General features: G+C 38.4%; 2 protein-coding genes and 1 pseudogene across 3 annotated transcripts; 2 read left to right on the plus strand and 1 right to left on the minus strand.

Moving 5' to 3' along the window:
- Window positions 1–60,663: 60,663 nt before the first annotated feature.
- On the minus strand, window positions 60,664–376,465 carry KDM4C (lysine demethylase 4C; the record flags this gene model as incomplete). Its single annotated transcript, XM_084237773.1, has 20 exons — window positions 60,664–60,847; window positions 64,934–65,026; window positions 68,448–68,567; window positions 91,489–91,659; window positions 109,223–109,408; window positions 165,245–165,353; window positions 167,283–167,338; window positions 194,472–194,548; window positions 196,780–196,993; window positions 198,638–198,819; window positions 220,046–220,246; window positions 222,217–222,455; window positions 225,677–225,870; window positions 305,832–305,969; window positions 310,418–310,521; window positions 318,218–318,267; window positions 335,613–335,806; window positions 363,383–363,497; window positions 371,554–371,729; window positions 376,322–376,465. 20 exons carry the CDS (start codon window positions 376,463–376,465, stop codon window positions 60,671–60,673), a joined length of 2,940 nt encoding a protein of 979 aa, XP_084093899.1. The 3' UTR covers window positions 60,664–60,670.
- A 6,411-nt stretch (window positions 376,466–382,876) lies between these two features.
- Window positions 382,877–383,492, plus strand: LOC311174412 (large ribosomal subunit protein uL6-like; annotated as a pseudogene). The gene has a single exon. The product of its transcript is annotated as a large ribosomal subunit protein uL6-like (transcript).
- A 101,643-nt stretch (window positions 383,493–485,135) lies between these two features.
- GLDC (glycine decarboxylase) lies at window positions 485,136–563,071 on the plus strand (the record flags this gene model as incomplete). Its single annotated transcript, XM_084237774.1, has 26 exons — window positions 485,136–485,390; window positions 485,909–485,987; window positions 503,913–504,048; window positions 512,272–512,436; window positions 515,497–515,574; window positions 516,581–516,728; window positions 516,965–517,161; window positions 519,003–519,099; window positions 520,650–520,755; window positions 522,454–522,593; window positions 523,153–523,233; window positions 525,194–525,291; window positions 525,682–525,766; window positions 525,937–525,978; window positions 526,953–527,095; window positions 538,763–538,838; window positions 543,280–543,282; window positions 544,051–544,176; window positions 545,544–545,693; window positions 546,848–546,960; window positions 548,425–548,566; window positions 551,030–551,141; window positions 557,873–557,968; window positions 561,177–561,349; window positions 562,310–562,390; window positions 562,928–563,071. 26 exons carry the CDS (start codon window positions 485,136–485,138, stop codon window positions 563,069–563,071), a joined length of 3,066 nt encoding a protein of 1,021 aa, XP_084093900.1.
- Between the last annotated feature and the right edge of the window lie 6,637 nt (window positions 563,072–569,708).

A 569,708-nucleotide genomic window follows, 5' to 3' on the forward strand; every position in this document is an offset into this window, starting at 1 on the left:
GCAACAACAAATGTTGGCGAGGATGTGGAGAAAAAGGAACTCTCCTGCACTGTTGGTGGGAGTGCAAACTGGTCCAACCACTATGGAGAGCTGTGTGGAGATTTCTGGACCTACTAAACATAGAGCTTCTATATGATCCAGCAATTCCACTCCTACGTATTTACCCAAAGGACACAGAAACATCAATTCCAAAGAACACCTGCACCCCTATGTTTATAGCAGCACTGTTTACACTAGCTAAGCTTTGGAAACAACCCAAATGCCCAAAAATAGATGATTGGATGAAGAAGATGTGGTACATATACACCATGGAATATTACTCAGTATTCAAAAAAGATAAACACATGCAATTTGCAGCAACATGGATGGGGCTGGAAGGAATCATGCTCAGCGAAATAAGCCAGAAAGAAAAAGAAAAATACCGGATGGTCTCACTCATAGCAGGAATCTAGAAAACTTAAATAAGGGACCAGGAAAAAGAATAACTATAAGAAAGTAAAAATCAAAATCAACAAACAACTATGAACCAAAGACACTCTATGGGGGGTGGGGGGCGAGGAGGAGAGGGATTGGGGTCAAAATAAGGGGGTTGCAATTGTATGGGGAATATAAAAATAAAATTCATAATAAAAAAAAAAAGATTTATACTTCCAAAGAAGTAGAGAGCAAAGGTTAGTGTTTCAGTTATAGTCACATATTCAATAGTTGCATGATAATTATTTTCATAATATGAAATGATATAACATATTACATAGTCAGTACTTAATTCAAAAAATAATAAATAAATCAAAAAAAAAAAAGAAACACAGCAACGGCAAATAGGGTGCTGCATACATAATGAGCCATACAAAAACAAGGCCTGCAGTCTAAGATCCAAATGCCAGACTTCAGCCTTGCTAAGGGAGTATTTCCATCACTAAACCTTTATTCTGGGGGCATTCTTTGTATTTGTTTGCTATGATTAAAAAACAGCTATCAAAACAATTTACATTTGTATTTATTTTCTACCCCCTTCTTCTCTCCCTGACTCCACATTTTTCTCCTCCCCAAATTCATTCCTTTCCAAAAGTATCTGTTTGAGATGTTTAAGGAGGTGGAGAAGGTTTTTGGAGAATAAGGATGAAGAGGAGGAGAAGGAAATGGGGGAGGAAAGGAGGAGAGAGGAGGGAAGAAGGGAGGGAGGAAGGGAGGGAAGGAAAGGGCATGGTCTCTGAAATGCTAGAAGCCTGTCTGAGAGTTAAAAGCAAGGTAAATTTGAATTGAAGGAAGTAATAACAGCGGTGGAGAATAAAATGCATCCAGAAAGGTCTCTTGTGCTCTAGCGGTTCCTGAGAAGTTCCCAGAATGCAGGATGATCTGCTCTTAAAGGCTCCTAATTAATCCCTGGGTCAAAAGATAGTCCTTCTTGAGGGCAAAAACAACTTTAGCAATTGCTACACCTCAGGGGAAGTTTTGAGGTGCCCATGGGATGTCTCTCTGGAGCCAAAAATGCCTAATAGATTAATGTTAGGGAAAACAAACTGATTCAGCTTGTGCTCTCAAGATTTTTTTCTCTCTCTGTTCACAAAACATTTTTGGATTATCTGTGAAATGCAAGGCATAGTGCCTCGTGCTACAGCACCACAAGGAAAACAGCCCAAGGCATTCACAGTCCTTCTATTTCGAGTATCAATAACTTACCAATTTCTGCACCACGAAGTATAGAAACGTTACCCTCCCACATGTATGACATGATTTTAAATCTGCATACATTTAGAACCACATCAGACAGTGTTATAAGTTTTGCTTCAATGGTCAAACATAATTTAGAAGACTGGAGAGCAGCCAGGCACATGGAGGGAGGCTGAGAGGCGCTCTACATACTCCTCTTCCCATCCCACTTCCTTCACTTTTATCTGTTAAAATGATGCATTTCGAAAAACATAATTGTGTGTGTGAACCTGTCACTGGGAAAAAATGATAAGGAAATCTACTGAAAAGAGGCATCCAGGGTCTTGTCAAAGTGAGGAAATCAAGACCCATCGTGGGCCCCTGACTCAGCCAGACCCCTACCCCTCCCCTCACCTTATTCCCTCACTACTTTGAACTTGATATGCTGTGGGGCTGGGGTGGCCTTACATGGGTCCGCCCAGCCTGAAGGAAAGGCAAGAGACAAAAACGCTTCCCATTCCATAAAAATATATAGAAACCAGAAGTTTGAGGGTTGCTAAAACCTAAGTTCAGAAGTTAGTGAGCAGCCTCGGACCCACTTTTTGAAGGGAATAGCTATTACTAGCCTCCAAGAACCTGATCCTTTCCTAACAAGATCTGGCGAGATGAGATCTATTCCCCACCTCTTAACACAGTATTAATGAAAATGAGTAGCCCCATGACCCCCAAGCCACACTCTCATGAAGGAGAGGCAGAATACCCAGATAGATACTGTGCATGCAATGGGTTTGCCTCACAGCAAGGCACCCCAATCTCAGGAAGCCACCAATCTTACAAGGGGACTGCTAGCAAACTTCAATCTTGCTACCAATCTTGCTAGCAATCGTGCTACTGAGGGAGATAGTATCTTTATCATTCTATCCAGGAAACAAGTCACCCTCAGTCCCAAATGGAGGTGCTATCTCTATCTTCTAAGACTGCTTGCTGCACATATATCCTTGAAAAGACAGTCCAGCACAAAGCTGTCACAACATGCAAAAATGTGAAAGACCCATGAAGCATATTCTCCCCATTTTCCTGGGCACACTCTCTCATGAAACCATGCTAGCTTACTTCCCAAGTACTTATTTCAGCTTGAAAGTAAAACTCACTTGTGAATATTTGATGAATGTCTGCCTCTTTACAAAACCCTTACCTCATGAAAGTTGTGACACTTGCCATTTTTGTTCCACCAAGACCAAATTCTAGTAAGTGGCACATCATGGAGACTTGATGTTGCTCAGTGAACAGTCTAGCTAGGCGCAACTGATGACATGCAAAGTGGCCAGTGTGATGTGTGCCTGTGACATAAAACTGAAGGGACATAAAGCACAGATTGGAAATGTGCATCATTATCTGGCCGTGTCTGCACTATCCTTCCTTTTCCCCTTGCTTTTTGGTGTCCTTTCCATCAATCAAAACACAAAACTATCTTTTTTGAGGGTTACACAGGAAAGTTATTCATATCTAATTTGAGCAAACCATCATCCAGTCAGACAATTTAGATTAAATTGTCTGCTAATACAGAGATTTTTTCAAAAAACAATTACAAAGGGACTTGAAGAGAATAACTACAAATCGGAAATGTTGCATCTGAATAAAATTCCTATTTTCTTTAATTGCTGAAATTCCCTCCTAACAAGAGCCTAGATCTATTTATATTTAAGTATTATATGCCTCAAGGGTCTTTCCAGGTATTAGGGAAAATATCATTATGTATAAGGTAGTGCCCCATTCTGTGTCCAGGCATCCAAATTCAGGGGCTTCTAGAATCAAAGCATAAACCAAACTATTCCATGAGACCTGGTCTTGAATTAGGATCCTGGGGATATTTTGGACCCTCTGACCACCTCTGTCAGCAACACGATTGCACTATCTTGTTTTTATAAGCTGAACAAATTCCCAGACTTTTGGCTGGAAGTAAAACTACAGAGCTGTTTCTCCCTCATCTGCAAGGATCTCACTGGAGTGAGTATTAGGGAAATAATCTGTCCAACAAACCTGACATGAATATTTCTTAAAAGTATGTCTGGGGCTCCCAGGGCTGCCCTGATGGCTCCAAGCATATAGAAAAATGCAACTCATTTGTTTGAATCTCAGAATGCTACTCAAATTAAGAAACTTCCTGTATTTATCTACCTCAAAGGGTTCCTTGACAACAATCCACTGATTTACCAAGGGTGACTAAAGTTTGGTACTTCCAAATTCAAATTACCAGATTGCCAGAGTTTTTGGAACACACTAATTTAGCATTCTGAAACATCTAGCTGCCATATAACATTTGGAAAAGTCACCACGCTTCTACTGCTAAACCAGAGAGAAGGATGGTATCAGGCATCACCAATATTGTTTGGAGTTGCTAGGAGCGTGTAGTTAAGAGAAGGCTGTGGAGTCAGTTAGGCTAGATTTGAAATCTGGTCCCTGTGTTTGTTAACTTGGTGACCTTCAGCAACTTATCTCTCTGTCTTCACTTTCTTGTGGTGCAGTGTGAATTATAATAGTACCCACCATGTGGGCATATGGGTAAACTAAATGACAGAACCCATGTAAACTGCTCAGCACAGTGACTGATGATAACGCTCAATAGATGACCTATTAATAGTTGACATTTTCCATGGCAGCAATTCTCATGTCAATCATTATTTTAATAACTTTGCAATCAGGTGTCATTTCTGTTTATGCTCTTGTTGTTGCATAATTTCTGTGCTGTCTCCATTTTGGGTTTTTTCAGTTTAAACAGTGACTTTAATACTATGGATTCATCATAAATTATTTTTATCTTAGTTGACATCAACAGTCCTAAAATATAACACTTAATATTTCAATACTGAGGACAATGAATTTCATCAAAACAACCACTTAACAGGAGAGAGTCATAAATGATAATTAGTCAAAAAAATAGTAAAACTCTTTGAAACTTCCAACAAAAATCAACTAACTCCTAATTTCTATTGTATATTCCATTTGAGTTAATACAACCCAAATGAGTTTAGGATTCCATCCCAGCAAATGGAGAGCAGCCGTGAAAGATGACACCTCCAGGGACCATTCCTATAGCTTGTTAGCATTTGTTGCTCAAGGTCACAGTTTGCTGTGTTGTTACTTCTTAGTCTTTCTCATTTTTTCTACCGAGTTCTCTTTATCCTGGGAAGATGGACAAAGTGGGATGGACTCAAGATCACTATCCCACTCCCACCTGTCCCACACTGATGAGCATCACCAAGCTCCCTGTGGTGTCCAGGCATGCACCCCAGAGGTGATCCCAAAAGGGAAACAGGTTGAACAAAGATGAGATGGGTCAAAACACACACACATACACACACACACACACACACAGTCTCCTTAAGACACAGAACCAAGTACCAGACAGATGTCAGCATAGGGAAGCCAGGGGAGTCCTGATAAAGGCTGGAGGGATTTTTGGCTTCACCAAGATACTGAGAAATCATTCCTTTCTACTTTTGTCAGGAAGACTCCCTGATGCAGTTTTCTTTAATTCTGTTGCCTGCTGCAGGGGGCATTGTTGCCCCAGCCAGATAGGATACTGACAAGCAGCTAAGAGAAAAGGCCTCACACCGTGGGGCTGAAGATCTGGCATCCCTTTGCTTTTTGTTCTTGGTCATAGAGAGAGAGAAATTTATCAAAAAGTATATTAGGCAATAAATTATATGTATCAGCATACTGTAAGTAAATGGCATGGAAAATTGTCTGTTTAGAAATTAGTTGTTGGGCAGTTTGGCCCACTTGACAATGGGAGATGGTTTTTTGAACATGCCTGACAAGCATTACAATTCAATAATTACAGTAGGTCCTTCTTTTGCCTTCTCTTGAAGTTTCTTGGGAAAGTTTTTAAATGAAGCTATTTGAGTTAAGGAGTTTCTAGGTAAAGGAAGTTCTGATAGCTGTATAGCAGCCGGCCCCTGGTGTGAAGGCCATGAGAATAGGAAAAGTCTTTTCTTGCTTAGGCTTTAGCTGATAGGGATGTACTGGCGGCTATCAACTGTCTTAAGTTATTGTTTAGCTGAAACAATGAATTTTAGTGTAAGACTTAGTTTTTTTATTAACCTTGAAGGTTGCCTTCTTACTGAAAGCACGTAGTGGCCAAAAGCCCATAGGAAAAAAAAAAATGCACTAATTGTTTCTGCTTTGTTTCTATGCACTTGATAATGTCATCTCACTGCTTGCAAAAAATGTATAAATAAAGAACCTGCTGAGCCTCTCGGCAGAAGATACTAGCACCTCACCAAGTGTCAGTGTCTCCTCATTCTACCTCATCCCCTTCCCCTCAGCCCTTACGTTTTCCCCAACGCCTTCTCATCCTTTCAGGAACCCCTGACACGACATTTTGCCGGAGGCTGGTCCCCGGCAGTTGCCATTTTACCACAGGTTAAAATTAGAATCAGAATGGGAAAAATTCCTTAGATTCCTTTCCTTACCTATCTTGCTTCCTGCAAGTTACTCATCTTAAGTGAGGACTTATGAAGTCCAGATGATGAGTTGGTGGCACCCATTTTAGGGTCAGAAAACAGGTTTTATACTACCTATACTACTCTTGAGTTAGGTACCCTAAGGCAAGTGACTCTATCTTTCCAAGCCACCATTTCCTCATCTATAAAATGGGATAATAAGGATCGACTCATAGAATTATGTGCATAGAATTATCATGAGGATTCAAAGGAATAATGCATGTGAAGGCACCCAGCCCCTGCCAAGCACTTCCATTTCTATAATTTGTCATCTCAAAAATGGTATATATGTAGAAGCAGACTGCATGTAAGCTGTAAGACTTGGCTTCTCTCACTCATCAAATTTCCTAAAAATTTAACCAAATGTTTACATGCATCAATACCCCACTCTTTTTATTAGTGAGTAATATTCCATTTTAAGAGTACCAGGTTGTTTAACCTTTCACCTTGAGGACATCTGGATTATTTCTAGATACAGCCTACTACAAATAAAGCTATCACGAACATTCATACACAGATTTTTGTACAAACCATAATTTATAATTTCTGGGATAAATGCACAAGAGTACAACTGCTTGGCTATACAGTAACTGCATATTTAGTTGCACTAAAACTGCCAGTTTTCCAGAATGGCATAACCATTTTACATTCCCACCAGGAACGTATTAGTGATTCCATTTTTCGATATTCTCACTAGTCACTGCTGCTTATTTTAGGCATTGTAAGTGTATAGTGATATCTCATTGTGGTTTTAATTTTTGCATCTCCTTAGTGGCTAATGCCATCTGCATAGCTTCTTGTCTAAAGGAAGTAAAATGTCTTTTCTTATCTTTTCAGAATGGATTGTTTAGGTATTTTTACTGGATATAATTTTTTATTAAGTAATTTGAGCTAAGTGTTATGAACACCTTAAGTGGTTTCTCTGGGTAGTATCATATATTCCACCAAACATACCAATACACACACATACACACACACACAAAGCACATGCACAAATAAATGTACCTATAAATCAATGAACTTCCTTTTCTTATAAGAATCTTAAGTGGGCTCAAAGCAGTTGCCAAAATATATACTGCCAAGATTCTTAAAATATTCTAATCATGGATCTCTCTGTGAATCTGATGAATATAAAAGACCATCTTGCCACAAAACACACATATACACAGAATTTTACCTCTAATTTTACAGGATTCCTGGGGCCATTGAAGCCAGCAATGAACTCCAGGGTAGGGAAACCTAATTTAGCAGAATGCCTGAATGGTTGACTGGAAACGGCTTTGAAGAACTCTACACGCACTTGGAAATTATAGCTTCAGTGTAGGTTTCAAACTTCCAGCAATGGACATCAATCTCCAGTGATTCTAAATTATCCTGTAGCTTATTATCCAGAGGCCTGGGTCCACCTCCACATCTGACCCATCAGTCTGACATGAAGCCCAGAGTGTGTATGTCACACAACTCACAGGCTCAGGCTGAGAGCCCAAGCTGGATTCAACAACTCTCGGTTTCCACCCTCCTTCCTCCTAATAGGCATTTTCCTTTTGCTTAAAGGACTCGGGAAAGAGATTATACAATCTCCAGAGTATAATTCTCTTTTCAGTGAAAAAAGGAATTTTCCCCTTAGACTCTGACCTAAATACGTTCAAGATGTTCCCCATCTCCTATTCTCAGGACAAATGTATCTTCAAAATGCCACCAAGGAAACGTTCAAATCCTTAAAGCTGTTACCGGGGAGGCAGCTCTCCAGGCTTCTCTACCCTGAACCAAATCCCTGCAGGATGCTTTCAACTTTTCTCATAATGTTCACTTTTGCAGAGTGAGCATTTCTGGTTTCTCTCTGCTATACTGTATCCTATACAATCCCATCCACCAGTTAGAACACCACACTTGGTAATTCCGGTGGCTGGCAGAGAGCAGTGCGGTATACTGTCTACATGCACAGAGCAGGGGGATTAGCATCTGCAGTTATCAGCGGGCACTAAAGGCCAAATCCCAGTTGGCATTAATTCCCAACCCTGCCCCTAACTAGCTGGGCATGCTTGGTTATGCTTCTGAACCTCTTAGGTTTCCGTAGGCGCAAAAATGAGAACAAAACACCACTATTGTTACACAGAAGTTAAGCTGATTGGATGAGACAACACATACATGATTTCTACACAGAAGGGACATTTGTTAGTTCCTTTCTTCTGTGGATACTGACTCAATGGTAACTTTCCACCTAGAGTGAGGTTCCCTTTAGCTATGAGTGGGGTAATCTGCCCTTCTGTTTCTCTCCCCACAAGGTGACCCTTGACTCCATGCACTCTTTTTAGCTTTTCTGGTACACCAGGCTCACTGCAACACAACACTGGAGCTTCCTCTCCTGTGGTCCTGACCATGGTACAACCATTGGCAGGTCAGCCTCTTAGGCTTCTGTCAATGAATTCTCCAACCAAATAGAGAACAGAGGTTGTAGGCTCAGAGTACAGGGCCAAGGTGGTATATTTACAGCTTAAACATGCCTCCCCTGCAGACTAGCAACATCTGCTGCATCTTTGGTCAAAATGGAGTTATTTCTTGACAGGGATCAAAGTAAAATCTTGAAAGAACCAGACTGTTCCAGAAAGCAGAGCGTATTCAAATTTTCAGATCAGATCCCCCAGGAACCGCAGAAGATTCCAGTCACAAGCCCCATTCATCTGCCAAGCGCTGTTCCAGCAGTATTATTCTCCTTGACTTAAATGCAGAATAAATGATTCCTCTCGTCTGCCCATGTGCTTTGCTCTTTAGCTGGGTGCAAGGACTCTTCTTCAATTCACCAATATCCATGACATCTATCTGATGGCAAGCCCCTAAAGGTTAAAGGTTTGTGCCACTACTTGCCAAACTACCTGAGTCAAAACCTAGCCCTGCCTCTCTCCAAATGGGTGATTTTGGACAAGTCACTTAACTTTCCTATCAAGTGGAAAAAATAGTAATACCGACCTCATAGGGTGAGTGTCAGGACTAAGTGGTTAGTATAGTGGCACTTGAAACAGGACCTGGCATCTAACAAACACTAGATGCTTAGCAACTTTACTTCTATCACAGTATTTACTATGGGGAACTTGACACCCTCAGGAAGGGCCAGGGATGACAGGAACACTAACTGGACCAGGCCTTCCATGAGGACCCACATACACACTATTCCCTGCGTCACTGCTGCTGCCAGTTAAGGTTTATCTTACCCCAGGGCAGTCATGCTGAAGACTGGGAAAATTATCTCTTCTCCTCACCCACCTAATCCAAGAAATCTATCTTCCATAAGTACAGAGCTTAGGGGTGGAATCATTTCTGCAGACCCAGCTAAGTCTTATCTACATCTTGCTTCCGAGTGAGTCAAACACCCAAAGGCAGTAACAGTTCTCTTTAGTTCCACTGAACTTTCTGAAGTCCTGCTTTAGCATTTGCCAGAGGACTTAGGACATGTTTATTCTGCCCAGTAACAATTGCCTACTGTTGGCAGTTACATTTGCCACTACCCCCGTCTATGTCTGCTGCCTGCCCAGACGGGAGTGGTGAGTACTAGCTCCAGAGTGAGATCACTGAGGTTAAAATGCTGGCCGCATTGCTTGTCAATGCCTCAGTCTCCGTCTTTGTAAAATGCATGTGAACAACAGCGCCTACACCATAGGACTATTAGGAAAACCAAATGAAATACTACACATAAACACTGCAGGCAAAGCCCAGTGCCTAACATAAACGTTGGCTCTATTTTTTTCTTCTCTCCCTTCCTCTCTCAGTCCCTTCTACATTGTAACATGGAGGCTTCTTGATTCTGGTGCTAGTATATAGGCAGGAGTATCACTCCATCTCCACCTCCCCGCGCACACCCACGCAGTACCCAAGATAGCCTTTAGACACCGGATGACTCCGTGGAGAGAGAATGCTGAAGGTGCTGCTACGGGAACCCAGCCCTCCCCTACTTCCACTCATGAGCGTTTCGAGCTGTGTTTCTGGGCTGTGGAGCAGGAGATGGTCCCTTGCCGAATGGGCTCTCATGATAGAGTCTAGATCTCACATCCTCCTCACAGGAGTCCACGGTGCACTGTGACTTAGATCAGCTGTTGTTTTCCAATTTCTTCAGTGCCCACCTGCTGTCTAAGCTAATTTAATAGCCTCCACAGCACTGGGGAGCCGGATGTTCGAATGTTCGCAGAAGTGGGGAGGAGACTCAGAGACAGCCCAAGTGAGGAAAGTTAGCGCTGATACAGCCATAGATCCAGGCGTTAAGTAAAATAAGTACATAGATTACCAACCCTGGAGATTCTTTTACTAACATCCAATTAGCTAACATGCTCCTGTAGGGAAAATCTGACTTTCTATGCTTTCCTATAAAGTGACCCATAACTTTAATGAGGGAATTCAAGAAGTAGTTCTCTATGCACTGCTGGCCAGAGTTGTGTGTTCCTGACTGGGAATTGAAGGGCATAAGGGGGGGAGGGGGAGGGAGAGAAGGAGTTAGTTTTTGTACATACCCCTGTTGGAGAGAGGATTAGTGATAAGAAAAAGCAATAAAAGATGCATTAAAAAACAGTAATTCTCCTTGCTCAGCCACTCAGCAAGCCCCAGCACAAATGCCCCTTTCTACCACCAGCTCATGGAAATATCATCATGTGCATAACTTGGAGGATATAGAACAGATGATGTGAAGGAAATTTAGAATGGCTGGTCTGGCCAGGAAAAAGTCTGTCTTGCAAATGACATGGGATTCATGTTCAGTCCAGTTACTTCACTGGGACAAGTATGCATCAGGCTTAAACTCTGTTTCATAGTTCCCTGTGACCCTTTCAGAGTCTTTTAGACACATGTATATTAAGTGTGGTTTTCCTATTATGGTGCAGTGTGTCCCTGTGTGTAACCTCTTCTTCATTCCAAGTAGAGGAACTTTAATCCTCACTCTGTACTCAGTTGTTCCCTCCTCCCTGGATCCCAGGGCTCTCTCTTGCTCTATGGGCCACTTGCTTGCCTTGAATATTTAATTCCTCCTTCAGTACATGCCTCATATCTGCATAAGACTGTGAGTCCACAGGAGGCAAAAATGACGTCCTATATCACTCTTGTTTCCCCCTGGCCCAGCATCACTGCAGGCCAGGACACTGAGCAGATATTCAATGAACCCAGTGCAGTGAGCAGTTTCCCTCGCTTCTGTCCTGATGCTTTTATATCCAGAAATGTCACTAACAAGTCTCTCCATTAATGACCCGAAAATGTAACTTTCCTACCCTGGTACAGCACCCATTCATTCCCATACAGTGCAGTGGTCTCCACCTACCCAGTCCTCCCACTCAGACCAGGCATTTCCCTTATGGCTTCCTGATGATTCAGAAAAACATAGCTCTTGCTGTGATGTCAAACACAAATGGAATGGTTTAACTGGAATTAGTAATTTTTCATTTCCATCTTGTCCATCATGTCCATCATGCGTCAGCAGAGCGTTGATATATATTTTATGTGCCACTTCTAACTATAGCCCATGAAGCAGAACTAGCCACAGGTCCCCAACTAAATGCAAGGACCTGGGAATGTAGGCATGAGATGGAATTTTGAGTACCACCCTTTGCTCAAAATGTCAGCCATATTTCCCTCTACCCACAACTCCCCATCCCAATCAGTCACCAGTGCCTATCCACTCTGTCTACCTCTTGTCTAGAAAATATGGCAGTCCTTCCTATCTCCAAAGACATAGCTTACTTCAAGTCCTTATCTCCATTCCTTCAGGGTTGACCCCAAACCTAAGATCCTCTGTCAGCAGCAGACTCGATAATCTTTTTAAGTTACAAATCTAATGATGCTGATCCCCACTTAAAACATTTTTAATGAGTCTTTACTACAGGATACCTCTCTTAGCAGGACCCATATGCCCATCTCAAAGTGTAACTGGTGGCTAAAGCCAAAGACAGTTACAGGTGGTGGCTCCTGGAGGGGGTTGCTGGTGAGGATAGATAGCCCCAGGGAAAATGCTAAGAAGTATCACATTTGGAGGAGGAGCAACTGATAAGAAATATAAGGGGCTGCAGAAGCAGCCATAGTTATTAGGTGTTCAGGACTCAGCGTTGGAGCTGTCAGTATTTGGAATTCAGCATTTTTGTATATTCAAAGATTTCAGGGTCAGTGATTTCATCCCCCACCATGCTGATCTGCCAGAAGGCTGTTGTTGCCCTCTGAAGGTAGAGGCCTCCAGCAGCCAGCCTCAGAGAGGAAAAGTTTGGAGGCTTTGCAATTAGCTGAGCAACAAAAACTGTTCCCAGTTTTGTTGCTGTTACAGCCTGGCAGAGAAAGTGAAGACCCAGAACAGGCGCCTCACTGAGCTGTAACTGTGGCAGTTTGTCAGGTCATTTAGGCAGCTGCAGTGCTATTTAGAGTGTCACTTGTCTGGTGCTGTGCTAGGACATCTTGGCAGCTCCAGGAACATCTCCTGTTGTGTCCAACTTCTTCATGAGTTGGAACCCAGCCTATAGTCTGTCTGCCGCATGCTCCAGGCAAGAAGGCACCATCTTGGGCATGTGGCCTATTTTAGGGAGAAGAGCTCTGCATCCTCAGTGGTGGGAAGATGCCATCTTAGCTGCTTTTCGTTTAGGACTTAAAAACACTGGACACTGCTTTGTGTGAGGTAAAAGCCATTTTTGGTCTCAGTAACTCTTTGTTTTTCACTGGTTTGTTAAATAAATCCCATTGTTGCTCTCTGAGCCTGAGTAGTCTTGCAATTGTGTGTGCGGGTGAAGAACTGAGACAGTGACTGGTAAACTATTTGGGCAGTGTCCTTGGCCAGTTTTAGTGCCCATTGCTACCCTGTATCAACAGTAGCTCTCCCTACTTGTCCAGATTCATCTCTTCACACTGCACAAGGGGACCTGGCCAAGAGTGAAAAGGAGGCTCAAGTCCAGCCTACCCCATTTGCAAGACTTGATCCCTTGTGGTAGGCTACACCTGCTTGGGGAAAGGGCACCCATATTTCCCCAGGCATCTCTAATTCAGACAAGCTGCATTCACCCAGAAAGGGGTACATTGTCCTATTCCACACAAAAGCATTGTACTGATTAACAACACAAAGTATTAACAATTATCAGTGCCCCATTTCCACCACATGGTGTCACTCTGCCAGTAAGTCCATCCCAGTCCACCCATCCTGCTATTTTGCTAAATTTCTTAATCTTTGAGAACTTGCTTCAGACATGACCTCATATATTCCTAGGCAGATGTTATAATTACCTTCTGGTCTTAATTTGGATTCCTCTAAAAGCAAGCCCTGAGACAAGAATGGTCTACCTGGGTGATAACCCAGGACCTAAATAAAGTAATGGTGAAAATAAGAAAGTACTAAAATAAGAAAGGCCAGTATAGAATATTAATGAATAAGCTCACTGTTAACAACTATGACTAATTCCCACTGGTGAGCCTGTGAAGAACCATGAAGAATTCCCTTCTCAAGAAACATGGAAGCTGGAGTATTTATCCCCTAACTTCCATTCCCCAAAGTCTGAAGGTTGTCCCGAGAGCATTAAGGTCATGACACATTGTGGTGCTCCTGAATGGGCAAGCCCCACCATTACCAGGAAAAGCCATCAGGTAGAGATATCTGCACGCAAGTGACTCTAGGCTCTGTCCACCAGGCTCTACCCTCCACACATTTCTCATCAGAAATGACTTGGGTTCACAGTAGAGCAGTCTGTCTGCCAACTTCTTGCCTATAGAAATTTAAAGACCCAGAGACTTCATTTTGAATCATCTCTGTTTCTTTCAGTTCAAGTTAACACAATTCCTTTACAATTTTATATGTTTCTTTTGTATCAGATTATATTCTACTTTGATGGACAAATATCACATCCAGATTTCTTGCTGAGATAAGTCTTTTTCTACCTTGTGCCTACCTGCAGTGGAACAAAGCCTACGAATCTGACAAGTTCAACTATCAAGCCAAGAACCTCCAAGAGACACACCATTAGATTCTTACAAGTCCTATTGTCTCCATGATGCCTGTAGGACACACTCTTAGTTACATCTGAATTCTTACCATCAGGCTTTATAATCATTTCTGTTGAAATAAATTTCTAGCACCAAGATGAAACAGCTTCTGTCCAGGGTGCTAAGTCAGCAAACCAAAATTTAACTAACTTTCATGTCTCTATAAATTAACCAGAAATGCAGTATGTATAGTCAGCTAATCCCCAAACACAACAGTGCTGCCAAACTTTTCACCACCACACGCTATGGGCTGCCTCTTCTCTCTCCTCTAATATCAACTTCCTGGCTGTTTTCATACCTTCATTACCAGTCTCCCTGACATACTTCAAGTCTCTACCAGTCCTCAAACCAAAGCCATGTAAATGAGATGGAATAAGGAATTAACTATATAGATTAGACCTTTCACAACTATGGGAGAAACCAGTGAAGTACAAGTTCAGAAGGGAACAGCTGGAGCATCAGAGAAAAGTTGCTAACAGGGACTTCAAAAAACAGCTGGTGAAGATTGTCATGAAAGAATGTTGATTCTCCCCCTGGGGAATAGGTGTAGAGTTTCTGTAGGTCAGCAGGGCCAGAAGTCAGAAAAGTTGGACATGAAGTGGGGAGTGGAAAAATCAGAACCCTGAACCTACAAGATAAAAATCAAACCCACATGTATCTTTCACCACCTCTACCTCAGACATGGTTCCTTCACCACAAAGACGCACACACATCTGGTTCAGGAGACTAAAGAATGAGATTGTGCGGGAGCTGGAAGATCTGCAGGCTCAGCTGCCACACCATGCCAGCAAGGTAAGCAGCACTTCAGGGACACCACGCAGGAGTTGCAGCAGTACCTGGTGCCCTGCGCTGCCCTCCAGAGCACAGTACTTCAATTCTGCCTTCCAAATCTCATGCAAATTTCTCTTGTAGGAATTCTAACCCAGAACCCTATCAGCAAGGAAACACGGGAAGCATAGTTCCAGTTTAGCTAAGTCACCCAGACTATTAGCTCACAGTTCCTATCTTAAAGAAGGTGTTTAATATATGTTAAATACTTATTTGTGTTCTTACTTCTTAGCCCAAAGCATGAAGCAAGTGCTCCAACAACGAAATCTGGTTTATATACTAGAATGATTGGTGTGCCTTGTTCTAGAAAACATTTCCCTGACACAAATTATGTCTTTCTTTTTATAAAGAAAAGAGACTCTTCAGCGCCAACCTAATATTTAATTAATTTCCTTCTCTGTGGGACAGCTTATTGCTTAGAATTAAAGGCATCTACATACTACTTACCCCAGAAAATAGCAGCATTAAAATTCATTTAAACTTAGCAGTAAGAAGAAAGATGATCTCATGGTGTTACCATTTTCACTGGGGCTGAGTGAGAGAACAGGCTCTATGCTTAAAGGCTTTCTCCTCATTAGCACTTCAGTTCCCCCGCACTCAGCTCCCAGACCCACCTCCATGACCCTACACAGACAAGGGGGACTGAGTGATGAGGTGATAATGAGGAAAAAATGTCCTGCCCTGTTCTATCCTGGCTGGTACAAAGCAGGACCACAGGGAGGAGACTGTACCTGGATGTCTTAAGATCTTTCCTCATTTAAGAAGCAGCATGATAAAAATTCATCATCATAGTGAAGAAGAGGAGGCGGTCGCAGCAATGGACATAGGTAAGAAAGTAGGTAAAAACATATCAGCCTAAATTCATTAGATAAGCTCAGATTCTTATAATGATAGGTCTTTTAGAAAATCCTAACGCTGCTCTCTGTTACTTAACAACACTGACTGCCTGACTGTGGGAGGGAGCAAAGGAGAGAGGAAGGGAGAAAGGAAGGGAGAGAAGGAGGGAGATAAATTATTTCCTAAGAGATAACAGGTAAAAAGTGACTTTTCCCTACCTGAATCATAAGAAGGTCCCAGTCTCACGTTATTTATTAAAACTGTTCAAACTGATTTTTCCAAAGAAAGTTTGCAACTGCTCTTTGGTCAGCACAGGTTCTCTAAGATATGCAGAATACCTAGAACATCCAAGTGTCTCCTGGGCCCTAAAGCCAAGCTTGAGAGGAAAACAACACATGAAAAAGCACTTGCTCTTTCCAAGGTGACTCCCCCAATAATACAGCATTTTGAAAGTAAAGAGGGGAAATGACATTTTTCTACTCAAACGGCATCTCTACTAGTGTCCTCACACTTTCAGCAAGAGCCCTGGTGTCATGCAGACAGAACAGGGCTCCTTCTCTAACAGGGTAATAATCCCCAAGGAAAGGGAAGGGACCAGGTTCCCTGCAACACCCTAAGAAAGGAGTTGCTGGGCAGGGAGGTGAAATTAGAAAAGACAGAGAGAGGGGCCTCCCTAGTGGCACAAGGAGTTAAGTCTCAGCACTATCAAGCAACCACTGAGACATGAGACCAGTCCCCAGCCAGGGAGCTAACCCACATGGCACAGCAGACCTCTCCTGCCTCACCTGTTGCTCCTGTCAGCAGTGTATTTCAGTAGATCTGCCTGTTCTGCTCCTCACTCTGTCTCTGGTTAAGAAATATTAAAAAAAAAAAAAAAGAGGGCCTCCCCTGGTGGCGCAGCGGTTGAGCACTGGGCTGCAAAGCTGCCCCCAGCCTCTGCAGCACCGGTTCAATCCCCGGCCACCCAAGAGGATCCCACATGGCACACAGACCTCTCCAGCTATGCCCGCTGCTCCCCTCAGCAGTGTATTTCATCAGTCTGCCTATTCTGCTCCCTGCTCTGGTGAATTCTCTCACCCTCCCACTCTTCTGACTGTACCCAGAGCTTGTATAAATAAATAAATATTTAAAAAATGATAAAAATAAATAAAATAAATGAAAGCAAGCAAGCAAGAAAGAAAAAGACGGAGAGAAGAACTGAGAGACGACCTGGCTGGGAAGTAGAGAAAAAAAAAGAGCAAGAAGACCTGGAGGAGGCACATGGAACAGAGACATGTGAAAAAAGCTGTACTTGCTTCTCTGCCTTTGACTTTGGGACATGGAAGGAGACACTTCACAGAGACAGAGACTTGGATGAAAGACCCATGGGAAGGCTGACAATGGCAGCCTTTATTTTGACTTGGATTTTTATTTTGCTTCGTAATTAGTGATATAAGACAAAACAAAATTAATTGTGAGACATGACCACATCTTTGAGGAGTCTATAATATGTGTGTGTCCAAGGAAATGCTGAATAAAATGTTCTCGATGGCAGAGAAGATTTCAGATAAGGTAGCCAGTACTTCTGCAGGGAGGCATTAGGAAGGCCTTCAAGGAAGAAAATGAATCAGAAGAAAAGGAATATTGAACAAGGAGCGAGACTATGGTAGACAGAGATACAGGACAGATTCCTATAAGCAGAGAAAAGAGTGTGATCAATGGCCAGATTTTTTTATAATCAAAGAGAAAAACAAACACTGCCATTTTGAGGTCATGTTATAGTGAAGCATCACTTAATGACAGGGATTCATTCTGAGAAATGCATCCTTAGATGTCAGCATTGTAGGAATGTCATAAAGTGGACTTAACCCAGGCAGTCTAGCCTAGCTGTATGCCAGGAACACCCGCACATGCTTGTATATGCAGTCTGTTCTCGACAGAAACATCACTTAGCAGCACATGACTGTATTGGAAGCAAAGTTTGAAAGTGGATCTGATGGAGGAAAGGAGATACAAGGTCAAGAACCTAACTTGGAGGTAGGGGTAGAAGGGATTAGTGTAATCCATTAACCCGGTTATAGAAACCAAGACCCTTAGGCATCAATGCCCAGATCAGGAGGCGCAACACCCAGAAACTATCAGATTGCTATAGGAGCACAAACCACCCACAATGATGAGCAACTCCATGAAGATGATAAAACCTAATGCAGCCCTCACAATGGGGCAGCACTCCGCCTGCCCACCTGTGACTATGCAGGTGCTTCTTTTCACCCACTCTCTCCCTCCACAGAGCAGCAGCATTCCTGCCTGCCCATGACCTGTATGAGTCCAGGACTTCTTGTCACTGACCTCCCTCAGCGGAGGCAGGTCTCCTCAAGGTCACCCACCTGCAACCATGCAGGCCTCTCTTAGCAAACTTGTCCCTTTCAGGGCAGGTCTTCCAGCCTGCTTGTGTTTATGCAAGTGTCCTTTATTCTTCTGTCCCCTTCCCTAATAAGCCTCCCCTTTAAATATAACTAAGGTCTCTGTCTCGTGGAGAAACTCCCCTGGGAAACTTGCCACATGTCGCTGAAACAGGCGCTCGGGTGAGAAACCTTTCCCAGAGTGAACCCAAGGACCCCACACTAACTCCAAAACCTCATCAGATCCATAATGTGGAAAGCCTGGGAAGCCAGAGTGGAAGTTCAGAATGTTTCCTATAGACAGTAGTGACTAAAGCCGCTGACCAGGGTGGCAAGGCCATCAGAGCAGTGTACAAGCCAGGAAGATAGAAACAGAGACCAATAAGAGTCATACAAAAGTGTGGCCCTCAAAATTCTAACAACCATGTGATGAGCTATGATAGTCAATTTTATGTGCAAACTTTACTGGGCTAAGGGCCCGGATAGTTGATAAAGCATCACTGCAAGGTGTCTGTGAGAGGGTTTCTAGGCAAGCTTAGCATTTTAAATGGCAGAATGAGTAAAGAGCTCCCTCACCAGCATGAGGGGGCATCATCCACTCTGTTGAGGGCCTGAGTTGAATAAAAAGGCAGAGTGACAGCAACTTTGCTCTGTGCTTGAACTGGAAATCTGTCTTCCCCTGTCCTCTGACATCAGTGCTCCTGATTCTTAGACCTTCAGATTCAGACTGGGACCCACACCAGTCACGCCCTGGTTCTTAAGCCTTTGAATTTGAACTGGAACAATGCTACTGACTTTCCCAAGCTTCCACCAAGCAGACAGAAAACAATGGGATTTTTCAACTTCCATAATCACGTGAGCCAGTCCTTCACAACATATCTCTTTCTCTCTATGTATATAAATCCTATTAGCTCCGTTTCTCTGGAGAAACTTAGCCAATACAGGTTGTAAGTGGCAATTGTGTATAAAATACAGCTCTGTTGATGGTGCTAGCTAGATGGTGTCATTGTCCCAGTGACAATGGCCTTGGAAAATCTACCACTATCCAGTCTCTGGAGTCTGACATCCTTTGCCTTGCAGACTCAGAAACTTGGACCTTATCAATGCCCCAGAATGGGCTAAAGTGAAAAAAAAAAATTTTAAAAATCCCAGAAAGCCCTTTAGTAATTCACAGTAAGATTCAGAAATGTCTACATAAGTAAATCAGGATTTTCAGTTGCAAACAATAGAACCAACTCTAGTTAGATTAAGCAAAGAAGAGTATTACCACAGATATTGTAAAACTCACAAAATTTTCAGAAACTCAGAGCCAATGACTCAAACTCAGGGACTACTGCCAAGAAACAAACCCAAATGCCACTGCTGGGCTACTCACAGATAGTCTTGTTGGCATGGTGGCTGAAGCCCCCCCGTGCACATGGAGCATGAGACTCTGAGCGTGGAAACCACAGGACTTAATTAGTAGGACTTCTGCTGCTATAGCTACTCCTGAAAGCCCGTCATTTCCGGCCAATATTTCTGGAAAGGTTTTCTTTCTGGAAAGGATTCTAATGTGACCTTTTTGATGTGGCCCACTGCCCTGCTGTAACCTAGTTTACTCATATGCTGGCCTTTAACCTCAAAAATGGCTTAGAAGGTGACTTCTCCTGGCTCTTATGTAGGGAGGTGAAACCTCAAAGAGAAAAAAAAAATCACTAAAATATAAGATAGGAGTCCAAAAGATGTAGGATGACCCTGATAATGACAAATATCCACAGCTCAGCATGACCTAGAGACAGGCCTATCTTGTCAGACCATCTAAAGATTCTTGTTCAATATGAAGTTAAAGAGAGGGAAGTTTATATGACTTGAATTTTTCCATAGCATTCTGCTGTAATGACCTGTAGAATTCAATGCCACAATCATTCATTCCATGAAGTAATCCTGGTGTTCACTCCTTTGCCCCTGGAGCTGCCAGCGTGAAGGGACACTATCCTCCCTCCCTTTGTCACCTTTCTTCAAGGACATCATTCACTCTTTTTTTCGTTATTTCCCAAGTCTGCCTCCCAGACCATGTCTGTTCTTTTATTTTACTTTTGCAATCCACAGAGCAAGTATAATCTTTCAGAATTTGGCCTAAAGAGAAGAAAGAACATTTTTCCTATTAGCATATACATCTCCCGGGCAAAGAACTTGAAATCACCTTCCGCATGCCAGAGTGAGTCCAACTTTGACACCTGCTCTCCCAAAGCACAAGTAATAACCCCGACTCCCTGCAAAAGCTATAACTTTAATAAAAAACAGGTCACACATCAGACACCAGTATTGTCAGAACATGTAAACATACACACACACTAGATCACTAATAACTCGTAAAAAAAAAATAAAATCTTCAACAGTGTCCCCCACCAGTTTCAAGAAATTCCTTGGGAATCAAGGAGGGGCGCGTCTAAATGCCCACAACATGCAGACACAGTGTGCAATGTTTTTCCGTCGTCGTGGACACAGTCCTTGTCCACAGAGAGTAATTGGAACACGCAGTCTTTACCTCATCACTGAAACAAGACAGACGCTGGGTGGCGAGGGCAAGTAGAAAAGGAACAAATGTGAACACAGACACATGTGGGCTCCCGTCCTGATGTTGTCTTTACCTGGCTTTGTATATTAGACTATGACCCCTTCTAACTCAGTCTCAGTTTCTTCTTCTATAAAATGGGCATGAGATTACTACCTCACAGAGCTGTTTTGAGAATCAAAGGAAGGTATGCAATGCACCTCGTCGAGTAGCAGCAAATGGTAACTGCTGCCAACCCTGTCGGTGGTGCTGGTGTTATTATCATCATCACTTTTACTACTGAACCAAAGGGTCATATTAGCTCAGCGTTGAAAACAGAGTCCCTCATGTTCATGTTGTGAGCACATATTTAATAGATGGAAAAGCCGATTGCTTGTCATTTGGATAATGAAAGCATTTAAATTCTGTTGAACATAATGACTAGCCTGCAAGTGGACAGCTGACAGCTCAGGGAGGGGAAAGATGGAGCTGTCTCCTAGGAGTCTGTATGTGGCTTGACCCCTTTTCAACCCACTCCTTGCCTCCCCCAGCTTCTCCTTACCCAGATACTCACTTCCTTAATACAAGCAGTGTGGGAAGTGACTTTTCCTCTCTTGCTGCAGAAAACAATGGCTGTACTTATGCACCGCCCCTGTAGAAAGCAAGACTGCACGACCGGGAGATTCCCATCATCATTCCGCCCCATAATGAGAGAGATTGCAGGCAGATGAAATTAAATTGTAAGCTCTATTGACTTCAACAACAGGTGCCATTTGGGCAAACCCAAAGGGGGCCGTTGAATTGTCAAAAAGATTTAACTCTTCCTGACATTGCAGCATTGGGTAATAGCCTCCCACCAGTTCTGCTGCCAGAACATCACCACTGGAGATCCATTCTACAGGGTTCCTGCCTGGAAATCCTTTAACAAATGCTAGTCCTCAGGGAACAGAAACAGACAACTCAATCATGCTAAGGTGCAAGTGTAGAAGCTGGAACTCAATCCTGGCTGATTTCTTGGCCAAGTTTCCTCATCTGGAAAAGGGAGGAATGCTGAGAATTATAGCTACCTTTTAAGGTTTGGGGAAGATAAATTGAGAAGTTACAGGGAAGATGCTTAACACAGGACCTAGCACATTATGAGTATTCTGTAATTCATTCATCATCATTCAAGGAATCTTTACTGAGCTTCTGCTCTGGCAAACACTATTATGCTGAGTAAAGTGCAGACACCTGGAACTCACCCTTGAAGACCCCATAGCAATAGCACTGGACTTGGCCTGGGAGTGTACACTTGCAACACCATTCTCAGTGATGTGTTAATGTGGGTCAGATGATTATCCTCAAGCCCCCAACCATGAGTCAATCCTTAGGTCTAGCTGATAAGAGGAACTGCTGTAGGGGCTTGGGGATACAAACACCGAGTAATGGGTGAATACTAGAAAAGGTCAGATGATAAAAGTTCTCAGAGCCAAAATGAATAATTCATAGCTTTGCCTCCCCTAGCCTCCCCTGGCCTCCCGAAGAAGGAGATGGGAGAGGAACAGACTGAGGGTTAACTTGGATAAGGAACTGGGGGAACAAACAACAGTCTATACAGAAGAAAGTGCTTTCAAAAAAAACCATTGTACGAATCCCAGACACCAGCCACAGGCCCTGAAATTCCAGTTTGAAGCCATTCAGTTCCTGTTCCATTCAGCAGGCAATGAATTGCAGGCATTTGCACTTCTGTGGTACCTTTCACTCCAGAGCCTCAAAGCCCTTTTCAACTACAAATCTGTTCAGCTTCATAACCTCTCTGAGAGATTTGGCAAAGGGATAGCGGGATCACTTCCCTCCCTACCTCAAGGGCAGCCTTTTGGGCGTTGGGAGGCAGGAGGGAGGAGGTAGGAGGCAGAGGCTGTTTAACAGTCACTTAACCAGGCATCTTGACAGCTCAGAGGAAAGGAACCACTTGGGATGGGATGTTTCTAGGACACTTAGTCTGAGGCATGGAATTACAGAAATACCTGATATCCACCTCTGCCTTTGGCTCTTGCTTCTTCCTTGTTCAGCCTGAATAGTGATGTGGCAGACACTGAGAGAGTCTACTTCCTCCTTATAAAAAAAAAAAAATCCCAATTTGTTTCTGGGGTGAAACAGTCCCAGGGGATACCAGGGGATAGAGAAGGATTCATTTAAATCAAATTGTGGGGGCCTCCCTGGTGACGCAAGGGGTTAAAACACAGCACTATGAAGCAATCCATAACCACTTGGCCAGGGAGGTGAACCACATGGCTCAGCAGACCTATCCTGACTCACCTGCTGCTCCCCTCAGCAGTGTATTTCAGTTCCCCCCTCTGCCACTGATGAATCCTCTCACCAGCACCACCGCCGCCCCCCACCCCCCACGCCTCTGGCCTGTACCCTGGTTCCTGTAGGCATAAATAAATAAATATTTAAAAAATAAATAAAATTAGGAATCCCCCCCCCCCCCCATTTTCACCTGCTTTCTTTATAACTATGAAGGGCCATATAACTCAGACTGGGCCAATAAGATGTTGGGAATGTGTTTGTGACAATCCACTGTGCAGTGTAACAGGTTAATTCTATGTCAGTGACTTAACACAACAAAGATTTGTTTTTCTCTCATGTTACAACACAATCACTGGGAAAAACACTCCACACTCACCTGCAACTCGGGCTGATGAAGTTCCCATCATGTTAGAAAAATAGAGGAAGACTGAGAAACATAAACAGCTGGGACTACATCAAATTAAAGAGCTTCTGCACAGCAAAAGAGACAATAACCAAAACAAAGAGAAACCCCACCGACTAGGAGAACATTTTTGCACACAACACTAATGATAAAGGACTGATCACAAAAATCTACAAAGAGCTGATGAGACTCAACAAAAGCAAAGAAAAAAATCCAATCAAAAAATGGGCAGAAGAGCTAAAAAGAAACTTATCCAAAGAGGAAATGCAAATGGCCAATAGGCATATGAAAAAATGTTCAACATCACTTGTTATCAGGGAAATGCAAATTAAAACTACCATGAGATACCATCTTACACCAGTGAGAATGGCACATATTAAAAAAACTAGCAACAACAAATGTTGGTGAGGTTGTGGAGAAAAAGGAACTCTTCTGCCCTGTTGGTGGGAGTGCAAACTGGTCCAACCACTATGGAGAGCTGTGTGGAGATTCCTCAACCTACTAAAGATGGAGTTTCCATATGATCCAGCAATTCCACTACTAGGTATTTACCCAAAGGACACAGAAACATTAATTCAAAAGGGCACCTGCACCCCTATGCTTATAGTAGCACTGTTTACAATAGCTAAGCTATGGAAACAACCCAAATGCCCAAAAATAGATGACTGGATCAAGAAGATGTGGTACATATACACCATGGAATATTACTCAGCAATCAAAAAAGATAAACTCATGCAATTTGCAGCAACATGGATGGAGTTGGAAGGGATCATGCTCAGCGAAATAAGCCAGAAAGAAAAAGGAAAATACCGGATGGTCTCACTCATAGCAGGAATTTAGAAAACCTAAATAAGGGATCAGGAAAAAGACTAATTGCAATAAAGTAAAAATCAAAATCAACAAGCAACTATAGACTAGAGACATACTACAGTGTGGGGCGGGGAGAAGAGAAGAGGGATTAGGGTCAGAAAAAGGGGGTGGGAATCGTATGGGGAATATAACCAAAATGAAAATGCATACATTATGCAAAAATGAAAAATGATGTAAGAATTATATAAAATAATTCATTAAAAAAAAAAGGAAGGCTGGCCTTGGAAACACTGGGTGTCAACTGCTTATGCTGGGAAATGGCACCCCACTTCCATTCATGGTTCATTAGCCATACATAGTTACAAGGCATTAATGTAAGGGAGGCTTAAAAGTGCACAGTTACACATAAGAACATTTGGTGACACCATTTATGTGTCACTTTGTACCATTTGTTTGCATGACAGAGACAGTCTCTAATGCCACTGATGTCGATTTTGGAGGTGTTGGGATCGGAGAGCAGGGCTCCTTGGGCTCACTCTGGGAATGGTTTCAGCACAGCTCCCCTTTCATCAGGACTGATAAGTTCCCAGGCAAGTTTCTCCACGACACAGAGGTATTAGTTGTATCCAAAGGGGCAGGAAGAGAAGAGTATAAAAGGAAGAGAAGAGTAAAGGACACTTGCATAGACACAAATGGGCAGAAAGGGCTGCCCCAAAAGGGACAGGTTTGCTAAAAGAGAGGCCTGCATGGTCACAGGTGGGTGACCTTGAGGAGAGCTGCCTCTGCTGAGGGAGGTCAGTGAAGAGAAGCCCCTGCATGGTACAGGTCACAGGCAGGCAGGAAGGCTGCTGCCCTACAGAGAGACAGAGAGTTGGTGAAAACGAGCACCTGCATGGGCACAGGTGGGCAGGGCTGCTGCCCTGTGCCAGTGCAGATTGCACTGATACAGTCTTTTCGTTGGGTAGGGCTCACTCCTTCGTGGAGTACTTTGTTTGCTGTTGACTCTGAATAAACTATGTAGAATTTTAAAGGAGCCAGATTTCTACAATGGCCCTCAGCCTCCCTATCTTCATTTTCAGGTCTGCACACCTGACATTCCCTACAGCAGTCTGATGATACCTGCTTGGGTTTTGTGCTTTGTGATCTAGGTGCTGGTGCCTAAGGATCTTAGTTCCTATAGCTGGGTTAATGGCTGTTAATCCCTTCTACCCCCACCTCCAGCTCTTGGCATTGTGTGAGCCAGGTTTCTGATATTGTGGCACCTCCTTTTCAGTTTCTGTCCCTATCTTCCATCACCATCTCCCATAAACGTCCATCCTTGCATGAGGCCCATTTCACAAATGGTAATCTGGAACATCTCTCGGTTGAAACTTCAAGTGCCTAGCTGATGTAGCACTCATGTCGCCATTGATGCAGCTTAACACCATTATTTCTCCACAGTAACTACTGCAGCTGTGCAGATAATATTGGGGTAGATAAAAAGAATGGCACCATGTGAAACAGGGTCTCACTCTCCCCTCAGCAAGAATAGCACCTCACTTCCATGCCTGGTTCAGTGCTGGGCTCAGGGAGTTAAGAGATGATAAAATGGAATCTGGTTTTTCTTGACAGTTTTGCGGAATTATGAAGAAATTGGGAGGAACTTTTAAAAATCAGGCTGCTGACTTTACACTTTCTGTTACAGGGCATCTCCATAAAAGGGGAGGTGCCATTTTCCCCATCCCCACTTAACTAAGGGTGGAACTGAGCAGCTAGGTGAAGCTATACAACATGGAAGGCAGGTGGGCTCTGAAAAAAGAAAAAGAAAGGGATTCCTCTTGTTCCTGCGACCTGATTTGTACCCTGCTGCTGCTGGGAAGGACACAGGAAGGAAACACATGGAGGAGAAACATGTAGAGACACCAGGAAGAGAAACGCGTGTGAGAGACACATGGAGAAGCTGACAACAGCAGCCTCTAGCCTAATGTGGTATCACCTTCTGTTCCAAATTTTTGGGACCTGCTTCAGAACCCATTTCCTATGGTTCCATGCCAGAAGTTATCTTAGACTGCGGCAAGTTTTTGGACCTCAAAGGCTCTGATCAGGCCAACCTTGTTTGGCTGGGCATTTGCCTACAAGGGGATGGGTAATTTGGGGTATATTACTGGGCAACTAGTATCCTCTCTTCTCTTCTCTATGTACACTAATGTACACTATGTACACTAATCCAATTAAAGATCTTTTGCCCCAAGAGTCTGTCTTTGCCTTTGTACACACAGATGGCTGGACCCCTTAACAACATGCAAGTCTGAGGGGCCCAAGCTACCCCCTCCATTGCAATTTTAAGTAAACATTGAAAATTAATTCTATCCACAGCATAATGTCTTAAACCAGAGACCTGCACAATGAGAATTTAATTCTGGGCACTTAAAGAGAAAAACAACAGAATTTTTATCATTAACGAATGCCGACTCAGTTGCTCAGAAACAAAGGCACGAAGAAAACCCTCTATGGGGTTGGTCTTCCCAATAGGATCAGCAAGACATTCCTCAGTGTGTCCAGAGAAGGTGTCCTTTCACCTTGGCACAGGAACTAAGGGTTAATGATGGCCCTATTGCCATTACTTAATGCAAATTGTTTTGAGTTGAGAGCATTAAGGGCCCTGGAGGCTAAAGAAGCTCTTTTGTCCTTGCCTGAGTCCTTGGCCCTTCCCTAATTGAAGTGATCTTCACTCCCTAAGCTTCTGCCCTTTTCCCAATCAGAGAAGCAATCATAGCTCCCCCTTTTATGACCTAAAAGAATGTCATTGGGAGGGTCTCAACCAAATGGAGGATTATCAGTGAGCATGTCCTCTTCTTTTTGAGAATCTCATCTTCATTCTCAGAGTAAGGATGAGTAATCTCCTTGTCTGTCATTCAAAGTCTCACCTTCTCTCTTCTTGACACTGCAGGCCACTAAATACAGAATGAATGTCCTTAGTCTGTCTACTATACTTTAGAATTTACAATTATGTAAATTCTCCTTTTGTATATTATTACATTTATTCTTTTTCTTTTGCTAACCTGCTGGTACAGTTTTGATTTACTCCTCCAGCCCTAAAAGACCCCAGAGGGGTGCACCCCAACAGTTTCCTTTTGGAAACACTTTAAATGAACCAGTGGTGCCCCTGCTGGCCACACCCTCTGTCAGTCCTTGAAGATGCCCTCATGTGGACTCCAGGCAATCAAACCAAATACCAATGAGTCCTCCAATCTAAGCTGTAAAATAATCTCAGTGATGTGAAGAACAATTAACCACTTGAGCAGTGCATAACTTCAGAAGTCTCTTGAGATGAAATAATTGCAAATGATAGTGCCTATTATTGATCTGATAACCATTCTTTCATTCGAACTTAAAAGAAGAGAGGTTTCTAGACACAGTGATACTTTCGATCCACGATATATTCAAACTAACTTTGTATCACTTGGGGGGCAATTTCTCTTTCCCAGGAGCAGAAAGAGGTTTCAGAGTGGTAATAATGGCTTTACGCTGTTTCTCTCTCCCAAGTGGGTTTCTTTTCATTGGATCGTGGGTGTTCAAAACTGCACCGTGTCTTTAACACAGAGTTGTTCCGGGCCTAGAAAAGTTTCAAAGGATCCTGAAGTAGAGTGTCACTCCCACCCACCAACTATTCTGCTCAGGTTAGAAGTCACAGTTCAATGAAAGGAAGCCATTTCTTAATTTCTATGGCATGCAGAGAGAAAAAAAAAGGATGAGAAACTAGTGGGTCAGCTAATGGGACAAATGATGGGGAGCTAAAGAGGAAAAGAGAGCGCAGTAAGTTTCCAGGCCATGTGTGTATTTTCAGAAGATGGAGCGCTTCTTGTCACAGCTACCATTCTTCAGCACATTCCCCTGAATCTCCACCTTTCCCAGATTTGCTTTTTACTACACTGTCTCCAAAATAGTGAGACTCCACCAAGCCAGCTGAAGAGGTGAAAGTTACCTGGACCTGGTGGAATAATGACTGTTTTGTTCAAAAAAGGAGGAAACTATGTTAATAAATGCCTGTGACATTTAATGATGTGGCTCTCATTTTGAACACATCATTGCTAGATACTGAATCCATCCATTTTGATAATAAACACCAGGACCAAGCAACTCTCACTTTTCACCCATAAATAAATGAATAATAGAATAATAGGGACTTATTTTACACACTGGGAATGAGGGAGGACTGTACTCCCCTGCATGCGTTTGCATCTTATGAACTCTATTCAGCCGCGTGGCCAACCATTCGTCTCTCTGGAAATCCAATTTCCCTCTAGCAGGTTCATCTGCCAGTTTTCTAATTTTCACATCAAACTGCATATTACTCATTGTCAGACTGGTTTTTCTGGAAGAATCATTAGTCTTAAACCCCTTAACAGTATTTTCAGCCCCCAGATGGTTGTCAGGTTTCAAGTTTGCCAAAAGAGGGTTCCTTCTCCCAACACCCCCCCAAACCTCAGCATTTCAAACCTGCATTCTCTTGGTACAGACCAGGACACCAGTGAAAATACTGCTTTCTAAAAGATAAACCCAAATTTTTAATATCGACCTTCCCAGCTGACCAAGGAATATTCCTTGGTCCATTCTCCAACCCCAGCACTTAGCACACAAGAGAACTTCAATAAATCATTGATGAAAAAAAGTGAATGAATAATTAAGTGAACAGTACATTAAATATATACATACTTCTAAAAGATTACATAGGTATATGCCAAACATACACTGAATCAAACTTCACTTTATTTACTATAAACTAATTTTATCTAACCCACTTGTATTAATGAAAAATCTCTCTCTCCTATTGTAAAAGGATTGCTAATTATATTTTAAAGACACCATTCATTTTAATTTGTCATGAAGTTGATCTTTCCCAAGTCACTAGGCTAAAATCCTCCCCAGATCTGCAGCCTCTAAATCTGTACCTTTAGTACTAAGGTCCTTATTCAAGCCTAAATTTCCAAATTCTCAGGATTATGCAAGGCTGTAACATACATTTCCTCTTGAGGGTCGTGGTTAACATTGGAAAGGGGTCTCTCCAGCTCTTTGCAGCCAGAGACTAAAAAGGTTCAGCTGGAAATCCATCTATGTGGGTAGGGGTCATTTGGAAATGCTCAGGGTGTGTCCAAACATGTAGCACCGCTGCAGTATTCAGAGAACGGTCGGTCAGCTGTAGGAATCTGCCTTTCTGGAAGCCCTGTCCCTTGGGCTTATATCTAAAAATTTCCCCCAGACTGTTCTAGGTGCTCCGTAGGTATACAATGTAAAGGAACAAAGAAAACGTTGCCTTTTCCTTATAGTTTTCTGCAAGATGAGCGATAAAAGAATTGCTTTATTTCTTAATAGAATTAAATCTCAAAAGCCTAAGAGCTCGTAGCAAGTAAACAGAATTCCCAACCCTAAAAGCTACACTGAGGGGGCACAAATGCACAAAGGACATCCACTGAAATACAAACAGTAGAGCAGATAAAAATATTGCACCAACATTAACCTTACAAAAGTTGAAAACTGTACTTTGTTATAAAAAGAGAATTTCACAATTCTTAAGAAGAATATGCATATACATGTAGTATTCAGATGTACAGAACTTTGATGAATTAAACTTAGACTCACATGATTAAAAACATTATATGTAATAAATACAAAATATAGAATATAAATATGTTGCCTATAGTGAACATAAATTATAAAGCAAATGGCATAAAATGTTGGTAATAGGTGAATCTGGTAAAGGGATATTCTTTTTCTTCATATTGTACCTTATATGTTCTCATTTTTCCAACTTCTCTGTAATTATTTCTAAATTGAGTTTTACAAATATTTAAGCTCAGTGGGCTAAGATGAATTTAGGCTCGACTCTGAGTAGGAACAGGCTAGGGCCATGGGCTAGGGATAATGAAAAGTAAATAGCTATAAAGAGGCCTCTGTGGATCAGAAAGGCTCTGTCACAACTACACAACTACTTAATTCTCCCATTAAAGTAGCCATAGAAATTATGTTAATGGACACAACTGCATCCCAATAAAACTTTATTTAAAAAACAGGCTGCAAGGGCCTGCCCGGTGGCGCAGTGGGTTGAGCACAGCGCTGTGAAGCTGTCCGCATTCTCTGCCGCGGGGGTTCGATTCCCGGCCAGTCAGGGAGATTTTCACGTGGCATGGCAGACCTCTCCTGTTGCGCCTGCTGCTCCCCTCAGCAGTGCTTTCGGTCTGCCTGCCTGTTCTGCTCCCCACTCTGTCTCTGATGAATTCTCTTACCCTCCCACAGCTCTGGCCTGTACCCCAGCTATTGTATAAATAAAGAAAGAAATCTAAAAAATAAATAAATAAAAAACAGGCAGCAAAATGGATTTGACCCTGGGGGTCAAATATAATATTTGTCCACCCCTGAACATGATAATTTGGCATAGGAGCTCTGTCTTATTTCCATTCAGTAGGGGTTCTCCCAGTCAGGTGGAGTCCCCATGAGGGAAGCATCCTTAGCTGGCTCCCCATGCCAGGCTGCATCTTTGCTCACTGGCACTTTAGAGTAGCCTCATTCCCTGTGTGTTCATGGTGACTGACATCAGTAATATTCACTCCTTTCAGGAGAAATCACAGAGGGAAGCCCTCTCAGCCTGCAGGCTATCACAGGGTAGCTATGAGAATGCAGATACCTTCCTCCTTCACACGAAGCCTGGAAGGTCTTTACAAATGACAGCCTGGAAATCAAGGAGGGAATGTTATGCCTCCATACACACTCAGGAGTCTGCTGCTCAGAAATCATAATCCAAAACTGCATAGTAAATGTTTTGCTGTATTTGAAAAAAAGGAACTTATGTTTTTACTTGTGTCCATTGTCCTATCAGGAAATGACCACTTTTGATGGATAAGATGTGAGAGTAAGAGAAACAAAGAGCTAGCAATGGGAAAAGGAGACAGGAAAAATTTTTGAGTAAACATGGTTAAGAAATTTTTTGCTACTACAACTACTGTCACTAGGCTGTTACCCTCCAGGCCCCCTGCTGATTGCCTTGGTGCTCTCATAGTTATCTGGCATCTACACTGTTTCATTACACTTTTTGTGTTGTGTCATAGATTCCCATAGAGAAGACAATGCACATGCCCCTCCACGAGCTGTCAGAAGACCCCAGAGAGGGACATAGACCTGCTGGAGCTCAGCCAAGTCTCGTGCTGACACAGAGCCACCATGTACCCCAGCCAGCTGTCTTTCCTGTCCCTGGGCACATATCCAAGCTAATGGTGCCTGCCCAGGGCTCTAGGAACCTGGCTTCTTGAAGCAATTTTATTTGCAAGGTAATGAATCCCCAGGCAATGGGGGAGGAAGGGGAGAAGGGGGGACAGGGGAGAAGCAAACATAAAGATCAGAGCATCTAATGAGAGTGACTTTAGTGATCAATGGCACGTGTGGAAGCAGGAAGGCAACCACTGGGCAGCTCTCTCTGACTAGGTCCCCTCGTTCTTCCTTGACTTTGTCATTTCTAACTTTGTGTGATTCCACCCAGAAGAACTGACAGAGCACCTACTGTGGACTTGGCAGACACAGAGGTTAATCTCCAGCGCAGGGTCCAAACAGTAAACAGGCAATTACATTAGAACACTGAGCACCAGCATCAGCTACAGGGCTTGTAAAAGGACATACTCTGGGGCCCGACTCCAGAGTTTCTAACTCTGGGAGTGTGAGTGGAACCCGAGAGCCTGCATTTCTAACAGATGCCCAGGTGATGCTGATGCTGCCCGGTGCATCATAGATTGATTAGTGTTATGAAGACGAAAATAAAGGGTGTGGTGGGAGGACATAAAGGAGGATTTTATCCTGACCTCCTTTATGGAAGGGAAGACTTAAGTGGCAGTAAGCCAAATGAAACAAATCCTAAGCAGAGAGAAAAGCACATGCAAAGGATGGACATCAAGACAGATGCATCTACAGGAATCTGAACTCAGTATGGTTGGAATTCAGTATGGTTGGAATTCAAAAATCTTCAAGAACTATGATAAGAACAGCACTAAGGAATCAATATTTTCTTCTAACACAATTTACCCAAATATCTTGCAGAAGCACACTGTAAAGGAAAGGAATGCTTAAACTTTTCTGTGTCAACACAGTTTTATTTTGTTTTAATTCAAAAAAAACCCACAAAAACTGGAGACTGGAGACTGTGAGGATGGTGCTTATTTCCCCTCCTGACATTGTTCTGCCTATTTAAATTCAGCCTTCCCAGTCCCCCATTTAGAAGACAGGTTAGGGGACTATAAAATGTAGAAAAAATGGTTCCTGAAGGTGACTGTGGAAACATCTCTTGTAATCTTTTCAAATGAGTGTCCATGAGTATAGGCTAATCCAACAGTTGTCCTACCTTTCAGGTTGGGCTTCTTTAGACAAAAGGATCTGAATCATGTTCCTGGTTCCCCACACATCTCCCTTTGCCTTCCCACCCCAACCCAATCTATTCCTAATTAGCAGCTTCTGCTCATTTCCCCAAAGCCTAATGAGCGTGGGGCAGTGAAGGTTGCTAACAGGATGGAGAAAGCAATTTGTCAGCCTTACTCTCCGTCCCACTGGAATTGTGGAGAAGATTGCTCAGCACATATCTGACCCAGGAATGACCAGAGGGGGCTTCAACATCAAATAAATGTCAATGCCTGATACACAACCACTTAAGAGAAAGCCAGGGTGGGTGAGTTGCCTATTCCCCACTTCAGTTTAACACCCCCATGTATAGATGGTCGGTGCTGATGAAAAGCCACAGAAGAAGGCTCGTTTTCACAAAGCACTCAACCATACCTTCCCAGGCATCACCCCCTCTAGCATTCAGCACAGGCTTTTAAATCTGATAATATAAGGGAATTTCATGTCAAGGCCAACCTTTATGCACAGAAATTACTTTGGTTTTTTTAATAATATTAACGCTTGAGTTAATTGAACCTAATTCTTCCTTAAGCTTTTATGTTCAGCTAACAACCTGTATTATTTTATATATAATTCCAGCAAATCTGACCATTATTTTCAGGAGCCTTTGTTTAAAATAGGTTCCAGGGCCTCCCAGGTGGCGCAGCGGTTGAGCGCTGGGTTGCGAAGCTGCCCGCAGACTCTGCAGCACTGGTTCGATCCCTGGCTGCTCCCCGGCCACCAGAGGAGGGTCTCACATGGCGCGCAGACCTCTCCTGCCGCCCGCTGCTCCCCTCAGCAGTGTACTTCGGTCCTTCTGCCTGCTCTGCTCCCCGCTCTGGCTCTGGTGAATTCTCTCACCCTCCCGCGCTTCTGACTGTACCCAGTGCATGTACAAACAAACAAACAAATAATTAAATAAATATACATGCCTCTTTAAAAAAAAAATAAAATAGGTTCCATTTACAAACTTAATTTTGCATTAAATATTTTAAATAGCATATATCAATGTAGTATATTCTACTTTATTAAACTGTGTCTTGTTTTGTCAAAGTAACATACGTATGCAATACACACTCAACAAACAAATTGATGCTTCTCCTACCACATCCACTAACTGCCCCCCCCTTCACTTTTTTAGAGACAGCTACTTTTGATCCTTTCAGCCATCTCTTTTGGAATGTACACATCTCCATATTTCTAAATATGTATCTCTGCTAACTACTGGTAACTCAATTTGAGTTCATGTCTCCTGCCCGCCAATGACAGATGAGGATTTGGCTCACGCGTACCACCATCCCCTTTGCTCCTTACCTACTTCCGTCTCACTATAGTTACGTCTAGACCTTTGGCTGAAGCCATTCTCAGTGGTCACGTTATTTGTGTAATATGGAAATATGATTCTAAGCTGAGCTTTGTAGGGCATTATGACTATGTTTCGCTCTCATTTTTTTATTTTCCCTTAACAATTGCTTGCTTTTTAAAAAATTCAAGTTGAATTTTTTTGGTCCATTTTGTTAATTCCCACCCAATTTCCATGAATCTCTTGGTATTCACTCACAAAATTTAACACTGCTATTTCTCCCCTTGGACATCTCCCTCCTGAAGAACTGTATTCTGTCTTCAACCCGGGCTGGTCTAGGTCTGCTGGACACTCTCACCTGAGCCTTCTTGATACCATCATCCCAGGAAATCCCTTAGTCTTCTCATGAGTAAGATCCTGGATTTCAACTTCCTCCTTGGATCTTTCTTCCTGTTTTGTTGGAGCACATCCTCTGAATCAGTTCAGCTGATTCAGAAAGAGGTGATGTGATAATAACATCTACCTCTTGAGTCTAACTGTTGGAGTCTACCTAGGGCTCCCTAACACCTCCCTTCATCCTGGACATTTCCTCCACTTGTGTCTTGTGCTAGAGCAGAGTTTTCTTATCCCTGTCTAATTTATATAATATGTAGAACTATCTTTTCCTATTTAAGTCCTACACATTCTCAAGTATCCCACTTTCTAACACACTTTCTCACCCTGAAAGAAATCACAATAAGAAACTCATATTGTTTTCTGATAGGGAACATTATTAATTTCCTTGTTTACAACCTTTACTGGCTTCCTGAGAACATGTCATGGGCACTAAATGTTTTGATATTTCTCTGTCTGAAAATATCTTCTTTCTACCTTTACATTGAATTATGGTTTGTCTAGGTAAAAAGTTTTCCCTCCAAATTTTGAAGTCATTTTTCAGTTGTCTTCTGGTTTCTATTATGGCACAGCTTCACACTTGAAACCTTTCCTTTCTGGTAGTTAACAGTGCTCCTGCGTACCCCCACAATCTTGATGTTCTTCAGTGTTGTAACTCATTGTGGATTATTTTCATCCATTGTTCTGGGAAATTGATAAGAACTTTTAATCCAGAAACTCCTGTCATACACACCTAGGAAATTTTCTTATTTCTTTGATGTTTAAATCATTTTCTCTGTTTCTCTATTTCTAGAACTTCCTTTATTTGGATGTTGGGTGTCCTAAATTCATCCCTATTGTTTTTCTTTTATCTCTAGGACGTTGTTCATTATCTGGAGGAATTTCTCATCGTTATCTCCTAATTCTTCTTTACAGTTTATGTGATCTCATATTTTTAATTTCCAAGAGCTCCTTTTTATTTCCTGAATCTTTTTTTACCCCACCATGTTCTTTTTTTCATGGATATAATATCTGTGCTTTTCTGATTATTGAACAATCACACTTTATAAGTTTCCTTCTTTGTGGAGTCTCTATTCCCTCCCACTTCATGTTTGTTTTATCTTGGTCTCTCTCACACATTAAAGTTTTTTATTCTTTCTTATATGTCTGCTAAACTCTACTTATCTGCTCATGTTTAAAAATAAATGATAACCAGATTGGAAGTTCTGAGTACAAAGGTGTGGATTGTCAAATTTGAGCTTCACTTAGATGGATCTAAAAAGTAGTCCTCGATGCCACTATCTTTTAGTCTTTTGCATGGTTAGATATCCAGAGCATTCTCTTCCAGTCTCCTACCTGAGGACAGAGGCTTACTTGTCAGTGATTCTTGAAACTGAATGGGAAAGGAGACTGGAGTAGGAATTGGTGGGTAGGGGTGATGTGGGGGGAGGAGGAGGTTTCTGCACACTGACCACACAGTGTGCATATGCTCATTTACTCTCTTTTCTTCAGCACAGTGCTCACACTGCCATGTGGGTTGCTGTCTTCTAGTCCACAGCCCTTGTTTGCTTCAGCTCAGAGAAGAAACCTATCTCAACATTTATTCTGCCAGGGATGGGGAGGCCTACACACCTAGAGGCTTCCCATGAAGAAGAGCTAGTTTGAACCAATATTCTTTGTTGGTCACTATTCCCTACCTTGCACCCCACTTTCTGTTTTGAATCTTTTGAAGGTTCTGGCATTTAGATCAGGATATTCTTGGCTTTCTCCATTTCAGGCTTATGATTCAGGTTTCTTACATCTGCTAAGTAAATTAATAGCCATCCATCTGCTTTTCATCTTTGAAATATATTGCTATTGTCTCCTTGCTTTTTTCTCCCCATCCTGTGGGCTTCCATTTTTTTTTTTTTAAATCCCTTTGCTGTAGTTTTAGTGGAGTGTCGAGAGAAAGGGAAGAGATGTGGGTGTTAAATTCCCTACCATTCTATAGCCTTTTAAAATACACTGATTGTCTAATTTAGCATGTAAAGCTAAGTACTTAACCCTTATTATAAAGCTATAAATTAAACTTATTAATTCAGTAGAGCATAATATTTACATGTTTTAATACTATTTATAAAGTAACTTCATCTTCAAATCATAACTCCAAATAAATTAACTAAAGTGCACATCTAGAATGAGAATTACCAAACATACCTTTATATATCACATTAAATTATTTTAAGTTTTGGAAATGATAAAATTTGTGCCAAGCATGCACAAATGCCTTAAATATTATTTATATTTTGTTATCTTTTACAAGTCTACTCTTAATTGTATAGCAGAGGTTAAAGACACTAATTTGGAGATTACCTTCCCAAACATCTTTGGAGTTCCCCACTTTGTTATTGGGCTGAATGAGGGGCACCCTAGGACCCCCAAATTTGGATGCTCAAAATGGATTTTGCCATCCGCTATATAACAACAAAGCATACTCCAGTGCATAAGACCTTCAACAGAAAAAAATTATTTTTATTGTCATTTTTCCACTGAAGTGTTCCATCTTTTTTTAATTATTTTTTTTAATAGAAAGATCACATAGATTCCCACATGTCTATGGCAGGGTGCATTTCCCAATTCATTCGTCTCTTCAAATTTTCTATGCCTATCTATGTTGCTATATTGATTAAATTTTGCATGTCTTTGGCTTTTAAAAGATTGTTTTTATGTGTATCCCTCATAACTTTTGACCTGGAGGGACTCCTATAAATCTTTTCATCTTCTGCCAATTAAGACTAAGCCTCTTCTAGGAAATAAAATGACCTCCAATTACCCTCTTGACTTCCTCTTTGGTTACGACTTCTAGGATTATTCTGTAGACACAATTAAGGGCAAAAACTAGAGAAACTAAGGTAAAACTGCAGCTTCAACATAAAGCAGTGTCTGGAGAGATTTGATCTGTGTTGCACTGGTTCACACATAATCCCTGGGGGCTCTATTACCAAATGTAAAATGTGAGGGACCAGGCTGTGACTGTACTAGGGTTTCCCTCTGGAGGAAGCGGGGAACACAGGAAGGGAAAAGAAAGTGCCTGCATAATTGTACGGGCTGTGACTCCATATAGACAATATGCTCATAGAGTCAAACAGGGAAATGGAAACTACCTCTAATGCCACCTTCCTGAGAACCTCAAAGGAGCTGGATGGAAATTAGCTTTATGGATGGGTGCGCAAAGGTGGTCAGAGGAGAACAAGATTGTCAGGATGGATTTTGAACACTAAGAAAGTGCTAAGTGATGTCTGCTAGAAGATTGAGGCCCTGAGGGAGAAGGGTACACAAACACCACCTTTTCTACGTAGACTATAGAAAAAGTTAAAAAAAACATCTGGCAAACTGGTTTCAATGTTTTTACTACAAGTAAATCTATGGAGTTGCTCAAAGTTATGATTATGAAACTATCAGACCCATATACCCTTCCACCAAGGACACCTCATGCCCAGTAATCTCTAATAAATAAATACATGTGTATGGATATGAGTATATATATTTTATATGTATGTAAAATTTTATTTAACTCATTAAACTTTGTTTAACTTTATATTGTTTAAGTTCAACTTTGTTGAACTTTATAAGCTTAAACTTTGTTTAAGTTCAACTTTGCTGAACTTTATATATATGTATCTATCATATCTTCTTTTTTTTTATTTTTTTAATTTTTTTTATTTTTATTTTTTTTTTTTTATAGAGGCATGCTTTATTTATTTGTTTGCTGGTTTGTTTGTTTGTTTTGTTTATACATGCACTGGGTACAGTCAGAAGCGCGGGAGGGTGAGAGAATTCACCAGAGCCAGAGCGGGGAGCAGAGCAGGCAGAAGGACCGAAGTACACTGCTGAGGGGAGCAGCGGGCGGCAGGAGAGGTCTGCACGCCATGTGGGACCCTCCTCTGGTGGCCGGGGAGCAGCCGGGGATCGAACCGGCGCCGCAGAGGCCGCGCGCAGTTTCGCAACCCAGCGCTCAACCGCTGCGCCACCGGGGAGGCCCATCTATCATATCTTCTTAATGTGATTTTTACTTTTATATAACATATATATCTATGCTTTTTGCTTTGTCATTAATTGTGTTTTATGCCACCTTTAACTGGGGAATGCTCCCTCTTGGCTCATGAGATGCATACTTTCAGCCTGAGATCTTCTCCATTTCAAATCCCTGAGGGCAAAATTTCACTGCTCCTGCTCTTTCTTGTGAGAGCTACTTCCACCACCACAACCCCTCCTGGGCCACTGGTCAGCCAATGTATTATTTGTCAGCTCCTGGTTCTTGGTCTAAACAGCTATAGCTGGGCTGGAAGGATTAAGCTGGGTTAAAGTGTGGTACAGAGGAAGGCAGTTTCTTTGAGAAAAAGGCATGACTGTGATACACACTATGATGGATGCTTCTGGTATACCTGGCCTAAAGGTCAAGGAAGAAAAATTCAGTTCTTTGCCTTCTCTGCTTTTTATCAAGAAAAGCATTCAAAAGACCAAGAAAGGGAATTCTTGGGAGCATCGCCAGGTGAACCAGAAAAAAAAGGCTTCTTTATCTGTCTTTAATTACACCTATGAGAGACATTTGGGTTTGAAGAGTAGGGAAGAGATGTCGTTTGAATCTGAAGGCACTGGATTAATTAAATATTCTAACCAGTGAACATCTTTGTCTTCCTTGCCGTTGCTCTCACATTTGAGGGCTTGGAATGTTCTTTGAGTAATAAAACTGGGAATCCTATAGGAATGAGGATGGCCAGAGATGGGGAGTAGGAGGGTGCGGGAGTAAGTGCCTTCTTATGACTGTCTCCAGTTTTAAAGTATGGAGAGGAAGGAGGACCACCAAGGTTTTACTCTGCATTAATTAAGCTGAGTTTCCCATGGTGGAGGTGGCAGAATTCAGACCAAAAGAGCTGGCAGAGTCAACAGCTGAGCCACTGGTTGACATACTCTCTGGTAGACGCTCTGGAAAGCGACTATTCCTTCATCTTCCTACCCATCCAGACCCTCTTACTACTAGAATCCACAAGAAAAAAAGCATTCTAGGAGTCTTAAAAAAATTAAAATTCTATTAATGATGTGTCTTGAGATGTGAATGGCATTGACCTGGTTTCTCCTTTATTAACTCACCACACTGCACTGTCTTGGGTGTCAGTCAAGCCCAGAGATTTCCATCCACCCATTGTAGGGAAGTATACCCATTCTTCCTCAAGGTCTGAGGGCCTTTATTTACATCTCAGTGATACTCCTCTCCCCCCTCCAAAAAAATAATAGTAAGAGGAGGAGGGAGCATCACTTACTCAAGGTTTACTCTCAGGCAGGTGCTGTGCAGAGCTTGGATTTACACATATTTTATTTAATCCTCACAACAGTCCAATGAACTAGATAGTATCTCCATTTTAAACAGACACAAAGATGGTAATAAATTTGCTCAAGGTTACACAAGAGTAGAGCCAGAATTCAATATCAGGTTATCTGACTCTAAAATATCTTCATCTTTATAAGAATAATATTTTACTAAAAAAAAAATGCCTTAAAGAGACGATAAAGAAGACAATGAAAAAATCACATAGAATTCTGTTGCTGACATAGAGTCACGATCAATATTTGGTATGTTTCTTTTTAGACCTTCCCTCCTATACAGCTACATAGACACACATATACATTAAGCACACATTAGTTCATATATGAGATAATTTTTGAGCATCTGCTATGTTGTAGGTCCTGTTCTATGAGGTGGGGTACTCTAAGTCACCATCCTGGAGAAACTAACATTCTCTAGGGCAATCAAAAAATAAACAAATGATGATATGCTACTTGCTATATGCTAGGCACGTGGTCTAAGGCAGACCCAGGGGCACAGGGAGCCAATCACGCCGCAGTTAATGTGAATGACATTCCCCACCTGCATCACACAAAGTGGGTAGTAAGGGGAGACATAAAGCAACATAAAGGAGGAATAATATGTTATGAATGAGAGATCAGAAAACACCTTTTTGATTAAGGAGTATTTAAGAGTTACCTAAAGAAAGTGAGAAAACAAGCTCAGCAGGAATCTAAGAAAAGAGATTTTTCAAGAGGGGGCATAGCAAATGCAAAAAATCAAAAGCAGGAATGTTCTGGCATGATTCAAGAACAGTAAAGAGGCAGGTTTAAGTGGAGAGAGGTGGTTGAGAAGAAGAGGGTGGGAGATGAGGTTAGAGGGGTAGTGGAGCTAGATCACAGGACTCATGGGCCTGGTGAGGACTTAGGAGTTATTCTTTGTGATAGAAGCCATTGAGGGTTGTGAGCAGACATGAACTTCTTAAAAGGACAAGTCTGGTTGCTACGCAGAGAAAACAAAAAAGGAGGCAGTGAGACCAAGCTGGACTAGAAAAAGAGTGACACTGGAAAACTAGATAAGAGCCAGGGAGGGATGACAAGTAGTAAGATTCGGGAAATAGTCAAAATTAGAGCATTCATGTGAAATCTTTCATAAGCTAAAATGGCATAAAGGTAAGAAGCAATAACCATTAGTTATATGGAACATTTTTTTTGCGTGTTCACCTACTAAATTACACCAAATAACACATAAAATCTAAAATAACACTAACACATGGTGAAAGCAAGACTGACATACTGGACGCCCGGCCTGTAGGAAGTAGAACAGAAATCACGTGCCCACAGCGCACTTCCACTTACCAGAATCAGGACGACACTGTGCTCACCCGAAGACTGAGAGGCGGTGAGATGGCGAGTCAGGCTTGGCTGGCTGGGGTTGGGGCTTCGGACGTACAGAGGACTGGCGGGTAGGGCAGAGGAAGAGGGCCGGCTATGATTCTCTCACCCTGTCTGAACCCACTGGCAGGCGGGTCACTAGCGTCTGCACCTTCTTCTAACCTGCCTGCTTCAGCGAGAAAGGTGGCGGCCGCTGGTCGGCGTGGGGCTGTGGCCAGTGTGCAAGGCTCGAGGTGCCACGGGGTGCTCGACTGCTCTGCTTATTCGCCTCACGAATTTTCTTTTTTATATACGAGAGTTATTTATTTTTATACAAGAGCTGGGGTACAGGCCAGAGGCACGGGAGGGTGAGCGGATTCACCAGAGACAGAGTGGGGAGCAGAACAGGCAAGACAGAAGAAATTCACTGCTGAGGGGAGCAGCAGGTGAGACAGGAGAGGTCTGCCGCGCCATGTGGGTATCTCCCCGGCCTGCTGGGACTCGAACCCACGTCGCAGAGGCTGCCGACAGCTTCACAGTGTGCGCTCAACCCGCTGAGCCACCGGGGAGGCCCTCACCTCACGAATTTTCCGTGGGCAATGAAAACCACCTCAGACCTGCCCCAACCTAAGTGAGGCCTTCCAAATGAAAGTCACGCCATGGAGTGAGTAATCATTACTCCACTGTCAAGTGCAGTGAAAACTTCACCCGCTTCACGGTCAGCGGCTCCCAACTTCACTTCCGGCCGTTCGCCACCAGGCGGTTTCCTTTCCGTCCAGTTTCACGCTGAGCGTCAACGCCTCTGAACTCTCTTAGGCCTTCCCCATACTTTAAGACGCCTTTTGTTAATAAAGCCTGCACAAAATTATCTCAAGATAAAGCACAGATGCTCCCACAGGTCAGAGCTATGGCGGCTGGAAGCCGAGCGGCTCAGCGAGAGCCACGGGGAAGAGCGCGTGGCACCACGGCCCGTCCAGGCCGCCCCGCCCAAGGCTGCCGTAAACCAAATGCTGAGCCGTTTTCGCTTTTCGAGGTTGTGGTAAAAGCAGACATTCTCTTCAAATTTCTTTCAGTTAACAAAAGAGGTGCTAATATCGGTCTTTTGTAAAAGTGAAGTGGTCTTCGCAGAACTTTCAGAAAGCAGGGGGCACCTGGGTTTTGATACTTTGTTTTTGGGTTTTTGATACCCACAGTTTTGATACTTTGTGAGGTGAGAGAAACACAGCAGTCCCGTGACCTGGCGGATCGTAGGTGGTTTGTGAACAGAAAGGGCAGGTCCAGAGAAAAGCACAAGTTCCATTTGGGGAACATAACTTTCCAGTGCGTATTAAGCATGCCAGCAGAGATGTGATGAGACTGGAGATAACATTTTGGAATTTTCAGAATGTACAGTTTTTCAAACCGCAGGCCTGAATGAGATCCCCTACAGAAAGTACAGAAAAGCAAAGAGGTCTCAGGGGCTGAGTCCTGGAGCAAAGCAACATCAAAAAGTATATTTAGAGCCTCCCTGGTGGCGCAAGGGGTTAAGCACCGCACTATGAAGCAATCCACAGCCTCTGCAGCACGAGTTCCATCCCCAGCCAGCGAGGGAGCAACCCACATGGTGCAGAAGACCTCTTCTTTCTCGCCAGCTGCTCCCCTCAGCAGTGTACTTCAGTATATCTGCCTGTTCTGTTCCCCATTCTGTCTCTCTGGTGAGTCCTCTCACCCCCCTGCATCTCTGGCCTGTACCCCAGCTCTTGAATGCATAAATAAATCTTTTTTAAAAGAGTATATTTAAAGGTAAGAAATATTAGGAGAGTCCACAAAATCCTTTAAGAAATATCACACAGGTATCAATCAGGAAACGTGGGAGAGTTTGATGCCCCAGAAGTCAAATACGGGACATGTTATAACAGAAGTGGTCAGCTATAACAAGGGGTGCTAAACGGTTAAATGAGGAGAGAAAATTGATCATTTGATAAAGTAGAGCCAAATTTGGCAAAGATGATTTCTTCACAAGTGCAGTTTTGGTGGAGCAGTAGAAACAAACAAACAAAAAAATGATTGGTGCAAATTTAAGAAAGACTGGGCAGAAAGGAAGTAGAGGCAAATATAAATAGCTATTTAAAAAAAGCTTTGTTCTGACCTGTACACCTGTGTTTATTGCAGCACTATTTACAATAGGTAAAACCTGGAAACAACTCATATGCCCAAAAACAGATGACTGGATCAAGAAGATGTGGTATATATACACAATTGAACATTATTCAGCAATCAAAAAAGATAAACTCATGCCAGTCACAGCAACGTGGATGGAGCTAGAAGGAATTATGCTCAGTGAAATAAGCCAGAAGGAAAAAGAAAAATATCGGATGGTTTCACTTATAGCAGGAATATAGGGGAAACAAATAAGACATCAGTGTAAAAAATAACAGTACAAAACACTCAAAACAAAAATGGACAATTATAAATCAGAGACATCCTGCAGGGAGGAGGAGGGAGAGGGATCAGAGGGAGGGAGGGAGGAGCACAGGGGACTGAGGTGATGGTGCACAGGTGCATTGGTGAAGGAAACTCTATGGGGACTACACCTGAGGGGGTGGGGGGGAGCAAATATTGTTTAAAAATGAACAATTATGTAAAAAAATTTTTTTAAAGATTAATAAAAAATAAAATAAAAAAGTTTTTTGTTCTGAAGGGAAGCAGAAGAGATGATATGGTAACAGGTAGGAGATGGGGATAGTAAAAAAATGTTGTGTATTTTACATGTGTGTGAGTAATTATGTGGTACTTTTTTTAGGATGATAGTAATAATCCTGAGGATGGTTCAGTGATAATGATGGATAGTGGACAGAACTACCAAATCTATGACCCAGAGTAGGTGGAATAAATAGGATTCTGTGCAAAAGGAGAGTAGTATTTATAGGATAATAGTCATTTTTTTAATTGTACTAGAAGGAAACATTGATATATGTAATGGGCTCATATTAAACATGCTGTCTTAAAACCTACTTATTGACTTTGTTATAATGATTTTACTCCATAAATAGATTAATACCACAGTCTCACAGTATTTCAGAGCACACCTCTTCCATAATTTATTTTCTCAATCCCGTCTTCCTTGACATTTGTCACTGTTACAAACAATGACAAACTGAGCATTCAACCTCTGGTACCCTAACTTCATGCTTCTTACAGGTCATCCTGAGTTGGTCATCCATGTGGAGCTGCCTCTGCCCCTGCTTAATCTCTCCTCTGGGACTGGAACGCTACATTCTCCTCAGGTCTTTCTGACTCTCAAGAACCCTTCATTCATCCTTTTCCATCGTACTCTTTCCTCACAGAGCCCTGCCCAGCACCAATAGTCCTTCCCAAGCTTTACAGGTATAACAGCAAGTCAGTCCACCTCCTGGGGACAGCGTCTATCCTTGGCCAAAGTCTCAGGTTCCTGTAGTTAGGGCCATGTCCTCTTCAGCCTTTTCTCAAATCCTTCCTTCACAAGTTCTGTGAAGCCACACAGGGCACATCCTAATTCTCATAATACATTGTCCTTCCTGTCTCCTCTTCTTTCCTATATTCAGGTGGCCTTCCTTGACTCCATGTGCTGTGATCTTACTCACTGTTCAAGGCCTACCTCAGATGCCACCTCCTCCAGGAAGATTTGCACACTCTCAATAGGTTTGCCCACCTTGGAACTCCTAGAGCACTGTATCAGCCTTATGAGACTTAAAATTTATTATTTTGTTTGGAGGTCATTTTTAGATACATATTTTATCTTCTTCCCTTCACCAGACTAAAAATTCCTAGAAAAAAGGGTCATGTCGAAATTGTCCAAGTAGATCTTCTAACACCTGGCCCAGTACTGGGTGCAAAAACAGACATTTGTTGTAGATTTGAAAGATGAATGCATGGCTAGATGCATGGATGAATTCCCTATCTATCCTGGCTTGATAGCTTTTTTGACAATTTTTTTAATTTAAACCCTAAAACCTGTTCTTATTGACACAGTTATGTAGAGCTGTCCCTGTATGCCTTGAGGTTCTCCAGTGTCCCCCTTCCATTTCCGTTATTCGTTACCCATCACTCCAACCTATTTCTATCTTATCCCCTTAAAGTTCTTACTTTCGGTTTCCCGTCTCATTCAGATATTCCTAGCTGAGAAGTCAGGTATTAGGTACTTAAAATATAGACTTTGCCAAGGGGATCTGCATGTTAATAGGACACTCCAAAAGGCAAAATATATATAAGTTTCTAGTAATAAAATTTTAGTTACCATGAAGGAGGTAGGGAGAAAGCCTGTCTAGTTGCTTATTCCCTGGGTAAGATTGGTCCTCTGGCCAGGCATCCTGGGAGAGTATAAATTATCATGACAAATCCACATCACTCCCTCCCACCCCCACCTTGACCCAGGAACTTAGAGCAGAACATATCATAGCTAATGTCTCCACTGATAGACACCTGTGGCCATGCCAGAAACCTCAGAGGGCATCAACTTAGAACTGCAGAGATAGAGCCCCCAACAGCAGTCCCCCTCAAGAGTTAAAGGGCATTATCAACCCCTAACTCCTACTCAAGCTAGAAGACTGGAAGCCAAGAGCAGAGCCAGGACACCTTCCTACACACCCCACAGGGGGCAGGTAATCACCTATCTGCCACTTTGAGCTCTGTCCCTGGGATAAGAACTTCACAGCGTCCTACTTGGAGTTTCCTGGGCTTGGGAGAGGGCAGGGAAAACACACTGGGAGACCCCTAGCAACTGAGCCTCTGTCTTCAGGGAAGTAGTTTTGCTTCCCTGAGCCACGCTGGTCTTCCTAGCATCCTGTGCTGCAGATGTTGGCAGATCAGGGGCCTAGGAGAAATATTCTGAGCATCTATGCTGCATTGATCTTTGGGTTCAGTAAGTTATAAAAGACAAAATGGTCTGACTTCAAGGAGAGTGTTAAGGGCTAAACAACAAAAAGCGCAATGCTGGGTTCTGTACCAGTTCCATCATTAGCAGCTGTGTGACCTTAAGCAAATTCCCAACTTCTATCAGCCTTCATTTACTATAAAATTATAATAAAACAGTACCTACTTCATTGTCTGGAGATAAGAAATACAAGGCACCCAGTACAGTGCCTGCCTGGACTCAGAGTATGAGTTCAAGTCATATTAGAAATCAAGGAGATTATGGCCTGACAGCGATAGGCATTACAAGTGGTATTTTGGAAATGTACAGGAGAAAAAGGTAATGTTCCTGACATACAGATACCACCATTACCCTACTCTTGGTAAAATGTGGCCTTACCATCATCCATAGAGCTGGCTTCAGCTGCTTGCTACCTGCTATTCTTCTGGCTGTCATTCAAGATCCTCCAAAGCATGATCTGGTCATCCTTCATCTTTCACAACTTCCTTCAAACAGCTGACACTCTGGCCATACCTGACCTCCAGCTCTCTTTAATTCTGTCCCTGAGTCCTCAGCTGTCTATGCTGCTGCCAATGTCAACGCTGGTGAGCCTCAACCCAAAGCCACTTCCACCAGAAAGCTTCTTCTATCTCCAAATTGGAAACGTTGCCTCTCTCAGTTTCCACAGTACTTTCTATTTTCTCAGTTCTTCCTTTGGAAGTATACCAAAGGCATAATGACTTTTCCGCCAAGTTTAAAATTCTCTGGGTATACTAATACATAAGAAGGGACACAGGACACAAGCCACCCTGCTTAGTCATCAGGCCCAGAGCACCCTAGGCTCACACTTCTTTCCCAAGATGGAAAACTCAAGCCATTAGCAGCTAGTCCCAACGTACCCGGGTTTTCCTTATCCTGTCCTGGTCCCTGAGGAGGCAGAGCCTGTTCTGTCTAAACCTCCAATCAATTCTGTTCTGGCAGCCTTGAGACATCCTAGTTATCCTCACACTAACTCAGTTTCTTTTTCCACTTTTCTCACTTTAAAACTTCTCCTGTTATCTGCTCCATTTTGCTATTCACACAAGTCTCCATTTTTCTCAGATTTTAAAAGCACATTCTTCTGTTTTTGATACCTAGCACCATAACCAGATGTCCTTGGGCCCTGCTCTGATCATGACCTGCATCCAGGCAACTTGCTTTCACCGACCCCTGCAAAGTTCTCTGCCTCGGGCCTTTGTTGAAGAAAGCGGCAGGCAACATCCCTGTATTTCTTGTAGTGGCATTATTGAGGACCTTGTCACCTACACCATTGAATGTCTTCTATAAAAGCCACACATGAGATACTTCTTTGAGAATTTACAGCTAAGAAAAGCTCTTCCACCTCCCCTGAGGAACTTTCTATGATTCTCCCTGATCATAAGGATTATGTAATAGTTCATGCCCCAGATTTGGTTTGTAGCTGCCAAGAGCTTGGCAGCAGATTTGAGGCCATGCTAAAGGAACTTGGCTTTCTGACCAAATCCAGTGCTCTTCCTCCAGGGTTTCCTCTTGATGTCCAGAACAGTTCAGCCTGTTCTGCTTGGGTCCTTTGATTATTTCCACTTTGAGCTCCTTTGGGTGCAGGTTCCATTTGCTGCCTCCCTGTCACTGGTGGGTCATGCACGTAGATGGTAGCCCACACAAAACCCCCCTACCTCTCTAGCTCCTTGCTCCGGGACATTTTTGTCTTGAGTTTTGTTCTTCTTAAAAGTGGATGGGAGTTTAGGGAGTTCTAGTGTTTGAGATGGGAATAAAGAGAGAATTGGAAAGTGAATTGCTTCTATCCCTTCTTAAGAAAAAGTGACTTTCATTTTTTGTCAAATAGTATACCTGGCCATAGCACAGACAATATTTCTACATGTCCTGCTAAAAAAACAAAAACAGAAGCCCAGTAATACTCCACCTCACTATTCCCTTTCTGAAAGGAAATTATTTTCAACTCCCTTAGTTGATTTTTGGGTATTATTTTAAATAATCTGCTTATAGATTACTTCAATGATTTATATTCTTTTCTGCTATTTCTTTGGTTTTTAGTTTAAGGGGTTACTGACTTCCCACAGAGGAAGATGAGGAAAAATTGTATTTGCCACCACCACCATTACCAGGTCTCACCAACCGACACACCATTTCTCATCTTCCTCTGTCCTAGCAAGTCATATGCTAATTTTGTTTATATCAGTTTTAGCAACATTGCTATGACTACATAATGCTGTGGTTCAGCCACTTAATGCATTACAATAACTCCTCCTTCCCAGCATAACTTTTCATTTTTGCTGAATATTTGTATTACTTTAATTTGCCTGATTTTTTATGCTCTTGACACTCTTTTTTTTTATTTTTATATTCCCCATACAATTGCACCCCCCTTATTTTTTGACCCCAATCCTTCCTTTCCCTGCCCCCCCCATAGTGTCTCTGGTTTATAGTTGTTTGGAGATTTTGATTTTTTCTTTCTTATAGTTATTCTTTTTCCTGGTCCCTTATTTAGGTTTTCTAGATTCCTGCTATCAATGAGACCATCCAGTATTTTTCTTTTTCTTTCTGGCTTATTTCGCTGAGCATGATCCCTTCCAGCGCCATCCATGTTGCTGCAAATTGCATGTGTTTATCTTTTTTGAATGCTGAGTAATATTCCATGGTGTATATGTACCACATCTTCTTGATCCAGTCATCTATTTTTGGGCATTTGGGTTGTTTCCAAAGCTTAGCTATTGTAAATAGTGTGCTATAAACATAGGGGTGCAGGTGCCCTTTTGAATTAATGTTTCTGTGTCCTTTGGGTAAATACCTAGGAGTGGAATTGCTGGATCATATGGAAGCTCTATCTTTAGTAGGTTGAGGAATCTCCACATGCTTTCCATAGTGGTTGGACCAGTTTGCACTCCCAACAGCAGTGCAGGAGACTTCCTTTTTCTCCACATCCTCGCCAACATTTGTTGTAGCTAGTTTTTTTAATATGTGCCATTCTCACTGGTGTAAGATGGTATCTCATTGTAGTTTTGATTAGCATTTCCCTGATTACAAGTGATGTTGAACATTTTTTCATATGCCTGTTAGCCTACACAAACTCTTTTAAAAACTTGAAAAATAAGGACTACTACCAAATATGTTCTACGAAGCCAACATTACACTAATACCAAAACCAAACAAAGACAGCACAAAAAAAGAAAATTACAGGCCAATCTTCCTAATGAACACTGATGCAAAAATCCTCAACAAAATCCTTGCCAACAGAATTCAACAACGCATCCATAAGATAATTCACCATGACCAAGTAGGATTTATTCCAGGGACACAAGGATGGTTCAACATCCAAAAATAAATCAATGTAATCCAACACATCAACAAAAATATAAAAACCATATGATAATATCCATAGACGCTGAGAAAGCATTCGACAAAGTACAACACCCATTTATGATAAAGGCCCTTGAAATTCTCGGGATACAAGGAACATACCTCTTGACACTATTTTAACCCAAATCTTCCTACAGTTGTTTATCTCTCCTTACAATACCTTTAATCACATTAAGGATTCTATTGTTTTCTTCTTCTTGATGAAATCTCCCCCAGAATCAGGGAGTCTGGATCAGATGATCTCTAGTTCTGCTACACAGCAGTAGTAGTTAAGTCCTAACAGTAAAAGGAACTAAGAACTCTTATCAAGAATTGGCTAAGAGCTGCAGCCATAGGAGATGGGTCACCCAATGATAATCAATCATAGGTAGAATATAGCTTCTGCCCAACTGAGGCCCAGCAGGAGGCCTGGGGAATAAATATTACCAGTACAATTTCTTCTGGCTGTTATTTCCTGTCATTCTCTCTATTGGTCAAACCTACTTGTAACCAACCAGCAAGGGAGCCCACATAATGTAGGTCATAGGTATCAGTCTCCTGGGGCACAAAGGATTGCGAATAAGTTGAAGATGCAAACTAAGAATAACTAGCAAACCATGTCTTTCTCTTTTTGGTCTACTCTCTTATTTTGGTAGAACCCATTCTGCAGTAATTATGAGAAAGGGCACATAAGCAGTAAATTACTTAAGTGAAGCTAAGGCTGGAAAATATCTTTCTGTCTCAAGCTAAATTAGTTGCTTGACTGGATATAGAATCCAAGTTTGGAAATAGTTTTCCCTCTTTACTCTCTTATTCTCTAAATTCCATCACTGTTGCTGAGAAACTTCCTGCCACTCTAATAGCTGAATCATCCTCCTTGCTCCTTGGAACAGCTCTATGAAGTAGACAGGGCAGGAGTTACTGTACCCATTTGATAAGTGAGAAACTAAAGCTCATAGAGATTGAATGACTTATCCAGATTAGACCAGCTTAGAGACAGAGCCATTACTTAAGCCCAGTTATAGAATTCCAAAGTTGATACTTTTCATTTGGTCCATGTTTTCTCCAAGTGGCAATATTTCTGTTTTTACAATTCACCCACAATGGCATTCTATCCAGTAAGATTTGATCTATTTCCCACATAGTGTCCAGATTGGGTAATGATATTGCACATTGGAGGCAGATTCCTAGACCCCCAAATCCAAGAGATTGGACCTTGATCTACAAAGTCTGGAGTGTGGACAAAGAATCTGTATTTTAAAATAGCTTCTTAAATACCACTGACATGTAGTTTGATTGAGAACCACTGTCTTAAGTTCCTGGAAGTGGTCAGGAGATGTCCCCCAAGATTCAAGGTGGGAATAATCAAATGCCACTTCCTAGTAGGTAGGTAATAATTTAGCTGTCTAGACAGCAGCTTCCCAGCCTGCCACAGGGTAAGCTAATAGCTTCATCCTTTCCACTCTTTCCCATAGTCCTCCATGGACCTCACGTCTGCCCTCATTACCTGGTCTGCCCACTCACATAATGGAGACTTCCCTGCCAGCTCCCTCCACTGCTCCATTTCGGCTTGAGGGACTTTAGGGACTCAACTTCCTGAAAAAAATTAAATTGAAAAATTTCCTCTCTGATAACTTAGGACCTCTTGTGGAACTTAGCTCTCTTAGGAGCCAGAGGGAAAGAATAATAAAGAGCTCTACTTGCTATCTGATTGGCGGCCCCAGAAATATTATACCCAGTTCTCAGGTGGCCTCCTAGCTGGAAAATGTAAAATCCAAATACCTTTAGGTCAGAGAGGGAACATCTTGGCATCAAAATGCAGGTGTATGCATATGATTGCATAGTAGTGCATAGAGGAGGAGACTTCTTTTCATAAACCTCAAGGTTCCTGAGCTGAAGGTCAAAGAATGACAGGGAAAAATAGCAGCGCTTTATAACAAGTCTCAGCTTTATCTTTACCACTGAGAGTAAGAGATGACTGAGTCCACTTGATGGGCACATGGGAGAGACTATCAGGCACTTCTTAGGATGGGAGATGAAAAAACCCTTCTGGGAAAGCACTTCCCTGAGAAAGGAGTTGGGTACATGAATTTGTATACAGTAGCCAGTCCTTGGAGGGAAGGAATGATTTTGAGTAGAGTGTGAGGTCCTCACCAGAACAAACAAGTATTTCCCAAAGTACCTACCACTTCCAGAGTTCTCTTTTAAAGGGTTCCTGCTATATGTCCTTTTACTGGTAACACAAAAACCCAAACATATAGCCCAGCAAATGGACTAGAGTGTGAACCTGATATATGGGTATTCAACAGAGGCTAAAGGGGAATATGAGATAGCTGGGAACAAGAGTTCTCAAATAGGGATTTTTGCAATGAAATCAAACTTAGTGCAAAAAAACCTAATTTTTCAACAAATATTTATTGAGCACCAACTGTGTGTAGACACTATTTTTTAATTTTCGCAAATGCTTCTATCAAACATGCTTTATAACAGTCACAAATGTAAGTGTTTTACAAATATTAATTCATGTAAGTCTAACAACGCTGTAAATTAACTATTATCATTGCCATTTTGAAAGTAAATAAAGGTACAGAGATTTTATTTATTTTTATTTTTTAGATTTATTTATTTATTTATTTATACAAGCACTGGGTACAGTCAGAAACGCGGGAGGGTGAGAGAACTCACCAGAGCCAAAGCGGGGAACAGAACAGGCCGACTGACGAAATACACTGCTGAGGGGAGCAGCGGGCGGCAGGAGAGGTCTGTGTGTCATGTGGGACCATTGCCTGGCAGCCGGGGATGGAACTGGCGCTGCAGAGGCTGAGGGCAGCTTCGCAACCCAGCGCTCAACTGCTGCACCACAGGGGAGGCCCTCTACAGATGATTTTAGTCTGGGCATTGTGAAGAGATTCAATGGTATTGGGAACAGAAGCTGTAAAATCAAAAAGTAAAGGCTGGCAGCAAACACAGTGAGGCAGCAGGGTCTGAGCGTCCAACAGGTAAACAGGTCCAAGAACAACATTCCGGTTACCATTCATGTTCCTTTCCAGTAGGTCCAATTCCTTCTAGAGTTTGGGAGGCCCAGGCACATTGCTCAGTTTTGCATTCTGTTATCCCTACAAGATCACTAATAATCTGAGTGACTTTCTGTTCTTCACGTTCTTAAGAGCCTCCAACATTCAGCTCTCTGGAGTCCTAATCTCATGAAAGCAAGAACTGTTAAGAGGCAAAATCCAAAACACAGTATACATGAAAAGAGTTTCCTTATGAAGTTGATAGCAGGGGGTTGCACTACTTCAGGATGAGCACAGCCAGAGAGAGGCCCAGGATGGGGTAACAATTCTTCCTGCTTCAGAGAAATGCAGGACTGGCACAGAGTAACAACAGTGACTGCCAGCCTCAGCTGCAAATGGTGGTGGCACTTTGAGCAATCCCCAGCTATAGCCAGCAGTGGACTGGCAGGACATCACTGCCTCTTAGCCATCACAAGAGTAGCATCACTCATACTCGTTTCTTGGCATGATGTAGGGTAGCTTCAGAATTATCAACAGGCTACAGAAGAAAGGCCCTTTCCCTCAGCCTAGAGGGCAGTGACAGCTGGGGAGGCTGATGTTCCCAGAGTTATACTTGAGAAGAAACAGAGCCAAATGGCAGTCACCATGTGGAAACCAGGAAGCTTTTTTTATGAGCAGGTTTGAGCTGTTCCTTAGGAACTCTCACAAGGATCTGCAGAGCCTGTGAGAGGAAACTGGAATATTACAACAGGGTCTTGTAGTTAAAATGAGAGTAATACTATTTAAAATTTCACGGAGGACCCATTTAAACCCTCAGGCTGATGAAACTGAGGGGAATGTGAATTCTTCTCTTTGATTTTCCATTGTCTTACCTGTGTAGATGCTGTGTTGCCAGAGAAGGCTGTTTACTACGACTGTGCCAGATCACACTGGTCCTCATTGTCACCTCTGCTATCTCTCAGGAAGCCACATTCCAGAGCACTGATTTAACATGGCACTTGTAGGGAACACTCAGCAGGAAGCTTCAGCAATTCTGATGCAAGTCGGAAGGGTTTCTTGGCAAAACCTGACTTATTGGAATGTGGTCCTTTAGAGAGAGTTGGCAGAAATTGTAGAATAGTAGGCATTTCAGAGCTGGAAAGGTCCAAAGGGATGGTGACCTCTCTAATTCCTTCATAGCACAGATGTGGGGACTAATAATAATTTTATGTGAACCTCTGTCATGCCTATTCCCAATATCAAACCTTACCAGTTTTTGTTGGGATGCGAAAGTGGCCTTCTCATCCCATTTCTTTGCTCCAGTTTAGGGCAATACTTGAGAAAGTTTATTGTTCACTAGAAACAAGCAAGTTAAGTGAGTTATATGCTCTTCAGCACATCAAGATCCTGGGAAGTCATAATATTGAAGATGAAGAAGATGATGGAGCTGAAGATAAAGAATAACATTAAAAACATTTATAGTTTCCACTTTTTCTGCTGGGGAATATGCCAAATACTTTATATGCATTCTCTCACTGAATGCTTGCCATCACTCTCAAGAAAGGGTTTATTCCCACTGGACTGATGGAGAAATGGGGGTTCAAATTTCAAGAAACCCATGCTAAGTCACAAAGTTACTAAGTAGTAGAGGGAAAATCTATACCCAGATTTTTACCTGTTCTTTGATGCTGTTCAATATCCACGTTCCCATCTCAAAAGGGAAGGGAGGTACATGTGCAAGAGGTTGGGGTGTTTCTACCTTAGTTCTCTGTAACTGTTCTCATTGGCCAGTTACATTAGCTTCCCCCACCCTAATCCCATACACCTCCTTGAAAGTCTCAGGCATTTTCTATTGCATAGAATATTTCTATTCTAAACCTGTTAAGTAAAAAATCTTAAATTCAGAAAATATTGTTTCTTACTTAGTAGGGAAATTAAAGATGGGAAGATGTCTAGCGAGTCATTCTTGAGGAAAATCAAGTCAACTACATTTCTTATCCTATTCATTTTCTAAACCATTTAAATCAGATTCTAATTACATAAAACAACTAATTTTGTTCATTAAGGCTCAATTAAATTCATCTGAAGCTCAGGATAATGGTATTGTTGTTGAACAGTCATATTAAAGATGAAACATAATCTCTCTTGACTCCATTCCCTTTGACAAAATAAAGTTGCGGCTACTAATGCGCTCACGATACAAGGTCTCTTTCATAAATGGCAACAAAGGGTACAAATTTATAAGCAACAGTTTTTATTATCATCAACAGCCATTTCTTCTGTTACCAAAATAAGCAGAAATTATTAGAGGGCCCTTTTTCTCATTATGGCTTTGATTTTGGGGAAAAGAGGCGTGAAATAAATAGCCTTATCATATCATAATGAAATCATACACTGAGAGCCACAGAGGGTGGCCTCCAAGTGAGGAAGCAGGACATTCCATGGACTAAAAAACATTTCCATTTCTAGCCTTGTAAGTCTCAGACAAAGCCTCCCCTAGAGTCTCTAATCTCTCAGGGCAAACAAGAAATGTTTCTTCCTACCTCAGTGACCTTTTTGTAGCTTCAGGGAAAACCCTGTTTGCTCTCTTGAGTCAGGGATGTAAGGAACTGCCTGTTTAGGGAGTGAGTCAGCCTTGGTGAATGAGCCAACTCCTGGTCTTTCCTTGAGCAGCCTCCAGCATGGCACATCATTCCTTCCTCTGAGTCCTGCTGGTTCAGTCAATCTCAGTTGGCAGTATCTGCCTCTGGTCAGCAGTACAGTGACTTGGATGTTAATTTAGTTCCTGAAGCTAAGGCAAATGCCATCAGTACCTAGACTAGTGACAGCTAAGTCTGAGTAGGGTTCACTCAAGCTCAGTGAGGGTCTGGTACATGCCAGGGATCCCAGAGAAGATGGAGAGGATGTGTTAGGGGAACAGGATGTCCTGAACTAATTCCATACAGGCTTTGTGGACTCCTGAAGGCCCGGTACAGCAGGTGGTGAGTAGAGAAACACAACTACAAGTTCACACTCAGAAAACTAGAAGAAGATTTCTCAAATTTGCACAATAACTCACTGACTTACACATAAAATTGACATACCTTTACTTACCAAAACGTCTGAAAGCTGAACTTAAGTGCGGCCTCTAATTAGCACACAAAGCGCTCAGAAGAACACTGTAAGAGCTCTTAATGATAAATAATAATTGGAAGCACAGTCCACAAGAGAAGCCAAAACCTATGCACTTAACCTAAACAAGGCAATAGCCTGCTAAAAATGAAGATTTAAATATAATCGGAAGTCTTCTAGCACCAAAAACATCCAGGCCACAACTGAATCATCTGTCATGCCAAGAACCAGGAAAATCACAACTTGAATGAGAAAGGACAATCAACCAACAGACATCTATATGAACATGAGTTAGATGTTGGGATTATCTAACAAAGATTTTAAAGTAGCCTTCAGAAAAACATGCTTCAAGGAACAATTATGAACATTTGAAACATGAAAAAATAACAAATTTTCAGCAAAAGAATATGATATTTAAAAAAGGAACTAAATGGTAATCATAGAAATAAATATAATAATGATTCCCCTACCCCCACCTGCCAATGAACTTAGTGGACTCAATAATAGTTTGGAGATGACAGAGGATAGGGTAAGATAACTTGAGGACAGAACAACAGAATTTATTTAATCTGAATGGAAAGAAAATATACCTAAAAGATCATCAGGGACCTATAGTGCAACAATAAAAAGACCCAGCATTTATGAGCTTGAAATCCCTGAAGGGGAAAAGAGAGTGGGGTTAAAAAATTATTCTAAGAATTGATGACTGAAAATCTCCCAAATTTGGAGAAAACCAATAAGTTGAACAAGATCGTGCACAAATGAATTGGTAATGGGAATTTTGTGGGGGACTACACCTGAAAAAAGAAAGCATGCATTGTACAAAAAGGAAGAACAATGTAAAATATATATAAAATTAAATTAAAAAAAGATAAGCCCAAAATAGTCAAGGGCAAGATACCTCTTTATCAGACTTCTGATAACTAAAGACAAAGAAAAGCTTGAAAATGGGGGCAGGGATTGGTGGAGAACACCAATTAGAATGATAATAGATCTCTTATCTGAAACAACTTGTAATGCTTTCACCCACAGTCACTATCAGCTTTCTGGTTGACAATTACATGATCTTACTTGGACTCCTCAGCATTCTCTCTCTGCTGAGCCTCCTTTTTTCTGCAACACTTTCCCTTTATGTTCGTCACCTCACAGCATCCTGGTTTTCCCACCTCAGCTACTTTCCCTGCTTTATTCACAGGCCTTTAATATCCCACCATGTTATCTATTCCCCAGAATTCTCATCTCTGTTCATTTTACTTCTTCTCATGTGCCATGCTCTTTCCCTAAGTGACTTGCCTACCATTCCACTGGTACATTTTTAAAAAACTCAAACTTACTGAGGTGACATTTACATATAGTAAAATCCATCTATTTCAGGGTTCAGTTCTATGGATTTTGACAACACATAAGCATAACCCAGATAAAACAGTATTTCCATTACCACCCACAAGTTCCTTCACACTCCCTGTTGTCAGTCTGCGCTCTCACCTTCAGTCACCGGCAACCACTAACTTCTTTTCTGTCCCTATTGTTTTGCCTTTGTCAGAGGTAAATTTCATGTATTTTAAAACATCTGCCAATAAAGATGATGCCTTCATCATTTTCATGTATTAACCTGTCTTTTGAGCTTCAGTTTTATCTATCTGGTGTCATTTACATGGGTCAATTGAGGGCCCTCCTTTTATCTCCTTTATTGAAATGATTAAAAAATTATTTAACATGTCTGAACTGTTTTCTCTCCATGAAAGAGGGAAATAATACTTACTTTGCTGATTTCTGCAGAAGTTCAATAAGCTGCAAGCCGCCAAAGAGCCTACTAGACTAGATAGATACAACAGATGCTTAATAATCACTAGTATCAGCTGAAACTGATGAAGTTCAATTTCAAGGTGACCAGCTCCTCCTGAGGATGAAGCAAGGGATTTCTTTGTTGTCAGTCCACTTGCTGGACAGAGTTCAGGTGTCCTCAGAAGTAAGAAATTGTTCTCCCCACTAGATAGCACTATGTCTCTACCACTTCCTACGCCAGGGACTATTATGTTTTCAATGACTGCACATCTGAATTCTCAGAAGAGTCTAGTACAATTGAATCTTGCAACCAACCAATTACTTCATGAAATGAGAATGCCTCAGGATCTCTGGTTAGTTTTGTTTATAGGGCTGATTAATATTTGAAATGGAGATTGTTTTATTTCAGATCTCTTTCACTTAAAGGCAAAAATAGGGCCTCCCCGGTGGCGCAGCGGTTGAGTGCTGGGTTGCGAAGCTGCCCGCGGCCTCTGTGGCGCCGGTTCGATCCCCGGCTGCTTCCTGGCCACCGGAGGAGGGTTCCACATGGCGTGCAGTCCTCTCCTGCCGCCCGCTGCTCCCCTCAGCAGTGTACTTCGGTCCTTCTGCCTGCTCTGCTCCCTGCTCTGGCTTTGGTGAATTCTCTCACCCTCCAGCACTTCTGACTGTACCCAGTCATGTATAAACAAACAAACAAACAAACAAATAAATAAATAAAACATGCCTCTATTAAAAAAAAAAAAAGGCAAAAATAAATCCTAGTGATATCTTGCAGCATATACTCCTCCAATATGTTTACTCATAAAACTCCAGGTCATTTACAGTAAGATATATTTTTCTGTCCTGTTTCATGTTGAGTAGGTACAGAAAAAAGGGTACATTCACTCCTACATGTTTTTATATTCTGAGTCTTCATGTTTTCATACACTACTATCCTGTAATTTATAATGTATTCTGAGGAGCCATATGACAGTTTAGTGGATATTTCTTCCCAGTTTCTGTCTGGCAGAACTAAACAAAAGTACCTTAGTAAAAGTAAACTGACAAGGATCACATTGTTTTCATTTCAAAAACACATAAAGGAACTAAAATGTTGTGAAATGTATCACAGAGTTTTCATTAAATCTTCTAATCTCCAGAGAAAGGGTTTGCAGGGTTTGTAATTAGAATTACATTAGAACTGTCAGAGCTAGAATTTTTTTTTAATACTAGAAGGACTTCAACTGATTTCATGCTACACATATATACTAAAAACGCATTTAGTGTAACATAAAGAAATTAAAATTACAATTGAAGTGTCATACAGTTAGTGAAAAAGCTTTAATGGTCTGTCTAGTCATAGAGCTAATAATGACTTTATGTAGACTGCAGTGTAACAAAGGTGTGTTTCTCAATAGCCAGAGTGCATTTGTGGCCAGCACTATTTTGCAGAGGCCATAGACAGCTGTATTTGGTTATAGGAACATTAGTTAAGTGAGACCATTAAAAAACAGCTGTATTTGAGATCATATAGGACTCTGCACATTTTCTCCCTGTGGCAGCCAATCAGAAATCTTGCTGACAGGCAAACTTGTACAGAACGAATGATCCTATTTAGATTAATTCCTCTTAATGTTTTACACAGGCCTACTTTGCCAGCGTATTGTGGAGACAGCAGGTCAGTTCCATTCAAAACCTGGAGACAGAAAATGCAAGCTTGATTACTTGATTAAATATATGACTATTCTGGTAGAGAATGCAGAATGCTCAGTCCCTGTGAAAATAAGGCTGGTGGGCTCTTCCCCAGCTCAGAGTTCAGCCATCAGACACTCAGGAAAATGAGCACTCAGCCAGCCAGTGGTCTGGACAACTGAGTTTTAATTGTACCTCTGTCATCACTATTTTAGTTCTTGAGTCTTTACCCAGTAACACAAAACATTCCCACTCTTTGCATGAAACTTTAAAATGCCCTCCAACCCCCAGCCCTGGGCTTTGGCCCAAAGGATATTAACCAACCTCACAGAGAGGGCTGAAATGAGCTTATGGGCTGGGTTTGCTTGCTTTCCTGCTTCTGCCATTGACATGGAAGGACATACCTGGGTCAGCCACTGAGTCAGGTAGGATGATCGGAGACACGTGCTGCAGATAGCTCTGCTGCCCAGCCAAGTGCAGCCAGGGTCAGCCAACCTGCAGACTCATAAGCATAAGTATTTCTTGAGACAGACCACTGTGCTTTTGCAGTTGTATTTTAGGTGGCATAACTGTGACCAATGCTAACCGAAGCCTCACTAAAGACTGCAGGAACTTGGGGCAAGTCTCCTCCCTGCCTGTTCTCCACAGCTTTTCTACAAGTGAGGACAGGGGATTGAGGACCCATATTGCCCCTTTGAATGACGACAGAGGCCCAGAGCTCTAGACTCTAGGTGCTCAGATTTCTTCCAGGCCTAAGTAAGGAGCCAAGGAAACACTTCAGCTGGCCCTGTGGCAGGCTGAGGAGCCTTATTCCCAAAGATATTGCCACTCATGTCTGGCAGTGTGTCTCCACAACTACAGATAAGTAAAAAGACAGTGATGGAAGCATTGTGAGAACTTGGATCCTTGATAGTCAGCTCCCAAACAAAACTTGTTTTCCTATTAGTTTAAACCTAGAAAATAAACAAGACAGAATTGGAGAAAATGGAAATCTTTATTTTTAAACACTAGTACATTTTTATCAGGCCATCTTAAAAAGGAAAAAATCATATTAGTTCAAAACTATGCATTAGAGCATATTTATTTAAATTCTAATTTTACAAACACATAATGAAAGAAACATTATATTTATAAATATCTACATAGAATATGTATTACGAAAAAAAGTGTTTAAAAATAATAGCCCCAGATCTCCCTCTTTAAATATATAAAATTCCCATACAATTCATAAGAATTCTTTCTCAAGAGCCAAAAATTTCACAAAGGCCAACACTCCTTTCTCATCAGACGCAATCAAAAGTAATAGGGATATAAAAAAATGTAAAAGTCCTGTACAAGGGAAATACAGATAGCACGTGGGTAAATCTCATTACCATACATACCATTTGTAGTTTAAAAATGTTTTATAAAAACTGCCATTTAAAACAAATAAGCAAGAGTACTCCCTGACTGTGGAAAATATATAAATTATCAGCCCTACCCCCTGGCCCTGGTATCAAGGTTCTCACCTGCTGGAGTCTGGAGTGAGAAGTATCCATGTGTTTCCTGGCCTAACCCATGCACGGGGAGCCACCTCCCCTTGGCAGTGACATTTCTTGGTGGATGATTCACTATTATTTCCTTTCACTTAGAAAAATTCTTTGGGATCATAGAACTGCTAACAAATGAAAGCAAGACTCAAGGATGATTTGGAATTGTATCCAATTGGTAATGTGTGTATTTTGTGGTTTTGGTAACCAAACTCTGAGAAGCCTAATTTTCCACTGTCAGAGATACACCCTATCACCTACCCCAGTGAAACACACGGCACAGCCCAGGGCCATCCCTTCAATTATCCTCTTCCAACCACATCTGCTTGGTCTGCAGTAGTGTGGACTATTGTCTCTTCTGACACTTCTTCTGGAAAGAGCTCTTCAAGAAAGTACGGTACACTGGGTCATCCACATATTCATTCTTAAATCTGGAACTCAGCACTCTTTGTCTCTTCTTCTCCCCTTGGATTATGTCTGCTCCATAAAATGTGTCTTCAAATCGCATATCAGAGGCTGTGGACTAAAAGCAGCTGGTGTCACTCTGCAGAAGGGCATGACATTTGGCCATCACAAGAATGGAAAATGATCTGAATCAAACGGCTGTTTGCAGGGTGCAGAAGTGAGGGCCACTAGCCTAGGGTAGAAGGCTGGTGTAGGGTAAAAAGCTTTGGAGGCACCTACCTATTCCAGCGTACTTCCTCCCTGAAGGCCCTTTCTTCAGACTCTCCAACCTACTCCAACTCCCCTATGACTTCCCCACAAAAGCAGGAACAATCTCCTCATTTAATCTCTCTCACTCTATATCTCCCCTCTGGCTTCTGCCCAACCAGGCTTCTGATTAATTTTTCAACATCTCTAATTCATCCCCCTTCCTATTTAACTTTTGAGTCCTTCCTTCACCATTTCCCTGAAACTGTCCTTGTTCAAGTCCTAGTTGCAAATTCCTATGACACTTTTCTGCCCTAAGTTTATTGGGCTATTCTGTCACCTAACTACTGCTATCAGTAGACGCTCTCTTCTCTATCATTTTTAAACCACTTTCTGCCCCCTCATCACTCAACGTTGATGGCTCAAGGGTTCCCTTTCTTAACTACATGCTCAACTCTCAAGCCCCTGGGGTTTTGCATTTGGGTATCTCCTCTCTACATATGCTTCTTTGGCCCTCAGGCCCACACTCATGAGTTAGTTCCAAATATGCTCACGACTCATGTAAGTTCAGATCTCTTCCTGTGCTCAGGCCTATGTGTTCAACTGTCAGCAAACATCTCAGAGTTTTTATTCTAGAGGCACCTCAAATCAGCATGTCCTGAATTGAAGTCAGTCCTCCTCCTCCATCTCTGTCCTTCCTAAATTCCATAAATGGCACCCCCTCACCACCCATATAGTTACACTGATCAAGAACCAAAAAGTCATTAAAACTTCTCTTGTCCCCACCCTATCTAGGACCCCTTCTACACTCAAACCTTTCTTCTTTAGCCTGACTGACTCCCTGGTGCAGGCCCTCACACTTCCACTCCTAAACCATTGCAACAAATGTTGTATCTTGTACAAAAAAATGTTGTATCTTGTACAAAAAAGCTCTTTATGAACTTTCTTTACATGAAACCCCTGCTTATAATCTTTTAACAGCCCCATTGCCTTCGCCATGACATTTAAGCTCCCTAAGGCTTAACCTATGTAACCTGGCATAATGCTACCCCACGCTCTGGTCAGACTGTTACTGTCCCAACCACACTTTACTAGCTCCTGTCTTTGTCTCTAGATGCACTTTTCCTTTGCATGGAAGATATTCTGTCTTCTCAGCCACAGCCAAACTTGAGGGCCCTACTTTTGGGTTCTTGCTGTAAGTCAAAGCAGAAGGAGAGACAGTGGCAGAGAAAAAGGGCAGGTACGTTTTTCCTATGGTGGATCCCTTGAATCACTTGAGGGGGGAGGAAATCAGGGACTTTGTATCAAATTTTATGTGGGTTCTCAACATCAAGCAACATGCCCAGTTCAGTCACTGCTAAGTAAGTATTATTTTGGTAAAGAAAATAAGAGTTTTTTCAGTGATACTCAGGTAAAGTCCATATTAAAGCATTATTTATGGTTCCTAATCCCCTACTATTTTGTCTCCTAAAATGCATTCCCAACTGATTTCCACTGAAGTGGATCACTTAGACTGACTCACTGTGACACTGAAGTGACCACGCCTTGTTAGTGACAGAGGCAAAGTGCAGTTTTTAGGGTTTGTAAACAGTCAGTCCTTAGTAAAGAACAGACAAACAGCAGAATACAAAGCTGGGCAAGTTTGTGCAAATTCCTTGCCAGTTCATCTAGGGTAAAGGCTACCTCTATGGGTCTCCCTGCCCCCAGATTGTTGGCAAGAGGGGGTAGAAAACTCTAAGAGATGGTGGATTGGTTCAGCACCCTCCTTCATCAGGAGAACACATTTTTGTTTCTTTCATTCTTAGCGAAGTACTTCCTCTAAGTAATCTTTCCTTTTTATAACTGCTAAAATTATCAAAGAAGAAAATAAAAACATCTATGAAAGTGTACCACCGCGTGAGAACAGCAAAAGTCAGCCTCTCAAATACAATAATAAAACCGATTTACCAGCAGCTCTAGTTAATTATGCACTGTTGCTATGGTTATTCTGTGAGACAATAAAAGGTAATGGGGCTGTTTCTGAAGTTAGTGGCAAAGAACCCAATACAATCACTGAGGTGGACTGCTGACTCTTTTGAAAAATTTCTCTTCAAGTCAGCGTGTGTTTGGGTGAGCAGACGTCATTAAAACATGAAGGCCTCCCAGTAGGGGCTGCTAACCCAGCCCTCCTTTAAAAAGAAAAAAAAAAAAAAAAAAAGACAGCTCTCTAATAATAAAATATCTCCCATCAATGAGTTTTCCAATTAGATTTGTTTCATCAACTGGAAAAATAATAGCAGTTATAGACAGACCAACCAAGGGCCAGAGGGTTATATACTAAACTGAAGGAAAGCTGATTTGCTACAGTGAAAGCACATAAGTCTTTGATTCAATAAAAATAAACTGGATTCAGTGACTGGAGCTTTTGTTTCTGAAATATTTCTACTAAGCTCAACTGTTTGACATAGCAGGCTACATTCATTCAGAGTATATATATAGGGTTTATTTATTTTTCACTACCTTTTAATTAACTTTTCTTCTCTGAGAATTAAAACAAAAAATAAAAGGTTGAATGTTGGTGTGACTGCTCAGGAAAACGGACCTAAGAAAGCTTAAGAGTTGTGTACAAATAAAGTCACCCAGGAAGGTATCCTGCTACTGAGCTAAATCTTTGGTGGAACAGAGAGATTATGATGAGAGCAGAAAGCAAAGAGCTTTCTTTTAATGTGATTAAGAATACATATTTGAAATTTATGAGACCTAGCTGGTTAGCTGGCTGGATGCTTAGCCATACATGGACGTCCAAAGGGCTAACTATTCCATTCTCCATCCTCCAGATCTCTAGGCTATTAAAAAAAAAAAAAAAAAAAAAAAAAAAAAAAAAAAGGCATGGGGAGAACAGAAGGAAAAGAGGGAGAATTTATAGAATACTGGTACATTGACAGAGAAGCAACCATGTCTACCATCTTGATAAGGAAAGTTGTTCTCAAGAAACTGCAAAACCTAGAACACTGACATGTTAGGTTTTTGTTAGGGTTAGTTGATGTCTTTTCAACAGGGATATTTGATTTTCTATTTCCCTGCAGTTTATTATCTATCTGAAGGTTCATCTGCTTTTAAAAAAGAAAATAATAGTTTCGCATCCTGAACAGAGAAAGTTGAATGAATGGTATTTTTCCGATTAAGAGTGTCATTTATTCAGAAAGAAATTTCATTTTAATCGGAAAAATACCATTCATTCAACTTTCTCTGTTCAGGATTTATTACCTCACAGATACAGTAGATGTAATTCTAAATGAGTGAAACTGAATTCATTTCAGGGTCCACTAAGTATTTTATGATACAATAATGAAAACTAAGTTATCCCGAATTATATTTTTTAACAACTTCAGTTTTGATATTTGTACATGTTTGTTTGTCTTTTAATGGTATGTACAAGATGCGAAACTATTATTTTCTTTTTTAAAACACTGCCTTAGCATTCCCTTAACTAGTATCTGGGCATTATTTATTCCTTTTGTTATGAAAGTAAGAGTTTGATTTAGGTATAAATTGACACAAATATTAATGAGGTAGAAGCTAATCAACATATGATAAGGCTATGGGAAACTAGTCATTCACTTATGCTGAGTCCCCTTTAATTTACTACTGGATGCTTTCTTCTATTGTTACTTCTACTAATAAGATTGTAAAGGGATTGATAGTATCTTTGTACGCTCCTAGCACCCTCAGAGAACACATATTCAATAAGCATTTTTATATGACAATAAATGGTAATACACAGAAACATCATTTGACATCAATAGAAAGAAAAACAAGGAACTTCATTGGCGTCTGTTTTGGGCCAAATTTGAGATTTGCACTAAACAGATTTTAATAAGGGAAAAGTTGTATTGGCACTCTCCAAAATCAATCCAAAGGCCCAAGAATATTTCCTACTGCCCTTGGGAAACAGGGAGTGGCATCTGCCAGTACTTACAAAACGGGCTTTCACTCTCTTGGGTAACTCTTCGTCTAAAGTATAGATGTCCTCTCTCTTCATTGCTATCTGGGATCCATCCTCAAATTCAACCTAGTAAAAAATATGGCATTGTGACATCCATTAAAAAATAAACAAGCACTGACCCTTTTTTTTTTCGGAGTTCCAATTAACTGCCTAAAAACAAACAAACAAAAAACAGAAAAAGGGACTCAAGCAGGACAAACAAGGAAAATAGCCAACAGCTAAAGAAGAAAAGTTTTTTCCCTTAATTCAGAATGTTTTTAAATAGGCCAAAATTCTCAAGAATGAGTGCCTTGCAATATGTGATATGCAAACTTAAACCCCCAAAGCAAAAACAAAGAAAAGTCACTGATGTTCAAATGATTTCTTAGAACTGGATAGAGAGGCAATTTAGCATTAAGATGGGGTAGGGCCTGTCAGTATTGCTTCTTTCTCTAAGAGGCTCTGATGACTATGAGAATTGTTTCTCTTTGAAAAAAAAAAAATGATGATATATTTACTCTTACATAATAATCTTCCAGATAAAATGATTTCTCAAGGTTTTATAGAGATTTTACTTTCAAAATTCACTTTTTGTCAAATTCATTAAAATGGCCCAGGAAAATATCAGGTTCTCAATGTGTGAAAATATATTATCTAAAATTTAAATGTTTAAAATTTTTTTCAAGTTAATCTAATGGATGCAAATTATTTCATAATCAGTTTTCCCTTGCTATTATAGGAGATTTTGCCAAACAAAGGGTAAATGACACTGGTTAACAGAAAGCTAAAGAAAGCATCTGAGGAAATTAATCAAAAGCTCTGATACACTCATTGTGATTGTTCTTGGGAGTAGTTCTAATCTCACATGAAATCTTCCAGGAGAAAACAACAAAAAGGAAAATACCTAATATGATCTAACTCTATACCACTTAATATTTTTGAAGTCCCTAACCTGTTTGAATACTTAAAAGAAATAAAAATTCACTAGTATTTTAATTTAAAAGGTTAAGTTGAACCATGCAGAAAAAAAAATCTGTTGGAGGTTTTTAAAAATATTAAAGATAAAAATACATAGTTAAATCTTTTATTATCTACCCAGGCACTGCTGACATCTGACTATGTGGAAACAATAGGGCAAAATCAGGTCTCAGTCACAGAACTCTCCCTGTTACGTCCCAGAAGGCTAAGATGGGAGCCCTTTCTTCTTGGTCTTGTTCTAGCAGAACAATTTTTCCATATTTAATTAGGCCAAGGTGTCATCCCATTTATATATCTTGGTAACATAGCTAGAACTTTGTTTGTCTTCCTTCTGTTTTGGGTCAATTGAAAATGCTAAAAGAGAAAGAGGCAATTATAAAACCGAATAGTACTAGGGTATGGGACTAACCATCCTGGTTTACCCTGGACTAATAAGGGTCAGCCAAGATGCAAGGACTTTCAGTGCTAAGGTCAGAGAAAAAGCTGAGAGTAAATTCTGACCCTTCTTACACCAGCTGTCTATTCTTGAGCAAATTATTAAATTTACTGAGGCCTTTTCACTGCTAAATTAGAAACGAAAACACCTATCTTGCAGGACTACTGAGGGTCAAAAATGCACATATGTAGGATATTTAGCATTACGTGGTAGGTATTGGGGTGTGTGTGTGTGTGTTCGTGTGTTCATTGCTGAATAATTACACATAAAACACAAAATGATCTCAAAGCCCACTAGGTTTAATGAGGAACTTTAAACTACTTGTGTTTGAGAGACAATTTTAATACTAGCTATAAGGGCAAGACAGGCCATAGTGCAGGTTTTCTGATCCCATGCAGACCGGGTAAAGGAGGAATCGGAGTCCTCAGTGGTTTTGCAGGTTTTTTATGGGGGTTCCCCAGGCATATGGCAGGCAGGGGTGCTGGGGGGCTGCAGTCCTCCCAGCCCCCAGCAAATCCTCGCTATCTGGGCTCTCCGGCATTCTCTGCTTCTCTCTTGGCTTCTGCTGCTCTTTCTTGGCTTCTCTTTCGGCATCTGCAGGCGTCCCTGTGACGCCGCCCTTAAAAAGCCCAGTCTCAGCCCAGGTGAATCCCATCTACCTATGCCCACACCCTACTCCAGGTGCCCGCCATCAGGCATGCATTCAGGACTGCAAAGGATCCATCATCTATCCTGATGGCAGGAGGGCAGAAAAGCCTGACATTTTTCCTTACCTTACACTAGCCTTAACTTTTTCATTGATTCTATAAATATGCTCATAGTTCTGTACTGATAGGCCATCATAAATTCAACTGAAGCTAACACACTGATTACTAATTAGCCTGAATTTCAACATGTTCTCATTATACTTTTCATGTAGCAAACACTTTGCTACATGCAAGAAGCTTCACTTTTGCATTTACTACTTAGTTAAATATAATTATTTGCTTTGGAAAAAAATAATGTTTTTTGAGTCTAGGCTATCTTAAGGAAATCACCACCACCACCACCACACACATACACCCACAGAGTGAATGTGTATATAACACACAATGAGTGTGCGTGTAAATATTTTCTTCTCTCCTGTCCCCTTAGGTTTTTCTAGACCATGAAAAACATTCTCCCCCAAGTTTTCCAAACTGCTTTGAGTACTTTTAATTACACTGTGCTCCAGTTCCTGATGTGGTATCTTATAATGTACTCTTCCATTTAAGCCCTTGCCTCTTATCAGCCTTTGAACAATTTCTTGCCAAAACTGGCAGTCTTATCGTTCTCAAGCTGTTTTTAACTTAACAGGTCTGGACCTTTTGGCTTATTCTCTTTATACTTCAATCTCCCCATTTTTATTTTACTCCTAGTCTCAGTATGTTGCTTTCTATTACTGTGTTACTAAAGAACTACAAGGCATTGGTTATAATAAATGTTTCCCTCTTAAAAGTCTTTCTGAAAAAATATAATGTGCCACATCCATGTTGTTCTACTTCCTAGAAATTAAATCATTCTCATTTTAATAATATTCTGGTGTATTCTTTAATAATACGTAGAATTTTCTAGTGAATGGGATAGCCTAATGATAACTGTACTTACCTGTAAGGATAGGTAACTGTCCACATCTGTGCTAATGCACCTTTGGTTTAGGTTTGTGAGATGCCTGATGGGGGTTGTGTTTCTCAGGGAAAAGTCACCAAATTAGAGGTAGCTGGCTGAAAACAGCTATCACTGTATTGACTTAAGGTGATATAAACCAGCCAGCTAATCTCTCCCCACATAATGAAAGCACAGGAAAGCAACTTACTAGCTAATTGGTTCTCTTTTTGGTTTTACAATGTCCCTTACTTAAATCATTCATGGCAAGTTATTAGAATGAATCAGTTGGACTTTGGTAATAAAATGCCAATACCTGGGTTATAAGGCATTGAATCTGTGCCTCCTTTATAAAGTAAGAGATGCTCCCATTTCATGTGGCTGATGGATCAGCAGCACAGTGGAGAGACATACTGTCGGCCCCTGGTTCCTCCTGTTCCCCTCAACAAGTGCACATGGGGCAACACTCACCTGGTACATGTGAGCTATATTCAAGCCAAGATATTTTGCTCCATAGAGTTTCCCATCAGGCCACTTGACTTGCACAACTTCTCCCTCGGCAGGAGGACCCAGCTTCAAACAGTCTCGGCTCTGCAGAATAAATAGAGACAGGCTTTTCAAGGCAAGTGTTTAAGTGACTGCATTGAGAACTTAGCAAATGATGAACTCCTGGCAATTAAAAGGAGTTATTGCCTCTGTGTTTTATGGATTATGATCTTGCATGGATGTTCAGAAGAAGAGATATGAGCCAAAGGAGTACTTAAAGATTCAGTCTACATCATAAAGTTGTAAAGGAACCACCATAATCCAAGCAGGAAAAAACAGCAGCATTTACATTTGCTATTTGACAAAGATTTGTTTCGAGAGTAAGAAAGATATGCGTGGAATCTGCTGTAGCTGAGGAAAAGACCAGCTAATGATTTATTACACCTGACATTTGTAAAGCATTTTGCAGTGAACAGAAAGGTTCAATATATATCTCACTCGACGTTCATAATCACTCCATAAAGTAGTCAGAGATTATTAATTATTCCCATTTTACTGACAAGGAAACTGAGCCTCTAAAGTAAGTTGTTAGGATCTCTGAAGGAGTGAAACTGAAAGAGAGAGGTAAGAGTTGGGGACATCCAGGTGGAATGGGGGTGGAGGAGAAGCAGAGTGAGAATGAGCAGCAAGAGAATGGGAAGTAGAGAGTGCCCACAGCATATCAGGTGAAACTGGGAGGCGTGGGTCCTGCTTCTTCCCAGCAGGCATGCTTCTGCCTCTATGTGCCATTCAGGGACTAGCCACCTTCCTCCACAGGGCATCATGGTGGCTCCCATGGCATTGTTCCACTCAATAATGGCCCCTTCTGAGGCAATAATTCAGAGCAAACTTCCCAATAGTTCATTCTGCATAGTGCTTTTATGGGGGGCAGGTGGGGAGGGAATACAGGTAAAATGAAATAGACATTTTCATAGATACAGTTTGCATGTGTTGAGTAAAATACAACAAAATTTTAATACAAAGAAATTAAATTCTTGAGTACTTTGGTAATTTGGGGCACATTTAGCAATTTATGTTTTGCTAATACTGGTATTTTACTGATGAGGCCAATCTGACTGATTGAAATGCACACTTGACCAATCAAGCTGTAAATGCAGACTGGGCATGATTCTGTGGTTTAAACGAGAGGCGCACACACAGGAAATATCTAGTTGTTTATGACCAGAAATCCACCATGAATCACTTTTCATTATTCCAGACATTCGGCATTATAAAGGAGTGGCCATTTTATTGTTGGGCTTGGAATATACATGTAAGGCTCCTCAGCTATTCATTTTTATCACTGTGGACTATGCTTCCATTTAGACCAATAGGAAGAGAGAAAAATATGTGCTCAGAGGCTCTCTTGAACTGACAGTCTACATTTAACTTAGTCAAATGAAAGTAAGCTTATTTTCAGACTTCATAATATTTTGCCTCGGTGCATAAGAAATGTATTCTACTTATGGCCCTGGTATTCACCTCACCACTTCCCATCCAAAAATGTACATGGAAATAAGAATATTGGACGGTATAGCTTCTAAATACATAATGAATACATGTGTAGGGTAAAGAAAATATCAGGCTTTTCTGCCCTTCCGCCATCAGGATAGATGATGGATCCTTGTCCTGAATGCATGCCTGATGGCGGGCACCTGGAGTAGGGTGTGGGCATAGGTAGATGGGATTCAGCTGAGCTAAGACCGTGCTTTTAAGGGTGGCATCACGGGGACGCCAGGAGTAGCAGCAGCAGCAGCAGCCGAAAGAGAAGCCGAGAAGCAGCAGAACGAAAGCTAGAGAGCTCAGATAGAGTGAAGACTTGCTGGGGGCTGGGAGGCCTGCCAGCCTCCCAGCCCCCCAGCCAGCACCCCTGCCTGCCATATGCCTGGTGAACCCCCAATAAAAGACCTGCAAAACTACTGAGGACTCTGACTCCTCCTTTACCCAGTCTGCATGGGATCAGAAAACCTGCACTGCCCTCTACAACATGTGTTCAGTCTATTAGGATAGGAAGTCATATCAGCTCTGGATAACTCAGAGCTGAAACCTAGATGTTTTGGTTATGTGGGGAGACAGAGGAACAAAAGGAGTATGTTTCTTTTCCTCCCCTAAAATACTTTTCCATGTACAGGAAGCTCCATTAGGATAATGTTCCTGGCTTTGTTCTTACCCTCTCATTCATTTGACATTTTCAAGAGAATAAGGTGCAACAATTTTATTGTTGAGTTCTCCTTCAGAACTTTGTGGGATGGGATATTTTCAAGGGAAATACAACAACACTTGTCAGAAACCAAGCCTAACACTTTATTAAGTTTGGACTTAACTGTTAGATATTTCTTTTGGCCAATAAGCATGCAAAAGATGTGCTGAGATCACTAGGACACTGTAGACCTTGAAAATTTGGTAATTTCTGGCTTAACCTTTTGCATTCCCTTTCTCTTTGGAGCCTGCAGGCAGAGAACTCAAATTCGGCTATGCTCTGTTCCCAGAGGGAGCTGGCAGTGTCCTGCACCACCTGATGCTAGAAACCCCGTCTAATTCTAAGGCAATGTACAGATACAAGCCACACTGCAGCATCTGCTTTATTAGTAAAAAGGGAGATTTGTTTAATATTGTTAATATTGTTTAAATTTGTTAATATTGACTCCTTGTCTTTCTATAGTGTTTTTCCTTTAGCAGAATGAGAAATTCTATTTATTGGGCCCTTCTCTTCAAGTTGAACAAAGGTAAGTCTAAGCCTTAGGGAATATGGAGGCTACACTCCCCATTTGCTCACCTACCACAAATAACCTCCAGGTAGGAAGGTCAGGTGCTCATTTACACAAATTTGATCCACTGTAGAGGTCTGCAAACCTTTAAGCTCCCCCCAAACAAATCCTGATTTGCAACTTTAGGTACCATGTCACGTAACTGTGGCAACAGCTACAGAAATGTGGCCTAAGCAAAGTTTAAATATACTGTATTGATTTATCATTTAAAAAAGCAGTTTTTTAAATAAACAAAATCTATGCAACTTTATCAAGTGAGAAACAAGTCTTTTCCAAAACGGTATTAAAAAGCAAAAAGTCTAAGATACAGTCTGATATTTTACAATTTGTCAATTAACCCTTTACTGATAACAAATCTCTCAATTTGGCACTGAAGTTGCCTGGCCTCAAAGAGCTGCTTCCAGCTCAGACTCCACCTAACCACACTTTGTAACAGTCACAAAGAGCAAAATTTAGGGAATGCCTTGCTTTAGTTTGCTTTCTCAGTCTTCTTTCTTTCAGAACTCTTTTTTTTTTAATTCATAGTATAAGGGGAATAAAGGAAAATAACCAACCAACTATAAAACAACCTAAAATTCTTCTGTGAAGAATTTCCTTCTCCCCTAGTGAAGAGGCATCATCATTCTTGGCCATAATGGCAATTTTCTCAACCTTTTCCTGATCGATTAATTGGAAATCGCTCATAACTTTATTTATTATTATTTACACCCCAGCTACTTTCTAATGAATTTAAGGCAGCTCATAGTAAAACACAAAATAACTAATTTCTGTAACATCTACTTTCCTCCATAGAGAAATGGTTCCAATTCTTCAGTTGTTCTGAATTTTGAGTTTGCCAGAAACTTTCTATGACTACATGGAATTTAAAACATTTAAACAGGAATGGAACTAGGAATACATGAGCTAATGAAAAGAAGTTGAAAGTTTTGATATTTAGACTTCCTTGGGCCCTCCAAAGCAGAAACCTCTGGATGTCCCCAAAAGGGGACATCACTAATCTAACATCTACTTACTGATCCACCAATGCAATACACAACAGGAGACAACAATGTCCAGCCCACGAGCAAGGGACAACCAGGCAGCTTCATGTCTACGGATGGGTTCTGAAGCTCTGACATTCTACCATCGGGGTCTCTGTGGGATAGGGGTGAGGTCTCAGGGGTCTTCCAAGGCCTGAAATCTATGTAAAATATATGAGCTCTGCCCCCAGGATAACTTTAATCAGAACAGACCTTTTATCTATATGTCGGGTTTCAGAGATTTTATGTGGAAAAAGGGTTTCTTAAAAATAAATGGGAGGGTGACTCCCCAGGTGGTGCAGCGGTTGAGCAATGGGCTGCGAGGCTGCCTGCAGCCTCTGCAGCGCTGGTTGGTTCCCCGGCCGCCGGTGAGGGTCCCACACACAAAAAAAATAAAATAAAATAAATAAATGGGATAAAAAATGGGATAAAACATGAAAATCAGAGGATTTTGTTTGAGGAAAGCAACAATTTGAATGGCAGTTCTCTCTCTGAAAGGTCTTCAGCTAGCTTACATCCCCCTGGGCTGTGATGAGGGATCAGACAACAGAACACAACTTATCAGCATGTGGGCCTAACCATAAGGGCACCCACTGAAAATGAAAATTCTAGCCCCTCAGCTCAAACTGGCCAGGTGATTATATTTAAAGAATTCTAGAATTTGAAAGCATTATATTACAAGATGTAAAATGCTAAAGAGATCTTTCCTTAGGGCGGTTGTTCTTAGCATGCTGCTGGAGCAAGTAAACATCTCTGCTAGAAAATTATATGCATTAAAAACCTTGACTAATGTATTTTTCTCAGTTGCTATCTAGAGCCTCAGAAGCAGTTTGCCTTCACCTGACATAAACAGCTGTTGGCCATTTGTTCTGCTTCTGGAATGTGTAAACTCCCCTCAAATGTGCTAGAGCTCTGTCCAAAGGGACACTGATGTCTAGAGCTGCCAGTAAACCTACAGCTGGAACAATAAATAGATGATGTGAAAATTAATGACAATTAATAATCACAAGCAAAAATTGATTTTGGCTCTGATTAAAGGACTGATACAGGCCAGCAACCCAAGCATACTTCTGCCAAAGTTGGGGACAAATGCCTATATTTGCTCCACCAACTCCAGAGAAAAACCCATTGCCATCTGGTTATTTGAATTCTGATGTTACTATGTTCTTGTGACTCTTACCCTTTTTTTTTTTTAATTTCTTTTTAAGGTTAACAAAAGGTTTAATTACAAGGGAAGGGGAATGCGGAAATGTACAACTCAGGGAGAAAAGAGGGAGAGATAAATGCTTAAATGTGTCCTACCTGTTCCGCCAACCTGGAATCCCAAACAACCGCCGAGACCAAACCTGCCTGGCCAAGAGCATGAGCCAAGTGTGCCCGACCCCACTAACATGGCTAGTTTTTATTTACAAACAGAGAAAATGGCTGTTTAACTCCGCCCTTAGGTCCTCACCACTTCCTGTAGTTCCCAGTGTCTTGATGGAGTGGGGGTGGCATCCACAAAGCCTGTATGGAATCAGCTCAGGACATCCTTTCTCCCTAATAACTCCCTCCTATCATGTTTTGCCACCATTTCCATGGTATTGAAGATCAAATGTATACCCATTTGATGTATACACTCAAAGATGAAAATTTTTCTCAGGGTTCCCATTGGAAAGCAAACCAGTTGTGACTCTTACCCTTTGAAAGAGAGTTCCACAAGCAGTTGCCCTTGAGTATTGCCAGTTTTACCATCCCCTACCCACCTCTACTCCCTACAAGTAACCACAGAGCAGACAGCCAGAATCTATCCAGCTGCAACAAAGACAGTCATACATTAACTTCTAGTAATTAATAGGGATATAGTTTGGAGCCTTTGACAGTCTCCCTTGGGGAAAATGTTTAAGTGACCAGGAGCAAACTGATGTTAGCAGCTGCTGGCACTGTGAGAGATAATCACCTGCTCATTACTAGACCCTGGCAGGAATTAACAAGACTGACTAATAACCAAGAACTAATCATACCAGCTAACAGTCATTTCTTTGGCTTCCCAGCATCTAAAGCCCCTTCTCCTTGGAGTCTCAGTGGGAAGCAGAGCTGACCTGCTGTTACAGACATTGGAAAATGCCAGATACTCCCTTACCCAGTGTCCCTGGCAGTAGACATGTATAAGGGCATGGTCTCTTGGCTATACCTGCCTAGGAGACAGAACCTGGGAAGCAGAGATGCAATGAAACAGTAGAGGGGAGAATGTTCTTAGAAGGCAGAGATAGCAGGAGCACTCACTTGCCAAGGCAGAGCCCAGTCCATTCCGAGCACACAAAGGAGTTAACCCCATCCTTCCTGGACCAGGTGAATGGTCTGCTCTGCCCACATACAAGCTGCTCCTTTTACTCACTTGCCTTCTGATCTTGTTTTTTGTTTTTTGCATTCCTCAAGTTTCTGTGGCTTCCTAATAACTTTCCACTAAATTTCTGTAGTGCCTAAATCACTTACAGCCAGTTTTTGTTGTTTGCAACTAATGCCTCTGATGATAACTAACTGCCAGTTTGGGTGAAGGCAGATCCTGGCGCTCACAAAATGAAAAAAAAAACAAAACAACTTTTCATTTAATGGTGGAGTATAAAACTGGGAGGCTTTCCAGACTACCCATATCTCATTCAAAGGGCCTGTATAGGAAACTATCCCTCAAAAAGGGAGGGAACATGTTCACGGCACCACCTACCTGCTCATATGGCTTGGCCTCAGATGATTTGCAACTGTGCACAATTTTGCAATATACCCCTCACTCTGGAGATGTACTTTCTTTCTTTTTTTAAAAAAAAAAGATTTATTTATTCATGCTTACAAGAACCGGGGTACAGGCCTGATGTGTGGGTGGGTGAGAGAATTCACCAGAGAGAATAGGGAGCAGAACAGGCAGACTGACTGAAATAAACTGCTGAGGGGAGCAGTGGGCGAGACAGGAGAGATCTGCCATGCCATGTGGGATTCTCGCCGGCTGGCTGGGATAGAACCCGCGCCGCAGAGGCTGCAGACAGCTTCACAGCACTGCGCTCAACCCGCTGTACCACCAGGAAGGCCCTGGAGACATACTTTCTGTAAGAATATCCACAAGAATATATCCCAAACTATAAAGATACATCACCAAGCATCTTGAGCAATTGTAGGCTCTTTAGAAAGACCTCTTAAGGTGAATAACTTTGAAAGGGATGTACCACATTTGGAGGGATTAAACTTGGGACTGTTTTTCAAACATGTCATAATAATTTATTATCATCCTTAATGTACAAATTAACAAAGACAGAACAATTTAATATGGTTTCTTAGAACTAACTTTTTTCTAAGTTTAGATTATGTAATCATAGAGAAAAGTATAGAATTTTTTTCATTAAATTTAAAAAAATGAAATTTCAAACAACCCACCATCTCTCTACCTAGAAGTAAATGCTGCTACCACATCTGGATTTTTCTCCATGCTTTTATGCATTTTTTCTTTAAATTAGGTCATCCTATTCATACATTCCCCTATATATATATATAGAATTGTTTTCCCATAGGTACAACTTTTATTTTCTTCTGTGTGAGAGCACAAAAGAGCTCTCTCCAAAGAGGCAGGCAAGACTGTCTTTTGTGAAGACTTCAGTATTGCAGTTCATGCCATGTTCTTTCATTCACTCCAGAGCATTTGGGAGAGTTCTTTCTTTTTATTGTGGTGAAACAGACATAACATATACCATTTTAACCACTTTTAAGGTCGTTTCCATGGCTTACATACATTCACAACGTTGTAAAACCATCACCATACCACATCTACAGAAACTCCATGTACTTAAAACAACTCTTCATTCCCCTCTTCCCAGTCCCTGGCAACCACCATTCTATTCTTTTGTATCTATAAATTTGACTATTTCAAAGTACCTCACATAAGTGGAATTACATGATACACAGGTAATTTTGTGCCTTGGTATTTATCAATAACATTATGAGAATCCTCCTAGTAGTTCATTATCCTTCAAAAACCCCATCTTGCTGAATGAATATATGAGACATAGTGCCTAATTAATTTAACCATCCTCCTATTGTGAGATATGTACAGGTCTTTCCAATTTCCCCATTATCGATAGTGCTACTGTGTTTTTCTCCATAAATCTTGTCCAAATTACTGATTATATCCATAGAATAAATCCTTAGAATAGGAAATACTTAGTAAAAAGGTATATGAACTATAAAGTTTATTTCATCAGCTTTGAAAAATTCAACATCAAAATCACTTCTCTATGCAGCAAATCTTATCTTAACCACCACAGAAAACTTTGATTCAGTCTGTCCAAGGTGAGGTCCAAGTTAAATGACCTCTCAAACAATCTGATGCTCAGTCAGGGTAAGAAAACAATTCAAGATTATCTCACAGCTTACACTATCTCCCAGTGTAAGCTATACATTCAATGATAAGAACTAATTCCATGTCACTTCCTCTGACTGTATCTTTATTTACAGTGAGCATCTTTTAATACACCTAAAAGAAAATTCGGAATGCTCCTGCACTGAGGTATCTTATCTATGTTTCCTGCTAGTTAGCAAACACTGTCATTTCAGCCTGTGGGTTAAAGGATTCATGCCCACTTGCTTCCACACTGACATCTTTCTAGGAAAGAAAAACATTTCAATTTTCATTTAAATATGTACTTTTCTTTTTAAAAGGTATCTCCCTCTTTCTCCCTCCCTCCCCCCCGCCCCAAGATGCTATGATTATCTCTGTTAAGCTGGAACAGTACCCTTCTTATTCCCTCCAACAAATTCTTCCCTACCATGCATACTTCTCCAGTGCCCATATGCTTATCCACACCTACCTTCTAAAAGATAGTGTCTTCTTCGCAGAAGGAATAGCACTGACACTTTTTGATGAGTTCTTGAGAGCCAATTGTTTGTTAGTACATACTTTTCCTTCTGCTGAGGCCAGTAATGAACACAATATGAAGGTTGTTGTATTATTTTCAAAATTACTACAACATTAATCCTCAGAAGATCTACTTTTAAAGAAGTCAATCTTTATGTCATTAGCATCAGGTGAGACATTCTGGCATATAAAAACCTCAAGGCATGAGATGCACAAAGTTAGGCAGTCTCTTTTGGAGTGAAAAGCATAAGAAAAGTTATTAACTAGAAATAGGGTGACAGTGGGGAACAGACTTGACTAAAGGGGCCTGTGAGGGAGGAGTGCAGGGAGACGGCTCTGAAAATCTGAGAAGGGTTCTACACATCTTTGAATTGGGGGTTATGAATGGAGCCCCATCTAGTCACTGATTACGAGCCTCCTCCTTCTCTTTCTTTTCCCCACTCAGGCATGTGCTGAACGTCTCCTCTGTGCATTGCACTGAGTTCAGCACTGGGAGAACAGAAGAAAAAACAGACCTTTTGAAGTTCTTTCACCCAAGAATGCAGAGTTCAGTTGGGGACTCAATCAGACACGTTGTTAGGGGGAAGTGATGTCCTGAGTTAATCCTATACAGGCTTTGTGGACTCCACCCCCACTCCAGACTAAAGCCATCAAGACTCTGGGAAAGACAAATCCCATCACCACCAAGGGAGGGTGGCTGGGACCTGAGGGTGGAGTTGGGCAGCCAGGTTGGATATAAAAAACAAACACGTGGGCCTTGGGGGCTCTCGCTCTCTGGCTCGCGATCGCTCGCCTCCTGGCTTCACCGCTCCTGGCTGGCGGCCAGCTCTCAGAGCGCCATTTTGGGATTCCTAATCGGCGGATCGGGTAGGACTCATTTAAAACTTTGTCTCCCACTTTTCTCCCAGAGCTGTACATTTCCTCATTTCCCCTTCCCTTTGTAAATAAACCTTTTATTAACCTTTCACGTGTGCCTGCAGTAAAGCATTGATAAGTCCTTTTAAGCGCGCGGGTGAGGACCCACAGTCAGGCACCCCGTTTTGTTTCGGGGTTGCTCTACAACAACGTGACTATGTATAATACAAGGAGGTAGTAGGAACCTTACCCTCCTACGATATTAACTGTGTCAAGGACTTCCTCCTTCTGATTAACCAAAATTCTTCATGCCTTCCCCTCAATGTTAAGTCACTGTCCATATTAAGTGAGTAACTATGGAGTTCCTATTCAGGACTCTCCTGAATTCACTTAGGTAAGTATATGTGAATATTTGTAAGCTATGCAAGCCCCTAAAAACAGATGTCAAAGGGAGAAGAAAGCTGGCAGCTCTAGAGGCACTTTGTGGGGATTGCTGTTAATGCTCTGGCATCAGCAACTTCACTTCGCTAGGGTTTAATTAGTTCATCATGCTATCCCACTGACTATATTGAGGGGCATAGCCAAGTTAGGAGGACAAAGGCTTGTCCCATTTCTCTAGAACATCACAGAATGTTCTAGACTGATCCCACTGATGATCCAGGGCAGGTCATTTGGCTACAATTATAGCAGGAGCCAAATTTCAAAATCTTTCAGTTTAGACTAAATGCCACCCTAGATACATAAACTACTTGAAAAGGAGGTTTGTCTCTTTAAAGCTCCCGCTTAGGTCCTTCTTTTGGTAAACTCTCCTTTCATAAAGGTATAGAAGATGTATAATATCCAAATGTCACTGGAAGTCTTGTGCTGAGAGACAGACTCTGAACAAAGAGCTAACTGGACAATACTGGTCACTGCTACCACTACCTGGGTGTATTATTATGCACACTAAGTGCTTTATACCTTATATTTCAACAATTCCAGCCACGATCCTAGTATTCATTATTTAATATTTCCACTTTTAGGATAAGGCAAATAGTGTCAACTGCCTTGTCCAGAGTTGTATTGTTAGCATAGCATAGATATGCAGACCTGTCTGTGACACATGCAGTTCTCTCCACCATGTAGACAGCCAACACTTTTCCCAAATACTGCCCTGGGCTGACCACATCCTCCTAGCTGTACAGCAGACACAATGAAAGTGCACCCCATGATTCTAACTGCTCACACACACACACACACACACACACACACACACACACAGGCGGGGAAACTTCCATCTATATAGGACAGGTCTTTCCCCCTTTTTATAATTGGCGGCAGAAAGTAAAATGCATGAGGGAAATGAAATAATTTATTGCATCAATAAAAATTTATGTCGCAAAACAGAAAAAGGCAGGCTTGAGATGAATTACCCAGTAGTGGTTTCTAAAAATGTCAGTTGTAAATGCTTAAAAAAGAAAGATGAAAGGAAAACTGAGGATCAGCACAGTGGGGAGAGAATGTGGCAGTCACAACAGCAGCACCTGACCACAGGCCCTCTGCACACTCTGCCTCTGCTCTGTCGTGTGCAGTCTGCCTCCCAGAGCAGCACTTCCCAGGTCTGGAGGCACACTGCCCAGGATCAGAGAAGATCTGGTACAGCACAAGAAACTTTCCCTCTTTACAAACTGGCTTCCTTGCCAATAAAATGGAGATAATAAGACAGCCTGGCAGGGTTGTTGGGAGAATTAGTTTGTATTTATTTAAAAAGACAGGAGAAAGGAAGACACAGAAGAAAAGCACAGTGATTGACAATTGGTGAGTCTGAAGTGAACTGTGACTGATTCATCATATCAACATGGGATCTGGAGAATGATAGGGAGGGGACAAAAAAACCTTGAGAGAATGTGATCTTTAGAATTTGAAATCACAAAAAAGGATGTACTGAGAAGACAAGCACTTACTACAAAAGATGACTGGTTAATGTTGTCTTAGTTGAAATCCAAAACAAACCAGGAGGATAGGTAGGCAGATGTCGTTTTTCCATACAGGTGAAAATGCATGATGACATGCCCCAGGTCACAGGGCATGGGCAGCAATTCACTCAACACATACTTTTTATGTATCCCCTGTGTTCTAGGAATGGTAGGATTAAAAATGAGAAAAACAGATGCAGTTTTTGAATTCAATAAATTCTTAGTAGGAAAATGGAGGTATTAATTAAAAAAAAAAAAGGATAATAGCGCCTACATTAGGGAACTGCAATGTGAAGCGGAAACATTTATCAGAGAGATTATGAACATACTGTGTGGCTATTATATTCCGGAGCGCTTCAAGAGATAGGAGAACTAAAAGGAAATTTTGACGCAAGAATCTGAAAGAATCCAGATAAGGGAAATCAGGGGAAAGGAGTCATCATGCAAGGAGTTTTTGGAAGGGTTCAGTTTTTAAAAAAATAACTTTTTGCCTGATCATAAAAATAAAACATGCTCATATGGAAACTATAAGGAGGTGATAAAGTTGAAAATCATAATCACCTATGATTACACTCTCCAGAGATAATCAGTAACACTTTGATGCATTTCCTTTGAGGATTTTTTCCTTTGCATATTTATATTTCTATACATAATTGGAATCACACTGTATATACAATTTTGAGCCTGATTTTTTCCATTTATTATATCATACCATTAAATATCCTTTGAAAATGTGATTTTTAATAGTTGCATAAATAATTCCTTTAACTTTCATCCTAGTTACATTGGCCAGACTGAAGGAACAAGGAATTGCCCTGTTTGCATGGTCAAATTGTGCTCTCATATTCAGGGGAAAGGCGAGCACTTGAGAGCAACATATTGAGTAGGGCATTGTCCAAAAAATTTCATCCTGAGGACAAACATTCTAAAAACTATTTTGTTTTCATTAAATCATTTGTTTTCCTTCTCACACAAATACGGAGTAAGTGATTGGGGCAGGAGAACTATTTTGTTTGGATTTAAGAAGACTTAGAGGAACCTGATAGCTTTCTACAAATATGTAAGAGCTGTGAGTGAAGAGAAAATAGATGAATTCTATTTTAACAATGGCTCTTGGGATGTTTCAGAAACAACATATAGAATCTATACAAAGAAGCCAATGCTTCCTAATAATTACAACAAATTGGTACTGGCCATGCTCTGTAATGGGTCTGAGATCCACTCATCTTGAGTATGGTGGAGGAGAATTCCTATAGTAGGAAGGAGTCTGTGGATCAGGGAAAGGAAATGGGATGGTTTAAAGGCTGCAATGGGAGGGGAATGCACACTTAGCCCTAATGTGCAACAGCGCTGAACTGAATTATGTCTTAAGAGTTCTGTTTTAATCCAACCATCTCAATGACTCAAAATGAATGAAGCAAAAAGCAAAGAAATGATGGAAGAGACAGGAGTGTGGGTCTCATCCTACTACAGTGAGAAAGGCTTTTACCAAGTTTCTGTGGTAAATATACAACTGTAAAAAGACACCATAGTATGTAAAATATGTCAAGGGTTACTTACTTCTGGACTGAGACCCTAAGCATAGTGTGGTCCAGCCAGTTTCCAAGTGATACTGTAATATGCAAATGGCATGCCTTCTTGCAGTGTGGTGCTGTGTGCCCAAAGTAATAGACCCTTTCCACCTCCCACCTACGGTGGCCAAGCAAGAATGACCACACAGGTGGTCACCAGAGCCAGGAATCAGGAAATGTGTGTGTACAAAAGAGTGGACAGACCAGAAGCACATTCCAGTGCTTACAGAGAGATGATTATGGACAACCCACAGCTTTTCTCCCTGCCAGAATCAAAAGAGGCCTAAAATTGCCTAGGCCAATGTTCCCATTTTAAAGAGAAGAGCTGAACAATGAAATGATTTGAGTCACAACTCACCTAGAGCTGGCTATAATTTATTAATTTCACATTTCACAGTGCAGCAGTACAAGATTTTGAGTAAATGAGTAACATTTGGAGAGGATTTAAAATAAGGGAGTAAAAAAGGAGAGCCAGGAAGGGGGGAAGAAAATAAAAGGATTTGTGAGAATATGATTTGTCAAAAAAATGTCAGCTCATATTATGTCAAAATCAGATGCAGGGGAGTCCTGAAGTGTATGTGTGTGAGCACACATGTGCATATGAAGTAGTCCAGAATTTCCTCAAAACTGCAAATGTGCCTGAACATAGTAGTAAAATGTGAACAACTCCACTCTATAAATACTTTCCATGTAAGCTGCTGCTTCTGTTACTTTAACATGTCCTTCCTCTTAGATTTAAAGCAAATACATAAACTTAAACAGTCATGTTCATAACAGACTGCCTTGCAAAGAATAAGATGCACGTAATTACTACCAGTCTATTTCCACTGAATCTAGACTGTCATAAGCTGTAGACAGATAAATAAGATGGCTGCGGAGAGGATTATAAATCAATCTATTTAGTCAACACTATCACCCTTAAAAAGGGAAGTTAGAAATTTCAAAAGCTCCCCAAATGATTCTTATGTTGTCAAAAGACTGTCAAATCAAAATAATCTTAATGTAAAATTAAGGATAATTTTGCTATTTGTAGGCTCCCAGATGAGAATGAAAATGATATGCAGATAACATATTATTGTCAGACTTATCCAAACAAGAGCTTTTAATCCAAAGACTTAAAAACACATTAGTGGAGGGCAGTACAGTTAGCTTCACTGATCGCACTCAAGCCTGCAATGACTGGTTCAGAATTACACTGAGGATTACACAGTGCCCTTCCTCTGGCATCAATGTACCTTTGAAGTAGGAAACTCCTGTTCTTTTCATGCTGGATATTAATCTTTATTAGAAGGCTGATTCTTGCTAACATCTAACTTGCTTAATGAACACTGAATAGTCGGTCAATCCATATTTCCATGATGATATGGTCTTTTTTTTACAATCTACTCCCTCCCCTTCCTATCTCTTACTGCCTAAACCAAGGTTTTGTTCACATCCTCAACTGCTTTCTTTGAAACAAACATCTACAGTTTTGAAATAATATAAATGTATATACTGACAACACTGAACCAAAAACATGCCAGAGAAAGGAGAATCCAAGGGTACATGGATATTTAAGAGAGGGAGTTCAGTGGAGATAATAATGGAGCCAGAGGGCTGAGCTTGCCTTTTATAGTTGAAGCTAAGAGGCGAGGAAGCAAGACCCCATGGATGATACTATGGAAAAGGTAGAGATGGAGCTGAAGTAAAGGGAAAGGATAAAAGGAGATGGCTTTGCCAGCATCTGTTACTAACTACCATGAGCAATAACACTAATAGTGCATGGCATGAGAGTTCTGACTTTTAGCAAGTTGATATAATGCCAGATGCATTCAAATAAACAAAGATCTGCATGCACACACACACACACACACACACACAGCTTGCATATGCATTTTACTAACTCCTGGGAAGATATACAGGTGGAAATGCATCCAGATGTGGGGTGTTGCAGGGACTTATACTTTTCATACCATAATCTCCTGTATTTCTTGAACTTTAGCCAGACATGGGTATGTTACACGAAATACTGTACACTTGTGAGTATCACATATAAGCTGCTACTTATTAATATTACTGTTGATCACACATATTTTGCTTATCAAAGTAACTCACTGATCCTTTCCCTTTAAAAAGGTACATGGATTTTAAAAGTGTGGGATGTTCAAAACTGGAAGGCCATGCAGTCCATCGCTTTCAGAAAAGGGCAGAAGAGCAGATGTGTGGCCTTAACACTAGTTGTCGATATGTGAGCTCTGGGGAAGAAGCCATAGCGTTGAAGGCAAAGGACAAGTAAAAGCTCCAGAGGATGCATTCAGGCTGCAGGTACAGAACATGGAGGGTATGGGGTAAGTGCCAAAGGGAGTTATGAACTAATGGACATTATGGTGAACTACACAGTGAGTCAAGTTTACAAATGTACATTTGTGTTTCAAGATGAAAATTCAATAAAAGGTAAATATGACTCCTCAGTTTTGGTGACCATCTTGTCTTGTTGAAGAATTATTTGGGCAAAATTCATTATTTCATAACTGGATTAGAGTTAGGTAAGTGTGGGGGGTAAGTGGAGGGAGGGAGGGAGAGAGGGAGAAGAGAGAGAGCGAGGGGGTGGGGAAAGGGAGGTGGAATGAGAGAGGGAGGATATATCCATTTAGAGATGAAATGAAGTGCCTATTTCCTGAACAAGCCATTTCTGAAATATGGCATGTCTGTTCTCACAGGAGGAAGGGTTCTTTCTCTTAGCATCCCCCAACTCTGTGAGAGACAAAATAAACAAACCTCTACTTGGGATGGTCCTAAATGCAGTGACTGTCCTAGAAGGAAAAGCAGGCCAAGTCTATACTCATAATCTTGACTTTGGGCATGTTTCATGGTTCCCTTTCTCAATGACAACCATTTGTCTGACCAAGTCAAAACCCTGGTCATGTAATGAGAACTAGGTATGTAACAATAACGCAAACAGTCACAGTTCTTTTTGTTTTCAAGAAGCTCAAAGTTTAGTGGGTGCCACATATCAAACTAGGATAAGGGCTAACAGAAAAGTTCACCCTAAAATAGAAAAGCCATAGTCTAATTTCTTCTTTAAATAAGTGCTTTTTCATTAATTTCCATTACACTGCCAACAAAACCATCCTTCCTTCCTCTTCCCTCCCCCTCCCTTTCCTCTTGTTTTGGAAAAAGAAAGTATGTCCTGGTTTGAAATATTGTCTTGGAAACACTGACCCTAACTACATTAAAAGTACTTTCTAGGTCTAAGCACATTTATTATATTTAATATCTCATCACAGAAAGAACCACTGTATTGTCCACTCTTTTTCATCTAAAGGTATAGAAATTGTAATGTTGAAATTAAATTGAAAGAAGAATACAATATACACTTCCAAAATACTCCCGAAATTAAGTAGATCTGCAAATGAGTTGCCCACATGGCTTTATAGAAGAGTTAAGGGTATTTTAAAAGACAAGTAAAATGGATTTTTCTCTTTTTGTAGTACAATTTTGGGAAAGTCAAGGTGCAGAAAGGAACCGTATTTTTTGAGCACTTGCTATGTTAAGATTTTGCATGATGGTGGTATAGACATATTCTCATTTAATCCCATAAAATCTAATTAAGTTAGACTCCTACCTTACACCATACACACAAATTAATTCAAAATGGCTCAGTGTTCTAATGTACAAACTAAAACAATTAAACTTCTAGAAGAGAACATAAGAGAACATCTTTGTTGCCTTATTTAAGTTAGGAAAATATTTCATAAAATATGACCCCAAAAACATGATCCATAAAGAACAAATTGATAAACTGGGCTCCATCAAAATTTAAAACTTACGTTCCTCAGACTCTAGTAAGAAAATGAAGGTAAGATATAAACTGGGAGATCATATTTGTAAATCATGTATCTGACAAGTATTCATATATGGAATATTAAAAAATTCAATTTAAAATAATAAGCAAAATACTGGAATAATATGTTCAACAAAGAACATGTGCTAATAAACACTTGGAAAAAATGCTAAGAATCATTATTCATTCCAAAGATTCTAACACAAGGGATGTTTTTCTCAGCCTTTCAAAACTGCTTGGGTATTTTTGCCTTCAGAACACTCAGGTCACTCCTACACTTAAACATGTTTATACATCTCTGAACCCCCAGCATGCCTAGCACAGTGTTGAACACATAGCTTCAAGAGAATGAGACCACTGGATATTCCGTAACACAGGTCAATTTAGTTCATGGTTCCTGCCACCCTTGGGCTTAAATGCTTTGCTGAGAAGAAATGATGAAGTACTAGAAATTAATAACATTGCCCTCAAGGTAGTTGTTTTGATTTTGTTAAAATGAAGATGAGCTGCTATACCTGAGTGCCTTTGGAAAGAAATACCTGGAATCTGTCCCCTAGGAATAAGTTCCCCAAACCAATCACCTTAAGATAATTACCAAAAGAGAAATATAAGAAATACTGTCAAGTGAGGAAAGTATGTATTTGAAGAAAAACATCACCGACAGCAAGTCTTCAGGGCAGCTAGTTAATCTCCTGCATGTGACATCAGGGTAACGACTACTTTTTTTCAGAAGATCATCAGTGCTCAGTGAAAATTGCCAATATGATGGCTACAAAACTGTGGTTAGTGACGTACATACAATTTATAAAAGAGAAAGGGAGCCAACTCAAGAGTTCAATGTTCAATTAGTATGGCCCAGGCTTTAATGCAAAAAACCACCCATGGGTTATATAAAAGGTGATAAAACCCTATGGCTTGGTAAGTATCCAACCCTTACTAACTTGAGAGATAGTTCATGAAACTTATGAGACTAGTTAGGGAGTTAAAAAAGGTACACAGTTTTCAAAGTTGATGAATCTGATGAAAACTGACTTTGGTTAGGAGACCCTTCCTGGCAACTGTGGGTCTAGTCTTCAAAGGGAAAACCAGACTTGATGCCTCTGAATGACCTGAGCATCTTTGATTATTTTTCATTTGTAAACACCTAGCCAATACAGCCGTACTACTCCGCCTTAGGGTAGTTTCTTGTTCTATCCAATTATCTACTAATTAAATAGTATTTAAATATATTTTAAATAGTGTTTAGGAAAATCTGAACTACTAAACTAATGCCTGGTTTATCAGTTATGGTCATTAAGTTCTTAGAAAAACTGTGACATTTGCAAGAACATATATCTTAAATTTATTGTTGCATTTAAGGCATTCAAGGAAATTGGATTGCCTATACATAAAATAGATTTGACCTGTCAAATATATATATTATATAAACATTAATCAAGGAACAAATGAGTTTGTTCTTATTTTTATGTAAAAATGTATACATTATATATACAAATATATAATTTTCATATATTACAAATTTGTATTTTATCTAAAAATTTGTAAATTTATCAGATAAATTTAAAGACTTAGAAAATTTTAAATTAAATATTGATTATAAAGCAAAGTAATAACAGATCTTCTTTTTCATGTGAGAATGGTTTCCCAAGGAAGTAAAAATCAACATGAATTTGGCAAAGTCCTTCTCCTCTCAGATTTATCCCCACAATCAAGAGAGAAAAGCAAGGGCATCACTCCTGAGCAATTAGAATGTCATATAATTCATATTTGCATAATTCCAAACCAACCAAAGATTTAGGAGCCTTTCTGGCAAATTACCATTGATTCTACAAGAATCAGGACTGCAGGGGGAGGGGGAGGTAAGGAACATCAGTCTGTGGTAAATATAACACAGTGGGTCTGGGACTTGAAAATCCAGAGCATCTCCAAATCTAGGAACAACTAGGAATCCAAAAATGCTTCTTAGGTTCCCATGACAAAGAATGTTTCTGGGCATAACATTTGTCTTAGTATCACAAATCCCTTTATTTTCCTTTGCCTCCAGAACACCCAAAGTTATCCCTACCCCAACACTTGCCAAATCAGACAGGGGCAGGGGGCTGAACACTGAGCAGTTCTAACTGTAATGTTCATCAAAGGAGGGACAGGTTTTCTACGACAGTTCTACTAGGTCATAGAGAGCACACTTCCTGGAAAGGTGGCACGAAGCACAGAAGCAGAAAGCAATGGAATGCAGAGCCAAGACTACATTTCAGACGAACTATCACCTCTAGTTTGGATAAATCAAAGCTTTTTTTGTGACTTGGCAAGTATCACATTTATGAAATGAGCATAAATTTACTTTGAAGCAGGCTTTGGTATGAAATGTCATTGAAACAACACTTGAAACACACAGAAAAATACAAGCATAAATACAGAATAAAAGAATATAAATATAAATATTCTTTATTAAAGAGTCCAAAAGATGCTAGGGCTGCTCTACAGATAATAAACTGATTCAGTGAAATGTCACACACACAGGCACCTTGTTTAACCTAACAAATAGGAACAAAGTTCTAAAAACACATCATTTAAAAAAATTTCAACAAGCCCAAAAAAGGACAGCATAAACAAGATGGAGAGGAGAAAGAGGAAAAAAAAAAAAAAAAAAACAACACCATAAGTTAACATCCTCAAGAACTGATTTTGTCTCCACTATGTGTGAGGGATTTAGTTCATTTCATCCTTTCAATAACCATAGATGTTGGAAAGTATTATTTCCTTTTTAGTGGGGGAAAAAACTAAGGCTGGAAAGTTTAAGCAATTTGTCTGTAACGGAGAAAAAATTAGCTCTGAGAATATCAGTTTGCACTGTAGAGCTCACATAAATGAAAGGCCACGACAATCAATCCCCAGAATCCTAAAGAGTATAGTTCTTGTGCCTCTTCTACATTTCAACAGAAAGTGAAAAATGCAGCAAGTCCTTATGGAAATTTCAGTGATGGACTCTTGCTGTCCAATTTCTAAATGGTCCCGTTTCTCTTTTCAAACCCAGCGGTGAATGTTAAGTGCTCATCCTAGACGGGTGTGGATCACACTGCACCACCCTCCTCTCTTGAATGAACTCCACGTTAAGATGACACGGAAGCAGTTATCACTCTAGTGTCAACAGGGGCATGCCAGAGGATCCCAGGTTTTAGCAGAAGCTAAAAGGGGGGACTGGAATTGCTATGCTTGTGAGTTCTCTCGGGTGGGTAACTTTCATTCCCATCAAATTAGTAAGAGACAAAAAATTCATCAAGAAGTATGTCGTAATTTCATAGACTGACAGATGGAGGCGTGTAGCAATACATCTTTTATTACTTCCCTTGACAGCTACAGATTGCATGCTGAGTTTAACTGGGCTGATACATACATTCTGCAGGTGCACTGTAGAGAGAAAAATTGGGGGATTTTCTGGTTATCATAGAAATAAAGTACCTAGATGAGGAAAGAAATTTCCTGGTAGTCCAAAGACTATTTCTCCCCACTGCTCCAAATACTCTCTCTAGTAACATAATCCTAACAGGCATTTTAAGGCCTGGCAGATTTATGTTCAAACATGGATAGGCCTGTCTGCATTACAGGTCTCTCTTCTGTTGGGTTTATAAAATGGTTTGTAATCAGTGATTTTACAAATAAGGGAATGTGATGTTCTGTTCTAAAGTAGCAGGCTTCATAAGGGACTATATTTACACCAAACATAAATAAATCGCTTGGGATGATTAAAATTGATATTCTAAAATTGATTTTCATAGTTTTAAAAAAAAGAAATTGCCCTTCCAACAGCTCCAGTTGGCAGGGACCTGTAGCTTAGAGAGGCAAGTTCATTGCTAGCTGTCACAGACAGCACAGTGCATTTGATGAAAGAACCTTCCCAGAGGCAATCACACCTGATAAGCACATGGTGTGGATTAGAGAGCTTTCAGACAACCAGAAGAAAAAATCATTTTCTACCTCCAGTTTCTGATGCCACAGATATATCATCTAACGAAAACAAGAGTTCTCTGAGGAATATGGAATGTATGTAATGTTTCCACCAAATAATTTTTCTGACTTGATCTATAAGAAACTGAGACGAAACAGACCTAATTGCATTTTTTTATCTCCTAATGAAACTTCCTATTTGGGTGCCCACTCCAAGAAGACAGTTCTGATGTAGATGAATATCAAAGTGCAAGTTGGGTGATAGTGGCAATTAAAACACATGGCCTAAAAAATGATGTGTGATATCACATATGGGAATAAATATAATTTATATATGAACATCTTCATAACATAATTATACACATAAATTATATCTTAAAATTTAGTATCAAATTCTCACATTTTTAGCCTAGTTTTCATCCTGCAAAGGTATCTAATATTATGTAATAATTTGATTGGACCATGTGGTCACCATTATTTGATCAAACATTCTGGTGAGGCTGTAAGGTTGTTTCCAACAGAACTTAATACTTGCATTGGGGGACTCCCTGGTGAAGCCGGGGCTAAAGACAGCGCTATTAAGCTATCGCCAGCTACTGCAGCACGAGTTCGATCCCCAGCCAGCCAGGGAGCAACCCACAAGGCACAGCAGATGTCTCCTGCCTTGCCTGCTGCTCCCCTCAGCAGTGTATTTCAAGTAGATCTGTCTGTTCTGCACCCCACTCTCTCTGGTGAATCCTCTCACACACACCCTCTCCCCCGCACCTCTGGCTTACACTCCAGTTCTTGTATGCATAAATAAATAAATCTTTAAAAAATATATACTTGCACTGGTAAACTAAGTAAAGCATGTCACCCAAGGATTTCAGTTTGTGAATGGCAATGTCAATGGAGTAAATGGAGCTCCAGTTAGATTTCTGCAAAGAAACATAACTGAACTTTTGGGCTCATGATCAAGTCCAGAAATTTTTGATTTGTCTAAATTCATTTGCTTATATATCTTTCAAATTAGGTGATTTTTTGTTTTATACACTTGTCCTTCTTAAAAGCAGAGATATATGCAAAACAAAGCTGACAGAATCAATATTTCTTTGGCCCTATGACAACAAAATTCTAGAAATATTTATGAGCAATCTCATGAGATTATATTTAATTATCAATTGCATAAAATGCATAATTATTACTATTAAAAAGTCACTTAAGAAACATCTTCCCAGGTACCAAAAATAAAACCCAAAACATCAGCAGACTCCAGACTAGGCAGAAGCTACATTATTGAGGCCTGGCATTCCAATTTGGTACTTCCCTTAAATACAGAAGGGATAACACAGTGACCAGTACACAACCTGCTCTCAGTTACAAGATTGATTTCAGAAGTCCTTCTGTGGCAAGTGCTCTTCTTATGAAACATCCTCTAAAAAAGCAAAACACATTCTCTCGTTCCTCTGAATAAGCTCCAAGGTGTTCACTGAGGGAACAGCAGAAGGAGACTGACAGACAAGTATGCATGCACGCGCATCACATTTCAGACCAAGGTGATGAAACTCAACATCACAGGCTTTTTCCTGCGCAATTTTTGTTAGTCCCATATGAGGCATAGGCAGGTCACAGACATCACTGTAAGGTTGGATTAATAAAAGCCATATTCTCTGGTTAAGCATACATAAAGAAAAAGGTAGTAAAGGAATTGAACTATTCTAATACTTTATCAGAAAAGAAAAGGCAAATTCACATTTTATGTTTTCTGGTCACATACACACTTTTCATTTAATAAAAATAATTTGGGAAGATGAGCTTAGAATCACCTGGCTACTTTTTTTTTTCTTTTCTTTTATATATTTTTTACATCATTTTTCATTTTTGCACAATGTATGCATTTTCATCTTGGTTATAATCCTCATACAATTCCCATTCCCCTTATTTTGACCCTAATCCAGAAGAAATCCCCTCACCCCCTCCCCCCCCACCGCCAGTGTGTCTCTGTCTCTGGTTTAGAATGAACAACAAGGAGTCACCTAGAAAACAATAGGTCTTTGTGGTGGGAAAACAGCATATCAGAATCAAATATTAAGTAAAATGGGTTACTTCAAAAGCCAACAAAAGATTTTAAAAGGATCAGAGGGTTTAGCTTTACATAAAGTAAACTAGGGAGCAGGTATCCCAGGAACATACCACAATATCCTCAGGGAACGTGTCTCTGCTGAAGGAGCCATCATCAAAGACAACCTCATAGAAGGTCTGCGAGGTCACGGCGATCACTCTGCAGCTGTAATAGCGGGTGTTCCGGTGCTTTGTGATGACTGTCTGTCCCACAGAGATGCCCTTCTCACCAGTCTTGGACTTCTGAAGAACAGGCAGAGAAAGAAGAGGGAAAAGAAAACAGAAGAAAGAGAAAAGGAAAGGACAGACAATAAAGGAAAAGGAAACAATCACTGATTTGGTCACGATAATTTTTTAACTTTTTATTGGGGAACAATGTCAAATTTAAATAATTACAGAAATATGAATATGATTAGTACAGTATCTAGATTCACCTGTTGCTATTGTTAACATTTTACCATTTCCTCTTTTGTATCTTCTGTTCTGTTTTAATACATGTAAGTATACATATAAACACAAATACAAATTGTGTGTGTGCATATACATACATATTGAGAGATATATACAACCCCCACGCCAAACATTTTAGAAAAAGCTATAAACAAGTTAGGATTTTGCTCCTACATGTGACAGTTACGTATTTTCTAATAGGGATTCTCTTCTACATAACCACAGCACAGATACTAACTTTAGTAAATGTAACACTGATGTAATAATCTAACATGTATATTTCAATTTTGTCATTTTAATTAATGATGAGCTCTATTGGCATCTCCCTCCCTTGCTCTTAAGTACAGGATCCAGTCTAGAGTCAGGTACTGCCTTTAGTTTCCACATCACTTTAGACTCCTTTAACTTGGAACATTTCCACAGTCTTTGTTTTCTATGATCATGCTACTTTTACAGGACACAGTCTTCCCTTCCCCTGCTTTTTTTTTTTTTATAATTTTTTTATAGAGGCATGTTTTATTTATTTATTTGTTTGTTTCTTTGTTTGTTTATACATGCACTGGGTACAGTCAGAAGTGCGGGAGGGTGAGAGAATTCACCAGAGCCAGAGCGGGGAGCAGAGCAGGCAGAAGGACCGAAGTACACTGCTGAGGGGAGCAGCGGGCGGCAGGAGAGGTCTGCGCGCCATGTGGGGCCCTCCTCAGGTGGCCGGGGAGTAGCCGGGGATTGAACCAGCACCGCAGAGGCCGCAGGCAGCTTCGCAACCCAGCGCTCAACCGCTGCGCCACCTGGGAGGCCCTTCCCCTGCTTTTTAATACAAGGCTGAAACACCTTGTAAGAGACAACGTGCTACACTGAAAAAACAAAAGAAGACACACCCAGAGTGTCACTAATTCACTCATTTCTTCAACAGTCATTTGTTGCTAACTAGTGGCCACCTGGCATCTCCCCTGGTGCCGGGACTCAAACAAAAATCACCACACTGAGTTCCAGTTCCCTGGAATGGGCTCATAGAAGCATGTGCCATGATGACCTCTTATTGGTGGTATGATAGAAGAATAGTGGGAAAAATTCTAGCATGCCATCTACAGCATGACTTCATAATCATAGGTAGAATTCAGGGAGGAGAACAATGAAGCCATTCTGGTCTTTGATCTGCTGAGTTCTTGCTGTTGTGTGCAAAGAAAGGGAGGTGGCAGGAGAAGACAGTAGAAATAAATAGCCTAGAGCCCAGATATGGGTGTCTGCTAATCCTAAGCAGCCGGTTCGACCACCATTTTGTCACCTATGGCTGTATTCCTAAGCAAGGTCAGAACTGCCTGGTCAATTATATTTAGGAGCCCAACCCAGCAAGGTGCCTTTCAAATCAATCAGGAACACAAAGCTGGATCATTCTGGGAAGGCTGTACATCACAAGGTATGACTGGGAATGCCCGGGGGGAACGAGGACCCATGTATAACAAGGGACCCCAGAAGCTGATCATTGCAACAACCTGTTGATAAGATTGAAACCATAGGAACTAAGGCTTGATCTCAATTACAATACCAAGTCATCAAGCAGATGAGCAGTGCCCAGAGAACAGACTCTCAATCCCTGATATTATAGATGACAGCACATTTTCTAGTAACACCTTTTCCTTTTTGCCTCCTTCCCCTTACAACTGATGCTGTATGACTGCTTTATCAATAAAAAGGCCAGGATCTTGCTCTTCAGTAGCATCCTGCATTGTGCAGCCTGCTCCACGACTCCCATTCACCAGTGTGGTGTTGCGTCACCATACCTTCTATTATCCCAATAGAAGGGATAATACCGCCCAGAGATCAAGCAATGGGGGAAGGATGAAAAGGGTGGTTCTTCGTCATGCTAAGGATTCTGGACACTGAATAAGGATAAGGATAAGGATAAGGAAACCACTGAGAGACTAAGTACAGAAGAAAAAAGATCCATATCTGTATGGCAACAGGAGGAGAAAGGGCTATAAATGCTCAGATAGGAGATGAGACCCTGGAGTAGGGAACTAAGGCCAAAGATGCTCATGATTTGAACAAGGGAATTTCTTCCCAACAAATGCTGAGTGAGATCTCTGCTATTCAGCTTCTCACAAACCTAACAAAACAAAAAGATAATTTCCTCCATGAGATTATTTTCCAGTGTTTCCTGGGATGGTCTTTAGAAAAATATGACTAGGTGTGTAAACATTTTGTCAAAGAATATCAACAAGAAGCCTATAGTGATTTAAATGCACTATGCTGAAGTAGGATCTTGAAGATTTAGGGGATAGTATGTTGCATAGGGGATGGTATTGTTACAGGGCAACCCCGATATAAAACGGGTTGCCTGACTGTGGGTCCTCACCCGCGCGCTTAAAAGGGACTTATTAATACTTAACTGCAGGCACACACACAAAAGGTTAATAAAAGGTTTATTTACAAAGGAAGGGGAAATGAGGAAATGTACAATACAGGGAGAAAAGAGGGACATAAAGTCTTAAATGTATCCTACCAGTTCCGCTGAACTGGAATCCCAAATGGCATGCTGATGAGAGCTGGCGGTGAGCCAAGAGCTGTGAAGCCACGAAGCGAGAGCCCCCCAAGACCCGCGTGTCTGATTTTATACCAAACCTGGCTGCTTAACTCCACCCTCAGGTCCCAGCAACCTTCCCTTTGGTGGTGATGGGATTTGTCTTTCCCAATGTCTTGATGGCTTTGGTCTGGAGTGGGGGTGGCATCCACAAAGCCTGTATGGAATTGGCTCAGCACATCGTTTCCCCCTAACAGTATGTTGCATGTACTGAAATAATTAACTTGGTTTCCTACTTCATTTGACGGCCCAACTCCTTTAAATAGGTCTACATTTTCAAAGTAAATTTTCTAGATTTTCAAAGAGAACAGCTTAACCATAATAATACATACAAGTGAAGTCACAGGCTGCAGAGTTTTGTAACTCCAAAACTGGGCCCATAGCTACTAATTGGGAATGTATAGGTTCTAACTAATTCTAGGAGGTGATATTCAGGACCTGTGAATTCAGGCCACACACAGTAACTCTGGGTGACTTGAATTAGGGCCAAACATGGCTTCTTTTTGGCAGCACTCTTTTGTAGCTATTATCCCTCTCTATCAAAATGACTTCAAAACACTCAGTCGAACTGCAAGTACTGTATTTTACCATGATAATATGTGCATGTATTGGAAATTTTTGTGTGTGTGTGTGTGGGACCCTCGCCGGTGGCCGGGGATCGAACTGGCACTGCAGAGGCTGCAGGCAGCCTCGCAACCCAGCGCTCAACCACTGCGCCACCAGGGGAGGCCCACATATTGGAATTTACCCTCTAAGGAGACAGTGTAGTTTGGGTTTGAATTCTAACCTCTGCTCCTTACTTGTTGAGTGATCTTGGGAATATTAGTTAACCTTTACCAGTGTCAGTGTGCTCAACAATAGAAGGGATAATACCGCCTTAAAGATCTGCTGTAAATAGGATAAGTATATAAAATAGCAAGACTCAAGGGCAGCTAGATTCAGCAAATGTCAACTGGCGTTATTTTAGGAAATGGAGAACATATCTGAGGGTCTAAGCCCAAATTCATCAACCACTCTTCATTATTGTACCCCAGTACCTAGCATGTGTGGCTAGGCAGTATCTTGCTCAATCTAGCTCTAAATCATCACTGGCCTGCTCTTCCTCATCCACTTCTGACTCCAACTCATCAAGCATGAGTATACAGAGGGTATGGTCCTGAAGAAGAAAAGCATAACGTGGTCTCTTTCCTCCAACCCAACACTCCCAAACTCTTTGTTTACAATTCTCATAAAGTCCTGGTCAAATTTCACAGTCATTTGCTGTCCCTCCTATTATAGGGAAAAATCCCAAGGGTCAGCACCAGGACCTTTTTGTCTTTTTATCCACAGCACCAAGCTTGCTGTATACAACACTGTAGCTGTCAGATGAATAATGAATTAATGAATGAGTGAATGAACTCAAGATAAAATGAATGGATGAGTAACTGTGAAGAAGACAGACACCATTTTCAAAATGGTAAAAGACTGAGTTTATTCATACACTGTCCAGAAAAGGAAAAGAGAAACAGAAAAAAAAATTTAGGAAGTTACTGTCTTTCATGCTGTGGGGAGATATATACAAGGGTAGGAAGAGGAAATAAAAGAAGTGTTGGGTAAAATTCATAGGGTCTGGAAAGTAGAACCAGACAGCTAATGAAAACAAAAAGTGATACAGACTGATAAGAAAAAAGTTGACTCTAGTCCACAACCATTTTTTTTCTGCATGAAATTTATGCAAATTGGCTGGTTAGAAAGATGGCCAGCACACAAATTAAATATACAGCCTTCATTTAAATAAAAGTTTTCACAAGCTTCAAGCATGACTATTTCATGAAGAATGGTAAAGAAAACAGATTTTTTTCATAATGCCATTTTGATAGGATTTTTGATTTATTTTTGCAAGAAAAATTCATTGACAAGCATACCCCATAACTGATTATACATTCTCAAAAATATTTCCTGCCAGAAAAGCCTAAGAATATACTGATGCTAAGAATGTCATTTCTGATTAGAGAAATCAGACGTTATGCAAGGGGCTCCATCAGATTAAAGAAATGGCTATGGTATTTTGAAGATTAGTGTACAGGCTGAGGTGAAATTCAAAATTTCCTTTAACATGCACTAAGCAGAAATGAACAGCAGTTTTAAAAACAAACATGACTTATTTTAAAGGAAAGCTAGAGCCAGTTTGAGCTGTTGGGAATGTGGGGGGAAAATTTAAATAAGAAAATATTATAGAAATTCCACAAGAACATCAAAGGGCTCTTGGGAACCAGTAATGCATATTCCAGAGCTCTCAAACAAGTCCACATATCTGGGTTAATTAAATTCTTCCAATAACTCTGTGAGATAATTGCTGTTTTTATTAAGTACATGCAGTAAGTAACTTTTCCAAGAATTCAGAGCTGGTAAGGGGCAGAGGTAGAACCCAGAAGTAGGGAATCAGGGCAGTGCTACACAAGTAGGAGAATAAACATGGAAAGAAATTGGGGCAGAAATAAAACCAACTGGGAAATGGAGCTAAGAGAATTCAAGAAGTTGCCCAAAGAAATTGTTTTTCCTTTCTTTCACAGTGATGATTTATTGAGAACCTTCTATGTAGCTTTTGAGGGACTTCTCATGCGAAAATTCATTTAATATCCCTAGTATGCCCCCAGAGTTGAAACGACGGCTTCTATTTAGAACCTATCTGGAGGGCCTCTCCGGTGGCGCAGTGGTTGAGCACTGGGTTGCGAAGCTGCCCGCGGCCTCTGCAGTGCCGGTTCAATCCCCGGCTGCTCCCCGGCCATCGGAGGAGGATCCCACATGGCGCGCAGACCTCTCCTGCCGCCCACTGCTCCCCTCAGCAGTGTACTTTGGTCCTTCTGCCTACTCTGCTCCCTGCTCTGGCTCTGGTGAATTCTCTCACCTTCCCGCGCTTCTGACTGTACCCAGTACAGTATCAATCAAACAATCAATAAATAAATCTTTAAAAAAAAATAGAACCTATCTGGAGATGAAAAACACAAAATGTATAATTGTACATGCTCTGTTACCCCATATGCACTTAAACACATACTATAGCAAACCTGCAAAAATGCCCACAAATCGTCATCATTCCCTACCGGATGAGTATTCTATAGCAGTAAACTCTGAATCAAACACATACAAACCAGCTGCCCAAGAATGTAATGGAAATGGAGTAAAAATGTGCCATTTAAATAAATAATTACTGTGCACTCATTACAAGTAAGGCTCATCGCTAAGTGCTGAAGATCAAAATTAAAAAATAAGAAATCCTCTTGTCATTCATAGGCCAAGAGGGAAAACAAATGCTGACCATAAAGCAAGATACTAAGCAAGTCCTGAAGAGGGCAGGAAGGAGCTCACTAGAGGAGATTTTACCACAAGAACATCAGAATGAGGATCAATAGAGCCAGGAAGGCCACACGTGCACACAACAGTTAAGGCCATATTAGAGAAGAATATTTGACACTGTGGACCCCTTTGGTTACCTTGTGGGCCTGTGGAGGCCTCCTCAAATGGACCCCTTTTTAAATGCATAAAATAAATTTTGCACACAATACTAATGATAAGGGACTGATCAAAAAGATCTACAAAGAGCTGACAAAACTCAACAAAAACAAAGTAAACAATCCAATCAAAAAATGGGCAGAGGAGCTAAAAAAAAAAACTTCTCCAAAGAGGAAATGCAAATGGCCAATAGGCATATGAAAAAATGTTCATCATCACTGGTAATCAGGGAAATGCAAATCAAAACCACAATGAGATACCATCTTACACCAGTGAGAATGGCATGTTATCAAAAAACTAACAACAAATGTTGGTGAGGATGTGGAGAAAAAGGAACTCTCCTACACTACTTCTGGGAATGTAAACTTGTCCAACCTCGATGGAAAGCTGTGTGGTGGTTCCTCAAACTGCTAAAAATATATCTTCCATGGGATCCAGCAATTCCACTCCTAGGGATCTACCCAAAGGATACAAAAACATTAATTCAAAAGGACACCTGTACCCCTAGGTACATGGCAGCACTATTTACAATAGGTAAGCTATGGAAACAACTCCAATGCCCAAATATAGAGGAATGGATCAAGAAGATGTGGTATATATACACAATGGAATATTACTCAGCAATCAAAAAAGATACACACATGCCATTCACAGCAACATGGATGGAGCTGGAAGGGATCATGCTCAGTGAAATAAGCCAGAAAGAAAAATAAAAATACCAGATGTTTCACTTATAGGAGGAATGTAGTGGATCAAAATAAGAGATCGGTGGGGGGGGGGGGGAGTAATTACAATAAAGTGAAAATCAAAATCAACAAGCAACTATCAACCAGAGACATTCTGCAGTGGGGGAGAAGGGAGTAGAATCAAAACAGTGGTTTGAAGAGCACAAGAGACTACAGTGATGGTACACGGATGAACTGGTAGTGGGAATTTCATGGGGACTATAACCAAGATGGGAAAGCATACATTGCACAAAAATGAAGAACGATGTAAAAATATATATAAAATTAAAAAATAATAAATAAAATAAAATGTATAAAATAAAGCACACAAGATCACAAAAAGAAATCAATCACACTGAAATAATGTTGAAAAAAGAAAAGGGATACAATACCTACATGCTTTAATAATGTATTAAATATAAAAGATGGTAATTTCTATTTTGGACAGAGTCACAAAATTTACTAATGCCACTTGCTGCATATGCTCAAAACTGACAGAATCATTAAATTCTAGAATTTAGTGAAAGATAATTGTAATTTTTCCTTATCCTCTAACAGAAAAATTGTTCTTGATACATTATAAAAAAAGATTTTATCATTTGAAATATTTAAAGGCACAGTAGTCAGTCTTTCAACAATAGCCTTATAAAAATGGCAAGTGTTATTTACATAATGGTGCCTATACATTCTATCAATGAAAGTACACCTTTTTTAAGTCTTTTATCATTTGCCAAACTTATTTAATCTGATGACGTACATTCAAAGGAATCCACAGGAAAAAGACTCTAAAATACAGATTTATTGTGAAACTAAACAAGGCAAGGAAATTATAGAGCTCAGGAAAAAAAATCAGACTCAAAAATTGAGTTTCTTGATCTCAAGGCAGAGATCAAGGTTTATACCTAGGAGTGAATGGATTACTAAAGGCAAAAACAGTTTTCAATGACTTTTTTTCCTTGAAATTTATGTTTGTTTTTTACAGATTTAAGAAAGCTTTTTCCTTGTTTTGAAGCCTAACTATAACCTGCAGCAATCTGATAAGTTACATATTTTTGTAAGTAGAACTGAAACATTTGCTTTTTTCTCTCCTGGATACCATCAGAATATGAAAACTTTTAAAAATGCCTCTTTATTGTTTATATAATAGAACTTAACTTTGGAACCCACCTATAGGACTGCCTTCAAATACTGGATACACTGCTTAACTGGGGGACTTATCCATTGTCAGGATTAAGAGACTGGTTCTATGGAATAATTAGAAAATTCAACTTTTGAACTGCGGAGCTTCTTGAGAAGTTCCAAAGGTAGGACTGCAGGGGAACAAAAACCATTACTCAAAACCTGCCTTTTATGGCAAAGAAGGGTTCTGATGGCTGGATGAAGGTTGGTTTTTGAAAGATAAATTTACATGTATAAAGGGGAAGCTCTATCCCATTAAGGTTTCTCCAATTATGGGGAAGAACTTTTCAGTGGAGAAGGCAGCACTTAAATCTGCAAATCTTTTTGTGTGTGTGTAGAACTGGGGTGCAGGCCATAACTATAGACGGGTAAGAGGATTCACCAGAGACAGAATGAAGGGCAGAACAGGTGAATTTACTAAAATACACTGCTAAGGGGAGCAGCTGGCAAGACAGGAGAAGTTTGCTGTGTCATATGTGGGTTAGCATCCTGGCGAGGGATAGAACTCAGGCTGTAGTGGTGAAAGCCCTGAGACTTAACCCCTAAGTCAACAGGGAAGCCCTAAATCTGCAAATCTTGGTATACAGTGCCTTCCTAGTAAACTCCCTTACTGATTTTCCCATTTCTTCCCCACAACCTCCCGAGTCTTAGGTAAGTTATACAACATAACATCTGAAGCTAATGGGTAACTCAGTTTTTATTGGGTCTCTCACAATTACACAAAGAAGTAAGCATGTTATTATTACGTTTTTCACTTTTTTTCTCTTAAAAAAAAAAAGCGCACAGTAGTGAAATGAAACTCATTGAAACCACCTCTGAAGAGTTAAGTGATGGAGGTTAAAATGGGTAATTTGGGGGTGACCAAAACTGACAAAAGAGGAATCATGCTTAAGTACTGAAATCAGAACATGCACTGCATTCTCAAATACTATTTCTCCTCAATGGATTTCTGACAGAGATATTAGTTGAAACATGACTTCTAAAGCAAAGTCTCAGAGGGAAGGGGTTCTGTATGATAGAAAGAAGGAAGATTCCTATGCTTCGGCAAGATGGATCTTCTCTTGACAAAGTTGATGTGTATTTACATCTTGAAGGAAGGTCACCCACCACCTGACTGAGATGAGTCATGAACAGAGAAGTCAACCTGGGAAAATGCCCAGTGGTCCCTCTAATTATACAAAGATATTAATAAAGTATATAAATCCAAATACAAAGGCACATAGAGCCACCAAGGCTGCAGAGTTGAAGAAAGGAAGCTAAGCAACTTATCCAATGAATAGGGAAAAAAGTATACTTTATTTATAGCCAATGACCCTTTCACCTTCTTAATTTTATTATTTCTCCCTAATTTCTAAGAATTAATAACATATGAAATATTATTATTCTACTTTTGAAGGTATCCATCTTCTAAAAATCCCTAGAAGAATCTGAGTAAATAAATGAGTTACAAACTATCCTTCTTTCCCCAAACTTATGCAGCAGAAATCATCTATATTTTCCTTGTGATAATTACTGTTTTCTTTGTATAATTATAAAACTAGGTAAAAGTCTAACTAGAAAAATTTAAATCCCAAGGGCTTCATGAAGAAATAATTGCTCTTACATAGTACAAATGCACATACAGACTCATAAAAGTGTTGCAAGTATTTAATTTTCGACATGTCTGTTTGTTCATATGTATTTTTATTTCTCATAGGTTTTTAAGTACAAACACATAATACAGTATGAAATAGTGGTACATATTTTCCCAGAAGATTTAATGGCTTAATTCACTTTAAAGTTTATAGACGTGTAACTAATGAGCTACAGAAGATACTAAGAAAAAATGAATTCTTTTCCATCTGAAACATGAACTCACCTCAGATGTAATGGTCTCGTTCTAGAGGTAAAGGGTAAGAGGACAGTGCTAGGAGAGTCAACTCTAGATGCTTCAATGTGCAAATGTAAGAAACTCTCAACAGGCAGGCACCAAACCCTTTCCATCCTAACCAACTCTCATCATACAGAGCAGAAGAAAAAGCTCCTATGAATTAGACTGGTGGAGCTAGAGGAAAATGGCAGCATCCTACTGCTAAGATGGACTCCAATGTGAGTGCCTCTATGTCTGGTATCATTAGTTACTAGAGAACACATGAGTCCCTGGATGCCTTCTCCAGACGCTCAGTCTTGGGCTTTTATATTTTAGGAGCCCTTCTGGCTTCTTGGATAGCAAAGCAAAAATGGGGAATGGGCTGCGTGTGTGTGTGTGTGTGTATAAACTAAGAAGCTGATTGTAAAATTTATGTGAAAATGCAAAGAATCTAAAATATTCAAATCAATGTTGGGGTAAATATTGGGGGCCTTACAATTTGGGGGAAATAAAATGAGAAGTAAAAACATGCTTTTAATTTTTTTAGATAATGTAGTAATTTTTTAAACTTACCTCAAATGGGACATTTCAGCAGAGAGTAGCAGAGAATGTTGAATATCACTATAATGTACTCTTTTTTTTTTTTTAAGATTTATTTATTTATTTATACAAGCACTAGGTATAGTCAGAAGCATGGGAGGGTGAGAGAATTCACCAGAGCCAGAGCTGGGAACAGAACAGGGAGACCGATGAAATACACTGCTGAGGGGAGCAGTGGAGCGACAGGAGAGGTCTGTCGCGCCATGTGGGACCTTCGCAGGTGGCTGGGGATCGAACCGGCACTGCAGAGGCTGCGGGCAGCTTCGCAACCCAGCACTTAACCACTGCGCCACCGGGGAAGCCCATATGGTACTCTTATCTTTAAGGATTTTTAAATTTCACCATTGGTAAGTGTGTAATAAGTTTTAAAAATGCAAATTTTTCTTAACTCTGTAATTCAAGGCAAAAAGGACAAATTAAAAGCTTTAACTTTTTCTGTGCCACCAATAAGGAAGACCAGATAAATAATAAACTATGTAATCTAACCCAAGTCATAGTTTTAAGTTAGAAAAATGATGGCCAAAACAGCACAGACTAAATGAAATGCCATGTGCTCTAACTCTGATGACCTTTGAGTTCTGTGATGATTAATGACTGCTGAACCTTTCAGAAGTTCCATTCCATCATCTGTTAAAATCCTCCACACAGGGTTGCTGTGAGGACCAAATGAGATAATGTCTATGTATGGAAATGCACACTAAACTATAAATGGTACTATACAAATATTAGTTATTATTAGTTACCTTATTTACATTGATAAATTGTTCCCTACAAGGGAGAGGAACAGGAAAGAAACTTTGTGGGAAATAGGCAACTGTAGTTCTATAAAGACACACTACTTAAAAGAGGGAAAAAGACTGAACAAATCTAAATTTTCTAGGTTTCTTTCAAATTTGAGGGGAAAGAGTCAGAAGAGAGAAAGAAAAGTCAGTCCAAAGATTTGTACTACTCATCACAGCAGCAGCAGGAGTATACATATTTTGTCTACTTATCCACCCATGTTAATCACAGATAAAAGTCCATAAAGTCTTCAAAATCCATTTTTACCAACTAAACTAACAAGCATCTATCAACTTGCCCAGTGCTAATTAAGTGGATCTATGTGCCCAGCACTGTGCTTGAAAAGAGATGTGGGGTTCCTTTGGAGGTGACAAGAGGGGAGAGAAAGAACAAAGGAGGGCTGCAGCAAGTCTCTCCTTTAGTGTTCCAGTCCATACTCTCAAATATCACCTAAAATTTTCCCTAAAGTCTCAGTAAAAGCTACTTCTCATTATCTACTAAGGACACTATTCTTTATGTGCTAAAAGATATGTGATTAATTTTAAGATACTATTAAAAATTATTGAACATAAGGCTGAGAAATTTTGTATTTTTCTTCTAATTCCTGAGAAACATATGGAAAAAAGGGGACACACATAACCAAAAGGCCTGCCCAGTGGTGAAGGAAGGATAGACAATGGAAAATAATTCCTCAGGGTTTCTAAAGTCCACAAAGTAGAACATTTCACATCTTGCTGCCTCCTGCCCCAAACAAAACTTCTGAGTATCAGAGCTAGCAAGCAATGAGCCCAAAGAAAAATTACAAGAATACTTTATTGTAAAATAAAGAGGAATTCCTTGCTGTTTCTGAGACTACTCCCTATAATTTCACTGACACACAACATCCAGTGTGGGACAAGAAAATAAGAGAAGGATGCATGGTATCTTGCACCAGAACAAACCAACTTCATATAAAGAATGGTCAAGAAACCACCGATTTTGCTGGAAGGAAAGAAGTATTTATTGTTTGCCAGTGAGAAATGTGTGAGATCACAAAACTCTGTGGAAGGTCAGGGTAAGAAGCTGAGGCATCCCCTCACACCAGGCTGACTGGCTTCCTGCCAAGAGGCCCCAGTGACTTTAGTTTATCAGGAGTTTTACATATTTGTTGAAAGTGGACATATAATGTGGAACTAGACAGTTGTTTTTTTAGATAGAAATGTTGGAACTTATCTTGTTTAATTGACTTTTCTATCCTAGCAGTTAATAGTCTTAAAAAGTTATACTCTCATTACATTTTGTCAGTATCTATGGATTTCATTATGACTTACACTGGCATCTAATTACTGTTTTTTAGATGAAGGAACTGAAAATTCTGCTTCCTGTGCTTTACAAGATGTTGGAATGTCAAAAACACTTTGCTGTTGCGTGTCTGTTGACACATTCTATTTTTATTTCTCTACTGAATCCATGGTACTTGACTCTAATACCAATGTTAAAATATGGGATTAGTGTCACTACTTAATTTTCCTAACAAGCTATGAAACAATAGCACCTCCCTTAATTATATTCTAGGGGAATATAAATTGCTGAAAAGCTTAAAATTTCCTGGGACCTGAGAAATACTAGTTTTGTGAAAAATAGACCAACTCTTTTACATGGAAACACACTTTACTTATGCTAAACAAACAGAGTAGTGGTTCTTGGAGTAGAAGACTCTTGAGTTTTCTCACTATATGAGGTCCTTGAAGTTGTCAAGTGTCATATAAATACTCTTCATGCAGACGGCCCCTCATGGTGGCACTCAAGGTCTGCCCACTGGTCTCTGATTCCAGGCACATTTGGTGGTGGGAAAAACAGAGCCAAGTGGGAAACAAGTTCTCCTAGGGAATTCTGATGAGTCTGCTCTTCTGATAAAAGCCAAACACCTGCACTAATGCAGGTTTTTCTTTCTTTTTTTTATTTATTTCCAAAATTAGTATTAATTTGCAGTTTCACAAGGTCAGAATAAAAGTTTAGGCAACATAGTCTATGTAGTGCCAGCAATGTGCAGAGCAGGTTCTCTATGACCCAGGCAGAAGAGTAAAGGAGAGTCCTGGAGCCCTCGGTGGCTTTTCAGATTTTTATTGAGCTTTTTACATCATTTGTAGGACAGCACCCAGGTGCACGCACGGGTGCATTAGTGAAGGAAATTCTATGGGGAAAACACCTGGGGGCAAGGGGGAAGCAAATATTGTTTAAAAATGAGCAATGATGTAAAAAACAAAAATGAAAGAACTAAGACAGTTTTACATTTACTTCCATTCTATCTGGTCAATCCATTTCTGCTTATATTGAAACACTATGAACTTTTCATAATTAGTGAAGTCATGGAAAAATGTTACTGATTTCTTAACTTTTTAGTAATTATGTGTTTTCTCAATAACTGACATTGAAAGTATCATATGCTATACAACAATCTCCTGTGACAAAAACTACTATTCCAGGGTTTGGAAAATGCAGGCCAGAGGACTGATTTTGCATACCCAAGGGAAGGTTTCATAAAGTTAAAGATGACAAGTATCCCTACCATGTTACCACCCAAAGTTATTTTTATGTAAATGGATATTAACCAGAAAAGCTGCATTGTTGTGAACCCGTCACTAGATCCTGGGCAATGCAAGTGTCCCCTCCTATTCTGAGTCTGGCTTGGTGATTGTAAGGAAAGAGGAGGTTACCTAAAAACAGAGGCTGGGAAAAAAAAGTAAGTGCTGAACAAGGACTCAAACTGTAAGTAGGATGAGTGCGAGGACAGAATATGAAGGACAGCTAGCAGGGCAGAATAACAAGAGACAAAAGGAAATTCCAGAGTAGAAGAAACAAATACAGGAACCAATATAACCACTACTTTCCACTATCTACACCAACAACACTGCCTTGAAATCCTGAAAAATACACACTGAAATGTAGATGAAAAAAACAAAACAAAACAAAACAAAAACACACAGGAATTAGTTGTGTATTTTTTTTACACACTCTTCTATCTTTAAGAATTTGAAACTTGGGCCTCCCCGGTGGCGCAGTGGTTGAGCGCTGGGTTGCGAAGCTGCCCGCAGCCTCTGCGGCGCCGGTTCGATCCCCGGCTGCTCCCCAGCCACCGGAGGAGGGTCCCACATGGCGCGCAGACCTCTCCTGCCGCCCACTGCTCCCCTCAGCAGTGTACTTCGGTCCTTCTGCCTGCTCTGCTCCCCACTCTGGCTCTGGTGAATTCTCTCACCCTCCCGCGCTTCTGACTGTACCCAGTGCATGTATAAACAAGCAAACAAACAAACAAATAAAAAACATGCCTCTATAAAAAAAAAAAAAGAATTTGAAAGTTACTTATTTGTTCAAATACTAACTTTCTAATTACAAAGTTTGGGTCTGCCTATTGGAAGAGTACATGATAATAAGTCAGATGAAAATTTTATACCATTATCCAGAATGACTTATGCCAAAGCTTAATAACATTGAATACGCTAGTATATTTAAAATAAATTATCATATTATAGAAGAGTAGAATTTGCCTTAAGTCCTTTTTGCATGTAAAAATCAAATAACTGGAAGAAACCAATAAAACCAAGGGAGACAAAACCCTAAAGTGAACAAATATGGAGATCCTATTGAAATAACTGTAGCTTTATACTTCATTTCACCTAAATTGTACAGGCATTTTCTTCTATTCTGTAAAATGCTTAGGTTAGGCTGACAAGTTAGCTTGAACTCTGCTTCAGAGTTTTCATCACTGTGATTCAGCAATTGCCTATTACTCCTAAATAATCAAGGCATGGCTGAAATATAGACAAACAAACATAGAGAGTTCTGGCTCTTGGCAACAAATCCCTTAGCATTATGCTTTACATGAAGAGAGTTACTTGAGTGAATTTTTAACTTTTTTATGCATGAAAGGAAAGAATATTTAATGTAATAGGGATAATCACAATGCTCTTAACCAAAATTGCCAGATTCTATGAATTCCATCTAGTTAATTGTCAAACATTTTGGGAAGGACTCCATACTAAGAGCTTAATGGAAGAATAATGAATAAGTAATAATAGGAATATATTTCAGAAATCCAGTGCTTAGAAATCCACTGGAGAACTTTGCAAAGGCAATTTATGAACACTAAAATTTTTGACTCATGAAGAAAATCTGCCACATGTAAAGTTGTAAGTTATATGATATTTTCTTACCCCTTTACAAAGTATACCAAGTTTAAAGTGAATCTGTAGGGGAGAGTTTCTAAATCACCTCAAAGTCAAATATTTTCTTTTTCATCATCATTTATGAGACACAATATACTCATCAGTAACCACAGAGTTTTGGAATATTAAAATGGGAATTATGATCCCAAGCAAAGCTCTATATGAATACCTCTCGTGACCATCGGAGGTTTGCAGTTTGGAACTCACCAAATAATAGAGTGTGGGTTGAGAAGGCATCTATATTATAGCACCTATTGTTCATTAAATGAGTTTATTTGGACAAAGAACTGAACCTCTCTGAATTTAAAACTTCTTATTTATCTCTGAAGCAGGGATGTGGCCTGGTTCATTTAGAATTGTAGCATCACCAGCAGCACCAAAAAGAAAAGCAGCAGTACAACTTTAAATTTTTGAACCCTCAAGTTCGGCTGTGAACTGAAAGCAACATGGTGTGGCAGGCACAGCCTTGTCTGTAGAACAATGTTTAAAGAAGTTGAGGCTGAGAGACAAGAACTCACATAAAGCTACAAAGGTGTGAACATCAACTATTCTGACTCCAGAAGTTACGGCATGATTCCAAGCTCAAAATGCCATCCCATGTGTCATCTAATAAGGTAATGCTATTGACTGCATATTGAAGATGGCAAAGCACCACAGTAATACAGTACAATGTTATTACTGCAAAAATTTTAAGTTGCTAAAATGCTGCTGAATACATAATGTTATTCTTAGCAAGTGCCCATCAACTCAAGAAAATAAGGAAAAAGCATGAATGAATGCACAACTTAAGACATAAGACAAAGAATAAAATAAATGGAGAATAACTTTAAAATAAATGTGACAGGTGGTGATATCATTTTGTGCATTTGCACATTCACACACATCTGTGCAGTTCCAACCCACAAACATCAAGTATCTCAAGGCACCAATGGAAGTTGCTTCAATCTTTAAAAAATGAGTAGATTTGTTGTTTGGGGGTCATGGCTCCCCAAGCCCATACTGACAATTTGGCAGGCTGCTCACAGGTTATTAGAGACACAGGACAAGCATGCTGGTTGCAAAAAGACTGTGGCGAAGGCTCCCAGGGATAACAAAGGATAGCAAGTTAGCAAAGCTGAGTGTCATTATGCTGTGCTATCCTCCTCCAAAAGCAACTATCGTGAATTGGAAAGCTAACAAGGCATATCAACTAGCTCTACACTGCCATGATTTCTCCAAGCATTTAACATAGGAGGAAAGACTAGTCACCAAGAACAGGTAAGTTGAACTATAGTTAAATTCACATGTCATTTAGTTGTAAACATTCTTTTCCCAAGAATAGGTTCAGCCTTGAGTGAAAGGAACAAGGGAGAAAAAACTGATCTCTATACCTCTCTTCCACATTTCTACATTTCGGAGATTTTCCTCACTCCTCCCAGGCCTCCCACTGCCCCTAACTTAAACCAGCTCAGGCAGCAAGACCCCAAACGTTCATGACCACCCCTACCCCCACCCTTCACTGTGTCACTGCTCTTTGTTTCCTCTAGAAGAAATGGAATTAAGCCCCAGGATCAGATTGTGCAGTTTCATACATTAAATACTGCATGATCTCAGGAGATTTTTTTTTTATCACTTCCTCCAGAGATGATCTCAACTTCATCCTGGATATGTGTAGTGCACAATCCATACAACTACACTCAGCATCCCTGTACACAGGTCCAAAACCAGAACATGCATAAAGAGCTTTATGTATTCATCTGTTTATTTACACATTCCATTCAGTAAACGATTATTGTATCTGGCATGCACCAGACACTGATGGGTCCTGGGCAAATAATAATGCACAATCCCTGTCCTCAAGGAATTCATAATCTAAACAGACATCAACAATGAGTAATACTACAAAGTAAAGAATGCAAGAAGGAATTCATATGTAGTCTTGGCATGAGGGAAGGAAGAGTGAACTTACCACATTTGGGTTGATTTTATGTCTAAAGCATGTGATGTTCACCACATAGGGCCAATCATCAGGTTCCATCAACACCCCAGCAGCATGAGCACATGTGACATGGAAGGAGGCTGGACAACGGCCATAGGAACACTGGATGCAGGCTCCAGAGACCTTCTTAACCCGATGTCTACAAAAGATGCATTTCTGTAGAATTAAAACAGAGAAAAGTATCAATTCAAACTCTGTAACTCAGACAATTTCCATATTTCACAAAATAATATTTCACAAAATAATTAGTGATGGGGGAAATTGATTACATCAACAAGCCCTAGAGGCCTAGGGTTAAGAACAAAAGTAGCAATATAAGTTGTGTACATTTAAGGAAACACACGACGACAGTTACATACTGGTCACATACTACCAGACTTAAGTTGAAATACACTTGTGGTTAGGAAAGTCGAACCCTTTTGCACATGCATCTCCAGGCACAGAGCCAAGGAAAAGGCCCAATGGGTGTTCCTGTAAATCACCCAGGAATGCTTGAGCTACTTATGTTTTACTCCTGCATTCCAAGCCTTTCTGTACATCAAGAAAGAGAATGTGAGTTTGAAGGGCAGCACATGCTCTCCTACATTAGAAAAGGTCCTAAAAAAAACACCTAAACAATATTCAGATGGACTGAGTTTCCATTTACAAGGGAATATAAAGTATTAAATGGTACAAAGTGCAAAGCAGGGGCTCAAGTGCTTAATAAACCAAATCTGAACCTTTCATGACTGACAGAAAAATATGTTTCCCAAAGTGAGAAAATTAAAAATCACCCCAAAGGGCATAATTTTGTTGAATATCTATAGCCGACTATGCCTGGGAGAGAGAATGAAAATAAAAACAGCAATAATGATTACCACAATCTGAAAATTAAATTGCATCCAATTAGCCCCAAACATTATCAGTACATTTGTTATGAGATGGGAAAAATCAAACAGCTTCACTGAATGTCAGATTTTTGAACTATTACTTGAGGGTTAAGGGGAAAACTAGTTGTAGAGTAACACAGGGTAAGGTTTGGAATGCAGAAGAAACAGAATAATCAAAAAGCCTGACTTTTCATTCTCATGGATAAAAAAGGTTTGTGATCTGATCAAATGTCAGTATAACCACTTTTCTTTTATAGAAAAGGGACCAAAAATGTATGTAAATTAATGCCTTTTAGGGACTGTAATATTCCATCACAGACCTACAAGAATCAACATGTACTTAACTTCTAACTCTTCTTTCCCCTCACATCTCATCAGGGACTAGTGTTATAGATTCTGTATCTTAATCTTGCTCTGATCACTCCGTACCCATCTATACCAACTGCCACTGCCTCTACCCATAGTGACGTGGCCAGCATTTTCTGGTCTCTCCATCTTATACTTTATTCCATTCAATCCATCTTCCTGGGGGCTGCCAGAGTGAGGTCTTTAAAACATAAATACTATGTCACCCCCATGCTTCATGTTCTTCAATGGATTCTCTTTATTGCTAAGAATTCTAGGAGAAAAAAACAGCATGAGCTGGAAGAGGAAAGCTTATAAACAGCCATTCATGGTCTATTGAACAGTCTTAATTTCTGACTAGTCTTCACAAGGACACTAGACACTGGGTATTTATCTGAACTTGCTACATGTGGATTAAATGTACAATTAAGTATTTTAAATGGAGATTAGGATTAGGCTTAGTGAATTAAGAAATGAGAGAGAGAAAATACAACAGAACTGAAAAAAAAGACCTATTAAACTCTGAATAAAAGCATTATGTATTATCTTTGTAGCTTTTTGGCAATTCTTGGTATCAATTTTAATAATTCTTGGTATTTAGTATGTTTTGGTCAATTCCAATCACTTAAGATACAATGGCAGATATGATAGTAAAACCTCATGTCAACAGTCCCAGGCATGGGCCTCCCTGGTGGTGCAGGGGGTTAAGACACAGCATATGAAGCTATCCACAGCCCCTGGGGCACGAGTTCGATCCCCAGCCAGGGAGCAACCCACATGGCACAGCAGACCTCTCCTGACTCGCCTGCTGCTCCCCCTAAGCAGTGTATTTCACTCAATCTGCCTGTTCTGCTCTCCACTCTGTCTGGTAAATCCTCTCACCCCCGCACACCTCTGGCTTGTACCCCAGTTCTTATTTGAATAAATAAATCTTTAAAAAAAAAAAGAGCCCCAGGCATAATCAGACAATCTTTTAATAGCCTAATAATACAGGGTTTGAATAAGTTCAGATATTGACAGATGTATCAAAGGAGAAATTGTTTCTTACTTTCCTAATTAAATTGGGTTTTTACAAATAGCAGTCTTATGACTTATTAATTTATGAATTAGCATCTCTCAGCTTCTTCCATCATAAAAGATGGAATGATTCTCCAGAAAGGGAGATGAGACAACTAGAGAGAATATACATCCAGTAAGGATTCAATTCTTAGAATCTTGTAAGAGAAGTGCCCTCCATTATCAGAAGATAGAACCAAAATTCTTAGAAAGTCAATCAAATGGCAGATTAGATATTTCAAAGTTTTGAAAATATTTATTCACAATATTTAGAAATTTGACTTAAACATTAAATAAGTTCTTGCAGAGCTAGAAAGTACCACAAAACCTAGAAGAAAGTCGTTCTATATCCTGAGGTATAGCCTACATAGTATTTCAAACCCCATTTTCAGTTGCTTGCTTGCTACTATCTCAATTTTTCTCTATGCTGGCTGAAATATCAGTATGGCAAAGACTAGAGCAAATAAGACACTTCTTAAGACTGTTAGCATGTTAGCATAGAATAAGTGCTATGAAATAAATAAGGGCAAAATGATACTGAGAACTGGTGAAGGAACAGTATGTCCTGAATGAACTCTACCCACTAATGTTTTATGGACTCCACCCCCTCCATGTCAAATATATCCAAGGCATCTAGGAATACAACTCCCACCATGCCATGAATCTGCATGACTCTATACTTCCTGAAGGGAGAGTTGCTGGGAAGCAAGGATGGAGTTAAGGGCCATGCTTGATATAAAACTGAACACATTGGTGGGCCTCCCCTGGTGGCACAGCGGTTGAGCGCTGGGCTGCGAAGCTGCCCACAGCCTCTGCAACGCTGGTTCAATCCCCGGTTGCCGGGGAGGGCCCCACATGGTGCCCAGACCTCTCCTGCCACGCCCTCTGCTCCCCTCAGCAGTGTATTTTGTGGGTCTGCCTGTTCTGTTCCTGCTCTGGCTCTGGTGAATTCTCTCACCCTCCCGTACTTCTGACTGTACCCAGTGCTTGTATAAATAAATAAAGAAATCTTTAAAAAAAAAAAAAAACTGAACACATTGGGCTTGTGCTCTCTTAGGTTTGCCTGCCTTCAGCATGCACCTGAGGTCGCAGTTCAGACAACATTACCTGTAGGATATACTGATCAATTAATCTCTCTCCTCATTTCCCTTGAAAATAAACCTTTTTATTAACTTTTTTTAATTAACTTTTCCCTGTGTGCCTGCCCTTCAGTCTTATTCTGAGTTCTTAACCTCACAGGTGAGGACTCACACACAAGTCACCCTGTTTCCCTTTGGGAAGCCTTGTAACAGAACTTCAATCATTAGCCCAATGAGTTATGCCTGGGAGCAAAAGAGGGGAAAAGGCTTAAAAGAATACCAAGTGTGCCGCCCTTCTTGTAGCGTCACAGGACACCGATCTTCCAGGCCATTGGAGTGTCTTTGCCCTTTCCCTGTCTGCCAACACTGTTAATTTACATGGGGACAATAAATACTTATAAATGATCTCTCTCGGAGTTTAAACACATTGACAAGAGTGACCATGAAAGTCCTGGGCCCTCCTGAAGCCTCACAACAACCAAGAGAGCCAACCATCAGCTTACTTTCTAAAAGTAAGAGAAATGGGTGATGGAAAGTTAGGAGTAGAGGGTAGTGGGGGAGTGAATCAAATCCATAAAAAGTAAAATTTCCAGAGGTTCCTCACTCTCTAAGCTACAACACTTATGGCGGCCTTAGGGATGGTCATGCACCAGGAGGGGTCTTTCGTTGACAAATAGTAGCCTAGGAGAAGGCTGTTTTGTTGTTTTTGTGAGCAATTACACACAAACATATATGATAAGTTCCCTGGAGGCCCCTGAAGTAGTAGTTACCTGTCTCTGTCTCCTGGTCTCCCATAATAAGTAGAAAAGTCAGAAAAAGAAACAACACACACACATACACACACACACACAGAGAAATACAAAGTGTGATTGCATCAATATGGTAGACTCAGTCTCTGTAGAACTACCCCTCAGCCCCAAACCCTAAATAAATATATAGGAAAAAGAATGAAACCAAAATTACAATGACAAACAAGAAAGGGTATAACTAACTCCAAGGATAGCTCTCCAGAAAAAAGTTATTAATAAGTTAGCTCTGAGGGGACAATTCTGGCAAGAACATTGTCAAGAATGGAAGTGAATGCCTTAAAGATACCCTCTTTCAGCCAAGCCCCATGTTCTATCCTGTCCCCCCTCCCCTCCCAATCATTATCAACAGGTGAGTAATCTGATTTTTTTTCTGAATTCTAGTCCTATGATCTTATCCCATCATAAACCAACAAGACCAGTGGGCTCTCATTTGGGTGGAAAAAAGAACAAGCACTCAAGACTTGCAACTAAATTACAAACGGACACTTTAAAAATCACAAACATTAGAGGAAAAGCAATCTCATTCAAGAAAGGTGTATAATTAATAAAGAGAAGAATAGCTGACCTAAGGAGTCAGGTATATGGAAAGAAAAGATGAGTTTAAAAGAGTTACAGTACATAATATGATAGGTTCCAAAATATATCCCATCAATTTAGTAATTAAAGAAAAAAATAACACTACAAAATCAGCTCCAAGAATTCTAAAGTAGTATTACTGAAGAAAAAAAGAAAACATGATGTCCAAAATATTAGAATGAATGCGCTAAAGATCAAATTAGCAAATGGAAATGGAGCCTAGAGATTGCACATAACACAGAGAAAAAAGTCAACAAAAAAGGGGAACACAAATACTAATAAGCAGCTTGCAGAAGCAATTCAGATGTTCAATTATCCTTTTAAAAGACATTCTAGAAAAAGAGAAAATAACATAAAATTTCCAGAATGAAAAAAATCCCAGCTAGTAGGATTAATTTTTTAATTACCTTATTCAAATCCTAGACACATCTTAAATCTCCAAACGAAAACAGAAAATCACAAATCACTTCCAGAGTAGAGAAAAATCAGATTACCATCAGGTCTCTAATCTGCGACAGTGAATGCTTAACGACAATGAAAGTCTTCAAACTTCTGAAAGAAAATTAAATTTGGTCTATATCCCATCTAATTATCACTCAAATTTGAGGGCAAGCAATTTTTTTTTGTTTCTTTTTCATATTCAAGGATCAGAAATAAGAGCAACCCAAATGCTAACCATATGGATAAATCTAAATTGAATACTGACTTCACAAACAGTAATAGTACTATTTCCTGGGTTTTAAATAAAAAGAAAATTTAAAGAGATGACAATAGTAGCACATGAAAGGGGTATACGTCAAGTTTAAGTGTTCTGATATTCTTCAGAAAAAGACAAGCCTAAAAACTAATCCTTGAAAGCCGACTATAGAACTGAAGCACTCAGAAGGAGGAGGGAGTGTGGGAAAGGTAAGAATAAAGAGGAGAGGAAGTACAATCCACTATGGTGGAGGACTATGAGTAATTTGGTGTTGGGTGCACTAAGCTGGCAATACCTGATGGCGGTATCCAAATAATGCCTCAATTAAAAATTAATAATCGATCAATTAATTAAAAAATAAAATGTTCTGATATTCTTGAATTATCTGGGGAAAGAGTAAAAGTACCCATTAACTAGTAAGTCTGAAAAAACAGAATAAGGAAAAATAATAAAGTTAAACAAACACAAGAAAGGAAGGAGCTGGAAAGACTGACCAGGTGGGAGTCCAAGCACACTGTAGACTGGCACAACTGAATCCAAATATGTCAAATGGCAAGTGTAAACAGACTGAACTTTACCTTGTAGTCTCGTGGTAGCAAACTTATCTTAAAGTGCCATATAATAATTATTTTTGGCTATGATTACATACTGGCAGTTGCACTTACTAACATTGTCATCGTAGTGCAAAACCTGCCATAAATAACTGCAAATAATGGGTGTGGCTATGTCTCCATAAAAGTTTATTTACAACAACAAGTGTACACTTCAGTTTTCTGATCCCTCCCATAGGCCAAGGGCCCCTATTTGAAGTTAGGAAGCTATGGAAGCTATGAAATGATAGAATTAGTATTTAGGAATGACCACTGTAGCAGCAAGATAGTTAAAGGATATACTGAGGCAAAGGCAGATGAAGGTTTGGATTAGGGGTTATTAGGAGAAAAGTAAATTTTGAGGTTTTTAAAAAAAAAAAAACACATTATGCTTTGTTGACAGAGATTCCATATCTTCCTTTAACTTCGCTCAAGGACAGGACTGAAGAATCTTCTGTGAAAAAGATGGGGGTAAAGGCAATACCAATTCTAGAGGATAAGGTTAGGAGGGAACTTATAAACAGTTAATATTACTGATCACTGAAACACAAGGGAAGGTTCAAAACAACCAGGCCATTCTTTCTGGAGTTCACTGAGATGCCAATGACCCATAAGGAGAGGATCAGGAGCCAGTTTTTCAATGATGATTAATAAATGAGGTTTAAGAAGTTCAACAAGGCAACTTATAAGCCATCAATTTTGGGTGCTTGAAAACAAAGTTGAAGGAGGGATTTCTGTCTAAGGGAGACCAACATAACAAAGCAGGAAAGCAGGAAAATGCTGACAAAGATGACACTACAGATTGACTTAAAGAAATAATTCACATTTATAGTTACCTAGTAAGGATGCCTGGGACATAAAAGCTGCTCAATGTTTGCTAAATTAAATGGAATCCAAACAAAGAGATTTTGGCCATCATGCATGGATCTGTTTTCTCCACAGTGAAAAAAGACCCTCTTGTTATGAAACTATGCCACAGGAATGTGGGAGCACATGCAGATCATAGGGAGGCCAGCTTGAAGCACACAGACTGCTGGATCTTCCCCTAGAGATTCAACAACTCTGCTGTGGGGCATTGAATTTGCATTTCTAACAAGTTCCCAGAGATCAGGATGCTGTAAATCCAGGGATCAAGATTTGAGAACAATAGTCATAGAGGGTAAAGGGTTAAAGGGATTATTCTGAGAGTCTCAAGCATAAGAGAATTCAGGAAATACAATGCTTTTTCATCTATTGTTCAGTGTCAGGGGCTGAGAGAATTCTCAGGCGAGTATGATTTATAGAGCACTGTACTTTCTTGGGGGACTAGATTTCTATACTTATTCCAATGGCATAGGCCATTAAGGCTTCTAATGGATTGAGGAATTAATGAAGTAAATGGGAGAGAGACTTTGTGTATCATTAGATTCCTTGAACATAGAGCTTGGCAAGGGGCATCAAGAAATGATGAGCTGTGAAGGAGTTGGAGGTTCAAAGCACATCCCCTTGCCTTTTTTTTTTCTTTTAATATGATTTATAATATTACTTTATTGGTATTTTGCAAATATTACTTTTTTTCTTCTATAAACCTGCAGGTAACTCCAAAATAGGCACAAATGCTTTGTTTTAATTAGTGTGTCCTTACCAGACAAGCAACAAGCTAATGATAATGATATATTTGCTCATTCCTTTTTCCTTTTGCTCTCCCCTAAGACATTTTATGCAAGCACTATACTGCAAACTACCATTTCCACCTCAAAAAGAAACATGTTAGACTCAATAGCAGTCCTAATTGCTGCCAACAGTCAGAACTGAGGCCAAATCCTTTCATTTCATTCCAAATCCTAAAATGCAGATTTTAGAGCAGAATCCCCCCCCCCTTTTATTAAAAACCCACCTGTAAAATTCAGGTACTGCTCATTAATATTCATTAAGTCAATCACTCACATGCCAATACTAGCCAGCAGTGAGGAAACACTGATATGACCAAGTCTGAGTTCTATAGTAAGGAGCTTACTTACAGCCTAAAGGAGGACACGGATAAGTAAACAATTTAGTCAGGAGGAAAAACAGAACACAACTGTCAGATGAGAGCAAAATTCCGAGGGAACAAGAGAGGAAGAGATTAATACCAAGAGAAATCATCTACCAAGAGAGGGAATGAGCAGTTAGGGAGGCGGAGAAAGTGAATACTGAAAATAGTGGAAAGACACTGAGGGACTTGGGGTGCTTTTATGAGAGGCTGCAATTAATATGCAGTCTCATACCACTCATGCCACACAGAATTGTTTTCATTTCAGCAGTCTGTGGATGTTACAACTAGCAGACACCATGAAATGACATAATAAAACTCAATTCTGTACATTCATGCATCAGCTCATAACATGGTATGTCTTATTTTCCCACCCCCTAAGTTATTTTTGCACTTCAAGTTTAGAGCATTACAAATGGCTCATGATGTCGAGAATTAAGTACTTATTTATGATAGGTTTCATAAGGGCCAGAAGCCATTTATCTTATTGCTTTCTGTTTGGTGAGATTCACCCTGCAAAAGGTGAGAAGTTACGAAAAGTCAAGTAGCAGGCTAAAGAAAAAAGGGCAGAAGGATGAGCTCAGCCAGGTCAAAGACAGCCAGATGAACAGATCGAGGTGGCTGGGATCAGATAGAAAGGCTGCACTTATTAAAAAACAAGACTAGAAAGTCACTGTTGGCACAGAGAACATTCAGTAAGAAATCACAGATCTAGAACTGGAAAGATCACTGAAGCTCAGGCACAGACTAACAAATTAACAGTTGAGGCTTGAAAAGCGCAATGTAAACAGTGCACTTTGTTTTGTGTTGAATGAGCAGAAACATTACTGGAAAGACCACCAAGGAGGAATTGTTCTAAAGCACCAGGACACTGATTGTACACAGTAGGGGGTTCAATAAACACCTGTTGACTAAATGAATGACTGTTTCCTTAGTGTATATGTTAATTCATTCATTTAACCATTTAAATACTAATCAAATTAAATTCAGTAAGTAAAAAAATTCAAATTAAATAATTTCTAATTCAAGGCATTTTGCAAGCATGAAAGGATATACAAAAATGAAAAAGCTAGAATCCGTGTATTCAAGTAGCTTAATCTGGCATACAAAAATAGCTTTAACAAAAACCTCCCAGTGATCATCACAGAAGCAACATAAAGTGCCACTGGATTTGGAAGGAGAGAAGGCTGGACTAGTAAGACAAATATAGAGCTAGCTCATGCAAACCAGCCGGTTACTACCTCCACCCCTGTGTTCCCATTATTTTATTGAGATCTAGAAGAGGTGCAATCAGGCTGAACTTCATGAGGGACACCAAATATGTAATAAAGAAGCAAATATGATTCTGCTTGAAGGGTTCAGGTTCCATGACAGGGGTGTTCAAGTGGATGACCTGCACACCACTCTGAACCCAGGGCCACTAGTCACCAACGTAAGGTACTGCTATATCAGTTCCATGAAGCTAGTTCCAGAGAATTTGTAATAAAGTTAAAAAGGGGTTTCTCCAAAGTTCAGGAGTTCCCTTAACTTCATTTCTTGGAGTTCAGAGGCCACATGCATTGTTTCTGCACTGAATCAGATGCTGCACTAGAGCATGATGGTGATGTGCTGCCCGCTGGCTGAGCCTGCAAGGTGGGATGGGTCTGCCACATGGCATGGGCTTTAGCGAACAACCAGCAAAGTTAGCAAGAGGAGGTGGATTCTGAGCTAACTTGAAAGATTAGCAGGTTTCAGTTAGTGCAAATCCAATGGGATAAGGAAAGAGGAAGAATATTCTAAATGGATGCAACAAAGCTCAGGGATAGAAAGGCATGAAACAAACAAACAAACAAGCAAGCAAACAAAAAAAAAACTGAGTTAAGAAGTGTGAGCACACTTAAGAAGATGACAGACTAGAAAAGGGAAATCTTTGAAGATCTTGGACAACACCTTGCTATGAACATTATTTTCATTTGCCAAGGTGAGATACCGACAATGACTTAGTACTGGCAGATACTTTTTTTCTTTTAAAGATTTATTTATTTATTTATAGAAGCACTGGGTACAGTCAGAAGCGTGGGAGGGTGAGAGAATTCACCAGAGCCAGAGAGGGGAACAGAACAAGCAGAGTGACAAAATACACTGCTGAGGGGAGCAGTGGGCGCGGCAGGAGAGGTCTGCATGCCATGTGGGATCCTTGCCGGGGGTCGAACCGGTGCTGCAGAGGCTGCAGGCAGCTTCGCAGCCCTGCACTCAATCACTGCGCCACCAGGGGAGGCCCTGGCAGCTAATTTTTAAATGGAAAATAGGACTGCTGTTTTATTACAACTTTATGAATGGCTTAGGCTTAAGTCTCAGGCAGCCAGGTAACTCTCCAGACCAACCACCAAAAAAATCAGCACAATCTTGACTAAGAGTGCCTGCTGCTCGGGCATGTCTTTTTGCTTGTCCATTGTTTTCTCCCTTGGGGTTGGACAAATTCTATTCATCTTATCAAAGACACCTGACACAGTGTACAAACTAAATATCTGGGGAGTACCTTGACCAAACACCACCTTCCTCCTGTCTTCTCTACATGAACAGTATTTCATAGTATTTACAAGCATGGACTGTGAAGTCAGGTAGATGTGGTTTCATTTTATAGTGCAACACAGGCACAGGATCAGTCATAGAAACAGTAAAAAGTACATGATGTGAACACAAACAGAAGTGATAGGACAAGAATGTTGTTGCGAAACAGGCTAGCCTCTGATTGCAGCCAACCTTTCTTTCCTAGACCAGCAGAGCAGGAAACAAGCTCCCCCTGTATACTTACGACCAGTACTATGCAGAAAACCCAAACATAAAAACAGCATTTGCAAATAAATTAAGTATTAAGGGCAACATCACAATCTGATTGAAAAAGGCACTTCACTGATAGTATATAGTAGCATCTGCCAAATCCCAAAACAGCAATGTTATCTATGTTGAGAAAAATCAATCACTTATCATTTCTACTTCCCTAAAAGTCTGTTTGCATTCCATCTTTCATTTCAAGTTTACTTTACATTTAAAGGATGAAGGGAGCATATAATTACAGATTATAGAGAGCAAATCTTAAAACTCAGAGTAAATCTTATTCTGAGAACATATTGAGTGTCACTAAACATCTTTTAGCTGATGGATGATGAAAAGAAAACCTCCTAAACTACAAAATAAACATCTCTGAGACCTTTATATTTGCACTTTTAGTTCTTTTTATGTCACTAAACAACCTGTGTTTCTAAAGGAAATTTCATTATTTGTAATTATTATTTACAAGAGATTAAACAGAAATTCTTGCTCTCCTTGAATAAAGCATTTTTTAGTTGACTTTAGAATTACTGAATTATTCAATTAACAAAAAAGGCACTGTGTCTCCTTTAGTATAAGCAGGCCCTGCTAAGGCATTGATGTGCATGGTCTCCAACTAGATTTGTAAAGTTACTTAAAACTTAGAATATCTATTTTTATGTCACCCTAAATTAATATTGAAAATGAGCATATTCATTTACTTCTCAGTATCAAATTTAAAAAGAAATACAATCTCTCTGTTTTATATAATTTAGGAAGGTTAGTTTACTAGCTCTCTATTGCTCCAAGGATAGATTTTAAGAAGTTATTTATTTTGAGTAGCTAATATGATTTGCTATTGGTATTATCAAATCAAGAACTAGGACACATTTTCTACTTATTTCTGGCCTTGAGCCTGAAGGCCTAAAGATATCAGCAAATGAATAAACCAAAGATAAAGACTAATTATTCTTAATAATATATGTTTTGAAACAATGCAAACATCCAATATTATAAAAAGTTATAGCATTATTTTGTTCTCTGATTTTTTTTAAAAAGGCCTGTACAGTTTCTCAAATCCCTATTTCCTGTATATTTGCTGAAGTTGCATTCATTTATGAGGTCCTAGGTGGAACAGTAAAGGCATTAACCATTCACGATGGGCAATGAAGAAATTATGTTCCATGAGTCCAGTTTCAAGCATCTCTCTCTTATTCAAATTCCTAAGGGTGTTTATTGAAAAAATTTAAATGACCACTTATTTACACTCACATTGCATTATCTTTATAAATGGTACCTGTTTGAGTAGTTGGGAAATGAAAAAATAAAGAGAGCTCACCATTTTTCTTTGATAACTACACAAGCTGCTATGCTGGGATGTTCTTCCTCCTCTGAACACCAGAAGCTGTCCCAAAGCCCCTGAATACATCTGACTCTTAATGGAAACTGTCACCCAGGAATTGTCTTGACTATGGCCTGCCCCAACCTCTTTGCCTCTTGTCTTTAAATTGTGCCAGCAGCAGACCACATAGAGAAAATTTATGTCTAAGTTAAAATACCCAGAGCATCCTGTCTCCAAACATAACAGAGGAAGCAGTGATAAAAAGCTATGAAGTCAACGCAACGCAAATGTGTCCAGAGTAACCTTTCAAAGGAAGAACATCTCCAGCAGAGACTGGAGAAGGGCTGATCAAGGATTTGGTTTTCCTGCGTGAACACAGATTGTGCAGCTAGACCCATGCCTTCTCCTTCTGCTCAAGTTTCTAAGATGTTTGCAACAGGATAAAAAAAATTACCTAATAGTATGTTTGGGGAGTTGTCATCTAGAAAAAATAAATTTGGGTTTCCAAGCTCAAGTAGCCCTTAGGATTACCGAAAAATTCTTTTTATCTCTCCCAATTCCCATTAGGGAATGGACAAAAAATGGTTAAAACAGGGTGTGATGAAAGGCTTGAGACTGAATACTGACTGTAATACTGACTCATATGGCCTTGTACTGCATTACCAATGAGGATATTGCTTCTGGATTATGTAGGGATGTCCCCTGAAGACTAGTAAGTAAATAGCCAATATATTTTCAACTATCTTTGTGGGCTACTTCTCTAAGCTTAGTTGCTTCATTGGTCAGGTAAGGATGACAACTATCCCTCATGAAGTTGTTCTCAGCGTTAAAAGAAGTATAAATAAGAGGTTTTGCATTGTTTCTGAGACAAAGAGTTAATGTTGCTCAATCTGTTCTAAAACTTAACCACTTTCTAACCCCAGCCCAATTCCTGACATTATAAAGACAACTGAGCTTCTTCTGTCACAGATAATAGAGATCATCAGATATGAAATTCCTTAACTGTCTTCCCCCTACCTTCCACATTCAAATCTGCACACTATTTTCAAATAAGTATGTTTATAATTACCTGGAAATTATATAACTGTGTATGTGCAACATCTTGTTATTCAAGGCATTGATAGAAAAAGTTATTACTGTGTCGTAAAACTTTAAGTGTGTGTCAATATTATTGCTTCCTTTGTAATCCTGTATCTTTTATTTTAAATATTTTAAAACACCTGTCTAAAAAAAAAAATGGAGTCCTTGGAACCAAAGAGCTTCAAATCTGATGCAGCGCAGTTAAATATGTGGACATTCACTATGAAAACAGTGGTTACTATGCAAAAAGTGAAAAGAGATTTCAGTGAAAAAGCAAAAATGAAGATCATGTTAGTAGAATCTTGAGTTTTTCTCTCTTAAGCTTGCTGTTTAATTATTTTTACAATAAATAATTTAAGAGAGTCATGATATCTTTAGAGCTATTTCTCCCCTCATATAGTTTGAGAATTGTCAGATATGCTCCCATCGAAGACACTATGGACTATTTGTCTAACTAGCCATGAATAAGCCTGTCAGAAAAAGAAGGTGCAACGGCAACCGAGAAATAAGGTAATTCCAAACATGCAGATTTTTTTGGTGAAATTAACAATGCCCTACCTACATTATCTACAATGTTTTTCTCTGTCATGAAAAAATTAGCTGACCAATCTCAGACAGGTATTAGGCTAATTCAGCAATTAACACTTCAGCCAAAGGGTGAGAACATTAACTCATTTAAAACTTCATTTCAATTACAAGTAAATATTGTTCAGATGCTAGGTGACATCTTACTTATTTTTGGCATAGCTTTCATAATGAGCTTTCCATCCTTCAATTCTTAATGGAATTTCTCAATATTTAAAAATTCCATTTCTGTGAGATCTTTTCAAAAAGATCAGTGAATTACCCAAGCAGATGTATAAAAGAACTTGATCACACTTGAAGAGATATATACTGTTTATATTATGGCTCATTGGCAATCATAAAATTGAAGTGTAGCTTTCTATCATTCACATTACTTTTTAAAAAGATGAAGATAATACAGTTCATTGTGAAATTCACACACCTCTCTTTCACTTGAGTGTGGGCCTCAGTGTCTGTGGAGAGTCCTTAGCTGCTCCATGCAACAAGAGTACATGCAGGATCAGGGCAGTAAAATAGAAACTGCTTTTGTCTAATGTCAAGTATATTATATGCATTTTTGTGTTATAATTTTGAGGCCAAAGTAATACTTTTGAAGAGTAAATTATAAACAAAAAACATTTTTGGAATCTTTCCCAAATTTCCCTGGCCAGATGAATGAAATGAGGAAACATAAAGAACTGCTAAAGAACTCCAGTATTCCTATAGTGAAAGCGACATCTGGGGCCTCATGAAGTTCTCTGGCATCTGAGCAATTTTCAAGCTGACTCAAATGTCCTCACCCCTACCTGCCAGACCAGAGGTACTGAGGGAGACCACAGTCTGAGTTTCAACTTTCCCACAGGGGCAGGGGTCCAAGACGAGACTCTTACTCTTCAGTTGCTAGAGCTATACTTCATAGATTACTATCAGAATTAATGGAATAATGGATCCAAAATGCTTTCTAGAATAAAAGGTTTACCAATCTGACCATTGTTGATGTTTTCTTTAAAACATAAGGGGAAAAACATGAAATAGAGAATGGGAATATATAATATATCAATTCCTTTTAGGTGGCTAATGCAAAAGGCACAAGAGCTTTTTTGGGAGCATGACACAAATGGGGTAGAAAATCACATCACACTGGTTATAAGGGGATTGGACCACCAAGGAACAAAAAGCGTGATATCTAAACAAATGTTTACAAAACACAGTAACCCCATTTGTTGAAACTGGCTGGAGCCCTATGTCTGGCAAGCAACTCTTCTCAAACTAATCTGTACCAAGTCCTCTAATTTGGCCTTACCTAGCACCACATGATAAACTAATTTTCAGAGTAGTCACTAGATTTTATCTATGTAGCACTACATCAAAATACATGAAAATAGACATCTGGGCTCATAGACCCTTTTTAAAGTAAAGGGAGGATGAATTTCTGCTTTCCTCTGGGGAGAAAACAATTTACATGATTTATATGGTAAGTAAAGTGTTTTAGTTAAAAAAAAAAAACTGTATTGGTGAGGTAGAAAACCTATTCTATTATACTACTAGATTTATGGGAAGTTTACCCAACTGTTATACATATATACATTTATATATACATAATTTTCATATTTTTCTCAAATGAATTCAGACCTACACTTTGGACTGGTATTGGGTTAAAACCATTTCTATAAAAGTAACAAACTGAAATTTCCAGTGACAATTATCTGAGAGTCTCCAGGAAAGAAAGAGTCACCTGTTTTTCAGGCTGCCTTGAAATATTCATGAACTCAGCAGAGTATCAGATTAAAAACAGAGTCCTTAAACAGTGGAGATTTTTGAATCCTGTGTCCTTCCTCCACCCCCCCATGTTTTAGGTTTTATGATGGTTTTCACAATTTGGCACACCTTCTCATAAAATACTTCCATGTCCTACCAGGATTATAGTTTATCTTGCAAATCTTTATTTAATGAACAAGAACAGAATTAACAATTCTTCCTCTTGCAGATAAAGTATGGTTATTAGTACACCTGTATGAGAATCCCTGACTGTGGGGTGATATTGTGGTGTGTGTCTATTTTGGAAAGTGACAGTTGCACACATTGGATATATATTACAGAAAAACACAAACTCTTACAACATGAGTCAAAGGGAAATATGCCTAGGAAGTTTTACATGTTGGGGGCAAGGGGATACACCATATACCTCTAAGCCAAATAAAATGGTGCTATTGTTTTGAGTAGTCCCCTGTACTGAGTCTTCTGTGGGAAGCAATAATGATGTATCATTTAAAAAAAAAAAAAAAAAAAAAAAAAAAAAACCTCGCCCATTCTCAAGTCATTCCTTTATTTGCCCATACCAGACACTAATGCAAAGGAAGCTTAACCCCACTGAAAACATTTTAAACCTGATCAAATTAAGAGCAGCAGCAGAGGGAATATTTTTCTTAGCAAAACCCAACAAGCAATTTACTAGACTAGAGAAAAAAATGCAAAGAAATTCTCTATCACAAAAATAGCTTCTTGAATCTTTTCACCAATAAACCTTCCATCCATCCAAGAATGCCTATCCTTGCTGCTGATAACAAATTGTGGAGATAAATATTTTTTCTTTAAAACCCCAAATGATGTTTTCAAATAAAATAAAAATAAAACTACTACATGCCACTGTCAAAAATGGTCCTAGAAGAGGTAAATGTTATTTTAAAAACCGTGTGTTAAAATATTTAGGAGAAAGAATCTACTTGTCAAGTTTCCACAGAAAGCTCTGAAGAAGTTGTAAGTACATCTATCAAATTTTCATTTACCTTGAGGGGAACCTACTGGGGAAACCATAGAAAGTGGGTCTTGCTCACTTGTTAGGAGGGAGCTGGATGGGGTTTACAGATCTGGACAGTAATACAGTAACAATCAAGTACAAAGATGGAGCTTGAGAGAGGCTCTGCAATAGTTCCCTGACAAGATACACTGGCAATGGGAGGCAGACAGCTACATTCTGCTTTAAGTCCCAGTTCCGGTGAAGGAATTGAACCCATCTGATGGACAATCAATGCCTCTTGAAAGAATTTGACTCCCTCACACCAAACCTAGCAAAGACGTACCCCTCAAATATTTGCAAAGAAAGCCAACCCAGTAAAACACAGGACTTTCTTAAATTTAAATTTAAACAGCTTCCAAACCCTACCCTTTGGGAATTAAATTTGGTGACTTTTTTTTCAATAAGAAAAATTTGGTTTTAAGGAGCTTATGGGAACATTTAACTTGGACTGGAAAGACTATTTGCTCAGCGTTAGGCTAAAAGCCAAAATCCACTTTTAGCCAGAGGTGATTTTAATATTGTACCTCACAAGAGTATTGTGTCATGTGAGCAGGCAGCAGCGATAAGCAGTGTAGTAAAGTTATGACTTCCCCCCAAAGACTCATTAAAATGTATTATTAAGTAGAAAAAAATTCAGGAAAATCCAAAAGGAACCTGTCTGTACTATCTCAGAAACAGTAAAAATGCTTTCCAACTTATCACTTCTTTCACTCTGCTTCCTCTACAAATACCACTAAATAAATACTGTGAAAAATTCGATCCAGATGCAAGAGGATGAAAATGCCTTAACATTGTGTCACTATGATGCTCTGTACATAGTCTTCCCTTAAATTTGCTAGAGGAATATATGAAGAATTTGAGTGACTATAAAGAGAAATAAGCCTGTGATGATTCCATTACAATTGCATCCATGGATTTAAATGCATTAAGCTTTTTTTTTAATCAGTCAGCCACAAGATACATTAAAATATGAAATATCTCACAGAAAAATAGTAACTTTCTCAATTTCAATTTTTAAATTCTCAATTTTAGTAACTCTAGTATAATTCTTCTTTCTTTCTGTTTTAGTTTTTAACTCATGTTAAATTATTTTCCCCTCAACCATTCTTGAAAGTTTTCTGCTACCTCTACAATTAAAAAAAATGTAATGACTTAAGTCAGGCAAGAGTGATTTAGAAAGCTTGACCAAGTATCAACTTTCTTACCCAATCCTTCAAGAATGGTAAAGCACACTGGCAAAGGCGGTCCAAGCTGCTATGGAAATGACATTCTTTTCTCACAGTAACAGTACTCCCAGCTGAGGACTGCTGGCATGCAAGTTCCTAATCCAAGCCCATTGACAGCTTGTGGAGTGGACAGATGAGGCGTGGAAAATATTTTAAATTAGTTCATTTATCTTGTTGAGACATAGGAAACGGCAACAAATTTCTCCCATACAATGAAGAATAGAGAAAGACAATGCACCCCTAGCAATGTGTAGAAAATCTAGTCCATTAAGTCAAAACCCCAGACTATTTCATAATGCCTAATAATAGCCACATCTCATATCCTGAGGAAACTTTTTATGATCAAAAGATCCAGAAAGATGACTAGAAATCACTGACTGCTTCTGAATTTTTGATGGACTCAAATTTTAGAAGTCAAATCATTTCCAAATCAATGCTTTTTGACTGATTTAAGGCAGATCATGGGTCAATGTTAATCCTGATAAATAAGTCTCAGAAAACTGAAGGAAAAAAAAAGGCAAACAAACTGAAGGGTACTAAAGGAGAGTTCAAAAATACATTTTTTGATAAGTTCATTCAAGAAGGGCTTGTGAACTCCCCCTCAAAGTTAATGGAAAAAAAAAAACGGCCTTTATTCTAGGTTCTCCTGGTCATCCCAAGAACTTCTGGCTTCATGTTTCCTTTCCATCTGATGCTGACAATGCACCACTTACCCGCTGGTAGGTTGTCAACCCCACTTCATGAGTAGTCACAAGGCAGGGGCTATAAGCTTAGAAGTAGAAGCCAAGTGGACATAGGCAGCTTAACTAGCTGTACCAGCATCAATGGGAATCAGGGAATTCTGTTAAAAATATCAACCAATTTCCCTCAACTAGAACTTCTGATTCACAGATGTGAATAGGAGTCCAGAAATCTGTATAAACACCACAAGCAAGATTTGGAAATCACTGTAGCATCCCAAACCAACCCCCTTCAGGATGGAGAAGCAGACAGAATTTTGAAAATCTTTATATTCTCTTGCATAATTTTAAGTAGACATTTAAAATTTCTCATCATAACCTAAAATAATGTGAAAGTTAGAGTTCTTGTGTATTAAAATATTGACATTTAGAAATGAAACACATATCTCTAAGTCTCATAGTGATTTGACAACTCCATTACCCATTTAAAAAAGAAAAAGCTCTTCTTGAACAGATTATATAGGGTTTCCCGTTCTCTTTAACTTACATTAGCTCTATTCCATTTTCCCCACAGAATTTTATTTAACAAGAGACTTTTATGATCAAAATTCCTTTTTAACTACTCTACCATAATCCTCTGTAACAAAAATATGCAAACTAATTGAGCTTTCATATTTTAATCTAGTATAAGAGTTCAAGTTAAAAAAGTCATCTAGTTTAAAAATCATTACACTTTTTAGTTTATAATTGATCAAAATAATACATATTATTACTAATTATTAAAGCAAAATATCAATGTTTTTGGAAATGTATCTCAACTAGTTAAATGAAAAAAACTTTAAATGAGTTTATGTAATTTATGAATATATATATACTACAGACTAGCCGGGTGAAACAGGTTTCCATGTCATTTGAAGTTTGGCGGTATTATTTTGTTTTGTTTTTCAAAAAAAAAAAGTTCACATTAAATAGTGGATGGGGCAGAGGAGCTCTGCTGCAGCAAAGGCTCTCAATTCTTTTGAGCTCTTTCCGAGTTATACGCCTAAATTTGCACACCAGTCATTCGCCATCACTACCAGCTGACATCCTATGGGTTCTCTTTCAATTCTGTCAAAAGTTAAGGAGCCATCCATGTTGTAAAATATCAATATACTTGTTACCCAGTTATTACATTCTTTTTTTTTTTCCAAATTTTATAAGGCCAGTACTTTTCAGGATTTCTGTTTAGCATGCCAGATTCCTTCCAACATGGAGTAGGGGCCCCCAGCACCATTAGAGCCTACCCTTGTGCCTATCCTTGAGTTATACAGGGGTCACTTCAGAGGTGCCTGCCAGAGATGCTGCAGTTCAAGGAGAAGAGCACTCTGACAGTAGCTTATACACAATAAAGGGTCGGCAGGGTGGCCCCAGCACAGCATCTACTTCCCAGGGGCAGTGTGGCTAGCTGGGCAAGGAGGGACGGGAACTGAGTGAGGTGAATGTCTATCTTAGAGCAGTCTATACTAAAGTGGACTCTCCTGTCTCTGCTAGCCTTACTTTTTGATAAAGATTCCAATGAGAAACACAGAACAAAATGTAGATAATTATCCCTTCTCTGATAGGAGGCACATCTATTCAATAGAGCAGTAACTATTCCCATGCTAGAGTTGCAGCAATCAATGTAGATACATGAGGACACACATTCCAAATCCTGTGTGATCTTAGAAATTCAATTAGGGCCTTGGCGTTTTAAAATACAGAAATATCTACCAATTTGAGATCATTTTTAAAAAGTTCTTGCTTGCTCCGAACTGAAATCTACCAGAGATGTATAACTTTTTAAAAATTTTTAAAAATAAATAAAGAAATAAAAGAAAAAGAAAAAAAGCTGAGCTTCTCCACTGCATGCTCTATTCACATCAGGAGGGATTAACATAAAAGCCCAGTGGGGGAGCACTGCTTTCTATAAATGCTAAGATTATCCCACCATGCAGTCTGAGAAGAAAAACACAACAGAAAAAAAGAAAACATAAAAAAATCCCACAATCCTATGAGCAGAGGTGGGTGCTGGACCATATCCTGAACTCTTACCTTTCTGTGTCTAGCAGGAGTTTTCACTATGATGCCATCTGCAAGCAAAATGAAATGTCATCCAAGGACCCAGAGCTGCTCAGGTCAGCCATCACCACTCCACATTTTACAGTGTATAAGTTGGGTTAAGCATCAGACCAGAAAGAGTCTATTTCTCCCCTCCTTTCTGCTGTTCCTCTTCATTTTCTCTAAGCAATTAGAGTTTATTAGAAACAACTTTTGACACAATCTCATTGACTCTTTGAAACAAAGAAAACAAAAGGAAATAAAAATCCTAGAGAAGGACTTTTGGAACTGAACTAATAATTTATTTTAGAAATGTGGGAACTGAGGCCTGAAGAAGATTGTTTACTGCCACACAATGGCCAAGACATATCAGGAAGATCATCGCTCTCTTTTCTACCACCCTTCCAGGGTCCCTTCCTTATCCTATGTGACCTCAGCCCCTTTCTATTTCTTCCCCACTGGCTTCTTTCAGATCCCTACGTGCCCACTCCTTCAACTCTCAAATATACCACTTTCTTTACCTAGGTAACTACCCTAGCAATCCCTACCCTTCCACTTGGCTACACCTACTCATTTTGTAGTTCTTAAATGTCATTCCTTCAGAGTCATCATTCATGACCTTTCAAATTAGATTAGTGTTCCTGATGGACATTTAAGGGGCACTACACTTCTTCATAAGTGATTACTTAACACCTCTCTTCCTAGAATTATGAGCTCTAGGAACAATGGAGCCATTATGTTCTTATTCGTTCTTGTAAGCACTTATAAGTAACTGCTCAGAACCTGGAATATGGTAAGCACTCAGAAATTTATAAATTTAGTACATATTTACTACATCATGTCAGATACTGCTGTGAGGGTGTTACACATACCTAGTCCTTTAATCTTCTAAGCTCAATGAGCTAAGCAATGGTAATACTCCCATTTTACAGGTAAAGATACTGAGGCACAGGGAAGCGGTTGGAACTTGGAATTCCAACAAGATCACACAGTGTTGACCCTGAAGGAAGAAGCTCATAAGTGAAAGAGCTGTGTAAAATATATACAATGTGCTACTGGGGACCACTTATGTCAGTGGCATGAGAACATAATCAATGCTTGGAACAGTATTAAAGAATAAGCCTATGAACATAGTAGGCCATATTATGGCATTTTCCAAAAGCAACGATAACAGACTTCATATTAATCACCTTTGCTCTAGTAACAAAATCTCAGTGGCTAACCACACAAAACCTTTGTTACTTGTTCATGTCAAATGTCAGTTGTAGTTCTGCTCCAGCTCTTCTTTAATCTGAGACCCAGGTTGAGGGAAAAGCCCCTTTCTGCGCCACACCATCCTCACAGATGGGAAAGCAGAGAGCTGGTGGCACCACGCAGTGGTTCCCGCAGCTTCAGTTTAGTAGCAACACAGGTCATTACCACTATCATTGAATTAATAGCCCCAAGCTCATCATTTTCTTTCCCTAAGTCCCCCAGCATGTTAGAAGCAACCAACTAACTCCATTAAATTCCTTATTTTCACTAAAATGTTCTATGGCAGCAAATACTTGGTCACACAAGTCTTGTCTTTGCTAGACACTTGATTACAGGAACCTAAAGGTGATAATTTGAGTAATTCTTGCTCCTGCATACCATAGACCATCAATTTAATATTTCCTACAATTCTCCAAAGCTTTGTAATCTTATCTTTACACAAAGATTTTACTCATTCAATCTTTTCCTAACCAGAAAAGAAAAAAAAAAAAAAAAACCTTAAGGCTTGGACCCAAATTCTCACAGAGGTACAGTGACTAGACCTCTCCTATCTTTACTTTGAGAGCAGGGATGATATAGAAGGAACATAATCTGTCTAACAATTTTACCATTTAACTTATACCACCTTGTCTCATTTGCCTAAGGCAATTTACATGCAGTAATTTATATTCCTCATGCCTCTGGATGTTAGATATGACTATCTAATTTTACAGGTAGCAAATAATATTAGACACCTAGAATTTAAATTCCTTGCTTCAAGTTTCATATCCAGCAGCAGAATTAGGACAAGATCCCTTCTGGTATTCTGTCCTTTGCATAGAAACACTAAAGTAAGATATTACCAACTCTCTCCCCAGACAAACACAAATACATACATCCACATATACTAAATATATGTATTACATACATACATACATACAAACACATCCCTACTTGAGATTAAACCCTTAAACAATGGGTACCAAATAAATACTAAGTGAAGAAAAAACCTTTAACGTTTGGTGCTATATTTTATCATCTTTTCTAAATCCGACAATTTTCTTTTATTACATACAACTTGATCGTTCATTGTATTGAACAATAGACATAAACTACTGTCAGCTCTCTGTTTTGTTACTGCAAGTGCTTGACAAAATTGCCTGTTTCATTTTTTATTCCCAGTAGAGTTTCCTGCCCTGGAGGAAGTGGCTCTAAAGCAGTGTGAGATCTGGAGTTGAGTGTGACAGCCCAGTAGTCTCAAGATGAAGTGTCAAGTCAGCAGACAGAGCTGCAAAGGCAAAGCAGACTCTAGCCAGAAAACGACTGCTTATGGCCCAGTGAGGTATCCTGGGGCTCACAGCGTGGTGGGGAGAATCAGAGCTCTACCTCTCTGCAAATGGATGCAGGAAAGCCCTATCCTTTCCACACTCACCCCAGATAGGACCTGAACTGTTAAGACTCTGGCAGACCCAATGAGGGTGAGTGATCAAGGGTCCTATCTTGATCACAGACAGTATCACTAACAATGCTACTAGACTCTCTTAGCTTCTCCTAAATCCTAACTGCTAGAGATCTTGAAACGAAACTTGGATAAACACACACTGGTCTGCATTCCTTTGTGTCATTCTGGGCTAAGCTAGAGAGAAAACTTAATACTGGTGTATCCATCCACTATTTGAATCTTTCCCTATTATGGAACTAAACCGACAAGAGGCTCTAGTGGTACAATGATGAACAAGTCACACAGTATCTGACCAGGAGGAATGAAAGACTCTCCAGTGAAGGATGACTACTCATGCAGAGCCATCATGCATGATGCCATTCAGAGGGTAAAATGCAGGCTAAGCAGAAGGCACCTGTTGTCTAAATATCATCCACCAAATATTAGGTATTTTTCCTCCAAAAGATCCCTTTCAGCCAGCAATTTGCTCTTTGGGTTCTTACTCTCATGCAATTTCTGAAGGAGCATAAGAAATTCAGGATGTTAGTTCCCCTCACCTTTGAGTTTCTGACATGCCATTTCTTACTAGCACCTGGTCTATCATGTAACATTTGCTGCTCTGAACTCATCTTCAAAGCTTTAGGGCCTCCCTGGTGGTGCAGGCAGTTGAGTGCAGCACTGTGAAGCTGTCCGCAGCCTCTGCAGTGCCGGTTTGATCCTGACCAGCCGGGGAGATACCCACATGGCATAGCAGACCTCTCCTGTCTTGCCTGCTGCTCCCCTCAGCAGTGTATTTCAGTCAGTCCGCCTGCTCTGTTCCCCGCTCTGTCTCTGGTGAATCTGCTCACCCTCCCACACATCTGCCTATACCCTGGTTCTTGTATACATTTAAAAAAAAAAAAAAAAAACTTTGCGGGGGGGGGAAGCTTTAGACCCTTGTTTTGCAGACACTGGAAACCCAAAGGATTCTTTGCATCACTATAAAGAGGTCTGTCTTCCTATTCCTCATGCGGTGCAGTTTTTCTATTTTCCATATTTCTCCATCACCTCTGCTGGCTCTGGCCCAAGAAGTGTTTAATGTTTTTCAACAGAAAGGCCAGGTGTGGTTCTGACATGTAGTTTCTTCAAAGTGAATGAATGCCAGGGACATACTCCTGGAGACACTTTTAGTCACTGGTGTAGTAACACCTGTGAGATTTGATCAGATTTCCTCTGATCTCTTACATATTTACACAAGAACAACAGCTCAGGTATCTATCCCTCTGCTATTCCTGGTTTGTAGTGAGTATGGTATGCTATGTGGGGCACAGGTAGGTTTGTTTCCTTTATGTTATTTAAAACTCTGTGGGCAACAGGGCTGCCAAATCATAAATTCAGGAAATTGCATTCTGTTAGACTTAAGTCCTTCCTTTAGGACTTCAGTCACCTAGTTATTCTTCAATTTCCTTGCTACAAACAGTTGGCCCAGGTCCCGAGGTCCATCCCATATCTATGTGTCTCCTTGGCACATAAAAGAGATTCAGGGAAGGAGAAGGAACAATAAAATTTCAGGTTTACTGGCAGCACTAAGTGAAGTAATCCCCCACGCATACATTCCTTACAGAAAGATCACTTACTCAACCTTTCCATTCACCCACCTGATGAGAACCTACAAATATTTTAAGAGGGTAATCTGGAAGACTTACAACAGCAGTTGTTCAAGCTGTAGCATCAGTCTCTGTCATTTGCTTTAGACTTGCCCTGGACATTTAGCTCGTTTACGTAATGAATAACTAAACTCCCTGTTTACTTATCAGGTCAACCAACACTCATTTAAACTGCTTGCCAGAAGACCACTTTTATATACTAGTGATCTTCAAACATTTTTTGCTTATAATCCCATAAAAGAATTTTGGAAACTTATCTCTGCTTGCATATGTTAAAGTTAATACTTACCAATTTTATTTTTATAATTTTAAGATTGAAAAGAAGGACAGTATTTTCCAGCACAGGATGTAATTATACATGTGCTTTAAACATATTTTTGTCAAAATTTGGAACTTCAGATTAAGTTTAATTTACGTGAAATATCTATAATCCAATTGACAAAGGGAGTCCTCATTTTCAAACTAATGTGCAAAACAGTTTTATTTTCTATCAGAAAATATCTGAATTCAATTAAAATAAAAAAGCATGTTAATATGCATCCCCAATATATCAAATATCTCATTTTTGAACTCTAACTCTAATAAACAATCATAAGAGTACATCAAGGTAAAATAAAAGTCCCAACTATATAATGGCTCAAACACAATAAAAATTCATTTCTGACTCATGTAATAGTGGTGGGCTAGCAAATACTTCAGTAGGGTAGCACTCCTAAATAGTTATTCAGGGACTTGTGTTCACAAAAGTGCTGTCCTCTCAACACAGGGTTCTGTGGTCTTTGCCTATGGAGGAGAGCAGGTGGGGATGTATAGGAAACAAGCCTTGTTATTTCTGCTCCTCTATCTTTGATAAAGCTTCCAGCTACAAGGCAATTGGGGGTATGAGTGTGTAGCTGAGAGATACGCATGGTTTAAGGAAGGGGACACTGAATTTCAGAAAAAAACTTGTAAATAAGGTCTAACTTCTATAACGAATTTATGGTGCAAAAGAAACAATGTGTTGTCCTCCTAAGTATTTATTACCTAGTCTCTTTTTGCTTTTCTCTCTCAAGACTGGGCCTCAGAATCTGCCTTTTTGTTTACCTGAAAGTACAGTATTTGTCCTGTAAACCAAGCGGGGTAGTTGGAAAGAACTAACAGCCCCTCCCAAAGTTCATTCCTGTACTGATCAATAGATCAATATGAGGAAAGACTATATAAGAAAGTTGAGGGTCTAGAAATTAATTCTCTCAGATCACTTCATTCATTTTACCTCGAGGACAGGTACATAGACTCCAGTTTAGAATCACTTATGTAAAAAATAATTAAAAACACATAGGACTACATAGTTGTAATGTACAAAGCACTAGCACATTTTACAGAAACTAGAGAGTGTATGTCCAAAGTTACTCTTACAAGTTAATGTACATATCAGGGCCATTCTCTTTATTCCAGTAAATTCATTTTTACCTATGATGTGAATGGATCGTTCTAGCTTTTTATCAACTGTTATGTAGAAAAGAGGTAGCAGAGCAGGCCTCAGATGACAAAGCTAGCCCATGCAGATGTTGCAGAACTTGGTCCACGCAGAACTTGAATTTTGGGAGGAAACCCCCTCTCCACCCGGTGCTGCTGCAATTCCCTGATAAGAATGATCACTGTGCCTAACCTATTTCTATAATGTAAACAATATAGTTTATGCTAACAACTTGTCTTCCTTCTGGGAATCTGAAATTTAGTTACATGCCAGCCAAAGGGTGTGATCAAGTGCCAGTAAGAACCAGAGGTGCCGACTGTCTAATAAGTTTCTCTGATTGTCACACTTGTTCCAAGGAGAATTAAGGAGTCCTATGTGACTCCACTGGAAGGGGACATTGGAAACTTGCATTGGTTTGTTTCAAACTTCATCCCTATGTGTCTTCTTCCTTTGCTGACTTTGCTCTGTATCCTTTCCCTGTAACCACAGCTGTAAGAACTGATATGCTGAGTCCTGTGAGTCCTCCCAGTGAATCATCAAACATGGGCTTGGTGTAGGCACCTCCAAAAGTATGTAAATGATGTTTGACAGAGAAGTATAGATTAATTTCAGGATATTAAGAACACAGTAAGCAAGGACAGAAATTTTAGTGTATTTTGAGTTTAAGTTATTTCTTGAATTTGGAACCTCTAGAAAAAGAGAAGGGCAATTTATATACAATTTAATTAAACTACAAACTTTTAGAATAACAAAGAATAATGAGAACCATAAAAAATATAGATCTTGCAAGTAAAATAAGTATTCTCTGAAAATTAGTAACGAAGACATCAGAAGGAAATCTTTCATGTTGAAAGGCACCATTAAGGAGAACATTAATCTGGAATTGTGAACATTACTAAAAAAAATGTGTCTAAAATAGGAAAAGAGAAAGATAACTCAGGGAGTTTATAATTAAGACAAAGGGAGGAAACTCATGGATACTCTGCTATAGCCTTGTCCCCTACCTCTGCTACAGGGGTCACAAGACAGGACCTTATAAAAGACCAAGGTATTTATATAACATTTCCTCCAATTTTAAACTTTATTTTTTCCCTTTAATTTTATAAGTAATGCAAAAGCTGCAAATTATACAATAGTATGTATAAATTTTTTTAAGTCACCCAATATCCTGCCATCCAGAGGCAACAATTATATAGCATGTTTCTCTCAAGTCTTTTCCCTGTTCAATTTTAAATAACTGGGAACATTCTGTTTATATAATTTCTCTTTATTTTTTCATCAAAACATGACTTATGAGGAAATGCTATTGGCAGGAATTTAATAAACATGTTGAAAACTCCCCCCCCCCTTTCCAACTGTGCCAGATATACTCATATGTGGAGACTGGAGGTCCCCGAGTCCAGAGTCCAAGTATTTGCTGGCTGAGGAAACTGAGAAACCCAAAGATTTTAATTCCAATCACATTTTTTGAGGCCATTATTGGAGAGATGATGGACTCAGTTGCAAAAGTACAGATGCCAGGAGAGGGAAAGTACATTCAACAACAACAACAAAAAATAGCCCAAGTATGTGCTGAATGTTTTTTGCCATGGCTCCGGTTGATATTTGAACACGACACAGAACAGAACAGTGGGTATAGATGCTTTTCTCCCAAGCATGACTGTTCTGGGACACTGAAAATGTATTTCACTATATTGACTTGATGGGGTGACTTCTCATACTGCTGGACCCAGGACTCGTGCTGAAAGACTCAGGGGTTAAGATGCAGTTTAAAGGTGTGCCTTTGAGTCAGAGACCCTGCTTTATCCATGTTGTGCTTAACTCTGGAAATAACACAGGCAGCACTGAGGTTAAGGGTAAGGAGTACTGCTATTTGAGTGGCTTTTCAAGCTCAAATAACTGAACTCCTCAGTTTTACCAAATGCAAAGTAGAAATAATCACATCAACCTCAAAGAGTTGTTGGAGAATTACTTGGATACCTGGTACTGAGCAGCCAAACTGAAAAAGAACATGCAGCACAGAAACACTACTATATCTCACTAACCACTATGATATATAAGATACCCCCATCTTATATTTACCTTTGTTTTTAATCAGTGGGAGGAGAGAACAACAACTTTTAATTACCTCCAAAGCAAGCAAATCAAGCTACAAAGATTAATCCAAGATCCATGCCAACAGCATCTTTAATTCACCAGATTGTAGGTGTTCTGTTCAGAATGCTAACAACCCTTCTTCCTACAGCATGTGTGATAACATGAGCTTCAACAACAGGTCCCTTTTCAACATCTGTCAGCCTGGTTTCCCCACATCTGTTTTCCAAAAACATGTATCACCCAGACAGAAATTTGATTCATGAGCAATAGTTTCACCAAAATTCAAAATAGGTTCAGTTGCTCTGATGTGCAGTAGAAAGGCAGGATTCAAGGTGAGAAATACAACAAGACTCCCCAGGAAGCAAGCCTCTGGGCCTGTGATGTGCTGAAGAATTAACAGCTCTAAGTCTCCTATTAAAATTCCTTCATGCTATAGGAGGATGTACCAAAATCATTAACTTGATGTACCTTGGAAAGATTTTGGTTCCAATCACAATTTTTGAAGTTATGACAGGATAGATGTTGGACTCAATTACAACAGGCAGATTCCAAAATATATCTTGGAAAAATACACCAATCAAAAGAGAGCTTTATCCACACTTTAAGTTAACACAGAAAATTTAAGATAACAAAGCACAATGTCCTAAGGTACTAAAGGAAAAAACAACAGGTGACAAATCTTAGAAAAACTCCATGGACTGTTTTCAGGCAGGAACTACTGTGTTCCAATACTAACGATGATGCTGGCTATTCTCATCTAGGATGACAAACAGCCTCTTAAATAAAGGTAGAGTGCAGGAGTGGGGGGAAGAAATGTAACTTCCCAGTTCCTCTTGAACTGTAGTTTTCACAGTAAGCCTTCATTATCATTGTTGTTGCTGAGTCTAGATTCTTAGTCTACCCTGGAAAATACAATGTATTATAAATTTCAAAAGTCCACTATATCAGACATTAATAAATTTTAGTGCAAAGAGCAAGGGCTTCTGCATGATACAGATAAATTTAATCCCAGCTCAGGCACTTAAACAATATGTATACCTTAAATGGATTGGAATAATGCCTAGCATAAAGCAGCATGAGAGCAAAAATTTTGTTTTATTGTTTTTACTGTTGTTTCATCACAGAAGGATGCCTAGAACAGAGACTACCAAAGTGGAGACTGAAATATAGAATGCACAGTTGGGTGCCACCAAGTGACACATGTAATGGCATGGCCATAACACCCTGTGCAGGGCACACATGCGACAAATGTTGTTCTATCCCCTGAACTGTACTGCTGTTGCTCTTTCCTGTGATTCAGAACAAATGAGGGTTGACTTATTTGAAGACTACTGGGAAGATAAACTGTTGCCCTCAAATTTGTTTTCCAAACAAAAATCTTTCAAAATGATTAAGTAAAACGAGTAAGAGAAGGGATCTCTTCTCCACCACCTACTTTATTCTTCCTAATTAGGTCAAACAGGCTTGGCAGGTCAGTCAAATTAAAAAAGAAATGCAAAGCATAAACAATGCAGCAGAGACAGGAGGAATAATAGCTACCTTACTAGGTGCAAAGAGGTATGAAGTTCAGGGATTTGTTTTGGGTGACAATGGTCAAACACTGAGTACAGAACTGTTTGACTAACAGTCAATTCCTTGTATGACATGCCCACCATAGTAAATGAGTGTTTTCCTACAAGTCCATTTGGGGGAAATTTTTTCATAGTCCATCTTTTGCTTAACAAAGAGGCTCACATAACAAAGGAGCCCATCATTCTCTCAAGGATAGAAATCATCCATTCACCATTTATGATAAAAGGTTTTTTTCAGATGTCTTGAGGTCTCTGTAAACCACCAAATTCACAACACCCAGAACCTTTCATGTACAACATGCATTTTGATTATACAGAAGAAACAAGGTCAGTTAAGCTCATTCACTAATGTCTAATGAAATCACAAAAGGTTTGGCAAAACTACTGACTGCAGTCATTTGTTCTTAATAATTACACTCAAATAATTAAAAGTTGCAAGGGTAGACCAAGTTAAATATTAATGCTGAATTTAATGCAGTACCTGGAATCCTTCAAAAGTATATGAAAATTGTAAAGGCAATAATGTGGACTTTAGTAAGGCTTGCTCACAAGTATAAAAGTAAAGTGGTCAAATCCAAATTGTATGTAACATTTGAAAGGTCAATGCAGGGGCCAGGAATGAGGAAGCCCACATAGAAAAAAACAAGATGGCCCTGACACCAGTACCACTGATACCATCAAACCGAAACTGAAGCCATAAACAGGAGAAAAACAACTCGTGGCTCCACGACAAACAACTTTGTCCCACCTAAACCTGTTTCCCCGCCCTGCCAACCCAGTTTTCCCACTTAACCTCTCCTCACCCTATTAGAACGACCCTTCCCCTGACAAGGGGCATGACTTCACTGATCCCCCCTCTGTGAACTTCACCTGGGAGCGCAATAAATTTCCTGCCTGTGAGAAACTTAGCCTGGCTCTCCTTTTCTTTACCATGCCAATCCTTTCAACATTCTACAACCAAAGTTTTCATGCTGGTCAATTCTCAGGAAGAGGTTAAATAAAAATTGCTTATTGAATTAAAAAATTAAGATGTTAGGAAATACACACAAGAACAACTGACTTCTCTATAAAGTAAGATGCACTAGTCTTTTCCTTTGAAGGCAAGCTTAGTTTGCAGTTCATTAGATAGTAAATTCCTGTCTAGAACTGTCTTTTTAACAATTGTCAATGTTAAAATGCCATTTGCGGTTAACAAAACCTTGTGCCCACATCACTGTGAGTTAAGAGTTCTGAGTCACCTGCCACTACTGTAGTTTATTTAGATGATAGATTTACATGTCTCTATGCAGGCTTTTAGCTGTCTCTGACATACCAACTGTTTGTCAAAGCTTTCCAACATATCTGACACCAAGCAAGGGAGAACTAGAGTTTGACGGGCCCTAAAAGGCTAATGACATCATATGAGAAAATCTTGTAATTTAAGAATACGCCCCACCATTCTTTCACAAGGACGTAAATAATGCAGACAGCCGTTTATAGTACTGCACACATTGAAAGTCCTCTGAGATGGAAAACAGAAGGAAACAAAAATCTGGTAGTATACCTGAACTGAGATGATCACTTTTCATGGAAAATACGGAAACTATGAACTTCCATATACCTGCATTTGTTTTCAGCCTTTAAGATCAGAAAACTACCTACCTTAAGGATAGTATACCCGAGTAGAAAAGAGCATAGGATTTGGATCAGGAGGCCAGATACAACATCACTCTTCAATTATTGCCAATATAACAAAAACACTTTAAGCTTCTGATTTCTCTTCTATGGAATAACAGCGGACATCACCACTTCATGTCCATTAATTATTGATACTTACTCAGTCCAGCCATTGTGCTTTTGTAACAAATAGTTCACTTAATCCTCAGTGAGATTAACAATTACAAAGATGAAGCTGTAGAAACCAAAATTAGTATCTTTCTTAGGAATGATTTTGGCAGTACAATTTTAGCTATAGAAATTGCTACATCAGAACTATGTGAAAAGCCTTCTAAGCCTAAGATTCCACCCACCAAAGTTCAACTTTGCCCAGCAGGAGAGTAAACACTGAGTGTGGAGAGGGATGTTTACAAACCTGGACTCTAGCTCTCACTTGCCTAATAAGCATTTCCCTTTCTCTTAAAGTACATTCTGTACTTTCAATTTTTCTTCTATTTTTCTTTTGTCACACTTACCTTCTCCCTATGCCATGGAGCTATCACCAGTGTAGTTAGTAATTTCCAAAGTCAATCCAGTAATGCTAGGTTTGACACTTTATTTTTTAATTGTAATGTAATTAACAGAGAGTAAAATTCACCCTGTAATGTATATGCTTCTATAGAATTAAGAATAGTATGCAACCTCCACCATCACAATCAAGATATACAACAATTCCACCAGGACAAAAACATTTCCCTTATGTCCCACTGTGGTCAATCACTTCACCCTAGAACACTCCATGGCACTAATCACTTTTTCCATCATTTTCAGTTTTTCTTCAGAATATAGTATGAATGGTATTGTACAGTATGGAGCCTGATGAGCCAAGCTTCCTTCACATAGCATAATGTATTGATCCATGTTGATGGTATCAATAGCTTGTTCCTTCTCAGTGTGAGTAGCATTACATTGCACAAACGTGCCAGCATTTGTTCATTCACTCAACAGCTGAAAACAATGGATTGTTTCCAGATTTTGGTGATCAGGAACAAAGCCACTACAAACATTATTTAACAGATTTTGTGTAAACATAAATTTTCATTTCCTTCAGTAAATTCTTAAAAGTGGGATTGTTGATGGTATGATAACTTATATGACTTAATAAGAAACTTAAGAAGAAACTTCCAGATTGTTTTTCAATGTGGCAGGCCATTTTGAATCCCAATCAATGTAGGAGGGTTTCAGTTTCTACAAACTAGCACATAACTTGGCAGTGTCAATTATACTTAATTTAACTATTTCATAAATATGTAATGGCAAAATATTACCCTTTATCTAATGGATAATGACATTAAGCATTTTGCCAACTGTTTAGGTGCTATTCATATATGTCTTCTGGAGACATATTAGATCAAATTTTGCACAATTTTAATAGGGTTATTTTATGTTAAGTATCAAGAGTTCTTTTCACTTTGACAATTGTTATTAACCATAATATAATGTCACCATTTTAATTTTACCTTTCTTTTTACCATTTTTAAAGAACTACAAATTCTTGTGATAAAATTACAAACGTAAAAGTGGTAAGATTATATACAACTATACACACAAGTTATACCAATGTAAACTTCCTGGTTTTGACATTATATTATAATTAGGTAAGCTGTAACCAATGGGGAAAACTTTATGACTTTCAATGAATCTATAATTAATGCAAAAATCAAGAGTAAAACATAAACGTTTGTGAATTAACTAGTACTTATTTGTAATATCTTATGAGAAAATGTGTCAAATGTAGAATGTAGAAACAAACTTAATATTTATAAATTTCAAACTACCTGTATGTAATTATATCAGTATCATTTTGTTATTATATTACTAAGATAATACCATCATAATAATAACGAGGAACATTTACTGAACACTGTGAGAACAGGCCCTGGGGAAGTAGTCTACAAGCCATACCTTATTTGATACTTAATGCTAGAAGATTCTATCATTATGATTCTGATTTTACAAATTCTGAGAATAATGTAGAGTGAGAAAAAAGCTTCAATAGGAACTGTGGAAACATAAGTATTCAAGAGATAGACAGAAGAGGATCCTGCAAAGAAACCTGAGCCCATTTGGCCAAAGAAAGAGAAGGAATACTAAGAGAGCTGTTATGAAAGACAAGGCAGACTGCTAAGACAGATGACACATTCTCAAATAATTGGTTTGTGGCAGAGCTGACTGTGAACACAGATTGTCAGATCCTAAAGACTCTCAGATACTTTATTATCATATCAAATGTTTTTAGATTAGAACACACCTGAGAAACCCCCTGAAGACCAGTTAGTACTACCTTTACTACAACTCAGGTGATTAAGCTCTATTTACAAAAACTGTTAAAATGTAGCCTAAAAAGTTTCTAAGTGAGTGAGAAAAGCAAAAGTGTGTGAAATGTTACAAAAGCAGGCGAGCTAAGAGCTAAGGAAAGAAAAACCTTTAGAGGAAGACTGCTAATCTCATAAAACAGGATTTTATAAATGTGCGATAATCATCTATATGAATAGTCAATAATACTATTGAAACACACTCTCAATTATAAAGCAGTATGGTAAAAAGCTTTCCAAGTTGTTTCACTGAAGAAAAAAACAAAGACAAGAATCATTACTCCAATATGTCAAACATGATCACTTCTGTGGAGTGATATGGAGCTAGAGATGACTTTAACTTTGTATTTTATACATTTCAGGTTTTTGTTAAATGACAAATGTTGCTTTTATAACTGAAACAGGTCTTTGAAAATAAAAATTTAAAAAGAGAACCAAGAGCCTAATATATGACCTAAATATTAAGCTTCTAACATTAAATAAACAAATCAAACTTCAACAGTACGATTTAGCTTTATCTGCTGTGGAGCTAGATTCCCTATGCTTCTTGTGTCTTAAATTGATAACCTGAACTCTTGGCTTGTCATTTTCTCAGAATGTTTCTGGAAGAAACAGAATATTAATAAGGATGAACACATCATGCTTGCTTGTTTGCTTTCCCCAATGCAGGTGGGCTGTCACCCTCTGCATGCACAGCAAGCTGAGGTTAAAAGGCTGTCATGCTTTATCTATGTAGAATGTACATTGCATGGTATTATGTGCCATAGCTATGGGACAGCGCATCCTAAATCAGGGTGTGACAAAGAGCACAGAAACAGCAATACTGTCAGAGACAGGAAAAGGAGACTCAATAGTGCTAAGGCTATCACTAAGATAAATGGAATTTTTAAATTAAGTGATGATTGCCCCTGTCAAATTGGGAAGCCTGAAAATGCACACATATTAACTTGGTGCCTGCCAGGAAAAGGAGTGATTTCCATGTTTCTGGCTTTTTATTTTCTAATTATCTAAAAGGATTCTTGTAAAAACAGATTTAAGAGTTAGAAGTATTTAAATGTTCTTGTTTCTAATACATTTAAGCCACTATTCTCCCTCTCAGTTCCAAGCTGACCTGCCAACTCGAATATCCTGCAACATTCACATTGTTATTGAAAAACATAAACGAAGTATTTTGAGAACCATAAGAATAATAAAATACCATAATGTATTTTCTCTGAATGGATTCTTCCTAAAGAAATTTTAAAGTAAATTCCTGCCGCAATACTGAGTTTATGACATTTACTGTATGTGTATTATAAAAGTCACAATAACAACAACAAAATCCCCCAATTCTTTAAAAAGTACTCTAAGACACTGTGGTACTCTAAGACACTGTTTCACTGTGGTGAAACAGTACATATTATGAATAGGTTTCATTATTATGAATGCCTTATTATTCATAAGGTACTTCATTTTGCTGTGAGCTAAGAGAAATACAAAATTTTATGTTAATATACTATTTAAAAATTTTGTTTTTAAAGATGGTAATTATCATTTCTAAAGTGATCATAAAATAATTCATAGCATTGGGCCTCCCTGGTGGCGTAGGTGGTTGAGTGCAGTGCTGTGAGGCTGTCCACAGCCTCTGCAGTGCCAGTTCGATCCCTGCCGGCCGCGGAGCAACCGACAAGGCACGGCAGACCTCTCCTCTCTCTTCCACTGCTCTCCTCAGCAATGTATTTCAGTCAGTCTGCCTGTTCTGTTCCCCACTCTGTCTCTTGTGATTCCTCTCACCCTCCTGCACATCTGGCCTGTACCCCAGTTCTTGTATAAATAAATAAATCTTTAAAAAAAAATTCATAGCATCTAAAAAATGTACACTTTTGATATTCCTATCTATTTGGTTAGAAATTATACACACTTGATAAATATCCTAATATTAGAAAACAGAAATGCTTATTAAACATCTCTTGTAAAGAAATGCCTTAAATGATGTTTTAACTAACCCATTCCTCTGTCTTCCAAAACTACAAAAACAACCCAAAAAAACCCAAAAAAACCCAAACCCACAAATAACACACTTGGAAGCTCTATTACTATCTAATTTCTTCTTGAATGTAAACCCCATGAGAGGGATGGCCCTGCCCATCTATTCCCTGTGACTATGTAACAAACACTGTGATCAGTTTCACAAGAATTTATTGAATGAAAGGTTTGTAAGTGAAACAGAGGAAGAAATGTTATTTGTCCCACAACTTCCTTCATTATAATGATAATAATCTGGAATCCCCAAATGATGCAGTGAAAGAGGATTTCAGTGTATTTCATGTATATGCTTCGTGGTCAAAATAACTCTAAATAGATCACCACGATAGTAAAGAAAGCTATTACTATTCCATTGCCCTGAAAGCAACAGCTGTCAAATATAAAGTGGTGACATCATAAAAGTTAGGAAAAGACATCTGAATAGATCTGTAAATCACTATTTGTTTTTTGATTTTTTAACCACTGCAGTTGACTTATTACATTTCACACCACTTAGAGATTTTAGAGTTAAATATAGGTCAACAATCACTAAATACATCAACAAATGACACCCATTGAAATAAATCACACCAAATGGCCAGCATGTTAGAAGCTGCTGTGACACTACCACTGCTTTCATAAATAAAAAATGAGAAACTTTCATAGTAAAATATTTCACCAGACGAGATTGCAAATTTTGACACAGTCAATTTATCACTGTAAAAATCAGACAAGACTCACTCAACTCTGGTCAGAGAGCTCATTAGTCTATTAAAATTATACCTTTGCCAGGATGTCATGGTTCTTTTCACTGAAAAATACCTGCTGTTTAGTAAAATTATTTCACAATATCTTCAGCTTTGTTCAAAGAAAATCAGTGTTTAAACTTGAAATTTTAAATCAATTACAAGCAACTATAATATATATGTAACAGATATGTAAATCTATTTATATATATTTTCAAAGATTCGAAAGTTTTAACTTTAAGCACTATTCCTATAATGAAAGTGATCAATTTATTTGACTCTTTTTTCCATTTATTTAAAGTAAAATATTTTCTTTCTAAAGAAAGACGGAATGTATTTTATATTCCAAAATGAAAAAAAAATGATTGAAAATTTCATTCTAAAAGCAGTTTTATTTAGAATAGTTAGTGCAATCAAATTTAAAAGCATTTCTGAAATGAATGCCTTTTCACTAGCTGTACAATTTCATGTGATTATTATTGCAAACCCTCTTTCCAATGTGACCACATATTTTGGCTACAATATTCTAATGTAGGCTATATTTTTATTGGCTATAGCACATTTCTCTCCTGAGCCACACCCAAATTCATCTTTCATGAGAATACTGGACTTTCTTTCTTATTCATCTTTTTACAAGTCAAACTTTTGTTTCTATAGGCTTAGTTTTCATTTTCAATATATATTTCATTTTCTTATGCTATAAGAGGGAACACAAATGAAATTTTCAGGGCTGATTTTTTTTTTTAAAGATTTATTTATTTATACAAGCACTGGGGTACAGGCCAGAGGCATGGGAGGGTGAGAGAATCCACCAGAGACAGAGCAGGGAGCAGAACAGGCAGAAAGACCTAAATACACTGTTGAGGGGGGCAGCAGGCGAGACAGGAGAGGTCTGTCGCACCATGTGGGAATCTCCCTGGCCAGGCGGGAATAAAACCGAAACTGTGGAGGCTGCGGACAGCTTCACAGTGTTGTGCTCAACCTGCTGCACCACCAGGGAGGCCCTCAGGGCTGATATTGTTTTACCTGTCTGATATACTTCAAAAAGAGTATAGAGTGCCAGATATAGTATTATCACTAACCAAATTCACTTCTAACAAAGTAAAGTTGTTCATTATCCATAAATGACTGACCAGTAGTAATACTTACTGAATATCACGTCTCCTAAAAACCTAGAAGCTAAATGTTAAACAGCTAAATACCCAGCAAGAAAGAGGATTCTAGCACATTTCTCTCCTGAGCCATACCCAAATGAACTACAAGGACCCCAAATTAAGTACATCCAAATTGAGTACTTCCTCCTCAAGCCCACGCTTCTTCCACCCAATGCATGGTATTACCATTCCCCCAGTTATTTATGCAAGCAACCTGGCTTCCCAGTCTGAGATAACTTAGTCTGAATTAACCTTGCTCCTGATTGACTCACTTCTCTCCATTCCCAGGTTCACACAAACATGATTTTTCATATGATTATTTAAACTGTCCTTTATGCCTTTGTTCTGCTCTAATATATTCCCCCAAACAGAAACAGAATACTATTCTGACACTGCACAATGTCATCAACATGGTGGTGAAGGGACATTAGGATCAAGTTCTCCCATAAAAACATCTGCTAGGAAGAAATAACAGCGAGTTCCTTCCAGGACCGGATGTATTACATAAACTTGGCAACACTGGTGATTCGCCTAGATGCAGAGGAAATTTGGAAAGACAAGGGAAGGGAAGAGAAAAAAATCATACCCTACCCTGCTCCCCTTCCCTATCCACAAAGCTGGCCTACTTTGTCTCGGAGAAAGAGAGGAAAAGTTTGGAGACGACACCAAGAGATTTCTGAGACATCTGATATGTCTAGACAGTGACAGGTGGGTAAACAGGGCCTTGACACAGGCACACAGAGCCAGGCACGAGCCTCTTTGTTGTGGGGCTTCCCTCTCCCCACCCCTCCACCCTCCCCAGCCCCCCACTCCCCGCCAAGAGACCCGAGGGACCATTTAAACAGTGACATTTAGCAGCAGGAAGGTCATCAGGGGGAGCCTCACAGGGCTGGTACTTACATGGGGGGGGGGTTTGTGGGGGTCGGGGCTCTTGGTATCCTAAGCTCTCAGCTGAAGGAGGCTACAGAAGCTCCATCACCCACCCAACTACTTCACGGGACCAGAAAGAGTGCAGATCTTCCCACATCCACAGCTTCAGTTGATTCTGTGCCCTTTTGTGCTTTTTTTTTTTTTTTTTTTTTTAATTCTCCCTGGGAAGACTATCTTACTAGTCCTACGGCACTCCACAGGAGACCAGAGTAAAACAGATATAACTATCTCATAGGGAGCCATCAGAGTGCTGAAAAGCAGTTCTCCCCTACCCCATCTGTGTGTATGTTTATTTATTGGTCAGCTGGTTGTCTTTCTATCTTCTGTATTTCTGTTTTCTGATTCTTCTTTTTTTCTTCTTTTTCCCCTTTAACATTACCATCTCTACTTTCTCTTTTCTTTCTGTTACATGCCCTCCTCTCTGATCTAGCCCTTTCTTCTCTCACCTTGTTCCTTTTACATTTCCGCATCATACTCCTCTTTCCTCTTATCTGTCCTTTTACTCCTTATTCTCTTTCAATGCCTGTATTCTTCTGAGACACACCTACAGGGACCTAGCAGTTCAACAGAGAAACACATCCCACCCAGCCTGCAGACACCTCCCAATGGCTTTGGCCTCAGCATGTGTCTGGAGGTGTAGTGCTCTACATTAGCCTACTGACCACCATAGCTTGAGACTTCAGATCCCATCCTACGCAGTGGGGACAGGAAAAGCAGGGGTTCCTGGAGCAAAACACAGCTCAGAACAACACCTACCACAACAGAAGAGTGTCCAGATGTCTGCCCAGGTGGGAACTGCAAGAACCAACCCCTCCAACTGACAAGACCACTAGATCCCACACTGGGAAGAATGAAGGGAACTACCACCTGCCTAGAGCAGGGGTACAGTTAAAGAGAGAGGAGGGGGAAACTACAAGAGCCCTCACCTATATCTCTACCCACCAGCCACAGTGGCTCAGACACCAGGCAGACACATCCATGCCTCAGCAAGTAAAAGCAGAAGTCATGGCCACCAGCAACAGCAGTACAGGGACACTACAAACAGAGTAAAGCTGAAGGCTAACAATGGGAAGAAAGAAAAATATAAATAATCAAGCAGGCCTTTCTGGGAACAATACACCACAGAAACAAAGTCAACCTCCACAAACTGATAATTTGGACATGGAAGAATATCTCTACCTAACAGACAAAGAATTCAAAAAGCCATAATGAAAACAAATAAAGAGTTAAGAGAAAACACAGAAAGAGATAAGAACATAATCAATGAACTCAGGAAGAAAGTGAATGAACTGGAGGATATCCAGAGATTAGTGGAGGAGCTCAAGAATTCTGGGACAAGCCATGAAAATAGAATAGAAGAAATGGAAGAATGAATCAGTACTCTCAAAGATACAGACATAAAAAGAATCAAAAAAGAAGAGGAAAGTTAAGTACAAAGGAAAAAGAATGAGGAAACACTTCAGGAACTATCTGCCACCATGAGAAAAGGAAAGATAAGAGTCATAGGAATCCCAGAAGGTGAAGAGAGAGACAATGGAAACGAGAAACTTCAAAGCGAGAAATGAAGAGAACTTCCCAAGCATGAAGGAGGAAATGAAAATAGACACAAGAAAGATTAAAAAAAACACCAAATTACCACAATGAAAGGAAAATACAGCAAGACACATAATAGTAAAGTTAGCAAAGGTCCAAGACAAGGCAAAAATAATGAAACCTATGAGTGCAAAGAAACAAATAACCTATAAAAGAAAGCCAACCAGGCTGACATCAGACTTCTCCAAAGAAACCATATAGACAGAAAATAACAGAGCCATATTTAACAAACTCAAGTCAACAAATGCCAATCAAGAATACTCTACTCTACCTCCAAAGCTCTTCTCCCTTTATGAAAAAGAAATAAAAACCTTCTCAAAGTTCATTACTACTAAATCCCACTCCAAAAAAATATTATAAGAAAGCCTAAAGCTAAAATCAACAGAGGAAAGAATAGGAAGAACGAAATAAGGTAAGGAATAAAGTCATAAAAAGGCAATCAAAATGGCAAATATGGATGCCAGTGTATCAATATTAACTCTAAATGTAAACGGACTAAACTCATCAATAAAAAGACACAGAGTGCCAGGCTGGATGAAAAAAATAGAACCCAATCTTTTGTTGTCTGCAGTAAATACATTTAACTACAAAAGATAAACATAGATTGAAAGTAAAATGATGGAAAATAATCCTACGAGCAAATGGACCAAAAAGAAGGCAGGAACAGCTATACTTACATCAGATAAAATAGACTTCAAATTAAAATAAGTAAAAAGAGACACATAGACGGTCACTACATTATTATTAAGGGGACAATACATCAAGAAGACATAACACTCATCAGCATCTATTCACCAAATAAAGGAGCACCAAAATATATCAGACAATTATTATCATCTCTGAAAACTGACATTAGAGAAAATACATATGTGGTAGGAGATTTTAACACACCACTTTCACCAATGAATAGATCAATGAGACAGGAAATAAGTAAGGACACCAGAGCTCTAAATAAGGACCTAGATCTCATGGGCTTAATAGACATCTGAAGGACAATGCACCCAAAAAAATCGGAGCACACATTTTTCTCAAATGCACATGGATCATTCTTCAGGATCGATCACATACTGAGACAAAAACCAAACATCAACAGATACACTAAAATCAAAATCATACCAACTATCTTTTCTGACCATAAAGGCATCAAACTAGAAATAATATGAAAAGAAAGCAAGGAACCCTCCTACCTCATGGAGATTGAACCCACACTACTGGAATACCACTGGCTCAATAAGGAGATCAAAGAAGAAATTAAAAAATACCTTGAGACAAATAACAACGAGGACACAACTCTCCAGAACATATGGGACAGCAAAAGCAGTTATAAGAGGAAAACATATAGCAATACAGGCTCATATCCAGAACCAAGAAAGAACTCAAAGAGACAATCTAATCTCCCACGTGGAATAAATGGAAAAAGAAGAAGAAGAAAAAAAAGCACCCCCAAAAGCCACTAGATGAAAGGAAATAATAAATTTCAAAGCAGAAATAAATGAAATAGATGTTAAAAAAAGGATCAATAAATCCAAAATTCAGTTCTTCAAAAAAATAAAATAAGTTCAATAAATGGTGCTGGGAAAACTGGACCACCATGTGCAAAAAAATGAAACTAGACCACTCACCATGCACAAAAATCAACTCAAAATGGATAAAAGAACTGGACATAAGACCTGAAATCATAAAATATATAGAAGAAAATATAGGATAAACACTACTAGACATAAATCTCAAAAACATATTTAAAGAATCATCGCCCAAAGCAGAAAAGTCAAGGAAAAGCTAAACACCTCGGATTACATCAAACTGAAAAGCTTCTGTACAGCAAAAGAGACATTAACCAAAACACAGAGACACCCCACTGATTGGGAAAAAATCTTTGCACTCTATTCAACCGATAAGGGACTGATCACAAAGATATACAAAGAACTCACACAACTCAACAGAAACAAAGTAAACAATCCAGTCAAGAAATGGGCAGGAGAGCCTCCACTGGTGGCTCAGCAGTTGAGCGCTGGGCTGCGAAGCTGCCTGCAGCCTCTGCAGCGCTGGTTCGATCCCCGGCCACTGGCGAGGGTCCCACATGGCGTGACAGACCTCTCCTGCTGCGCCCGCTGCTCCCCTCAGCAGTGTATTTCACTCAGTCTGCCTGTTCTGTTCCCCGCTCTGGCTCTGGTGAATTCTCTCACCCTCCTGTGCTTCTGACTGTACCCAGTGCTTATATAAATAAATAAATATTTAAAAAAAATGATAAGGCACAACAATATGAATATACTTAATTCCACTGAACTACCTAAAAATAGTTAAAATGATAAATTTATGTAAAATATATTTTGCCACACTAAAAAACAGATAAAGTTAATTTTAATCTTTAACTCAACAAATACAAAATATTATCATTCTGGCATGTGATCAATATATTGAGATATTTTACATTTTTTATACTAAATCTGTGAAATCTGATATATTCACAATTACAGCACATCTTAATTTGTACACTAAATATGTAAAATGTAGACCATACAAAACTATAGTGTTTCATTATTCCAGAAAATATCAGGAATCATGATGATTTTGCATTTCTCATCAACACTGTGGAAGAAAATAATGGTTCAATGCATAAAAATTATAAAGGCTGGGCCTCCCTGGTGGCACAAGGGGTTAACTTGTAACCTACGAAGCTATAGGTAGCCACTCAGCATGAGTTACTCAGGGAGTAACCCACATGGCACAGCAGACCTTTCTTGACTCACCTGCTCCTCCCCTCATCGGTGTATTCCAGTAAATCTGCCTGTTCTGTTCCCCACTCTGTCTCTGGTGAATCCTCTCACCTCCCACACCTCTGGCCTGTACACCAGTTCTTATATGCATAAATAAATAAATCTTTAAAAAAAATTATAAAGGCAAATAACTCCAGCACAGAATTCTAAACCCAAATTATTTAACAATTCATCACAAAGTAAAAACACATTCAGACACAGAGATGTTAAAAATTCATCTCCACTATTTTTTCCAAGGAAGGTATGGGTGTTCACCACACATGTCGAAAAGAAGCCAAGAAGAAGGCAGAAGATGAAGGAAACAGGAGGTAGAACCCAGGAAATAAGCAAATAATCCTCAGCTGGTTGGAAATAGAGAATCTGGGATATAAGTTCTGTTCCTGGGGTAGATGAGGGCCAGTCCAGATAGGACAGGTCACAAGATGTTGAGACAGATGTTTCTAAAGAGAGCAAATTAATAGACACAATCTGGTCTCACAAAAATAGCTGAAAAGGGGAGGGAATATTTTTATATTTTAATAATCTATTAAGAAATCAGGTGTATTCCTTAAGATATGACACCAAAACTTTACAAATCATATTTTCTTAAGGGTTGGCTATAATTTGAATTATAAAATTTCTCAATTAACTTTTTATACTACTACTACTACTATGTTACATTAAAATCTGTAATGTTGACACATTTCATTATAAAATATCAAATGGCTACATTTGACCACTCTCATCAGAGAAGCCTTTAAGTTCTGGAAAATTGACATAGTGACAGACACCTGCCTTGGACTTCATAATGGCAGATACAAACTTTCTAAAATTCTAACTTTCCTTTTGAAAGCTCAAATTTTATCTGAGAAAAACAAATGCTGTCACTGATTTTTTAGAAAATGTTCTGCCAATACACAAATCAAAATAACAATTATTTGTCAATCTTTCAAGTGAAAAAGGCATTCTAAGAAATAAAGTTGCTAGCACAGGTGATAACTCAAACATCACACAAGTACTTTTCCTCAACACACCCACTATATTTCAGCACAAACTGAATATACTTTTTTTGTATTTCCTATTCTAGCACACAGAATTTTGTTTTCATTTTTTTCAAAAGATTTATTCTTTCATACAAGAGCTGGGGTGAAGGCCTGAGGTGGCAGGGGAGCACAGGGGTGAGAGGATTCAGCAAAGTGGGGAGCAGAACAGGTGGACTGACTGAAATACACTGTTGAAGGGAGCAGCGGGCAAGACAGGAGAGGTCTGCTGCGCCATGTGGGTTATCTCCCTGCCAGGGGATTGCTTCAAAGTGATGAGATTTAGCCCCTGTGCCTCAGGGAGGCTTCTATCACACAGAATATTAAAAAGGAGTGTGCTTAAGGGTCAAGACGTAATAAAAGTAATGATTTTATATCATCAAAAGGCATTCTTAAGTGAAACTATTTTTTTTTTAATCCAAATGTATGGCAGTGAAGGATCCAATGAATTCTAGTACAATTTGGAGCTAGGATTTGATTTGTGGTAAGGTTGCAGCTATTTTTCAATGGTGAGCTATAGCAGGTTTCTGCTAAGCTCTGGAGAGCTGATTATTCAATTTTCTGGCACTTTGAGGCTGGGTGATATCACATATTGGTAGTATGAAACTGGCCATTGAAATTATTTCAACCAATGATATCTACAAACGCAATGAATCAGAGAATCCATCCCTCCCCACCACCACCATCCTTCTTCAGAGAGCTGTTTGTTAACTGTTTACTAGGATACAACTAACTTTATTTGCTGGTTACATTTGCTTCACCAGCACCAAATTAAACACCTTGGGCTATTGTGAAAGGGGCTTGCAAACTAGAGAACCACTGCTTTATTTCAAACTGGTCTGGCTTCAGAGACAAAATGACTTGCTCAGGACTCTTCTGACTGCTGGCCCCTTGGCTGTGGGAATATCCTAGTGCCTTCTGGAGTTATCCAATTTGTTCCTTCTTCAAAAAGGTGAAGAACAAAGCCAGAGACAGAAAAGTACATATCCTGGTATAAAAAAATTCTCATGGACCAGCGTGATTTCCCAGGCCCTAAACCACTGAAGACAACAGCACTACAGAAGACAAAAAGACAAGGCAACAGACTGGTGTTTAGCAAAGTCATCCTGATTAGCTTTCAACTTGCAATGGCCAGGTTCAAAGTGCAGCTGAACTGTTTTAGGGACAGCAACCAGTTCATTTTCAGGTTTGAGCAATAACTACAAGGAAAGGTGCTGAAAGCTTAATGTATGTGAAAGAGCTATCTATGCCCTGCTTCCATGGATTGAAAGAACATTCCTGTTTAATGGGATTCCATTCAAAAGAAAATTCCAATAGTTTATAAGCTGCATTTTCTCAATGGCCAAGAACTATTTAATATACTTAACTTCTTACTAGTATTAGTAAAAATAAGGAAAGAAATCACTTCAGGAAGAATGGCAAAAGCTGCTAACTTTGAACACAGCCACAAGCCAAACCCTTCACTTTCTCATTTCATCTCACAACCATCCCAGTTTACAGATGAGATTCACAGAGGTTAAACCTGTCAGGCCAAGTGTGACTCAGGGGAGGACTCAGGACTCAAGCAGTCTTAGCCAGAGCCTTTACGCCCAATCTCAATGTAACAGAAGCTTAGAAGTGCATGATCCAAAGGTAAGACAGATAAATGCAGAGACCCTTTGATAGTAAATCAATAACTCCAATCCACATCTAGCTAAAACTGTGCTTGTACCTATTTCTAACTATGAACTTAAGTTAGAAAGGGGCATCACTAAATTATGGAACACACCTAAACTGTACTGCAGAGACTTATATTAAATGAATTACCAGGTATGCAAGATTCTTACTTTATACAAAAAAAGCATATTGTAACTTTTTTGTTAATTTTTAAGACAACCTTCTGGGGAATAAATAATCTTAAACTCATGCTAAAAGACAGAGAAAGGAAAAAAAGTTACTGAGCTTTCTCTTTCCCACAAAGCAAATAACGAATTAAGTGTTTTAAAATAGTAAGTGCACCTTTCTAAAACTACACCCTCTCTTTTGTCAATCACTGCTGATCAAGCAAAACCCTACAAGTTGTTTGGGGCCATCCAATAGCTGCCTCAGTTTGGCAAGCATATGTTGGTACCAACCCAGTGTGAAAGGAGTGACCTGGTCTTTAGAAACCTGACCCTAGCTCACTCACTCAACCAAAAGATCCATAAGTAATCACTACTCACAAAGACAAGACCATACAAAAAAGGACCATTCAGCAAGGCAAACTGAAAAATAAGGTAACTCTCTTACAATATGCTTTAATCATGAATTATCTGAAGTTCCACTTATCCATGTAATAATGTATTTAAAATTAGTTCTCAGGGAAAATAATGAGTTTAAAAGTAAAAATTTAAAGACTCCAATCAGTTTCTTTTTGCCTCACAATTTTCTTTTAGCAGATAAAGAAAAATCCATAGTAACAAGATAACATTTCATGCATTTACACTTTTTCTTGTATACACATCTACAGCCTTCAGAAAGTATATTATTTGTAGTCATGCCCATCTGACATTTTCCATTTTACTCAAAAGATTTTATGGTTTGGTATTACAGCAATATACAAATTTGACAGCTTGCAATAGGATCTAGTCCCTGCAGCAAATCATTGTGACAGTTAAGTACTATATAGCTACTAATGTACATTTTTTTTACACTAGACTTATTTTAAAATCCTACAAATCTGGAGATATGTGTATATTGCAATGCTGAAGTACAATCTTAATGATATTGTAAATTTTATACTGGAGTTAATTAAATAATAGGACAGTACACATACCATAAATATGCCCTTGATAATATCACTGTTCTTCCTTCAGTAGTTCACTGCTAAAAGCAAATATTTCCTCAATTGCATTTAAACAACGAACTTGCTCATCAGTGTCCATGTTTATCATTTTCTTAAAATTTCTCTTTGTCTTTAAAAATAACTGAAGATGAGAATAAATCAATGCATGAGTTAACGTGGAACATAATGACTTTTTTATTACCTTTACAACCTTACCTTTTTTCTTTTAAAGTGATGAAAGATAATCAATATGCCTATACATTTTCTGAAACACATTAACAGAGGTTCTGTCAAATAACCATGATTCCCGTGCAAAGAAAGCAAAGTTGCTCTCTAAGCAAATAGAGCTCAGCATGATCTTCCAGCATGAGAAGCAGACCCCACCTCTCTCTCTCAGCAATTCTATTTTTGGTATTCAATACATCTGATAACATAAGCCAGTTAGCAAGAGAACAGTGCCTTCCTCTAAGAAATAGAAGCCTGAACGTAATTTTTCCCTCTTGCTTCAACTCTTCAGATGGAAACCACAGTGAAACCACTCTATTTTCAGAATTGATACACCTTTCAAAACTATAATCTTTGGCTTTCAAGTTCACTATTATTTGCCTTCAGGTACAAATTTTAAAGTGTATAGAGGCTTCTAAGCAGAGTAGTTGGTCTCAGCTAGATACTGAAAGGCTTGTAGCTCCAGTCATCATTGTGTAAATTTCGTTTCAAAATAATGCTCTTCACTCAGAGAACACTTGTGCCTGTATTTGGTTCACTTGTCAAATAGAAATCAGAGGTCATCAAATGCCTGGGGGAAACTTCAGCTATTCTAAAATTCATTTCTCCCTCTATTTGGTTGCAGAAATAGGATTTCAAATGTAAAAACCCTAGAAAAGTCTCCATGGAAGCCACAGTGACTGCTAAGCCACTGTAAGGATAAATGTGTGGTCAGTGAACACCAGCAAGATTTTTATGCAATGACAGCAATCAAGAGACATCATTTGTTTGATACACATAATTTAAGACTGAAATACTTTGACAACACTTTCATTTGATAATGTTCTCTTCAAATCAGAAATGTTTAAAACTGCTGCATTTAGGACCTGCTACAATTTCCCAAGATTTCATTAGTAAACAAACTTGCGATGCTTTTTTTGTTTATACAAATTCCATAGATCTTTGATTTATTTAATATTCAAGAAGCAATCAACATAGGTAATATTCATCGCACATTTGTAACAGATAGCCGATATTCATACAGTTTTATTTCTTTTGCTAAGTTTTTAAAATGTTCTTCCCTTAAATTTTATAATCAGGGCCTCCCTGGTGGTGCAGCGGTTAAGCGCTGGGTTGCGAGGCTGCCCGAAGCCTCTGCAGCACCGGTTCGATTCCCGGCCGCCGGGCGAGGGTCCCACATGGCGTGCAGACCTCTCCTGCCACCCGCTGCTCCCCTCAGTAGTGTACTTCATCAGTCTGCCTGCTCTGCTCTGCTCTCCTCTCCACTCTGGTGAATTCTCTCACCCTCCCGCACTTCTGACTGTACCCAGTGCTTTTATAAATAAATAAATCTTTTAAAAAATTTATAATCAAATCTGAAGACTTTTGGATGAAGTAATTCCTGACAATAACTAGAGTCTTCAGATCATGCTACAGAAACATGTTTCTCTGTCCTCTTTAAATTCCTATCCTTATTCTTCTTGACTTTTGCCTGTATCTTTTCTATTGTGAAAACTACAAAGGTCTTCATGTATTTTCTATCTCTCGCCTTCCTTCTTTGTATGTTCTTATCTTTGAATATTTTGTTCCTCTACCAGATTTTAGTTATGACTATGGCTAACCAATCATACTAGTAGAGAAAACAAAACAGAGGGAAATAATCCTGAATGAATTCTACAATGCATATCACACGATGGAAATAGTTTTCTTTTTGTCCTCAAGTATGTCCATTATCTATGACATCAAATAAACCCTTAGACTGGTTGTCCCTAAGAACGCTGGGATGGGGCAGACCATTCAAGAGGGGAGTAGGAAACGACCTCCTCCATCTGCCTTGAGCTTTTTCTACCAGTATAGATACCTTGATATTCGTGGATGAACAGAGAAGTGTTGGATGGCCTGAGGGAAAGGTCTAGAATGACAGGACTTGCCACAAGACAACTTTTCCCATATTGAAAAGTCATTCAGAAGCAAAGATTTCATACTAAATGATAGGTAAGAAAAACACTAAGAATCTAAGATCTACATTAATAATCAGAAGAATGTTTAACCTGACAGAGAGAAAGAATCTCCCTTTTCAATATTGCCTATTCTGGTAACTTGCAGTCATTTCTTTCCTATAAAAGGATGTCTCTGCTTAATAACCTGGTGCTTTTAGATAGCTACCTGTAGCATTTTTTTAGCTGAAGCAGCAATTACTTTAATAACCCCTGAGATCATTACTCTACACAAAATCAAATATTTTTAAAGAAAGCAGAAACTAATTCAATAAAGACCACGATAGTCAAATACATTTTTGCACTAAAATTTCATTTTAAAATAATATAAAGCATTTAAAATTGCCAACAACAGAAAAAAATTAAATACAAAGTCTCAACAATAAATCTAGTTTCATTATTGCTGTTCTACTTAATTATATGAGACCACACTAATGATATTAATAAACATGATGGATGGGTAAGATAAAAGTTCTTCATATAACACCATTTTAAGATCAACATATCAATGAAGTACACTGAAAGGGCTGTTTCCCATTTCAGTCTTTTTTTTTGAAATGGTCATTATAAGACAGAAAATGTGTAAGCAAATCCTCTGTTGCATTTTCTACAAAAAACTTCCTAACAAATAACTGTACAGAGAAATATTTCAAAAGCTAAGTACAACCTATTAATAAATAAAAAACTAAAAACAAAATATTCAAATACTTCTATATAGGGCCTCCCTGGTGGCGCAGCGGTTGAGCGCTGGGTTGCGAGGCTGCCCGCGGCCTCTGTGGCGCCGGTTCGATCCCCGGCTGCTCCCCGGCCACCAGATTAGGGTCCCACATGGCGCGCAGACCTCTCCTGCCGCCCGCTGCTCCCCTCAGCAGTGTACTTCGGTCCTTCTGCCTGCTCTGCTCCCCGCTCTGGCTCTGGTGAATTCTCTCACCCTCCCGCTCTTCTGACTGTACCCAGTGCATGTATAAACAAAACAAAGAAACAAACAAATAAATAAATAAGTAAAATGTGCCTCTATAAAAAAAAAAAAAATTTAAAAAAAGCTAACTAAAAAAAAAAAAAAAAAACAAATACTTCTATATAAATTTCTACCATTCCATAATCTAAAAAAATGAATAGCTATGAGCATTTCTTTATATACTGCTTTCATACTTCAGAAGACATTTTAAACTGATGTTTGCCACTAGTCACATTTTAGGCCAACTGAAGTTATTAGCCCTTAATAGTGTTGTATAGTACTTATACAAAAATAGAAAACAAAAATAATATTAATTTGCACCAAGGAAAAGGAGCTCTTTTATATGACTAAATGAAAAACATAAAATAAACTTTTAAAAAGCCCCCCCTAAAATTCAGCACTTTGTACAACAATAGGACCTTCCCTGCCCTGTTGTCATCCCTTAGGTTACAGTACACCAGCAAATCAATCTCTCTGTCTCTCTCTCTCTCTCTCTCTCTCTCTCTCTAAAACACACACACACACACACACACTCCTATAGGTGTAGTCAGGGCTCAAATTAGGCACTTGCTGAAGGAGGTGGTTTAAGGGCAACAGACTGCGGAAACTGGTACAGCAGCACCACCTAGTGGGCACTGAAGAGAGGCTCAGAGTCCCCATGGCTGCTGTTTCAAGGATGAGCTCTTTCTCCTACTACAACAGGTCTTTCCAGCTTTCAATTCTCAGTTGTCCAGTTACCAAGATCAGAGCTCTCAACCAACAGAGCCAGTGTTGCATGGGTGTGCCATTGGCTCTCTGAAGTACTGACAGATTCCATGACCTAATATGGGCCCCCTGTGATGCCAACAAGGAAATCAATTTGCTTAGAGTAATGTGCACAGGGATGAGCATGAGTTTATCATCAAGACTTTTGAAGAGTAAACTGTGAAAAACATAAGCCATTTGGTATTGTCAAACCAAACCCTCTTTCATAATTTTAAGCTGAAAATCACACATAGTGAACAATAATTTGCTGCCTTTTATTTATTCCATAAATATTTACTGTGACTATCATGCTGTGCACAGTGCACACATGCACATACACATACACTCCACAGAAATTTAATCCACACTCCATTGAAACTTGATTAACATTCAGTATGACTGTTCAATTTCTGTAAGAACAGGAACAATAGTAAAATACTAAATTATATTATATAATAACTACAGAGTAGGAAATATGCATATGTTGCAAAAATTTACTATTTAATTGACAAATAAGAAATTCAAATAATTTGCAAAAAAAGTTGCTCTACAATTATTTTTTAAAAACAATGAAGATTTTCTACTAGAGCACGACATGCAAGAAAATGAAACTAGACCACTACCTCTCACCGTGCACAAAAATCAACTCAAAATGGATAAAAGAACTGGACTTAAGACCTGAAACCATACAATGTATAAAAGAAAATACAGGTTAAACACTACAAGACATACATCACGATAACATCTTTAAAGACTCATCACCCAAAGCAAAGATAGTCAAGGAAAAGAGAAACACCTGGGATTACATCAAACTTAAAAGCTTCTGTACAGCAAAAGAGACATTAACCAAAACACAGAGACACTCCACTGATTGGCAAAAAATCTCTGAACTCCATTCAATGGCTAAGGGACTGATCACAAAGATACACAAAGAACTCACACAACCCAACAAAAACAAAATAAACAATCCAGTCAAGAACTGGGCAGAAGAACTTAAAAGACATTTCTCCAAAGAGGAAATGCAAATGGCCAATAGGCATATGAAAAAATGTTAAACATCCCTTATAATTAGAGCAATTCAGGGCCTCCCTGGTGGTGCAGGCAGCTGAGCACTGCACTGTGAAGCTGTCCGTAGCCTCTGCAGCGTGGGTTCCATCCTGGCCAGCCGGGTTGAATCCCACATGATGAAGCAGAACTCTCCTGTCTGCCCACTGCTCCCCTCAGCAGTGTATTTCAGTCGATCTGCCTGTTCTGCTCGCCACTCTGTCTCTGGTGAATCCTCTCGCCCTCCCGCGCATCTGGCCTGTACCTGGTTCTTGTATAAATAAATAAATCTTAAAAAAAAAAAAAATCAGGGAAATGCAAACCAAAATCACACTGAGATACCACCTTACACCAGTAAGAATGGCACATATCAAAAAAACAAGCAACAATAAATGTTGGCAAGGATGTAGTGAAAAAGGAACTCTCCTACATTGCTGGTGAGAGTGCAAACTGGTCCAACAACTATGGAAAGCTGTCTGGAGGTTCATCAGTCTATTAAAAATGGAGCTACCACATGACCCGGCAATTCTACTCCTAGGGATCTATCCAAAGGACACAAACACATTGATTCAAAAGAACACCTGTACCCATATGTTTACTGCAGCACTATTTACAATAGTTAAAACCTGGAAACAACCCAAATGCCCCAAAATAAATGACTGGATCAAGAAGATGTGGTAGCTATACACAATGGAATATTATTCAGCAATCAAAAAAGATAAACTCAGGCCATTTGCAGCAACGTGGATGGAGCTAGAAGGAATTATGCTCAGTGAAATAAGCCAGAAGGAAAAAGAAAAATATCGGGTGGTTTCACTTACAGCAGGAATATATGGGAGCCAAATAAGACATCAGTGTAAAAAAAATAGTAACAGTACAAAGCACAACAAAGCAAAAACAGACAATTAAATCAGAGACATACTGCAGGGGAGGAGGTGGGAGAGGGATCAGAGACAGGGAGGGAGAAGCACAGGGGACTGAGGTGATGGTGCACGGGCACATTGGTGAAGGAAACTCCATGGGGACTACACCTGAGGGGGTAGGGGGAAGAAAATATCGTTCAAAAATGAACAATGATGCAAAAAAAATCAAAAAGAAATAATAAAAACAATTAAGATTTTCTGATCAGATGCCAACTCATTTCTTTTCACAGATATTCTCCATCAAAAAATGACAAAAATAAAATTTTCTTCTTTCTGTGTATGTCTTCCCCATAAACCAATGGTTCACAAATGGGAATGATTTTTGATATATGGCATTGTCTATTTGGTCAGGAATACTGCAATCCCACAAAGCACAACAGTCACCCACCACAAGGAACTATCTTGTCTAACTTGTCAGTAAAACCAAAGTTGAAAAACTTTTATCTACACTATAAGATGCTAAGACAGGAAAAATGGCTTATTGAAAAATATACACTATTTGGCATGCTCTGGTAATAATTGTTTGGTGAGATAAACTGACACTGTCATTTAACTAATTCTTAATATCACCCATCTGTGTGAATCAGAAGGTGGGTAGACAGTCCAACATCCAGAAGGGTTGCCTACAGCTCCAGAAAAAGATTAAAACTGACATTAGCAGACACACATTCACTAGATAGACGTAGTACGTTTGCTAGGAATTACACTGCCTGAATGAAGTACCAAGTGAGACCACTCTTCTGACGGCTCATTGGCCTTGTACTTATTATAGTACCTTCTTATCAAGTTAATGTCAGAGGATACCCTTGATTGTACATATAAGGCAGAGCCTCCTAGTCCCTGGAAAAATACTTTCCAACCCACAGACAAGTGTCATTTGTAAATTTTACTATTCAAAGCCAGCCTCTCCAAGTCTGATCATCATGGGACACTGAGCAAGAAGGGAGCACAGATACCGCACAGCAGTAGATTCACTAGAAAGATGATGTTTCTTTAAGATTTCTGTCATTGCCCTCTTTCAAAATAACAGCATTTGGGAGCACTTTTACCCCCCAAATGAAGTTTTTTTGGTATTTTCCAACTTAAGATAATCACTATAATCATTTTGATAAATATTCCAAGAAATTCTCCATATGTATAAAACTATATTTTAAAAAAAATAAAATATGACCTATAACCTGCTATTTTCAACAAAATATAGGTTGTGGACACATGTCTGTCAATTAGCATAGCTATATTGTCAAATGAAAAGAGTTTAGATAATCTTAAATGCAGCCATGTCATTTTTTAAATGATACCTATTATTTAATGATGGAATATGAGATATACACCACTAAGTAAAGCATAGCAGTATGAATAAAACAATAAACTTTGCCATTTAGCATACAATCATCCTATTTCAGATTTCAAGATATATCTTCCTGAAAGGAATTGAAATAATCCATATTATCCCTTACTTCTACTCCCTTAAAACCCCTTTGGGGCTGGTGTAGGTGACAATATATAATTAAGGAATTACTGATGGACAAGAGTAGTCAGGATACAGATCTTTAAAGGAAAGCATCAAGAGTGGTGACCATTCCTTCTGAGAGGCAATACACTAGTACCTGAAGTCATCTTTCAGAAGGAGGAGCCAAAGATGACTTTTACAATGTGGTATTTGAATTTTAACAAATCCATATTACTCGAAACTCAGGAAAAAAGTTAAAGACTTTTGCTAATATTTGTCATACTAAACATTAAATTCTTTAACATGTGATGATGACTCAACATTTGTTTTTCTAACCTGTCTTACAGTCCTAATATTTGCAATTTTTTTTTGACCAAAGTATAAGATTTCAAGGTTTCTTATGAAAGTCCAGGAGCAGAAGAACATTACTCTCTCCTGCTAGTCACTGTAAACTTTAAAGGTCCCCTCAAATGACTAGTTCTTTTTCATCTCAGGTCACAAAACTTCCACTACCACAACCAGAGCAGCCCCACCACACATATATGTCAACAGCAATAAGCAGCTTCATTAAGGGCCACACAGTTTCTAGCAATATGAGATTCTTGGAGTTATGATAGGAAATAACAGTTCTTACTTGCCCTTTTCTGAAAACAAAAGGCAGTAGACTAGAAGTTCCTGAGGCAAGGTCCTGAAACAGCACCCCCAGCTCCCCTCTGGGTAAAACAGTAGTAATAAAACAGCAGTCAAGTAGAGAGTTACAGCTATGGTGCCCAAAATACTCTACAGTGGAAGAAAGATGGTAAGCTAAAAATAACATGCAACCAAGACATTTTAGAATATTAAATCCACCTATAAGACACGCTCCAGCATTTTAAGGTCATGCAATTTAACTTTAGGGGAAATTCTCATTAAATATAAAACATAAAGGCCTAAACTAATGATCTGCTGGTTCACAATTGAACAGAACTACAAGGTTACTTCAATGTTAAGGAATTAAAAGTCTACCTTTTTAATGAAAAGCATTCTGAACAAAAAGAACCAGTGGGGAGATTTTTAAGAAAGTTTCGAGACAGGTCAGAACATAACTGACCCGAGAGTCTGGCAATGATATGACTTGTATCTATCCCTAAGTGAGAAAATCCCTTGACAATAATTAAAGTTTATGTATTTCTCTCCAATTCTCTTCTTAGTGAAGAGATGCTGAAATCAGGTCAGACACTTTTTGCTAAGGAAAGACCAACCAAAAAGAGGCAAGAAAGAGAAAAACTAAAGAATTTAAAGAGAGATAGTTGGAGAGCTCAGGACCATTACTAACAAATCTCACCAGACAGCCTGTAGTTTGAAAATTCACATTAATGCAGAAAACGTAGAATCACTTTGGCTCATTTCAAAGAGAATTTGAGGAAGGTTATATGTGTACTTATGATTTCACAGGAAGAGAATATGTATGGATAAGCAAATTTAAGCTAAAGGAATATTAAAAGTAGAATAATGAAATAAAGATAAGAGAAGTTATTTTGGGAATGGATGTATTTTTAGCTAAAAATCTGAATTTAATTTAATTAGCACTAAGTAATAAGGTAAAAAAGAAGCTTTGCCACTCACCAATTTTAACCTCTGTAAAGGTATTCTGTCTACATCTATTTGTGTCCTTTGTGGGACATTAGTGAATCGAACTTCTGGGACTGCAACTGCACACATGACATGGGCCCACCTACAGGAAAGGAGACAATAAACATAAATAAAATTCCCTAAACTTACAAACCTTTATATGTCAATTTGATGAAGGCAATTCTCACAGACGGAAAACACCCAGATAGAAAGGAAACCAAAGCCTAAATCTATCAGATTCTGAATTTTATATTTATTGGATGATACATAGATTCACTATCACACCTGCCCAGCACTGTGACAGAAAGAACAAGGTGAAAACTAAAGCCTCAGTCATATCGAAATACATGCATGTTTCTGCACTCAATCAGCAAAATACCAAATTCATTTGGTAGTGAAAATATATAGATGTTAAACATAATTCAGCTCACCAATGTGGCAAAAGATTAGTTCAATTAATAAAATGTATAAATCAGTTATAGTAAATATTCTTCTCACAGAACACAAATGTCAAAAAGCAAATGTATTATTTCATATAGTACAAAGGTCATTCAACAAATGACACAGCATACAAACATCAATATAACAAAGATGAAAATGCATACATTGTGCAAAAATGAAAAATGATGTAAGAAATATATTAAAAATAAAAAATAAAAGTTTTCTAAAAGAATACTAAGTTTTTAATTAAATTGTTTCTCTGCAATCCTATATTCAAAATATAGAGAGAAATGAAATTTAGCTTGTTCCCTTGTTTTCTACTTATATCCTAATCGTTCCTTTCAAAGCCTGAATTTCTCCAGAAAAAAAAATGTTTTTCCTTAAGTTTCTCATAAATATGTTATGCCCAAAATAAATAAATTAAAGACTGTTGAAGTTTAAAGAAATTCTGAAGAATTATCAAATTCATCAGTCTATTTCAAGCCAAAGCGTATTTATTTCATTCAAACAACATCAGACTCCATCCTGCCTTTACAGACCACAGAAAGAGAGGTCAAGCATCAACTCCATCGGGACATTCTTTCATTGATAAATAAATACTGTAATTCTACAGCAAACACTACTTTCAGTTCTAAGGTTAGGAAGAGAAGTTCTTACCATCTCTGTCTTTACAGGAACCACCTACATCATCCCAGTCTGCATGACCTGTACAACATCTATAACTAGTCAACATTTTTTAGAATAGTGCCAATCATATCAATTAAGACCGAAAGATGAAAATCCAGAGTTAAATATAAACACCGTCCCTTAGAGTAAATTTTATCAGTGTAGGAATGATAAATGCCTTTACTACTCCCTATAAAGCAATTAGAAACATCTGTACATGTGTATAATTATGCTAACTCCATTGTCACGTTATACCAGGAGTCTCAACCCCAGGGTCTGTGGGGCCAGGTGGAATATAAGCAAATACAGGCCAAGGAAAATCAGTAACCAGGGTGTGCCTGCCCCGTTTAGGCCAAAATTTCATTTCAATGTATTACTGCTATATAAACATACACAATCATCTTTCAAGTAAGATAAAAATCAGGATGTCCACCTTGAACTGTCTTTCTATTTCACTACACCCACTTTCCTGTTAATTTCCTGGTGCTAAAAGCGAAGGGTTTTGTTTTAATTGCATGATGATTATTCATTTATCTGTTGATATAGAATTTTAGAGTTTTCAGACATGTTCTGTTCTTATTAGATGAATGGGATTCATCATAGTAAACACTAGGACTTCAACGGCATCTAGGTGATATGGGTTCCCTTCATTTAAAAAATTCGATTAGGAAAAGAGGGGTTATTCCTCATATGTCAAAGACACAGAAAAGAAGCAAGTCTCAAATGCCACATCCAGCAGAGGTGTAAGTGCTTTCAGAGATGGCCATTGCAGACATGTACAGAATCCCTAACTCTGATCTGCACAGCCAAAGATTTGGTACAATGTGCAGAATAATGGGAGGGAACAAACTCTCACCCATAGATCAATGTTCTAAAGAGGAGAAATAACCTTAATGAAATTCAAAATAATTAGCACATTACTTACTTGTTGTTCTTAGTTTGCTTGAGAGCACCCCCTCTCAAATTGCAGAGACAGCATTCCTAGAGGAGAAAACATACCACACAATTATCAGAACTGTACAACAAAAGCCAATACTGTTCAAATAACCCCATAAATTTAAATATTTAATGTGAAAATTAAAACCATCAAGAACTTCATAAAGCCCTATCTATGAGGGAAACATAAAGGTGGGAAGGTGAGGATACACCCCCCAAAATGTTCTCTGTATTTGTATCTCCAAGAGGGAGCCATCATTACCCTTGACCATCCTCAGTTGACCTCTTTGGAGAAATTTTGATAAAGAGAACAGGTGTGTGCTAGAAACCCACAACAGAGTATATATACAATTGTGTTCTCTTATGCTCTGGGAATCCACTAATGTATACAGGATGGCTAAAATGTAGATTAACAACAGGCTTTGGGCTTCAATTCTGATAAAATAATAGAAGGGTTTTTTTTGTATAACATTAGTGCTATAGAGGTTCCCAGATTACATTTTCTTTTTTTTTAAGATTTTTTTTTACATTCCCCATACAATTGCAACCCACTTATTTTGACCCCAATCCCTCCTCTCTGGTTTATAGTTGCTCCCAGATTACATTTTCTTACCACATTCACCAAATATCCATTCACCATCCACGACTAGACAATTCACCCCTCTGTCCAGTCCTTCTCCTCTAATAACCATTTTATTGTCAAAGTGTAAAGGTTTATTTTCCTTTTCTTTCTATTCCATGAATAAAATCACCCAATACTTGTAGATTAAAATTAGAGATAACTTAGCATTATCCCCCTCCAGTTTAACCCATGTTGTTAAAAACAGCAAGATTTCATCCTTTTTTATTTTTATAGATGAGTAATCTTCTATTGTGTAATTATATACACCACATCTTCATAGCCATTCTTCTGTCACTGGGCTGTTTCCACTATTATAAACAGTGCTATAATAAACATAGAGGTAGGGCCTCCCCAGTTGCACAGCGGTTGAGCGCTGGGCTGCGAGGCTGCCGGCAGCCTCTGCAGTGCCAGTTCGATTCCCGGCCACTGGCGAGGGTCCCAGATGGTGCGACAAACCTCTCCTGTCTTGCCCGCTGTTCCCCTCAGCAGTGTATTTCGTCGTTCTGCCTGTTCTGTTCCCTGCTCTGGCTCTGGTGTATTCTCTCACCCTCCCACGCTTCTGACTGTACCTAGTGCTTGTATAAATAAATAAATAAATCTTTTTTAAAAATTTAAAAAATAAAATAAACATAGAGGTGGGTAAGTCTTTTCCAATTAGTGCTTTCATATTCTTTAGGTAAATACCCCAAAGTGGGATTACAGGATCATATGGCAGTTCCAATTTTAAGCTTTGAGGAACCCCCAATCTACAGTCCCACCATCAGAGTATGAGGCGACTCCCTCTCACCAACACCTACTGTTTCTTTTCTTTTTGGTAACAACCTATGCAAAATGAAAAGAAGTTCTTTTTAAAAGATAAATCTCTTCAGAAAAGTATCCATTAGGTACTTCCTTGGACAAATGATGTTAGAAAATTTTTGACAAACACAAGCTATCCAGGCCCAGAAAAACAGTACCATGAAATGTTTTCCTTTATTCCCCAACACATAAATTTGTGTTTATACCACTTTTATGCATCTTAGATAAGACTTCTCATTCTAAGATAACTTCTTTAACTACAAATATAGACTTCAGACATCATTTCTCACTTCAATCAATGACAAAAAAGCCATGAGAAAAAACAGGGCTGGCAATACCTTTTGTTGACCGAGACATTTTTAATTCTAGTTTTTCAATTTTACACAAGAAACTTTATTTTCAACATCAAATTTGTCTTCCCAATTTATTACATTAATAAATTAAAAAACATTTATAAGGTTATTTTAGGTTATTTTCCCCTCCAAGCTGTATATATAAAATTTCTTTATTGGTTCTCCAAAATCATCACCTCTAACTAACTTTGGTGGTTTTGCTTGGCTTCACACAGAATCCCTCTAACTTCTCTATTCTTAATAATGTGGTATCAAATGTCAGATTATTTATGAGATGGACAAAACCGAAACAACAGAAGAGAATCCACATATCTGTGTACCTCTTATTAGGCAGCAAAAGTAGCAAAGAACCAGAAAGGTTAAATGGCTTCATATCTATTTGAAATTTCCTGGGAGATTATTAAAGATTCAGAGTAGCAAAAGCTAGTCTGCAAACTTAACATCTGAATCCACTATAAACCCAGCTCAAAGACAGAACTCATTGGAGAATTTTCTCTATCCATACCACAGCCATATTTTAGAGGTCTTTGAAATAACTGGTTTTGATGAAGCACAAAAAGAAAAGGAAAATTTCACAGTCCAAATACTGAAAATGAAAAATCTAGTAATTCAAACTATGCATTGTCAAAATTATTCAACAGTAATTACAAAAAAAAATTAGTGATTTTAAGTATTTTTCAATGATTTAAGGAGTGAGAGAATATGAAAATAAAACACAAGATCAAATATTATCATTGTATATAAAAAGATGTTAATATAAAAAGTGTTGCAACAAGGAGAATTGTGGACTGTGAGGAACTGAGACAGTAAGAGAATTAGATGTCTGATTAATGAAACTAGTAGTGAGTGAAGCCTAAAGGGACAAGTTAGCAGAGTTAAATACAGCAAAGCAGCATGGAGGCTGCTTTAAAACACCTGATTAGAAACATTAAAAGGTATATACATTACTGAACACTACCACAAGAGGAAAAAGTCCTCTAAGTAGAATAGTATATTCAAGAATTTAACGGGAGTTGAAAATATACCTACCATAATATTAAACTTGCCTTTTTCTTGATCACTGGTGACCTCCATGTCACAAAAACTAACGGACAATTCCAAGGGCTTCCATTACCTGACCAAAAGGCAGCAGTTAACACTGTCAACCATGTCCATAACAGACATGGCTGTGGTCTCTGTGACCTTACACTCTCCCCATTGTCATGTGCCCTTTCTAGTTTATCCTCAGCTTCCTTTAATAGGTACTCATCCGGGATCTTTAAACACTATTATTTCTGTAATGGGTTCATTCTCTTCTCTCCCCACATATATTTGCAGGGCTTCTGGTCCATTACCTTGATTGCCAAAAGGCCAGTGACACAAACATTTATCTCCTGATATGTCTCCCTGACAGCCACACAGGCATCTCAAATACCCATACAAAACTGAATTAATTGTCAATCCTGCCTCCACACCACCCTTTTCTACCATCACTGTTGACACCAAAGTTGATACCCCTGCTATCCTTCACCAGACTATGGCAATATGACCCCACAGTCAATGTGGAACCCACCAGAGCATGCTTTATGTTTTTCAGTACTTAACATGGCCTCAAACAGTCACAATCATCAGGCTGGTTTTGTCCAACCTCACTTTGTACTCGTCTCCTTCCCAGGTACTTTCCATGAGGTTCCCTCTGCCCACAGGGACATCAGATACATTCCAACAGATTGTTCATTAATTAAACTGAACACATCCTTGACATCTCAACCTAATGCCCATCCCTTAGAGAAGGTTCTCCTAATCCTCCAGCTTACTTACTCTCTCTCATTACTCTTCCTAAATATTTGTTGAATTCTTTCTGCTGTTCTCTCTAAACTGTAAGCTCATTAAGTGTTTGGAGAATTTGTGTCAGGTTATTCACTCTTTCTCTACTCTGATAACCAAAAGAGAATAAACCCTCCATATGCATTCATTAAATGCCTGAGAAAACAGGCCAAATAGGAAAGAGTAAAAATCTTGAAAATTACCAAAAGACTAAAGTACAAAGGAAGACCATTCTCATATAATGAAACACTATGGAATGGAAGCTGCAGGCTCTGGAGACTTAACATGAACTTAAGAAAATAATGACATGAAGTTATTTTTGCTATGACTTACTTGGGAAATCTTATTTCTTAGTAATGTATAAAAATATTCATGGACCAGTAAAATCACTTATATGATTTATATGATATAATGGTTTCTGACACATGATGTCATTCAATTCACTCAATTTGGAAAAGAAAAAACTCATGTCCAATCATATCAGTTTTTGATTCACTAACCCTCATAGGAGTCAAATTAGTTGATCTCATAGAAATACAAAGATATCATTTATAAATTAATTTGAATTATATGCCTATGTTCACAGCCCAGTAGAATGCCATATCTGACAGGACAATCTTAAGCCTTCCTTTCCTTTGTTTAAATATAAGTACTTTATGTTGCCTGAGAACAAATCTAATAATTCTGAAAATCAGTATTAACCTTTACTTGAAGAGCAGTTAAGCTATTCTATGTATCCATAAAATGCCTGATATACATAAAGGTTTGTACCTACTAAATATGCTAGTATCACTCATCTTCAAATTCAGTGAAAAAACTGAATGAGAAATCAGAAAAGTGGTAGTATCCTTCAGGACAGTGATCCATTAAATTGGTTATCAATAATAAAAATCCTTCTATTAGAAACATAGAGACTATGTATTAAAGGCCTGACATAGTCCAGATAACATGCTAGAGTATGCTAAAACAAACTTCACCTTCCTTCCTCAACATGAATATAATCAGTAATTAATATTTCAATTCATAGATGGGGAAACTAGAATTCAGGAGATTAAATAACTTACATAAGATCATCCATTATAATCCACCGATGACCTAATCTAGGACTTATCCAACATTTTCTATAAATGGTCAGATATTTACTAACTTAGTTTTTTCATGACAGAGTAGTAATAACTAATCAACTCTGCCGAAGTAGGGCAATATATAAACAAATGGGTTTGGCTGTATTCCAATAATGATGTTATTTACAAAAATATGTGGTAAGCTGAATATAAACCACAGGCTGTAGCTTTCCAGTCCCTGGTTCAAACAGCAAAAAAGAGCAACTGGAATTCAAGCTCAAGTTGGCCTGACTCACAGATCCTCCCATCTCTAGGTTAAAAGGTAAGGCACAAGAGAGGAAAGTGGAGTGTCAAAGTAAGCAGGAAACTGCCTGCCCTGGGAAGCACACAAGGAGGGGGAGAAAATCTGTGTGTACTTAACCATACCATAAAGAAGATAAACAGCATAACCAATCTTCATTTTCTCATTTCAGTAAATAACTTAGACTTCATTTATAAAATTAATCCCCTCAAAAGAACCAATATCATGAAACACTGTTTTACCAAATAGCATATATTATATAACAATATTTGTTCCCATTTGTCTCATTAATATAGCTAATAAAACTTCTGCCTGGGATGAAATCATTAAATTTATCCCTACTTTATCCTTTAAAGAATGATACCACTTTAGGCAAAAGCACTATTTCAGTAAGTTTATGCAATCTAACCTCAGGCTAAATGAATCCAATTAATTGAGAGAAAAAACAGTGAAAGTGGAGAGTCAGGTCATAGCACAGTGTTTAACAAAGTGCAGATGACCAAGGTTCAAGTCACAGTTTTGTCATTTACTGGTGATATGACCTTGGGCCAATTATTTGCATTCTGTGCCTCAGATATTGTATTTGTAAAAGGGAGGAAAATATTACTTCTCTGAATGAGTCAATAAACAACGTCAGAAACACATACTAGGTACAGGAACAGTGGTTGAATATATGAATCGTTAACTGCCATTGACTTGGGTGTAGTTGTTTAGCAAGAAACAAATATGAATGTGTCAATAATAATTCCCTCGAGGTGCAAAAAGGGAGAAACAAGAGTGGAGAAAAAAGCCTCTTCGGGAACCAAAAATCCAGGCAATTAAACTCTAATGCAAAGAACAATCTCCCACACTTCCAAAAGCTGCAACTCAGTTGTGAAAAGCAGAAAGACTCTGGAGTGTTCAGATAACAGAGTGCTGAAGGGGAAGCCCTGATCTCACCCTCAAAACATCTGAAACCAGAATGAACTGACTCAAACAAAAGCTACAACAAAGTTCAAACCCAGGGCAACCCCAGATCAGAATGACTTCATTCCCACTCTAGAAACCTGACAGACAATGGGCACACCCTTCTGGACTTAACATTAACTTTAGTTGCTACAGACAAAATGTCAAACACAATCAAAAGCATTATACAGTACACACTAAGGCAAGAAAATATAACTTAAAATCAAGAAAGGAAATGATAAAGACAGGATGGACAACATACTGGAATTATCATAAAAGAACTTTAAAATTAGTATGTTCAAAATACTAAAGGAACTAAGGAAAACCCAGAAAACATATGTGGAGGTACAGAAAAATCTCAGCAAAGTTATGGAAACTATTTAGCAAAACAAAAGGTAAAATGAGGGCCTCCCTGATAGTGCAGGAGTTAAAGACAGTGCTATCAAGATATCTCCAGCCACAGCAGCACAATTTCCATGCCTGGTCAGCTAGCTGACCCACATGGCTCAGCAGACCTCTCCTGTATTGCCCACTGCTCCACTCAGCAGTGTATTTCAGTAGATTTGCCTGTTCTGCTTCCCACTGTTTCTGGTGAATCCTCTCGCTACCACCATCATCTGGCACCTCTGGCCTACACCCCAGTTCTTGTATGCATAAATAAACAAATCTTTAAAAGAAAAAGGTAAAATGAAAATATATAAGATCAGAAATGGTAAATTTACTAAACAGATTTCAAAGCACACTGAAATTGGCAGGGTAAAAGTTCCGTAACTTTAAAGACATTAACAAGAAATAGGGAAAAAAGGGTGTTATAAGAATGAACAGAGATCTAAAGGAAAATAACAAACTATTCAATCTATGTGTAATTGGAGTCCTAGCGGAAAGAAGAGAATGGTGAGAAGAAGTATTTGGAAACGGCAGAAAATGTTTCAAAACATTTAAAAGACATCAACCCATAGATCCAGGATACCTGTGAATCCTAAGAAATTAAAATAAGAACACAAATTTAAATGCATAGCAGTCAAATTTCTGAAAACCAAATATAAAGAACATATTTGAAAAGCACAGGGAAAAAAGACATATGCCATAAACCACATTAATTACACATGAACTCTAACTTGAAAAAATGGAAGCAAAAGCAAAAGAACAATACCTATAAAATACAAATTAAAAAATTAGCAACCTAGGGCCTCCCCTGGTGGCGCAGCAGTTGAGCGCTGGGCTGCGAAGCTGCCCACATCCTCTGCAGCGCTAGTTCGATCCCCAGCCACCAGCGAGGGTCTCACATGGCCCGTAGACCTCTCCTGGCGCCCGCTGCTCCCCTCAGCAGTGTATTTTGGTCCATCTGCCTGTTCTGTTCCCTGCTCTGGCTCTGGTGAATTCTCTCACAGTCCCATGCTTCTGATTGTACCCAATGCTTGTATGTATATATGTATAAATAAGTAAGTAAATAAATAAATAAATCTTTAAAAATAGAGAAAAATTAGCAACCTAATATTTTATTTCCAAGGAAAATATACTTCTATAATGAAGATAAAATTTTAAAAGCCTTATAGAGAGAAAAATTCAAGAGAATTTGTCTCTAGGAAATCAACACTACAACAAATTAAAAAAAAAAAATTCTTTAGAATGAAGGAAAAGTGACACCAGACTAAACCACGAATATACCAGCACAGTAGAATGAAGACCATCAAAAAGGTGAGTAAATACAATATTTTTTAACTTTTCAAGACGCACTCAAACACAAGAGAGAAACAGACTACACCTTGATTTAAAAAACCAGATTGTTTAAAAACAAAAAAAAAATATTGTGGAGTAAAGTGTATATAGAAATAAAATTTAACACAAAAACACAAAGGCAAGAAGGGATTTATGAAATTGTACTGTAGGAAGGTTCATATACTATGAATGAATATTTGTAGAAGGTGAATTGCAGTAATTAAAAAATTAAAATTATAATTTTCAGCAACCTACAACAAACACCTCAAAAAATTCACAAATTTTAAGTTCTAAGGAATATAAGCTCACAATCAAACACAAAACACATACAAGAAAATAAGTTTCCATGCGCACAAAAAGCAGAGAGTAACCCCTATGTTTATTGCAGCACTCTTTATAATAGGTAAAACCTGGAAACAACCCAAATGCCCAAAATCAGATGACTGGATCAAGAAGATACGGTATATATACACAACGGAATACTACAGAGCAATCAAAAAAGATAAACTAATGCCATTTGCAGCAAAATGGATGGAGCTGGAAGTAATTATGTTCAGGGAATTAAGTCAGAAGGAAAAAGAAAATTTTTGAATGGTTTCACTTATATGAGGAATATAGGGGAACCAAGTAAGACATCAAGGGGCAAAAATAACAATAATATAAAACAAAAGGAAAAAAAACCTGGGCAATTATAAACCAAAGACATTCTGCAGGGAAGGGGGAGGGAGAGGGAGAGGGATATGCAGGGGACTGTGGTGATGGTGCATGGGTGAAATGGTGGAGGTGAAATGGTGGAGGAAATTTCATGGGGACTACACCTGAGGGGAGGGGGGAAGCAAACATTGCTTAAATATGAACAATGATGTAAAATATAAATTAATTAATTAAAAAAACAGCAGGTAGAATTAAATATACAGCAATCTCAGAAACAAGATATAAACATTTTAATATGATTTAAAGATTGATTTCTTATTTATTTACACATACAAGAACTGGGTGTGTAGGCCAGAGGTGCAGGGGGTGAGAGGATTCACCAGAGACAGACTGGGAGCAGGACTGGTGGAGCCACTGAAATATACTGCTGAGGGGAGAGGGGGGCAAGACAGGAGAGGTCTGCTGAGCCATGTGGATCAGCTACCTGGCCAGAGACCAAACTGATGTCACAGTGGCTGGTGATAGCTTCATAGTGCTGAGACCTTTAACCCTTGTGCCACCAAGGAGGCTCCTTAATATGATTTAAAGATTAAATGTGGGCACAAATAATATAAGGTAGTATAAATAAATGAAAAATCAGATTGTTAGAACAACAATGAAATAGAAATTCTACAACCAAAAATATTGAAATTAAAAACTCATAGGATATATCAACTAGCATGTCACTATTAGCTGGAGAATTAGAATAAATAAGCAAAAATTAATATCACAAACCAGTCAATAAGAATTCAAGTGATTGGAGAAAGACGAAGAAAGAAAAAGAGAAGCTCTGATTCATAAAAATAAATTCCAACAGGTTTATAGACATAAACTCAAAAACAAAATAAAACTATAGGGCCCCCCTGATGGTGCAGGTGGTTGAGCACAGTGCTGTGAAGCACAGCGCTGTGAAGCTGTCCACAGCCTCTGCAGTGCCAGTTCGATCCCCGCCGGCCTTGGAGCAACCCACATGGCGAGCAGACCTCTCCTGTCTTGCCTGCTGCTCCCCTCAGCAGTGTATTTCGTCAGTCTGCCTGTTCTGTTCCCCGCTCTGTCTCTGATGAATCCTCTCACCTTCCCACACATCTGGCATGTACCCTGGCTCTTGTATAAATAAAACAAATCTTTAAAAACCAAACAAAATAAAACTATAAAAGAGAATGAAAGAAATGAAAAGTGAAATAACAAGATATAACTTCAGATTTCTAAATCAGAAAGTATAGTTTTGGGGTACGTGAGTTGATATGAAGATTTGGCAAGGAATTTGGCATTATTAATCAAAATTTTAAATGCACATAAATTATGACAATTCAACTTCATGGATTCATACCTTGATAAGCAGAGAAGGAATATACTATTATTGTTGTTTCATTTCTGTTTACATAAAGAAAAGAGTGACCTCTGGAAGGAATTAGAGTTATAAGGTACTTACATCTTATTTGTAATGTATTATTTTCTAAAGGAATAGATTCAAGACTGGAATTTAAAATACTAGTGAAAAACAAGATAAATCCATAATTACTGTGTTAATAAGAATTATACAATGTCATATTAAGTGAAAACTTTAAGGCATATTAGACAAACATGCTACCATGAAGGTACCCCAAGAATAGCAAGATATATTAGTGGGTAGAAACGACCTAGTATAGTAGTTTTTTGTTTAAAAAAGAGAGATTAGAGAATTTGTGAATGTTGGGAAGAGGAGACTTTCCGAAGAAATCAGACCTTTTCCAATTAATATGTGTCATTTAAAATTGGATATTTAATTATTTCTATTTTCACGTAGGTGAAAACTTTAAAAGTGGACCTATGATTTCCTTTAGTCTGTCAGTATACTATAATGTCTTCCCACTCTAATCTATGGAGATACCAAAACTGTTCAACCTTGCAGAACAAAATAAATAAATTCGACAGTCAGTATTCACTGCCAGGCTTGTTTTATTTCATGTTTAATGAGCACGCCTTTTTCAAGAGCAATAACACCCATTTAAAATGACTCACGATTATAAAGATTTAAATATACTGCTAGTCAGCCAATGGTTCCTAAAACAAAACAAAAAAATACATTGAAATGCCTGTTACAACGTGATTGCTCTATAAGGCAGCTGTTATTCCTGTCTCCTAAGCACAGCATTAAAAAAGAGCCATTCTGTTGTATTTTCCTCCCCTCAAGGCAGCTAAAAGCTAAATGAAAAAGTATAAATTCAGATCATATTCTAAACATTGTACCTTTCCTATTCAGGTCTCTTTCTCTCACCTGATACCATTCACAAAATCCACTTTTAGCAATACCAAGTATTTTAAAAATTTGGTACTACATAAAATCACCACTGAGATGAACAGCTAGTATACCAATTTACAACATGAAATGGTTTCTTTACGGCTCAGTTATTAAACCAGAAAAAGTGTGTTCATAACAAAAATGCTGACACAACATTAACAACAATAGTAAGAAGGACATTGTTAGAATATGGCAATCACAGTTGTTCATTATTTGTAGTCAAGGGTAATCATGTTCCAAATGCTCCTTTACAAGACATCAGTTAAAGAAATGCCAATACCAACACACACAAGCTGCCTAGTAAGATGCTCTCATTTTAGCTGACATATCCATACGTGCCACTATAATCAATTTTCAGTGCTATAGAAAAATTACATGATTGAAGTAGCAACCCACACCCTTATTTATCTGACATATTCATAACAGAAATGCAAAACTGTTAAAATAGGACTGAGTGGGGAAAACAAAGAGTAATTAATCACATTAACAGAAAACGAGCTTGCAAAAGTGCTGATAAACAAAACATGGAAGAAACATTTCAGAGATGTGGCTCATTCATCAGTGTTGGACAGAGGACAGAATCTCACACAAGGACAGGGCTGGCATGAATTCTGAGTGCTTTGGAAACTGAATAACAGGATTCTAGCAATTACCTTCTAAATTGAGATTCCTCTAGCTCCAACAAAGTTTTATGCCAACGAGAACCTTAGTTTATATATCCATACCTAATTTTGTTTTATAAGTGAAAACAGACATTCATTCAATAAACATTGGTTAATCACCATGCTGTGAGGCCTCCCCTGGTGGTGCAGGCGGTTGAGCACAGTGCTGCAAAGCTGTCCACAGCCTCTGCAGCACAGGTTCGATTCCGGCCCTGCTACCGAGATTCCAACATGGCGCAGCAGACCTCTCCTGTCGTGCCCGCTGTTTCCCTCAGCAGTGTATTTCAGTCAGTCTGCCTTTCTGTTCCCCGCTCTGTCTCTGGTGAATCTCTCACCCTGCCATACATTTGGTCTGTACCCTGGTTCTTGTATGCATGAATAAATACATCTTTAAAAAAAAAAATCACTGTTTTGTGTACTAGACAAGGCAACAACAGTGAAAAACAAAGACCCTGCCCTCAGGGAACTTACACTCTGGCTGAGGCAGGAAACATACTAAATCACTAAATGGGTGGATTTATATAGATAGTAGAGAACATTAAAGCTAATGGGAATTTTCTAATAGGAAAAGTGCTAAGAAAGTAAGATGAATGTCTGACATGTTTTCATAGGTCATGAAAAGGGTTTTATTATGGAATGCTATTGGAAGGTTTCAGCACAGGAAGGACATAATCTGATACACATTTTAATGAAATCACTCCAATTGTTGTTCTAACAGCAGAGATCCACAGGTAGAAGTGGTAAGAGAATTTAGCAGGTTTACTGTCCTAATATAAGAAAGAGGTCATGAGTAGATTAGACTGGTAATATCAGCAGACCAACATATTTAAGCTGCCTCATTAAGATGCTCTCCTTTTAGCTGACATATCCAAACGTGCCAGGATTCTACATTCACTTTAAGAGCAGACAGGATGAATTTGAGATATCTACTGGACATGCAAGGGGATGTACTGCTGAAGAGGGTCATCTAAAGGCTTTGCACTGAAGGCTGAACTGGACATAGAAATGCACAACCCATCAAATGACTAGCTGCCATTTAAAACTATCAAACTGATGACATGGGATAAAAATAACAAATGGGTTAGTGTAGTGAAGATCCTGCTGGAAGTGGTGAAGATGGGGGTGTGTGTGAAAAGAAGTGTCTAGTAAAGGAAGAGGAAAAACAAGGGGATTTGACCTAGTGAAGCCAAGTGAAGACAGCACTTCAAAAAGGAGACAATGAAGTAATCAACAAATGGTGCTGGTGAGAACAAAGTTCCTAAGAAATATGGGGCAAAGTTGGACTAGAAATAATCATAAGTAAGAAATGGGGGAGAAGAGCTGGAAAGAGTAGATAATGTAAGTCTTTGTAGAAGTCTACATATAGAGTGGAGCAGGGGGAACAGGATAGGAGCTGGCTCAATATAAAGACCAAGAGACAGTTTTTTTAATTAGTTTTTTAGTTTATTTCAAAACAGAATAAATAGCTTGTGTGGATAATAATAATTGTCTAAAAAAGAAAAATACTGATGATGTAGAAGAAAGAAGGGTGAATTACTGGGCCATGTCTTCTGTGTAGAAGACAGACGATGGCTTTGAGCAGGAGCAGAGACATAGACATGACGGAAGCAGATCTCTGCTGATGGCTTCCCATTTCTCAGTGAAATATAAGTGAGTTCATAAGGTGAGTGAAGAGGAGGTAAAAGGGTGAGGTTTCAAGAGAAAAAGAGTCAACTAGAAGAGTGGTGGGAATGAATGGATAGTAAGAAAGCAGTGTGAATAACTTGCATCACTGAAGACCCACTTAAGGTTACAAATTGAAAGCAAGAACAATCTGTGTATTGGGTGTTTCTGCAAATCCCCTGCAGCTACAAGGGTACAGGTGCTCAGTAGATAGTCAGTGCTTATACCAAGGTTGAATTACACCAAGAGAGAATAACAACAAAGCAGTAAGGGAGCTGAGGGTATGTGCAAGAGAAGTTAAGGACAAGGATGGTGGGGAGATGCACAGGCAAGGAGCATTATTGAATCCTATGTCACAGTGAGGTTAAAGATTACTTGAGTCCAGGAACTGAAATTCATGGCTAAAAATTAAGAGATGACCCTGGAAATGCAACAGACCTAGTGGGATGCTGAACATTTAAGAATGAAAATTAGTGACCCTACAAAAAGTTGGTTTTCTGTTGAATGCCACATTAGTCCTCTACTACTGCAATACTAAATTACCTTAAACTTAATGGTTTAAAACACATACCTATATAGTTTAGGTCAGAAGTCCAAAACAGATCTCACGGGCCTAAATTCAAGTGTCAGCAGGGTTGATTCTGGAGGTTCTGAGGAATTCATTACTTTGTTTGCTCCCATTTTTTAAGCCACCTCCAAATTCAGCCTTCCTTTTCAACATGTAAGAAACAATATGATTGCACTGGGTGCATCCAGACAACCGAATTAATTTTCTCATCATGTGGTCAGCTGATTAGCAACTTTAAGTACATCTGCTACTATAATTCCCCTTTTCTGTAACACAAAATACTCACAAGGATTAGCACATGAATATTTAGGGGTGGGGAGAGCATCTGCATTTTCTCCTTTCCCTCTTCCTAGGAATCTCTTTCTCATTGCTAAGGAGATGTGCCCTGTAGACAATTATTTTAACTATCATACAACCACTTCTATAAAAAGAAGAGAACTGAACAGAAAATCATACTCTGTTTTTATTTAAAAAAAAAAAAGCTTTTTCCTGGATTTATTTTTTGAAGGGCATTGCTTACACTGGCATAGAAATTAATATGAGATATGCGGAGAACGTGTTTAGTTGCAGGGCAGCCAGACAGACCTATGCTGAGTGGCAAGAAGTGCTCTACAATTTAAAACTAGTCAGAGATAATCTACATGAAACTTACTTTATATATTTCCAAAGACCCTGAGCAAAGTACTTCAAGTTGAACATACATTCTACTTTATTAAGATTAAACATTTGTCTTTCAAATAAAAATCCAGCTAGTTAATTCTTTCATCTCAGCATGACCATCTATAACAAATAACAAAGTACATGATTTCTTCATTCTGATACTAGACTCATTTTTGCCATTGAAGAAAAATCTCTGCATGGCATTTTTTCCCCTTTCACTTTTCTGAGGAATCACTTTCTCACTGCTAAGGAGATGTGCCCTGTAGCCTAGTGACCTCCAGGCATTCACATCCTAGTGTGTAGTGCAGTGTGATATGCTCCCCATAATGTCAGTCATTATTCTTCCTGACTTTACTTCTGCTCTCTGGTTGAAGCACTTAAGATTAATGAGGCATTTACTCTCAATCAAGAAGCTATTTATGAATATACTTCCACTTACAATAAGCTATATGAACTTCTTTTTTTCTCTCCCTTATTACCAAATGGTGTGGGGGTGGGGAAAGAATGATGTTTATTGAGCAAAAGGGAGAAGAACAGAAAAAAGATGATTTGTGACTTTTGAGCCTGTAAGCAGTTCCCTTTAAGAAGCTTCCACATCACAGCTCTGCTGTAAGGATAACTGATATCCCCAAATGTATTGTTCTGTTTGGCTGAAGTAAAATAATTATTACCACCCTGACCTTCATGAGCCAAAATTTAAGTTGGCAGCTGTTTAAAATAATCTACCTCCTCAGGAGGCAAGATGTAGTTTTGAACCCAAATGCATCTATTATCTCAAGTGGGAGAGTGTGGCTCTGGATCTTGGCTTACAGGGACACTTCAATGGAGAGGAGCAATAGTACAGGCAACCACTTGACTACAATTGGCCATGACTTACTTGTGAACACTTGTCTTTATAAGGAATCGGGCCTTTTTTTTCCCTACTAGTTTTACTATGTGTGAAGATCAAAATTAGTCTTCCAGGCTGACAGTCTCACATCACCTGGTCTTGAATATATCTCTCATGGGGTTTATAAAAAACAACACCAAAACAGCCTAAAATACATCACAGGACGCAGCAGTGCTACCATGACCTCTCAAGGCCATAAGCCATTCTGATCTAAAAATCAATGGCTCTGATCTACAAAGCCACTTCAAAGCTCTTCGGAAAAGAAAAATGTCAACTCTGTTGTCAGTTGGGAAATTGGATTCAGGAGATTATCCAGTTCTGGGAAAAGTTCTCTGGGCAGAAATTAGAGTAAATACAAAAGGGTAAAGAAACTGCTGTTTTCAAACACCCAATAATGTTAATTATTCTATATTAAGTAAAAAACAATTTCACTAGTAGCACTCACTTTATTTTCAATGAATATGAACAATAACCATTCAAACACATTGTTCAGAATGTGGTGAAGTGTTCAGCCTTCTCCCCACTCTAAAAACAAGTAACGTGGACAAAACGACAAACTTTAAAACCCACCGCTGAAGGCTGACCATTGATCTTCAGCTTTCAGAGTGGGTGGGGAGGTTAGAATAGGGGAAAAAACAATGGACTATGGTTGCTTGGTGGTGCGAGTGCTGTGGTGATTACACCTGAGGGGGGGGAAATCTATACTGTCAAAACTCAACTAAGTTAATAAAAACACTAGCAAAATTATTTTAAAAAATTAAAAAGTAAAAACAAGTCCTGAGGGGGTTAAAAGTCTGGGCTGGAAATCTGAATACTGTCAGGAATTCAGGGTCTCTTACCATAAAGTGGGGTCATCTTGAGCAAAGTACCTACTCTCTCAAATCCCTGGTTCATTATCTTTAAGATGAGATTTCTGAGACAGAATGATAAAGAATACTTTGTTAGTATTTGCTTTGCTTTTTCTAGATCAGAAGACTTCCAAAAGCCAAATAATTGGAATTTCTGATACCTATTAGAATACTACTATACTTATTTGAAGAATTTGACAGAGGGATAAAGGTTGTGTTATGGATAAGGTAATATAATCTTAAACCACATAGTTTCTTTAATAATCTCCATCCTATGAGAACTCCTACTTTAGAGAGGAGAAAAACACTAGTTTCAGATTCAAAGACATGGAGATAGGGTTGCTCCCTATCAGATGTACTTCCATTTATAGGACCCAGGTTTAAAGCAGTGTGGGAACCAAAGACTCTTACCTAAGAGATCACCTCCTCCACACAGCAATTATTAGGCAGAGTATCCAGAAAGTTACAAGGGTTAAGTGGCTTCAGTTCCCAGTTACAGGGCTAGCAGCTGAAGGTCTATGTTCAGCCTTCAAGGGTGGGTTTTAAGGGTTACCACTTCCAAGAGTTGATCGTTTGTACCTGAGACTTAAGAGCTGAGATAAACTCTAAAGATCAGGAGTTCAAATAAATATATTCCAACAAGTGACATTTCTTTAGCCCAAAAACTTGAGCAACACTGTGAGGGGCAGAGTGGGAAGTAGGGTTGTAAAGACCACTACTAGCTCTGGTATGTCTCAAATTTAACTTTGTGATAATAACTTACGCAGAGAAAGGATTTCACTTTCTTTCAGAAATAGCTATGTGCATCTCTAGAGAGCATGAGTAGTAAAAATAATCAGTCTTTAGATGCCATGTATTTACAACCAAAACAGACCAACAGATAAGACAGATATCAACATATCTCTTCCTAATCATGGAAACTGCATATTCTACTTTTTATAATAAGTAAATGCCAATTCCAAATGACCATCTCTCTATATATATATATTTATCTTGCTCATACCTAATTGTTACTCCACTTTAAAAAAAAAAAGCAAAATAAAGGGTGCAGTGATTAAATGTAAGGTAAAGGTGAAAACCTATTCATGCTTCGGTTCTGATTTCTTAAAACCATTTTGGGAAAGAAAAACCTGAATATTGCCATTCGTTAAATATATACAATACAACTTCATTCTACAGAGTACGATAAATATTTTTAATAGAAAATAAATCTGTGCAATTATCTAGTTCATGCATTTTATTAAACAGAAAAAAATTCTGCAGCACCTTTTGAAATTTTTCATTACAAAATCTATTTTTTCATAGCACAGCAATATGCATCGAAGAATATAATCTACAACCTTTTTCATGCTGCACTGCTTTCAATGAAAGTATTCAAACAAATTCTGAATTAAACGTAAAGTGATACACTGAAATAAAAAGGAATTTAAAGGATAATGCATATTGGCATGCATTCCTAAACAGCAGGTAAGATAGAGTTATGGTATAGCCTTAAGATTACTTTTTAAAAACAAATGAAAGTTTGCTTTGGCTCATAAAAACAGCACTGAGGAGCCTCCCCAACGGCGCAGTGCTGTGAGGCTGTGCATGGCCTCTGTGGCGTGGCAGACCTCTCCTGCCACGCCCACTGCTCCCCTCAGCAGTGTATTTCAGTTGTCTGCCTGTTCTGCTCCCTGCTCTGTCTCTGGTGAATCCTCTCACCCTCCCGCACCTCTGGCCTGTACCCCAGCTCTTGTATTAAAAAAATAAATAAATCTTTAAAAAAAAAAACAACACAGCACTGAGGTGGGAAATAATTACCAGCATCCCTTGACAATCCTAAGCTTTTCTGTTACTCATCACCTCTGATTAGGTTAAAAAGTGCATACACAAATTTAGTTTTCTTGAAGGTTCCCAATTCTTAAGAAAAAATAATTAAAGCAAAATGGAAATACAAAGTAGCACAGTTTCAAGGGATTTTAGGGACAAGTGAAACCTTAATATACATCTGTCATAGAAATTTATTATTATGTTGCTTTTATATCTTCCTTTAATTTAGATTTTGTTTAGATTATAGGTGTGAAATACTGAATCTATACTGCCTGCCTTCTCCCACTCCACCAAATATTTAAGATAATAGAAAAGTTCCCTGGCAAGACATAATACAAGTGATACTTTATTTGGAATTTTTCAACCTGAAAATGAAAAACTGCAACACATGCTTGGAGAAGATAGGCAACTAACAATTTGTCAAAATCATAAATGTGAGTGACTTTCTACGATGTTAAGTCACCAATACAAGCTGCTTTCATTCCCATTTATGGCACGCAAATAACACCTCACAGCTCCTAGCTATCCAAATTTTTTAAAAAAAGAAAATCTTGTTCATGTTCCTTTAAGCTATTTAACCTGCTGTATTTTAGTTACTTTAGAATTCCATATTATGAATTCACAAGATGCTGTAAAAATCCTCCTATGATTTACTAGCATACTATCACGTAACACTCTACAAAATAAAAGCATGTGGATTATTAATTTTTTTGAATAAAATATTTCAGTTACCAGCTCATTCTCTCCTTCATAATTTGAGGTGTAGCCCTAATCCTATATATCAGGAATCTCACAGAAAAACCCAGACTCAAAAACCTGTTTTGTAATGTAGGGATAAAAAAAAAAAAGTAGTGGGAACTAAACCTAAAAGAAAGCAACACAAATTCTGTATTTACAATGAAAATATTAGCATTATATATTTATTTAGTAGTGACCTGTAGTCACTGGAATATTGGAAACTGATAAGTGAGACACAAGCTTTAGTAATTTATTTCAAACAGATTAGATTCACATTAAGAATCAAAATGGCAAGAAACACAAATTAGAATCAGGATATTGACTTTCTATACCTAAAAACAGAACTTGGTATGACTGGAATGTGCTCTACAGTGATACTATAATAAAGGAGTAAAAACTGCTCCAAAATGATTTTTATATATAGTCACAAAAATTAAAGAACAAATAAAACTGGAAACAATCTAGTGAAGCTGGATTATAAGCCATAAACTTAAACATAACTTTCAGATAGCTGTGTCCATTTATCTGAACAGTAGTGCGATAGGAAAAAAAGGCACAAAGCAAAGATATTTAATTAGAATCACGGTTCTAAACTGTATCTCAGGATCGACAGGAATTGTGGGGTTCTTTGTTTCATTTCATTTGAATTCAGACACAGAGCCAGCATCCTAGAATCCAAGTTAGAGTATAATATAAAATGTGAAACTAATCTCTTCCTCCAATACAGGTGTTTAATCGGGCAAAAGTTTCTTGTGTCTTATTTTAATTGACATATATGGGCAATGTAAAGAAATGGTAGCAAAATTAAACACAGTTAAGGACTAACCCAAAGCTTTGGAAATAGTGAGAGCACTGAAGATGATAGATAAAGGTTGAGCCCGTATTAACCTTCCTATCTTATGTTTACTAGTTCAGAAATGATCCAACATTATATCATGTATTAAGGATATTACAGAGATAAATGGCACAATGTTCTGTCTTCTAGTTACATATAAACTACCAAGGACACTTGGTCCAGAGTGATGCCTGCTATATAGAAATACTAAATAAAAAGACAGCTGGCCTCTGAGTACTAATTCCAGCCTTGCATTCAGCAGTTACCTTGCCCAGGTTCAAGGTGACAAAATCACCTACTGACAGATGAATTTACTAATTTATTTATAGCTTGGATTTGCATGAAATAACCCTCCAAACTGTCTTGCTTGCAAAATATTTTTTTAATTTAATTTTATTATACATATATTTTACATCATTCTCCCCTTTTGTACAATGCATGCTTTCTCCTCTCAGGTGTAGTCCCTGCAAAATTCCCACTACCAATTCACCCATGCACCTCACCTTAGTCCCTTGTATAAGAACACGTTCTCCCCCAACCCTGTTTTGATTTCTCTCTCTCCCCCTCAACTGCAGAATGTCTCTGATTTATGGTTGCTTGTTATATTATATTTTTTAACTTATTATAATTATTTTTTTTCCTGATCCCATATTTGGTTCCCCTACATTCCTCCTATAAGTGAAACCATCTGATATTTTTCTTCTTCCTTCTGGCTTATTTCACTGAGCATAATCCCTTCCAGCTCTATTCACGATGCTGCAAATGGCATGTGTTTATCTTCTTGAATTGCTGAACAGTATTCCATTGTGTACATACACCACATCTTCTTGATCCAGTCATCTATTTTGGGCATTTGGATTGTTCTCAAGTCTTACCTATTATAAATAGTGCTGCATTGACATAGGGGTGCAGACATCCTTTTTAATTAATGTTTTTGTGTCCTTTGCTTATATTCCTAGGAGTAGAATTGCTGGGTCATAGGGAAGTTCCAGTGTTAGTAGTTTGAGGAACCTCCACACAGCTTTCCATAGTGGTTGGATCGGTTTACATTCCCACCAGCAATGTAGCAGAGTTCCTTTTTCTCCACATCCTCCCCAACATTTGTTATTTCCTGTTTTTTAAATATGTGCCATTCTCACTGGTGTAAGGTGGTATTTCATTGTGATTTTGATTTGCATTTCCCTGATTACAGGTGATGTTGAACATTTTTTTCATATACCTGTTGGCTATTTGAATTTCCTCTTTGGAAAAAAGTCTTTAGCTCTTCTGCCCATTTTTTGAATGGATGGTCTTTGTTGTGTCAGCTCTTTGTAGATCTTTGTGCTCAGACCCTTATGAGTAGTATTGTGTGCAAATTTTTTTTCCCAATTAGTAGGGTGTCTCATTGTTTTGGTTAAAGTCTCTTTAGCTGTTAGAAGATTTTCAATTTGATGTAGTCCAAGCTGTTCATCTTTTCCTTCACTTTCTTTGCTTTGGGGGATGTGCCTTTAAAGAGGTTACCGAGGTGTATATGTCACATAGTGTTTTGCCTATATTTTCTTCTATATATTTTATGGTTTTAGGTCTTATGTCCAATTCTTTTATCCATTTTGAGTTGTTTTTGTGTATGGTGTGTGGTAGCAGTCCAGTTTTCTCAGCACCATTTATTGAACAAACTGTTCTTGTTCCATTGCATATTCTTTGCACCCTTGTCAAAGATAAATTGTCCATAAATACGTGGATTTATTTCTGGGTTTTCTATTCAATTCCATTGGTCTGTGTGTCTGTTTTTGTTCCATTACAATATTCTTTTAATAATGATGGCTTAGTAGTATAGTTTGAAGTCTGGGAGTGTGATGCCTCCATTCTCCTTCTTTTTGCTCAGGAGAGTTTTGGTTATTTGAGGATTTTTGTGGTTCCATATGAAATTCATCATTTGTTCTACCTCTTTGAAGAATGTCATTGCAATTGTTATTGGAATAGCATTGAATCTGTAAATTGCTATCAGTAGGATGGCCATTTTGATAATGTTAATTCTTCTAATCCATGAGCAAGGAATGTCTTTCCATTTCTTTGTGTCTTCTTCTCTTTCTTTTAACAAACTTTTATAATTTTCTTTGTATAAATCCTTCACCTTTTTTGTTAGGTTTATTCCCAGGTGTTTTTTTTTTTTATTTCAATTATAAAAGGGATGGGTTCTTGATTTCTTCTTCAGGTTGACTACATATAGGATGGCTACTGATTTTTGTGTGTTGATTTTGTATCCTGCTAGTTTATTAAACTGATTTTTTTAATTAGCTTTTCTATAGAATATTCAGGGTTCTCTATGCATATTATCATGTTGTCTGCAAATAGTGATCATTTTATCTCTTTTCCTATCTGGATTCCTTGCATGTCTTTGTCTTGTCTTATTGCTCTGGCTAGGATTTCCATTATACTTTAAAAAGCAGTGGTGAGAGTGGACATCCTTGTTTTGTTTCAGATCTTAAAGAAAAGGCTTATAGCTTTTCACCGTTTAGAATGATATTGGCTATGGGTTTGTCTCATATGGCTTTTATCATGTTTAGGTATGTTTCTTCTATCCGAGAATTTCAAGGGCTCATCATCATAAACAAATGTTGAACTTTTTCGAATGCTTTCTCATTATCTATTGATATGATGATCTGGTTTTTATTTTTCTTTTTGTTGGTGTGTTAGATTATATTAATTTTTCGATGGTGAACCATCCTTGTGCCCCAGGAATAAATCCCACTTGGTCATGGTGAATTATCTTTTTGATGCATTGCTGGATTCTGTTGGCTAGGATTTTATTAAGGATTTTTGCATCACTGTTCATTAGAGAGACTGGCCTGTAGTTTCCATTTTTTGTGTTGTCCTTGTTTGGTTTTGGTATTAGTGTAACTTTGGCTTCATAAAATGTATTTGGTAGTATTCCATCCTTCTCAATTTTTTGAAAAAGTTTGTGTAGTATAGTTCTTTTCTGAATATTTGGTAGAATTCATTTGTGAAACCATCTGGTCCCGGGCTTTTGTTTTCGGGGGAGGTTTGAATTACTGATTCAATTTCTCTGCTTGTAATTGGTCTGTTTAGGTGTTCTATTTCTTCTTTAGCTTTGGATGATTATGTAGTTCTAGGAATTTGTCCATCTTTTCTAGATTGTTGAGCTTTTTTGCATATAACTATTCACAGTAATCTCTAATTAATCTTTTGATTTCTGCTGTGTCTGTTGTAATTTCTTTTCTTTCATTTCTGATCCTATTTATTTGTGCTTTCTCCTGTTTTTCCTTCATGAGCCTGGCTAGAGTTTTGTCTATTTTGTTTATTTTTTCAAATAAACATCTTTCGGATGTGGTACATATATACCATGGAATATTACTCAGCATTCAAAAAAGATAAACACATGCAATTTGCAGCAACATGGATGGCGCTGGAAGGGATCATGCTCAGCGAAATAAGCCAGAAAGAAAAAGAAAAATACCGGATGGTCTCACCTCATAGCAGGAATCTAGAAAACTTAAATAAGGGACCAGGAAATGAATATAAGAAAGTGAAAATCAAAATCAACAAAAAACTATGAACCAGAGACACTTTTAGGGGGGCGGGAGGGGAGGGATTGGGGTCAGAATGGGGGGGGCTGCAATTGTATGGGGAATATAACAATAAAATTTATAAAAAAAAAAAAATCTTTCGGTGTCATTGATCTTTAGGGTTTTTTTTAACTTCTATTTAATTTATTTCTGCTTTGAAATTTGTATTTTCTGTACTGTCTGTTTTCAGAGATGATAATAAGCCCATTTCCTTTCTTGTACTGGCTTTTGGGATTTTTTTGTTATTCTTTTTCCATTTCTTTAAGGTGGAAGGTTAGAGTATCTCTTTGAGTTCTTTCTTGGTTCTTGATGTGAGCCTGTATTGCTATATGTTTTCCTCTTATAACTACTTTTGCTGCCTCATACATTCTGGAGAGTTGTGTCCTCACTGTCATTCGTCTCAAGGTATTTTTTAATTTCTTCTTTGATTTCCTCATTGATCCAAGGTACTCCAATAGTGTGGGTTTCAATCTGCATGAGGAAGGAGGATTCCTTGCATTCTTTCCATGGTTTATTTCTAGTTTGATGCCTTTATGGTCAGAGAAGATAGTTGGTATGATTTTGATCTTAATTTATCTGTTGTTTGTCTTGTATTCTAGTATGTGATCAATCCTGGAGATGATCTCTGTGCACTTGAAAAAAGTGTACTCAGATTTTTTTGGGGTGCAGTTTCCTATAGATGTCTGTTAAGTCCATGAGGTCTAGATCCCTATTTAGACCTTTAGTGTCCTTACTTAATTTTTGTCTCTTTGATTTGTCCATTGGTTAGAGTGGTGTGTTGAAATCTTCTACTACATATGTATTTTCTCTACTGTCTGCTTTCAGAGATAATAATAATAGTCTGATATATTTTGGTGCTCCTTCATTTAGGTGAGTATATGTTGATGAGTGTTATGTCTTCCTGTTGTATTGTCACCTTATCATAATGTAGTGACCATTATTGTCTTTTTACTAAATTTAGTTTGAAGTCCATTTTATCTGATATAAGTGGAGCTGTTCCTGCTTTCTTTTTTGATCCATTTGTTTCTAGGATTATTTTCCAACCTTTTACTTTCAATCTATGTTTACCTTTTGTAGTTATATGTGTTTCCTGTACACAGCAAATGGTTAGGTTCTTTTTTTTATTCCAGGCTACTACTCCATGTCTTTTTTATTGATGAGTTTAGTCCATTTATATTTAGAGTTTATATGATACATTGGCATCCATATTAGCCATTTTGTTTGCTTTTTTGTGATTCTATTCCTTATTCTGTTCTTCCTCTTCATTCCCTTGTTGGTTTTGGCTTTAGGTTTTTTTTTTATATTATTTCAAAATAATAAATTACTGATACTTAACTCCATGATGTACCAATTATTATGGTCTCCTTTTTTTCTGGTTTTACTGAAATAGAACTGGCATGTAACATTGTGTAATTTAAGGTAAATCATTTTATTTGATACATGTAATATATTGAAAAAATACTACCAAATTAATGTTAACATACCTCTCACTTAACATAGTTACCTTTGTGTGTGTTTATGTGTGTGACAATAACTTTTAAAATCTATTTTCTTAGCAACTTTCAAGTATACAATACAATATTGTTAACTATCATTATCATGCTGTGTACTACATCTGCATAATATATTCATTATATAACTATAAATTTGTACCCTTTGACCACCTTCAACTATTTCCTCTACTTCCCCTGCCTTGGCAACCACCAATCTACTCTCTGCTCCTGAGTTAAGGGGTTTGTTTAGATTCTACATGTAAGTGAGAGTATACAATATTTATATTTATCTTTCTCCATCTGATTTATTTTACTCAATGTAATGCCTTCAAGAATTATCCATGTTATTGAAGATGTCAGGATTCCCTTTTTTATTATGCCTGAATAATATTCCATTCTGTGTATATGTATATATACCGATACACTATGTCTCCTTAATCCATCCACTGACAGAAATATTTTAAAGTTATCTTTAAAAAACAGAATCACCACATGCAATTCCCACATATACCTTATGAAAAGTAACACAAAGTATATTTTCTTATCCTAAAGATTTTCAAAGCACTCATAAAAAGAAACAGAATTAATCTGAACAATCAAATTTGCATAAAAATATTTAAGCAAAGCCAAATATGCCACTGAAGTAGTCTGAATAGTGAGGAGTTATAAGTCTTACCTTCACCAAGTATGTTTAAGAAAATAAATCCAAGGAAATAATTAGGAATTAGAGTTAATGAAGTACAAAGCAACAATGAAATATAATCTGGCCTCAGCTCTACTGTTAGATTGTTAGCTCTTTTAGACCCTCCATTCAAAAAAAGTTCTGAAATAGAACTTACAATGTGAATTGATTCCTAAAGAGGTCAAGTCTAAGGATAACTTCATTGCAATTATTTCAATTATTCCAATCTCAAAATCCAAAATTCATACTTGTGTTTAGTGAAAAATAGTGCAAACTTGCACTGCCACACTAAATGAGGGTGTTAGTCAATATATGAATGCTGTCAGGTAGTTTACAAGAAAGAGAGTTGGGAACAGAACTTCATTAAATAAATTTCACTCAAAATCGATAAATCAGAAAAAATTAATTGGCCCATAATGATTTCAGATTATTTCTAATTAGAAAATAAATTATGTCAAAAAGATTATTATAAAATTATATCCTTTTTTATAAATTGAATGAGATTTACATGTTATCACTAATAAAACACAAACAGCATGCTATATTATCTCAGGATGCAAAGGATTAATATTAATAGAAAAATGATCAGTAAGTTTTTCTTAAGACCTGCTAAAGGAAAACAACATAATCAATCAAAAACAGCCTTTAGAATCAGTGGGGAAAGCCTAGATCTATGCAAAGGATAAGGATACTTTGGAGAACAGGACTGCTCAATGATTGTGAACAATAGGCGGCAAGAAATAACTGTAAATGGAACATGGAACTCTTTGTGGGTTTGTGAACTGTTAGACTACCATTAATTTCTAAATCTCTACTTCAGGGTGAATGAGAGGACATCAACAGTCAAATTGATTCTAACAATAATAAAATTCCTAACATTTCAGATCTAGTCCTTTGCTCATATTTTATTTATTAATTAATTAATTTAGCAAAACATTTTAAAATATGTTGCAATTCATGAAGCAAACTATGGAATTTTTAATTGGCTAAAACAATAGGAATAGGACATGTTTAGTAAACAGAAGCTGAACATATTCATTAAAGCAGGATTTACTGGCTATTTTAATAACACTCCACATTCATGCCAAAGGAAATACCACAGAATGTTCTGGGCCCACAGAAAAAAAGACTTCCAGAGATACTGCTTCTAACCTCAAATAGATAACTTGGACTGTAAAGATTATCCATAGTTTCCCCCATTTTCATCTCACTACTGAAAGTCAATGACTGCAGTAAAATCACTCAGAAAGACATCCTTAAGAAACCATTAATTTATAGCCACCATACGTCTATTTCAACACTGAGACCTAAAATACATAATTATGACATAAATTTTCATCATGCAAGGCATTTTCTTCATATTGTCCTTCAGGTTTTTAACTTTGATAAAGGAAATTTAATTCATAGTCATTAGAGATCATTTAGGAACAGAGCAAATGTTACTACTACAATTAAAATCATCAAGTTGAGCATCTGCTCTGAGATCAAAAGTAGGGGATATTGTGTTGACAGCTGACAGGTTCTCACTTTCAAGAATGTTCTTGAAAAAGAGTTTTTAAGAAAAATTAAAGTAGCACATAAGTAACAAAAAATTAATGGAATGGAATTCAACACTCAGATATAAACTAAAGATTCAACAGAGTCTTCAAAGAAACAATTCAGATAAAGAAGAATCTGTGTCCCCCAAGAAGCAGGAATTATTTGTTACTGAAAGTTGTGTCTCAAATTCACAGCCGATACTCTGAAATTTATTTAAGTATGAATGTATAATTCAATAAGTGGGAGAAGATGCCATGTTAGTAGAAAAGTTCTATATGAGCATGGTTTCTCAATGGTCAGAAAAGACCTGTCATCTTGACTGTTATTTAGAATACTTATTTTCAAGAATTGCAAAATAGGGCTGGTCAAGAAAATAAAGCAGTATTTTGTACCTCCCCTGAGAAAATGGCATTCTTTCTAGGTTCCTGAGTAGAAGAGTGATACCTAGAAATGTATTTAATAGTTCCACACTAGATAATGTATCCACTGTATAGGATGATTTAGAAAGAGGAAGACAAAAAATACAGGTAAGTATGGTACTGCACATAAAAAGATGTGTATAATATGACCTTATCGCTTGGTTTAAATGTGTCCACAGTGGATAGAATGAGAAGTGCTAAATAATAAAATAAATTAACCACTTACTGCTGTCCATGCATTTCTTTTGCACCGAGCACATAGCCATCCATCACATATCTCATGAGAGGGGATACCATAGCAACCTATAAAATGATAGCATGGACTCATAAATTAGGTCTTTTGCATTTTGACAATGTTTCAAATCTTAGCACTGAATAAATAATACAGAAAAACTGCGTATCATACCACTTTGATTCTCACTGTTTAGAATAAAACATAAGCAAGGGTGATTCAAATATACTTTGTTCTCATGTTTCATACTTAATAGGGTATCAGTCCCAGGAAACATGAGAGTGAAGGGCTTAATAGTTACTAATGCTCACATTAGTTATCACAGAGGCTACTGATGATAATTCTTAAATGCACCATAATAAAATTCCTAAAATTTCAGATCTAGTCCTTTGTTCATATTTTTAAATTCATTCACTCATTCACTTTGCAAAACATTTTAAAATAAGTTGCAATTCATGAAGCTAACTATGGAATTTTAAAATAATGCAATAAATAAATTTTGACATAATTTTTAATTAATGCAATTTAATATTAAATTCAAATTATATTTAATTAGCTTTAATTGTAGTGATAAGGACAAAGGATGCATGATTCATGGTTAGTGATGAAGGGATGTCTTCAATTCAACTTGTCTATTCCATATATGTCTAATTTAAAATAACTATGAAAGAACATGGTTGGTGATGCAAATATACATACCAATTACATGGTACCAAAAATATGTTACTAAGACTTACTGAAATAAGAGGGACTTGAGAGATTCAAAGAGTAATTTTTAGAAACAAATTTCTATTACATTTGACATGGAAAGAAAAAAGTAACAGAAAAGCAATTACACAAAGAAAATCCTATCACAGTTCATATTTAGCCAAGACCATAATTATGTTTAGTTCAAGCATGCCTTTATGGGGTATTATGCCTAATTATAGCTAGTACATTAAGAAGTCAGGATTAAATCCTAATTAACTATTTTTTTGAGAAATGATTCTTTACCTCTTGTATACACACAACAGTATAGAGTGAATGCATATTTATGTATTTATTTTACAAATTTATGTAACTTCAAGAGATTGCTATGATTAAATAAGCAGATAATGTTCAAATCCCTTAGGGAAACTGATAGTATGAAATAAAAAAATAAATAAATATATATACATAATGGAATACTACTCATTCTAAGAAAAGACAAAATACTGCCATGTGCAACAACATAGACAAAATTAGAGGGTATTATGCTAAGTAAAATAAATCAAAAGAAAAAAGACAAATACTGAATGACTTCACTCATATATGGAATATAGAGAGACAAAACTAAGGAATAGACAAAACTAAATGAAAAAGAAAAAAGCAACCGTGGAAATATGACTGCAGAATTGAGGCTACCAGAGAGGAAAGGTGGGGTTGCAGAACATATGAAGATGGGGCCCAATGGACTATGGTGAAGGATTATGGGTAATTTGGAGGAGAGTGTGGTATGCTGACATACATCCATGTAGAGATGTGAATCTAGTCCCCTAAATCATATACAGTGATGTAAACTGATGTTACCTCAATAAAAAATAAATACAGAAGGTAAAACATCATCTGTTTACACTTTAACAGAAACAGACCATGTATCAGTCTGTTGTTAATATAAAACTGGCTTTGGTAAGAGCTGAAATATTAAATAAAAGCCTTTAAAATAATGTTGCAGTGTTTAACAGATTTTAGAGAATTTACATGACAGTTCAATAAAAAGTATATTTATCACTTCTCCAACTATGTAAAAAATACAAATTAAATAGGTATGGCGCCTAGTCATCTCAGTCCTTAGGAAGAACAATAGTTATGTCTATTCTCCCCTGGAAAGCAAAAGAGATCTCTCTTCTTTTATAAAGACTAAAAACTTAATTCACGATTAAATTTAATAAGAATAACTCCCTCAAATTACCAAAGGAATAGTCATATCTTTTTAAAAGCCACAAAGAAAAAAAGTCATGAATCAGTATTAGAGATTAAAATTTAGATTTTGCAAACTATATCTTAAAATAAGTCAAACACCAGCATGTAAAAGGAGACCATAATGACCCTATGTCTATACCTCAAACAAAGAAGCAGACCTGCTGTCCACTGCCTACATAAAACTGGAGAAAAAAGGATGGTTATACCTATTCATACTTTCATTAAAGGAAAGTGAGAAAGGAAGAACTAAACATTGAAAATGTCAACAGTTCAATGCATTAGATTTGGCAGGTTACAAAAGGGTGAGAAATAGTCTATGGGAAGTACGGAAAAATCGCTGATGAATGAGAGATTCATTTACTTGCATGAACCTGCACACAGCACTTTGCACAGGAAATCAGCAGACTTGTTCCATCCTCTTCCAAGAAGGCATTAGGTGGAGAATATTCTATATTTTCTTCACTATAAATAAAACACATCTCTGGAATGAGGGGTTTGGTCTTTCCTCCCAAAGTAAGCACTTCATCTACTTTAGTCTCCCATCTAGAATAATTTTCTTCATTGCTGCTATCTGGCTGAAAAACACAATTATTTCCACATGAGTGAAAAACATGGTAAAGGGCTTATCATTTATTCTAGTCATTATCCACTCACTAACAGTTGATCCAGGCACTAACTTCCAGCTTCTGCTATTCATCTTGTTATCTTCAACTCAACTATTAAGAGTTTATCAATTCCCTTCTTCAGGTTCCAATTCAGATGTTAAGCAATCAGAACAAAAGGCTATTCTATCTACCTGCTGGTACAAGAAAGTGATGAGCTACTAAAACTATTTTCTCACATAAACAGTTCATGAAATTATCACGAATTTTTTTGTGCATCTTTATTTGTACTAGGTTAACAGACCTGATGTCATTTACTGAAAAACCTTACCTGGTTGTACCTGAAGGGGTGTTTTTAAAAGACCTAAGTTTTAATCAGTGCAACATTTGTAGGGAGTTTTTTTAAGTTTTTGTCTCACAAAAGGATTAAAAGTGCAAGATAAAAAAAAATCTAGCAAATTTTACAAAGTAAGAAAGGATAATGTACAGAGAAAACTGTCTTTCTCATCAAATATACAAAAATTATTTAATATCTACTTGAAACTGCAAATAATGAGTTATTACCTCCAGAGATTTTTTAAGATTTTCCTGACATCTTATCATTTTATTTGGAATCTTTTTAATTATTGGGGAAATACACAGGCAGATTATGATACAGAATCCTAAAAAGGTTAAGATTTTTCAAGAAAAGACAAAAATGTGATGGCTTAAAGGAAAACAAAAACAATGTTTGTCATTCACCTGTGCCACATTCAAAGACAAATGAGTAAACTAGTTCCTCTACAAAGGTCTGAAAATGTGAACATCACATATTTTCATAATCTGAAAAGACGGTACAGAATTACTTTATACTCCTAAGAGAGATGTGATCTTGTGTATAATATTGGGTTGTCGGAAATGCATCATGACTTTTCTGACAACCCAATAGTTCTAATTCTATTAGCAAAAAATATCCCAGAAAACAGTGTTCACATCTATATACTTTACAATAAATTTATTCTTAAAATGTAGTTTTATCATTAATAGATTCCTAAAGATCATTTTACTTGTGTTTGTGATGAAGAATGTGGCCCTCTGTGAGATAAGATACCCTGGGTATAATGTATGTGGAATGATATTTGAAAACAGTATCATGCATAGCTGGCTGATGACGGTGAACAGTTTGTACTGAGTCCTGCAGTGTCTTTTGCATGTTCTACAAGGGGAAAAAAAAAAAAGAGTGACATTTTAAATGTGGGCCCACAGCTAATATATGCATTATTGGGAGTGATATTTTCAAATATAAAACAGAGTTTAGGTGTAAGTTCTCACTTCACAAGCATCTACTATCTTTAAGCTTTAAGTTCTGTGTTTTGTGATGAAAGGGGTAAGAAAAAAAGGCTAGAATTGCTCACTCCCTGACTGAAATAAACCAAGACATCCAAAAATGATAAAACACAGTTACAGAAATCTTTTTCAAGTGGCACTTGGAAATTCTATTTGCAGTTCTTCCATGGTCATGCTATATAAGTAGTAACATTTTTCTTGCCATGTGTCCATGAAACCTACAATGTACCTATCACCTTTGTTTTCACAGTAGAAAGGAAACCTGAATAGAGTTAGCCTCCCTCTCATTACCTTGTAGTAGGGCATAAGGAGAGCACAGATGGCACAGTACGGCTCCATTTTGGCTATAGCTGCATTATACTCCTGCTCAGCCACAAAGTTGGGGGGCTTTGTCTGCCAAAGGTGAATGAGAGGCTTTGCCCAAGACTCTGTTTCTTCCACTTCCTCTTCCATTGATGGAACTTCAGGCAATTCTTAAGAGAGGGCATAGAACACAGTGAGCATGGGACCCAGAGAAAAACAACAACCCCTGTTATAAAAGAAGCAAACATTCCAAAGTGTCTGTGGTATTAATGCCAGAGAGCAAACCTATTTTATCTCTCAGGTATATTCTGAATATACTGACACAAAGGAAGTTCTTCATCCTCCTCATCCTCCAAGGACATGATCAAATCTGATGGTGAGGAAGCCAACAAACAGCCTGTTGCCATTTCTATCTCTACCAGGAGTAACTAAATTGTTCCATTCTTTCTATTGCAATACTTTCATGTTTATAGTGTTACCATAATACCTCCCATGGTAACATAGTTTATATGTGAGAGACTATCTGCCAGCTAACAGAGGAACTAGTTAGCCTAGTAACTGCCTTACCAATATCTTGTTTTCTCACCTAACACAATACTAGGTTCTATAAAATAATTTATGACTTGTACTTCATTTAATTAATTTTTGGATTCAAGAATTCATAACAAATAACATTTATAGAGCAGCTATAACATTCCAAGTAAAGCACAGCCATTATTCGGATATAAAAGACAATCCCTACATCAATTCCTCTTATTTGTTTAATATGATGCCTCAAGAGGGTTAAATCTCTTAAGCATGTATAAGTGTTAACATGAAAAGAAGAGAGACCAATTTCACAAAAACATCACTTTACAAATGTCACAGAATGCCAAAAATAATACAGAAAGGTATTAATAGGTTAAGAGAAAAAAATTCCTTATGCCTATAGCAAAAGAACAATTAACCAAGGCAGGTGGCAACATCTAGGTACAGCTATATCTAGAGCTTAATGGCAGGAGCTGTGACACATTCTAAAATGCCCCACCAATTGCTATCACAGTCTTTCTTACAAATACTGTGGACCAATGTTCTCAATTCAAAAAAGGATGTTCCTGGGCCTCCCCAGTGGCGCAGCGGTTGAGCGCTGGGTTGTGAAGCTGCCCGCAGCCTCTGCAATGCTGGTTCAATTCCTTGCCAGCCAGTGAGGGTCCCACATGGCGCGCAGACCTCTCCTGCCGCCCACTGCTCCCCTCAGCAGTGTACTTCGGTCCTTCTGCCTACTCTGCTCCCCTCTTTGGCTCTGGTGAATTCTCTCACCTTCCCACGCTTCTGACTGTACCCAGTGCTTGTATGTATAAATAAATAAATAATAAATAAATAATAAATAAATAAATAAATAAAAGAAAAAGGAAAAAAAAGGATGTTCCTGTGACAGAGTTTGCTTTAGTCCTTATCTTTTTTGACTTATCTGTTTTAGCAGTAAGTCAAAGCATTTTTTGCTCAAATGATATAACAGGTTACACCACCTCCAGAAACCAAATTGTCAGGAACTTTATCTAGAATAAGGAAACAACGAAGCAATGAATGGCTGAAGTGCCCTCTTAGAAAGGATGTCTAGTCCTCTAACAAGCACTACCAGGAGGGGGATGGGGAAAATAGACACAATCTTAAATAAATACAGTTACCTGTAGAAAATGCTATGTCAGGACCCACTATCACAGCTATGGCCTGAGTTTGATCCCCAGTCAGAGAGCTAACCCACATATGATGCAGCAGACCTCTCCTGTCTTGCCTGCTACTCCCCGTAGCTGTGTATTTCAGTAAATCTGTCATTTTTTTTCTCCCCACTCTCTCTCTGGCGAATCCTCACATTCCCAGCACCTCTGGCCTATACCCCAGTTCTATGCAAAACTTAAAAAAAAAAAAAAGCTTCTATATTCTGGCAAGACCTTCAATAGCTACTGCTGTCTTCTGGTAACGAAGAAATAGCCTCAGGATGGGGGATGGTCCCTAGAAAAACCAAAGAATCTTTAGAGGGTTGTCACTTACTGTCCCAATCTTTGACTTCCAGGGAAGCGGAGAAAGGGGCTGGTGTAGGGTAAATGGTTTTTCAGGCTTTTCTGCCCTCCCACCATTAGGATTGCCCTGCCTGATGGGGTACCTGCAGTTGTTATATTGTTGCAAACTGTCTTATTTACTTTTGTGGGCCATGGGAGGAGTATTGAGAGAGTCACCAAGAGAAGCAGAGGCAGGAGAGAGGAGAGGAGAAAGAAAGCCAGGAGAGCGAGAAGCCCAGAGTGAAGGCTTGCTGGAGGCTTGCTGGCCTCCTGGCCCCCAGGTACCCCTGCCTGCCATGTACCTGGTTGCTGAACTAGATGTAAAGCTCAGTGAAAGCCTGAGAAAGCCACTGGGGACTCCAAGACTCTCCTTTACCCATCTGTGGGATCATAGAAAACCAGCCCTGAGCCATCCTGCCCCTACAGCTGGAGATTAAGCTAATTACCAAGTCAACTTTTCAATCAATCCTGTGAATGTCAATCAATCCTGTGAATGTAATGGGCCTCTATAAAATTCCTAACTGATGTTGCAGAAAGTTTCCATGCTGGTGAACACACTGAAGAGCTATGAGGGTGGAAAACCCAAAGATGGCACTGAAGCCCTCCCCACCAAACTTATACCTTTTCCCTATGTACCACCCTTTCCATCTGGCCATTCCCGAGTTGTAAATGAGTTAATGTTAAGGTAAGTGTTTTCCTGAAATCTGTGAGCCACACTAGCAAATAACCAAATCTCAGAAGGGAATTGTAGGCATCCTCCAGACTTTATAATCCATTCATTTGTCAGAAGTAAGGGTAGCCTGGTATTGCAACTGGCACCTGGAATGGAAAAGTCTTGTAGAACTGTGCCCTTAATCCATAGGGGCTATGTTGTATCCCAATCATTAGTGTCAGAACTGAATTGAAGGACAACTGATTGGTGCTTAGCTAGTGTTTTGGTAGGTGAGGGGAGTAAAACTCAAATATTTGTTGTCAGAATATTCTCATTTGCTATATGTACCCTCTCCTTAGCACCATAAAAAAAAAAAATCTGAATTTCAAAGGATTAAAACCAGTCTCAAAGGATGTCCTGTGCAAACTCCGTATTGGCTTTGTGGATGCCACCCCAACTCCATCAAGACACTGGGAACTACAAATCCCATGATCACCAAGGACAAGGACGTAAGGGTGGAGTTAAGCAGCCATTTTCTGTTTGTAAATAAAACCAGCCATGTTAGTGAGGTCTCTCTCTCTCTCTCTCTCTCTCTCTCTCTCTCTCTCTCTCTCTCTCTCTCTCTCTCTCTCTCTCTCTCGGCTCATGCTCTCACGTCTGGGCAGGTCAAACCAGGTATTCCAGGTCAGCGGAACAGGTAGGACGCATTGAAGAGTTTATCTCCCTCTTTTTCCCCTGAATTGTACATTTCCTCATTTCCCCTTTCCTTGTAAATAAACCTTTGATTAACCTTTTGTGTGTGCCTGCAGTTTAAGTCCCTTTTAAGTGTGCAGGTGAGGACCCACCATCAAGCAACCTGTTTTCTATCGGGGTTGCCTTATAACAGTAAGACCTGACTATAAAGCCTGAGTACTGATCCAACTTTATTAGAATAAATGAACATTTCCTTCATGCAGTATATGAGGTCTTAAAATTTGGTTATAATTACAAACCTCAGTTTCTCCATCTGCAAAATGAATATAAGATTATCTAGGTTCCTGAGCTTTCCAAGAGGTTTTATCATCTAAAGTTGCCACTCATTAGTACGTAAGACCCAGGGCTTCAACAGATGATGGCTTCTTCCCTTCTGGGACTCTACCATAATCTGAGTTTCCAACATAATCTTTGCAAAGATCATACAGAAAGTAACTTAAAAATATGCCCTAAATGATAACCTTTAAAAATGACAACACAAAAGACAGCCTGGAACAGGAAGAGTCAATTTAGAGAGATACCCAGTTTGTGTCCTATATGTAGTATTTCTATCAAAAGATTTATACTTTGAATATGCAATGTAGCAAAGTTAAGTTTGTTCAATAAATGATGCTGGGAAAACTGGGCCACAACATGCAAAAGAATGAAGATAGACCCACTACCTCACACCATGTACAAAAACCAACTCAAAATGGATTAAAGAAATAGATATAAAAACTGAAACCATAAAATATATAGAAGAAAATATAGGCGAAACACTTCATTACATACACCTAGCAACATCTTTAAAGATACATCACCCAAAGCAGTGATAGTGGAAGATATAAACAGCTGCGACTACATCAAATTAAAGAGCTTCTGTACAGCATAAGAGACATTAACCAAAACAAAGACGCAACCCACTGATTGGGAAAAAACTTTTGCACACAATACTAATGACAAGGGACTGATCACAAAAATCTACAAAGAGCTGATGAGACTCAACAAAAACAAATTAAATAACTGTGTCAAAAAATGTGCAGAAGAGGGCCTCCCCAGTGGTGCAGCGGGTTGGGCACAGCGCTATGAAGCTGTCCGCACAGCCTCTGCAGCACGAGTTCGATTCCTGGCCAGCCAGAGAGATACCCACATGGTGCTGCAGACCCCTCCTGTCTCGCCCAGTGCTCCCCTTTTGGTCCATTTGCCTGTTCTGCTCCCCACTCTGTCTCTGATGAATCCTCTCATGCTCCTGCCCCTCTGGCCTATACTCCAGCTCTGGTATAAATAAAATAAATCAAAAAAAAAAAATGGGCAGAAGCACTAAAAAGAAACTTCTCCAGAGGAAATGCAAAGGGCCAACAGGCATATGAAAAAATGTTCAACATCACTTGTAATCAGGGAAATGAAAATCAAAACTACAATGAGATATCATCTTACACCAGTGAAAATGGCACATATTAAAAAAACTAGCAACACCACAGTGGCGCAGCAGTAGATCACTGGGTTGCGAAGCTGTGCGCTGCCTCTGCAGTGCCGGTTCGATGCCCGGCCACTGGGCGAGGGTCCCACATGGCACGCAGACCTCTCCTGCTGCCCGCTGCTCCCCTCAGCAGTGTACTTCGGTCCTTCTGCTTGTTCTACTCCCTGCTCTGGCGGATTTTCTCACCCTCCCACACTTCTGACTGTACCCAGTGCTTGTATAAATAAATAAATAAATCTTTTTTAAAAAATTAAATAAATAAAATAAAATAACACGCACTTATTTAAAAAAAAAAAAATTAGCAACAGAGCCTCCCCGGTGGCAAAGCGGTTGAGCGCTGGGTTGTGAAGCTGCCCGCAGCCTCCGCAGAGCCAGTTCTATCCCTGGCCACCAGGCAAGGGTCCCACTTGGTGGGCAGATCTCTCCTGCCGCCCGCTGCTCCCCTCAGCAGTGTACTTCGGTCCTTCTGCCTGTTATGCTCCCTGCTCTGGCTCTGGTGAATTCTCTCACCCTCCCATGCTTCTGACTGTACCCAGTGCTTGTATAAATAGATAAATAATTCTTTAAAAAATAATAATAATATAATAAAAAAACTAGCAACAACAAGATGTTGGCGAGGATGTGAAGAAAAAGGAACTCTCCTGCATTGCTGGTGGGAGTGCCAACTGGTGCAAGCACTATGGAAAGCTATGTGGAGGTTCCTCAGTCTGCTCAAAATGGAGCTTCCATAGGATCCAGCCATTCCACTTCTAGGGATCTACCCAAAGGACACAAACACATGCATTCAAAAGGACACCTGCACCTTTAGGTGTATGGCAGCTGTATTGACAATAGGGAAGCAATGGAAGCAACCCAAAAGTCCAAAAAAAGAGGACTGGATCGAAAAGATGGGGTACATATACACAATAGAATATTACTCAGCAATCAAAAAAGAAACACACATGCCATTCACAGCAACATGGATAGAGCTGGAAGGGATCCTGCTCAGTGAAATAAGCCAGAAAGAAAAAGAACAATACTGGATGATCTCACCTAGGATCCAAGTAAGGGATTAAAAAAAATTTAATTATAATTACGTAAAAATCAAAATCAACAGGCAACTATAAATCACAGGCATACTATGGGGGGGGGGGCCGAGAAAGGAGTAAGATCAAAACAAGGGTGAGAAGACCACAAGGGACCATGGTGATAGTTCATGGGTGAATGGGTGGTGGAAATTTTACTATAACCAAGATGAAAATGCACACATTGTACAAAAATGAAAAACAATGTAAAAATATATATAAAGCAATTTAAAATAAATTTATACAAAAAATAAATAAAAATTTTAAGACAATATTTATACTTTCAGAGAAAAAAATCTTTATTCTCCATCCAATAAAGAAAAATTTAAATATTGTCTGTGGTAATAAAAATGTTTAATGTCCTTTAGAAAAGTATGCAAAAGAAAGTGCCCTTTTAAAAATGTAAGTACACAGATAATGTATATCAATGTCCTTTATAAAAGTACCCAAGAAAATGCCCTTTTAATATATATACACTGTATATGTAATGTATAAATATATATACATAATATAGACATATACCTGTGTAGATGTATATGTGGGTGATATACAGATAGTATGGCCTGGCCATATTATACAAGGATTAAAAAACGTGCTTTTGAAGAACAGAAATAAAATATAAGCAAATATGAATATATTAATAGATGAAAATCAGAATATAAAACTATACAGAGAATGTTGTCAAATCTATAAAAATATTTTTGTATGCCTGGAATAAAAGGAAAGGGTATTTGTAACTTTACACAATTATAAAAATTTCCAACTGTAGTTAAAAAAACTGCAGTCAGAATAATACTAGGTGGGAATAAACTGGAGAAAGTTTTAAAGCAGGTATATGTCAGATTTATTCATTCCTTCTATAGTCTTTTTGAACAGATTTTGCTTACTACTTTAACAAGATTTTTCCAAAGAAAAACATTTGGGCCATTGTGAAAGGACTGCTGCTAGTACCGCTGATGGAACCTAGCAGATACGAAAAGTCATAGACTGTACTACAGTACAATTTCCTTTTACCAGTCACCACAATGGTTTTGTTGCAGGGGTTATGTTCCGGTGATGTGTTTTGGCTGGTGTAGCACTATTCTCTGCTAAAAAGAGCACAGTAGCATCTGCTATCTTTCAGGTACTTGAGCAAAATCTCAGTACTGGGAGGCATTATATATGGTTTCAAAAGTCCTGAAGGAAATTGGGGATGAGATGGGGAGGGGAGAGGAACAAGGGCTCAAATGAGCTACCCAAATGTGAAAGTAACTTGGGTGATTCATTATTCCCATACAAATTATTCTATAATCTGTATGAAAACTATATTTCAATGATTTTAAGAACTGTCTCTATCAAAAGTTTATAAAAGTGTGTTGAAAATTACAAAGGTGAAAAAATTACACTTTTAGGTATGATTTTATTAGAAAGTGATGATGACACTGAGGAAGAATTAAATTATGCATTACACACCCTTAACAGGTAATGTAACAATGGAAAACAGCAAATCCCACTGTTTCATGTCCAAAGCACTTAAATGGATAAATACAGTTTAATTCGTTATGCATAAAGTCACAGTAATAGAGCTATCAAAACATTTTAAAAGGATGCATTCCAATTCATTTGATTTACTGGCTTAAATAACAAATATTCAAAGCACAGTCCTTCAAAGTTTTCATATGAAAAAACCCTAAAAATCATGGTATCGCAGGGGAGATAGGTTTCAAAGAGAATTTTGGCATTACTAAGGTTATTTTAATTTCTTAAAGAATAGTAGTTCATATTTCACATATACATACAATACAAAATACATGGACAACAACAAGAAATACTACAATGATCTACTCCATCAACAAAGATGAATGATTCCTATCAGACAGTACTGGTTATTACTGGAGGTTGCTAATATGATAAAGTAGAAAGGGTCCAAACTTGACAGAATTTAAAGCCTGTTATTTACCAGCTAACAGCCTTGTGACCTTGGGCTAGTGAATTAGGTCTCTGACTTATTTCTTCACCAGTAAAAAGAATGATAATACCATCTAAAAGAACTGTAAATAATAATCACTGATAATATACACAAATAGGAAGATAGCATCACAGTAGATGCTTATAGCGTGGTGGAAATGAGAAGAAAATATCAAAAAGAAAGCTAGCCTATCTTTAGGAAACTGACTACATAGCACCATAAGGAAATTATTCTAAGAATAAAATCAATGATAAGTGAGAGAGGACATCAAACTCAGAGTGAGTTAGACAAAATGACAGACACCAGAAATAAAAATAAAGTTCTTTATCATTAAGGATTTCAAAGCTTCCGATGGGAGAAACGTCCAGTTTCTCAAACTATTTCATTACTAGCATCTATAATTCAAAGTTCAAAAATAGGCAAAATAGATCCCCAAGCAAAGAAACACTAAATGTTGCAATTTATCTGTAAAATAGCTCTTCTTAGCATAAGTCAGCTCTAATCAGGAATCTAACCCAATAACTTTTAACCCAAGAACTAACAGGGATATTACTTAGCAAATCACAGAGAACAGCTGCTAATTTCACATATGCATATAATACAATATACATGGACAGGAAGACAGAGAAGAACTTCATGCAAAGCAGCCATATGTCAACACTAGGGACACATGGCCTGGACTATTGGAGAATATATGCAAAAATAAGAGGATAAGGCAGCGAATGCACATTCTGTCATTCTATATCCAAAGCCATGAGGTGGTTCTGTCAGTTGTACTTCTTGCTGTTATTTAAATAGACTACCCTCAATAGCCTCCTTGTGACATTCTCTCCTAAGAAGATTCTGACCATAGATCCTTGGAGTCAGAAAACATTATAAAGCGTATTTACTCAAGAAAAGTCCTGGACAAATATGGAAATATTTGAGGAACATTCAAACATGGTCACACATTATAGCATACCTTTCTTCTAAAGCTTCTACTCTTTACTATTATCACAACAAAAATCCTGTGTGTTCCAATCTTGGAAAAGTTGCCCCCAGGACAAAACACGAACAACAAAACAACAGATGATCAGTGAAGAATTCAGAACTCCATTTGATATGTATATAAAAACAGTTATCTAAACATTTCCCTAAAACTTGGGAACCTAAGTTCCAGAAAAAAGAAAAAGAATAAAACAATGCTATGTAAAATTTAAATGTTGATAAAGTGAGTCACATTCTAACCATTCACTCTTTGGGAGCTTTGGATATGTCACTGAATCCCACAGCAATGAAAAGTCCCTTCCTAAAATCCATGACAATGGTCCCCAAATGTCAATGTACATAATACTGCCAGCCCAGGACTAAGTTTTCAATAGACAGAGGCAAAATAATGAAAATGAAAACCATACAGTTATTTAAAATTTAGTTTTAAAATCTATATAAACTTATAACTTTGTATACTTAGTTTCCAAATCCATAGCTTCACAAACAAACAGTGGAAATAAAATTGTTGAAAATAATTTAATGGCCTATAGGGTTAAAATATCTTTGTCTGCCGGGAAAAGGGGTTGTTTTCAAGTTTAAGAAAAGTCTTAAATTTAAGTTGTATGTATAGATTTAAGTTTTGTATAGATTTAAAAAATCAACATCAGCAGTATCATACACTTAATACAATAATTTATTTTTTGAAAGAATGAAATGAACCATGCAATTATAGTATCAATAGCTATTCCTCAGATGTTTTCTGTAAGACTTGAAAAATATCAAGGAACCATGAATTCAATCAAAGTCTTAACTATCATTTTATAATCCTAATACTTCCAGCACATTCAGACCCCTGATATTAAGTCTTCATGCAAACCATTGTTTAGAAAAGCTTCAAGACTGATTCTGAAAAGTATGGAGGACAACTATATAATGTAACCTAAAAAGCTAGCTTTTCCCTCCTCTAATTTAATCACAATCTTACCAAGCCACAAGGCATAATAAGAGCAAGGTGTTTTTGATTTTTATTCCCCACATTGCCCTAAAAGTCAATACCAGTGGGGCTTGCTGTGGAATTCACTGACAGGGAAATTAAGCTAAACTGAGAACGCCCAACTATTATTACACAGCTGAGCACTAGATAAAATATCCATTAAATCTGAGTGCCAACAACATCTAGAGTTTTATGTCTACATAGCGCAGGAAAACATTGGTGTGACCTATCAACAAACATTCCACGCCAAGCTACTTAGTAATCTGCTGAAGTTGCTGTTTTCTTGCTTAAACTGACAGAAATATAACTATGCTTATTATGAAAGTATATTTCCTCAAGCTAAAAAGAGTCGATGGAACAAAGAAAAGTGATCGTTATATAAAAATTAATAACATATGGAGCATGACATGCAGCAGTCATAAAAATGCACTTGTTTTTCAAAATTTGCAGAAAAAAGGATGTTTATAGAGGAGAAACACCCATGATGAGGGATGTTCTTATATGTCACTCTTTTGCTTTTCAACGAAAGGCTACTAGCATGGGGCAACATCTAGATAGTATCCTTCCCTATTATATTTTCATAGAAGAACTGAAGACCTTCAGAGTTTGAATGAAACATTGGGATCACTAATAAAGCCATTTCATCATACCGATGAATGAATGTATGAAGAGCTTTAAAGAGATTATATGGCATAGTTTTCAAGGCCATATAGCAATAAAGAGCCAAGAAAGACTATGAGGCAGGTTTCATGTTGCCCAACATAAAGAAAATTATACCCACTACCATCTGGCAAAACAAATAAATGAGTGATTCCAGTATTTACAATGAAATTATATTTACTGTAATACTTAAAATAACATTCGTAAAATCTGAATCAATAAAAGACATCTTTATTAAATTACTCAATTTATCCATTTAATAAAACCTTCAAATAAAAAAATAAAATGAAGACTTAGAAAGGAGAGCTACAACATATAAAGGGAAGGAAGGCATAATTCTTCCTCAAAACATCTATTTACCAAAGGAAATGTAAAACAGCAAGTCTAAATAAAGTCCTTTTGTTAATAAAATCCTTTTGTGAGTAATGTCAATTTAAACTGCCTAAGAGTCAGTCTACGCATTACCAATACCACTGACTAAGAGACACAAGTAAAATTCAGAAAACACCACAGGAAATATGAGGCAATCCCATATGAAAACAAATTTCTCCAATGACATAAAATCAGTGGGTGTTTTATTCTAAGACTAGTTTATGCTCATGACCAGTTTAGCATTCAATTACATTGTAAACTTGAACACTTTAATAAAAGGAGTATAAAACAGAGAAAACCTTTTGGGGGAGTATTCATTCACATTCTTTCAGACCTGAGTAAGTGAGATTTCCCTTAGTAAAACATACTTAAATGTACACATTTTGTTCTTTAAAATAAATGAAAACCTAGGTTAAATGAGTTAAGTAATGGCCAAAATCCAAGAAAAAGCCCTAATTAAAGCAGCAATTTCCCTCTCTTCCATCTCTATATCTAAATATTTAATTCATTACTAAATGAATTATAACATTAATATGGACAGACTGTCCAAAAACATAAATTGCTTAACACTGCTTGAAATACACTCTTAATTTAACCCTGAAGATATGAAGACATTACAGAGATAGGGATTGGGGTCTAAGCTGTCTTTAATTTCAAAGAGATGCTTAACAGCTCATTATAGTACAGTATTTGCTGAATTGATGATTTATAAAGAGTCATCCAGAAGGTTCAGATTAGAGAAAATCAGAGCCATGACCAGAACTTTAATCAAAATTTTTTGTCAAAATTCAAACCTGTAGGTGGGGTCACCTCTTCACTTGAGTAAACACTGCACAGATGGGTATTTGCACCTTTCCAGATTCCTGTTTAATTGCTCTAGAGTTCATAAAATGAAACTTGAAGGGTTATTAAAAACAATTTTGGTCCAACAGCAATGAACTTAACACATCACCATTATTTCAAAATGCCAAAAATCCACTCATGAACCTATAGCGAGAAAGCCTGATCATTTATGACCAAGCCTCATATTTTACTCAAGAGGAAGCTGATGCCCAAAAAAAGACTTACCCAAAGTCAAAAAACGTACTCTCCAGAAAGAATCTATTGTACATTAGTCAGTTCTCTTCAGGGTGCATTCAAAAGATTGTGCAATTTCTTCTATTAGATGTCCTGGAAGCATTACTAGCCAGGATCCACTTTTACTTTAAATGTCTAACTTACTATAAAGCATAAACTGGATGATAGTCCTATGGTAAAGAATTGTTAGGGTGACTCTCATCTTATTCTCTCACCTTTCCCTACCCTAGACTAGATCTAGGCAGGTAAGCCCTCTTGACCTCTCCCTGTGCTTACAGTTGTTTTTTTGTTTGTTTGATTTTTTTTCTCCAGTATACCCTTAACTAAGGGAATACACGGGTTTTTAAAAGAGCATCGTTGTGTGTCTGAGGAATCTTACGAGTTCTGATTTCCCAGCCTCTACTTTTATTCCCAACATATTTCCCTAACAAGCACAGCATTAACTCTCCTTTCCCAATCTGGATGTCATTTTTGTGTGAATCCCCTCTGGAGTTCCTTCAGTTCTTAAACCTCCACCATTACCCAACTCCCACTCCTCATAATCATATCACAAAACTAACAACAAATATTAATTATGTGCCAAGCACTGTTCTGAGAGTTTTACTGTCTCCTAACCTTCAAAACCACTCCATGTGCCAGGGTGCTGGAGCTGGCTATGATTGTAGACATGGAGAATACTAAGCCTTCATGTGTTTCTGCCTCTCCATGCATGAATAAAGATTGGGTTTCTAAATTTTTATCATTTATATATACTAGTTTTAACTGAAGGGTTACCTGTTAATCTAGTCCATAAAAGAAATTTTTAATCTAGTCTATAAAATAAATTTTAAATCATCTGATAACAATCTTGTATATTTTCTTATCAACTTTCAAGTTTACTTGCACAGTCACTAACACAATCCAAATGACAATATAAGTATATTAATGACAATCACCACCAAGAGATGTGGGGATCTGTAAATAGAGAATCACTGTGCACTCATGAAATCTAAATACAGATCCTGGCTGCCTGCAGGGCTTGTCCTTACTTTACAGTTGCTTATCACTTAACCAAAAATAAAAGTAAGTATAAAAGCAGTGATTATACTGAAAGAAATTATAGAAAATGCTAGATATTTTACATTGAAAAACATGTAAAATGTTCCAAAGTAAAAATATATTGGGAGGCAAATATACATGTGTGCAAGATGAGAGCCTCAAAGAACAATCAATGAACCATGAACACTAAGGCAGGGGGACTGACAAAATTAATGTTCAAAATATTTATGTCATTGCAGGATGTCTATTAGCCTAATGCCAGTTCAAGAGAAGTTCTGGAGTTTGTCTCAGCACAAAAAAATGCTGCTGATGAAAACTCTAGTCAGAAGAAGCATGTATGAGTCTAAAAATTTTTTTGAATCTGGTATCATACTGGGCAGGACAGGAAAGCTTAATACAAGCAAATAGGTAGCTAGATATACAGATAGGTTGCAGAAGAAAGAAAGAGGGAAGGAGGGAGAGAAAAGAGAGAAAGAGAGAAACTAAGGTACTAGCTAAGAAACTATCATAATGGGATATTATTTTTCTGAGAACTCTCAAGTCTCCACGGAACTTAGCCACATCTGTAATGTGTCAGTTTCATTTCAACTTTGAGTACATTCTAGGATTGAACACGTTGGTATGGAAATTTTCAATGTAAGATGCAAAACTGAGTTTGCTGCCATATTTTATTATATATTTATTTGTATGTGTGTAATATATACAATTAATTAAAACAGATTGTTTTCCTACATACATATACATACAGAGAATATTTCTTGGACATGAATTTACTATATATTTTTTTATTAAAGTATTTGGTTATCTGTTTCATTGGTTGATTTCAAGGTTACTATTCACCATGACCTTCCTGTTGTTGGATCCACAGGTGATTTCAGCCACAAAGATTGACCTTGTTCTTGAAGGGGAAGGCAAAAGGAAAGGCATAAGGTAGGGTAACAAGTAGTATGATAGAACTAAGTTAACTATATAATATAGAACAGTAGACACAGCAAAGGATGAACAGGTGGTGAAAAGTAGATGAGGGTGATTCCAAGAAGAAAAAGGGTATCATAGGTAAAGTAATGGTTTGAGGAAATACAGAGAAGCATAAAACAACAAACTATATTCAGAAGGAGAAAAAAGTTGTCTGCATGGAAAGGTAGATTCATACAGGGCAGATGAGGAAAATGAAGCTGGAGAGAGATGCTGGAAGAATTTCATGAATGGCTTTAAAGTCACTTATCTTGCACCGAAGTTGCAATATTAAGGTAAATGTGTTAGAGTCTTCATCAACCACAGAAAAAGAAGTAAACAGATTTCTAAGCTTCCCTACATCCCAACCCCATTAGTTCATCCTCTCATTCCCAGAGCCTTTGACCCCAGAGCTTGTGTGGCTCACCCATGCTGCATATACACTTCCTTCCCTCTGGACATTCAACCATAAAGCTCTGAAATTGGAGAAGAGAAATATGCCACAATGTTGTCTTATTATCACATGGGTAAATATCAAGAATGGTTCAAAAAATAAAATCACCCACCAAAGCATTTCTCTTTAAAGTCTTTTTCAATTCAATATTCATGTAATTAGCTTAATAACAGGAAAAGGTACAGAATTTTAAGGATCACCTCATGTAGCTGTCTACTAAAGAAAAATACAAATAAAAAACATATGTTAAAAGAAAATCAGAGGCAAGTTAGTAATTTCTTTTAAATTCTCAATAGTGGGCCTCCCTGGTGGCACAGCGGTTGAGCACTGGCTTGAGAAGCTACCCGCAGCCTCTGTAGTGCAGGTTAGATCCCTGGCCACCGGGCAAGGGTCCCACATGGCACGCAGACCTCTCCTGCCACCCGCTGCTCCCCTCAGCAGTGTACTTCGTTCGTCTGCCTCTTATGCTCTCTGCTGTGGCTCTGGTGAATTCTCTCACCCTCCCGCGGTTCTGACTATACCCAGTACTTGTATAAATAAATAAATAAATAAATAAATATTTTAAAAAGGTAACAAAATTTTAAAAAAAATTCTCAATAGTTATTTCTTAAATTATCAATAATTAATATGTAATATAGATTTATGATCATTCTTCAATAACAGCAAAAACATGAATTAGATGCTAGCTTTCAGGAAAGAGGTTATATTCTAATCATCATTCTTTTCTTATGTATTCTCCTTTGCTCCACCACCACAGACCCTTGGGCTTTGCTTCTGAACATGGAAAATCTTCCAGAAAACAACAGGAAACCCTCATGGTCCTGTAATTACTAGATCTGCCACCAATCAGAATTATCTTGACAGTTTCAGGCTTTTGGGGTATCAAAAAGCCACTGCACTGTGTTTATTAAAAAAAAAAAAGAAGAAGAAGAACCCTTATCTTCCAGCTGCATGTGGGTTTCCCAGAGGTGCTAGATCAGTATCTTTTCCCTTTGCTGTTTTTCTGTTTGGGAATCAAATTCCATCTTCAGTAGAAAAATGTTCATTCACTAATAGGAGATGATGATTGCTGTTTAGAGATGTAATATCTCAAATGTTCTAATATGCTATGTAGGAACATACACACCTACTGGCATACATACAAACATACTGGCATACACACCTACTTCTATCTGAGCAGCAAAAAGAGCTGAGTAATTAGGGTAGAAAATTCCCAGAAGCAAACAGGTTGGAGATGTGTGCTCCCAGAGAACACTAAGCCCACAGTTTGCCACTTCCCAATAATGATAATATCCATTCACTTCCAACTGCACAACACACAGAGACAAAAAGCTGAGGCACCGACTATGCAAGTACCCAATAATATATATAATGCACCACAGGCCAAAGAACAGTTTCCATTGTCAGCCTGGAAGCTTTTAAAAATCTTCAGCCATCATTAAAATTCTCTGATTTTTCTTAACAATTCTCAAAAATCCGCAGAGCACCACAAGAGTCCTTAACATATTAAAATAGAGTGTGAGACTGCTGAAAAGGCTATAATCATCAATGTTTCAGCAAGATATTTAACCTCAAACCCTTGAGGCGAATTCGTTAAACCAATTCATTTATAAATTTTGCAAGCTATACTGACTGATATCAGAATTGCTCTCAAAGGAGAAACTCTGGGCAAATTTATGATGGCCCATATCAAAATAAACTCCCCTAGGAAAATAAGGACACTGCAAAAAACAGTTTTCTTGTGTGTTAGCATTGTTCTCCTCCAAGAATCTAAGCTGAAGATAGGCTCTGATGGGGAAGGGAAATTAAAATTTATAAATAATGTACATTAATTATTAATTACTTTATACAGAATTAGCCTTTATCTTGACACTAAGAGGGAAATGGTTTGAGAAAGAAGAACTGAACATGGTGATATGTGAAAATAAACACAATTATGTTTCATTACTTGTATTTCCAGTGAGAGAATTCCAACTTGGATTGACGTTACAGAAATTATCATCATCAGATCACCACACACTGATGATCATTTTTTCCAAAATAAATAATGGAATATAAAAGAGAAAAAGCAAAAAAAAAAAATCTGCTAAAGATTCTTCTCTGACAGATTTATTTAAACTAAGAAGCTTGAACCCCCAGTTCATGGTACTCCCTATACAGCTTCTTCAGACACACGATCTAAAGGCAAATATCTCCAATAAGGTCTCTATACAGAAAAATTTCTTGAACTGATCCTTTCACTAATGGAAAAAAACTTTAAAAGGACCTTCATGATGCAATGAGACACATGTAAGAAAGAAAGAAGCAGTGGAGTAATGGTCTGATTTTTCATTGAAGTTAACAAAAAAGACATGTTTGAAAAGAAGGAAAGAAAAGTAAAAGGCAAAACAAATACATAAATCTATCCAGGAATGGCTAATGTTTGTAAATAAAACTGCTGTGCTTTACATCAAAATATGTCAGTACAATCTAACTAGAAAAATAATGGTTTTGCCAAACCATACATAACATGATATGGAAGTATTATATACATAGGTTCTCACTCAAGAGGGTGTTAATAATTTAAAGAATTTAAGTTTAAGATAAAAACAATGCAAAGACAACTACCGCATGTTAATTCCATGATCTGACACCTTTAGAGATAAGATTCTCTACTTATGGAATATTTTAAGATGTCAGAAATGACCAATTTTATCCCATCATCTGAAAGGGGAAGACTTTCACTAGTAATATGGCTAGATTATGTGAAACAAGTATTTATCCTAAAATCTAAATTCCTTTATTATTAATTTTGATCTCCTTACGGTATGCACTGCCATTTGGTAAAACTTCTTTTTGTTGTTATTGTTGTTATTTATATATATATTTATTTTTTAAATTTCTATCTTTTACATTGTGTGTTCCCTATAAAATTTCTACCAGCAGTTCACCCGTGAACCATCACCATAGTCCCTTCTGTTCTTCTCTCCCATTTTGATGCCTTTTCCTCCCTCTCCCTAGCAGAATGTCTCTTATTTGTGTTTGCCTGCTAGTTATGTTGTTGTTTTAGTATTATCATTATTGTTGTTGCTGTTGGTATTTTTTTCCTGATCCCTTATTTGGTTCTGCTATATTCTTCCTATAAATGAAACCATTTGATATTTGTCTTTCACCTTCTGGCTTATTTCACTGAGCATGATCCCTTCTAGCTCCATCCATATTGCTGTGAATGGCAGAAGTTTACCTTTTTTGATTGCTGAATAGTATTCCATCATGTATATATACTACATCTTCTTGATCCAGTCATCTATTATTGGGCATCTGGGTTGTTTCTATATCTTACCTATTGTAAATAGTGCTGCAGTAAAGATAGGGGTGCAGGTATCTTTTAGAATTAATGATTTTGTGTACTTTTGGTAGATTCCTGGGAGTAGAATTGCTGGGTCATATGGTAACTCCATTTTTAGTAGTTTTAGGAACCTCCACACAGCTTTCCATAGTGGTTGGACCAATGGTCAAACTTCTTCTTTATCAAATATTTTATAATAGCTTGTTACAACAAACTGACAGAATAAATACTGAATTATACACAATATATACAGAATAAATGTAGAAAAAGCCACACACTCACCTTCATCACTTGTTGCCTGCTGCTTCACCAGAGTCATTGGGGATCTTGCTGGAGGCTTACTAAGTGGATGGCGCCAGCTTTTAGCTGTTTTGGTCTCTCCCTCTACTCTCTAATTATGGGACAAAAATGGGTGAGAAATACACAGAGTTAAATACTTGTTTTAAACAAAAATCTATGATTCACAATGATTTATGACAGTTTAATTATGAAGAAGTCTTATTTACCTCCTCGGGAATTCGTTATTTTTAAAAGAAATTTAAATCTTATAGTCAAGAAATAGAACTCCATTCTACTAGTGATTTTACCAAGAAGTCAATTAATTATCATTCCATTTCATAATAAAATACAATCTGGAGTCAGGATATTCTAGTCAAATCTTCAATAAACTTAGCGGTTAGCAAGTTTTCAGAAGTTTTTTTAAATCTAATCTAAACTTTGGATGACACATTCATTATAATGTAGGATCCTAGGCACTTGGTCACCTGTATCATATTCACATGTGAGAGTATCTGGCAGGTGGCTTTGTTTTCTATGCCACACAAAAAGCAATATTGCCAACCTAATTCTCTGTATTTCCTTATATTCATAAATGAATAACCCTTCTTTAAAGATCAAGTAATAAAGTAACAGTTGTTCTTTCATTTATATGGTACATACATGTTGTACTGTAACCACTTAAATTTTATATAAAATATTTTGTTCTGGGTTGAAAACTACATTTTCCTTTTTGGGTAAAGGTACTCTGATATCTTTGAGCTAAAATGTACAATGTACTCTGATATCTTTCAGATAGAACCTACTGAAACAAGTTTCCTGCCTAAGCAATCCAAGAAAAAAAAGGCGGGACGGTGGGGAGGGGAATTATTTCTGAGAGAGTTTGAACTAGCTGGTTTGAATCAACAGCTGACTAAGTAAAAAAGGAAATTTTTTCCAGCTGACTTAGGAAAATCAGAAATTTCCTTGTATGCTGAAGAAACAGAGGCAGAAGTAGGGAAATGATGCTGACATCAGAAAACAACGAATAATGACGAAAAGCGTGAGAGCAGTCTGAATGCTGGGGTGGAAAAACGATGACAAAGCAATACAAGTTGATATTTATCTGTAGTTTATAATAGCTAAAACTTAATGTGGAAAATGATAACTTAGTCAACAATAAGATATATTTATTAAGCCCTCACTATGTGCCATCCTGTTGTAAGAGCTGAGCTAGAAGTGGACTTAGTTCACCAGGTCCTTGTTTTCAAGGAGTATACACTATAGCAGGTAAAGGGCACAGACAATAGACAAGTAAAAAATAAATACTAACCAGCAAACATGCACAAGAGAAAAAAATAAAGCAGTACAAAGGAATGAAAATAGATGAGAAATGGACTATTTTACATGTTCATCAAAAAAGGCCTTTCTGACAAGGAGACATTTGAGAAGAGAAGTCTTTAGTACAATGAGATAGCAAGACATTAAGCTCTCTAAGGAAGAGTATCTGGGGACAGCAAGAATCATATGAAAAGAGCAAATATATTTGGTGTATTCCAAGAAAAGCATGGATTACAGTTATAGACAGACAGACAGATGCTGTTTTAACAAATAATATCCCCTTAGAAGATTGGCTAAAGCTAACAGCTACTAGCATATGCATAGCACTATACTTAAATACTAAGAACACCCCCTCAAAACTACAAAAAAATACAATAATCTGTATTAGATGGGCTATCTTAACACCATGATGTAGGAAAAGGATACCATAAGCGGTCTAGGGGAGAGGGAATGAGGAGGGACAGGAAGAGTGGTTGACCATGTCACACAGCCCACAGTGGCATCTGTGTTTCTATGTCATTATTTTTTGTTCAGTGAAATGATAAAGATGAAGATAAACGGCACTAGGGGTAAAAATGTCTTCACTGAAAGCAAGAAAATTAAAAGTTCCTTTCAGTTCCAACCCAGTTTAAAGGAAACGAATGAATATAATTTAAACAGGCATTTAACTCACTGATCATTCCACACAAAACACCAGTATCTGCTCAACTACATTTAATCACTACATGAAATTAAGTTGTAAATTCTGTTTACTAGAATATAAACACTATTTTCCCCTTCGTTATGTATTTTCAAATAGAAGAGACCACATTTTTCTATTTTTCAACTTCTTGGTACTTTATAATTCAGTAGGATACATACAATCATACATAAAATGATCAAAGTTATTGGGTCAAATTAGGAAATTATATTTAAATAACATTTGAAAACTATTTATAAATAGAGTATTCTAAGGTGAATTTTAATCTAAACTCCCTTACTAATCAAAGATAGGAAAAGGCCAGGGATAATCTGAAGTGAGCAGAAGCAATCAAGAAGTGAGACTGTTCAGTAACCAGCATGATTTATCTGTTCAAATACTTGAGGCTCTCCTTGTTCATCCTCTTAAATTCCCCGATCAATTATTATAGGTCAAAAGAGATTAATGAATTCTGACAATCACTACACACAATTGTAGTTTGGCTGATCCATTCATAATCTTATGGTTACAGTGACAGTTTATTCTGAAAGCATATAATACTAACATTGTACAAGAACATGGAAGAAACAGAGAAGCTATGCAGAGTCAAAATGGGGAGTCTGTGAATCTAGAGAAGCCTGAGTTTTCTGGGAGGTAAGAGGACTGTTTTTGGCTGTGGGCAGGAGCAAAAGAAAGGTAAGCTGGTTAAAGAGAGTTCATGAAGAAAGAGTCAAGGGAAAGTATAAATAGGTGAGCCCTAATGGTAAAATAGAAACTGTAAGATCCAAAAGTATCGACTGTTGGCAGAAAGAGGTTAGAGCCATATGGGTGAATGGCTTCCAGCGTGATTAATAGTGCAGGTTATAGAATCGATCACTGTCTTGACTATATCAATGGCAACAATGTGATATCCTACTGTAGTTTTCCAAGATGGTACTTTCGAAAGAAACTGGATATGCAACATCCATCTTTCTGTACTGTTCTTACAACTACTTATAATTAACTCAGTTAAATTTTAGGAAAAAATTTTAATTAAGCTCCAACAGGTGACTAAAAGTTCAATGCTCTGAATTATCACCGTGTGAGCCAGAAGGCTTACCTCCTATCATCAAAGGAAATAAGATTAACACTCATAAATGTGAAATGTTATTTCTGCCCTAAAGCAAGATTTCAATGCACTGCATACTGTTTTCAGAAAGTACTCTTACCATACAATGAATATAGTAAAAATGGACATTGCAACATACACTGGGGACTTTGAAGCCATTTCTCTCTCCACTGGGAATAACCTGGACTTCCCCAGGTTCAAGGCCACTCCTGCGGCTCTCCACATCACTCTCTTCTCCCTCTGTCAACACACTATTACTCTCTGCCACTGAGGAGCATGACTCAGGTGACTTTGGCCATGGAATCTTGGGTGGGTCTGATTCTTCAGACATAATATGGCCACTAGATATGGAATCATCAGCCTCACTGTGATTCGAAGGTGGAATTATGGCATAGGCTTGGTCATCCTCAGTTTTTATCTCCTCTTTTATAGATGTGCTTAAGCAGTTGTTTCCTGAAGAGTAAAACAAAAGACTGTTAATAAACCTTGCAGTGTATATTATTGAGTAGATTTGTTAAATTATTCTTATCTGAATTCTTATCTCCCTAATTCCCCTCCAAAGTTCCACAGAATATGAATGGTCACCTTTCAGTTTTCATAGCTACTTAGGTGAGACCTTGGAGTTTGGCAGAAGAAAGTACCTAACAAAAAAGTAAGGGATTAAAAAAAAAATTCCACCACAAATTAATGTCAAAAACCAGGGCAATAACAATAATTAGCCACAGTCTTTGATATGTCCCAATAAAAATTATTTTCTACATTTAACCTGCATCATAAACCGCCAACATAAAGGGGTAAGAGTATCTCTATACTCCCTTCTCCCTCCTTATACACACACACACACACACACACACACTTACTTTCATTCACCCATTACATACTAACTCTGATGCTATATATACCTAGTCAAGTCTTCTACTTAAGTGTTTTTCCAGGTCTCAAAGCCTAGAGGTCAAAATGCAAGGAATAAACATCAACGTTAATAATGAAACTGTTTGGCCTGTGCCTAAACCACCCATTAATTCAAATACTGGTTAAAAGCTTTGTGATAAAAATTATGTGAGAGTCTATGAGGAAATATCTGTATGCAGTGCCTGTCTTTTTTCCAATCCCTACCTTCTCCACCTTGTAATCTTCAGTCCATCATCACACAAAATTCAAGTATCACTAATTTCAAGAAATCATCTCAGGTGGTTCAGTCCATTTCAAATCTTTGTTTAGTGTACCAACAAGCTCCTATACCATCTCATCACGGAATTTACCAGACAGGATTATAATTTTATGTTTATTTGTCCAACCCTTCAATAAAGTAAGAGCTCACTGATTTTTTTTTTAAAGATTTATTTATTATATACAAGAACCAGGGTACAGGCCAGATGCGCAGGAGAGTGAGAGGATTCACCAGACGGAGCAGGGAACAGAACAAGAGCTCACTGATTTTTAAAAAAATATATGATTTAGAGTTGATTAACAAAGATATTTCAAGAGGAAAAGGTAATAAGGATGGAGAAATAGCCAAGGATCAGATTAATTAGGACAAGGACAAGGGCTTTTTCCTTTTCTCAGTGGAATAAGAGTAATATAAGAAGGTAGAGACAACAACCAAGGTACATTCTTTTAAAAGGATCCCTACAATCACTATATGGAGAACTGACAAGCAGAGTGACTAAAGTGGACAACAGCAAAACAAGAGGAAGCAATTTCTGCTATTGTCCAGACAAGAGATTACATTGCCTTGAACAAGGAGAAAACAGCGGGGAGTCTGAATTCAAGGGATTCCTCAAATTGCAGGATAGACCAGATGAGGGTTATGAAAAGTAATAAGAAATTATCAACGAGCCTGATTAGTAAAAAGACAAAATTTCCAGCAAACATTACAGAAGTATTAAAGCTGTTTCAGAGAAATAGGCTGCAATGGGGTGGGGGGGAGGTGTTGAGACTTACAAAGGATGGCTTTAGTACAGAAACAGCTAGGAGACTCTATACACCATTTCACAAGAGTGACTGATTTTTGCTGTTCTTTTTTAAAATGTTGATCTTAATTCTCTTCTTAATATTAAGTCAAAAGTTAAGATGATCTGTAACTGGTTTTCTCTGTACCATGTGAATTCAGTGAGGCTTTCCAAAAATGTATATTATAAATTGAGCTGCATCCAAGAAAATTCCATTTTAGAATTTTCTTTTTCATTAAACCAAAAAAGCACTGCTATTTGTCTCACAATTTCACTATACCTAGTGTAGGTGCTCCTGACTTTTATAACATTCACTTGTGCTTATGGTTGAGTTACTCCATAACTTTAGATAGATTATAGTTTAAACTACATGGAAAAGTATGGTGTCCATCCTAGGAAACATGGACCTAAGGCATCAGATCATCAACCACTTACTAGTTTTAAGTGAAATATAATCAGTCAATTTCTCACCAGAGAGTCTGACATTATTTGATAAATTCTGATCCAGCTGCATCTTGACAGCAGAAGCCTTTTCCTCTGAAGATTCTTCTGTGCTCCCCAGCTTAGCCGCCTCTTCTGGCTTTTCACTGACCTTGAGGTCATTTGGGTCTGCATTAGGTGTAGGGCCCTCAACCCTCTTGACAACAGCTGTCACTTCCTCATTCTCCTCATTCTTAGGTCTCTTAGAGTGAGAACTGGTACACTGAGAACTATTAACAAGAAAAGTTGTGGTGAGTGCAGAATGTTTGCAATGGACTGGATAAAACGCGTATGAATACAGGTGGTATTTTCATTTACTGAAAGAAAATGGACAGCTTTTTAATCACCATGCAGAAATAATCTCCATAATTAATAAAATGATTTTGAAATTGAAATCTTAACAGTTTTAGTTATAATTTACAAAAAAAAAATATCTTACATGACTATTTAGTCATTAAATATAAATAACTTTAGAGGATAAAGGTATTGCTAAAATTGTGTAGCAAAATTTTGTAAAGCCCAAAAATAAAAATTAAGTGAAAAATGATGACATGGGGGAAATCAAATAGATAAATCAAACATTATTTAGAAAATGAAGAAAGGAAAAGGAAATAAGGAGATCCTATAAAACTGTTGGTAAAATAAGAGTTTACATTCCAAGGTGGGCAAGTGACTGTATTTCATTTAATTTTGTGTAATTCTTAAGTATGCATGAAAATCATTAAGATTAAATGTAAAATCATCATTAGCTAAGAGAATTTTAAAAGAAGGAAAGTTAACTGTATATCCTTAACATCTTATACAACTTAATATTTTCAAAGTGGGCATCATTTTTATTTTCCAAAAAGTCACTCTGTAGGTGTATGATGCTTTTGTATGTGACAGAAGATTTCTAACACTTTCACTTACAAAGAAATATAAATCAAATCAAAGTACATGTATTTCACTGTACAAACACACACACACACACACACACACACACACACACACACCACCACCACCACCACCACCACCACCACCACTACTACCATAACCATAGGAAGTCAAGTACAGAGATCTGAGATTCAGGGGGTAACCAGGTAAATTAGCATTGGCTATTGCTGGCATTAAAAGTACCATTACCATCATTACCTTTATCACTTTTATAAAGAACCCATGCAATGGTCCATATGGAAAATTCCTACATTAAGAAAAGCATAGTACATATTAACTAAGATGGCTGATATCATTTTAAAGTTTTAATGAATCATTCCTTCATTAGATTTCCCTAGACAGGGTTGTACTTAAAGGGAGATCAGAAACTCTATGACCAAGCCAGAAAGCTAAGTATAACCAAGAAGACCCTAAACATGGGTGAGTTAAATCCACTGATTATTTTAACCTAGTGAAGGCATTTCAAATCTGTTAAAAGTCATAGATCTATGGTCTCTGTCAGCCCAAAAGGAACCCCTGTATTTAGTAAACAGGAGATCAGATCATAGACCTAATTAGTGTGTGGTGATTTCGGTTCATTAAAGAACAAATCTCAAGATATTATATTGGAATTTCTTCTCAAGATTGACTACTGCATCCTCCTTCTGCTAGTGCTTTTTTTTTTTTTAAAGATGTATTTATTTATTTATACAAGCACTGGGTACACTCAGAAGTGCGAGAGGGCGAGAGAATTCACCAGAGCCAGAGCGGGGAGCAGAGCAGGCAGAAGGACTGAAGTACACTGCTGAGGGGAGCAGCAGGAGGCAGGAGAGGTCCGCGCGCCATGTGGGACCTCCTTCGGTGGCCAGGGAGCAGCTGGGGATCGAACCGGCGCTGCAGAGGCTGTGGGCAGCCTCACAACCCAGCGCTCAACCACTGCGCCACCGGGGAGGCCCCTGCTAGCTCTTTTGGTAACATGGATTAACACATTTATCAGACACTGATTCTCTCTAAATCATTGTTTCCCAAACATTTTGAATGGAACCCATTGTAAACTACATAGTTTAAATAGCGAAACCACACACACACACACACACACACACACACACTCTCACACACATGCTCGCACATGTCATGAATTAATAATTGACCCATACCACATGGGACTTACTCTCACCACAAGTTTATAGTACATTTTATTCTAACTTCCCATTTTAAAATGTTTTTCTTAACCTAGTAACTTCATTTGAACACTAATACTTTGAAAATAACTGCTATAAACTATTGAGGTAAATAAGAACACTTGCACTGTAATTGTGCAACTAATTCTGTATGTGCTTCAGGTATGTGTCCTATAAAATGCAGAAGTTTGACTCCGTGCTCTTAAGGTTCTTCTGCTCACTATCATTCTAAAATAGCAGGAAAAAACTGTCAGGGAGAAAAAGGGGGAGTCAGAAAATAAATCTCGAAAGTGTAGGCAAAGATTTTAAAATAAGTGTTATTTAATTAACAGGAAAAAACTAGAAACAAGCTAACGGTCCAAAATGAGATTACTTAAATAGATGTGGGCATCAAAAATTATATTGCAGTAAATCATTTAATTATATAAAAAATATACTCACAGTATTTCTCATCAAACTGTTAAAAAGCATGGCCCCAATTTTAGAAAGGTATATAATATATAATAAATATATATGTAAAGGATATAACATAAAATTTTATCACTGGATTATGAGTGATTTGGGATTCCTTCATTATTGTTTTTTCTTATTTTAAATATTTTCTACAATGCACAAACTGTACTTTTACAATCTAAAAGAAAAAAAATGATAACATTGGAGAGTAAAAATGTAATATAAATCTGAAAATTTTAAGAGCCTAAAAAGGTTTGCCTGAGGACCTGTAAAACATAACATGCACCCTAGTCAAAGGGCTTTAAAACAGAAAGATGCTCACAACAGGATTAAAAAGCTTTTTGGATGGCCCTTGCCACAAAAAAAGAAAGTAGAATGAAGTTCAAAGAGACAACCACGTTATAGAAACATCACATGCTCTGCTTTACATTTTGTAAAAGAATAAAACCAAGTGTGAAATGTAGCAAAATATAAACATTCCAATGAGAAAAGATCTCAGATGTTTGAAAAATGAGAGAAAACTACTAGAAGGAAAAAAAAAATCAATAGCAAAACGAAAAAGTTAGAAATCATACTACTGAAATTAATAAAAAATATGGAGATAAATAAAAAGTACCAATACAACTTTCAAATACATTAGTGTAAGTGGCCTAAGAAGTTCTAGAAATGTTTTATTTGCCATACATAGCAACTTCAGGAATATTATTAAATTGCAATATATACCTTTTCCTACATTCTATTCATGTATATACTTTTCAAGAATTAAAAGTATCTTGCCTGAAATGTTCAGTAAAAATTAAACTATGATGAATAAATAGGAAAAAAGCTAGTAGTCTTTGAAGAACATCATGTTCAATGACCCTTTTTAATTAAGTCAGTACAACAAGGTGGTTGGGTAGCATTACCTCTTGGATGCTTTTCTTACTTTCCTCCTTCTCTGCAGCCATGCTTTTACTTCAGGGGTGGATTCTGGAGTAGGTTTTGTGTGATCAATGGTGTATATATCCTTTCCTTGCTTCCAAAGGTGGTATCTGTCTGGCTGAAATTTTCTCACAAAGATATCCATTGAAATTTTCACCATGTCTTTCCTGCAGGTGCACTGAAACACAACAGGGTTGAAGTGCTTTTAATATCTCAGTAGCTATATAGTCACGCTGAATCATACTTTGAATATTACTTACATGAATAGTTACTATATAACTGAGGCTAATGTTTCACAATTTCAAACATTCAGTCAGTAATAAATTCAATTTCTTCTGAATAGAGGTAATAACTTATTTATTCACATTTATGAATGACAAAGTAAGATGCTAAACTGCACTGCAGAGTTCATAAGGACCTGTGTACCAAGAACAACTCAAAGGGAAGAGCACACATTTGAAAGCATGCCTGTAGAAGGATCACCTTCTGATGACAAGGATGTATCAATGCATTGAATGTTCAAATGTCTGTAAAGCTAAAAAAAAAAAAAAAAACACTAGGTTTGCAATAAATAAAAGTAGTCAATGAATGTGTTATTAGAAGAGCTTAACCAACTGTTTCGGATCAATTTTCTCCAAGATATATTTTAATTAGATTTAGATGTATTAACAAATACACATTCACAAAGTAACAATTAGCATTAGCAGCAAATGAACAGTCTCTCCAACAACATCACATAAAATGTCCACATCACCACCACAAACAAATCTACCAGAAGGGGTAGTGTTTTGGTGATAAGTTCAAAGAAAAGATTATTTTGAATGTAGGAAGACTTTGATTCTCAATACATACAGGTAGCAGTCATATTTTGTGAAACAAGTTCCTATAAAGACCTCATACAGGTAAAATTGTGTCTTGGCCTATACTATGTGATGAGGTAGAAATCATTCAAATAGCTCTGCAAAAATAGTCTCAAAAATGTAACTAGTATTGCTTGACACTCTAACATACCTGACATCGGACTGTTTGACTCAATAGTAGGCTTGAAACAGTAAGTTTCTCAGTATCTCACTGATGCAATTACATTATCATGTAAATTAATTTCAAAGTCTGATAATCTCCAGTCTAAAACTTCCTTTTATAGAGTTCAAATCTTTTAAGTTCAGAATTATGATTTGAAAGTTCTAAACACAACTTATCCTCAACATGCCTAAAACCAACTACTTAAAAATGCAAGCAAACATTCTGTTGTAATCAATGATACAATTCCATATTCACAGTCAACATTTCAAATCTCTCCCTTCTTTTCTACCCCTAGAAATCCAGTCAGCCACAATCTATGATTATTCTTACTCTAAAATGTCTCTTGTAAATATTCCTTCTAACAGGATCCTTCCAGCTTTACTTTCAGATGGTGAATTGTAGCATAACAAAGCTACCTACTTTCCCTGCCCTCACCCTCTCCTACCATCAATTAATCTTTATAACCATCACATTAATCTCACTCAAATATCTTATAATCTTTCATTTCTTAGTTCAGTAAGGTATGATAACCCTGATCTGCTTTTATAATAATGTCTCAATTCCTGAGCTTGACATTTAAGATTTGCCTCACTGATGAGATTTCCAGGTTCCTCTCTTATTCATCAACCTCCAAGAGCCTAGTCATGGGGCCAAAATGCACCATATCTCCCCTTAGTACATTTCTCCCTACCACAATGCTTTCTGACTCACCAATCTGCTATCCAAAGAAAATTCACCCTAAAAGATGGATGCAAGTTGTACCAATTGGTCCTCTGAATGTAGTACTACTTATCTGCACCACTGCTTTCTATAATTAGTTGAGTACAGAAAAAGTTCTAAGGCATTTTGTTACATTTAGCTTAAGAATAGGGACAATGAAAATACTGAGAAGTTTAAAGATATTTGGTTTAAGATACAACCTTTTCATTAAAGGAAGAAATAAAAGTTTTGATTCATCAGCAGAAACTTTCTTATTTTCTCAATGTTACCAGTATTTATTTCATGAAGAAAAATAAAGAGTGAATAATATCGATATTATAGTTCCTTTGTTGTAGGAGAATTATGTCTCACACATTTTAATTTTCCATTACCCTCTCCTAGAAGTACTCAATTTTGTAAACATGCAACAAGATCTATAACTCAAATAACTGCTTGACCCATTACAAGTACAATTGATAAGAGTTTCTTCATTTCAATATTCAGAAATACCTAAAGTAATGAAAGAAATAATGTCAGAGTAAAAACAATAAACTTCACGACCACACAGAAAATCTATTCTTCTTAAGTGCTGACAAATACTACTACTCATCTAAACCTCTAAAAAAATTAAATGAGGTCATTTAAAGGAATACACTACATAACTTTCATTAGTAAGAATAGAAAATAGCAGTCCCATTTCAAAATAAACTTACAGTGAACATATATGTACAAAAAATAATAATATGCAAAATTTTCAAGCAAACTATTTTGACAAGAAATCATGATACAAATGAGTGGCATTTCTTAGAACTTCATTTAAGAACATACATATTAGTTTAAAATGCAAATTTAAAGGGAAGTATCAGGAATTTGTATGCATTGGAATCCTCCATACTTGATTACTCAAAGACTTATTACACAATTCTGATTATTCCTGTCTCCCAGGAAATCAATTAATGCTCTCCATTATTTATACTTAAAAACCAGTGATCTAATTTAAAGATGAATTTTTTTTTTAAAAAATCAGCAACTCTCTAAGACAGAAAATACTAAGGCAGTTATTTTAATCACAAAATTGGAAATTTCATGCAACCACAGTATGTGATTAATAAAATGAGAAGTTAATACTTAACAAAACATCCAAACTAAGGTATTACTTTAACATTTTCTTTGTGACACACAGAATGGCTAATTATGAAAAGAAGAAACGCTTTCATGTGCAAATGTGTGGTAAAGAAGGCTTTGAAGGTATACAAAAATGTGTGAAATTATTCTGTTTTTCAGTCTATTTATAACAATTAAATGATAATTAGGAAAGAAGGAGAGAATATCTTAAATAACACCAGTCTAGTACTATTTGATGTGGCTGTTACAGTTGTTATGTGGCTGATATGGATGGTTGCTATGTGGGTGTTTCAGGTTGAATTGTGGCCCCCTCAAAAGGTAAGTTGAAGTGTTAACTCCCCAGTATATCAAATGTGACTTTATTTGGAAATACAGTTAGAGTAGAAATGATTACTTACTTAAGATCACTCTGGCATAGGGTAGGCCCTTAATCTGGTAGGACTGACTGGTATCCACATCAGAAGAAAGAGACAGATACAGGCACATAAGGGAGAAAGCCATGGGAAGATGAAGGCACAGGTTGGAGTAATACATCTACAAGGCAAAGACCACTAAAGGATTAACCTCCACCACTAGTAAGAGGCAAGAAAGGATCACAAACAGAAGAGAGATGCCCTGGTGCCTTGATTTTAGATTTATGGCCTCCAAAACTTTAAGACACTGTATTTCTGTTCTTCTAAGCCACCTAGTTTGTACTGCTTTCTAATGGCACTAGAAAACTAGTATTGTCTGAGACAACAAATAAGAGAACAAATACTGTACTGAGAAGTACACCTGTGACACTGTAAAACTATGGAAATGAATTTGGAAAACAGAGTGAAGAAAACATCTACTATTATAAATAATACATGTGTAATCATGGACAGTATATTGCGAGACACATGAACTTTGCTAACAGTGCTGCTGTCAAGGTGTGGGATGGAAATGAGCAACCGGCTCTTGGATACTGGAAGAAAGGTAATTCCTTTTATGAAGTGGCAGAATTCTGTTCTTCTGTTGGGTGGAAGGTAGAACTTGCAAGTTATGAACTTAGATATGTAGCTGAGGAGCTTTCCAAGAGAAGTATAAAATGTGTAGTCTTGTTTTCATTACTGCTCATTTTAAGATAGGAAAGGAAATAAATAAACTGATAAAGGAACCGCTAAGTAAAATAGACCTGGTTTGGGATATTCTCAGCCTATTGATATGGTATACTTCACAGACTGGAACAATGGGTTTTCTCAACAAACATTTGCTAGAGATCAGGTACATGATTCATCGATCAAGTCAACCATCTCAGTAAAGCCAACAATGGAGATGTAGTTACCCAGGAGACACGTGCAGAGGACACTCTCATCTGAAAACTATTTACATGCCCATGAATTTCATATGAGACCAACAAAGTTTCTGAGAATTTATACCAGCAAAAATGTTGTCACCTGAACTGAAAATCACAGAGACAGGCTGAAATCAAGCAAAACTTTTCCAAGGGTAAAGCCACAATGAAGATGGCTAAGTCAACAGGATCCCCTCAGGCTGTTACAGCAGTCCTAACAAACTAATACAGTGGAGATACAGAAAGATGCTGTCATACATTTTATTTAACATATATAAACTAAGAGATTAAATCAATGAGAAACACAGCCACGTTATATTTTTATAAACAAAATAAAATCTCAAAAAATTACTTCTCATCCATGGTGTCAAAGGATATTATGCTAATTATCCCTGTAACAATTCAAAATTATTCCTCAGGGTTCAATTTAGGATTATAAAGTACTTGGATTATGAGAAAAAGAAAACATGGGAACAATTTGTTGAGAAACTGTATGATTCATGATGCAGCATAATATAGTACTTACAAGTCTGGACTCAAACCCCATCTTCACCAATGACTGTGTAACCTGGATCAAAATGTTAAACCTTTCTGTCCTTCAGTTTTCTTATTTGAAAAACAAGGCATGACAATGGTAGCTACCTCACAAAGCTAGTACAAAGATAAAACTTTTTGTATCTGTTAAACACTTAGAATGCTATAAATGGCATGTGTCTGTTCTACTGGTTTGACTACAAGAATATAGGGGCTGCTGGTGTTATTAAATTTTGCCTTACTAGGATGTTAAAGCAAGTGAGGAAATGGGAATCAGGCTGCCATTTCTAACAAATAGTCCTAAGAGTCAAGAAGTATAGTGTAGTTTTGAAGAATCAGGGATTGGTGAGGAATTGAGGGATAATCTGGGAGGACTGAGCTATTGCCATGGGTGGGTGGTGTGCAGTGCTCATCCAACTCCTAGTAGGGATATATGTTGCATCAGACTCAACTCCTTGACTTCCCAAATTGAAGACAACTGAAACTGAAAGCCCAGTGGCATTTATGAAGGGAAATGTCCACAGCATAAATGAATCCTTTCATGTACCAATGGTAGGATTACATAATTAGAGTAAGATGGAAGCTGGGTTTAATTCATGTGACTGCTTCACTGTAAAAGGCCTCTTCTTAACATAAAAACTTGGTGTTATATGACTCTACATGTGTAGTTTTCTGAGACATAATATTGACTTGAATCTCTGGGTAAATGTGTTACTAACTTTCTGTACAAAGGTTCTCCTCTTATTTACACACAAAATTGCAATGAATGTCAACTATAGTATATTCATAGCCCAAAGAGAATATAAATGCTTAAAATTTAACTTGAATGACTTTTACAAATCACTAATTTCCCAACAATTATGAAAAAGTTCCAATGCATAGGATGAATCAGATTTAATGAACAGGACAATCAAAACAAAGGAAGGAGTCAATGATAGTCAATCCTTGTTTAGCAGACTTACAAGTATCCAAATGAAGCATATTTTGCAGTCTTCTGTTCACACATGAGTAGTTAGTGTGTCTATAAATCTAAGAACACTGTAAAATACTGCACTAGTAATCACCATTACAATAGTATCTAAAATAAAAAAGACATTTAAAAGCACAACTAACATTAATTCCCATTTCCTTGATGAAAGCAAATCAGTAACTGAATAAGATAGTTTTTACAACCTGATATATTTTATCAAAATCAGCCCACCCAAAAAAATTATTGCTCTTAAAGGTTATCAATTATTTATCTTCAAGGCACAACAAAATTGTTACAACAGATAGAAATATAGTGAGAAAGAAGCATTAATTTCCTACTAGACAACACATAACAAAAAGGTCTTTTATCTCTAAATATATTTATGAAAATATGGGCCTGTGTGTAAAATGTAAAAATGCCAACCACTCATCGGCTTTTAGAATCCAACAGTTTGCAGATTACATGATGCCCTTTGAAACAGAGAATACCACACTTAAGGAATAAGAAGTAAAAGATACACTCCATTTCATTATTTTCTAACAACTTGCTTTCTTTAGCTATGCCAACAAGAATTAAGAAAAATGGGCCTCCCCAGTGGTGCAGCGGTTGAGCGCTGGGTTGTGAAGCTGTCCGCAGCCTCTGCAGCACCGGTTGGATCTCCAGCTGCTCCCCGGCCACCGGAGGAGGGTCCCACATGGCGCACAGACCTCTCCTGCTGCCCGCTGCTCCCCTCAGCAGTGTACTTCGGTCCTTCTGCCTGCTCTGCTCCCCGCTCTGGTTCTAGTGAATTCTCTCGCCCTCCCGCGCTTCTGACTGTACCCAGTGCTTGTATAAATAAATGAATAAATCTTAAAAGAAAAAGAATTAAGAAAAATGTGTTATTAATGTAATTAGATACAAGTATTCACTATTTCTACATGAAGCACTAACAAAGACGGTGCTAAGTATTAGGCATAGCAACCTATTATTTAACCAAGAATGTGACTAATGGTAATTAGTAATTAGAGCCATAGTCAGTAACTGGACCTGAAACACAATCTTATTCTCAATCATCAAACTACCATGTATGGTAAAATAATTTAGTATTGGTAAGTTCAGATACTTCATTTAAAAATGTTTTAGCAATTCTAGCGGTAGAACATCAGAGAAACCTTGACTACAGAATGTGAGTATTAAAGTCTCCTTCATAGCTAGAATTTTTGGCCACCTGATCTAATCTATTTTTTATTCTTCTGTGTTTCTATCTTTTTCTTTCCCTCCCATTCTTTAATCTTTTTGTCTGTTTTCAACTTAGTCATAACCAAACCCTAAATATACTTCTTTCTCTAACATATAATAAAGAACTACCTACTGGTAACTTGTTAGCATTAAAAGAAAGTATGTTATGAATTAATTACTAATACTTATGAATTTTCCTCTTCATCAAACATCTACATATACAATATGACTAAAGCAGGTTTTCACTGTGTCATATCAAACTTACAGGAAAGGTCCAGCTCTTTGGAAAATTGCCACACTGGTAACCCATATTAAATTTGAAGCCTTCCAGGGATCTCAAGACTTTTTCTGCAACACTTATGCCTAGTTGTTTATCATTCCCAAAATGAATGAGAATGAACACCTTGTGTTTTTGATTAGTATTTTCTGCTATTATTCCAATGGAAAAGTCATACAGTTTTTATTGCATTTAATCAATTATTTTAATAAACAGCCTAATTTAAAGAGCTATTAAGAAATACTACATGAAAACTAATAAAATAGATGCAATACACAGTAAATTCAGAATCTATTAACATGATATTATTCTATTTGTAGTAGTATCTAACCTAATGAAATACCACAAAAATTGATGAAGGAAATTTTGTTCTTTACATGTTCACCTAACAATAATGATTAACTATAAAAATGTAAAGCGATCTGTTTATTTTAGAATTCCCCCAAATAGAATCTAAAAGATGAGCAGAATGTTTTAATTCTGTAGTCCATTCTCTCTTTTACCATAAAATTTTCACTTCCGGGCCTCCCCGGCGGCGCAGCGGTTGAGCACTGGGTTGCGAAGCTGCCCGCAGCCTCTGCAGCGCCGGTTTGATCCCCGGCTGCTCCCTGGCCACCAGGGGAGGGTCCCACATGGCGCGCAGACCTCTCCTGCAGCTCGCTGCTCCCCTCAGCAGTGTACTTCGGTCCTTCTGCCTGCTCTGCTCCCCGCTCTGGTGAATTCTCTCATGTTCCCGCGCTTCTAAGTGTACCCAGTGCTTGTATAAATAAATAAATAAATCTTTAAAAAAAAGATTATAAAAAAAAATTTCACTTCCAGTTATAAATCTGAATAGAATTTCACCCTGATTTGGGGACTTGGAAAAGATGAATAGTTCTTAGTCGGATCAAAAAAAAAGTATAAATTAGAAAAAGGGGAAGTCAGAATCATGTGGTAAATGTAGATGAATTTAATAGACATTATACTGAGCTAAAGAAATCAGATACCTGAAATGTCCATACTAGTGGCCATTCCACCAGATTGACAGAGATGACTATGTTTAATGTGATTAATAAGCAGTAGCCTTTTGCCCTTCTGCTTGCTGAACTTCAGACTAACTATGGCTCTTCTACTTATTAGCTAAATTTGCTTTGCCACATAAAAATGCTTTCCTGGCACTTTCACAGGGGTTCAAAAATCAGGAATTGTGTATATATACTTGATCAACTGGGCTCCTTAAATAAGATTGTGATTACAATCTCCCTGGTTCTCTTAACAAAAAACTGAAGGCATCTCATACTGCTGTTATAAAACAATTTTTTAAAGTTTCACTCTGCACTCAAATACTTATATATTACAGAATTTATTTCCAAAGATAGTAGAGTTAAGTGTTTATTCAAATAGCTAACCAAAAACTATATAAAAAAATTTAAAGAGACTAATGTAATGGTAGAATAGAAAATGTCCCATTTCCTGCAAGTTCCTGTCCATGGAACATACTAGCACCCGTCTTTGTAGACCCAGATAGATCACTGGTCATATGTTGTATTAATTTTAACAGTGATTCATTTCACCTGTGCACTATTCAACCATTTTAAATTTGTAGATGTATTCTCTTACACTTACAATTTTTGAAGGTAATTATTATAATTTTAAATCATGAAAATTTATTTATAATTTTAAATTTTAAAAATTTATAAGGACTGTTTTAACATAGGAAATGGAGTTTTAAAATATTTAGATCTAATTAAGTTGAAAAATGGTATTTGAACACCACTTTGATTTCCTGGATTACATTTCATTTATCAGTCAAAGACAAATAATAGGCTATTTCACCTGAGTATATGAAAAGTAAACTGTATAATCACATTTATACTGAGGGGGGTGGGGGATAAAATACAATTCTAAGATCAATATTAATCAAAAAACTCAGAATATAAAGTTTACAAGGACATTTCCTTTGTCCTTATAGCCATTAATAAAGCAAGGTCTGCAGGAGGCCTAAACATCCCATTTTCCCCCAGACTGGTACACAGAGCTTCTAGAATCCTGATTTTGTCAAGGTGCACAATGCATCTGCAAGGTTCCTATGGGTCTCAGAATACACACCCAGGGAAAAATTTTGAATGCTTTGTACTCATAAACATGAAGGAAATAGCTTTAAAAGTTCCCAAAGACAAACAAGAGACTTCAGTCATAGTAAAAAAGCATGATACCAAAACTGAATTTCTTCTCATTTTAATCAAGCATTATTGGGAATAGTTTCAGATACTTTTGCAGCATCTGACTTCCTCCAACCTCTCAATTTTAAAACTCTATTTTAAATCTACCTTATTGAGAAGTACCGTCTACATGCCTCGTGGATTAAGAGGCCTCTAAAAAGATTCTTTTCAATAAATAGCTCTTTTCTAAAACATAGGAGGAAACAGACCTCAGAATTTAACTTGCTAAAGATCACACAACTAACAAGCAATGCAGCCTTTCCCAGATTATAATCTAGAACTCCAGAGTTTCACAAGTCTACTGTGAAAAACCCAAACCCAAACCACATTCAGTATACTTTAAATGGCTTTTAATTTAAAGGTGGGTGATGTTTTTCCATCTGTTTTATCTATGACCTATACCCAAATTATAATCTTAGTTGAGAACAAATATCTGGGTCTCGTTACTTTTGCTTCTTATCCATATCACATCATGTTGACAGACTTTAGTCAGTCAAACTAGCAATTTTCCAAATTACAATTCCTCTTCTCCCCATAATTCTAACAAGTTTAGATTAATTACTCCTCAATATTTTCAGGTTTAACCATGCCAGGGTATGTCTTCCTTATACAGTAAGGCAATTATAAAGCAATCTAAGGTATGGGACTAGAAACTATCTTTCTGACCTATGGGAATACTGTTGAAACAGACAAAGAAAAACTATGCTAAAGGAAGGAGAATGCATTCAAATAGCCTGCTCGAGGGGTCACCAAAATATTCTGAAGAAATTATTTTTAGAATTTCTGTCTCTCAACACTTACCTAACTATCTGATAGAAAGGTTATGGAAGTTCAGAGTTACAGATATTAAACAATCCACTCTCACTATGCCATTATAAAATATAGCATGAAATTGAACTCTTTAGTATTGTGGGATAGATGAAGTTATTTTGTTCTGAATTCATGCATAGCATGTCATACTTTATATGAATGATCAATGTGGGCAAGATCAGATAAAATATAGCTCTGCAGACTCTAAGGAATCCAAGTATCTTATGAATATAAATATTTGCTCATAGAGTCTATTAGTTTATGTTTAAGAGACAACAGAATGAAGTACACAACATGTAATTCTCCTATAATGCTCAGATATGTTAAATCCCCTTTTGAGAGTCTTTCAGCTATTTCTTTTTAAATGATCAAAGGACACAATTAGAAGTCCACCCTGTACCTGGGAATGAGCCAGTAAGTAAATCATTTGCTCTAACCATAATTCATAGATGAGAAACTAAGGCAAAAAATAAATAAGTGACTTGCTACATATCAAAAGGACAATGAAACAAAATTCAGTATCCTAACTACAAACCTCTCCGCAATCTTCACTTTCTCATTCACTCAACAAACCCTCACATAAGAAAATGCAGAACAATGCATTTTGTGAGGGATTGAACACAGAACTAGCCACTTTACAGGAGTCAAAATAAAAGTCTTGCCTTGGTTAAAAAAAAAAAACCCTAACTGGTGGTAGAAATGTTCACCTCTTCCCCAGGAAAGCACCATGACCCTCACCTTATCTCATTTGTTGGAAGTTTTTTGGCAGTTCAAACATTTTTGTTTTTGAAAAGAGGGAGGAATAATAAATGATTTAAAAATTTATATCAGGCTCCCTCATGGTCAGAAATTTAATTCTGAATAATAAAAACAAAAATAATTTTGTTGGAAATAAAATTTTCAATTAACTAACACATACTTTCTCACTGGTACTTCCTTAAGAAACCATAATGCAGTACCATAAGTAAATATTTCAGCATCTTAGTGGTAGTTCCTATACTCTCACTCAAGTGTGAGAGTATGTCTGGCACTGCTATTATCTTTTCTGTTATTTACTTTGTGAAATGGTTCAAAACACATTAAAAGGAGATACAATGAACATGAGCCAAAAGAAAAACAAAGAGATGACAGATTTTTTCTTTGGTCAGATTTAGAACATTACCAAAACAGGAGCACATGGCAAAACATCTCTTATAAGAAGACTCATTATTAATCTAGAAATCAAGATTGGAAGAACAGAATTTAAATCAATTTCGGACCAATAGAGGTCCAACATGCACAACTAACTTCCATGACTGTCGCTATTAGTTGTGAGACTTCAGACTCACAAATAGCAAAATTAAGCTGCTTTAAAGCAATCCATTACATGTTAAAATAAATCATGCCAACAATTTGGCAATATATACCAAAACTTGTAAATATGTAATAATCTTTTAAAATATGAATAATCTATGACCAGTAACACTAAAAAGTGGAAACTACTCCTAAGAAAGTAATTATTTATTAATGTATTAGTTTAAGAATGCTTGTTTTAGTTTTATCTAACATCAAAAGAACATTTTCTTGAAATATCAGGTACTTCTTTTAAAAATCATGGTATAAACTATAGAAGAACACTTAATGATATGAAAAAACATTACCATTACATAAGAGAAAACAAGTTTTTTATACACACACACATATATATATATCACATCACTACATTGGCAATAATATATGTATGTCTATCTATAATAAACACACATATATAAAAGATTGATCCATTTCCTTACCTGATTTGGGAGAGACTGCTACAGAGACAGAGGTACTGGTTACAACTTGAATTCTGAAGGGCAGGAGGCAGTTGCTTGAACCAAAAACTCACTCTTGGAGTGGAAGTATCCACAAATAATGGATCCCTTTCTTAAATGGCATCAAGTTTCTCTTTTACTCTTGATCTCTCTATATTTATCTCAAAACAAAAGAGTTTCACCTTATTCTTTTCCTTCAGATCACTTACAATAACTTGAAATTATATGTCTGTGTGTTTATTTAGTTAACATCTGTTTCTTGCGCTAGAACCAATGCTCTAACATGACAGCATTAAGATGTGTTTTACCACTGTATATTCATCACCAACAAATAGCATGTGCCATAAATGTTAAATGATTGCCAAAACACTAGAGTACCAGTGATACAAGAAGGGAGACAAAAACAAAAATTAAAATCTAATGTCAACCTCATTCTATTTAAATTATTTAATAACTTGCCTTATTTCTCTTTACATAATTTATTTAAAAATTGAGTTATCTGATCATTATGTAGCATTCTAATTAGAAGACCTCCAAGTATTTCATTATTAAATATGGAATTCTGCCTTAATTAATGGGAAACATTGTCAAAAGTCCTAAGAAGCATTTTTTTTAGTCCAGCAAATAACATGCAACTATAAACTACAGTTCAGATTTCTAACCCTATATTCACTCTCTTAAAGAAACTGGTTAATTCAAATAAAAAGTAGCATCATCGCATTATAATATATCATTAACAAGTTCTGGAAAAGAGAACTCCTTCACTACTCTAGAGGCAATGGATCCACTGATAAAATCAAGGAAACAGTTTGGTGGAATGTGCTCTGTTTTGTACTCTAAAGAAATTCATTAATCAGTTCAGATGTAAAAATGGGCTATAAAAGAAATGCAGTCTTAATGATCTACATTTCCTCATTTTTACATGTACTTTTAATATATTTAAATGTAAATTGGATGAAGTCCAGAGAGTAATTATAAAAACAGCTGATAGCAATCTTATAATCTGCCAAGAAGAAAGACCACTTGAAAACAATTTCCATTCAAACATTTTTAGGGCCAAAAAAGACCCACATCTGTATAACTTATACAAAAATCACAGTAAAGATTATTCATCTATTTTGTAATAAGGCATTAATAGAGTGCTGCCATTTCACCATTACTTCAGATTGGCTCCTATTGTAATTCATCAACTGTCTACAAATTTAAAATAAGCAGGCATGTTCCATCTTTACTAGAGAAGAAATACAAGTGGTAGCAAACTATTAAATAAAAACAAAAATCTTTTCTCACAGGTCAGACAGACTCAACTAAAGGAAACTGAAAGGTAGGGCAATGGAGTTGGAGGCCAGAGTTCAACATTTGGCTTTGGTTCTCTTTGCACTTCAAGAACTAAGGCAGAGGATGCTGGGGGACTGGGCAGGCTTATGGAAGAACTTTAATAACAATACAAAATTATGGCATAACAGCTTCATCCTTTTCTTCCTTAGTTAATCCAAAACACATAATAATAATAATAATAATAATAATAATAATAATAATAATTGAAAATGGCTTCCTGCTATTCTAAAACTGTTTGGGAAATCAATTTTACTGCAAAATAACCATACTTGATCCACACTTCTGGCTCAAGACTAAATGATGAGACTTTCTTTCCCAATGCAGATTCATGAAGACTATCCCACCACGAAGCTTCTGTGGAAAACTAACAGAAGGCCCAGTTCTTTAATCCTATTAAATAACATTCATGTTCAATTTAACTTAATGGTTGTGCCACCGCTATAATGTCCACAATGACAAGCTAGGACAGCATTCATTCTATGCACAATGTGCCTAATACAACCAAAGAGTGATAATGATAACTACAGTGCGCAAATATTAGGGAAGGCAGAAATCCTAAAGTTTTGTGGAAAGTGATAGTTGTTTTTATTTATTATTTATTAATTTTTTTTCAGAAAATCTTTTACTACATATGATGCAGAAGAATTAAACTACTAAATTTTATTGTAGACTCCTAAGACTGCTCTTCGTTAGAAAGTTTTGTGACTAAAAAGAGCACCTTGATTCTCTCTAATGTATAGGCAACCTGTTTTAGTTGACGTTAGACTGGCCAATCAAACATCCCATCCGCAAGGCAAGAGTGATAGACCCAGGGTTAGTAGGCACAAGACCCAAGAGAGACCAGTGGAATCTAATCTCAGGATTTAGAAAAGACAACAGTAATGTTGGCCACAACATGAGAAACAATTGCCTCTTTCTGATGAAAAATATTTAAAACATGACTTTCTATACAAACAGACTTTTATAAACTATTTTGATTCCTTATACAATCACTACTATTTCTGACAGAAAATAAGTAGATAACTTTCAATAGCTACTTCCAGTAAATCAGTAATAATAAACGCAATGTGATAAACATGTAAGCGAGCCACCAATTCTCTTTATTTTATCAGACCTTCAATTCCTCAGCCCCTATTCAGCATCACACACGTGTGGTACCATGACAATGGACTGCTCTGTGACTACCGTGAAAAAATCATTAACCAACCTTCATTTTTCCATGACTATTCAGCACTAGCAATAGTTAACTTCTAAAAATCATTTGAAATGTTTGAAAAGTTACAATTCTGATATAATACAAACTTGTTCAGCTATTCAAGAGGCACTGCAACAAGAGGCATCAGCCTTGGAGAAAGACAATAAATTTGAAAGTGTTCTAGAAGCCACCTCCCCCTATTTTCTTTCACAGCACTCCATCTCTTTCATGCATTGTCCATCCTACAGTATATACATACTGTAGTACTTATTTCCCCATGTGTTTGCCTGTCTCCACACCAGTAATGCCCACAGGTCCAATGGTTCCCAACTGCAGGTCACTCCCCATGATCGCCCACTCCAGGAGATATAGAAAGGATGGAGATATTTTGATTGTCACAAGTAGAAAGTGCTACTAGCATCAGGCAGGAAGAGGCCAGGATGCTTCTAACAATGACAACAACATAGAGGTCAAGAAATCCTGCCCTGGTGTAAACAATTAAGGACAGGAACCACCTACTACATGCAGCATTCTGTTTCACACTGCTCCTCAGCACAAGATGGGTTCTAAAATGTGGAATGAATGGACGCACGTGTACATGAAAATTCATGTCAATAGGGATTTTATTTTATTTTTTTAAAGATTTATTTATTTATACAAGAACCAGGGTACAGACCAGATGTGCAGGAGGGTGAGAGGATTCACCAAAGACAGTAGGGAAGAGAACAGGCAGAATGACTGAAACACACTGCTGAGGAGAGCAGCGGGCAAGACAGGAGAGGTCTGCTCTCCACATGAGTATTTCCACGGCCGGCAGGGATCAAACCAGCACTGCAGAGGCTACGGACAGCTTCACGGCACTGTGCTCAACCTCCTGCTCCACCAGGGAGGCCCTCAATAGGAATTTTAAACCATCTTTCTTCATATGACACTTTTTAAAGGGCTTCCTTTTTTCATTGTGAAAACAAAGAGTGCACGTACCTGTGATAAATGTCAGAACTCTGGTCTGCCATGTTGGAGCTAAGGTAATGGGAGAAGACACACTGGCAGATATTTCAACTCTACCATGTGACAGGGCAGAGTTCTTGACCTGACAGGGACACTGCAGATCTCTGATTGGAAAGATTACTTTAGTCGCTTCTACATCTAAGATATTCACCTCATGTAACAGCTTTTCATATAAGCTACCCAGCTTTTATTCTGACAATGGAAGTTTCTACAGCATTTCAACCATAGTCACAGCTGCTGTCAAGTCTGTAGTAACCATAATCGTTAGGTCAAGCTTTTATTTTACTGTAAAGGACTTTAAATATGAACATGACTAGTGATAAATTAAGTTGACAGGCATTTCTTTTTATGACTATTCAAAGGAAGACATATCTATCATGTTGTTTCATGTAAACAACTTACAAGTGTAGTCATAATTCGTATGGCCTAACTACACTGTGATTTCAAAGATTAACATACCAATACTATAAATCACAAGTCACTTATAGTTCTTGGAGTTGCCTTATGAACTATAATAAGAACTCATAAATTAAAACAAATCTAGAATGACAGCAGCTGTGCACTTCCCCCGTAAATATGACCAGTGTAAAAAAAAAAAACACTAAATGTCTTTTCCAATTGTTCAGAGTAAATATGTGGCTACAGTTTATCAGGGGATACTTTACTATGATAATCACAAGCAAGATATTGTCAAAAGCACCTGACAGACATTATAGTCCAAAGAGACAAAAGAAAATGACAATGATGCAAAGAAAGAAACCAATACTTAAAAAAAGAGAGAGAAGCAACTTCTCCTCTATCTAATAACCAAAGTTCAAAGCGGAAGGGTCCAAATTTTGGAGGTGTTTTAAGGGACTGTAAAACCAGGATGAAAGTTCTAGTTTCTTTCATTATGCCCTTTTCATCTCTTTTTCTTTCAGAGTGTTTGAGGTAAAGCTGTATCAAGTTAAATTGCTTGGTTTTGGGGCTTCTGGATACCTATGAAAAGGTCAGGCAAAGTGTGCAAATGACTATAAGTATTTTACTCCAGACTCTAGACTTTGAAAGGGAGGCAGAAGAGGGATCCTAAGCTTTCCCTTTAGGATTCTACAAAGCCTCCTGCCAAATCGTGTTATTTCTTCTCTAATAATATCATCATAAAATTGCAAATGAAAAGCACAATATATCTGAAACTTTATAGCTAATCTATTTCAACAAAAGAAATAACGCTTTCTTACTCAGAGCTATAGCCTTATTCGTCCTTAGCTGCTGTCACAATGTGTCACAATAATTAAGTGATTTCTACTGAAAACACTCTTCAAGTGTTGTGAGTTTGTGGGGTTTTTTGGGGAGGTAACTGAATCATTGTTGTTATTATTAATCATCAAGATTGTAGAGGTGACAAGGAAAAGACATTATGAATTAGTTTTTGAAACACCTAGGTGGACAAACTTTTCATTGCCCTATAATGAAAAGACAATATACAATCAATTATTAAAAAAAAAATACTTTGCTATAGGAAAGTTCCAAGTGTAACATCAAATTAACTGAATGTGACTAATGCTTCAATATCTACAATTGTCCTCTTTCCCTTGGACAAGTTATAAACTTGCAGGTCATACCATCTTACTACCTAACATCTCAGTAGCCTTCAACATGGATTCTGTATATTTTGAATAACACTTTTTATTATGACCAATATAAACATAAGTACTCTACTGTATGTGTGTTACTGTAGAGGAATGTGAGGCTCAGAAGAGCTAGGTACTTTGCAAGTGGTTGTCTGGCCTACGAGGAGCAAGGCTAGGGGGTGGGCCCAGCTTTGCCTTCAAACCTGAGTACATACCAATCTGTCATCATCCAGCCTTGCTAGATTTGACTCCCACTGTAACGTGGCCACCAAGACCCACTACTGGTTCCATTTCACAGACAATACAGTTGTGTCTCTACTAGAGAATACCCATCATACCATGACACCAAGTTTATGAGAATGACTACCCATTCATAGGCACACATGACAGAAAGTACCTGCAACACAAGCTATATCTGCATAGAAACCATGCACAGAAGGATGGAATGATTGGGCCTTTTGAGAAACCACAGTCTCTGTGTCTCATCTCTCATCACAGTGGTAGGATCATAATTCATAAATGTTTTTGATGGCATGGCTGCCAACACCACTACTGCTGCCATTAATACAGATAAAAAAATTTTTTCTCTAATTTCATTATGGTTGTGACAAGCTCTAAACTGGCCAAAATGCAGCTTTCTTTTGCCTAGAAGGAATAAGGATTCATAAGAAAGGTTTCAATGAATAAAATGAGAGGCAAATGTCAAAAACCTCCATGAAATCTAGGAATTCAGTCTTGCAACTACTCCTTTTGTAAAAACAAAAAAAAAACAAACAAACAAAAACAACAGAAGCTTAGGTTGTAATATTTATAATAAAATATAGCAAAGATTTTGTGGTAGAACTAAATATTAAAAGTGATGACAGGTGGCATCACACAGGGCATAATCTACCTAAGCAGCTGTGTGCCAGGGACAATTTGCACATTTGTTCACATGGCATTACAAATAAAAGAGCTTATGCCAAAGCCATTACTTTTTACCTCTAGATGTTGCATCCTGATAAACATCACAAACGAGGTCATGCTTCTTCCTAATCAGCCCCACTATGAAATGGGTCAGCAACGACAGCAGGTCCCTTGTTTGCCTTAACCAAGTATGAGATTGCACAGGAGCAACACAAAGCAGCCTGAAGCTGAAAATAGCATTTCCAAAACTCAGTCAAGCCTGAGGGTGCAGAAACAGGCTGTTTGTGGAACTCAGCCACAGTGCATCAAAAAGTTTGTGTTTAGTTCCTAGGCCAAAGAAAGGATACTACTACATGTGCTTTGGTAAAGGCAAAGCAACATTTCCCCACTACAAGAAACAAAGCAGGACAGCAGGTTCTTCCCTTAAAGCTACACAGACAACATCTGAATATGCCAGGTCCCTGAGCCCATCAGATCTCACAGATGAGGTCAACAATCTTTTCCTCAAAATTCCAGATAGTAAAATAATCTAGGTTCTGTGGACATGTGATCTGTGCCACAACTACTCGAGTCTACTGCTATAGTACAAAAGCAGCAAGAGATAAAACATACACGAATGTGCATGGCTGTGTTCCAATACGACTTTATTTACAAAAACAGCAGAGGACCTTGTCTGCCAACCCTTGACATAGAAAAAATGGAATTTCAGAAAAACAGGTGAAGTGGCATTGACTCTGAATGGGCAGTGAACACAAAATTAAAAAGCGAGGAGTTATCAGCACCCACACTGCCCACTGTCGTTTCTGAAAGAGGCTCTGGAAATGACACAGGGTCAAGGTAGTGCGGCTCTGGTATATTTCCAACCTGAATTAATCGCAAGTGGCTGTAATGTGCTCTTTTATTTGCATTATAAAGACTGAAAATAAGTTTATATTAGACAAAATTGCCACTGTATTTCATCTGAGGTTAATGACTTGCCATGGAAATTAAAGTTAATATATCAAACTAGGAGACAATTTGATATAAAGAGAGTATTTTTCTCCACAAGTGACTTAATTGACTTGGTTCTGCTGGTAAGGTAAATGTGGAAAGAGGCCAAAAGACCATAGCTATTTTACAAAACAAAGAAATTGAAAATTTCTTAAGTGCCAAATTTTAAATCATCATTCCTTTAATTAAAAGCCAGTCACACTTTCCTGTCCAGGAGATAAATTCCTTAAAGCTAGAGCACAAACTCCATGTAAATTTTCCAGCAACACAATGGGAGAAGTAAATGATTAAGTGAATCAGGATCAAAGACATCCCTCCTCAGTTCTTGGTGACGGGGCCTCTACATTCAGCTCTATGGGACCCAAGTCATCGTCCATTGCACTCCATGAAAAAAACAAGGCACACACCATAGGTGAGGAAAGAAATGGCAGACAGTTTTGCCTTCCTTCAGAGATGAAAAGCAAAAATCCACTGACACAACTATGTTGTTCATAGAGTCCTTCATCTTTATGTGCTTTATTTCATCTAAACAGCTGACTGAAAAATCCTGTCTCATAATCACTGATGAAAAAATTATTCTCTAAAAATTCTGTGTCCATTCCTATCACTCCATACTGTAGGAACTTCTGCTAGAATATAGGAAGGCATCCAAACAAAAGCTCTCGTCTACAAACCCATAGGTTACCACTGTCCAGTTACCAGCATAGTGACTTTTAAGGACCCAACGAACATACCTGTTTCCAAAGGGGAGGCCCAGTGCCAATGATGCAAGCACTAAACTTCCATGAGTATATGATTGTTCATAATAGCAAACTAATTATGTCCACTCTTCCATCAAAGATTCCCAAAGGCCTCAAGAAGCTCAAGAGGCAAAAGAAAAATAATTAGGACCAGAACCCAGTCAATCTTCAATTCTCAAGTTGCCATAACCTTGTCCCTGGTCAAATTACTTAAACCAAAATTAAACTGAAGAAAAATTTTCTAGTTTTCCTAAGTTCTAAAACCCATGAAATAACCCATGACTGCCACAGATTCTGAATAACTACATGACAATACTCACTGGATCTGCTACTCATTTGTTAATCTTATACAGTTTTAAGAATTTGCTTAGAATTCCAAATCATATAAAGTACATGTTCTTAATCTTGTAAAAGTTGCTATTTACAATGATATAAGAACTATGGACCTAAACTGCAGAAAAATGCACATATGATTATATATGACTTTCTCATACAATTATGTATAGAGCCTCACCTTAGACCACAGATTGAGTACCCCAGTAAGGAATAAAAGATCACATCCTGTGAATTTTGTCTCTTATTTGGTAAGTATAGCTACCAGAAAAGTTTACTATCCCATGAAATCTTTGCTTGTATTCAATATAAAAAAAGCAAGAAGGGCCCACACTTGCAGGAATGCTGCAGAGTTCTAAGAATGAACAGAGATAAAGACAGTTCACTTTTCTGAGCACATAAAAACAAATGTAAAGCACAAAGGCTTTTACATGAACATGTACTATAGAAATTCAAATGATGTCCCAGGAGAAAAGAAAATCACAGTGCACAGTGCAATTAATTCATACTATTCAAGGCTAACATTGAAAGATACATAGGATCACAGGGGATAGAAAAGGAAGGGATAGAAGGCAGGAAGAGAATAGTTTAGTTGAAAGGGGTACTGACAGATCAATTCAATATGACTAGAGAATGAGGTGTGATATTTGGGAAAGAGGAAGGTGTCTGTGGGAAACAGTATGCTAACTTCCCAGCAGCTACACCTGAAAACACACAATACCCATTCAAGAAGTATGGGAGCAGGGAGAAGGGAAAAATGGGGGAGATGGCATTATACTAGGAAAATCAGTATATTCACAGTCACCTATAATGAATTAACAAACAGCACTTGGGAAAAAAAAAACAAAAAACAACCCAGTTCTCTCAAAGCTCACTAATTATATCTGAAGATCAGCAAGAAAAGGTCATCATAAAATGGGGAAGTGTTTGTATAACATCAGATGCTGAGACTTTTATTTGAAATAAAATGTTATTCTCTTAAATACATATTGCTTTCAAAATGAGCTATCAAAATCAATTTTATATATCACACTCTAATAAAAGAAAGCTTTATAGTCTAGGCAGCTTAAGACTGTCTCCAGAGTAATTTGGAAAACAAAGGGGTTGATTAGATTATTGCTTTACAAGGATTAAATGCTTCTTTGGAAAATGAATGCAAGCAGCCAAGTTAATTCAAATCATAGGTCAAAGTAGAATAAATAATGCTTAAATCTTACAATTTTATCTTCAAAAAATAAAGGCAGGGACAGTCTTTACCCCATGGTGGACCGAAACTGCTAAATAAGCAGAAAGTGATTAAATAAGCAGACCTATTATATGTCATCAGCTCAATCGAGTGAGAACATTCTGGCTGTCTTCTGTTAGTGAAAGGAAGATGCTTGATGTTTTTCATAATAAATATCCATTCATAAAATGTGCTGAAATGAACAAAAAAGATCTATTGCCAATTCCAGCTATTTCACAGAGAAAAGTTGGCAAGGAATTTTCTAACATCTAAAATAGAAAAGTAACAATTAATCACAAAAATGGCTCAGATAATGTGTTATATTTTGTTGCACATTATCATATTCATCCTGGTGCCTTAAACCATTTATAAAAAAGAAATCACATAAAAATGCAAGTACCAGTCTTCTCAGGAAGCAAAAGCTTTAAAAAAACATGTGCTGTGTACCCCCTGCCCAGTTGCAAAATTAACAACATGCTCATTGGAGTAATGTTGAAAAATAACAACGGATGAGGAAAATAACAGTAACGGAGGGAGAACCATTATATTTACCTTTTAATGTCAAGTTATGTCACGGTGACAAATCTGCACATAACGTTTCTCTTGAAAAACATGTGAACAATGACCCATAGCACAAAGTATTCACATAACACTGCCACATGGCTTCACAGCATCCTCCTATTATCTACACAGGGACTTATGTTTCTCACCCTCAACTGTACGAAACAGTGGGCTGCCACTGTGTTTTGCTATTTTAAATGTTATGTTGGACATCCTTATAAATAAAAGCTTGCAAGTATCTGTAACTATCTTTTCATCTATTTCCTGAGATAAAATTCTTAGAATATAATATGCCAGATTATCAATGAAAAAAATTTAAGGTTTTTAAACATAATCTCAAATTTCCTTTCCAAACGATTAGACCAATTTACAATTTCAACAGCAAAATATTTAAGTCCGCTTAACTTCATCCTTATACTCTAGTTTTAGTTCTTAAAATAGTAAAGAGGAAGACCATTTTTAAAAGCCATATAACCCTATTCCTAATATAAAAAGAATAAACAGAAACATTTAAATACACTTAAAATGATAAAATTTCGATTTTCACAAACTGTGTTTTAATACCAAGTTATTCCTAAAATTTGCTTGTTACTTATTTTATAATAGTATAATAGTATTCCTGTCTTATAAAGTACTAAGTAGAAGTAAAATCACACTAATTTTCCTTTAATTAGTAAACGAATTGACTGCGTCTATATTTTGTTTCCTTTATGCTTGTGTTTAAAATAGATAGAAGTCAAACTCCCAACACAGTGTAATTTCAATGATATTTCTCAATTATAAACCCATATGTCACTGTCCTATTGTAATAATCTGTAGGCTGCACAAAGTACAACACTCAGCTAAAATGCTTCATTCTGGAAATGAAAGATACTCAACAACCTCCACTCACAAATGTTCATCCTTGATGCCAGGTCCTAAGACAATTCTCAATTTCTTAAGATGTCAACTCCTAATAACAAACAAGATGAAGTCAACAGTACCCATATCTCATGGGATATATCAATCTCCCTATGAGAAGCCAAATATAATTAGATCATGTTTAGAAAAAACTGATATTGGGCTTCTGAGTCCAGAAGACAGGGTTCACTATGGCATTTTCATTTATAGCTCAAAAGTATATAGGTGTCTTTGGAAGTTTCAAAAGTTAACTATCAAGAAATATGAATTCTTTAGGCCAGAAAACCAAATACCCAGAACCTAATGGACTATGGCATATTATATGAAAAACAATATGTTGGGAGAATAAAAGGGTAAAAAGCTATCTTCAACCCATTACTCCAAAGGCTGAGCAGATGAACTTAAAACCAAAAAGAAAAACAGCAATTTAATAAATTCTGACTATCTTTCTTCATTAAAATAAAAATGTGATAAAAGGGAGAAGTCATGTATGTCAATTCTGTTATTACCATTGTTTTTCTGCAAGATCTACTGGTGTGTGTGTGTGTGTGCACGCGAGAATGAGAGAGAGAGAGAGAAAGAAACATATGCATGCGTACATATTTAAAATCAGAGGATGACTATGATGGAGGTTGTGACTCTTAGGAACAGTGCCTTATCACAAGTCATGAGACCCAAGCAAGATCAGACTCAATAGGGAGTGGAGCACAGACCTGAGGGTAAAGATACAGAGATTGGGCCCATCCTGGAATCTCTATTCCCTATCCTGGTATTTCAGGTCCCTTTTCGATTCTGCATGGTTATACAAAATCAGCAACAAACTGAAGGCTCACAAGGAGTGACCCCTCCCAAACAGAAAAGGACTACATCAGTACAGTCTCTGCACAGGCTCGGGGCAGCACTCTCACTGCCCACCTGTGACTATGCAGGTGTCTCTTTTCACCAACTCTTTCCTCTGCAGGGCAGAAGCTTTCTGGCTGCCCATGATCTGTACCATGCCAGGATTTCTCTTCACTGACCTCCCTCAGCGGAGTCAGCTCTCCTCAAGGACGCCCGCCTGCGACCATGCAGGCCTCTCTCAGCAAACCTGTCCCTTTTCCTTTCCCTACTAAACCTGTTCTCTAAATATAACTAATGGAGAAACTCGCCTGGGGAACTCGCTGCATGTCGCTAAAATGGGAGCTCTGGTGAAGCCTTTCCCAGAGTGAACCCAAGGACCCGCAACTCCAAAAACCCCATCAATTATATTCTTTACATATACTGAATACCTACTACGATAAATCACTACTACTGTTGCATTTCTTCTAAGGAGGTATTTGAAAGTAAGCAGTTAACTAGATGCTAGTAAATAATGGCTATGGAACTCAGGCTGTCTTATAAAGTTACAAAGGTATCAATTTTTGTTAAGTCACCAAACAGTAAACTTGAACGCATTTAGTTAGCAATTCTTAAGATTACAAATTCACAAACACTGATTTTACACATATCAGGTAGCTTTATTTCCTTTCAGAGGTAGCCATAAAAAATGTGGATTCAATTTAGAAAGCTATGTTCAAACGCAACTGAAAAGAAATGGTATACTATCTCTTTTAGAACAAACAGGAAATCAAATTACATTTGGAAGCATAAAAATAAGTAAATCTATAATGAATAAGTAATAAATATGGAATAGATAGACCAAGAAAAAGAAAACCCTGACACAAATGCAAATGCTTATGTAAAACCAAAATAAATAGCAGTGCTTCTCAGTTCTGTTTATAGATCACAATCTTCTGAATGGTTTATTTAAAAAAAAAAAAATCATTTGGCAGTCTACACTACCAGAGATTCCTAAAGACTCACTCTTAGAGGTCCAATAATGATGAACGACACCCCAACTGATTCAATACACAACCATATTAAAAGATAATAAAGAGATTGGATGAACTGGATTGAAATTAGTTTAAAACACAACTTAAATAATTTGAAATAGGTTATGTAAATAAAATGAAGTTTGGACTCTGGCTCACACCATATAATAAGATCAAGTCAAGATGGTTGAAACAAAAGAAGTGACAAAATTAATAAAGGACGATCTACACCACTGTGACTATAATATTGTAGTAAGACAAGTCTGAGTATAACATCAAATGCTGGACATGAGTTTTTAAAAAGAAACTGGTAGATAAAGCCATCCTTAACTGAAAAGAGTTCAAGTAATGCAGCAAGAAAAGCCTAGAGGGAAAATGGAATTTTTTTTAAAAATAGAAATTAAAAAAAATAGAATTTACCCCCAAAAAACTTTTTCAAATATAAAAATGACAAAGATGAAAAGTATTGACCCTCTTTTACAAGTAAAATATATGCTGAAAGAATTTCATTTTTCCTCAATAAAATTTAAAAAGCGTTCACATCCAGAGAGCTATTAAGGGCAGAGAGAAACAGGCTAGAGAAATGCAGTTGCAGAAATTATAAGTTGACATTCTTGAGAGAAATTTTGCACAAAATAGTGCATATAAACACCTTCCAGAGAGTATACTGAGAAGGACCTAGAAATGTATTCACATGGTTATGTGGTTGTTAATTTACAAAAGAACTAGATTTCCATTTGATTCTGTAAAAGCACTGACCTTTTCCATTTAGTTTTGCTTCTCCCAAATTCACCTTATGTCAGGTGGCTTTACAGCAGCTACTGGAATATTTAGGAACCGGCTAAGAAGCAGCTAAATTGAGATGCATTTAAGGTTAGAGGTAAAAAATTTATATATATATATATATATAAATATATATATATTTAAAAGATAATATATATATATTTATATATATATTTAAAAGATAATAAAGAGATTGGATGAACTGGATTGAAATTAGTTTAAAACACAACTTATATATATAAGTTTTAAACTTACATAGTTTAAAATACAACATATATATATAGATATAGAAAAGGCTGAGAGAGGGTGCATTACTTAATAATCCAATTAAAAGGGAAGAGTGGGGGGGCAGGTTTTCTACTGTTGGACATAAAATACTGGCGTTGACATAAATAATGTAAAATTCATAAGGTACTGTAAAAGAACATCAGTGACACACTGGTTAATGAGTACCATTGAATTCAACAATATATTCAATACATAATTATTCACTTCATACACATGGACACATACTAATACACACATACACACACACAAAAGCACACTATGAAAAGCTTAGAAATAATGTGACTCATATGAAAGAAAACTGACAGAGGTTTATCCCAAATCTAAACATCAGTCCTAAAAATCCGCAGAGCATAATAAACAATGAATTCTTTTTAAAAGAAACGTTTTAAAACTAAATAGCCAGGAAAAAAATTTTCAAAACAATGTTAGAACAAAATATGTTCTATACTGTCTTCAGAAAGTGTTTCAAAATTGGTATGATATGTCGTTGAGATAAATCATAGGCTGCCCCCAAAACTAAGGAAAAAATATTATGAAGGGATTGCATACACACCTTTAGATAATTAATAAACCACTGACATAATAACAGATGCCATTTTGCATAATCTACTGATTTATACATAAATACAGTAAAAATAATTTCTTTAAATATAAATAGCCAAAATTCTTGTATCAATAATAGTATCAACACAGTACCACATATTCTCTGATCAGGAGGAACTACTAACCACTTCTAGTTACAGGAGAATACCAATAAAATTGTACTCATCCAGTGACAACCAAGTGAACAAAATTATTTGTATCAAGAAAAATCATAAAAACTTATGCCCATTTATCACAAGTGAATTCTCATTTGTACAATATAAATTTTGCATAAACACTAACAGAAATGACACATCTGCAACAAACAAAATAACAATCTGCAGGTTCAACTGTGATGCTTCCAAATTGTATGGAAAGTAAGTATATCAAGAATGCCCAGTCCCTCCCAGACTGGTAAAACTCCCGTTCAATGTGCTTTGCCATCTCTGAAAGCAAATAAAAGAACATGTTTTGCCTAGAAGTCAAGACCTTCACAGGCTAAAATTCATTTCCACTCTCATCAATATAATTACGTACTTTAGATTAAAAGTCAAATTATATTTAATAAAGCATTAAGAGGTTTAGGCCATATTTATAATGTGAAAAAAAATATATGTGTATTATCTACCTAATTTCAGATTAATTCTCATATTATAAATTTAACAGGCACATCATTAATTTCATCAAGTAAATCCTACTTAAAGGGTAAAGATGTTGTTTAGTTTAATTAATTTAATCTATCACTATTTTCTCTTTAGGGCTCAAGAAATAAACAGGCAAATGAATATCAATATAAAATATATGAATGCTACTTTTAGATGGTTTAGAATCCCCAAATCAATATGAATGTAGGCTGCCCAAAATAATATTTGTATTATATATTTTCACACAGCATCAGGTTAAAATGGTTTAATTACTTTAAAAAGAGGGTAGAACTGATTCTAACAAAAGAAAAATTCAATTTTTTTTCTTGTTCACCTATATGAGCTGACGAAAAAGGAGAGAAAGCTTTCCTATACATATGTGTACCTACTCATGTACGCACATAGGAATATGAAATACACACACACACACACACACAGAGGGTAGGGTTGGAGGGAGGGAGGGAAAAAGCCACTTGATACTCAGGATGGAGCAAGAAAAACCAAGGCGACTGTACAAATGGGCTGAAACACAGACAAAAATAAGAACACTATACAAAACACGCAGTAAGTGACCATGCCCAGTTCTAGCTAATATTAGTTAAGGGCTACTTTTTTACCAATTACAGCTTTAGACTGCTCTGTTCTTCCTGCCCTATAAATAATACATACATAATTCTCCACGCTGTGCTATTTGTTGCAAAAAGGCAAACAATTTTACTTAACTACAAGCGTGTTCCTAGTGGATTTTGGTTGAAAGATAGCTGCAGAGAAGTACTTTCACACTGATTTTTATCCAAAACTAACCAATGTTTTAGAGGGGGGAAAAGGAACAAAATTTTCATAATGAGAATGAGTGCCAAAATACTTTAATAGCACTCAGATATTTGATTATTCCCTAATTTAAGTGGAAAAAAAAAAAAGACATGTGCCAAACTCTAAAGAATCACTCAAAGACACACTGCATATCTACTGAACCATGGCTTCAAACTATTAAAAGATATTGCCGCTCCATCACTGATGTGCATGAAATTCTGCAAATGAAAATCAATTTGCAGAAGGGAGTTTAACACCCTAGCTTCCAGGCATTTTAAAGGCTTAACTATAACTGCATTATTAACCACTTCCTAGGCCTGAATCGGGCATAAATTCCAATATAAAGCATGTTCAACCAATAGTATATTCAGATTACTGAGCCAATTCAACAGCACCCTCTGCTTGTAGATAACTGAATCTGATTTTCAGGGATTTCTAAAACACCCTAATTCAACAAAATCAACCTTAACACTGTGCAGTTTTATCTACTATATAAATTCAAGCTAACCTAAAATACATTGTAACACTTTACACTTAATGCCAGAAATGACTGGAAATGAGCAGGAATCCAGGCAAAAATCAAGTTTAAACGTTAACAGCTAAGTGCAGTGAAGTGGATCTCAAACTTCAGGGAGGGAGGGAGGGAAGAGAGAAAATTAAGAGAATTTTCTCAAAATTCTCACACACGAATATTCTCAAAATTCTGGTTCACTATATCCTAAAATGAGGCACAAAACTGTGCATTTTTAACAAGCATTTCAACTGGTTCTGAATCAGAGGGCCCTGGGTTCATACTTTTTACCTACTGTACTGAATTACCCTTTAGTAAGTAGCAGACCAAAATATTTCCACCAGGACAGATGATTATTTGTACAATTTTTTTAGTGGTGACCACGGATTTGTCAAAGAAAGAACGTTAACACTTCTTTGAACCTTGGTTGACTTTAAAAGGTCAACATTTCTAGAACACTGTGAGCTACCACTCTGCATACTTTTGGTTGCAGTCTACAAAGTGTCAGATACAGTTTGGGCTTCTAGGTGAATGTGGTATGGCATCAGGCTGAGAATGACCATGGAACACAGAGGGCAGCCAACATCTGGTTCTGCTGCCACGGTAAGTATGAGGGTACTATGCGCATATCTGTTAATAAGCAAGTCATTCCACTTTTCTCTGTCCTTACTTCTTGGCTACTGGCATACTCTGCTCTCCTGATAATAGTCAGGGTTAAAACAAAATTAGAATATCGCATGAAACATTATATCAGGTTTTTGGTTTTTGTTTTGTTTTGTTTTTAGTTTCTATGTTCCATTGTTCCATGAATATGTTCCATTAATAATCTAAAATGCTTCATATAAAATGAAGTATTACACACTTGATAAAAGGTATATGTTTAAGGGAAATAATCCTTCAAATTAAATATCAAAGCATAAGAAGCCAAGAAAAACTGCTCTGGAAAACAGAAAGACATTCTCACAGACAGAAGCAAAAGTAAAATAAACTACCACAAAACAAAATAAAAGATTAATTTCATATAGCAGAAATTGCAAATGGAATAAAAACTATCTAGTATCTGATGCTGGACCCGAGCTAGACCAAAATAGTAAGATTTTACACATCCTAATTTTTTGTTTGAGATTTATTTATTTATTTATACAAGCACTGGGTACAGTCAGAAGCGCGGTAGGGTGAGAGAATTCGCCAGAGCCAGAGCGGGGAACAGAACAGGCAGGCCGACGAATTACACTGCTGAGGGGAGCAGCGGGTGGCAGGAGAGGTCTATGCTCCATGTGGGACCCTTGCCAGGGGTGGGGGATCAAACCAGCACTGCAAAGACTGCGGGCAGCTTCACAGCCCAGTGCTCAACCGCTGCGCCACCAGGGGAGGCCCTACACATATTAATTTAAAACAAAGAGTAAGGATTCTTTTTAGGGATATGGCCACAGAACAGGAAAATATGCCTAATTTACATTTTAGGATAAAATTCACAAAAATTCAGTCACTTCATCTTTCATCAGTCACTAATCTCATCTAAAGTAAGAATGAATTTTCTTAGCTTTGATACTATTCATTAGAAAAATAAGAATAAAGGGCCTCCCCAGTGGCACAGCGGTTGAACGCTGGGTTGTGAAGCTGCCCGTAGCCTCTGCAGCACCGGTTCAATCCCAGGCTGCTCCCCGGCCACCAGAGGAGGGTCCCACATGGTGCGCAGACCTCTCCTGCCGCCCGCTGCTCCCCTCGGCAGTGTACTTCAGTCCTTCTGCCTCTGCTCCCTGCTTTGGCTCTGGTGAATTCCCTCACCCTCCCTCACTTCTGGCTGTACCCAGTGCTTGTATAAATAAATAAATAAGTAAATAAGTAAATAAATAAATAAATAAATAAATGAAAAAGTTATAAAAAAAAGAAAGAAAAATAAGAATAATGTCTATATTCACATCTTCACTAGATTATTTCTCTTTATCAAGTCTCATGATTTATTGAGCACTGTTCTTTAAGAGAAGGGAAAAGCATTTTAATCCTTGTTACATTAGGACCATATATAACTAAATTAAATCAATATGAAAAAAAGTTTTAATATGGGATGACATTTTTGAAACCTGTGCTCAGCAAGAAGTATATACAAGGCAGCAATTTGATTTCTGTAAAGTGTTAGGTGCCATCTCAGGAGAGACGCCTAGACACCCTCGGCTATAAAGATGTACAGGAACAGTGCCAGAGTTGAAAACCACCCTAATGCTGGGCCAGGACAAGTGAGTGTATGGAGACATTTTCAGAGGTGAAGACTAAAGAAACTGTGTGGGGTAGGACAATGAGGACATGTGACTCAGTTTGGAAAGGAAGAGAAAAAATTTCTCTTCTTGGCATGAGAAAATTCGTCTGAACAGAATGAATATTTCAAAAGATTTCATAATCAAGAAAAAAAAAGTTATACAAGGAGCACTCAAAGAAGAGAATCAATAAGAAATTAAAATGATAATAAATTAATTAACTTCTGAGAAAGAAAAGCAGTACAATCCTACATCTACTGATGTATAGAAACTTATGGGCCTGTAAAAGATTCAAACATGAAGCTAGTGAAATATACAACAGATAAAGGCATTAAGTATTTAAATCTTGGGTATACTTTCCTCATTATTCCAATATAATAATGAAATTTTAGCGCTGAAATTACTTGAAAGATTATTTCTGCCTTGTAGACAATTTTAATCTTACAAATTCAAGTATTTATTTACATTCACATTAATCCTCTAATACTGTCGCCCTAATTTTGAGGAAGCAGAATTGAGAATTGTCATGATTCCCACAATGACTTTAAAATCGTGCTCATCTTATTGTGAATAACAGTGTCAATAATGGGTAATAATTGTTCACATTTTATTCTTCTTTATGACCTTGGATTAAACTGTTTATTTTTTTACTTTTAAGCAGCTTCATTTTTTTTAATTAACATTGATTTACAATACTGTACATTATTTCTTGTAACAGGTTCACTGCTGCTTAGAGATCTATGTTATGAGACCACACAGTCACAAACCAAAGCAGTCTCTGTCCTTCACCACAGTCCACTGGGATTCCCATTTTTTCCCCAACTCCAGCCTCCCTCTCCTAGTAGCCTCAATTCTGCAGTCATATTTTTAGGGTTTGTTTTGGTGATGTTTTATCTGTTCCTTTGTTTCTCTATATTCCACATGAGTGAAATCATGTCGCATTTCTTTCTCCTGACTTCTTTCATTTGACATAATTCCCTCCATTTTCATCCACATTGTTGTAACACACAAGACTTCATTTTGTTTTATAGGGAAGTAGCATTCAATTGTGTATATATACCACATCTTCTTTATCTACATATCTGTTGTTGGGCACTTAGGTTTCCATAATTAGCTATTGTAAATAGTGCTGCAATGAACCTAGGCGTGTATATATATTAGTATTTTTGCATTTTTGGATAAATACCAAGGAATGGAATTGCTGGACTAAAAGGTAGGTCTATTTTTAATATTCTGAGGAACTGCCATACTGTTTTGACAGAGGAAGAATCAGTATTTATGAGGGCTTCTTTCTTATATTTTGAAACTCAAATGACTTGCAGTTTGAGCATTGCTATCTCTAGATTTAGAGCACATGTGACAGGACAATAAAGGCTATTTCTATCTAACAGGATAATGCCAAAATAACTTCATCCAATTATTTCTTTTGGCAAGAGCTTATATATATACATAAAATTCCAGTTAACAATGGGAGTCACTTATTGACCATCTCATGATATTATTCAAATGTATCTGTACAAATATAATTAGGATTTTATACATCAATGAACACTCACTGATTAGAAATATGTTGGTCCCAATCCTATGCATCAAATTTAAAATACTCATTCTACAGTCTTAGGAAATTATAAACATCATACGATTTAAAGAGCATTTGCAATAAAACTAACATCACAGGATTTGACCTAAGAATGAGACAGGGCCTCGCAGGTGGTGCAGGGGGTTGAGCACTGCACTGTGAAGCTGTCCACAGCCCTGGAGGCACGAGTTGGATCCTGGGCAGGCTGGGGAGCAACCCACATGCTGCAGCAGAGCTCTCCTGTCTCGCCTGCTGCTCCCCTCAGCAGTGTATTTCGGTGTATCTGCCTGTTCTGCTTCCCGCTCTCTCTGGTGAATCTTCTCACCCCCCACAACTCTGGCCTGTACCCCACTTCTTAAAAAAATAAATAAATAAAATTCCTTTTAAAAAAAGAGACCTTTTTTTTATTCTCTCTATTTTTTTAGGAATTTTATTTATTTATTTTTAAGAAGTGGGGTACAGGCCAGAGTTGCAGGGGGTGAGAAGATTCACCAGAGAGAACGGGAAGCAGAACAGGCAGATGCACCGAAAAACATTGCTGAGGGGAGCAACAGGCGAAAAACTGGCAACAACAAATGTTGGCGAGGATGTGGAGAAAAAGGAACTCTCCTGCACTGTTGGTGGGAGTGTAAACTGCTCCAACCACTATGCAGAGCTATGTGGAGATTTCTTGACCTACTAAACATAGAGCTTCCATATGATTCAGCAATTCCACTCCTAGGTATTTCCCCAAAGGACACAGAAACATCAATTCCAAAGAACACCTGCACCTCTATGTTTATAGCAGCACTATTTACAATAGCTAAGCTTTGGAAACAACCCAAATGCCCAAAAACAGATGACTGGATCAAGAAGATGTGGTACATATACACCATGGAATATTACTCAGCATTCAAAAAAGATAAACACATGCAATTTGCAGCAACATGCATGGATGGCACTGGAAGGGATCATGCTCAGCGAAATAAGCCAGAAAGAAAAAGAAAAATACCGGATGGTCTCACTCATAGCAGGAATCTAGAAAACTTAAATAAGGGACCAGGAAAAAGAATAACTGTAAGAAAGAAAATATTAAAATCAACAAACAACTATGAACCAGAGGCACTCTATGGGGGGGTGGGGGCCAGGGAAAGGAGGGCTTGGGGTCAAAATAAGGGGTTTGTAATTGTATGGGGAATTTAAAAATAAAATTTGAATAAAAAAATAAAATAAAATAAAATAAAATAATAAAAAAAGTATATACCTAAAAAAAAAAAAAATGAAACAAACCAATGGTAGACTGAAAAATAGAACACAGTTTTAGTCTGAATAGCAAGTTTAAGAACTCCCATTAAAGAGTAAGATAACTCCATGAAAGAGCTAACATTTTATTATTGGTATATCTAAAAAATAAATGCTCATTAGAAAAACAATGTAAACATATTTCTTCTTTCCTTACACTCTCCTTTTTCCCAAAACATAAATCCCTGAGTTTCACAGAAGAAGTAGAAAGTCAGAAGAAGTAGAAGTATTATACAATAGAAGACTGACAAAGAAACCTCTAAGTCACATAGCTCTTTGAAAGACTCTGCAAGGCTGTGATAATTTGAAATCTTATGGTTTCCCAAGGGGAGTTTATAAAAATCACAGGGACTGTAAATGTTTAAAAGTCTTGAAAGCAATTAACTAATATAAATTTAAAATATTTATTCTACAGCAGAGAAGGGGAAAAAAAGAAAGGAGTATTTGCCGGCCTAGCTAGTTTTGTGGAAAAAATACTCAACCAGGAAGCACTATATGGATACAACAGGTAAGAACAGCTTGCTCTACTACAAGAGGTCAATAATATGCATACACACACACATATACACTACTAAGCAAAGATTGTTGAGTCACAAAAATAAACCTACTATGGTTACTGACACTATCCCCAAAGCAAAACTTAAATGAACTAAGTTATTTTGCAAGATAAAAGCCCTCCTTACAGGCACAATGCTATGTACAATGCAGCAAAATCTAATATGCACTGTTCAACATTTATATTCCCACTAACCAAGTAGATATGTATTGTTAAAGTCTGATTTCATGTTCTATATTCAGAATTGTTAACTCTGAAACTCAATTCTGCAAGAACAATGAGAGTAAACAGTAAAGGTTATCTATAGACTGTCAGTTCTAACTTTTTTAAAAACCATACATTCAATCCCACCCATTACGCTCTTAGTAAGTCTTTCCTGCTTACCTCCCACAAAAGTTTCAGGGTCTTGTATGTTAACAGTTTAAATGTCAACTCCCATGTTGATATACCACCCTATACACACAAGCACACACACACACACAGATATTCAATTGCTAGTAAAGAATTTCCAATTCAAATACATTTTAACACTACCAACATAATCTGGTTCATAGTCTTCTTTTAGTGATCAATGTATAACTCTAAAAGCACATGGAATTTCCAGCATGAGCTACAAAGATTATCTCTCTAAGATATATTTTGAACCACGAGGCTAGCAAGATACTGCTGCCTATATAGTATTTTTGATGATGACCATCATGCTTCTTTTTAACAAACTTAAAAGTTAGGTAGTTTTGAGACCATTCAGGCTCATAAATACAATGAACAAGGAAAACAGCAATAGTTTGAATGGACTTTTTCCTGTTAACTACAATAATAATAAACTGTAGATTTCTATTTTTTTCTATTTCCATTTTATTATAAATACAGGGTCCAGGACCTAGACCTCTGTACCTGAAAACAGATAAATAATAAAAATATTGAATAAACATTTCCTCAGAGCAAAGTGCTGGTGGCAATGTGCTAGAATCTTTGCAGAAGGAAGGTACCTGTCACAGTAACTCCATTAGGTAGGTATTATTCTCTGATAAGGGAACTAAAGCATAGAGCAAAGTACCTTGAATAAGAGCACTCAATTACCAGGTGGCAGAAATGGGAGTTAAAGACAAGACCCTGTTACTGCAAAGTCGTTGTTCCCAGCTACCACACTCTAAACTCCATAAAAGACTGTTCCCACAGGAACCTTTCTACAACCTGGCTACAAGAAAATAGACACTTTCATTTTCTAAACAGGAATTCAAGGACAAGGTCATCCTCATTCATCAGAATGCTAGAGCATTCAACCTACACCAGCCCACTACAGAACCAGTAGCAGCACAAGAAAACTCAAGAGGATGGGCTGAATGATTTCAATTGGGAAATCTTCCTTTTATGTTAAGATGATATTATCTAATTTACTGAACAATCAAAAAAGATAATAACATCACTAAAATGAAAAGTAGAAATATTAATTATCCAATGACAGCAATAACGTATTCTCAAGTCCTGTTGTCTTTGGAGAAATACATTTTTGCATTGATTTGCTTAGCAAATCAAGCCCATGTAATATTATTTATATATATTTATGTATGTGTGTATACATATATATGTGTATTTCCAATTTTTATGGTGTGTATATGTAGTTTTAAAAATAGATATAAAGGTATACAAACAGGGTTAAGAGGTATCTTTCTAACAAGTAAAACCACCAATTTAATGAGCAAAGGAGTCTGGATGAAAAACATATTAACATCTGGATATCCTGATTTCAAAAATTATCTTTTTTTTTTATGTTGTTGGTTTATGGGTTTGTTTCGCTTTATTCTAGGATTTGAATAAACTCCATGTGTTGGAGCTACCTTCTGGCTCTAAGTAATTCTAGTTTTTGTTTGAAAGCCAAAATAAATTAAACAAAATTATTTTTTTTAAATCCAAGCAAAATATGTGAAATTTTAAACATAAGTATATTTTCCTGCCAATGTTATTTAATAGGTTTCTTCACACGTGAAGCTGACATTTTAAAATTATTACTGTTTACTATTCATCCATTTTTCTACAATGTCTTCAAAAATTTCTACCCTTAAATGTGGAAATATTATGTTCCTCTTTGACAGGAATCAGGATTTTTCTATCTAGCAAGTCATTCCCTGCAAGAACTTAAAGCTGTTCACTGACAATAGAAAAAAATAAAAACTACAAAGAAATATATTAATCCTACATATTTATTGGCATTATTATAATCTGTTATTCTATGCAATGCTTCCTAATAAAGTTCTGAAAGACTTTCATTATAAAAAAACAAAGGTTATGAGAAATAGAAAAGTAGGAACAGTCATACTTTAAACATTAGAACTATTATTTATTTTATATTATGTACTTTAAATTCTAAAGTTTTTCCTCATTTTTTTAACATTTATCAATTTTTACATTTTTTAGACAATATTTGCATCCCCCACCCCCTCAGATTGAGTCCCCACAGAATCTCCTTCCCCAAGGCACCATCACCACAGTCCCCTGTGCTCCTCCCTCCATCCCTCTCACTCCTCTCCCTCCTCCTCCCCTGCAGTATTTCTCTGGTTTATAATTGTCTGTTTTGGCTTTGTTGTGTTTTGTACTGTTATTATTATTTTTTTTTTACCCTGATGTCTTATTTGGTTCCCCTATATTCCTGTTATAAGTGAAACCTTATGCTCAGTGAAATTAAATCCTAAATATTAACATCCTCATCATGGTTATAAAAGTTTCAAAAAAGTTCATTTTCAATTAAAGTGATTCATAAAAATTGGAAAATGTAAGCTAGTATAAAAATTTCATTTTCGAAAAAAAATACCCAATTCTGATTTCTTATAAGTTTTACAATATAGAAGGATCTAGGGGCTTGACCTGGTGGCGCAGTGGTTGAGCGCTGGGCTGTGAGAGCCTCTGCAGCACTGGTTCGTTTCCCGGCCGCCAGTGAGAGTCCCACAAAAAAAAAAAAAAAAAAGAGAGAGAGAGAGAGAAGGATCTAGAAAAACTGTAATTCAAAGAGCCATTCTAATAAAATTTCTGCCATCACATTATACCTGACTGCCAAGTCATCATGTTCTTCATTAAAAGGTTTATTCCTTTTGAGTTTTACACAGTTTTACATGTATGTTGAATAGAAACATGTGTAAATGTTACATAAATTACCATCAAATTTAATTGTACTGAGGATTTCTGTTAACCCCTGTAAGTGTTTTTGTTAACAAAGCATTCTTTTTTAAATTACTACAAAAATTTTAGCCTAAAATTTATTTGCAGAGTGAAATTCCCAGGAAAAGAATCACTTTTTTCCATGAGGAAAAACAGCCTTAAATCTGGTCCAAGGCATTCCTGTCATAAATGGTGGCTTATGGCCTCACCCAGCAGTACCTGCAACAGTTAACTAGGATCTACTTCAGATAGGCAAGTCATACTGGTATTTATCTTTACCTTAGGCAAAAGCACCACCTGCAGAATAAAAAAAAACAGAAAACAAGAGACTTGGAACCCGTAGGCATAATTACCTGTCAGAATATACTACAGGCTTTCTAAAGTTAACATCCTAATACCTATTGTTCCCCTAGGAGAATTCCAGAATCTGCTTTAGAAAAGCTAATTCAATTTTCTGCTGATAGTCTATTTTATGCCATTCAAATACATTATTACTTAGTGCATCAGATACATATTTCTTATGGAGTGAAAATACTTTGAATTTACTGCTGAAGACATAAAAGAAATCACTACACTACCTAGATGATCAAAAACCTAAAAACAAGGCAAACTTTTATTCTTTTTTTCTAAATTTTTAGCTCTACAGCTAAGAGGAAAACTTAAAATAGAGGTCTGCAAGAAGGGTGCTTACAAAGTATGATAGAATAGTCAGTAAAAGCTTCTTCCAACTCCTCACAATTGATGTTTTTAAGCCAGATAACCCTTGAAGGTAGGTATAGAAGCTGTCCTCTTCAGTGTACGGTGCTTTGCAGTACCCATACCGATTGTCAATGTGTGCTAATATCAGTCATGGCATCCCCAGTAACGACGATCGGCATATCCCCAGATGCTGATAAATGTCTTCTAGGGACAGTCACCCCAGGGTTCAGAACTGTTAAGTTTATAGAAATGGCTTCTCACGGCTTGGCTCTACTTCTTTGGATGTGTACCAGGGGGAAGACATTTAACTTCTTTGGCTTACCAATCTCCAAACTCTATAGTGGAACCTCTCTCATTGAACTTGTAACTACTCGGCATAAATACGTCAGCAATGGCTACAGACCATTAGAACTCATTTCCGTGTCAAACCTCAGGCACCTTCTGTGCTTCCTCATCTCTGTTAACCCTGCAGGGATAAATTAGGGCACTGGCAATGTTATTCTTAAGATTTCTTTTTTAATTAGACAGTTCACTTTTAGAGAACTGATTGCAATTTTCTTATAGGCTGATATACTTCTCATACATAGCAGGAGAGTAAACATTTTTCTCAGCAATGACTGCTCGCTAGATATGACCAGTGTTTACTGACATCCACAGTTGCAGCAGACATGAAAGAAATTAATATTAAGCATGACTGTTCACTTGAGCACAATTTATTGACTATGGAAAGTGTCCCCTCAACTAAATGAAGAATATTTCTTAACAAAGCACATTATTACGATCTTTAAAAAAAAAAACAAAAAACTTCTAATCTAGCAACTCCAATCATTGTAAATCACTCACTGTGATTTATTTTGCTCAATATACAGCCCTTTGAGCATGTATAAAACTAATTTAGTGACATGATAGTAGTTTCACAACAGAGTTTGGGTTAAAGGAGATAGTTCTAGATGAAAAAATTTGATGGATCACCCACAATGCACAATACACTTACTGCACCCAAAGGTGGTGGGGTGGAGTGAGGGGCCAAGAGTTAGGGAATAGGAGATGGGAGACAGAGTATTTCAAACACCTGTGGAGTCAAAAAGTTAGCCAGCTCTGTGTAAATGCTACTGTTGTCCTGAAGAAATTCAGCAAGACAGTAGTCACAAAGAAGTGTAAAACTGCAGTAGTACACATCAGCATACTCTCAGAGGATCACAGGCATCAAAATACTCTGAGGTGGTGCAAAATGCAGGTGCAGAGGAGTGAGATCTGGTTTCTACATGTTTTATAAGTTCCCCAGGGTTTTCACATATACTAAAGTGCAGGAACTGTAGGGTTAGAGGATATCATCCTTTTAAGAGGAATACTGATTGTGGTATAAAGGAATAATGTCATGCAGATCTTTTCAAAATATATTTTTAAATAAATTTAACAGCTGCTTTATTTTCTAAGCATTCTCTGTATTGGATGCTCAATAAAAAAAAAATATTGGTTTACATAAAAAGATTCCTGCAGAATTTATTGAAATAAGCCATGCTGATATTTCTGTAAATATTAACAGAACGTAACTCAAGTTATTTTATGGATGTGATAATCCAATGTCTGTATCCCAAAAAACCTACCTGTGGCTGCCCTGAAGAATTACCTATCAGTGGCTGAACCTGACTTCTGGGGGATCCCAGTAACTACTAAATCTGGATAACTTGATTTCTGTAGGGATTCTTGGGAAATAGATATACTTTAGCACAGCACAAAGAGAATGTCTTTTCTCCTCTGACAAACTGAAACAAAAGCATCACATTGATCCAATTACATCAGGAAGAGTTAAAATGAGACCAATATCCCAAAGACCCTTAGGACTCATCAAGAGTGAATAATATCCTTCAGGGGCCAATAAAATAAATGACATTAAAGAAATTAGACTCTTATGAGCCATAAAAGAAAGAAGTAGTAGAGGGGTATAGAAATCAAGTCTATTTTAAACCTTAAAAACTAAAAAAAAATTTTGAAAGAAAATCTCTACAATTTCTTCAGAATAGGGAAGGTATTCTTTTTTAGCACCCACAAAATCTTTTTTTCCTCTTACATATGACAAGAGGCTGCAGTGAAATTTACCTAGGTTGTAAACCTGTCTGATATACTAGTTGAGTGGCCTCATGCCTTAGTTTCAGATTCTTCCTCTAAATAAAATTAGCTGCTAAGAAGAGTCAACTCAATAGGATGGTTAATTTTCCTGGAAGAATGACTGGGGCAGAGTAGCATTTAACCTTTAAAGAAACAGTCTCTGTGTCCCATGTACTCAACAGCTTGCATACTCTGTCTCCTTACTTAACCTTGGGGAAAGACTATCTAATGGGATAACATATACACTGCCTTGTGAAAAGTAAAGCATTACACTCAAATGTTAGCAATTATTAACTTTGAAATGGAAGAATAAACAAATTAAAAGTGAACTGACACCCAGGATAGATAAGTAAATAGTAAAAGGATACTAAATTTCATTAAATGAGTTCAAGTCTCTTTCATGCCTTCAATAATTATTGAATAAAAGGCAAGAGCTAAGCATTTGTCTTCAATGACCTACAAGAGATACTAGACATAAGCAAACACAAGAAAGAAAAATCTAAGCACTATAATTAAGGTAAAGACAGCTAGGAATTTTACAGTAGAGAGAGATTACTTCAAGCTTAGAGTGAGCAGATAAATCTTCACAAAAGAGGAAGCAGTTGAAATGGCCTTGAATTATGTGTAAATTCTAGATAAAGAACATATTCCAGGTAACAGCACAAAAAAGTAGGGTGGCAAAGAAGCACAGGAGCAGGGTACAAGGTAACTCAGTCTTGCTAAACCACCAGGTGAAAGGAGTGCTGGGCCAGCAGACTGGAAAACAGGCTAAGACAAGTTATGGAGGGCCCTGAAATTGTGCCTCAGAAAGCAGACTTGAAATGCTGGGAGCTAGGATTCCTTACTCAAAAGCTTTCATGAAGGAATTTCAGAGTTTTGCATTGAGAGTTATCTGACAGATTTTATTTTATTTATTTTTATTTTTATTTATTTATTTATACAAGCACTGGGTACAGTCAGAAGCGCAGGAAGGTGAGAGAATTCACCAGAGCCAGAGCAGAGAACAGAACAGGCAGAGACGAAATACACTGCTTAGGGGAGCAACGGGCACGTCAGGAGAGGTCTGTGTGCCATGTGGAACCCTCGCCTGCAGCCGCCGGTCAGGGATAGAACCAGCGCTGCAGCGGCTGCGGGCAGCTTCACAGCCCAGCGCTCAACTGCTGTGCCACCAGAGGAGGCCCCCATCTGGCAGATTTTAAGATGGAAGATGTAGTCAAGGGGTAGCCACTAACCTCAGAGGTGCTGAAGAAGTGGAGGTTTGAATAGAAACAGCTGGGTTAACAGTACAGTAATATTACAGGGGATGAAAAATGAGAAAGGTATCAACAACACAGCAAAAGACCCTAGCTTTAATCTTCCACCAAGAGGTAGTACCAATACTGGGGGAAAGGAATGCAGATTAATGAGGAACTATATGCCAGAATACTGATGTTCAATGTGTCACAGAACTACAATCTTGGTGAAACTAGGAGCAACTAGGAGACACAAATTGAAGTAATGAAGGAGTAAGGAATGGTCAATACAATCAGTCTGCACTTACTATATGTCAGCTCTGTTCTAGGTGTAGGGGATTCACGAATAAACAGGACAGATAAAGATGCCTGACTTATGTTTTAGTATAGGGAAGACACATGAACAAATAGATAAAGAAATTAAAAATAGAGAAAAGAGCTAAGGACAGAATGCAGTGGTCCTCGAACATATGCAGGTCTGAAAATGAAGCTGGTAAATAACCAGACAGTTGAAAGAAAAGCAGTTAAGAATGTTGTTATGAGGAGAAAAGATCATGTCTCATGGATGAAGAAGCTGAGGGCTTATGGAGGAAGGAGAACTGAACCCTGGTTTTTGCTCAGAGGTGAACTTGATCAATGCTATTCTGATAGTCCAATTAGAGAGCATTAAAGAAACAATGAGAAGGAAGGACACAGAAATAGTGAGTACAATAACTCTTTGTAAAAGTGAGCATGTGGGAACCAAGATAGTAAAGTTGTTCAAGAAGGGAAGCATAGTCTTGTGCTACCAAAAGCTCAAATAAGAAGAGAACAAAGTTTGATTATTGGTTTTGGTAAGGTGATAGGTGAATGATTTAAGTTTCACTGGAGTCGTAAGACAAAGCAATAATCAGAGGGTTTTGAAAGGAATGAAAAGTGAGGAGGAACAGATAAATGGTGGAAGCACCAGGGAAAATCTCACAACTTCATCTTCTTACAAGGCTAATTGAATGGATTCCAAGACACACATCTTCACTTATCTGGGGGGACATAAAGTACATGAAAGATTTGGCTTGTTCTGATGTCTCCAAAGTGTAAAATAAAGAGTTCAGTGTTCTACATGGACCAAGAAACCTCCACACAGAGGATGGATTATCCCCTCAAAGAAAAGCTTCTTCCTTTGGAAGCTAAGTCTCATACATCTCATATTCTAACTAAAGTTGTTTATCATCAATTTATCATGATCACCTTAGAGTAAAAGTCAGAAGTATCAGCAATGTTATTACCAATGGAACTTGAAAAGTTTATTTTCTTCTAGTAACATTGATTTTTAAAAAATCTGCATTAAAGATTTAGCCACCAATATATTTTCCATCAATCATATAAATAATAAGGAAAATTAACACCTATGCATGTAAGTGCATGTACTGATAATATTGCCAGGTTTATGACTAAGAAAATAAGCCCTGATTTAAAAGCAATAATACAATTGAGAATGATAAGCTCATCTGAACAGGATCTACAATGCCAAATTACAAATTTTAAATCTCTATAATACAGTCTCTAAAATTAGTCAAAACATCAAGAGCAGCTTTTAATAGATTGTAAACTACTAAAAATATTCCAATTGTTTGGGAATTCTTAACATCCCCCAGAGGTCCATATCTGTAATAAACAATGTTTGGAGTCATTTGGTTTGTTTTTCACAGCATGTGTTCTAAGTACCAGGCCTTATTTACCTAGAGTGTAAAATGAGATATAAATGAGGGTCTGAATTTAAGACTGCAAAGATTCTTTGGCTTCTCACTGAGAAAGATGTAATCAGCTATATATTGCAACTGCTGCTATAAGTAACCTGTATGATATATAGTTTTGATTATATAATAAACTGAACATGGCAACAAAATCTGTCATAGCACAAAGTGAAAACAAACTTCTAGAGAAAAAGATTCCACCTTTCACCCAGTATTTCTCTCTTGATTTTTACTCTGATGTCTTCTTAATGTTCTCTCTAAACCTGCTTCTCTCATACCATCACATACTTGTTCGCATTTATAAACTCCTTATATTACAATAGTTCATTCATTTCTCATACCAACACAATGTAGATACATTTCATGTGGGTGATGAGAAAACTGAAGTTCTAAAACACGAGTGTGTCTGCCCAGCAAGTCCTTAAAAGACAAGTGTTATGCCCTTACTCCACCATAGATGCATTTCCCAATTGAGTACACAAATTCAGGAAATGTTTTCTTCTAAGACCCAATGCTTATTAACACCCACTGAGCATCACATTTAATCACTTTTGATTTTGTGGTAGCTAAAATGATGAAAAGAACTTTTTTTTTAAGATTATTTATTTATTTATACATACAATAGCTGGGGTACAGGCCAGAAGTGCAGGAGGGTGAGAGGATTCATCAGAGACAGAGTAGGGAGAACAGACAGACAGACCGAAAGCACCGCTGAGGGGAGCAGTGGGCACGACAGGAGAGGTCTGCCATGCCCTGTGGGAATCTACCTGGCTGGCCGGGAATCGAACCTACACCATGGAGGCTGCAGACAGCTTCACAGAGCTGCGTTTAACCCGCTGCACCACCAGGGAAGCCCTGAAAAGACCTTTTAGACCATAGTGCCTTCAGGGTGTCATGGAGATACCTGCTCCATAAAGGCACAACAACCAAAAAGGCCTTTACTTTTACTGTTACCAGTTGGTTACACCGTATTATAAAGAGCTAAATGAAGTTACAATGTCCATAAGAGATATCTCCCACAAGCTTATCTTGTTTCCAGTAACTTTTCTCCAAAGCTACTCTCTAGTAATCCAAAGAAAGGGAGTTCGGGATCTGTCAACAATCTATCTGTCAAGAATCTATTTTCACTCCAGTGACTGGTAATCCCAGAAACCCTGGCTATTCTGTAGCTCAACACAATACACAAATAGCACTCAGATTCCAACACCCCTTTATAAAATATAAACTTTAAACTTCTGAAGAGGTGAGCATTTTAACTACCACAAAAGATCATTTTAACTACCACAAAAAAGCAATTCTGAAACTTGATTTTAAACCTGAATATAAATTTTTTTTGAAAACTTGAATTCTGAGATTTGAACTTGAATCTCAATTAACAAATTTAAGTGACTTTCATGGAAGTTGAGAAGAAGAAAATATAAACTAGAAGGGACGGAGAAAAGGAACTAATGATGCACAGCATGAATTTCCTTCTGACATGTTTATGCTGGATCCCATGCATGTCACCTGGAGCTTGAGCAGCTTCAAAGGGGCAACAACTATATGCTGAGAGATCATGGCCAAGAATAGTGTAAGAGGATGGAAGTCCAGAATTTATTTTATACAGTCAACCAAAAACCTTTACATCTAAAAACAAAGCAAAACCATGGTAACCATCTTAAGTTTCTACCAATTTAAGATGATAAATACTAATGGAAAAAGTTAACAGAGTGAATAAAATTTTAGTAGATAAAACCAAAACCTTACACATTTCTCAAAAGGCCTTTCTGTTGAACCCCTGCAGGTAGAACTGATTCATCAACAGTATCATGAAAAATAAACGAGTTAATGATGACAAAGCTACAAGATTAATGGATCAGTTGTAACACATTGATGATGCCTCAAATTTCCCAAAAAGACCAATAAATTTAATGTTTTCAGTTTCCCAAAACAGTGAGGCAGCCTATGACAAACCCTCATTCCATTAGAGTAGACCGTAGAGTTTTAAAATTGAGCTTAACTTGGGCAAAAGAATTCAAGCAAGCCCAATTTATGAAATTCTCTTTTATTTGAACCCCATCATATTTTTCAATGGTAACCAACTTTTACAATGCCATTCATATCAAAAGATTCCATCAGAATTTATTCAAATTTATACATATCAGTTGATATGTATTTCTAGTCATGACAGCCCTGGAATATTTACTATGATCATGATGACCCCAATGAAGCATAATTTGGACATCCATAAAAACATCTAAGAGAAGAATAATGAATAGATTGTAATCAAGAATGCATGTTTTGCAGGCTTCAAAATGAAATATTAAATCCTCAAGAAAAGGTGGAGAGAATTAAATAGTAAAAAGAATACAGGTTTCCTTTAATGTTCATTGTCACATATCAGGTCCATTTCAGAACTTTAAAAATAAGAAGTCTACAAATGCAACCACTAACTAAATCTTCCTACCTGTGTGTTCTTGATTGTATGTTTAAGTATAAATCCTAACACAAAACATCAAAATTCTAGCATTGCTACTAAAAATGTGTTTTTAAAAGGAGAAGCCACTTGCAGAATATATTACTATTAGCAGAAGACCTTACTCTGATCAAAAAAATTTTCTACCACCCTCACATTTAATTAAATAATAAAAAAGAAATAGATATTTTAGACTACCTGTTTGTGTCTATATTAATAGCAAAGCAGAAACCAGAGACCAAAGAAAATTAAAGGATTTTAAAAACATAATAACCATAACAATCTCAAGTTTTTATGTTTAATAGAAACTACTCAGTTGAAGTTTTCCTGGGCCAATACTGTATCAGTCGGGGGTCCCAACAGAAAACAGGAAGAACATTTAATACTAAAAACATCTGAAAAATACTGAATTAAGAAACAGAAGAGGCGTGACAGGATAGAGAAAACAGAAGAGACTAAGTAGCACCCTGGGCTGGCTAATAGTTCTCACTAAAGCTGGTTCTAAAGGGTCTAGATGAAGGAGCACTTAGCAGAATCCAGGAGAATCCCTGGGAAAATGACAGAAGTTAACTGTGAGGGTAGCTACATCACTGGTCCCTGACTCTACTCCCCTTCCAATCTACTGTGTGGTCCCACTGCCTACATCCAACAACAAGCCAGGGTGCTTGTGCAGTGGGGGTTGATATAGACCAGGGACTCATGGGAGGAGACACATCAGGGTGGACACCAGCACAAAGTGACCTGCAGGCACAAAACAAAGTTCTCCAGAAAGAACCCTGTAAAGGTTTTTAAACCAGCACACACACTCCATCAGGATGAATTAAAACAAATAAAAATTAATGCAACCACTAACTTCTCCTGACTACATGTTCTTGATTTTACATTAAGTATAAATCTAAAGCTTGCATTTTCTAAAAGTGAAAAAGGCCAGTAGTCCCTGGAAGATGGATTCTGGATTACCATCTAAAGTTTGTGCTTAATAAACACTATCTTCCCTACAGCACTGCAGGAGACATGAGGAGAAATGTCCCCCAAAATTTCCATACACCAGAGGAAAAGGTCACAGAGACCCTACCTGTCAGGATGGCAGTACCACAAACACCTGACTACTCTCAAAATTCTGGCCCTTTTCCCTAAAGAGAAAGATGAAAACTGATGTGTTTGATTCTCTGCTCTTTTTTCCCACAGAAAAAAGAGACAATTCTGGATTCTGTAGTCACTGATATAGGAAAGATTTGAAATAAACAAACAACAAAGATTTAAAAGTTATTTCATGTGGTTACATGAACATCTTTTTGTCTGGTCACTTATTATAAGCCATTAGGTTGACACCAAAACCCCCACATGACTCAAAACTTGCCTGATGTTTGAATTTTATGATGGTATTCTGTCACCTAATGTTTCCCTAAGCAAATAAACTCAAGAAAATATATCCTGGAATTCAATGGAAGCTAAAATTTGCACTCATCCTTCTGTCACTATAATCATTCATTCATTAACTCACTCATTTAAATAATAAAGCCAAGAATACAATTCACTAGCACCATGCAATCACACAGTGAATTTAAACTGCAATCATTTTAGACTAAATAAATACAAGGTTTGCATAAATGAATCAGACTCACAAAGGAAAAAAGCTTTAATAAAAACCACAAATATGAACCACAACAACTAGCCCTTGTCACATTAATAACTCTTAGTCATGTTAATCAGTATAGTGAAATGCAGCATCATCACAACACTTTTAGAAGAATTTCTTGGAGATTTTAAGAATCCATCTGATTCTAATGCTTTGCATTGTAACAAGAGAGTTTGCCACTGGTGTAGTCCACGTCAGTGATAATTGTGGTTGGACCGGAGTAGTGGTGGTTAGTATGATGAGAAGTGATCACTCAGATAGATTTGGAAAGTGAATTGTGGAGAGAATGGATGTATAATTAAAAAGAAAGAGAGACATCAATGAAAGACTCTAGGATGTTTTGTCTCAGAAACTGGGGGAATGGAATTGCTATTAAATGAGATAAAGGATCCTATGAGAATAGTTATCAGTCTTACATTTGTGAAGCCTACCCAATTGAAGATGTCAAATCATCAATCTCAGCAGGTGTTGGTGGGTTCAGAGGAAAAGTCCAGGCTAGAGACATAACTTTAGTAGACAGGAGCATATGGATGCTATTTAAAGTTGCAAGACTGAATTCAATCACAAGAGAGCAAGTGAAGACAGAAAAGAGAAACCTAAGGACTGAATCCTAGAGAGGTTATGATGTCACACAGAAAAGGAACCAACAAGAGAAACTAAGAAGAAAAGACTGGATAAGGTAAAGGAAAATGAGAAATGTGTAGTGTCCTCAGAAACAAGGTAAGAGGATGCTTCAAGAAGAATTGAATCAAACTGTATCAAAGGCTGCTAATAGGTCAAATAAGCTGATAATTAAAGAATAATTCAAGTTAGCAACACTGGGGCATTAAACATTTCTAATAGCATAGTCAGGGTTAATAAGGGTGGTAGTTAAATAGAGACTGAGAACAATTAAATTGAAAGAACAAATACAGACAATTCCTTTAAAGGAGCCAGGGAAGGGCCTTCCCTGGTGGCACAAGGGGTTAACACTCCACTGTAAAGCAATCCGCAGCCTCTGCAGTACGAATTAGATCACTAGCCAGCCAGGGAGCAACCCACATGGTGAGGCAGGCCTCTCCTGTCTCACCTGCTGCTCCCCTCAGCAGTGTTTTTCAGTCAGTCTGCCTGTTCTGCCCACTGTCTCTGGTGAATCCTCTTACCCCCTGCATCTCTGGCCTGTACCCCAGTTCTTGTATGCATAGATAAATAAATCTTAAAAAAAATAAAAATAAAGAAGCCAGGGATGAAAAGTAGGATGACAAGCGGGATTAAGAGAGTTTTTCAGATAGTAGAAACAACAGCTTGTAAATTGATTAGAATGAGCCAATGGATTAGCAAAGATTGGTGAAGCAGGAGGAAAATGAAGAACCAATGAGGCAATGTTTTTGAAGGTGCAAAAGAGGGTCAGTTCAAGTACACAAGTATTGTCAGACAAAAGCAAAAAACAATTCATTCAGGATAATAAAATGGGAAGTCAAGAATATGGGCACTGGGGATGGTAGATAGGTAGACGTGATAGTGAGAATCTGTGGAAATTCTGTTTTCTCAGTGAAGTGAGAAGCAAGGCAATTCATAGAGTGAGGACTGAGATAGTGGGAAGCCAACAGACTGGGGGAATGACAGTGAAGCTTTGGGCATTACATACTGTCCATCTGAATCATGGATCTGGAAAAAGCAGTTGGGATAGCCATGTGCTTGTTCCCAGACACAATTCAGCTGCACAAGGATGAGCATGAAGAGCAGAGAGAGAGCTAGATGGAACAAGACAGGGGTTTTTACAAGGAGAATATGACAGAGTGATGGACGGGCAACAGCATGTAACCAAGGGGAAGATGACAAGATTCATTACACAATAAACTAGATAGAAAAAGAAATGAAAACACAAGAATAGTGAGTGACCATAAAAAAGTGGAATCAATGGATTTTATTTCTGCTGAGGTCCAACTGGGGTAGTAGAGGGAATAAGATGAAAAGATAGTCAGTGGCTGTCACAGGATAGAATGCCTGAAACTACAAATATTAAGATGGTGCAACCATGAAGACCCTGGTAATGAAAAAAGTAAGATGGGACAAGATCATTGAACAAGAAGAAGTGGAAATAGGAGTTGCCCAGAGTGATTTTTCCCAGGCCTTTCTGAACGTCTCTCCCACAGCCCTGTGCTTCATAAGTAATCTCCCACATTTTCCAAGTCATTTCTGCCAATGAAAATAATCCATACTAGGATAAACGATTTAACATTCTTCACCCTTGCATTCCAAAATAGAAAAAATAAAGTCAGATGATCTAACTAATCTCTAAATGGTGGAATATGAATCCCCCACTAACATAATTTTCCAAAAATTAGAGAGAAAAATAAACAGAACTAGGATGTTTCCACTGGAATGGGCAATGACTGAGTCATCCATCAAGAAAAGGAAAATATGGGTCTGCTGCTCCTAAAGTCATCTGGCCAAAATGGAAAATATTCGAAGGTGTTCAAAATTTCTTACAGGCATTTCTTAGAAGACATAATCCTCTTTGTAGATTGCAATATTCAATGTTTAGGATAGAAATAAAATGAAACATCCTGCTAAAAGCACTATATGGGGCAGATTTGCACTTATTCATATTATATTCCCACATTTAAATTATCGTGCATGTAACCGGAACTTAGTATGTATTTACTTGCAAAATTCCATCTAATATTCCTGAACTCAAACACCAGTTCTCACAAAATGTTTCAGACCCTGCATGTTGGAAATAAACTCTCCCCACTCTGTATTCCCACACAACCTACTACCTTTAGTATAGCATTTATCAATGGTAAAAACCTAGTCTGTTAGATATTCAAGTGCTAAGAAATTGTCTTCATGAGCTTCTCACACCTAACAAAGTTCCTTCCACTACCACAAGCTGATAATGTTAGCTCTGTTAACCGATAGTTACAGTGGAAATTAAAACTGTTTAACTAGACTTTCAATGTTCTTCAAGAGCTATATCGTGGATGCAAGGCATAATAGCAAGACTTAAACTTTAGCAAGGTCCAAGGAAACGATAAAAATTTTTGTACCAGGGCCTCCCCGGTGGCGCAGCGGTTGAGCGCTGGGTTGCGAAGCTGCCCGCGGCCACTGTGGTGCCGGTTCGATCCCCGGCTGCTCCCCGGCCACCGGAGGAGGGTCCCAGATGGCGCGCAGACCTCTCCTGCCGCCCGCTGCTCCCCTCAGCAGTGTACTTCAGTCCTTCTGCCTGCTCTGCTCCCCCTCTGGCTCTGGTGAATTCTCTCACTCTCCCGTGCTTCTGACTGTACCCAGTGCATGTATAAACCAAACAAACAAACAAATAAATAAATAAATAAGACATGCCTCTAGAAAATTAAAAAAATAAAAAAATAAAAAAAAAATAAAAATAAAAAAAAAAAATTTTTGTACCATTCAAAAAGAAAAACAAAACCAGGAGGTGTCTCAATTCTTGAGAGAGGCAAATGGACTTCACCCACACCTTTGTTGTCTTTCTTTAGGGTTAAAAACAATAAAATCTTGACAATGGACTAGTATTAAAAGTGGCAAGAATAATGACAATAATGACTTCTTAATGACTAAACAACAAAAATCATTTTTGTTAGAATTGAAAGAAATTTTAACCCCAACCTCAAAGTAGTGGGCAATTTCAACTCCTCATCATGGCAGTAGTAAAAAGAGAATACACTGAAAAAGACTGCTGCAGACAAAGATGGATTTCTTTTGTTTCCTATCTCTATTACCATGCCACCTTTTAACTGCCCCCCCCCGCCCCCACTGGTGGAAATGTAAAGACCCTAAACCTAAAATAAATACTTACCTTAGATAGGTGAAAGTACACCCATTTTACATAATCTAAACAAAAGAAACAGACAACTGCTCTTCGTATATTTCTCCCACAAGCAAAAATAAGATATGATATATTCTACAAAATTAATAAGATGATGTATCTTGGAAGCAGCAGAGAAAGTTTACAATTCTCCTAAACTGAAAAGTACCATATTAAAAAATTCTATTCTTTAAGATGTTTTCAAAATGTTAATTCTGCAAAAAAAATTCAGTCAACTCCAGAATTTCCCATAAATGACTTAACCTATAAAACAGATTTTAAAAAATCAGGAAGACACACAAAGAAATGTGAATAATTCCAAAAAAAAATGTAAAAGGGCATTCATAAATTGGCCCCATAACTCTGCAATCCTCATTACAAACACTGATTTTACCAAAAGTATGTGATACACCATATGGTATTTTTACACATGACCAGGGAATACTGTACTCCTTTGTCACTGTCTTAGCCTTAGTCAATACTTTTTAGAATGAGAAAATAAGAACTGTTGTAAAAAGATCAGAACTGGGCTCTGAACTGCAAACAAGGATAACGGAATAAAATTCAAATGGAAAAGCAGAAAGTGTGGTTGCTCCTAAAAGAGCATCCTGAGTCTTAATTTATTACCTCTACACAGCTGTCACGCTCTTTTCTTCTATAATAACTGCAATGTGTTTCAAATAAAATTGCACAGAATATCAGAAATTCTGATATCAGCCAACCTCAGGTATGTCAGAAACAGCTATGTATTTTCAATAGTAACTGGCTGAATTTTTATTTAGGAATTTTCAATTCTGCTTATGCTTATTACCATAAAAAATAAAAGCTGCTCAATTTTTTCCTAGTGCTATCTTCACTGGTAACAGGGAAGAGAATGAAGGAAAGAATTAAGGGAAGAAGAAAAGACTAGGAGGAAGGGAAAAAGGAAGGGAGGGGAGAAATCCAATAAGTTGAAACAGCTCCCTCTGGGAGTCTCTGCAAGAGGGAAGGTGAATTCCAAGGACCCACAAGTACCAGATAGTATTCCTTCAGCTTTTTTTTTTAATGTTACTGCTTTTTTTTTTTTAAAGTTTGATTTATTTATGCATACAAGAACTGGGGTGCAGGCCAGAGGTAAGGGGGGTGAGAGGATTCACCAGAGACAGAGTTGGGAACAGAACAGGCAGATTGACCGAAGAACACTATTGAGGGGAGCAGCGGGTGAGTCAGGTGAGGTCTGCTGCACCATGTGTGTAGCTCCCTGGGGATTGAACTCATGCTGCAGAAGCTGCAGCAGATAGCTTCACAGTGCTGTGCTTAACCCCTTGCACCACCAGGGAGGCCCACCTTTTTAGCTGCTTCTTCACAGCGCCAGTTGAGAAGCACTTTGAATATGGTACATATTTTTCTCCAGCTGGCATATAGAATGGACTACGGAAGAACATACTTCATAAAAATCCATTTTGCAAACTTGAGCCTAAGATAGTGCAACAGATTCCTTAAATGGTGTATTACAACAAATGTGTTTGCTTCACCATATGCCTCAAGAATGCTTAAACTTTTTTTTACATTTTAAACCAATTTGCTAGCATTTACATTTTAATAGCAGGGAAACATTTTTATGCAAGAATTTTTATTTTTCAATTCATATCCCTGGGCAGCTAATTTTAAAATAATATAATCAAGTTATATTACCTAGAAAGAAATCTAAGCATTTGCTTTTCCTGTAATGAATATTGGTGCTTTGCTTTTGTTTATTTCAAAACTGTCAGAACTGAAATTGCCAGTTTTTGAACTAAGGTTATTTCTCAAGCATTGCAGTCTTCACGTTTCACTTCTTTTCAGAGGACTAAAATAGCCAGTATTTTGTTTCCTTTCTATTTTTGTTTTGTTAAATTTCTCAATACACTGAAAATATCTCCCAGGTGCAGTAATTATAGAAAAGTTACCATATGAAAAAAGCCTTTAAGACTAAATGATCATAATTCTTGAATATAGCACACACTGATATAGCACACATGTTGGTGGAAAGATGTATTATTTCTTTCTATCATAACTCATAGGAATACACTTATTTCTGAGAGTGACTAACTGCTTAGAAAGAAACATCTCCTTGTCTAAACTGAAATATCTTTGAACTACAACAAAACAAAACTTAGTTAACACACAAAGCTTTGAATGGACATATTCTGTCTCTCAGCACTGAAAAAGTTATGCCCAAGCACATTACCATTCACACAGAAAAGTGGACAATTTTTGTACATGGATTTTGTGTACTTTAACTATTTTTTTTTTTGCCTATACTAAAGTGCAGTTCTGTTTTGATCAGCTGTGTTTGACTTAGGTATAGGTATTTATGCTCCTTCTACAGGTCTGTGTGGGCTCCTGTAACTGCTTCAGAGAAGAGCAGCTCCCTAGAGAACTGAGAGAAATGCAACTGCTGTGTGCACATTTTTTCATGTAATCTGCAGAACCCTGTAAGACAGATATGAGTCCCTTTAACCTATATGTGAGGGTCAGGAATGCTGCCTGCAATAAGTGACAGCAAAGCTGAGTGAGATCTGCAGTACATAGTGTTTATCAGACAGTGAAAGAGCGGTACAATTCCTGAGAAAGGCTAAAAAGGTATGTGAGATGGCAGGAAAGGTGAGTTGGAGTGGAGAGGGAGGAGTAGGAATAAGCTGACAGGTGAGAGGAGAGTACCATACAGTCCCTCCCTGCCTCTGCCCACATCATGGAAGAACCTATTTCCAAAGGTCATCTTGCACTTTCCTATTCTATCCCTGCCTCCTGGGAGGAACCTTGCAGGATGGATTGACTGGCAACAAATTTCAGGCGAGGTTCCTACCTTAGTCACTCACAGACTATTGAGTTAAGAATGTGACTGGGGCCACAGGCAAAAGGCAGAAGAGAGGACATGGAGAACCATCACATCACATGAACCAGGCGAGTGGGATGTGGGCCCTTTCTTAGGGGACCAGCCCCTGCCACCTCCCTCTCTCAGTCCCTATGATCCTATGCAGAACGAGAAAGAGGCAGCTTTGTCAGATTCATAAATACACCTTTCAAATATCTCAAATAAAACTCACAACCAAAAAAAATTTAATTAAGATGCAAAATATAATAAATTATACCTGAGATCCAAGAGATTAGTCAAATCCCTCATTTGGATCGAAATATGAACATTTCTATACAGTTGCTAACATTACTAAACAGGCCTGACTTATCTAACACAGGTAGGAAGTAAAATGTACCATGTGACAGATGAGTATAAATTTCAAATACTTGACACTATTAAATTGTAACATAGCCTAATATACTCACAAATCAAAATGCAGTAATATCAGCTACATACATGCAGTGATTATTGATATTTAGGCTCCTATGTGAAGCGGAAAACAAGTAAATTACACAAAGCCTCAACTCCAACAAAATTATGCAAGCCCTGATGGAATCTTTGTGTTGGATATCATTCTAAGCCACCACTTTTGTATTTTTACCTCCTCGGTAAAAGTTCTTTATTAATAGACCTCACTTAATTTTAAGTAAATTCAATACTTTGAAATCTATATTCACTGCAAAATACAATGAGAGTTCTTAAAAATAAACTTTTAATTTTTTATTATACATGTAATCATCAGCTCTATAAAAATATTAAATAAAACTAAGTTACAATCCTGCCAAAGATGATGATGTTAACATTTGATAAATACCATTTTATAATTTATAATACATGTATATATATATAAATCTGGTCTATAATCTGGTCTTTATCCTGGTCAATAGATTACAGACATCTGTCTATATCAATGAATACACATCCATATCATTTTAATACTGATTAGTATATCATAGGTTAAATATATCATAATTTTTTTCATCATCCCTTAGTGTTAGACATTTCCTTGCTACCAAATTTTCCATTTGACAATCAACATGACAACTATGCAAATAAATACTTCCTGAAGCAACTTTCTCATTATTTCCACAGAATCCCCAGGTGTTGGGTGCAGAGTTACAGGAGATATTTATTTCAAAAGCTGGTGGCCCGGACATCCTGCAGGTTATACTAATTTAACAACACTGGGCATTTTCATTTGTCTTCATCAGTGTGGGAGGTCAGAAACAGCACTCTTTTGAATTTTTCTATGACTACTAATGACATAAAGTTACATAGATGTAATTACATATTTAATGTCAATGAAGAAAAACTGAGTCTCATGGAAGCCAGCATCTCAGACTTGCCAGACAACTTTAAAATATTCACCTTTGCTTTAAATATTCTCCTAATTTTGTATTCTGCCCCAAATTTATCAGTATTTGAATAAATGTGTTTTCTTTTTCAGTAACTTGCTATTAAGTAACATTTATAGATATATTGTAGGTGTAACTATTAAGGATATTACTCCACTATCTCTCAGGTAATATAGGTAGTACCTTTTTATTTAGTTTGCAGTTTTCTTTTAATTTAGTTCAAATCTCACCATCTTTTCCTTCATGCTATCCACCAATGGTGTCCTTACCCCTACATTTTCTTGTACTGTTAAATAAGAAACAGTTTAGCCATACAGAATTTTGTTTTGACATAATATAGAAATCTCAATTTATTTTCCCTCACCTGGCATCCATTCTTTGCTCTACTGAAGTTACCCTAAAATACTGAAGGTTTTGAAACATGAGTAAAGCATTTCTCTACTTCTTTAATATCTTACAAATTCTGCTATATTAAGAAAAATGGAAACCTGTTTTTGTGCTTTAATTTTTTTTTAAATGAATTTATTTCAAATTATTTCTTTAGTAGTTTTCCATTCTGATTTTGCTGCTATAGTTTTCCTGGTCTTTTACCTCACTTTGATATACACTATATTTCTATATATTATTAATTAAGATTACATACACTTAAAGTACTTCATATTTTTAAAACTGAAGCACTTTCTTACTACTTTGAATGCAGCATTTAATAGAAGAAATCTTTGAAACACCTGACACTGGCAAAGATTCATCAAGTCATCTGGTGACTTCTCATGGCCACTGTTCAACAGCTTTAATTTATAAAATTAAATTTCTAACCCCTATACACATCCATGTCAATGGATGTGCTAGATCAGAGGGTCATAAATTACTGATTACTGATTACTGATCAGTAAGAGTAAAAAAAAAAAGTGCTGTGCTCTTGAGTCGTTTTGGCCCCATTACAGGTGCTGATTGCTGCATCTCTGTCCCCTCACTCCCACTTCCACTCTTAGCCACAGCTGGAGACTCAAGGACACCCTTCTGCTAACATACACCTGGAGTTAGACTAAGAACAAACCCTTTTTCGTGTGTACATACGCACCAACTTAAAAAATTATGTTTTTCATGCTCAGCGAAATAAACCAGAAAGAAAAAGAAAAATTCCGGAAGGTCTCACTCATAGCATGAATCTAGAAAACCTAAATAAAGGACCAAGAAAAAGAATAACTGTAAGAAAGAAAAAATCAAATTTGACAAACAACTATGAACCAGAGACACACTATTGGGGGGAGGGATGGGGAAAGGAAGGACTGGGGTCAAAATAAGGGGGTTGCAATTGTATGGGGAATATAAAAATAAAATTTAAAAAAAGAAAAGAAAAAAAATATGTTTTTCACTTTCAAATACTCTCAAGTAGGCGTTGATACTTTCAAAATGCCATCTTCTATAAGGGGGGTGCAGTTGTATTGTATGGGGAATATAAAAATTTAAAAAAAAATTAAATAAAATTTTAAAAAAAATGGGGCCTCCCCCGTGGCGCAGCGGTTGAGCGCTGGGTTGCGAAGCTGCCCACAGCCTCTGCAGCGCTGGTTCGATCCCCGGCTGCTCCTGGCCACCGGAGGAGGGTCCCACATGGCGTGCAGACCTCTCCTGCCGCCCGCTGCTCCCCTCAGCAGTGTACTTCGGTCCTTCTGCCTGCTCTGCTCCCTGCTCTGGCTCTGGTGAATTCTCTCACCCTCCTGTGCTTCTGACTGTACCCAGTGCTTGTATAAATAAATAAATAAATAAATAAATAAGTCTTTAAAAAAAGCCATCTTTTTGTTTTATTTTTTTAAAGAAAAAAAAAAGGATCAGTAAATAATAACCAAGAGATATTTTAGTACAGGTGTCTTGACATCTGAACCTTGCTCCCAGAAGCAGTTTCTATCTCTGAATTTGTGACTGGCTGGATAAAAATTTACTCCAGAACTATAAATCCTTTAAGTATGTTATTGACAGAGTTTATGTAAAAGCCAAAGAATAAAAATTTTGGACTATCTGAAAACCCTCTGACCCAGATCAAACTGCATCCCCATACTAGGTACCTTCACAGTTCATTCTGCAAGACAGGTAACATGGGCTGATAGTGTAAAATGATAACTGTCCTCTAAGACAGCGTATCAGATCTCCAGGGCCCTCAGGTATAAACACAGAGCAAGGAGCCTTGGCCTGTGACTAATTCCTGGGGCCGGTCTAGAAGCAAAACGCAGGATGCACTGATGGTCACCGCCACAGCATAATTTGAGATGACAGGGACACCAAATTGCCTTTAGAAACTTAATAAATGTCAACATCTCATTAGAGAGGAGAGAGACAAAAATTTATTACATGCCATGTGTTCAGTCATTATTCCAGTAATTTTCATTAATTACCTCATTTAGCAATAAAACTACAACAACCAACTTGTGATACGGTATTATCATCACAATTTTTAGACGTCTTGCCTAAAATGATACTACCTGTAAATGACAAAGCCAGGGCTCATTCCTGGGGTCTAAATAAAGAGACCTTTTCGTTCTTCCACAACTAAATTCCATTAATGTCCCCAACTAGATTCCCTACCTCCCTCTTACAAAAGCTTAGCGAAGAGCTAGCTCAGCAGGTCTGACTTAGCTTAGGAGAATACTCTATCATTAAATGGGAGCTTCCTGGGTGAGGAAGTTCCCATTTCTATCAATACTACTTCCTCACCCAGGATGCTCCTGTGGTACCTTAGACACATGAATGGGATCTGCCCCCATTTCCTTGAAATTTGAGGCATACAAGACATGGTCCACCTCAGGTCCTTCTGCTGAAGCCCATTCCCAATTATACTCCTTTCAAGTCCTTCTCTGTGGAAGAATGAGAGCTGAGGAATCCAGCAAATAATGCTACTTATCAATATTTAAGGTTTCCCCCAATGAATTCTATTTGGTATTTGTACTTTGTGTATATATATTTGTGTGCATGCATGCACACCCCTTGCATAGCAAATACACTGCACAATATGGAGAGATCACACCCATAAATAGCTTATAGTAGATTTGGAACTGAATGATAATCTCTCTTTTGTGAGCACGTCAATTTGATGATACCTTAGGCTGAATACACAAACTTCCTACACTTAAATGAGGGTTTCTTTTAAGAAACAACTAATCTAGAAAGAATAAAAATAGCACAAATATCTTTGACAAAATTAAGTTACATCCACTTTATCATCTTGTCTTCCATATAAAACATATCAATTACAAATTTATAACTAGTATCTTCTAGGACTTTAAATGTCAGAGTAAATCAAATGTATGTGGCACACCCACACAACCTTTCAAAGCACTTGGCAAAAAAAAAATTTACGAAGAAACACCGCCCTCTACTGGTGAATGCTACGCACTAACCATGCATCTTTAATTTGAGGGGGAAAAGCAGTGATGTAATTAATATTTAAGCATCATATTCCATGATACAATTTATAAATTCTAGTAGTGAGTTTTGATTATATGGTGAATAATAAGCATATACATTGTATATGTCTTAGGAAAAGCAAATGTGTGATTTTTTCCAGGCTTTTTTACTATATTAAGTATAGAACACTATATCTGAAAATAATTTCAAAGCAAATTTGTTTTAATTTTTTCAACAGATTTTTGAATAACTGATGTGTATAAATGCTGTTTATTTCCTTTTTAGAATCTATGAGAAATGTCACCTTAGAGAGCAATTAATAACTTTGGGATAAAGATTTAAATATTTAAAAAAAAAACAACACTATGCACATGTGTAAACACATGTATTTATATCATTCCTCACCCAGAATGAGATTTTCATTGCAAGCTAAATATCCTGAAGCACACAAAGAAAAAAGCAAAAAAAAAAAAGGTTGGCAGCAGAAAATTATCCCACTGATGAGATTCTTTGCTATGAAATGTAGGTTCCAAGATGAATTCCCAGTCAATGTGAAGTACACAGATTTCAGAACATGTCTACCATGTAGACACATTTAGATTATTAGTTTGGTGCTCTCTATATAAAGCTACTACTGCAAATAAAAATAATTTCATTGGCTATTTTTTCAAATACCATAAAATAACACATGAAAATAATCTTGTAAAGAAATTCCCAACAGCACAGAGCACACTGTCTAAAAGGTAAGTTTCCCTGCTTTATTCATTCCACTAGCCATAAATCACAGTAAGAAACCATTGTATCTTTCCATTTCTTTTGCTACCCATTTGCATACTTTAAGCATGTTTTTTTGAAACAGCTTCATAATATATAAGGTACTCATTAACAAGATGTTTTAATTTTCACTTAATATGGAGATCTTTGTCACATCAGGACAGATAGATTTACCCTATTGTTTTTAATAACTACACCATGGAGATATTCTAAAAATCTATTTAACCAACTCTCTACTGCAAGCAATGGTATTTTCATAATAATGAAGTGGGAGAGTAGGCTACTATAGTCTTGATCTATGTCATAAGTCTGACAATGTATCCATGAAATAAAATACACATATATGTCAGACATAAATAATTACTGTGCATTATTTATTTATATGCAAAAAATTCCATTTTGCAACTTGATTTTAACTCATTAAACAACTTTATTTTTATTTATTTATTGAGTTTTTTTAGTTTATATTTTATTTTTATATTCCCCATACAATTACAACCCCCTTATTTTGACCCCAAGTCCTCCTTTCCCCACCTCCCACCCCCCTCATAGAGTGTCTCTGGTTCATTGTTGTTTGTTGATTTTGATATTTTCTTTCTTATAGTTATTCTTTTTCCTGGTCCCTTATTTAAGTTTTCTAGATTCCTGCTATGAGTGAGACCATCCGGTGTTTTTTTTTTTTCTTTCTTTCTGGCTTATTTCGCTGAGCACAATCCCTTCCAGCTCCATCCATGTTGCTGCAAATCGCATGTGTTTATCTTTTTTGAATGCTGAGTAATATTCCATGGTGTATATGTACCACATCTTCTTCATCCAGTCATCTATTTTTGGGCATTTGGGTTTTTCCAAAGTTTAGCTATTGTAAATAGTGCTGCTATAAACATAGGGGTGCAGGTGCTCTTTGGAATTGATTAAACAACTTTATTTTAAAACTCACTTGAGTCTACAATTTCACACAAATAACTATATAAAGATAGACAATATAACACCTTTCTCTGCATAAATACCACAATTTTTATATAGAGAAGGAAAACGCATATTATATATTTGTGAAAAACACTGGACATATTATATATTTGTGAAAAACACTGGGCATGCATATGTTAGAGTGTAACCCTAAGAATGACACACTTACAACCATACATTCCATTAATCTTTCCTCATTTTATGACTCTTATAGCAAAGTTAAAATCTCCAACTGCAAATGCAAACAATTCCATAAATAGCACATTTCCCTGAAGTTCAGCCTTGTTCATCTTTGTTCAGTAATCCATACTACTCCAGTGATTAGTTCTGCTGTGGACTTAAGTCATAACATACAAATGGCATAAAATAGGCTAGCTTTTTTTTTTTTAAATAGATTTTTTTTTTAAGATTTATTTATTTATACAAGCACTGGGTACAGTCAGAAGCGCGGGAGGGTGAGAGAATTCACAAGAGCCAGAGCGGGGAGCAGAGCAGGCAGAAGGACCGAAGTACACTACTGAGGGGAGCAGCGGGCGGCAGGAGAGGTCTGCGTGCCATGTGGGACCCTCCTCCGGCGGCCGGGGAGCAGCCAGGGATTGAACCGGCACTGCAGAGGCTGCAGGCAGCTTCGCAACCCAGCGCTCAACCGCTGCGCCACCAGGGAGGCCCTAAAATAGGCTAGCTTTATCTTCCTTTCACATAGCTAAAAATTTGCCTGTAAAGTTTATTAATGACTATCATAGTTACAAATACTCAATCTGTCATCAGGCTCCTTCCTGTTAAAATTTCCCAAAACACATACATTATCTACACATTTCCACACATGTACTTTATAAAACCACAGATCTACAGATTAAAACTGATTTTAAATTAAGTTTTGCCCCTTGCAATCTGTTCAATCCAAAGAGTCCAGTATCCTGTGAAATATAAAGCTGAGTGTATAAATGAATAATATAAATTTGTGTCTTAACTTTCTGTTGAATACCCAATTTCCCTCTCTGTCCTATTTCTACATTCCCAGGACTGTAGCTTCCTTGTCTTGTGCTTTCTCAGCTTTTGAATCTAATCAAGACCACTGTCTTTGGCATGGAATTCATTTCATAGTCATTGCAGCCAGAAATGCCAGAGAAAATTCTTCTCTTCACCCCTTGGGATTATCATAAGGACATATCCTGCTGGGTGAAGATGATACAACAAAGGCATTCATTTAATAACAGAGGCAGATACGGAGGAGAGAGATAGGCAGGGATACACTTAGTAGACTAAGAAATATACAGAGCCTCAAGAAAGCATCCAGGGACAGATGGGATACTTAACTGAACTCTACAGGGTTTTTCAAACCTCTTTCTACAGATAATAACTCACACAATATACTTGTTTAGGGGACAAAGCGCAGCACAACCAACTTGAAGCATTAAAAAAATGGTTAACAGGGCTAGAAATGTAGGTTGAGAGTCTACAGACAGTAAAGACATCCTCTGTAGGGACAAAAAAAAAGTGGGAAAGACAATCCTTATCCCTTGACAAAATGAAGCAGGCAGACATAATTCAACCTATGACCTCTGTGACTCCCACAAAGAGTAACTTTCAATTCCCTGATTCCCTGAAGTTACTAGCACTATGTGTCCTAATACAAAAAGGACATCCATAATTTGCTATGGGAATACAGTGGGGGATTGAAAAGGTTGTGCCAGTTCATAGTCAGTTTCTGAAGGAAATTAAGTCCAAGTGGGTGCACAGGGGCAGCTAGGAAGAGGAATACAGGCTCAATCTTGGGGCCATAGCAAACACTAACTTCTATAAATAAAACAGAAAAATATTCTGGCACAATTGAAAAGCACACAAACTTGAGATATGTTCCTATAAAACAGAGGCAAGGTTCAAATCCTTAATTTGTAGTAACTTAAAAAACTAAAATATGAAGAAAATACCGGCAATTAAAATTGTTCAAGTTCCCTAATAATTTACAAAATAATAAAAATTTTGATATTATACCTATTTCCTTTAACAAGGAGAAATTATTTCAGTAACAGTCTCCACATTTGCAAAATGCTCGTTACCTATGTGAGTACAAATTCCAGAAAGAATCTGGCAACACATACCCAAATACTGTTTGAGTCAATAGTTACTCTTCTAAAATCTCATCCTTTTAAAAAAAGAAAGTTGGGCGACAATTTATTATAAAGTTCTTCACAGCAGTGTAACCTAAAATTCTAAAATTTGTGAATACCCAAAGTCCTTAACAATAGAAAAGCAAAATTAGGTTACAGTCATAAGAAATATTCAGTTATTTTAAATCATATTTTCAAGGACTTTGAAGTGGCATGAGAAAACATTCAAAAACAATAAGGCTATAAGCAAAATACAAATTATATATTTGATAATATTCCAACTGGTTTAAAATTATACTTCTATACAAAATAGTCTAGCTTAGGGTAATTCAAGATCTCATCAAATTGACCCTCCATGGTCCCAGACCTAGGTAAATTAGGATATGAGATTAGAGGCTTCCTCCCAAAAGCCTATTACAGGTCATTATCATAGCAGATAATTAATACATGTTTAACTACATTGAGTCTAAGAAATTTACTGGACGGTGAGTAATGGTTTCAGTCCTTGCGCTTCAGAGACAAAACTAAAAGCAGGAGGTCCAGAACCACCAGTGCACCCACTGAGAACCATTCTGTCCTCAGATATTGGGAAGTGACTGAGAAAACAGGCAGCCAAAACTGCACACATGACTTTCACTGAAGACAAGTCCTTCCACAATGTCTGACTTTATCCTGTGAAGTTGCCATAAACAACATTTACTTCAAAGCTTAATAATTATAAAGACTAAGAAAATACATCTGATCCAATCTTCTAACATGTCAATCAGTCCCAGAAGGAAAAAAAACAAGGAGGAAAGGGAGCTCTCTTAAACGAAAATCAACACAAACTATATTATGTCTATCTAACAAAACTTAACTCTATGAGTGCCCAGTGAAATTCTAGGTTTGTAAACTTCCCAAGTTCAAAATGCTTCTCTGAAAACACAGTGAATTGCATCTTCCCAATTATCTTGGTAAGTAACTCCATCAATTACTCAGTAATTCAATCTAAAGAATACTTTAGATTCTCCACTGCACAACTCAGAGTGGATACGTCTACAAATGTGAATCTGAACTTGCAATTCCTTTTCTTCACTTTCATAGCCCAGCACTGTGTGGCTAAACAAATTACAAATTGATTTAGCTTCGACACATACACTTTCCATCTCAATAGCACCAGCAAACACAACATCTTTCAAGATAAACCACTATCATGTAAACCCAAATATTTGAGTATCAGTTTGTCCATTAAGGTCTTGGTCATACCTTTTCAAATTGAACAATATTAGGTTTGAGGATTCAGCATATTTTGAAAATCATGAGTGTAAAGAGCACCAAAATTCAGAAAAAAACACCCATTTGCTCTAATCAAATGTGAAACACTAAAGCATGAAATCACCATGACCTAAATAAATGGATATGGTTTTAGAGACATAATCTACACAACTACACATGAAACGTTCATTATCAAACCATGAATTGGAAATACTTAAAGAGGAAAACATACAACAAAAAAAGGTTTCAAACAGGAACAGAGCAGATTTTGGAATATTACTCTTTGAATAATCTTTTCCCTCATCTATTCCTTCAACCCCTTGCTGAGACAGCTGCCATTGTGTATTATGTATTGGCAGATTAATAGTGCATTTGTTCTTCAACTCTACTCTAGCAACGCCTCAAATAGAAATGTTTGTATTTAACTCTGCAAATAGAGATGGTATATGTTCTCTGGTGGTTTGATTTTAAGAATGACATAAAGTTAAGGGGTAATTTATACCATCTTCTCTCTTGCAACAGTGTGCCCTAGTTTCCTGATTGTCTGACTTTGTGTAGGTGTTTTAAATCTAAAATATCCTGTAAGATGGTTGCAGTTGGTATTTTCTTATTTTATGTAGCCCCCCTTGTCTATTAAGAAACCAGGTTGGGTTTTCCTTCCCCTTTGTGCCATTCCTATTTCAAACTTCCATAATCTTAGAACTGTTGGCAAAAGTCACTTAGTTACTTTTTCCTGTCATGTCTTCCAAATTCAATGTGATAATCCTTTATGAGGCCAGAAAAAAATGTAATTCTAAAGGAAGTTATTAAAATTTATTTCACCTATCCAATCCTCTAAACAAGGAAACGATTATAGATGCTGTCATTCAGTAAAATAGAAAACACATTAGCATTTTCTTAAGTGCAGTGGAATAAGCTGAGATAGGTTGTGTGGGCGGGTCCCTTCAATAAAGACAGGGTTAGGGCCTCCCCTGGTGGCGCAGGTGGTTGAGCACAGCATTGTGAGGCTGTCCACAGCCTCTGCAGCGCCGCCGGTTCCATCCCAGCCAGCCGGCAAGGGTCCCAAATGGCGCGGCAGACCTCTCCTGTTGTGCCTGCTGCTCCCCTCAGCAGTGTATTTCGTCAGTCTACCTGCTCTGTTCCCCGCTGTCTCTGGTGAATCTTCTCACCCTCCCTCTGGCCTGTACCCCAGTTCTTGTATAAATAAATAAATAAATCTTAAAATAAATAAATAAATAAATAAAGACAGGGTTAGAAACATGTAAGTGCACCAGGTTCACCTGGCCATCTGTCTGCATGCAAGGAATGAAAACAGAGGACTGAACTAATGCATTCATTTTCAAAGTTCAAAGATTTGTTAACAAGATCTATGCAATGAATTCTTGTGCACTATTGTGGTTCAATGATGTTCCTCAGAAAAGAAAAGAAAAGAAAAAAGCCACTGCAAACCAGGTGTATTAGAATAAACTAGAAGATTTTTTTAAATAAATGAAATGTACTTATCATAAGTGAAAAATAAAAGGAAAAGCATTGGAAAACAATGTATACAATTTTGTGGGGGGTTTTGTATTTTTTTTTTTTTTGTGGGACCCTCGCCGGCTGCAGAGGCTACAGAGGCAGCCTTGCAGCCCAGCACTCAACAGCTGTGCAACCAGGGGAGGCCCGGGTTTTTTGTATTTTTAAATTTCTTTTTAGAAACTATATGCTTTTCTTTTTTAATTGGAATAACATTGCATTTAACATTTTTTTTAATTTTTTTAAAGATTTATTTATCATGCATATAAGATCCGGAGTACAGGCCAGATATTTGTGGGAGGGTGAGAAGATTCACCAGAGACACAGTGGGGAAAAGAACAGGCAGACCGACTGAAATACACTGCTAAGAGGAGCAGCGGGTGAGACAGGAGAGGTCTGCCATGCCATGTGGGTATCTTGCTGGCTGGCCGGGATTGAACTCATGCTGCAGAAGCTGCGGACAGCTTCACAACGCTGCGCTCAACCACCTGCACCACCAGGGGAGACCTGCATTTAACATTATTTAAATTTCAGATTGGGCAATGAGATTCCCACATGTGTACATAATACATACATAAATACATGTTGGTGGGCCTCCCTGGTGGCACAGCGGTTGAGCGCTGGGCTGCGGAGCTGCCCACAGACTCTGTAGCGCCAGTTCGATCCCCAGCCGCCAGCAAGGGTCCCACATGGCACGCAGACCTCTCCTACTGCGCCCCCTGCTCCCCTCAGCAGTGTACTTTGTCAGTCTGCCTGTTCTGTTCCCCGCTCTGGCTCTGATGAATTCTCTCACCCTCCCACACTTCTGACTGTACCCAGTGCTTGTATAAATAAATAAATAAATCTTTAAAAAAAAAAGTTAGTATTTTGGAAGTGTACAAGAAGTTGTTTACTGATTTTACCTTTAAGGAAAAGACTGGAAAGGATGTCATTAAATATATTCATGTGCTCTAAATTTTTTTAACCATATATATATATTCTTTCTTTCTTTTAATTTTATAAATTTTAAAAATGGGTATTTAGGTACTAATATTAAAAGCCACAGTGATTTCCTTTCAAATAATTTTCTTCAAAATTTCAAGAATTCCAGCACATAGACACACCATAATTAAATGATTCTGATATCATTGGACATTATAATTTGATTTGTGCTGATAAAACTAGTACTACACCACAACCATCTTGGAAAATGAACTTTTCCCTGCATATCTGATCTCTCCTGGAACTCAAGGAAGTAGAACAAAGGGCATCAACCTGCTTTTCAGGATGCTTATACCAATGACACCACCACTGATAGAAGTGCAGTGCCCATTTTACAAACTACATTCTCCTGGTACGTGGCAATGTTCATCTTCACTATTATGATAAGAAAAAATAGAAAACCTTAACTATTACTTTGAACACTAGTGAAGTTTTAATAATTTTTGAAGTATATTTACCTGCAGAAAAACAGGTTTCTATGCTAATCCTATAATCATCAAAATAATTTGATTTTTAAAATTTAATACTTTAAAGGACAAAGGACAAAGAATATCCTTCCTGAGAACTGGGAAATATTTTCCAAGAATCACTGAAAATCATTACTACTATTATAAAAATATCTTTTATGAAAATTTAGAAAGCTGCTAGAAATCACTACCTTCTTATCTTAATTCAATTGAAAAAAAAAAAAAACCCACAAAACCTAGAGTATATGAACACCATGTGTGGACTATAGTCAAACTCAGGAGGAATCTCTTAACATTCATGATAGGTCTCATTCCAAAGAGTTATAAGACACAGTCCCTCAAATTCAGTGTAGGGCCCAGGAACAACAGTATGTTACTGAAGACATAAATAACAGCCCCTTCAAGTTCCTTGTCTTAGGATACTAGCCCACACAACCCAAACACTATTAGTTGATGTACTTCTTTTCATACGGCCCTCATTTTGGCAGAAAGTAAAAGTGGACGGATGTGAGAAATCAGTAGAAATATATAAAGCAATCCATCTGCCAGCCTGCTGTTAGCACGTATCCTGCAAATACTATCCCCACAGCCACTGCCTCTCAGTACCTATGACCTGAACTCTACCAATCTTCCCCAAATTATTATTCAGGGAGTTTTCTGACGTAGAAATGATCCATGATGAGTTCACTTTTTAAAAATTTATTCAGTGAGGGAGACACAGTACTAGGTGGCTGCTCCACAGTCACTACAGCCTGGTGAGGAACCCAGTAAAGTCATCCTTACAGGTAGGAAAAGCTCAAGAGTCATGTCATATACCTACCCCAACAGAATAGGTCATATACCTACTCCAACAGTCAAACTCAGGAGGAATCTCTTAACATTCATGATAGGTCTCCAAAAGAAGTCCATGTGATTGGATTGAGTGTTTAACTGCACTCAAAATAAATATTAAAACACTTTCATTAAGGAAGGAAGGATTCTGGAAATGGAACAATAAACACGTGTTTTAAACAAAAGTATGAAATAAAACATAGGCCTGCTTTCTCCAGGTTTTGCTTTTCATCTCTCTAACCTGATGCCCAAAGCATAGTGTAGGTCTATCCCCCTTATGAATGAAGGTTGCAAACTTCAGTGGTCATCGAGCCCTTCTTGTCTCATCTAGAAGCAAACCTCCCATTTCTCTGTTATTCAGGCTGGCATTTTTCATTATGTCTCTATAAATCCTACCCTCTTTTTTATTTGGCTAGGATTGGTCCACTAAACTGATTCATCATTACTGGCAAAGAAAATGGGATTTTCTCTTAGTCCAGTAAGGCTCACCAATAAATAAGGGTCATATCCCCAAACTGGAATTCAGGAAGAAAGATGCAATGAAACACAATCCACACCCAGCATTTAACTATCTGGTTCTTACCATGACCCTAACAAGGGTCCTTAAACATTTAATTTCATTTATTTTCACAACTATAAAGAAGGCATAATCTCCATCTTACATATGCAGACTGATTAAACAGTTGATACAATCATATACCTAGTTTTAAAAAATAAAAGGAAAAGGCAAAATCCCAATCAGAGTCTAGTTAACCCTTAAACTTATACCCCCCTTAATTACTACGTGACAATACTTTCCTTATACGTAGGGAAAATGAAGCTCAGCTGAATTAGACAGCCAAGCAGAGATTCAAGACAATTAAATTAATAATTTAATTTAATTTAATTAATTCAAGATATTACTCTCCAGAGCGCCCACTGCCTTCACTACCCTGTGTCATGTTGCTTGAGTGATTCTGACAGCAATTCTATGCAGATCATGGAACTGCAATAATTACTTGAGCTGTATCTCTCAATAAGCATATGGAGGGAGATGCAAGACATAGTAAATTTCATAAAACTTTACTATTATACATGGAACATAAGGCATGTTCCTCTAGCTTTGTCCTAAAGATTATAAAATAATAACAATAGTGAAATAAATGAAATATTGTTATAAGACCTTCATTCCCTGTCACCCAGAATGCTGGTATTTATGATTATAAAATAGAAAGTTCCTCAATATTATGATTTCATTTCTTCATTTTTTTAAAGACATTATAACATTATAAAAGTTGAAACTTCACTCACTTAACCATTTTTTCACTGGTCATACTCAAATATAACCCAAAATATCAAACAACAGTAAGAAAAATAAAACCATTATGAATACTGTACTTGGCATTATAAGCAAAAAGGCATGCAATACTCTCCTAACTTAAAGAAAAAACATTGAAAAATACAAACTTATCAATACAAATGAAAGACAAAAACGATGTCAGAATTTATTCTAAGTGCTGAGTTTTGTATATAGAGCTACCAAGAATTAATCTGTGCTCTGAGCTGTCCTGTTGGAAATCATCTGTTAGAGTCTCCAGAGACTCTTTGTTTTACCTTGTTCATTTTAGAAAGAGGTAAAAAATATTACAGACCACAGTTTGCAAGAGATAAAAGCACAGCAAGTTAAAAACAATAGGCATGGCTAAAATAGGGAAAGAACTAAGCACTAGGATTCTATATTATACTAGACTTTTTTAGTGCCTGCCTAGCTGGGGACACCTTTTCCCCTTTGAATTGGCTAACATTCTAATTCTTCTAATTGCAAAGGTATAGAATTGTTAAAACTGTAGTAGAGATTAATCACAGGTTTCTTTACCCTTTATTCTATTTGATATTGCTTATCAAAATCTTATTCAGCAATTACTTTATTTACTCTCAGTTTTCTGCTGAGAATGGGTCCTAGCAGTGGCACAACGACTCCCATGGCTATAAAACTCTGTGAGGAATCTCCACAATAGGTTCTGATCAGCAGTTTCAGAAATAAGTATGCTTACCTTCTATCATCTGCTCAGAGCACAGGGAGGATAGACTGTGGGTCTACAGATTAAAGGTTAACTACAGTCACTGCCCTCAATGAAATCCCATTATTTTTTTTTTTTTCAAAGAGGGTACACTGAATGATCAAATTAGCAAGAACTCACATCAATACTTAAAACTGGGAATTGTCACGCCAGCAGAGAACAGGTATCTTGAAGGAAAGGAAACAATGACCTTGGCTGGGATATCTGATTTAAGAAATCCTAATTCACACTCAGTTCCTCCACTAGAAAGCAAAATCACCATGTGGCTGGGTCAACAGTATGGACCCCTTGAGGAATTTCCCCAAGTCCTGCTTTAACTAGCTACTTCTTTAAGTTACATTTTATAAAAAAGACAATGTGATCTTTTGAGAGAGGTCTTAAGAACAATCAGCAAGCAGATCATTAAGTTAGCAAGTGAATCAAACTGCTAACAAGCAACAGTGCCTATATGCTAATGCAGCCCCTCAACCCTAGATTGTGCTCTTTAAAATTCCTCATGCTGCCTTTCAATTCTTGTGTGGACATTTCTAACCAAGGCTTTTGAAACAATTAGGAAAGGACCACTATTTTAACACTTTAAATTTTGCAAGGCAGAGGGATTTTTTCCTAAGACAATCAGTTACTCTTGGTAGGAGAACTGACTCTATTCAAAAGGCCCACATTTTCTTTTTCTTGCAATATCTACAAACCTTCAGATTGGAAATGAAAAAAGGAAATCATTTTCTGCTACAAAATCGTAGGTTTCATCACCTGAGTTGATGTGATGAGTTCAATTGTGAAATGGATTTCAGGTACAAACTGAAAAGCTTTAAGTTCTCAGAAGAAAATTTTTAAATGTGGTAAATTCATACATTATATTTATATATAAATTACATTTATAATTATTCTGTCCTATGTGGCAGAGCTCTTAGTGAATGTTTTCAATGAATTCAAGTAAAAACAAATTACCATATCTTTTGGGGTATAGGGTCCCCAAATCACATACTTGGCTGAACTCCATTTAATACAGCATGGCCAAGCAGATGAGTCCAGAAGGATACAAGATACTGAGGGTCAACCTCATGCCTCCAAGTCCAGTCTCATCATCCTCATTTTATACAATATTCCAACTCCTCTGGTTTGGAAAATGGGGTTAGTAGAAGACAGAAGACATGAGCTTATCTCTGAACATGCTCCATGAGAAAGATGGCATGAAGTAACTTGTATAAAGTGCCCTGGATGAAGCCTGACAGTAGTAGACAGTCAAAGTCAGCTATTATTGCCATCAAATCATATGAAAGTAGACTGGCTTAAAGACAAATTAACCTTCTCAATATAACATGTTACTCAAAAAGTCAATTATTCTTGGGCCTCCCCAGTGGCACAGTGGTTGAGCGCTGGGCTGTGAGACTGCCCGCAGCCTCTGCAGCGCCAGTTCAATCCCTGGCCACCAGGTGAGGGTCCCACATGGCACGCAGAGTCTCCTGCTGCCTGCTGCTCCCCTCAGCAGTTTACCCTCGTCCTTCTGCCTGTTCTGCTCCCCACTCTGGCTCTGGTGAGTTCTCTCACCCTCCCGCGCTTCTGACTGTGCCCAGTGCTTGTATAGATAAATTAATAAATCTTTAAAGGAGGGGAAAAAAGAGTCAATTATTCTTAAGGTGCAAATTAAAACCTCAAAAATAGAAAATACATTGATTTCAGGTTAGTAACTAAACATCAATGTTCTAAACCATGTATCTACTTCCATTCAAATTCTATAATCCAGAAAATTTAACAGTAAATAGATTAGGCTCCTTAGCTATGAGGTATCAGGCCCCAGGTATCTCTTCACAGTCACATATATAGTAATCAACGGGCCTTCTACTACAACACTTGAAGTTTCAGATTTCCTGAATTCCATAACTCAATACTTCATCAGAATAAAATGGGATCATAATGTGAATAACTTCCCTTTTTATAACCTTTTCCAGATATACAAATACTAGATCCCCAGTCAGAATACAAGCTCCTAAGGACATGCCTTCATATCACTTTATTCCCCACATTCTATTTTCTCTGTTTCACTTCAAGCTCTATGAAAGAAAGACAGCAGAGCCACTCATTAGCACCATTAAACTGTACCACCATGGCCTAGTAAGCAGAAACAAAGTAGAGGTAAAAAGGAAAAAAAATGCAGAATATAAAATCCCTATGCTCATAAACCTTATATTATATATGCCATATCAGACACTTAAAAATAGACCGCCAAGAACTATTAAATGAGCAACGTGCACAACAGTTTATATTTTCTTTCCTTCACATGCCATAATAATATGGAACTGTCACTATACTAGTATTTTGTGATATAAAGCATATTAAAATATAACCTAGAGACGTGCAGTTAAAATGATTTCTGATTGTTTTAATAAAATCTGTCCAAGATTAAAGATTTTGGGGGGGAAAGATGCTACCTGATTTAAGACATACTAAATTTAATATTAGAGAAGGGCTGAAATATAAAAAAGAATGAACTCATATCACGGCTCTTATATGCAAGACAATTTAATAGTTGAAATCCCTTCCAGATTAAAGGGAAATCAATTTCAAAATTCTATCATCTCTTCTTAAACTTGTTCAAACGTTTGAGGATTCAAATGTCAGAATGCTTTAAAATTACATAGTGAAGTATCACTCCTGGAGTTCATAAGAGAACATTCCCAGCTCTGCAGTACAATTTTTCAACTTTCTGGCATATCGTGTTAATAGATTACTGCTTAAAATAAAATTAATGCAAAATAAGAGATACCATTTTGTAGTCACTAGCTATTACCTTCCCTTCCAAGAAGATAAAATTATTTATCATGCTGTAGATAAGCCTCTCACACTGCACACACTGTCATAAGTATACTACTTTTGATGGTGCGGGTTAGATATGACTGTCCCCAAGACAATGATTCTTTTTACTCTAGAAAATCAGTACAGTAAATAACTTTTCCTCCCTTAGAGACAATCACAGTGCTTGAGGCTGCTACAACACAGAAACAAAATATCTCCACAAATGTCTCCAAACAGTCAAGCTGAAAATCTAAGCCAAAGTTTCATTTAACAGCCTGTCAGTTTTTTGATGTGAAGCTAATGAATGCGGTGGCAAACAAATCCATCAAACCTAACATCAAAACAACTGCACTTCATCCCACCAAACAGAAAAATGAAATACAACCTGCAGGCCAGCACTTTGATCCAACCTAGCCAGGAAGTAGGCCTGTGAGGGCCACCACAGCTGCTGCACAGAAGTAATCATGGATTCCATTCTACCACAGAAAGAAAGAATGTTCCAGAACTGGAAAAGAGTCATCTCAAATATGTACTAATATCTTATTTCAATTACTAAACTATTACATATTTTTAAATATTTACCAGAAAAAAAAAATACATAACATTTCATTCTAGACTACTCTCGTTCAAAGCTATAAAGATGCCTAAAATAAATAACTTAATGGTAACTTCCACTCATACTGCAGCTTTGCAAATGGATTAAAAGCCCTCCTGCTCTTTATGAAAGCTCCCAGAAGACAAAGAAAATGTGCTTTCCCTCCTTGTATATTTATGTAGTATAATTCCTGTTGCAGAAGAGGAACTTGCTGAGCATGCAACAAAGCAAACACTGCCTATGTCAGAAGGCAAATGGGCATGTGGCTAAGAAGAACATTCCTCTTAATTTATTTTTAGTGAAAATCTTATCTTGGATTAACAACTAATTGCCCTCAGATAGGTCGGTCTTCGTAAAGCAGTCCTTTTGTGCAGGAGCATCACACAGGATTTGGCCACACTGACAATCCTCAACTTACAATGGTTTGGTGGACAATTATAGAGCTTTACAATCGTGTGAAAGCACAGGCACACAGTAGAAACCACACTTTGAATTTTTAGCTCTTCCAACTAGCAATATGCAGTATGATGTGCTTTTGTGATGCAAGCCACAGATCCCAGTCGACTGCACGATCACAAGGGTAAATAACTGATACTCTACAGATGGTTTTTCACTTTCAGTATAGTCAGTGTTCAATAAATTACATGATTCAACACTTTACTGTAAAAGAGGTTTTGTGTTAAAATCATTTTGCTCAACTATAAGCTAAAATAGGTGTTCTTAGCATGTTTAAATAAGCAAGACTAAACTATGACATTCAGCACGTTATGTACATTAAGAGCATTTTTGACTTACAACATTTTCAACCTATAATGGGTTTATCAAATGCAACACTATCATAAGTAGAGGAAGAGCTATACCATATTTTTCAGTTCAAGGCAAAAGAGAAATGAATGATTCTTACTGGAGAAAAGAAGGAAAGAAAAGGAATGAGAAATGAGAGGAACAGGATGAACCTGGGGTATTAGAAGAGATTTTCAGAAACAGAGTCTAATAAACTGCTATTAAGGCTATGAGATGAACATCACTGACTTCTAACTACACCTGTTTTCCACAGATATTTTCCAAAATCTATACATAAAAAAACATTTATATGAAGGATGAGGCAGTTTGGATAGACACTATAAAAAGAGGCCATCTGCATACATGCTAAAAAAAAATAAACTACAATCCAGGAAATAAACCCACAGTCAGTGGAATGTCACAAAATAATAGTATAGGCAAGAATAGCAGGCTGCAGCCCTTCTGCCCACCTGTGACTATGTAGGCCTTTCTTTTTAGCGAACCTGTCCCTTTCAAGGGCAGATCTTTCTGCCCATTTATGTCTATGCGAGGATCCTTTATACTTTTCCCCCTTTTTATAATAAACCTGCCCTTTTGGATACACACACACACACACACACATTCTCCAGTGACTTAAAGTGGAAGACAAATTGGGCTTAACACAAATACTAGAGTACGAATTCTAATCCATGATAGCCATCTCTTAAATGCAGGGAAGGTTTCTTGAACAAACACCATATATTAGCAGGTCAGTAATACATTCAAATGAAACCCACAGAAATCTCCTGTCATTCCACTTCTGGGATACCAACAGAAGTCAAATAGTCAATAACAAAAGAAGCAGTCCTTGAATCTTTGGCAGGCCCAACTCTACTCTCTCTTTTGTGCTCTAATCAAACAGGTTATCATACATGGGACGGTATTATACATAGATACTAGGTGTCTTGGCAAATAGCAAAGAGGCATTAATTGAAAAAAAAAAAAAATGAAACTTTACCCCATTCACATTAGTTACTTGATGGGACACAGAATAGGTTCTTATTGACCAAAGTCATTATATTGCCAATATATCAGTAAGCCTAAAGACTATCTTTTCAAATCCTATAATTTTCTTTTTGGAATCTGTGGAGAGAGGAGACAAGAATGGTTTTGAGTAAAGTTAGCCCACTGACTCAACAGGACCCAGATGAGGGCTCTGCTCCAGCTCCACTCTCAGCCAAGGCAGCAAGGAGAGAACTAAGGTGTCAGTGCTGGAGATTCCGAGCCCCTCCCATATCCCCTTCTGGTTTGAGATCAATTTCAAGGGCAGTGAGGCCCTGGCAGACACCCTGAAATAGAAGATCATCCACTAGGCTCAACTGACAGTGAGGAATTTGATTAAATCCTAGACTCTTACTACTGATCAGCCTTGTCCCACTAGGAAGATACATGTTCATCTTTCAGGTCAATGCCTCCAACCCATCCCTGAATCCTGAGAAAGATGCTATACAGCTGGTGGTGGTCCTCACCACATGCACTTAACATAAGACAAGAGATCATCCGCATGGGCTACCACATCAATGAGTACCCCAAGTCTGAGCCCAAAATGCACAAGAGAACCTGCCCCCAAAGCCTGAGTTCTCTCGGCTTCAGTGGAACATCTTTGCCTCAAATCCCTGAGGTGATCTGCTTCCATATCAACTGGGACAACATGGACAAGTTGGAAGCCATAGGGAACCAGGAACCTGCCTTGGATTACAGCACCGCCTCAGCTGGATGCCTCCTCACCCAAGTCCTCCAGGGACAATACTTAATGGCAAAAATCCAGTTCTACCTTGGCCCAGCCATGACATCTGGGAGGTGCAGCAGCTAGGGCTCTCCAAGAGCCTTGTAGGGCCACTTGGAGGAGGACTTTGGGGTGATCAACTATATCTCAGCCAAACAAACTTAGCCCAAAAGAAAGAACAGGCCTCAAATCTCTCCCAGTCCTCACCTGGAAGGATCACCTCACCTCTACTACCCAAGTCTCTTAAGAAGTAGGTACTTCAGGGCCTCCCCTGTGGCGCAGCAGTTGAGCTGTGGGTTATGAAGCTGCCCGCAGCCTCTGCAGCACCAGTTCGATCCCAGCCGTGGGTGAGGGTCCCACATGGCGCACAGACCTCTCCTGCCGCCCGCTTCTCCCCTCAGCAGTGTACTTCCTCAGTCTGCCTGCTCTGTTCTCCACTCTGATTCTGGGGAATTCTCTCACCCTCCCATGCTTCTGACTGTACCCAGTGCCTGTATAAATAAATAAATAACCCAAAAACAGATGACTGGATCAAGAAGATGTGGTACATATACACCATGGAATATTACTCAGCATTCAAAAAAGATAAAAACATGCAATTTGCAGCAACATGGATGGTGCTGGAAGGGATCATGCTCAGCGAAATAAGCCAGAAAGAAAAAGAAAAGTACGGGATGGTCTCACTCATAGCAGGAATCTAGAAAACTTAAATAAGGGACCAGGAAAATGAATAACTATAAGAAAGTGAAAATCAAAATCAACAGAAAAAATATGAACCAGAGACACTCTATGGGGGGTGGGGGGCAGGGAGGGGAAGGATTGGGGTCAAAATAAGGGGGTTGCAATTGTATGGGGAATATAAAAATAATATTAATAAATAAATAAATAAATAACAAATCTTAAAAAAAAAAAAGAAGTAGGTACTTCAGTTTGAATAGTTTCTGATCTGTGTCCTTCCTCTCTTGCACACACAAACTATAGATTCCACCTGCAGGTCATCATGCCACCATGCTTCCATGAATACAAATGACCCAAAGTTCTTCCCACAGACCTCTCCAACCCCAGCCTGCATGGAAAGCTTTCTTGATCAATATCTGGCAAGGTTTCCACCCTGCTGAGTCAAAGGCTTTATGATTCCTTCCCCTTCCCAAACATATGAGCAGATCCATCCATCTTTCTGGAGTCACAGGCAAGGAAATTTGGTTAGAAGGTAAGCTCAGATACAACTGCTGTCCTCCTAGGATGATTTCAATCTAACAGCCCCTAGAAAATGCTTCCCAAAGGTATGATCAACAGAATGCTGAGAATTGATGACTGAATCCCCCATTGGTCACAATCACCTTCCTGTTAGCTCTTAACTGGATGTGGCTTGCTCTAGAGGCTGCCACTGTGAGATGAAATGTTGGACAGGTCTGCTATGTGTGGTCTCAGTGTGAGCATGACGGTTCCTCTGCCTGTGGCTGCTTTGATCTGCCCTCTGCTAAAGACCTCATGCTCCCAGAGTCCAGAGTGACTACAGGCAAGAAAAGCAGTAGGAACCCTGAAAACCTTTCTTCCCCCTGTCATGCTTCCAGCCACATCCCATCCCAAACCTACTGCGTGGATGCTGTTTGTGACTACAGTTTGTATATTAAAAGGATTATATATTAGCATTTTTGGTTAGTCTTAAAATGAAAGGCATTACACTAGGAGAAAAAAAGTCTTTTGTAACAGCTCTTGTCTGACTCAAAATTGTGGTTTGCATACATGAAATATAATCAGTAAAGCCCCAAACACTGTGCCACATTAGGTAATACTGTACAACAGACATTTTATCAGGTGCTGTTACATACGCAAATCAACTCATGTGGCAGGCATAGCAGATGCCATTCTCTCTGTTTCAACTATGAAAAAGCACACCATTATTTTTTTAAATTATCATCCCGAATAGCACAATTCATAATCACTTGTGAGTAATAAATTTTTTAATAGTTATCACTTAGAATAAACTGAAGGCAGCAAAGAAGACAAACAAATTTGGGCATTCCCAAACCTAAGTCTTTTAAATGCAATTCATAATTAATCTCCTATATTTTACATTTGTCCCCAGCAAAACACAAAAACTAATAATCCAGTTCAAAAAATCTTCCTACAATTAAAAACCACATTATGTACATATATACACACATACACACCAAATGCAGCAAATTTATAACAAACAAATCTGGAAATCAATAAAAGTATGTTTCAAATAAATGATAAGGACACCAATATGTGCAAGAAAATGCCATCACAGCACACTATAATGTAATAACCTATTAAGAATTGTCAAGGGAAAAAAAATTATCAAGAAAACATTACTATTCCAAGATATAAGTTTAGAAAGCATAAAAATATGCTAGGAAATATTCAAAACTGTACCTCTTACATGTTCAAGTTCCCCGCTTTTATGCAGAGTAAAATTAGTTACATGATTCTAAGTAGATTCTTAATTTATAACACCATGTTAATTATTAATTGAAACCCTCTGCAGTAGTCAAACTCTCTGTAGTTCCCCATACCCCAGTGCCCCCCAATAAGATATCAATATACTAATCCCTACAATCTGTAAATGTGCTGTTATATAACAAAAGGTATTTTTCCGATTGCTTGTTCTAAAATATAAGGAGGCATATGTAAAGATCTGAGAGAGGCCTCCAGGCACAGAGGAGGCTGACAAGCAGAAAGGAGCTCAGTCCTATGACTACAAGGAGTTCTGAACTGTTGTGAGATCAGCCAAAGGAATGAAGAAGGAAAGGGATTCTTCAATAGTCTCCAGTAAAATAAAACAAAAGAAAACATTACAACATTGCAAACACCTTGATTTTTGCTTGGTGATAAGTCCAATGTCAGCCCTATAACCTACAGAATTATGAGACAGTAAATGGGTAGTCTATTTAAAAACTACTTTGTTACAGCAGCAACAGAAAATTAATACTATACTCTCACAAAAGGACCAACTCACCAAAAGCAAGGGAGTGAATATTTTAAAATATCTCAAATACATGTAATTAAGACAAGCTTAAACAGACTACACTGAACATTTTGTACCCTAGTAATATACTAGATCCAAAACAGACATCAACCTTAACTAAACTGAATGATATGAATCACACAGCATATAACTTACATAACTAATTCATTTACACACCTCATTCATTAGAAAGAGGTATTTCTAATTCAAATAGAAGAAACAAAACAATTAATGTCTTTCTTAATGTTCTATGACTAACTAAAAGTAGATTCCCTCAGATCCCTGCCTTCTCCACCACAGTGCCCTGCTTCTAACAATCCACTGTTCCAGGCTCTGTCAGTCAAGATATCAGAGTATGACGACAATCAATCTCTCACACCTACTCTCACCCACTCCTACCCCATGTTCACACAGAATTGTGGAAACACACCCTAACCATCTGTGTTAATTTATTCAGGACATTTTAGCCTTGGGGAGAAGCTATCATGGTCAATACCAAGAATGAGATCTGAAACCTATAGTAAACAAACACCAAGTAATTTTTCTAGTTGACTCTGAACAGCTGTGATAGCTGACTTATTCTGTCAGTGATTAAAGATGCAAACCATAAAATAACACACTTGTTACAACCTTGAGGCTATGACTATTTCAAGCATTTAAAGCAGGTGAAAACATTACATTCTGCAAAAACAGTCAACCAAGTACATACACTGTTTCTTCTTTTTATTAGGTTTCCTGTAATATGCAGCATGCGTAATAGGAAGAAGTCATTCAGTTCCATTCCTTTCTAAATCACCCCTCATAAATAGAAATTACTCAAAACAGGAAAAGCCTTCTAATAGCAGGAAATTTCTTTTATGTGAAGAATTCATTCAAATACTTTCCAGGCTACCAGAGAGCTAATACTTTTAATGTATTATGTGATTTTCTAAATATACACATAAATTAAACCTGAAGTTATCTTTTCTGAATGTATTTCTATCCAGTTTATCCAACAGTTCCGCATGTTAAGTTTTACCTATATAAAATGAATAATAGTCACTCGTGCCATGCAGTGGGTAAGATAGGGCCACATAAACGTATTTATCATTTTCCAGTAAATCTATATCTGTTTTACATATTCTGTAAAACACAGTTTCATTAGGAAGCTGCCATCTGCTAGCCTACACCTTTGCCTCAAAAAGCACAGGAAAGGAAGCAACCTAATAGAATCCACCATTACTTTGAAGATGTCCTCTATTTCACAACACAGGGGGAAAATAATTAAATTTAACAAAAGTTGCTGCTTGTGAATGAAAATACATAGTTTGTGAACTAAATTAAATATACTAGGCAAGAAATACAAAATTTTACACCAAATTCAACATGAAGATATATTCCTTATCAAAATATGTTCTACATCAAGAAATTCATTTCTGCACTCAGTGCAGTTTAAATCATTTCTTCTTACTATCCTCCCTCAATCTCTTGTTACACTTTTACCAGACACTCTCCTCTGTAAATAGTTGCTTATTTCTAAACCCATGGACTGACTTCTAATATAGAGAGATTCAAGTGTACCTTAATATGAAACCACAGGGAGCAACCAGAAAGTCTTGCAAAAAAACCAATTGGTGACCTTAAGCAAAGAAGCAAACAGCAGTTGCATAAAATTACCTTTCAAGGCAAAGTGCTCCACATTAATCCCCAAACAGAAAAACATAGCTGCAAATCATAATAGAGCCTCTGTAAAATAAATATACCTATTCTGAAATAAATTATCATGAGAGCACACAACATCAATAAGGGAAAAAAAATAAATATTGCATATGATCTTAACTTTTCCACTACAATAACCAGGATACACATTTAACTTATGTTTCATTTGTGAAGCATAACCTACCAATTTAGCAATTTTTCCATAGTCAATCCATCTGACAGTAGCAAAATTTGTAGATTCTGCACAGTTGAAACCATGATTAAAACCAGCATGGTAGCCATAAGGGAAAGTGATCATAAATTCTCCAGCCTCCTGGGTGATCTACAGGGTAAAACACATACAATATATTCCAATTATATGCCTTCCCGAGTTGCAAACACAATTAAAATACATTTCCTCTTAAAAAACTAGGAAAACATGCCATGGTATCAAGAGTTACATTAGCATAAAAGAAGTCTCCCAAATACTTTCAAAACTTTTCAGGAAACTTTTGTATTTTTTTAATGAACTTTTTTTTTAATTTTATACATTTTTTACATCATTTTTCATTTTTGCATAATGTATGCATTTTCATCTTGGTTATAGTTGCCATACAATTCCCACCCCTTTGTTTTCATCCTGCTACCCCTCCCCGCCCCCCCCCCCCCGTAGTGTGTCTCTGGTTTATAGTTGCTTGTTGATTTTGATTTTTACTTTATTATAATTAGATTTTTTTTCCTTGTCCCCTATTTAGGTTTTCCAAATTCCTGCTATGAGTGAGACCATCCGGTATTTTTCTTTTTCTTTGTGGCTTATTTCACTGAGCATGAGCTTCTGTACAGCAAAAGAGACAGTAACCAAAACAAAGAGACACCCCACCAATAGGGAGAAAATTTTTGCACACAACACTAATGATAAAGGACTGATCACAAAAATCTACAAAGAGCTGATGAGACTCAACAAAAACAAAGTAAAATTTTTTTTTAAGATTTTATTTATTTATACAAGAACTGGGATACAGGTCAGAGGCGCAGGAGGGTGAGAGAATTCACCAGAGACAGAGCAGGAAGCAAAACAGGCAGATGGACCGAAGGCACAGCTGAGGAGAGCAGCAAGCGAGGCAGGAGAGGTCTGCCTGTGGGTTTCTCCCTGGCTGGCCGGGAATTGAACCCGCGCTGCAGAGGCTGTGGACAACTTCACAGCACGCGCTCAACCCTGCTGCGCCACCGGGGAGGCCCTCAGGAAACTTTTAAAAGACATTTTTACACAAGTAGTGAACTTCTGGAAAGTCTGGAAGTCATAACTTTTCCAACAACCCAATAGGTAAATCATTAAATCCATAATCGAAAATACTGTATTTAATTTAAAAATGTCTTTAGGATATTAATGTTTTATTCAAATTAGCAACAAATCTGCTTATTTTATCATTATGTGTATATTTTAATACTTTAAAATTCACATTACTAGATTTGTACTGTAGGTCATATAATTAACATTTTTTAAGCTAGAACTAGAGAAACTTTGACAATGCATGCTGAACAGACTTTATTATGAATTCTTGTTTGCTAAAGAGTTGGTGGTATTTACCACAATATTCATCCATAATACTTACAAAGTATACAATTAAGTGCATTCCAATTAACAGCAAAATTTCCATATATATGTACATGTTTATATAAGTGAGTATACTGAAATAAAATAACATGGGTAAATGTATCAGGAAACTAAAAGCAAACATAAAAAATACATTTATTCCACTGCTTTTTTTAAATTAAAAATATGTGGCTTTTTATAATTATAAAAACACAAAAAATATACCATGAGTACAGAAAAATAGTGAAACTAAATTTTTCAGTGTTTTTTTAAATGTGCCTATACTATACTAGATTGCCAAATTTATTACTCACTAGTTCATTCAATCACTATGGTTACTTTCAAGAAATGAATGTATGAATACCTCAATCAACATATAGGAGGCACTATGTAAATACAGGTGCACATAATGAAATTCAATAGACAATTTAGAGATGTGAAAATGTTGTGCTTCTAAGTTATTTTCTTTTCCAACAATTCTGAATTTTAGGTCATCATCCCCTCCCGCTATGACACCACAGCCAGTCTCATTCTATTGCAGCTGAATGATAACTCAGCTTCCATCTGGCAGGCAAAGAATGGCTTCTCAGTGTTCAACATGGTTCTAGTTCCATCATTCTGAGTTACAGGAGAATACAGCCTAAGATTCTCTCTTTTCACAGTCTCACTGAATCTCATCAATTATTATTTTGACTGGAAACTAGGCACTTCTTTAAACTATGTGATAAGACAAAACTCACCCTACTCACCTGTTCCTACACCTTTAATATAAAGGGAGAGGGCAGAACTGCTGCTATTGGAATAAGGATTACCTTCACTGTTCCACTCAATCTTACCTATAATCCTTCTCTACCAAGATAATGCTGTTTTTGACATACTGAAAAAGAGCATCAATTTCCATCAAATAAAACTCTAAATTTGATGCCTGTGTATAATTGCTAGAAATAGGTCAGTTCCAATTACCCAAAATATAAGGTAATTGATTTCCTCTATACAATAAGCTAATATGACAATACAGGGACAGAAAAGAAGTCCATTTCATTGTAACACCAAACAAGCAACACAATTTCATATCATGAAAGAAGTTAGAGATGCATATAATCAAAAAGAAAGACAATTTATAAAACGTGATTTTTCATAGGAATATGTAGAAATACATTCATTGAAAAAGGAGAAATAAAGTATTTTTCCAACTGTGAAATGCCTAAAGAGACAGGGCTGAACTGAGGAGGAAAAGTATGTTACTATATAACACGGACATAGCAAAATGCTTCATATATATTATCTCTTTTCATCCTCATAAGTTCTCTACTAAGTAGATGCTATTACTTATCCCATTATCCAGATTATGAAACCAGGGCTCAGAAACATTATGTAATTTGCCTAAGCGACAAAATCAGGAATGATCTTGGGAAGTTTAATTCGTAAACCTGTGCTACTCTGTCCTGTGTTACATTATCATCATAGAATAAGATCCTTGAGGAGCATAGTCCTCAAACAGCCTTCATCAAGGTGGAAGGGGAAGTGGAAGTCTTTCATATTTCATATGTCCTCAGAGTCCTGGTGTCTCAACATCTGAGGACTAACACTTATTCTCCCACTACTCACAAAATCGTGAAATGTCCATTCTTCAAAAGACCAGATGAAGGTCTGGTGCATCTAGTGATCTATCAAGTAATACTTCATGAGTCACAGCTCAGAAAGGGGTGAAGGGCACCTGCCGCCTCCTCCCCAAAGAGAAAGGAAATTGCAGCCCCAAAGGCGTCCATCCAGGGAAATGAACTATTCTGGGTTCCACCAACTTCATATAAGTTGTCTAAGTCCCTGTCTAAGGACCAGTTGAATCAACACTTATCACCAACTTCTAAAGCCCATGAAGGTTTTTCAATCTTGAGGAACTCTAGTCTATTTTTCCTCTGTCTTCTAATCTTCCAATTTAAATAAGAATGCCTAATCAAGCGCACATCAACCATCTCAAAGAATCACTCATTGATGATATTCATGACTTAAAAGCCTGTTGCCTATTCTAGGGGGCACAGCCTCTGCCCACTGTACCTGTGACAGTGCTGCAGCCCATAACCAGCTTCAGTCCATACCTGTAGATGTCCCCCATGGTACATGTCTCAAAAATATACTTCTTTTGTCATGGGTAAAAAGTATGTGAATAGGCCAGTGGGAAGAGCAACCCTGTCACACAAGAAAAGTATGGCTCATCCATGACTGGTGCATAGATGGTTTTTGAGGGAGCAAAAACCACAAGTTGAAGAACGAGTCTTGGTACTTGCAAAAATTCTGCTTTGAACAAAACCAAAGATGTGGGAAGGGGTAGGAGGGAGACTTCAAGGACCTGAGATTAAGAAGTTAAAGATTCAGTCACAAATGAAAAGTTTCTAAGGTAGAAAACAGCAAGGATTATGGGAAGAAAAATAAAAAATGAAGAAGAGAGTGGAGTTATTTTTTAATGTTTCTGCAAGCAGCTAAGTACTTTAATCCTCTTCCAACTGAGAAAAGGTTTTTATTTATCGTCAAAAGCTTTTTTCATTTCAGCTTCTTCACATAAAAATGCTCAGGCTCTATAATAATTCTGACTCAATATTTACCAATGAACATAAAGAAACAGGGATCTAGCATGTACTGAGTCTTACAGAACTTAATCTTTAGAAATACTCCAAAGAAGCAGTATCTCATTATTAAATCATCAGACAACTTTATCCATAATGAAATCTCAATTGTATTATGTCTGAATATGTTTAGAAGCAACATACTGGCACCATAATCATTAATTCTAACTCACCAACTGCTAATAATAATTGTTCTGTATTCTTTTTACAAAACAGATCACATATACCATATTCATAAATTATGATGCTCATGTAAAAGATTTCAATGCAGAAGTGCTACATCTTATCTTGTTGAATGTGCCACATTTCATTTTCAATATTGTTATAAGTGAACTATAACAGCATAAATCTCTAGTAAATGTACTCTGAAATAAAGGTAATTTCAAATTAGTATTTAGATAAATTAGTTATGTTATAAAAATGAGTCTGAATTTTTCACCCCAGATCCTAAAAAATCCTACTAGAAGTTAAAGCTATATTAACTATATTATAATATAAAGCTATATTAACATTTAATGTATCTTAAATACAAATGCTATACACAAATGAATTTGTTAAATAGTAATGCTAATATACCTTGTCAAAGGGAATACCGTATTTCTTCAATACTGAAGGAGAAATCAGTGTCATCTTGTGGCGAAGAAATGCATCACACCCTTGAGAACTGCTTGGGAAAAATCCTAAATGGAAACAATAAATATAAGTAGTAATACATCAATTATGATAAAATTTCCGATAGTTTTTTAACTTATGTTCTAGTATTACTAGAATGGCAGTTCTAGTATTACTAGAGTGACAGTTTTCTGTAAAAACAAAACTCCATGATCAAAAGCTCCTGGGCTTCAGAGGGAAAACTTTTAAATATTAAGAATATATATTTATATCATAAAAGTTAGACTTCTTTACACAAAAATCTACCAAGAATTATTTTCATAACATAGAAAAGAATCTCTCATTTTAAACTCCTAGAAGGGATCATTCCAGAAGCACAGGATACAACAGACACAGCAGTTCCCCACCTTACTTTGTTTCTTCTGATCAGTTTAAAAGCGTTAACACCTACTAACTTCCTGAAACAATTTCCTGGTCAGCACCCATCAATTGCTTAGAAACTGGCCAAAAACCTGTGTGAGAGCAGTGTTTTGAGAAGGCCCTTAAAGGAGCAGGCTAAATATGCGGCAACCTAACCCTTTTGATCAATATATATTATGATCAACATATATTACACACCAAAACATTCCTTTTCTCCATCACTGACTTCAACCCTGCAGTTCTGTCTGAGATGGACTCTTATTAACTCAGCAAGCTAGAGGAAAAGGAACACGCTTGTTAAGACTCCTTTTTACCTTCCTCACTCTGAGAGGATAACCATACCAAGCTGAAAAGAGTGGGAAAGCAAGATATGAAAGATGAGAACCATATAAAAGATGGGAGAATCACAGAAAGAGACAACTCAGGAGAACAGAGCTTACCAGGAAAATGTATGTGCAAAGTCCTCCACTACTAAAATGAAGAAAGTCACTGGAAATATTACTTCTCTAACTGAAACGCACTACATGCAAATAATTCAAGAACATGACCAGTTTGACAAAAGGATTACCAGTATCAAATAACCAATAACCATTTAACATCATAGAGGTATTTTACAAGAAAACTTTAAATGTAAATAAGGGGCCTCTCTGGTGGTCTAGGGGTTAAGTCTCAGTGCTACCAGCACTATGGCCTGAGTGCGATTCCCAGCCAGGGAGCTAACCCACATATGGCACAGCACACCTCTCCTGTCTCGCCTGCTGATCCACTTAGCAGTGTATTTCAGTAGCTCCACCTGTTCTGCTCCCCACTTTGTCTCTGGTGAATCCTCTTACCCCCCCACACACACACAACCCTCTGGCCTATATCCCAATTCTATGCAAAAATAAATTTAATAAATAAATAAATGTAATTAATCCTTTACTGATGTCACCAGGCAGTGTATGAGGCCACAGGTCATCAGAAGGAAACAAATCATGGCCTCCCTGGTGGTGCAGGGGTTAAGATGCAACCTATGAAGCAATCCACAGCCACTGCAGCACAAGTTCGATTCTCGGCCCGCCAGGGAGAAACCCACATGGCGGGACAGAACTCTCCTGTCTCGCCCGCTGCTCCCCTCAGCAGTGTACTTCAGTCTGTCTGCCTGTTCTGTTCCCTGCTCTGTCTCTGGTGAATCCTCTCACCACCCCCTCCACATCTCTGGCCTGTACCCCAATTCTTGTATAAAAATAAATAAATCTTAAAAAAAAAAAAGAAGGAAACAAATCAAACAGTCAGAAAAACAGTAACTTAGGGTATGAGAAATCACCCGCAAAGATCAGAGATCAGTACACATTCTACTTATATATATGCACCTGAACTCTTTCTTTTATTATTATTATTAATTTTTTAATAGAGGCATGTTTTATTGATTTATTTGTTTGTTTGTTTGTTTATACATGCACTGGGTATAGTCAGAAGCGCGGGAGGGTGAGAGAATTCACCAGAGCCAGAGCGGGGAGCACAGCAGGTAGAAGGACCGAAGTACACTGCTGAGGGGAGCAGCGGGCGGCAGGAGAGGTCTGCGCGCCATGTGGGATCCTCATCCGGTGGCCAGGGAGCAGCCATGGATCGAACTGGCACCACAGAGGCCAAGGGCAGCTTCGCAACCTAGCGCTCAACTGCTGCGCCACCGGGGAGGCCCTGCACCTGAACTCTTAAAAAGAAAAGCAGAAATACAAAAAAGTACATGCCAATGAAATATCAGAAACACTATTATTCTCTACAAAACTAATGGCAATAAAAGGAATAATTCTGCCCTGCATGGTCATTGGATATAGGCCTCTGTTTAAAGCTAATATTCAGAATACATAAATACAAAACAAAACATTTAGCCAAATAAGCAGCCATATAAAAGAATGCACACTGTGGTGAATGCACACAGTATGGCATTAATATACAGGCCGATCTTCAAAATAAGATGGCCAAAGTCCTACATCACAGAGAGAAAGCACAACACAGAGGTCTACAAAGACAAAACTTACAGACATGTTTTAGTAATACAATACACAAGGATCTACTAAACTTTTCAAATATGTGACTTTGTGGAGCACTAAATGAATTAAGTTCTAAATTAAAATCAATGAAGAAAGAAGAGTCTATTTAATTTTCTTTTGATATGGATTTGTAATCAGGATCTGAACAATGTGGTGACTGGTCATAAGTTAATTTAAATTGGAAAACCACTGAAGGAAGGTAATTTGCAGTATATTAAGAACTTCACAATGGATCAGAATTTATATTTACAACAGGTTATCAGAATTATATTTTACATTGCCCTGAAAACACCTCATAAAATGCACAAATTACATACAAAGCATGCCTCTCAAAATGAATTTTACTTCAAAATACCTGCAGCAGTACATGGTTCATAATTCCCCATACCACTGTGTATGAAAAGTATTTTTGCAACATATAATTAAACCAATATAAACAGAACACTATCAGATACAGAATGATAATATTATAAGTCTCAGAACTATTCCAGCTAGAGAAATATTTGTATGAAAATACAACATTTACGAAAAATTCAACTTAAAATTTAGTTTTTTTAAAGTGACCAAATAAGAAAACAGTTCTGTGTTCAAATTTTTACAAGTGAAATGTTTAAAATATCCCTTTCAGAATGATTTTGTCTATTCCAATATTTTCTTTCTTGATGTTCTCAACAGTTTGGAGTTGAAAACTCTCTAAAATTCATATTTTAATTTTACTGCTGTTAATATTCCATAAAGGCTTCCCAATTTACCAGATCTCACAATGGAATGGTGTACTCTTTCACAGTCTTGAAGATAAAGAAGCCCCAGCAAGAAAAGAACTCTATGCTGATACCCTCAATCATCTAGTGATGGAAACAGCAACTAGCATCCACAACCATACCTCACACACTCTGTGGTTACCAAGTAATATGCCAGGTGAAAAACACACAGAATAAATGAGATACATGCTTCTTCACTGCCTACTTTTATAATATTAAATCACTTTGTTTATTTTAACAGAAAAAAAATAACTCCATGAGTACTGTGGATGGAGTTTCACTCTCTTCCTTATAGGGATTTGTTGGCAGAAGCACTAGAGAGACAGCCTGCTGTGAGGTATAAACTGTACCACCAGATTTTGTATAAATCTTGGTCAATTCAAATCTGATAATTTTTGCTCACAGCCCTATTTAAGAGGTCAACATTAGAGGCTTAAACTGTAGTTGGTCACTCTATGACCAATTTCTGGAACACTGGCATTTCTGGAACACTATCCTACCATTTCTAGAACACTATCCAGAAACGAAAATATGGGAGTCTTCACTCAACTCTGTGTGGTGCATAATCCATCAACATCTCTACTGGTAGACATACAGCTCCATAGAGCTCTCCTGGAAGACAGTTGGGAGAAACATATGGTCGTGGCATAATGCTGGATGGTGGCTCTTTTATATAGTTGCCATTATTTTTAATCTCCTGAGCATAAGGAATTGTGTAATGGGCAAGTATTTTTCATTTCAAGTTGGTTGATAGAACATTTAGAGCTAAAATTTCCAGCCAATTTAATATGTGGGTCATTACATTTGGTTTTTACTGAGACCAATTTTTTCAGTTCCTGCTTTTTCCTTTCTTGAGAAGACACAGAGACCATACATGCACAGGTCACCCAGGATGCCCAAGTTCAATAAGTTTGAGTATAAACATATCACAGTCAACCCAAGCAATATTTTCTGGTTCAGCTTCCACCCCATAGAATCAAAGAACTCTTTGCTTCCCCCCATAATAATCCCTCCTTGTTGTCATTCCCTTCCTGTCATCCTCCTCACTTTGTGATACCACTTCTCACAATTGTCTTTCACTCCCTCACTGAAACTATGCTAGGTGATGTACCTATGCATTATTTTCCAGTGTCTAAAATCCTGCTAGAAACATGGCTGGATATAAAATATTCAAACACATTTAAACATATATAGTGACATCAACAGTTTAGGAACGATTTCATCATTTTCAATGTAATTCAACTGATAATAAGATCAAAATAAACATACCCTTAACGCACCACAAATTGATCTCCATGTCTAAGGCACAAATTAGGCATGAAGGCTGAGGATATATCCCTGAACTGATTCATATTTTTATGTTTGGGGGGGGGCACTTAAAATTGATTATTTATAATGAGAGCAATTTTATTTATTAGCTTTTCAGAACTAGCATTTTAATATAATATTTTCAGACCATCAGCTAAGTGAATGCTTAAGGGGATAGTGTATTTATCATTATGAGAGCTGATAAAAGTACATTTTTCCTATTCCAGGACAGAAATATAAGAACAGGTCAATTTAAAATTTGTTCATAAAATTAAAGTGACTTTATATTTATTGCTACTATTCTAGTCTCTTGACAGCAGTGGTTCATAATCTCTTTGGGACCAAGCCCTCTTAAGTGATTGATGATGGCTTGCCAGAAATCCACATATATGCACAATTTTGAAGATAATTAGAGAGTCCTAAAATTGCCTGCTTCCCACTCACAGACCCTGTTCATTTCCTAGAACTGGGATCCCTGCAAAGACGGAGTTCCAAAATCTCAAACTCAAAATTACTAGTCATTTAAACATTCATACACACCAAAAATAATTGTTAAACCTAAGAAAACATACACTAAATCAATCCTTCTTACAATGATGTTTCTGTTTCTTTTTGCTGAATGTTGCTATTTTAACTAAGTCAAAACTAAAACAATCTTTACAAATAAATAGCAGGTCTAAGAGAATTTATTCACTTCTATCACACTGCCATTTGAAACAATAGTCCCGGTGATTACTCACGCTTCCTAAATCAGCTGCACTTAGTCCTAATTCACATGTCATTTTCCTAGTAACCAAAGTTTTGACCGAAGTAAATCATCTTCAGTTTCTTTTAAATATTAGCATTTGAGTTACAATGAGAACAATGGAAACAGTTCTTCAAAAAAAATGTTTAATCATTCTCAATTTATTGTAATGCATATTTTGTTTAACTTAATATAATAGCAAAGTGACTGTCTTATTTCTATAATAGATGAGATTTAGACATTTGAAAAACTGAAAATTTTTAAAACTGTTATTTGTAATTCAACATTATACCTATATTCTCCTTTAAACTTTTCATTCAAGTTTATCATATCCAAAATCAGAAAGAATGCAATGGCATCAGAGGCACATAGCAAATATAAAAATTGCAACAATTTACTTCAGATTTTTTATTACATTTAAGTCTATATAACATTGGTGGAAAAAAAGAAACCCATATAAATGAGAAAACAGCTGAAGGGCAAAATCAAACTCCTGCCTTTATTAGATGCAGACCTAATGTCTTTCAGATAAAATATTTGTAGGTGCCACAGTCAATCAAGATTTCAATAGAAACCAAAGATGAAAGCATTCATGCATAAAAGGCAAGTGTGATAATTATGATGTGCAGACAAGATAATGGAAAATATCCGAGGCTGCTTTTCATTTTATGTATCAAGTGCTGCCTTGACCTAGACTCCTAAAATGTTTCATCACATTTGCTGCATTATTTTATCATTTTATTTAGCAGAATTCAATTAATTTGGCTGACATCTAGTCAGTGAATGGGAATCCTCCACTGTCTTAAAGCATCTTTTCCCTGTGTCATTTCTCAAAATAATGCTACAAAAACAGTTTTGAATAAACACACAATTGAGTTTAAAGTTCTTGTTAAATCTTCAAATTTATTTACCTCTCACTGATTAAATAAACGATACCCATTTTCCTAGAAAGTCATTTGCAAATATTTTATATCAAAGTATTTACAGTTTTCACTAGACATCTGAGCATGACTTCATACTTACAGTTTACTTTGTCTCTATTTTTAAAATTCTCTGGTTACCACACCAGAGAAATGGTGGAATAATTTGTGGAAAATAGTGGAATAATTATTACCGAGAAGAGAACAGTTCAGCATATAGGTTTAACACAAAGTTCATTTCCTATGTATTTAAGGATTATGGTAATCATTTTCTAAGCTCTGCTCTAATCTGCTCTCCAAAACCAGGATTCATCAACCTAAATATTCAAGTAAAGAGTGCTAACAAAGTTCAAGATTACAATTACATTGCTATTATTACTATTAATTCATTATAAAAACACTAAGACTTTAGAGTTATTAGGCTGCCAAATTATAATAATGCTTCTTACAAATGTGATATTGTAACTGTTCTATCCAATAATCTAATATTTGGGGAAAAGCAACTCAAAGACAGCAACAATTTTTGTTCAGAACTGTCAGGTCAAAGAATGGGGTTCCTCAATATCCTTATTTCATTATTTAATGAAAGCACATATGATGCCAGGACAAAAATTTTTTCCTACTAGAAGGCAAACCTAACATATCAATGAAACTTGGATCAGAGTCTGAGCAAAAGGGTAATGTTATGTTCACTGAGGATTCAATCCTGGATAAACATAGAATAGAATGTCTTATCCTTAAGTTGTTAATTGAAACTTCACTTTTCCCTAGAAATAAGTCGTTAATAACCAACTTCTTCCGGGTAAGGATGGTCAGCAAAACAGAAGGTATTTACAAAGGGTGAATCTGATTCTCCCCTCTACAAGTAGATGAAGGCACCATAACTTTAGCACAGAGAAAAAAGAAGGCACTCTCTGTAGACTCAAGTGGGCAAAGAATAAAACTATCAATAAAGCACACAGAATTATTCAATCTGGTCATTACAATTATGCACAAAACCATAAAAAATTCACTTTATAGTAAAGTATGTTTAATTCCGCCAACATAAGAAGGCATACAATCTCATGTTTACCTAATGCACTGGTGACATTCACCTTCGTACTTCCAAAAGGACACTCACAACAACCCAATGAGTCAAACCAGAAGTAGGTGTCAGAAGGAGATTTAACATAACCCTTTGGTGAAATGATATGGCAAAATGAAAAGTACTCATAAAAAGCTATTCTCTGTGATACAGCATCATGCTCCTTGGAATTTATTTTAAGGATGTAACTTAAACGGAATAATATTATTGGCACAATAATGTTAAATGTTATATAAAAGAGGAAATAACCAAAATAGGTTAAGCACATCACTTGATGAAATACTAAGCAGTCAACTAAAATAACCATAAAGATTATGCAACCGGGAAAAATATCCACAAATTAATGTGAAAAAGATTTAAATTGTTCAAATAGAGAGACATTTAAAAGTTTATGACTTGAAAGAATAAAATTAACAGAGTGACATTTGGCACTATAAAAATACCTCAAAAACAAAGAACCTATCCAGAGGAGAAACACAGAAATTAAGTTTACCTTGAGCTAGTCTTTCAAGTCGTTTTCCATGCTCCGGGGGTATTGCATACCTAAAATTTTAAACATAAATAAAAATTTTAGGTTTATAATTGTTCAGCTAGTATCCTAAGGATACCTATTCCTAAATTACATCACGTAAAAAAATTCAACACCAATCTCTACTTAGTTCATCTAAGTAGAGTTAGATGAACTAAGTAGAGATTCTAAAAAACCAATCATGTAGTTGTATCCCACAGACACTAGACAGAAGAAAAATAAACTTATAAATCACCTATTTCACTGTCCCAGCTCACCATTCCAACCATATTTTACAGAATAAGGAATAAAGATCCAAGGCCAGCAAACTGCTTGGCCAATGAGCCACCAAGCCACAGCCTGGACACCATATCTATCTTCCAACATTCATAGTACCCACACAAGTCAAGGGTATTTGGGGTTGTATGATTTGTGTGTGTGCATTTGATTAATTTGTGTTTTGTTTTTAAGAAAACCGCGGTAGGCTTTTTTAAACCTTTTAAAATGGTTTTGTTGACAAGCAGATACACAAAATTATTACACCAACATTTATATTTCTACCAAACCTTTCTAAAAACATTGCAGTTTTCCAGTAGGTTTTAAATTTAAAAAAAAAACAAAAAACCACACACTCATAATGGGCCTCCCTGGTGCTGCAGCGGATTGAGCACTGCGCTCTGAAGCTGTCCACATCCTCTGCAGCATGGGTTTGATTCCAGGCCTGCTAGGGTGAATCCCACATGGCGCAGTAGACCTCTCCTGCCTCGCCCACTGCTCCCCTCAATAGTCCGTCTGCTTGTTCTGCTGCCTGCTCTCTCTGGTGAATTCTCTCACCCTCCCGTGCCTCTGACCTGTACCCCAGTTCTTGTATAAATAAATAAATCTTAAAAAAAAAAAACCACTCATAACAAAGCAACTTTTACTTATTTCATGATTATGTGACTTCTAAAATCTTGATTATAGAGAAAAGTAATTTTTCTGCCTTTGAAGAACAGGAATACTCATTTCTAGTTCCTCTATTTTCTAAAGTGAAATTATTTATTGTGAACTTACTAACAAATTTTAAAACAATAATCTCATAATATGCAACACTAAATTTTATAGGCAAGTTTAATGAGGAAATTTAAGTATATTAAAAATAAAATTAAATGTTCATGTCATATTTTAAGTAAAAATAAGATGTACATGTGCTATATTTACTAGCTCAATATATATATTAAGTATAAGCTACTTTTTACTCAAATAACTTTTCTAATTTTACTTAACACCACACTTCATTGCATTTAATGACACTGATAACATATGCAAAACTTAATTGGATCTGATGTCACCAGGCAATGCTCTAAAAGAAAATTCAACCATATATCCTGTTCCTTAAGGCACTGTTAATGAAATTATGCCAACTGAATTGGGAAGATAAAATTTTAGCATAACTAAATGACGACCAACCCATGTATATTTATGGCCACTTCTCACCAGTTTTTAATACCTAGGCTATATCACCAAATATACCCAAGAAAAGAAAAACATAGATCTATACCCCAAACAAGAGGGTCACTCCCTCAAAACATGTGTGTGTGTGCATGTACACACAAACCCGCAAGCGCGCAAATGGTATTTATGGCTGTTCATAAAAGAATGAACAAGTATGGAGATAGTATATATCCAGATTTGCTTTTCTGAAAAATAAACACCAAAATTAAAGTTAAAAATCTGAAGTTCAACCATCAATTCAGAAGGAAGAAGAAAGAGGTAAGGCAATATGGCTCTATGCCAACTCTGATCCTGGGTTTTACTGCTCCTAGGATTTAGGTCAATCCCTCCATACGTCTCATCCAAGGTAGTCCTTACTAGCCTATTCTAAATTCTTTGCTGGAAGTGTACTATTTCCCAGGAACATTACAGTCAGGTGACTTGTTTATTTTCTTTTTTAGATTTGGGACGGTGTCTCAGGTTATTTTCATACTCTAAAGATCAAGTTCATTTTAAGACCATAAGTGATTATTGATAAAATTCTGTGATTAACCAACCATTGTGATAGTTTAGCAGCTTCAGAAATCATTAAAAGATGAAAATTTCCAAACTGGAACCAAATTCCCAAAGTCAAATCCACCCTGTGTTCACACTCAGTGAAGTACAAGGGAGGAAATGACTTTAAGGGGAGGACCTCTTTTCTTTCCTGTTTTGGGCATTATCTTAACTGAAAATGAACCTATTTATTCATGACCACATCGATACCTATGAGATAATTTGTATGCCTCTCCATTCCCTGATAGTGATTGAATATTGTGTTTAATAATACTTAAATCATATACACAAACTGTTAGTAGACCAATGGAAATGAATCAACTCATAGCTGTATGATATTTCATATACAAAAAAACAACAAAATTCCCCCAAGCCCAAGGCCCTAACCGACAAAGTACTATCACCTAAGTCTGTTTAGGTTCCTGTAACAAAATAACGCAAAAAAAAAAAAAAAAAACACTTTAATATAATCTACTGAAATTCAACAGATCGCTGCTGAGGACTGGTCACATACAGAGCTTTGCAAGAAGAACTTCAGGCATTTTCCACATAATTAGAAGGGGTTAGAGACATATATCACTGTTACTAATATCTTGTGGATGAATGTGCAACCGTTTGTTCAGGAAGGTTGGCCTGCAGCACAGGAATTTCATGAACATTAACTTCCAATGCAGATTTAATACCATGTGACAATTACAAACATCAGTTAGAAAATTAGTTATGAAATAGTAAGTGGCAGGGGAAGGGGGATGACCTTTGATTCGGAATCTATCACCACTGAGGATAAACATCTCCCCTCTTCAAACAACCCCCTCCAGTCAGATTCAAACATCAACTCCCAAGCACTGTCCCATTCCAGCTCCTCCCTGTTACTTTCTTTGACCAGTATAAAACTCAGCAATCTCACCTCTTTTCTTCCTCCCAGAGTCCTTCCATTATATTTTTCATGTAGTAATCATCTACTACTTTCCAAAGATAATTCTCTTAGGTGTGCATAAATCACTTTTGTCTGCATAGGCATTGGTTCTATGAGAGAGAGAATGCCAATCACAACCCAGAAATTGTCACATGAATTATCCTTTTTAACCTAGCAGGTATAGTGAGTGCCTGATTCATAGACAGGCATCTATCATATGCCACCTATGCTCAGGAACGCAGTGAATTCTTAATTCTCTGAGTATATGAATATCTCACACTTCTCTGCATCCTTTGGAAACCACCAAATAAGATGCCTACTACTGATAGTTGCAAGTATATACTGGTTTGTTGACATTATTAATTGTTCATTTAACTTTTATGACAATGCTTTTGTTTCAGATATGACTTAAGCAGTTCTGCTAATATTAAAAAACTATTAATCACTAATGAACTATGAACATACTAATTAGATATTTACAAGGTTATGTTTTATTCAAAACCAGTCTCATATAAATGTTTTTAAGAAAATCTAATTTTAAGGTATATCTTTGGGTGGATTTCTCAAAGAATAGATTTGAACTGTTATCCTGGTGGATGTAATATAAACACTATCATGAACTAAACAGTAACAGGCTGACACTTCATACTGTCAGTAGGTAAAGCATCATTTTTCATTTTCATTTCATTTTCTCTGATTCGGGTTTTTTCTAGGAACAGGCCCTCTGTATTTCCCTTTTGAAGATATGTCCAGTCCTCAGAAATGTTTACAAGCACTTCTGAAAGGTAAATTCCTATTTCTCAGATCACTTCCCGAAAACTTTTCTAATTTCCTTTGGGAACCCTGAGGCCATCCCTGCCGTGCTTAGAAACAAATATTCTTAGCCCCCACTCCCTGCCCACATCACTGTCACTGCGCTGACACAGGGAGTTGCCCTGGATCCTCTGTTAGTCTCACTAATGGGTGCTGCTGGCATCTCTAGCTTGTGACATCAAGGACAATCTTACAAGCCCAGGGCCACAGAGTAAAGAACCCCTACCAGGTCCATGGCATGCTCAGGCAGATTAGTCCTACAACCAGGCTGTCTTTTCTTCTAACTGAGCTGTGTATGAAGTGGTCCTTTCCTCCTTTGTGTTTATTATTTTCTATTATTGTTACTTAACACACAGTCATGTCCTGGAAAAAAAATCCAGCTCAAGTCCCCAGAGACAAGTTTCTCATAGGCAAGTCTAAATTGACCCTCCCCTCTAATGGCATAAATCTGTGAGACTGACTTGTCTCTATAGTTATTAAAGGATTGAAAGTCTAGTTAAAAATTAACTGAATCTTTTCAAAGCATACCAGTGTCATTTCTCTGATGCAGGTTTTCTCTATGAACTGGTCCTCCATATTTCTTTTTTGAGGTTATGCTCAGTCCATTATGGTCTATTATAGTCTATTGAAATTGTGATACAAATCATAATAAAAATGATTATAATTAAACATGAATACAAATCTACAAATGATATATTATTCAATTTATCTACCATTTATCATGTCAAAATTTGCGCTAAGATTCTGTAATACAAGTTCTACTATTATCACCTCCACTCTACTGATGAGACCAAGGCTCCCAGAGGCATTAATTTACATGTGCAAGACAGCTGGCACCCAACCCCAGACCTACCTAACTCCAAAGCCCAAGATGTGCTCCCCAGTGCTACATTCCATTCCTGTTTCCCCATCAATTACCACAAGGAGGATGTCAGCAGGACAGAGGTGACAGGCCTACAAGCCGCTCCCTACCCAAGGACACACTACCCAAGGTCCCTACCCAAGGATCACATTTTACTATGATCACTGCAATTACTGCAGGTGACCCAACTTTTTAGAAGAAATGTTTTCTGCTATAAGCAAATCGAAGTTCCAATGTTCACACAGAATACCTCTCCCAGCTATCTTTCTTATCATTTACCCACTTTTAAAGCCCACCAATGGAAAAAAAAAAAAAAAGAAATCACTAGCCTTTGAAACTAGAGTTAGGTATGTTCCAAGTAAAAGACAATGGCATTTTAAATAAGATACACAGAAAGAACAAAGCCATTAAACCACTACCTGAAGTTTTTCTTTTGTTCGTGTTACCAAAAAAAACTTCATGAATCAAAAAGTAAAGTACCTATATTATATATCACAAACTCAGTATTTCTGAAGTGCATAGTTTACAAATGTTTTTTAATCAAGGCATATTCCTAATTGTGTCAGAAAGCTGAACAATTATTGATTTTACATGTGATTATTACATTACTGATGATGTTAATGTTTTAATATTTGTACATTTATTAAAGTTTAAGCATTAATATTTTAAATTATGAAGTCTCGTTATGTAGCTATGGAAACAGAACATCACTTTATTTTCAGTTCTTAAAAACATATGAATGCGGCCTCCCTGGTGACACAGGTGGTGGAGCGCCGCACTGTGAGGCTGTCCGCAGGCTCTGCAGCGTGGGTTCGATCCTGACCAAATGACGAGGATCCCACACTGTCTCGCCTGCTGTTCCCCTCAGCAGTGTATTTCGTCAGTCTGCCTGTTCTGTTCCCCGCTATGTCTCTGGTGAATCTTCTCACCCTCCCACGCATCTGGCCTGTACCCCAGTTCTTGTATAAATAAATAAATCTTAAAAAAAAAAAAAACACAGATGAATGCGAGAAACAAAAAGTGACTGTGGGGCATGCAGGTATGTGGGGCATGGTAGTAATCAGGACACCTTTCTAGATGAAGCCCTCACTGCCTTCACCTAAAGGAAGCTCCTCACCCTACATCACACTCACCAGGATCACAGTCCCTCTCTCAAGATCATATTCCTGGAGAAGGAGGAAATGGTGGTGCTACAATGAACAATTCATGCCTCCTTCTAACCACCTGGTCCTCTTGCCTCAGTTTGTGGAAATTCTGATGGCCCTGTCAGCTCCAGAGCTGCCTTTGGCCTCTGTTCAGTTCTCTGCTACAGTTTAATGTCCTCCCCTTCTGCCCAGTCCTGCCTTATTCTCTCCTCACAGGTATTGTTTCTGGTCTACTATCCAAGATACCTAGCACAGAAATCTGAGTCTCAGAGTTGGCTACCTAAGCAACCAGAGCTATAATTACAAGGAATATACTTATAAAGGAGTTATCACTTAAGCATCAGTCCTGACATAACAAGCAATATCTATAAAGTATGAACTGGAGGGCAAGGTATTTGAGCTGACACCCTACAAAGAAACCAGATAAAAATCTGCTAAGGAAAGTAATTCAGTCACAGCTGAGTCTCATCCTTACACCAAGTATGACCATCTCTTGACAGAATAATTAGATACAGAAAGGAAACTAGGCAGCCAAATTTCAGAGTCATTAAGGAAACTGCAACAAGAAAAAAATCCTGACAAGAAAGGAATTTCCATGAATAACTGAGCATTAGAAATACAAGCAGTTCTTTATAATCTGGGATTCAAAATAAATTCAGTATCCCATATACAGTTGACCCTTGAACTACTTGAGGTTATGGGCAAAGATTACCCCATCCTCCCAAAAAGTCAAAAATCCACATGTAATTTTCACCCCCCAAAAAACATAACTACTTACATAGCCCATTGTGAGTAGAAGACTTGCCAGTAATATACAGTTAATTAACAAATATTTTGCATGTTATATGTATTGTATACTGTCTTCTTACAATAAAATATGCTTAAAGAGAGAAAATATTAAGAAAATCATAAGGAAGAGCAAATACACTTATAGTACTATACTGTATTTATCAATTTTATAAGTTTATGCTGCTGTTTACAAGAAAATCTCCATATAAGTGGGCCCACACAGGTCAAACCCACATTGTTAAAGGGTCAACTGTACATGTAAATTAATATTCTGGGCAATCAGAAAAATTAATGTTAATATTTGTCTGAAATCATTATTATAAAACAGACAATAACTACACAAAACATGATTTTCAAAATATAGTATCTCATAATACTTAATTTATTCAACATTTTCTAAGTTCAAAGTGTGTTCTACATATTACTAATGGGTTGTTTTTCCCTGAAAAGAAAATGTTAGTATGAAGTCAATAGCTGATATTGACTATAGACAACATAAAAGAAATCTTTGTCTCAATACTGAGTTCTCCAAAATACTCAATAGACAACCATTCAGTAATAAAGTGATTTTCCTAGTACTAGAAGTTCATGTGACAGATTTTCAAACCATTTTCTATGGCAGCCCCAGGGTGTCCTGAAGGTGCCTCAAGAAAGGAGTTGGTGAGGGAAGGGGTGCCACCATACACATTTTAGCCAGGTCAATTCTGCCTGCATTTTCAGTTTTATATACTGACCTTGTGAAGTAATATTCATTTATGGAAAAATGTGAAAACCTGTGCAAAGCCACGGTTTTCCAAAGCAGGACAGATCATTGAAAACATTTCTTCTAATTCATGTAAAGCACTCTATATAAGCTTTGGATTCCACATAAGATTTGGATTCTATAAGAATTTAGCTAAAAACAAGGATTCCTCTACTCTAGAAAATAAAGGATGGGGGAATAAAAGCTCTAGGTTATAAGTTTCATGAAGATCATTTTGTCACTTTGTATTCACCAGCACCCAGCCCAGTGCCTGGCAGGTGTGTGTGTTCAATAAATACTTAATGAAATTTTTATTTAAATAAATTTAATAGGATCAAGCATTAATAAAACAGGAAAAAAAGTCATGCCAATAACTTGACATGTACAGTAATTTCAAAAGTGGAAATAAACATAAAGCATGCCACATAAGAAACTATTTGTCCATATCAAAAATTTCCATGGCTAATATTTCTAACAAAAAACAATTTACACTCTACAGAAATCTGACGACAGAATCCTCTTCAAGTAATGGTTTATTCAAATGAGAATTATACCACCCACAAACAAAATAAAGTGACTTAAAGGGTTCCACTACAATTTGTTTACCAATATCTATCCCAATAAACTCCAACAAAATATTGAAGTATTTTCAAGGAGATTCTCTGTGACTGAAGTTTAATCTTCAAAGGAAAACTACCTACTCAGCTTCTTTACAGTTGGAAACCACTTTGAGAGCTGAGAGGCTTTCAAAAGTACACATTACACAAAACAATCCAGCTACCCAAAAATAACTCAAGCAACACGTAAAACAAACCAAAAAAGGCATATAGTCTTAAATTAAAAAAAAGAAAAACCAACAGTAAATAGTCACAAGTTTCTGGCAAGGGACATTTCCTAAACAATGTCAATCTTCATTAAGTAGGCAGAAAGATAATATGAACTTAAGACCAGGAAGGCACCCAATGAATTCAAATCATTTTTGATATGTAATGTCTTCCCAAAGAACATTCACATTTTTTTTTTAAAACCACACTTCAAAGAATAATCCTAAATGGAATCATTTGTCTCTGATCATAAAATCATTTCAGGGATCATGCAACTGGATGCTATGTTCTCTCAAATATGTATGTTGTAAAATAATTACAGAAGCTTTAGGTATAAGCCTTCAAATAAAGAAACCATTTCCGAAGACCCCACAAATAAGAAGTCCTTTGGAGAGAGGGAGGAAGGGATGAACTCACAACAAAAACATTTTTAATAGTTTTCTACAGATTCTACAATTTCCTAGAATAAACATTAGGTCAACTCTACTGAAGGCATCATATAGGATGCATGAGTGTTACTTGATAGACTAATTTTATATTTACCCATAAGAAGCCAAAAAGACTACTGTAAGAAGATCAATAAACATGAAAAGAAGCATGAGGCTACAGTTATATATAATACACAAGTTCCCAGAGTTAAAAAAAAAAACTACTTCATTAACTAAACAGGCCTTTAGGCCTGCTGTGCTGCCAGATCCTGTAGAGTAGCTGTGCTGTCCCCTCAGTGAGGCTGAAAATCTCATTGGGGAGACAAAACCAGAACATAAAAATCAATGAAAGAAGAGTTCTAAGAAATTAGGACATAATAAAGTGGTAAAGAAGACATACATATGAATCATAGGAGAGCAATGTTGTTTCAAGTAGTCAGAAAAAACTTATAAATGGCAGATTCTTTAGTTTCAAATCCATTATCGATTTATTTCTGCCAACTGCCTGTGCTGTGGGTTAAAGTTACCAATCTATTGTTTGAAATGCCTTTATACTAAGTTAAACAAACAAACATAATTTAATAACTTTCATATCCTAAAATAGGTATATATTTTATTTTAGGTAAATATTCCCACAAGACAATTTTTCAGATCTTACAGAAAACGAACGAAAAGCAGCTCAATGAGTTCAATAAAAGCTCAATCAGCCTTCCTAAACTGTAAGCATATACTCAAACATTTATTTGGGACTTTTCAGTGCCTCAGAGATCTATGGAATACATAGGATCTATGGAATCTATGGAATAGATCTATGGAATACATCAGGTTTTCTTCCCCTTGTACAGCATAATTCAAATAATAGCACTGTCCTCCTTATGGGCAACTATTTCCCCCGAACAAACAATTCTAATGGGGGATGCCAATCTTCATACCTCCACCTCCACAGCCGGAGTAGCAGTCTGTGACCCAAGCCAGGACAATTAAAATACCTTCCTGCCCTTGGTGTCAGTAACTGATCAAAGAGAAGAACACAGGATCCAGTTCAAGAAAATCCATGGCACCTCCCAAACAGGGCATTTTTCTTTTCTGCTGATACAGCTAGGAATACATGAGCCAGACGAAGAACAAAGGCAACACAAAAAAAAGAAGTGGGAACCCTGGAACCAAGATACCCTGGCAACTTCCAATGGTTCCAGATGTTCTGGCAGTGCCAATTAAATTCTGCTATTCAGCTAAGCTAGTTCATTTTTAGTTTCTATCAAGAGCCAAGACAATCTCTGCAAAATATTCTCAAACCAGTGAAATTCAATGTAGACAACATGTTTTAAATGGATTAAAATATATCCAAATAACATGAGGGAAGGCATGAAAATTACTATTAAAATAAAAATTAGCTGCCCTGCCCTCCTAGAAAAACCAAGGAGTACCATGGTATAGACTTCAAAAGCTAGTCTTAAAAACTCCCTTGTCCCCATTCTAGCACTTCTTATCTATGTTTAACAGATAAGTACTCTTATCTTTTGACAGGGATGGACTGGTTTCCTTAGAAAGCTTCACTGTGGGGACAGAATCTAAATAGATGTCTAATTGAAGAATCATCACCCTTTCCCTATAGAGAAACAAACATTCTCTTTGAAGATAAAACTCATTCCTTCTAAAATTTGGGGTTTTAATTCTGACTTAAAGTAGATTTCCAAGTGTACTATATAAAGAAAAAAATCTGAAATATGAAGCAAATGAAGTTGGACCACTCCAGGAAAATCTGTAACACCCCCAAAATGGGGAATCTTTCTTTTCTGGTGATCCAGCTAGGAATAATTGAGCCCGGCAAAGAACAAAGGCAACACACACACACACAAAAAAAAAAAAAACAAGTGGGAACCCAGGAGCCTACAAACCCTGGCGATGATTCCAAGCCAGGACAATTAAAATATACCACCAATGAATGATGCCAACACACCACCAATGATGTCCTCATCCCCAGATTAGAATTTAGTCTCACTTTACCCTTCTGAAAATTTTCTCATGCCATAGTTTTTTAATCCCCCCAAAAATGAGGCATGTTTCTCTTTGATGATGCAGAAAATCTCATTTTTTAAAGTCAGTGGTTAAAAAAGAACGACAGGCACTTTCTTCTTATCTATTCTTTCACCTTTAGTCTTTTCTCTTTAATCTCTGGGAAGAATTCAAATCCCAGCTACAAGTGCCAGATAAAGCACTGAAGTGTCTAAGGATCTCAGAGTCATCAATTTAAACATGATGCAAAAAACCCAACTCCCTGAAATACCTGGAGTACCTGACATGATTTCTTAAAGTAATTAGCAAAGTTCCTGGCATATATATAAAAGGAATTCACTAAATTAAAATGGAGTCACTGAAGACAAACAATACACTTAATAATCAGAGTCATGCCCTACTCCTTGAAAAGTAAACTTACCAAACAAATGAACTCATTCAGGTAGTTATCAGAGTAACATTTGTAATTTGCAAGCCCACCTATAGAAATCAATCATAAAAAAGTCACTTTCCTTTGTGTTCAAGTCCACAAAGAATTTAAATATATGAAATAATATGTCTTTTCTACCAAGTGCTAATTAAAACGCATTATTAAGCAGTCTGAGAAAAGGAGAGAGAAATATGGCAAATATAGCAAAAATGAATGGTAATTTGCAAAGCTAACAGCGCTAATTTGTGTTTACCATGAACTACGAGGTGACCAAATTTGCAATAACCTTTTTGTTTTTCCCTAAGAGTTGCGGATTTGACTTAGCAATTTCTTTTCATTTGAAGGGGTTTCTGTGTTTCTTGTGGGTGATAATGGTGGCTTTCAATGAAAGAGTAGTGATAAGAAAATAGGAAGCATCCTGAAGGAATTTACAAGTCCTGGCATACTTACCAGGGGTACTAAGAGTGTTTAAGTGATGTAAGTTCAGAGTTCCTATATGAAAACCCACAGCTAGTAATCAGTTGATGAAAAGACATTACTTCTCATCACTTGAGAAAAAGAGGGAAATTTACTTTCAAAAATCACAAATCCTAGATCTCATTGCAGCTTCTTCAGGGAATTTTGTGCTGAGTGGGCTTCTACAAGACTCCCTACCTGTTTGGACTATAGGCATATGTGTATGTACTACTATGGCTGTGTTTATCCCTAAATCAGGCTCAGGTTTAAGTAAAATACGATCTATTTGAATAATAAATCTTTTGCTGCCAGTTATCATTGTGCTCTCTTCTTCCAACAAATATAGAAAGCAGCTAAGTAAAACAATGAATATCATACTTCCTGAGTGTAATTTCATTTTTTATAACCTTTTCAAACAACATTATCTTTAAATATTCACTGATGTGTATATACATATACAAACATATATCAGATATGCATTATATTGATCAGGATAATTTACACAATTAATTTCGTTAGTACTTTATTTTTAAAAGTATTTATACAGATTTACTTTTCTTAGAGGTCAAATTTCTCTATTAAAACTAGAAACAAACCACTGTTACTTCTTTTTTTTTTTTTTAAATATTTATTTATGCATACAAGAACGGGGGTACAGGTCAGAGGTGCGGGCGGTGAGAGGATACACCAGAGACAAGAGTAGGGAACAGAGCAGGCAGATTGACTGAAATACACTGCTAAGGGGAGCAGCGGGCAAGTCAGGAGAGGTCTGCTGCTCCATGTGGGTTGCTCCCTGGCCTGGGATCGAACTCCCACTGCAGTGGCTACTGTTAGCTTCATAGGTTGCGTCTTAACCCGTTGCGCCACCAAGGAGGCCCAAACCACTGTTACTTCTAAGAGAATTTAATGCCACAAAATGTAAAAAGAACACAGTTTTTACCATTATCTAATTAGTCTTATCATAAGCAAATAGAATATATAGAGTCTAAAGTGACTAGATAAATAAACAATTTGGGATTAATACCATGGGTGTTAATGCAATGTATCATTAAATGTTATTCAGTTACACAACTTTAATGTAATATGTTATAATAGGTTTAAAGGAAAAAAAAAACCTCAATAAGGAAATCCTTCAGTAAAACTGTCCATTTAACATTTACTGAGTACATACTATATTCCAGGCTCATGACAAATACTGTGCCAGACACCAGATATGTGGTGGTGAAAGCATATTCTGGGGCCCATCCTACCTTCAATCTGGAGCTCATATCTTAATGAAGAAGCTGTATAGTACACATGCTTAGGTCAATTCAATCCCATGCCATGTAATTTGCTTGTTCTTTTAAAAAGTAACATGTGAGGCCTCCTCTGGAGGCGCAGCGGGTGAGTGTTGGGCTGCGCAAAGCTGCCTGCAGCCTCTGCAGTGCCGGCTCAATCCCCAGCCACCGGTGGGGATCCCCAGTCCCACATGGCGTGCAGGCCTCTCTGGCTGCGCCCACTGCTCCCCTCAGCAGTGTGTTTCGTCAGTCTGCTTGTTCTGTTCCCTGTTCTGGCTCTGGTGAATTTTCTCACCCTCCTGCGCTTCTGACTGTACCTAGTGCTTGTATAAATAAATAAATAAATCTTTTTAAAAAAAAAAAGTAACATGAGAATTACAAAATTCAACAATAATCAAATATTTCCTTCCTCCTATATCGCAGGAAGAAAGGAAAAGGAGAAAGAGCAAGAACGGGGAGGACAGATAGGTGGAGTGAATGGAAGGAGAGAAAGACAAAGGGGAAGGCTCAGACGGACACCCAATGGGATTCTCTGATCTCCTTATTAAGCCATACTTATCTCTTGACAAGGATAAAATGGTTTGCTCAAGTTGGGTCTCTGTCTTTTGGAACCTGAGTTCTTTCTTATAATATAAAATCTATAAAGCCTTATACAGAAGACATGCAATGTATATTTATTATGTGAAATATATGAAATGTTAACATCTATCAAGTACATGTGCTATATCAAGAGTTATGGCATACTTCTGTACACAGTATTTTCTGTAGTCAACACCGATACTTCACAAGGTAAGCACCAGAGCCAGGTGAGGAATTTTAGGAAAAGAAATTGAGGCATGGAAATTATATCACAATTGCCCAAGGTCACATCCTCAATAAAAAGTAATGCCAGAACTCAAAACACAAGCCTCTGAAGCAAAAATCTGTAGTATAATATATTGTCCAGCACCAAACAAATGATCTTATGAAAAGCATCAAACTATCTGCATCTATCCTGAATAACCTGGCACTTCTATTACTGCACTGTATTTTAACAAAATTGTTGAACAAAATTTAAGCAAGTCTAAATGATTACAGCAAATCCTCAATTTTTATAAAAACAGGAAATACCTTTCCTGATTTTACACTTTTATATAGCTTAAGACACGTCCTTTTAAATCTCACTTCTTTCATTCTCCATAGAGTAAATCTGAAAGTCTCTTATGCATTAAGTTTGGACAAGGTCTCAGAAATAAAGAGTTATGGTAAGACACCATCTAAATTCTATATACCACAGCAGTCAATTTTATTTATTCTACAAATCCCACTCAATTTAAACAGATACATCAAGGAAAGTAAAGGCTTTAAGTAATTACTATGGCTCCCTCACTCCCTCCCCCCCCCAAAAAATGTATTTTTATAAGGTTGTTAAAATAATAGTAATTCTGAATATTTGTATAGTACTTTATAGTTTACAACCCATTTTTACAGAGTATAGCTTTGGACCCTACCAGCAATCCAATAAGTAGACAGAGAATAAATCATGCCTCCATTTGGCAGTTAAAGACACTCGCGATGAAAGGAATACAGTGATTTTCCCTAAGTCATTCATAAGTGACAGGTTGGGATTTTAAAACAGGTCTTCTGGCTCCAAAGTGAATATTCATTCCAAGAAAATAAATACTTTACCACAGACTGCCAAAGCAGTTTGCTATCTGCTTACTTAAAGCATTCTTTTCCCCTTAAACCTTTATACCAAAAATGTTTAAATAAAACATCAGCTGTGGGCCTTCCTGGTGGCGCAGGGGTTAAAGACAGCACTGTAAGCTATTGCCAACCACTGCAGCATGAGTTCAATTCCAGGCTGACCAGGGAGCAACCCACATGGAGCAGCAGACCTCCCCTGCCTCACCGTTGCTCCCCTCAGCAGTCAATTTCAGTAGATCTGCCGTTCTGCTCCCCACTCTCTCTGGAATCCTCTCATACTACGCACCTCTGGCTTACACCCCAGTTCCTGTATGCATAAATAAATAAATCTTTAAAAAAATAAAAAATAAATAAATCATCAGCTCTTCTACAGTCTCTTCAGTACAAACATATGTTCTTAACACTTTGGCAAAATCTGCCACACATAGTACCCAAAAAAGTGTCCCTGAAGACTTCCACCAGTACTTAATGCATATGCTACTCAGGAATCTCATGAAAAATGGGGTTCTTAACCCCAAGTTACATTTTATTTTTTTTACAGTTTATTAGCATTTGATTTTATTGTTTTCTTTTTCAGATTGCTAAGTTACATTTTAGACAAGAATTTTTACAAAATGTTCTATACAGTTCCTTGTCTATCCTTAAATAGGTTGACCCAAAACAATTTAACACACTCCTGATTCAAAACAAGAATTATTTATAGAACATCAAAGGCAAGAATTCAAGAATAGGAAAAAATAGAAGCTTACCACCAACCTATGAGACCAGAGGGAAAAAAGAAGACAAAAGGGGGAGAGGGGTTACGGTCAGAAGGGTGTTATTAGAGGTGTCATGCAGGAGAAGGAACCCCCTAGAGAAAAGACAACTGTCCAAAAGTAACTCAACAGAGAGGACAAGTAGAAAAGGAAATCAGTGTGTGCACATACAGAACTTCACATTGCCAAGTCATCTCTCATTTTGTAAAGTAAGTAAAAACATCCAATGGCAAATCACTGCACTCCTTTCATCATGAGTTTCTTAACAGCCAAATTACAGAATTAGAGCACTGGAGATCATCTTGGTTAATCCTGTAACATCGGATTGTCCAATTTGTCCAAATGAAAGTTATTTTTCCAAAGCCACACATACAAACAGCAGAGTAAAGACAAGAGACCTGATGGCTGGTGCCTTGGCTCTAAGCTATACCACTGACACCACCTCCCTCCCAATATTTACTTGGATTTGTACTGCTTATACCAACTTTCAAAGCTCACTTCAAATATATCATGATGATTACTAGGTGAATTTTAATGATAATAGGGTTTACCTCAAAATTGTTTATGCTGAGCTAATAAAATCTTTCATAAATCTACTGGGAAGTATCCTTTGAGTCATTAATATCACTCTTATCCTACAGCAGTTATCTTAGGAAAATGGAATGTAGATTAGCTGTCATAACTCACCGCTGTTTTATTATTTTATCATTATAAATAATGGTCAAGGTTAAAGATAATAGTGATATAAATCCACCCTTAAAGCACATAATAAAGTCTATATGCATAATAAGTAATAATTAACTATGGAAAATATACATGCTAGCAGAGAGAAATCATTTGCAATTAGGTGTACTTACTCTCACTCATGAACAATAAGTAGTACTCATTCCCAAAGATACAAGACTCTAGAATCCTTCTTATCCCTGCCACAGTATCTTCCCGTAAGTGGACCTTAAGAGACCGCATAATCCTATTCCCAAATAGGGGAGGGAGGTAGATAGGAATCATCTTTCTTCATTAAGAAAGCAAAGACTTCATCTAAATTGCTCTAATACTAAAAATTCAAATCAATGTGTCAGGCATTCTCACTAATTTGTAACAAGCTTCCAGAAAAGTTTTGCTACTAACTTTTCAGTCTTATGTGAAACATAGTAAACAGCTGCATAAATACTAGATTTCACCAACATGTTGAATTATCCATTTTATTTAATTTTATCTACACTGAAAGTGTCAGAATGACCATGGAAATAAATGCAGCTGAGAAACCACCCAGAGTCTACTAGTCTCTCCCCAAAGTACTAAAGGACAACATTCCAGCAGGCTTCAACATAGTCTAAGACTATGACCCAAATAAGTAATAACAAGATGAGAACAGAAATTATACATTGTAATGCAACAACTGATCAACAGGAAAACTTGAAAGAAGTCATTATCCTTAAATTGGAGGCAAGAAAGTTACTGGGTTGCCAAAAGCAAGAGCATTAGAAACAACATCCATGTACACACATGTATTATGAAAATAGAATTGATATTTAAACTAAATCTAAAACCCACAAAAACAAACTCAAAAATGAAACTGGCTAACCACAGATGATACCAAAGTAACTGACAGACCAACAGTTACAAATGTGTAGTAAACTTACAATATGATGCATTTTACTAAGTACTTTAAATTGTTACTCAGAAAGACAAAGAGGTTCACAAATATATGAGACTTAAAAATTAAGACTATACATTAACATAAACTTATTCCTTCCCCCCAAACCCACCATCAAGAGAGTAATACATAGGCTTCCGGGTTGATGTCAATTCTTCCTTGAGTCACCAAATATTAAATAAATGATATTTATATAGAGGAGACTGGCCCAAATATTCATTACGATGAAGGAAGACAACTTTTACTCCTGGCTAGCACTACATATCTTTCAACAAATGCTCAGAGAAGTAAGATTGCAGACAAATTCTCTACGAGTGAAATATCTATCAATCTATGACCTACAAAATAGTCTACAGGCAACTTAACCTATACAAGTCACCACTAGCTTTACGGCCTTAGTAAAAGTATGGGCAGAGTGGAAGACAACTCTACAGTCAAAAGAAAATTAATACAGTTCATATAAATCTGAGTATGAGTCACATAAATCCTCTTCAGTAGGTTCATATTGCCAAATTTCAAAACTTTAAAGCAAATGAATATTAAATGTATAACTTGCCAAGACTTGGGTTCCCCAAAGTGGAGATAATTAATGCTGTAGAGGTCCATGTCTTCAGTGTGCCATGCGAAGGTGGTTTTCCACATGCCAAAATAGAGGTAAGGGGTATTTACACCCTCAATAGAAATACCACACTCTTCTTCAACCACATCCAAAACCGTATTTAGGCGAGCTATGTTCCATTCATCCACACCCTGGAACCAGGAGAGAAAGAGAGAGAAGGGAAAAAAATTAAATATTAGTAAACTAAGAAAGATAACATTTACTAATCAAACTATAATCTAAATGAATTTTAATTCATTTGTAAATGAATTAATTTATTAATTTTTAATTTAATTAATTATTAATTATTTTAATTAATTAATTTGTTGGTTAATTTAATTCATTTTAATTCATTTACAAATGAATTAAAATTCACATTTCTATATAAATTCATTTAATTTACATTTAATTTACATACAAACTCATTTTATACATACATAATTATACACACACATTATTGCTATTAATCCAATATTACTACCAGTGTATTGTGGTTCTACATAAATATTAGTACAAAATTTTACAATAACTGCCTGATTCAAAACAGAAATGTGAGTTAAGGTTCTACTCTCTACTTGCTGTTAACAAAAAGTTACTGATTCAACGCATATGATCTGGAGGGTGTTTTCCATCTTTGGCCCATCCTTTTTTTGTTTTTGGAGGGGGTGGTTCTGTCTTTCAGATTATTTACTTGTACATTTGTTTAAGTCATATTCAACATCAGATATCATCGTAAGATACCAATAGTGAAATACATCTTTAAGCTATCCCTCTCTGATTCCCTTTCATTTTCAGTCTTGCGTGTGATACATTATTTCCTAAATTGAAGCAACAACCAGTACTATTCTCAGCCATAGATAATTGTGTTTTTACTCCTCCAACTAAATATAACCGTTTATGTTGATGAGAAATGCAAAATACAGAGTAATTACTAAAACTACTTATGCCCAGTTCAGCAAAATTGCTTGGGTATTGTAAATTTGTAACAGTAACAGAACATTTGATGATAAAGAAAAGGTTAAGGTCATTACTATGAAAGCTAATGTGACAGGAAAAAATTCTGGTTTTATTAGACCTTATCAATCAAGTCATTAATTCACTATTTAAATTTTTTACCAACTGTATTTTTCCCATATACTTTTCTCAGAACCAAATTCTAAGTCTCAGAGATTGGTCCTACTCCTATAAAATCATTTCAACCTCCATTTACATCCATTTCAACCTCCTCATAGTGCTACTGAGAGGGTGTAAAATTCATTTATGTATATCCACAAGGTTTTCTCCAATAATTATGCCAATGGCCTCATGACAATAAGGTCTAAAATGCCCCTTATACACTAAAAACTTACAGGCTTACAGGCTTGTTCCATTTTGATTTGTATGTTTAGATAATTCTCTAGTAAGTATACTCATCTTACTTCACCCAAGCTTTTGGATTAGGAAAATTGTTAGATGAAGCATTAATGAAGCTCCGTGGCAGGCCATATAATAGGAAACATGAGGGGTAAAAATTTAATTCCCAAACCCCCTTTAAGTAATCAGTCTATCTAGAACTTAAATCTCACTGTGGGAAATTTGCTAGTTGGAAACTGGTCCAAGTATACTTTTAGAGAAGATCCTACATTAGAACATAGGAAACCTCATAAAAGTTCAAACAAATTATGTAAAATATTTTATCTCACTCTATTTATAATGATGCAATCTCTTAACTCTAGTCCAATCAGATGTCAGTTCAATCACTGTAATAATAGAGTCCTATTTAAAAGTCATTACTGAGGCAATGAATATGAAGCAATAAATGAGCACCATATTAAAAGAATCATTTTTAAACTGAATGAGCTTGAGAATTTAGGAACAAACTATTCCTCTGAAATAGTTTCTTCCTTCTTGAAGAAGTCTTATTTTTGACTGATTATCTTTCAAAAATAACTGAGGTTTAATTCCTTGATATCCTTAGGCCTGGACATGCAGTTCTAAGGGGAAGAATTTGAGAACAAAAATGTGCTGGCAGAAGACCTAGATTATTGCCCCAGTGCTGCTACTGACCAGGGAGGTAATGACTAAGATTTTCTGAGCTTTCAATATTTCTTCACGAAAACATGAAGGCCACAGCACCTCACAGAGTTGCTCAGAATAGGCTAAAGGACACAAAATCTTTGGAAAATAGAACTTATTATCTTGGAACTGATCAAATAAATGTCACCACTATTCTCTAGTAATTCTTACTTGTAAACTATTTCCCCAAAACAATAGTTGAACAAGTGGTGAGTGATTTATTAGTTTACTGACATTCTTCCTAATTTTAAGCAAATAACATGTTTGCAGCCATTTCTTTCTGGGAAAGGCAAAGGTTGCCATGATGCTGAAATGTCATTTGTTTTACAAAATTGAAAAGCAATGTAATTTTAATTACAGAAGTTATAAAGATATTAAGAATAACTGGTATAAAAGCATATAAGAATAAATCTTACTGCTTCAAAATTTCCTCCCTAATTTCTGGTCTCTGCTATTAACTGAACAAGCTTACTGCTTCCTAGGATAGGCTCTTCTCAAACACTGAGGAACACTAAATGTCCTTCACAGACTTAGACAAAGAATATACTTCATTTATGAGATAGGTAAAAGTATTATACTTACACTACCTCATTACACTCTATATACATATACACTACACCGAATCAAAACAATTTGACAAAACAGGTTATGTTATATACAATTGATCAAATAGAAAAACAACATAAATATGGCTCCTATTTGTAACTATTTATAGTGATGCTATCTCTTAAACACTATGCTTCCAATTTTCATCATTAAAAAAAAAAAACAAAAACTTATCCTCCATGCCTCTGGCCTGCACCCCAGTTCTTATATGCATAAATAAATCTTTATAAATAAATAAATGAATGAATGAATGAATGAATGAATGAATGAATGAATGAAGTTGTCAAGACTCAGTAAAGAATCTGCACATGGACCCAAGTTCATTAGACAAAAGCCTCTTTCCACAATCCAGCCACCAAAATAAAGCTCTTATACATAATATTCAGCAGGAGCGTGGGAATATTTGTAAATCACTCAACCTTCCTGAGGCAGACATTTCCCCTGGTCTACAGTCCTTACACACCAATCAAAATTCTAGGCCTTTCCTGCTGTTTGTCTATTTAACCTGTACCTGTTTGGTTTTCCAAAATAACTCACCATTAGACCATGATTTGTGCACATGTGTAATTGAGAAGGTTACAAAGGATTGTTCTCTGTATCTTCTGCCTATCAGGAATCAAAGACAATCTGAAAGAATTCCTAAATCATCATTACTATAACCACAATTGGGAACAGACTGAGGACCAAGTTTTGGATTTTGCAGGACTAAGTATCCCAGACTGGCATCAAAGGATAAACAACATATCCAGAAACAAATACAGAGAAATCATACCAAGTATGAGTTCACAGTCTTGTGCTCTCAAGGCCACATCCAAGCTAATGAGCACACTCTTCTCAGGACTGTGAGCACCTGGGTATCTCTACAGTAAATGCACTAAGTCATTGGGAGACTTAAGAAGAATGCAGCTACATGCCACATCAGAAACCTCACCAACAATGAACAATTCTGAAAATGAATGCAAAAATCACAGTAAACCAAATTTCCCCAGGTATTCCCAATGGAGCATTAATCCTAGCAGACTCTATAATCAAAAAACTTGGGCTTTCTAGTCTCCACTTTCAGAGTCATGATATAAACAAGTAATCCAAGAGTGCTTAGAACTCCTACTATAAGTTCTATAACTTTGCTTAACTCCACATTTCCCAAATACTATTTGGCCATGGAATCTTATTTTTATAATACATTAATAGTAAAATTTTGCTGTACGGGACAAAACGGGGGAGAACATGAATAGAGACAATTCACTAGATGTCTCAGCACAAAGTTAACTCAGTAGAAAAGGATTAGAACCACAGCAAATACAGCATTGAGAACCCAGAGGGTATGAGGGGGTGCCTGGAAGATGATCACATCCATTCCCATAATACACATAATGTAATTTGTGCCACCAAATAACACACAGACAGTGAAATTTAAAAGTGATTAGAGAACATCCCCAAAAAGGTACTTCCAAATGAAGATAAACTCAATGATTAAAAGTAGTGAGAAAAGAGGGAAAGACATAATGAAACTTAAAACTACCAATATACTAAGAAGGGAATGGTCTTTTAAAGGGCACATAAAAAGGGCCTCCCCTGGTGGCGCAGCGGTTGAGCGCTGGGCTGCGAAGGTGCTCGCAGCCTCTGCAGCGCCAGTTCAATCCCCGGCCACCTACAAGTGTTCCACATGGCGCGACAGATCTCTCCTGCCACGCCCGCTGCTCCCCCTCAGCAGTGTATTTCTTCGTCAGTCTGCCTGTTCTGTTCCCCGCTCTGGCTCTGGTGAATTCTCTTACCCTCCCGCACTTCTGACTGTACCCAGTGCTTGTATAAATAAATAAAATCTTAAAAAATAAAAATAAAAAATAAAGGGCACATAAAAATGAGAGCATGAACATCAAAGACTACAAAAAGGTCCTCCTTAGATGAGGCATATTAGTTAACTTAAGAAAATCAGGTTAACACAATCTTTTTCTGCTCTCACCAGCAATGGCAAAATGAGAAAAAGAATTATCTCCAAGAACAGCACAATATCAGAAAGCTTTAATTTTGTTTAACATGCTATACAAGAATCAAAATTTCTCTGATCAAATATTGGCTCTGCCACTCAACAGAGTTATAGAATCTGATGGTTTCTCAGTGTTTCATGGATCAGACAAAATACATTTATGGTCACATTTGCAAACAGGTTGCAGATATTAAAGAGTTCACATTTTTTGCAAAAATATAAAAGGGACGGAAGAGGAAGGAATTTTGGAGATAGGCTATAAACACAAAGCTAGTGATTATGAACTTGGGGCAGAAAATTGTTCAATTTGCTTTTTCTTTTTTTTTTCCCAACTAATCGTATATATGCCCAGCACTAAATAACTCCATCAGATACTCCATAAATGTGTCCAGTAACTAGAGTGAAAGTGAAAGTGGCATGACAATTCACTCTGTATATACACTTTTACCCCTGTTACAGCACTGTGAAAAAAACAAAGGAAAAGAGACACCCCAAGTAGGAAAATGCTGAGTAATTGTGAAAACTGAATAACCAACTGCAGAATTAAGTGGAATCCAGCATACAGGTTAAAGTAAAATAGTCCTGAACAAGTTTATGTGAGGTCTCAGAGAATCCTCTATGAAGCAAGTCAGGATAAGTAAGCCTGACTAAGGAGGCCAAAGAAAGCTGTACAAATTTAACCATAACATGCACATCTGTCAAATCCAGAGATGACAATTCTGTGAGCTGTACTTCACCAAGGTCGACTTGACAATGATTCCGCTTTGCCCACAAATAGGACAGCAACAATCATTTGCCTATAAATACCAAGAAATTGCTACAACATCCACAGAATACATGGGAAAACTCTTCCAACTGAAGGCTCAGAGCATTAAAGAAATTCTTCACTCTATTTTACATATTTGAAAAGCTGCTTTCTCACTTGCTTTATACAAATGCCTAACTGGCCATAGAAGCACAACTGATAAATTGACACAATTATTACTAATTTCATTTTCATAGTATCTTTTACATATAAGAGGAAAAGTCTATATAGCCTTTATCTCCAAAATTTGTTCTAAACTACAAATCTGTTACTTTCTTCCTCAGGACTTTCCATATCCTCCTGCCTCCACTCCATATTCCATTCTCAACAATGTCAACATTCCACCCCATCTCCTTCCATCATCCTTAACATCTTCAACATTATTCCCACATGGCTACTTTCCAAACAACGCTGTGATCCTCCCTCTCTCTCTCCTGAGTTCCAGTGCCATATACTCAGCTTTAATCTGGACTTATAATGACTAATAAAATTTTCTGAAATGCAAGAATTTCTGAGTGGTGAACATCATTCCAATAGAAAATTCAATTTAAAAGATAAAGCAGGGCCTCCCCGGTGGCGTAGCGGTTGAGCTCTGGGTTGCGAAGCTGCCCGCAGCCTCTGCAGCGCTGGTTTGATCCCCGGCTGCTCCCCAGCCATCGGAGGAGGGTCCCACATGGCGCACAGACCTCTCCTGCCACCCACTGCTCCTCTCAGCAGTATACTTCAATCCTTCTGCCTGCTCTGCTCCCCACTCTGGCTCTGGTGGATTCTCTCACCCTCCCGTGCTTCTGACTGTACCCAGTGCTTGTATAAATAAATAAAAATAAATCTTAAAAAAAAAAAAAACACACACTAAATTGCATTCCAAGTTTTAAAAATAAATAAATAAAGATAAAGCAAACCTATCACTAAATGCCTTAAGGCAGAGAAATTAATGAAAAAATTATTAAAGATTCTAAAGTTTTCAGATTTAGCTCTAATTCAAAAGAGGTCATCTAAGAGTACACAGATGGATCAAATTACAGAATTTCTTCTACAAAACACAATCACTGAGTTATAACTGAAAAATGTGCACTTGGTCTTTACAAGAGCTAATATAGCTAACGTCCATTTAAATGGCCTTTCTCAAAGCCTTCTCACTGTAGAATTGGGGATTATCTCATATCTAATAACAACTTGCATCATCATGGGATTACTAAGAAAAAACAAGTAAAAACTTCCTTTTAAATATTAATCAGCTAGTTCTGGGAGAAAAGGTAACATTTTCGGGCCTCCCTGGTGGCACAAGGGCTTAAGCACTGCACTATGAAGCAATCCGCAGCCTCTGCAGCACGAGTTCGATCCCCAGAAGGCCAGGGAGCAACCCACATGGCGCAGCAGACCTCTCCTGACTCGCCTGCTGCCCCCTTCAACAATGTACTTTGGTAAATCTGTCTGTTCTGTTCCCCATTCTGTCTCTGGTGAATCCTCTCACCCCCGCATAGCTGGCCTGTACCCCAGCTCTTATATGCATAAATAAATAAATCTTTTTTTAAAACAGTAACATTTTCGTTATATCTGATATCAAAATACCAGTACCAAGTCCTGAAATCCTATAGCTACTCAGTAGTTATTTTATTGATGCAAATATCTCAAAAGCACTGGGAAACTTCACATGCTAGGAAAACAAAAGTAAAATGCCCTCATACTTTTACAGTTAGAAGACCCTCAGTAATTTAACAGGCTTCTGATCTGAAAATTAAAACAAAGTAGTCAGTCTCCTTAGTAGCAAATGTATGCATCTGCTTAGCAAATAAAAATTTCTTTGTGATAAGTCTCTTAGTAAATATTGCTGCTAGTTCCATTTTTATAACTCCACACTGTGACAGGTAGTTGCTCAGTAGCACAGTACTATGCATTACTCTAACTTTTTGTTTATTTTTTACTTAATTTAAAATGCTAATTTTTATATAATTTTAAAAGAAAAAATTAAGTTGTTTTTCATTTCACTCTTACCATCTCTATCACCATTATCATAGGTCAACCAACATTTATTAGCGTGCAGTGATCCAAACAAATGACCACTTACCCAATCTTCACTGGTACCTTAAACTAGACTATTGTAAATTACTGCCATTTATTCATATGGCTGTAACAATCTCTTGAAGTTTCAAAAGTAATACACATGGATAAAGAAAAATAAAACACACTTAGTTCTTTAAAGACTTTAAAATCCATACTCTGGTTTCTCTTCAGATCGTATAAATCTTTCGTCTTTACTAAAGACTTTAAAATCCAATACATTTCACACATCAATGTGTGAAAATTGTACCTTTCAGTAACCAAAATTAAAACACTGGTTCACATGTTTAAACAAACTGAGAATTTCCTTAGGATCTTTACACAATAAGAATAAAGTTAGATTCATGTGAAATTCATTCTGTTTTAAAGTTAATTACATGTGACATGATAGCTCTTTTTGCTTCCTTCTTTTCCACAAAAATATCTCATTCTCCAAACTTTTTACTTTTAAAACAGACCTCTTTATATTTTTCTACATCAAAATACCTAAAATTTTACATCAGTGCTTTCTTTTTAAAAGTCTAAACAATAACCAATGCAGAGCAAATTATGAAAGAAACAACCAAAAAATCTGCAGTGAGAGTACCACATAAAAAGCTGTTCAACTTAAAAAAGTAAATATGAGTACGAATAGGAGAGCAGTGAAGAAAAGGGGGGAAATGTTCAACTAAGATTTCAGAAAGCATGAGACTCTTGCCTTCAGTTGGACCACTGAGGGTTTGAGGTTAATGGTATCCCTTATTCCAGGCACAAAAGACCCCAACTCCCTTGAGAGAAAAGCATTCTCCACACATTAAAATGAAGCCAAAGCATATAGCCAACAATCACAATGCATAACAGGGAGGCAAGTGAGGACTGGAGAAAGTTAGCAAGAACTACTGACAAAGCATTTAGAACCCTCCTCCCAGTCTCAAAACCGTTGATATTAGAATTATCAGAGAAATGTTAAAGAATATTAACTGTTTAAGGAAATGTTAAAGAATATTAACTGTTCAAGGAAACAAAGACAAACAAGTAAAACAAACAATATGGAATAAACCACTCAGGCCTGGGAGTAAGGGTGGACTACTAGAAAATGAAACATATGATTATTAAACTAAAAACTCAATGAAAGGGTTAAACAAGTAATGTAATTAGCCGAAAGATAAAATTTAACTATTAACATAGTGTAGTATAGAAAGACAAGATGGAAAATCTGAAAGGTATGTTAGGACAGAATTAGAATGTCTAAGGTTCATGTAGTCAAAGTCCCAAGAGAAATAAAAAGTACAAAAAACTACATAAAATCAATAAAATTTTGATAAAATCAACTACATTAAAATCTTTGTTTATTAAAAGAGACTGTAAATCAGCCTATGTCAACTTCAGATAGCCCTAAATACATTAAATTGAATCTATAAAACTGAGACATATCATACCCTCACTGGTGCCAAATTTGTTTGTTTCCTAGGGACCAAAATATCAAAATCCCTATTATAATTATAGATTAAAAACTAATTATAAACCTTTCATTATTACTCCTACCATTGAAAATAAAATTACAATTGGGCAAATATTTGAGCTCATTTTAATGCTTAGGCATTTCAATGTTCTCAGTTATTAAATTGATCTCTTTTCATAGACATGACAAGGATAAAAATAAGTAATTTTTACCTGTACTCCATTTCAAGTATTTCTGTATAAGGGATTCAAAGAAACTAAAACTGTTTTTGTTTAAAGTAACATAAAATATAGAGCTGATCTTTCAAGGGTCAGAGATAATTAATGATTTTTCTATATAGCTTTATATTTTCTTACCAAACCAGTTATCAAGTATTTATATATATTTTCAAACAAACTTGCTTTCACAGTATATCTTTTTTTTTTTAAAGATTTATTTATTTATTTATACAAGCACTGGGTATAGTCAGAAGCGCGGGAGGGTGAGAGAATTCACCAGAGCCAGAGCAGGGAACAGAACAGGCAGACTGACAAAAGACACTGCTGAGGGGAGCAGCAGGCAGCAGGAGAGGTCTGCGCGCCATGTGGGACCCTTGCAGACAGCCGGGGATTGAACCAGCGCTGCAGAGGTTGCGGGCAGCTTCACAGCCCAGCATTCAACCGCTGCACCACCAGGGGAGGCCCCACAGTATATCTTGCATATACATAAAATAAATATTTAATTTTCATTGTTGACTCTTAAGTGAAAAATACACTAACTGGTATAGTTTTACATACTGCTCTTGTCCTGGTGGTACCTTTGGCCAGTCACATATCTACTCAAGAAACCTTAAAACTAGATGAGGATCTGAAACATGTCCAACATCCACCAACTAGACATTGATTACTAGATCAAGTATAAAGTGTAAAACATTTAACTGACAATAAGTTTAACTGCAAGTGGCTTCTGATTTTGGTTTTAATTCAGTGAATTGTATATAAACAGTTTAAAATTATGTTCCTGATTTTGAGATAATAAGTAGTACTGCAAAGCTGTCACTTTATTGAATGTGTACAATAGTCCATGAAGTTTATAAAGGGTATGTCGTATAGCTTCAGGTGCTAGAATAAAAATTGATTTTATCACAAAAATGCACTGAAAATAAACAAAAAAGTAAAAAAATAAAAAGCTACAACTGAAGTAAATAATTCAACAAATATAACTGGCATGGTTTATTATCTAGAATACATTTTAAAGTCCAAAGAATAAGAAAAATAGGGAAAGGACAATTTATAAAAGAGAAAACACAAATGGCCAATAAAGACATGAAAAAATATTTTACATCATTTTTAACCAGAAAAATGTATATTCATACAAGACATTTTACAGCTACCAAATTGGCAATAAATAATAAAGTATGCAATATTAATGCTAAAGAAGATATATGTTAGCAGGAGGAAAATTTGGAGGTAACAAACATTCTAAGACTGGATTGGAGGTTAACAGCACAAAAACCACTGACTTATACATTTAACATGGGTGAATTTTGTGGTATGTACATTATTACCTCAATAAAACTGATTTTTTTTGGGGGGGGTCTCCCCTGGTGGCGCAGCGGTTGAGTGCTGGGCTGCAAAGCTGCCTACAGACTCTGCAGCGCTGGTTTGATCCCCGGCCGCCAGCGAGGGTCCCACATGGCACGCAGACCTCTCCTGCCACGCCCACTGCTCCTCTCAGCAGTGTATTTCGTCAGTCTGCCTGCTCTGCTCCCCGCTCTGGCTCTGGTGAATTCTCTCACCCTCCCGTGCTTCTGACTATACCCAGTGCTTGTATAAATAAATAAATCTTTTTTAAAAAACAAATAAAGCTGATTTTTAAATGAATATAGTTTGCTGGAAGAGCATAAACTAGTATAAATTCTTTGAAAACCAAGTAAACCTGATAAATTTGAACACTATGAGGCAACACTTCCATGCCAGGTAATATTTTAGAGAAACTAATACATACATGCACACCAGGAACCATATACAAGAATGTCTTCATAGGAGTTGTAAATACACACAAGAGCCTCCCCTGGTGGCACAGGCGGTTGAGCGCAGTGCTGTGAAGCTGTCCACAGCCTCTGCAGCACCGGTTTGATCCCGGCCAACCAGCGAGGGTCCCACATGATGCAGCAGACCTCTTCTGGTGTGCCCACTGCTCCCCTCAGCAATGTATTTTATCAGTCTTCCTGTTCTGTTACCCGCTCTGTCTATGGTGAATCCTTTCACCCTCCCGCAAATCTGGCCCGTACCCTGGTTCTTGTATAAATAAATAAATAAATATTTAATAAATAAATACACACACATATATTAAGAAAAAAAAGAAAATGTCCCCTGCAAGATAATAATAAAATAAAACCTATATTCAAAAAATTAAATATTTTATAGCAATCAAAATTATTTAACAATCACCCACATAATAATATGGACAAACCAAACCCAAGAACTTTATTGTTTGGTGAAAAAAAAAAATCAAAATCTCTTACACTACATAAAATGATACCATTTTAATAAGGTCAAAAATAAGCCAAACTCAGCATATTGCTTAAAAATATATATATTAGTAAAAAACCAAGATGAAAACGCATACATTGTGCAAAAATGAAAATGACATAAAAAATATATAAAATAAAATGTAATATATATATATATATGTGTGTGTAAGTAAAAAAGATACGTTTTAGGGCCTCCCCGGTGGCGCAGCGGTTGAGCGCTGGGTTGCGAAGCTGCCCGCAGCCTCTGCAGCGACGGTTCGATCCCTGGCTGCTCCCCGGCCACCGGAGGAGGGTCCCACATGGCGCGCAGACCTCTCCTGCCGCCCGCTGCTCCCCTCAGCAGTGTACTTCGGTCCTTCTGCCTGCTCTGCTCCCCGCTCTGGATCTGGTGAATTCTCTCACCCTCCCACACTTCTGACTGTACCCAGTGCATGTATAAACAAAAAAAAAAAAAAAAAAAAAAAACCAGCAAACAAGTAAATAAAGCATGCCTCTATAAAAAAAAAAAAAAGATACGTTTTAAAATGCAAGAAATCAAACACCCCTGGACGAGAGGTCAATGATGCAAAGAAGCAGGAAAGGGCTATAGAAAGAATAGCCGATGAGCGACATTTTTAATATTGGACTGCATGGTAGGTTGGGGGTATTCAATATATCACTGTGCTTTAAAACTTGGCAAATATATAATCAGATGTTATATACATTTCAAACATATGATTAAGGAAAAAGTTCATAAAAAACAGAATATCTACTGAATTATATTCCATTGTACAATTTCTGGTCCTGATACTTTTCTTACTGGCAAGATGGTGGCATATTTCTTTTTTTTTTTTTTTTTAAGATTTATTTACTTATACAAGCACTGAGTACTGTCAGAAGCGCGGAGGGTGAGAGAACCCATGAGAGCCAGAACGGAGAGCAGAACAGGCAGACCGACGAAGTACACTGCAGAGGGGATCAGCGGGCGGCAGGAGAGGTCTGCATGCCATGTGGGCCCCTCGCAGGTGGCAGGGGATCGAATGGGTGCGGCAGAGGCTGCAGACAGCCTCGCAGCCCAGCACTCAACCGCTATGCCACCAGGAGAGGCCCAGTGGCATATTTCTTAAAAATAACAGGGGCATTTTCTTAAGAAATAACCCCTAAACAAACATCTTTCCTGGCTCTGATAGGATTGGACACATAGGTAGAAAGTATAAAGTGGGGGGTTTCAGGCTGGACTTTCTCATAAACAACAGCTACAGAATAGAATTCTTCACAACTCTGTCGGTCAGAAATCAACTACTAAACATCTCATTACAGCCTCTAGATTTTTTTTTTTCACTTTAACATTACTCCTGGCAGCATCTAACATTTCATACTATGGAGCAGGCCCTATACTTGGTGTTTGATTTATATCCCCTCATTTTAGCCTATGAGGCAGACACTACTGTCGTCTATTATCACTGCAGCAAAGAGAATGAACTACAAGAAACTGCAGCAAAGAGAAGTCAGATAACTCATCGAAGATCTCACAGCTCATAATCATGAAGCAGGGATTCAAGGGCAAGAATGGAAAATTAACCCACACTGACTCTATTGTTTCTGAAGCCTGCAGCCAAACAATAAAGGAGCAATTCAACTCTAAACTACATACTTTTACATAATTCCTTCCATCCCGCAATAATTAGAAATGAAAGATAGTAATTTGGCAATTATGCTTTTTACTTACTTTTTTTTAAAGGACTAGATGTCAAGATAATGATTTAGAAATACTGACTTAGGGCAAGAATAAGAATCATGGATCCACTACAGACATGTATTTCTACATATTTTTTTTTAAATCACAGAAATAATAAAACAGAATTAACTTTATTTTACACATTTAGAGATGGCTCTTGTAGAAAATCCTAAAGAGAACCTGAAGCATGTAAAGATCTCTTTTTTTTTTTACTTCTCTCTCCCTTTTAATCAGCATCCATTCAATATTATTTCCAGTAAAAATAAAAATAATAGTTTTAGGTGTCTCATTTGCATGGTTTACTTCCAAAACCTAGTTAAATCATTTTTTTAATTGAATTAACATTGATTTACAACAGTGTATATGATTTAGGGGAACAGGTTAACTCCTCTGTAGTTGTATGTCATTATTCCATGCCCATCCATACCCACCAGCAAACCACACACAGACTGCTACCATAAACCACTGTTTCCCTGTTCTCCTTTAAAAAGGATCACTATTAATTTCAGCATTTAACAAAACAGTAATATCCCATGCTGGAAACCTAACAAGTTATTTTTGCATGTAGGAAATTAAAAACACAACCATCTTTACTAATGTATTCATATTTTCTAAACTATTATGATCCTTATCACATTCAACTCTTTAACATATACAATATATTACAATATTTTGAAATCAACATCTTAAATATTTTTAATAGAGACTAAAAATTTAGTGTCTATTTTACCTTTAATAATAAAAACTTCATTTAATTGAAAGTACAACGTAGCTGGATAAAAACTACATTTCCAGCTTTCTTTGTAGTTAAAGCTAGTTATGATAGAAGGTTTTGGCCAATAAAACCTTCCAGGAGAAAGACTTAAAGGAGCTGCCTCAGTAAGCACAGCCTTTGCTACCCTCTACCCTTCTCCCCCTTCCCCCCACCAAACATTCAGACATAATTAGTAGAAGAGACAAGGAAACACCAGGAAAACACTAGGGTAAGGGTCTCATTACAAAGAAGACAGAACTTACTATAGTAAGGGTCTATCATGCATCGTGGAATTAACACATTGGTCCAGGTCCAACTGCCTCAAATTTTTACATGAAAAGTAAATGCTGAATTTGCCTCAACTATTGATTCTGAGGTCTCTATTACTGACTACAAAATAATGCCTGGCCAATGTACTTCCTCCTTAGTAACCAAATCCATAGGGTTCCCAATGCCCCCATTCTCCTGTTGATGAAAGTAAGAAAGTAAATCCATCAGTGTCTGTGACAGTAATATGATACTATTAAAGAAAATTTGAAGTCCCTTAGCTTTTTAAAGGTGCCAAAGTATGGGGTGGACGTGAGTCTTTTTATCACTACTAATTCCAGGAAAATCCCCATGTAGATAAAAAATATTTCTGTCCCAATTCCTCTATAGGAATCTAGTTTTTCTTCTGTTCTTCCCAGGTGTTTGTTTTCTCCACCTTCCTTCATTTCTCTCACATTGCTATTTCTCACTTAAAGCAATTTTATATTTAACACACTTTCATAACACTTGGTGGAAGACTGATACTATTGTTTCCTTTTCATTCTTCACAAAGAAAAGCAATAAGGTATTGCAACAATAAGGTCTCATTTTCATTCTTCATAATATAAAATTTTGGATCAAATACACAAGCTCAACATCATTCCTACAATGAAAAAGGAAGAACCAACAACAATTTTCATGAATATTTAACTATATTTTGTCATTGTAAAACATTTGAAATAAAAAAATTTAAATAAAAGTTACTTACAATAGTAGAAAACCACTTTATCACTTTAGTGGCATCTTATTAAAAAAAAACTCTTATACTTTAAAATTTGTATTTGATGCCAAAACTTATAAAATATACAAAACACAGTGAATGATTTTTTCAGTTGACACAAAGTTCTATGTTTTGTCCTCTTTTTTGCAAAAAGTACGTTTGATACTCCATAATTTCTAGGTTTTTTTTAATTGAGGTAACATTAATTTACAATACTGCATAAATTTCAAGTGTATATTTTCTCATCTCAGCAATAGTATAACACACCACACCTATCACGAATGTCCAATCACCATTCACCACCAACAAATCAGTCTCCCCGAACCCTTCCTTCCCTTTTCCCTCTGGTAATCACCACTCTGTTGTCAGGGTTTAATGGTTTATATTTTAGTTCTGTATATCTGTTAGTTTGTTTTTCCTTTTTATTCCACAAATTAATAAAATCATCTGATATTTGACAGCTTCTCACTTATTTCACCTAGCACCTCTCCTCACGGTCCATCCATGTTGTTGAAAATGGCAATATTTTACCTTTGGGGGTGGGCGGGGGGAGTGTGCATGTGTGCACCTAAACAGCATTCAATGTTCTAATAATCATTCCTGCTAACAGTGTAAAACAGCAGAAATAGTATGGGAAAGAGGTCTCCCAGTTTCACCAGTAAGTAGGAGTCATCATGGATTAAATTCTATTATTTCAGTCTGAGGTTCCTCATCTATAAATGTGTTGACTACATTATATGTGCTCCACAACTCCTTCCAGTTGAAATCAATGATTTTATGATCACCAGGCAAGTTTAGCAGTAAAACTCTGGTTTTTCACCTCTGGGTTTCATGTTCTTTCCTTTTCAGTAATTCCCACTGCTGTCTCCCTAACACTTTTCTATATATATTTGTCCCTCCAGACATGCTGACCATTCAACAGCTCCAGAATACTTTGAACATCTACATCCCTCAATACTACTTACATGGCTAATGCCTACGATGTCCTGAATTCTCACCACAATCTGGAAGACTGTGACATTCCCCAGGAAGGTTAACCTCTTAACACTCATAAGGTGCATAGTATTCACACTGGAACAACCTAGTCTTCACTGCATGTGTTGGAAATTATTTATAACTATCTAGTCACCTTGCACTGAAAAACACCTAGTAGTCTCACAAACCACTCAGCATGCTAATCCACATATATTTCTCCAGTTTATCCATTTAGCATTGTATTGAACATGTAAGTATACTTTAATTGTGAAGTTTAATGGCTGAGTGGCAAAGAGCACTTAAAACAGAAAGCACCAATTCTATGATTTAAATGATATGAAAAAATCATTTCTGACATAAGATCAGAGAGGTTTCTCATGAATAGTCCAAGGTCAGTAGTAAATAGGGTGGCAGTCCAATCAATCTGTTCTAGGGCAGTTATATTCTTTACAAAGTTCATCCAGAAACAAAACTGAATTTCCCCATGGTGATACTACTTAACCCTTCAAATGCTCAAGGGCATTTGACCAGATACTCTGAGGTCAACCTGTACCTGGCGTTCATCTGCTCTGCTCTTCCATTCCCAATTCCCATATGATCCTCCTAGCCATGTTTTTCTGGCAATACCCCTCTGAAAACAGTTTCCAGAACTGATAAAACATTCTACATGTAGCATATGAAGGATGAATTAGAATTATCATGACCTCCCCTGTCTGCATGGCAATGTTTGGGATTATGCAAAATAAGATTTCATTTACTAATGATCATCTATAATATGCTGGCAGATAATGATTTTTGATTAACTAGAAGTCTTAGTCCACAAAACTAAAATCTGAAAGTCACTATCTCACACAGCTCTCAGTCTGAATCAAACCATGTCTAGAATGGTATTTTGCCACAGATGTGAAAATTAACATACAGTTAAATGTTCTAGCTTCAAATTATTTCTTATTTCAAGATAAATGAATTACTTATATGAAAGTACAAAACAGAAAGGAGCTCTCCTGGTAGCTCAAGTGTTCAAACTGTCTTGTCTCATTTGGAAACCCAGAGCCTTAGGTAAATTTGCTGTCCAAGAGCACCATCTGGTGGATGCAGGTATTTAAACTATCCCATTGTGAGAAGAAAAAAAATTTCATCTGTTGGGCCTCCCTGGTGGCACAAGGGATTAAGCACTGCACTATGAGGTGGTCCAAGGCCTCTACAGCATGAGTTTCATCCAGAGCTGGCCAGGGAGCAACCCACATGGCGCAGCAGACCTCTCCTGGGTCGCCCGCTGTTCCCCTCAGCAGTGTACTTTGGTCAATCTGCCTGTTCTGTTCCCCACTCTGTCTCTGGTGAATCCTCTCACCCGCCGCATCTCTGGCCTGTACCCCAGCTCTTGTATGCATAAATAAATGAATTTTTTTTATTTCATTTGTTGATATAAGGCCAAATGTCATTAAGACTAAAATCTTGGTGTGACAACAATGGACAATACCTGGAGAGACTGGTTTGCTTTCCAGTGGGAACCCTGAGAAAAATTTTCATCTGAGACTGCACCCCAGCATCCATACATTTGATCTTCAACACCATGGAAATGATGGCAAAAAGTGAAGCTAATTCCATATTATGGCTTGTGGATGCCACCCCCACTCCATCAAGACACTGGGAACTACAAATCCCAGGATCCCAAAAGGGAAGTGGCGAGGACCTAAGAGCACAGTTAAGCAGCCATTTTCTCTGTTTGTAAATAAAAACCAGCCATGTTAGTTGGGGGGTAAAAAATCTTGGTGTGACAAGATTGCAGGGTTTTGGTCAACAGATTTCTTATGAAAGGCCTCTTGACAAAACCTGAATAGAAAAGAAATTTAGAACTCACAAAAATTCACCATCAAAGAGTTTAGGTCCCCTTGAAGAAATGTTGCTTATCAAAAAGCAAACATTTTAAAGCTGGGAGAAACCTCAAGAGCAGTTAATTCTACCCCTTCCCCTTAGGGATTCTAACGCAAAGAGAGAGCATTCTCAAAAGTTATAGCTAGGATGTCAGGGATTGCTTGTATAAATAAGGAAATAGGCCAATGTCCTGCACTGTTTAAGGTAGACTTCTATTTCAAGAGACTGTGGTGGAAAGGCAGGAAACTATCTGTTGGTGTCTGTGGTCAAGTGCCACTCTTCCAGTGAGCAAGGGTTTGGCCACCCCACTGTGGACTGTTTCCTAATTCCACAATGACCAACATAAGACTCTCCCAGCTTCCGCAACCTGCCTGAATCTTCTTCACCTTAGATTTTGCTGCTGTCCCCTGTGTGAAAAAGATCCTACCAATAAAAAGAGGACAAATAAAGGTTAAATCACCCAGTTTAAAACACACAGCCTCATAGGAAAGCATTTACAATGTGTGAAAAAGGGAGAAGGAAAAGACAAGACCAATCTATACTCATTATGACATTATGTATGTTAAAGAGATATATACATATAATCATAGAGCATTAAGTACAGAACAAAATGCTAGACAGGAATACACTAAACTTTTCTGATAGCTAGTGTCTCTGAATGTCAGCATTATGAGTGATTTCAATTATTTTATACTTAACATATTAACAAAAGGTTATTTTTACCTTAAAATTTTAACACTTGCATCATACATTATAAAGAAAATTGAAAAGAGAATCCTTTCGATATATGCATAGCAATTCCCAAGGAGAAATACCCAGCAATGATGTATTTTTAGCTTAAGGTTTGTCACAGTATTTTTTTGAATAGCTTTGATTTTTCTATCACTTTTTTAATACCTGGATGACAAAAGCAACAGACTTGCAAATTAATATTAAATAAAATTTTTGGAAATAAATTTTTAACTGTTTCTATATTTTGAAGACTTGAGTCCATATCCCAAGTCCACTTTCTGCTAATAAAATTTTGTATGAATTATTTCATAAAGTATATGGCATTTTGGTTATCAAGAACTCCTTAGTTTCCAGTTTCACAACACTGCCTCCTAGTGTGACCTGGCCTTTGAGGTATATATCAACAGACACAGTTGCTTGAAAGTGAGAACAAGAAGGAAATAAAGTGCCTCCCTGGTGGCCTAGGGGTTAAGATTCAGTGCTGTCACCACTTTGCTTGAGTTCAATCCCAGCCAGGAAGCTAACCCACACATGGTGCAGCAGACCTCTCCTGTCTCGCCTGCTGTTCCCCTTAGCAGTGTATTTACTGGTGGCACATGGGGTTAAGACACAACCTATGAAGGTATCCGGCAACCTAGGAAGCTATCCGCAGCCTCTGCAGCATGAGTTCAATCCCCGGCTAGGGAGCTACCCACATGGAGCTACCCACATGTCTCGCCTGCTGCTCCCCCAGCAGTGTATTTCAGTCTGCCTGTTCTGTTCCCCACTCTGTCTCTGGTGAATCCTCTAGCCTGTACCCCAGTTCTTGTATGCATAAAGAAATTTTTTTTTTTTAATCTCAGAGCAGAAAAAAAAAGGCATTTGGTAAATATCTCAGGGTAGCAGTTTCAAAATGTTATTTGGGCACGATTCTAGATTCCTTCAAAGGACATCAAAACTGTTTTCATAATTATACCAAGATATTACTTGCTTTTTCCACTCTTATTCTCATATGAATGTAAGGTGATATTTTGTAGAGGCTACATGATAACACAACAGATTAAATGAAGAAAAAGACTAAGAATCCAGATTTCTTCTATTTAAGTAGACACTGGATATTTAAAAATATATGATATTGCACTCTTCTCCCTACAATTTTTGTTTGGGAAAATATAGGCATTTTTAATAAAAATATTTACATTATTATGCAATGGACTGTTTTTAATGAACTAAATACCTTTAAACTTTGCAATTTTAATATCAGAAAATATAAAGCCTACCTAAACAAAAATGTTTTGAAGTCTATAATAAATTATTTGAAGTGGAAAGGGCATCCTGAAACCAAAAAACTTAAGAACTACTGTCTCAGGATACATGTTCAGAAAAAAAGGTACCAGGAAGATCCCTATAAGAGCCCTCCTTCCTCATTCAAAGCACTTTCTAAGCCTCTTGCTATATAACCAGTCTATCTGGTAAATCATTATCTGTATCACGAGCATGATTGTGAGCCTATCACTTCCCAAATAAAACAATTCTTCATGAAGTACAATCTTCATGCATTGTTATTTTTCAGGTTTATTTCAAAAGAAAGAAGTACCTGAACATAAAGCATCCAAAGCAGGCTAAATTACACTTAAGTGGGAACTGCTATAATGAGGATAAGCTAAACTTCTTGCTGATGCATTACCTTGAAACATGGGTTCAAATGGGTCATTGCAGACTGCACTGCTTGTTATAATACGAAAGCATTCAAACTGGGAAGCCTAGGCAATGGAGGAGGTAGTGAGGTTTAGGGGAAGAGCTCTGTTACCACTAACAAAGCAAAAATCTTGCAAATACATTTGAGAGCAGGTAACACTCTTAGAAATCCTTTTAGAAAGTAGCCATAACTAGATAACAGCCAATTTAAGCAAAGTATATGGAGCTTCATTTTAAACCTCACTTTAACAAACAATTATCACCATTATACTTTATGACAGGTATTGCCAGAAATGCAGCCTGTAGTGGCATAGAATGCAAACCTGAATGACTCACTTTCCCTGCACTAGTGAACATAAGTTATCTTGACGCCTATTCATGACTCATAACACACAAAGAGATGCACTGTCTTCCAAGGTCTGTGGAAGTACACATGGCTAATGGCTATGTTTACAAAAAAATTTCTGTTGAGTTTCACATCCCTTAGCCAGGTCAAAACATGCCAGTTATTCTATTCTCCCTTTTTCTCTTTTTTGTCTTCATTTTAGTATGTTTATTCCCTGAAGAAACTCCTATGCTTCTTTTAACAGTTGATTTTAGAATGTACAGTTAGTAAAGGCTAATTAAAATACTAGTTCTTGGGGCCTCCCCGGTGGCGCAGCGGTTGAGCGTTGGGTTGCGAAGCTGCCGGCGACCTCTGCGGCGCCGGTTCGATCCCCGGCTGCTCCCCTACCACCGGAGGAGGGTCCCACATGGCGTGCAGACCTCTCCTGCCGCCTGCTGCTCCCCTCAGCAGTGTACTTCGGTCCTTCTGCCTGCTCTGCTCCCCGCTCTGGCTCTGGTGAGTTCTCTCACCCTCCTGCGCTTCTGACTGTACCCAGTGCATGTATAAACAAAACAAACAAATAAATAAATAAAAATAAAAAACATGCCTCTATTAAAAAATAATAATAATAAAATAAAATAAAATACTAGTTCTTTATTAGTGGATTAATCTTTAGTGAAATATAAAAATTTTAAAAAATTCATATCTTAGGACTCTTGTACTTATGAACAAGGGACCATCTAGGGCCACCCAAGACCACAGAAGATGGCTGGCTGTATTTCTAAGTTTAGGACCTTTCTTTAAATACAGAAGTTTCCTGACATCACCAAGCACTTCAATTTCACTATCTCATGCATCCATGTAGTCAATTACATTACTCTAATTCTCCTGAGAAATTTAGAATTTCATTTATATCCCATCCACCTCAAAAAGGTTTTAAGTATCCTTCCCCAATAACAAATAACGATGCCTCTACTGTAGTGGTTGGCAAACTCTTTCTGCAAAGGACCAGAGAGAAAATATTTTAACCTCCACGGACCATAGAATCTCTGTCACAACTACTCAACTCTATTATAAAACTCCATATATTCAGCTAATCCTTTGCCCTCAGCTCCCACAGACACTATTCCAGGTCTGCCTCACACTCCTCAAGCTCTTGCTCAGCAAAAAGCCTCCAAATTCAGTAAATATACACAGACTTGTAAATGCAGTCTTACCTCAAATCTACCTACTTACTGCCCCATCTTCCCTTCTCCATCCTTTACCTGACTTGAATTACCTAGGCCAAGTGAAGATGTCCTCTCTCCTCCAGAAAGTCTTCCATCAATCCATGCCTGTTCTAAGTGCTTCTCCTCCAGGTCCCATGAAACCCCTCACTTGCCTTTATGGCCAAATTCATTGTACTTTTTTGACTCATTGCCCTTCTAAGTCTATCAACTACTTGAGAAAAAGGATCCTTTACATATCTTTGTGCCTTACTCAAACTACTACTCTTACCTCCCCATATCCTCTGCAAGAACTCCCACTGGGGGAGGGTGTGGGGAGGCTATGATTTCTCATTATAAGAAAGTAGCCATAACTAGAAATTAGACAGGAAAGTGAACTACAGCTGACAACAATATTCCTTTCAAAATAATGTTATGAACCTTAACCAACCCATTCCAAATACAATTTAAATATTGAGCTGAATACTTAAACAATGCAATGATAAAATAGCAAAGAGCAAAACAATCGTAAGTTTTTTCAGTGCACATTCATTGAGATGATTTCAAATGCTCCTGACAGTTAGAGGTTATTATTACACTCACTATTCATCACTCTCTTTAATTCACTTTCTCTTGTTACTCCCCATCGAACTCCAGGGGGTAAATACAAGTTATTTTTCATTTGTTGAATTTAACTGTCTTGAGTGTGATTGGTTTTATTTACCAGTAGCAGTTTACAACATCTCTCTGAGGCCTTTCTTTATGCTATAAAAGCACTGAAAATGTCAGCTTAGCTCTGTAGCTACTAAATGCTCCCGCAGAGCCTACAGAAATTCCATAGAACGCTGTGCCTTTTAGGACCTACCAAAATGACAGATTCCTGGCTCCAAAACCTGTAAATAATGAGGATGTTTTAAAACTTTATGTTTACAAACTAGCAGATTTTTTTCATGGGATTTTAATAACTAAAGTTACTCAAATCTGAAGTCTAAAGTCAATGTTCCCTTGAAGCAATGCCAATGTGTAACTGCTTTTCAAACACAAGCAGTAAACTGATAAGCACAGCAAATCAAAGTTCACCAGCCTCATCTATAGAGTTAACAATTATGTTACTTCACTATTAAATATGGAAAGTTAATGTGCAGGGCATTTTTATGTCAATTGTTCTGAAAAATCATCCCAAATATGCTGCTTCTAACTCTTCATTATTTTTTTTAGAGATTTATTTATTTATGCATACAAGAGCTGGGATATAGGCCAGAGGTGTCGGGGCAGGTGGCAGGGGTGAAAGGATTCGCCAGACAGAATGGGGAGCAGAACAGGAAGACTGACTGAATTACACTGCTGAAGGGACCAGCAAGCGAGACAAGAGAAGTCTGTTGAGCCATGTGAGTTAGCTCCCTGGCAGGGGATAGAACTCATGCCGCAGTGGCTGCAGATTGCTTCATAGTGCTGATACTTAACCCCCTGCATCACCAGGGAGGCCCCCTGACTCTTAAATATATATGCAAAAAGAAACAAAGAGATGGTTACATAAAAGTAACCCAGACTGAGTTTTATCTTCTTTTAGAGTATTCAGACATACTCTTCTCAGTCCAGGATCCAGATGATTCCTGAACTCAGACTTCTCTGAAAAGCCTGAAAGCTAGTCAGGATACCATAAGGAAGAAATCATAGAGAAGGCACAAAATAAACCACTGATCCAGGGTAATTATGTACCTGACCTCAATTTAGTTTTATACATTTCTACTATGAAACTGACAATATACAACTGCTTCCTTAAAACCTGTAGTCCCAGAACTGGCCTGGGAACTTTGCAAAAACCTTTCTGGGGCCCAAGTGTAAAATATCAGCAACCATTCCTCTGGTTCACCCATCCCAATAGAATTCCCACAGGCACTGGTTTATTAAGACAAGGTACCATGTTCTTTAAGAAGTCTTACTGTTAATGACACTCATTTGTCCAAATAGAAATAACCATATATATTCAACATAAAAAGAGATTTGTTATTACTAAAGAATAAATCACTATGAATGTACTTGGAATTGAAATATTAAAAAACTGGAGAAAGAAAACCCACTGAGCTTGGGCCTCTCCTGGTGGTGCAGTGGTTGAGCGCTGGGCTGCGAGGCTGCCCGCAGCCTCTGCGGCGCTGGTTCGTTTCCCTGCAGCCGGTGAGGGTCCCACAAAAAAAAAAAAAAAGAAAAAGAAAAAGAAAAAGAAAAACCACTGAGCTTGATTCTAGTCTAGCACTCTGAATAGACATGAGAGCTGTAGAATAAGTAGGAGGCCCCAACCCATCCCCGGAAGCTACCGGTGAAATACCACTACTCTGAAATACAAAAAAAATACACAGCAGTGATTTAACACAATGAAACTAGCAATGTAGCAATGCTTGGATGGAATATACACTGAAATGATCCTGTAGCAAGCAATACTGAAAATAACTCCAAAGCAAAAAAAAAACTTAAAACCTCCTATTTGTATGTGGAGAAACATATACACGGGTAAACACGTATGTGTATGTGTATACACACAAAAAATAAGCCAGTGGCTCCCTGGTGTTGCAAGGGTTAAGGTCTCAGTGCTATCAAGCTATCACCAGCCATCGCAGCATGAGTTCAATCCCTGGTGAGGGAAGCAATCCGCACATGGGGCAGCAGACCTCTCCTGTCTGGCCCGCTGTTCCCCTCAGCAGTGTATCTCAGTAGATCCGCCTGTTCTCTTCCCCACTGTCTCCGGTGAATCCTCTCGCCCCCAACTCCCCTGCACCTCTGGCCTACACCCCCATCTTGCATGCATAAAATAAAAATTAAAAAAATAAATCTAAAAAAGTAAAATGAAAGTCCAAAAGGAAATCACAGAAAGATCATTTGTTTGCTAGGCTTATAAGTCATTTTCCACTTCATATTTTTCTATCTTTTAATTTTCTTCATGAGTATATACTACCTTGATAAAGTGAAGTCTCAACACAGAATTTACTTATACTAGTGAAAATCAAAAACCAGAATAGAGGAAAGATGTTTTTGCTTTTTTAACTTTTACATTTAATACCTAACATAAATATATTCAAAATATTTTTATCCATAGTTTAGATTCAACTGCCAATATTTTGCTTATCTTCAATTATATCCATTTTACTATACTGTATGAAGTATTTTTAAAATAAATCACGGACCCCATATTATTTTACTATATATTTTTAAATGTACATCTTTAAATTGGTAAGAAAAAATACAAATAAACAGATAGAGTCACCATGCCATCACTGCATATAACAACAGTAATTTCAATTCTACAATATTTCCTATTATCCAATATATTTTCAAATAAGAAAGGTCCTTTCAAAAAGAGTGTTCAACAATTGGAAAGCCATATAGGAAATGTGAAATTGTGCTACTAGCACATGTCCAAAAGTGTAAATAAGTCAAGAAAAGCATGACACAAAAGAAAAATATGCAAAGTCTTGAACAGGCATTTCAATAATGGAAACGAAAAATCCAATAAGCCAATGAACAAACATAAGGGGGAAAAAGTCATACTGCAATTCAAAACCATAAGATACTACTACACACACCCAACAGCCCAACAATACAAAGTGTCAGGGAGGAAGTGGAGCAATGGGAACCCATAAACATTGCTACTCGAAGTTATGAACAGGAAAAGAATTAACCAAGTGTGTATATATATATATATATATATATATATATATATATACCCTATAAACATTCCTGGTATAAACCCAATAGACGCGTATACTTCTCTGCTCTGGAAATTGTGCAGAACAGATACAGAAATTTTGCTAATAAAAGTCAACATTAAAGGCAACGAAAAAATGATCACTAGAAACAAATATAAATAGGCTATGGTACAGTACATCCATGTAATAATATATAGGAATGAAAATGAGTGAACCATAGCTAACTACATACAGTACAGAGAAAGTTTAGAAATGTAGTAAAGTGTGACAGATTTAGACATGAATGATTCTTCCAGTTACATGAAATTCAGAAACAAGATAAAATGAACTGCATTTTTAGGTCTCCCTGGTGGTGCAAGGGGTTAGGACTGAGCCTGTGTGGCTGCCTGCAACCACTGCAGCACGAATTCGATACCCGGTCAGGGAGCTGCCCACACAGCGCAGCAGACCTCTCCTGACTCGCCTGCTGCTCCCCTCTCAGCGTATTTCAGTCAATCTGCCAGTTCTGTTCCCCACTCTATCTCTGGTGAATCCTCTCATGGCCCCCACCCCACACCTCTGGCCAGTGCTCCAGTTCTTGTATGCATAAATAAATAAATCTTTCAAAAAAAAAAAAAAATGAATGAACTGCATTTTTAAAGAAGTGACTACTACCATTAAGTTTAAATAGTGGGCCTCCCAGGTGGCGCAGGGGTTGAGCGCTGGGTTGCGAAGCTACCCGCGGCCTCTGCGGCGCCGGTTCGATCCCCGGCTGCTCCCCGGCCACTGGAGGAGGGTCCCACATGGCGCGCAGACCTCTCCTGCCGCCCGCTGCTCCCCTCAGCAGTGTGCTTCAGTCCTTCTGCCTGCTCTGCTCCCCGCTCTGGCTCTGGTGAATTCTCTCACCCTCCCGGCTTCTGACTGTACCCAGTGCATGTATAAACCAAACAAACAAACAAACAAATAGATAAATAAATAAGACGTGCCTCTAGAAAATTAAAAAAAAAAAAAGTTTAAATAGTAATAACTACCTTTGGAGGAAAGAGGGAGACCATGACAGGTAAAGGGGACATGCAGGCAAACTCTAGGGTGTTGGTAATGTTTTTCCTGATACCAGTGATGGTATTTAAGTACCTTGTAATAATTTGTGAAATTCTAAGTTTATATTTTATGCACTTTACAGCTTGTTTTACATTTCAATATATGAAAGGTTTAATTAAAAATATTGTAATAATTGTCAAGCAAAAATTATCAATATATGGCAAATTCACTGAATGAAAGGCCAATGGAAAAGAGGATGTTCATCTAATCTCTCTCACCTTATGTAAGACTGCTTATCACTTATAAAGGGAAATCCTGGAGTGGATCCTTCATATAGGGAAGGAAAGTTTGTAAAGATATTGGGAAAAGTAAGGATCGATGGAAATGGTCAATATATTAGATGATAATATGTAAATAGTAAATTGCTTTGTAATTAAAAGATACATGCTGAAATTATTAAGGGTGAGTTGTCATGTCTGCAACTTAATTTCAAACATAGTAGCAGAGAGACAGAGACACAGCAAGGCAGGAATCACAACCAATAGAGAAACAAAACACAAACGTGACAAAATATTAACCACTGGTGAATGTGCATGAAGTGTCTAGGTGTTCACTGCACTACATTTCAACCTCTTGGTAAGTAAGAAATTTTTCAAACTAAAACAGTGGGAGGGGGATAAAAGTTTTGAAAAAATAAAGAATTTTTAAGAATTGGGTTTACAGTTAGAAGAGGCAAAAAGGACTCCATTATATGCTCTCATGAAAAATAACTGGAAAGACTATAATAGTATGTACTTCATTATTAAAAGAAGAGAAATCTCAACATTATCTGTGGTAAAAAGGGATATTATAAGCCAGTTCAAGTATAGCTTTTATAAATGATCAAAGAAAACTGCCAGAAACAAATGAAAATACTTCTTTTGCCTTAATCATGAAAAATAATTTCAGTTTTCCAAATATTTTTACAAGTGATTGTGTTAAAAATTTTTAATGGAATCTAAATATTAGTCAGATAACTACACACTATATTACCATTCAATAATATCAGGTTATTTGTATAATTAGCTAGCTTCAATTTGTAAAATGCCAGTAGCAAAAGGCCTATCAATGTGTTTTTACTTCCTCTTGTCCTGTGAGGAATTGTAGATCATTCAAAGAACAACAATGACCACTTCTCAACTACCTAAAATGGTATATAAAGCAATAACATGAAATCATCCTTTATAAAACCCAATATATTATAAACATACCTCATCATATATGCTCCCATTAATGTCTGCTCCATAGATAGGGGCCACAAAGGTTAAGTTCTTCCAGTACTTGCGTTCTAAATCTTCATAATCCAAGTACCTTGGAGTACAGTATCTGGAAAAGGCGGATGAATAAAGAACACAAACCAGTAAGACAATATTAAGATTTTCCCAATCATTTGACTTAAATCACTTTCTAAACAAAATCCTATCAAAATGAAAATGCTGCAGGAACTCACACTGGCAAAACTAGCAAGTAAACATAAAAATGCATTTATTATAGATTATCTGGATATACTTAAGATTACAAAGTATCTGTACAGGTAACTTCAGATTTTTGACTAGTAAAGAAAATACTTTCGTGAAAGTATTAGTAGTAAGAAGCATAAATCAGTTAAAAATTCATTACTTCAAATATTTTCTAGTCTTTAAATAAACAACTCTAATATACTAGGAAATTTTACAAATTTACATGTACAAGACAAAACATAAAGCAAAACTGACAAAGGACAATCTTGCTAAACATCCAAGAAAGTAAAACAAAAATAAAATAATTAGTTATTAGATTGGCAAATGCTTAATATATTAATGGTAGAAAAAAGTGAGACCTCTCTTAACATAGCTGGAGTTGGAACATAAACTGGTAAACAAAAAAAAATTCTAGAATAATTTTTAAGACATCAAAAGACTTAACAAATGTACTTTTGACCCTAAAATCCAATGCTAGAAAATCACCCAAAAAACAAAGACATATGTACAATAACAGATAACCCACGGGGTTTGCTGCAGCATTTTGAAAATTCTGGGCTAATGTCAGCAATTAAGCGTGGGACACAAAATAAAGTAAATGTTTCCACAGTGAATAAAGCAGGTTACAGAACAGTAAATATACTAAGGTACTATTTATGAAAAAAATCTATAATTACATATTAAATGGACAGAAACATCAAATTAATAATATCAATAGCTACCTCACATAGGAATTACAAAAAGGCACTTACTTCTCTGGTTATTTGAATTTTAAACAATAATCATTATTATTACAAAGCAAGAATACCAATGTTAATCATGAAAAAAAGCAATCAACAAACAGGCATATACATAGTAAAACAAACACAGTAAAAATAGTGGTTAGCAGGAATAGCAAACTACTGAATATTTTAGATTTAATAAATATGAAGCAATAAACTTCTGTTGTACTGAGGACCCCAAACTAATCATCTAAGCAATAAGAATACCAAACTACTTAATTTGACAACTGTATTTTAGTTAGATACATTATAATTTGTTGACTTACTGAGATTAATCTCAGAGGACAGCCTAAACTAAAAAGAATGGACATAAAAGCCTCACTATTAATTCTACTTCCACCAGTTTGATTAGCCAGTACTAACAGAATTTCCAAGTACAGGCTAGCTAAACAAGTTAACCAGGGGTCAGAGTAAGATGATTATTAAAAAAGTTAGCAGAAACTTTTCATTAAGACTAGAAAAACCCCGGGGCTCCCTGGTGGCACACGTATTACAGTTTCAGGGTTATCAAGCTATCGCCAGCCACTGCAGCATGAGATTGATACCTGAACAGGGAGCTAACCCACATAGTGCAGCAGACCTCTCTTGTCTTGCCCACTATCCCCTCAGCAGTGTATTTCAGTAGATCCACCTGTTCTGCTCCCCATTTCAGTCTCTGGTGAATCCTCTCACTCTCCACACCTCTGGCCTACACCCCAGTTCTTACATGCATAAATAAAAATAAATAATTTTTTAAAAAGACTAGCAAAACTTCTAGGACTTTAGAAACTGAAGCCTAAATTGCCTTTCAAGATAGAAAACCTAAAGAGGCATTCAGGATGGGGTACATGCTGTGGATGAAGGGGGGCTAGTGGGATAGAGACATCCTGGAGAGGGATAAGGCAGAGCTGTAGAACATCCACCAGCTCAGTTCTTGGTCCACATGGCCAGTTCACTGCCTGCACCTACTTCGTTCCCGCAGAAATGAGAGAGGGCAATTGGTGGCCAGACCTGAGTTGTACACTACACTGGGATGCTTGAAGATGGAAAGAAATTTGATTTCTCCCCAGACAGAAACAAACCCTTTAAGTTTATGCTAAGCAAGCAGGAGGTGACCAAAGTTGCCCAGATGAGTCTAACTGAGTACCTCCTAAGACTATACCACTATACTTATGGTGCCATTTAGCATGTAGTTATCATCCCACCAAATGCCACTTTGTCTTTGATGTGGAACTTTTAAAACTGGAATGGCAGGAAAGGCCTCCATAGCTCCCCATTTTCAGATATGCTCTGATAGGATCTGGCACCCCCAGATACATGCACGTGAACCCACACATAGCTCTTCTTTATGTTCCACTGCAATCTTTGTATAAACATCTACCTGACTGAACGTGTTCTATCACCCAGCTTTGCTCTTTCACGTTCTCATTGTATTGTAATGACCTAAACTATACACCAAAAACTGCAATTACTTTATTTCTTTGATTTTCAATGTGGAGTGAAAATTCCGTTTCAGTCTTCTGGATTAGATTTCCAATTAAATACTGGTCAAGCATGTAATAGGTTAACTTAGAGTAGGAATTGATGTGAGAAGTGCAAGACTCTTTAATAGTTTTGGGGCCTCCCTGGTGGCACAAGGGGTTAAGACGAAGCACTTAAGAACTATCCGTAGCCACTGCAGCACGAGTTCAATCCGGGCCAGGTAGGTGACCTACATGGCACAGCAGACCTTTCCTATCTCCCCCACTGCTCTCCTCAGCAGGGTATTTCAGTATATATCTGCCTGTTCTGCTCCCCACTCCGTCTCTGGTGAAAGAATCCTCTCACCTATTGCATCTCTGGTCTGTACCCCAGCTCTTGTATGCATAAATAAATAAATCTTCAAAAAAAGGGGAATCTTTAATAGTTTTTTTTGATAAAAATTTTATCTATTATATATTACACATTCTTACAGATTTGAGGTTCTATTGATGGTCAAATTATTCTTCAAGTTGAGAGCTGTCATTGGGTTGAAAAAAAGCCCTACCAAAATTTAAGAGTGGGCTGGGGCAGTTAAGTCTGACTCCACTGCCCAGCCCACCAACCCTTAAACTCTCAGCCTTTTGAAACCAGAATGTTCTCACTGTGCTCTTGGACAATACAGATATCTGTCTCCAGAACAGCAGAGACTAAGGAAGCCTTTGTAGCCTGGCCTTTTTTTTAACCCCTCTCCTGTGGTTTTTCTAACAGAAAATGTTTTCTAACATTCAAGGCTTTTTCAATCTCATAGCTATACAAACTTTGTTCTAAAATCTAAGAACTTTACTGGAAAATTTAAATTGAAGAAACTCTTTGTAGATACTTAATACCCAATGAAAGTCCAGTCACCATGACAAAGCCTTCAGTGTTCTCATAAGAAAATGCTGCTGGTCACCAAAGCTTCAGCTCCTCCTACTGATCTGAAAGTTTCACTGCTTTTCCTATCTTTCTCTCACCCTTTTGCTTTCCCCTGTGTAATGATTTGGTGAGAGAAGTTATTTCTACCTATCCCTAACCCTCCTCCCCACCCCAGTACTACATGAGTTTCAAGTTTTATTATTGCAATACATGTACTTTATGTCAGCTTATCTCAAATAAAGTAAAAACCTAAAAAACTATCACTACACAATCACGATCATTTTTTAACAACTCGAAACTCTAAAGGAGAAAAGTTATACTTTGGTGTTGGGAAGTGAGGTTAAGTTCTAAAACTTTTGGCTATTTGAAATGAGAGCTGATTCTAAACTTGAGAAAAAGTAACCAGTTCCTTGGTTGGTACCTGATTGTAATGAAACCTAGCTACAGATTCCATCCCTAATATTAAATAATCACAGCTATTTCACAAATCCAGTGTCAATTTGCTCAAAACTAATTCAACCAGACCTCCTTACCCAGAACCTTTAGTTAACAATAGCATAATAGTTAAGACGTGTGACTTCAGCCACATTCAAAGCCTCCAGACAGTTTAGGTTTGAACTCAGGCTTTGCCACTTAAAGGCAACATAACCCTGGGCAAGAGACTGAATCTCTCTAGACCTCTCTCATTTCTCCATAAAACAAGGATAATAACAGTTGAGCTCTTGCAAGGACTTCATCTAATAATTAAAAAGCACTTAAACCATGCCTAGAAGAAATCACATATCAGTTATATAAGTTCTACAAGAGCACCTAACACTCACCTCCAAAAGTTTTATAGTAGAGCTACAGTACAGGTCTCTACATTTGCTTTGGACTATGTTATTAATCAAGTGAGCATGCTCTTCTCTCTACTGTTTACACCAAGCCCATCATGTACTGTGTGGTCATCCAAGGGCATGTACTGAAGGAAAACATGAAGAGAGATGCCAAAGAGGGTAACTTCTGCCTCCTAGGGCATTTAGCCTCTTCTAAAAACAATTCCATAATAATATAAAGACCAAGTGATTCCAGTGTAGCTATGAGGAAACAAGCAAGAGCCTTGGTTTGAGGCTTAAAAACCCATTTCACTGGCATTTGAAATATATTTCCCTCATGAAACTAAAGGAAATATAGAGAGAATTTTCAAATGTATTTTAACATTGTAACAAATAGTTACTTATTTTTTTGTAATAGTTATTTAAACTCAAACGATAAATTAACTGGGCCTCCCTGGTGGCGCAGCACAGCTTAGCACAGCACTGTGAAGCTGTTCGTAGCCTTTACAGCACAGGTTCAATTCCTGGCAGGCCAGGGAGATTCCCACATGGAGGAACAGACCTCTCCTGTCTCGCCTGATGCTCCCCTCAGCAGTGTTTTCAGTTCATCTGCCTGTTCTGCTCCCTGCTCTGTCTCCGGTGAATTCTCTCACCCTCCCGCACCTCTGGCCTGTACCCCAGTTCTTGTATAAATAAAATAAATCTTAATTTAAAAAAACGATAAATTAACTTCAAAAGAAAATTTAACACTGAAGCAATATTTCAGAAATTTCTCATAGTAGTCATATTTCACAACTAAAAAAAGAGCCAACTATTTTTTTCAAATAATTTTTAAGCTTGTTTCATGGGAAAACTATTTTAACTATATTCTTTCTCTTCTCTCTATTGCACATCAATTGGATTAAAGTTCTTTTTTATTAAAAAATAATTTTTAGGGGCCTCCCTGGTGGCATAAGGGTTAAGCACGGCACTGTGAAGCTATCCACAGCCTCTGAAGTTCACAAGTTCGATCCCCAGCCGGCCAGGGAGCTACCCACATGGCGCAGCAGACCACTCCTGTTTCACCTGCTGCTCCCCTCATCAGTATATTTCAGTCAGTCTTCCTGTTCTGTTCCGCAGTCTGTCTCTGGTGAAACCTCTCACCCCCACACTTCTGGCCTGTACCCCAATTCTGGTATGCATAAATACAATAAATCTTAAAATAATTTTAAACTTCAGCATATCAAGAAATATATATTCTATTAATAAGTAATCTTTACAATGTCTAATAATTTACACCACTTCAACTATATTTTTAGCTCCCATGACACTATTTATCATTCAATCAACACACATATAAATAGCACCTACTTCCAGATACCATACCAGACACTGAGTCTTACAGAGAGTGGTACACAAAATAGACAATGTCATCTGAATGGCTATTTCAGAGACAGTCAATCTATAACTAAGCCACCACAGTAAAAAAATTCACCAGAGATATGCATAAAATCAGTACCTACTTAAATAAATCCCCTCTAAACAGAAATCTGATACCATTCGAGGATTACCTAGTAGACTAGAAATGGTAATAAAAGTTTCTCTATAATAAGTAAATAAAGGACATCAAAGCTCTGTTCTTGTTAATACTTTGAAATACTATTTATTATTAATAATCATTGTCTTGGGAAATAAAATCACATGTTCGTAAAATGCTTGAATTTTAAAGTAAGTATGTATTACTTTTGTAAATTGTAAAAATGTTTTTGATCCTCCTTCAAAATTCATCTCAAAAGTACCTAAAATTAAAATTACTCCATTCCTGATTAACAACCACAGAAGTCTTATCTTACTTTGTACCTACCCTATGGTATTTATGATGATTGAGTATTAGGCATAATATTTTCTAGTAGCTATAATATGATTAAAATTACAAATTGTCTCTTGAAATACCAAAGCAGCCAACTTCCACTAAATTAACTAAAATAGTTAACACTTTTAGAATGATTCTGCAAATGGGTACTAGATGATGGATAACAGATACAGTAAACTGTACTTATTAAAAGTTGGGTAAAATATCTTCTGCAATCTTATTTCAATAATACCGAACTTATTAAAGAATTCCTGAAGAGTTTGAAAGTAAACCAGTCCAATTTATCTATAATTAAAGTTTCACATTATCTAATGAGATCTGGAATAAGACTTTACTAACTGCTACCCAAAAAAATTCCAAAAAAAAGGGAACTATGGGCCTCCCCTGTGGCGCAGTGGTTGAGTGCTGGGTTGCAAAGCTGGCCGTAGCCTCTGCAGCGCGGGTTTGATCCCTGGCTGCTCCCCGGCCACCTGAGGAGGGTCCCACATGGCGCGCAGACTTCTCCTGCCGCCCGCTGCTCCCCTCAGCAGTGTACTTCAGTCCTTCTGCCTGCTCTGGTCCCCGCTCTGGCTCTGGTGGGTTCTCTCACCCTCCCGCACTTCTGACTGTTCCCAATGCTTGTATAAATAAATAAATAAATCTTAAAAAAAAAAAAAAAAAACTACTTATTAAAAAAAAAAAAAAAAAAGGGAACTCAATTCTCAACTAAATATAAAATTTTCAATTCCTTTGAAATAGCCAGAATGCTCCACCGCACAAATTTCATGTGCAGAATTAATATTCTTCAAGTACCATCAAGTTAAACATAAGTTAAAAATATATATGTATGTGTATTTATGTGTGTGTGTATGTGTGTAGTTATATATATATATCAACTAAATTCATCCAAAGGACTTAATTTCATGCCCACTCATCTAAAAAATCTAGGTCCTTAACCATCATATTGGAAAGGTTTTTTTTTAAGGTAATTTAATAATAATCATTACTGTAATAGCTTCTAAATGGGTCCACAAATTATTTTAGACTTCTCCCTTCCAGGAGTGGCGCTTAATTCTCCTCCCTTTTAATACAGGATACACTTAGCAACTGACTTGTAACAAAAAGAAGATGGCAGATGTAATAGTCAAGAAACAGGTCATGTAAAGACATTGTAGCTTCCATTTGGTGACTCTCACTTGGATTGCTTGCTCTGGAAGAAGACTGCCAAATAAGGATCAGTCCATGTGGCAAGAAACTAAGGACTCTAGTCAACAGCCATGTAAGAAGAGCAAATCTTGAAAGAGGATCATCTAGTCTTTCAAGTGACAGCTGCCTCAATCAACATCTTAACATGAGAGACCCTAGGCCACAACCACCCAACTAAGTCCTTCCAGATTCTTGACCTTCAGAAACTGAGATACAAAATGTATGTTGGTTTAAGCTACTAAGATTTGCACTAATTTGTTGACACACCAACAAATGTTAGCCTGTCAAGTCATTCAAGCATTTACTCATCTTCTAACCTTCAAAAGTACATAATTTATCACTTAAGACTTAAGCACTATCACACAAAGAAAATTTACTTACAAAGATGAAGTATGTATAGAAGCAAAAACTCGTAAGTAAAAAATAGAAAAAAACATTTATAGATATTCTGAGTGGGATGATAAAATGAGGACCTAAACTAAATAAGTAGGCAACCACCTTTAAGAGCAAAGCAAAGAAAGTGGTAAATGAAGGGCCTCCCTGGTGGTACAAGGGGTTAAGATGCAACCTATGAAGCTAGCCGCAGCCACTGCAGCACAAGTTCAATCCCCCGGCCAGGGAGCTACCCACATGGCGCAGCAGACCTCTCCTATCTTGCCCGCTGCTCCCATTAGTGGTATATTTCAGTCAATCCGCCTGTTCTGTTCTTCCATTCTGTCTCTGGTAAATCCTCACCTCCCACAACTCTGGTCTGTAACCCAATTCTTGTATGTATAAATAAATATATCTTTAAAAAAAAAGAGGTAAATGAGGATTAAAAGAGATCATGCATGACTCCTGTTTTTCATCGCAAGCTCCTCTGTCTCTAAGTTTTCTTATCAGGTTCACATATATCTTTGAAAGAAACAAAAATAACAAACTGAATCCACTTACTTGCCACTGTTAGCCAGTTGCCTAAACTCTTTCACAGTCATGGCTTTTTTTTGGATGTTGTACTGAGTGTATAGTCCCGACTGCCCTGTGACCATCTGCTGAATTGGTGCTGGAATAAGCAAATTATCAATGTCATCATAGCACTTCCTTGGCTTCCACTCCTTAGGAGGAATCACCTAAAATAAAATAACAAAATGTTATCTTGAAAATATTCCTGGTAGTTAGTTTTTGTATTCCAAAACAATACAGGAGACAAATTTCTCAACATTATTATGACAAATGTATAAAATATTCATGAAGATTCACAGTAAGATAATCACCTTATAGATGATTTTTCAACAGCAAAATTTATTACTTACTAGACCAAATACTGTACTTGTAATATTTTTTAGTTGATACTGTTAGGCTCTCAATTTTAAAGGTAAATTTGAGAAACACATAGAAGTAAATTAAGTTGCTGATGTTCAAATGTTGTTTATATTAATATGAGAAAAGTAAGTAAATATTTGGGGCCTTCCTGGTGGCATAAGGGGTTAAATCTCATCAGCACTATGAAGCTATCCACAGCACTACAGCCTGAGTTCTATCCCCAGCCAGGTTGTTAACCCACCATGGCGTAGCAGATCTCGCCTATCTTGCCCACTGCTCCCCTCTCAGCAGTGTAGTTCAGTCCATCTGCCTGTTGTGCTCCCCACTCTATCTGTAGTGAAGCCTCTCAACACCCCCTACCCCTCACACCTCTGGCCTACACCCCAGCTCTCGTATGCATAAATAAATAAATCTTTAAAAAAAAAACTAAATATTTGTTTGTCAATTTTATTTCTTTAAATACCTATCACACAATATAGCAAAGTGATATGCAAGTAAATGTTTAACAGTCAGATTTCTGGGAAGGTGAGCAAAATATGTATTTGTAGCTTTTGCCTAGTTTCACCATGGCCAATCTGAGCTTACCAGTGCAATGTCACTGAACACAGAGTTGGAACAAGGTGTGTACTATTGATTCTTATGTCTATAAGATGACTCAGCACACCACTGCTTTCCCATAGCATTTAAACACTTAATTACTCACAGTAGAAAAAATTAATGAACATTAAGATCAAAAAGACATTCAGATGAATAAAAATCAGAATGGCAAAGTTATGAATTAAGTCATGATTTGCAGCTGAAATTTATCCACCTTTAGAAGTTGTTTTAACTTTTTAAGGTAAGTTTTTAAAGAATAATTGCAAAATATAGATAGCACACATACAGAAAATGCATAATGAAAAATATGCAGTTTTGTCGAATTATTGTAAAGGAAACACCAGAGTACCTACTGCCCAGTTATGAGCAGCAGGATATTGTTGGCACCCCAGAGGCCCTCCAAATGCCCTGAAATACATTCCCCTCTCTTCCAAAAGGCAACACTATGGTTTTTATGATACTCATTTCCTTGATGAACTTCATAGTTTTGTGTCTAGGTGTGCAAATTTAACACTAATTTTTAAACTATACAGCAATGTAATCAATCATATATGCATATGTTCTTCAAGGTTTATCTTTTTTACTTCACTCAATAATTTTAATGGGATGCAAGTATAATGTTGTATGGAGCTGAAGTTCATTGAATTTCATTACTACTCAGTATTCCTTTATAATATTTATTCATAAATTGGTGACCATTGGTGGTCACTGGTTTTCTAATTACATACTATTACAAATGATATGCCATTAACACTGCTGTACATATCTGCTGCATATGTGCACATGATTTTCTAAAATTCACAGACAGAAATACTCCTAACCATGAAATTACTGGGACATAGGCTATATATATGTAGATCATATTGAGTAAATGTTATCAACCTTTTGCCAAAGTGGTTGTAACAATTCATACTTCCGCTAGCAAAGGATGAGAGTGCCTGCTATTCAACATCTTCATCAACACCTTGTATTGACAATCACTGAAACTTCGGTCTTGTGTATGCATCTGTCTCAAATATTTTCTCTTATCCTATAACTTTTCCACTAATTTTATAAGAGGTATCTATTCATAAAAATAAGTTCTTAATTTCACTGTAATCTAATTTGCTTGTTTTTGCCATTATGGGAAGTGTATTGATCTTCTGATTAAAAATCTGTATCTTCCCACTACAGCACATACAGACATACTATTTTATAATCTAAGAGTTTTAAAGTTTTATCTCTTAATTAGATTTACAATGTACCTGCAAGTGAAAGATTTGGATCAAGTCTCATCAGGTAAGAAATATGAGGTCAAGTGATGAGTGGCTTGGTCACTGTTAAACAGTTGATAAATGACTACATAAACTCAAAAAAAAATTGAAAGTGACCTGTGAATTCTAACAATAATTTAGTTTTCATCGGCAACCTGTGGATATTAATTTCAAGGTATATTAGTTTAAAATGAGAATATAGGCAACCATACATATACCTTATCTTTTATACTTTAAAAATATGATGGAGAATTATACTTAATGAATATGTATAAACATACTACATTCTCTTGATAACATTCAAAGAAGAGGGGGTTATATTTAAGAAAGTTAAAAGTACTAACTTTTTCTTTGCCTGAACTAAGTCTGATTATTCAGAAACATGAAACATGGATTAATCCAGGCTACTGTTTAGAAAAAAAAAACTATAATCAAAATTAATATTATGTTAAGAATTAAATATTTCATGTAAAAAATAATAAATGTTAAAATTTAAAAATCTATTAAAAAATAAAACAAACAAACAAACAAAAAAAGAGTTAAAGATTTCCTGTCTTGGGAAAAATAAGGCAGCTATTTACCCAAAAAGTTTACAGCAATTTTTCCTTTTCGAAAGTTAGCAAAGCATGGAATGCAAATAAATTTACAAATATCTAAATGTTATCTTTGTAAGTATTCATGCAGGTTCATTTACTTTCCATTAAAACATTCAAATAGAACTTAAAAAATTTCTAAGTACATGCCTATGACAAAAGTTTTAATTTTGGACTGTAATTTTAGTTCTTAACATATCAGATTTTCCAACATAGGAACAAGTTTTACAATTTAAGGAGACTGTCACTATTTTCACTTTCCCAGCTTGACCATCATCTTTATAGACAGAAAGCCAGGGTATCAATCCTCTCACTTTGGAAATAAAATTTAAGGCTGAAATATAAACCTAAAAATGCTGATGAAAGGAAAACCTCAGACCATAATCTTAGGCCAAAGTCACTACTACTAGAACTGTTCAACCATGTTCTTCAAATCATAAAATAAGACCAATTCATTAAATGGTGCATTAACAAAGACTCTTCATGAGCAGCTCTTTCCCCAGGGCTAGCCTCCAAAGCAAACTAACAACATTAATGAAGTTTTGATTTGCATGATTTGATTTAGTACAGTTTATACACTTGCTGTTGCTGCAACTTCCAGGGAAATAGGGAAAGTAGATGAAACTGAGATTTATGTGACTTGACATAAAAAAGGGCAAAAATAACTAGAAACAAAGGGTTCATTGTATTCCTAGTATAAGTAATAGGAAAGAATCACAGGATTGCATAAATAAATATCTCCAACATTGTCAATGAGTCTCAGAAAAATTAAAAAGTCAGGACTCAGGTGTGCTTTATTCAACAACCAGAAAACTAATTGTAGCTCTCATTAATTTCATTCTGTTATATAACACCAACAGCCACACAGGTGTACTCTTTGTGCCTGCAACTCCCTCTTGAGGGTACTTGCTACTTCCTCTTCTAATGTTACTAAAGGTGCACAGGACATTTACCAATCTCAGTGGAACACAGTAAGATATATGTTTTCAAGAAACAAAAGGAGAACAGGACAAAGGGCTGCATTCAGAGTCCAAAGAAGGGGATATAGTCACCGCCCCCCACCAATTTTCCTCCACCCAAATAAAGTCCACAAATTCTTGCTAACCTAATGCAAGTTGAGAACCAAAATTACATGTGTCAAATGATTCTGAAATAATAGCATTCTCTTCAACTAAAAAATGATTTTTCTCCACAAAGATAATCTGTAACTGTGGAGGTTTCAAAAACGGGATCTTTAAGGATACACTAAACTAAGGATAGCTCGTCTGAGTTCATTATCAACCTTTACACTCTCTTTACCTTCCTTTTCTCTCTCTCACCTACCCATAATAAGGTTTCACTCATCTTAATATCAAATTTTAAACCTTTCTAGGAAGGATCTGAATTACACACAACAAAATGGCAGGCCCCAAGGATACATCCCAGATGCAGTAAGTGGACCGGAGAGCAGGAAGGCCTGAACACTGACCCTGCAGTTATGGAAGTTCTCTCCTTGACTAGGACTGGAGAAAGGCAGGGAGTACAGAAAAAATAAAGAGAACAAAAAAAGAGAAGAAACAAAGAGGAGGAGAGAGGGAGGGAAGGAAAGAAGGAGAAGGAGAGGGAGGAGAACAGTAGTCAAGCTTCGGAACAATTAATACCATCCTCCATGAGAAAAAGATAAAAGCTAGGAATACTCTCCTACCTCTGAAACCCATATGAAGTTCTTTGGCTTCTAGGTTTAAAAAAAAAAAAAAAGCCCGAGAACACAACCTAGCATAAATAGCTGAAAGAAAAATAAGATAATTATTTTGTGAAGAATCAAATGTTCCATATGGATTAAAGTGAACAAAGACTTTGCAATTATCTTACTTTAGAAGAAACAATTTCCCACATCATGAAGATGATTTCCCACTTCACAGAAGTAACTGAAAGGTCAAATGACCATTTTGCTTTAAAGCATCTGAGGATAATCACCTTTGCAAGACCAGCTCGGTGGGCTCCTTTAGACTCCATATATGCAAGGTATTTGTTGAACTCCCGGAACTCTTCCATTGAGGGTCTGAAGGTCATGATCTTACAGCTGGGGTTCAGAGGACTCTCCGCCTCAGCCACCTCCATGATTGCTGCAACAGTCTCTGCAGAGAAGATGACATAATCATCAGCACTGAATAACTGCATGGGGAGGTTAGAGGTCATTCCTCCCAAATATCACGTAAGCTCCCCCAGCTGGAAATCTTCTCTTTTAGTTACGTATTACCAATCCTTCCTACTAACCTAACAGGGAGATTCCCTTGGCCTCTCCTGAACGCCTAGGAAAAAAAACAAAAACTACTTCTAATCACTCCTCCTGCCAAGCTCCTATTCCTGGCATTGAATCACTAATCTAATTATATTTCTCACCCCCCTCAAAATCCTTCCTGGCAAGAATGTATGTTAGAATTTTTCAAATTTACAAAAGGCCTTGTTCCCAAGTACTAGTTCTGAAAAATCTCATGCACGTATCTGTGTAAAGCCCTAGTCCAGGATGAGTAGAGAAAGGACAATGATCAACACCCCCGGCACAAAGTTTACTCAGGTGTGCCGGCTCCTGTCATAACACGCTTCCCTATAATAATTTACAAACCATCCTTTCAGTAAAACCACCAGGCACCACATTAAAATACTGGAGACAAAGAAGTAGTGACATTTATCTTCACCTTCCAGCTCACCATCTAGAGACCGAATAAGCTGTAACACAAAATTGTACAGGGGAAGGAGTAACCACTTTCACCAAGTTAAAAACAAATGACTTCCCCAGAAAGGGGCAGTTAAGACTTATGAGAAAGGATAGGAATTTGCCAGATAGGAGAACACCCTAGGCAGTGGAAATATTTGGAAATACTGAAGGATGGAGGGGGGAATTTAGTTAGTCTGGATCTTAGAAAGAAAAGATTATAGGAGATCAAAAACAGACAGTAGAGTTTGCTATGCAGTCACAAACTTAGTCCTGCTATCAAGAAATAGGATGATCCTTCAGCAAACATTAATTGAACACATAATATGTGCCAAGTACAAAGATGGCAAAAAAATACCTCCCCAGAAAGAAGTCCCACCCTCAAGCCCTTTCCTGATGCCAGCATTAGTGCCTGGCATCAAACAACAAATCCTATCAGAACAGATTTCCCACCCTTTTTTAAAAATTAATTTGCCTGGGCCTCCTCTAGTGGCGCAGCAGTTGAGTGCTGGGCTGTGAAGCTGCCCGCAGCTTCTGCAGCGCTGGTTCAATCCCCGGCAGCCGGCGAGGGTCCCACATGGCGCTCAGACCTCTCCTGGTGTGCCCGCTGCTCCCCTCAGCAGTATATTTCGTCAGTCTGCCGGTTCTGTTCCCGGCTCTGGCTCTGGTGAATTCTCTCACCCTCCCGCGCTTCTGACTGTACCCAGTGATTGTATAAATAAATAAATAAATCTTTAAAAAAAAAAACAATTAATTTGCCTGACAAAAAGAAATACTTGCAGTGAGGGATGAGGTGGGTAAGAGGGAGAAACATGCTACAGGAAAATAAGAAGTTAAAACAGATCAGAGCTATAGATAAAGATATAATCATTGTTGATTTAAGGTTTAAGTGTTTATCTCACAAAGCACATGTGATGAGAATCAGGAACATCAAAATCAAATCCTGCCACCCTCTATAAACAAACAATATAAAGGAGAAAATAATCTGTGTGGTGACATATAAATATATGACAGAAAACATTCTGCATTTTCCCTGCTGTGGAGAGGGGTAAGGCCAAAGAAAAAACCTTCCAGGACACCTTCCACTCACCTTCATGTTTAGAGACACACAGGCTCCAATCCACGAAAAATCTCTTCTCTAAACAGATACATAATCCATTAGAAGCATCTAGATCTAGCCTTACCATTGCCTTCTTCACCACCACAACCTGCATTAAACCTTATGTTCCAACAATGCTCACTGTGCTTCTCTAAAGAAGTAGAGCTCAGGCCTCCCTGTTGGCACAGGGGTTAAAGTCTCAGTGCCAGGCCTCCCTAGCGGTGCAAGGGGTTAAGACGCAACCTATGAAGCTAGCAGCAGCCACTGCAGCACGAATTTGATCACTGGCCAGGGAGCTACCCACATGGTACAGCAGACTACTTCTGACTTCTCACCCACAGCTCTCCTCAGCAGTGTATTTCAGTCAATCCATCTGTTCTGTTCCCCACTCTGTCTCTGGTGAATTCTCTACCCCCTATACCTCTGGCCTGTACCCCAGTTCTTGTATGCATAAATAAATATATCTTTAAAAAAAAAATTCTCAGTGCCATCAAGCTATCACCAGCCACTGCGGCCTAAGTTCAATCCCTGGCCAGAGAGCTAACCCACATGGAGCAGCAGACTTCTCCTGTCTCACCCACTGCTCCCCGCAGCAGTCTATTTCAGTAGATCCGCCTGTTCTGTTCCCCACTCTATCTCCGATGAATCCTCTTAACACACACCTCACATCTCTGACCTGCACCCCATTTCTTCTATGCATAAATAAAAATAAATCTTTTTTAAAAAAGCAGAGCTCTCTTTATGCCTTTGCCCAAGTTATTCCCTTCCACTGGAGCAACCTTTATTTGCTTCCTCACCTGGCAAAGTACTGTCCACTGTCAAGATGCCCATCCTTTGGAGCAGGAATGGGCTAAACACCCAAAACACCCTATTTGTTTCCACCCCTCTCTGTCTCTCTTCTCTCTCTGAATTCTTACAACAGTTGTATGTCCCAGTGGGTTGCACTTCCAACCACAAACTGAGCTCGAAGTTCCTCACAGGAAAAACAGACTCTCCATCTTCTTAAGCCCTGGCATCCAATCTGGGATCCAGCCTGGCTTATAATAATTGCTGAAATAACTATTTGCTAAACTGAATAAAGGAAAATATGCTGAAATGTTAAAATATTTATAAAATGATATCCAATGCAGGAAAAAGGAAAGAATTGGTCACGAAACAGAAAGATCATCTAGAAAACACACTCATTTGCCTGAACTGGGAAAAAAATGTTAGGAAAAAAAACCTAAGCAGTAAGAAAGGGAAGTCCTCAGATTACCTTTGATACATGGAATGAAGCCTTATTTCTCCCCTGCCCAGAGAACAAGGGTGGTTTGATTATTTCTCTAGGCAGAGCAAGAAGCCACTAAAGAGAGAAACAGAAATCCCGCCATTCAACAAACTGCTACCGAATGCCTAACTGCTGGGCAGACATTCATGAAGGAATGAAAACAAGTCCTAACACTAGTGAAGTAAAACAGACAAGTAATAAGTGTTCTGAGGGTAACAGGATAGAGTGTAATGAAGAGGGGTAACTATTTTTAAGGGGGTAGGCAAGGGAAGGCAAGTCAGCCCTGAAGGAGGGAATAACTCAAGCAGACATCTCAAAGAAGAGCATTTTAACAGATGTAACAGCAAGGAGCCTATTGGGCTCTTCAAGAAACACCAAGGAGTGGGTGTGGCTAGAACAGGTACGTGAGGAAAGTGGGAAGAAAAGAACTTAAACATTACTCCAAGTAAGATGGGAAGTACTCTTTGATAATAGTTAGGTTGATGATTTTTGGACATTCATTACGCTTTTCATTTCATTTTGGTTTGCCCACTTATGTTCTTTACCTTTAAAAGGTAGTTCATAAATTTCTGCTACTTGAGTACTTTCCAATCCACTTTTATCATTATTAAGCTTAATGAAGTTACTAGAGTCAAATTCCCAGTCTCTCCTGTTTTTATTTTACCTTTATTTGTTCTGAGTAAAGAAGAAAAGTAGGTTTAAAGTGCTTTTGCAATATCTCCTAGTCAGAGGAAGACTGTTACATTTTGCAAGAAACAACTCTGATTTTCAGCTGAAGGTGATGCAATAATCCTTTTTTTTTAATACTACACCTCTTTAGAGACTCAGTCCCCAAAGTGAATGACAAGAATATCTGTAATGATAACTTTGTTATTCTGCTTCTACAGAGCTATTCTTCAATATTTTTGAGACTCCCTACACCAAGTAACCATATTAAATAGTAAGTACCCTTAGGATTTTTCTTCTTTTTTTTTTTTTTTAGAGCCAGAGCCATCTTTTATTTATTTATTTATTTGTTTGTTTATTTATTTATTTATTTATTTAATAGAGGCATGTTTATTTATTATTTGTTTGTTTGTTTGTTTTGTTTACACATGCACTGGGTACAGCCAGAAGCACGGGAGGGTGAGAGAATTCACCAGAGCCAGACCAGGTTGCAGAGCAGGCAGAAGGACCAAAGTACACTGCTGAGGGGAGCAGCGGGCGGCAGGAAGGGTCTGCGCGCCATGCGGGACCCTCCTCTGGTGGCCGGGGAGCAGCCGGGGATCGAACCAGCGCCGTAGAGGCCGCGGGCAGGTTCGCAACCCAGCGCTCAACCGCTGCGCCACCGGGGAGGCCCCAGGATTTTTCTTCTAACTAAGCTAAAGATCGTTTTCATTAAGTGAAGAAAAGTCTAATACTAATTCATACTTACATAACTCTCCCAAGCTTCTTTTCTGAAAATTTATATTTATCATGAAGAAAAAAACATCTATTCTCTTTATTCTAATATTATATCTTTATAAGGTAATAAAAAAGAAACTGAGCTGATGCTTTCCTGCTATGTAAATTAAAATCTTACATTACTTTCCTTGAGTACATGGGTATTTCTGATTTTATGTTCTCTTACTTAAACAACTTCTGTGTGAAGAGGAGAATCTGAGGATTCTCATCATATAGTATAATAGTTTCTTAGACAATGCTTGCCACAGAACTGGTCCATACTGATAAATGCCTCTGAAGAGAACACTTGAGGGTCCACTGTAAAGAGAAGCCCCCTGGGAGAAGAGCACTCATCAGTACACAGACAATGCATTAGGCTAGAAAGAAAATGAAGCAAAACACAATCACCAGCTGTGCTAGTGTAAAAGAGAACCTATATCCAGCCTCCAACGTAGTTCCTGATGAGAACTCACCCAAGTCCTGAAAACCATGCTTTCCAATCCTCCCTCACTCCTCCTTCCTATGATGAAATTTTAAAAAGAAACTCAGCACCCAAAACTTGGGCAAACAAATGCTACTTCCCCGCTCTACTCCATTTTCTATGTGCCAAGTTCATCAGAGGTAGGACCCAGGGCCCATCTAAGGTTGCTACAAGCCTGGCCTTTTCATTTCAAGGGTGCAGCTCACCCAGTTTAACCTCAATGAGCAAAGGAAGCTTTTGCTTGGCAGACTGCCACGATCTAGCATTGTATGGGTTGAACTGTGTCCTCCCAAAAGTGAAAGCATGGCTCACAGCTGATACCCTGTTTTGGGGTTCCTGGCCTCCAGGACTGTGAGAATAAATTTCTCTCATTTTCATTCATCCACATTTGTGATAATTAATTACAGCTGCCTAAGTGAGCTAACAAAGACATCAAGGATCAGACTGGAGAGAAAGAAATAGAGCATCACATACTCCAACCCCAAATTTATCAACAATAAAGCACACAATACTCTGACTTTCCAGCTAACGCCTTCATCTTTCTCAATTTGTTCTAGACTTGTATGAAAAAGGAAGTGGTAAGCCACCTTGAAAATTCTACCTCAACCATCAGTACACAGTCCAGGTATTGAATCACATCAAGAACATCTGGATTTAAAGGCTGCCCTTGACTATCATCCCAGGACTCAATGGAATCTAGGACCCTAAATTAGAAAGACAGCAAAGAGGGTCTCCCCTAGTGGTGCAGCGGTTGAGCACTGGGCTGCAAAGCTGTCCACAACCTCTGCAGTGCTGGTTCAATCCCCAGCCACCTGCGAGGGTCCCACATGGTGCAACAGACCTCTCCTGCTGCACCCCCTGCTCCCCTCAGCAGTATATTTCGTCAGTCTACCTGTTCTGTTCCCCGCTGTGGCTCTGATGAATTTTCTCACCCTCCCATGCTTCTGACTGTACTCAGTGCTTGTACAAATAAATAAATAAATAAATAAATAAATAAATAAATAAATAAATAAATAAATAAATATTTAAAAAGAAAGAAAAGAAAGACAGCAAAGAAAAGCCCTCGGCCTAATTATTGATCATCTTCTGTTTGAGTGAGACATCACTCCTCTCCCAGAGGCCCATGCACTTTTGCTTCACCCTTTTGTTTCCATTCAGATCATTAATCCAGCTTGCCCCATCAGCCTATAGAGACAAGTAGGGAAGGACAAGTGGATTCTGGAAGATGCTTCTGTGAGAGAACAGTCAAGACGACAAATGAACCTATGCAAAAGTTTCCTTACTGCACTTATTCTATGCCAGGTTGCTGGAGAAGTTTCCTGAGGAAGATCAAAATATGTAAATTGCCTCCATCAATCCATACTGGCCAACACACAATCCTGATCATCCCTCCACAGGCCCCTGGCAGATGTAAACAGACAGTGAACAGACAGAAGTTGACTTCCTAGCCCCTGGTAGATGTGAACAGACAGAAGTTGACTTCCTAGGTAAACTGAGAAAGTTTTCCCCTTCTCTTGGTCACCAAATATCTAGCAAGACTGCTCTTTGCCGCATCTACTGCAAGAATGAAAACCATTCTCAGCAATCAGACTGTCGACATTCCAGAAAATGCTGACATATCCCTGAAGGGTCACACTGTTATTGTGAAGGGCCCCAGAGGCACCCTGCGGAGGGACTTCAATCACATCAATGTCGAACTCAGTTTGCTTGGGAAGAAAAAGAAGAGACTCGGGGTTGACAAATGGTGGGGAAATAGAAAGGAACTGGCTACTGTTCGCACTATCTGTAGTCATGTACAGAACATGATCAAGGGTGTTACACTGGGCTTCCGTTATAAGATGAGGTCTGTGTATGCTCACTTCCCTATCAACGTTGTTATTCAGGAGAATGGGTCTCTTGTTGAAATCCGAAATTTCTTGGGTGAAAAATACATTCACAGGGTTCGGATGAGACAAGGTGTTGCTTGTTCAGTATCTCGAGCCCAGAAAGATGAGTAGATTCTTGAAGGAAACAATATTGAACTTGTATCAAATTCAGCTGCTTTGATTCAGCAAGCCACGACAGTTAAAAACAAGGATATCAGGAAATTTTTGGATGGTATCTATGTTTCTGAAAAAGGAACAGTTCAGCAAGCTGATGAATAAGATTTAAGTTGTCCAGCTACAGAGCAGCAAGATAATGGATGATTTCTTAGACCTATTTGTGGTACATCTTTAAGATGCAATAATAAAAGTCTTCATTGATTTTTTCCTTAAGCTGATTATCCTTTCAAACTTTTAAGCAAATAAACAGTTCAAGTCAGTTCTAAAGTGTGCTAAGAAAAGTAACAAGAAACAGTTTTACCGAAGGACTTTACAGAGAAAAGGCTTGAATCTGATTTCCATAGGAATATCAAGGGTATTACAGGCAAGAGGACTATAGTAACAGTGTCAGATGACTTGAAATTGTTAATTGGATATAGAAAATAAGAAATTTTGTAGTGATCTAAAATTGAATGTTGTAAGGCAAGTATGCGTCATTCACTTGTCTATACCAGTAACTTTTTGTGAAAAAGCAACTGAGAAATAGAACAAAGAGTTTTGGGAAGAGTTGGAATATTGAGTTTATGATAAATATGGTTTCAGTGCTCCAGGATCCTCTCAGTCTTAAATCTTTGATTTGCTTTAGGCATTTATTTCAGCATCCTAGTCCCTCATAATTTTAAATTAAGAAAAAATAGACAACAATCACTTGGAACATGTATGTTTTAGTGAGACCTTAAGCCAAATAAATAGGGTTTTTCTATATTAAAGAGTTAATCTTTGGTTTGAAAATGGTTAAATTTTTGATATGTAAATTAAACACTGTAGTGTTTAAAAAAAAAAACAAAATATCTAGCAAGACTGATAGATCTATTAGCACTCGGACTGTCATCTCCTCAGAACAGGCACACAGAAAAGGATGTTGGAACCTGCAAAATTGTCTTTGCTCCACCTACCCATGACACTCCTTTTGGTCACACTACAGCCAAGCTGGAGTCCCACTGGGTGGGAAAAGCAATTTTCCTTACATGAAATGCTCACACAGTAATTGATTATAGTTACAAACCTGCAACTTCCTCCCAGCACTGAATCTTACATATGATATCTACTTTATGTATGTCCATTTCAACCTTGCATCAATTTTTCAAACACAGTCATTTTAATTACATATTTCATTTCCTAGTTTTTCCTTTTTCTACCTTACACTACCATAAGTGCCCATGAATAGAGCCTTGCTGAATCAAATGGTAGTGCTAGCATTGTACACAACACTGTAGAGGCAACCTAAAGGAATGCGGAAGATCTCAAAGTAGAGATCTGGAATGATTTCCAAGTTATACTATACAATTTAATAAGTAAAATGCAGAAGAGGGTTTTTTTATGTTCTACTTTTTGTATAGAAAGCAAGACCAAAATGAATAAAAATTGTTACTTGAAGGAAAAAGAAGAGACAGAGAGGGGAGCAAAACTTTTGTGAATGTAGCTCTACAAAGAGTTCTAACTCTGCAATCATGTATGATTTATAAAATTTAAAAACAAAACTTAAAAGGAAAAAATTTGAAAATCAAATTAACTTAATCATATAATAAAAGTCAGTGGCCATGAAAAGAACTGTGTAAGTAATTTAATAAACCAGGAAAAGAACTGCATAAGTAATTTTGAAGCACAGTACTATTTAAACTGTAAATTCTAGTGGCATATATTTTAGAATACAGAATACTTAAAATATATATTAAATTGCATTTAGCTGTCAGATTATTAGTAACACTAATATTGAACATTTATTTATTAAAGATTTTATTTATTTTTGCATAGAACTGGGGTGTAGGCCAGAGGTGTGGGGAGGGAAGGATGAGAGGATTCACCAGGGACAGAGTGGGGAGCAGAACAGACAGATTTACTGAAATACACTGCTAAAGGAAGCAGAGGGCAAGACAGGAGAGGTCTGCTGCACCATATGTGGGTTAGCTCCCTGGACAGGGATAGAACTCAGGCCATCAAAGTGGGCCAGGTGGGCTGAAGCAATGATAGTGCTAAGATTTAACCACTGGGACACCAGGGAAGTCCAATGTTGAACTCTTAATTAGTACAATAATACTGTAATATAACACAATTACACTATAAGAAAATAATGCTACTGTCATTAAGAATCAAAATGCTTATTATAAGTATAATGAGATACCAATATGAAAAATTTTTTTTAAGATTTATTTATGCATACAAGAACTGCGGTATAGGCCATAGGTGCGGGGGTAAGAGGATTCACCAGAGACAGAGTGGAGAAGAGAACAGATGGATTAACTGGAATATACTGCTGAGGGGAGCAGTGGGCAAGACAGGAGAAGTCTGCTGCACCATGTGGGTCAGCTCCCTGGCCTGGGGTGGAACAGATAGCTTCATAGTACTGAGAATTACCCCCTTGCGCCACCAGGCAGGTTCCCCAATATAAAATCTTGGTTACATAAAAATTTAATCTTTCATTGCAATTTCTCAAATAGCAGTAAGAACTGATGATCTTTTCTCCTACAATATGCATTCCCTTAAAATTGTTTAAATCAATTGAAAACTCAAAGAATAAAATAACATGTATTTTGTAGTACTGCCCACTGAACAAAGCATAGAAACAAAAACAATACAGTAGCAAAGGGTACCCACTGCATGCAAATTGTGGTCTCTAAATACTACACTTCAATAGAAAGAAGCAACCTTTTGAAGAAAAGGTTGGTTGCAGGTCTGACACAAGTTTACAAGATATGACTGGAACATGTTGTTCTAGAAGGCAAGCAAGCTATCAAAAACTTATAAGGGCAGGTACCACTTTAAAACTAAAATCAACAGTGAATAAATTAAATAAGGCCATTTTAAGAAATTAAATAAAGGCCAAATTAAGTGGCATTCTTAAAAATAAGCACTTTATATTTTTCAAACATGCCAATGTCATGAAAGACAAAGAATGAGGGCCTCCCTGGTGGTATTAAAAGACTGACTGTAGTGAAGAGGACAATGACCACAAGCCTGACAAGCACCAGAGACTGGGTATGTACTGGCTGAAAATGGAAGCCACTTTTCTTGCCGTCAAATGTTGAAGGAGGAAACTAGAGTTAACCTATGGTACAAGCCTGGAATTTAGAAATATTAATGTAAACTCACAGTATGTGTTTGTTGAGAGAGAGAGAGAGAGAGAGAGAGTGTGTGTGTGTGTGTGTGTGTGTATTAATTCCTTAGTTCTGCCCACCAAGATGTCTTGGAAGTAGTAATACCCCAGTAGTAATGAGCTATCAAATCTTGGTTTCTAAACACAGCTCTTCACAAAATTGAAAGAGCTTCTTGAATAAAAGACTAATTCCTTTAATTTTTTAATTGTTATTGACATACCATTGTTTTACATGTGTGCTAGTGTTTTGACAATATAATGTTCTCTTGCAGGTGTGGTCACCATAGCACTCCTACCACCCAAACACCCACAGTTACCACCATAGTCCATTGTGCTCTCTCCCCCCTCAAAAAACAACAAACACACTTCAGCAACAAAAAAAGAGAGGAAGAGGATATATGGAAAAAGATTGGGAATATTTTGAAAATTGTTGAATCTGGGATATTTGGGTGATCATTTTGGGTATTTACTTTTGTTTAGAAATGTTTATATTAGATATCAGTTTGTTAAAAAAAAAAAAAAAGGTACGCCTGTAACATATTATGACAGAAAGTAAAGAAATACTAAAAAAAGTAAAAAAAAATGGGGCCATGTCAAAAGGGCATAAAGGGGCTTCCACTAGCTAAACTTGAGGGAAATTAATCATCAAAATAAATAAAAATAACACACTATAATCAATTAAAACAAAAAACCATGAGACCACAGTGAATTAAGTATATCACAAAATACTTTAAAATCCCTAAGTGTAGGGGCCTCCCTGGTGGCACAGGGTTAGTTAAAGACAGTGCTATCAAGCTATCACCAGCCACTGCAGCCTGAGTTTGATCCCCAGCAGGCCAGGACTGAACGCACACATGGCGTCTGGCGTCGCAAACCTCTCCTGTCTTGCCCGCTGCTCCCCTCAGGAGTGTATTTTAGTAGATCCACCTGTTCTGCTCCTGACTCTGTCTCTGGTGAATCCTCTCACTCCCCATACCTCTGGCTTATAGCCCAGTTCCTGTATGCATAAATAAATAAATAAATCTTTAAAAAAAAATCCCTAAGTCTCTATTTCTTTTTCTTTTTAAAGTAACAGTCATTGGAATTCATGAACATATTACACCAAAGATTTATAAAGGCAAGAAATCAAGCCTTTACCTTGCTTTTTCTGAACAAATGTTGTTTTAGTGCAAACAAATTGATGGCAGGAAATTCCTTTACAGAAATAATCCAAGCAATAAATGTGGGAAAAAGTGAGAGAACTATATGATCACCTTTTTTAAACATCCCCTAATGAAATAGAGACTCTAGGAAAACATCATTTATGGCTACTAAAATCATGAGGCAACAAGTTAAGCAGAAGCATTATAGTGGAGGAGTCAGGCTCAATATCAGTGGAATTAGCAGATATGGTAAGAAGCAATGGAAAACACAGCATCATTTATTAAACATCTTTACATAAAAAAGTAAATCTGAATCTAAACCCATCATTAAATATCACTACCAGTTAGGAAATACAGGGGCAAGAAAGCAGTATACTAAATCCAAAATGCGGAACAGTCTACAATCCAAAGCCAACAGGGTTAGGTGTGCAGAGGACACTGGGAGTACAGGATTAGGAACAGGAGACTATTACAAAACAAAAAACATAATAGATATGAATAAAAACTACATGTATCAATTGTTGGCCAATAAATATTTGCATAGAAAAGCAGCAACAAAGGAGGGAATATGATGAAATTGAGACAGGGCAAGCTAGGGTTATTAGGCAGTTTTAGGGATAGTGCAGGAGGGGACCTCTGAAAAATTTAGGGAGGCTTCAGAGATAAGGACAAGCAAGGGAAAGTAACCCATTCCATTAGGAAAATCAAACATGCCAGGACCAAGGACAACATTGTTAACGCTGGTCCTGGTTTCCTTCAGGTGGTAAAGGGAGGCGGAGATTGGAGAAATGGAGAGTGGTTTAATTTATGGTCACATTAGAAGGGCAGCTGTTTAACTTCAATGCAGGGATGCCCATCCAGAAGACTGGGCCATAAATTTAAAGATACAACTAATGGGGAAAGAGAAAGCTGTTAGATACGGAATGTGAAGATCCCCCACTCAGTAGCAAATTAAGTAAGACAGCCGAGAACTAACCAATCACAAAGAGACTGGTGAAGTTTTAAAATAATGAGGGAAAAAAGGTATATATTCCCTAAGACACGACTCTACTTTGGCTTCCTTGCCCCTCCCAGGCCTGGTTCCCTGGCCTGGGAGTCCCACTTTATTTCTGCTCTTTTTCTCCTCAATAAACTTTTTCTTCTAAACAAACCTGCCTCTTCTCGCTTGCTTGCCTGAGCGTCTGCGAAGTTCCTGCTGCGGCTTCGTGAGACACCAACCCGTGGGGGTCTAGCGGCTGGGGCTCAGCGCTGTCCTGCAGCCTGAAATCCGATCCCGGCTGGGAGACTAGGCCTGACAATTCCGGTATCAAAATGAGCAATAGCACAACTAGAACAAAGGGTCTATAATATTTTCTATATGTACGTATGAATATACATATCTATGCTATGTTACAAAGCAAAGACTGTCTTAGAAAAAGCCACAAGGCATGAATTAGAGCATTGAGCCTTTTCGATTCAATACTCAAAATTTATGAATGTCTGCACCATTACTGTCAACTTAAAATGACCAAAGGTTGAACAGCACAGTTCTTTTATCAACAGACTATACTAAGTAAGTAATTATTACAAAAAAAGAGAGGTAGGGGATGGGAGAATGACAAACTTTATTAGGTCATAGCACTCAAACGTAACTTCCTACTTGTCAGAAATCCTATTATCCCTTTGCCTTGGGTTGGTTTCCATTCATCTCTAACAATGCAAAGACCGGAAACCACTGTATTAATTAGACCATGTCTAAATCCTTAGATTGAAACATTACCACACAAAATGTTACTCTAACAGATGACAATTGCTTGGCTTTCTAGCAATTAAACAAATTGACATTACAAGGCAATCTCAAGCACACTAAATTACTACCACAATGGAAATACCTTTCAGTATTTATTTCAAATTGAGACTGCCTCCGGCCAGGTAAAGAAGTCCAGACCTTAGAGATAGACAGGACTGAGTTCTAATCCCTACCAGATGCTGCCCTACTTAATAGGTGGAAAATTAACCTAGGCCTCTGTCTCCCCATCAGTAAAGTAGCTAACACTCCTCTTCCCACAGCACTGTGATGGGAACTGAATAAATCACTACATAAGAGTTTAGTCACAGCATGGTGACCATGTTAGTAACACCACATCACATATTTGAAAGCTACTAAGAGTAATCTTAAAGTACTCATCAAAATACAAAAAAAAAAAAAAAAAACCACTGTAACAGTGTGGTGATGAAGGTTAAAATACACTTAATCATTTTGCAATTTACACAAATATCAAATCATTTTTTACATCTGAAATTAATGTTATATATCAATAGACTCTCAATTTAAAAAATAAGAAATTTAACACATTTTCAGGCTATAGTATGCACACAGATGTTCGCTTAAAAAGAAAAATTTCAAATTAAAATCTATTAACTTCTTCCCCACTGCCTACAGATATACTCAAACCTCTCCCATGTAATTCTGAACGGCTCCCTTCACACTATATTCCCTCCTAGACAGACCCCCAACTATAGGTTTCTCTCCCAAGCCCTCATAGACAAATCCCGTCACAGAAACTCACAGCCAGTAAATGATGTCCTGAATGGACTTCACCCCCATCTTTATACCATGAGAAACCCAGCCCTGAGGGCTACAACTCACGGTATACCATGAATCTGACTTGCTGAACAGGAGGCTCCTGGGAAACAGGGGCAGAGCTGAAGGGCCAGGTGGTCCTTTAAAACAATGGCATTTGATGGGGCTAAGTCTCCTGCTCTTTTAGTTCCAAAATTTTTCCTGGTACTGCTGGTAGGACAGACATCTATCCACATGCTGGCCAGTTAATCTCTAACCTAACTCATTCTAAGTCCCTTTGTAACTTTTCTAGGACTCTCTATTTGCCTGTTTTGGAGCCTTGTTCCAAGTTCTTAATGTGCAAGTAAGAATTCACAAAATGGTACAACCCTCCTTTTTATTTCTGGGGCTGCCTACTAACAATCCCAACATAAAATAGCCTACATACATTTTGTCCACTTTATCTTACTATTTGGTAGTCACTCCACTCTGGAGCTCCCTTTTTGTTGGGAGCCTGCTGTCCTAAAGGGAGCTGGAGTTTTTGGAGAATACCTGTTTACTCTGCATACGGAGTTCTAGGACATTAGAAGTTCTGCAAACAGAACTTTCCACATTTGACTCCTGTTCTCTGAGGATGTACTTTGCTTATGCGCATGTTCCTTACTAATCAGGAAAAATTGTTTTCAGCAGTAACTTATTAATCTGTATAAGCAAAAACACAATTGCATGCTATTTTCTTGTTCCTTTGTTCATATCTTCAATAAAAGCTTGAGCTGGGAGAGTGAAAGGCAGAGCTGCTCTCGATGGCACTCCCCCCAGCCTCCCCTCACTGCAAATTCATTTAGACTCTGAGTCTTCATTAATGGCAGAGAACTTCATCGGCTGTCCTGTCCACAGCAGTGGTGCCCGAACAGGGACCTGAACCCTGGACCCTCACTACTGGTATACTCCAAAAGTCTCTCTTGGTTGTCTTCCCTTGTCACCCAACACAGACAATATGGGATATTTCATCCAAATTGCCCTCAAGTGTCCTTATTAATGCCTTAGAAATACACAACAAGGACCTCTCTCCCCTAAATCCAAGTCCAGTAAATCTAAGTGCCTACTGGACATAGTCATTTGGAGATTATTTTAAAAATCAACAGAGAAAAAACTGAGTCAGAAACTTAACAGGGATAAAAAGAAATCTTTCCTCCAAATTTGTTCCTCTACCCCATAGTCACAATTCTGGTTCATTCAGTCCATCCAGTCTTGCTTGTTTCTTTTTGGTTGGCATTGGCATTGACCATCCTTAATTCTCAATGAGCTCAGAAGTGCAATGGGGAACAAAAACACAGGTGGTAAAAATACCACCAGCTAGGTGGTGCAGTAAAACACAGAACATCACTGAAGTTTTAGAAATTGAACAGGCCCCACCCTTCACCAGGATCAAAAGTTAGAGGGAAGAATGGAGAGCATTTTCTAAGCAAGCTCTTCCTTCACTGCAAGGCCCACATCCAAATTCCAGGATTTATCCTGAGTCCTCCTCAATCCCCACTTCTGTGTGGAATCCAAGCGTTGTCTATTTGACTTTCCAAACATCTTTCATGTCCATTTTTAGTCTTCATTCCCAGTGTTACTCAGTCAAGCTCTGGTGTTTTCTTTCCTAAATTTCTGCAAGAGTCCGAGCTGATTTACCCACCTGTAGTTCAACCCTCCCTCAATTCTCACCCATCCATGCACAAAACTGCTGAGCACAACTTAACACAAAACTAACCATGTTGTCCCTATTTTAAATCCTTTTAAGCATCAAAGCTACCTCCATGATCTAGCTCCTGCCTCATGCCCAACCTCAAAGATCCCTTAGGCATACTTGAAACCCTTGCTTAATTCTAAACCAAAGTTCCCAAGGGAGCCAAGCTGTTTCCCTCTTTTGTTGTGCGGTATATAGATATATGTGTGACATTACTTAGTACTTCCTGTCAATTAGAAATCTGCTAAGTGCGTTAATGTGCACTCTATTTTTCAAACCTCGTAATAATTCCACCGAAGGTGATCATATCTCTATTTCAGCAATGATAAAGATTAAAATATTTGCCCAGATTCTCAGTTAGGAGCAGCTAAAGATAAGAGATGAGCTTAATGTGAGATTCTACCACCCATATTTCTAATTACTGTGTTATTTCCTTGGCCTTTCCTCCATTTGCCTATCTAAAATAAACCATCTTTGGGGCCTCCCCGGTGGCACAGTGGGTTGAGCACCACGCTATGAAGCTGTCCGCAGCCTCTGCAGCGCAGGTTTGATCCAGGCCAGCCGGTGAGAATGCCACATGGCGCAGCAGACCTCTCCTGTCTCGCCCGTTGCTCCCCTCAGCACTGTCTTTGGTCTGTCTAACTGTTCTGTTCCCCACTCTGACTCTGGTGAATCCTCTCACCCTCCCGGGCCTCTGACTATACCCCAGTTCTTGTATAAATAAATCTTTTTAAAAAAAAAGTTTAAAATAAAATAAACTATCTTTAAAAGGTTATATCATGTGTATACGGCATTATAATTCTTTGCTTGTTAACAATGCCCGCAAATTAACATTGTCCTTTTTAAAAATATGCTGTCTTTACCCTCATGCCACATATGTAGGAAACGCTCCTTACTCCTGGATACTCTATTTGTAGATTCATCGATTTGATAAAATCTGTTTGTAACCTGAAAATCAATACTTGTGGCACAAGTCTGGCATTCACATACTTGAGCAGCATAGCAAAATATTTAAATTACCTTACTCACATGTCCCCCCCCCCAATCTGAGGTAAAACAAGGCAAAGTTCTGCTTTCTTGCTGCACCCCTCATACTGTAAGCAAGGCATCTGCTTTTGTACTTTTGTATTTATTGGTGATTTAGCTGCTTAATAACTGCCCCCAAGCATAAGTGCCTAAGTACAAGAAAGCTATAATGTGCTTTATGAAGAAAATTCCTGCTATATGACCTTCATTCATGCATGAGTTATGGTGCTATTGGCTATAAGCTCAATGTTAATGAATTAATGATATATATTAAATGTCTTTAAATGGAAACACATAATATGTTATGACAAAAGTGCTCTGACCAAAAACTCAAAGGAACATAAACCCTATTTTCCCATGTTTCAGTATTCACTAATTCAGTATTCACGGCAACTTTATAGAACATAACTACCACAAATAATGAGAATCCACTGTACCTTAGCCCTTATAAAGAAACAGCTCAGAAAAGTTTCTTACCTCCCAGCTTCAACCTGTGAAAGTCATTCCTCCCCCACCCCAAGAACTTCTCCCAACTACAGGGGTGAATCCAGGCAGTAATCTTAAAGACGACCACTAATCTAAGCGGGCTCATCACTCACCCCATACTCAGAATTGAGAACCCATAAGGGGTAATGGAAACCACTGTCATCCTTTCACAAAACAGAGAATCACAGAAGGAAAGAGATAAGCCATAAAAGGAGTCAAAAGAATACACAGAGAGAGAGATCTGAGGGAGGGGAAAGAAAGGGAAGAAAGCAAGCCTGAGTCATCATGGGCATCAAGCAAGTCATAAAGGTAGATGCTTCAAGAGTCTGCATCATCAAGAAATTACAGAAAAGTGTTACAGAAATTTCAACAACAGATATTCCATAGAGGATTTAAATTCTTCCCATATAAAGAGACTTGAATTCAGAACTGTACGGAATGGAGAAAGACATGGAAACCTACAAGGCATCCTTCTTGCAGTAACAGATCTAGCAGATAGTAACAATTCTGGCAGTATTCCTGGTCTCAACCTAAAATGGGTTGTTCATGGAACAAACAGATATAACAGCAACTTTCTGCTTCCCATCTCTCAGCTAAAGTGCAAGGACCCTGGACCCTAATTCTTCGGTTTCCTATTTTGACACAGGAATGGCAGTTCCTATCAGGGTCCCCTCCAGCATCCAAGTGCCTGTTCTGCGAGCCTTCAACAATGCTCTAATACCGAACTCCTGAAATTATACCCCTTTCTGCTTAAATCAACCAAGACAGTGTCCAGTATCTGTAATTGAGTCATAAGTGATAGAATTATCAAATATAAACAGGTAATAATGGTGAATGGGGAAAAAATGTGGTTACATAAATATCACATGCAATCATACGATTGTTTTACTCATCTGTTTGCTTTTTCTTAATAATCTTTTCTAATAATCAGCTCCTTAGTTTATCTTAATGAGAAAAAATTAATTTCTTAGCATTGAGTACAATTATTGACAGAACCATTTAAAAAACTAGCCAGCACTTAGAGGTATTTACTCTCACTCTAAATCCCACTCTGCTTACCTGATTTACCAAATATGGGACACCATTCATTTTCATTGTCTCTAAAATATACCTTGGTGTGCCCACAACATGCTGTGAGGCTAGTCCATAGTAGGCTATGTCCATTTTGTCCAAGCACCATCTGCATTTCATACTTAGCAATCAACAGCATTTACTGCCAAGCCAGTTTATGCAACTTGTACCATTGTGACATAAATACTGTGAAAATAAAGTGTGGATACAACATTTTGTCTCTTACAAGATTTAAGCTGATTTCTTTAGAAAAATTGAGATCATTTTTTTCAAAGAAGGATGACAAATGAAGTGTGTGAATTGCCACAGTAAAAGGTCAGGGGTTAGAAGGATTTGTAAAATATAGAAGGATTCTGGGTCATATTACTTCACCTGGTTCAACTCTCACTCTACTTTGAAACACAAAAACGAAAGTAACAGTTGCTGCATTGTGGGTGTGGTTATGCAAGAGAGGCAATGCAGAACTCAAACCTGTGGACCGGTACTCAAACAAAAAGGCTTTGCCCTACATCCAAAGATAGGCAGATAAATGTGTATTTGTAAGTTGTAAGCAGAAATAAATATAAAAGTATGTATCTTTCTTTGTGATTTATATAGTTAACAAAAATAAAAACTACTCAATAACTTTTGGAAAGTATCTCATAACATAGGCATAAAAATAATATAAGGGTAAATACTGTCAGACTTTTCTCATGGTTAAATATAACTATTTCTCCTAGCTCTTCCATACTACAAAGTGCTCCTCTACCCTCCCTTTAAGAGAAAGTCAAATTAATGAGTTTAGCTTGAGTCAAAGAAAAACAGAAAACTGTGGGTTTATTCTTACACTTGTTAAAAGGTAAACAGCATTTTTTAATTTTTTCTTTAGAAATAAAGTTCAATCATACAGAAAGACTGCAGAATGCCAAAAAAAGAAAACTTGTATACACTTTATCCAGATTCATCTATTAACATTTTACCCTATTTGCCTTTTCAATTTATGTTCTCTATCTACACACACACAACACACACACACCTTTTTTCCTGAAATGTTTGAGAGTAAAGTACAAATATGGTCCTTTGATGTTTATATTTCAATAGGGCTTGTGTGTTACACAGAGACAGTTGAGTTTTCAACTCCAGTAAGTTTAACATTGATGCAATACTTATATCTAATTTCTGTGTTCCAATTTTAAGTGTCCCAGAAATATCCTTTATATCATTTTTTTCCCTCCAGTATGGAATTCAGTCTAGAATTAGGTACTGCATGAAGAATACAGTCATTAAACATTTAAATAGAACTTGTATTTGTTTAAAATCAAATATTTCTCAGGTTTTTTTTAAAGATTTATTTATTTATTTATACAAGCACTGGGTACAGTCAGAAGTGCGGGATGGTGAGAGAATTCACCAGAGCCAGAGCGGGGAGCAGAGCAGGCAGAAGGACTGAAGTACACTGCTGAGGGGAGCAGCGGGCGGCAGGAGAGGTCTGCGCGCCATGCGGAACCCTCCTCCGGTGGCCTGGGAGCAGCCGGGGATCGAACCAGCGCTGCCAAGGCTGTGGGCAGCTTCGCAACCCAGCGCTCAACCGCTGCGCCACCGGGGAGGCCCAAATATTTCTCATTTTTGTCATTTTTTTAAGCTAAGTATTTTTCTTTTTGTTGCTGTTATATAAAAATGTTAATTCCTAAATGGATCTCACATCCAGTTACCTTGCAAATAATGTATTTCCATTAATTTGTGTAGATTCCTTAATGTTTCTATCTGGACTATCATGAAAATTATCTGAGAGTAGTGATTTTCTTGTAGTCTCCATCATAAAACTTACCCCTTTTCTTTATTTTCTTACTGACCTGGCAAAGACATCCTTGTGATGATGAGAAATGGTGAGAGTAGAATGTCTTCGGGTGTTTCTAACCTTTACTCTTCAGAATAATGTTTACTATGCATAAGTAGCCTGTAAGTTAGAAAGTTTTGGTCTATTTCCTTCTCTAGGTTTTTGTTGTTGTTGTTGTTGTCTTTATTACCATTGTTTTCCTTTTAAATAATAGATGTTGGATTTCATAAAATACTTTTACTTTATCTGTTGTGATGGGTTTTCTCCTTTATCTATTGTTTTGATTAAATATGATTCTAACCAGGCTGAGTTACTATAAAGTACCCCAGCCTGAAAATGTTATATTATCTGAATAATCTGTGCTAATATTCTATTCCTTTCAAGGTTTCATATCATAACATCATAAGTGAGGTGGGCTTGTACTTTTCTTTATTCACAATGTTCTTGTCTGATACCAGTATTAAAATCCATTCTTCTGAAAAAAGTGAGTTGGGAGTGTTCCTGGAAGAGGGCAACTTTGAGTTTTTAAGGGCTGAAATTAGTATTTGAATATTTTATAGAACTAGCCCACAAAATCATCAGCACATGGTATTTGTGGCTACAACATGTTTCACATTCTTATCAGCAGCTCAGTACTCTTTTGTACTAATTTTGTTATTGTCTAATGATTTTCTGCTAAGCTGAGGATCTATAGCTGAAGTCACTCTCAAAATGTATCATGCAAGACCAAAAATAGTTTATAGCCACTGAACCAGATCACATACACAAAAGTGGGCTAGACTGTGTGGCTCAATCTATGCCCGTAAGTGTGATCTCACCTATGTGCTTCATCTATGTTAGTGTGAAATCTCAATAACTTAAACTTAGGAAATTAAATAAGTTCAGTCACAAAAACAGGTGAGCAGTAGTTCAAAACAAAAATGAAAGTGCTATGATTTTTTATAACATTACACCTTTGCGCCTCCCTGGTGGTGCAAGGGATTAAGACGCAACCTATGGAGCTATCCTCAGACACTGCAGCATGAGTTCGATCCCTGGCCTGGGAGCTACCCACATGGCACAGCAGACCTCTCCTGGCTCGCCCACTGCTCTCCTCAGCAGTGTATTTCAGTCAATCTGCCTGTTCTGCTCCCCACTCTGTTTCTGGTGAATCCTCTTTACCTCCCCCCACCTCTGGCCCATACCCCAATTCTCGTATGCATAAATAAATAAATCTTTTTTTAAAAAATAATGTTACACTTTTTATTCTTACAGAGTGCTCTTTCTGTTTTGTTGGTGTTTTCTGGACCACAGCAATAGATAAGTAACTTTTCCTTGATAATTTACCTTAGAAAACTAGAAGATAACAAGCCTATGTCAATCCAACTTCTTTTTTCGAATTTGGACATCTGTAAACCAGTGAACTCAAATGACCTCTAAGTGCCTTCAGGGACTCAATGTCATATATGAGAGAAAGGAGACAGGAAAGAGGAAGTCACTATTTACATTAACAAAACTCAAGTAACTGACTCAAGTTCAAATCCTTATTTAATCAATACCTCCAAGCTTCCAAGCTATTAACTCTACAACACTCCCAACCACCTAGATAGGTGAATTTATCTATTTCTTAAGATTACTAGTCCCATTATTTTTCTCCAAAGCATACAGATTTTTCAGACATTTTTAACTATCCCTTCTAAATCATTCAATCACTCTTTCCTTCAAATGACAACTGTTTCTACTGCTAAATACAAAGATTAATAAAGAATATATCTGACAGAATTATTTAACTTCAAGGACTAGAAGCAAAAAAAAAAAAGGCAAGGGTGGGAGGGGGTTAGGATCAACTCTCATATTTTAGGTAAAGTAAGAAAGCTCCCTCAAACATGCAAAACACAAGCACTGACTACAGAAAAAGTTACACCCATTATATATAAAAGATAATGGGAGCCAGACCACAAACTCTACCCATCCATCCCTAAGGAAGGAAGAATCCTGACATTGTAACAGCAGAAGCAACTAACATTTAAGCATTTACCATGGAGATTAACAAAGTCACTCACATCTCATAGTTCTAAAAGATGAATACAGACTACCTGGACTATGCTATTAAGAACTGAATGGAGAATCAGGTGAAAAGGGAGGCCTGGATGCCTGAAGTCAACTTCCATCAGGCTCTGGGTGCAGAAACCAAAAGTAAAATGATTTATTCCCAGGATAACTGCTTCCTTGATAAAAATCAGAAGGAAAATAACAACAATAAAGTTTGGATAATTGAATTCTCTCCTTTGTAAGAAATCCAGAGTAAGAAATTCTAGCAAAGTTGACAATGAAAGGCAGTATGTCAAATTCAAGGTACAAACATAAATGCTAGTAGAGGTCTTGGGAAAAGAAAAAAACACAGATGGGCACAGTGAGAAAAGGCATGTAAAAGGGTGGGATGGCGAGTTTGAGATGGCTTTTGAAGGTAAAATGAGATTCAAGTTAAAAAAAAAAAAAGAGCTATCCTATATGTCCTTCCATAGAGAGCACACAATAACAACACTAAATAAAAAAATACTCATTTAATCTGCCCCAGAGCCCTATATGACAAGTATTATTACTGCAGCTATTCTGTAAGTAAGAAAATGAAAGCCCAAAGCAGCATTTCTCATTTTGATCTCAGAACCCCTTTATACTTTTAAAATTATTGAGGAACTCAATAATAAAAACTTATTTATGTGGGATATATATCTACTAAAACAAAAATTTCAATTATAAATTAAGCCTCCCCCTCCCCCCCCCCCATGTATGAAACTTCTAAGATAAGTTTTTCATGGCTCAGAGGCAATAATAGAGTTCACCCAAGATTGATTTTTGCCCCCTTGGGGACAAAAATGTCTGCAGTCATTTTTATTTATCACATCTGGAAGAGTGGTAGTAGCATCCAGTGGGTAGAAGCCAGGAATGCTATTTAACATTTCCTGAATCCACAGAAAAGCACCCACAACAAAGAATTAGCCCTAAATGTCATTATTGCAGGTTCAAAAACCCTGCTCAAGGGTCCAGAAAAATTCTATCATGTGTTCAAAAATATTCATGTACAAATATGTTCACAACAGTGTTTCTATAGCAGATAAAAACTAAAAACTCTGTAGTGAAGCTATAGATATAATCATAAACTAGATCATGATGGGATGCAGTCTGAGAAATCTATCATTAGGCAATTTTGTGACTGTGGGAACATCACTTCTAGACAATATATATGGAACCCTTTAGCATATGTAGATCACTAGTAACCAAATACTTGTGTTCACCCTATGGAATATTACACAGCAGTGAAAATTTGCATGGAAAATTGGACTATTCAATACATAAATCCATTTTCACAAAACTAAAGCATAACATTTAATTTGTTAAAGATAAATACATAAAGATAAATCCATTTTGCAAACCAGGACAAGGTTGCAAAGGGAATGAAGATAAGATAGATGTGAATCAAAAACTTGTATCTGGGTTCAACAGATACAAATATAGACTAGAATTCATAAACTGTACCATGTCTTTTGTATACCCCAAGTATTACAGAAGACATTTTTAAAATGATTAAAGAAAAAAAATCAATGCCAGTGCTGTATTTCTAAAGATAACTTAAAATTGAAATATATTTTAAATTATATTTCAGAAATATAGAAAAGTATTTTTTTTAATTTCTATGCCAAAACCATTCTTTAACATACACAACCCAGGTGCAATGCCAAATAATCACCCCTAGTTTTTAATTTTAGGAATTCCAAATTTTTATATTAAATGTGCTGAAAGCAAGGCAGACTTGCTTTCACATTTACACTTTTTTAATATTTATTTATTTATTTATTTAAAGATTTTATTTTTATTTATATATACCCAGAAAAACTGGGGTACAGGCCAGAGGTGCGGGGGTGAGAAGATTCACCAGAGACAGATTGGGGAGCAGAACAGGTGGATCCACTGAAATATACTGCTTAGGGTAGCAATGAGAGAGACAGGAGAAGTCTGCTGTGCCATACAGATTAGCTTCCTAACCAGGGATCGAACTCATGCCGCAATGGCTGGTGTTAGCTTGATAGCACTGAGACTTTAACCCCTGTGCCACCAGGGAGGTCCATATTCAAACTCTTAAATTGTAAATAATTTCCTTAATTCTCCTTACCTTAATCTGACTTTGTTAGTTTTACAAAGCTACATACTTATAAATTTAGAGATTAAATTAATGAAATTCGGTTACTTCTGTAAAATAACTTTCAAGCAATTATCAACAATCATTTTCAGCACTAAAAGGCAACTTACACAGAAAATAATTTGCATGATAGGATAAAAATATTTTCAGGTATATAAGCTGTGCAACCTATCAATACTCTTTCATCTGGGATAAAATCATTTGTTTGGTTTTTTTTAATAGGTGTGTGTTGTTTTTTTTTTTAAGATTTATTTATGCATACAAGAACTGGGGTACAGATCAGAGGCATGAGAGGGTGAGAGAATTCACCAGAGACAGGGGAGCAGAAGAGGCAGACAGACCAAAGACACTGCTGAGGGGAGCAGCAGGCAAGACAGGAGAGGTCTGCCGCGCCATATGGGTTTCTCCCTGGCAGGCCGGGAATCGAACCCGAGCTGCAAAGGCTGCAGACAGCTTCATAGCACAGCGCTCAACCCGCTGCACCACCAGGGAGGCCCTGATCTGGGAGAAAACCTTAACATAAATATATGACAAGCAGAGGGACAACAGCAGGAGGAAAGTTAAGCAGCATTCTACAAAAAGAAAACTATGATAGTGTTTCATGAAAGCAACTTCTCACACAGCAACACACAAAAAAGTCATGATACAGTTTATGATTAAATCTGTCATAGATACAGAGGAGACAAAGAAATGGAAAAAAACTGGATTTTATACTAGGTTTTATATAGATTTAGCAGAAACAGACTAAATCCTCTTAGACGAAAGTAAAAAATTAAATTCCAAAGTAATATAGATACTACATTTAATAGAAAAGTACCTGATACACAATGATCACTAAGCAGAGAAAGTATTATTTTAGTATTAAATTTAAGAATAGAAAATAATGGGCCTCCCTGGTGATGCAAGGTATTAAGTCACAGCACTATGAAGCTATCTGCAGTCACTGCAGCACAGTTAGATCCCAGATCCTCAGCCAGGGAGCTGACTCACATGGCACAGCACACTTCTCCTGTCTGGTCTGCTGCTCCCCTCAGCAGTGTATTTCAATCTATCTGCCTGTTCTGTTCCCCACTCTGTCTCTGGTGAATCCTCTCACCCCGCCACCCACCCCCGCACCTCTAGCCTATACCCCAGTTCTTGTATGCATAAATAAATCTTAAAAAAAAAAAAAGAACAGAAAACACTAATTAAAGAATACTAAAGTTCAAGAATAAAAAATACTAATTAAAAACAACCAACATTTTCTTACTGATGGATGCTCTTTCACAACCTACTATTTTTACTTTGAAACCTAAAGTTGTCTCATGTATCAATGAAACACAAAATTTTTAAAAGTTAAAAGAATGTAAAAATCTTTTTAAAAAACAAATTCAACATTGTATTTGATTATGAGATTCATTATCCTTATAAAAAGGGTTAAAAAGAAATTCTTAAGTATTCAACAAATGTGAGCTTGAAAACATAATTCTCCATTAATTACAATTTTTAGGAAAATTACAAAATTACACTAAAGTTTGCACAGACTGGGTCAAAACATTATGCAATCAATCCCAACTAATATTTCTGCTTCAAAAGAGAAGGGGATTGTTTTCCCTTAACTGTGAATTTAGAAATCTGATTCACTTTCTAAATCTCTGTTTTTATGCAGTAAGGTTAATAAAGGGATACCGAATAGCTAGAGTACAACAGTTTCGAAAATTTGCATCTCACATTATTGTGAGTTCTAAGTAACAAGCTTTTGGGCTTGGATTGTCTGGCCTGGGAAACCTGGGAAGCCTGGGAGGAGGAAATGTTCCCTGGCAGGAACAGAAGCTACCTGAGTCTCTTCTCCCAGGTCCCAAAGCTCTGGATCTAAGGAACCTGCTGCAGATTCTTGGGCTAGAATCAGCATCACCATCAGCTCTACAGTGAAACCCCTGTTATTTTTACATCTGAAACTAACTAGATTATTTAGACTATCAGTCAACTGCAAGCCATGTAAATTACTCATTAACAGCTTCAAACTTAAATATAAGTCTAAAAGTTGAAATATTTCTAAAACACTTTAGTATGAAAACTCTGAAATTATTCTAAAGACTCACAATCACATGGAATAAATGTGGTATCACAGTACTGAAAAACAAACAAAAAGGATTATAAAACATCAGACACAATAACCTGAAGGTCCCTGTTTGTTTTATAACTGAATATAAGGAACACTAGTTTGAAAGAATCATCACAAATTGCACATTTTTTGTTACTTCCTGTCCAAAATACCAAGCTGAGGGAAAGATCTGCTATATTTTCATCCTTCATACAATGCTTCACACAGTGGCTAGCATGAGTAGTTAGTGATCGTTTTAATTCCTTTATCTTAATACCAATACAGGACTTCCTTGGCATGCAAATGTATCTAAAATAGTTTCAAAGTCTTCTAGATGAGTTTAACTTTCCTGAAAATCTCAAAATTTTACCAAGTTATAATACACAAATATAATCATGATACAAGCCCAAAGGAAAATCAGCATTTGTTAGACAATGCTTCTCCTTGATTATATTGTTTTAATAAATACAAGATAAAGCCCTCATTAATGCTCACGAAAATAAACTCTATCTAGGCCACATTTTGTTTGATTCATAATTTTTCTTTGTTAGTAGCAAAACAAACATCTCCATTGGCCTAGTTTTTGTTTTTGTTTTTTGCCTGACCTTTGCCAAGAAGGGAGAATCCATCTGTACTAATTCCTTCAACAGTGTGATACTAAAATAATATTCTCATTGAAAACTTTTTGAACACCAACATCTTATTAAAAGGAAACTTAAAAAAAAAGGACAAGTGTTGCATTTGCTTGGTTCTTTAGGGTACCTTAACAATACTTCATTTTCATTCTTAAAAGTTTTCTGTGAGATTAGCAGGCTGTGATTATTCCCATTCCAGAAATGATGAAACTAAGGCTCAGAAATGGAAATCACTTTCCCAAGGTCAGACAGCAAGCTGGTGCAATGAACTGATTACTGACTGCACATTTAGTATCCCTCAGACCCAGGTCCCAAATACAACTGACCCTTTTGCAAGGCTCTCCAGCTACAACAAAAAAAAGAAGAAAGTCCCTAACTTAAGAATAAATCTCTAGCACCAAGTCCATATGGTTCCACAGGATTATGCTACTTGTTTAAAAAACATAATGCAATGTTTTTTAAGTTGTTCTTGAGCACAAGGGGAAAAAATAGCTTTAAAAACCTTGAAGGAGTTCCTTTTCTATAGGCCCCCATGCACATGCAATTAAAATTTTACTTTTCTCTTGTGAAATTAAAATCTGTTAAGAACCACATCTAATATGGGTAACAAAACTTGACAAAAAGCCCGAGAACACTACACATCAATTTCATTTATGAGTACTGATAAAAATTCCTTTTAAAAATGAGTTAGGGGGCCTTCCCGGTGGCGCAGCGGTTGAGCACTGGGTTGCGAAGCTGCCCGCGGCCTCTGCAGCACCGGTTCGATCCCTGGCTGCTCCCCAGCCACCGGAGGAGGGTCCCACATGGCGTGCAGACCTCTCCTGCGGCCCGCTGCTCCCCTCAGCAGTGTGCTTCCGTCCTTCTGCCTGCTCTGTTCTCCGCTCTGGCTCTGGTGAATTCTCTCACCCTTCCGCGCTTCTGACTGTACCCAGTGCAAAGGAAGGAAGGAAGGAAGGAAGGAAGGAAGGAAGGAAGGAAGGAAAGAGAGAAGGAAAGAAAGAAGGAAGGAAAGAAAGAAAGAAAGAAAGAAAGGAAGGAAGGAAGGAAGGAAGGAAGGAAGGAAGGAAGGAAGGAAGGAAGGAAGGAAGGAAGGAAGGAAGGAAGGAAGGAAGGAAGGAAGGAAGGAAGGAAGGAAGGAAGGAAGGAAGGAAGGAAGGAAGGAAGGAAGGAAGGAAGGAAGGGAAGGAAAGAAAGGAAGGAAAGAAAGGAAGGAAGGAAAGGAAGGAAGGAAGGAAGGAAGGAAGGAAGGAAGGAAGGAAGGAAGGAAGGAAGGAAGGAAGGAAGGAAGGAAGGAAGGAAGGAAGGAAGGAAGAAAGAAGGAAAGAAAGAAGGAAAGAAAGAAGGAAAGAAAGAAGGAAAGAAAGAAGGAAAGAAAGAAGGAAAGAAAGAAGGAAAGAAAGAAGGAAAGAAAGAAGGAAAGAAAGAAGGAAAGAAGGAAAGAAGGAAAGAAGGAAAGAAGGAAAGAAGGAAGGAAAGAAGGAAGGAAGGAAGGAAGGAAGGAAGGAAGGAAGGAAGGAAGGAAGGAAGGAAGGAAGGAAGGAAGGAAGGAAAGAAGGAAAGAAGGAAAGAAGGAAAGAAGGAAAGAAGGAAAGAAGGAAAGAAGGAAAGAAGGAAAGAAGGAAAGAAGGAAAGAAAGAAAGAAAGAAAGAAAGAAAGAAGAAAGAAAGAAAGAAAGAAAGAAAGAAAGAAAGAAAGAAAGAAAGAAAGAAAGAAAGAAAGAAAGAAAGAAAGAAAGAAAGAAAGAAAGAAAGAAAGAAAGAAAGAAAGAAAGAAAACATGCCTCTATATAAAAAAAAAAAAAAAAATTAAAAATGAGTTAGGGGGCCTCCCTGGTGGCACAAGGGGTTAAGCACAGCATTATGAGTCAATCCACAGCCTCTGCAGCACGAGTTCGATCCCAAGCCAGTCAGGGAGCTACCCACATGGTGCAGCAGACCTCTCCTGTATTGCCTGCTTGCTCCCCTCAGCAGTGTTTTAGTAGACCCACCTGTTTTGTTCTCCACTGTTTCTGGTGAATACTCTTATTCCCTGTACCTCTGGCCTGTACTCTAGCACTTGTATGCATAAATAAATAGTTTTAAAAAATGAGCAAGTAAAATCCAATAACAGATTAAAATAATAAACAATGACCATAAATTATCCCAGGAATGCAAGAATAATTCAATATTAGGATATTTGTTATAATTATTTGTGTTTCTATATGTGTATGCAGATAGATAAGTATATAAACACAACACACACATTAAGTGTGCATCTGAATATACATGTATTCCCTACCTCTGCTTACTGTGAAGGCATGAAAGTAAACTTCAATAGCATTGAGCTCTCAGATCTAAATATTTGAGGTAGGGAAAGTTAAGAGGAATATGGATATTTCACAGTGCCAGAAAGGAAAGCTCAAAGAAAGGGACATGTCAAAAGGACACAAAATCCAGTTTGAAAGTTATTATGGGACAAACCTATGACAAGTGAAACATCACAATAAATAGTAATATTAATAGATTATAACTCACAGAATAGGAAACCATAAATTTAAATTAATAAAAATATCAATCGATAGATGAAACTGAAAACTTTAATAAAGAACAAGATATTTACAGTTTTTTTGAACAAAAAGAGTAACTTGAGAGTTGTGAAGAACAGAAACCTCTATCATAATCAAAGTGAAAACATTACCAGAAATAGAATAAAACAAAACTATGTGCCACCTGACCAGGTAGAATGAAGAGAACAGAGCATCATCTTTGTGACATTTCTGCCAAAGACACCTCAAGGACCTAATAGTGAGGAAACATCTGACCAATAAAAATTAAGAAAATTGATAAAATAACTGACATAACACTCAAAAGCATCAATTTTTTTAAGTGTCAATATTATAAAAATCAAGGAAAGACTAAGGACTATTTGACATGGAAGGATTCTCTACAGATATGAAAAGAAAATGCAATGCACTATGCTGAAATGGACACATCTGTTACAAAGAGTATTCCTACTATAACAAATGCTGAAATACAAAAAGTCTAAAGATTAGATGACAGTAATGTTTCAATGTTAAATTTTTTATTTTGATGGATACTCTGTGGTTCCACAGGAAAATTTTGATGGATCTACTGTGGTTATGCAGGAAACTCATTGTAACAAATACACATTGAAGTATTGAGTAGTGGGACATGAAGGCAAATTTTTTCAAGGAAATAAAAGTTTTTTGTATTAACTGCAACTTTTCTAAAAGCTTCAGATTGTCCAAAAGTAAATACATAATTTTTAAATAATAAGGAATACACTGAATAAATGTTAAGACTCCATGGAGAGATATCTTTAAAATAAATGTTCTTTCTTTTTTTTTTTTTTTTTTTTTTTGGTGGGACCCTTGCCAGCGGCAGGGAACGAACCAGGGCTGCAGAGGCTGCGGGCAGCCTCACAGCCCAGTGCTCAACCACTGCGCCACCAGGGGAGGCCCTAAAATGTTCTTTCTAAGGACTGAAAAGAAGACTTACATGTACTGTTCACCGATTAATAGATTCAGAATTTTAGACCTTGTTGTACATTGCCTATTTAAAACAATAACATATTTATCTTATATAAAGAGTAAACAGAATTTTTAAATAAAATTATCAAAAAGAAATGAAAAATGAATTTACCTATTTTAGAGAGTCTTTATGCCAATGAAAGTCACCTGAATGTTGTGAACTGAGCATTCTCAGTAGAGCCCCAATTCAGGCAAAGGATCCTTTTAAAGTTAAAGAGATAAAAACAAAATGGGTGAGCTATGAATACTGTATACTGTAGCATCAGTCACCCATTCAAAAGGATGTCTGTGACCCTGCTGAGCAGCAGATTAACTCCCAAAATGGAACAGTAATAAAAAGATTGATGTTCAAAGACAAAGGTTGTCTTTAAGACTTGAATTTAAGCAAATCACTGGTGAAGAAAACTAGTTGAGATATAAAAGTCAAAGTGAAAGAATTGCTCTATTGTAGCCTTTTGTTAAACAGTAGGAAATGTGCCAGCAGGAAGCCTGTTCTGAAGAGCAAAGGTGAGTACTCTTTTTTTTTTTTTTTAATAGAGGCATGCTTTATTTATTGTTTTGCTGGTTTGTTTGTTTGTTTTGTTTATACATGCACTGGGTACAGTCAGAAGTGCGGGAGGGTGAGAGAATTCACCAGAGCCAGAGCGGGGAGCAGAGCAGGCAGAAGGACCGAAATACACTGCTGAGGGGAGCAGCGGGCGGCAGGAGAGGTCTGCGCGCCTTGTGGGACCCTCCTCCAGTGGCCGGGGAGCAGCCGGGGATCGAACCGGCGCCGCAGAGGCCGCGCGCAGTTTCGCAACCCAGCGCTCAACCGCTGCGCCACTGGGGAGGCCCAAGGTGAGTACTCTTGAGGGTCAGAAAAGTCCAGTAAGTGGAAGCACTCTGTTCAGATCACTCCTCAACACTACCCATTAACATCTGATGGTACTTGTCACCAAACAATGTGAGATTACTCAGATGCATTCTCAGATACCACAATTTTCTAGAAAGAGCCCTGAAGAACTTCAGATCCAGGTTATAGTTCTTGTGAGTTCGATTAGGGAGCCACATGAGGGCAGATACCAGTCTCTAGATGTCTGGCACACTTTGGATGGAGAAGTTCAGATTTCTAAACCTACAATTCTGAAAATAAGAACAGAACAATATGGCCTCCCTGGTGGCACAAGGGGTTGAGTTGCAGCACTATAAAGCTGTCCCCAGCTACTGCAGCACGGCACAAGTTTGATTCCCAGCTGGCCAGGGAGCTACCCACATGGTACAGCGACCTCTCCTGGCTCGCCCCCTGCTCCCCTCCGCAGTGTATTTCAGTCGGTCAGCCTGTTCTGCTCCCCACTCTGTCTCTGGTGGATTCTGACTCCCCCTGCACCTCTGGCCTACACCCCAGCTCTTGTATGCATAAATAAAATCTTTTAAAAACAAAAGAACGTGACTCCCCTGGTGGCGCAGCAGTTGAGCAGTGGGCTGTAAAGCTGCCCACAGCCTCTGCAGCGCCGGTTCGATCCACTGCCGCTGGGCAAGCGAGGGTCCCACATGGCGCGCAAACCTCTCCTGCCAGCCGCTGCTCCCCTCAGCAGTGTGCTTTGTCACTCTGTCTGTTCTGTTCCCCACTTTGGCTCTGGTGAATTCTCTCACCCTCTCGCATTTCTGACTGTACCCAGCATTTGTATGAATAAATAAATAAATCTTAAAAAAAAAAAAAGAACAGAACTATTAAAGTGCTCAATCTCTCTCTCTCTCTCTCTCTCTCTCTCTCTCTCTCTCTCTCTCTCACACACACACACACACACACACACACACACCACCACCAACCCAAATGGTCCTTTTTATCATCCAGACATCTAATTCAAAGTTTCCCATTCTTGCTCTAGAAAATAGTAAATTAATATCTAGAATACCTATTTTATACTGTTATCAAATATATTTTCAAATATTTAATTCCATCTTCTAAAACTTTGGTGTTAAAAGACTGCATTCCAAACACAGATTAGAAAAAATTTAATGATTACACATTTAAACTGCCAATTCTTACTGTATGTTTCCTTCAAATGGCTTATAAATCCTGCTGTAACTAGACATTTTTCCAACTTAAACAGAAAAAAAAAAAAAAGAACCCTCTATACTCCTAATTCATCCAAAACTGTCTCCATCCCTTCAACTCATGCTAGACAGCAGGATTAAAGAAAGGAACTTTCTAAATTGTCAAACTATGGGCAACCACAAGTACACATTGATCATCAACATGCTAGCGCAGGGCAGGAGATGAAATCTTATTTATTTCAGCAAAAGATGAAAAACAAGGCTAGGTAAGCTTTAATAACTTAAACAGAAAAAAAAAAAAGAGAGAGAGAGAAGACAAGTGAACTGAACAGAAGCGAAGCAGACCAGAAACAGAAACAGAAACATAGGCTAACTATGTACACTACAAGAAAACATATCATGTAGGTGTCTGGTATTTTTCACTCTCTAATAATTAAGCTCTGTCACTAGCTTAATTATTGATGCTTTGTGAAAATCTTTTCCCATAAGATACCAAGAACCCTCAACTCTTGCTGCTCCTCAACAGAATGTACTTCACACCTAGACAAGGGGCCCCAAAATACCACCACCGAAAACCTGGTTTCTAGTCACCATTTGTTAAAATATATCACTTTCCCTATTTGTAAACACGTGTATAGAAAATTTGTTTAATCAACTGAATATTTCTTTTTTTAAGATTTATTTATTTATGCATACAAGAATTAGGGTACAGACCAGAGGTGTGGGAGGTGAGAGGATTCACCAAAGACAGAGTGGGGAACAGAACAGGCCAATTGACTAAAATACACTACTGAGGGGAGCAGTGGGTAAGTCAGAAGAGGTCTGCTGCGCCATGTGGGTAGCTCCCTGGCCAGGGATGAACTCATGCTACAGCGGCTGTGGATAGCTTCATAGGTAGTGTGTTAACCCCTTGTGCCACCAGGGAGGCCCTGAATGTTTCCGATTACAGCAATAATGTTCATTCTCAAAATTTAACAAAGAAAAATCGAAACCACTAAGCTAATATTTCAGTGTATTTTTTCTCAACATATACAAACATGTTTAAGTACAACTGGGATCATACAATGTATCCAATTTTGTATACTGCTCTTTTGCATTCAGAAAACATAGGTTTGAAATTTAGTTTTTAAATATTCCTCCAAATTATGAATATCACAGCAGAGTGTTCAGTTAAAACAGACCTTCTGCTAGACAATTAGTTTATTTCAAATATTCACTTAGTAAAGCAGATGATAAAAGATCAAAATTTCATGGTGGGTCCAAACGGTGCTGAGCCTTCCTTGCAAGAGTTCTGATAAGTGAACAAATGAGAATCAAACTCTGACAGTCGTGTAACGCTACATTTTACCCAGCAGGCTCTTTAATTCACACACTTACAAATATTTACTGGTTTCCCTATCCCTTTGTTATCATTTTCAGAGTTTTGTTTGGTTTCTAACAAATTGAGAAAACAAAACCGGTGAAAAGTCAGCCTTAGAATTTAGTGACTAATCACATATCTGTAACGAATTCAGGTAGAGTGGAAGGCTATTGGAGTTTTAGTAGCCCACAAAAAAACTTCAAGATAAGGCCTCAGGGTTTACATTTTTCTCAGTCTGACCCTAGGCAATCTTCCTTTGAGAAAGAATTCAGTAGAGCCATTTTCTTTTTAAAATGGAGTGATAGTGGTAAGGGAGAGTTATTTAAAGTAATACCTTTAAATTCCCATCAGAAAAGAGAAAAAACAGTGATTGTTTCCATAAATAGGGAGGAGCTAATGGAAATTAAACATTTTTCCTAGGTGTCTTAGAGCTGTACAGTTCAAACTATTGCAGGCAGTCCAACCCAATTTGTGGGTTTTATCAGTATTTTTATGATAAATGATCTACAAAAAAGAAAATATCAGAGTATGGTACAGGTGACAAAGTACCAGGTCTACGAAGTTTTTCAGTTTTATGTATTTGTATGTGTGTTAAGTCAAGATAGGCAAAATGTATTTCCTACTGTGTCTCTGGTTTTAATTTCCTTGATTTTTCGATATATGTGGAAGTCACCTTTTGTACAACAAAGTTTACTGAGTACCTACAATGTGTGCTGGTGGGATAATAGAGAATAAAAATATTTGCTCAATGCCCTTGTAGAATTCTTACAATCATATAAACATACGATTAGGTGCTAAGGGAAAGAACAGTTTAGGGAGCTATGATTATCATCAGGGAAACAATTAGCATGGGGATAAAGGTGGGAGTGATATATCAGGTTTCTTTGGGAAGTGCATTCCAGCAGAGCCTAGAAAGACACAAGGAAAGGAGAAAGTGGAATGGATAGTCTGGCTACCAGACTACCAGAAAAAATAGCACTTTTAGCAAGAATCTGTACCTTTTGAAGAGTGAAAAGCCAGTGGGCAGAGAAAAGAAAATCACCTAGAAAAGGCTTGCCCTCCCCCTCCTTCCTAAGAATGGAAAGAGATAATGCAGGAATGTAAAATGTTCTGAGGGCAAAGGGAATGATCCAATTTGCATTTTAGAAGATTACTGGGTGAAGAAGAGATAACATGGAGGTTAGAGTAGATACTGAGTAAAGTGATGCCAGGTAGGGGCTGACAGGTCTGATCCAGTACGTATTTCAGAAGCCAGAATGACCAATTTTGGTGATTGTTTGGCTGTCTGAAATGACCAACCATGAGGTTCCATGAGGGAAACGCTCAGGTTTCCGAGTCAGCAATGAAATGGAATGAGATGCATGAGAAACCCAAAGAGCAAAGCTGAGAAGATGGGAGTTTGGCTTGTTTCAGTTAACAAGTCAGAGATGTGAAATTAATAACTGGAAGTGGATGGATATAGAAATAGATTATAGATAGAGATATAAAAGAAGTAGTCACCAAAAAGGTTTTGATGACATATTATTCTATTCCTTAAATATTTATCCTCAGTAATCTATTATACAAACCCAGAAGAAACTAGAATACTATAAATGTTAAACATTCTAGAGAGCAGTAATTTCTGCCACCATGAACTTGAAAATGTACAGAAACACTGTAACTAAACATTCATCCTCTTACAAAAGTCTAAGGTATCATTTCTGTTGTGTTCACTGTTGTATATTCCACATCTAACACAATATATAGGACATAGTAGGTGCTAAAATATGAACTAAATATATTTTACCAACTGCTAAGCAGAATAAACTACACAGCAAAAAATAAGACAAACAGCAAATACCAAGTAATTGTGCGAGGAAAACTGTACTATGAAACATACAAAAGTACTAGTAAAGTATGATTCTCGGGAAAATGGGAAATTAGTCACTTAAGACATTTGTAGTAATCATATCCTAATAGTATCAGATGCTAGGTTCCATTCCCTAAGGATCAGTTTAAATACCAAAAATTCCATCCTTAGGCAACCAATAACTATCTTCACCATTCCCCAAAAGCCCCTAGATATCAGAAAGAATCAAATGTAATAAAAGTTTGATGCTGAAGCTATAGTAAAATCTCATCGAGGTTATTAACACAAACAATACTAAAAAAGGTTAAAAGGAAATTTACAGAAATAAAAATGGAAATTACTGATAAATTTTCTTTTTCCTCTAAATACTCCTGTTTCCACGTTTTCTAAAACACATGGATATTTATGAAGGTTTTTTTTCCCATTCACAAAGGTCATTGTAACACACAGGAGAAAATGCAAGCATGCACAAAAGAAGTAAATAATCTATAACTTTATCACCCGGAAGTAACTAAACACTTTCAATATTTTATGTGAAGCTTTACCTGTTGCATAATAGGGATAGAGAATGAAGAGTGATACAGAAATTAATGGTGTAACGTTCATGACCACGAAGGAGATTACAGAATGCTGCTATGGGAAGTGTACAGGATAGTGAAAAGACAAAATTGAAAGAAGTAACAACTGAGCTATCTGAAGAATGACATGGAATTAACCAAATAAGTGCAGGTCCAGGTAGCAGTCTAGGCAGAGGGAACAAGAATGTAAACAGGGTACCCAACCAGGGAACTGGGGAGAAAGATGAGATAGGTGGAAAGGAGATCCAGCTGGGCAAAGCTTCAACTAAAAACCTGAGAATTAGGAATTCACCCTTAGGGAAGGAATGATGGAAGGCCCTGAAGGAGAAGCAAGGCCGATCCCTCCTTAAAGGGACAGTTCAATTGCTTAGGTGGAAAAAGGTTCAGGCCCTGCAAAGCCTTAGATGGATAGTCCTTAGATGGACTTAGATTATCAGCATCTTCTCCCAAAGAGAGGTAGGGAAAGGGTAATAGGAAGGTCATTGGGAAGGTGCAAGGAAGAAAAAGATAGTGATCCAATATTTTAAATATGTATTTTAAGCTTCATAAAGGCTCCTAGATTGGTAGGGATAAAGAAAATACAGTGCCTTTAATATGGCACAATTCCCAGGAAATTCATATTAGAAATGGAAGTGAGGAGAGGAACATTAAATATTTATATTAAAAAAGAGAACATGAATTTTAAAAGACTGAAAGATCTGCATCAGACAGTTTAATAACAATATGAAATATACCTGTTTAGCCCCATCTTTAATAAATACATAACAAATAAGGGAATAATCATTAAATGTATGAAGAAAGATTAAGCTAACAGAAAGGGATACTCTTAATGACATCCAACTAAGAAAAATACAGCACTATATGCAGCGTAAAGACCCACACAGAGAAGTCTGGCTTCTAGAGAAGTGGACAAGGTAGCAGAGAAAGAGTCAATAGGCCCCTCATGGGTGTAAAGAAAGTATCCCTCAAAACTATCCCTAGCTTATCATGCATTCAAGAAAGAATGTTTAACCCAACAATTTCACTACTAGATATAGACCCATGAGCAAAAAAAAAAAAACAACAAATGCATTCACATAAAAATTTGTTTATGAATGTTGACAGCAACATTATTCATAAAGTCCAGAAAGAAGAAACAACTCAGATGCCCATCAACAGAAGGATGAATGAATAAACAAAATGTGATATATCCACAATGGAATAATATTCAGTCATCAGATGAAATAAAGTTCTGGTAGATGATACCATATGATTGAAGCTTGGAAAACATAAGCTAAGTAAAGGAATCTATTCACATAAGACAGACAGACAGACATGATTCCATTTATAGGAAATGTCCAGAATAGGCATATTTATTCAGACAGAAACTAGTTTAGTTGTTGCCTGGGGCAAGAGAATGTGGGAGATGTACAGAATTGGACAACTGCTAATGGGAACAGGATTTCTTTTTGAGGTGATAAAACTTCTTTGTTGTGGTGATGGGTGCACGATTCTATACACATAGTAAAACCACTGAATAATACACTTTAAATAATATTCAGTCATAGGTGGATTGCATGATTGTAAATTGTTTCTCAATAAAGTTATTTAAAATGAGATTATGAGCACTGTGGGCACTGAGGTAAACTGCTGTAAATACAATTTAAAAAACTCACAAAATCTGTCCTCAAAGATCTAAGATTCAAATAGGGGAGAAACACTTCAGAGACAACTACAAAAGAATGAGAAAAGAAAAGAAATAGAATCATAGACTGCACCCTAGGGACACCTAACCTAGTCCCCGGTTCAGAAGATGTCCAGCAGAGAACTCAAGAGAACAGTTTTCCATCCTTTAAATGAAATTCAAATCTAAGAAACTTTTTTTAGACTAAATACCTGTGCGATTTTTTAAATTTTTCTTTCCTATGGAATGATAAAGAACTTTCTGTAAGCACGTCTGCACGTGCAATATTTAAAACGATTATTTCAAACTTTTTTCCAACAACTAAAGTCTTAATATAAAACAAGTCTCCGATTTAAATTGTATTATACTAAGTTCGTGGGGTGCTACAAAAACTCGAAGCAAACGTTTCATAACACCTTAAATTGAAAGACACAGGATTTCAAAAAACCGGGACACCCTGTAATATACATTCCAAAACAAAACATGGGCTTGAGAGCGGATCAGCAAGATAATATAATGAATGGTCTTAAGGACGAGTGTGCTACAAAGTAAAAACGGAGCTTGGAGCATTAGGCGCTAATTTTTAACTACGACGACACACCTCGAAACTAGAAGATTAATAATCGTTGCCACAGAAACCGTGAAGCCGAATTTCCCGAGGTTAAAACTAAAAATCCTGCAAATTAAAGCGGAACGTTTAGGGCAAAGATGTGGTCGGCACCTACGTGGAAGACCAAGTCCGCCAGAACTTTCACCGAGATAAAGAAGGACCAACTGCAACTTCTAACCTTGCTTTAGACGCAGCGCTTGAGGTATCACCACGCGGGGGGGTGGGGGGGTGTTAGTTTATCAAGACTTGTTTGTTTTTCAAATTCGCTCTCTTCCGAGGTATAAATGGGGATGGGGAAACTAGTCAAAGCCACTCCCAGGTATCGCCCACAATCAAAGCCACCACGAGCAGATGTGCTCAGTGCAGCTGAAGACGGAGCCTGGCTCCAGTTCACCCTGAAAGCATCCGAACCGAGGTCTGCCTGTTTCATTGGCTGAGGCGAGAGGAAACCCCCAAGCTCGGAGCCCCACTTCGCCTGGCTGCCTCCCCCACATCCCCACCCCACGCCACGTCCCGTGCCTGACATTTCACGCGACACGACCCAACTCATTTATTAAGCATCCACTGTCTACACCGCATCGTAGCTCCAGCAACTGCAGGAAGAAACGGGCCGGTGCCGGAAAAAACAAAAGCCCAAGCTTTGGGGGCTGAGGACAAACCCGAGAGGGAGCTGGCTGCCTCCGACGGGCCAGTCTAGAGGGAAGCCCCCAACGCTCCCCCCCGAGGGCCGTGACAGTGCCAGGGAAGAAATGGTCCAAGGGGCGCGCCAGGCCCGGGCCTCCCTGGAGTCCGCCGCAGACAGGGATGGAAGGGAAAGAGAACGGAGCCCGCATCCTTCGACCCTCCGCGTGCTCCTCAGTCCCCAAGAGCGCGACCCCAACTTCGTACCCCGGGAGAACGGCGAGCGCGGGGACCGAACCCCCGAGAGGCCGGAGTGGGCTGTCACTGGATCCTGCCTCCCTCCCCTGCGACCAGGGCCGGCCGCTCTCTCTCCCCCCAGGATGACAGTCGTGGCGGTCGCGGACCCAGCGGCGTCTCCGGCCCGGCGTCTCCGCGCCACTAGACGCCAGCGCTGCCCCGCGCGGAGGGGGGCAAGTGCCGGAAAGACCACCTGGGCCGCTCCTTCCATCCCTCCCTGCCCCCCCCCCAGCCCCGCCGGACTCCGGAAAAGCGGTTACCTGGCGCGCGGATGGGGCAAGGAGAAGCCCCCCAGGAAGACGAAAAGAAGGAAGAGGGGGGTCTCCGGCCCAGGAAGATTTGGGCAATTTGGTAGACTTGTTCCGCACAGGGTGACAGCTGTGCGCTGCGCACGCGCACCGGGCCCCAGGCGCCCGATCACTCCGCGGTTCCTCACCCTCCCGTCGAGGGGATGGGAGGCAGCGGCGAAGGCGCGCGCACAGCGCTAGTCGGCGGCCCCCGCGCGAGGACGCGCGCGCCGTCACGTGACCGCGAGGGCTCGGCCCTGGGTGGGTCACGTGACCTTGCAAGCCGCTTAAAGGTGCCTGGCACCTTCTCGCTTTGAACTTAATCTTCCGCGTTGTTCCTCCTCTGGGTTTGCGACGTACATCTTGTTCTCGGGAGTCGGGCGTGTCCCCTTTTTTTTCCAAGGAGGGAAGACACTTGAGCAGAAGGAAGGAACAGGTGCAGAGAACCTTGCCCGGAAGCGCCTACCGGGTTCCCGCGGGGCTGGACCTGATGGAGTACACGCGCCACACGTCCTCCTGGGCTCCGGCATGGGCCTATGGCGGCCTCCGGCGCGCGGACGTCAGAGTAGCGTTGCTATGGGTGGGGCTTCGGAATGCCCTACGGAGCCTGGCTGGGATGTTGGGTTTGCCTGGTGGGCAGCAGTGACAGCGTCGTGTGGCCAGATCTGCTGAGCCTCCTAACGGTGGAAGATGCCGAGTGGGCAGAGAGGCCACCTGCCAACTCGAAGGAGTAACTGTCGAGAGGCAGGGGTGTTAGCCACGGGGAGAGAAACTGTCCAGTGTTGCAGGCTCCGCTACAGAGCATGTCTCGCCCGGCGCAGGTGTGGGCAGGATGTGGGGAGACACGAGGGTGGCTTCATTGTGAAACCGGGTTGGAGGTCTTTGAAAAACTAGGGGTTAACACAGTTTAGCCTCATTGTAGTAGTTGGAGATGCAGGTGCTTCCGTAGTACTTAAATTAGTTTGCTACAACCTGTTGCTTCTGCGCTGTAACTCCGCCTTCCAAGGTGTCCAAAGAAACTGCCAGTGACTGGCTGGGCACCAGATGCTTTGCAAGCTAAACAATTATTTTTAACTTCCTGCAAAGTTCCCAGCTGGGCCCCTTGTAACGAGTCCTCTAACGTCTTATCAGCTAAGAAAGACTGCACGGATCCTTGCAGTACACTTGGGGTGTCTAATATGCTGGAGTTTTTTGCTACAATACTTTGTAGATTTTTTAAAGTATCTCAACAGACCGACTTAGCACAGCCTCCTCTAAGGGAAAAGCAATTGAAGATGGTGCGGAATATGGTTTAGTAAAATAAAGCTAATGGGATTAGGGGGTCACCCACATTTCTTCAAGTTATTACATTAGAATAAAAGGTTGTGACCGATATGTAAGGGATGATGCTAAGCAAAGTAAGTGAGGAGAAGGAAAAACACTGGATAAATTTACTGACACTTAAAATATAAAGAAAAAAAAGCAAACTAGCAGACAAAACTAAACCAAAATAATCCCTAGAAATCTGACTGCAGAACTGAGGTTACCAGATGGGAAATGGGAAGAACCAAAGGACTATGGTAGAGAATCTTAAGTGGTGGGTGTGGTGTAGCAACATACTTTTGAAGAGGTGTGCACCTATCTCCTTAAAACAGTGTTGTAAATCAAATTTACCTCGATTAAAAAAAAAAAAGACTTAGGCTCCAGTACCCACATATACTTCTAAAAATGTACACACAAATGGGAATTTCCCAAATGTCTGTACTATGAGAATGCCAATCTTCCTTGCACCTCAGCTGGATGTGCTAAAATAGGTATATTTCTTAACGAGTTTATTTAGGGCTTATTGTAGGCTTAACACTTTTTTTATGAACTTCAGATATACTAACTAATCTTTTTTTAAAAACGATTTATTTATTTTTATATAAGAGCTGGGGTACAGGCCAGAGGCCCAAGAGGGTGAGAGGATTCACCAGAGACAGAGCAGGGAGCAGAATAGGCAGAAGACAGAAATACACTGCTGAGGGGAGCAGTGGGCGAGACAGGAGAGAGCTGCCACACCATGGTCTGCTGGCTGGGATGGAACCCACACTGCAGAGGCTGCAGACTTCACAGCGCAGCACTCAACCTGCTTCACCAACGGGGAGGACCATACTAACTAATCTTTATAATCACTCAATGAATAGGTGTTATTATTATCTCCTTATTACAGGTATGAAAACGGAAGGAGATTTAAAAATATGTCAATCAGCTAATAAAACAGAGTCTTTGGGAATACATATGCTGTATTATACTAGAACATGGTTCAGCAGAATTGAAAGTCTGGAAAATTGAACTCAAGTTGTGTCACAATTTACAGATGCATGATGTTGTGCACAAATAACATTTGTTGAACATAGTAAATTAGGTGTCATTTTTAAAACTGAAAAATGAAAGTGATATACCAGCCTTGCTGACTGCTCTGTGCATTTTTGAACATCAAAGAAGATACTGTAAAATATTCAAAATATATTAAAAAGTGTGAAGTATTGTGTGAAACTATTAAGCATTTAACAGTTATGAATACTGAAGTAAGCCTGCTAGAAAATCAACAAGATTCATGGCACAGAAGACTGTGTTGCATCCTTAATGTACTAAAATACTTTTAGGTTGTGAATTACAATGAAAATTAACATTTTAACCGTATAGTAGATTATTTAGATCCAATTAAAAGCTCCAATTGTGGGGGCTCTCTGGTGGTGCAAGGGGTTAAGTCACAGCACTATCAAGCTATCAACAGGCACTGCAGCACCAGGGAGATCCTCCCCCAGGGAGCTAACCCACATGGAACAGCAGACCTCTCCTGTCTCACTCCTGCTCCCCTCAGCAGTGTATTTCAGTAGATCTGCCTGTTCTGCTCCCCACTCTCTCTGGTGAATCCTCTCACCCCCTGCACCTCTGGCTCACACACCAGTTCTTGTATGCATAAGTAAATAAATCTTTAAAAAAAAAAAAGTTCCTTAAAAAAATGGTGGTAGTGGGCCTCCCCTGGTGGTGCAGCGGTTGAGCACTGGGTTGCAAGGCTGCCCGCAGCCTCTGCAGTGCCGGTTCGATCCCCGGCCGCCGGCGAGGGTCCCACCAAAAAAAAAAAAAAAAGGTGGTAGTGATGAGGAGAAATAGAAACACCCATAGAAATATATATACATATACATGAAATGACATGTACAAGGTATAGCAGCATTACATGTGCCACACTAAACTAGAAATAATGCAAATATGGAATAGTAGAATGGCGTTGTGTAAGTGCTGGTATATTTCTGCAACAGAAAACTACACAATAAAAAAGAATGAATTACTGCTATGTAAATTAGAACTGGCTCAACCTCACAAACACAGTTAAATGAAAGCAGTCAATCATCTGTGTGGTGACATTTGTGTAACATTTAAAAACCGACAAAACCACAATGTAAAAAGTCAAAATAATGGTTGTCTTTGAAGAGGAAAACAGAGTGATTGGGAGTGGTAGGGTAGGGAAACTTGAGTTGCTGGTTATGTTCTATTTTTTGTACTTGAATGGTAATAATTGTGATAATTCATTAAGTTGGTTTACTTATATACCTTTATATATGTGACATTTAACCAAAAAAGCTTTCCAAACAATTTTATTTTTTGCATTAAATTTTTTTACCAACCATATTTTGACAGATGGGCCACACGGTTGACTCAACTTGAAAACTAAAAGATAAAACTTCTGCACACCTTCCACTTCCTTCTCCATAAATTTTTTTGTTGTTGTATTAGAAAAAGGAGAAAACTTAAGGCAAAAACATGTGAAAGAAAAACAATATCCTTTTCCTTTTGGTCCTATTGGGCTTTAGTAATAATTTCACTCACTGAAAGAGTTTACTCTCTTTAATTCTTTCATTTCCTTTACTGTGTGTGTGTACATGTACATGTATGTGTATGTGTATATATTTTATACATATACCATACCACGCCTAACATCAAAGCACCAATAGCCCCCACTATAGTCTACCTTTGTCAGTTAGGCCCCCTCTCCCTTTTAATTCCTCACTGCCAACCCTCCCTTTCTGGTAGTCTCAGTTCTGTAGACAGATTTGTAATGGTTTGTATTTGTCTGTTCCTTTGCTCTGTTTCTTTATATTTGTAGTGCCAGGATGACCACAGAGCTGGTTCATCTATGATCCGAGCAGACGGGTAAAAGAGTCCTGGAGCCCTGGGTGGCTTTCTCAGGCTTTTATTGAGCTTTTACATGTAGTACAGCAACTAAGTACACTAGCAGGCAGGGGTTGGGGGAAGGGACCAGGAGACCAGAAGGCCTCCAAACCCGGGGTAAATCTTCACTCTGGGCTTCTCTGGCCTGCTCTCTCTTCTGTCCTGCCTCTTTCTTCTGCTTCTGCTTCTCTTGGGGAATATCTCAATACTGAGCCATGGTCCACAGAAGTAAACAACAAAGCTTACAACAATGTACCAACTACAGGTGCCCCCTCAGGCAGGGCAATCCTAATGGTGGGAGGGCAGAAAAGCCTGAAAACCATTTACCCTACAATATTCCACTTATGAATGAAATCCCACAGTTTTTGTCTTTCTCTTTCTGACTTATTTCATTTAGCATGATCTCCTCCACTTAGTTCCATATATGTTGTTGCAAATGGCAAGATTTCATTTTTTTATAGCTGACTAGTATTCGTGTATGTATGTGAGTGTGTGAGTGAGTATGTGTGTGTGTGACATCTTCATCCACTCAGTGGGTACTGGGTACTTAGCTTGTTTCCATAGCTTAGCTATTTTAAATAGGAGCATCATCATTTTTTTTCTTCATCAGTTTTATAATCGAGAGAGCTTTTCCTCCCTTTTGGATATATCTGAAGTACTTTCATTTTTTCTTCAGTTTGATATTTTGCTCACTGTAACTTCCTCTTCCTGTAGCTTGACAGAGCTGGTGCTTGACTTTCTCTTCAAGTAATTTTGTTTCATCAAAAACTATCTTATCACTTAAAGGCAACTGAATTCTTATTTTTCCATGAACATGAAACTTTTCTACAGGTTTATTCATATTTTCTTTCCAGTACACACAATAACAAGACTATGTTTCACTGGTTGTACATTACTTTCCTAGTGTTTTCTAAGTTTACCCAGCCTTTTTATCAGAGAGATATATTTCTATTTTGTTGGCTAGTCTCTTTAAGTGAATTATTAGCTTCTGAGTCTTCTGTTGATAGTATGACACCTTTTCAGGAATTTATTTTTTTCTATTCAATTTAAGTTTATCCTTCACATAACTTGATGTTTACTTACTGGGTTTATTCTGATCTTTGTTGAAAAAGAATCGTCACACTAAAGGAGAAATGTCATAAAGACACAATTAGTGACATCCCTGGAAATACCCTATAAGTATGATAGTTCATTGACAAATTTATTCCAGAACGTCCAGATTAACTTCAACAGATGTTGTAAATAGTGCTGCAATGGACTACAAGTGCATATATCCCTATAGAAAAGAGTATGAAGTTTCTAAAATATTAAACAGAGAGCTACATGTGATCCAGCAATCCCTCTCAATGCATCCACTCCAAGAATATGAAAACACTAAATCAAAGGGATATATGCACTCGTAGTCCATTGCAGCACTATTTACAACAGCCAAGCTATGGAAACAACCTAAGTGCTCAACAATAAATGAATGAATAAAAAGATGTGCTGTATATATACAGTGGGACAATATCTAGAAATAAAAAAAAAAAACTTTGCCAAATTGCAACAACATGGAGGAAATAGAGATTACATTAAGTGAAATGGAGTGAAATGGAGATTAAGTGAAATTAATTAGAAGAAGAAAGACAAATACTGCATAAATTCACTCATATGTAGAATATTTAAAAAAAAAAAAGTAAAAGAACAGAAAAAAACAAATCAAAACCCTAGAAATCTGACTGCAGAACTAAAGCAACCAGAAGTCAAGGATGGGAGATTTAGAGCAAACAGGGAAGGGACTCAATGGGTTACAGTGGAAGTTTATTAGTGCTTTGGTGGTAGATGTGGTATGATAACTTACATTTGCATAGGTGTGAGCCGATACCCCTAAAACATATATAGTGTTGTGAATCAATGTTACCTCAATAAAAATTTAAATTAAAATGAAATTCCTTAGGCATTGATGATCCTGTTTCTAAGCTCCACAGACATGATATTTTAGAGAAGGGGTTCTCAAAATTTATTCCAGAAACAGGCAAAGTTAAAATTATTTTCATAATAACTCTTTATTTGTCTTTTTCTCTTTCATTCCCTCTCAATCGCAAGTGGAGTTTTCTGAGGTTAGAATTAGGAGTGATTTTACCACTACTCTGAAGGCTAATGGATGGGTACTTCTTTTTTATTGTGTTTAAATTTTTTGTTTTAAATTCTAATATGATAAATATTGATGGATATATCCACAAAGACAATTTTTAAGAAATCAAAAAGTTTGAGAGAAAATATCCTAAGTCTAAATTTTCCTTCACTCATGATTGTTGGTATGCTCCCCTGGCAGTAAGTCCCAGCTTAAGGGGGCCTTTCTTTTCTGGGAAAAGGGGGAAAGGCTTGACCAAGATGAGGCACCCCTGCTGCCCCCAACACTGACCAAAGCCTCAAGAGCCAAGAAGCTGTGTGTCTGGAGATTAAGGGGGTTTAAGGAGAAGGGCCTTCAGTGTGCCTGTGGCAGGCTCAGTGAGTTGTTTGTCCCTTTCTAATTGAGAAAGCTCCCTACCTGCACCTTCTCTCATTACAGACTCCTCCAAGTGTCATAATGGCTCACCTGCTTTCATCTATCCTTGTCCTGCAACACTCAGGCTTCTGAAGTGTGTGCCCAACCTCATTCATGGACATTAGAAAGAGCCTCATGGAATGAAGAGAAGACATCAGTTTTACTAAAATGGAAATAAGGAGATAGCCTGTCTACTATAGGGGTTTCTGCAATAATTCCAAATATGTTGTCCTAAAAAAAAAATCTCAGAGTAGTTGTGGACTGGATTAGGGCAAATTTAAAACTTTGTGTCTAGGATACTTTATATCCAGGATGCTTTGTATCCATGGCACTGAGAAATCCCACTTCTTACTATCCTCTGAATAGTATTCCATTGTATATATAAACCACATCTTGATCCATTCATCTGCTTGGGGAAATTAAGGCTGTTATCATATCTTGGCTATTGTAAATAGTATTGCAATAAACACAGTAGTGCCAGTTTCCTTTCAAATTAGTGTTTTTGTATTCTTTGGGTAGATACCTAGCAGTAGAACTGCTGAGTAGTATGGCAGATCTGTTTTTTTAGTGTTCTCAGCAATCAAGATAGATAAACTCACGCCATTTGCACCAACATAGATGGAGCTAGAAGGGATTATACTAAGTGGGTGGGGGGAGTCAAAAGGAGATAAATACAGACGGTTTCATTTATATGTGGAATATAGAAAAAACAAAAGGTGAGACAAAGACAAATCCTGAAAGTTGACCATAGCTCTGAGGCATCCAGGCAGGGATGGGCAGGAAGGAGAGGGGGAGGAGTGAAAAACAGGAGGGGAAAAACCACAATGGACTAAAGTTACCAAAAGTGGGAGGTGGTAGGGAGGGAGTAAAATGGAGAGGAGGATCCAATGGTAGATTACTAGGGTTTTGGTGGTGCTTGTGGAGAAATATTAATAACATAGAATTGTAGAGATGTAAACCTATACCCCTAAGATATACACTGTGATATATATTAATATTACCTCAATAAATATATCTTTAAATGAATGAATGAATGAATGGAGCCTCCCCTCGTGGGGCAGGCAGTTGAGCGCAGCGCTGTGAAGCTGTCCACAGCCTCTGCAGCGCGGGTTCAATCCCAGCCAGTAGGCGAGTATCCCATATGGTGAAGCAGACCTCTCTTGTCTTGCCCCGCTGCTCCCCTCAGCAGTGTATTTCAGAGTCTGCCTGTTCTGTTCCCCACTCTGTCTCTTGGTGAATCCTCTCACCTTCCCACGCATCTGGCCTGTACCCCGGTTCTTGTATGCAAATAAATCTTTAATAAATAAATAAATAAATAATTTTTAAATGAATAAATGAATTGATGAATCAAATTCTAGAGTGTGCAGCTGCCCCCTCAGTAACCTTATGTGGGGATAGCATTCTTCATCAAATTTTATTAACAAACTGAGAAATGGCTTCATAATTTTTTATCTGCAGTTTCCTAAGTAGTTTAACATTCCTAAATAGTTTAACAGTGTAGTCGGGGGTTTCTAACAACTAACGCAGCCACTTTTTCACCAAAATAGGGATTTCTAGATGATTTTCAGCATTTTCTTAAGATTTTTCCTATAAGGCTTTCTTCAATGGTTCCCAAATATTAATGTGCAGAGAGAAATTCCACTTGGACCCAGAATATTTACACTGTTTTACTGGCATCACCCTAGTTATCAATGGGCTATATAAGCTAATTCTTGCTAAAGAAAGGTGGGCCTCCCCAGTGGCGCAGTGGTTGAGCGCTGGGTTGCGAAGCTGCCCGCAGCCTCCGCAGCACCGGTTCGATTCCCCGGCTGCTCCCCAGCCACCAGAGGAGGGTCCCACATGGTGCGCAGACCTCTCCGGCCGCCCACTGCTCCCCTCAGCAGTGTATTTCAGTCCTTCTGCCTGCTCTGCTCCCCTTCTGGCTCTGGTGAATTCTCTCACCTTCCAGCGCTTCTGACTGCACCCAGTGCTTGTATAAATAAATCTTTTAAAAAAAAGAAAAGAAAGAAATATGCCACAGTTATAGCAGACACCTCACTTCGATTTTTCTGTGCCCTTCGTATTTGCCAGATCTTTTTCCAATTATTCTCTATTCATCTCTTGCTTCATTGAAGTGAAGCTGCTAATAGTTTTTCACAATCACATGTGAACTAAATTCTGAGTTCTTCTAAGTTTGGAAATAAGTTTTTCCAGAGACTGTCACCACTGACACTACAAAGTCAGCCTGTTTCTCAATCCATCCCACCCAATGCTATCCCCAGATAAGGTTTCTGTTTTTGATGAGATTAGTCTCTAATGCCCTTAAGTATATAAGGAGGAAACTGTAGTTGTGGAGTTGAAGACTTGGGAAGATCCACTGAGGGGACAGCTGCACACTCCAGAGTTTGTTTTATTCATTCATTCATTCATTCATTCACTAAGGATGACATAATGTTATTTGGATGAAGTCTGTTTTTTGCATGGTCAGACTGGGAGAGGATTTCATGTTAGTGAGTCTCTTAGCTACTACATCTACCCTTACAAGTCAGATGTAGATTCCATATAGTAAAGCAGAAAATCTTATATTTTTTCCCTTGCTCTAGTTTCCTTTAGTTAACAACAGCAAACAAATAACAAAATAAACAGATGTAAACTCTAGGTAAGCTTGTTGCTGATTAACTCAGTAAACAAATACTCCTTCAGCCATGAATTGATTATAGCTGTGTACAAGGTGATTATGGCTTTCCTGCACAAAGTGTCTCAGTCATGGCACTGAACAGGCTAAAGACCCTATTACTGACAAGATCATTTCTGCTGACCTAATTTCATTAGCAATACTTAAAATAAGAGGATTAATTATCTACAACCTGTACGTATTAGTCTTCTTGATACCCTGTTATTTTTATATCGGGTAAGCCTTTGTCAGCACCATTTTTTGTATAAGAAAGCCACATCTATGTTTGATACTATTTCAACATCATTTTTGTTTTTAAACCTAGACTTAACATTTAAAGCAGTATAAGAAATCTGGCCTCCCTGGTGGTGCAAGGGTTATAAGCACAGCACTGTGAAGCTATCTGTAGCCTCTCCAGCACAAGTTCAATCCCTGGCCAGCCAGGGAGCTACCCACATGGTGCAGCAGACCTCTCCTAACTTACCCACTGCTCCCCTCAGCAGTGTATTTCAGTCAGTCTGCCTGTTCTGTTCCCCACCCTGGTGAATCCTCTCACCCCACCCCCAGCACCTCTGGCCTGTACCCCAGTTCTTGTATGCATAAATAAATAAATATTAAAAATATAAAAAATAAACCATATAAGAAATCAATGTATTGTACAACTTAAACTTATACAATATTATATATAAATTATATCTCAATTTAAAAAAAAGAAAAAGGTGAAATTGACACTTCTTAGCAGCTCTTTTTAGTATGTTCTTTTGGAGAGTAGCTAATTCCTAGTCACTCTTGTGACCAGACAGCAATACCACAAAATTCAAATAAAAAGAAGTGCAATTTATCAAAAGGGTTAAGATTAAGGTTCCTGATCATGTATAAAAAATTTGAAACACAGCTGAAAATTCCCCGCCCCTCCTGTGTTTAAATGCCATTATGAAATGCATGTATGTAAATATCTCAGAGGGAAATTTAAACTTTGAGAGAAACATGTAGAATAACTTCTCAGAAGAGTTGAGTATTTGAAGAATGTAGAGAAACTTGAGATATAATATATCCTTTACTGTATTTGATAGTTTACTTGAACACACATAAACACTTTACCATAGCTAACTGGGTAGTGGAGCCCATCAGCACAATTGTGTAGTGGAGATGGATCATGAGACCTAAGGAGAAAGAAAAATGGGCATTTCAAGTCTAGTTACTAATATGAAAAAATATATAGTAAAAGTACCATTCTTCAAATAAGACAATTTTCTTAATTTTAGAAATAAAATGAAAACTTAAAAAAACACCATAGCAGGGGCCTCCCTGGTGGCACAGGTGGTTGAGCTCAGCGCTGTGAAGTTGTCCGCAGCCTCTGCAGTGCCAGTTCAATCCCTGCCGGCCTCGGAGCAACCCACGTGGCAAGCAGACCTCTCCAGTCTCGTCCGCTGCTCCCCTCAGCAGTGTATTTCCTCAGTCTGCCTGCTCTGTTCCCTGCTCTGTCTCTGGTGAATCCTCTCATCCTCTTGCACATCTGGCCTGTACCCAGGTTCTTGCATAAATAAAATAAATCTTTAAAAAAAAAAAAAACACCACCATAGGTCCCCCCTGGTAGCACAAGGGGTTAAGACACAACCTATGGAGCAATCCGCAGCTGCTGCAGCACGAGTTCAATCTCCTGCCAAGCAGGGAGCAACCCACGTGGCACAGCAGACCTCTTCTGTCTTGCGCACTGCTCCCCTCAGCAGTGTATTTCAGTCGATCTGCCTGCTCTGTTTCCCACTGTGTCTGGTGAGTCTCACCCCTCCCCACACACACACACACACACACACACACAACCCTCTGGCCTGTGACCCAGCTCTTGTATACATAAATAAATAAATCTTTTTTAAAAAACCATACAGAAGAATATAAATGACAGAAAACTCAGTTAAACTGAGAAGAGAACAATAGAAATTATTGAAATTGAACCAAGAAGGTGGGGGAAGATCCTCTCTCCACTAAAAATAAACTCATGGATCCATAATAATGTAAATAATACCAAAAAGATTAATATTAATGTCACTGGTGTTTCAAAAGAGGAAAAAGTGTTTGTGTATGTATAAAATACTTGAATGGCTAACAATTTACCAAATTTGTCAAGACAACAACCTATAAATTCAAGGTCAGATGTTAAACAAAAACCACAAATGAACCTGAATTAACATGAAAACTAAAGACAAAGAAAAGCTTGATGATAACCAGAGAATACAGAATACTTATAGGCACACAATGATTTAAAAGACTGCAGAGACAAAAGAAAGTATTTTTTTAAAGTGCTAAAATTAAAGAGATGTCAACTCAGAATCCTATACCCAGTAAAAATGCTCTTTAAGAGTAGAAATAAGATAAGGACATGTTCAAATAAAAGAAAACTAAGAGAATTTGTTGGGGAAAAAAACCACAACTTTAAAAAAATTACTAAAGGCATAAGGGAAATATCAGAAAATAGAAACATCAGAAAGGAAGAAAAATATGACATATAAATACCTAGATAAGTTGAACAGCTTATTATTTTTTTGAATAGCTTATTATTTTGATTCTTTAAAATGTTTGTTCAGAAGATGTGGTACATATCACCATGGAATATTACTCAGCATTCAAAAAAGATAAACACATGCAATTTGCAGCAACATGCATGGATGGCACTGGAAGGGATCATGCTCAGCGAAATAAGACAGAAAGAAAAAGAAAAATACCGGATGGTCTCACTCACAGCAGGAATCCAGAAAACTTAAATAAGGGACCAGGAAAAAGAATAACTATAAGAAAGAAAATATCAAAATCAACAAATAACTATGAACAAGAGACACACTATGGGGAGTGGGAGCGGGGAAAGGAGGGCTTGGGGTAAAAATAAGGGGGTTGTAATTGTATTGGGAATATAAAAATAAAATTTAAATTAAAAATAAATAAATAAAATGTTTGTTCATTGAAAGTAAAAATTATAAGATTGCCTTATTGAGTTTTCCATATATATAAATGTAATATATCTGATAACGATGACAAAGGGAGAAAAAAATAAAGGGTGTTCCACTTACAATGATAAAATATTGTTTCTAAAGAAACTGTGCAAAGTAAAATATGTACATTATAATTTCTGGAGTAATCACTACATACAACTGTTTAAAGAGACAAAGCTAAAAATGTAATCAATAACTTAAAATGGGACACCAAAAACTTATTTCCCAAAGCTAACAAGAGAGGTGAAGGAAAGAAGTGAAATAACATATAAAATAATCAGAAAACATATAATAAAATGATGTAAAAGAATTAAAATTTAAATATCATTAAGCATATTCATAATATTCATTAAGAATGGATTAAGAAACCTGATAGAGCTTAAAAAAATTTTTTTAATCACATGACCTACTATATGCTGACTACTAGAAACTCACTTAAAACATAATGATATGGGTAGGTTAAAACTTAAGGGGTGGGAAAAATTGTAAACGCTGAAAAGAAAGTTGGAGTAGCAATATTAATGTCAAACCTACACTTCATATATAATGTCAAACCTATATGAAAATTACCAGGTATTGAGTAGGCATATCAGTTATCAATTGGTCTGAAACAACTCCCAAAATCAGTGGCTTAAGACAAAACGTATTTATTATCACACAGTTTCCGTGGGTCAGGAATCTCAGCATGGCTTAGCTAGGATTGTGTTTTCACCTAAGGATGGATCTGCTTCCACACTCACACATATCATTGTTGATAGGCTCAGTTTATTTATTTTTTTTAACTATATATGACATATATTTATTTAAAATACCTTCTGCTGCATATATTAACATTTTTCTTTCTACCTTTTTTTTATAATAAATTTTATTTTTATATTCCCCATACAATTGCAACCCCCCCATTCTGACCCCAATCCCTCCCCTCCCGCCCCCCACCCCTCCAAAAGTGTCTCTGGTTCATAGTTTTTTGTTGATTTTGATTTTCACTTTCTTATAGTTATTCATTTTCCTGGTCCCTTATTTAAGTTTTCTAGATTCCTGCTATGAGTGAGACCATCCGGTATTTTTCTTTTTCTTTTTGGCTTATTTCGCTGAGCATGATCCCTTCCAGCGCCATCCATGTTGCTGCAAATTGCATGTGTTTATCTTTTTTGAATGCTGAGTAATATTCCATGGTATATATGTACCACATCTTCTTGATCCAGTCATCTATTTTTGGGCATTTGGGCTGTTTCCAAAGCTTAGCTATTGTAAACAGTGCTGCTATAAACATAGGTGTGCAGGTGCTCTTTGGAATTGATGTTTCTGTGTCCTTTGGGTAAATACCTAGGAGTGGAATTGCTGGATCATATGGAAGCTCTATGTTTAGTAGGTCCAGAAATCTCCACACAGCTCTCCATAGTGGTTGGACCAGTTTGCACTCCCACCAACAGTGCAGGAGAGTTCCTTTTTCTCCACAACCTCGCCAATATTTGTTGTTGCTAGTTTTTTTAATATGTGCCATTCTCACTGGTGTAAGATGGTATCTCATGGTAGTTTTGATTTGCATTTCCCTGATTACAAGTGATGTTGAACATTTTTTCATATGCCTGTTGGCCATTTGCATTTCCTCTTCAGAGAAGTTTCTTTTTAGCTCTTCTGCCCATTTTTTGACTGGGTTATTTTCTTTGTTGTTGTTGAGTCTCATCAGCTCTTTGCAGATTTTTGTGATCAGTCCTTTATCATTAGTGTTGGGTGCAAAAATGTTCTCCCAGTCAGTGGGGTTTCTCTTTGTTTTTGTTATTGTCTCTTGCTGTGCAGAAGCTCTTTAATTTGATGTAGTCCCAGCTGTTTATCTTTGCCTTCACTATCACTGCTTTGGGTGATGTATCTGTAAAGATGTCTTTGATGTGCAAATCACGTAGTGTTTCGGGATAGGCTCAGTTTAGTTCCTCATTGACAGTTTGCCAGAGGCCACCCTTAGTTCCTCACCACATGGATCTCTCCAGAGCAGGCCTTACAGTAAGTGCACAAGAATAACCACAGGGAGAATGTAAGCAAGAAAAATGTACAATATATTATGAACCTAATCATCTTCTTATCATTAGAAATAAGTTGCCAAGTCCAGCCAACTTTCAAGGGGAAGGACTTACTTAAGGGTACAAATAACAAGAGGTGGGAATCATGCCTCTGTCATTTCAGAGGCATTCCAGAGGCACCATTACATAATAATGAAAGGTTCAACTCACAAGAAGCATAACAAACCTCTAGGTAGATATACCTAACAGCTTCAGAATATATGAAGTAAAACTGAGAGAACTGAAAGATGAAGCAAAAAAATTCACAACTATAGTTGGAGATATCAACATTCCTACCTTACTGATAGAAGCTGTAGACAGAAATTTAGCAAAAAGGAAATCTCAAACTACAAAATAGTTTGAATGAAACTAAAATTTGAATGAAATTGGAAAATATTTTAATCTTAATGAAAATATATTACAAAATTTGTGTAATGGAACTAAAACAGTTTTAGAGGGAAATTTATAACAAATGCCTGTATCAGAAAAGAAGCTTTCATGTCAATAAGCCAAGTGTTAAAATACTTAAAGAAACCAGAAGAACAAAACAAATCCAAAGTAATCAAAGAAAAGAAAAAGAGCAGAAATCAAAAAATTGCAAACAGAAAAACCATATAGATCAGTAATATCAAAATGTTTTTTAAAAAGATAAAAATAGGGCCTCCCTGGTGGTGTCAGCGCTATGAAGCATTGACAGCTATTGCAGCAAAAGTTAGATCCTCAGCCAGGGAGCTAACCCACATGGTGTAGCAGATCTCTCCTATCTCACCCTCTGCTCTCCTCAGCAGTGTGTTTCAGTCAATCCGCCTGTTCTGACCGCCACTCTGTCTTTGATGAATCCTCTCACAGCACCCCTTGGGTCTCCCTGGTGGCACAAGGGGTTGAGAGGTGGCACTATTAAGCAATCTGCAGCCACTGGAGCACGGTATGATCCCCAGCCAGGGAAGTGACCCACATGGCACAGCAGACCTCTTCTGTCTCACCCACTGCTCCCCTAAGCAGTGTATTTCAGTTGAACCACCTGCTCTGTTCCCCAGTCTGTCTCTGTGAATCCTCTCACCCACCACATCTCTGGTCTATACCCCAGTTCTTGTATGCATAAATAAATAAATCTTAAAAAAAAAACCATAAAAACATTTATAAGCCTCCAACAAGATTGAAAAACAGAACACAAAAAGCACCAATATCGGAAATGAAAGGGGGAGTTGTGTCAGCACATAGTAGAGTGTTTCCAGTATTTCAAAAAGTATAGCAGACAGTGTGAAGTAAATGAAAGAGCATGAGTTTTGTAGTTGATGGACATGAGTGCAAATCTTGGTGTTTTTACTAGCCAGCTATAATAAAGCCATTTTGTGTCACCTTTTAGATAATGGTATTCTTATATGAAAAAATGGCAGTTGTAATATTTTAGCTCAAAGACTGAAAGATGAAGTTTAAATGACATTAAAGTAGGTAAAGTATTCAGGTCATAGAATGTGTCCAACACATGATATTCTTCTACTCACCCTCATCCCATCAGGAATGACATTTACCAATAATAAGGAAATATGTTTTTGTTTTTATTCCAGTTACATAAATTACTATTTTTCATATTTAAAGATTTCCAGCATTACCATACCATGCTGATAAAAAGTTCTATTATGCTTTTCTCTATTCATCTATCTTTCTTTTTTTTTAAAGATTTATTTATTCATTTATACAAGCACTGGGTACAGTCAGAAGTGCAGGAGGGTGAGAGAATTCACCAGAGCCAGAGTGGGGAACAGAACAGGCAGACTGACAAAGTACACTGCTGAGGGGAGCAGGGGGCGCAGTAGGAGAGGTCTGTGGCACCATGTGGGACCCTCACCGGTGGCCGGGGATCGAGCAGGCTCTGCAGAGGCTGCGGGCAGCTTCGTAACCCAGCGCTCAACCGCTGCACCACCAGGGGAAGCCCCTATTCATCTATCTTTCTATTATCCATTTTTCTTTCTCTCTCTCTCTCTCTCTCTATATATATATATATATATACATGCATAAATATATATATGATTAAAAAAAGGGAAAACAAATTTGATACTATTTTGTTTGAAAATTTAAAATTTCAAATCTAGTGTCCATGAATGAAGTCCTAGTGATAATCACAGGGTTATGTCCAGTAATGTGTAATTTTACAAAGACCACACTAGATAGCAGATTTTAGAAAAGATTTTCTGTGTTGCAAATTGGTTTTTCTACAATCCTGTAATCTAGTCAATTGATACAAAAGTTAAAACTTCCTTCTGATTTCCTATTTATGAGCAATAGTTGAGATATCTGGAGAAGTTGTTGCCACGTAGCTAAATTATAAGAGGCATGTACCTATAAGGAGAAAAGGACTAAGAAAATACCAATCCCTGCAACCAAAGAAGCTAAATCATTTCTGTAATATCTTTTCTTTCTTAAAAAAAAAATGCTATATTTCATCACTACAACTGGAAGAGAAGAATACATGAAAGGTAGATATTTGTTGGGAATCTAAATTATTTTGATGACTTCAATTTCTTTTTTTAATATATGTTTAAAATTTTATCTCTTTATTTTTTTCCTTTCCATTTTTATTTTAATCATCTTTTAAACAAATCTTTAACAAGAACATACTGTGTACAAAGAATCGCATGTAAATGGCAAGTGATGGAATTGGTTGTAGGGTGTGAGACATGGGTCTTGAAGTCTAAGCACTTCTCTTTCCTTAAGGACATGGTAGTGTTACATGTAAAATAAGACAACTACAGAAATACTGTAGTATGGGCAGAAAATGAGACAAAATGAAGCAAAGTTTTATCAGATGCAAAGAAGAGAATTATTTCTCTTTTGAATGAGCAATGAAAAGGGAAGGAAGTGACATATACTGACAGTTAACTGTCAGGTATTGAGCTAGATGTTTTATACCAGATTCAATTTTATATCACTTTCACCCTGCTAGATGTTTATTATAATGCCTTTTTTTTCCCCCAGAAAATGTAACTAAGTTTTAAGGAGAATAAATAACATGGACAAGTTTCCAGATAAGAATCAGAAAAATCTGGGACTGAACCCATGTCTGTTTGCATCTAAAGATAGCATGTAGGAGAGATAGAATCTGTCACTTTTATTTTTAAAATTGACTTACTGCATTTTTAAAAAGATTTATTTATTTATGCATATAAGAACTGGGGTGTAAGCCAGAGGTGTGGGGGGTGAGAGGATTCACCAGAGACAGTGGGGAGCAGAACAGATCTACTGAAATACACTGTTGAGAGGAGCAGTGGGTGAGACAGGAGAGTTCTGCGGAGCCATGTGGGTTGTTCCCTGGCCCACCAGGGATGGAATGCATGCTACAGTGGATGGCGATAGCTTGATAGCACTGTCTTTAACCCCTGTGCCACCAGGGAGGTCCCGACTTATTGCATTTATAAGAAATAAAACCTTATGTCTATTTATTGTGAGACAGAATAATTGTAACAGATTGAGAAAGCAGGTAATAGCCAGCCAGGCACAACTTCAACACAGACATGGAGGCTTGGTGAGCACTCAAACTGACTAGACTGAGACTACTTTGCACTAATCCCAAATTCTCAGACCTAAAAATGCCCCCAAAAAGAGGTGAAATTGGGCCTCCTTGGTGGCATAGGGGTTGAGTCTCAGAGCTATCATGCTATTACAGCTGTGGCCTGGGTTCAATCCCCAGCCAGAGAGCTAACCCACATATGGTGCAGCAAAACTCTCCTGTCTTGCCCACTACTCCCCTTGGCGGTGTGTTTCAGTGGATCTGCCTGTTCTGCTCCCCACTATGTCTCTGGTGAATCCTCTCACCCCATGAACCTCTGGCCTATATCCCAGTTCTTCTATACATAAATAAATCTTTTTGAAAAAGAGAGGTGAAATTAACACATCATTGACATTGACACAGGGACCAATCCTGTGACAATATAGCTGTATTGGATTAGTGCTAGGACTTCTCCATTTGACTTTAATGTCCAGCTTCTGTTCTGGATTTCCCTGCATCCACTGAACTAACAGAGGTGAACACACATGTCCTCAGAATTCTGATAATAACGCATATCACTTATTATCACCACATAGTTTTGAAGTCCCTACCATAAGCCTGCCCTAAGCCAGAAGTGCCAACATGAATCAAATGACCTATATCATATCACACTTACATCTTGAGACTCCCTTGAATTCCCTGTAAAATTATAAGGTCCTTTGGAGTTCATTATAATGTCTTGTAGTACAGTAGTGTGTCAGGGAGTAAATTTAATTTCACACAGACCTGGTTCAATTCTACCACTTGTGAATTGTGGAGACTTGATCGCACATGGCTACTGTGGGCCCGAGTGTTCTTATGGGTAAAATGGAAATGATAATAACAGCTTGTGATAACAGTGCCTACCATGTAGTAAGTAATCAATAAATGGTTGCCAGAAACTGGAGGATGATGAGCTGAGGCAGAGGAGCAGAGTGAAAATCCTAGTCTCATCCTTTTAGTCTGAAAAATTAAGTTTTAGTGATAAAAAGCAACCTTAGATTAATTACCATCTCCATTAGCTTTTGGCTAACTCTGAATCAGTCTCAGGCTACCTACTCCTGATATCACTAAAATCACGGCTCATGTGCCTGAAATGTGTGTACACTCTTCATTGTGACCTGACTAGTGCCAAGCCCAAAGACCTGAAATTTCTGCAACCATCAAACGGCCTTATTCATGTTGAAGTATGTTGATGATAAAAAGGGAATCATGTGACCTGAATGAGGAACTTGTCATGAAGTAATTGGTAAAAAAAAAAAAGTTTTATTGATTCTAGAGGAAGTAAAAGAAATCAGACATAGGACCTCCCTGGTGGCACAAGAGGTTGAGCACAGCACTGTGGGGCAGTCCGCAGCCTCTGTAGCTCGTGTTCAATCCCCCGCCGGCCAGGGAGCTGCCCACATGGCGCAGTAGACCTCTCTGTCTTGCCCACTGCTCCCTTCAGCAGTGCATTTCAGTCAGTCCGCCTGTTCTGCTCCCTACTCTGTCTCTGGTGAATCCTCTCACTCCCCGCATCTCTGGCCTGTACCCCCAGTTCTTGGGTTCATAAATGAATGAATCTTAAAATAAATAAATAAATAAATAAATAAATCAGTCATACTGAAATATATATATCTTAAATTCAAATGGAAAGTATAACTTACAGCATGTAGACTCTTACTCCTTGTTCTTGGTGATATATTATCCACTGAGTTTAGGCAAAGAGAAGAGTCTGCAGGGTGGGAGCATTTTGCAGTCTTCAGTGGAAGTTCGGGCCTCAGAAGAATTGCTTCTTATCCCCACAAACCAGAAGTAAGAAGCCACTCTATTACCTTTATGACCTGTCAGCTGTCATTTCTCCGCTCCCTTATTCTGCGCTAGCTAACAGGATAAGCTATTCTTAGGTCTGCAATTCAAGACAATATATATTTTTCAGAGTTTCATCTCTGAACCAAAGATTATTCACTTAAGACCTATGTTCACAGCATTTCTATTTGTTATAAAATGACATTATTGAAATGAGACATCGGAAATTAATCATCCTCAAACCTTTCACAGAAAGATAGATTTTCAAATTACTAAAACAACATAATCCATTTTATCTTTAAATTTAGTGTTGAAAAGGTATCACTAAGTTAAAGTTCATATGGTAAAATATTAAAGCTATAAAATGATATGCATGGATAATGTCCAGCCTAATTGTCTCCTCTGAACTCTAGTCTTTTTACACATGCCCAACTCCCACTCCAACCTCATGTATCAACTCCCTTAGTACTATTGCTGGTTTATTGTGTGTTTTTCCAGAATTTCAATGAATATAACATACACATATATATGTATAAAAATATACATATATATGTATAGACTAGATGCTATAAGTACATTTTTTGATAAGGAAAAACTTTTAAAACTACTAAATCTCAATTCAGGGGCCTCCCTGGTGGTGCAGTGATATCAAGATATTGCCAGCCACTGCAGCACAGGTTCCATGCCCAGCTGGCCAGGGAGCAACCCTTATTGCACAGTAGACCTCTCCTGCCACACCCACTGCTCTCCTCAGCAGTGTACTTCAGTTGATCTGCCTGTTCTGCTCCCCAATCTCTCTGGCGAATCCTCTCACCCCCCACACCTCTGGCTTACACCCCAGTTCTTGTATGCATAAATAAATAAATATTTAAATAAATAAATAAATCTCAATTCTTTTGTCATTTAATTTTCATTATCAACTAAAGGAGTTAGAAATTAACTTCAAATAAAGAAGTGGTTAACAAATTACCTTAAAAGTCAGAGTGACATATGCACTGCATCCTACGAAAGAGGGGAAAGTCAGGTTCCTCTCATGTTAATGAGTTTCATCAAACACTGAATCTATTCAAGAGTAGAGAGAAAAAGCAACTTTCAAAAATGAGTCTATGTTATTTAATGAGGCATTTGCAATAGTCCTTCCTAACAGCACCAGATGGGTATTATGTTTTCTAAATTAGATCTAGGAACTGGAAAGTGGACCCAATATGTCTTCCTCTCCCTAAAGCCTATTTCTTTAAAACTACATAAACTTCTCACCCACACACCCAAAAGAAAAATAAAACACTAACATGTTTTAGTGGACATGTCCAGTCAGTGGACATTACTCTCCAGACAGGAAGCAGCAAATAGCTTCAATAATTTCAGCCTAGCATTAATCATTATAAAGTCATCAGTTTTAAACAACGAACTTTTTTTGTAACAATAAAAATAAAAACATGTTTTGATCACTTCTCTTACATGCACAAATTTAACTAGTGTCTAATTGAGCTGGAAGGAGGTAGGGGGTCATTCTTAAGGACCTTGGCCCATGTCTTACACACATGCATATGGGTGAGTATATAAGTCATAACTGCTGCCAAGCAAGCTGAGAATTTCAGCAGGTAAGGAATCAATGAGTCCCTTTTCAATCCGATAGTCTGTTGCTTACATAGTCAGCAGAAGTAAGATCGGCAAAGGTACTACCTTTCTGTGTCCCTTGCTCCATCAGACACCACCAAAACAAAAGAGGTCAGATAACAATGCAACTTGGGCAATGGGGAGCTCTGTTTCTGAGGATTTAATTCCACACTAAGCAGTTTGACTATTTCATGGTAAGCAATTTATTTATTTTTATTTTTTTAAAAGATTTATTTATTTATTTATACAAGCACTGGGTACAGTCAGAAGCGCGGGAGGGTGAGAGAATTCACCAGAGCCAGAGCGGGGAGTAGAGCAGGCAGAAGGACCGAAGTACACTGCTGAAGGGAGCAGCGGGCGACAGGAGAGGTCTGCTGCGCGCCATGTGGGATCCTCCTCCGGTGGCCGGGGAGCAGCCGGGGATCGTACCGGCGCTGCAGAGGCTGAGGGCAGCTTCACAACCCAGCGCTCAACCGCTGCGCCACCGGGGAGGCCCTTTATTTTTATTTTTTTAAGATTTATTTTATTTTTATGCATGCAAGAGCTGGGGTACAGACAAGGGGTGCAGGGGGTTGAGAGGATTCACCAGTGACAGAGCAGGAAACAGAGCAGGCAGATTGACTGAAATGCATTGCTGAGGGGAGCAGCGGATAGGTCAGCAGAGGTCTGCTGCGCCATGTGGGTTGCTCCCTGGCCGGGGATTGAACTTGTGTTTGCAGTGGCTGTGGTTTGCTTCATAGGTTGTGTCTTAACCCCTTGCGCCACCAGGGAGGCCCATGGTAAGCAATTTTATAGCATGGAGCTGTACTCTAAAGCACGAGGGAGAGTTTCGATACAGAAACCCTTTTATCTCACCAGAACCCAAGAGGCAATAAGAAACTGTCTCATAGTCTCATACAGACTTCAGGAAAGAGAAAGGCATGAGTGAGAAACTATGTACCTCCTAATTTGTTTATGTTCTGAGAGGATTACAGGACATTTGACCAAAAGACAGATCAACTGATACGAAACCTTCTCAGTGTGGCCTACATGGACAAATGTAAGGACACCTGCACAGAACAGTTTCCCTACAACTCCATCCCCTAACACCTTTCACATCACCATTCAAAAACTCTTTTTAGAAACAGGCCAATCCATCTGATATTCTAACTGAAATCCTTTGTATTTGTCCTACACAACATAGATCCTAAATTTAGAGCAGTTTAATTTAGAGCAGTTGCTATAGTCTGTGAATAAGATGAGGCTAAAGGAAACAGATCAGTGTCCAGAAAGTTGATCTTGTTCTGTTGCCTGGAATGGAAACTGTTAACTCCTGAAGTCAGCAACTGCTGGATGGTTTCTGAGAGTTCTTACATTAAGAATCCCTACAGGCCTATGGCAAGTTGAGGGTAGTGGTGGGAGTTTGCATTAAATTGGCCAGATGCTCTGCAAACAAAAACCAAGAGAGATTCATGGTCTCTCTCCACTTTCTTCTTTCCACAGTAGCCAAGGTAATTGCTGTGCTACCATGGACATGTGCTCAGTATCAGTCCCCACAGAAATCATGTCACCCTTTTCCCAGACCTCCCCATGACTTATACCATATATCCAGACTCATTGCTAGGCCACTCAGCAGTTTCTTTCTTGTTCACCTTGTACCACCCCAGAATATTTTTTACCCTCTGATATGTGGAACACACTAGGAGTACTTATATGCACTGATCATTATCATTATCCATAACTTCTCAAATTTAGCAAGTTTAGCTAGGTAGCAAAAGAAACACCCAGTTAAAGTCTCCCATCTTCTTTGCTGATCATAAATTCCATTAGCTCAGGTTCCCAGGGGAGAAACATGGGAGGGGGAAAAGGAGTGAAAGGGTTAATTATACAGTCTATTTGATAAGACCAGCCAGGTCTAATGCCCTGGACTATGTATTGCTGAGTTTCCATTGCTACTTGACTGTGTAGTTAGCAGTTTGGTCACATGTGCCAGGCTTCTTTTGCCTCAGGTGCTAGGATTAAAGCTTATTTTCAGATTCAGTCCTGACTTGTAGATGGATTGTCATGCCCTGTGTGGTAGTGTATCTGGTGGCTATTGCCCTTACCTGAGAAACTCAGTTCAATTCAGATTATTTATTCCACTGATGTTCATCCTCAAGGAGTCCTTTTCCATAGGCATCCACTTGGGTCACAAGCACAGGGAATGGGTCTTGTGTAATCTTCTACCATAATGTTTCACCCCACATAGTCTGAGACTAATCATTCAATATTCCTATCAGGCACCAAGCTGTACTGCTACCACATTTGGCTAATGTTTAATGAATCAATGAAAATATAACAGGTACACAATTGGGAGGCAGTTTTAGAGCAAGGACCAAAACTCACAACTATGTCCAATGAGAAGAGCTCCCTTTTCCATGCAGTCTTAAGTAGTTTTCTTTAGAGTTCCAAAGCAGCGGCATCACATTACATTTCTATAGAGTCCCCATGAGGTTCAGTGATTCACTAACAGGACTAACAACATTCAGCATATAGCTGTACTCACAGACAAAATGTATTACAGCAAAAGGATATAAAACAAAGTCAGCAAACAAAAAGCATTAAAGCACATAGGCTAAAGCCTGGAGGAAACCAGATGCAATCTTCCAAGAGTCCTCTCCCAGTAGAGTTACACAATATATGCTTAATTCCCCCTCAAAAAGTTGTGGCAATATATGTGAGATGTTGTCTACTGGGGAAGCTCACTAACAGACTCAGTGCCCACGGTTTTTATTGGGGATTGCACAGCCATCTCTGCCTTATATATACCAAAACTCCATAGATAGCCAGGTGTTTCATCCTTAAGTTTCTTTTTTTTTTTTTAATTTATCTGTACAAGAACCGGAGTACAGGCCAGGTGTGCGGGAGGGTGAGAGGATTCACCAGAGACAGAGCAGAGAACAGAACAGGCAGACTGACTGAAATACACTGCTGAGGGGCGCAGCAGGTGAGACAGGGGAGGTCTGTTGCGCCTTGTGGGTTGCTCCGCAGCCAGTGGGGATCGAAAGCTGCAGAAAGCTTTACAGCACTGCGCTCAACTGCCTGCGCCACCAGAGGCCCCATCCTTAAGTTTCTATATTAACCTTTTCTTGATCTGGCCTAAGGCATTAATTTAGGCACAGCCAGTAGTTGAAGGCAACACGAAAGCTTTCCAGGGTCAAGGCAGTAGCATGATAGAGCACACAGACAAGAAGTACAAACCCCGAGGGTGCACGTAGTACCCATATAAACAGTTTACAATTACTGGGACATTCCAAGCAAAACACACAATAGTCAGCCAGTAAAGGTTAACAAGGCCCCAATGTGGGGGCTTCTACTCTAGGTTCTCAGGTTAGTCCAAATCATACAATTCAGTCTCTGGTTTTAGAGAAACTGCAGGAGGCGTTCAGTTCCAAACTGTTTTGTCTACAACATCTGTTTAATAGCTTTACAAGTATACATGACATTTGTATGTGTTCTTCAGGAATGGGCTAGTGTTGAGGTCACCTGATTCCATTTCATGTTCAGGTTTGGGCCTAAGTTAAAGAATAGTTTGAATCTAAAATGCTCACAGCTTGGAAAGGTACATAGTAACTTTTCCTTTAGAAGGAGAGCAAGGCTTCAAAGAATAGTTCTGAAAAAAAAAAATGAAGGTCCTTAATGTCCTTCCCCTACCCACCTCTATAGGTGCCAGGGCTCCATCATTACAAAATCAGTTGTGTTCGTATTTAGCAATCACAATATTTTTTTAGTCATCTCATACTCCCATTTAGACCTTTCATCTGGAAGGGTAAGAGGCACAAAAGCATTTTTTCAGAAAAACAATTTAATCTAGTTTAATCATATCATATGACACATCATATTCAGAATGATATCTTGAATTTAAAAAAATTTTGTAAATCTACACAGGCTCCCGACTCTTTTGTCCTGATCATTCTTCCAGGGAGTAGTCCAGGAGAAATCAATCTCTTTCTAAAGACAGATGCATTTAATAATGAAATTGCCTTACTAAGGTATATATACCAAGAAAAAGGTGAGAGAAATAGAGCAGGATATCAGGCCACTGTTGCAAACCACAGCGAATCAGGAAAGCCTAACATAGTCAACAGCAGTGGGACAATGCAGAGATGGGGTCCAGAGTCTGATCTGTCAGTAGTGGGTGGACGGGTCACAGTCCCTACAATGTGCTCTTCCCCAACTTGTAGCTTTTGCAAGATCACAAATTAGGGTGTAATCAGTCTCTATATTGCAAGTATAGAACCAATCAGTAGCTTGATTTCAGTTGGTCCCATCAGAAATAAGCCCTATTCTGTGGGCATTTGTTTGTGGTCCAGATGGTTCAGCCAGCTTCTGTGACGTTTCCCCAACTTAGCCCACAAGAGATGTCCAAAATCTGCACCTTTCCCATAGTCTGAATTTTCTTTTCTTTTTCTTTTTTTCCTTTCTGAGCAGAGCAACTTTTTCAGAAACAAAAAACTTGCAAGTGTCTTATCTTATTTTGCAGTAGCAAAATAAGGAGAGCTATCACAAGACAAGCTAGCCATGTACCAAGCCCTACTGACAAGCAAGGCTTTATTATACTCTTTTCATCTTGTCAGTCTATAGTACAAATAGGCCCACTCAAAAATATGCACATTAGGCTGGAAAACCTCAGTCTTCACGGATCAGACATCTGATTTTTCAAAACCTCATTAGCAACCAAATCCACTTTGTGTAACTCCAAAAGTGCATTTCCGTATGGAGAATGCCTCTCTTTCATGTTGTTTCCTTTTTTCCAGAGTTTCCAATAGGCAAAAAATATAGCAGATATCATTTGTTACAGAGATTTAATTTCTTTTTATTTAAGTTTCAATCCATTTATCAATAGCAAAAGGCAAGAATTTATGTCCCTCTAAGAGTTTCTTTTTGCAGCTTTCCCTGACTGGGATAATCCTGCCAGCATTCATGAAGCTACAAACTTAAAACATTTTACATCAGTTTTGATCTACATCAACGTGGATAGCCACAAAACAAAAAGCTGTTAAAAAGAAAAAAATCTCCCCTCTCCTTTTAAGTGGAAATCCACTCAATCTTCTACCAGTACATATAACTTTTAAAGGGCCAATATTACAACTACCAAGGAAGAATTTCAGCTGGAATGCAGGGGTCGGGTGGGATGGGTTATGTACTGGAGCAGTGATAGCAATGATGTTGAAGAAATGACTGACATCCTTTTTTTCTCTTGTATCCCTTTGGTTTGCTTTGCTCTAGTCCTAGGATTAATCTAACATCTTTACTCCCACTGAGAAGAAAGAACAATACAAACTTTCAATATTTTTGGCCCATTCAAGTTCACCTGCAGGAGATTTTGAGCCCTTTCTCCTCCCACCAAAAAGGCACCACTATAAAACTTTCCAACACAGAAAAAAAATAATAAATAAAAATAAAACCAGTCAAAAGATCCAGCAAGGCCCTCCCCTGGTGGCGCAGGTGGTTGAGCGCAGCTCTGTGAAGCTGTCTGCAGCCTCTGCAGCGCAGGTTCAATCCCGGCCGGCCGGGAGAGGGTCCCACGTGGCGCGGCAGACCTCTCCTGTCGCGCCCGCTGCTCCCCTCAGCAGTATATTTCATCAGTCTGCCCATTCTGTTCCCCACTCTGTCTCTGGTGAATCCTCTCACCCTCCTGCACATCTGGTCTGTACCCCGGTTCTTGTATAAATAAATAAATAAATAAATCTTAAAAAAAAAATCCAACAAGTCAACTCTCCTTGGGTTAGAGCAAAAAAAATTTTTTTTTAATTCTACAGTTTACTCCTACCTCTCAAAAGATTTCTGTTTCATACCTTGGATGACACCATAGATAATCAAAGTCTGAAACGTTTGTCGTCACTCATTCCTTCCTTCATACTTTCCCGGAACAATACTTTTACCAAGTTTTAGCAAGTTAGAGTTGGCTAGCAAATCCCACTTTCAACACCAACTGAGTTTGGGGTCCTCAACACCATCCCCAAGTTCAATGATTCACACCAGAGGAACTGACAACATTCAGCACAGTTGTACTAACAACTAAGATTTATTACAGTCTAAGGATACAAAACAAAGACAGCAAACAAACAAAAAGCCTGGAGGGAATCTGACAAATTTCAAGAGTCCTGTCCCAGAAGATTCATACATGCTTATTTCCACCCAAGAGTAAGCTCTAACAAAATACGAAATGTTGCTGACTAGGGAAACACATTAAAAGACTCACTGTCCATGGGGCCTCCCTGGTGATGCAAGAGGTTAAGACTCAGCACTATGAAGCTATCAGCTGCCACTGCAGCTGAGTTCCATCCTTGGCCAGGGAGCTAACCCACATGGTGCAACAGAGCTCTCCTGTCTCTCCTGCTGCTCCCCTCAGCAGTGTATTTCAATCAATCTGCCTGCTCTGCTCCCCACTCTGTCTCTGGTGAATCCTCTTGCCCTCCTCCCCGAAATCTCAGGCCTACACCCTAGCTCTTATATGCATAAATAAAAATGTTTTTTTAAAAATTAAAAAAGGTTTGCTGTCCAAGGTTTTTACTGGGGCCTGATCATGAGGAAATACTCTGCCTAACACACACTAAAATCCCACACTTATAGAAAGAAAATTGATGTTCAGCATAAACCACATTGGCTGTAGAAATAATTTAAATACAATGAATCACTCTTATCAGTTCTGTAAGATTTGGAAACCCTCCCTAAATTGCAGTTCCCAAACACCAAACAAAGGCCAACCTGGTGATCAGGCCCTTCAAAGGTAAACAGGGTTAACTTTTCTATACTGCCCCATTGGCCTTTTCTGATATATCCATGAACCAGGTGCAGGCATCCCTAGAAACATCAGTGTACCTAGGTGCCCAAGAAGCCCTAAGGTGATGTAGACCCATATCTGAGATAGCCACATCTTGGTGGTGACCATTTGTCTATGCAATTCATTAATGCTCAATGTGGTGGGTTGAAAGTTTCAGGTGCTGGGCCTCCCCGGTGGCGCAGCGGTTGAGCGCTGGGTTGCGAAGCTGCCCGCAGCCTCTGCAGCGACGGTTCGATCCCCGGCTGCTCCCCGGCCACCGGAGGAGGGTCCCACATGGCGCGCAGACCTCTCCTGCCGCCCGCTGCTCCCCTCAGCAGTGTACTTCGGTGCTTCTGCCTGCTCTGCTCCCCGCTCTGGCTCTGGTGAATTCTCTCACCCTCCCGCGCTTCTGACTGTACCCAGTGCATGTATAAACAAAACAAACAAACAAATAAATAAATAAATAAAAACATGCCTCTATTAAAAAAAAAAAAAGTTTCAGGTGCTAATCCATAACTGAATGTAATGTGGTAAAAGGGACTTTAGGTTAACGTTTAAGTTAGTGAAATGAGGAGACTATCCATGTGGTCCTAAAAGTAATCATACACGTCTCTTTAAGAAAAAGTCCAGAGGCTCTGACTACAGAAGAGGAAGGATCCTTTCCTCGCATCATTCAAACCTTTTGTTTACTTCATTGTATTAGGGGGCATGGCCAGAGCAGCTTCCCATCAGTAAGCACAGATCTGCAATATTTAAATGGTTCTATACTCACTTTCAACAAACTAAATAACATTTAAGATTACTCTGGAAGCTGGTTTCAATCCTACCTTTCCAAGTCTGTAAGTATTCCCAAAAAGAAGCATATACTATCAGATTCTGGATTTTTCTCAAATCATTTAACCCAAACTATGCAGTTTATTAACAGTAAGAGAAGATTCATCTCTCCACTTTCTACCACATAAGCAAAAGTATGTACTACAAGATCCCAGAATTTAATCATAGTCCTTAACTTGGCCCATGTGTATTTCTTTCCCTTTCTTCTTTTCTTGCTTTCCTGACTTTATCAGCACCTAGTTAGATACCGAATTTTTCAAGTGAGTTGACACTAACAACTTGTGAAGTCATTAGGAAACTAGCATGAAACAGTTCCCCCAACAATTACAAAATGGATTTTCATATTTACTTTGATTTAAAGATTGCTTTTAGTATAATAACACTAATGCAGAAAGTGCTCTGAAGGTAAGTTCAGAGCAGTACTCACCTGCAGTTCTTTTTCAGTTCTAGAGGCTCCAGGGAAACCCATAGGCTTTGTCAGATACATTGTTTAAGTTTTCTGTGTGAATGTAGGGCATTTTACATATTCAACAGTCATCAGGTTACACACCAGCATTTCAAGAGTCTGGGGAAAGAGAGGTTTCTGTTTGTCCTTGACAAGTTTCTCAATAGTAGAAGATCACACTTCTGTTTCACTTCTAATAAACAAGTAGTCTTTGGACAATAATGAACAATCTCAGGTACCCACTATTCTTATACCTTTTCAAATGTGAACATAGGATCACTAAAAAGTAGATGAAAAATATGTCTGTATGGATAGCTGAGATGCTGTTCTGTCATAATTTCTTGCCTTGCAGGATCAAAAGTCCACAGGTGTATGGCTCTTACCAACTATGAGTATATAGTTGTCAAGATTGAACATATTGAACATATTCAGACATTCATTTGTTTGTTGTACAGAATATCAAGAAATATATTACTTACAGCACTATCACCCACAACACAATTGTCTACATTGTTGCACTTGAAATATTTCAAATATGATTTTGAGATTTATTTATTTATGCATATAAGAGCTGGTGTACAGGCCAGAGATGCGGGGAGTGAGAGAATTCACCAGAGACAGAGTGGGGAACAGAACAGGCACATTGACTGAAATACACGGCTGAGGGGAACAGCGGGTGAGTCAGGAGAGGTCTGCTGCGCCATGTGGGTAGCTCCCTGGCTGGGGACCGAACTCGTGCTGCAGTGGCTGCGGATTGCTTTATAGTGCAGTGCTTAACCCCTTGTGCCACCAGGGAGGCCTCAACTATGATTTTGAACTCAGATTCTTCACCAGACTTTAAAGTCCTATCTGGTTTTTTTCCAGTCTAAAGGATGCCCAACAGAAAAGTAGATTTAGGCCCTAGAAGTTCTCATAGATGAGAAGGCGGTACAAATTGACTAGATGAGGTAGTAAGTAAGATCACTCACCAGGAAGCATTGCAGAAAAAGTCTTAGATAGTAAGAAGGGTAAAGATCAGTTGTAAACACATTACATCAGAACAGAATGGAATATAGATGTCTTCCATAGCTATTTTATGCCTCCCGAATCTTGTCTGGGACAGGCAGTATTCAAGAACTGTCCTCAGGCCCTTTCTTATGCCTCCACTCCACCCACCTCATATCAACAGTGATTTTCTGGTCAGACAGATTAAGACTCTCACTAAAATGAACAGATGGCCGTTGTGTAGGCAATACAGGTGTCAAATGCCAGAATGTTGTTAGTTACAGAAACATTTCCATGGGATTCAACATTCTTCATGTAATACATAACTTGCTAGAAGTACCACCAAAGGTATATAAGGAGGCATCACTTGACCATCAGTCACTGGGGTGAACATGGGTCTTTTGACACTTGGAACAACGTGAACCTCAATGGCTAGAGGGCTCCTGTCATCTCCTTCTCAAACTCCATCCACCAACACTTCATGGGTGCAAGCACCACCTTCTCATAACTTCCAGACCCATGAGGTTTGAAAGTCCTGGTTTTTGCAAAGTGAGGTCAGGGCTGTGAGGAGAAGGAAGGAACCAATGTGAAGGGATCTGTGGGAAACCAGTGGAGCAGCGACAACAGAGGCAGTGCAAGGTGGATGGTGCCTCAGCGTCCCTCAATGGGGCTTAACATGTCCCGCAAGTTTCAATTCCTGGGGTGAATTGTGATGGCCAACACTTCTACATCACTGACTGGGGCTCAGTGTGCCCTACTGGGTTCAGTTATCTTCTTGTCCCCCATATTGGAAGACGTAGTTCTGTAATCCCTTACCCAGGACTTCTCAGCAACTGCCACATTTGTTTATGAAAATGCCCTGATTTTGTGGCACCTCCATGATTCCTCCATGGCATCTCCATGTCACCCCTCACAGGTGGAACCTTTAAATGGAGGCCAGAACAAGGCCCTGCTGGGATATGAAGACTGGATATTTATTAAGAACATGGAGACAACACACTTGGATCTCAGGTGGCATAACTAGATCCTGGTCCTGAACAATTTAGCAAAGCAGGCTTGCCACAAGCTGAGCGTTAAACTCTTTTAACCCAGGGTCCAAAGATGCTCACTGACTGTAAGCTGTAAACTCTGCTGACAGAGATGGATAAGTTCAGCAGGACAGGTACAATTTGCAGGGTTGCATTCAGATCTCTCTATGGCTTTGGTCTAACATATTTGCTAAGAATTTTAGGTGACTCCATATACTAATCAGCAATTTGGACTGTTTAGTTGTTATTTAAAATTATTGGTTAGGCCCTCCCTGGTGGCGCAAGGGATTAAGCACTGCGCTATGAAGCAATCCACAGCCTCTGCAGCACGAGTTTGATCTCTGGCCGGCCAGGGAGAAACCTACATGGTGAGGCAGACCTCTCCTGTCTCGCCCACTGCTCCCCTTAGCAGTGTATTTCAGTCACTCTCTCTGTATTTCCCCACTCTGTCTCTAGTGAATTCTCTCACCCCCTGCATCTCTGGCCTGTACCCCAGCTCTTGTATGCACAAGTAAATAAATCTTTTTTTAAGGAAAAAGGAATCTTCATACATTGTTGGTGGAAATTTAAACTGATCCAGTTTCTGTGTAAAACATATGGAGGTTTCTCAAAATATTAAAAATAAATCTACCATATGATCCAGCTACATTCCTATGTATCTATCCAAAGTATATTAAACACCAATTCAAAAATATATGTGCATTCCTATATTTACTGCAGCACTATTTACAATAGTCAAGCTATGGAAACAACTTATGCCCCTGACAACAGATAAGTCGATTAAGATGTGGTATATACACACAATGGAATACTACTCAGCTACAAGAAAGATGAAATCCTGCCATTTGCAACAACATGGATAGAACTGGAGGGGACTGTGCTAAGTGAAATAAGTCAGAAGGAAAAAGACAAAATCTAGTTAATTTCACACAAATGTGAATATAAAGAAACAAAGCAAAGGGACAAAAACAAAACCAATACGAATCTTAGAAATCTATCTGCGGAATTGAAGCTACCAACACGGGATAGGGGAAAGGTGGGGTAAGAGCAAAGAGGGGAGGGGAGGTACAATAGATGGTAGTGGACGGTTCCTGGTACTTTAGTAGCAGTTGTGGTGTGGTAACATAATTTGAAGAATGTGAAATTTTACTCCTAAAACATATAGTTGTACACCAAAGTTACCTCAAGTAAAAAATAAAATTAACACAGTATTACCTAATGGAATGATTTAGTTTTGATAATTATTTTTTTAAGATTTATTTATTTATGCATACACGATCTGGGGTACAGGCCAGAGGTGTAGGGGTTGAGAGGATTCACCAGAGACAGGGTGGGGAACAGAACAGGTGGATGACTGAAATACACTGCTGAGGGGAGCAGCAGGCAAGCCAGGAGAGGTCTGCTACGCTATGGGGGTAACTCCCTGGTTGGAGATTGAAATGGTGCTGCAGTGGCTGCAGACAGCTTCATAGGCTGTGTCTTAACCCCTTGTGCCATCATAGAGGCCCTAGTTTTGATAATTAAATGCAGTTGTGGTATGGCTATGACAGCTTTGAAAACTATTATGTAGATTAATTACCTTTTAAATCAACTCAGAGAAAATACTTGCAAGAAATGAGTTATTCAGTTGCTCACAATACTAATAACAGCAAATTGCAGGGTTAAATTTTGATATTTTGAAATCCATCGAACTCTGGAAAAAATAGTTTGGATATTCATATGAAAAACAGGATGATTTTAAAAGACATTCTTGATTAAAAATAATGTTGCATTTATTTGAAATTATCTTTTCCTTAAGCAACTTCTCAATGCATTTTCTATTACTTGTATCCAAAAAAAAGTTAACAGTTATACTGAACTATCTCTGCCCTGTCCAACTTAGCATTATGAATGTTAACCCCAGGTGACATGGAAAGTATTTCTAGTAGATGTTCATTAAATGAGAGCTGTTAGCCAGCTCTGAAAGGTGTATTCTTAGCATGCAAATATTTGTTTACATTTTACAAGCTATTAATAAATTTTCATGTTGTAGCTTTAGTTGACATTTCAATGTCTCTTGAGTCACTGAAGATGAAAAGACACTGTATATTTTCTATTTTTATTCTTTTTTATAGGCTAGCTGTTGTATTTGTGAGCAAGCAATTTTGTGTTTTTTGTGTTCTGATAAATTTTGAATATTACTGTGGCAGGTTAGAGTGATTTAGGCTGACTGGCTATGTGGGACTCTGTCTGATATTTTATTGTCAGGAAACTATTATAAATGATCTCTGGAAAATTGGTGGAGTGTGTGATATAATGCATTACTCCCTTTGTATCATGAATTTTTAAAATATCCTTGTTTATTTTTTCACAATATAGGATTTCTCTCCTCATTTGTGGTCACCATACTTTTCCCACCACCAAATTGCTCACAGTCATCCACCACACTCCATCATGCTCTCCTCCCCTTCTATTCCCTTCTCTGTTTTATGGCTTTGATTGTCCCTGTGTCTTTCCTTGATGATTAAACAGAGTGGATTTTCTTCCAGCTTTTAATTGGAATGTTGGGGTTATTAAGGAACTAGGATAGATATGGGGAAAATCTTTTGTTGTGAGGAGATTCTCTTCATTAACTCTACAATACTATACATACACTTATGTTAAAGAGCCAGTGTATTTAAGTTCTAAATGCCTTCAAGAATTACTGCTAAAATTATACATGACATTATAGTTTTTATGTTTCCAGAAAACCTGAACTCATTTACACTTTGTAATTGGTTTGGTAAAAATATCTGCATATGAGGAACCTCCTTCAAATCCTATTTACCATTAGCTCCCATATTCTTGGAATATGATTAATTGAGGTTAGTATAAAATATTTTCATTGCAGTTATGCCAAGATTGAATGAACACCTAGTTAGGAATATTCTATGCTTTTAGTCCCAGGATTTTTATGGTATTTCCAATCTATACACCAAAGCCCTAAAGTCATACTTCTTTCTTTCCCCTTCATCCCCCCATTTTATTGAGATATAATTGACATTTAACATTGTTTTAACTTAAGTATACAACACAATGATTTGATATATTTATATATTGTGAAATTGTTATCTCACTGATTTTTTAAAAGATGTATTTATTTATACATACAAGAATTGGGGGGTAGCCCAGAGGTGTGGGGGTGGTGGTGGTGAGAGAATTCACCAGAGACAGAATGGGGAGCAGAACAGGCACATCAACTGAAATACACTGCTGAGGGGAGGAGCGGGCGAGACAGGAGAGGAATGTGGCACCATGTGGGTCAGCTCCCTGACCAGGGCTCGAACTCAATTCACAGTGGCTGGTGATGGCTTAATAGCACTTATACTTTAATCACTGCACCACCAAGAAGGCCCCTATCTCACTTATTTTTATGTTATTTTTGCAAAAGTAGTTTTCAATAATCCAACTGCTTGTAAAATATGCTTGTTCATGCCTATGAGTTTCCAGGAATATATGTTCAAAAATAACTGCTGTACTGTAGTTATTTGTATAAAACCAAAACTTATTAATGAGGCTAAGTACTAAGAATATTTGAATAGATGCATTTTTGGGCCAATGAAAGTTACATGAAGTTGAAGATTTTGGATTTCTTTCATGTTCATGTAACTAATTTCTTTCTCAAGTAGGTGAAGAAAAATTCAGTAAGAAATTTGATCTGAGGCCTCCCTGGGGTACAGGTGTTAAAGTCTCAGTCTATTTAGCTATCTCCAACCACTGTGACATGAGTTCAATGCCCTGCCAGGGAACTAACCCACCTATGGCACAGCAGACCTCTCCTGTGTCGCTCACTGCTCCCCTCAGTAGTATATTTCAGTAGATATGCCCGTCTGCTCCCCACTCTGTCTCTGGTGAATCCTCTCTCCCCCTGCTCTTATGGCCCACACCCCAGTTTTTATATGCATAAATATATAAAATAAATCTTAAAAAAAAAGAAATTGGATTTCTATTTGAGCATGATTCAACTCATCCCCTAAAAACTGTTGCTGCTATGACAGTTCCATATGTTTTTTGTAGTTTTCTAAGTGATGCTGTATCAAGCTATATACTTAAAGGAATCTCATGCTACATATAGGGGAAATTTAGGATTATCTTTCAAGCCTTTATAATAGCTATACCAAAATAATAAGTGAATGAGTCTGTGGGGTGAATGATATGAACTTTGAAATGTGCACTTTTGCATATTAGAATGAAAGAGTCTTTGTTTTTAAATTTTAGTGTAGTGTTATAAAGCATTTTTATTTTCTCTGTCTATCTATATATATCTAGTTTGGCAAAAGGCTTCTTAAATATATCCAAAAGGGCAGGTTTATTTAAAAAAAAAAGGGAAAGGAAAGGAAAGGACTTTTGCACAGACACAAAAAGGTAGAAAAAAGCTTCTTTGGAAAAGAAACACCTGCATAATCACTGGCGGGCAGGACAGCTGCATTTTTTAAAACAGTAGGCTAAAGAAAGATGTCTACAAAGACACAGACGGGCACTCTTGGGACGAGAGCTGCCAAGGCAAAAAACCTTTCTAAACTCATCAGCTACAACAGGTGATGGTATTCATCTTTCTTCCAGATAGCTCTGTGTAGTCTTTGGATCTAACTACCTACTCTTTATTCCTTTCTGGTACTTTCCAACTCAATTCTTGTGCTTACTGTTGCTTCATCACATAGATATCGTCTTTACTCTCCACAAGACTGCACACTCTTGTAACATCCATTTCACTGGCTGGCTGAAATGTCTACCTCAAGGGGATTCCGTTGACATTCTTCTCTTTCTGTCAGATCTTGCTTGCCCTTTATTCCCATTCCATCACAAAAGACCTAAGAATGTCTGTTTCTCTCCCCGCCTGACTCATTTGATTACATCCTGAAAAAGGACTCCATTTTTCTGAGGTGTAGAAGAAAGAAGGTACAAATGACATCCCTCCCAAAGCTCACAATTGTTGGAAGACGCCAGAAGGAAGCTCAGCTGAGACTGTTGACCTCGGCCTCATTTCTTTTCCATATGGGCTTATTTTCATCTCCTTACAGCAGCAGCAGCTGATAGCCAATGAGGAACATTCAAAAAGGACAGAATTTGATATGGTCTATTGTAGCTAATCTCAACCCTATTCTTTTGACATAAGGATCAGATATGAATTATTTGGTTCAGCATGCATGATACCAGGGCAACTCAAAAAGAAAAATACAGATAAAATTACTAGACTTAAACATCAAAGTAAAAGTTATACCTCAGTTTGAAATAGGTATTTTATTTATTTTTATAATTTTTTTAGATTTTTATTTTATTTATTTATACAAGCACTGGGTACAGTCAGAAGTGCGGCAGGGTGAGAGAATTCACCAGAGGCAGAGTGGAGAGCAGAGCAGCAGACTGATGAAGTACACTGCTGAAGGGAGCAGCAGGTGGCAGGAGAGGTCTGGGTGGCATGTGGGACCCTCGCCCAGTGGCCAGGGATTGAACCGGCGTTGCAAAAGCTGCAGGCAGCTTTGAAACCCAGTGCTCAACTGGGGCGCCACTGGGGAGGCCCCTGAAACAGGTATTTTAACAAAGCAACCTGAGACACTTAAACCTTCACCTTCTCTCCCTGCCTTCACCTTAAAAAGGTAAAGGTGGATTACTTCCTCTGACTTCTAAGATGGGCTGGAAATGAGGGCCATAATGAAAATACAATCTCAGTTGGAGGGGTAAAGAGATTAAAAAGATGGGCATCAGTTTAATATACAATCTTAAGGGTCAAACGGGTCATTTATCTTTATAGGTGGGAGGCATGTACTGCCTTAAACCTGAGCAAAAGCTTACCAGAAGTCCTGGATGAGGAAATGTAGAAGTCAGACTCAATGAAATACTACTCAGCTACTTAATGATGATTCTGTGCCTTTAGGACAAAGTGGAGGGATCTTGAGGTTATGATGCTAAGTGAAATAAATTGGAAAGTGAAAGACGATACTGGATGGTTTCACTTAACTGTGGAGTATAAATAAGCAAAGAACACACACGACAAAAGACAGATTCTGTGAAAAACACTGGTTTCCAAAGGGAATGGTGGGAGGAAGGATGGAGGGGGAAAGGAAGGGGTAGGAATTGGCGGAGAGTTTGGGGGGAGGGTGAATGAAGCATGTGCACACATGACAGTGTGCAATGAATCCCCAAAGTTACAGAGATATGCAAAGGACAAATTAATATAATTTGAGGGAATTAAAAAATAGCCTACCAGAAAGGAGAGGTGGAAATTCCTGAAATTAGAGTTCTAAGTGGGTTTCTACAAATAAGGAAGAGTCCTAAATGACCGTTGGTGATGAAGGGGTTCCTAAGGAGAAGATACTCTGGCTGTAGATCGACACTGTCCCAGGGAAGGGGAAAATGGACAAGCAGGTCACAGGGTCTGCAAACCATCTGTAGGGAACTCTGAGGACGGTAATTCAAGAGCCCCCCAAAAAAAGGTCCAAGGGGCAAGGAACAGGATTGGTTCTGGCACTTAATCACATCCTCCTACACCAAATCTCCCTTCGAGGGGATCGCCAATTCAGGTCCTCCGCGGATCTGCAAACCTGGGACTCAATAAGCCAGCAGGGCTGTCTAATTGCCCGCAGTTCGCTGAATCAGCTAGTGGCCTTATCGCAGGCACCTAACGCAAAAGAAAACGTCCGTGCCCCGGTGGTCTCGGTGCGACTTTGCTGCCTGGTCCTAGATTCTCTACACCGCGCGTGGACTTGTGCCTCAACCTCGGAGGAGATAGTGGGAGGACAAATGGGGCCTAGTATTGAAGGTACTATTTGAAAGATTTTTCCACCCAAGTGGCACCAGATTCCCCACGCAAGCGCAGAAAGACGAGGACGCCAGCGTTCCAGCACCTCAGGCCTCACGTGACCTGCTGGGTTGGCGGTGCATCACGTGACCTGGATCCGCCAGTGAAGGCGGCAGTTCCGGTCTTGGCGAATCACGTGGGCCAGTTCATTGGTAGTTTTTTACTGGTCGGACAACGCAGTATTTACCACACAGAGTTGGAAGATCCTTTAGCAGGAAGGATATTCTGATGACCAGGAAGCCGCGGGATTGTTTTAGGGAGGCCCTGACGTACTCAAGGTTTCCACGCCAACCTACGTGGCCTTTAGGTGATGTCAGAAGGAGGCCTCTGAAGTGGTGCGGATCGGAGGGTGTGTCGTGTGGTGGGTGTCCTTTATGCCTGGGGCGGCTTCTGCAACCTCTGCAAAGTGGAAACGTCCTGGGTGGGCTTAAGCGTAGTTGTTTGATTGCATTTAAGCAATGACCCATGTTGCAAGCTCCGGAGAGCTCTAGTGCCGTGTTGGCGGCACCTATGTGGAGCATGTTCTGTCGCTGCAGGTGTGAGCCACCAGATGGGGAACCTGGGCAGGAGCTCTTTCAGTAATGCTTGATCCAGGCCTATTTTGGACTAAAATTGAGAAAACTGGAAGTGCAGGTGAACCCTAGTTCCATTCACTGTATCAAAGTCAAGTTGTCATAAACTTTGTTTTTTCATTTAAACATAAGCTCTGGCCAAACGTTCAGCAAAGGTCATTTTCTTAATTGCCTTAAAGTGTCTTAACTTCCAGGCACCATAGGACTTTCTTCCGGCAGTATTCCCAGCTAAGAAAGATTAATCCATTCTTAATGCTAGTCAGTAGATTTGGGCAGAGTCTAATTGTTGTTCCCTATTTCTAGTTATATTATACTTTGATGAAAAGATTCTTTCAGTGCCTCAAAACCAATTTCAATCTATTTGAAAACATTTGTACCCTCTAGTCCCAGATGTTTTGGTTTTGAGGGGCACAGTGAAAATGAAGAGAACATGATATTATTTATGGTTGTAAGGCAAAAGTTATTTACACACTAAAAATTCTGAATTTCCCCTACACTAACACAATTGGGTATATTCCTAATAAGATGTACTCCAGCTCTACTTAGGAGGCAGGGTGACCTGATTCTGCTGTTTTCACAGGGGTGCGGAAAAGGGAAGAGGAAAGGGAATCCCAAGTAATTGTGTAGTACCCTGGGGTGTAGTAACATCACAGTTCTGATACCATCCCTAAACTGGAAGGGGCATAGGAGAGAGTGCTACCAGACGCCCAAAACAGAGAAGACTGGAAACAGTGATCTGTCAAGACCTGAGCTCTTCAGTGAATGGGATATAGGAAGCCTGTGAGAATCTTGCAAAGACGGAGCAATAAATACCCAGTCCTTATTCTTTTTGTTTTCCCACAGATGCTCCTTTTGGGAGATCTACCAGAAAGTGAGATGGCAAGGGTATTAACAGAAAATACCTTCCTGGGCACAGAGCAGGCTGGGAGGGAAGTAAAATGTGGATTTCTAGGGCCACAACTAAGATACATAGTACTCCCCAGTGCACTGACCTCGGTTTGTGTTCTTCCAAACACTCCAACAAGCACAAGTCTTAGCTAGAACATTCCCGTGATTACTTCTCTTTTGGGCCCTTTGTTGTAGTTACCCCCTCTACCTGGAACATTCACACATTTTTGGAGGCTAGTATTGGCAGGATCTTTGATCCTGGGAACTTCAGGGTTGGAGCAGAATGAGGAAAGAATGCTCTTTTGGTAAAAACTCTTGATGTCCCCTGATCTTTGCTGCCCAGGATTTCACATTTAATTTTGGTTCGAGTTGTTTTAGTTCAGAAAGACTATCGTTTAAGTGAGAATTATAAACAGAACCTGTATGTCTGTCTTGCTGCCGTGATAATCTTACCCATCCTTTATCTTTCCTACGTAATCCTATTAAATTTGGGTGTCTGAATTTTCCTCTATAGGCCTGGTGGGCACGGGCCCAAGTTTTGGGATGGGAGCCATCGCCCTGTTTGGTTTATTTTAAATCATCATGTAGCTCATGTTATATAATCTAGATTTAGTATTACAGAAGGGAACCCATATGTGGTTTTTCTTTGAAGGATCCCGGACTAGGGAGTCCTAAAATATAAAAGGGGAAAATGAAACTCTTCCATGTTGATTAGACTGTGTCGAAGTATCTTTAGGAAGATAAGACTTAATAAAAGGAAAACAAATTCCTCAATTGTTTCACTGACAAATCTCAGGAGTAATTCCAGAATCTTATGAAAGAACTCAAGAAAAAAAACTGTGGAAAAGACTTCCAACTGTATTTCTTCTGGTAATCAAAATGCCTTAAAATCCATTGTAAAACAATAAAATATCAAAAACACATTTTTGGGATCTAGAACCACAGGATTAGTAAATCAGGATGTATTCTCAGAAATGAACACTAGATGGCAGTTTCCAGACACGATTGGGTCACTGATCCCCCACCCCCCCCTACCAAATCCAAGTCATTTTTACTCAGAGGATCACACTTCCTCAGGGACCCTTCCACTTGCCTCTGTCAGAACAGCAGTTACTAAGCTAGAAAAGGAAGTATTTATAAAGGCTTCTAGGGAGAGCGGATTAAATAGAAATCAGAAACAGCAAAAACTAACCTAACTCACAAGCCTCTCCTTTCATCACATTTTACTTTCCTTCTAAAGGTATAAACATGAAATGATTTTATGAGATGATGGAGAGAGTGGAGCATGGAGAGAAAGGAATCTTTCAGCATCAATTCTAAAAACCTCATGGTGTTCATTATAACAGCAAGTTTTTCCAGCTTTTTCTTTTTTAAAACCTTTATATTCCATTTGTTCTTTTTTCATGCAAGTATTTATCAAGTATTTACTATGCTCAGCTTGGCATAGGCATAAACCTATGGCCAAGGTTGGACGATTAGAGAATGTATTTGAATATGGTCAACCCTCTGCCCTTAAAAGCACTGCAGTCTCATAGTAGAAAGTAAAACAGCAACATAAATGTCAGCACAACATAAATAAGTTTTATAAAGTGGCATTTTACCAACTTACATGAGAAAGCAGGAAAAAGGAGTCAGACTAATTTATTTGAATGCTTACTGTATGACAGGCTGCATGGTGAAAGCCTGCACCATATTAGTTAATACTTTTAATTCATCTTCTGAGATGAGGATTCTGTATTTTAGGAAGGTTAAAGTTGCAAAGTTACACAGACTGGGTGGCAAATTAAGGAACTGAAACCAGATCTGCCTCCTAAAGAAGGGACAGCCTTCTTAATATCAAGCTGTATCCTGAAGTGACCATGAATTTCTTAGCTCATTGTATTCTGCTAATGTTTGTGTGCCTTAGAAATTTCTATTTTAGTTTGTCTTAATGAGGTTTGTTTTCAACAAAATGATGTTTTGTTATATTTCTACTACATATAGAAAGGAATTTTCTTGTTATATTTCATGTTTCATTCACTGACAGGATATATTGCAATATTCCATTCGGGAGAATTAATTATCCTGTAATTATATCAAGTTTCTATATGTATTCTGGGTTATAGTATGACTTCCATATAGCTTTTGACAAAAAAAAAAATGGGAACTTTCTCCTGACTAAAATAATATGTGCACCAACTCCACAAGGTCACTCCATTAATGTCAGGTCTAGGTGTACTAGCTTTAGGCAACACAGCCTGAGTGATTGCTTTCTTCTTGAGATTTCTTTTCACTTGATCTAATACTTGGTATTTCCTGCTTCTCAGTTTTCTCATTGTCAGTCATTAATATGTAGGTTAGAAAAAGTTCAGGACCTCCCTGGTGGCACAAGGAGTTAAGACGCAAACTATTAAGCTAGCCACAGCCACTGCAGCATGAGTTCGATCCCTGGCCAGGGAGCTACCCACATGACCCAGCAGACCTCTCCTGACTTGCCTGCTGCTCCCCTCAGCACTGTATTTCAGTCGATCTGCCTGTTGTTCCCCACTCTGTCTCTGGTGAATCCTCTCATCCCCCACACCTCTGCCCAGTTCTTGTATGCATAAATAAATAAATCTTTTTTAAAAAGAAAAAGTTCAATCTGTAGTTGTGTGTGTTTGTGTGTGTGTGTTAGAAACCTGATTCTTCATAATTTGTAATAAGTCTACAATATTTATCTAATGTGAATTATAACACAAACATTGAAAACTGCAGAAAACATTATATACAATTCAAATAATTATAAAACAGGGACTCTTTAAAAACTATCCACATATATACCAGTTTTGCAAGCATCCTGCCACTGAATTCCTTTCCCTCCAGGATCACAATCTCGTTTCTCTCTGGAGATAAATACAGCCCTGACTTACTCAGGAATCACTTTCTTGTTTTCCTCCCCCCACCTCTCTTTTTAATGTGTTTACCTTTATGCACATGCCTAAGTAATGCAGCAAGGTTTTATCTATTATTGATGATTATGTGTGAATTTATACTCTACATATTTTCATTATGTCGTGTTCTGTCATGTTCCATTCCCTCAACACTGGGATATCCATGTTATATTTAACTGAAATTTATTCCTTTTTATTGATACACAGCTTTCTATTATATGACTATAACACTTTCCCTTCTCATGTTCATAGATAATGGGATTGTTTATGTTTGGAGCTATCAGGTCCATGTACATGGGGCACAATTTCTTATGTACCACTTAGGAATCCTGTTAGGATGCAGATTCTGATTCACAAAGTCTATAGTGTGGACTATACATTTACATTTGTTAACAAATGCCAGGAGATACTGATATTTCTGATCTGCAGTCCACAATAGAGTAGTCTCAGTATATACCTCTGAATCTAAGTGCTGGGCCACAGAGTATTGGAAACTTCAATTTTTGACACTGTCAAACTGTTTGGATATTGGTATATCTTTTTATACTCCCCATAGCAGTATCTCAGTGTTCCGATTGCTTATCATCCTTTCCAGAAATGGCAAATTCTTAATATCTGTCAATCAGAAGGGTTTTAATTTGCATTATTCTGGATATTTATGAGCTTGAAAGTCTGTATTTAGTTTATTATCCATTTGGATTTCCTTCTTTGAAAATATTTGAGGTTCTTTCCACCACCATCTGTTTTGTTTGTCTTCCTCATTGAAAAAACTAATGTTCCTTTGACAACTGTTGGGGAGGAAAACTGCCATCTACTTATGTTCAGTTACAGGGTTCTGAGGATTAAACTGTTTAACAGGAGAAAAAAGATTTTTCATACGCATATGAAGATAACAAAGGAAGTAGCCAGCTCACTGAATTGTTTAAGTTAGAGGCTTATACTATATACCTGACTTAGAGAAATGGAAGGTAGGGAGAAACAGCTTCTGTAGGAAAAAGAAATAGTTTCCTTTAGGAAAGAAAAATGGGTTTTTAAAAGAACAATCCAGGAAGAAAATTTGTAATATTTTGTTTATGCAGGTATGAGTGGTTTTTTCTTCTTTTTTGGACATGAAATGTCCCTGGGAGAGTGATTTAATCTTTCTCCTGTGAAAATACACCAGTCCTGAAAAGAGAATTTTTGACAGCCTCAATTCCCAGAAATTTCTACGTTTAGTCAGATAAGGAAAGGTCTGAGAAGGCTTCTTTCTGTACCTGTTGATTCTCAAATGTCTTCAGTTTAAATTGACCTTCATACCAACTCTAGGCTTCCTAGTGGGCCCTTATACCATCATGTAAATTTCTAAGTAATTTTTTTATATCCAAAAGGGCAGGTTTATTATAAAATAAAAAAAAAGGGAAGAATAGGACGCTTGCACAGACACAAGTGAGCAGAAAGAGGTGCTTTGGAAAAGAAATGCCTGCATAGTCACAGTAGGGCAGAAGAGTTGCATTGTTATAATGGGTAGGTTTAAGAAAGAGACATCTGCATAGACACAGGCAGGCAGGAGAACTCCAAGTATATTTTCTTCTTGAACTTTCTAAATGATGAAACATAAAGCTATGTAGTTAAATTAACCACTCGTTACAGGAGAAATTTAGCTTTATTTTTGAAACTTAATATAGTAATAAGTGAATAGACAAGTAATACTTTCACACATACTCAATTTTTATTGTTTTCTTTACCTTTATTTAATTAATTTATTAGAAAGAGTCTTGCTGGTATCAATTTTCAGTAGGATTTTACTGATAGGTAAGCATTCTTACTTTAGCTTACTGGTTAGACATGTTTTCAGCAGTTTAAGCAAAATGGAATATTTTAAGTATGTTGTGTTGGGTTTGGGTCTTACCTTTCTGACAAGAAGACTCCTGGAATTGGCTTAACGTGGTGAAATCGAAGGCAAAACATCAGAACATCTGTCTTTCCACTTCCCTAAGAATTTATCTTGTTCTAGGGGAAGCAAAACATAACAAACTCAGGGAAATAAGTCCTTCCACTGCCACCCCGCCATAGCCTTGGGGTTCTTTTATAATCCATTTAGAACAAACCATTTAAGTTTGTTCTTTTTCTCAGTTGTTTTGTTTCCTTTTGCTAACTCTTTTTCTTCTCTTTTCTCCATGACTGATAAAAGCTCAGAGTGAAATAGGCTCCATCTCAGCAAATGAATTCACCTTAGTAGGAAAATGTCCTCTCAATTTTCCCAATTATATTGAATATGTTATCCCTGCTGCAAGTCCTTTTAAGAAGAGGCAGAATGTAAATTAAAAACTAATGAATAGGGCCTCCCTGGTGGCTCAGGGATTAAAGACAGCACTATCAAGCTATCACTAGCCACTGCAGCAGACCTCCCAGCCCTCCAGGGAGCAACCCAGATGGCACAGCAGACCTCTCCTGCCTTGCCCATTGCTCCCCTCAGCAATGAATTTCAGTAGATCTGCCTGTTCTGCTCCCCACTCTGGTGAATCTGCTCATGCCCTGCACCTCTGGCTTATACCCCAGTTCTTGTATGCATAAACAAATAAATCTTTTAAAAATTAAAAAAAATTAAAACTAATGAATAAAACAAATCAATAGATTTTCATAGTTCCCAGAAAAAAATACTAGATGGCTTTTAAATATTAGATGCTCATTTCTAAAAGAAATGAAAACTATTATAAGATACAATCACAATTTTATCAGTCAAAGGAAAAAATGCTAGTATTTTCTTGATAAGGCTATGGAGGAAATAAATATATGATTATTGGTGGAAGTTAAATTAGCACATACTCTATGGAAGGCAGTTTAGCACTTATCTATCAAAATTTTAAATTCATATACGGATGACATAGAAACTGTCTTCCAGAAATATATATCACCATGTAATTGTGCCATTATAAAATAATTAAAGATTTTTCATTACAGTATGTTCAAAATAGGCAAAAGATTAGAAAGATCCCAGATGTCCATTAATAGGGGACACATCTATTCCACAGCTTACCTTGTAGCTATACAAAAAGAATGATATGGGGGTCCTCCTTGGTGGCGCAGGGGTTAAAGTCTCAGCACTATCAAGCTATTGCCAGCCACTGCAGCACAGTTTGAGTTCCATCCCCGGCCAGACAGAGAACTAACCCACATGGCACAGCAGACCTCTCCTGTCTTGCCCGCTGCTCCCCCTTAGCAGTATATTTCAGTAGATCTGCCTGTTCTGCTCCCCACTCTGTCTCTGGTGAATCCTCTCACCCCCTGCACCTCTGACCTGTACCCCAGCTCTTGTCTGCATAAATAAATAAATCTTTTTAAAAAATACCTTTCAGTTCCATTCATGTTTTTACAGATGCAAGAGCTCATAAAACCATACAACAAAGCTATAATAGTTAATATTTATAATATTTAAAATAGTATGGAAATGGAACAAAATAGACTTGTAGATCAATGGCATAGAAATGAGAGGCCAGAAATAAACCCACACTTATATGGACAATTAATATGTGACAAAGGAACCAACAGTGTCCATTACAGAAAGTAAAGCATTTTCATGAAATAAAGTTAGAAAAACTGGACAACATACAAAAAGAAAAAGAAATTAGACCACTATCTTATACCAAACACAAAATTTACCTCAAATGGATAAAAAAGGGTCCTCCCTGGTGGCTCAAGCAGTTAAGTCTCGGTACTATGAAGCAATCTGGAGCCAATGCAGCAGAATTCGAGCCCCTGTCAGGGAGCTGACCCACATGGTGCAGCAGATCTCTCCTGTCTTGCCCACTACTTCCCTCAGCAGTGTATTTTAGTCAGTCTGCCTGTTCTACTACCTGTTATGTCTCTGGTGAATCCTCTCATCACCCTTCCCCTGCACATCTGGCCTCCATCCCAGGTCTTCTATGCATACATAAATAAAATCTTTAGGGAAAAAATGGATAAAATATTTGGATGTAAGACATAAAACCATAAAATACACATAAGAAAATATAGGCAAAACATTCCACAACATAAGCTTCAGTGATATCTTTTTGGATTTGTCTCCAGCAGCAATAGAGACAATATTATAAACAATTGGGACTACACCAAATTTAAAACTTTGAAAAGTGAAAGAAACTGTCACTAAAACAAAGACACCTTACTGAATGGGGAAAAAATATTTGTGCACCACACATCTGACAAGGGGTTGATATCCAAGATATATAAAGACCTCATACAACTTAGCAAAGAGAAAACAAATAATCCAATGAAAAAGAGGGCAGAAGAACTCCATAGGCACATCTTCAAAGAAGACATACAGATGGCCAACAAGCACAAGAAAAAATGTTAATCATCACTTATTATCAGGGAAATGCAAATAAAAACCACAAGTTCAGAAAGGCCAAAAACAAGTGTTGGTATGAATGTGGAGAAAAAAGAAACCTCGTACACTATTGGTGGGAATGTAGACTTGTTGGGTCCCTACTGAAAGCAATATGGAGGTTTCTCAAAATAGTTAAACTAGGTCTACCATGTGTTCCAGCAACTCCACTCCTAGTTATCAATCTGAAGAATTAAAAAAACGCCAATTTAAAGGGACATGTGCATTCCTATATTCTTTAAAGTACTATTTATTACAACCATGCTATGGAAACAACTTAATTGCCCAAAGACAGATGAACAGAGTTTGAAGATATGGATTATATACACAATGGAATACTACTCAGGCACTTAAAAAAACGTTTTGATAGCAATTCCTTAGAACCAAGTTTGCTTAACTATGAAGGAAATACAGTAGTTTCATTTATAACAACATTTCATAATGTCATACAGAGTGTTAGATGATTTAGTCTATGTTCAGAGTGAAAGAATAGCATTGTGTTGAACTTCAGGACCTACTGATAGTGTTTGCACAAGGTTACCAATAAGTGCACTGCTCAGATAAATCACTTATTTGACCTTTAAAACTCGCATAAAGGAGTCATTCATTCACTCAGTATGAAGGCATTCCAGGGTCTCCCTGGCACAAGGGGTTGAGTCTCAGCACTGTGAAGCTATTCCCAGCCACTGCATTATGTTGGATTCCAGGCCAGGGAGCTACACACATGGCTCCGCAGACCTCTCCTGTCATAAAAGTGTTTTCAGCAACCTAAATTTGGATTTAAAAAACAGGCTATTTGTTTATTCATAAGCACTTTCTTAAAATATCACTCTCACGACTTTAAAAAAAAAAAGATTTATATATGCATACAAGAACTGGGGCGCCCCCCCAACTCCCCACCCCTGCCACCCGCGGGGGATGTATTTGAGAGGAGACAGAGTGGGGTACAGAACAGGCAGACTGACTGAAACACAGTGCTGAGGGGGGCAGCGGGTGATACAGGAGAGGTCTGTAGCACCATGTGGGTTGCTCCCTGTCTGGATAGAACTCCTGCTGCAGACGCTGGGAACAGCTTCACAAAGCTGTGTTTAACCCCTTGCGCCACCAGGGAGACCCCCCCTGGCCCTCTCAGGGCATTTAATTTTTAATTTTTTTTTAAGATTTATTTATTTATACAAGCACTGAGGTACAGGCCAGAGGCGCGGGACGGTGTGAAAATCCACCAGAGACAGAGTGGGGAGCAGAACAGGCAGAAGGACAGGAATACACTGCTGAGGGGAGCAGCGGGCGAGACAGGAGAGGTCTGCCGTGCCATGTGGGGAATCTCCCTGGCCGGCCGGGAATAGAACCGGCGCCACAGAGACAGCCTCACAGCGCTGTGCTCAACCCACCCCCCCCGCCCCCCCGCCCCCCCCGCCCCCCCCGCCCCCCCACCCCCCCACCCCCCCACCCCCTCCCACCCCACCCCCCCACCCCCCACCCCCCCACCCCCCCACCCCCTCCCACCCCACCCCCCCCACCCCCTCCCACCCCACCCCCCCCACCCATGACATTTTAAATGACAAAACAGCCTAATATGCAATTGTTAAAACACTCTGAAATGGTCTTAGTGCCACTAATAAAGATGTTCGCCTAAGAATCGTGTTTAAATTCCGCGGTTAGGAATGCCTCAGAGAAAAATGCGTTCTGATGAAACAGCAAACCTAACAGGAATAAAACTTGTGAGTCAACAGAGTGGCGGGAGAAAGTTACCTCAGACGTCAGAAGGGGGGCGAGGGACACACCAGACACAATAATAAACATCTAGAGCCCCCTCGTCTTACTACTGTGGGGTGAGGACGGGAGTCAGGACAAGAAAAAAATCTATTTCTTGAACTAGTCAGCTAGAAATCTTTGAAAACGGGGCCACTGTATATTCTTATTTCCTGGACCATGAAACATTCCGGGGACGGCCCGGGACCGGTGGGAGCGCAGCTTTGAGTGAGGCGTGGAGGGTGCGGGGTGCGGGAGGTCCGGGGGGTGGGGTGGGTGGAGGCCACTGGGCAGAAATCCAGGCAGCCCGGGTGTTGAGCCTGAAGACCCGGAGAGGAAGAGGGCGGTTGCGGTTGTCTTAAGGGAGAGGTTACACTCGTGACACGGACCCTCTGTGAGGACGTCTGAAACGGAGGCTCCCTCACAGGAGGGCCAGACCTGAAGCAGGGAAACCGTTACCGGCCGCTCCACACGTCACAGGCACGCGCGCTCCCCGCTGCAGCGCCGGCTCTCGCGAGAGCGCGGAACAGACTCCCCGGCTGCTTCCTTCCTCCTACCCACTAGATGGCGATGGCGACCGTTACAGCAGAAGCAGTGAAAACCTCTCGCTCCGACTCTCCTGACCACCAGTGCCCGGTCCACCTTATACCCCCCCAAATAAAGAAGGACGGCCAACTAGGGGCGCGTTTCTGGGCCCCTGAGAAAGAAGTGATGGAAGTGCGTGTAGGGGGACTTTATCTTAGCAGCAGTTGTTTGCTGCGCATGCGCCAACGAAAGGGTCCTTGGGGGATCGGAGAGGTGGCCCAGCTGTGGAAGCGCACGCACTCCGGGCCGGTGCTCCACCGTCGCCCTTGACGCACCCGTCACGTGACAGCTGAGCTGGAAGACTGTCACGTGACCCTCGCGGTGGCTTGAAGCGGACTGGCCCCGGGTCCGGGTCCATTACTTTTAGCCGCATCTTTTTGCTTCCCAGAGAGGGGACAGGTGTTTGTGTAGACTGGGGTGGCGGGGTTAGGTGGTGAATCAGGTCCCTAAGCTATTGTTCAGAAACCCGCTTGGATACACTGAGACGCGAGGGTCTCCACGCGTGTCCCACAATGCAATGCGTTGTCGCGGTCCAGTGGGGACACCAATGCGTGGTAACGTCAGAACCATACTTCCGGGTGAAGGGGCTTTGGGGGTCCCAGAGCTCTCCTCCTGGTTCGCCCTTACCTGTAATGACTGTCTCCTGCGCGTTGTCCGCGGTTCTGTGGCCTGAGGCCTCCACAGTCAGCTTCCTGGAATGCAGAGTTCCTGGGGGAGGTACTGCTAAGTCTATGTGCTGGGAAATATAATACCAAATAGTGTGCAAAACAAATTGGAAAGATTAGTCCAAAGTCTTCCCACAGACTTCAGGCCACCCTGTCTTCCCTGGCAAGTTAAACCAAACATATGAGGAAAACATGATTCCAGTCTTAATCATATAATTCCTGAAGAGTGGGGTAGGGGACTCAAAAAACAAGAAACACTTAAAGTTTTTATAAACTTAGTATACACCTATAGGAAAACCTGCTGATGGTGAATTAAAGGAAAATTTTATGACAATTTTGCTTATTATATATATGCAAATCCCTTAAGCAAAATAATGTCCAAATCTAGTATTATGTAAGGAGAATAATACATTATTATCACGTTAGGTTTTTAACATTAGAAAGGAACTGTAAGCCTAAGATACTAATTGATTAATGGGGAATATGTTATCTTAATAAATGTACAAGAAATTATTAAATGCAGCCCCTATTCCTAATAAATGCCCATGTAATGAAAGAAAACAGAAAGAAGTTAATAAAGGGTATCTGTGAAAACCACACTCCAAACATCCTACCTAATGATAAAGCCTAGCAAACTTCTACCTCACAACCTCTCCTGAAGAAATTGAGATCTTTGACTCTGCAGTTTCCCCCAGCTGGATTTTGCTGATTGCATATACATAGAGCATTTTAACGTGTGTCTTTGCCTTATTTGCTGCTAACAGGTAGTTGGATTATTTTATGTATTTAAACATAGGAATCATTGTAATCTAACACAGTCAATGGCTGAATTATTTTCAAGTCCCTTTCTGCTGCCTGATATTCCTGCTGTGTGTGTTCCATCGTTTAGTCTCCTCATGTGTTGACTCCTTGTACTTGAAAAACTATTTGTGAGAAATTGTGTTGTAGCTTCTTCTTAAAAGGTGTTTATGTTTCCTCCTGCAAGGTGCCTGGAGGCATTCTCAGTCTGAGACCAATTTTCACCTGTTAAGTTCCTTGGATATTTACAAAGCCAGGCTACAAATATGAGCAAGAGCTGCTCAGTGCCCACATCTACTCAAAGTTGGATTTTTTCCCTTCTTTTTTCTCCTGTTATAGCCAGTGTAAATGAAACTTTTTAAAAAGTTCTAGAGTACTGGTTCACTCTTCTTTTAGCTTATGCACACCCAATTTAATATTGGAAGTGAAATCTAATAGTATTTTCACTCTGGTACCCTAGACCTTGGCTGCTCTTTCCATGCCATATGAGGCTACCTAAAACAAAGCTAGATGTTTGCTGACTGGAAAATGTCCTCAGGGGAAGTGTAGCTTTTATACTCCTGTGCCCCATTGGCTTCTCTGGGTTCCCACCATTCTCTTAGTCTTTGACCTGATGTACTTACTTTCTTGTCAGCAATTTGATGCTTGGGGAGTTTTTTATGTATATAGTTTCTCCAGCATCTTTAGTCATTATTAGTGGATACATGTAAGTTTGAATAATTTAGCACTGAAAACAAAAATTTGAGATTTCATTAATTTTCTTCAGTATTTTGCTTTAATACCTCAAGACACCATGCTGAATAGATAGCATTCTTGATTCATACATTTCTTTCTTGGTGAGCTTTGTAGGCCGTTGTGCCTTCCAGCACTGAAATTTTTTTTCAAAGATTTATTTTTATTTATTTGTGCATACAAGAACTGGGGTGTATGCCAGAGGTGTGGGAGGTGAGAGGATTCACCAGAGACAGAGTGGGAAGCAGAGCAGGAGGAGCTACTGAAATACAGTGCTGAGGGGAGCAGCGGGTGAGACAGGAGAAGTCTGCTGTGCCATGTGGGTTAGCTTCCTGGATGGGGATCAAACTTGTGCTTCAGTGGCTGGCGATAAGTTGATAGGACTAAGACTTTAACCCCTGTACCACCAGGGAGGACCCCAGCAGCGTTGAATTTTGATAGGGAGGTTGATAAAGGCAGTATGACTTCCCCTAACCTTTATAGTTGACACTCTCTTTATGATGACACTCTCTAGATGATGAACTATTTTTTTCAGGGTCAGACTTGAAGAAAATTGACTATAGTGAGTATATTACTTATTGAATCCCCCTCCTACAGTATAAATAGGCAAACAACCTTCAGCTTGCAAAGAGAGTACAGGAAATCGGCTAAATTTATTTTGTTCTGGTTTTATATGTTTAATATTTGCATATAAATATATATGACTGAGGATGCAAATATGGCTGATCATGGACATTATTTATTGAATGCCTCCTATGAGCTGTTAACCTTGCTATGAGCTTGATTTACAGTTTGAATATGAAAGAATTGCTTGTTCTCATGGAGCTCACAGTCAAAGAGCTAGATACTCAAAAGTAGTCAAACAATGATTATGTAATTAGAGTTGTGCTAAGCGCACCCATGACAAAGTACAGGGTGTTATGAAAGCATAGAACAGAAAGTTCTGACCTAGTTTGGAAGATTTGGGTAAGTTTTAGTGAATAAGTCACAAATTAATTAGCGACCCGAAGGATAAGGAGAACTTGTCAGGTGAAAAAAATGTGGAGTAAAACTTGTGGACAGAGAACATTATGTGCAGAGGTCCTGAGGTTCAACAAAGCTCAGTTACTTCCAGGAATTAAAGAAACCTCAATGCTATCGTAGCATTATGAGCAAAAAGGAGAGCTGCAAAGATGAGTCTGGAGTGACAAGGCCCAGATCACTGTGTGGGCAACATTTAAAAATTTTGGCTTTATCCTAACAGTAGGAAAAATTATTAGACATTTTTAATTTTTTTTATTGAATTAACAGTGTTTTACAATGCTTTATGTGATTCAGATAACATAAAGGATCAAGCCTCAGATACATGTTATCTCACCACACCCACAGTCCTCCACCATAGTATCAGAAGTTTTTTAAGCTTGAGAGAGATTTGACATATTTTTGTTTGAATATAGCTGCCCATATGTGGTGGGCATGGGCACAATTATTGAATACTCCAGTTAGCAGATGATTGTAGCAATCTAACGAGATGAAGGCATTTTGAATTATAGTAGTAAAGATCTAATAATCATAAAACATTTAGAAAGTAGGAACTTTGGAGTGTGAGTACGGAATAGTTGTGAAAAAGGAATCTAGATTAACCTCTCCCCAGAAAACAAAGAGTTATATTCTCTTTCTAGGATAAGGCTTAACACCTCAGGAAGTAGTAAATGCTGACAGTTTGGACAATATGTAACTTAATAGAGGCAACAGAGAGAGAGAGACTGAGAGAAAGAAAAAAATTGTACACTTTTGGGGACTCTTGGGAAAATCAAAGGAGTTCCAGTTGGGGACATACTGTATTTGGTCTGTTGTTGGGCACCCATATCTCTTCCCATCACTTTCACAACCACAGGGGTCCTGTTTTCTAGTATCTAACCTTAGATAATCTGGTCCCCAGTACTATCACCAGTGTCCCCTTTGAGACCTACTTCTTCCTTTGGATTGAACTCTAGTCCAAGTCTCTGAGGCTAAAAGTGCCTCTGCCCTGATTAGACAAAACTTTGCTTTTTGTTAACAGGCCCCAGTTATTGAGCATCCATTATATGCCATCAACTTTACTTTGCATGGAGAGTACATTATTTCGTTTAATCCTAATAACTATGGAGGATGAGCATTATCAACATTTCTGTCTTAAAGATGAGGAAAATGTGGAAACTGAGGATTAAGGATGGCCAAGTCCAAGTTCACAATCCCTGCATTTGGTATATCTATAGTTCTAGCACTGGACCACCTTATTCAAGAAACCCAACTTGATAAGGTGCTGTGTCTTTGGTTTAGTCTCTCCTCATCACCTCAGAGTATTACCTCTACCTGTATTTGAGAACTCATTCTACAAGTATTATTTTGTTTCTGGTGATTTGCTTTGCATAAGCATTTGATTTGTCATTCTAACCTTGGACTCCACCCTGATTCTTTGTAACTTTGTCATAATGGCACACAGGAAAGGCCCAGAGCCCCATTTCTTGAGAAAGTAATTTATATCAACTTCAATTGTAATCTTGAGGACAAGAATATTAATTCTTGGGTAGCTTTGTTGCTTAGTCTAATTGATTGTTTTTTATTTTCCTTTTAACTCTTTTGCTACACCCTTTGCTTTCTTCAAGACTCTCTTGATTAAAGACTCTCTTGGCTTTAATAGCTTATCTTCCAATGTTCAGTGTTAACACAGATATATATGTTAGGTTTATGTATGCAGTTGTTTACCCCGACATCATCTTGTGTTGGTAAAAATCTGAAACAAACTCAATGTCTGTATTGATTCTGGTTAAGAAAATATGATTATTCATTAAGTGAAACTCAACATAGCCTCTAAAAAAATGATAGTTCAATTCTGTGATGCAAACCACTGCTTTAAAAATGACAGCTAAACTACTTCGTGTTTAGCATGTTGCCACCTTAAAATGTATATATGTGCAGCTGAGTTCCATCCAGGCCCAAGGAGTCAACCCACATGGCGCAGCAGACCTCTCCTGCCTTGCCTGCTGCTCCCTTCAGCAGTGTATTTCAGTAAATCTGCCTGTTCTGCTTCCCACTGTCTCTGGTGAATCCTCTCACCGCCCCCTCCCCCACATCTCTGGCCTATACCCCAGTTCTTGGATGCATAAATAAATAGATCTTAAAAAAAAATAAGTCTTCTAAAAAATTTAAAAAGTAAAACGGGGATAGCAATATTAACTCAGAGGGCTATGTGGAACTGTGAATTATTACATGCTTATGCTCTGTTGTATTTTTGGTAATGAAAATTTCCTCAAGCATGGGATCCAGTAACAAACTAGTATGTAGTAAAATGTTGAGGAAAAACTATAAAATTAAACTGTTAGGATGCTTCCAGTTTTTTAAAGTGAACAGTAGATGGCAGCATTCAGATATGTATCAGAAGACCAGATGATCTTCTCCCTCCACCCATTATCTTCAAACCCCCAAAACAAAACACAAATAGAGTCATCTTCCTGCTTGTCTCCACCAAAACAACAGTGAGGGACAGTATTTGGAAATACAGTTGCCAGGGTCTACACTAAAAGAACACTTGGGAGAGGAGGAGACTAGTAATGAAAGCTCATGTAGTATTTACTTGGCCAAGGACAACTCTAAGCAATTTTACTTATGGTAATGTTAGGATTTGAATGAGGGACACTCAGAGACCCCAAAATATTAAGGGGTACATGCTCTGAGAGGGGTCCAGCCAAACACACGCGCATACACACACAAACACACACACACACAGAAGCAAAAGAAGCAGACTGTTAGTGTGATTTATTTTTTTTTCCCATTCCTCAGCACACAGCAAGTTTATTAAGGAAAGGGAAAAAAGGAGAGACGCCTGTACAGACATAGACAGTCTTAAAATATAAGAGCTGCCAGTGTGATTTATTTGTAATTGATTGAATAGAGAAGAAAGGATATTCCTAATAATAGTTTCCTAATTTAACCTCCCAAATGCCCAGCTAAACAGTGTTGGCCTGAAGCTGTGCTGCTTAGACCTGAAAACTTGCCATAAGTTTAAGGTAACTTTTTGCAGGGAAACACAAAAAAGGGGTTAGGCAAGTGTCAGGGACCTGGGACTGAAGGAGATAAAGAATTCAAAATGTACCAAATAATCCACCATGAAGTCAGGATAACAACTGCCATTGTATCTGCAAGGACTAAAAGCAAACTTCCCATGTTTCTTTCACCCATTTGTCTCTTCTAAGTGTCTCTACATGTCTCTCCTCTCTCCAAGTTTTCTTCCCAGCAGTACTGGGGTGCAAGTTGGGCTGCAGAAGCAAGAGCCAGAGAAGCAAGAGAAGCCTAACCCCAAATGTGTTCAGTTATATGTAAGCATAGCAGCTTAACTCTACTCCTAATTCCCAGCAGCTACCCCATTCAAGAAGTCCAGTTCAGGACCTCCCTGGTGGTGCAAGGGGTTAAGTCTCAGCATTATGAAGCTATCTACAGTCACTGCATCATGAGTTCAATCCCTGACAAGGGAGTTAACCCACATGGCGCAGCAGACCTCTCCTGCCTCGCCTGCTACTCCCCTCAGCAGTGTATTTCAGTAGATCTGCCTGTTCTGCTCCCCACTCTGTCTCTGGTGAATCCTCTCACCCCCTCCATCCCACATCTCTGGCCTACACCCCGACTCTTGTATGTAGAAATAAATAAAATAAATCTTTTTTAAAAAATCCAGTTCATGGCATCTGGGACTTATAATCCAAGGTGGCTGCATGTTAGTGGGGGAAGAAAAATGGCACCGCCTCTTCACCTTCACAGACTTGTATCAAAGTACTAAGTGTGTCCATTTGGGGCCATGGCTGGGAAGGTAAAATAATTTATGTAAGGTTAAGCCTCTCATTCTCAAGGGCACTACAAATTAAAGAAGAAAAAAGATATGGGATGTGTGTTAATAAGTCAAGGTGGAATGTGATAGGTAGCAATGTTGTTTTCACTAAAAAAGTTATATTGGATGTTTTGGGGTGCAAAATAAATCATCCTGTACCTCTCCACATTATTCTCAGGCTGGATAAATAATCAAAACAGCATCAAACAGATTAGCAAAGGAAAAACAATCATTTAATAATAAATGTATGTAAAATTCACATAGTTATAAATTCTAAAGAATAATGGACCAGACCAGGAATGTTTACCTTTTGTTTTAGGACCTGGGGCATCAAGAATGGGAGGGGGAGAACTCACATGACAAACAAGAAGGGGATGATCTCTTCCTTATTCTTAGAACACATTTACTGATAAACTTAGAACTGAATGAGACCCCCCAAACTACATTTTTATAGGTCATAAGAGGGAGAGAAGTGATTGTTTCTTAAACTAAGTAAAAGGCAGAAACTTAGGACATACTGATCTCTTCTTTAGTGATGAAGAGTCTAAGGGTTTAAGCAAGAACGGAAGCTTCTCCTAGACTTCAGGGCTCCGACTACTCTCAACCTGAAGCAATCTGCATTAAGTAACCTCCTGGGACTCAGAGACTTGATTGACTTCTAGTTCTCATACTGTGGTGCCAAGAGGCCTGCTCTGGGCCTATTGAGAAAAGTTTCTGACTCTTTTGAGGGGACTAATGCCAAAGGTAGCCAAGGAGGTAAGAATCTTTCTATTTGGGATAAGCATTCTATTTGGGAATACACATTCATTGGAGGCTTACTATATGCCAGGATCCTGCTAGGTACTTTACATATATCATTTCATTTAATTTTTTTTTGTTAAGTGCTTATAAGTATTCCCATTTTCCTGTGTGGGATTTGAGTTTTAAGGAGGGTAAATAATGTGACAACAGGCAGGTAGAAATACCAGTCCACGTACAGCAACAACAAAAACACAGAGGCTAGAGGATTTGGGACTGGAATGGCAGATATTCAGATTGATAAGAATGTGTATAAATAGTTCCCTTTTCTCACAATATTTTTTAAAGATTTATTTATATATGCATACAAGGACTGGGGTATAGGCCAGAGATGCGGGGAGTGAGAGAATTCACCAGAGACAGAGTGGGGAACAGAACAGGCAGATATACTGAAATACACTGCTGAGGGGAGCAGAGGGTGAGACAGGAGAGGTCTGCTGAGCCATGTGGGTTGCTCCCTGGCCAGGGATCAAACTCGTGCTGCAGTGGCTGCGGATAGCTTCATAGGTTGCGTCTTAACCCCCTGTGCCACCAGGGAGGCCCAAATACTACCCTTTTTAAAGGGGAAAAGAGAAAGTAGTTAAAAAATTTGCCCAGAAATGGAAGATAGCAGTGAGGTAGATCTTTTAGGAGAGTTCTCCACTTGACACAGTACCTCATTTCAGTTCTGCCCAGGTTTGTGCTTTATCTGTTACCTTTCGCATTATGATCTTATCCACTGAACTAGGTGAGGGACATCACATTGTGGTCCCCCACACCTGAGTAATTTTGATGTTTTCACTTCAATACAATTTTGACTCTAAAGCCAATGGTATGTATGCCAAGTACTTTCCTATAAGCTGAATACAGATGCCAGTTATATTGGGTCCTTGCTTTAAGTCCTTACCTGCAAATCCCTGGTAATTGGTGGCTCCTAGAGGGTAGTAGGAACTCCTTTGTATTTTCTTACACCTAACAGAGTGATTCATGCATGCACTTGAGAGGCTGACAGACAAACATTTGCTAAAATAGGGTAAGAGAGAAGTGAAATCCCAGCAATAGAGCCTAGATCTTGACGAAGGAAGTCCTCAAATTGACAGCAGCACTGTGTCTTCCTTCTCGGGCTCTGTGTGCTTCAGTAAATATGTATGCCCAGTCTTCAATTGTCCAAGACTAAAATCACATGGTCTGTGCTTATGTATATGGGATGTCTTCAGCTTCTAACTACTACTCGACCCCTCCTGACCTTCAAATACTCTGATCCTCAGTTTTCTTTCGTGCTGTGTTGGTTGTCACAGGAGATTGAGGTGAACTGATGGCTGAAAGGAAGACTTCATGCCCAAAATAAGGGAGTCATGAAGTAATTGGCAATGCAAATGTTACAATATCAGGACCCTGCAGAGCAGTGAATGATAACAGGCTGTAGTGAAGTGGACTTTTAATTTAAAAATCAGAGATAATCATCTTCCATGTACGTGAGCTCCTTGTTCTCAGGCCAGAAATTTGTACTCATGGTGGTTCCTCATAGTTGAAAGGGAGGAAGAACCCAGGCCAGCCAACCCTAGTCTGCCCTTAGCACACATTGCCTAGAACTGGAGGGTCAGGTAGGAGTCAGAGACTAGGAAGCTACTCAGGACTGAATGTTGAGGAGCCAGAATGCCACAGTGGCACGGCCTGGTCTAGTTCAGGTGGGAGTTGTGGTAAAATGAAATATAATTGGTCTTTGTCCCTGGTTTCTGGCCAAGCACCTAAAACCCTAGGAAGTTCCTAAGGGATAGACACACCTTTATTTGTTAGATATGCTGACTCACTAAGATGCCCATTTTGAGAACTGAGTTTATCTGATAAGGCAATTTAGTGTGGGGCCCCTAAATAGCCTCAGGGTTGATGGATCACTAGAAAGATTAAGTGACAAGAGGATAAGAATTTTTAACCCTATCCACTTATTCCAGAAGTGGGAGGGATGCAACTGCATATTAAGCTACAGAAACTCTTTTGTTTTTGTTGTTTAAAGATTTATTTATTTATGCATACAAGAACTGGGGTACAGGCCAGAGGTGTGGAGGGGTGAGAGGACTCACCAGAGACAGAGTGGGGAACAGAACGGGCAGACTGACTGAAATACACTGCTGAGGGGAGCAGCGGGCAAATCAGGAGAGGTCTGCTGCGCCATGTGGGTCAGCTCCCTGGCTGAGGATCGAACTCATGCTGCAGTGGCTACAGATAACTTCACAGTGCTGCCTCTTAACCCCTTGTGCTACCAGGGAGGCCCTATAGAAACTCTTAATGCGATTTCATGTGCTTCTTGGGTGGTTATGTTACCAGGAATAGACCTGGGGTCTGCTGCCTGTCACTACCAAAAAAGCTAATAAACAGAGTCAGGAATTGAATCTATAAGCACTTTTTTTTTTTTAGAACATCCTCTTCTCATGACCATTGATCTGAGAAAACTGGAGAGACTGTTCTTCCTTGGCCACTGATCTGAGAGAACAGAAGGACCATTTTGTCATTTCATCTCGAGCTGGCCTTTTCATAACGAGTTAAAAATAGTCATAAATAGGCCTCCCTGGTGGCACAGGGGTTAAGTCTCAGCACTATCAAGCTGTCACCAGCCACTGCAGCAGGTGTGAGTTCCATCCCTAGGCCAGGGAGCTGACCCACATGGTGCATCAGACCTCTTCTGTCTCTCCCACTGCTCCCCTCGGCAGTGTATTTCAGTAGATCCACCTGTAAATCTACTCTGCCTCTGGTCAATCCTTGAACACCACCACCCCTACTCCGTACTTTTGGCCTAGACCCCAGCTCTTTGTGCATAAATAAATAAAAATAAATCTTGAAAAAAAAGTCTTAGGGCCTCCCTGTGGTGCAAGGGGTTAAGATGCAACATATGAAGCTATTTGCAGGCTCTGCAGCACAAGTTCAATCCCTGGCTAGGGAGCTACCCACAATGCCCAGCCCGCTTGACTGGCCCGCTGCTTTTCTCAGCAGTATATCTCAGTCAGTCTACCTGTTCTGTTCCCCACTCTGTCTCTGATGAATCCTTTCACTCCCCACACCTCTGGCCTGTACCCCAGTTCTTAAAAAAAAAAGCCATAAACAAAATATCCCATCAGAACAGCCAGTCATAGTTGATATTGCTGGTATTCTTCATATTCATCCTCCAGGGATTCAGTTTCTTAGTTATCTTGACCTTGATACACCTGATGGCATCAATGGCACTTATTTTTGGCATTACTGGGACAGGAATCTCAGTTATAAAGCAGGACTTTTAGTTTAAAGAAAACATCATAATTACATAGTATGTATTTGCAGCCAGTGCTAGTATATGTAGATTCTTATGCTAGTATGGTGCCCTTCCCTTCCTCCCTTGCCCCACTCAGTGCAGCACAGTTTAGGAAAGGTGGCCCACCCTAGTTCCATCACAGAAGCTACCGTGCTCAGGACCCTTCGGGATTTCACCCTATGTACTTCTTCATTTAGGTATTCACCTGTATCTTTTACAATGCAATTAATTGGTATTTAGGAGGTCTAACTAACAGACTTTATTCAACTTTTGAAGCATCCTGAATAGATACTGCAAGGACTTGCACAAAATGGGTGATATTTATAGATAGAAAGATAATGGAACAAGGTTATTAACAAAGATAAAGATTACTTCAGGTAAAGCCACCCCACCCCCGCCCCCCTCAGGGAGATCATGGAGTTGTTACCATGCAGGTTACTTATGGTGCTGATCAGGAGGCTCCAGGTTGATTGGTTTAGGATTACACTTTTGAGAGAGGTTGAAACTGCAATAGGTAATTTATCTGGTGGAGGCCAGCATGAAGGACTCTATCTTGGACCTGTTTTTTTCTATTTTTAACATTGTAAACATAGGAAAGTGTTTCTCTGAGTTCCAAGACCTGCTCTAAGAAATTAATTTAAGGGCCTCCCTGGTGGCGCAGGTGGTTGAGCGCTGCACTGTGAAGCTGTCCACAGCCTCTGCAGCGCAGGTTCAATTCTGGCAGGTTGGCAAGAATCCCACATGGTGAAGCAGACCTCTCCTGTCTCGCCCACTGCTCCCCTCAGCATTGTATTTCTTCAGTCTGCCTGTTCTGTTCCCTGCTCTGTCTCTAGTGAATTCTCTCACCCTCCCATGCATCTAGCCTGTACCCCGGTTCTTGTATAAAAACAAATAAATATTTTTTAAAAATTAATTTAAGTTGAGGAGGGAGTTATAATGTTAGGGGGAAATGATGTCCTGAGTTAATCCCATACAGGCTTTGTGGTCTCCACTCCCAGTCCAGACTAAAGCCATCAAGACATTTGGTGGTGATGGGATTTGTCTTTCCCAATGTCTTGATGGCTTTAGTCTAGACTGGGAGTGGAGTCCACAAAGCCTGTATGGGATTAACTCAGGACATCATTTCCCCCTAACAATAAGAACCTCTAATTGATCATAAGTACAACTGACAACACAGACTTGAAATGATGTCTGACATGGAAACTGTCTTGTGAATGTTAACTCAAATGAAAGTCTCAATGATAATTAGGCAAATAATTTATTAGATAATCAAAGTGAGGATTTGAACCCAGGAAGCAATTCTGTAGATTTATTATTTATCATTATTTATTTATTAAATAAATAAATCTTTAAAAAAATTACTGCTTGCTGGAAACTGCCTCTTGCAGCTTAAAATAAAAAATTTTAAAAAGTAACCTGAGGCCAAGATCTACCTCTGGCTCTTGCTGCTTGTGTTTGATCCTTTCCCCAGCCCACTGTGGCTGTTATAAGAGCTAAACCATCCAGTTTCTACTCTCCTGAAGAATACTCACTCATCTTTATGCTACCACTTGAACTGTGGATTAGCCCTGTGGCCTTCTCCATTTCACAGACTCTCCAAGTCCTTTCTTGGGAAGGCACTGCCTCCACCACCAGCAGTCAGCTCCAACTTAACAATCTTAGGTGTTTTGCTCCTGTGTCTATTTTCATCTGCACTCTACTTTGTCTTTTTGTTATGTATGTATGTATGTATGTATGTATGTATGTATCTATCTATCTATCTATCTAAATACCTAAATACCTAAATATCTATTTATTGCAAGAACTCTTTCTGGGTGGTTCCAAGACAAACGTACTGCTCATCTTCTGACGCAGTGTCTCTATATCCAATATATTTCCTTTCCAAAAACACACTAGAAGAGTTTCTGTGAGGAATTCCAGAGGTCACTTTTCTAGAGATAATGAAATTTGGTGGTGAGGGGGAGGAATCACTCATGATTTATTTGCTCTTTGCACAAGCTGGCCACTGAGTGAACTTTGGAATTGACTCTGTGATACCTGTTGGTGTAAAACTCCAGGACCAGAGTGTGCCGGACTGCACCAGTAAGGCCAGCACTAGCCAGAAAACTCCAAGTGAATTTATCACCCAATTCCATAGGGTCAGAGCCTTCCCACTTTGAAAACCTTCCCTCTTCTCTTCCCTGAAACCATTATGTGTTCTTTTCCCTTTTCATCACCAGGCTTTTCAAGCAGATGAGTAGAATCTGCTGAATTTCTTTATTTATTACTCTCTCAACTATAAAGCCTGCATGGACAAACTTAGCCCTGAGGTAATTGCTTTCAGAGGTCACAGGGGTCACTTTAGTGTAAATTCCAATGAATCTCTTCCTGTTTCCCTTTCCTCTGAATTTTCTGAAGTGTCTGGGCATCATTTCTCTACTACCTGTTCTCCGGGACTCTACGCCATTCTGTGTCTCTTCCCTCTTTCTGAACAGTTTTCCACATTTCCTTCAGATGTTTCAATCTCTCTCCTTAAGTACAGGTGACTTTCAATGTTTGGTCCCATCTTTTGGTCAAACTCTTTCCCAGAGAGCTTGTGTAGAAATGGTATCTAACCCCATCCTTCCTTTCCTGGAAGTAAATGTTTCTCAGGCCCCAATCCCTAAACCTGACCCCTGACTTCAACCTGATATTATATTGCTCTGCTCTGTCCTTCCCTTGAGTAACCCAAAACACACCTCAAACGCACCATTTTGGAGACAAAGTAAACTTCCTACAACTGGAATTCACTCTCCTCCCAAACAATCCTATTTACATTATGTTTGCAGCAACTTTCCATTTTCTAGACTCAAAACTCATGGATGACTATTTAACTATTTCCTATCTCTTGTCACTTATGGGCAAGGATCTTCATTATTACTTTTTTTTTTAACTTACTATTTTTGTTTTTAAAATAATTTAAAAATTATTTCTGTGAGTATATTTCCCACTATATCCCTCTCTGTTAAGTTTAATTTTATGTGATTGATTTACTACTGGCTCAATGTCTTTTTTTTTTATGCAAGAGCCAGGGTACAGGCCAGATATGCAGGAGGGTGAGAGGATTCACCAGAGACAGAGAGGGGAGCAGAACAGGCAGGCTGACGAAATGCACTGCTGAGGGAAGAAGCGGGTGAGACAGGAGAGGTCTGCTCGCCATGTGGGTTGCTCCAAGGCTGGCGGAGATCGAACCAGCACTGCAGAGGCTGCGGACAGCTTCACAACGCTGTGCTCAACTGCCTGCAGCACCAGGGAGGCCCTCATGTCTTTTTTTTTTTAAATGCCTGAATTATTAGTACTTAATATAACCATATGTACTTCTTATTTTGACTGTAAGGATGTCCCGGCTCCTTTCTCCTTGGCCTGTTCACAAATGCAGAGGCTGGAAAAGCAGAGCCTTCATGTAGGAGTGGTCATGACCAATGACTTGCATCTGACCAATGAAATTCAAGAGGAAATTTTGATTCATCTATTAGGTGAGGCTTTTTTTATTTTATTTTAAAAGATTTATTGATTTATACATACAAGAGCTGAGGTGTAGGCCAGAGGGACAGGGGATGGGGTTGGAGGATTCACCAGAGACAGACTGGGGAACAGAACAGGCAGATCTACAAAAATACACTGCTGAGGGGAGCAGTGGGCAAAAAAGGAGAGGTCTACTGCTCTATGTGTGGGTTAGCACCCTGTCCAGGGACCGAACTCATGCCACAGTGACTGATAGTAGCTTGATAGTGCTGAAACTTAAACCCTTGTGCCACCGTGGAGGCCCTCCAGTATTTATTTAATAAAAGCTTAACTGATGCTTTTAAGCAGTGTTTGTTGCTGTTCTTTTATATCTCTCCCAAGGCTGTGCTAGCAGTTGGGTTTCAGCAGTTTATGTAAATGATTCCTTATGGAAATCTGTGTGAAAGGGTATCCTGGTGCTGATTCATTCCTGATAGTTCAGTCTCTTAGTATTGGTACTTAGGCCAGGGCCTGAGTGGCATGACCCAAGCTAGATTTTAAGGAGGAGTTCAGGGAGACTTTATATCTTGTTCAATGCCTAAGGACTCAGCATCAAGTCATCTGTAAGGATGCCCATCAAAGGTATTTAATAATGAAGGTATGCATTAGGACTTGGGCTAGCGTGACTAAGTTACCATGTATCCTACCAATGTCTCCCTGACACTTGTTAACTTGTATTACACATTATTGTGAATTTATCATAGTCTAAGATTCTTTGAATGGTGAGGTTTTTGCCATTTGGATCCTGAATGACAAGATTTCAGCCCAGTAAATAACTAAATAGCTCTTGTTACTATTGCATCATGTTGATTTACTGAAGTTAGGAAATTGTGATGAAAACAAATAAAAATAGCAATCTCTAAATATTTGCAGTTGTAAAGATTTCATAACTCAAAATGATTGTATTTTACTAATGAGAAACAGAGGTGAAGCAAGTAAGCAAGGTGAGGCGAGACTAAATGATCTACAAAACACACTTCAGTAAGTGGCAGAGTCAAGATGCAACCACAGAGACTGGCGTCAGAGAGCTGAGTTTATGCTCCTCCTCTTACCACACTGGTTATTTTTGGGGTGGCTCCCTTACCCAGAGCACTAATGTCATATTTTTTTCCATTGCAAAACATATTTTATTTTTTATTTTTATTTTATTATTTTTTAAAGATGTATTTATTTATGCATATAAGAACTGGGGTGCAGGCCAGAGGTGTGGGGGGTGAAAGGATTCACCAGAGACAGAGTGGGGAGCAGAACAGGCAAACTGACGGAAATACACTGCTGAGGGGAGCAGTGGGGTAAACAGGAGAGATCTGTTCCACCCTGTGGGTCACCTCCCTGGCAGGGGATTGAACTCGTGCTGCAATAGTTGTGGATAGCTTCGTCTTTTTTTTTTTCTTTTAAGATTTATTTATTTATTTTTACAAGCACTGGGTACAGTCAGAAGCGTGGGGGTATGAGAGAATTCACCAGAGCCACAGCGGGGAGCAGAGCAGGCAGACTGACGAAGTACACTGCTGAGGGGAGCAGCAGGCGGCAGGAGAGGTCTGCGTACCATGTGGGACCCTCGCCAGCGGCCAGGGATCGAACCGGTGCTGCAGAGGCTGTGGGCAGCTTTGCAACCCAGCACTCCCTGGCTGGCCGGGAATTGAACACGCACTGCAGAGGCTGCGGACAGCCTCACAGCGCTGTGCTCAACTCGCTGCCCACCCGGGAGGCCCCATGTATATACTTCATAAATATACTCTTTGGTAAATCTAGGGACTAACTGAAAACTTGCACAGCCTCAGCTGAGAGCAGAGTGGATTGTCTATTTAAAGGAATTTACACTGAATTGTTAATAAGGATTGGCATGGCATTAATGGCTTTCAAAGCAGAAACTGGTTAACTCAAATGTCTCTAATTGGTGCATTGTAGGAAGTGATATTTTTGGACAGGGGCCACTGGCATGCCTCTGTTCCCTGCACCCCCATTCCACCCTTAGCCAGGAAAGAAAATTTCTCTTGCTTAGTGATTCTGACCTTCCTGGATCTGTGGTTTGGTATCTGTTTCCAGTTACTATTACTTTAATGATTTCTTTTGCTCCTTTCTTTTTTTCTCCTTTTAGTACTTTAATCGTGCATTTATTGCACATTTTGAAATTGTCCTAGAGTTCTTAGATATTCTAGTGTATAGACTTATCTTCAAGCTCACTAATTTTTCCTTCAGCTGCATCAAATCTACTTATGATCAGCGAAGGCATCCTTCGTTCCTGTGTTTTGATTTCTATCCTTTACTTTGGATTCTTTGGTTTCCATATGTCTGTTTACATTGGCCATCTGCTCTTACAAAGTGTCTAATTTTCTATAACAGCTTTTAATGTTATTCATAGTTATTTTAAGTTCCTTTACTGATCATTCCAATAGCTGTATCATATATGAGTTCATTCCAACAGCTGTATCATATATGAGTTTAGTTCTAATGATTTATCTCTTCATACTGTGTTTTTTTAGAATAATCTTTATTTAATTTTTAAAACATTTTTCAATTTATTTTATTTTATTTTTTTGATTTATTTATTTACTTATACATACAAGCACTGGGTACAGTCAGAAGCGTGGGAGGGTGAGAGAATTCACTGAGCCAGAGCAGGGAGCAGAGCAGGCAGAAGGACCGAAGTACACTGCTGAGGGGAGCAGCAGGCGGCAGGAGAGGTCTGCGCACCATGTGGGACCCTCCTCCGGTGGGTGGGAGCAGCCGGGGATTGAACTGGCACTGCAGAGGCTGCGGGCAGCTTCGCAACCCAGCGCTCAACCGCTGCGCCACGGGGGAGGCCCTTCATACTGTGTTTTTAATTGACTTTTTGAATGATTTTTCATTTTTTGTCAAAAATTTAACATGATGAGTTGGGTAATAGGAACTGAGGTGGATTGCACTATAATGTGAGAACTTGGGTTAATTTGGGTAGGAGTTGGGCTATTTTTTAAAAAAAGACTTTATTTATTTATTTTTGCATAGAGGAACAGGTGTGTAGTATGCCAGAGGCAGGGGAGTGAGAGGATTAATCAGAGACAAAGTAGGGAGCAGAACAGGCAGATCTACTGAAATACACTGCTAAGGGGAACAGCAGGAGAGAGAGAAGAGTTCTGCTGTACCATATGTGGGTTAGCTCCTTGACCAAGAATCGAACTCAAACTGTCTTGGTGATAGTGCTGAGACTTAACAGGAATTGGGAATTAATGGAATTAATGTTTGCTGTAGCTAATATTTGACAAGCAGGGCTGTCAAAACCTTCCAGTGTCCTTGCTTTTGCCTCCAGTTGCTTCTGAAATTCCTTGTATACTCTTCCTCAGAAAGAATCTGTGTCTTACATTTCTTTCAGTTGTTTTTATTAGAGTTTTCTGTGTATGTGATGGTGTCATGTTGGGGAGGGAGCATGTTCTCTAATGTTTCAATTAAATATTATTTTTTTTAAATTTATTTTATTTATTTATGTGTACAAGAGCTGGGGTGTAAGCCAGATGTGTGTGTGTGTGCGTGTGTGTGTGTGTGTATTCACCAGAGACAGAGTGGGGAGCAGAACAGGCATATCTACTAAAAGACACTTCTGAGGGGAGCAGCCGGGAGAGACAGCAGAGGTCTGCTACACCAAGTGGGCTAGCTCCCTGGCGGGGGAGAAAATTCATGCTGCAGTGGCTGCGAATAGCTTCATAGTGCTGAGACTTAATCCCTTTCACCACCAGGAAGGCCCTAATTATTAATGTATTTGTGGACATAAGTCTTGGGCTGTGAACTTCCAACTTCCAAGTATTTCCCCAGTGACATAGCTTCCACACTCTCAGCCCCACCCCTTACTCCTTCCCTGGCTTCAGGCTTCTCAACCTATTTCCTTGAAGCACTAAACCATGTTGACTATTGTTCCTTTATCACATGAGACAAGATGACTGGAGGGGCAGCAATGGAAGGAATTCCCTTTCACAGTTGGGATAAAGCTCTGGTAAAAATCCTTTCTTTTGAAGGGTAGACTTTTTTTTTTTTTTTAAAGATTTATTTATTTATTTATACAAGCACTGGGTACAGTCAGAAGCGTGGGAGGGTGAGAGAATTTACCAGAGCCAGAGCGGGGAGCAGAGCAGGCAGACCGTTGAATACACTGCTGAGGGGAGCAGCAGGCGTGGCAGGAGAGGCTGTGGCAGCTTCGCAGCCCAGCGCTCAACCGCTGCGCCACTAGGGGAGCCCCCCCTTTTTAAAGAAGATTGAAGATATTTCAGTGCTATAAGGGGATATTTCTTGGCTCTTCAGCTCCAAGAGTGTTGGGGCTCCTAGAGATAAAGCCTGTGAACTGTGGAGGCCTCACAGGCTGTAGTCCTAAGAGTTTCTCCCTCTCAAATTAGTTCACACTCAGCACCAGCATTCATCATGATTCCTATTACAGCTTCCTACCACTTTCTAGCACTAGTGGCTTCTGCAGGTAAGCAGGTAAGCAGATTTTTGCTGTGTCTCTTAGGATGAGCGTGTGTCATTAAGCTTATTGTGACAGTTACACTAGCTCTTTTCAGGTATAATATGCTTAAATCCCATTCAGCTCTGTGAGAAGGGAAAACACGCTCGGAAATTGAGTAACTGGCTCAAGATCCCACAAGAAAGAAATCCCCAAGAAGTTACCTTGAAATTAATGAACGGGGACCAACTAACTCTTTGATTCTGGCTCCCTATCAGAACCATCTTCCATCTCACGTGAGTCCTACAGGCGCGCAGCGCCCGGCCTTCGGCACCGGTGGGAGAAAAAGTAGGAGTAATTAAGTAAAGCAGGCTCCCGACCAGGGTCAGGATCAGTGGGATTCAGCAGAGCGCTGTAGAGGGAGGTAGGGAGTAGGGACCGGGTGGAGTCTGTCCCGCCCCTGCCTCTCGGTCCCCTCCCATTGGCCGAACGTTTGCTGGTCCCATCCCACTGCCCGCCCCCGGGGAGCCGCTTAAAGTGTGCGGAGCAGGTGCCTCGCGTGGAGCAACAACTTTGCGAGAACATAGAGCGCGGCGCCCATTCATTGCTTCCAACCATCCATTCATCTGTCCCACTAGTAGTCCAACGGGTGGCTCCAGGCAGACGCAGCTTCCTCCCTCGGCACTGCGAGTAGAAGAGGGACCGGGAGCGCGGCTGATCCTCGCCGGCCAGAGCAGAGAACTGTAGTTGCGACCATGCAGACTTGCGCCAGGGCCTGGGGGATGCGTCTGGGTTGCGGAGTTGGGGGCCGCCGCCGTGTCCTTGGAGGCGTGGGACCGCGCTGGGCGTCTGGCGGCCGTGACAGCAAGAGCGGCGGTGGGGACAGCGGCGGGACTGGGGCCTCGCGCCTCCTCGAGCGCCTTCTGCCTCGACACGACGACTTTGCTCGGAGGCACATCGGCCCTGGGGACAAAGACCAGAGGGAGATGCTACAGGCCCTGGGGCTCACGGTAAGGAATCCCACCTGGCCCTCTCGGGCCTCACTCCCTCCCGGCCGGGGTCTGCCGGAGTGGCCTCCCTGCCCCCTCCCCGAGCTCTGCTTGTGGTGCGACCCCCCAGCCCAGTTTCCCCGCCCTGGGGTGGAAGCAAATCCGAGCTCTTGGTCCGGGTTCCTCAGCTTTCTCCCGCTCGCTCAATTTCTCCTACACTCTCGTTGAGCCTGAAAACAGTATGTTTTTCAACCCAAGCCGCCCTGCTGATGAGCCCTAACTTTGCAAGATGGGGATCTCCTTGCTTATCCGATTGTCTCCGGAGTGATCGAATCACTTCCCGCTTCATTATTTTCTTTCCTCCGAGTGATTTCTGGTTTGCTCATGGTTGTTCTTTTCTTTTTAAAAAGAAACCTTAATTGGGCAGTTTAAATGAGGTTCCCACAAGCCTTTGTAGGTGCAAAACGCAGAAGTGACTCTTTTAACTCAGAAGCACTTTCCTCTGCCTTTAGTTTTCACGGACTTGGTTTTAATTTTAGAGCATTGAAGAACTGATCGACAAGACGATACCAGCCAGCATCCGCTTGAAAAGACCCTTGAAAATGGAAGACCCTGTTTGTAAGTGTCCCGGAGATCTCCTTTAGACTCCACTTCCTCTGGCCTATTTGTGTTCTCTGTTCTCTGTAGGTCCAGCTCTGGGTTAGACTTGCTGGGAACAGGGAATGTTTATTAAAATAAAACATCGGCAGGTAAGAGTAGCGGGAGAGGATGGTATGTTTAGTTTCCAGATTCTCTTAGGATAGAGTACCTGCAGTGCCTTTCAGCATCTGTATCTCAGGACTCCAGGAGTCCAACAAGGCTCCCCGGGAAAACAGGAGTACTAACACTTGGAGAATTCCCCAACCCCTTCCCAGGCACCAGTCACTGCCATGGTCCTCTCATCCTTTGGGGTGGGGGGTGGGGGTGTCATCACTTTTTTTGCAGATCAGGAAAGAGATTCAATAAAGGAAAAAATTGCTTAAGGCCATGCTACCAGCCAGTAAGGAACATGGACAGAGAGCCTCCCAAGTTTCTTTATACCACAATAACTTCAAATTGTTCACATATTTTACATCCAAATTTTATTATTTAAACCTTTTGAAAGGCAGTAGTTATTTTTAAGATCTGAACGATTTTCATAGAAAAACACAAATAAGGGTCATGCTTGGTTAAGTATGCTTTAGTTTGTTCATAGACCTTAAATTTTATTTTATATTAAAAATGTTTTTAATCGTTGGAGACTATGGTTCAGAGGTGTTTTCATATGAGTATTTGACATCCACAGACTGAATACACAAGTCAAGGCAGAATAGGCAGAGCTGAAGAGCTCTTAAAAAAGAAATCTCATCTAGTCATTTGGTTTTGAATTGTAGAGATACAATCTCTTTTACTTGTGGAATCAAGCGAAGTAAAGGTGGCCATTTTGTTTTGTTTTAGGTTTTAAGATGCGAAGGATAAGCTGATGACAAAGTTGATTTTGTTTTAAGGTAGAGAAAATATATAGCCAGTCCAGTTCCAACTGGCTAATGCTGTACCTTACGTTTTGTTGAGTACTGCTTTCTTTTTAGTTCCAAATCTGAACCATATCCTTGATGAGATGGCAGGGATCTTGCTCTTAAAAGAAAATCTGCATTATGTTGTATAGAACTGATTAAGACCTAAGGTAACCAAAAGATTCATCTAATTCAATTTTAGGAAATCAGGATGCTGATTTATTGGATGTTTAAAGAGTGAAGAGCTGTATATATATATATTTTTTAACCTTATTTTTATTTATTTATTTATTTATTTTTTTTAAATAATAAATTTTATTTTTATATTCCCCCATACAACTGCACATGCCCCATTCTGACCCCAATCCCTCCCCTCCCGGCCCCCACCCCCAAAAAAGTGTCTCTGGTTCATAGTTTTTTGTTGATTTTGATTTTCACTTTCTTATAGTTATTCATTTTCCTGATCCCTTATTTAAGTTTTCTAGATTCCTGCTATGAGTGAGACCATCCGGTATTTTTCTTTTTCTTTTTGGCTTATTTCGCTGAGCATGATCCCTTCCAGCGCCATCCATGTTGCTGCAAATTGCATGTGTTTATCTTTTTTGAATGCTGAGTAATATTCCATGGTATATATGTACCACATCTTCTTGATCCAGTCATCTATTTTTGGGCATTTGGGCTGTTTCCAAAGCTTAGCTATTGTAAACAGTGCTGCTATAAACATAGGGGTGCAGGTGTTCTTTGGAATTGATGTTTCTGTGTCCTTTGGGTAAATACCTAGGAGTGGAATTGCTGGATCATATGGAAGAAGAGCTGTATATTTTTATAGCAAACCTTAGGTGAATATTTGAGCAAGTAAATCCCTTCCTGAGACTCAAAATCAGATAGCTAACCCTTGTTGCAATATACTCTAAAATAATGTGTTTTATTTTAGCATCTTATCCTTTAGCATCTTCATAGAGCCTAGGAAATGTGTTTAAGTTGTCTATCATTTTTTAGTTCAGCTATTCATTTCCAGCTGAATTAATTGAACACTGCAAGATTCCACTTCTTTTGTGTTGTAATTGTGCTCCTGATAAGTAATTAGCAACTTGAGTGTAAACTTTAAACTCAGCAGCTGTGTGAGATTTTGGGCTAGTTCCATCTGGTTAGTCTGAGGTGACTCAGAGAAAATATTGCACAGTCAGAGGTCACCCCCTCCTTGAACTGAAGTTGACTGACTCTCCAAAGAGCTTGCTAATGAACTGGGGGAGATGGGGTAGGACAAGTAGTCAGAAAGTCATCAATGTTTTACTCTGAGGTGTGCACTTGTCATGGTTAATGAGTATTCTTCATGTGGAGACAGCAAGTTGGTGCTTAGAATGTCTGTCCACTGGCAGCATTTCCATTTAATAGTAGGCAGCATTATCCCAGTATAGTTTTAAGAAAATGCCTGTGTACCATTGTAGTCAGAGAGGAATGCTGGGCCAAATACTTGTTTCTGTGTACATAGAAAATTGCAACTAAGACTAATGTGAGTCTTCAGTGCTCTCAATGCTGAGTAAAAAGGGGATTGTAAGATCTGTAAGTCACATGGAGATAATTGTGTTAGTTCTTTTGCAAAATTTAGTAATATCAAACATTTATGTAGTGCTTATCATGTACAGGACTTTTTTTAATTTTATTTTTTAAGATTTATTTTTATTTATGAATACAAGAATTGGGGTGTAAGCCAGAGGTGGGAGGCAGTGAGAGGATTCGTCAGAGACAGAGTAGGGAGCAGAACAGGAAGAAGATCTTCTGAAATACAGTGCTGAGGGGAACATCAGGCTAGACAGGAGAGGTCTGCTGTGCCATGTGGGTGAGCTCCGTGGCTGGGGATGGAACTCATGCCACTGTGGCTGGGATAGCTTGATAGTGCTGGTACGTAAACTCTTGCACCACCAGGGAGGCCCCATTCTTTTAACTTTTAAAAAGTGCTCTTTGTGGATTAATTTTTTAATCCTTATTTCAACCCTGCAAGGTAAGTAACATTATTTTTTTTTTAAATTTTTTTATTTTCTTGCATCGAGGCCATCTTTCTATAGTTATTGTTCCACTTAGGGTACAGCCTTTCCACCAATAGCCCACCGATGTACCATTATCTTTGTTTTAAGATAAAGAAACCATGACACACAGAGGGTAACTAATGAGTCCAAGGTCACAGCTGGTAAGCAGTGGGGATAGAATTTAAAGCCAGATAGTCCACCTCCACAGTCCACGCTCAACCACTAGTCTACACTATCTTCATGGTATCCTTTGCAAGGGGTGGGTGTACTAAGTAGAAACTACTGTCCTAACTGTTCTGAACCACCAGGTGTACAGATCACAGAAACCCAATCACACTGTGATCACTCAGCCATTTGCCACTTTGCCAGTGGAAATATGACCACATGCTAAGCACACAGGTGTGGGAACACTAAGGCCAGCTGCCAGGGTGAGGGAAGGGGTAAGAGTCATAGAGCTAGGCCTGGATATTGAAGGATATGCTGTGATGCTCTGTCAGACAGGACTAAGGGAGGCTTCTTCAGGCAGAGGGGTCAGTGTGCGTGGACAGAATCAGAGAAGTGCAGATGGTTTCTCTGTTGTGCAGGATGCTTCCCTGCCCTGGTATACTTCAAGGAAGTACCTTGAAAGAATACCTTCATTAACAGTTGGTTGATCAGTAAGTCATATTTCAGAGAAACTTGCAAAGTTACTCAGTTCAAAGCCAGATCAGTTTCAACCTGTTCAAGTGAGTCTCCCTTTCCCCACATGAACACACACACACACACAGAAAAAAAGACTACAAAGTTATATGTTAATGGGAACATTCATTTCTTTACATAGTGCCATTTTAGGTGATTTTAGCTTTCTTTTTATTTGCTTTTCAAATTTTTCTATAGTAACTATGTGTTCTTTTCTAATTAATAGAAAATTTAAAACTACTTTGTTTTTGAGTAAAGCCAACCATTTTTAGTTATGGTTTCCTCACTTGTGTAGTACTTTCAGTGAAGTCATCTCATTAACCAAACTAACTTAAGTCATAACTTCACAGAAACTGCAGGGTTTTAAGTCTGCACAAAATTGTACATGGCTCATTGTGAGCATGTTTAGGAAGAGAGAGGAGAACCTAGTCTCTTTAATATGCAAATCATTCTGCCAGAACCAGGCAGTGGAGCTGCAGAAAGAGATTTTTTTTTTTTTAGAAAGAGATTTTTGATGGATTTGTGAGAACTTAATGTTCTAAGCCACATTTTTAGAGTGAGTTTTAATAAATGGTTAATGGAGGCCAGTGAGCTGCAGGAGGTGTTGTGTAACACAGCTGCAGGTGGTGACTGCGAAGGTGGTGACTCCAAGTGGGGTTAGGAATGCTCCTGAACTGACCTCAAGGGCAGATAGCACAGCTGTTCCCTAGGCTATGGACATTAGTGTCTTTCAACTAGCTCATGTCTGTCATCAGGTTCAGCCTATAGGATCCTCAGTTTATGACATGTTCTTTCTTGGTCATTCCTGGTTCCTTTAGTTCCCAGCTTATATGAATTATTGTTTCATCTTTAATGAGGCTTATTCTAATGGCATGTCATACAATCATGGAAATTTACACAAACAAACCAAACGAAAAGGCAAAATTTATTCTGAACTTGTTATGGCAAGGGAGTAAATCTTTTCTTTTGGCAGAGGACTGGGAGAACTTTATACTGGAATAAGTTAAGTTTTCAGGTATGTCCTCTTTGGAGCATAATGGAGGCTATTGATATGGACACTCTGTGGGTGGGCTAACTAGAAAAGGTGCATCCTGTGCGACTAGGGGTGTGTTTGGTCCTAAATTGGAAGCAGGGACCAAATTTAGGGAAGGTGTTGTTAATCAGGTCCTGGCATTTTAGGACAATTATTAAGAAGTTATTGTGCAGTTTTCTGAATTCATTCATGATAGGAATATTACTTTTTACAAGTCTAATTTTAGCAGACTGTCTTCCAGGTTAGTTTATTGTTGATACTTGGATTGGTTTCCTGAGCAGGATACTGCCGATGTGGGTGGAAGTTCTGTGGCTATATATGGCCTGCCTTTGTTAATTTAGTTTCTCACAACAGAATCTGTCTAGTCTTTATATTTTTGTTAGTTATACTTATTCTTGTTAGTTACACATCTGCTGATCTGACTGATATCTTGGACTGTCGACCTGTGCCTACATTGTTAAATATTTATGGACCATCTACTATGTGCAAGGCACTGTGAGGATAAATATTTGGGATAACTATCATTATCTCAAGGAACTTATATCTTCTTAATAAAAACTAAGTTGCAAAATTAAAAAGCCTCTCCCTTATCTCCTTCCTGGAGATCAGTGGATGGGACTGAGAATTCCAACCCTCTCCTTTGACCAGCCCATACTGAAACTGTTTTTAAGGCCCCCCACCCTAATCCATGAGAGCTATGGATTAAATGCTTTGAGATGAGAAATGATATAAAACTGGTTGAGGAAGTAGGGATTTCTGGGACAGAGTAAAGGGTTGAGATAAGTGTTAAAACTTTTTTTTTGGTGTGTAAATATATTACGAGAGTGAAAAAATTCAAAAGAAATAAAGTCAGTACCTTGACTGAGAAAAGAAAATGGCAAAATGCAATGCTAGGGAAGTAGCTGAGTATTGCTGCCTTCCCATGCTGTCATGGGGTAGGGCAGCGAGATGAGGTGCTGGAATGTTTTCCAACACCACCAAGCAATTCTCTAATTCTCAGTGGACAAATTGAGTGTCCTACAATTTTACTCAATTTTCACACTATCATCTGGAGAGATCATCAGCTCCTATAGGTTAAGGACTTGTCCCACAACGCTGCTCCCATTTCAGATGCTAAAATCAAGTCCAGGTTCTCAACTGTGTACTGATCTACCCGCTATAAACTGGAAGTTCACATGACTCCCTCAGACTCAATAGAGCCGTTCAGAAAACTTTATTTATGATTACCATCTTTTAATTTAATTTTATTTTATTTTTGCATAGAAGAACTGGGGTATAAGTCAGAGGGGTGGTGGTGGGAGTGAGACAATTCACCAGAACAGAGTAGGGAGCAGAACAGGTGGATTTACTGAACTATACTGCTAAGAAGAGCAGTGGGCAAGACAGAAGAGGTCTGCTTTGCCATATGTGGGTTAGCTGCCTGGCTGGATCTCAAACTCAGGCTGTAACAATGATTGTGCTGAGACTTAACCCCTAGGCCACCAAGGAGGTGGTTTATGTTTAGCAGTTTATGATAAAGATACAGTAAAAGATTCAGATGAAAACCCAGGTGAGGGCGAGGTCCAAAAGGATTCTGAGCAAGGAGCAACTATTCCTGTGGACCTAGGGTGGGTCATCCATCCCTATGCTTGGTGCATTCACAGTCCCAAAAGCCCATAAACTCTCACTGTTCAAGAGTTTTAGTTTAATCTGCAGCCCCTCCCTCATCTTCTTCCTGGAGATCAGTGGGTGGGGCTGAAAATTCCTGTCCTCTTCTTTGACTAGCCCATATAAAAACTGTTTAAGGCCCCCCACCCTAAGTCATTTCATCAGCATAAGCTCTAAAGGGCTTCTTATGAATAACAAAAGATACACCTATTGCTCAGAAAATTCCAAAGTAAAAACAAAAATATTTCTTATACCACAGTGATCTTTCATATAACTTTGTAGGAATATCTCTTGATAAATGTGAAGAGGCAAATATTTAAAAGAGGTGAGTTCTAAAAATAATCAGTTTTCCACTTTTAAAATTAGAACAAACTAGAAGTCACAGCCTTTATAAATATCATACAAAAGATACAAATATGCTGACATACCATGATGAGTTACCCAATAGGTTATATGATTAGGACAAAGAACATAAAATGTAGATCCACTTTTTCCCTCTTGTTTTTATCTTGTTAAAGATTATGAAATTTAGACAGTAATCATCAAAGATTTTATATAGGTGAAGTTATTTAACAGTACTTAAAAATTCACTCTTTTGAAAATCCATTTTATTATTTCTGGCTATATAAGAAATTACTGCAAAATTTAAGGGTTTGAAATACCAATGAACATTAATTATTGGGGCACAAAAGAAACCCCAAACCTGGGGTCTTCTACACTGGCAAATAAACACAGTGGTGGGGAGAGGAGGGAAAATTCATTGTTTGGGAAGGCACAGTGAACAAAATGTATACAGATTTAAAGTTTTTTCTTTTTTCCATGGAAAAGAGAGGAGATTTGGTCTTCCTGGAAGAGACCCTTACGGAGAGTAGTTTACTTATAAATGTCTTTTTCAGAAGCAAATTTACCCCCATGCAATCAATCTTTTGTGAAAGATATATTTGGGTCTACTGTGTTCATTGGAGTCTGGGACCTTAGCAGTCCTTTTCATCAACATGCTGCAGCATCTGATAGACAGCTGGCTAATGAGGTTTTTCCCCTCTCCCCTGCTTGGTATAGCTGAAGCATTCTACTTTCCAGTGGCCCTGCTTAGTAGGTGTATTTCTGCTGGCCAAATGGTGAGGAACATTTCCTACTGAGTGGTGGGGCGCAAAAGGTCCTACCCATGAAATTCCATTTCTGTCTGATGGTGCTGGCTTGCTGTTTCGTGTCCTATTATTTTTTAAATATCAAATCTCAGTCATTAAACAATTTAAAAACAACCAACTGAGACATAGGCATTCAAAGAGCCCCTTGTAATTTCTGCAGTTCTCTCTTCATCTGCATATCTATGGCCATGCTTTTGATTACCAAAGGAATTGACTCCTAACAGCCAAATTCAGTCAAATATACAGGACAAACATACACACATAGAAATAATACAAAATAATTTACACAGATTAAACCATACTTGTACTGGACTATTTGGGACTCAAACCTCAGAATTTTCCTGGTGCTCAAACTCAGGATTGGGGCATTAACCAGTCAGGATCTCTCTTTAGCGTGGAACTCCAATCTACAGTCCTTAGAGACCAATAAACAAAACAGGATAACAAGCAAATTGATTACTTTCCAAACAAAAATGTGTGGAACAGGTTTGGGACATAGGATAAGAGCTACAGGGTACTTAGCAATCAAGTCTCTGAGAAAAAAAGTCTGGGTAGGCACTTCAGGGTCAGAGCAGAGAGCCCTTACCCTGCTTGAACAGTAGATTCCACCTAGGGTGTCCAGTTTTGTTAGGGAGAAATCAAGGGTTCATCTACCCCATGGACATGAACACCAAAGATATGCTTCTCAGGTCTGGGAAAAGAAGACTTTAATGCAGAATTGGAACAGTTGGAACCCTAAGACTGGAATCTACTTTCCTGAAAAGCTGGGGTAATGGGCTTATATTATATTTAGGATTGGGCCATGGGAGAACAAAAGAGTTGAATTCCATTGTCTGGGGGCACAGGAATTTGGATGTGACTGGAGATCATTGAGCAAAGTGGGTAGGAGGATAGAAGAATGCAGAGTTATCTGAAGGAAGGTCAGAGTTATCTGAAGGAAGGTCGTTGATGGTGGTGGGCTTTTGTATAGTTAAAGATATGGACTGGTAGTCAAATTCTTCTGATGCGTGGGCACCTGGTAGACAAAGCACTGGATCCTGCTTGCTAGATTTTCTTTATTTGAAGAAGCAGAATTATTTGGGAAGAACAGGTTAGTCTTATAGTGAAGTGGTCATAGTTATCTGATTTAACTGGCCAGACTGGAAAACAGAAAGTTAGACTTGGTTAATAGCTAGCTAAACTATGTTCAAAAAGAATGTAGGCCTATATTCGACATGGGTTTCTGCTTTGGAGGGACTGGTTTCATTATTATCCTCTCAGTTTCTGTGGGTCAGGAACCCACAGGCAGCTATGTTGTGTGTTTCTGGCTCAGAGTCTCTTAAAAGGTCACATTGGTGATGCTTAACCAGTGCTGGAGGATCTATTTCCAAGGTGGCTCGTCCACTCATTGCTGGCAAGTTGCTGCTGGCTATTAGTGGGACTCTCCACAGATTGTTTGGATGTCTTTAGTGTGTTCTCACAGCATGGCAGTTGAAATTCCCAAGTCAGTGATTCAAGTGAAGCAAGGAGAAAAGGAAAGCGAGGCAGAAGCCTAGACTTGGAAGTCTTATAGCATCATTTACAACATATCCTATTGGGTAAGTAGAGTGAGTCACTGATTTTGACCCAAATTCAAGGAAGGGGAATTACATTCCACTTTTTTTTAAGATTGATTTTTATTTATTTATTTATCTATCTATCTATCTATTTATTTATTTATTTATACAAGAGCTGGGGTGTAGGCCAGAGGTGCTAGAGGGTGAGAGGATTCACCAGAGACAGAGAGGGAAGCAGAACAGATGGATCAACTGAAATACACTGCTGAGGGGTGCAGTGGGCAGGCAGGAGAGGTCTGCTGTGTCCTGTGGTAATGTTAGCTCTCTGGCCGGGGATGGAACTCATGCTGTAGTGGCTGCTGATAGCTTTGTAGTGCTGAGACTTCATCCCTTGTGCCACCAGTGAGGCCCAGATTCCACCTTTTGAAGGGGGGAATAGAAAACTAATTGTGGACATATATTTTTAATAGGCCTTATTTTTTAGAACAGTTGTCTGTTAACAACACTCAATTCACTTATGACTACATTTAGAGATCTTATTGGCTTTAGTAAACAATTCATGAACTAGGTAACTTCCAATGTAGTAGAAGGTGGTGCAAGCATGGTACAAGATGAAAGAGGATGGGTCCAGGTTATTAGCAAAAGAAAAGAAAGTTTATTTTAGGCACAACCACCTTCTACTAAGGGAAGGCTGGGGGTCTCACATGTAGATTACCTCACCCTTGCCGACCAGGAAATTCCAAAGCAAATGACTTAAAAATACCACGTGGGAGGGGCTGAAACTAAAATTTGGTTAGGAGTTAAATCTTGGTGCTTGGCACAAAATATTCTATTTTGAATGCCTACTTCTTTTTTAACAAGGTCCACAGCAAAATAGAATGGAAGGAACTGAGTTCCCATTCTCCCCCATATATATACCACTCTCCCCAAATATATATAATTTTCCCCCATTATGAACATACCCCACCTTTTGTACCTTTGTTACCACAGATGAACTTATATTGAAATATTGTCACCCAAAGTTTACTATGGTTCACTCTTGGTGTTGTATGTCTATGGATTTGTGTAATGAAATGCTTGTATAATGAAATGTTTCCACCATTGTAGTATGCACAATAGTCTCATTGCCCTAACAATCCTCTGTAGACACATTTTTTAAAAAAGATTTATTTATTTACTTATACAAGCACTGGGTACAGTCAGAAGCGCGGGAGGGTGAGAGAATTCACCAGAGCCAGACCGGGAAGCAGAACAGGCAGAAGGACCGAAGTGCACTGCTGAGGGGAGCAGTGGGCACAGCAGAAGAGGTCTGAGTGCCATGTGGGACCCTCGCCGGCGGCCAGGGATCGAACCAGCTCTGCAGAGGCTGCGGGCAGCTTCGCAGCCCAGCGCTCAACCACTGTGCCACCCGGGAGGCCCTGTAGACACTTTTTTAAAACTATCACATTCATCCAAATTAGCATATACTTCTTTTTATTTATTTATGTATGATTGTATTTTTAAAAGATTTATTTATTTATGCACATAAGAGCTGGGGTATAGGCCAGAGACTGAGGGGGGAAGAGGATCCACCAGAGACAGAGTGGGGAACAGAACAGGCAGACTGACGGAAACACACTGCTGAGGGGAGCAGCGAGCGAGACAGGAGAGGTCTGCTTCGCCATGTCGGTTTCTCTGGCTGGCCAGGGATTGAACTCATGCTGCAGAGGCTGCGGATTACTTCATAGAGCAGTTTTTAACCCCTTGCGCCACCAGAGAGGCCCTAGCATATACTTCTTAACTTAAATTATGATGAATTTTATCCAACTATAACAAGTATCCAGTACTATCAAAATCAGTTATACTGTATTATACAGTGACTATAAATCAGAACTATCCAGGTGCATAGGACCATCTGTCCATATACTGAATTCCCCAACCTACTCACCTTTGTCACCACTGAGGTGTAGTGGTATACTATCACTCAATCTATTTGTATATCTTCTAGCATCTGTTTCCATTCCTCTTTCAGAGGCTTCCATGGAAGATAAGATACTACTTTAGGCAATGAGGATAGAAGAGTGAGATATTAAAGGATGATAAAGATAGATCCCTGACTATAGTTTACAACTGATATTGCATAGCTCCACAGGTCTGTAAATAGGGTGAATACTTTGACTGTGGTTATGGTATAAGCTGAGGCACTGAAGTGTGATGATACAAGTTATTTGATGGGCAGTGAGTAGATCATGTCTGTTACATAGAACCTAAAGTAGAGAGGGATGGCAAACAAGGTATGGAGGGCTTAGAGCCATGATAAGAAATTTGTTTCCCTCTTCATATTAGGGAGACATTAACCATTATTTCAGGGAGAAGTGACATGATTCAACATGTGTTTTGCAGAATACCTCTAAGATCAGAGGCAAAGAGGTCAACTGGGGAGGAGCGTTTTGAGGTGAGATGTTAAATGTTCAAGTGTACCAGGAAACAGACACCAATATGATATTAAATATGCAAAAAATTTATCAGGTTTGGTAGCAGAAGAAGGCAGTACAGTCTTTTGACCATGATACAGGTCTGACCCTGCTCAAAGGAAACAGGGATAGGAGGACGATTGGGTAGAGTCTTACAGCAGTACAGAGATCTAAGAAAGTTTTGGTTGGTCCAAGTGGGAGTTTGTGAGTCTAAGTCACCCATAGCCTGAGTTCATGTCTTGCAGGAATGAGTCTGCACTAGTTCTCTGGGCTAGAGGGCTTTGCCATTGGCTGGGAGCAATCCATGGGAAGTATGGTTTTCCTACAGACATGGTAGTTGATACAAAAGGGTAGCAGGCAGGGCAATCATTTTTTAGGCTGGGTGTTTCAGGGTGATGGTGATGGCATTAACAGAGCAAGAGAAGAGAGTCCTAGAGGAAGGAGAGATCATAAATCTTGTTGGGGTAGAATTGAGTTTGAGGTCCTCATGGAATATACTGTTGGAAAAATTGAATTCAAGTTGGAAATTTGAATCAAGATCTCAAAAGAGAGATAAAAGATAGAGTTACAGTTTAGTAAGTTCTCTGAATGAATTCATGGGAATGAGTAAAGTTTCCTAGGAACCAAGGGTGGGGAAGAAAGTGGAACCCAGGATGTTGGGAAGATGTTAAAGGAGGGAGGGAAAGTAGTCTGAGCTGCCATAATCCAAGAGACTGGAGGATAACTTCTCTACCGGGGATTGTGGGTTGTGGCACCAATGTCATTTTGGCCCTTTCTTCAGCATAATAAGAAAGCCCATAGGAAAACATAAGGACACTCCAAGGTGAGAGGAATTGAGGGGCAACCTGTCTGATAATCTGTTCAATATTGTAAATAGGGAAGGTGAGACTGAACCTTAGAGAAGAGTTCCAAAAGTAGTACTGTGAGCATCTGGCTAGTGAGGAAACTACATCAACCTACATGGGGGACCTGCTGAGATTGAATGGTTTAAATTGATAAAGTCTGTTAGGGTCCCCTCATTCTAGCACTACGTAGTGACCTGGGAACAGAAACAGAGAAATGTGACAGTTTAGTTGAGATTGAGGATTGTCTAAGTGAAGTGCCAAGTATTTCAAGGTCTAGTAATCAACACAGGCCAGATGGGGAGGGAGAGGTGAGACAACACTGTCCACATAGAAGCTCAGTGACCACTTTATGGGGTTGGGAGTGAGGGCCTGAGCTGCTTTACTACCAGTAAGTTTAGGAGCTTTGGGGCAGGTGATGGACAACAAGGTTGTAAAGCTGCCTGTGGTTGGGCCATCTGTGTATCAACTCCTATTCCTTATGTCCTCACTCCACCCACCAAATGGCACTGTGCCTTAATTTAATAAATTTCTGTTATATGTGGTATCAGTTATTTTACCTCACTTTGACTACTCAGGTTTGTTTACTTATTAAATCCAAGGTATTTTTATAAAAATGCAAACTGAGAATTTTATTTTATTTTTAAGATTTATTTTATTTATTTATGCATATAAGAGCTGGGGTATAGGCCAGAGGTGTGAGGATGTGTGTGTGAGAGGATTCACCAGAGACAGTGGGGAGCAGAACAGGCAGATCTACTGAAAGACACTGCTGAGGGGAGTAGTGGGCGAGACAGGAGAGATCTGCTGCTCCATGTGGGTTAGCTGCCTGGCCAGGGATCGAACTCTTGCTGCAGTGGCTGCTGATAGCTTCATAGTGCTGAGACTTAACCCCTTGCACCACCAGGGAGGCCACAACTGAGAATTTTAATGAAGATTCTAATATCTGTATCATAAACATACTAATTAGTTAAATAATAAGGAAGTGATAGTTCTGAAAATTTGAAATTATTATGGTAATTAATTATTGCTCTATTATTTCACAGACCTTGCATAATAGCTTCTAGTTTCCATTTATAAATGCTTCTCTGCAGCCCATGAACTAAATGAGAACAATTTGTACATTAATTTGGCATCATGGATGCTTTGATGGGTGGGTAATTATTGTGAATATTGAACTAATGCTATGTGGAAATTCAGGCTAATCTACATTGCCCCTCTACTACTTATATTTTCTGAGCATTTACTATGTGCCTAGCAACCTGCTTTGCCCCTGAATACAAAGAGATTATAATTTAGTTGGTCAGATTCTGGGTTAGACTACAAATTTCTCTATACGCCTATTCTCTTTCCTGTAAGCATGATAACTTACTTGAGTTGGATGCTTAGAACATACTCCCTTTTCTTGTTCCTTCTCTGCTAGATGTAACAATGTACCTTTCGAGAAGCAAGGAATTAAAACAAATAAAGGCCAGGATTTTCACACTGATTCTTACTTCAAACTAACCATTTGGCCTGATTACATAAGTCAACTGGAATATGTGATGCCGAAGCGAGCACTACATAAGTCAACTGGAATTCCAGATAAATATTATGACTTGCAGTGTTTTTCTGTATACATCTTTAAAAAAACGTTCACAGATTGGGTGAAAGGAGGTGGCGAGGAAGCAGAAAGTAGTGTGAGCCAAGACCAAGGAGCAAATAACTGTACCCTTCATCTCCACTACCCTGCTGTGGGACACTATTCTAGTTTTCCAACAGCTGTTGCAGCTGTGGAGTGAGCAGGAAAAGCTGCAGGGACTGCTCAGTCCCATGGAGACCAGGGGCCAAGGGGCCACCTGAAACAGATTGCACACACTCACTTTCTTTTGCTGGAGGTCCCCAAGTGGGGGGTGGGGGGAGGGCTTTAAGCCCTGGGGGTCATGAGGGACTGCGTGAAGAAGGGTGTTACTTGAACAAAAAGACAGGACAAGCCTGGCAGGATTAGAGTAGAAGAGGGGAGTGCTGGTGGGTGAGAGTCCCAGGCCAGGTTTGTGTGGTGCTGCCCCCACCACATTTTGCCACATGGGGTACAACCCTCTGCCATTTTCAAAGGGTTTTCAATTCAAAGAGTTCCCATGTCATTATTCCCATGTCATTAGGGATTATCTTGTCTTCCTGGAATGTGCAAACTCTGTGAATCATAGACTTCGCTTGTGAAAACCTCTTTTGCTGAAAGAGCAAACTTGACAAATTAGAGACGGTAGAGTTTATGGACTGGGTAGGTAGGTTTAAGGCCATCTGTTATGGGGGAGGAAGGAGGCTGCATATGATAGATAATGTTAAGGAAAGGTTATGCATTAGCATGGAATTTTGTGTCCAAATTCTGATTTCCACTCAATCTTTAAGATTTACTTATGTATACAAGAACTGGGTTCTAGGCCAGAGGTGCAGGGAGTGAGAGGATTTACCAAAGACAGAATGGGGAGCAAAACAGGTGGATGTACTGAAATACACTGTTGAGGGGAGCAGCAGGCGAGATAGGAGAAGTCTGCTGCACCATGTGAGTCAGCTCCCTGGCTGGGGATGGAACACGTGCTGCAGTGGCTGGCAATAGCTTGATGGCACTGAGATTTAGCCACCATGGAGTCCCTCCACTCAGAAGCTCCTGATAGATGGTATCATTCATGGTCTGTTTATCTTGATTGAGATCCATGACCCCACCCCATGATTTCCTGAGCAGATTTGAGGTCAAGAATCTGCATGTTGGCAAGGAAAGTATGCCCAGAGAATGTCTATCTTCATATCCTAGCCCAGCTTTCCCTTCAGCCTCCGGCAGAAAGAGGCCTTTCTGGGCAAATTCAAATATGAGTGTGTTGGTTTTCAGTCTTGATGATTTCCTTGGAGACCTTTTCTGAGTTGCTTGCCAAGCATACAAAGGGTAGGGGGTGGTGGTGGTGGTTGGGAAGTGGGGGCCTCTGATGCTGGGTGAGTGGTTGCTTGTGCTAGACTGCTCGGCTTTAGGGAAAGTTCTGTGAACAGTAGCTGTTGAGGGACTGACAGGTGTCTTCACCCACATTTCACAGGATTTCATTCTGGACATGACATTTTAATTTCATTTTTAACTTTTAAAAAATTCACATGGGCACATTGTCCAAAACATAGTTATTTTTGACAATTTTTGTCAAAAGCACTAAAAGATAAACAGGGAAAAGTAAGACTCCTTTCCACTATCAGTTTCTTGAACCATCCAAGAGCTATTCTCTTAGCATATAGCACATGCATCTATATTTGTTCTTTTAAAAATGTAAGTTGCAGAATAATACATGTACTCTGTGGAAACCTAGGCATCATATTTTTAGATTTTCAAGGAAGCTAAAGCAAAGCATATGTATGTGTGTGTATGTGTATATATAGATATACACACATTTTTTTCCTATGAAATCATGGGGAAATAATCATAAGGCTGAATGTTTGTGGTCACAGATTAAGGGTGGAGAAAATGTGTGTGCCTAGGTATAGCAAACATCTTAATTCATACAACCTCCTTGTCCATTCTAATGACATTTTCCCAATTCTTGTTAAAGTTTATGAATATTGGGAATTAAAACCTAGGCTTAGCAGTGCATTTAACAGCTAAATTGCCTTATTCCAATCAGAATGTATTAATTTGGTGTATTATTTGGTACAAAAAATTCCTGATATTTTAGGCACAGTGATAAGGAAGTTGTCATTGGAAAGACTCTTATGTGGAATTATGAAGGAAGAAGTATTCATTCTGAATTCTGAGAAGCAAGAACAGAGTGACACCTACCTGCCTGTTCTTGGAGAGTGGTGCCCAGGCCAATGAACTCTGTTGTCAGTACATTAGGACAAGGGCATTATGCAATGCTCCCAGCCAGAGAAATAAACAAGGTCAGGAGCAGGAGTTTGTTCTAGCGAAAAGAACTTACTGCCTAGATTCCTAGAGGATTGCTTGGGCACTTGCATGGCTGGTAGTGCTACCTCCAGTGTTTTTTTTTTTTTTTTTAAAGATTTATTTATTTATTTATACAAGCACTGGGTACAGTCACAGGCGCGGGAGGGTGAGAGAATTCACCAGAGCTAGAGTGGGGAGCAGAGCAGGCAGAAGGACCAAAGTATACTGCTGAGGGGAGCAGCGGGCGGCAGGAGAGGTCTGCGTGCCATGTGGGACCCTCCTCCGGTGGCTGGGGAGCAGCTGGGGATCAAACTGGCGCTGCAGAGGCTGCGGGCAGCTTCGCAACCCAGCACTCAACCGCTGCGCCACCGGGGAGGCCCTCCCTGAGATCTTAAAGGAGCTAGACTTTTGCCTAAGTAATTAAAACTCAGTTAAATTTTAGTGGCATAATATACCTATATGCAGAGAAAGAAACATATAAGGTTATTTGTATCTAGAAAGTATCTTCCAGTGTAAGTGCTGTATGTATCAAAGGGCTAGACCCTGCCGGAGGGAAAAGTGTGGATTCTGGAGATAGACCATTTTATAAACTTTTAATGTAAAGTTGGGTCGCTGAGGTCAGTGATCCTCCATAAACCTCATTTTCCTAAGCTGCATGAAAGGCATTTGGTACTTTCCTGGTGAGCAGTGTTCAAAAATGTCAGATGCTGTTATTTTGTTGTAATGTGAATGACCCAAAATAGGGTCTTAGGTGCATCCAACACTCTTAATTTCTTTTCCTTTTTTTTTTAAAAAAAGATTTATTTATTTATGCAGACAAGAGCTGGGGCACAGGCCAGAGGTGTGGGAAGTGAGAGGATTCACCAGAGACAGAGTGGGGAACAGAACAGGCAGATCGACTGAAATACACTGCTGAGGGGAGCAGGAGGTGAGACAGGAGAGGTCTGCCTTGCCATGTGTGTTGCTCCCTGGCCAGCCAGGGATCGAACTTGGGCTGCAGAGGCTGCGGACAGCTACATAGGTTGCATCTCAACCCTTGCGCCACCAGAGAGGCCTTCTTTTAATTTCTTGATAATTATCAAGTAGACCTTTCAGTGACATGATGGAAAAAGTGTCCAAGTTAGTAGAGAAATTTTAGAGAAACATGTATGTCATGCCTTACTTAAGATTTATACCAAGTTGATATAAAACAGTTTTTTTTTTTTAAATTTTTTTTTTTTACAGTCAGTCTCCGTAGAGACTGTCAAAAATTGCCAATGCCGACTATATTTCAAGTCGTCATGGCGGGGTATTGGGAAAAGTTTTCAATTAGCAATAATCGCGCCTCGGATAAACCTCATTGGCTACGATACTGCCACTGCGCAAAGCTTGATATAAAACAGTTTAAGAGGGAAAACAAGATTTTACTCAGAGAAAGTCATATTTTTAGTTGGCATAAATACAACAAAAATATAAATGGGACATAAGAAACCTGAAATGAGGCAAATATTCAAATTGGGCAATTCTAAAAAGAAAGTCAACGAAAGAAGAGCCAGAATCAATTATGAGGAACCAACCTTAAGGAATAATTGCTTGGATTGTTCATATTTCTACTGACAGCACTTAGTGTTGGTTGGATAGTTGATTTTTATATTTTCCATATAGGTGTTCTCCTATAAATATTCAAACAAAATGAGAGTTTACAACTATAATGACAGTTCTTTTCTGAGACATTTTCTCTTTGTAACATTTCTTTCTTTTCTACATTCAGGTGAAAGTGAAATCCTTACAACTTTGCGTGCCATTTCCAGCAAAAACCAGATCTGGAGATCATACATTGGCATGGGCTATTATAACTGCTCAGTGCCTCAGGCAATTTTGCGGAACCTATTGGAAAACTCAGGATGGTAACGTATTACTTGATTAAAAACAGCAGTGGTATGACCTGATTTGCATAGTTCTTCTTGTCTTCCCAGGCTCATCCCCCTTGGAGTTTATAACTTGTCCACAGAAACCTATGTCTGTTGTTGTCTCTAACCATTGGAACCGACCTGACATTTTCTGACTTGGGAAATTTCTTTATTCTAATATAGAAGAAATAGAAGTTTCTCTCTCCCTTTTTATTCCTACAAATTATCTTCAAGTTCTAAATTCTGAATGGTGGCAATCATTTCCTCATTCTCATTAAATGTCAGTTTTGTCACTGTAAATACATTCGAGCAAGATGTTAAACCTGCAGGTGGGCAGATTCAGGGCTTTATGCTTTGGGGAAACTGGGACTTCAGGTTATGGCTAAGCTTATTCGCTGAGTCAGAATTTTGGACCATTGTATTATGTCAGACTTTTAGGAATTCTCCTCCCTTGCCCAATAATCTGGATGCACAATCAACTGAATAATAAGACATGGTGTCAGATAAACAGATCAAAAATCACAATATTACCTTTATTGCTTAGCACTTTGTAGAGAAAAAGCTTGTGCGTTCTGTGTACAGGGTCACTTACAAACTGAAAGAAGGGACTGAGCAGCAATCGCTTCATTAACTTACTCAGTTCTCACCAGTTAGGTAACCGACTCTGACTTTGGACTGGCATGCCTGCACACATGCATCCTTGTTCCTGGCTACTCTAGGTCCCACTGATTGATCAAAACTGGAAGTGTTTCTCCTGCTTTTGAGGAAAACTTCCTAAGTTCACTTCCATACTATTTTGCCATTTACCATCATTGTTTGTTGTAAAAAGAACAAAACAGGGTAACACCTCAATACTAAACCAAGACAACTTGGATATTTCTTGACACACAGGTTGTGGCTCCAAAGGTATCAGATTAGATCTGGGCATACTATTTCTTTTGCCCATGGGGAAAGATAGTTTATTTGTGAAGAATAGCTGTGGATTCTTGGATCTTTCTTTCCCTTGTTTTTGGATCAGTGATTATATACGACAGCATCTTTGAATTGCAGCTTTATTTCATTTTTTTAAAAGATTTATTTATTTATGCATATAAGAACTAGGGTACAGGCCAGAGATGCGGGGGTGAGAGGATTCACCAGAGACAGAGTGGGGAACAGAACATGTGGATTGACTGAAATACACTGCTGAAGGGAGCAGTGGGTGAGACAGGAGAGCTCTGCTGTGCCATGTGGGTAGCTCCCTAGCTGGCTGAGGATTGAAGTCGAGCTGCAGAGGCTGCAAATAGCTTCATAGTGCTGTGCTTAGCCCCTTGCATCACCAGGGAGGCCCTGAAGCTTTATTTCAAATGATGCCTTTCTCCTAGTCTCAAGAGACATTGCACTTATCATTTTAGTGGAGAGACAAATCAATCTTGGGGAGGCAATGATAATTCCTAGGTGATTTTTTAAAAATTTAGTTTAGTAGATAATTTTAATTTCTAGTAGATTCCTCACTATGTGAAGAGAGAGTAAGTCATTGCCTCTGCACTTCAAAGGTATTTAATAGCAAGATGAAGAAATTACTCAAGTTAGAATATACAAAGTCTGTTTCAGTAAAGGGAAGGCGGACTTCTGTAGGGGAAATCAGAGAATTGCCACCTATGAGCTTTTGAAACTCTCAACAGCTCTACAGAAATATATCTTAAAAATATGCTGAATGCTTTGCATCTTTTTTGGGGGGGTGGGGGACAGTTTCCTTTACTTGTAGAGTGGGCATCCACACTGACCTGAGGTGGGCAGGGGAGGTAGTATCAGGATGTCTTATGCCCAAGGCTACCAGAGCAGGTCACACTCCCCTGCCAGGTGGTATTGGGAGCCCACCTGCAAGCAACATCTGCAGTTTCTCCTGAGACAGCCAACAAGACACAGTTTCTTATGAATTTTTATTTACTAAAATTGTGTTGGATTTTATTTGAATTCTGAGTGACCCAAAATTTCATTTTTTGTGTAATTGCCTCATAAGAAGCTCTCCACCTGCCATCCTAATACAAACTATTGAAACATTTATTTGTCCATTTTTGTTACTGTAAAAACAGATATATGTAAAGTGTCTGCCTGAGGAAACCCAAAGTTGCCAAAAGAATTAACTGTTCTAGTCAGTACCTGCCTCTGGGGTGTGGCCAGAGCCTAACTACTAGGAGTGCCAGTAAGCAAACTCAGATGGGTTTCACACAAACCAGTCTTCCCTAGTTTTTATAATTTTTCATATCTTTGACTCAACTCAGCCCCTGCTCATTCCCCTCCTTACTCCTTCATTCTTCCTTTACAACATCCAGTCACCTCTAAAACATAGACACACAGAAACGTGCAGGCCCAAACTTTGACAATTTGGACATTTGGAAGATTTTATTTATTTTTTTGCATATAAGTACCGGGGTGTATGCCAAAGCTGTTGCCAGGGGGTGAGAGGACACACCAGAGACAGAGTGGGGAGCAGAATAGGCAGATCTACTGAAATACACTGCTAAGGGGAGCAGTGGGCGAGACAGGAGAGGTCTGCTGCGCCATGTGGATTAGCTCCCTGGCCAGGGACTGAACTCAGGCTGCAGTGGAGATAGTGATGAGACTTAACCCCTAAGCCAGGGAGGCCCTGAAGATTTCATTTTATTTTAATTTTTAAAAAATTTTCTAACATCATTGTTCATTTTTGTACAATATTTGATTTCTTCCCTCAGGTGTAGTTCCCATAATTCTTCCACCATCATAGCACTCATAAACCATCACCATCATCCCTTGTTTTGCTATATGCCTCAGATCTATGGTTTGCCTGAAAGTTTTGTCTTTTTCCTAATCCTCTGTTCTGTTTCTCTATATTCCCTCTATAAATGAGACCATTAGATATTTTTCCCCTACTTGATTTTAAACTTTGCACAAAGTGTTCTTAGTACTAGGAATAGTACTAGGCTGTGCCAACTACTATGATATATAAATTTACACTCCTCACACTATCTACAGCAAACTGTGAATGAGTGAATGGGTTTTTCGCCATCTGCTTAGCAAGCCCCCATCTGCTGCCTCAAGTCCAAACTAAATCTGAGGGTCAAGGCCATTTGTTTAACTCGTGGCTCAGATCAGACTGGGTGTGAGCACAATACTTTGGCATCTTTTTCTGCTTTTGTATACTGCAAACGTGGTCCTGGTTGGTGAGAGTGCCTTGTCCTACATGTGATTATTCATGTGCCATCAATATAGAAACCAGATCTGTTGATGTAATCACTTTGCCTTACTATCCCTGTCCAGATTTTTAGTTTCAATATACTTTAAGTCCTTTTTTTTTAAGTTTTAATATAATTTAATGGAAACTTAAAAAAACATTTACATTAAATATAATTGCACTCTTTTATTGAAGTAACATTGAGTTAAAACATTATAGATTTCGATGTACAGGAGTAGAATCCAGCATCTATACAGACTATATTATGATTTCTACCAAAAGACTAAATTTCTATTCTCCATCTGTTTCTTTATTAAGAAGAGAATGAAAATGTAGCCCAGAAAGAATTACTTTTTCTGCTTTTGGTTAGTGCAATGTATTTGCATTGTTGAGGGTTTCTTTTCTCACTGTGGTATTTGTAAAAGTTTGAATGATAAACTCCAAGTTTGATTTCAAAAGCAAATGGCCTGTCTCTTTTCCCCTTACAAAATGAGCCTCAAAAGTACATGAATGGGCTGCAGCATTCCAGCCTTCTGAATACTGGCAGCAGTCTCTGCTCTTGGTGGCCATACAGAATATTCACCACATTGTTTCCCTGCCATGAGTGGACGTGTTAATTTAATTTAGGCACCACCAGCGTTTTGACAGGAAAGCAATGTTGTTTTTTGCTTTTCAGTCTCAGTTTTGGGGCACATTTGAAATATTGCTCCTTTCCATTCTCCGAAAGCTGATTTGAACCAGAGGGCCATATTGCATCTCGCCAGCACTGATAGGGAGGGTTTCACACTTCACATCATCGTCCCTCTGAATGGTTTCCATAGAGATGAAACCAACAAATTCCGGTGACGTGAGGTGAAAGCAAATAGACAACATTGCCTCGAAAGAATACCAACATTTGGGCTCTTACAAGAAAATTTACATCAAGTCTAGAATCTATTTTTAATGGGGTCACTTTCAAATTTTTCAGTGCTTATTACATCAGTCACTAACATAGAAAACTTACATTTTCTCTGTGGTTTCTGTTTTGTGCAACTTTGGCACTGGGATTAAAATAAGACAAACATTCTCATGAATGTTTGTCCTACTGCAAAACCCTCCACTACCTCCCTCTTTCTCAATTTCAAAAGAAAAGTCACAGCCAAAATCATAGAGAATACTGATTATTTTGGAATAAATATTAATACATCTTAAATATATCAAGCATCCTATTTGAGCTGGACAAATGCCCTCTTGGATGGGCAGATACCTTTTTTTTAATTTAAAATACAGCTAGAAACAAACAAATTGAATTAAATAAGCCAATTGGAGGATAGATTATAGACCACAGACACATTATCTTAAAACCTCATATGCAGGTAAGCAGGCCTGGTGATAGATAGCATTTTTCCCCCCTAAAATGAGGGTTTATTTAACATCCCTAACCTAATACATACTGATCTCAAAGTCCATTAGTAGATGATTGTGATGCCTGTTTTATCTTATTACTACATTCTGTATGCTATAAAAGAAGTTTATAAGTAAAAGAAGTGAGATCATTTATTTTTCATCTTCGTAATGAAAGAGTTTCAAAGTTCTCTCCCTATAGCAATGCTAATTAGACTACACTTAGACTTAAAAAAAACCTTGTAAGCATAGAAAGGTTAAGTAAGGGATTATGGGAACATTAACTCCTAGAATCTGTGATGGAAGAAACAGTGTGGTTCAGGCACAAAGGACTATACTTGGGAAGCTCAGATCTTCTTCCTGCAAGTAATGGGGAGCCATCTTCATTTGAGCAGTAGAGTCAAGTACATACATTTGCACCACGATGTCAATGTTTGATACTTTTCTAGGCTTTCTGGACTAGGTTTCTAAGGACAGTAAAGAAGAGATAGATATAGGATAAGAGGGAGACAAACAGGAATTGGTCATGGGGGGGGGGGCTAAAGAAAATCTAGAGTTTCTACCTTGAGTATAGGCAGAATAGTGGCACCTTTGAAAGAATAACAATATTCAGGAAGAGAAGACCTGTTTATTTGGATGTACTGATTCTTTCACATTTATAGATGGGAATGTGTGTGTCTTTGTGAAAGTCTGTATTTGTCTACATGTTAAATAATAATTCTGAGTAAAATGAAAGCTCCCTGTTCGCCAGGCTTATGTGTTCATATGGCATGCTGTGTGTGAAGCTTCTATCTGATCTGTGGTGATATTTGCCTCTTGTCTATGCTTTTTGGGTGATCCCATTTCTGCTCAGATTCCTCCACTGCATTATGTATTGTGTGCGTCATTCATTCCAGTTCACCAACCACATAGAATTTGGCAAACTGATTTACAGTTGCTAAGTTGGCTGTTCAGGGAGTTAATTGAAGCAGACATTAACCCTGCTGTATTCCTCTATTCTCTCTCTCTCTCTCTTTCACACACACACACACAGACACACACACTCTACCATGCCAATAAAAGTTTCAGGAAAATTATTTCAAAGTCTTGACATTGTAATGTTTGAGAAGGCAAACTCCCTATTCCACTCCCCCTCAAGATAAGAAGACAACAATTTTAAAGCATTCAGAAAAGATGAATGAAAACATGGTAAATGTGATTATAAGAACAGGAGAGTAAGGAAAAGGACTAGAAATGAAAAAAATGCTAAAACTTTTTTCTAATACTCTTCTGCTTTGGAAGTAGAAATCAATCAAGATGTGAAACAAGGTCAATCAAATATTAGAACACTAACTCAAATCTAACATACTGGTGATAGAAGAATGTATAGAGGAAAAGATAAGGGGAAAGATAGTAGCTTTGTTCTAAGTCTTCTGTCACTATCTGCTATCTGACCAACTTATTTTCTTTAAAACATTTATCACTCGGAAATTATTTCATATATGGTCTCCTTTCTCCTGTTAAAATATATTCTCCTTGAAATCAGGGATTCTTATTTGTCTTTGTTTATGTTTCACCAGAACCTATCATATCTCTCTGAATTTCATGCAGTAAATATTTGCAGGATGAGTGAGCTAATGAAGGAATGTAAAAAAGGAACCCAGTGGGTTAACACACTTGCTCCAAGACACATTTTGGTTTTTTTTTTTTTTTTTGGCTTAAACAACAGACATTTATTATCTCATAGTTTCTATACATCAAGAATTCAAATATGGCTTAGCTACATCTATATCCTTGCTCAGCATCCCTTACAACCTGCAGTCACTGAAAGTCTCGACTGGGGATGAATCCACTTCCTGGCTCATCCACGTGTCTGTTGGCAGCATTCATTACCTTGTGGGTTGTAGGATAAAGCACTTTAATTCCTTACTGGATATTCATTAGAGTATTCTCTCAGTTCCTTGCCCTGTGCACCTTTCTTCAGGGCAGCTCAGAAAATAGCAACTTGTTTTATCAAGGTCAACAAGCAAGAACCAAAGAGTGCCAGCAAGTGAAATGTAACATAAGATTATTGTGAGCCATTATTATCTACCACAGTTTTTACAAGTAAATCTTTATGGTCTTTCCAATCTTTTCTATGGCTATTGGTTTAATCAGTTACACCAGTTCTTTTTTTTTTTAAATAATAAATTTTATTTTTATATTCCCCATACAATTGCAGCCCCCCCATTCTGACCCCAATCCCTCCCCTCCCACCCCCGCCCCCCTAAAAGTGTCTCTGGTTCATAGTTTTTTGTTGATTTTGATTTTCACTTTCTTATAGTTATTCATTTTCCTGGTCCCTTATTTAAGTTTTCTAGATTCCTGCTATGAGTGAGACCATCCGGTATTTTTCTTTTTCTTTTTGGCTTATTTCGCTGAGCATGATCCCTTCCAGCGCCATCCATGTTGCTGCAAATTGCATGTGTTTATCTTTTTTGAATGCTGAGTAATATTCCATGGTATATATGTACCACATCTTCTTGATCCAGTCATCTATTTTTGGGCATTTGGGTTGTTTCCAAAGCTTAGCTATTGTAAACAGTGCTGCTATAAACATAGGGGTGCAGGTGTTCTTTGGAATTGATGTTTCTGTGTCCTTTGGGTAAATACCTAGGAGTGGAATTGCTGGATCATATGGAAGCTCTATGTTTAGTAGGTCCAGAAATCTCCACACAGCTCTCCACAGTGGTTGGACCAGTTTGAGTCCAAGACACATTTTGAATAACAGACGATTTAGATTAGAACTCATCTCTGTGTTACCTTCTAACCATTTGTGTCCTTCAATTTTGGTCACTATAGAGTTAACTTCCATACATTCCTAGTAACTATATAGTGAGAATTCCTGGCTAGACCTCTGTTAATTTCTTAGGAACATATAGAACTTCTGGTTAGAAGACAAACATCCCCCTAAAACAAACAAGCAAACGAACGAACAAACAGGTTTTGGGTGTCATTAGATTTGTAGCTGTAATATATTGTGAACTGTGAACGAGATTAGCTTTTTTTGCATAGAAGAATTGGGGTGTAGGCCATAGGGGTGTGTGTGTGTGTGTGTGTGTGTGAGAGAGAGAGAGAGAGGGAGAGAGAGAGAGAGAGAGAGAGAGAATGGATTCATCAGAGACAGAGTGGGGAGCAGAACAGGTGAACTTAACTGAAACACCTTGGTAAGGAAAGCAATGGGCAAGACAGGAGAGGTCTGTTGCACCATATGTGGGTTAGCTGCCTGGCCAGGTATCCAACAAACTCAGACCTTAGTGGTGAGAGCACTAAAACTTAACCTCTTGGGCATCAGGGAGGTGAAATGTCTGTATGTAATAACATAGGAAGTGAAATTTCTATATATAATAACATAAGTAGGCTCAAGGGGATTTTAAGAGCTAGCTGATAATAAAGATCATTAAAATAGAAGTATAAGATTAAAAAAATAACAAAAGATTATGTTGTTACCATGATTTAATTTTGAGCTTCGTGGCAAAGGCCAAAAGGGAAGCTTACCAATGTAGTATATAATTCTCAAGAGAGGCAAATTTAATTTTCAGGAGCCAGATTCTAAAATGAACATTTTGTGAGCTTTTCTGAATAGTGGTATCACAGTTTGGCCATACCTCTTGCATCCCTCACAGGATCACACAGTATACTCCGTACCAGCCAGAGGTGTCTCAGGGCAGACTGGAGAGTTTACTCAACTACCAGACTATGGTGTGTGACATCACAGGCATGGACATGGCCAATGCATCCCTGCTGGATGAGGCGACTGCAGCAGCAGAAGCCATGCAGTTGTGCCACAGGTGAGAGGCCCAGCCCTTGAGTCCTCAGGGTGAGGGGTGCACTCTCACAGGTGCCCCCCTGCCTGGAAGGCTGTGCCCGTGATTTGCCCCTCTCCTTCCTTATATCCCCCCACATATATATGTATGAGATACATTGTATCATGTCTTTCTGCTAGTTAACTGAGGTAGCAAAAAGACCTAGAATAATAATGGATTTAAAATGCTACAATTGTACCTTAAATTTACTCAATGTTATCTGTCAAATATATTTTAATTTAAAAAGCCACTATTGTTTTAACATTATTTAAGTAAGACATTTCCCTCTTTGCTCTTCTCTTACATAATGTTATATTCAGGGATACTATAGCAACTCTGAGATGATTTGGTGACGAGTGCTCCTCTCCCTGCCATCTTTGGTATGAGGCTTTCATCTTCATGGTCACATGAGGTCACTTGGGGTAGCCCTCTCTAAAGTTGTTAAGAAACCCCCAGTGTACAACTTTCACTTCATGTGCCACTCCTTCCTGCAAGTTAACTGGGGAAATATAGTTTTTTAGATAGGGTCACATTGCTGTCCCCAAATATTGGGGTTCTCTTACTGAGGTTGAGGGGCAGGGTAGATATCCAGTAGAAACTGGCAATGTGTACTATAATACACAACAAAATATTGCCCTCTTTATGAAGAATATTGGATTTAGGCTAAGTTTAATGTTGAATTGCTTACCTTCTTTTCCTGTTTAATAATTTGTAAACATTTCCTATTTCTTCATCTGCTCTCTAGACTGACATTTATTGGCTACATATAAGTACTCACATGCTTGAAAGTACCATTTTTTTTAAAGATTTATCTATTTATTTATACAAGCACTCGGTACAGTCAGAAGCGCGGGAGGGTGAGAGAATTCACCAGAGCCAGAGCCAGAGCAGGGAGCAGAGCAGGCAGAAGGACCGAAGTACACTGCTGAGGGGAGCAGCGGGCGGCAGGAGAGGTCTGCGCGCCATGTGGGACCCTCCTCGGGTGGCCGGGGAGCAGCCGGGGATCGAACCGGCGCCGCGGAGGCCGCAGGCAGCTTCGCAACCCAGCACTCAACCGCTGCGCCACCAGGGAAGCCCGAAAGTACCATTTTTTATCTAACCTCACTTCTATTGTTACTGTTTGTCCCTCCTGTTATTAATATTTTTTGTGCATCTTTGTGATAAATCTTTGTCAAATGTTCCGATTATTTCCTGAGGAATCATTTCTAGAAGTCGAATTGCTGGGTCATGGTGTACAGTTAATAATTGCTTTCCAGTTCCTTGTTTCCCTTCATTCTTTGCCTTGTGGGTACCTTGGAGTTTACCTTCCTGGTAGAGTTCTTGTGTAAATGGTCATCTGGTTGGGAAATCTGCCCATATTCATGATATGTCTGTCTGAAGTTTTGTGTCCCTGGGCCCAAATGCCCATGTAAGTCTTTCTTGGCTCCTCAGATCTTTGGGATAGTGTGCCCCAAACTTGTTGGGCAGGTCTGGAGGCTTCTAAGTTCCAGCCATAGATCCTTCTGCCTGAACTTCCCTGGAGTTCAGTTAAGTTTCTTACTCTGGTTGGGGATGGAAAGCCACAGAGGAGTCCTGTCCCACCCACCCCATCCTCATAGTTCTCAACTTTTCACTTATTTTCATCTATCTCTCCTTCATCTGCTTTCTTGATGCTCTCCCAGATCCACACCACCTCTTTTTCTAAATAAGAACTTCATCTCACACGCTCACTGAAATTTCTAATTAATGGTGACTGATTCAGGAGTTTAGTGCTGAACTGATTAGTGTTAATAGGGTACTCACATTTTGCAAATACTTGCTTTGCTTACTTTATCCTAATTCTTTTTTTTAAAAAAAGATTTATGCATACAAGAGCTGAGGTGTAAGCCAGAGGTGTGGGAGGTGAGAGGAACGGATCTGGGGAGCAGAACAGGCAGATTTACTGCAAAACACTGCTGAAGGGAGCAGTGGGTTAGAAAGGAGAGGTGCTGCACCATGTGGGTCACCTCCTTGGCCAGCCCGGGAATCAAACTTGTGCTGCAGTGACTGGTGATAGCTTGATAGTGCTGTCTTTAACACCTGCGCCACCAGGGAGGGCCCCTGTCTCCTAATTCTTATGCCTTTGGACCTGCATCTAATTCTAATGCTTGACAAACAACATGGTGTTTTTTCATCTTTGGCAATTTTTTTTTTTTTTTTTTTTTTTTTTTTGGACAATGATGTTTTTGTTTTCATCTTAGGTCATTTAGACTTAGGTAGCTTGTTTCTCCAATTTTATCTAGATTTAAAATGGGCAGATCATTGCCTTGTATAAGTAATCACTTTTGTATCTCCCCTATTCTACTTCTCTATTAAATTCATGTTTGTTATAAAACAACTTTTAAATTCAAATAGTGTTGAATATAATGGCAAATTAAACCTGTTGTTTCCCAGTCCTGTTCCCCAGAGAAAGTTGCTGTTAACTGTTCATTGTGTACTTTTCTGGGAAATGAAATGCATAGCACAATATATGTGTATTCCTAACCCTTTTCTTTTTACCCAGGTTTGCTCATCATACATGAACTGTTATGTATCCCCATAGGTTTTGTTTCCTGAAACTATGTACTGACAGAGAGCTACCAGGATTTGGGTCCTGCACTCAACCCTGCTCCTTCAGTAGCTATGTGACCCTACACATGTTGCAGCCCATCTCTGTTCTTCTGTGGAATGTGACACTTGATTTAGATAATTTCTAAATATTTCTCTGGCAATAAATTTCTCAGATGTCTTTATTAGAAGAGTTAGTGTTTTTCCATTTGTATATAATCACTCCCCTTTCCTTTTCTTTTCTTTCACCTCTATTTCCTCATAATATTAAAAAATTGAAACATTTTAAGACTGATTTTGCTGAATGAGGTTAGAATGGGAATTGAATTTCAGTGGCATGCTACTCAATGTCATTATAACCGACTCAGCATTTTTTATAGCATGCTTAGACTTTCCTATGTACCATTGTGCTTTATAGTCTTAGAAGATACTCTGGTTTCTGTAATGTTCATGTTTGATTATGATTTTCCTTTTCAACAGACACAACAAGAGGAGGAAATTTTTTGTTGATCCCCGTTGCCACCCACAGACAATAGCTGTCGTCCAGACTCGAGCCAAGTAATTGATTTTAGTTTTATTTTGAATTCAGGGATATTATCATCCTCATCTCTGATGTTTCTCTCACTTTCTCACTTTTAAAATGATTAGAGGTGAACCTGGTTTAAATGGGTTTTGTTGAATTTTACAATTCCTGCCACTTGTCTTCCTGGAATCTCACTGGTAAATCAAGGACAAAATATACAATGGCTTTAGTCACCCCTGTTTTAATAATAAGTTACTTTGTTGTTTTGCTTTCTTTTTGTGAAAAGAAAATTCTAAATATTAAAACAATTTCCACAGTGTTTTGGGAAGGCTGGAAAACAGATGTGAAAAAATGGAACTCACACACACTATGATTTTGTGTGTGCTCCTGCAAACTTAGTTATAGGCAGTCCATAATACCTCAGTATAGTTTGATGTACATGACAGTATATCATATTTGTTTAGTGTTAACTGATGAAATGAACACAGCACAACTACCACTTGTGGGTGTGTTCATTTGCATTCTCCTTGTAAAAGCCAAAAAACATTTGCCCCCTAACTCTTTCGCACTGACCCTTCAGAAAGAGTTTTCTGGCATATGATTGGAATTGGATGGTTTTCAGAATGTAAGGAGTCTTCCTCTCTATTGTACTGATGACTCTCCATTCATTAAGACTGATGCAAGGAAAAGCAGTGAAGGCTTTCAGGTTACAAGTAGTGATTCTTTAGGCCTAGGAAGTGATGTTGCTGGTTCTTTCTCAGGAGCAGGTTCTAGCAGGATAGAAGGATGCAGAGTGTCAGGATAGAAGAGAAAAGCAGAAGCTGAGTTATTAAATGAACTTGAGTTAGTGTAAAACACAGTTACCACTGAAGAGCCAGGTATAGGATAGGGTGTGTGTGTTTGTGTGTTGAGCTGGAGTGGTGTGGTAAGAGGTGTTGAGGAAGGACATACTATAAATGCTGCATCACTGAAAGGAAACTCTAATTTGATTTTCCCTTGAAAACCAAAAATGTGATTGTTTTTTGTCTTCTCTCTTTCCAGATTTACTGGAGTCCTCATTGAACTGAAATTACCCCATGAGATGGACTTCAGTGGAAAAGATGTCTGTGGAGTGTTGTTCCAGTACCCAGATACTGAGGGGAAGGTGGAAGACTTTATGGAACTCGTGGAGAGAGCCCATCAGGCTGGGGTAGGCAAACGTCTTTTCCTGGGGGTTCATGGAGATGTATTCCCATGTCTAGTTATTCTTATTCTTACTGAGTCTTAATTTCCTTATCTTTATTACCTAAAATGGTAAAACTGCCTCTTTCCTACCTACTTTCTCCAGGTTTATTTCCTTTCTTGGCTAGAACAGAGATAATTGCTACTCTCCCACTACTCTCTGGGCAAGGTAACAGCATTGTGTTCTCTCTGTTTCCTTTCTAGACTCTGGCCTGCTGTGCTACAGACCTTTTGGCTCTATGTATCTTGAGACCTCCTGGAGAATTTGGGGTAGACATTGCCCTGGGAAGCTCACAGAGATTTGGTGTGCCTCTGGGCTATGGGGGACCACATGCAGCCTTTTTTGCTGTCCGGGAAAGCTTGGTGAGGATGATGCCTGGAAGAATGGTGGGGGTAACAAGGTAAAGCAGCACATGCTTCTCACCTTTTATTGTGGTTATGGTTTTTCATTTTTATTCTCCTGATCACAGAAGTTGTTGATTCCTCTCTAAATTTATTTGGGCCATGTTGGTTTGGTTAAGGAAATGTCTAACAGATTCAGAAGAGATAATTAATCTCACTGGGATATAACTTAGCACATCTTGTCAAAAACCTTATTTTTTATGCATTTGGAAATGTATGCGTATCATTGGCAAAATATTCATATGGAAGTCATACAAGTGAATTTATTTAGGTTGATAAAAGCCTTCAGAGACTGAATATTTGAGAGAAATTTCAGATCTAACTAGTTTCTTTCTCAAGCATTTTCCTGCCACAGACTTTTGTAAAGACAAGCACAATGATAAATTACCATGCACACATTGATATACATTATTTTCTAGAAAACTGACAATTAGTGATTTGAAAAATTTCCAGATAGACTTTCCTTAAGTGCTCCTTATTGGTTAAGAATTCAGATCAATCTGATTATTACTTGGGATACTTAGTATGGTCTTTTTGACATTTCATAAAAACTGGGCTACTGACATAAGTGAGTAGTCTAAGTAAGTGAGTGCTTTTTTTAAAAAAAAAATATGCATACAAGAGTTGGGGTACAGGGCAGAGCTGTGGGGGGTGAGAGAATTCACCAGAGACAGAACGGGGAACAGAACAGGCAGATTGACCGAAATACTCTGCTGAGGGGAGCAGCGGGCGGGACAAGAGAGGTCTGCTGCGCCATGTGGGTTGCTCCCTTGCTGGGCAGGGATCAAACTTGTGCTGCAGAGGCTGTGAACAGCTTCGTAAGTTGTGTCAACCCATTGTACCACCAGGGAGGCCCAGTTGAGCGTTATGATAGTGTTTTAAAAATACTATCCATTGTCACTTGACAAGAAAGTACACTTTGGTTTTTAATGTAAAATAATAATTTCTTCAGGTATTACATTAGGTTCTTTCAGTATATTTTTTTAAAGATTTATTTATTTATACAAGCACTGGGTATAGTCAGAAATGCGGGAGGGTGAGAGAATTCACCAGAGCCAGAGTGGAGAGCAGAGCAGGCAAACTGACGAAGTTACACTGCTGAGGGAAGCAGCGGGCAGCAGGAGAGGTCTGTAGGCCATGTGGGACCCTTGCTGGTCGCGGGGGATCAAACCGGCGCTGAAGAGGCTGCGGGCAGCTTCGCAACCCAGTGTTCAACCGCTGCGCCTCCGGGGAGACCCAGGTTCTTTCAGTATTCTTCAGCACATCAGTATTCTTCAGCACATCTTTTTATAATTAAAAAGAGTTAATATATTAATTAATGTCTTTGGATTATATTGAACTTCTTACTTTTTCTAAAAATTAGAACCTAGAGTTTGATGAAAGAAAGAGCAAGACAACTCAAACTTTGTTTTTACCCCAATTTTCACTTGGGTTTTCAGAGATAAGTGGTATGCTCATTAATATTCCTGACAACCACATGATCAATTTAGATTTCTATTACCAAAATCCTCTGTCAATTTCCCTTGTTTTTCCTGTGTGTGCCAAGAAATCAGAATAAAACTTAATCACCATCATTATATTAAGCTGGATAATTCCAGGGAAGTTTTCCTTTTAAGTTTTCTAAATGTATTTACAAGGTCAGTGCCTCAAATTCTCAAGACATAAACTAAAAGTTAGTGTCTTATTTACAACAGGATATTTTGGAAATTGTTTATAACCTTGTACCCAAATAAATTTGCTTAATTCACTTTAAGCAGGGAAAGAAAAAAGCATGTACATTTATTGCAACCTCCTAGTGCTGTGATTATCTGTGATAACCAGTGCCTTATTCTTGGTCCAGAGATGCTACTGGGAAAGAAGTATATCGTCTTGCTCTTCAAACCAGGGAGCAACACATCCGGAGAGACAAAGCTACCAGCAATATCTGTACAGCTCAGGTAGATCACATTCCTGCCTTGGCCACTGAAATCTTCCAGTCTATAAAAAATAGTTTATCATTCACTCATTTGTTCATCTACTGAGTAGTATGCACACCAGAAATGTCAGGATCTTAGTAAAATAGCTTTGTGGTCTTGTCATTATATATTAAACTATGTACAGTATATGCATACATATATTAATATAGTACATAAATACAAACAATATACACATATAAATATAGTGTATGTTACTGATATTCTGTGCATGTACACACTTCATTATGCTTTGCAAATACATTCTTGGCCATAGGGTAGCTCCGTTATGTGTGGTGATGGGAGTATATTTTTTTAGGGCAGAGATGATAGCCCCCAGGATGCAGAGTGGAAAGAAAAGTGAGGGTGCTTGAGGTGACTGTGCTTGAGGGCATGATCCAGATTGGCCCATTGGTGATAGTCATGGGGTATTCTTATTTGGAACTCCTGAGAGGCATCCCTGAAATGGGTGGGATAAAAGATGAAGAGTGTTCTGGGATGTTCAAGTTGGTCAAGGCCTCAGGTCATGGGGGATGGTATTTTTTTTTTAATTTCTGAAAATGTCACTGAATTTAAAAAAAAAATCTTTCTACTGTGGTAACGCTGCAGATATCTGAATTTGCATCATGTCCTGTTCTTTATATTTTATTTCTCACCTTCTGCTACAACAAGCAGTTTTTTCATCTTTTTCTAAAGTCAGGTGTATTGAAGTGTAATTTATACCTTATGAGCTCTTTTATTGAGGCCAACTAACCATCAAATTCATTCATTTAAAATATATGTTTTTTTTAAAATATCCGTGAAATTGGACAAAAGATGGAGAGCATTCTGGGACCTTCAAAGTGGCCAAGGACTCAGGTCAGAGGGAACAGTGTTTTCCTAGACCTGTCCTTCCCTGAGAATCTTGGAGGAACATTCCTGGGCATAAAATCCATTCTAGTCATCCTTTTTGCCCTTTCTTATGTGTAATCATCTTGGGGTCCTTCTTTGTTCCTCATGCAGGATTCTCTCACTGAAGCATCCCTAGTGCTGTCTGTTTCCCTTTTTTAAGAATTTCAAGGCCATTCCTTTCTATTTTCTATTGCACTAGAACACACACTTCCCTATAAATATTTTTCTGAGACCTCAATTTAATAGTGAAGAGAAATATCTTTATGAGAGAAAGTGACCTTGTTATTAGTAGGGAATGTCAGTAGGTTCTGGTTTTCCTTTCCTAATACATTTGCGAACTCATTTTGGTTTTATATCCCTGTGCATTTTCATCTTTGGTAGTCCTTTCACAGATTCTCCACTTATCTCTTGGTTGGAATTCAGCCTCTAGTGCTTTATTTAAGCCCTTAGAATTATATCCCCTGAATGCTGTATTCCACTCAGATAGTCAAGCAGGCTATAAATTGTCCTCAGCAATTAGAGAAAATAGTAAATCCAATCATTTTGCTTTGTCCCTGTTTTTTATTTTGGTATCTCATGTCAAGTAATAATCCTTTTCAATAATTGTCTTAACACATAGTTGAACATCATTCTTTGTCCTTTAGGCCCTGTTGGCCAATATGTCTGCCATGTTTGCAATCTACCATGGTTCCTGTGGGCTGGAGCATATTGCCATGAGGGTACATAATGCCACTTTGATTTTGTCTGAAGGTGAGTCAGTTATCTGTTTTAAAAATTGGGGGCTGGCCTCCCTGGTGGCACAGGGGTTAAATGTCTCAATGCTATCAAACTATTGCCAGCCCACATGACACAGCAGATCTCTCTTGTCTTGCCCACTGTTCCCCTCAGCAGTGTATTTCAGTAGATCCACTCTGTCTCTGGTGAATCCTCTCACCCCCTTCACCTCTGGCCTACAGCCCAGTTATTGTATGAATAAATAAATAAAAATAAATCTTTAAAAAAATAAAAAAATTAGGAACATAATAACAGTAAGTAAAATTGAAAACTCTAAAAGTCAAATGAGGAACTGGGAAAAATATTTTCAACATTAATGTAGACTGAGTGTTATAATGTTTTCAGTATACGGGGCTTTTAATTACTACCCCTACCCCATACACATGAAGGAAAGAACATCCGGAGGGAGAAATGGGCAAAATACATAAAATTTAATTTTTTAAGTGATAAGTATATAAATAAAAGAACCAATGAACATGAAATTTCAATGTAACTGTTTTTTTTAAGTCCAACTACAAATTATTTAAACGATTTATATTTTCTATAGCAGATGTAGTCCCTCTTTCTACCATCCTTTATACTTTTTCAGCCCTTTCTCCTTTGCTCTTCCTCCTCAACCTCAGAAATCTTACTTCATATATTAGTGTCTGCTAGCTTATATAAGCATTATTCTTTGTTGATTCTTCTGCATTACTGTTTAACTCATGAATATGTAAATGTCCAATATTTATTTGTCTGTTTTTCTGATTTGCTTTATTGCACATAGTTCCCTTGAGTGCTTTCCATTTTGCTATAAATGACAATATTATGTTTTTCTGGATAGCTGAATAGTTTTCCATTGTGTGGATATTCCATGTCTTCTTAATCCAATTCCCCATCAGTGGGCATTTAGGTTGCTTCCATGTGCTAGTTACCATGAACAAAACTATAATAAACATTGCAGTTCATAGAATTTTTGAGTTGATGGTTTCAACTTTACTTTTAATCAAAGAAATATAAATTGACAGACCAAAATAGAATTTCTCTCATTACATTGGCAATGATTAAAAAAAGAATTCTGATTTTGGTATGATTTTATGAAGGTACTTGAATAATATGTGTGAAAAACTTTTTAACTGTCCCTACAATTTGATCCAGAAATTCTACTCGAGGAATATATCTAAAAGAACAATCAGATTAGAATATAAATGTGTAAAGGATGTTCACCAAAACAATGTTTATAATAACACAATCTTAGGAACAATGTAAATGTCTACTAACAATCTAAAGAATGGTGCAGCCATGTTTCAGCATTACAAAGCCATTAAAATTAATGATACAGTTATTGACCTAAAAAAATCAAAGATGTTTATGATACATTAAAATTTTAAAAGGTAAACATATGTATGATGTCACACACACACCACTTCTAGAGGAATGCATGACAAAATGTAACCAATAGTTACTTATGGATGGTGGTTTTCTCTTCCTTTCTCACGTGTATTTCACAATCTACTGTAGCATGGTAATTTAATTTAAAAAATTATTTAATTTTTTAAAATTAACCATGAATCCACTGAGTAGGACCAGGAACAGACTCTAGTAGGATTCTCCTCTTTATTTCTCTGTGAAATGTCAATGGCAAAGGATCAGCTCCTGTGCTGGCTGCTGGTTACTTTCACCTGTCTTGTCTAGGTCTCAAGAGAGCAGGACACCAACTCCAGCATGACTTGTTCTTTGACACTTTGAAGATTCAGTGTGGCTGTTCAGTGAAGGAAGTCTTGGGAAGGGCTGCTCAGCGGCAAATCAATTTTCGGCTCTTTGAGGATGGTATGGTAAGTCAGTCTTCCAAATTTCTTTTCCAATTCTCTAAAAGTTCATGATTTTTCTCATTAAAAGCCTTCCACAATGTTGGAACTTTGGGTACAGTCATTTTTTAAAAACAATTTTATTTTCCTATTGAAATGTTGTAGTCCCTTCAAACAAAGAATAGTGCATTCTCAGTTTTCCCTTAGTGCTGCACTTTCATATGTGGGCCTGTTACACATATTTTGCTCACAATATTCTCTGTTCAGTGAAAGCTGTGATAAGTAATTTAGTAAAGTAAGTTAGGGGAAGAAAAAGGTATGCACATGTGCTACCAATATCAGTGAGTACCCTGCAGTCAACTGTTTCAGTCCAGGAATGGCCTGCAAAGCTCTAACCCTTGTGAAGCCTGAGACTTGCCTTCCTCTCCGGGCCAGCTTGGTTGTAATGGCTCCTGTTACTCCTGTTATTTTGGAATGACTGGATTTTGTCCCGTACATTCTTTGCATTCATCTCCCTTGGTGTTTCTCTGCTGGTTTGGAATTTACAGCTGATGTTTACTCCCCTTTTGTTTTTGTATTTCTGTAGCTTGGTATTTCTCTTGATGAAACAGTTAGTGAAAAAGACCTGGATGACTTGTTGTGGATCTTTGGTTGTGAGTCATCTGCAGTAAGTAAAATTGAAACATTCCTACTGACTATTTGAGATGATGCAAAGATTGCTTTGCCTGTTGTGAATCTGAGTGTGTGGGAGAAGGAACCCAGGAGTGACAATGGTCAGACTATTGTCAAAATTATGTTAGTGATTATCCCTGTCCCTGTCACTGGTGATAGGTGAAGGCTGTTGCTTTGTACAGCCAGGCTAGTTGGAAGGATAGTCAGTGGTATTTAATGGAAACTGTCCCCAGTAAAAAGATTCATGACACTGACATCTTGGTTATGTTGATTCTGGGGAAAGTATGATACTCATGTAGCAAATGCTTATTGAATACTTAATTGTCAGGTACTGTGCAAGGATAGCAGTGACCTTGACACCCTCATGGAACTTATAGTCTAATGGGAATCCACACAAACAAGTATAAGATTACAGTCAAGTTGGATGATGTGATAGATAATGTTGGAAGAAGTTCTCTGAGTACAGAGGAAAAGTTCCTCACCAAAACTTGCAAGAAATTGTCCTAAGCTGAGATCTGAAAGATGAGTAGGGTTAATCCTTACTAAGTGGTACATTTGAGAAAAAGAATGGGACTAGAAGGCCTTCCAGACATTGGAAAAGCAACCACAAAGGAGGCTAGGAGAGAGAGAGTACATGGGAACTAGAAGCAGTTCAGTGTCACCAGTTTCATTCCATGGAATGAAAGTGAAAAAGAAGAGTCAGTAGCTACCTGCATCAGTAGCAAGGTGTTAACCACAATGTCCTATGTAGCCTGCTGCATAGTAAGCACTCCAAACACATTTGTTGAATGAATTAATGAAAGGTAGCATTTACAGTAGAAGCAGAAATAGGTTCCAGAGTACTGAACAATACTATCCAGGTTGTCTGTGTCCTCTTTGACAACAAATGTAAATCATCAAAGAATATAACACTGTTCTCTTTTAAACTTTAATTAACAAACTACTGAAAGCATCTTCCTTCTGGAAATCTGCTCTAAATTTTATCCGGAAGTTCCATATGTTCAAAAAATATTTACAGAGCACCCACCCAGGATTCTAAATTGTTACCACCCTGGGGCAAAATGAGGAGCAAGTCATGTATTCATTTATATAGCCCTAATGTGAAACCCTTATTAAATATATGACTTTCAAGTATTTGCTCTTTTTCTGTGAGTTGTCGCTGCTCTTGATAATGCACTTTGATGCACAATAGTTTTAATTTAATGAAATCCAATTTTTTTCTTTTTTCTTTTTTTTCCCCTATGGTGTCATATTTAAGAAACCGTTGCCAAATCCAAGGACATGCAGACTTGCCCCTATTTTTTCCCTAAGAATGTTACAGCTTTAGCTTTTAAGTTTAGATTCTTAAATCATTTCAAATTAATTTTTGTATGGAAATTCTTCATTACTCAGAAAACAGGGAGGAAATGTCAACTTTTTTCAGTAAAAATCACATTTTTCCTTATTTTTGCAAAGATGAACAGAACCTTTTTTTAAAGATTTATTTATGCATACAAGAGCTGGGGCTCTTTTATGGTGTGGGGGTGGGGAGTAAGAGGATTCATCAGAGACAGAGTGGGGAGCAGAATAGGTGGATTGACCAAAATACACTGCTAAGGGGAGCAATGGGTGAGATAGGAGAGATCTGCTGCGTTGTGGGTCACCTCCATGGCCGAGGATTGAACTCGTGCTACAGCGGCTGTGGATGGCTTCATAGTGCTTACACTTAACCTCTTGCACCACCAGGGAGGCCCCTGAACAGAAATTTTAAGAAAGGTATTCTGAGAATTGCTACAATTCACAATTCCTGATACCCATCAACACACCATGCCAGACACCCTGGAAAACTGGGGGAAAGGGATAGATTGGGAATTTCTGGTTCTCTATCAGAATACACACTGGCCTTAGCCTGGAAGCTAGAAGCGTGGTTCCAGGCATATTTCTTGCTCTTTATTTTCTGTGATCTCTCCATGCAGGAGCTGGTTGCTGAAAGCATGGGTGAGGAACTCAGAGGTATTCCAGGTACTGCCTTCAAGAGAACCAGTCCATTCCTCACACATCAGGTGTTCAACAGGTTTGTATGGCTTGTGTAACTTCTGCATTTTGTTCCATGGCTTGGGAGCATAGAAGAGAAAATCCACTCTTGACTTGGGCAAAACACATTTCCTGGCAGCCTTGCTCTCTAGGCAGAATTTGGAAGCAAATGTTGTCCAGCTCAAGTTCATACCTAGGAACTCAACATCCTCTTCTCCCCAACCTTCCTCTCATGCCTCCAGACAGCTTCTTGTCCTAATATTCCCTCTGAGCTTCAAGAGGGGTTGTGCCCTTCTGGCTAAGGATTTGTTAACTTGTTCCCAATCGTCCAATTTGATCTGTATGTTGAAGGTAGAGCTCAGTGTGTCTGGTCTTTCGGATGTGTATGAACTCATTTTGTTGGACCTAACCATGTCTATTGTGTTCACAGCTATCACTCAGAAACAAATATTGTTCGTTATATGAAGAAATTGGAAAACAAAGACATTTCCCTTGTTCACAGTATGATTCCACTGGTAACTGTTGCCTTCATTCCCAGTTGTGATCCCCCCTGATCTCACCTCAATGGGTCACATCTAATATTCTGCAAGAGGGATGAAGGGGTGGCCATGAAGGGAGATTAGAGGGCTGATAGATAGATGATAGGAAATCACTAATGCGATACATTTGGAATTTCTTCTTAAAGGGCTCCTGCACCATGAAGCTCAACAGTTCATCTGAACTCGCAGTAAGTAGCTTATGTCTATTAAAAAGGAGGTTAGTAGCAGCAATATTCTCACTTGTATATAAGAAGTTAACTGGAGAAAGCTACTAAGACTTTGATTTAAAACTACATTAATAATGCTTAACTTTGCTAGTCAATAATATATGTAGAAACCCTTATTTTTCATAATTTTATTTAAATTTGAGTAAATATTATTTTTTATTAAATGTTATATTTATACCTTCCTGTCCACCCACCTCCATGTCCCTTTATTAAATCTGCCATGTTAGAAAACAACAACCAACAATTTGTCATTGTTAAGCTCTGGTAGAATTAAGAACCTTAAATTTTCTTTCTAGAAATCTTTTCACAAAGATAGGAAAATAGAGATTTGAGGCTTTAACTTAATTCTTATATCAGTAGAAAATTTGCATAACCTACTGTTGTGGTTTTTTAAGTATCTCTACTAGGCTGGGATCCATTTTAGCAAAGTCATCTTACTCCTTTTATTTCCCCCTGTAGTATTATTTTGCTGCAACAAATCACTTCAGACAAAGGAAATAATTTTGTGTTAGGGATGCTTTTTACATTTACTTTTATGTTGGTGTCTTGTTCTGCTTAACAAAGGGATAAAATAATATATAAGCTATGTAAGTGTTTGCATAAACCATATTTGAAGCAACTCCTAGGATTTCATTTATCAGCCTTTCATTTATCAGCCTTTTTGTTTCTGAAATTATAGAAAAAGATAATTCTTTGTAAGTTTCCTTTCTGGGTTTTTGTACCCACGTGTAAAATGAAGATATTAATAACACTTACCTCTTAAGACTGTGGTAGGACTATAAATAAAGTTATGTATTTAAAGTGTTTAGAGCCATACTTGGCTCATAGTAAGCACTTTTTATGTTAGTTTTTGCTATTATCATTGTTGAAGTAAGTATTGTGACTACTATTACAATATGTATTATACATATGCTTTCTTTCCTCTTGCTTTTCAGCCTATCACATGGAATGAATTTGCAAACATCCATCCCTTTGTGCCTCTGGACCAAGCTCAAGGATACCAACAGCTTTTCCAAGAACTTGAGAAGGATTTGTGTGAAATCACAGGCTATGACCAAATTTCTTTCCAGCCTAACAGGTCAGGAGACTTCTTTTATTGTTTCCTTTAACTATTGTATAACACTCACTTCAAAACTTAGGGCTTAAATTTCACATCATTCTGAGTGGACAGTTGTACTGCACTGGACTGAATGACTAGACTTCCAAAGTGATCTCATTAGCCTGGTTGGCAAGTCAGTGAAGTTGTTGGCTGGAAGTTCAGTTGAAGACATCAACCAGGACTTTGGTTGTTTTTCTTCTAGGTTTCTTGTGGTTGCTTGAGCTTTCTTGTGGCACAATATCTAAATTCAAAATGGGATGGCCTAAGATGGCAGGATGTGGGAGCTGCAGATCTTTTAAGACCCACTTTATGAAGTTACACAGTATCATTTTCAAAGCATTCTGTTAAAGCAGGTTATGTGGCTAGCCTATATTGAATGTGGAAGGGGACAACACACAAGTGTGGATATTGAAAGCCGTGGTCCACTGTGAGCCATCTTGTAAACTCTTATGACTTTTCATGATGTAGTTCATAAGGATTATAGTCAAGCACACACTAACTCCTACAAACAGCAATGTCTCAATCTAATCATGTCAGGAGAAACTGGATCTAGGTTTCTTCAGTCACTTCCTTTGAAAGTTTTTTTTTCTCTCCTGGCCTTGGTCTCTGTCTATAAGAATTTGAAGAATAGTAAATCTTCTAAATCTTCTCTCATATGTCCTTTGGAACTCATTAAAAATACAATCCCTGGAGCCCACTCCATATTAATGATGAAATTTTCTAGGGATTAGGAATAAAAATCATTCAGAAGCAAGTGATCTTGATAGATCACGGAATTTGGAATCCACTGGATTTGTGTTCTGTCTTCATGGGAATAAATAATTAGGTAGGTAACTGGTTGGTATGTAGGTAGGTAGACAGACATAGCTATAAACACAAACATGTCACCAGTGTGACTGTTAATATCTTTAAGCATCTTCAGAAGAGGAGTCACATGTCTGCCCTAGGTACTCTGCCCTCCTCTACCCAACACATGGATCTCCACTTGCAGCCTCAGCATTGGTCTCACCTAGGAGTTTAGAAATGCAGAATTTCTTTTTCAAGATGTAAAATATCAAATTATTTTAAAACTGAGATGTTTCTTGTCCACTTACTAAGACATAAAGTAATCAGATCTTAAGCAGATATTATCAACCCTTGCCTCCTGTTGGGTGACTTAGATTATATAGCAAAACCATGCACTTTGTAAAAACAATTTTCCCTCTAAAATACAAACCTTTCAGGAAGAGAGCATATGGCAAATAAAAGGATATGGGGCTTTAAATAATAGCTTCTCAAGCCCTCATTTCATAATTGGAAAGGAACGTCTGACATTCCCCAAATCCTTTAGCATACCTTCACTAAAATGTCATCATTCAACTTTTAAGATATTTTTTAAGGAAGGAACCTTAGTGAATTTCTTAACTCGAAACAACAATACATTGTGTTGAAAATAAAAAAACTTCGGGGCCTCCCTGTTGGTGCACGGGGTTAAGATGCAACCTATGAAGCTATTCGCAGCTACTGCAGCATGAGTTTGATCCCCGGCCAGGGAGATACCCATATGGCGCAGCAGACCTCTCCTGACTCGCCCACTGCTCCCCTCAGCCGTGTATTTCAGTCAATCTGCCTGTTCTGTTCCCCGCTCTGTCTCTGGTGAATCCTCTCACCTCCCACACCTTTGGCCTATACCCCAGTTCTTGTATGCATAAATAAATAAATTTTCAAAAAAAAAAAAAAGAAAAGAAACAAACTTCACCCCTTACTGATAAATTATTATAACATTTTCTGTATCATATTAGAGAGTACTTTTTAAAACTATTTTAACTCTAAAGTCATTAGCTCTTCAGGTAAATTTAAGTCCAAATCAGGGTTCCCACATGACTCATCTATGAGGAAGCTTGTCTTCCGTTAAGGCAGGTTTGCAACCCTGGATGGAAATTAGACTCATGGTTAGTTTATAAAACTCTATAAAACTCACCATGTACATCACAATTCCAGACTGAGACATAAACTCAGTGGAGGTCAGGAAGAGATGCAAGCATGAGTCATTCTTTAAAATTCCACAGGTAATTCATCTTGCTTCGAAGGTTGAGAACCGTGGTGTTACAGGTTTCTCTGTTGCTTTCCTCAATATACCTGATGTTCTTTCTCTGTCCCACTCTCCTTATTCCTTTGATTGGTGGTGAGATTCAGTAGGCCACCCCAGTCTTGTGGGAGGGAATGAAATATATACCAGAATATAGTTCCTGGAAGCACTAGAGAGTCCAAGTTAATTGCTCCCATTTCCAAAAGCCAATATGAGAGCACCAGGAACTGTGCCCAAAGTTGAGGCTTTGATGAGGGCTATTTCTAGTCCTAAGCAGAGGCTTCTCCGACAGATCAGGAAATGCCTCATTCTTCACTGGGAAAATATAGGGACAATGCTTCTAGTGAGTAAGATGATTTGATGTCTTAATGTGGAGAAAACAGGAAGGGCTGTGCTACACATTCTTTTTTTTTTAAGTTTTATATTTATTTATTTATGCATACAAGAACTGGGGTATTGGCCAGAGGTCTGGAGGGTAAGAGGATTCACCAGAGACAGAGTGGGGAGCAGAACAGGCAGATCTACTGAGATATACTGCTGAGGGGAGCAGTGGGCGAGACAGGGGAGGTCTGCTGTGCCATATGGGCTAGCACCCTGGCTTGGGATTGAACTCATGCCACAGTGGCTGGCAATAGCTTGATAGTACTGAGACTTTAACCCCTGTACCACCAGGGAGGCCCTCTGTGCCACATATTCTTTATGTGAATGATTTTATAGTTAACGTGTTATAAGCAGGACTTATTTATGCTAATCGTTCCACAGTGCATTATAAATTCCAAGTTTTACAATTATCCTATATAGCAGATGTTATAATTAGCCTATAGGACTAGTTATCTATTTGATTAATTCATCATAACTTACTGCTGGTTAGTTCCCACTCAGATCTAAGGGACTAATGCAGATTTCACAAACCCCACAAATTTTCTTGACTACCCTGAGATGAGGAAGGGTTTTTTTGGTCAGTCACTAAAGTTGTATTCATAAAATAGAGCATGCAGTCACAATTACAACCAATGGAGTGTTTCCAGGTGTTTTCGTTTATACCTGACTAACTGCAATAAGTTAGCATGTCTGTAGAGTTCTGCAGTCTCATCACCAAACCATTGTGACTCTAGATGATTCTTTTCCTCTTTTGCATAATATTAAAAAAAAATATGGAATAATATTTAGGAAGTAATAATAACATCCTGTAAATTATAATTTTTTTATTCTGGTAAAATTTGCGATACAAAATATCATTTTAAAACATTTTTAAGTGTATAGTTTAGTGGCATTAAGTCCAGTTTGTTTTGTAACTATCCCCACCCTCCATCTCTAGAACTTTATTTCCAAAAGTAGAAGCCATGTACCCTTTCAATAATAACTTCTCATCTCCCTCTCATCCCACCTTCTGACAACCTGTATTCTACTTTCTGTCACAATTTGACTAGGTATGTCACATAAATGTGACAATATGACATTTATCCTTTGTGTGTCTAGCTTATTTACCTAATAATATGCCTTCAGGTTTCTCCCTGTGGTAACATGTGTCAGAATTTCCTTCCTTTTAAAAAGTGAATGATATTCCAGTATATCTATAAATCACATTTCATTTTTCCATTCATCCATCAATAGACACTTGGGTTGTTTTAACTTTTTGGCTATTGTCAGTAATTTTGCTGTGAACATTGGTGTAAAAAAACCTGCTTGAGACCCTGCTTTCAGTTCTTCTGGGTATATACCCAGGTGTAAAATTGTGGAATATGGTAATTCTATGTTTAATGAACTGATGTACTGTTTTACAAATCTACCCAGAGGCATAGATGGAAAGAAGTCTACAAAGGGATGGACATTCAAATAATTATCTCAGAGTGGTAGAATTTCAGGTGTTTTTACTTTTTGTACTTGTGCTTTTTTAGATTAATAAAATAATTTTTAAATTATTAAATATTTTTTAAAACTATGGCATATATTATTATACAATCAAAAGAGAGAGTTTATTTTTATAGTGGCAATAATGAGTATTATGAAAATGTTCAATACCTGGCAAGAGGCTTACAAATCATCCCCACCGTGGGTCTCCTGGTCTCAGTGGGTTTTTCCATAAGCTGATGAAATGATGAGGTCTGCTTTGAAGTTTGCCCTGGCAATCCAGACACCTCGGTCTTCGTTAGCAGCAACACAGTACTCAAGCACAAAGTGAGGGAAACTCAGTTCCACAAAGTGCAACAGAGTCAAACTCTGTAGATCAGTTCTGCAATCTCATTAATGATATTTAACATTAAGTGGACTTGAAATATAACTCTCCAGTTCCTAAATGACTAGGAGAAGTGGAGTTTCAAACATGAACCTGAGTTCTTGTGACCCTGATGTCTGCCCCTTAGCTTTGCTGTGGGCCTAATATACTGTCTTCCTGTCCAGTATATATCTGAGTTATGCTAATAGAAAGCTTTTATTCTTTCTCTCTTCATCTATGAGTTCCTGCCTAGATAGACTGCTACAGGGGCTTCAGTAGATATTTTTTATAAAAGGGACTCATCAGGTCAAAGGAAAAGCTAGCACCCAGAACAGGTGAAGCTTCCAACACTGTTATGTGACTTCCTTCTTAGTTATGATGTAGGTTTCTCTCCTACAAAAGGGAATGTTTTATTATTTGATTTGATAGAGGAATGGTCAATACATTTGGATGTTAAAGGATTTTATAACCATAAATTACGCTGAGAAATTTTTGGTTCAGGTAGCTAAATCCTCACTTCATCTATTTCTTGTACTTGAAGAAGCTTGTTTCCTATTTAAATGCTCCATCTACAAACCCAGAGAGCATTTCCTGCTTGTTAGAAAAAATACCCTTTAATTACCTTTTTATTTCCTAGTGTGTCCAGCATGACTTTCTTTGGCTTGTTCCTTTTAACACTCTAACACTCTTAAAATGATTCAGCAGTTCACAAATACACTCTAGGAATTTTTGTGTTAAAATTATGAGGGAATGTTTAAGGCAGATAGAAACAGTAATTAACACCTTCCACGGATATCTAAAGTAAAAGACAAGCTGTAATTATTATTAGCTCACTTGGCTTATAAGGGTGAGGAAGTTTTTTTTTTTTTTTGTCTTTAAAAACTGCAAACTGTCATATCGAATGTAGATAGAGCTGACAATTGCTTTCCCAGAATCTCCTCCTGGGAGGATTTTTTTTTTGTGGGACCCTCGCCGTTGGCTGGGGATCAAACTGGCGCTGCAGATGCCTTGCAAACCCGTGCTCAACCTCTGTGCCACAAGGGGAGGCCCCTGGGAGGATTCTTTTTTTTTTTTTTAAGATTTATTTTTATTTAAACAAGCACTGGGTACAGTCAGAAGCGTGGGAGGGTGAGAGAATTCACCAGAGCCAGAGTGGGGAGCAGAACAGGCAGAAGGACCGAAGTACACTGCTGAGGGGAGCAGCGGGCGGCAGGAGAGGTCTGCGCGCCGTGTGGGACCCTCCTCCGGTGGCCGGGGAGCAGCCGGGGATCAAACCGGCATTGCAGAGGCTGAGGGCAGCTTCGCAACCCAGCGCTCAACTGCTGCGCCACCGGGGAGGCCCGAGGATTCTTAAATGAAGGTGTAAACAGGACACAATCAATGGCTGTCCAACCTTGTGGAGCTGGAGAATCACCCGTGATCCTGGCAAATTGCTGAGTGTCATTTCCAGAGTTTCTGATTCAGTAAGTCTGGATTGGAGCCTGAGAAATTTCATTTCTAACAAATTCCTAGGTGGTGTTCATATGCTGGTTTGGTCACCATACTGTGGAGTTCTCTGGGGTTGCAGGAGTTCTTAGTCCTGGCTGTGATTAGAATTCTCTGGGAAGCCTTCAAAGACTACTGATATTCTACCCACCTCAAAAACCAGTTACATCAGAATCTCCTCCAGACATCAGAGCATTTAAATATTGTGTTGTCGGAAAAGTCATGACACATTTTTGCATAGAAAGTAGCAGCTATGGGCCTCCCTGGTGGTGCAGTGGGTTGAGTGCTGCGCTGTGAAGCTGTTCGCAGCCTCTACAGCGCGGGTTCAATTCCTGGCCGGCCAGGGAGAAACCCACATGGCGTGACAGACCTCTCCTGCCTTGCCCCCTGCTCCCCTCAGCAGTGTCTTTAGTCCGTCTGCCTGTTCTGCTCCCCGCATTCTCTAGTGAATTTTCTCACCCTCCAGTGCCTCTGACATGTACCCCAGTTCATGTATAAATAAATAAAATCTTCAAAAAAAAAAAAAGTAGCTGCTGAGAGCCAGTTGTAGATCCCTGTGTCGTTCCTGGTAAGCTCAAGATATATAGTATTTCCAGCATCACAAAAGATTTCCCACTTTCCCATCTACTCCCTTTAACTATAATTACTGTTCTGATATTTGTTACCACAAATTAGTTTTGTCTATATGTAAATTTTACACAAATGAATTTATGTGGTATGCATTCAATGTATTTGTTTACTTCATCAGTGCTATGAGTGCAGTTTGTTGTTTATGGGTGCTTACTATTAAATTGTAGGAGTATACTAACATTTATTTATCCATTTTGATGTTTCTAGTTTTAGGTGAATATAAGCTGTTGTGACTTTATTAAATAGAACCCAGGGTGTCGGATGGTGAGCCATTATTTAATGAAAGACCATGAGGAAGAAAAATGTCTTCTTAACTTAATTAGATAATTTTAAAACATTCATATCAGAAATACATTAGTGGGCTTAAATACTATTATTTGTAATATTAGAAATTTTTTTTTTTAGTAAATATTTTTTTAATTAAGATTTATTTATTTATGCATACAAGAGCTGGGGCAAAGGCCAGAGATGCGGGGGGTGAGAGGATTCATCAGAGATAGAGTGGGGAACAGAACAGGCAGATTGATTGAAGTACACTGCTGAGGGGAACAGCGGAAGAGTCAGGAGAGGTCTGCTGCTCCGTGTGGGTTGGTCCCTGGCTGGCCAGGGGATTGAACTCATACTGAAGTGGCTGCGGACAGCTTCATAGGTTGTATCTTAACCCTTTGCACCACCAGGGAGCCCCTTGTTAGGATACATTTTTAACACCATTTGACTTGTATAAAAACATGGGAAAACACATACTGTTTTGACATGAATTTTGGTGACCACTTTAAATTATTAATTTTGGCATATTCTGTAGTCTTTCAAATTGGTTCTGTACTTTTTCATAATGAAAGCTATGTAGAAATCTGTCTCTTAAAACCAGCAGCCATAGTAATATATCTCCAAATGTTCCAAAGCACTCAACTTCAGAGGAATTTGTTATGTTGGCTATAATGTTGGTCGCGATGTTCTTTAGGCAAAATAAAAAGGTTATTTCTTAGTTGATCAAGGGTAACTTCTACAATCAGCCACATATGTACACAGTAACTAATTTAAATACTTTCATTTCATGTTGCAATTCATTTACAATCTTAATCCATCTTAAATATTATACTTAAGAAGTACTGTACTTTCCACTGGTGACTACTGATTATGCATCCCACAAAATATATATAAGGACAGGCCATATTCCTTTGTCATTATAGCCATATCTACAATCATATTTCTAGAAAAATATCCTAGTAGTGTACCTTGGGATTGCGTTATGGCCCAATAAAAATTTGTTCCAAAGATCTAAAAATTTAACCATTCCAAGTATAACTAATTCCACTATTTTTATTTATTTTTTTATTATTTTATTTATTTTTTAAGATGTATTTATTTATGCATACAAGAGCTGGGGTACAGGCCAGAGATGTGGGGGGTGAGAGGATTCACCAGAGACAGAGTGGGGAACAGAGCAGGCAGATTGACCGAAGTACACTGCCAAGGGGAGCAGCGGGTGAGCCAGGAGAAGTCTGCTGCACCATGTGGGTGGCTCCCTGGCCGGCCGGGGATTGAGGTTGCGCAGAAGTTGCAGATTGCTTCATAGTGTGGTGCTTAACCCCTTGCACCACCAGGGAGGCCCCCAATTGCACTATTGTTAAATATCAATCTTTTTACTTGGGTTTCTTAGCAAAGGTAAAGATAAAATGATAAAAGTGTTCGTAGTTCATTGTGTCCTTCAATTCCTGTTCTAATATTCACAAAAGAGCTGAACTAACACCTTATCCTCTGTCATGCAGTGGTCAAATTCCAACTGCTCCCCCATTTTGTGGGGTTAAATTCACAATGAAAAGCTTCCCTGAAATTCCATACCAGGATAATATGCTAGTACTGGTAGAGTTAAGGATTAAATCATCAAAAAACTGTTTACTCATGTCAACTCCAGTGTATTTTCGTTGGAACTTTCACATATTTGTTACAGTTTCTTCTAATCTATTGGATTTCTTATGGATTCTTGGTAGAATGAGTCTGGGATTTAGGAGAAGTTTCCATGTATTCTATATTAAACAATATAACATAACTTCTTTCATCAGTAAAAGTTATGCCTTGTTTTCTAAGACAGTTTAAGCTTATGCTAACTTGGCACTTCTGTGGATCTGAGGCTCCCTTTCCATTGGCATCCCCTCACTTTGGCTAGCTCTCTGGCTCCAGGCCACTAACCACTTTATTTGAATAGATATCAGACCACTATCCTAGCTGCCCCTACACATACATTTTTCTCTGTTATTTTTCACAATATTTTTCTACCAACAGGTGGCACTAATAATTCTTTTATTTTAATAATACCCTAGCAGTAAGCTTTGTGTGGCACTCAGAACATATCCTTTACATTTTTGGAGTTGAAACATACCTGATTTTAAGAGTATCAAATTATAAAAAACATCATCCAGCATTTCTGATCTAGTTTTTAGCATTACTGGCTCCTAGCTTTCTCTTAGATTACTGGCTCCTAGCTCTTGTCTTTCATTTCTAGTCTACAATCACCTTAATTTGCCTCCAACAAAACAATATGAATTGGAAAGAAAACACAAAGGAAATACAAAATCCATTTGTTGCGATCCCTCCCAATAAATGGACAGTATGACATTTATGTTGGTTGCCTGGGCTGGGGGGCAGAAATGGATTTTGAACAAATTTACTGAATATTTATTAGTGACTCCCTATAGAGTATTATTCCGTCCTGTGAGAGGTTTCACACCCTACACTCTAGTTGAGATTAAGTCAGGCACAGAGTCAACATGAGATCTATAATAATTTTTAATGTAAAGTGCATGTATAGGATGCTATTATCAGAAGGATGAGTAGAATAAAATACTGTGAGTTTGAAGGAGGCTAGAGCTATTCACTCACTCTTTCAATCTAGCCAGCAGTTGGTATTTATTGAAAATCCTCATGTCTGTGTTCTTGGCATAGAGAATACAATGTTGATCATAAAATGTAAAATTTCTGCATTCAGAGAAGTATAAATATTGATAAGACCCAGGATGTGTGAAAAGCAAGAGGAGGAACTTTCCAAGTAAAGGATCATCTAGTGCAAAAACCCTAAGTCAGGAATTGCCTTGATATGTTTCAGGGAAGAAAGAAGGCCTGGGTGGCCAGACGGTACTTAGCAGGAATTAAAAATAGAATAATGGCAGGAGACATAGGTATTAGATATGGGGCAGAAGCCACAGATCATGTAGGCATTTTAAGGCCATGGTCAGCAGATGAATTTTTAACTTTTAGAAAGACTTTAAAGAAGTGGAACTTAAGTTGTGATGAGCTGATGAATATATGGGATTTGGGATATGGAAATAAGTGGGATTTGGCTGGTGGGAGGGCAATATGGGGTTAGACCAGATTGAAGACTGTCGAAGTGCTGATTCAAATGCTGTGTTAACCCATCCAAGCAAGTGCCTGAAACTGGTCAGGGTTGCTGCCTGACTGGGACCACATTAATGCTGTTGTTATCTCCATTTTAAAGAGAACACAGGCACAGGGATACTAAGTAAACACAGGTGTAAGTAGTTTGCATATTCGTTTTCTGTTCTCAAAATAAGGAACATCAAATGAGCTAGAACTTGTTTCTCAAAAACCAAGTGTAGGGTAAGTGAAACAGTATCAGGCTTTTCTGCCCTCCCACCATCAGGACTGATGATGGATCCCTGCAGTAGGATATGGGCATATGTAGATGGGATTCACCTGGGCTGAGAGACTGGGCTTATAAGGGTAGCGTCACAGAGACACCAGAAGAAGCAGAGTAGAGCAGAAGAGCAGAGAAGCAGAGAGAACAAGAAAGAAGGCAGGAGAGCCTAGAAAGAGTGAAGACTTGCTGGGGGCTGGGAGGCCTGCCAGCCTCCCTGCTCCCCAGAACCTCTTCCTGCTGTGTACCCAGTAAAATACCAATAAAAGCCTGAAAAGCTACTGAGGGCCCCAGGACTCCTCCTTTACCCCGTTTGCTTGGATCGTAGAGATCCTGCACTGACCCTTCCTGCCCTTACACCATGGAAAGACTAGTGCTCAGCTCCTTCCCTGAAAGAGAGCAGACTGCTGCAGTGTGAATGATAAAGAAGTAGGTGCCCAGATTTTGCAGTTGTGGGCCTTATATTATGTGCAGCTTGTTCTATCAGTCAGACAAGCGTTCTGTGAAGGAATAACTAGTATAGTCTCCAGCCTCAATCCTTGAGAAGCACAGTGTGCTCAGAAGAGCAACTCTGCTTACAAGGGAAATGCCAGAGTCCTTGACAGAGGCCCACTTCCACCCAGTGAATCTGTATGTCACTGTTGGTTGTTGGTCACCTAAAAGGCCAGAAAAACTCTGAACTCAGTTTTTTATGTGCAAAATGGGGGTCATGATAGTTACCTAAACTTTTTGCCTATTTTCACTCGATGCATAGGATCTGGGAAATAGGAACACATAATCAGTGGAGCGGCTTATACTTGTTATTTACCTTGTCTAGTCTTTTCTATTGCTTCATGCTGTGGAAGTCACCACTTTCCTTTTCTTTATCCAGTTAAACTCTAACCCCAACATCCCCATGTCCTTCCCTATTCTTTGTTCTGTCCTTATGCTGAACCCTCAATCATCAATTCTGTTGTCTCCTCCACCAAACCATAAATATTTCTACACTAGTTGCAAACATATCTAATCCCAATGATTTTGTCCTAACAATCTTTCAAAATAAAATTTCAAATGTTCAACCTTAAGCTTTTAGTTTACAAAGGAAAGAAAATCTATCTAATTTATTCTTGAACCTTACACCTCTAGAGTACGATCAGAATCTTACCAGGTGACCAGAAGAGATAAACACTAAAGCCATGGGGCCTTCCACAAAGTCAAATGATGGTATAATTTTTTGAAATGGAGGACATTTCAAATGGGATTGAAAAACCTATTACTCACTTTCCTTTCCTTCCTGCGCATGAGTACTGAGAACACTAAGTAATAGTCTATGATCCACTCAGCATTGCTCACTGGAATGTTAGTCATTAAGTGTTCTCTCAAAGAAGAGTCTTCACTGACTGTTCTAATGGGTATGGCTAGCCTCCAGCAGCCACGTGCATGCAGAGCCTGCTAAAGCCAACCCGAGACTGCCGGGAACGGGACCACATTAGAACGCATAGTTCCTTTGTGAAGTCACACGTTGGCGAACACTTGGCCTAAACCTGAAGATTATTGAATGAGTAAGTGAAAGCAAAGAGCCCCAAAGTCCTGATCTTTCTCATCTTATCTTTGCAGCGGAGCCCAGGGGGAATATGCTGGGCTGGCGACCATCAGAGCTTACTTTGATGGGAAAGGAGAGAGACACAGAACAGTAAGTATGGATGAGGGGCTCTCACTCACCACAAGGTGGCAGTGGGTCCAGCCATAGTCCTTCTATTCTGGGGACAATCCCATCAAGCCATCTTGAAAGCAGCTGAGGGAACATAGAATCATTAAACAAATTTCTGTGACTTGACTTTTATAATCCAAGATATCTCACAGCATCATTTTAAGGGAAAACATTCGGAGATAAAAGGCTTTTGTTCAAACCTACTGTGTAAAATTCAGCCAGTCTCCCTAGGGAGCAAAGGGAGGAAGGGGCAGGGCTGTTGCCATTCTAAGCCTCTCCTTGGATCAGTCCCCCTCATTCTGGCCAAAGGGTAGAGACTGAGCTTTTAATTCTTAACTCCTACTGTGCCTAAGCACGGCTCTTGTCATATGTACATTCAAAAATATTTACTGAATTAGTAGATTTCCCTACTATATGATTGTCAGCTAAAGCAACAAAAGACATGGAGCAGAGTTGCCAGTTACGCTTTGTTGCTTGCTTTGGCTATGAGAGTTTAGTCTCCAGGTCCCAAACTGTTCCTGGGGACCCAATGGGCTCCCGCAGGTACTAATGGGCTTGGTGGGGTACTATTGATCCCTAGAGGCAGTGCCTTTAGCAGTTGATGACAAAGGCTTCAAATTGTGGCTAAAGGCGATGTGTCTTCTTCGGGTCCACTTTCATGATGAGTGCTTATCTGGAATGTCCTCAGAGCCATGGAGGTGGAGTTCTTACAGGGAGATGGGAGAAAGTTTAGGAGCAGGACAAAAACCACTGCCTATACAGGAGTGTTAAAGAAAATGCTGTAGGTGCCTGGTGATTTTGGCTGCCCAAGTAAGTGGTGGGTAGGCCCAGTCTTCATCCATTTCTGGTTTTCTTACAAACTGGAAGATTATTTATGGCTAGTTGCTGGGATTTTGCAATGAAGAATTTAAAAATGGTTTCGCTTCCATTTCAAGAAAAGGAAGGAAAGAAAACATTTTCTTCATCCTCCCCTGGCTTATCCATTTGAATCCACAGGTGTGTTTTCTCAGGCCTTCTTCCTGGTCAGGGAATACAATTGATTTTCAAAGACCTTTGGAAAACTAGGCATTCATTAATTGAATAAATTATTGAGTACTAGCCACATACAAAGCCATGGGTGCCAGCTTAGAGAGAGAACAAGTGATAAATCAGGTAGTTCCTGACTTTCCAACTTTTGTTTTTTTTTTTACTTGGGTTTTCTAGTGGTTTTGAATTCTAAGGAAGGGTTATCTTGGAACTATAATTGTTTGGACCTCAGAATCTCAGCTCTTTCATAGTCAGAAAGGAAATACCAGAGCTCCAGTTGTCTGGTGAAAGTATATCAGATGACTGACATTAAAAATTCCCCTTTCTGGTTTTCCTTTGTGACTTCATAATGAGGCAGCTCCTGGAACGCCTTGTCCTTTAACCACAAGTTGTCTGGGGCTCCTGGGAGGGAACCTATAGTCCTGTGTGACCATCTCCACTTGGCTTTCCTAATCCCATCTCCCACCCCTGTTTTATCAGGAGAACTCTGAGATGCATGGTGGTGCTCTGTGGATGTATGGTAATGAGCTAATGACAAGGGGCTAGCTATAATTCAGATTCTGTCCACTCTGGGATACTTCCCCCATCATTATTTCCCATTTCTCTAGGCTGACACCATGAAGTAACTGTGAATACCCAAGAGCTAGGAACCAAACCAGAGAGGTCAAGGAGAAAGAATGGGAGACCTTGTAATCAAACCTAGGCAGAATTCTTCTGTTAATAAATTCTTTTTTGACTCCTTTTCCTTCTTTTTGTGTTTTTCCATCCTTTTTCTTCTCTGTCCCCTTGTGTACGACATTTTTTCTGGCACCATTGCCCACACCACTATCATGCCCATGCTGTTCTCCTTGAAATATCTTATGAAAGACTGTTCCTTTGTGAAGAATGGAGAGGTGCTGGCCCCTGCATTTTTGGAAAGGGAGGAAGAAGAGGCAGGGAAGGCCACCCAGACACTGAGGTTGCAGAAATATAGAACTCTTCAGAATGGAAATGTTGGCATCCTTTCCAGATTAAAGATTTTAATTAAAGCCAACTTTTTTTAGTTAGAGGAGAAGAAAATGACTTATTATCCAAATAATCAGGGAGGATTTTTCCACATCAGAGATGTCTGAGACAGCTGGTCCTGCACAATAGACTCTAATGGAATCCAGTAAAATATGTCTTTCTTTTAAAAAAAGGGAGTGTGGGGAAATCATGTGCTACAGAACCGCCTGGGTTCCTGATATTTCTCTTGTTCAAGCTGTCTTTGGAAGTCATTTTTACATTTCCTTTGAGGTTAAATGTCAGAGTTCCTAACGCAATCACCAAAGTTCTTGATTCACTAGTTTAATTTGGGAGAATACAAATGTATTCAATAAGCATTGTTATTAATTGCCATCATGGTCCTAAATACTTCATAATTAATAACTCAATTTTCTGGTGAAATATTAACTCAGGTCTTCTGGTCAGTGACTAACTTTCATAACAAAGGGAAAACACTGACCAAATCCCACCAAAAACACTCCCCAAAACTCTTGGGAATGTCTTTCTTCCAAACTGCTTGAGGCAAAGTAGTGGCCTTTGGTGGTTGGATTTTACCAATGAGAAGAAATTGATTTCCCTTATAAAGAAGCATTTCTCTTTAATCCTTCACTCATTTGGTAAGTGTTTAAGTATGATCTATGGTGGGTCTGTTCCAGGCACCTTGGGAAGAAACACAGAATCCTTTTACACTGGCATAAATATGCCAAAGTGATTTTTAATTTTAGATACTCCAAAGCCTGGAATCTGGGTCTTACTTCATGTCTCTTAACAACATGATTTTAAAGTGAGGTAATTTGCATCACAAAAAGCAATTAAAGTTTCTTTTTTTAAAAAAAAAAATATTTATTTATACAAGAACCAGGGTACAGGCCAGATGTGCGGGAGGGTGAGAGGATTCACCAGAGACAGAGCGGGGAACAGAACAGGCAGACTGATGAAATACACTGCTGAGGGGAGCAGCGGGCGCGACAGGAGAGGTCTACTTTGCCATGTGGGACCCTCGCCAGCTGGGAACGAACCGGCGCTGCAGAGGCTGCCAACAGCTTCACAGTGCTGCGCTCAACCACCTGCGCCACCAGGGGAGGCCCTAAAGTTTCTTAATACACATAGAAAACCAGAAATGGATAATAACAGCATAGAAACAAATCATTGGCAAAATCACTGAGACTTTTTCCCTCTCACAACTTTTATTAAGTAGTGCCTTAGTTTCCTATGGCTTTAACAAATATGAATAACAGATTATTACAAACAGTAACTTAAAACAATACCAATTTATTTTTATAGTTATGGAGGCCAGAGGTCTGAAATTGGTTTTACTCAGGTTAAGTCAAGGTATTGGCAGACCTAGTTCCTTCTGGAGGATCCATTGCAGAATGTTTCCTTGTCTTTCCTTGTTTCTAGAGGGCTTCTACATTCCTTGGCTTCTGCTGTCACTCCAACCTCTTGTTCAGTCATCACATCTCCTAATTCCTCTATGGTCAAATTTTCCTCTGCCTCCCTCTCATAAGAACAATCATAAATACATTTAGAACCTAACCTATCATCCAGGTTTCAAGATCCTATCCCAGGATCATTCATTTCCTGTCTCAAAATCCTCAATTCAATGACATATGGCCAAGTCCCTTTTGCCATAAAAAAGTAATATTATAGGTTCTGAATTAGGAAGAGTGATCTTTTGGGGGCCCATTATTCAGCATGTCACAGCATGGTTGACATTGTTGGCTTGAAAGTTTTTGTTTCAGCAGAAGTTCTTTGGTATGAATCCTTAATTTAGGCCTTTAAGAAAGATTTTATATTTATTTTTAATATTTGTTTTTCTCCTCCTTGATCAATTTTCTGCCCAGAAGGGATTCTTTTATTCAAAATATCCTTTTTTAGAATAAAAATACCTTGTGAGAAAGGACTTGTGATTCCAGCTCTAATCCTGAGAAATGAAAGGAAAAAATTTCAGTGCAAAAGGGAAGCATTTAAACAAGAAAGAAGGATTTAAGGACAGCACAGTATAGCTAGCATGAGTCCGGCAGCCATTTCAATAAGACACAAACCTTCCATCTCAGAAGAGTTACACAGTAATTCCATGTTTGCCTCTGGTTGCAGTTCTTTTTTTGTAGACATGCATTTTTCTTAAATGGACAACATTGGAAATTGTTGTAAGCTTAATTTTTTCCTTCTAAAGCCCATTTTTTTACCATAATCATCCATTTCTCTTCAAGAGATTGTATTATTGGTTCTGGGATTTTAAAAAATGATTATTTTCAGGGTGATTACTGCTTTTCTTTGTGGCTTTCTGTTGGGGCAAGTGAGGTACTTATCTATGGCAATGCATCTTCAAACCTAGCAGAGCATGTGTTCGCCTCTTTTTTCTTGATTGTAGGAGGTAATGAAGATGATTTAAATCTGAGAATTCTAACTTTGGACCCCGCGTCTACCATCCCCCAAAATTCAACATAATCTTTAAGCTGTAGCTTTGGTCCTAACTTTTGAGACACATTTTCCTGATATCTTCAATTGAAGCTGTAGCCCTTGCTCTGAGTTGCTATAGCACTTGCAGCCACAAATATAGAAGATAGAGTTGTCAATGAGTGAATTGTGTGATCAGATTTTGTGCTCCTTTTATGATTCTCATGGTAACTAACAATTTATTACACAGAATAAGCAACCTATAAATGATGACATAATTGGTGTATCAACACTAGGAGGCCTTGGAATATGTATGATAGGACCTTTCTTGGATCTCAGCTCAACCAAGCACTGAAACTGTAATGTGGGCATTTGAATCCTAGAGTTTAACTTCCAAGCTCATATTCTTGTAAGGTGCTTTTTACTTATTATAGCTGAGACAAGGATAGAATAAGCACGGCCCTACTTTTTGTATGTTTGGTATAGGAAGGAGAGTATTCATATTTTGATAGTCTTCAGGGAATAGCATTTGAGCATTCGAGTGGAAATTCCTGCTTTTGTGCATTGTTTTGTAATATAGTAATAAATTTTAGCAGATTTTAAGGCACTAGTGGTCATTTTAAAGTATGTGGCGCCTATTTAATTTGTGCTCCAAGCATGTTGTAGGACATTTCTGGCATTATGACTAGCCTGGTGATTTTTCTATCCTCCTTCCTTCATTACTTCATTTCATTACATTTCTAAGGTTTGCCTCATTCCGAAATCAGCACATGGGACCAATCCCGCAAGTGCCCACATGGCAGGCATGAAAATTCAGCCCGTGGAGGTGGATAAATACGGGAGTATTGATGCAGCTCACCTCAAGGCCATGGTAACTGTCCTGCACTCAGCAGATGGGAATTGTCTAGGGTGGAAAGAGATGGTGGGGATCAGGGACTGGATGGTTTAGATCACCATTGTCCTCTTTTGCATTTTATTGAAAAGGCTGCAATTCCTCCTCTGAATAGGTCTGGGGAAGATGGCGTAAAATCCGAAAACCTAGCCATGTCTATAAGAAAAATTAAAGCAACAGTCACATTTTTAGTTTAGAACAAAGCTGACCATAGTCTACTTTACTTTTCCCTTCACCAACCTGGAGAAGGTCCTTTAAATTGAAACTCCATTCTCTAATCTGTGCATGTGTAAAAAACAGAATGAATTATTCATAGTGGTGGTAAAGGTATTCCTTGCAGTACCTGCCTGCCTCTTTCTGCCCAACCTTCCCCCATTAATAATCAAACTGGCAGTCACAGTTCTTCTCAATCCTTGTGTGGGAATTAAAATATAAATATAGATTTTGCAAATGTCTGTGACTTTCCCAACCATTACCTGCTGAATTTCAGGCAGCTTCCTCCCTCCTTCCTGCAATACCAACCCCCACTCCTAACCTCCCAACCTCCAGGAAGAGGTTGCTTAGCAACCGTATCTGCTTTCCACTGGTGGACTGGAGGCTGCATCTTAAGTGGAAAGGAAATCAGTTGAATAGCAATGTGATTTTGTCAGGGTTATTAGGCACCAAGACAGAACTTCATATTACTGCCTTCAAAGGGAGGCTGAAACATAGACAATGCTGCTCATCTCGTCCATTCACCTCTACCCTTCCATGGCCCCACAAAGTTTCTACCAATGTATATTCGGGGTCAGAAGTTACAATTACAGTTGCTTGGATATTAGACATAACCTTTTTTCTTTTTTGCCATTTGCACATGAGCCTACTCTGATTTACTGGCCAAAAAAACCCAGAAAAATATCTTTTATATAAGCTTGTTTTCTGTCAAAAGGAAAAATAAGGGAGATTTTTTTCATCAGAGTAGATACACTCCATATGGGAATCTTACATTCTAATTTCAATGGAATGGGAAGGAAAAGGCATATGGGTGGATGCACAGAGTGAGATGAACTGTGTGAATAGACATGTCAGGGGAACAAAAAATACGTGAAATAATTTTTGAGACAACTTAAACCAAAGGGAAAACCACCTTAGAGAGTTGACCCAAAATATCTATAAGTCTCCTGAATAGTCTTTTTGCTCCTGACCACAGAACCTTAGCCTGAAGGGATCTCATTGTTGTCATGGTACTTTGAGAGAATTCCAGTAACGAAAGGTCATCTTCGTTAATCCTTTAAAATAACATGCAATGATCTGCCAATAAAGAAACATTTCTTCCCTTGTCTCCCTCTGCCTTTTCTATTCCATAGGTGGATAAACACAAAGAGAACCTTGCAGCAATCATGATTACGTATCCATCCACCAATGGAGTATTTGAAGAGAACATCAGCGAAGTGTGTGACCTGATCCACCAACACGGAGGACAGGTTTACCTAGACGGGGCAAATATGAACGCCCAGGTCGGCTCCTTTGCTTCCACTGAGAAAAAAAGATTTTTTTCCTCTTCTTGACAGTTGTCTTAAAACACAAAACTAAATTCAGAACTGAGACTTATTTTTTTTAATTGAACTTCAAAGAAAGTACTCCAGTTTCTCTGTGATGATAGATCCTAGAGAAGAACTTAGGGGGTACTGGAGAGGAGGTAAAAGTTTGAAGCTGGAGACAGGGATTGTCAGGGAGCGCAGTCTCACTGGGGGTGCTACAGACGAGGTCATCTGATTTCCTTCCTAAGGTAATTTAGACCCACATTTTGGCCTTTGGTGGATATTGATTTCCTATGGCCTTGGACAAAGCCATTAACCTGGCTGAAGCTTCATCAGTGTGAAACAACTGAATAGTTCTATCCCTGAAGGACTATCCCCATGTCAGTTTTGGAAAAAAGGGAGTCTGTGATGTGCACCTCTGAGGAAATGCTGTGGGGAGCCACTGGAGGAGAGGACAATCTTCTCTTGAGAGTCTTCTCTGCTTGTTGATTGATTTTTTTTTTTTAACCATTTCAGACTCTTTCTGCTTTTCTTTGCTTCTGTCTGATTCCTGGGACTCTCTATTGCTTCAGTATCATAAATTCTTTATCTTTGGCCACATTCAGAGTTAGTTCGAATGCTGGAGTGGCAAGAATGCTTCTGAAAGTTGTGGCTGGTTTCAGAAAGTCTTCAAGACAACTGTCAGCCTCACTTTGTTTCTCCCCATCAGCATCCTCTTGGGTGATCCTCCAGCTCCTTACATGAGTGTGTCCTGAGGGACCTGTGGGCTAAATGTGTGACACCCAAGGCTGGCCTCAGGGAAGGATAAAACTGCTGGGGTGAAATTGCCTATTTTTCTAGGGTATTTACTCTCTTCCCTCATAGGGATGGTAGTTAAGAATTGATGAATATTTAAACTTGTATTTTAAAATTTAAAGTAAACTAAATGGTCATTGATGTTTCTATAGAAACCACAAGTCACACAGCCTATGGGATGCCAGTTTTTTTCTGCAGAACTCAGTCAGTATTGAGGACATTTCTGTGAACACTCTGCCTGCTTTTCCTGTGAGGGGAGAGGCCATAGCTTGTTTGCCTATTTGGATCACCCTCTCAAGCATTTGACTTTTGTTTTGGTTCCTTCTCTGTGGCAGGTGGGACTCTGTCGTCCTGGAGACTTTGGGTCTGATGTCTCACACCTAAATCTTCACAAGACCTTCTGCATTCCTCATGGAGGAGGAGGCCCCGGCATGGGGCCCATTGGAGTGTGAGTTCTGCGATGCTGGCTTTAGGATGACTTTGGGGGTTGAGAATGAAAGATTGCCCCAAACTTGCTATTCTTCCCACTAAAGGTCTCCAGGTGTCAAGCTTACCTTTATATGTAATGTGCCTGTTAGGAGCTGCGTACGGAGCAGAGAAAGGGGTGTTTTAGGGTATACCAAAGAGGAATATACATAGATTTTGTAAAGCCCACTAAGCTTCTGACATACACAGACAACAGATTTATTAACAAAGTAATGTGAATAGGGAACTTTCCAGTGAATAGGGAACTTCACTGGAGCATTATGGATCAGAAATGGAATATTAGGATTTGGGGAGGAGCCTCTCAGCCTTTAACTTAGACTTTCAAGCAGCTTTTCTGTCTTTTTAAAAATCAGTTATGGTTACATTAAAAGTGGATTATATAACAACAGCAACAAAAATAACTCAAAGTAGAAAAGCGTTTTCCAGGCTCTGGGGGCCAGGAGGTTGGTGGGGAGAGGTTGGCAAAAGGGTTCAAACTTTCAACTCTAAGATGAATAAGGTCAGAGGATCTAGTGTATAACATGCTGACTATACTACTGATAACATTGATAAAATATTGATAACAATATATTGTCAATATCATATATTGATAAACTCTTATAAAATTGGAATTTGTTAAGAGAGTAGAACTTAAATGTTCTCACTTGCCCCCAAAGAAAAGTGAATGGATCTAAGATGTTGAACACCTTTCAGCATGAATTCTTATTATATCTGAGAAGTCAGAATAAGATTCAAGGAACATCTTCTAGCTGTTGACAACTTCTTATACTGTGAATTGATTGAATCATCTTGTGAAAATGGTGCTAGTCAGCTATTTTCTTAGCTTCTTCAGTCTTCCAAGAATGTGCCGAGCGATCAGTCTTCAGGATTTCTGGGAGCTTCACCTCCTTGCTTTGTTCTGCTTTTCTTTTTGATTATTATTAAAGTAAATGGAGGCACCCCAGTGCCTAAACTGTGGGGGATGCAGGGTGAATGACTTTTATCTTCCCTTGGTGGATGGGATGGACAGCCCCATGGGGTTTCTTCTTTCACTCACACTCTGTCCCTTAGATGCCTTGTGAAAGTATGAGGTGAGGCTAGAAAGGTGAGGGTGTAGGGCTGTATGTCCCCACATCTTGGAACCCATGATTTTACAAGCCAGTTATTTTCCGACCTTTTCCAAATCCTCCACCACAGCACTTGGTGCACCACTGGGACACTGCTGGCTAGTGATCCATGCTTCCAGAAGAGGAGGAGGAGGCAGGAAGGAACATTTCCTGAACATCTGCCCCTTAGCAGGTCTCCTGCCCTCCTTGATGTCATATCCCTTCCTCTGTCAGAGTTCCCCTGTTAGGAATGGAGTTTCCTGAGAGGGGCAAGCACTTGCTTGTTTGCTTGGAATGACTCTTTTTACATCTTCTGAATTTGCTCTGTTAAAAAAATATAGGAAGAAGCATCTTGCCCCTTTTCTGCCCGATCATCCCATCATTTCAGTAAAGACAAGTGAGCGTGCCTGGCCTGTGGGTACTGTCAGTGCTGCTCCATGGGGCTCCAGTTCCATCTTGCCCATTTCATGGGCTTATATTAAGGTGAGGCCTGTAAAAGTGTATTAAGTGTGTGTGTGGGGGGGGTGGGGGGGTGAGGGGTAGGGAGAGGTAGGGAGGTTGAGGGACATGGCGGGGGATCTAACGTGTCAGTGGGGAACCAAGACTGCAGACATTCTTCTTGACTTCAGTGTGAAGACATCCATGATCTGAGATGTGACTCAGTAAATATTGATGATGATTTGGTTGGAATAAATGTGATAGGGATCAGCTAAAATTCATTTAATGCCTGTGTCACTGCTGTTTCATTTGTGTTCTCACAGCGAGTTTAACATCAGAGAAACTGACATACCAGATATGTTTTTCCAGACAAAGTTCCATGAGTCATGTGGATGTTCTAGCCACGTCATTTGGTTTCCTGTAGGGTTTATAGGGCCTCTTGCAAGTGAAAGACAGTGCACATAGTAGTTATTGCACTTGGTTGAGATCCTGAGATGAGTTTTAGGAGCACCTCTTACTTCCCTTTATATTTCTTGGGGACCTGGGGATAAGATGAAAAGTAAGGGAAATTTAATTATAGGGTGGAATCCCAAAGTTTTTGGCTCTGTAGGTCCTGTGGAGTTGTATTTCTCAGAGGTAATTAGGCTTTGTAAGAGAACAGGCTTCCTTGCTTTGTCTTTCTTCAAGAAACAGTAAGGCAAGAGTTTATTTTGTACAACTCCTGTTCAAACTGTCCTGCCCACCTCCTGGGCTGACAAGACTGTGCTCTGGATAGGAACAGTTCTTCCTCTCACTAATTAAAGCAGCCTTCACAAAACAGCTTCCCTCATTATAGGTGGTGGCTTCTGGTGAAACAATCCCCAAAACTCAGCTCTACAGATCGTACTGGAGGGTTCTGTGGGGCTAGCTGTTATTCTCCAACAGTATGATATTTATGTTTCTTTTTCTGGAAAGCTGAAACAATAATTCTGTGCCTTGGACACAAAAAACAGCTTTTTAAAATGATAATCAATTATTTTGCAAATAGTAATAACAAAAACAATCATAATAAGGTCTGCTTCCTTGCAAACCAAATTTAATTTCCAGCTCCCTTTGGGTCCCTAGGTCCCATAAACCTAGGTTATTTGTTATGGACTTACTTGGGTTGGAGATGATTTCCTACCTATAAAAAATAAATGCATCCAAAGCTAGTTTGGTGTGTGCCAGGAATACAGACAGAGCCTCAGTTTAAAAATGAAATAAATGGGGGTGGGTGTAGAAACGACACCTAAAGGGTGTTATACCTAATGATTAAACCAATATTAGCTCAATTTAAGAAATAATAAAGTAGGATTAAAAAAATTTCTTTTTTTGCGTAGAAGACTGGGGGGGTAGACCACAGGTGCAGGGGTGGGGGGTGGGCATGAAAGGATTCACCAGAGACAGAGTGGGGGGCAGAACAGGTGGATTTACTGAAATACACTGCTAAGGGGAACAGTGGGCAAGACAGGAGAGGTCTGCTGTGCCATGTGGGGTAGCTCCCTAGCTAGGGATCCAACAAACTCAGGCCTTAGAGATGATAGCACTGAGACTTAATCCCTAGGCTACCAGGGAGGCCAAAGTAGGATTTAGGTTGCCCCTGAGTGTTGGGCTGTTGTTACTTACCATCTGGACTCTAGAGCCTGTTCTTCCTTCCACATTGCATTTCATCTTGGACAAGTGCAAGTCCCCAAAGGACTGCTAGATTTACTCTGAGGGTCCCAGAGCTCTTCTGGCTTTACCACTAGGTCTCACTAGCTTCACAGGATCTAACTCTTACTCGAGCCAACCTTCTTTGATTAGCCTGGTAAATGTGTCCTCTCATTACTTTGAATTGCACTGTCCCTGCAGCTTTACCTGATATTTTCTTATTCTTTGTACTAGTTATATATTTAATATATATCAGGCCTCCATGTTATATTAAGTATTTGTGGGAAGCAAGTGGCAATATCATTGGTACAATCTTAATTTTTGTTCTTGGGTTAGTGATGCCATTCACCTATATAATCGCAGGGACCTATTTACTCCCATAAATGGATGACTGAAACTGACAGTTGTTAAACACAAATAGCCTTGACAATGATAAAACATACAAAATATATTCAGTGGGGATTTTGGCCAAGATCCTGTAGGATTCCTGGCAATTGTCAAAAAACATCTACATTCACTGTAAACAAATGAACAAACAAAAACTCCCCATAATGCATGTACCTGAAGAATGATCTTTTTTCCTCTTTAGCAGTCAGTTTTGCCTTGGTCTATCTTTGTTACTACATTAAAAGAATGTAAGGTTACTGTTCAGAGGAAAAAACCAACAATTATTCCAGACTTAGAGAGCACTGACAGAAATCCTTACTAGGACTTTTTTACTCATCTGTAATCCAGAGTGTGGCTTTTCTTTGTGGGTGGGATTTTTCAGGCATGTCTTTGGTTAGGGAATACTGGGCTTACCTGTTCCATGGTTGATGACTTTTGTTCCCTCTGTTGCAGATGATGGGAGGCAAAGGCCTTAAGCAGGCCACGGAAGTTGCCATATTAAATGCTAACTACATGGCCAAGCGATTAGAAAAACACTACCGAGTTCTTTTCAGGGGTGCAAGAGGCAAGTATTAATATATTAGTCTTCTATAAACTTGTTTTTTTCTTGATAAAAGCGAGTTTGATCTAGTTAATGTGGTTTTCTGAAGAGGGCAGCCAGCTTCTGTTTTCCAGCATATACCAATAAAAAACATAGAATAATTGGAAATATTTAAATTTAGTTTAGGGGGTTCATGTTTTTTAGGCACTTAGTCGACACAGGCCAGGTCAACAAGGAGCCCACACCACTGAGACATGTGTATATAAATACTGCAAACTAATTACTTCACAAAATGCTGTGGGAATGTTCCAAGAGTAATTCAGACTGGGCGAGGTAGGGTAGAATAGTTAGGAAAAGACACATGAGATGACCCTGGAAAGAACAGTAGGAGAAACCCACATACATAGAGTTTATGCAGTCCTCTGGGTGGCATGTGTGTTGGGCTGAAGAAGAGGCAAGAAGAGGAAGCATAGGATGAGGCTGTAGGGGTAGCATGGGACCGCGAGTTGGTTATGAAAGAAGGGGGTGCTGTTGAGACGGGACTCTGTGCACAGGGCAGCTTTATAGCCCTAGAAACATTTGTCATAGTGTCTCCCTAAAACTCCCTGCCCCCACATTTGTCCTTCCTGCTTCTGTTCTGGGCCCATCTCCTCCCTGAAACCTCCCTTTCCAAGTGGAGAGAACTCTTCCCTGATTTTGGCTCCCTCCACACTTGAGATGATTCCTGCATGGGTTATTGTTTGGCACTGTCCATCAAACCTTGAACTGTGCAGAGTGGAGACCTTATCTGCTTTAGTTCTTAAGCTCCCCATACCTGGCATCATGCCAGGCACAACACACCTGCTCAAAAACATGTGTGTGGTGTTACATAACAAGGAGAAACACTGAAGAGCAAGTGGCTGATTTTATGATATGACTCTTAGAGAGAATCTTTGCTTTTAACAATTACAAAGTCTTTGAAAGCATGGTAAAGTGCTGAGGCAGATTCCAGATGAAAACGAGCTAAGAAGGGGCCTGAGGTTGGGGAGGAGCATTCATGGTTTGAGGAAGTTTGGTAGTTGGGGGGCAAAAGTTGCTTCTTAGATCATAGTTTTGTTGTGTTTTTTAAATAAGAAAACAACATGATTTTAAACAGCCAGGGAAATGGCTAGGAAGAGGGGGGGAATGAAGCTATAGTCAAGGCAATAATACATAGGGGAGCAAAATCAGATGATGGGAGGCACAGAACCTGAGAGGAGGGACATATGGGTATTTATTGCTGGGAGCAGAGAGACGGCATCATTCACCAGCATACGTGGACCGCAGGCGTCAGGATGTAGGGTTCGCTTTACTTCTTGGTTTCTCTGACCCAGGCAGCATGTATGTCTACAACTGTGGTCTTAATTTAAAGGTTGGTCTTGTCTTATAAATTTCCAGAGGAGTGGTTCTGGAATTTGAAAACAGAAAAGAAAGGAATAGCCAGAAACTGATTAGGTGTGCTTCTCAAGGAATAGGAAAGGAAGTTGAGGGCAATATGTCTCTAAGCAACACAATAAAATGCTTCTAAAGTGGGTAATAAGGAGGCTGCAAGCACTACTAATCAATTCAAATATCGCTTCTATGCCATGAAATATATTCTGCTTATATGTCGCCTGTAAGGATTAGCCTAAATATTTGTTCTGTCTGATTATATGAATATATACTCCACATGGAAATTTGGGGGGAAAAAAGGTATGTGGAAGCAAATTTAAATGACCCATGGTTCTATCAACCAGACATAACCACTATGAATATTGTACTGTATTCCTTCTCATCACACTTTTAGACAATTGAGATCCTATTACAACACAGTTTGTATCTCATTTTTTAACTTAAATGTCTTGTGAACATTTATTTTTCCTTTATCATTTAGTGTTCTTTGCAGGTGACTATCCAATTCATTGTGTAGATGTTTCATGATTTAAGCGGTTCTACTGGGGTTTTTTCCTTCATTTGTTTGCATTTTTAACAAAACTACCCTGAATATTCTGTAGGTAGAGTTTTTAAAGCATCTCTGATTATTTCCATAGGTTAGAGTTGTTAAACAGAAATAATCTCCTAGGGTATGAATACATTTAAGCTCTTGATACATATGGCCTCATTTACCCCCAGAAACTTCATACTAATTTTGTTCACACTAATAGCATATGAATAACCATTACACCTGAGTACCTGACAGAAAAAAAAGAAAAAAAAAAAAAAACACAAACCACTACCAAAATACCTTTGCCATTTGCTGGATGAAAGATCATCTTTTTTGCTTTAATTTACAAGATTTGATTTTTTTATGTTTAAAACTTCTTTATTATTAACTTTATCTGACAGGTTTACTGATTTGAAATTCACATACCACACAAATTACCCACTGAAAATGTACACGGCAGTGATTTTTAGTATGTTCACAGAGCTATGTGATTTGCAAAGTTTAGCTCTTTAAAGCAAGAATGGATGTGATCTGGTCTATGTGGGGCTGGGCTGCATTCCAGGACTGAGGAAAGTGAGTGACACATGCATTTTGGGTGCCTACCATGTGTTAACATTGTGACTGCTTTAGGCAGAAACTGTCCCAGTCCTTGAGAATTTGTAGCACAAAAAGATGAATGAGATTTCCATTTGCTTTGACATTTTACTCCAGAGTTAAATAATGAGTAGTATTTTTCATCCTAAGCAGATATAGATTGGTGATGTGATTCCAGACCTTATTACCAATCCCAAAGTTCATGAAACCTAAAACTGTCACATGTTTGGTCTGGTAAACACATTCATTATACAGTTTAAGGCTCTGTATTTTAGGACCTACAAAAGAAACATCACTGTATCTCCTGAGGGCCCCAAATGTTCTTATAAACACAATGTATTCCAAAATGTCTAATGGCAATATTAGAAGACTGTTAATCATATTTACTTACTGTAAGACTTTGGAATTAAGCATGACTGTGAGGCAATAATTTTAATGAACTCCAGGCTTGCCTTTATGAACCATTTTTGGGAAAGATTTGAAAATCCCAGCCAATCACTTGAGGTTCATGGTTTTTTGAAGCGAGGAAGAGGGCAACTGGTGTGGGGTAACAGCCTTACTACTCATTCTGCTGGGATGAAGAAAGAAAGAAATCACCTCAGGATGATACATTTTAAAGGCAGGAGTTTAAGAAGTTCACAGGTGTCTGCTCTTCTGGGAAGTTAATTACATTCACTGTTTGATCTAAATGAAGTTTCCATGAGTGAAGTAAAAAACTGTTAGTATCGCAATGTTTTATTTATGTTTAATTTCATGAATGCCTGTCCCTTTTTGATGAGAACAAACCTACCTCTGCCTAGAAATTCCTGTCCCCAAGGAAGTTCCCTGTGGCCTTTGTGGCCAGACATGTGCCTTGGGTTAAGAGCTCACATCCCAAGCCCTCCCTAAAGTGACCCTCCTGAGACCAGGGCCCCAGCCTCATTCCCAGGGAAACAGGAGTTTTGATTCTGTTAGTCATGGTTCCTGGATTGCAACTGAACAGGATGCACATTGATTGTCCACCCAAGCTTTGCAGAGAATTCATATAGCAAGTTCCACTTATTTCTTGGTAGTTACCTCAAGGATGTGGGGCAAATAAGCTCAGGTCCCTGTTCTTCAGGAGGGTTTTAAGAAGTCTTATTTTTTCTGTAGCACTTTCCCATGTCATTTTCAGGCCCAGAAGACAATCAGTGTGTGAGGGGTTGGGAAGGAGGTTGTTCTAAGCTTAGAGTCAAGCCAGTTATACTTTGTTTTTTATTATTCCACTTCCCTCCTCTCCTTGATCCTTTGAATTGGTATCTTTTCAGACTCTGAGTTATAGTCATGGTTAGGCCAAGTTAGTGGAAACACCTAATTAGTGAAAAGCAGAACTGGCATTGATCATTTTATGTAATTTCTGCTTCAGATAGCCCTGGCACACTATATGCCATAGAAGGTTTGTGTATCTTTTCTTCTTCTTCTTTTTTTTTTTTTTGGTGGGACCCTCGCCGCCAGCCTGGGAACGAACTGGCGCTGCAGAGGCTGAGGGCAGCCTCGCAGCCCAGCGCTCAACCGCTGCGCCACGCCACCAGGGGAGGCCCTTTTTTCTTCTTAAGAACTGTAAACAACCCCCCCCCCCCCCCCTGTGGTGCAGCAGTTGAGCCCTGGGCTGTGAAGCTGCCGGCAGCCTCTGCAGCGCTGGTTTGATCCCCGGCCACCAGGTGAGGGTCGCGCAGACCTCTCCAGCTGCCCACTGCTTCCCTCAGCAGTGTGCTTCGGTCCTTTTGCTTGTTCTGCTCCCCACTCTGGCTCTGGTGAATTCTCTCACCCTCCCGTGCTTCTGATTGTACCCAGTGCTTGTATAAATAAATAAATGAATCTTTAAAAAAAAAAAAACATTAAACAAAGATGAACATTTTGGTATTTGGCCTCCAACAGCCAAGCTAAATTTTATTCCTTTCAGGGCCCAAGTACTGAGAGAGAGTAAAAGAGAGAGGGAGGGAGGGAGGGAGAGAGAGAGGAAGAGGGAGAAAGAGATGCTGAAATTCCACACACAATTTCATGTAGTTTTCTTTTGGACACATTAGAATATGGATTTAGAAAATTACATCTGAACTTCATTTTGAAAATGGAGCTCTTTCCAAGCTGCTAAACTGTGGCGGGGGGCCTCTGCAGATGAAGCGTTATTGTTAGCTCTGGGTTTGGCTTGGCTTTCAGCTCTTACTGAACTTTTGCATGGAGACTACTGTGCATCCTCTCCACAACCATGTGGCCCCCATCTCTCCACCCCTATCTGCTCTCTGAGTGTCTTCAAAGCAGTGAGCTTCATTAACTTTCTTTGTGTTGTTGTCACAGACCTGGGGGTGGGGTGTGGTGCTGCCAGAGACTGTGAGAAGAAAGGTCAAAGGTTGTGGCTGGCCTCCCAAAGTGGGGTAGTATACTAGAGCATTTAGGATTTCTGGAATTAATAGTTGATAAAGACTCCCGTAACCTCGTGATTTGTTCCCCTAATGATTCCAAATGGTCATTCTGTTTAGGTTTTTTTTTTTTCCCCTGAGTTTACCTATCAATATAACTTTCTATTTCTGAAATTACACTCCTTATAAACTTAATCTGTTGTTATCATTAGAAAGCATGTTTTTTTTTATTATTTTTAATTTTTTAAAAATTTATTTATTTATACAAGCACTGGGTACATTCAGAAGCGCGGGAGGGTGAGAGAATTCACCAGAGAGAGAGCGGAAAGCAGAGCAGGCAGACTGACGAAGTACACTGCTGAGGGGAGCAGCGGGCGGCAGGAGAGGTCTGCGTGCCATGTGGGCCCTCGCCCAGTGGCCGGGGATCGAACCAGTGCTGCAGAGGCTGCTGGCAGCTTTGCAACCCAGCGCTCAACTGCTACACCACTGGGGAGGCCCTAGAAAGCATGTTTTAAAAACGAGGTGACAGCATATGAAAAGTCTCAGGCTCTAATACTTTAATTTTCAGACGAAATGAATCCTTTCATATGCATTCATTACTTAAGAAGCAGAGCAGGGGCCTCCCTGGTGGTGCAGGAGTCTCAATGCTATCAAGCTATCACCAGCCACTGCAGCCAGAGTTCCATCCTGGCCAGGGAGCTACCCTCATGGCACAGCAGACCTCTCTTGTATTGCCCATTGCTCCCCTCAGCAGTGTATTTCAGTAGATCTACCTGTTCTGCTCCCCACTCTGTCTCTGGTTAATCCTCTCATGGCCCCGTACCTCTGGCATTCACCCTAGTTCTTGTACGCATAAATTAATTAATTACAAAAATAAATCCTAAAAAAAAAAAAAGAAGCAGAGCAGACTATCCTCAAGGGCTGTAAATGACTGGAGCTGTTCTTCACAGGCTTAAGGAATTGTGTCTGTTCTGAGTATCTCTAAGTAGATTGTTTGCTAATAGGAAAGTGGGTTAAGGGGGAGTAATTGTCTCAGTGGATAACTTTCTTTGAAGGAATCTCATATTTATGTGGGCCATGGACTTTGGGATGCCCCCAGGAATGTTCTTCTATTTATCAAAGTGCTGACTTACTTGATGATGTGTTTTTAATGGATGGGTGGTCAACAGCTGAGCCTAGAGAGACAATCAGTTTACAAAGCAGAACAAAGTGTACTGACCCCCCCCCCACAGAGACTCTGGCCTTGTCAACTCTTTACCACTTGTGGCATATAGTTTTACAGCTCCTATTTTCTCACTCTGTCTGAAACCAAAACCTCCTAAACCCTTTTGAAGAATCACATAAAACTGGGTCTTATGGATAGATGTTTAGTATTTTTATGTGCACACAAAGAAATAGTTATTTGATGTTGGGCTGAAGTTACCAAAAAGATTGTCTATGTATAGTTAGCTGTAGAAATATTTTATGTAAAAGACTCAAGCCTGTGGAGACATGTTTAACTGTTGCAAGTAGAATTTTGGTCTTCGGAGTAGAAATAATCTCATTCACAGGAAACTCCATGGAATACTCCAGCTGTGTTTTGGCACAGCAGTCCACCTCTCATCAGCCTCCTGACTCATGGGTGAGTTGTGCACTAAGGATTGAAGACATTGACTAGACATGTTAAAAGTTTTCATTTTAAATAAGAACAGATGAAGTCTTCACTGCCAACTATAAACTTACCAAGTGCTCATGGCTTCTCTGTCTTCATTGATAGGCATTTAAAAGCTGATTTATTTGCTCATTTTCTTGGGTAAAATAGATAGCTGATGCTAATATTGGGCTGAAACTATTTTCCCAAATAGGTTATGTGGCTCATGAATTTATTTTGGACACAAGACCCTTCAAAAAGTCTGCAAATATTGAGGCTGTGGATGTGGCCAAGAGGCTTCAGGATTATGGTGAGTGGCCTGGTGGGAGTGAGCCTCTGTAAGGGAATTCAGAGTTTTGACATTCATGTGGCTGCCCATGATGGCTGTGAACCACCTTGAGGTACAAACTGAATGTGCAGGCACCATAGTAAAACTAATCCAGGTTGAATGGGGAGCCCAGGGTTCTAGGTGGCCTTCAAAGTTATAGAGAAAAAGCCTTTTCCTTATGTGACTGTATTGGCACTACCCTTTAAATATTAAATCATGTATCTTGAATTCTCCATCAGTTTCCAAGAAAGTAAGTGTTTAAGTTAATATAAAAATTCCAGAAAAAATGATTGCTACTCTTAGCCTATGTTTCTGGTGAGTTTGAACTCCTGGCAAATGGAGAACAGCATGAAGAGGTAAGCTGGTGTAAGGGTAAGAGAAGGGTTGTGAGTAAACTGGAAGTATTAGAAATGAATGACATTTGAGTTTTATAACCATTTGTTTCGTGGAATGGCTCTTTAAGCTGCTTCGAGAGATGAAGCAATAACTCTTTTCACTGAGATTATGAAATCTTCTCGGAAGGATTTGGAAAGACACGTCCCTTTATCTTTGTGTTGGTGGATCATTCAGCGTAGCCTTTATTAAAATATGTTTTCTTATTGACATATTAATCATATCAAAGATGCTTCAGTTCTCAGAAAGTTGAAACTGGGGAGAACTATACCTTTTAAGGGATGTGGAGGCCTATCTGAATTTTAATGTTTTGAACAACTTCTTTTAATAAGAACATTGAAAACTTTAATGGTATTACTAGTGTATCTTAATAGGAGTCCCTTATTTGTGACTTATTCTTCTCTTGAATGACTGATCTTAGTATGTAGATAATTAAGTGGGAAAGCCATAGAAAGCTTTCATTAACAAAATTAGCAGTCACCACCTCAAACTCTCCTCTTGGCAGCTCCTGTAATCTGACAGAACTGCCTTCTGATTCAGCCTGCCTGCTAATGATTGATTGCTGCCTGACTAGGGATAACACTTCAACACTGCGATGCACTATCTGAATCCCTCATCTTACTACAACAACATTTGCAATGAGGGAGAGGGAATGGTAATTCAAGTTATCACATCGTATGTCCAAGTCCTGTCTCTTCCAATCTTGACATTATTTTGGTGGTCCCTATTGTGATTTTCACACTTGCCCTGAGTTCATAGTTGTCCAAGCTCATAGTAGGCACTCAGCACATATGTGTTTTATGAGTGAGAGAATAAGTGACTAAGTAAGAAATCAACAATGAAAAGGGTCTTAGCCATACTCACTGAATCAGAATTTAGAGAAGAGACCAAGTAATCTATACATTTAACAAGTACCCCCTGAATGAGTCTGAAAGGCAAGTTTGGGATACACTATCTTAGGACAGTGACTTCCAAACTTTTAATAGTCAGAATCACCTGGGGAGTTTTAAAATCCATAGATTTTTGGGATCCTACCTTGCACTTCTTGAATTAGGGTCAAGACCAGGAATTTTTATTTTCAAGACAACTCAGATGGTTCCAGATATGGAAAACCACTATAGCAAAACGTGTGGGACTACATTTACTTACCCATTGAATTGAGGTCAGACTTAATGGGTAGAGAGATCAGCTTATTTTTTTTAAAATCCCTTTTTGGTTTGATTGGCAGTTTATGCATTTGTCAAGTTATTAAGTGGTACACTGAAGAGGTATGCATTTCACTCTATGTAAATTTTTTCACAAAAATATATGAATAGCTCTTGAGTTCTAGTTAATGATGTGCATGCTGAAGTGTTTAAGGGTGATGTGTAGTAATGACAGCAAAATAAATAGCAGATGGTTTCACTTCTGTGTGGCATCTTGAGAAACCAAAGGATCAGACAAAGACAATCTGTAAGACTGACCCTTGAAAGCAGACCATAGATCTAAAACATTCAGGAGAGGGGTGAGGGAGAGTAGAAAACCAGGGGAGGAGGGAAAGGGAAACACATTGGAATATGGTCAAGGACTATGGGTGCTTTCATGGTGGGGAAACTATAGTGTCCCTAACCCTAACCCTATAGTGTCCACACCTGAGGGGACAAATCCTATATTGTGAAAAAATGAACAAGGATGTTTAAAATAATAGTAAAAAAACAGACAGATGAATGGATTTGTGGTAAATTAAACAACATTATCATAGAATCTAGTGTATTCACTCTATAGAGGTTTTCCATATACTGGTCAAGCCTCAGTTTCCTCTTCTGTATAACAGGGACAGAAACTCTGCAGATTCTTTAATGCTTGCTGCTTTAACTTTTCACAGGTGATATTTTAATTTCTCATCATTGCAAGTATAGTATTATAGAGAGATTCTAAAACAATCAAAATGAAATAAAAATTCCAGTTTCACTTTCTGGTAATAACCTCTATTAAAAATTTAATATTTATTCTTCATAATGTCTTCCCTCATAAAAAACACACATACTTACTTTGGGTTTTGTTTTTCATTTTTATTGAAGTAACATTACATTATAACTACATAAGTTTCAGGTGTTCATTACTGAGAACCAATAAATGTATGTACTGTATACAGTATATCACTAAATCATTCGCCTTACCATTGTCTCCTTTCCCTTGATTTAGCCACCTTTTTTTAAACAAAAAAGATATAATTATGTAACTTGCCTTTTTCACCTAATATTTTTATTTTTTTAAAGATTTATTTATTTATTTATACAAGCACTGGGTACAGTCAGAAGTGCGGGAGGGTGAGAGAATCCACCATAGCCAAAGCAGGGAACAGAACAGGCAGACTGACGAAATACACTGCTGAGGGGAGCAGCGGGTGCGGCAGAAGAGGTCTGCGCAGCATGTGGGACCCTCGCTGGCAGTCGGGGATCGAACTGGCACTGCAGAGGCTGTGGGCAGCTTCGCAGCCCGGTGTTCAACCACTGCGCCACCAGGGGCGGCCCTTACCTAATATTTTTAAATGTTTATCCAATTAACAAGAAATTTATAAGCTTTGAATGTTGTATACATATTGTATGTATGTTCTGTAAACTTTGCTTAACTCATCCACTCTTGTTGGATATTAAGTTATTTCTTCAATTTTTCTTCCACAAACGGTGCTGAAATGAATCATATGTTCAGATTCATCCAGCAATTTCCTTAGAATAACTTACAGGATGGAGAGGGACTCTTCTTCCAAACTGCAGATGTCAAAGTTAGTGATACAAGTTTCCCCATTTCCTGTTAGGATTTCATGCCCCTACCATGTCCTGGCCAGTGGCAGGGACTCTCATGGTTGAACCAACAGAGTCAGAAGACAAGGCAGAACTGGACAGATTCTGTGATGCTATGATCAGCATTCGGCAGGAGATCGCTGATATTGAGGAGGGCCGCATTGACCCCAGGGTCAATCCACTGAAGGTAAGTGGGTACTCGTACTTCATCCGGAACATGTCATAGGGAGAAGATAGTGTCTGGTCACTTTGTCACGGTTCCTGAACGCAAGAGAAGTTCTTGTATTGGAGTAGTTACTACCTCTTAGAACAACTAAATTGATACTTGGTCTGAACGTTACATCTGGTCAGACCCACAAGTTTCTCATTAGATGAGACATTCTTATGCTGGGATTAAGAATATGACAAAGGCTGTGTTTGTGTTATGGCTGTAAGTCAGAATATAACTCTGAGATGCTTGGGGAAGCTCAGGCAAGTTTTACAACTGTCCAGCTGAAGGTGGAGTGCAGGGGCAGGAGAAGATAGGCACCTTGCTAGATAGGAGTTTGACAGAATTATCGAGGAATGTTGTATCGTCATTTTTACTGTCATTATTAGTATTCTTTTCTGTGGATATTGCTGATTCTTTCAGAATTTAGGCTATTTTCTAAAATGACTGTAAGAATCTAAAAAATAGCAAATTACAAAATCATTAGGATGACAACATGTTTTAAAATGTGCCAAGTTATGCTATATGTTATTTATTAATATAATTGTAATAGCACTAGTAATTGTACTGTAAAAACTTGATGAGTATGGTAAACATGAAATAAGATAGTGGTTATCACTGGGGAAGAGGGAAAGCATTGAGATGGAAGGGGGATATACAGGCAGCTTCAACTGAGTATATATTCTTTTATCAAAAGGTCAAGCAAATATGACAAATTGTTGATCTGTGTTGGATGGTGGATGTGCTTATTACATTACCATTAATTTTCTGATATTTGAAATAAATATATCACAATAAAAAATTTCCTACCAAGATGTGCTTCCCCACCAATTTGAAACAACACAGCAGGCTTTCTTCAGAAACTCACTGGTCATGTGAAGTGCCAGGGGAGAAGTGGTATTCTATCTGATCCCTCTTCTGTCCATGTCTCTATCTCAGATGTCTCCACACTCCCTGACCTGTGTCACATCCTCCCACTGGGATCGGCCTTATTCCAGAGAGGTGGCGGCGTTCCCACTCGTAAGTTCTCTGAAGATGAATGTGTCAGTTGGTATAGGGTTCATGTGTGTGAGGAGCCATCATCTACCCCAAGGGACTATGCTTTTCCAGTCCCCTCTTTATAGCAGCCATGTGGGGTGCAGAGCACAGGAACTGGCATTCTGAGCTCTAAGGGCAATTCGGAGTGTCAACCAGAGGCTTGAGAATGTCCAGGGTTCACTGTGCAAAAAAACCAAATAGAAGTCCCTGTCAAGTGGATTAATGTTTTCTATTACCGTCCAATGGGAGATGGCCCCATTGTGCCAAATGTGATCTTTCTTTCCATTTTCTCATTCTTAAATGAAGGAGGTGCTTTGCAGTCTGTTTGGCAGGGTGGGGACACAGGTCAAAATTTGGCTTCGAGGGGACGGCAATGGAGGGTTGGCTTTTAACTTTTTATGCTTTCTGAATTCTCTTTGGGCAAGTGGTATTGTAGGCTATGGCAATATATTGAAATCTCCCTGACAAGAGAAACCTCTCAGATTATTCCATGGTATTTCCATCTTTTGTATCCTTTAGCCCTTTGTGAAACCGGAGAATAAATTCTGGCCAACCATTGCCCGGATTGATGACATCTATGGAGACCAGCACCTGGTTTGCACTTGCCCACCTATGGAAGTTTATGAGTCTCCATTTTCTGAACAGAAGAGGGCCTCTTCTTAGTCTGCCTTCTCTCTAGTTCAAATGACTGATTTGATGCTTTTTTGCAGAGCATTTGATAAGCGAGACATATTTCATCTCCCACCCCAGACTCAAGTAGGGGTTTTATATACTTTGTACTTTGTATATTTTTGTGATCTCTGTCACAGTAAATGTAAGTACAATTAGAATAGGGAGGGAAGCTCACCATGGAAGCCTGATTTGCTTCCTTTTCTCTGCTTCTTCATGTAGCAGAGAAATATGTTCAAGTTGCCTTGATTGGAAGCCATTTAGTTTTTTGCATAGAGAATTTTGGGTGTGCTAGGAACTTTAACTTTTCAACACAGAAAATTTGCAAACTGCAGACTCAACAGACATATTTTTATTCCAAATAAGTCCTTGTGGACTGTGCCATCTGTGGGAAATCCCAGGGTAAATGTTTACATTTTATATACAGTGAAGAAATCTTTCCTGTGACTAATGTGCTTACTCTGTTATAGGACTCCTGTTTTTATCTTTTTCCTTGTGTTTTTTTTTAATCTGCAATTATTAGTACCCTAATAAAAGCATTTTCAATTTGAAGAATTCTTGGTCCATTTTTTCAATCTTAACTCTGTGTCCCTTAGATTCAGAAGGAAGTGAAGTGTCATGAGGACGCCTATCCTAGTAATCATTGTTACATTATCAATTTTGACTTTGGCCAAAGAAACAATTTATATGTCTTGGTAAGGAGTAAATGCCACTTTCACCTTTTTGTGGGTATTGTTAGTTTGCATATAACTGAAACCCAACTACAGAACTTTAATCAAACAATTAATTTTTTCTCATTTATCATTATGTCTAGAGGTAATGAGCCGAGGACTAGTTCTTTCAGTGTTCCTGTTTTGTCTTCCTTTAGCATGTCTTCATCTTCCTAATCTTAAGATGGCTGCAGTGTATCCAGGCATCACATATCCATTCTAGACTGGAAAAATGGGGGGCAGGAGGATGTGTACAAAAGACAAAAGGCAGATTCCATCCAAGTTGGCTTGCTTTGAAATGCTGTGCAAAGTTTCCACCCAATAACTTCTGCTTATTTTAAACTGGCCAGAATTGGTTCTAATGGTCACTTCTAGCTGCAAGGGAGAATGTTGTTCCACACAAAATAAGGAGTTTGTTAATTCTAGAAAAGTGAAGAATGGGTTTTGGATAGGCAGCTAATGTGTCTGCCACAAGAGTTTTCTCCTAGAAACAGAATATGCTTACAATGTTCTTCCTGATAGTTATTGAGCACTCACTTGAACCCTGACTACTTGTTTCCTTGCAGGCAGCTTAAACAATTATTACTCAAGTTATTTTGATGCTGATCTGGACAAATGATCTTGAGTCCTGTACTGAATGCTCTGCAAGTAGTTCACTTGTTCTCATGCTGGAAAATTTGTTGGGCAATTTATTTCAGCCGAACAGCAATAAATGATTGATTAATATATTTTGAGTACTTCTTAAATGCCAGGTACTATTCTATGTATTTAAAATATATGATCTCATTGCACTCCACAACATTCCACTTTTACACAAGGGGAGGTTACAGAGAGATTCCCAAGATCATCTGGCTACTGAGAGGAAGAGCCAGAATTTGAACCCAGGCTGAGCAGCTCTATTGCCTGCCAACCCATAATATTGATCACTGCAAACTTAGAGACCTGTCCTCCCTATGCTGGAAAGCAGTCAACACAAACTAGCCCACCAGGGCATGGAATAAATAGCTCCTTCTGAGAAAGCACAATCACCAAAGTGAACAGAAATTCATTTGCACTCTCTTTGAGGCTATACTGAATGCCAGAGTTGTTCCACAGCAGGTCACGCATTGCTTGCCCCCATAATATATCATAGACACATACAGGTGATGAAGAGAATAAGAATGAGCTTTTGGTCCACTATTGAATGACTCGTGCTCACCAAGTGCTTGTGTCTGCTTTTTCCTCTCCTGGGTTCTTTTGGCTGTGTGGTGTCCTCCACCAGGAGCACCTCCCAGCTGCCCATGCTTTGCTGGCTCCTGTTCTTCATGTTTCAGCATCTTCTCAAGAAGAAGGTATGAAGGTAGGCACACGTCTTGATGAAATGTGCTTTTGTTGTTTTCTCTCTTGACACTGATTTGGTTTTCCAGTACCTTTTGCACAATGAGTAATTATTCTATTTACCCACTTTTTGTCTGCTTGACAAGATGAACTTCCCTGAGATAGAAACCCTATGTCATTCATCATTGGATTCCCAGTGTTGAGCCAGGGTCTTTCACGTAGAATGTGTTCAATAAATAGAAATAAGAATTGAGAGGATAAAGAAATGTTCCTTTATCTCCAACGGGGACTGGCATGGAAACCGATATTTCCAAGGTCTGCTGTGAGCAGTTCTGTTAAAGCTTAATACAAAAACAAAACAAACAAACAACAAAAAAACCCCAGCCAGACTTTAAAGAAGAGGCTTTGTGTAGGATTAACTCCCACTGCTCCCCTTTTTTATGTAGTACAATATACATAAAATTTGTTATTTTAACCATTTTAATTATTCAGTTTGGTAATGTTACTTATTCCATTCAGTTCACAGTAGTGCCTGTTGAACAGTTTTGAATATGAGGGGTCTGAGGCAGATAAGCACACATGTCCTATGAGCCTCATAGTCCTGGGTCAAGCCACAGGTCACACTTGCAGCCATGAGTGATAGAGGGCAAGGGTCACAGTATGGAAGCCTCATGAAACCTCTAGATACGTATAGGGACCATGTCTGTCAATGTATTCATCCAAATACAGGATGGAGGTGCCAATTCTAGATACAAGAAGCCATTTGAGACAAGTTGTTTGGAAGCTGAGATGATAGTGCTTTTAGTGGTTCATAGGGCTCTAGGATAGATTATTTTGGCTCAGACTTCAGTCAAGATCAGGACCATGAGCCGTGGTTTTCAAGCCTTTATGTATCTACATCATTGGGCGGGCTTGTTAAAAACAATGCTGGGCCTTATCCACAGTTTCTAATTCAATAGGTCTGAGTAAGGACCAGAGAATTTGCATATCTAATGATTCCTAGGTATTGCTACTCAGCTTTCTTTGCTCGAATGTCAGGGACATTTCCAGAGTTCTAAATTTTGTTTGGAAAATGTAGTCACTAGGGCAAGTGATAGTCTCTGGGGCCTAGAAGTGGCAAGAGTTTGTACAAACCTGTAAAAGCAGTGCAGCTAAATTATGGTTTAATAGACATTTATGAGCTCCCCTAGGAAGCTACCCCTTTCCTATATATCATTATTCCTATGGGAAATATTTGTACACGATTGCACAAAATAGATTATTTTACTTTTCAATTTTTGTCAAGCTGAAGATCATGGCTGTCATTCTTTTAAAATAATTCTGAAAGCAAAATTAGAAATTACCTATTATTTCTCTTGAATTCAACAGAGTGGGTTGTGGGTTGGAAGAAAGTAAACTACAAATTATTTTTTTAATGGACCTGCATGAAAGGAATCAACTCTCTGGGTGTTTAAGAACTCTAGGGTTTTTAGAAATGACATGAGAAATTTTAGCATGCTTTTGACCTGCTTATTGCATTGTAATTTGACTCACTAATAAAAGTATTTGTATAGTTCTGGGTGAGACATTTTTAATTTCCACAAAAGCACTTCTGAAGACCACTTGAAAAAAACAAAATAAAAAAACGTGGTGAGACAGAAGATTTAAATGCTTTCAGTAACAGTCAAAGTCATAAGCTCCCAGAAAACAGAGTGGAATTCAATGGCACCAGGAATGATGTCAGTCAGCCTACAAAAATGCAGACTTTTCCCCAATAGTGTTACCACTGGGAACTTGATCCAAAGCTGGTACTTGCTGTAATACGAGCAGCCAACATAGAATTAGATGCAAACAGATTCTTTCTTAAAAGTCTGGCATAAAAAATGGAAAAAAAAAGTTATCTTACTTATGTTCAAGATATTTTATCCAACATGAACTACATAGGAACATTAAAGTTCCCCTAAATAGAACTAGATGTTTTTATTGGTTAAAAGAATTGGCTTCAGATGTATTCCAAAAGACAATAAGGAAAATGTTTTCCATGGATGGAGACAGACTGAAAGGTTGTTAAGTAAACTTGCAAATAGCTAAACAGTGAGTATATTATATGGCGTCAGTCATCTAGTGGGGAGCGGGGGAGGAGTGTGGAGAGTTAGGACTATTTCAAAGGCAGTCAGTCATTCGCCTGGGACTGAGTCAGCCATCAGAAGAGCTGTCAATCTGATACTCCTGAGCATGAGGCAGTTCCAGGAGGGGAGGCTGAAAGGTGCCACAGTTACACAGGCTCAGTGCTGTCCTTAATATCATTATATCCCAGAAATTAGTCACATTTAGGAACGAAGCCCATGGGTTTATAGTATGAAAATGAGAACTCTCTAAAATATGAGTAATGAAATAAATGCTCAGTATTTCTAGATGAAACTTAGTTTGCATATTAGTTCTCTAAAAAAGTGTCCAAACCTGATTTTCAGAGTGAAAAGATATCATATAAATTAAATCAATACTAGAATAAATAAATACCGTGAAGCCTTAAAAAAAAAGTAGTGGAAAGTAACACACAATCTGCAACTGACTATCTGTGACTTAAAGTAAGACTCTGAAATCAATACCTTGTCTGTTAGAAATAATGCCACTTACAGGGTGTGAATGAGTTAGTGAAAGTATATGAAAAATATTGATGGCCTTCTTTTCAGACAGAATGAAAACATGTGGGCACTGTTCCAAAGACATGACTATGCTGATGAAATAATCCTTTTCCTCCCGCTTCACACAAAAAAAGTTGGGTTCTCAAGAAAGGAAAGGAAACCTCCAGGTGGCAGAAATGAAGAGGGAACCCACAGGACCTGAAATCACCCAGCCTCTGGAAGTGGCTGGACTGGACGTGTGCTGGGGGAATTGTGGTTTCTATGTCACAGGATGGCTGCTAGGAACTGAGGCTGCAGTTGTAACAATGGATAGGAGGGAACAGAAATGGGGCATGTTTAGAATTGGGAACATCCTGCTCCAACCTAAGGACTGAAACATTGGGGAGGTCAGCATTTACTAGCCCAGGGTAGAGCAGGAAGCAAGATTTCCATGAGTGAAACAAAGTTACTAATAAGATGCTTTGTCCCATGTGGATGATGAACCCAATCCACATTAGTTGCATGTAAAGAAACAAAACTAGGGCCTCCCTGTTGGCGCAGCAGTTGAGCGCTGGGTTGCAACAGCCTCTGCAGTGCCAGTTCGATCCCCGGCCACTGGGCGAGGGTCCCACATGGCGCGCAGACCTCTCACGCTGCTCCCCTCGGCAGTGTACTTCATCTATCTGCCTGTTCTGCTCCCCGCTCTGGCTCTGGTGAATTCTCTCACCCTCCCGCACTTCTGACTGTACCCAGTGCTTGCATAAATAAATAAATAAATAAATCTTGAAAAACAAAAACAACTAACTTGGTTAGTTTCAGGAAACCATCTAAGACCCCAGAAAAAATAATCTAAAATTTCCTCTAAAGTAGGGTAAAGAAATGCTCAGCCTAGCAGTGACGGAGCATCTGTAACAACTAACTGACTAACTGGTGACATGACCCTAGCCAACCAGAGGTTAGGATGTGCAATCCTAATATATGCACTTGAGCGCTACAATTAACTAGCAACAGCATAAATAACGATTACAGTTTTTCTGGCCACTAAATATTCACCCTTAGGCCTCCCTGGTGGTGCAAGGGGTTAAGCACCACACTATGAAGCAATCTGCAGCCTCTGCAGTACAAGTTCAATTCCTGGCAGGCCAGGGAGAAACCCACATGGCACAGCAGACCTCTCCTGACTCGCCTGCTGCTCCCCTCAGCAGTGTATTTCAGTCAGTCTGCCTGTTCTGTTCCCCACTCTGTCTCTGGTGAAGCCTCTCTGCATCTCTGGCCTGTACCCTAGCTCTTGTATGCATAAATAAATAATTCTAAAAAACAAGGATAAATAAATATTCACCCTTTTCTTGTCTCCTGTAGGCACTACACACCCTCCTACAACAGTTTCAGTGAAAAGAAAGGACAAAGTGTTAGTGAGGATGTGGGACAACCAGACTCATACACTACTGGCAAGAATATAAAATCGTACAACCTACTCTGCAAATATTAATGGGTTGTATGCTAAGCACATACTTAATAAGATATTGTCAAACTGTTTTCCAAAGACTTATACACAAAGATTCACAGTCACTTTATTTATAATACAAAATACTGGAAACAACCCAAATATCCAGCAGATGAATAAACAAATCGTGGGATATCCATATATTGGATTACTCAGTCATACGTTCAAATTTTGGCAGTGTCCATTCCATGTTGTCTATTGCATTTTTACAATCATGTTTATTTCCAAGAATAAAATACCAAACTACACTTCTCACAGCAGCTTGCTTTTATTCTGTCAATGAAAGCTTATACTTGAGGATATAGTTGTAAAGCTCATTTTTTCATTAGCAGACATTTCATCTGCCTGCTTTATCTCTCTAGCCAGCTCCTGATTTCTTGTTTCCAGGGACTTTTATTAAATCTTTTTTTCTGTGGTATGTCTGATTAATGCAGGTTACTAAGTATCAGTTCTGACAGTGTTTAATGGTCTGGTGGGCCAGTTAGCAGACAGTGGAT

Source organism: Talpa europaea (assembly GCF_964194135.1).
Source record: "Talpa europaea genome assembly, chromosome: 7".
Classification (NCBI taxonomy): domain Eukaryota; kingdom Metazoa; phylum Chordata; class Mammalia; order Eulipotyphla; family Talpidae; genus Talpa; species Talpa europaea.